The 537945-nt window shown below is 46.4% G+C and overlaps 6 protein-coding genes across 9 annotated transcripts; 3 read left to right on the plus strand and 3 right to left on the minus strand.

Moving 5' to 3' along the window:
- Positions 1 to 6623: 6623 nt before the first annotated feature.
- LOC135517099 (LIM domain and actin-binding protein 1-like) lies at positions 6624 to 47047 on the plus strand. 3 transcript variants are annotated; one of them, XM_064941123.1, is made up of 10 exons: positions 6624 to 6728; positions 8741 to 8923; positions 9370 to 9430; positions 9517 to 10038; positions 21490 to 21571; positions 29478 to 29620; positions 34090 to 34137; positions 41884 to 42014; positions 42216 to 42400; positions 42626 to 47047. In XM_064941123.1, the coding sequence occupies exons 2-9, from the start codon at positions 8787 to 8789 to the stop codon at positions 42385 to 42387; spliced, it is 1296 nt and encodes a 431-aa protein (XP_064797195.1). In that variant the 5' UTR covers positions 6624 to 6728; positions 8741 to 8786; the 3' UTR covers positions 42388 to 42400; positions 42626 to 47047. The 3 variants fall into 3 exon arrangements, with proteins under 3 accessions (XP_064797195.1, XP_064797194.1, XP_064797196.1); XM_064941122.1 differs by having other exon boundaries at positions 6629 to 6728; positions 8711 to 8923; XM_064941124.1 differs by having other exon boundaries at positions 6629 to 6728; positions 8711 to 8923; positions 9520 to 10038.
- A 7967-nt stretch (positions 47048 to 55014) lies between these two features.
- On the minus strand, positions 55015 to 67277 carry myd88 (MYD88 innate immune signal transduction adaptor). Its single transcript, XM_064941125.1, has 5 exons — positions 66749 to 67277; positions 65893 to 66015; positions 60820 to 61000; positions 60518 to 60609; positions 55015 to 55637 (listed from the first exon to the last, which is right to left on the minus strand). Exons 1-5 carry the CDS (start codon positions 67047 to 67049, stop codon positions 55483 to 55485), a joined length of 852 nt encoding a protein of 283 aa, XP_064797197.1. The 5' UTR covers positions 67050 to 67277; the 3' UTR covers positions 55015 to 55482.
- A 14450-nt stretch (positions 67278 to 81727) lies between these two features.
- On the minus strand, positions 81728 to 275672 carry map3k22 (mitogen-activated protein kinase kinase kinase 22). Its single transcript, XM_064941127.1, has 18 exons — positions 275537 to 275672; positions 275327 to 275430; positions 239328 to 239525; positions 238300 to 238418; positions 232672 to 232709; positions 229315 to 229414; positions 225215 to 225319; positions 219408 to 219522; positions 219120 to 219253; positions 216961 to 217034; positions 209295 to 209359; positions 207185 to 207256; positions 199985 to 200152; positions 112998 to 113146; positions 112763 to 112894; positions 100282 to 100411; positions 83027 to 83204; positions 81728 to 82810 (listed from the first exon to the last, which is right to left on the minus strand). The coding sequence occupies exons 3-18, from the start codon at positions 239344 to 239346 to the stop codon at positions 82582 to 82584; spliced, it is 1827 nt and encodes a 608-aa protein (XP_064797199.1). The 5' UTR covers positions 239347 to 239525; positions 275327 to 275430; positions 275537 to 275672; the 3' UTR covers positions 81728 to 82581.
- On the plus strand, positions 266251 to 268051 carry LOC135518475 (protein PBMUCL2-like). Its single transcript, XM_064943648.1, has 3 exons — positions 266251 to 266339; positions 267100 to 267233; positions 267447 to 268051. Exons 1-3 carry the CDS (start codon positions 266251 to 266253, stop codon positions 268049 to 268051), a joined length of 828 nt encoding a protein of 275 aa, XP_064799720.1.
- A 21709-nt stretch (positions 275673 to 297381) lies between the features above and the next one.
- Positions 297382 to 382816, plus strand: plcd1a (phospholipase C, delta 1a). Its single transcript, XM_064941128.1, has 15 exons — positions 297382 to 297720; positions 306060 to 306218; positions 329657 to 329885; positions 337947 to 338076; positions 338283 to 338511; positions 340460 to 340661; positions 347458 to 347602; positions 347959 to 348111; positions 353395 to 353562; positions 364228 to 364384; positions 365173 to 365289; positions 374603 to 374781; positions 377532 to 377667; positions 380015 to 380164; positions 380350 to 382816. Exons 1-15 carry the CDS (start codon positions 297690 to 297692, stop codon positions 380439 to 380441), a joined length of 2277 nt encoding a protein of 758 aa, XP_064797200.1. The 5' UTR covers positions 297382 to 297689; the 3' UTR covers positions 380442 to 382816.
- A 25299-nt stretch (positions 382817 to 408115) lies between these two features.
- On the minus strand, positions 408116 to 490182 carry vill (villin-like). 2 transcript variants are annotated; one of them, XM_064941129.1, is made up of 20 exons: positions 490065 to 490182; positions 478019 to 478099; positions 476057 to 476131; positions 458031 to 458224; positions 449627 to 449735; positions 441514 to 441624; positions 440360 to 440568; positions 439307 to 439385; positions 438725 to 438823; positions 438457 to 438610; positions 434566 to 434666; positions 426070 to 426207; positions 424642 to 424800; positions 423486 to 423665; positions 422464 to 422609; positions 413176 to 413320; positions 412023 to 412211; positions 410768 to 410836; positions 409921 to 410283; positions 408116 to 408884 (listed from the first exon to the last, which is right to left on the minus strand). In XM_064941129.1, exons 2-20 carry the CDS (start codon positions 478088 to 478090, stop codon positions 408771 to 408773), a joined length of 2706 nt encoding a protein of 901 aa, XP_064797201.1. In that variant the 5' UTR covers positions 478091 to 478099; positions 490065 to 490182; the 3' UTR covers positions 408116 to 408770. The 2 variants fall into 2 exon arrangements, with proteins under 2 accessions (XP_064797201.1, XP_064797202.1); XM_064941130.1 differs by lacking the exon at positions 490065 to 490182 and adding an exon at positions 482754 to 482815.
- Positions 490183 to 537945: the final 47763 nt, after the last annotated feature.

The following is a 537945-nucleotide window of genomic DNA, read 5'->3' on the forward strand; positions in this document are numbered from 1 at the left end:
CCTCCCTTCTAATCTCCTCTCTTCTCCTCTTCTAATATCCTCTCTTCTCCTCTCTTCTAATCTCCTCCCTTCTAATCTCCTCTCTTCTCCTCTTCTAATATCCTCTCTTCTCCTCTCTTCTAATCTCCTCCCTTCTAATCTCCTCTCTTCTCCTCTCTTCTAAACTCCTCCCTTCACTTCTCTTCAAATATCCTCTCTTCTCCTCTCCTAATCTCCTCTCTTCTCCTCTCCTAATCTCCTCTCTTCTCCTCTCTCCTAATCTCCTCTTTTCAAATCTCCTCTCTTTGCCTCTCTTCTAAAATCCTCCCTTCACTTCCCTTAAAATATCCCCCCTTCTCCTCTCTTCCAAACCCCTCCCTTCTCCTCTCTTCTAATCTCCTCTTCTCCTCCCTTCAAATCTCCTCTCTTCAAATCTCCTCTCTTCTAATCTCCTCTCTTCTAATATCCTCCCTTCTAATATCCTCTCTTCTAATATCCTCCCTTCTAATCTCCTCCCTTCTAATCTCCTCCCTTCTAATCTCCTCTCTTCTAATCTCCTCCCTTCTAATCTCCTCTCTTCTAATATCCTCCCTTCTAATCTCCTCTCTTCTAATCTCCTCTCTTCTATTCTCCTCTCTTCTAATCTCCTCTCTTCTAATCTCCTCTCTTCTAATCTCCTCCCTTCTAATCTCATCTCTTCTAATATCTTCTCTTCTCCTCCCTTCTAATCTCCTCCAATCTCCTCTCTTCTCCTCTCCTCCTCTCGTCTAATCTCCTCCCTTCACCTCTCTTCTAATCTCATCTCTTCTGATATCTTCTCTTCTCATCCCTTCTAATCTCCTCCCTTCTCCTCTCTTCTAATCTAATCTCATCTCTTCTAATCTCATCTCTTCTAATCTCATCTCTGCTAATATTCTCCTCCCTTCTCCTCTCTCCTAATCTCCTCTCTTCTATTCTCTCTTATAATCTTCTCTCTTCTCCTCCCTTCTCCTCTTCTCCTCTCTTCTAATCTCCTAATCTCTTCTCTCTTCTTCTTATCCTCGTCTAATCACTTAATCTCTTCTCTCTTTTCCTTTCCTCTCTTCAGTCTTCCTTGCACTGTTACACTCTTGTCTCCAATTGTGACAACAATTCCCAGCCTCCACAGGAGAAGTGTGTGACAGACAGACAGACAGACAGACAGACAGACAGACAGACAGACAGACAGACAGACAGACAGACAGACATGTCTGTCTGTCTGTCTGTCTGTAAGGATGTAAGGCTGGGATTGTCTGAGGGTCCCCCTAGCTGGCACTACCAGGGACCAAGAGAGAGTATGTGTCTACTGTAGACAATGTTATTGGGCTCCAGAGTGGCGCAGTGGTTTAAGGTACTCAGTGCCAGAGGTGTCACTACAGACCCTGGTTCAATTCCAGGCTGTATCACAATTCCAGTCCCATAGGGTGGTGCACAATTGGCCCAGTGTCGTTAGGGTTTGGCCGAGGTAGGCTGTCATAGTTAATAAGAATTTGTTCTTAACTGGCTTGCCTAGTTAAATAAAGGTTAAATATCATTTATCATTTTGTTTTGTCTTTTTGATAGAGAATCAACAGTATTTGTTTAATACAGAACATATTATCACTGCAGGAAAATAAATTCCTTTGTTCATGCTTTTGTTTCCTTGTTCTCAGCTAACTTCAGGACTGAGAGAGAGAAACCGAACCCAGCTGTAGCTTTACATGGACTTTATTGCCCTCTGCTGGTTATAATGAGCCAATACATTTTATTAAAGGCAAACGTGACATCAGGCATGCAGAGGAGACTTCCCCCTGTAACACACAGGGTTCCCAGTCAAACGCTCGTCTGTTCTCTACCACTGCCTAGAGACAGGGGAGGAGAAGAAAAGGGGAGGGGTATTATGGTGAGAGGAGGATTAGGCAAGGGGGCCGCTGTGAAGCAAGCAAGAATAACTCAGTACTTATGGGTCATGGATTTTTGGAGTCTTTTCAGAATAAGAGTCCCATCCCCTAAGCTTTGTAAATGAATAATTAGGGCAAAAGTGATGGGAAATGTGCAGAATTATTCGTATATTTTATACTAGTTATCATACAAAGAATAATTCAAGTATTTCTATAAAATATGCTTTAATCTTTCAAGCCTAAATGGTCTAAATGTGTGTACTCTTGCCGTACATAAATGTCATTGTTGTGTCACAGTAACAAAACAAAAAGGGGGGGTCCATTCTACCCAGGAGCTAGTTCACACCCAGAATAAAGCCGAAATAAGCATCATGAAACTCCTGTAAATTTGGTGAAAGCCTATGTTCAATCAGTGTTCAAAATCAACATTTTCCCCATGATTTAAATCAAATGTTTCCCCATGATGTAAATCAACATTTTCCCCATGATTTAAATCAAATGTTTCCCCATGATGTAAATCAACATTTTCCCCATGATTTAAATCAAATGTTTCCCCATGATGTAAATCAACATTTTCCCCATGATTTAAATCAAATGTTTCCCCATGATGTAAATCAACATTTTCCCCATGATTTAAATCAAATGTTTCCCCATGATGTAAATCAAATGTTTCCCCATGATTTAAATCAAATGTTTCCCCATGATGTAAATCAACATTTTCCCCATGATGTAAATCAAATGTTTCCCCATGATTTAAATCAAATGTTTCCCCATGATTTAAATAAAATGTTTCCCCATGATGTAAATCAAATGTTTCCCTGTGATTTAAATCAAATGTTTCCATGATTTAACTTCTAAGTGGTCTTTCTGTGAAATCAGGAAATCATATATTATGGGGTGAATTTCATGACATATGTATGGATTCAAAATCAAATACATTGTGAACATGAAAAATAAAGTTGAGAATGTAAACATTATTTTTTATTTAATTTATTTAACCTTTATTTAACCAGGTAAGCTAGTTGAGGACAAGTTCTCAATTACAACTGTGACCTGGCCAAGATAAAGCAAAGCAGTGCGACACAAACAACACAGTGTTACACATAAACAAACATACAGTCAATAACACAATAGAAAAAATGAAAGTCTATATACAGTGTGTGCAAAAGGCATGAGGAGGTAAGGCAATAAATAGGCCATAATAGCAAGTAATTACAATTCAGCAAATTAACACTGGAGTAGAAATATTGGTGTGCAAAAGAACAGAAAAGTAAATAAAACAGTATGGGGATGAGGTAGGTAGATTGGTGGGCTATTTACAGATGGACTATGTACAGCTGCAGCAATCAGTTAGCTGCTCAGATAGCTGATGTCTAAAGTTGATGAGGGAGATAAAAGTCACCAACTTCAGCGAATTTTGCAATTCGTTTCAGTCACTGGCAGCAGAGAACTGGAAGGAAAGGCGGCCAAAGGAGGTGTTGGCTTTGGGGATGACCAGTGAAATACACCTGCTGGAGCGCGTGCTACGGGTGGGTGCTGTTATCGTGACCAGTGATCTGAGATAAGACGGAGCTTTACCTAGCAAAGACTTGTCAATGACCTGGAACCAGTGGGTTTGGCGACAAATATGTAATGAGGGCCAGTCGAGTAGAGCATACAGGTCGCAGTGGTGGGTAGTATATGGGGCTTTGGTGACAAAACGGATGGCACTGTGATAGACTGCATCCAGTTTGCTGAGTAGAGTGTTGGAGGCTATTTTATAAATGACATCGCCAAAGTCGAGGATCGGTAGGATAGTCAGTTTTACAAGGGTATGTTTGTGATAGAGGGTGATGAGAGGTCTTCTTTTGTCTTCATGGTGCTTAGTGGTGTTCACTCTGGGGCCTTTCAGAACAGGTGTATACATACTGAGATCATGTGACACTTAGATTGCACACAGGTGGACTTTATTTAACTAATTATGTGACTTCTGACGGTAATTGGTTGCTCCAGATCTTATTTAGGGGCTTCATAGCAAAGGGGGTGAATATATTTGCACCTACCACTTTTCAGTTTTGAATTTTTTAGAATGTTTTGAAAAGTAATTTTTTAAAATTTCACGACACAAATTTGGACTATTTTGTTCATTATAGGAAATCCAAATATAATGACTTAAATGTAAATGTAATATTTTGTTAATTACAGGTTGTAATGCAACAAAATAGGAAAAACGCCAAGGGGGATGAATACTTTTGCAAGGCACGGTATACAGTTGAAGTTGGAAGTTTACATACACTAAGTTGACTGTGCCTTCTAACGGCTTGGAAAATTCCAGAAAATGATGTCATGGCTTTAGAAGCTTCTGATAGGCTAATTCACATAATTTGAGTCAATTGGAGGTGTACCTGTGGATGTATTTCAATGCCTACCTTCAAACTCAGCGCCTCTTTGCTTGACATCATGGGAAAATCTAAAGAAATCAGCCAAGACCTCAGAAAAAAAATTCAGACGTCCACAAGTCTGGTTCATCCTTGGGAGCCTGAAAGTACCACGTTCATCTGTACACACAATAGTACGCAAGTATAAACATCATGGGACCATGCAGCCATCAAACCGCTCAGGAAGGAGACGCGTTCTGTCTCCTAGAGATGAACGTACTTTGGTGTGAAAAGTGCAACTCAATCTCAGAACAACAGCAAAGGACCTTGTGAAGATGCTGGAGGAAACAGGTACAAAAGTATCTATATCCACAGTAAAACGAGTCCTATCTCGACATAACCTGAAAGGCCGCTCAGCAAGTAAGAAGCCACTGCTCCAAAACTGCCATAAAAAAGCCAGACTACGGTTTGCAACTGCACATGGGGACAAAGGTCATACTTTTTTGGAGAAATGTCCTCTGGTCTGATGAAGCAAAAATAGAACTGTTTGGCCATAATGACCATCGTTATGTTTGGAGGAAAAAGGGGGAGGCTTGCAAGCCGAAGAACACCAATAATTCTCTCTTCTATTATTCTGACATGTCACATTCTTAAAATAAAGTGATGATCCTAACTGACCTAAAACAGGGAATTTTACTAGAAGTAAATGTCAGGAATAGTGAAAAACTGAGTTTAAATGTATTTGGCTAAGGTGTTTGTAAACTTCAGACTTCAACTGTATATTTAGGTTGCCCAAGTTTCATACAGTTTTTCACCACATAGAGGAGAGTGATGGAATTACACCTTGAAAATATGATGAACAGTTGTCTTGATTATCTTCTTAGTGTCTGTATGTCAACATCTAGGGTGAGAGCAGACTAAGTGAATGTGGACATCGGAAGATGCATGTTTCATGTCCGTAGTTGTGGGAAGCTTTATCTCTGGTAAAAGCATTCAAAACCAACATTACTTTCCACAGATTATTAATATATTATTAATCAAATGAAACATATTATTGAAATGTCATCGGTACTATTCTTTCTGGAGTATGGTTAGGCAGGTGGCCTACACGTAGGTTATAATCTCTACACTGAGTAGAGAAGACAAGCTGTTTCATGACTGATATTTAAGTGCTTTGCAGCCTTATAGACATATAGGTTTCCATTCAGTCTTTAGCCAAGTACAAGTACGGTATAAAAGTTTATGACAGCTGTGATGGAAACAGGAAGTTTCGGTACAATTTGATAAATGAAGACAGATCGTTTGTTGGACATGGTGCGATCTTCTTGCCGGTAAAATGTATTGTGCAGGGTAGCCTAGTGGTTAGAGCGTTGGACTAGTAACCGAAAGGTTGCAAGTTCGAATCCCCGAGCTGACAAGGTACAAATCTGTCGTTCTGCCCCTGAACAGGCAGTTAACCCACTGTTCCTAGGCCATCATTGAAAATAAGAATTTGTTCTTAATTGACTTGCCTAGTAAAATAAAGATAAAATAAAATGGCCGTGGAAATGAGTTTATGCGTAAATATTGATATAATAATCATCATATGGAAGTAAACTTGGAGTCACGTTTCAGTGTTGTGTCCCACTACGTCTCTGGAAACCTGTTTATTAGACTACAGATTTAATAAGTGGTGAAAGTGCACAGGGTCAAAAAGGGTCAATTCAACTGGAGACGCTGAAGTAGAAATGCAAAGTGCCTTAGAATACTTTGACCAATCACATCTCCGCATGCTCAGAAAGGTTAAAGAGATGAGTTGTGTAGGACAGAGTATGATGTTGAATGTTTCAGTACGTTGCTTCAAATGTTCTCTCATATATGCTTTCAGGTTTGAACAGTTATGGGGGATGTGTGGATCGCTGTCAAACGTATTTTACAATATCCTACAGTTTGGAAGTGGTCCCTTCCAACAGCCTTCACCTATTCTGTGTGCTGTATTCCTCCAAGCAGACCGAGACACCTTTACCAATGGATAAACATTCTCTGCACACCGAGCAAAATCTGACCCCCAACCAGCTATGGGACAAGCACAGAATCCTGTCACCTTCCCTGGCAATGTGGAGGTAGAGATTTAAAGGAGCTACTATCTAAAAAATAAAAAATAAAGTATTTGTTTGTAAATGAATATGGACCGGGGTCTCCACAACTCTACTTTTGATACAACATACTATAGTTGTTGATAGTACCTGTATCAAGGTGAGAGGATCTTAAAAGAGGAAGCTCCAGGGTATTTTTGATTGGTCACCATCATAGTACATCTGCTATTGGACTGCAGAGATTCCATCTGTGTTGTAAACGTATAGCTATAAACATTCTCTAGTCAGCTGTAATAAGGAAGGACAGAGGACTTTGGTCCGAGACGCTGGTTTGAAGCAGTACATAACGCGTGTCTTGTGATGAGCTCAACGCTCCTCTGACTGCGACAAGGAGAGACGACCAGCAGACTTCACTAAAGGTAAAGGCTAGATTGATAATAATGGTGTGATGTTGAGTAATATATGATATACAATAACAAATCCTCATTTGAAGCAATGGACAAACAACTATCTGCATTTTTGATCTGTTTTGATGACGAAGTGTTTCACTCCACTGCTGAACTCTGCCAACTCTGCTGTGTGTCTGAATGCGCCTGTCACTTAATCATTCCAAATCAAGTAAAGTGGAGAGGCATTGTTTGGTCTTTGAGAGTTACATTGTAACATTGTAGTAGTAACAATATCATAGTAGAGTGACAAAATACTGTAATGTATTATATTCACACTGCTCTGGTGAATGGAGACTGATTCCTTCACACTGCTCTGGTGAGTGGAGACTGATTCCTTCACACTGCTCTGGTGAGTGGAGACTGATTCCTTCACACTGCTCTGGTGAGTGGAGACTGATTCCTTCACACTGCTCTGGTGAATGGAGACTGATTCCTTCACACTGCTCTGGTGAATGGAGACTGATTCCTTCACACTGCTCTGGTGAGTGGAGACTGATTCCTTCACACTGCTCTGGTGAGTGGAGACTGATTCCTTCACACTGCTCTGGTGAGTGGAGACTGATTCCTTCACACTGCTCTGGTGAGTGGAGACTGATTCCTTCACACTGCTCTGGTGAATGGAGACTGATTCCTTCACACTGCTCTGGTGAATGGAGACTGATTCCTTCACACTGCTCTGGTGAGTGGAGACTGATTCCTTCACACTGCTCTGGTGAGTGGAGACTGATTCCTTCACACTGCTATGGTGAATGGAGACTGATTATTCACACTGCTCTGGTGAGTGGAGACTGATTCCTTCACACTGCTCTGGTGAATGGAGACTGATGCCTTCACACTGCTCTGGTGAGTGGAGACTGATGCCTTCACACTGCTCTGGTGAGTGGAGACTGATTCCTTCACACTGCTCTGGTGAATGGAGACTGATTCCTTCACACTGCTCTGGTGAATGGAGACTGATTCCTTCACACTGCTCTGGTGAATGGAGACTGATTCCTTCACACTGCTCTGGTGAATGGAGACTGATTCCTTCACACTGCTCTGGTGAGTGGAGACTGATTCCTTCACACTGCTCTGGTGAGTGGAGACTGATTCCTTCACACTGCTCTGGTGAGTGGAGACTGATTCCTTCACACTGCTCTGGTGAGTGGAGACTGATTCCTTCACACTGCTCTGGTGAATGGAGACTGATTCTTTCACACTGCTCTGGTGAATGGAGACTGATTCCTTCACACTGCTCTGGTGAATGGAGACTGATTCCTTCACACTGCTCTGGTGAGTAGAGACTGATTCCTTCACACTGCTATGGTGAATGGAGACTGATTATTCACACTGCTCTGGTGAGTGGAGACTGATTCCTTCACACTGCTCTGGTGAATGGAGACTGATTCCTTCACACTGCTCTGGTGAATGGAGACTGATTCCTTCACACTGCTCTGGTGAGTGGAGACTGATGCCTTCACACTGCTCTGGTGAATGGAGACTGATTCCTTCACACTGCTCTGGTGAGTGGAGACTGATTCCGTCACACTGCTCTGGTGAATGGAGACTGATTCCTTCACACTGCTCTGGTGAATGGAGACTGATGCCTTCACACTGCTCTGGTGAGTGGAGACTGATGCCTTCACACTGCTCTGGTGAGTGGAGACTGATTCCTTCACACTGCTCTGGTGAATGGAGACTGATTCCTTCACACTGCTCTGGTGAGTGGAGACTGATTCCTTCACACTGCTCTGGTGAGTGGAGACTGATTCCTTCACACTGCTCTGGTGAGTGGAGACTGATTCCTTCACACTGCTCTGGTGAGTGGAGACTGATTCCTTCACACTGCTCTGGTGAATGGAGACTGATTCCTTCACACTGCTCTGGTGAATGGAGACTGATTCTTCTCCTGTGAGACTCTGTCCTCAACACTGAGTGCTATCTATGACAGCTGACTCTTCCATGTCGACCAGGTGTTGAGGTTTGGTGTCCTGTGTTTTGAGAGGTGCTGTGACATCATTAAGGGGTGCTGTGACATCATCATCGGCCATGGAGGGGAGGAGTGTTCTGAGGCGTGCCCAATCTCTACGGAGTGTCTCTATGGGTGACGGAGACAAGCCCACCTGGGCGGAGGCGGGGTTTAGGGACAGGATGAAGTCCATCTCCGTATCTCAGATGTTGACCAGGTGAGAGGAACCAGAACCTTTACCATTTAACCACTAACTCAATTACAAGCTCCATGAGCACCAGGTTTTAAGACAATTCCAATTGAAGTCAGTCAATTCAGGAAGTAAACTGAAAATTACAATTCAATGAAAACCTCCGTTTATATTCAATGACTTCACAATAAACCGAAGGAGGAGAAACTATTTATTTTATCACTTTCTGAATTGACTGACTTAAACGTAATGGTCTCTGACCCAGCTTTTAGCACATGACCAGCTCCATAGGTACAGGGGACCAGCTGGCTTTTGTCAAATCCTAGCCTTAACCATTAGGTGAGTGAAACACTGACGTATCAATGTCTGGGGTAAACTTCATCCCACACCGAATTGCTTGAGCATTGCAATGTCTGTTTTGGTGAATAAGCTTACAGAGTATTGATGAAGGATTTGTCTTGTTCACATAACAGATACCAAGCCAGCCCTTCAGTAGAGGTCCCTACCCTGAACCATGTGGAGCACAAGACTGAGGTAAAACATCACACCACATTTTATGTCATCAACTTCTGATTGTCGACTGTCTCAGGATGGACACTGGACACTGATTCTTTCTCCAGCAGATAACCAAGCATCAGACCTCCTTCTCAACCGTCCGTGAGAAAACAAAGAGACAACTGGCAGAGAGCGCACAGGAGCGCAAGCTGGAGTCCCTGATGAGAAACAACGGAGTGAGAGAGACGACCAGGATCCAGCCCAGTGTGTCAGAAGTGAGAGAGAAGACCCGTGGGTCAACTAGCCTGTCAGGGGAGACGTCCCGGGGGTCGGCCAGCCTGTCAGGGGAGAAGTCCCAGAGGTCGACCAGTCTCTCCCGCAGTAAGTCCATGTCCAGTCTCCCTGGCCCCTCTCCCAGAGTTGACCCGGCCGGGAGTATCGGAGCCCTGAAAGCTCTCTTCGAGTCAAAGGTCACCAAGGAGAAGGTGAAGAGCATCATGGGAGCTGTAGGCCAAACACCATCACGTCCCAAAATGGCAGCTGCGGCCCCAGCCATCAACGGGTTGGTGGAGGAGAGAAAGGGCCCTATGGAGGAGAAAGCTGTACCTTCACCTGCATCCCAGGCTAGAGAGGAGGTCACGACACAGGTGAGCCAAACAAATCAAATCAAACAAACCACATTTTATTTGTCACATGCGCCGAATACAACAGGTGTAGACAGTTACATGAAATGCTTACTTACGAGCCCTTTCCAAACAATGCAGAGTTAGAAAGTAAGACAAGAAAATAAAGGAAATAGTAACAAAATACAATTAAAATAACATGGCTACATACAGGAATTACCAGGTAATAACATGGCTATATACAGGGAGTACCAGGTAATAACATGGCTACATACAGGAAGTACCAGGTAATAACATGGCTATATACAGGAAGTGCCAGGTAATAATATGGTTATATACAGGGAGGTAATAACATGGTAATATACAGGAAGTACCAGGTAATAACATGGCTATATACAGGGAGGTAATAACATGGTTATATACAGGGAGGTAATAACATGGTAATATACAGGAAGTACCAGGTAATAACATGACTATATACAGGGAGTACCAGGTAATAACATGGCTATATACAGGAAGTGCAAGGTAATAACATGGTTATATACAGGGAGGTAATAACATGGTAATATACAGGAAGTACCAGGTAATAACATGGCTATATACAGGAAGTGCCAGGTAATAACAAGGTTATATACAGGGAGTACCAGGTAATAACATGGTAATATACAGGAAGTACCAGGTAATAACATGGTTATATACAGGGAGTACCAGGTAATAACATGGCTATATACAGGAAGTACCAGGTAATAACATGGCTATATACAGGGAGTACCAGGTAATAACATGGCTATATACAGGGAGTACCAGGTAATAACATGGCTATATACAGGGAGTACCAGGTAATAACATGGCTATATACAGGGAGTACCAGGTAATAACATGGTTATATACAGGGAGTACCAGGTAATAACATGGCTATATACAGGAAGTACCAGGTAATAACATGGCTATATACAGGAGTACCAGGTAATAACATGGCTATATACAGGGAGTACCAGGTAATAACATGGTTATATACAGGGAGTACCAGGTAATAACATGGCTATATACAGGAAGTACCAGGTAATAACATGGCTATATACAGGGAGTACCAGGTAATAACATGGCTATATACAGGGAGTACCAGGTAATAACATGGCTATATACAGGGAGTACCAGGTAATAACATGGCTATATACGGAAGTACCAGGTAATAACATGGTTATATACAAGGAGGTAATAACATGGTTATATACAGGGGATACCAGGTAATAACATGGCTATATACAGGAAGTACCAGGTAATAACATGGCTATATACAGGGAGTACCAGGTAATAACATGGTTATATACAGGGAGTACCAGGTAATAACATGGCTATATACAGGAAGTACCAGGTAATAACATGGTTATATACAGGGAGGTAATAACATGGTTATATACAGGGAATACCAGGTAATAACATGGCTATATACAGGAAGTACCAGGTAATAACATGGCTATATACAGGGAGTACCAGGTAATAACATGGCTATATACAGGGAGTACCAGGTAATAACATGGTTATATACAGGAATGTAATAATATGGTTATATACAGGGAATACCAGGTAATATCATGGTTATATACAGGGAGTACCAGGTAATAACATAGTTATATACAGGAAGTACCAGGTAATAACATGGCTATATACAGGGAGTACCAGGTAATATCATGGTTATATACAGGGAGTACCAGGTAATTACATGGTTATATACAGGAAGTACCAGGTAATAACATGGCTATATACAGGGAGTACCAGGTAATAACATGGTTAAATACAGGGAGGTAATAACATGGTTATATACAGGGAATACCAGGTAATAACATGGTTATATACAGGGAATACCAGGTAATATCATGGTTATATACAGGGAGTACCAGGTAATAACATGGTTATATACAGGGAGTACCAGGTAATAACATGGCTATATACAGGAAGTACCAGGTAATAACATGGCTATATACAGGGAGTACCAGGTAATAACATGGCTATATACAGGGAGTACCAGGTAATAACATGGCTATATACAGGGAGTACCAGGTAATAACATGGTTATATACAGGGAGTACCAGGTAATAACATGGTTATATACAGGGAGTACCAGGTAATAACATGGTTATATACAGGGAGGTAATATCATGGTTATATACAGGGAGTACCAGGTAGTAACATGGTTATATACAGGGAGGCAATAACATGGTTATATACAGGGAGTACCAGGTAATAACATGGTTATATACAGGGAGTACCAGGTAATATAATGGTTATATACAGGGAGTACCAGGTAATAACATGGTTATATACAGGGAGGTAATATCATGGTTATATACAGGGAGTACCAGGTAATACCATGGTTATATACAGGAAGTACCAGGTAATATAATGGTTATATACAGGGAGTACCAGGTAATAACATGGTTATATACAGGGAGGTAATATCATGGTTATATACAGGGAGTACCAGGTAGTAACATGGTTATATACAGGGAGTACCAGGTAGTAACATAGTTATATACAGGGAGGTAATAACATGGTTATATACGGGGAGTACCAGGTAATACCATGGTTATATACAGGGAGTACCAGGTAATAACATGGTTATATACATGGAGTACCAGGTAATAACATGGTTATATACATGGAGGTAATATCATGGTTATATACAGGGAGTACCAGGTAATAACATGGTTATATACAGGGAGGTAATATCATGGCTATATACAGGGAGTACCAGGTAATAACATGGTTATATACAGGGAGGTAATAACATGGTTATATACAGGGAGGTAATAACATGGTTATATACAGGGAATACCAGGTAATAACATGGCTATATACAGGAAGTACCAGGTAATAACATGGCTATATACAGGGAGTACCAGGTAATAACATGGCTACATACAGGGAGTACCAGGTCATAACATGGAACAACCACAACAGACATGGTCTAGTAGTGTAGTGTACCCTATTAACTCATAGTGAACAACCACAACAGACATGGTCTAGTGGTGTAGTGTACCCTATTAACTCATAGTGAACAACCACAACAGACATGGTCTAGTAGTGTAGTGTACCCTATTAACTCATAGTGAACAACCACAACAGACATGGTCTAGTAGTGTACCCTATTAACTCATAGTGAACAACCACAACAGACATGGTCTAGTAGTGTAGTGTATCCTATTAACTCATAGTGAACAACCACAACAGACATGGTCTAGTAGTGTACCCTATTAACTCATAGTGAACAACCACAACAGACATAGTCTAGTGGTGTAGTGTACCCTATTAACTCATAGTGAACAACCACAACAGACATGGTCTAGTAGTGTAGTGTACCCTATTAACTCATAGTGAACAACCACAACAGACATGGTCTAGTAGTGTAGTGTACCCTATTAACTCATAGTGAACAACCACAACAGACATGGTCTAGTAGTGTACCCTATTAACTCATAGTGAACAACCACAACAGACATGGTCTAGTAGTGTACCCTATTAACTCATAGTGAACAACCACAACAGACATGGTCTAGTAGTGTAGTGTACCCTATTAACTCATAGTGAACAACCACAACAGACATGGTCTAGTAGTGTAGTGTACCCTATTAACTCATAGTGAACAACCACAACAGACATGGTCCAGTAGTGTAGTGTACCCTATTAACTCATAGTGAACAACCACAACAGACATGGTCTAGTATTGTAGTGTACCCTATTAACTCATAGTGAACAACCACAACAGACATGGTCTAGTAGTGTAGTGTACCCTATTAACTCATAGTGAACAACCACAACAGACATGGTCTAGTAGTGTAGTGTACCCTATTAACTCATAGTGAACAACCACAACAGACATGGTCTAGTAGTGTAGTGTACCCTATTAACTCATAGTGAACAACCACAACAGACATGGTCTAGTAGTGTAGTGTACCCTATTAACTCATAGTGAACAACCACAACAGACATGGTCTAGTAGTGTACCCTATTAACTCATAGTGAACAACCACAACAGACATGGTCTAGTAGTGTAGTGTACCCTATTAACTCATAGTGAACAACCACAACAGACATGGTCTAGTAGTGTACCCTATTAACTCATAGTGAACAACCACAACAGACATGGTCTAGTAGTGTAGTGTACCCTATTAACTCATAGTGAACAACCACAACAGACATGGTCTAGTAGTGTAGTGTACCCTATTAACTCATAGTGAACAACCACAACAGACATGGTCTAGTAGTGTAGTGTACCCTATTAACTCATAGTGAACAACCACAACAGACATGGTCTAGTAGTGTAGTGTACCCTATTAACTCATAGTGAACAACCACAACAGACATGGTCTAGTGGTGTAGTGTACCCTATTAACTCATAGTGAACAACCACAACAGACATGGTCTAGTGTAGTGTACCCTATTAACTCATAGTGTACCCTATTAACTCATAGTGAACAACCACAACAGACACGGTCTAGTAGTGTAGTGTACCCTATTAACTCATAGTGAACAACCACAACAGACATGGTCTAGTAGTGTAGTGTACCCTATTAACTCATAGTGAACAACCACAACAGACATGGTCGAGTAGTGTAGTGTACCCTATTAACTCATAGTGAACAACCACAACAGACATGGTCTAGTAGTGTAGTGTACCCTATTAACTCATAGTGAACAACCACAACAGACATGGTCTAGTAGTGTAGTGTACCCTATTAACTCATAGTGAACAACCACAACAGACATGGTCTAGTAGTGTAGTGTACCCTATTAACTCATAGTGAACAACCACAACAGACATGGTCTAGTAGTGTACCCTATTAACTCATAGTGAACAACCACAACAGACATGGTCTAGTAGTGTACCCTATTAACTCATAGTGAACAACCACAACATACATGGTCTAGTAGTGTAGTGTACCCTATTAACTCATAGTGAACAACCACAACAGACATGGTCTAGTAGTGTACCCTATTAACTCATAGTGAACAACCACAACAGACATGGTCTAGTAGTGTACCCTATTAACTCATAGTGAACAACCACAACAGACATGGTCTAGTAGTGTAGTGTACCCTATTAACTCATAGTGAACAACCACAACAGACATGGTCTAGTGGTGTAGTGTACCCTATTAACTCATAGTGAACAACCACAACAGACATGGTCTAGTAGTGTAGTGTACCCTATTAACTCATAGTGAACAACCACAACAGACATGGTCTAGTAGTGTAGTGTACCCTATTAACTCATAGTGAACAACCACAACAGACATGGTCTAGTAGTGTACCCTATTAACTCATAGTGAACAACCACAACAGACATGGTCTAGTAGTGTAGTGTACCCTATTAACTCATAGTGAACAACCACAACAGACATGGTCTAGTAGTGTAGTGTACCCTATTAACTCATAGTGAACAACCACAACAGACATGGTCTAGTAGTGTAGTGTACCCTATTAACTCATAGTGAACAACCACAACAGACATGGTCTAGTAGTGTACCCTATTAACTCATAGTGAACAACCACAACAGACATGGTCTAGTAGTGTACCCTATTAACTCATAGTGAACAACCACAACAGACATGGTCTAGTAGTGTAGTGTACCCTATTAACTCATAGTGAACAACCACAACAGACATGGTCTAGTAGTGTAGTGTACCCTATTAACTCATAGTGAACAACCACAACAGACATGGTCTAGTAGTGTACCCTATTAACTCATAGTGAACAACCACAACAGACATGGTCTAGTGGTGTAGTGTACCCTATTAACTCATAGTGAACAACCACAACAGACATGGTCTAGTAGTGTAGTGTACCCTATTAACTCATAGTGAACAACCACAACAGACATGGTCTAGTGGTGTAGTGTACCCTATTAACTCATAGTGAACAACCACAACAGACATGGTCTAGTAGTGTAGTGTACCCTATTAACTCATAGTGAACAACCACAACAGACACGGTCTAGTAGTGTAGTGTACCCTATTAACTCATAGTGAACAAACAGACACGGTCTAGTAGTGTAGTGTACCCTATTAACTCATAGTGAACAACCACAACAGACATGGTCTAGTAGTGTAGTGTACCCTATTAACTCATAGTGAACAACCACAACAGACATGGTCGAGTAGTGTAGTGTACCCTATTAACTCATAGTGAACAACCACAACAAACATGGTCTAGTAGTGTAGTGTACCCTATTAACTCATAGTGAACAACCACAACAGACATGGTCTAGTAGTGTAGTGTACCCTATTAACTCATAGTGAACAACCACAACAGACATGGTCTAGTAGTGTAGTGTACCCTATTAACTCATAGTGAACAACCACAACAGACATGGTCTAGTAGTGTACCCTATTAACTCATAGTGAACAACCACAACAGACATGGTCTAGTAGTGTACCCTATTAACTCATAGTGAACAACCACAACATACATGGTCTAGTAGTGTAGTGTACCCTATTAACTCATAGTGAACAACCACAACAGACATGGTCTAGTAGTGTACCCTATTAACTCATAGTGAACAACCACAACAGACATGGTCTAGTAGTGTACCCTATTAACTCATAGTGAACAACCACAACAGACATGGTCTAGTAGTGTAGTGTACCCTATTAACTCATAGTGAACAACCACAACAGACATGGTCTAGTGGTGTAGTGTACCCTATTAACTCATAGTGAACAACCACAACAGACATGGTCTAGTAGTGTAGTGTACCCTATTAACTCATAGTGAACAACCACAACAGACATGGTCTAGTAGTGTAGTGTACCCTATTAACTCATAGTGAACAACCACAACAGACATGGTCTAGTAGTGTACCCTATTAACTCATAGTGAACAACCACAACAGACATGGTCTAGTAGTGTAGTGTACCCTATTAACTCATAGTGAACAACCACAACAGACATGGTCTAGTAGTGTAGTGTACCCTATTAACTCATAGTGAACAACCACAACAGACATGGTCTAGTAGTGTAGTGTACCCTATTAACTCGTAGTGAACAACCACAACAGACATGGTCTAGTAGTGTAGTGTACCCTATTAACTCATAGTGAACAACCACAACAGACATGGTCTAGTAGTGTAGTGTACCCTATTAACTCATAGTGAACAACCACAACAGACATGGTCTAGTAGTGTACCCTATTAACTCATAGTGAACAACCACAACAGACATGGTCTAGTAGTGTACCCTATTAACTCATAGTGAACAACCACAACAGACATGGTCTAGTAGTGTAGTGTACCCTATTAACTCATAGTGAACAACCACAACAGACATGGTCTAGTAGTGTAGTGTACCCTATTAACTCATAGTGAACAACCACAACAGACATGGTCTAGTAGTGTAGTGTACCCTATTAACTCATAGTGAACAACCACAACAGACATGGTCTAGTAGTGTACCCTATTAACTCATAGTGAACAACCACAACAGACATGGTCTAGTAGTGTACCCTATTAACTCATAGTGAACAACCACAACAGACATGGTCTAGTAGTGTAGTGTACCCTATTAACTCATAGTGAACAACCACAACAGACATGGTACCCTATTCTCATAGTGAACAACCACAACAGACATGGTCTGTAGTGTACCCTATTAACTCATAGTGAACAACCACAACAGACATGGTCTAGTAGTGTAGTGTACCCTATTAACTCATAGTGAACAACCACAACAGACATGGTCTAGTAGTGTAGTGTACCCTATTAACTCATAGTGAACAACCACAACAGACATGGTCTAGTAGTGTAGTGTACCCTATTAACTCATAGTGAACAACCACAACAGACATGGTCATGGTACCCTATTAACTCATAGTGAACAACCACAACAGACATGGTCTAGTAGTGTACCCTATTAACTCATAGTGAACAACCACAACAGACATGGTCTAGTAGTGTAGTGTACCCTATTAACTCATAGTGAACAACCACAACAGACATGGTCTAGTAGTGTAGTGTACCCTATTAACTCATAGTGAACAACCACAACAGACATGGTCTAGTAGTGTAGTGTACCCTATTAACTCATAGTGAACAACCACAACAGACATGGTCTAGTAGTGTAGTGTACCCTATTAACTCATAGTGAACAACCACAACAGACATGGTCTAGTGGTGTAGTGTACCCTATTAACTCATAGTGAACAACCACAACAGACATGGTCTAGTAGTGTAGTGTACCCTATTAACTCATAGTGAACAACCACAACAGACATGTTCTAGTAGTGTACCCTATTAACTCATAGTGAACAACCACAACAGACATGGTCTAGTAGTGTAGTGTACCCTATTAACTCATAGTGAACAACCACAACAGACATGGTCTAGTGGTGTAGTGTACCCTATTAACTCATAGTGAACAACCACAACAGACATGGTCTAGTGGTGTAGTGTACCCTATTAACTCATAGTGAACAACCACAACAGACATGGTCTAGTAGTGTAGTGTACCCTATTAACTCATAGTGAACAACCATAACAGACATGGTCTAGTAGTGTAGTGTACCCTATTAACTCATAGTGAACAACCACAACAGACATGGTCTAGTAGTGTAGTGTACCCTATTAACTCATAGTGAACAACCACAACAGACATGGTCTAGTAGTGTACCCTATTAACTCATAGTGAACAACCACAACAGACATGGTCTAGTAGTGTACCCTATTAACTCATAGTGAACAACCACAACAGACATGGTCTAGTAGTGTAGTGTACCCTATTAACTCATAGTGAACAACCACAACAGACATGGTCTAGTAGTGTACCCTATTAACTCATAGTGAACAACCACAACAGACATGGTCTAGTAGTGTAGTGTACCCTATTAACTCATAGTGAACAACCACAACAGACATGGTCTAGTAGTGTAGTGTACCCTATTAACTCATAGGGAACAACCACAACAGACATGGTCTAGTAGTGTAGTGTACCCTATTAACTCATAGTGAACAACCACAACAGACATGGTCTAGTAGTGTACCCTATTAACTCATAGTGAACAACCACAACAGACATGGTCTAGTAGTGTAGTGTACCCTATTAACTCATAGTGAACAACCACAACAGACATGGTCTAGTAGTGTAGTGTACCCTATTAACTCATAGTGAACAACCACAACAGACATGGTCTAGTAGTGTAGTGTACCCTATTAACTCATAGTGAACAACCACAACAGACATGGTCTAGTAGTGTAGTGTACCCTATTAACTCATAGTGAACAACCACAACAGACATGGTCTAGTAGTGTACCCTATTAACTCATAGTGAACAACCACAACAGACATGGTCTAGTGGTGTCGTGTACCCTATTAAACCCTGGGGCCTGGATAGGGTATTGGTGAGAAGAATGAAGGGAGTCTGGAACCTTGAAGATTTAAAAACGTTTATCAGGTGCTTCTCTCTTCAATACAGTTTTCAGTTGTCTCTCTCTCAATCAACTGACTTGGCTACTCATTTACAATTGTAAATAACCAACATACCAAAACATAATGAGTAAAAAGGTATTCATTATCATCTTATATCATAGATACATTTTCATCATGTAAATTCTCAACATATTATCCCTAAAACAGTAGGTTATAATGTTTACACTGTGTGGACGTTCCTTGGTCCTGTCGCCATGACTACAACAGGCTAGCTTGACTGGAGCTAACTTTAGCTGATGTTAGCTTCTATGCTAACAGACTTTTACATTACACTCCACTTAACTTGGTGTCTCCTATCCTATGCTTTATAACTCGCTCACCGTGATGATGAGGTTTAAAATTCAGTTGGCTCTCATTCAACTGACTCACTGACTAGGCAGGTTAGTGTGAGAGTGAGTGTGAGTGAAGCAACCACTAGAGCGAAACAAAGGCCCTTGACTATAAATACTGTAAATGATTACAACATGCCAGAGATTAAGCTGCCATATGTCTTACATTCTCCCACATATAATTAAGCTATAAGACATGAGGGGGTGTGGTGTATGGCCAATATACCGCGGCTTCTTAGGCATGACGCATCGTGGAGTGCCTGGACACAGCCCTTACCGTGGTAATATTGGCCATCTACCACAAACCCCAGAGGTGCCTTGTTGCCATTATAAACTGGTTACCAATGTAATTAGAGCTGTAAAAATACAAGTTTAATCATACCCGTGGTCTACGGTCTGATATACCAATCAGCATTCAGGGCTGGAACCACACAGTTTATAATGTGTGGTGGTTCATTTCTTTACTATCAAATGAGGAGAGATGGGGACCAATGGGGACCACCAGTATAACTGCTAAAATGCTTTCTGACTGTACACTGTACTGTATAATTGTAGCGGGTTTACTAACGCGTTAGTTCTCAAAGCTATGTTGACTATGACTAACTAATATGGCGACAACGATGTAGGCTGTGTGTGTAGCAGTTAGTGGTTATGGTATGAAGGTTTGGCTTGAAAAGGTGTTTTTGCCTGGCAGCTCTTGTGTTGTGCAATGATGTTCACAAGTATAGGGAAAAGGTGAGAGATAGATGCATAGACGCCAGAAGGAATTATACAATGAGCAAAGGGATCATGTATGTGGCTGCTAAGAAATGGAGCTGTGTTTGTGTGTGATCAGGGGTGTATTCATTCCGCGGATTCTGTTGCAAAACATTTCTTAAATGGAAACAAACCTATTGATGTTACATTGAGCTGGGTGAATGGAATATGAATGACAGTCATCCAATATACTGTAATAGAAATAAGGCCATGCTCATTAAACAAATGTCTCGTCCTCCCTGATCTTAAATGGCACGGGCCGCCACTGGTCTACAGGTGTGTGGAGGTTAGCCAATCTAAAGGTGCGTGTGTATTGATTAATCACTTTACTGGGTTAATTTGGCTAGCAGAGGACAGTGTCCATGGTATTATTCTAGTAACCATGGTATTATTCTAGTAACCATGGTATTATTCTAGTAATCATGGTATTATTCTAGTAATCATGGTATTATTCTAGTAATCATGGTATTATTCCAGTCATCATGGTATTATTCCAGTTACCATGGTATTATTCTAGTAATCATGTTATTATTCCAGTCATAATGGTATTATTCCAGTTACCATGGTATTATTCTAGTAACCATGGTATTATCCTAGTAATCATGGTATTATTCCAGTCATCATGGTATTATTCTAGTAATCATGGTATTATTCTAGCAACCATGGTATTATTCTAGTAATCATGTTATTATTCCAGTCATCATGGTATTATTCTAGTAATCATGGTATTATTCTAGTAATCATGGTATTATTCCAGTAATCATGTTATTATTCCAGTAACCATGGTATTATTCCAGTAACCATGGTATTATTCCAGTAACCATGATACTGTTCTACTGCTAATATACCGTATCATGTCTGGTGGTTAGCAGTGACATCATACAAACTTTGTCATGTCTGTCCCCCGAGGTTGGGAGAATGACGCGCTCAGAGAGGAGAAAGACCATCAGTGGTATCAACCTGGAAAATATATCTACAGCATCTCAGGATGGTGAGTAACTACAGAACTGTCCTTGTCATCATATCACGTGATTACATTTCATCAGCAATGTACAGCAATGTATATATCTCACTCATGTCATACAGACCCCCACAACAGTCAACCTACTGTATCTACACTATATATACACAAAAGTATGTGGACACCCCTTCAAATTACTGGATTCTTCTTTATCAGCCACACCTGTTGCTGACAGGTGTATAACATCGAGCACACAGCCATGCAATCACCATAGACAAACACTGGCAGGAGAATGGACTTACTGAAGAGCTCAGACTTGCAACGTGGCACCGTCATAGGATGCCACCTTTCCAACAAGTCAGTTTGTCAAATTTATGCCCTGCTAGAGCTGCCCCAGTCAACTGTATGTGCTGTTATTGTGAAGTGGAAAAGTCTATGAGCAAAAACAGCTCAGCTGCGAAGTGGTAGGCCACACAAGCACACAGAGTGGGACCACTGAGTACTCAAGCGCATAGCCCATAAAAATCATGTCCTCGGTTGCAACACTCACTACAGAGTTCCAAACTGCTTCTGGATGCAACTTCAACACAATAACTCTTCGTCGGGAGCTTCATGAAATTAGTTTCCATGGCCGAGCAGGCTCACACAAGCCTAAGATCACCATACACAATGCCAAGTGTCGGCTGGAGTGGTGTAAAGCTCTCCACCATTGGACTCTGGAGCAGTGGAAACACGTTCTCTGGAGTGATGAATCACACTTCACCATCTGGCAGTCCGGCGGACAAATCTGGGTTTGGTGGATGCCAGATTAGTGCCAACTGTAAAGTTTGGTGGAGGAGGAATAATGGTCTGGGGCTGTTTTTCATGGTTTGGCCCCCTTAGTTCCAGTGAAGGAAAATCAATACTACAGCATACAATGACATTCTAGACGATTCTGTGCATTGTGGTAACATTCTGGAGAAGGCCCTGTCCTGTTTCAGCATGACAATGCCCCCGTGCACAAAGCGATGTCCATACAGAAATGGTTTGTTGAGATCGGTGTGGAGGAACTTGACAGGCTTGCACAGAGCCCTGACCTCAACCCCATCGAACACCTTTGTGATGAATTGGAATGCCGAAAGGCCAGCCAGTCCTAATCACCCAACATCATTACCCGACCTCACTAATGCTCTTGTGGCTGAATGGAAGCAAGTCCCACAGCAATGTTCCAACATCTAATGGAAAGCCTTCCCAGAAGTGTGGAGGCTGTTATAGCAGTAAAGGGTGGACCAACTCCATATTAAAGCCTTCCCAGAAGAGTGGAGGCTGTTATAGCAGCAAAGGGTGGACCAACTCCATATTAAAGCCTTCCCAGAATAGTGGAGGCTGTTATAGCAGCAAAGGGTGGACTAACTCCATAATAAAGCATTCCCAGAAGAGAGGAGGCTGTTATAGCAGCAAAGGGTGGACCAACTCCATATTAAAGCCTTCCCAGAATAGTGGAGGCTGTTATAGCAGCAAAGGGGGACCAACTCCATATTAAAGCCTTCCCAGAAGAGTGGAGGCTGTTATAGCAGCAAAGGCTGGACCAACTCTATATTAATGCCCATAATTTTGGAATAAGATTTTCGACGAGCAGGTGTCCACATACTTTGGGACATGTAGTGTATTATTGACGTGACGATAGGTATTGGTGGATGCTCAATGTTAAGTTCAAATCTCCCTCCATCATATCTAATTATAAGTGAAATAAGCTGTCTGTAAACAATTGTTTGTATCATGCACAAAGTAGTTGTCCTAACCGCCAAAACTATAGTTTGTTAAAACAAGAAATTTGTGGAGTGGTTGAAAAACTAGTTTTATTGACTCCAACCTAAGTGTATGTAAACTTCCAACTTCAACTGTAGGTATTCCTCTTGTTCAGATGGGATAGGGCAGTGTGCAGTGTGATGGTGATTGCGCCGTCAGTAGACAAATTGGGGCAGTAAGCGAATTGGAGTGGGTCTATGGTATCAGGAAAGGTGGAGGTGATATGATCCTTGATTAGTATCTCATAGCACTTCATGATGACAGAAGTGAGTGCAATGGGGCGGTAGTCATTTATTTCAGATACGTTATCTTTCCTGGGTACAGGAACAATGGTGGCCATCTTGAAGCATGTGGGGAAAACAGACTGGGATAAGGAGAGATTGAATATGTCCGTAAATGCACCAGCCAGATGGTCTGAGGACGAGCTAGTTTGGGCCGACAGCCTTGCGAGGAGAGCCCGCAGGTTTTGGTAGCGGGCTGTGTCAGTGGCACTATATTGTCCTCAAAGCGAGCAAAGAAGTTGTTTAATTTGTCTGGGAGCAAGACGTCGATGTCCGCGACTTGGCTGGATTTCTTTTTGTAATCTATGATTAACTGTAGGCCCTGCCAAGTACGTCTCATGTTTGAGACGTTGAATTGCGACTCTACTTTGTCTCTATACTGATGCTTTGCTTGTTTGATTGCCTTGTGGAGGGAATAACTACACTGTTTGTATTCTGTCATGTTTCCGTTCGCCTTGCCATAATTAAAAGCGGTGGTTCGTGCTTTCAGTTTTGCGCGAATGCTGCCATTAATCCACAGTGTCTGATTTCAACAGCAAAAGCACCACAAACAACTATGTTCGGTCACCACCAAGCCACAGAAAAACACAGACATTTTTCAAGCCAAAGATAGCGATCACAAAAAGCACAAATATAGATCAAATTAATGACTAACCTTTGATGATCTTCATCAGATGACACTCATAGGACTTCATGTTACACAATACATGTATGTTTTGTTTGATAAAGTTCATATTTATATCAAAATCTGAGTTTACATTGGCGCGTACATTCACTAGTTCCAAAAACATCCAGTGATTTTGCATAGCCACATCATTCAACAGAAATACTCATCATAAATGTAGATGATAATACAAGCTATACACATGGAATTATAGATATACCTCTCCTTAATGCAACCGCTGTGTCAGATTTCAAAAAAACTTTACAGAAAAAGCAAACCATGCAATTATCTGAGCCGCCATGTTGGCGTCAACATAAACAAGAAATTGCATGATAAATATTCCCTTACCTTTGATGATCTTCATCAAAAAGCACTCCCAGGAATCCCAGGTCCATAAATATTTGTTTTGTTCGATATTGTCTGTTATTTATGTCCAAATACCTCCTTTTGTTAGCGTGTTTGGTTTACATATCCAAACGCTCGTTCTGGTCAGTTCCGTCGGACAAAACTTCAAAAAGTTATATTACAGGTCGAAGGAACATTTCAAACTAAGTACAGAATCAATCATTAGGATGTTTTTGACATATATCTTCAATAAAGTTCCAACCAGAGTATTCCTTTGTGTCTTGAGGAGCAACGGAACGCAAGTGGAAATCATGAGGAATGTGCATGACCAGAAAATGGCTGACTGCCAGACACCTGATTCATTCTGCTGTTATTCAGTCCCACAACACAGTAGAAGCCTCATTCAAATATATATAGATGGTTGACATCTAGTGGAAGCCCTAGGAAGTGCAAATTCATTAATATCTCAAGTGGATTTCAATGAGCACTGTGTTGAATACATACCAGCCTCATATTTCTCACTTCCTTTTTTGATTTCTCCTCAGGTTTTTGCCTGCCATATGAGTTCTGTTATACTCACAGACATCATTCAAACAGTTTTATAAACTTTAGAGTGTTTTCTATCCAATACTAATAATACTATTCATATATTAGCAACTGAGACTGAGGAGCAGGCCGTTTACTTTGGGCACCTTATTCATCCAAGCTACTCAATACTGCCCCTCAGCCATAAGAAGTTAAAATCCCCAGCTACAATAATGCAGCCACAGAATGTGTGGTTTCCAGTGTACATAGAGTCCAGTGAAGTTCTTTCAGGGCCAACGAGGTATCTGCTGGGGGTGGAGATATACACGGCTGTGACTGTAATCGAAGAGAATTTTCTTGGAAGATAATGCGGTCGGCATTTGATCGTAAGGAATTATAGTTCAGGTGAACAAAAGAACTTGAGTTCCTGTATGTTGTTGTGATTACACCATGAGCCGTTAATCATAAGGCATACAACCCCGCCCTTCTTCTTACCGGAGAGATGTTTGTTTCTGTCGGCACGATGCATAAATAAACCAGGTGGCTGTACCGACTCTGACAACATATCCAGAGTGAGCCATGTTTCCGTGAAATAGAGAACGTTATAATCTCTGATGTCTCTCTGGAAGGCAACTCGTGCCCTAATTTCGTGTACCTTGTTGTCTAGAGATTGGACATTGGCGAGTAATATGCTCGGAAGTGTATTACAGTAGTTGTCTATGTTGTCTTTGGGTTTTTATAAGCCAATAGATCTTGGGCTGAAGTGAGGTGAGGTTCTTCTATAGACTCTACTGTGTGAATCATAAGGCCCTGATTCTTCTATAGACTATACTGTGTGAATCACAAGGCCCTGATTCTTCTATAGACTCTACTGTGTGAATCACAAGGCCCTGATTCTTCTATAGACTCTACTGTGTGAATCATAAGACCCTGATTCTTTATAGACTCTACTGTGTGAATCACAAGGCCCTGATTCTTCTATAAATTCTACTGTTTGAATCACAAGGCACTGATTCTTCTATAGGCTCTACTGTGTGAATCATAAGGCCCTGATTCTTCTATAGACTATACTGTGTGAATCACAAGGCCCTGATTCTTCTATAGAGTCTACTGTGTGAATCACAAGGCCCTGATTCTTCTATAGACTCTACTGTGTGAATCACAAGGCCCTGATTCTTCCATAGACTCTACTGTGTGAATCACAAGGCCCTGATTCTTCTATAAATTCTACTGTTTGAATCACAAGGCCCTGTTTCTTCTATATAGTCTACTGTGTGAATCACAAGGCCCTGATTCTTCTATAGGCTATACTGTGTGAATCACAAGGCCCGGATTCTTCTATAGACTCTACTATGTGAATCAGAAGGCCCTCATTCTTCTATAGGCTCTACAACATTTGCATAGAAGAAGCAACCTCTTCTTTTCAAAAAGAGGCAGAATGTGGCTGTTGAATCTGTCTGTGGCTGTGGAATCTGACTTTGTGGCTGTGGGATCTGACTCTGTGGCTGTGGAATCTGACTTTGTGGCTGTGGGATCTGACTCGGTGGCTGTGGAATCTGACTTTGTGGCTGTGGGATCTGACTTTGTGGCTGTGGAATCTGACTTTGTGGCTGTGGAATCTGACTCTGTGGCTGTGGAATCTGACTCTGTGGCTGTGGAATCTGACTTTGTGGCTGTGGAATCTGACTTTGTGGCTGTGGAATCTGACTTTGTGGCTGTGGAATCTGACTTTGTGGCTGTGGAATCTGACTCTGTGGCTGTGGAATCTAGTGGAAACCAGACGGGAGGCAAAGAATGATGAAGAAGTGAATTACTTTTTGGTGACGAGTGAGACAGAGTGAATTAATAAAGTTTTTAGTGACAGCCAGCTTTGAAATCAGCATATTTTGTGCTATGGTTTGGTTATCATAAATAAAGTACTACAGTACTGAAGTCAGCTGTAAGCTACCACAGAAAGTTAGACTACAATTAAAGCTGGAAGCTACCAGTTTTGTCTTGCATTGGAAAGTGTTCTAGCCTGTAGGGACAATGTTTTGTGAACAGTAATTAACAGTTCTACATGCTATGTTGCATTATTCAAGTTTGTTAACTTGTGTAGCACATGATTGGGGACTGGGGAGCTAAGACAGGCCAGACAGCTGCAGCAGTGAATGAGTAGGTGGAGCAGGCTGTTGGCTCTATAAAGGGCCAGCAGCAGTGAATGAGTAGGTGGAGCAGGCTGTTGGCTCTATAAAGGGCCTGCAGCAGTGAATGAGTAGGTGGAGCAGGCTGTTGGCTCTATAAAGGGCCAGCAGCAGTGAATGAGTAGGTGGAGCAGGCTGTTGGCTCTATAAAAGGCCTGCAGCAGTGAATGAGTAGGTGGAGCAGGCTATTGGCTCTATAAAGGGCCTGCAGCAGTGAATGAGTAGGTGGAGCAGGCTGTTGGCTCTATAAAGGGCCTGCAGCAGTGAATGAGTAGGTGGAGCAGGCTGTTGGCTCTATAAAGGGCCTGCAGCAGTGAATGAGTAGGTGGAGCAGGCTGTTGACTCTATAAAGGGCCTGCAGCAGTGAATGAGTAGGTGGAGCAGGCTGTTGGCTCTATAAAAGGCCTGCAGCAGTGAATGAGTAGGTGGAGCAGGCTATTGGCTCTATAAAGGGCCTGCAGCAGTGAATGAGTAGGTGGAGCAGGCTGTTGGCTCTATAAAGGGCCTGCAGCAGTGAATGAGTAGGTGGAGCAGGCTGTTGGCTCTATAAAGGGCCTGCAGCAGTGAATGAGTAGGTGGAGCAGGCTGTTGACTCTATAAAGGGCCTGCAGCAGTGAATGAGTAGGTGGAGCAGGCTGTTGGCTCTATAAAAGGCCTGCAGCAGTGAATGAGTAGGTGGAGCAGGCTATTGGCTCTATAAAGGGCCTGCAGCAGTGAATGAGTAGGTGGAGCAGGCTGTTGGCTCTATAAAGGGCCTGCAGCAGTGAATGAGTAGGTGGAGCAGGCTGTTGGCTCTATAAAGGGCCTGCAGCAGTGAATGAGTAGGTGGAGCAGGCTGTTGGCTCTATAAAGGGCCTGCAGCAGTGAATGAGTAGGTGGAGCAGGCTGTTGGCTCTATAAAGGGCCTGCACTGTGTGAGGCGAAAATGACATAATTACCTGATTTGTTTGATATTAATAGTAAACTGTTATATATTTAACTAAGATAAGACTGGCCGGCTAAGGCTGAGTTTTATGGTATACACTTTAGCACCCTGCAGTTAGTCTGGGCGTCTGGTTAAGGAATGGGTTTTTCTAGGGATAGCTTGAGCTGACAATGGACTTGGTGATAAATATCTAAAAGCTGGCATTCTATAGATAAGATGTGGTGTGTGTGACCCGAGACAGAGAGAGCCTGGAAGAGTTCAGTTAACAATGCCTCATTGTCTCATCTTCCTGGCATCTGGGAAACCAAGCCGGGTTGGTGGTAAATCAACATCCCGTGCAGATAACCAGGAGATGGACCAAGGTGGCTTATGGGAAGGGTAGAAATGACTAACTGAGCATTTAGGGCCAATATAAGATCTCTGTTTTTTCATTTTCAGTTAAGCTCTCAGCAACACAACTTAGAGTGTGCGGTCGACGGTTTTATCATTGCAATAATTAATCGATGTTGAATAAAGATGATTGTTTGAATAATTGTCCAAGTTTCTTTCAGTACTAAAATGTCCACTACAGCTGATATAGACTTGATCCTCTCAATCACATGAGACACATTGGGCAGAAGTAAAGACACTACAGACCAAAGACACTACAGTATGAAGATAGGCAGAAACTGCTTGTCCAATAGAAATCCCCGATCACACTTGTAGGTGATGTCATTGCCACGTTGGCTAGCTAAGCTTGTAGAATAGAAACAGGTCATCGTGTCTAACGGTCGTCTCGCGTTCGTGCGGGCCATCAAATCAAAGGCAGTCCGTCGATATAAAGCTGCTTTGACGAAGATGAAAACGGAGTAATAACACATTCAACTACTGAAGACATGGGCTCCAATCAGGGCTGTGCCTTTAGAAAATAAACAGCTAAGGAAGAATTTTTCACTTCTCTCATTGACTTCACAAACCGCTTCCTGGTCTGCTTGGTCTGCTCCACAAGCGTTCCCGGAAGTCTCACCATGTTGCTCCTCTGTGTTTAGAAACGCTGTGAGTGGACGGTGACGTAATAGGTTAGGGTTACACACAGTACATTAAGATACCCCCCTTCATTGTGATGATAGCATAAAACTGTGAAATGGTATAAATTTGCTGTGCATCACAGCTAAGAATGTCTTGTAAGATATCAATGGGAAAGTGTGTGCAAAAAAAACTGTTTGTCCCTCTGATATTTCCGTAGATGACAAGAGGAAGTCGATCTCAGACCTCAGTGACGCCGGTTCCTCCTCCTTCAGCCCAGAGAGGGAGAAACCGTCCGCTTCTGTCTCTGTCAGAGCCATATCTGCTCTCTATCTGTCCAAGGTAGCAGCTGCAGAGTCAACGGTCAGTACTCCTTCCCTCGCTCCTCTGAGATGTGTCTCATTGGCCCTGGGGTTAGAGGTGTTACAGTATTTTATCTATGAGCTATAGAACTATGTCCATCTTATCTCAAGGATCTATACATCAGGACTCTCCAACCATGTTCCTGGAGCTCTACCATCCTGTAGGTTTTAACTCCAACCATGTTCCTGGAGATCTATCGTCCTGTGGGTTTTAACTCCAACCATGTTCCTGGAGATCTACCTTCCTGTAGGTTTTAACTCCAACCATGTTCCTGGAGATCTACCATCCTGTGGGTTTTAACTCCAACCATGTCCCTGGAGATCTATCGTCCTGTAGGTGAGGTGGAGTGTGATCTCCAGGAACATAGTTGTAGTTAAAACCTACAGGAGGGTAACTCCAGGAACAGAGTTGGAGTTAAAACCTACAGGAGTATAACTCTCCAGGAACAGGGTTGGAGTTAAAACCTACAGGAGGGTGAATCTGCAGGAACATGGTTGGAGAGTCCTGCTATAGCTCCATGTCTGTCTTCTGTAGGATCTATATACAGTATATATATCGGTCTTAGACAGTGCTGTACTCTGGTGTCAGAAAACATCAAGGCCTCTGGTGTCCACAACACACAGAAGACATCAAGGCCTCTGGTGTCCACAACACACAGAAAACATCAAGGCCTCTGGTGTCCACAACACACAGAAGACATCAAGGCCTCTGGTGTCCACAACACACAGAAAACATCAAGGCCTCTGGTGTCCACAACACACAGAAGACATCAAGGCCTCTGGTGTCCACAACACACAGAAGACATCAAGGCATCTGGTCTCCACAACACACAGAAGACATCAAGGCATCTGGTCTCCACAACACACAGAAAACATCAAGGCCTCTGGTGTCCACAACACACAGAAGACATCAAGGCCTCTGGTGTCCACAACACACAGAAGACATCAAGGCATCTGGTCTCCACAACACACAGAAAACATGAAGGCCTCTGGTGTCCACAACACACAGAAAACATGAAGGCCTCTGGTGTCCACAACACACAGAAAACATGAAGTCAGATCACTGAGATTCCAAGAACACAGGATGAGATGTTACTATCCGTTGTGCAAGCACTTCCAAGAGTTAATAAACAGTGAACGTGGTGAAATTTGGGGAGCGCATCGTCAGTAGTGTACCTTTGGTTCCTAGGGTGTTTCGGCCTTTCACACTATACACCCTCCCCAAAGGCGGCCAGCGACAGGGTGATCAATCCTACGCTTGCGTCCCATTCCCAATTAGTCATAGGAGTTGCCTTGTTGTTGATAGCCAACATCCCATGGGACTATGCATGGCAGGGGCGTCCTCCTCCCTGAGTCAAGCATTGTTGACCGCATACCTCCTGGCCCTCTCACTTCGGGGCCCAGCTGGGGTCTTTCCTCTTCATCCAGAGCCACTGACTGCTGCCTTCTGCCGCCTCTGATACAGCTTTGATTGCCGAACGCTGGCTCTGGCCCTTAATTCCCAGGTCTCTAAGCAGTCTGGTTGTAGATGTTGCCACAAAACCTCTGCAGCCCACCTCCACTGGTCGGACTTCTGTGTTCCAGCCATGATGCATCTCCATAGAGGCCTATGGTGGTAAGGCATCGTGGAACTCCGAGCCACTTCTTTAAGTAGCCTGTGACTCCTCTTTCCATCTTCTCCACGGTTGAGATTGGAACCTCATACAGTGCTAAGGGCCACAACACCCGGGGTAGGAGACCAAACTGCAGACACCAGGCCTTTAACTTTCCAGGTAGCTGGGTGTTGTCGATGGACTGTAGGCTACTACTGATGTCTTTGCGCAGCTGTTGCACCTGGTCTTTGTCCTTCAGGCTTGCATCATACCACCTTCCAAGGCTTTTTACCGGCTGCTCAGACACTGTTGGGATTTGGTCATCTCCGATGAAGAATTTCAGGTCAGAGAGTACTCCCTTCACAATCGAGATGCTGCGTGACTTGGATGGTTTAATCTTCATACGGGCCCAGCTGATGTTCTCCTCGAGTTTTCTGAGCAGTCTCCTGGTGCATGGGACAGTGGTGGTCAATGTTGTAATGTCGTCCATGTAGGCTCTGAGTGGAGGGAGGCGGAAACCAGAGTCGACTCGCTGTCCACCAGCAACCCATTTTGAGGATCTGATGATAACCTCCATTGCCATTGTGAATGCCAACGGAGAAATGGTACATCCCGCCATTATACCTACATTCAGGCACTGCCATGAGGTGGTGAACTCTGAGGTGGTGAAGCAGAACTGCAGATCCTGGAAGTACGACTTCACCAGGTTTGTGATGGTGTCCGGTATGTGGAAAAATCTGAAGGCAGACCACAGGAGTTCATGGGGCACAGAGCCAAATGCATTGGCGAGGTCGAGGAAGACTACATGGAGGTCCCTTTTCTCCACCTTGGCCATTTGGATCTGGTGCCAGATCATGCTGGAATGTTCCAAGCAGCCAGAGAACCCTGATATTCCTGCCTTCTGTACAGATGTATCGACGTACGCATTCCTTTGCAGGTACTCGGCCATCCTCTGGGCAATGACCCTAAAGAAGATTTTACCCTCGACATTCAATAAGGAGATTGGGCGGAATTGGCTGATGTTCACTGCATCCTTCTCCTTAGGGATCAGGACCCCGCCTGCCCTACGCCACACTTTGGGTATTATCTTCTTCTGCCAAGCTGTTCTCATAAGCCTCCAGAGGAACCTCAGGACGTCTGGTGCGTTCTTATACACTTTGTACGGGACTCCATTTGGCCCCGGGGCTGATGCTGTTCTTGCCCGTCGAACTGTGTTTTCCACCTCTTTCCATGTCGGAGGGCTGATCTCAATATGATGTTCCGGGGGTTCAATGGGTGGGATATCTGATGGGATGGCCAGATGTTCATGTCGCTTTGAGTCAAAGTTTGTTGTTCTCAAGTGCTCCTCTAGGTCTTTCTTTGTTGTTTTTAGAGCTCCACTTTTTTCCTTTGTGAAGAGACTTTTAAGGAACTTGAAAGGATCTTTGTAGAATCGAGTTCTAGTTTGTTCTTTCTTCCTTCTGCGTTTCCGTAGGTTCTCTGCTCTACGGAGGGATGCCAACCGGGTTTTGATGTCAGCCTGAAGTGCCTCTATGCCCTCCTTTTCCACTTCCGAGGCCTTCTTCCACTGTTTCTTAAGCTGCCGCCTTTCTTGAACGAGGCGCTTGATTTCTTGTTGCCTCCTGGAAACTGGTGGGGTTGGAACCTTTCTCCCGCCTTTTGCCTCTTCCACTCCAAATCTTTCTGTCCCATACTCATAGATGATGTCCCCCATCCTCTCCAACTTCTTCTCCACTGTGCCTCAAAGTCTCTCGAGGGTCAAAGTAAGGTCAGTATTCACTGTTTCCCACAACTTCTTGTCACTGGCGCCAGGCCACTTCACATACGGTCTGTGCCCTGGTAGTCTCCTCTCGACTGCAGGTCTGGGAGGCTGGGTGAGTTCCACTCCTGTTGTTGGTTCCACCTCAGTTGCTACTTCGGTGCTTGAGTTTATGTCCTCCATGACAGTGGTACTGATGCACTGCAAACTATGGTTTGCGTCCAGTTGCTGTGCTTCATTCGACTGATTTGATCACTTTCGCAGAAAGTAATCAATGCGAGTTCTCTGTCTCTCTTTACCCAAACACCCCTTTTTCCCCTGGTGGATCCTCAGCCCATGGTGTGATGTAACTTTCCTCCAACCACAGACACATACCTGCATCTGTTTGTGGCCCACTGTTGCAGCAGAACTTGTGACAGTTGCTGTGGTGTTCTCTTGTGCTGTGCTCTCATTACTCGTAGTCGTTTCCAGTCCAGTCGTTACCATGTTGTCAGCCAATGAGTCATCTTCCGCCCCCACTCTCGCAGACTCTAGGGGTATTCTCGTATGTTGACTTTCTGTAGCTAAAGCGGGTGTTTCCAACATACTGCGAAGCAAGGGAAACTACAGAAATGGGAAGCTACCCCATGACTGTCCCAGTGGGGTCTATTACCTCCTGTCAGTCGTCTCTCCGTGCCGCCACAAGGACTTTCCCCTGTAGTCAGCTGATCTTTCTCAGCAGTCACTGGACAAGTCCAGATATTCAGATTCCAAGAACACAGGATGAGATGTTACTATCCGTTGTGCAAGCACTTCCAAGAGTTAATAAACAGTGAACGTGGTGAAATTTGGGGAGCGCATCGCCAGTAGTGTACCTTTGGTTCCTAGGGTGTTTCGGCCTTTCACACTATACACCCTACCCAAAGGCGGCCAGCGACAGGGTGATCAATCCTACGCTTGCGTCCCATTCCCAATTAGTCATAGGAGTTGCCTTGTTGTTGATAGCCAACATCCCATGAGAAGCCAGTCGAAAAATATACAGTACTAGAACTGTTATGTAATTATAGTGATTATCCTTACAAATAACAATAATTATATTAGTTTGTCATATTGAACTAATATTATGATGTTTCCCTGCAGGCTCAAGATCAATCCTCTCCAACCAAGAGAGGAGTGAAACCATCCAAGGTAGGCAGAGGAGTCTTGTTGTCTTCTTAAACGTCTGAGTTGGCATGACAAGGTGCAAGGTGTATTTTACAAGGATTGTTTGTCTGGCTTGCAGGTAATGTTGTTTTGCTGTTGATTTTGTCGTAATATAATGGGATTTTGTCAAACCATAACCATACAAACACTGAAAAATATGAATAAGCCTGCTTTCAGCTAACAGAATGTTTGTAGTTCAGCTAACAGAATGTATGGAGTTCAGCTAACAGAATGTTTGGAGTTCAGCTGACAGAATGTTTGTAGTTCAGCTGACAGAATGTTTGGAGTTCAGCTGACAGAATGTTTGTAGTTCAGCTGACAGAATGTTTGTAGTTCAGCTGACAGAATGTTTGGAGTTCAGCTGACAGAATGTTTGGAGTTCAGCTGACAGAATGTTTGGAGTTCAACTAACAGAATGTTTGGAGTTCAACTAACAGAATGTCTGGAGTTTAGCTAACATAATATGACTTGGTTTGTAGAAGCTGTTTGCAAAGAAGTATCTTAGTGACTTGGTTGGAGCTGGGGTTGGAGTTGGGGCTGGGGTTTGGGGAAATGTGAAGAGAACATCAGCTTTGTTTGAGCAGCCATTGGATAGCCAGAACATTCAAGAGGAGAGGGTTAACGGGGCCACGGACAAGGTGGAGTGGGCTGATGCTGCTCATGGGGAACTGTGTGAGGAGGAGGAGTTGGTCACATTGGACGTCCAATCTGCTAAGAGGGTGTTTGAGAGCCAGCAGCTCGACACCCTTTTGGCCAGCCAAGGTTCACTTGTAGCCCTGAACAAGGCCATCATGTCGGAGGACAAGTGAGGAGCAATTCCTAAGAGAAAACAAGTGTTTGAGAAGAGAAGCAGTAAGACAGTTCAGAGAAAAGCACATTTGTTTTACAAATCTTGATGTGAGTTCTCAATCCGGGGGAGGAGCTCTGGATGCCGGATGTAACAATGCACACACTTAGTGAGGTCCATGATGGGGTCTCCACAGTCAAACACGTCTTTGAGAAAGTCACAGTGCGCTTCAACAGCAGACGTTGACATTGAAACTAGTCTAACAAGTCAAAAGTGTCAGTGCACTCTATTTGAAAACAGTCCTTTCAGAGAAATGAACATAACAGGATGTCTATCACATCTGTAGGAACCAAAGCCCCAGAATAACCCTTCACCTCAAGGAGACTCCAGACAGAACGGTCCAGGAGGAGACGTTGGTGTTAGGGGTTACTGTTAGGAACAGAGCTCAGCTGTATGACTCCATGCTGTTCAACCTGATCAAGCACCAGAACAGAGTGGAGATAGAGACAGAGAGCATCCACAACACAATGAACTCTCTCCATCACTTCAACGTCCTCCACTCCCATGGATCCATCATCGAGGCTAGTGAGACAAGAAGTGGTCAGAAGGCTAGGTATGGGCTGACCTCCGTCCCAACGCCAGACATAGAACAGGATGAGGTGGCTGAGGGCAGGGTTAAGAACTTTATCCCCCAGCTGTTGCCCCGGGCAACCCTTAAGCCTCAGGTAGCAGGGGAATGTGGAGGTCACCATGGTGACAATACCGGTCTATCGGGTACATCTGATTTTAAAGATAAAGAGTACAGAACAACTAATATTCTCCAACTCACTGAGGACATCCTCAGTCAGGACAGCTCTCTGAGGAAAGTAGTAGTTATACAGGAGGATGGTCAGGAATGGGCTGAGGTCACCGTTAACTCCTTGTAGAGGAGAGGTGGAGAGGTACCCCCCACCCACAGGAACAGAGGATGGAGACAAACGTCCTAGACGTAGCTGCAGGAGGTGACAAGAATAAAACAGAGACTAGTCATGTATGGAGAGGCGATGTGAAGTCAACCGTCAGCCTTGTCTTGGCCACCAGTCAGAACCTCTCAGACCCAGCCTATTACAGACATGAGGTCAGGGGACTGTCACAGTTATTTAGGAGCTGCATTGAGAAGGGTGATCTGGAGTATTTCAGAACCTGCAAGTCCAGCCAGAGAGGAGGAGGAACTCCAGAACCAGACTGACATTGTAACGGGTGTCTACACAGAGCCAAAAGACACATCATCTTCAACAACAACCAGAGGACCCTATGGAGCAGAATGATCCAGAGTCCCAGTTGATGTGAAGAAACTGAAGAGCATGTTCTCAGCCAACCAGAGCCGTGTCCAACAAAAGGAGAATTCGCTTTGCCAAGGACCGGCTGGCCAAAGTACCATACCTGCAGGAAGGAATGGTTTTCCAGGACGCTACATCAACGCACCTAGACACTCACAACAGGCAGTACCAGAGAAACAGGTCAAAGCTGTTCAACAGGCAGTACCAGAGAAACAGGTCAAAGCTGTTCAACAGGTGGCACTACATTTTGATTGAGGAAATTATGACATCATTTACATATATTTTTGCTCTGCCTTATCTATAACAAAAAAAAACACTACAAGTCAGATTTGTGACACTGGGGACACGGCTCTGAGAGGCTACACCAAACGCTACCACGCAGCCGGGCCGGTGCATAGCAAGGACCAGCCGGCGACCTGCCACTGACAAATGACCCGCCATCAACCACCCCCCTGCGCTTCTCTCTCGCTCTTCACATTCAACGAGAGACAGACATGCCACCAGAGGTCTCTTCACAGTCCCCAAGTCCAGAACTGACTATGAGAGGCGCACAGTACTACATATTGCAATGACTACATGGAACTCTATTCCACAGTACTACATATTGCCATGACTACATGGAACTCTATTCCACAGTACTACATATTGCCATGACTACATGGAACTCTATTCCACAGTACTACATATTGCAATGACTACATGGAACTCTATTCCACAGTACTACATATTGCCATGACTACATGGAACTCTATTCCACAGTACTACATATTGCCATGACTACATGGAACTCTATTCCACAGTACTACATATTGCCATGACTACATGGAACTCTATTCCACAGTACTACATATTGCAATGACTACATGGAACTCTATTCCACAGTACTACATATTGCCATGACTACATGGAACTCTATTCCACAGTACTACATATTGCCATGACTACATGGAACTCTATTCCACAGTACTACATATTGCCATGACTACATGGAACTCTATTCCACATCAAGTAACTAATACAGCAGGATAATCAGATTTAAAAAACAGATAAAAATACACCTTATGGAACAGCGGGGACTGTGAAGCAACACAAACATAGACACATGTATACACACACACACGATAACGTGCACTATACACACATACACATGGATTTGGTCTGTAGTGGTGGAGTTGGGGCCTGAGGGCACACTGTGTGTTGTGAAATCAGAAAATCTATTTGAATGTTCAAAAAATTGTATAACTGCGTTAATTTTGCTGGAACCCAGGAAGAGTAGCTGCTGCCTTGACAGGAACTAATGGGGATCCATAATAAACCCCAGGAAGAGTAGCTGCTTCTTGGCAGGAACTAATGGGGATCCATAATAAACCCCAGGAAGAGTAGCTGCTGTCTTGGCAGGAACTAATGGGGATCCATAATAAACCCCAGGAAGAGTAGCTGCTGTCTTGGCAGGAACTAATGGGGATCCATAATAAACCCCAGGAAGAGTAGCTGCTGCCTTGGCAGGAACTAATGGGGATCCATAATAAACCCCAGGAAGAGTAGCTGCTGCCTTGGCAGGAACTAATGGGGATCCATAATAAACCCCAGGAAGAGTAGCTGCTGCCTTGGCAGGAACTAATGGGGATCCATAATAAACCCCATGAAGAGTAGCTGCTGTCTTGGCAGGAACTAATGGGGATCCATAATAAACCCCAGGAAGAGTAGCTGCTGCCTTGGCAGGAGCTAATGGGGTTCAATAATGAATAAAAATATCTTATCAAGTGTTTTATTGTATCAGAAAATACCCTAGAATATTTATAATCAGTCAGTAGTGCCGTGATGGTGTTGAATCAGTCAGTAGTGTTGTGATGGTATTGAATCAGTCAGTAGTGTTGTGATGGTATTGAATCAGTCAGTAGTGTTGTGATGGTATTGAATCAGTCAGTAGTGTCGTGATGGTATTGAATCAGTCAGCAGTGTCGTGATGGTATTGAATCAGTCAGCAGTGTCGTGATGGTATTGAAACAGTCAGCAGTGTCGTGATGGTATTGAATCAGTCAGTAGTGTCGTGATGGTATTGAATCAGTCAGTAGTGTCGTGATGGTATTGAATCGGCCAGTAGTGTCGTGTTGGTATTGAATCGGTCAGTAGTGTTGTGATGGTATTGAATCGGTCAGTAGTGTTGTGATGGTATTGAATCAGTCAGTAGTGTTGTGATGGTATTGAATCAGTCAGTTGTGCTTCTACACCTGCATTGCTTGCTGTTTGGGGTTTTAGGCTGGGTTTCTGTACAGCACTTTGAGATATCAGCTGATGTACGAAGGGCTATATAAATAAATTTGATTTGATTTGATTTAGTGTTGTGATGGTATTGAATCAGTCATTGTCATTGTAAATAAGAAAGTGTTCTTAACTGACTTGCCCAGTTAAATAAAGGTTCAATTTAAAAAACAGAGAACAACTTGTCTTTGAAATGCATTTCAATTATTATCACAATTTTAAAAAATAACTTTTGTGTGTTTAATTTTGATTATTTTAAGTGTGTGAAAACATTTGTTTTCTTATTTTTTGGGAAATAATTGTAATAAGATGCTGTTGGTCAATTTCTGTCATCTGTTCTTATTATCAACAAGCTGGATCGTCTTTGGCCTTATCATGTTGGAGTCAGATCTCTACCATGTTGGAGTCAGATCTCTACCATGTTGGAGTCAGATCTCTACCATGTTGGAGTCAGATCTCTATCATGTTGGAGTCAGATCTCTACCATGTTGGAGTCAGATCTCTACCATGTTGGAGTCAGATCTCTACCATGTTGGAGTCAGATCTCTACCATGTTGGAGTCAGATCTCTACCATGTTGGAGTCAGATCTCTATCATGTTGGAGTCAGATCTCTATCATGTTGGAGTCAGATCTCTACCATGTTGGAGTCAGATCTCTATCATGTTGGGGTCAGATCTCTACCATGTTGGAGTCAGATCTCTATCATGTTGGAGTCAGATCTCTATCATGTTGGAGTCAGATCTCTATCATGTTGGAGTCAGATCTCTACCATGTTGGAGTCAGATCTCTACCATGTTGGAGTCAGATCTCTATCATGTTGGAGTCAGATCTCTATCATGTTGGAGTCAGATCTCTATCATGTTGGAGTCAGATCTCTATCATGTTGGAGTCAGATCTCTATCATGTTGGAGTCAGATCTCTATCATGTTGGAGTCAGATCTCTATCATGTTGGAGTCAGATCTCTATCATGTTGCAGCAGGAGTCAGATCTCTATCATGTTGCAACAGGAGTCAGATCTCTATCATGTTGCAGCAGGAGTCAGATCTCTATCATGTTGGAGTCAGATCTCTATCATGTTGCAGCAGGAGTCAGATCTCTATCATGTTGCAGCAGGAGTCAGATCTCTATCATGTTGCAACAGGAGTCAGATCTCTATCATGTTGCAGCAGGAGTCAGATCTCTATCATGTTGGAGTCAGATCTCTATCATGTTGCAGCAGGAGTCAGATCTCTGATGTTGCAGCAGGAGTCAGATCTCTATCATGTTGCAACAGGAGTCAGATCTCTATCATGTTGCAACAGGAGTCAGATCTCTATCATGTTGCAACAGGAGTCAGATCTCTATCATGTTGCAGCAGGAGTCAGATCTCTATCATGTTGCAACAGGAGTCAGATCTCTATCATGTTGCAACAGGAGTCAGATCTCTATCATGTTGCAACAGGAGTCAGATCTCTATCATGTTGCAGCAGGAGTCAGATCTCTATCATGTTGCAGCAGGAGTCAGATCTCTATCATGTTGCAGCAGGAGTCAGATCTCTATCATGTTGCAGCAGGAGTCAGATCTCTATCATGTTGCAGCAGGAGTCAGATCTCTATCATGTTGCAGCAGGAGTCAGATTACATTTTTTACATTTAAGTCATTTAGCAGACGCTCTTATCCAGAGCGACTTACAAATTGGTGAATTCACCTTCTGACATCCAGTGGAACAGCCACTTTACAATAGTGCATCTAAATCATTAAGGGGGGGGGCCTGGTGAGAAGGATTACTTATCTTATCCTAGGTATTCCTTGAAGAGGTGGGGTTTCAGGTGTCTCCGGAAGGTGGTGATTGACTCCGCTGTCCTGGCGTCGTGAGGGAGTTTGTTCCACCATTGGGGGGCCAGAGCAGCGAACAGTTTTGACTGGGCTGAGCGGGAACTGTACTTCCTCAATGGTAGGGAGGCGAGCAGGCCAGAGGTGGATGAACGCAGTGCCCTTGCTTGGGTGTAGGGCCTGATCAGAGCCTGGAGGTACTGCGGTGCCGTTCCCCTCACAGCTCCGTAGGCAAGCACCATGGTCTTGTAGCGGATGCGAGCTTCAACTGGAAGCCAGTGGAGAGAGCGGAGGAGCGGGGTGACGTGAGAGAACTTGGGAAGGTTGAACACCAGACGGGCTGCGGCGTTCTGGATGAGTTGTAGGGGTTTAATGGCACAGGCAGGGAGCCCAGCCAACAGCGAGTTGCAGTAATCCAGACGGGAGATGACAAGTGCCTGGATTAGGACCTGCGCCGCTTCCTGTGTGAGGCAGGGTCGTACTCTGCGGATGTTGTAGAGCATGAACCTACAGGAACGGGCCACCGCCATGATGTTGGTTGAGAACGACAGGGTGTTGTCCAGGATCACGCCAAGGTTCTGATGTTGGAGTCAGATCTCTATCATGTTGCAGCAGGAGTCAGATCTCTATCATGTTGCAGCAGGAGTCAGATCTCTATCATGTTGGAGTCAGATCTCTATCATGTTGGAGTCAGATCTCTATCATGTTGGAGTCAGATCTCTATCATGTTGGAGTCAGATCTCTATCATGTTGCAGCAGGAGTCAGATCTCTATCATGTTGCAGCAGGAGTCAGATCTCTATCATGTTGCAGCAGGAGTCAGATCTCTATCATGTTGCAACAGGAGTCAGATCTCTATCATGATGCAACAGGAGTCAGATCTCTATCATGTTGCAGCAGGAGTCAGATCTCTATCATGTTGGAGTCAGATCTCTATCATGTTGGAGTCAGATCTCTATCATGTTGCAGCAGGAGTCAGATCTCTATCATGTTGCAACAGGAGTCAGATCTCTATCATGTTGCAACAGGAGTCAGATCTCTGATGTTGCAGCAGGAGTCAGATCTCTGATGTTGCAGCAGGAGTCAGATCTCTATCATGTTGCAGCAGGAGTCAGATCTCTATCATGTTGCAACAGGAGTCAGATCTCTATCATGTTGCAACAGGAGTCAGATCTCTGATGTTGCAGCAGGAGTCAGATCTCTGATGTTGCAACAGGAGTCAGATCTCTAGTCTAAGAAAATATTCATTGTTTTCAGTCTTTGACTTCATGATTAAACAATTAGCGTCTCTCTAGTTCAACTTGGCATGACAGCTGTTTGCCATGTAATAGCTCATATCTGGAGTTGTAAAATGACACCAACTTTCCCAAAATTATATTGGTTTCCAGAAATCCTGGTTGGAGGATGACAGATTTCTCTGCTTATTCCCTTACGATTCCGGGAATCTTCCAACCAGTATTTCACAAAAACCTGGGAATTTTAGTAAGGTTACTGGAATTTTGCTCCCCTACTCATATTAGTGTTATAACACCCATCCCTGTCCCTCCAGTTCCTGCCATGTAAACAGGACGTGTGTTCATCCTGTCTGAAGCCAGTCTATCCTATGGAGAAAATGAGCGCTGATAAATTCATATTTCACAAGAACTGTTTCTGCTGTAAACACTGTCAGAAGAAGCTCAGGTGAGACAATGAGATCAGGAAACATAGGCAACTAATCAAACATATATCATACACCTTGATTATTCACCCAACCCTCAGTGAATATGAATTCATCACCCACAGTGTGTGTGTGTGTGTGTGTGTGTGTGTGTGTGTGTGTGTGTGTGTGTGTGTGTGTGTGTGTGTGTGTGTGTGTGTGTGTGTGTGTGTGTGTGTGTGTAGCATGCACAGCTATGCTCCGCTGTACGGGGAGTTCTACTGTGTATTCCACTACCAGCAGCTGTTCAGGAGGAAAGGGAACTATGACGAGGGCTTTGGCCACACCCAACACAAAGACCGCTGGCTGCAGAGAACCAATGAGACGCCGGGGTCTAACAGCGCTGATGTCATATAGAGCTCCCTGATTGGTGAGTTTAGTGACCACGCAGACAGTGTAGTGTCCACACAGACAGTTTAGTGTCCACAGAGACAGTTTAGTGACCACGCAGACAGTTTAATAACCACACAAACACAATACAAGGTGTTTATCTCTCATTTATTGAATGTAAGGTAGTAACTGTATAAAGTGTGGGACAGTTTAATTTTTATGGAGAGGATAACTGGTAAAAGTGTGATGTTTTGTGTGTTCTCAGCTGACGCGGTGACCATGACAACACTGAATCACAGCATCGTTGGAGTCACCTGGGTTATGTACTCCATGTACACATTGTATACACTGAGCCGCTTGACAGTAATCAGCACCAGAGTCCACTTTATGGACACAATTACAGAGAAATTATATGATGTTTTATTGCTGAGACAAGATTTCTCCTGATTCTGATTTCATTTTTTCTATTTTAGCAAAATGATTCTGATTTCATCTTTTCCATATCAGCAAAATATTGGTAATTTTGGTATCTTATTAGGACCCCCGTGTTGCGAAAGCAGCAGCTACTCTTCCTGGAGTCCATACAGAACATCACATAATACAGAACATTAATAGACAAGACCAGCTCAAGAACAGAACTACATCAATTAAAACATTTGACACGTGGCCTCCATATGAATACACACACAAACTATCTGGGTCCATTAGAGGAGAGGCGTTGTACCAAACTATCTGGGTCCATTAGAGGAGAGGCGTTGTACCAAACTATCTGGGTCAAATAGAGGAGAGGCGTTGTACCAAACTATCTGGGTCAAATAGAGGAGAGGCGTTGTACCAAACTATCTGGGTCAAATAGAGGAGAGGCGTTGTACCAAACTATCTGGGTCCATTAGAGGAGAGGCGTTGTACCAAACTATCTGGGTCCAATAGAGGAGAGGCGTTGTACCAAACTATCTGGGTCCATTAGAGGAGAGGCGTTGTACCAAACTATCTGGGTCCAATAGAGGAGAGGCGTTGTACCAAACTATCTGGGTCCAATAGAGGAGAGGAGTTGTGAGGTGTTGCTTTATCTGTTTTTTGAAACCAGGTTTGCTGTTTATTTGAGCAATATGAGATAGAAGGAAGTTCCATACAATAAGTTCTCTATATAATACTGTACGCTTTCTTGAATTTGTTCTGGATTTGGGGACTGTGAAAAGACCCCTGGTGGCATGTCTGGTGGGATAGGTACGTGTCATTGCTGTGTGGAAGTTGACTATGCAAACAATTTTCCACACAAAATGTTTCTTGTAAAAACAAGTGATGCAGTCAGTCTCTCCTCAACTCTGAGCCAAGAGAGACTGGCAGCATAGTATTTATATCAGCCCTCTGATCACAATGAAGAGCAGAACGTGCCGCTCTGTTCTGGGCCACCTGCAGCTTAACTAGGTCTTTCTTAGCAACACTGGACCACACGACTGGACAATAATCAAGATTAGACTAAACTAGAGCCTGCAGGACTTGCTTTGTGGAGCGCTCTGTCAAAAAAGCAGAGCATATCTTTGTTAGACAGATCTCTCCCCATCTTTACAACCATTGAATCTATGCGTTTTGACCATGACAGTTGACATTCTAAGGTAACACCAAGTAATTTAGTCTCCTCAACTTGTTCAACAGCCACACCATTCATTACCAGATTCAGCTGAGGTCTAGAACTTAAGGAATGATTTGTACCATATACAATGCTCTTAGTTTTAGAGATGTTCAGGTCCAGTTTATTACTGGCCACCCATTCCAAAACAGACTGCAACTCTCTGTTAAGGGTTTCAGTGACTTCATTAGCTGTGGTTGCTGATGTGTATATGGTTGAATCATTAGCATACGTGGACACACATGCTTTGTTTAATGCCAGTGGCAGGTCATTGGTAAAAATTTAAAAGTGTAGAGGTCCTAGAAAGCTGCCCTGCGGTACACCACACATTTTATGTTTGACATGAGAGAAACTTCCATTAAAGAAAACCACCTGAGTTCTATTAAATAGATAGCTCTGACACCACAATATGGCAGAGGTTGAAAAGCCATAACACATACATTTTCTCAACAACAGGTTTTAGTCAATAATGTCAAATGGCTGTACTGAAATCTAACAGTACAGCTCCCACAATCTTCTTATCAACTTCCTTCAACCAATCATCAGTCATTAGTGTCAATGCAGTACATGTCGAGTTCCCTTCTCTATAAATCCTGTTGAGACTATGGGTTCCCCTACAGGAACTCCACCCCCCCCTTCAGCTGAAACGGTGGCGCAGGGAATGCAAAAATATTCTTAGAAATATTTAACCTCCACACATTAACAAGTCCAATACCTCAAATGAAAGATAAACACCTTGTTCATCTACCCAGTGTGTCAGATTTTTTAAAATGTTTTACGGCGAAAACATAGCACATATTTATGTTAGACCACCACCAAAACAAAGACAAAAGGCAGCCATTTTGTACCACAAATGATAAAATGACAAAAAGCAGGATAAAAAAAAATCTTTCACTAACCTCTTGAAAATCTTCATCAGATGACAGTCATATGACATGTTACACAGTACATTTGTTTTGTTCGATAATATGCATTTTATATCCATAAATCTCAGTTTACATTGACGCCATGTTCAGAAAATACATATAATACATATAATTTGTTTTTAACTTTACGGAAAAAGCTTACCATGCAATAATCTGAGATGGCGCTCAGACGTAACAATATTTCTCCGCTATTTTGGAGTCAACAGAAATAAAAAATTACAACATAAATATTCCCTTACCTTTGATGGTCTTCGATCAGAATGTACTGCAAGGAGTCCTACTTCAACAATAAATCATTTTGTTTCATAATGTTCAATTCTAGTGTCCATGTAGCAGCATCTGCTACAACTTTCAGCTCAAATGCCCCAAAAAATACTTCTGGTCCAGGATAACTTTGCATCAAAACTTCCAAATTACATATTACAGGTCGACGAAACTGGTCAAACTAAGTGCAGAATCAATCTTCAGGATATTATAAACGTACAAAACGAATGGCATTCCCACCGGACAATCTTAGTTCATCTGGAGCTGACTGGAACAGACAAAGCAGTCTAACGCATATGCGCCCTCAAGGACGTGAATCTTTTGCGACACTGTAGCAAATTCCTCCCCATTAGGTCAAAGTTCACAGCAAATGCTTGATTACACTTTCTACTGAATGAGGACATCTAGTGGAAGACATAGGAAGTGTTTCCAGATCCATAACTTGTTGGGATGACGTCAAAGTTGCCCCAACTTTCAAGATTCCAAAACTAGTTTGGAAGATTGCCTGCCCTGTGAGTTCTGTTATACTCACAGACATAATTCAAATGGTTTTAGAAGCTTCAGAGTGTTTTCTATCCAACAATAATAATAATATGCATATATTAGCAATTTAGGACAGATTTTGATGCAGTTCACTATGGGCACGCAATTCATCTAAAGGGGAAATACTGCCCCCTATCCTTAAGAAGTACATGTCGAGTTCCCTTCTCTGAAAGTCTGCTGTTCATTTCTTTACAGAGAAATAGCATTGTATTTGCTGTAAGACCATTTTTTCCAATAGTTTGCTAAGAGCTTATAGGCCTGCTGTTAGAACTAGTAACCAATCACTTTGGCTTCCCTCCAGGCCTGAGGACAAAGACGTTCCTCTCATCTCAGATAAAAAATATGACAGACAGGAGTGGCTATAGAGTAAGCTACCATCCCCAGTAGGAGTGGCTATAGAGTTAGCTACCATCCCCAGTAGGAGTGGCTATAGAGTTAGCTACCATCCCCAGTAGCTTTCCATCAAAGTTGTCAATGCCAGGAGGTTTTCCGTTATTGATCGTTAACAATCATTTTTCCACCTCTCCCACACTAACTTTACAAAATACAAACTTGCAATGGTTTTCTTTCATTTTTTTTATTTTTATGCATGAATATGATGGCTCACTGTTTGTTGTTGGAATTTCCTGCCTAAGTTTGACCACTTTGACAATGAAGTAATCATTAAAATAATTGGCAACTTCAAATGGTTTTGTGATGAATAAGCCGTCTGATTGGATGAAAGTTGAATTTGTCTTTCTGCCCATAATTTCATTGACAGTTTTTTCCCCATCATTCTTTATTGATTTTGGAGTTGGAATGGAAATGAAGCGGTGATTTATGAAAAACAACATGCTGGTGTTGTAACTTTTATTTCTCTTTTTATTTAGAAATGTTCACCGATATCAAAATGTTTTTTTTGTGATGTAAATAATGCATCATTTCATAATTCAATTCATATTATTTTTCTTCAAACTGTCTCTCAAACGATGAAGTTTGACATCTGAATAACAACCTATTAGCTTTGTTGTTCATGTACACCACAGATACACTAATTATGTGGACACCCCTTCAAATTAGTGTATTCAGTTATTTCAGCCACACCCATTGCTGAATAAAACCTAGTACAAACCCATGCAATCTCCATAGACAAACAGTGGCATAGGATGCCCTTACTGAAGAGCTCAGTGACTTTCAACTTGGCACCGTCATAGGATGCCACCTTTCAAACAAGTCAGTTTGTCAAATGTCTGCCAAATTTCTACTTCCAGATCAACTGTAATGTCAATATCATTGTAATAGCCAATTTCTCCCCTTTCCAACTAAATAAATGACATGACCTAAACGCTGCCCGTTTCTGCATAATTCAACAAAGCAGTGCGCTACGTCAGGTCTTTTAAAAATGGAGGGTGGGGAAGCGAAACTAATGCGTGACAGTGAGAAGGAGAGGAGATGTGGGGGAAAATGGCTTTTTTTCACTCGATCTGTCCAACTTATCCCCTAAAATGTAAATAAAACACTATAAAGAGTTTATATAACGTGTCATTATATACCTATTTGAAGGTTCGTGTCGAATTTGAATCGTGTTTTTAGGGCGGTGCTAAAGTGATCTTCAGAAGTAAACAGCGGCTTTGAGAATGATGATGACCCCCCTGACCCCTGTCACTGTCCATGTCTTGTTTTTAAAGGATGATAGAAGTGCTACACCTGGTGGAGAGAGATTGTAAGACAGAAATAGTTGCTTTATGCGTGCTGTACGTTACGACATGACACGTCCAGGTGTAACAGAGGGTCAGTTTTTTCAACTTTTTCCCAATACTATAGAGCCATTACCATCTCGATCAACGCTTGAATAGAAACATAGTTCACACCCCAGATTTTGAAGTCAACACAGTCGCTACAGTCCCATTAGTTTTCTTTGTAGCCTCGTTTGAATGTCGCGGTAGCGAACATTTGTACGGATTGGGGTGAGTTACCCTGCTTGAATCTGCTGGGAGCTAACCAACTAGCTTCAATGGTAGCTAGCTAACAATAGGCTCTAACTAGCAAAGCAAACGGTTCTGGGATACGAATAATAATGTCATACACGTATCGTTAGCTAGCTAGCTAACAGTGTACTTTAGCTTGAAATGAAACCACTGTCTGTCAAAATTAGAAACGTGTACTGTTAACTAACCCCATTCCGTACAAATTTGCACAACCGCAGCACTCAAATGAGGCTGCAATGAAAACTAATGGGACTGGAGTGACTGTGTTAGCATCAAAATCCAGGGTGTGAACTACATTTCTATTCAAGCCTTGATTGACATGATAATGGACCAATAGTATTGAACATGGAATCATGTAGTAACCAAAACATTGTTAAACACATTAAAATACAGTTGAAGTCGGAAGTACACATAGACTTTAGCCAAATACGAATAATCATAATCTGTGGGATTTAATGTTGGTTTTGAATGCTTTTACCAGAGATAAAGCTTCCCACAACTACGGACATGAAACATGCATCTTCCGATGTCCACATTCCCTTAGTCTGCTCTCACCCTAGATGTTGACATACAGACACTAAGAAGATAATCAAGACAACTGTTCATCATATTTTCAAGGTGTAATTCAATCACTCTCCTCTATGTGGTGAAAAACTGTATGAAACTTGGGCAACCTAAATATACAGTTGAAGTCTGAAGTTTACAAACACCTTAGCCAAAAACATTTAAACTCAGTTTTTCACAATTCCTGACATTTAATTTGAGCAAAAATTCCCCGTCTTAGGTCAGTTAGGATCACCACTTTATTTTAAGAATGTGAAATGTCAGAATAATATTAGATAATTTTTTATTTCAGCTTTTAATTCTTTCATCACATTCCCAGTGGGTCAGAAGTTTACATACAGTCAATTAGTATTTGGTAGCATTGCCTTTGAATTGTTTAAGTTGGGTCAAATGTTTTGGGTTGCCTTCCACAAACTTCCCACAATAAGTTGGGTGAATATTGGCCAATTCCTACTGAAAGAGCTTATGTAACTGAGTCAGGTTTGTAGGCCTCCTTGCTCGCAAATGCTTTTTCAGTTCTGCCCACAAATTTTCTATAGGATTGAGGTCGGGGCTTTGTGATGGCCACTCCAATACCTTGACTTTGTTGTCCTTAAGCCATTTTGCCACAGCTTAGGAAGTATGCTTGTGGTCATTGTCCATTTGGAAGACACATTTGCGACCAAGCTTTAACTTCCTGACTGATGTCTTGAGATGTTGCTTCAATATATCCACCATCCCCCTTAATTTTTTTTATGGCGGTTTTGGAGCAGTGGCTTCTTCCTTGCTGAGCGGCCTTTCAGGTTATGTCGATATAGGACTCGTTTTACTGTGGATATAGATACTTTTGCACATGCACTTTGAAAGTTTCTTCAAGTGCGATCGCAAAAACCATAAATCGCTATGATGAAACTGACTCTCATGAGGACTGCCACAGGAAAGGAAGACTCAGAGTTACCTCTGCTGCAGAGGATAAGCTCATTAGAGTTACCAGCCGAAATAAATGCTTCACAGAGTTCAAGTAACAGCCACTGTTCAGAGGAAACTGCGTGAATCAGGCCCTCATTGTCGAATTGCTGCAAAGAAACCACTACTAACGGACACCAATAATAAGAAGAGACTTGCTTGGGCCAAGAAACACGAGCAATGGACATTAGACGAGTTGAAATTTGTCCTTTGGTATGATGGGTCGAAATTTGAGATTTTTGGTTCCAACTGCTGTGTCTTTTTGAGACGCAGAGGAGGTGAACGGATGATATCCGCCTGTGTTGTTCCCACCGTGAAGCATGGAGGAGGAGGTGTGATGGTGTGGGGGTTCTTTCCTGGTGACACTGTCAGTGATTTATTTAGAGTTCAAGGCCCATTTAACCAGCAAGGCTACCACAGCATTCTGCAATGATACGCCATCCCATCTGGTTTGAGCTTAGTGGGACTATCATTTGTTTTTCAACAGGTCAATGACCCAACACACCTCCAGGCTGTGTAAGGGCTATTTGACCAAGAAGGAGATTGATGGAGTGCTGCATCAGATGACCTGGTCTCCACAATCACCCGACCTCAACCGAATTGACATGGTTTGGGATGATTTGAACCGCAGAATGAAGGAAAAGCAGCCAACAAGTGCTCAGCATATGGTGCAGCTGTAGAACCATTTGAGGATCTGGGGAACAATGCCAAATCTTTTCAGTCTCCTGAGGGGGAAAGGGTTTTGTCGTGCCCTCTTCACGACTGTCTTGGTGTGTTTGGACCATGATAGTTTGTTGGTGATGTTGACACCAAAGAACTTGAAACTCTCGACCCGCTCCACTACAGCCCCGCCGATCAGCTCCTTTGTCTTGCTCACATTGAGGGAGAGGTTGTTGTCCTGGCACCACATTGCCAGTACTCTGACCTCCTCCCTATAGGCCGTCTCATCGTTGTTGGTGATCAGGCCTGCCACTGTTGTGTCGTCAGCAAACCTTATGACGGTGTTGGAGTTGTGTTTGGCTACGCAGTCGTGGGTGAACAGGGAATATAGGAGGGGACTAAGTACCCCCCCCTCGAGTGGCCCCAGTGTTAAGGATCAGCGTGGCAGATGTGTTGTTGCCTACTCTTACCACCTGGGGGGCGGCCCATCAGGATGTCCAGTATGCAGTTGCAGAGGGAGGTGTTTAGTCCCAGAGTCCTTAGCTTTGTGATGAGCTTCATGGGCAATATGGTGTTGAACGCTGAGCTGTAGTCAGTGAACAGCAGTCTTACATAGGTGCTCCTTTTATCCAGGTGAGAAAGGGCAGTGTGGAGTGCGATTGAGATTGCGTCATCTGTGGATCTGTTGGGGCGGTATGCAAATTGAAGTGGGTCTAGGGTGTCCTGAAGGATGCTGTTGATGTGAGCCATGACCAGCCTTTCAAAGCATTTAATGGCTATTGACGTGAGTGCCACGGGGCGGTAATGATTTAGGCAGGTTACATTCGCTTCCCTGGGCACAGGGACAATGGTGGTCTGCTTGAAACATGTAGGTATTACAGACTCGGTCAGGGAGAGGTTGAAAATGTCAGTGAAGACAATTGACAGTTGGTCTGCGCATGCTTTGAGTACACGTCCTGGTAATCCGTCTGGCCCAGCGGCTTTGTGAATGTTGACCTGTTTAAAGGTTTTGTTCACATCAGCTACTGAGAACATTATCACACAGTCATCCAGAACTGCTGGTGCTCTTCTGCATGCTTCAGTGTTGCTTGCCTCGAAGCGAGCATAAAAGGCATTTAACTCGTCTGGTAGGCTCATGTCACTGAGCAGATCACTTCTGGGTTTCCCTTTGTAGTCTGTAATAGTTTTCGAGTCCTGCCACATCCGACGAGCGTCAGAGCTGGTGTAGTAGGATTCAATCTTAATCCTGTATTGACGCTTTGCTTGTTTGATGGTTCATCTGAGAGCGTAGCGGTATTTCTTATCAGCGTCCGAATTAGTCTCCTGCTCCTTGAAAGCGACAGCTCTAGCCTTTAGCTCAATGCGTTTTTTGCCTGTAATCCATGGCTTCTGGTTGGGATATGTACGTACAGTCACTGTGGGGAAGAAGTCGTCGATACACTTATTGATGAAGCCGATGACTGAGGTGGTGTATTCCTCAACCCTACTGTGGTACTGCCGGACCAGGCCCTAACTGTGGTACTGCTGGACCAGGCCCTACTGTGGTACTGCCGGACCAGGCCCTACTGTGGTACTGCCGGACCAGGCCCTACTGTGGTACTGCCGGACCAGGCCCTACTGTGGTACTGCCGGACCAGGCCCTAACTGTGGTACTGCCGGACCAGGCCCTACTGTGGTACTGCCGGACCAGGCCCTACTGTGGTACTGCCGGACCAGGCCCTACTGTGGTACTGCCGGACCAGGCCCTACTGTGGTACTGCCGGACCAGGCCGTAACTGTGGTACTGCCGGACCAGGCCCTACTGTGGTACTGCCGGACCAGGCCCTACTGTGGTACTGCTGGATCAGGCCCTCTTTAAACAGTGCTACCTTATATAATGTTACCCTACATTATTCATCTCATATGCATACGTATATACTGTACTCTATATCATCGACTGCATCCTTATGTAATACATGTATCACTAGCCACTTTAACTATGCCACTTTGTTTACATACTCATCTCATATGTATATACTATACTCGATACCATCTACTGTATCTTGCCTATGCTGCTCTGTACTCATTCATATATCCTTATGTACATATTCTTTATCCCCTTACACTGTGTATAAGACAGTAGTTTTGGAATTGTTAGTTAGATTACTTGTTGGTTATTACTGCATTGTCGGAACTAGAAGCACAAGCATTTCGCTACACTCGCATTAACATCTGCTAACCATGTGTATGTGACAAATAAATTTGATTTGATTCCTGTGGTACTGCCGGACCAGGCACTACTGAACGTAATTGTCATGCCATATAGGAAGTACGCTGGTAGACATTAGGAAGCTTAATAAAGATGTTTTTTTTAATAGAAAAACAGTGCAGATGAAATGAAGAAACACAAAATATACATCCACTAGTTACCAGAGAAGGGCGCATGAGTAACCCACTACGAGTCCATTTGGAAATGGGCAGCTACTTCACTGACAAAGTCCCTTATCACTTCCTGTCCTTCTCCCATTTCTTTACATGTTTTTCTTACAGTTTTGGTAGATTTTGGTATTGGTGGATTTGTACAGCTTTATAAAGTGTGGTGAATGTGCCAGGTGTCAGTCTCTCCGCTCTGCACTGAAACAGGGTGTCAAGACAGGGGGAAGACACAGGCTGATATCTCTCATCTGAGGAGACAAGATGGCCGCCATGACAGGGGGAAGACACAGGCTGATATCTGTCATCTGAGGAGACAAGATGGCCGCCATGACAGGAGGAAGTCACAGGCTGATATCTCTCATCTGAGGAGACAAGATGGCCGCCATGACAGGAGGAAGTCACAGGCTGATATCTGTCATCTGAGGAGACAAGATGGCCACCATGACAGGGGGAAGACACAGGCTGATCTCTGTCATCTGAGGAGACAAGATGGCCGCCATGACAGGGGGAAGACACAGGCTGATATCTCTCATCTGAGGAGACAAGATGGCCGCCATGACAGGAGGAAGTCACAGGCTGATATCTGTCATCTGAGGAGACAAGATGGCCGCCATGACAGGAGGAAGTCACAGGCTGATATCTGTCATCTGAGGAGACAAGATGGCCGCCATGACAGGAGGAAGTCACAGGCTGATATCTGTCATCTGAGGAGACAAGATGGCCGCCATGACAGGGGGAAGACACAGGCTGATATCTCTCATCTGAGGAGACAAGATGGCCGCCATGACAGGAGGAAGTCACAGGCTGATATCTGTCATCTGAGGAGACATGGCCGCCATGACAGGAGGAAGTCACAGGCTGATATCTCTCATCTGAGGAGACAACATGGCCGCCATGACAGGAGGAAGTCACAGGCTGATATCTCTCATCTGAGGAGACAACATGGCCGCCATGACAGGAGGAAGTCACAGGCTGATATCTGTCATCTGAGGAGACAATATGGCCGCCATGACAGGGGGAAGACACAGGCTGATATCTCTCATCTGAGGAGACAAGATGGCCGTCATGACAGGAGGAAGTCACAGGCTGATATCTCTCATCTGAGGAGACAACATGGCCGTCATGACAGGGGGAAGACACAGGCTGATATCTCTCATCTGAGGAGACAAGATGGCCGCCATGACAGGAGGAAGTCACAGGCTGATATCTGTCATCTGAGGAGACATGGCCGCCATGACAGGAGGAAGACACAGGCTGATATCTCTCATCTGAGGAGACAAGATGGCCGCCATGACAGGGGGAAGTCACAGGCTGATATCTCTCATCTGAGGAGACAAGATGGCCGCCATGACAGGGGGAAATCACAGGCTGATATCTCTCATCTGAGGAGACAAGATGGCCGCCATGACAGGGGGAAGTCACAGGCTGATATCTCTCATCTGAGGAGACAAGATGGCCGCCATGACAGGGGGAAGTCACAGGCTGATATCTCTCATCTGAGGAGACAAGATGGCCGTCATGACAGGGGGAAGACACAGGCTGATATCTCTCATCTGAGGAGACAAGATGGCCGCCATGACAGGAGGAAGTCACAGGCTGATATCTGTCATCTGAGGAGACAAGATGGCCACCATGACAGGGGGAAGACACAGGCTGATATCTGTCATCTGAGGAGACAACATGGCCGCCATGACAGGAGGAAGTCACAGGCTGATATCTGTCATCTGAGGAGACAACATGGCCGCCATGACAGGAGGAAGTCACAGGCTGATATCTGTCATCTGAGGAGACAACATGGCCGCCATGACAGGAGGAAGTCACAGGCTGATATCTGTCATCTGAGGAGACAACATGGCCGCCATGACAGGAGGAAGTCACAGGCTGATATCTCTCATCTGAGGAGACAACATGGCCGCCATGACAGGAGGAAGTCACAGGCTGATCTCTCTCATCTGAGGAGACAAGATGGCCGTCATGACAGGAGGAAGTCACAGGCTGATCTCTTTCATCTGAGGAGACAAGATGGCCGCCATGACAGGAGGAAGTCACAGGCTGATCTCTCTCATCTGAGGAGACAAGATGGCCGTCATGACAGGAGGAAGTCACAGGCTGATCTCTCTCATCTGAGGAGACAAGATGGCCGTCATGACAGGAGGAAGTCACAGGCTGATCTCTTTCATCTGAGGAGACAAGATGGCCGCCATGACAGGAGGAAGTCACAGGCTGATATCTCTCATCTGAGGAGACAAGATGGCCGCCATGACAGGAGGAAGTCACAGGCTGATATCTGTCATCTGAGGAGACAACATGGCCGTCATGACAGGAGGAAGTCACAGGCTGATATCTGTCATCTGAGGAGACAAGATGGCCGCCATGACAGGGGGAAGACACAGGCTGATATCTCTCATCTGAGGAGACAAGATGGCCGTCATGACAGGAGGAAGTCACAGGCTGATCTCTTTCATCTGAGGAGACAAGATGGCCGCCATGACAGGAGGAAGACACAGGCTGATATCTCTCATCTGAGGAGACAATATGGCCGCCATGACAGGGGGAAGACACAGGCTGATATCTCTCATCTGAGGAGACAAGATGGCCGCCATGACAGGAGGAAGGAGGATGTGGAAACTAAAGAGCCGGCCCATCAGATAAACAAACAGCTAAATAAATGTAAAATGTGTTGCCAACCATGCAGACATCTGATCTATACAATATTCTTAACAGGTGAAAAAATTGAATATTAAAAAAAAAACAGCATTTATTCATTCAGGTTGATATTTGGTCCATATGAGCGATGGGGCTCAGAATGAAATATCATATTAAAAACATATAAAACGTTTGATGGAATGAAATCTCATTAAACCCAAATCAATATATCAGTAATGAGTGAAGGAGCCATCAGGCTCTCAGTGATGAGGACAAAAGGAGGAGAACTCCATCTGTGGGTTTAGAAAACTGCTACAATACACAAACTGTACAATACACAAACTGTACAATACACAAACTGTTCTAACTAAGAAATGAATCAATATAAAATATGAATCAATATAAAATATGAATCAATCTAAAATATGTCAACTAAACTGTGGCAATCAACGGTCCCCAGTAAAGTAACAGTACCACCGAGCTGACATGTACTCTTCCTGTTCCCGCTGGAGAGGGGCAGGCCCCTTGTGCTGATTGGTTGCTGTAAGTCTGTACGATCCATTCAGGGCAGGGAGAGGGCCTTGGCCAGCCGGACCCAGAACCAGGACTGTGTACAGGGTCGTGTGTAGTCACACACCGTCAGGAATCTCAGGATACTGGGGAAAGCTTTTTTCATAGACCTATACTTCACAGGGATCAGTCGCTTGCTCCGGGCCCCTGGGAGAGGTTTCAGAGGAGATAGCTGCAGTTAATATGACAACAACCTACCATGACATGACAACCTACCATGACATTAATATGACTACAACCTACCATGACATGACAACCTACCATGCCATTAATATGACGACAACCTACCATGACATTAATATGACAACAACCTACCATGACATTAATATGACTACAACCTACCATGACATTAATATGACTACAACCTACCATGACATTAATATGACTACAACCTACCATGACATTAATATGACTACAACCTACCATGACATTAATATGACTACAACCTACCATGACATTAATATGACTACAACCTACCATGACATTAATATGACAACAACCTACCATGACATTAATATGACTACAACCTACCATGACATTAATATGACTACAACCTACCATGACATTAATATGACAACAACCTACCATGACATGACAACCTACCATGACATTAATATGACTACAACCTACCATGACATTAATATGACTACAACCTACCATGACATTAATATGACTACAACCTACCATGACATTAATATGACAACAACCTACCATGACATGACAACCTACCATGACATTAATATGACGACAACCTACCATGACATTAATATGACAACAACCTACCATGACATGACAACCTACCATGACATTAATATGACTACAACCTACCATGACATTAATATGACTACAACCTACCATGACATTAATATGACGACAACCTACCATGACATGACAACCTACCATGACATTAATATGACGACAACCTACCATGACATTAATATGACAACAACCTACCATGACATTAATATGACTACAACCTACCATGACATTAATATGACTACAACCTACCATGACATTAATATGACAACAACCTACCATGACAATAATATGACAACAACCTACCATGACATTAATATGACAACAACCTACCATGACATTAATATGACAACAACCTACCATGACATTAATATGACTACAACCTACCATGACATTAATATGACTACAACCTACCATGACATTAATATGACTACAACCTACCATGACATTAATATGACTACAACCTACCATGACATTAATATGACAACAACCTACCATGACATGACAACCTACCATGACATTAATATGACAACAACCTACCATGACATTAATATGACTACAACCTACCATGACATTAATATGACAACAACCTACCATGACATTAATATGACAACAACCTACCATGACATTAATATGACTACAACCTACCATGACATTAATATGACTACAACCTACCATGACATGACAACCTACCATGACATTAATATGACAACAACCTACCATGACATTAATATGACTACAACCTACCATGACATTAATATGACTACAACCTACCATGACATTAATATGACAACAACCTACCATGACATGACAACCTACCATGACATTAATATGACAACAACCTACCATGACATTAATATGACAACAACCTACCATGACAATAATATGACAACAACCTACCATGACATTAATATGACTACAACCTACCATGACATTAATATGACAACAACCTACCATGACATTAATATGACAACAACCTACCATGACATTAATATGACAACAACCTACCATGACATTAATATGACAACAACCTACCATGACAACCTACCATGACATTAATATGACTACAACCTACCATGACATTAATATGACTACAACCTACCATGACATTAATATGACTACAACCTAACATGACATTAATATGACAACAACTTACCATGACATTAATATGACAACAACCTACCATGACATGACAACCTACCATGACATTAATATGACAACAACCTACCATGACATTAATATGACAACAACCTACCATGACAATAATATGACAACAACCTACCATGACATTAATATGACTACAACCTACCATGACATTAATATGACAACAACCTACCATGACATTAATATGACAACAACCTACCATGACATTAATATGACAACAACCTACCATGACATTAATATGACAACAAACTACCATGACATTAATATGAAACTACAACCTACCATGACATTAATATGAAACTACAGCCTACCATGACATTAATATGACACTACAACCTACCATGACATGACAACCTACCATGACATTAATATGAGAACAACCTACCATGACATTAATATGACAACAACCTACCATGACATGACAACCTACCATGACATTAATATGACAACAACCTACCATGACATTAATATGACAACAACCTACCATGACATTAATATGACAACAACCTACCACGACATTAATATGACAACAACCTACCATGACATTAATATGACAACAACCTACCATGACATTAATATGACACTACAACGTCCTACCATGACAATAATATGACAACAACCTACCATGACATTAATATGACAACAACCTACCATGACATTAATATGACAACAACCTACCATGACAATAATATGACAATAACCTACCATAACATTAATATGACACGACAACCTACCATGACATTAATATGACAACAACCTACCATGACAAAAAATATGATGACAACCTACCATGACATTAATATGACATCAACCTCCCATGACATTAATATGACACTACAACCTACCATGACATTAATATGACAACAACCTACCATGACATGACAACCTACCATGACATTAATATGACAACAACCTACCATGACATGACAACCTACCATGACATTAATATGACAACAACCTACCATGACAATAATATGACAACAACCTACCATGACATTAATATGACAACAACCTACCATGACATTAATATGACAACAACCTACCATGACATTAATATGACAACAACCTACCATGACATTAATATGACAACAACCTACCATGACATTAATATGACAACAACCTACCATGACATTAATATGACAACAACCTACCATGACATTAATATGACAACAACCTATCATGACATTAATATGACAACAAACTACCATGACATTAATATGAAACTACAACCTACCATGACATTAATATGAAACTACAGCCTACCATGACATTAATATGACACTACAACCTACCATGACATGACAACCTACCATGACATTAATATGAGAACAACCTACCATGACATTAATATGACAACAACCTACCATGACATGACAACCTACCATGACATTAATATGACAACAACCTACCATGACATTAATATGACAACAACCTACCATGACATTAATATGACAACAACCTACCACGACATTAATATCACAACAACCTACCATGACATTAATATGACAACAACCTACCATGACATTAATATGACACTACAACGTCCTACCATGACAATAATATGACAACAACCTACCATGACATTAATATGACAACAACCTACCATGACATTAATATGACAACAACCTACCATGACAATAATATGACAATAACCTACCATAACATTAATATGACACGACAACCTACCATGACATTAATATGACAACAACCTACCATGACAAAAAATATGATGACAACCTACCATGACATTAATATGACATCAACCTCCCATGACATTAATATGACACTACAACCTACCATGACATTAATATGACAACAACCTACCATGACATTAATATGACAACAACCTACCATGACATGACAACCTACCATGACATTAATATGACAACAACCTACCATGACATGACAACCTACCATGACATTAATATGACAATAAACTACCATGACATTAATATGAAACTACAACCTACCATGACATTAATATGAAACTACAACCTACCATGACATTAATATGAAACTACAGCCTACCATGACATTAATATGACAACAACCTACCATGACATGACAACCTACCATGACATTAATATGAGAACAACCTACCATGACATTAATATGACAACAACCTACCATGACATGACAACCTACCATGACATTAATATGACACTACAACCTACCATGACATTAATATGACAACAACCTACCATGACATTAATATGACAACAACCTACCATGACATGACAACCTACCATGACATTAATATGACAATAACCTACCATGACATTAATATGACAACAACCTACCATGACATGACAACCTACCATGACATTAATATGACAACAACCTACCATGACATTAATATGACAACAACCTACCATGACATTAATATGACAACAACCTACCATGACATTAATATGACAACAACCTACCATGACATTAATATGACACTACAACGTCCTACCATGACATTAATATGACACTACAACGTCCTACCATGACATTAATATGACAACAACCTACCATGACATTAATATGACAACAACCTACCATGACATTAATATGACAACAACCTACCATGACATTAATATGACAACAACCTACCATGACATTAATATGACAACAACCTACCATGACATTAATATGACAACAACCTACCATGACATTAATATGACTACAACCTACCATGACATTAATATGACTACAACCTACCATGACATTAATATGACACTACATCCTACCATGACATTAATATGAAGAAAAACAGGAAATGGAAAGAGGTCACAGACGCAGACCTGATCTACCACCAGATCTTAAAATACCTACAGAGCAACAACATGTTGGGGTGGCAGCGTAGCCTAGTGGTTAGAGTGTTGGACTAGTAACCAAAAGGTAGTTCAAATCACAGAGCCGACAAAGTAAAATTCTGCCCTTGAACTAGGCAGTTAACCCACTGTTCCCGGGCCGTCATTGAAAATAAGAATGTGTTCTTAACTGACTTGCCTAGTTAAATAAAGGTTTAAAAAAATGCTACTGAGTGATAGACTTACCAGGACATTAATATGACACTACAACCTACCATGACATTAATATGTACTGAGTGATAGACTTACCAGGACAGAGACTGAGGGCAAACTTTGTCTGGAAGTCACAGGCATCACTGTCCAGGTACTCATCAGATATCACCACCACCATCCTTTTACACCTACAGATCAACAACATACAGTATTATCCAGCCATAACCACCACTCTCTTCGCTGTAACATGCTCTTGCAGAGCAAAACCCGTCTCTTGAGCTAATAAAATTCTGAAAACATGGGGATCAGCCATTAAACAGAAACAGAACACAGCCAATAAGTGGCTGTGGATCTCGAAGACGCCACTGTGGCGTTGCCTAAAGGAGGCCTGAACCTGCCTCTTCTCGATGAGTTCGCTGGTGATGGTCCAGACACATGATCCAGGCAGGACGTCCCGGTCAAACACACACAGCTTCAACTTGTGGTCCGTCTGCTCCAACTGCTGGATCATCTCATGGACAAAGTCAAAGTCACTCTGACAGTAGCAGATGAAGGCATCAAACAGCTCCGGTATACCCCCTGGAGAGAGGAGAGAGTAGAGAGAGGAGAGAGAAAGGAGAGAGAGGAGAGAGAGGAGAGAGAGGAGAGAGAGGAGAGGAGAGAGAGGAGAGAGAAGAGAGGAGAGAGAGGGGAGAGAGAGGAGACAGAGGAGAGGAGAGAGAGGAGAGAGAGAGGAGAGAGAGGAGAGGAGAGAGAGGGGAGAGGAGAGAGGGGAGAGAGGAGAGGAGAGAGGGGAGAGAGAGGAGAAGAGAGGAGATAGATGAGAGAGGAGAGAGAGAAGAGAGGAGAGAGAAGAAAGAGGAGAGAGAGGAGAAGAGAGGAGATAGATGAGAGAGGAGAGAGAGAAGAGAGGAGAGAGAAGAAAGAGGAGAGAGAGGAGACAACATCAGGAGACAGAGGAGAGAGAGGAGAGAGGACTCAACATCAGGAGACAGAGGAGAGAGGACTCAACATCAGGAGACAGAGGAGAGAGAGGACTCAACATCAGGAGACAGAGGAGAGAGGTCTCAACATCAGGAGACAGAGGAGAGAGGACTCAACATCAGGACAGAGGAGAGAGGACTCAACATCAGGAGACAGAGGAGAGAACATCAGGAGACAGAGGAGAGAGAGGACTCAACATCAGGAGACAGAGGAGAGAGGACTCAACATCAGGAGACAGAGGAGAGAGGACTCAACATCAGGAGACAGAGGAGAGAGGACTCAACATCAGGAGACAGAGGAGAGAGGACTCAACATCAGGAGACAGAGGAGAGAGGACTCAACATCAGGAGACAGAGGAGAGAGGACTCAACATCAGGAGACAGAGGAGAGAGGGGACTCAACATCAGGAGACAGAGGAGAGAGAGGACTCAACATCAGGAGACAGAGGAGAGAGAGGACTCAACATCAGGAGACAGAGGAGAGAGAGGACTCAACATCAGGAGACAGAGGAGAGAGAGGACTCAACATCAGGAGACAGAGGAGAGAGAGGACTCAACATCAGGAGACAGAGGACTCAACATCAGGAGACAGAGGAGAGAGGACTCAACATCAAGAGACAGAGGAGAGAGGACTCAACATCAAGAGACAGAGGAGAGAGGACTCAACATCAGGAGACAGAGGAGAGAGGACTCAACATCAGGAGACAGAGGAGAGAGGACTCAACATCAGGAGACAGAGGAGAGAGAGGACTCAACATCAGGAGACAGAGGAGAGAGAGGACTCAACATCAGGAGACAGAGGAGAGAGGACTCAACATCAGGAGACAGAGGAGAGAGGACTCAACATCAGGAGACAGAGGAGAGAGGACTCAACATCAGGAGACAGAGGAGAGAGGACTCAACATCAGGAGACAGAGGAAAGAGAGGACTCAACATCAGGAGACAGAGGAGAGAGGACTCAACATCAGGAGACAGAGGAGAGAGAGGAGAGAGGACTTAACATCAGGAGACAGAGGAGAGAGAGGACTCAACATCAGGAGACAGAGGAGAGAGAGGACTCAACATCAGGAGACAGAGGAGAGAGGACTCAACATCAGGAGACAGAGGAGAGAGGACTCAACATCAGGAGACAGAGGAGAGAGAGGACTCAACATCAGGAGACAGAGGAGAGAGAGGACTCAACATCAGGAGACAGAGGAGAGAGGACTCAACATCAGGAGACAGAGGAGAGAGGACTCAACATCAGGAGACAGAGGAAAGAGAGGACTCAACATCAGGAGACAGAGGAGAGAGGACTCAACATCAGGAGACAGAGGAGAGAGGACTCAACATCAGGAGACAGAGGAGAGAGGACTCAACATCAGGAGACAGAGGAGAGAGGACTCAACATCAGGAGACAGAGGAGAGAGAGGACTCAACATCAGGAGACAGAGGAGAGAGAGGACTCAATATCAGGAGACAGAGGAGAGAGAGGACTCAACATCAGGAGACAGAGGAGAGAGAGGACTCAACATCAGGAGACAGAGGAGAGAGGACTCAACATCAGGAGACAGAGGAGAGAGAGGACTCAACATCAGGAGACAGAGGAGAGAGGACTCAACATCAGGAGACAGAGGAAAGAGAGGACTCAACATCAGGAGACAGAGGAAAGAGAGGAGAGAGGACTCAACATCAGGAGACAGAGGAGAGAGGACTCAACATCAGGAGACAGAGGAGAGAGAGGACTCAACATCAGGAGACAGAGGAGAGAGAGGACTCAACATCAGGAGACAGAGGAGAGAGAGGACTCAACATCAGGAGACAGAGGAGAGAGAGGGCTCAACATCAGGAGACAGAGGAGAGAGGACTCAACATCAGGAGACAGAGGAGAGAGAGGACTCAACATCAGGAGACAGAGGAGAGAACATCAGGAGACAGAGGAGAGAGAGGACTCAACATCAGGAGACAGAGGAGAGAGAGGACTCAACATCAGGAGACAGAGGAGAGAGAGGACTCAACATCAGGAGACAGAGGAGAGAGGACTCAACATCAGGAGACAGAGGAGAGAGAGGACTCAACATCAGGAGACAGAGGAGAGAACATCAGGAGACAGAGGAGAGAGAGGACTCAATATCAGGAGACAGAGGTGAGAGGTGACTCAATAGGTAAAAAACTGTCATAAATATTAACATTGGTGCATGATGGCCAGAGACAAGCTGCTGCCATTGTATACAGAAGGCTGTTTGCATGTTCAGGGAAGAATATTCCATATGACTATAGACTATCTACTTAGTACTTAGTAATGTTGTGATAAGCAGAGTTGATAGTCACCATGCTACTGACCAGTGAATGTGATACTACTGTTTTTATCATTTAGTTGTGTGGAGCGGCAGATACAGTGCCTTGCGAAAGTATTCGGCCCCCTTGAACTTTGCGACCTTTTGCCACATTTCAGGCTTCAAACATAAAGATATAAAACTGTATTTTTTTGTGAAGAATCAACAACAAGTGGGACACAATCATGAAGTGGAACGACATTTATTGGATATTTCAAACTTTTTTAACAAATCAAAAACTGAAAGATTGGGTGTGCAAAATTATTCAGCCCCTTTACTTTCAGTGCAGCAAACTCTCTCCAGAAGTTCAATGAGGATCTCTGAATGATCCAATGTTGACCTAAATGACTAATGATGATAAATACAATCCACCTGTGTGTAATCAAGTCTCCGTATAAATGCACCTGCACTGTGATAGTCTCAGAGGTCCGTTAAAAGCGCAGAGAGCATCATGAAGAACAAGGAACACACCAGGCAGGTCCGAGATACTGTTGTGAAGAAGTGTAAAGCCGGATTTGGATACAAAAAGATTTCCCAAGCTTTAAACATCCCAAGGAGCACTGTGCAAGCGCTAATATTGAAATGGAAGGAGTATCAGACCACTGCAAATCTACCAAGACCTGACCGTCCCTCTAAACTTTCAGCTCATACAAGGAGAAGACTGATCAGAGATGCAGCCAAGAGGCCCATGATCACTCTGGATGAACTGCAGAGATCTACAGCTGAGGTGGGAGACTCTGTCCATAGGACAACAATCAGTCGTATATTGCACAAATCTGGCCTTTATGGAAGAGTGGCAAGAAGAAAGCCATTTCTTAAAGATATCCATAAAAAGTGTTGTTTAAAGTTTGCCACAAGCCACCTGGGAGACACACCAAACATGTGGAAGAAGGTGCTCTGGTCAGATGAAACCAAAATTGAACAACAATGCAAAACAACAATGCAAAACGATATGTTTGGCGTAAAAGCAACACAGCTCATCACCCTGAACACACCATACCCACTGTCAAACATGGTGGTGGCAACATCATGGTTTGGGCCTGCTTTTCTTCAGCAGGGACAGGGAAGAAGGTTAAAATTGATGGGAAGATGGATGGAGCCAAATACAGGACCATTCTGGAAGAAAACCTGATGGAGTCTGCAAAAGACCTGAGACTGGGACGGAGATTTGTCTTCCAACAAGACAATGATCCAAAACATAAAGCAAAATCTACAATGGAATGGTTCAAAAATAAACATATCCAGGTGTTAGAATGGCCAAGTCAAAGTCCAGACCTGAATCCAATCGAGAATCTGTGGAAAGAACTGAAAACTGCTGTTCACAAATGCTCTCCATCCAACCTCACTGAGCTCGAGCTGTTTTGCAAGGAGGAATGGGAAAAAATTTCAGTCTCTGGATGTGCAAAACTGATAGAGACATACCCCAAGCGACTTACAGCTGTAATCGCAGCAAAAGATGGCGCTACAAAGTATTAACTTAAGGGGGCTGATTAATTTTGCACCCCCAATTTTTCAGTTTTTGATTTGTTCAAAAAGTTTGAATTATCCAATAAATGTCGTTCCACTTCATGATTGTGTCCCACTTGTTGTTGATTCTTCACAAAAAAATATAGTTTTATATCTTTATGTTTGAAGCCTGAAATGTGGCAAAAGGTCGCAAAGTTCAAGGGGGCCGAATACTTTCGCAAGGCACTGTAGCCTAGAGGTAAAAGAGGAAGGCCAGCACCCAGAGGATTGCCAGTTCAAATCCCGGGTCTGACAGGAAAAATCTGTCGGGAAGTGAGCTTGCAACCATAGGATTGATGTCAAGTCCTAAATGCCATTGCCTGCCATCGTGCCATTGAGCAAGGCACTAAATCTCCACACAACTACCGCTCCACGGGCGCCCAGTGTGTCAAACCTCTGTACAGTATATCTGTCATTCAGACGGGGTTGGCATAAAGTGGAAGTCGAATTTTGATTGGACCTTGTGTACATTTGACAAATAATGTAATCTCTACAGACCAATAGTGTGTAACACTAGTGTTTATGATTGGACAGTAGTGTACTACAGACCAATAGTGTGTAACACTAGTGTTTATGATTGGACAGTAGTGTACTACAGACCAATAGTGTGTAACACTAGTGTTTATGATTGGACAGTAGTGTACTACAGACATATTTATGTTATTACCTTCTGGGTCATCCTCCAGGGTGATGCCTTGTCTCTCCGGGGTTCTGGGAACACAGCTGTCCACCTCAGGAACCTGGACTGGGGGCTCATTCTGTCTCTCTATGTACCTCCTACAGTCCTCCTCTGTACACACACAGAGACGTGCATACACCCAGACATACCCAGAAATACACACACAGAGACATGCATACACCCAGACATACCCAGAAATACACACAGAGACGTGCATACACCCAGACATACCCAGAAATACACACAGAGACATGCATACACCCAGACATACCCAGAAATACACACAGAGACGTGCATACACCCAGACATACCCAGAAATACACACAGAGACATGCATACACCCAGACATACCCAGAAATACACACAGAGACGTGCATACACCCAGACATACCCAGAAATACACACAGAGACGTGCATACACCAAGACATACCCAGAAATACACACAGAGACGTGCATACACCCAGACATACCCAGAAATACACACACAGAGACGTGCATACACCCAGACATACCCAGAAATACACACAGAGACGTGCATACACCCAGACATACCCAGAAATACACACAGAGACGTGCATACACCCAGACATACCCAGAAATACACACACAGAGACGTGCATACACCCAGACATACCCAGAAATACACACACAAGCACGCGCACTCAGCAATTATTTCAATATTACGTCATCATAATTCATGACACTTCCAACTAAAGGTTATTTTGTAATTAATACATAACATGGCTGTAATACATTTCAGAACACACAGACATACAGGTTTCAGTCATCCTTTATAGATGATTACATGTCATATTATTTCGGAATAAAAAGCCGTTGGTTTACCAATGAGAACTCGGAGATCCTCCACAACGTCCTTTCTGTCCACATTATCCAGAATTGAAACTAACTTTCCAACTTTGGCTCCGGGACAACGTGCTTGCCAGTCCTCTAGAATCTTCCGTGTTGGGTCCTGGCAATCCTCGTAATTCTTGATCTCTAAATAAGAGAAACCCATGTTTTCTGCGACAGACATCCAGTCTGATGCCACAGTGTTTCTCGGATTTAAAAACAGTCCCAATCTTTTTCTCACGTTGATATTCAGCGCTCTCAGTGGAATATTCCACAGGTCTAAACTAGCTGACATATTCAAAGAATTTGTCGTTTCTGGTTCTTATGAAGGCGTAAATTTATACAAACCGAAACCGCTCCTTATACGAGTCAAATTAAGACATTTGATTTGTCATTTAATCCGAAAGAAACAGATGTGTCCAAACTAGAAGAATTGTTCCGTTTCTGAGGGCTTCGGTGGTTGTGAAAGTTATTGATTGCATGTACTAGAAATGACTGAGGCTTCTATAGAGGCCTGACCAGGGGGATGGACCAGGGGAGGGACTGGCTGGCCCGGTGCCCCGGGTTGAGTGGATATTTCACTTATGGACCAATGGAATGTTCTAAAATGAACTAAATCTCATCCTGGGGTACCGGGCCACGCAAAACGAACATCCCATTGACAGAAAATGAGGAAACGCTTTATCAAGACCTGCTTGCGTCACACACGGAAGAGACATGGTTTATTTACCCAGATTAGAAAAATATATTTTTCCCTGAATTATGGAAATATTGTTGTGTATGATATAGTTATACACAAGTTATACAATATAATTCATGGGGGCTGGTGATATATATAAATGGCATCTGTCAGTGTCTGGACATTTCAGCACAGGTAATGTGCTTGCACCACAGGCCCTGTTACAGCTATTCCCCCTTCCCTCAGTCGCTACATTGGTGGCAGCAGTGGGATAATCCCCTCTGGTCTTTATTAGAAGTGTTCCCTGTTGCATTTAGTCTGACCATGGGGCGTTTAAACTGTATTTCAGTAGAAAGGTTTCGCTTCCCTATTCTGATAAACAGCCCTGAAATACAGAGCTGGCAGTGGGCCAGCTGTTATCCTTCACTTCCTTCCTCCCTGACAGGAAACATCAAGACACCTTAGAACATGTTACTTATGAACCATGTTACTGATATGGATGCTTTTGTAGAGAGTGAAAACACCAAATACAGCTACTACCTCAATTGGTTTTGCAGTTCTTCTTGACGTACCAGACACAACAAGATGACAAAACACCAAATACGAAATAGTCTTGTGAGTGTCTTGGCGTGAAGGCTGATCATTCAGACATGTCTATATTACCACATGACACATTCAGCAGTATATGGTCAACACATTCAGCAGTATATGGTCAACACATTCAGATGTATATGGTCAACACATTCAGCAGTATATGGTCAACACATTCATCAGTATATGGTCAACACATTCAGCAGTACCTTCTCAAAACCAAAATGAACATGTAGAAACAAAAAGCATGCCAATAAATAACCAGTTATCTAAAAGGCAATGCATTTAGGGAAGTTGACCCTCATACAAGGCCTTAGTGTTTCCAGTTCCCCCTTCTAGTATCAACTCAACTCTCTAACAGACTGACCACACCACACGCGAGCATTGCAAAATTAAATGTAGAAATCTATATTATTGTCACGGCAGATTTCCTCCTCTTCCTCCGAAGAGGTGAAACAAGGATCGGACCAATATGCAGAGTGGTAGGTGTCCATGGTTTTAATAGGAAATACAAAAATAATAAAGTGAACTGGCAACGAAACAGTCCCATGTGGCACAAACACTGACAAAGGAAACAATCACCCACCAAAGTACCCACAGAATATGGCTGCCTAAATATGGTTCCCAATCAGAGACAACGATAAACACCTGCCTCTGATTGAGAACCAATCCAGGCAACCATAGACTTACATAAATACCTAGAATGAACACAACCCTATAAATCTACAAAAACCCCTAGACAGTACAAACACCCTAGATGAGACAAAAACCATACATCACCCATGTCACACCCTGGCCTAACCAAAATAATAAAGAAAACAAAGATAACTAAGGCCAGGGCTGCGACATTTCCGGACGTTATCTATCCCATTATAACGTTATCTTTACCGTCATAACGTTACCTTTCCCATTATAACGTTATCTTTCCCGTCATAACGTTATCTTTACCATTATAACGTTATCTTTCCCGTCATAACGTTATCTTTCCCATTATAATGTTATCTTTCCCATTATAATGTTATCTTTCCCATTATAACGTTATCTTTCCCGTCATAACGTTATCTTTCCCGTCATAACGTTATCTTTACCATTATAACGTTATCTTTCCCGTCATAACGTTATCTTTACCATTATAACGTTATCTTTCCCGTCATAACGTTATCTTTCCCATTATAACGTTATCTTTCCCGTCATAACGTTATCTTTCCCGTCATAACGTTATCTTTACCATTATAACGTTATCTTTACCATTATAACGTTATCTTTCCCGTCATAACGTTATCTTTCCCGTCATAACGTTATCTTTACCATTATAACGTTATCTTTCCCGTCATAACGTTATCTTTACCATTATAATGTTATCTTTCCCATCATAACGTTATCTTTCCCATTATAACGTTATCTTTCCCGTCATAACGTTATCTTTACCATTATAACGTTATCTTTCCCGTCATAACGTTATCTTTCCCGTCATAACGTTATCTTTCCCGCCATAACGTTATCTTTCCCATTATAACGTTATCTTTCCCGTTATAACGTTATCTTTCCCATTATAACGTCATCTTTCCCGTCATAACGTCATCTTTCCCATTATAACGTTATCTTTCACCATTATAACGTTATCTTTCCCATTATAACGTTATCTTTCCCATTATAACGTTATCTTTCCCATTATAACGTTATCTTTACCATTATAACGTTATCTTTCCCATTATAACGTTATCTTTCCCGTCATAATGTTATCTTTACCATTATAACGTTATCTTTCCCATTATAATGTTATCTTTCCCATTTCCCGTGATGATAACTTTTCCGTCAGAATGAGATCATGGGTGATTTCCTTATAACCAGTTATTTAATTATTTAGTAATAACATGATTTTATCAATACCCTGTCATGACGTTGCCCTCTTTGGGTACAGCAAGCCCCATCCCCCTCTCCCTGCCTCCTACAACTAGGCTGCTGTGGTCAGAGAGGTCGGAAATTCCGAGAGGAGATGATCTCCTCATTGCCACAGTATAGAGACAGAATGAATTTTCATAGAGAACAAAGGAATTTCTTCCACCTCACAGAACTGGAGGTCCGAAAGTATAAAAGATCGGTGAAGAATCCAGCTACGAACTGGTCCGGTTGGTACAATTGGTGAAACTCATGAGAGACGGTGTGGCCACATTACCATAACGCTATTTATATAATAGCCTCAGATATGAGTTTTACATCTAATTGTTGTGTAAGATGAATGAGTGAGGATGATACTGGTTTGTAAAATTGTGTGATGTGATTTTGGACTGTTTAATGAAGGAAACTCCAATTCCCTTTTGAGTTTAACTAAATCAGAGGACCGTCCATGAGCCCAGTTATGGTCAGGCATCCTGGGACAGGCCCTTTTCTGCAGCTCCCAAATAAAACCCCAACTTTGAGAAGTTCTCAACAGACCATGTTTCTCTCAATCACGAGAGGACAAAGGTTGTAGACCAGCTTACCTCGATAACGAGAAGGCCAAGGTTTGAGTAGATGGCTGAATCTTTTAACCATCCCACGTGGTTAAACTCTTAGACTATCGATACTGACAGAATAAGAACAAGTCTTTGATATTAATTACTAGTCTGCAGCTAGGAATTCAGTATCATTGAACGCGAAGACCGACAACATCTATCCATAAGGACATGAATGAATGTCACTCTGAACTATCCATTCTAACCACGGCAGAGAGGACAGACACTCCAAAAGAAACAAACTTTTCAACAGAGACCCCGATGACACGAGCGTAAATATATTGATTGCAATTGTTCCCGAATGAGTGAGCTTTCATGTGCAAAGGATTATTATTTCAACACAATTAGCATTGTCTTATCTCAGTCGACCCCCACTTCCCTTTTGTCCAACAAGCCGCGATACCGGTTTATCCCACTAGGGAAACAGCGTGATCATTTCCTTGTAACTATCAACTGTTTGTTTATGCATTTCTGTGAATTACTTAGTTAGTAAATACATGATTTAAGACAATTGATGTATGGATGACTCATGGTGAAGAGTGGGTTCATGCAGACCAACAATTTACGACGTTTCGAATGAGACAAACGTGGGGCAAAGTAAATAATTAATTGATTCGAAGACTAATTGATCAGATATAAAAAATCTGAAAAGTTATATTAGGAAAATTATAACTTTGTAATCCGAATATTTTCCTTGGTGCCCCGAATAGTGAAAAACACCAATTATTTTATAAAAATGTAGAATGGAGTCAAGTGACAAAGCAAAATGGTAAATGTGTAAAAAATAATAAGCAACAAAGTAAGACAGATTGACATCTTGGTTTTGACATTTGATTTATTAACTTATATGTAAAATGTACAAAAGATCAATAACTGGACACGTTTAAGTCCAGGCTTCTTCATCAAGGGAATTCATTCTAAAGAAGCCCTAATCAGAAGCCTGCAGACATACAGTACAGTCCACATATATAGTACAGACATACAGTACAGTCCATATATATAGTACAGACATATAGTACAGTCCATATATATAGTACAGACATACAGTACAGTCCACATATATAGTACAGACATACAGTACAGTCCACATATATAGTACAGACATACAGTACAGTCCAAATATACAGTACAGTCCATATATATAGTACAGACATACAGTACAGTCCATATATATAGTACAGACATATAGTACAGTCCACATATATAGTACAGACATATAGTACAGTCCACATATATAGTACAGACATACAGTACAGTCCACATATATAGTACAGACATACAGTACAGTCCATATATATAGTACAGACATACAGTACAGTCCACATATATAGTACAGACATACAGTACAGTCCATATATATAGTACAGACATACAGTACAGTCCAAATATACAGTACAGTCCATATATATAGTACAGACATACAGTACAGTCCATATATATAGTACAGACATATAGTACAGTCCACATATATAGTACAGACATATAGTACAGTCCACATATATAGTACAGACATACAGTACAGTCCACATATATAGTACAGACATATAGTACAGTCCACATATATAGTACAGACATACAGTACAGTCCACATATATAGTACAGACATACAGTACAGTCCACATATATAGTACAGACATACAGTACAGTCCATATATATAGTACAGACATAGTACAGTCCATATATATAGTACAGACATACAGTACAGTCCATATATATAGTACAGACATACAGTACAGTCCACATATATAGTACAGACATATAGTACAGTCCATATATATAGTACAGACATACAGTACAGTCCACATATATAGTACAGACATATAGTATAGTCCATATATATATTCCAGACATACAGTACAGTCCATATATATAGTACAGACATACAGTACAGTCCACATATATAGTACAGACATACAGTACAGTCCATATATATAGTACAGACATATAGTACAGTCCATATATATAGTCCAGACATACAGTACAGTCCACATATATAGTACAGACATACAGTACAGTCCACATATATAGTACAGACATATAGTACAGTCCATATATATAGTACAGACATACACTACAGTCCATATATATAGTCCAGACATACACTACAGTCCACATATATAGTCCAGACATACACTACAGTCCACATATATAGTCCAGACATACAGTACAGTCCACATATATAGTACAGACATACAGTACAGTCCATATATATAGTCCAGACATACAGTACAGTCCACATATATAGTACATACATATAGTACAGTCCATATATATACACACTGCTAAAACAAATAAAGGGAACACTTAAACAACACAATGTAACTCCAAGTCAATCACACTTCTGTGAAATAAAACTGTCCACTCAGGAAGCAACACTGATTGACAATACATTTCACATGCTGTTGTGCAAATGGAATAGACAACAGGTGGAAATTATAGGCAATTAGCAAGACACCCCCAATAAAGGAGTGGTTCTGCAGGTGGTGACCACAGACCACTTCTCAGTTCCTATGCTTCCTGGCTGATGTTTTGGTCACTTTTGAATGCTGGCGGTGCTTTCACTCTAGTGGTAGCATGAGACGGAGTCTACAACCCACACAAGTGGCTCAGGTAGTGCAGCTCATCCAGGATGGCACATCAATGCGAGATGTGGCAAGAAGGTTTGCTGTGTCTGTCAGCGTAGTGTCCAGAGCATGGAGGCGCTACCAGGAGACAGGCCAGTACATCAGGAGATGTGGAGGAGGACAACAACCCAGCAGCAGGACCGCTACCTCCGCCTTTGTGCAAGGAGGAGCACTGCCAGAGCCCTGCAAAATGACCTCCAGCAGGCCACAAATGTGCATGTGTCTGCTGAAACGGTCAGAAACAGACTCCATGAGGGTGGTATGAGGGCCCGACGTCCATAGGTGGGGGTTGTGCTTACAGCCCAACACCGTGCAGGGCGTTTTGCATTTGCCAGAGAACACCAAGATTGGCAAATTCGCCACTGGCGCCCTGTGCTCTTCACAGATGAAAACAGGTTCACACTGAGCACATGCGACAGACGTGACAGAGTCTAGAGATGCCGTGGAGAACGTTCTGCTGCCTGCAACATCCTCCAGCATGACCGGTTTGGCGGTGGGTCAGTCATGGTGCGGTTGGCTCTGGGTTCCTCCTAATGCAAGACAATGCTAGACCTCATGTGGCTGGAGTGTGTCAGTAGTTCCTGCAAGAGGAAGGCATTGATGCTATGGACTGGCCCGCCCGTTCCCCAGACCTGAATCCAATTGAGCACATCTGGGACATCATGTCTCGCTCCATCCACCAACGCCACGTTGCACCACAGACTGTCCAGGAGTTGGCGGATGCTTTAGTCCAGGTCTGGGAGGACATCCCTCAGGAGACCATCCGCCACCTCATCAGGAGCATGCCGAGGCGTTGTAGGGAGGTCATACAGGCACGTGGAGGCCACACACACTACTGATCCTCATTTTGGCTTGTTTTAAGGACATTACATCAAAGTTGGATCAGCCTGTAGTGTGGTTTTCCACTTTAATTTTGAGTGTGACTCCAAATCCAGACCTCCATGGGTTGATAAATTTGATTTCCATTGATCATTTTTGTGTGATTTTGTTGTCAGTGTAACAGTATAACTTTAGACCCGGGCACGAACCAGGGACCCTCTGCACACATCAACAACAGTCACCCACGAAGGATCATTACCCATCGCTCCACAAAAGCCACAGCCCTTGCAGAGCAAGGGGAACCACTACTTCAAGGTCTCAGAGCAAGTGACGTCATTGATTGAAACGCTATTTAGCGCACAGCGCTAACTAAGCTAGCCGTTTCACATCCGTTACATCAGCACATTCAACTATGTAAAGAAAAAAGTATTTAATAAGAATATTTCATTCATTCAGATCTAGGATGTGTTATTTTAGTGTTCCCTTTATTTTCTTGAGCAGTGTAGTACAGACATATAGTACAGTCCATATATATAGTACAGACATATAGTACAGTCCACATATATAGTACAGACATATAGTACAGTCCATATATATAGTACAGACATATAGTACAGTCCACATATATAGTACAGACATATAGTACAGTCCACATATATAGTACAGACATACAGTACAGTCCATATATATAGTACAGTCCATATATATAGTACAGACATACAGTACAGTCCACATATATAGTACATACATACAGTACAGTCCACATATATAGTACAGACATACAGTACAGTCCACATATATAGTACAGACATACAGTACAGTCCATATATATAGTACAGACATACAGTACAGTCCACATATATAGTACAGACATATAGTACAGTCCATATATATAGTACAGACATACAGTACAGTCCATATATATAGTACAGACATACAGTACAGTCCACATATATAGTACATACATATAGTACAGTCCACATATATAGTACATACATATAGTACAGTCCATATATAAAGAACAGACATTTGTGTGTGATTTTGTTGTCAGCACATTCAACTATCTAATAAGAATATTTCATTAATTCAGATCTAGGATGTTTTATTTTAGTGTTCCCTTTATTTTTTTGAGCAGTGTATATAGTACAGAAACATAGTACAGTCCATACATACTGCTTCTTGTATGAGCCACTGTCTGGATCTCTAAAGCATGGGAATCTAACAGGTATAATGAAATGTCATTTCATATAAAAGTGCAATAAAATATGTATTTACAGTACAATAATTTCTTTATTACAGGAGAACACCAGCAAAGCCAATAATGTGCTCTGTGTAGAACACAGCATATAGACTCTGGCATTGTGCCGTCTGTCTCTCTACAAAACAGCATCTCGACTCTGGCATTGGGCAGCACAGGCCTACATTACATTAGAATGCACATTCACCACCTATTTAAACGTGTTCCACCGTCAGGTTGTTCATTAAACGTGTTCCACCGTCAGGTCGTTCATTAAACGTGTTCCACCGTCAGGTTGTTCATTAAACATGTTCCACCGTCAGGTCGTTCATTAAACGTGTTCCACCGTCAGGTCGTTTATTAAACGTGTTCCACCGTCAGGTCGTTCATTAAACGTGTTCCACCGTCAGGTCGTTTATTAAACGTGTTCCACCGTCAGGTCGTTTATTAAACGTGTTCCACCGTCAGGTCGTTCATTAAACGTGTTCCACCGTCAGGTCGTTCATTAAACGTGTTCCACCGTCAGGTCGTTCATTAAACGTGTTCCACCGTGTTCCAGGTCGTCGTTCATTAAACGTGTTCCACCGTCAGGTCGTTCATTAAACGTGTTCCACCGTCAGGTCGTTCATTAAACGTGTTCCACCCAGGTCGTTCATTAAACGCGTGTTCCACCCAGGTCGTTCATTAAACGTGTTCCACCGTCAGGTCGTTTATTAAACGTGTTCAGGTCGCTCATTAATAAACGTGTTCCACCGTCAGGTCGTTCATTAAACGTGTTCCACCGTCAGGTCGTTTATTAAACGTGTTCCACCGTCAGGTCGTTTATTAAACGTGTTCCACCGTCAGGTCGTTTATTAAACGTGTTCCACCGTCAGGTCGTTCATTAAACGTGTTCCACCGTCAGGTCGTTTATTAAATGTGTTCCACCGTCAGGTCGTTCATTAAACGTGTTCCACCGTCAGGTCGTTTATTAAACGTGTTCCACCGTCAGGTCGTTTATTAAACGTGTTCCACCGTCAGGTCGTTCATTAAACGTGTTCCACCGTCAGGTCGTTCATTAAACGTGTTCCACCGTCAGGTCGTTTATTAAACGTGTTCCACCGTCAGGTCGTTTATTAAACGTGTTCCACCGTCAGGTCGTTCATTAAACGTGTTCCACCGTCAGGTAAAGTGATTGTTTCCTGAACTAAGAGCAGTGTGAGACAAGGCAGTGGCATGGTGAATACTGTTGATCCATCAGTTTGCTCATAACTTAGTAACACTGTTCTAAGGAGATCGTGTTCATGGCAGTGACATGGTTATAAGGAGAGGGAGGATAGTCCTATAGCTACATGGTGATGCTGCCTGATATGTTATGGAGACCATAGCTGGCTGCTCCTTCTGTCCCCGTTTCCGATCCAGCCCTTTATATATATATATATATACACACACACACACACACATACTAAAGCCATGTCAAGTCTTTCTCAGCCATGTCAAGTCTTTCTCAGCCCACAGAATGAACCACCCGACGCAGTCTAGTGAGCCAACCACCCGACGCAGTCTAGTGAGCCAACCACCCGACGCAGTCTAGTGAGCCAACCACCCGACGCAGTCTAGTGAGCCAACCACCCGACGCAGTCTAGTGAGCCAACCACCCGACGCAGTCTAGTGAGCCAACCACCCGACGCAGTCTAGTGAGCCAACCACCCGACGCAGTCTAGTGAGTCATGCTGACGACTGAGTCATGCAATTCAAGGCAATATGGTGACAGTATTGAATAATGTTTGGTTTGATATGATGCAACGCCTGGACCTGTGGGATGTTGCTGCTCAATCAGACCAGCTATTAAAACATTCAGAACAGTCTTTACATCACATTCCCATTAGGTCCCATGCGGTAGCAAGACTAGCACAGTAGCCTACAGTTTGCACCAAGCTGCCAGTCAACATCTGAGGACAACCTACAGCAGGGCCGTGTCCAGACCTTCCAGGGGAAGGTGCTCAAAATGAAAAAAAGTACACCAACTTTGGGGCAAGTGGGTTCAGAACAACAACTGTATATTAAAATAATGATTATGCCACCACCCAAAAGGGCACTTGGCGAGTGGGAGTGCAAAGGGGTATGTCCTCGGTACAGGGAGACTTCTATCTACAGCAGAGGGGTAGGTCCTCGGTACAGGGAGACTTCCATCTACAGCAGAGGGGTAGAGGTCCTCGGTACAGGGAGACTTCTATCTACAGCAGGGGTAGGTCAGGGAGACTTCCATTAAGCAGAGGGGTAGGTTCCACAGGGAGACTTCCATCTACAGCAGAGGGGTAGGTCCTCGGTACAGGGAGACTTCCATCTACAGCAGAGGGGTAGGTCCTCGGTACAGGGAGACTTCCATCTACAGCAGAGGGGTAGGTCCTCGGTACAGGGAGACTTCCATCTACAGCAGAGGGGTAGAGGTCCTCGGTACAGGGAGACTTTCATCTACAGCAGAGGGGTAGAGGTCCTCGGTACAGGGAGGACTTCCATCTACAGCAGAGGGGTAGAGGTCGGTACAGGGAGACTTCCATCTACAGCAGAAGAGGTCCTCGGTACAGGGAGTTCCATCTACAGCAGGTCCTCCAGGGAGACTTCCATCTACAGCAGAGGGGTAAAGGTCCCCGGTCAGGGAGTCGTCCATTAAACGTGTTCCACCGTACAGGGAGTCCATTACAGCAACGAGTTCCACCGGTCAGGGAGACTTCCATTACAAACGTGTTCCACCGTCAGGTCGTTCCATTAAACGTGTTCCACCGTCAGGTCGTTTATTAAGCGTGTTCCACCGTCAGGGAGACTTCCATCTACAGCAGAGGGGTGTTCCACCGTCAGGTCACGTGTTCCACCGTCAGGTCGTTTATTAAACGTGTTCCACATCAGGTCGTTTATTAAACGTGTTCCACCGTCAGGTCGTTCCATTAAACGTGTTCCACCGTCAGGTCGTTCATTAAACGTGTTCCACCGTCAGGTCGTTTATTAAACGTGTTCCACCGTCAGGTCGTTCATTAAACGTGTTCCACCGTCAGGTAAAGTGATTGTTTCCTGAACTAAGAGCAGTGTGAGACAAGGCAGTGGCATGGTGAATACTGTTGATCCATCAGTTTGCTCATAACTTAGTAACACTGTTCTAAGGAGATCGTGTTCATGACAGTGACATGGTTATAAGGAGAGGGAGGATAGTCCTATAGCTACATGGTGATGCTGCCTGATATGTTATGGAGACCATAGCTGGCTGCTCCTTCTGTCCCAGTTTCCGATCCAGCCCTTTACATGTGTTGTGCCTCTGCTAAAGTTACACTATATATATATATATACACACACACACATACTAAAGCCATGTCAAGTCTTTCTCAGCCATGTCAAGTCTTTCTCAGCCCACAGAATGAACCACCCGACGCAGTCTAGTGAGCCAACCACCCGACGCAGTCTAGTGAGCCAACCACCCGACGCAGTCTAGTGAGCCAACCACCCGACGCAGTCTAGTGAGCCAACCACCCGACGCAGTCTAGTGAGCCAACCACCCGACGCAGTCTAGTGAGCCAACCACCCGACGCAGTCTAGTGAGCCAACCACCCGACGCAGTCTAGTGAGTCATGCTGACGACTGAGTCATGCAATTCAAGGCAATATGGTGACAGTATTGAATAATGTTTGGTTTGATATGATGCAACGCCTGGACCTGTGGGATGTTGCTGCTCAATCAGACCAGCTATTAAAACATTCAGAACAGTCTTTACATCACATTCCCATTAGGTCCCATGCGGTAGCAAGACTAGCACAGTAGCCTACAGTTTGCACCAAGCTGCCAGTCAACATCTGAGGACAACCTACAGCAGGGCCGTGTCCAGACCTTCCAGGGGGAAGGTGCTCAAAATGAAAAAAGTACACCAACTTGGGGGCAAGTGGGTTCAGAACAACAACTGTATATAAAAATAATGATTATGCCACCACCCAAAAGGGCACGTGGCGAGTGGGAGTGCAAAGGGGTATGTCCTCGGTACAGGGAGACTTCTATCTACAGCAGAGGGGTAGGTCCTCGGTACAGGGAGACTTCCATCTACAGCAGAGGGGTAGAGGTCCTCGGTACAGGGAGACTTCCATCTACAGCAGAGGGGTAGAGGTCCTCGGTACAGGGAGACTTCCATCTACAGCAGAGGGGTAGAGGTCCTCGGTACAGGGAGACTTCCATCTACAGCAGAGGGGTAGAGGTCCTCGGTACAGGGAGACTTCCATCTACAGCAGAGGGGTAGGTCCTCGGTACAGGGAGACTTCCATCTACAGCAGAGGGGTAGGTCCTCGGTACAGGGAGACTTCCATCTACAGCAGAGGGGTAGAGGTCCTCGGTACAGGGAGACTTCCATCTACAGCAGAGGGGTAGAGGTCCTCGGTACAGGGAGACTTCCATCTACAGCAGAGGGGTAGAGGTCCTCGGTACAGGGAGACTTCCATCTACAGCAGAGGGGTAGAGGTCCTCGGTACAGGGAGACTTCCATCTACAGCAGAGGGGTAGGTCCTGGAGTGATAAAGTGTCTGAGAAATCCATGTTGTATTTGTGCTAATGTGAAGGACGTCATGCTGCTTGCTTAGCAAGTACCTCCTCGTCCCGACTTGGCCCATATCTGGACTGAACTCGAGACCTCTGCCTTGCTAGCACGCGTGACCGACCGCACTCCTGAAGCATCTTACCAGTCGGCGCCATGTGAAAAGCTAGCTAATCGCTGGCGCAAGTGGGGACAATTCAGGCTGAAGAGTAAGTATCACACATCCACTCGGGTTACACTTACTTTCCACGCATTGGCATTCCAAAGTACAGTTGAAGACGGAAGTTTACATACACTTAGGTTGGAGTCATTAAAACTCGTTTTTTAACCAGTCCACAAATTTCTTGATAAAAAAACTATAGTTAGGACATCTACTTTGTGCAGGACAAGTCATTTTCCCAACAATTGTTTAGAGACAGATTATTTCATTTATAATTCACTGTATCACAATTCCAGTGGGTCAGAAGTTTACATACACTAAGTTGACTGTGCCTTTAAACAGCTTGGAAAATTTCAGAAAATGATGTCATGGCTTTATAAGCTTCTGATAGGCTAATTGACATCATTTGAGTGTGGATGTATTTCAAGGCCTACTTTCAAACTCAGTGCCTCTTTGCTTTGCAAGTCTGGTTCATCTTTGGGAGCAATTTTCAAACGCCTGAAAGTACCACGTTCATCTGTACAAACAATAGTACGCAAGTATAAACACCATGGGATCACGCAGCCATCGTACCGCTCAGGAAGGAGACGCCTAGAGATGATCGTACTTTGGTGCAAAAGGTGCAAATCAATCCCAGAACAACAGAAAATTACCTTGTGAAGATGCTGGAGGAAACAGGTACAAAAGTATCTATATCCACAGTAAAACGAGTTCTATATCGACATAACCTGAAAGGCCGCTCCGCAAGTAAGAAACCACTGCTCCAAAACTGCCATAAAAAAAGCCAGACTACGGTTTGCAACTGCACATGGGGACAAAGATCGTACTTTTTGGAGAAATGTCCTCTGGTCTGATCAAACAAAAATACAACTGTTTGGCCATAATGACCATCGTTATGTTTGGAGGAAAAAGGGGGATGTTTGCAAGCTGAAGAACACCATCCCAACCGTGAAACACGGGGGTGGCAGCATCATGTTGTGGGGGTGCTTTGCTGCAGGAGGGACTGGTGCACTTCACAAAATAGATGGCATCATGAGGAAGAAAAAAAAGGTGGATATATTGAAGCAACATCTCAAGACATCAGTCAGGAAGTTAAAGCTTGGTCGCAAATGGGTCTTACAAATGGACAATGACCCCAAGCATACTTCCAAAGTTGTGGAAAAATGTCTCAAGGACAACAAAGTCAAGGTATTGGAGTGGCCATAACAAAGCCCTGACCCCAATCCTATAGAAAACTTGTGGGCAGAACCTACAAACTTGACTCAGTCACACCATCTCTGTCAGGAGGAATGGGACAGAATTCACCCAATTTATTGTGGGAAGCTTGTGGAAGGCTACCCAAAACATTTGACCCAAGTGAAACAATTTAAAGGCAATGCTACCAAATACTAATTGAGTGTATGTAAACTTCTGACCCACTGGGAATGTGATGAAAGAAATAAAAGCTGAAATAAATCATTCTCTCTACTATTATTCTGACATTTCCCATTCTTAAAATAAAGTGGTGATCCTAACTGTCATAAAACAGGGAATATTTACTCGGATTAAATGTCAGGAATTGTGAAAAACTGAGTTTAAATGTATTTGGCTAAGGTGTATGTAAACTTCAGACTTCAACTGTACATGGAGTTGAAAGTTATCACTCTCAATCATATCAAGTTATGTTCTGGATTTCAGGCTGAGGACTGATTCACTGGCTAAGAAATCCATGTTCTAGATGGGGGAGTTATTTTTGTTCCCAACTCTGGGAAGAACAAGGAGTATTTACTGAACTCTCTTCGGACAGTTCTGTGCTGGTGAACAATACACTGGGATAGAAGGAAACATGGCACATATGTGGATTTAAACAGGCTGGTCAGCGTGGGAGAATTGCTTGCTTATACACGGCGAGTAACCATTCACAACAATACAAATGTTTGGTATTTTTCTCCAAACAGTGGAATAAAAAAAAACATTTCTCTCGTTATGAAATTATAAAAATGTCAAATATATTTACAGCATCTATTTTTTCCTGTTGATTATCCTGCATTGGGGCATCTACTGAATACATGCTATAAAATGTGCAACAGTCTCTTTCCGAATTAGAAAGAGTGCTATGTTGTAGAAACAGGGTCATTCTGTAAATGTACATAAATGCTATTTTACAACTCGTCATTGTAAGGCGTTTGGCAATTCAGACAAAACTAAATGTACATATCTCAGGTCAAAGTATAGACATCAACTGTTAAGGTAACTGCAAGTGTTCATCTAGGATGTATTACAAAAACTGTTCACAATCCCCTTTGAAGCAGAATATTACTCAAAGACAACAGGGAAACTAGATGACTAACTTACAGTCCTGACAGATGGCATGTATTTTCAGAGTTTGCTCTTAACCTTAACAGAATATAGAAGGTGACCACTGATCACAAGACAGACAAAATATAGGAGAGATTAGGGCTCAGGTTATGATCAGGTCTGGGGTCAGTTAGCTGGTGAAGGAGAGAGACTGGGGCTCAGGTTATGATCAGGTCTGGCATCATGGTGCTGGGCCCTGGAGTGGAGTGGTGCTGGGCCCTGGAGTGGAGTGGTGCTGGGCCCTGGAGTGGAGTGGTGCTGGGCCCTGGAAGCTGGCGGACTGGAGCTGTGGAGAGGCCTGGGAGGCAGGGTGGCCCTGGGGGTGTTAGAGGTCAGGGTCAGAACCCCCCTTGGACGAAGGGGTGTGAGAGGAGGTTCTCGGCCGTGGGACGCCACTTCTCCTCTATGAACACCTGGCGCACAAAGTCCCGGGCGGCCTCGGAAACACCCTCAGGGAGGAAGGGCTTGGTGGGCTGCGTGGCTATCTTAAAGACAGCTGCCATGGCCTCGAATTCCGCCCAGGGAGGCTTCTGGGTAAGCATCTCCACCACTGTGCACGCCACAGACCTGACAGACAAAACACTTTATGGAGACAGAACCACTTCATCTAGTACATCAGGAGACAAACATGAGAAATAAATCACCTTTAACATTAGTGTATATTCTTAAACAAGACAAGAAAATCAGGAATTTGTTTCACAATTTGATATCGCAAAATGTTCTTGTAAAAGTGTGAATGGCACTAAACAAAGAGCCACCTGACTGCATTATGAGTCTTTTTACCAGACATCAGCTTTGCGTCCGTATCCTTCTCCGTTGATGACTTCTGGGCTCATCCAGTAAGGCGTGCCGGTGACAGATTTGATGCCAGTTCCTGACATACAGATGGTCTGGATGCGTTTACTGGCCCCAAAGTCCCCCAGCTTTATGTTGCCAGTGGAGTCTCTCAGGATGTTGGCACCTAGAGGACAACAGAGAGTATGAAGAGAAATACTACCACTATATAATACAACCACTATATAACACTATTATAATACTACCACTATATAATACAACTATAATACTACCACTATATAATACAACTATAATACAACCACTATATAACACTATTATAATACTACCACTATATAATACAACTATAATACTACCACTATATAATACAACTATAATACTACCACTATATAATACAACTATAATACTACCACTATACAATATAATACTACCACTATATAATACAACTATAATACTACCAATATATAACACTATTATAATACTACCACTATATAATACAACTATAATACTACCACTATATAATACAACTATAATACTACCACTATATAATAAAACCACTATATAACACTATTATAATACTACCACTATATAATACAACTATAATACTACCAATATATAACACTATTATAATACTACCACTATATAATACAACTATAATACTACCACTATATAATACAACTATAATACTACCACTATATAATAAAACCACTATATAACACTATTATAATACTACCACTATATAATACAACTATAATACTACCAATATATAACACTATTATAATACTACCACTATATAATACAACTATAATACTACCACTATATAATACAACTATAATACTACCACTATATAATACAACTATAATACTACCACTATATAATACAACCACTATATAACACTATTATAATACTACCACTATATAATACAATTATAATACTACCACTATATAATACAACTATAATACTACCACTATATAATACAACTATAAAACTATCACCATATAACACTATTATAATACTACCACTAAATAATACAACCACTATATAACACTATTATATAATAATACAACTATAATACTACCACTATATAATACAACCACTATATAATACAACCACTATATAACACTATTATAATACTACCACTATATAATACAACTATAATACTACCACTATACAATATAATACTACCACTGTATAATACAACTATAATACTACCAACATATAACACTATTATAATACTACCACTATATAATACAACTATAATACTACCACTATATAATACTATTATAATACTACCACTATATAATACAACAATAATACTACCAATATATAACACTATTATAATACTACCACTATATAATACAACTATAATACTACCACTATAATACAACTATAATACTACCACTATATAATACAACTATAATACTACCACTATATAATACAACTATAATACTACCACTAAATAATATTATAATACAACCACTAAATAATACTATTATAATACTACCACTAAATAACACTATTATAATACAACCACTATATAACACTGTTATAATACTACCACTATATAACACTATTATAATACTACCACTGTATAACACTATTATAATACTACCACTATATAACACTATTATAATACTACCACTAAATAATACTATTATAATACTACCACTATATAATACAACTATAATACTACCAATATATAACACTATTATAATACTACCACTATATAATACAACTATAATACTACCACTATACAACACTATTATAATACTACCACTATATAATACAACTATAATACTACCACTATACAATATAATACTACCACTATATAATACAACTATAATACTACCACTATATAACACTATTATAATACTACCACTATATAATACTATTATAATACTACCACTATATAATACAACTATAATACTACCAATATATAACACTATTATAATACTACCACTATATAATACAACTATAATACTACCAATATATAACACTATTATAATACTACCACTATATAATACAACTATAATACTACCACTATATAATACTATTATAATACTACCACTATATAATACAACTATAATACTACCAATATATAACACTATTATAATACTACCACTATATAATACAACTATAATACTACCACTATATAATACAACTATAATACTACCACTAAATAATACTATTATAATACTACCACTAAATAATACTATTATAATACTACCACTATATAACACTATTATAATACTACCACTATATAATACAACTATAATACTACCAATATATAACACTATTATAATACTACCACTATATAATACAACTATAATACTACCACTATATAATACAACTATAATACTACCACTATATAATACAACTATAATACTACCACTATATAATACAACTATAATACTAACACTATATAATACAACCACTATATAACACTATTATAATACTACCACTAAATAATATTATAATACTACCACTAAATAATACTATAATAATACTACCACTATATAATACAACCACTATATAACACTATTATAATACTACCACTATATAATACAATTATAATACTACCACTATATAATACAACTATAATACTACCACTATATAATACAACTATAAAACTACCACTATATAACACTATTATAATACTACCACTAAATAATACAACCACTATATAACACTATTATAATACAACTATAATACTACCACTATATAATTCAACCACTATATAATACAACCACTATATAACACTATTATAATACTACCACTATATAATACAACTATAATACTACCACTATACAATATAATACTACCACTGTATAATACAACTATAATACTACCAATATATAACACTATTATAATACTACCACTATATAATACAAATATAATACTACCACTATATAATACTATTATAATACTACCACTATATAATACAACAATAATACTACCAATATATAACACTATTATAATACTACCACTATGTAATACAACTATAATACTACCACTATAATACAACTATAATACTACCACTATATAATACAGCTATAATACTACCACTATATAATACAACTATAATACTACCACTATATAATACAACTATAATACTACCATTAAATAATATTATAATACTACCACTAAATAATAATATTATAATACTACCACTAAATAACACTATTATAATACTACCACTATATAATACAACTATAATACTACCACTATATAATACAACTATAATACTACCAATATATAACACTATTATAATACTACCACTATATAATACAACCACTATATAACACTATTATAATACTACCACTAAATAATACTATTATAATACTACCACTATATAACACTATCATAATACTACCACTATATAACACTATTATAATACTACCACTAAATAATACTATTATAATACTACCACTATATAATACAACTATAATACTACCAATATATAACACTATTATAATACTACCACTATATAATACAACTATAATACTACCACTATACAATATAATACTACCACTGTATAATGCAACTATAATACTACCACTATACAACACTATTATAATACTACCACTATATAATACAACTATAATACTACCACTATACAATATAATACTACCACTATATAATACAACTATAATACTACCACTATACAACACTATTATAATACTACCACTATATAATACAACTATAATACTACCACTATACAATATAATACTACCACTATATAATACAACTATAATACTACCACTATATAACACTATTATAATACTACCACTATATAATACTATTATAATACTACCAATATATAACACTATTATAATACTACCACTATATAATACAACTATAATACTACCACTATATAATACAACTATAATACTACCACTATATAATACAACTATAATACTACCACTATATAATACAACTATAATACTACCACTATATAATACAACTATAATACTACCACTATATAATACAACTATAATACTACCACTAAATAATACTATTATAATACTACCACTAAATAATACTATTATAATACTACCACTATATAATACAACTATAATACTACCACTATATAATACAACTATAATACTACCACTAAATAATACTATTATAATACTACCACTAAATAATACTATTATAATACTACCACTAAATAATACTATTATAATACTACCACTAAATAATACTATTATAATACTACCACTATATAATACAACTATAATACTACCACTGTATAATACAACTATAATACTACCACTATACAACACTATTATAATACTACCACTATATAATATAATACTACCACTATATAATACAACTATAATACTACCACTATACAACACTATTACAATACTACCACTATATAATACAACTATAATACTACCACTAAATAATACTATTATAATACTACCACTATATAATACAACTATAATACTACCAATATATAACACTATTATAATACTACCACTATATAATACAACTATAATACTACCACTATACAATATAATACTACCACTGTATAATACAACTATAATACTACCACTATACAACACTATTATAATACTACCACTATATAATACAACTATAATACTACCACTATACAATATAATACTACCCCTATATAATACAACTATAATACTACCACTATACAACACTATTATAATACTACCACTATATAATACAACTATAATACTACCACTATACAATATAATACTACCACTATATAATACAACTATAATACTACCACTATATAACACTATTATAATACTACCACTATATAATACTATTATAATACTACCACTATATAATACAACTATAATACTACCACTATATAACACTATTATAATACTACCACTATATAATACAACTATAATACTACCACTATATAATACAACTATAATACTACCACTATATAATACAACTATAATACTACCACTATATAATACAACTATAATACTACCACTATATAATACAACTATAATACTACCACTATATAATACAACTATAATACTACCACTAAATAATACTATTATAATACTACCACTAAATAATACTATTATAATACTACCACTATATAATACAACTATAATACTACCACTATATAATACAACTATAATACTACCACTAAATAATACTATTATACTACTACCACTAAATAATACTATTATAATACTACCACTAAATAATACTATTATAATACTACCACTAAATAATACTATTATAATACTACCACTAAATAATACTATTATAATACTACCACTATATAACACTATTATAATACTACCACTAAATAATACTATTATAATACTACCACTAAATAATACTCTTATAATACTACCACTATATAACACTATTATAATACTACCACTATATAATACAACCACTATATAACACTATTATAATACTACCACTATATAATACAACTACAATACAACCACTATACAATATAATACTACCACTACATAATATAATGATTCTATAATACTACCACTCTATAATACTACCACTATATAATATACTGCTACCACTATAATACCACTATATAATATAATGATACTAGCACTATATAATATTATGATACTATAATACTACCACTATATAATAATACTATAACACTCCCACTATATAGTATACTATTACTATAATACTACCACATAATATACTACTGCTATTATACTAGCACTATATAATATAATACTACTACTATATAATACTACTATAATACTAGCACTATATAGTATACTATTACTATAATACTTCCACATAATATACTACTGCTATAATACTAGCACTATATAATATAATACTACTATAATATTACCACTATATGATATAATACTACTATACAATAGTACTATAATACTACCCCTATAATACTACCACTAAATAATATTATACTACTACTATATAATACCACTATAATGCTACCACTATATAATACTATTAATATACTCCAACAATATAGTATACTACTACTATAATACTACCACCACATAATATACTACTGCTATAATACTAACGCTATATAATTTAATACTACTACGAGGCCTCTTTTGCTCATCTCTCAAAACAAATCAAACTTTGTCACATGTGCCGAATACAATAGATGTAGACCTTACCGTGAAATGCTTACTTGCAACCAACAACGCAGTTCAAGAAAGATTAGTTTATTTGGTAAATATTTTCAGTAAAAAATAAAGAGTAACCCAATAAAATAACAATACATAGGCTATATACAGGGGTTACCGGTACAGAGTCAATGTGGAGGCTATATACAGGGGTTACCGGTACAGAGTCAATGTGGAGGCTATATACAGGGGTTACCGGTACAGAGTCAATGTGGAGGCTATATACAGGGGTTACCGGTACAGAGTCAATGTTGAGGCTATATACAGGGGGTACCGGTACAGAGTCAATGTGGAGGCTATATACAGGGTATTACGGTACAAAGTCAATGTGGAGGCTATATACAGGGGGTACCAGTACAGAGTCAATATGGAGGCTATATACAGGGGTTACCGGTACAGAGTCAATGTGGAGGCTATATACAGGGGGTACCAGTACAGAGTCAATGTGGAGGCTATATACAGGGGGTACTGGTACAGAGTCAATGTGGAGGCTATATACAGGGGGTACTGGTACAGAGTCAATATGGAGGCTATATATAGGGGGTACTGGTACAGAGTCAATGTGGAGGCTATATACAGGGGGTACTGGTACAGAGTCAATGTGGAGGCTATATACAGGGGGTACCAGTACAGAGTCAATGTGGAGGCTATATACAGGGGGTACTGGTACAGAGTCAATGTGGAGGCAATATATAGGGGGTACCAGTACAGAGTCAATGTGGAGGCTATATATAGGGGGTACTGGTACAGAGTCAATGTGGAGGCTATATACAGGGGGTACCGGTTCAGAGTCAATGTGGAGGCTATATACAGGGGGTACCAGTACAGAGTCAATGTGGTGGCTATATACAGGGGGTACCGGTTCAGAGTCAATGTGGAGGCTATATACAGGGGGTACCGGTACAGAGTCAATGTGGAGGCTATATACAGGGGGTACCAGTACAGAGTCAATGTGGAGGCTATATACAGGGGGTACCAGTACAGAGTCAATGTGGAGGCTATATACAGGGGGTACCGGTTCAGAGTCAATGTGGAGGCCATATACAGGGGGTACCGCTACAGAGTCAATGTGGAGGCTATATACAGGGTGTTACGGTACAGAGGCAATGTGGAGGCTATATACAGGGTGTTACGGTACAGAGTCAATGTGGAGACTATATACAGGGTGTTACGGTACAGAGTGAATGTGGAGGCTATATACAGGGGGTACCGGTACAGAGTCAATGTGGAGGCTATATACAGGGTGTTACGGTACAGAGTCAATGTGGAGACTATATACAGGGTGTTACGGTACAGAGTCAATGTGGAGGCTATATACAGGGGGTACCGGTACAGAGTCAATGTGGAGGCTATATACAGGGGTACCAGTACAGAGTCAATGTGCGGGGTTCAGGTTCGTCTAGGTCATTTGTACACGTAGGTAGTGACTGCATAGTTAATAAACAGAGAGTAGCAGCAGTGTACAAAACAAATGGAGGAGGGGGGTCAATGTAAATAGTCCAATGGTCAGTTGATTAGTTGTTCAGCAGTCTTATGGTTTAGGGGTAAAAGCTGTTGAGGAGCCTTTTGGTCCTAGACTTGGTGCTCCGGTACCGCTTGCCGTGCGTTAGCAGAGGGAACAGTCTATGACTTGGGGGTGAAGTCTGAACATTTTTAGGGCCTTCCTCTGACACCACCTGGGATAGAGGTCCTGGATGGCAGGAAGCTTGGCCCCAGTGATGTACTGGGCTGTACACACTACCTTCTGTAGTGCCTTACGGTTGGATGATGACCAGTTGCCATACCAGGCGGTGATGCAACCAGTCAGGATGCTCTCGATGGTGCAGCTGTATAATTATCTTTTTGAGGATCTGAGGACCCATGACAAATCTTTTCAGTCTCCTGAGGGGGAATAGGCTTTGTCGTGCCCTCTTCACAACTGTCTTGGTGTTTTTGGACCATGTTAGTTCGTTGGTGATGTGCACATTCACTCTCGAACCCCTACACTACAGCCCCGTCGATGAGAATGGGGCAATGTTCGGTCCTCCTTTTCCTGTAGTCCACAATCATCTCCTAAGTCTTGATCACGTTGAGGGAGAGGTTGTTGTCCTGGCACCACACGGCCAGGTCTCTGACCTCCTTCCTATTGGCTGTCTCATCGTTGTCGGTGATCAGGCCTACCACTGTTGTGTCATCAGCAAATTAAATGATGGTGTTGGAGTCGTGCCTGGCCGTCATCCTTACTCGCACCTCCAGTCCCATACCTCTCTACCTCCACCTCCAGTCCCATACCTCTCTACCTCCACCTCCAGTCCCATACCTCTCTACCTCCACCTACAGTCCCATACCTCTCTACCTCCACCTACAGTCCCATACCTCTCTACCTCCACCTACAGTCCCATACCTCTCTACCTCCACCTCCAGTCCCATACCTCTTTACCTCCACCTACAGTCCCATACCTCTATACCTCCAGTCCCATACCTCTCTACCTCCACCTACAGTCCCATACCTCTCTACCTCCACCTACAGTCACATACCTCTATACCTCCACCTACAGTCCCATACCTCTTTACCTCCACCTACAGTCCCATACCTCTCTACCTCCCCCTCCAGTCCCATACCTCTCTGCCTCCACCTACAGTCCCATACCTCCACCTACAGTCCCATACCTCTTTACCTCCACCTACAGTCCCATACCTCTCTCCCTCCACCTACAGTCCCATACCTCTTTACCTCCACCTACAGTCCCATACCTCTTTACCTCCACCTACAGTCCCATACCTCTCTACCTCCACCTACAGTCACATTCCTCTCTACCTCCACCTACAGTCCCATACCTCTCTACCTCCACCTACAGTCCCATACCTCTCTACCTCCACCTACAGTCCCATACCTCTCTACCTCCACCTACAGTCCCACACCTCTCTACCTCCACCTACAGTCCCATACCTCTTTACCTCCACCTACAGTCCCATACCTCTCTCCCTCCACCTACAGTCCCATACCTCTTTACCTCCACCTACAGTCACATACCTCTTTACCTCCACCTACAGTCCCATACCTCTTTACCTCCACCTACAGTCCCATACCTCTCTCCCTCCAGAGGTCCCATACCTCTTTACCTCTACCTACAGTCCCATACCTCTTTACCTCCACCTACAGTCACATACCTCTTTACCTCCACCTACAGTCACATACCTCTCTACCTCCACCTACAGTCACATACCTCCACCTACAGTCACATACCTCTCTACCTCCACCTACAGTCCCATACCTCTCTACCTCCACCTACAGTCCCATATCTCTTTAGCTTCACCTACAGTCCCATAACTCTATACCTCCACCTACAGTCCCATATCTCTTTAGCTCCAACTACAGTCCCATACCTCTCTACCTCCACCTACAGTCACATACCTCCACCTACAGTCACATACCTCCACCTACAGTCACATACCTCCACCTACAGTCACATACCTCCACCTACAGTCACATACCTCCACCTACAGTCACATACCTCCACCTACAGTCACATACCTCTCTACCTCCACATACAGTCCCATACCTCTCTACCTCCACCTACAGTCCCATACCTCTCTACCTCCACCTACAGTCCCATATCTCTTTAGCTCCACCTACAGTCCCATACCTCCACCTACAGTCACATACCTCCACCTACAGTCACATACCTCTCTACCTCCACCTACAGTCACATACCTCTCTCCCTCCACCTACAGTCACATACCTCCCCCTACAGTCACATACCTCCCCCTACAGTCACATACCTCTCTCCCTCCCCCTACAGTCACATACCTCCCCCTACAGTCACATACCTCCCCCTACAGTCACATACCTCCCCCTACAGTCACATACCTCCCCCTACAGTCACATACCTCTCTACCTCCACCTACAGTCACATACCTCTTTACCTCCGCCTACAGTCACATACCTCTATACCTCCGCCTACAGTCACATACCTCTCTACCTCCCCCTACAGTCACATACCTCCCCCTACAGTCATATACCTCCCCCTACAGTCATATACCTCCACCTACAGTCACATACCTCCCCCTACAGTCACATACCTCTTTACCTCCGCCTACAGTCACATACCTCTATACCTCCGCCTACAGTCACATACCTCTCTACCTCCCCCTACAGTCACATACCTCCCCCTACAGTCATATACCTCCACCTACAGTCACATACCTCCCCCTACAGTCACATACCTCTTTACCTCCGCCTACAGTCACATACCTCCACCTACAGTCACATACCTCCCCCTACAGTCACATACCTCCCCCTAGTCACATACCTCTTTACCTCCACCTACAGTCACATACCTCCACCTACAGTCACATACCTCTTTACCTCCACCTACAGTCACATACCTCCACCTACAGTCACATACCTCCACCTACAGTCACATACCTCCCCCTAGTCACATACCTCTTTATCTCCACCTACAGTCACATACCTCTATACCTCCACCTACAGTCACATACCTCTATACCTCCACCTACAGTCACATACCTCCACCTCTCCACCTACAGTCACATACCTCCACCTACGGTCACATACCTCTATACCTCCACCTACAGTCACATACCTCCACCTACAGTCACATACCTCTATACCTCCACCTACAGTCACATACCTCTTTACCTCCACGGGGAGTTGAGTGTAGCAGGGTGTTGCGTTCCCTCAGAGGCGTAACGTAATGGGGGCTCATCCGGGATCATTAAGCCCACCGGACCCTGGTGCTCTGAGCTCTCTGTGATTGGTGATTGAGGTGTGATGGTGGGTTGTGAGTTTGGATGACTTGTTTAGTTTGTGTGTTTAGTAGACTGCAGTGTACAAGATGGCTGCAGCAGCCATCTCCAAGTTCATTGAAGCGCCCTCTGTTGATCGGTTGGTGGGGTTGCGTAAAGTAGACCTTTTCGCTGTAGCTGACCAATATGGATTCTTCATCCCTGAGAAAGGTTGAGCTTTTGGTGCCAGTCAGGGTTTAGAGTTTAGTGAGAGAACGAATTCTCTCATTGAAAGATGATGAGGGGGAAGCTTCAGGAGAGGAGACGGGTAGACCTTCCGATGCCAAGTCGGAGGACAGGGCGGAGGAAGGGGTTGCTCGTACACCCTTTACAGCCCTGATATGATCTTCTTCTTCGGGTCGTTCAGACGGGACCACTAGGCTGAAGGTGAGGCTGGGTTAGAAATGGAGCTAAAAGATAGAGAGAGACAGATGCAGTTTGAACTTGAAATTGGGAGAATAGAAGCCGACAAGGAGGTGAGGATCCGACAACTGGAGCTAGATGCGACTCCACAACCTGCTCTCACCATCAAGCCCACTTCGCTGTGAGTAAAAACCCTCCATTCCGAGAGTCGGAGGTTGATTCCTATTTCTCTGTGTTTGAGCGTGTGGCCGCTGCGCTGCATTGGCCACTCGAGGTTTGGCCGCTCCTGTTACAATGTAAATTGTCTGGGAAAGCCCAGGAAGTAGTAGCTGCTCTCTCCCTGGAAGACAGTTTACAGTATGATATAATTAAAACTACCGTGTCGTGGGTTTATGAGTTGGTGCCTGAAGCTTATAGGCAGCGCTTCAGGAACCACAAAAAAACCCTCACCGTATGTTTGTTGAGTTTGCAAGGGACAATGAGTCTCTGTTTAATTGCTGGTGTTCTGCCGGCAAAGCTAACACCTTTGCTGATATTCGGGAGTTGATGCTTTTGGAGGATTTTAAAAGCAACCTCACTGATAAAATTGCAGTTAATTTAAATGAACAGAAAGTGGCCCAGGCAGCAGTGTTGGCAGATGAGTACGCTTTGACACACAAGACTGTCTTTGGTGCATCTCGTTTTGAAGGCTGGACGATTACGATCATCAGTGCCTCGTTCAGGTCGCTTTTCCTCTGACAACCCTAAGCCTTCGCACGAGATCCGTGAATGTTTTTACTATCACCAAAAGGGTCACCTGATTGCGGACTGCCCGGTTTTGAAAAATAAACCGAAACATGAAAAGTTTGGGTTTAGTCAAGTCTTTGGCTCGTCTGTTGGACCGAGTTGATTCAACCAAGTTATTGATTCATTTGGGAAACCAGATCATATACAGTGCCTTGCGAAAGTATTCGGCCCCCTTGAACTTTGCGACCTTTTGCCACATTTCAGTCTTCAAACATAAAGATATAAAACTGTATTTTTTTGTGAAGAATCAACAACAAGTGGGACACAATCATGAAGTGGAACGACATTTATTGGATATTTCAAACTTTTTTAACAAATCAAAAACTGAAAAATTGGGCGTGCAAAATTATTCAGCCCCTTTAAGTTAATACTTTGTAGCGCCACCTTTTGCTGCGATTACAGCTGTAAGTCGCTTGGGGTATGTCTCTATCAGTTTTGCACATGGAGAGACTGAATTTTTTCCCCATTCCTCCTTGCAAAACAGCTCGAGCTCAGTGAGGTTGGATGGAGAGCATTTGTGAACAGCAGTTTTCAGTTCTTTCCACAGATTCTCGATTGGATTCAGGTCTGGATTTTGACTTGGCCATTCTAACACCTGGATATGTTTATTTTTGAACCATTCCATTGTAGATTTTGCTTTATGTTTTGGATCATTGTCTTGTTGGAAGATCTCCGTCCCAGTCTCAGGTCTTTTGCAGACTCCATCAGGTTTTCTTCCAGAATGGTCCTGTATTTGGCTCCATCCATCTTCCCATCAATTTTAACCATCTTCCCTGTCCCTGCTGAAGAAAAGCAGGCACAAACTATGGTGCTGCCACCACCATGTTTGACAGTGGGGATGGGTGTGTTGTGGTTGATGAGCTGTGTTGCTTTTACGCCAAACATAACATTTTGCATTGTTGCCAAAAAGTTCAATTTTGGTTTCATCTGACCAGAGCACCTTCTTCCACATGCTTGGTGTGTCTCCCAGGTGGCTTGTGGCAAACTTTAAACAACACTTTTTATGGATATCTTTAACTCGTGAATAAAGCCTCAGGCTCATTAGCATAACGCAACGTTAACGATTTCTGAAAATCGCAAATAAAATGAAAATAATGCACCTGCTCTCAAGCTTAGCCTTTTCTTAACAACACTGTCATCTCAGATTTTCAAAATATGCCTTTGAACCATAGCAAATCACTAATTTGTGTAAGAGTATGCTAAGCTAGCTTAGCATTTTGAGTAGCATTTAGCACGCAACATTTTCACAAAAACCAGATAACCAAATAAATAAAATCATTTACCTTTGAAGAGCTTTGGATGTTTTCAATGAGGAGACTCTCAGTTACATAGCAAATGTTCAGTTTTTCCTGAAAGAATCTTTTTGTAGGAGAAATCGCTCTGTTTTGTACATCAATTTGGCTACCGAAACGAACCGAAAATTCAGTCACCAAAACGTCAAACTTTTTCCGAATTAACTCCATAATATCGACCAAAACATGGCAAACGTTATTTGGAAACAATCCTCAAGGTGTTTTTTCACATATCTCTTCATTGATATGCAGTTCGTGGAAGCCTGCTTTCCCCTCAGAATCGCATGGAAAAATACCAGCAGCTGAAAAAGACGCACCAATTTCGACGGAGGACACCGGGCAGACACCTGGAAAATGTAGTCTCTCATGGTCAATCTTCCAATGATATGCCTACAAATACGTCACAATGCTGCAGACACCTTGGGGAAACGACAGAAAGGGCAGGCTCATTCCTCTCGCATTCACAGCCATATAAGGAGACAATGGAAAACGGAGCCTCAAAAATCCTGCTGGTTTCCTGGATGCCGTTTCATCTTGGTTTTGCCTGTAGCTCCCGTTCTAGGGCACCCACAGAGAATATCTTTGCAGTTCTGGAAACGTCAGAGTGTTTTCTTTCCAAAGCTATCAATTATATGCATAGTCAAGCATCTTTTTGTGACAAAATATTGCGCTTAAAACGGGCACGTCTTTTTATCCAAAAATGAAATAGCGCCCCCATAGCATCAAGAGGTTAAGAAATGGCTTTCTTCTTGCCACTCTTCCATAAAGGCCAGATTTGTGCAATATACGACTGATTGTTGTCCTATGGACAGAGTCTCCCACCTCAGCTGTAGATCTCTGCAGTTCATCCAGAGGGATCATGGGCCTCTTGGCTGCATCTCTGATCAGTCTTCTCCTTGTATGAGCTGAAAGTTTAGAGGGACGGTCAGGTCTTGGTAGATTTGCAGTGGTCTGATACTCCTTCCATTTCAATATTATCGCTTGCACAGTGCTCCTTGGGATGTTTAAAGCTTGGGAAATCTTTTTGCATCCAAATCCGGCTTTAAACTTCTTCACAACAGTATCTCGGACCTGCCTGGTGTGTTCCTTGTTCTTCATGATGCTCTCTGCGCTTTTAACGGACCTCTGAGACTATCACAGTGCAGGTGCATTCATACAGAGACTTGATTACACACAGGTGGATTGTATTTATCATCATTAGTCATTTAGGTCAACATTGGATCATTCAGAGATCCTCACTGAACTTCTGGAGAGAGTTTGCTGCACTGAAAGTAAAGGGGCTGAATACTTTTCAGTTTTTGATTTGTTAAAAAAGTTTGAAATATCCAATAAATGTTGTTCCACTTCATGATTGTGTCCCACTTGTTGTTGATTCTTCACAAAAAAATACAGTTTTATATCTTTATGTTTGAAGCCTGAAATGTGGCAAAAGGTCGCAAAGTTCAAGGGGGCCGAATACTTTCGCAAGGCACTGTATATGCTCCGTTTATCTCTACCGGTTGTGTTTCCTTAACTGGAGAACAAGCTGATGAAAAGCCCATACAAATCTTATGAGACACTGGGGCGGGGCAGTCAGTTATTGTTACTGATGCTCTCCTGAAACAGATTGTGGCTCGCATGTCATATTACAGGGGAACGTACCTGTACCATTACACTGGGTCCACTTAGTGTCAGACTTGGTATCAGGGCGTTTCCGTGTTGGTGTAGTGTCTACACTGCCAGTAAAAGGAGTCACATTGCTACTACGATACTCCTGTGTTAGAGGTAGTAGACAACCCAGAAATCAAAACTACAGATAAATTGGTTCAAGCATTTCCCCATGTTTTGCCTGCTTGTGTGTTAACGAGGGCACAATCTCGTAAGCTATGAGATGTGGTGGATTTGTCTAGTTCCATTTTTGAGAATATTGAGGTAGAAGATGATGCACCGAGTAGTCCTTCTGCAAGGCCGACAGTTTTTACCCTTTTGTAAAAAAGCAAAAATCGCACCCCAATTACATGATTATTTTGTATGTCACCCTCGAGAAGGTGATTGAATGTCAAAAAGGAGACCGACTTCGCAAGTGTTTTGCTTCGGTAATTTCCATTGAGGAAGCTAAAACCAGAGAGACCGCCTACTTTATGGAAGCGTTTTGATGCGTAACTGGGCAGCTCATGACACCATTAATGACTGGAGTGAAGTGTGTCAAGTGGTTGTTCCTACACCGTTCTGAGGTGCTGTCACTCGCCCATGACCAGGCGTGGTCTGGACATTTGGGGATTCAAAAGACTTATAACTGATTTCTTCTGGCCAGGTTTGAACTTCCGGCGCCGACAGAGATGGCCGCCTCGCTCCCTTTTTTGATTTGAAGTCTGACGTTGTCTGACTTTGCTATGGGAACGACATCTTCAACGCACGTTCTAATGAACTCGCACACCGAATCAGAGTATTCGTCAATGTTGTTATTTGACGCAATACGAAACATGTCCCAGTCCACGTGATGGAAGCAGTCTTGGAGTGTGGAATCAGCTTGTTCGGACCAACATTGGACAGACCTCAGCGTGGGAGCTTCTTTTTTTAGCTTTTGTCTGTAGGCAGGTATCAGCAAAATGGAGTCGTGGTCAGCTTTTCCGAAAGGGGGGCGGGGCAGGGCCTTATATGCGTCGCGGAAGTTAGAGTAACAGTGATCCAAGGTTTTTCCGCCCCTGGTTGCGCAATCGATATGCTGATAAAATTTAGGGAGTCTTGTTTTCAGATTAGCCTTGTTAAAATCCCCAGCAACAATGAATGCAGCCTCCGGATAAATGGTTTCCAGTTTGCAAAGAGTTAAATAAAGTTCGTTCAGAGACATCGATGTGTCTGCTTGGGGGGGATATATACGGCTGTGATTATAATCGAAGAGAATTCTCTTGGTAGATAATGCGGTCTACATTTGATTGTGAGGACTTCTAAATCAGGTGAACAGAAGGATTTGAGTTCCTGTATGTTTCTTTCATCGCACCATGCCTCGTTAGCCATAAGGCATACACCCCCACCCCTCTTCTTACCAGAAAGGTGTTTGTTTCTGTCGGCGCGATGCGTGGAGAAACCCGTTGGCTGCACCGCATCGGATAGCGTCTCTCCAGTGAGCCATGTTTCCATGAAGCACAGAACGTTACAGTCTCTGATGTCCCTCTGGAATGCTACCCTTGCTCGGATTTCATCAACCTTGCTGTCAAGAGACTGGACATTGGCAAGAAGAATGCTAGGAAGTGGGGCACGATGTGCCCGTCTCCGTAGCCTGACCAGAAGACCGCCTCGTTTCCCTCTTTTTCGGAGTCGTTTTTTTTTGGGTCGCTGCATGCGATCCATTCCGTTGTCCTGTTTGTAAGGCAGAACACAGGATCCGCGTCGCGAAAAACATATTCTTGGTCGTACTGATGGTGAGTTGACGCTGATCTTATATACAGTAGTTCTTCACGACTGTATGTAATGAAACCTAAGATGACCTGGGGTACTAATGTAAGAAATAACACGTAAAAAAAAAAAAAAAAAAAACTGCATAGTTTCCAAGGAACGCGAAGCGAGGCGGCCATCTCTGTCGGCGCCGGAAGAAGCTTGTTGTCCTATGTTGTTGTCTCAGACCGGACAGACCTTCAGGGAGCATTTCACTCACTCTACACCGGTTGTTTAACAATAAAATGGGATTTGATTTGACAGATACACACATCATCCTGTAAGTCTGTCAATATGACCAGACCGTTGATATATCTGTGTACGATCATGTTGCTATGTTTCAATATGACCAGACCGTTGATATATCTGTGTACGATCATGTTACTATGTTTCAATATGACCAGACTGTTGATATCTCTGTTTACGATCATGTTGCTGTGTGTCAATATGACCAGACCTTTGATATCTCTGTGTACGATCATGTTGCTGTGAAGGTAGAAGACTCCCTGGAGGATCTGTCTGGTGTAGCGCCGCGTCACCTTCTCTGTCAGCGCCCCATATGCCTTCAACTGGTCCTTAATGGAACCCTGAAATAGACAGAGAAACTGGTCAGACCAGACGGAGAGACACCGAATAGACAGACAGACGACCACAGACACCAGACAGACACACCAAGAGACGAGAAAGACACCAGACCGACTGATTGACAGAGAGACCAGACCGACAGAGAGACCAGACCGACAGAGAGACCAGACCGACAGAGAGGCCAGACCGACAGAGAGGCCAGACCGACAGAGAGGCCAGACCGACAGAGAGGCCAGACCGACAGAGAGGCCAGACCGACAGAGAGGCCAGATTGACAGAGACCAGACCGACAGAGAGGCCAGACCGACAGAGAGGCCAGACCGACAGAGAGGCCAGACCGACAGAGAGGCCAGACCGACAGAGAGGCCAGACCGACAGAGAGGCCAGACCGACAGAGAGGCCAGACCGACAGAGAGGCCAGATTGACAGAGAGGCCAGATTGACAGAGACCAGACCGACAGAGAGGCCAGACCGACAGAGAGGCCAGACCGACAGAGAGGCCAGACCGACAGAGAGATCAGACGGACCGACAGAGAGATCAGACGGACCGACAGAGAAATCAGACCGACAGAGAGATCAGACCGACAGAGAGGCCAGACCGACAGAGAGGCCAGACCGACAGAGAGGCCAGACCGACAGAGAGGCCAGATTGACAGAGACCAGACCGACAGAGAGGCCAGACCGACAGAGAGGCCAGACCGACAGAGAGGCCAGACCGACAGAGAGGCCAGACCGACAGAGAGATCAGACCGACAGAGAGATCAGACCGACAGAGAGACAAGACCGACAGAGAGATCAGACGGACCGACAGAGAGATCAGACCGACAGAGAGATCAGACCGACAGAGAGATCAGACCGACAGAGAGGCCAGACCGACAGAGAGATCAGACGGACCGACAGAGAGATCAGACGGACCGACAGAGAGATCAGACCGACAGAGAGATCAGACCGACAGAGAGATCAGACCGACAGAGAGGCCAGACCGACAGAGAGGCCAGACCGACAGAGAGGCCAGACCGACAGAGAGATCAGACCGACAGAGAGGCCAGACCGACAGAGAGGCCAGACCGACAGAGAGGCCAGACCGACAGAGAGGCCAGACCGACAGAGAGGCCAGACCGACAGAGAGGCCAGACCGACAGAGAGATCAGACCGACCGACAGAGAGATCAGACCGACAGAGAGATCAGACCGACAGAGAGATCAGACCGACCGACAGAGAGATCAGACCGACCGACAGAGAGATCAGACCGACAGAGAGATCAGACCGACAGAGAGACAAGACCGACAGAGAGGCCAGACCGACAGAGAGGCCAGACCGACAGAGAGGCCAGACCGACAGAGAGATCAGACCGACAGAGAGATCAGACCGACAGAGAGATCAGACCGACAGAGAGGCCAGACCGACAGAGAGGCCAGACCGACAGAGAGATCAGACCGACAGAGAGACCAGACAGGTGACCAGTTAACTTAAACATGTTTTATTATCAAACACCAGATAGGTGTAATACTACTACTACAACTACTACGGCTGACCCTGTAAAACAACACATTACCCTAGTAGTATGATAGGTGTTGTTTTACAGGGTCAGTCATAGTAGTATGATAGGTGTTGTTTTACAGGGTCAGTCATAGTAGTATGATAGGTGTTGTTTTACAGGGTCAGTCATAGTAGTATGATAGGTGTTGTTTTACAGGGTCAGTCATAGTAGTATGATAGGTGTTGTTTTACAGGGTCAGTCATAGTAGTGTGATAGGTGTTGTTTTACAGGGTCAGTCATAGTAGTATGATAGGTGTTGTTTTACAGGGTCAGTCATAGTAGTATGATAGGTGTTGTTTTACAGGGTCAGTCATAGTAGTATGATAGGTGTTGTTTTACAGGGTCAGTCATAGTAGTATGATAGGTGTTGTTTTACAGGGTCAGTCATAGTAGTATGATAGGTGTTGTTTTACAGGGTCAGTCATAGTAGTATGATAGGTGTTGTTTTACAGGGTCAGTCATAGTAGTATGATAGGTGTTGTTTTACAGGGTCAGTCATAGTAGTATGATAGGTGTTGTTTTACAGGGTCAGTCATAGTAGTGTGATAGGTGTTGTTTTACAGGGTCAGTCATAGTAGTATGATAGGTGTTGTTTTACAGGGTCAGTCATAGTAGTATGATAGGTGTTGTTTTACAGGGTCAGTCATAGTAGTATGATAGGTGTTGTTTTACAGGGTCAGTCATAGTAGTATGATAGGTGTTGTTTTACAGGGTCAGTCATAGTAGTATGATAGGTGTTGTTTTACAGGGTCAGTCATAGTAGTATGATAGGTGTTGTTTTACAGGGTCAGTCATAGTAGTATGATAGGTGTTGTTTTACAGGGTCAGTCATAGTAGTGTGATAGGTGTTGTTTTACAGGGTCAGTCATAGTAGTATGATAGGTGTTGTTTTACAGGGTCAGTCATAGTAGTATGATAGGTGTTGTTTTACAGGGTCAGTCATAGTAGTATGATAGGTGTTGTTTTACAGGGTCAGTCATAGTAGTATGATAGGTGTTGTTTTACAGGGTCAGTCATAGTAGTATGATAGGTGTTGTTTTACAGGGTCAGTCATAGTAGTATGATAGGTGTTGTTTTACAGGGTCAGTCATAGTAGTATGATAGGTGTTGTTTTACAGGGTCAGTCATAGTAGTATGATAGGTGTTGTTTTACAGGGTCAGTCATAGTAGTATGATAGGTGTTGTTTTACAGGGTCAGTCATAGTAGTATGATAGGTGTTGTTGTACAGGGTCAGTCATAGTAGTATGATAGGTGTTGTTTTACAGGGTCAGTCATAGTAGTATGATAGGTGTTGTTTTACAGGGTCAGTCATAGTAGTATGATAGGTGTTGTTTTACAGGGTCAGTCATAGTAGTTGATAGGTGTTGTTTTACAGGGTCAGTCATAGTAGTATGATAGGTGTTGTTTTACAGGGTCAGTCATAGTAGTATGATAGGTGTTGTTTTACAGGGTCAGTCATAGTAGTATGATAGGTGTTGTTTTACATGGTCAGTCATAGTAGTATGATAGGTGTTGTTTTACAGGGTCAGTCATAGTAGTATGATAGGTGTTGTTTTACAGGGTCAGTCATAGTAGTATGATAGGTGTTGTTTTACAGGGTCAGTCATAGTAGTATGATAGGTGTTGTTTTACTGGGTCAGTCATAGTAGTATGATATGTGTTGTTTTACAGGGTCAGTCATAGTAGTGTGATAGGTGTTGTTTTACAGGGTCAGTCATAGTAGTATGATAGGTGTTGTTTTACAGGGTCAGTCATAGAAGTATGATAGGTGTTGTTTTACAGGGTTAGTCATAGTAGTATGATAGGTGTTGTTTTACAGGGTCAGTCATAGTAGTATGATAGGTGTTGTTTTACAGGGTCTGCCATAGTAGTATGATAGGTGTTGTTTTGCAGGGTCAGTCATAGTAGTATGATAGGTGTTGTTTTACAGGGTCAGTCATAGTAGTATGATAGGTTTTGTTTTACAGGGTCAGTCATAGTAGTATGATAGGTGTTGTTTTACAGGGTCAGTCATAGTAGTATGATAGGTGTTGTTCTACAGGGTCAGTCATAGTAGTATGAAATGTGTTCAGTCACATTGTCTGTGCACTGCTTGGACATCAGGGCCCATTTTGAGCAGTTTATTGTTTCAAAACAGAATGCCCTCAGAGGGCTTGCAGCATTTCTCCTGTTTTCAGTCCTTAACACCGTCGCCTGGCCGTCTCTTCTCTTCCTGTTTTCAGTCCTCTGAGGGGAAACGAGATCTGCTCAGTCACACCTGTGACGCACAACAGACAGACCCTCACCAGGGAAACCAAGGAGCAGGTCCCTTACCTCTCTCCCCAGTTCGCCCCCTCTGCCCCGCCCTGCCCCGTTCCGCCCAGTCCTGCTCCCCGTCCTGCTCCCCGGCCTGCTCCCCGTCCTGCTCCCCGTCCTGCTCCCCGTCCTGCTCCCCGGCCTGCTCCCCGGCCTGCTCCCCTCTGCCCCGGCCTGCTCCCCTCTGCCCCGGCCTGCTCCCCTCTGCCCCGGCCTGCTCCCCTCTGCCCCGGCCTGCTCCCCTCTGCCCCGGCCTGCTCCCCTCTGCTCCGTTCTCCCTTTCCTCTTCACACTTTTGGAAAGACAGATCAATTACTCCCTGGCTGGTGCCAGTCCCCCTCCACTCCTCCACCCCCTCCACTCCTCCTCCCCCTCCACCCCCTCCACTCCTTTCAGAGGCTGATCGGATCCAGCAACGTAGCCAGACCAGACACACTGACTTGGCCCCAGGCCACTGACCAACACCCTTCTTCCTCTCTGCCAGCTAACCTCAGAGAAGTATAAACATGTCCCAAGACCAGACAATGTGTGACTAAGACACTTAAACTCGACACCGCCTCAGTTACAGCTGGGGCCAGAGAGGAATGGGACAGTATGGGGAGGGGGTAGAGAGGACTGGGACAGTATGGGGAGGGGGTAGAGAGGACTGGGACAGTATGGGGAGGGGCCAGAGAGGACTGGGACAGTATGGGGAGGGGCCAGAGAGGACTGGGACAGTATGGGGAGGGGGTAGAGAGGACTGGGACAGTATGGGGAGGGGGTAGAGAGGACTGGGACAGTATGGGGAGGGGGTAGAGAGGACTGGGACAGTATGGGGAGGGGCCAGAGAGGACTGGGACAGTATGGGGAGGGGCCAGAGAGGACTGGGACAGTATGGGGAGGGGCCAGAGAGGACTGGGACAGTATGGGGAGGGGGTAGAGAGGACTGGGACAGTATGGGGAGGGGTAGAGAGGACTGGGACAGTATGGGGAGGGGGTAGAGAGGACTGGGACAGTATGGGGAGGGGGTAGAGAGGACTGGGACAGTATGGGGAGGGGCCAGAGAGGACTGGGACAGTATGGGGAGGGGCCAGAGAGGACTGGGACAGTATGGGGAGGGGGTAGAGAGGACTGGGACAGTATGGGGAGGGGGTAGAGAGGACTGGGACAGTATGGGGAGGGGCCAGAGAGGACTGGGACAGTATGGGGAGGGGCCAGAGAGGACTGGGACAGTATGGGGAGGGGCCAGAGAGGACTGGGACAGTATGGGGAGGGGCCAGAGAGGACTGGGACAGTATGGGGAGGGGGTAGAGAGGACTGGGACAGTATGGGGAGGGGGTAGAGAGGACTGGGACAGTATGGGGAGGGGGTAGAGAGGACTGGGACAGTATGGGGAGGGGGTAGAGAGGACTGGGACAGTATGGGGAGGGGCCAGAGAGGACTGGGACAGTATGGGGAGGGGCCAGAGAGGACTGGGACAGTATGGGGAGGGGGCAGAGAGGACTGGGACAGTATGGGGAGGGGCCAGAGAGGACTGGGACAGTATGGGGAGGGGCCAGAGAGGACTGGGACAGTATGGGGAGGGGGTAGAGAGGACTGGGACAGTATGGGGAGGGGGTAGAGAGGACTGGGACAGTATGGGGAGGGGCCAGAGAGGACTGGGACAGTATGGGGAGGGGCCAGAGAGGACTGGGACAGTATGGGGAGGGGCCAGAGAGGACTGGGACAGTATGGGGAGGGGCCAGAGAGGACTGGGACAGTATGGGGAGGGGGTAGAGAGGACTGGGACAGTATGGGGAGGGGGTAGAGAGGACTGGGACAGTATGGGGAGGGGCCAGAGAGGACTGGGACAGTATGGGGAGGGGGTAGAGAGGACTGGGACAGTATGGGGAGGGGGTAGAGAGGACTGGGACAGTATGGGGAGGGGGTAGAGAGGACTGGGACAGTATGGGGAGGGGGTAGAGAGGACTGGGACAGTATGGGGAGGGGGTAGAGAGGACTGGGACAGTATGGGGAGGGGCCAGAGAGGACTGGGACAGTATGGGGAGGGGCCAGAGAGGACTGGGACAGTATGGGGAGGGGGCAGAGAGGACTGGGACAGTATGGGGAGGGGCCAGAGAGGACTGGGACAGTATGGGGAGGGGCCAGAGAGGACTGGGACAGTATGGGGAGGGGGTAGAGAGGACTGGGGTAAAGAGGATGGGGTAGAATGGGCTGGGGTAAAGAGGAGGGGGTAGAATGGGCTGGAGTAAAGAGTAGGGGGTAGAATGGGCTGGGGTAAAGAGTAGAGAGGGTAGAATGGGCTGGGGTAAAGAGGAGGGGGTAGAATGGGCTGGGGTAAAGAGGAGGGGGTAGAATGGGCTGGGGTAAAGAGGAGGGGGTAGAATGGGCTGGTGTAAAGAGGAGGGGGTAGAATGGGCTGGGGTAAAGAGGAGGGGGTAGAATGGGCTGGGGTAAAGAGTAGGGAGGGTAGAATGGACTGGGGTAAAGAGGAGGGAGGGTAGAATGGGCTGGGGTAAAGAGGAGGGGTAGAATGGGCTGGGGTAAAGAGGAGGGGTAGAATGGGCTGGGGTAAAGAGTAGGGGGTAGAATGGGCTGGGGTAAAGAGTAGAGAGGGTAGAATGGGCTGGGGTAAAGAGTAGAGAGGGTAGAATGGGCTGGGGTAAAGAGGAGGGGGTAGAATGGGCTGGGGTAAAGAGGAGGGGGTAGAATGGGCTGGGGTAAAGAGGAGGGAGGGTAGAATGGACTGGGGTAAAGAGGAGGGGGTAGAATGGACTGGGGTAAAGAGTAGGGAGGGTAGAATGGGCTGGGGTAAAGAGGAAGGGGTAGAATGGGCTGGGGTAAAGAGTAGAGAGGGTAGAATGGGCTGGGGTAAAGAGTAGAGAGGGTAGAATGGGCTGGGGTAAAGAGGAGGGGGTAGAATGGGCTGGGGTAAAGAGGAGGGAGGGTAGAATGGGCTGGGGTAAAGAGTAGGGAGGGTAGAATGGACTGGGGTAAAGAGGAGGGGGTAGAATGGGCTGGGGTAAAGAGGAGGGGGTAGAATGGGCTGGGGTAAAGAGGAGGGGGTAGAATGGGCTGGGGTAAAGAGGATGGGGTAGAATGGGCTGGGGTAAAGAGGAGGGAGGGTAGAATGGGCTGGGGTAAAGAGGAGGGAGGGTAGAATGGGCTGGGGTAAAGAGGAGGGAGGGTAGAATGGGCTGGGGTAAAGAGTAGGGAGGGTAGAATGGGCTGGGGTAAAGAGGAGGGAGGGTAGAATGGGCTGGGGTAAAGAGGAGGGAGGGTAGAATGGGCTGGGGTAAAGAGGAGGGAGGGTAGAATGGGCTGGGGTAAAGAGGATGGGGTAGAATGGGCTGGGGTAAAGAGGAGGGGGTAGAATGGGCTGGGGTAAAGAGTAGGGAGGGTAGAATGGGCTGGGGTAAAGAGTAGAGAGGGTAGAATGGGCTGGGGTAAAGAGGAGGGGGTAGAATGGGCTGGGGTAAAGAGGAGGGGGTAGAATGGGCTGGGGTAAAGAGTAGGGAGGGTAGAATGGGCTGGGGTAAAGAGGAGGGAGGGTAGAATGGGCTGGGGTAAAGAGGATGGGGTAGAATGGGCTGGGGTAAAGAGTAGGGAGGGTAGAATGGGCTGGGGTAAAGAGGAGGGGTAGAATGGGCTGGGGTAAAGAGTAGAGAGGGTAGAATGGGCTGGGGTAAAAAGTAGAGAGGGTAGAATGGGCTGGGGTAAAGAGGAGGGGGTAGAATGGGCTGGGGTAAAGAGTAGAGAGGGTAGAATGGGCTGGGGTAAAGAGTAGAGAGGGTAGAATGGGCTGGGGTAAAGAGGAGGGAGGGTAGAATGGGCTGGGGTAAAGAGGAGGGGGTAGAATGGGCTGGGGTAAAGAGGAGGGAGGGTAGAATGGGCTGGGGTAAAGAGTAGAGAGGGTAGAATGGGCTGGGGTAAAGAGTAGAGAGGGTAGAATGGGCTGGGGTAAAGAGGAGGGGGTAGAATGGGCTGGGGTAAAGAGGAGGGGGTAGAATGGGCTGGGGTAAAGAGTAGAGAGGGTAGAATGGGCTGGGGTAAAGAGTAGAGAGGGTAGAATGGGCTGGGGTAAAGAGTAGAGAGGGTAGAATGGGCTGGGGTAAAGAGGAGGGGTAGAATGGGCTGGGGTAAAGAGGAGGGGGTAGAATGGGCTGGGGTAAAGAGTAGAGAGGGTAGAATGGGCTGGGGTAAAGAGTAGAGAGGGTAGAATGGGCTGGGGTAAAGAGGAGGGGGTAGAATGGGCTGGGGTAAAGAGTAGGGAGGGTAGAATGGGCTGGGGTAAAGAGGATGGGGTAGAATGGGCTGGGGTAAAGAGGAGGGAGGGTAGAATGGGCTGGGGTAAAGAGGAGGGAGGGTAGAATGGGCTGGGGTAAAGAGGAGGGGGTAGAATGGGCTGGGGTAAAGAGGAGGGGTAGAATGGGCTGGGGTAAAGAGGAGGGAGGGTAGAATGGGCTGGGGTAAAGAGGAGGGAGGGTAGAATGGGCTGGGGTAAAGAGGAGGGGGTAGAATGGGCTGGGGTAAAGAGGAGGGGGTAGAATGGGCTGGGGTAAAGAGGAGGGGTAGAATGGGCTGGGGTAAAGAGGAGGGAGGGTAGAATGGGCTGGGGTAAAGAGGAGGGAGGGTAGAATGGGCTGGGGTAAAGAGGAGGGAGGGTAGAATGGGCTGGGGTAAAGAGTAGAGAGGGTAGAATGGGCTGGGGTAAAGAGGAGGGGGTAGAATGGGCTGGGGTAAAGAGGAGGGGGTAGAATGGGCTGGGGTAAAGAGTAGGGAGGGTAGAATGGGCTGGGGTAAAGAGGAGGGGGTAGAATGGGCTGGGGTAAAGAGGAGGGGGTAGAATGGGCTGGGGTAAAGAGTAGGGAGGGTAGAATGGGCTGGGGTAAAGAGTAGAGAGGGTAGAATGGGCTGGGGTAAAGAGGATGGGGTAGAATGGGCTGGGGTAAAGAGGAGGGAAGGTAGAATGGGCTGGGGTAAAGAGGATGGGGTAGAATGGGCTGGGGTAAAGAGGAGGGAGGGTAGAATGGGCTGGGGTAAAGAGGAGGGGTAGAATGGGCTGGGGTAAAGAGGAGGGGTAGAATGGGCTGGGGTAAAGAGGAGGGGGGTAGAATGGGCTGGGGTAAAGAGGAGGGGGTAGAATGGGCTGGGGTAAAGAGGATGGGGTAGAATGGGCTGGGGTAAAGAGGAGGGGGTAGAATGGGCTGGGGTAAAGAGGAGGGGGTAGAATGGACTGGGGTAAAGAGGAGGGAGGGTAGAATGGGCTGGGGTAAAGAGGAGGGGGTAGAATGGGCTGGGGTAAAGAGGAGGGAGGGTAGAATGGGCTGGGGTAAAGAGTAGGGAGGGTAGAATGGGCTGGGGTAAAGAGTAGGGAGGGTAGAATGGGCTGGGGTAAAGAGTAGGGAGGGTAGAATGGGCTGGGGTAAAGAGGAGGGGTAGAATGGGCTGGGGTAAAGAGTAGGGAGGGTAGAATGGGCTGGGGTAAAGAGGAGGGAGGGTAGAATGGGCTGGGGTAAAGAGGATGGGGTAGAATGGGCTGGTGTAAAGAGGATGGGGTAGAATGGGCTGGGGTAAAGAGGAGGGGGTAGAAAGGGCTGGGGTAAAGAGGAGGGAGGGTAGAATGGGCTGGGGTAAAGAGGAGGGAGGGTAGAATGGGCTGGGGTAAAGAGGAGGGAGGGTAGAATGGGCTGGGGTAAAGAGGAGGGGGTAGAATGGGCTGGGGTAAAGAGGATGGGGTAGAATGGGCTGGGGTAAAGAGGAGGGAGGGTAGAATGGGCTGGGGTAAAGAGGAGGGAGGGTAGAATGGGCTGGGGTAAAGAGGAGGGAGGGTAGAATGGGCTGGGGTAAAGAGGAGGGGGTAGAATGGGCTGGGGTAAAGAGGATGGGGTAGAATGGGCTGGGGTAAAGAGGAGGGAGGGTAGAATGGGCTGGTGTAAAGAGGAGGGGGTAGAATGGGCTGGGGTAAAGAGTAGGGAGGGTAGAATGGGCTGGGGTAAAGAGTAGAGAGGGTAGAATGGGCTGGGGTAAAGAGGATGGGGTAGAATGGGCTGGGGTAAAGAGGAGGGAGGGTAGAATGGGCTGGTGTAAAGAGGAGGGGGTAGAATGGGCTGGGGTAAAGAGTAGGGAGGGTAGAATGGGCTGGGGTAAAGAGTAGAGAGGGTAGAATGGGCTGGGGTAAAGAGGATGGGGTAGAATGGGCTGGGGTAAAGAGGAGGGAGGGTAGAATGGGCTGGGGTAAAGAGGATGGGGTAGAATGGGCTGGGGTAAAGAGGAGGGAGGGTAGAATGGGCTGGGGTAAAGAGGAGGGGGTAGAATGGGCTGGGGTAAAGAGGAGGGGGTAGAATGGGCTGGGGTAAAGAGGAGGGAGGGTAGAATGGGCTGGGGTAAAGAGGAGGGGGTAGAATGGGCTGGGGTAAAGAGGAGGGAGGGTAGAATGGGCTGGGGTAAAGAGTAGGGAGGGTAGAATGGGCTGGGGTAAAGAGTAGGGAGGGTAGAATGGGCTGGGGTAAAGAGGATGGGGTAGAATGGGCTGGGGTAAAGAGTAGGGAGGGTAGAATGGGCTGGGGTAAAGAGTAGGGAGGGTAGAATGGGCTGGGGTAAAGAGGATGGGGTAGAATGGGCTGGGGTAAAGAGGAGGGAGGGTAGAATGGGCTGGGGTAAAGAGGATGGGGTAGAATGGGCTGGGGTAAAGAGGAGGGAGGGTAGAATGGGCTGGGGTAAAGAGGAGGGGGTAGAATGGGCTGGGGTAAAGAGGAGGGGGTAGAATGGGCTGGGGTAAAGAGTAGGGGGTAGAATGGGCTGGGGTAAAGAGGAGGGGGTAGAATGGGCTGGGGTAAAGAGGAGGGGGTAGAATGGGCTGGGGTAAAGAGGATGGGGTAGAATGGGCTGGGGTAAAGAGGAGGGGGTAGAATGGGCTGGGGTAAAGAGTAGGGAGTAGAATGGGCTGGGGTAAAGAGGAGGGAGGGTAGAATGGGCTGGGGTAAAGAGGATGGGGTAGAATGGGCTGGGGTAAAGAGGAGGGGGTAGAATGGGCTGGGGTAAAGAGGAGGGAGGGTAGAATGGGCTGGGGTAAAGAGGATGGGGTAGAATGGGCTGGGGTAAAGAGTAGGGAGGGTAGAATGGGCTGGGGTAAAGAGGAGGGGGTAGAATGGGCTGGGGTAAAGAGGAGGGAGGGTAAATGGGGCGGGGGAAAAGGGGGGGGGTAGAATGGGCTGGGGTAAAGAGGAGGGGGTAGAATGGGCTGGGGTAAAGAGGAGGGAGGGTAGAATGGGCTGGGGTAAAGAGTAGGGAGGGTAGAATGGGCTGGGGTAAAGAGGAGGGAGGGTAGAATGGGCTGGGGTAAAGAGGAGGGGGTAGAATGGGCTGGGGTAAAGAGGAGGGAGGGTAGAATGGGCTGGGGTAAAGAGGAGGGAGGGTAGAATGGGCTGGGGTAAAGAGGAGGGGGTAGAATGGACTGGGGTAAAGAGGAGGGAGGGTAGAATGGGCTGGGGTAAAGAGTAGAGAGGGTAGAATGGGCTGGGGTAAAGAGGATGGGGGTAGAATGGGCTGGGGTAAAGAGTAGGGAGGGTAGAATGGGCTGGGGTAAAGAGGAGGGGGTAGAATGGGCTGGGGTAAAGAGGAGGGGGTAGAATGGACTGGGGTAAAGAGTAGGGAGGGTGACTGCTACTCGTTTAGTTCCCTGGTTTCCAGAGAACATGACCTCATAAACCATGGTGTTCTGCTGACAGGAATGACTGGATATGAGAGCTGGTGACACTGCGGTGTGCCGTGGGTTGATTTGGGTTTGGCAGATAAAACGTTCTGTCTCCGATACTTGCCTGAAGGAAACTCGTCTACTTCTATTGTAGTCAATGTTCAGATGGTAAACCAGTCTGTTTTAAAGTGCTAACATCACGCACCACATCAACAGTCCAAATCTAACATACACCATCCCTGCCCCCACGCACCCCAGCGGCCCCCCTACGCGCCCCAGCTGCCCCCTACTGCACCCCAGCTGCCCCCTACTGCACCCCAGCTGCTGCCCCTTACGCACCCCAGCTGCTGCCTCTTACGCACCCCAGCTGCTGCCCCTTACGCACCCCAGCTGCTGCCCCTTACGCACCCCAGCTGCTGCCCCTTACGCACCCCAGCTGCTGCCCCTTACGCACCCCAGCTGCTGCCCCTTACGCACCCCAGCTGCTGCCCCTTACGCACCCCAGCTGCTGCCCCTTACGCACCCCAGCTGCCGCCTCTTACGCACCCCAGCTGCCGCCTCTTACGCACCCCAGCTGCCGCCTCCTACGCACCCCAGCTGCCGCCTCTTACGCACCCCAGCTGCCGCCTCTTACGCACCCCAGCTGCCGCCTCTTACGCACCCCAGCTGCCGCCCCTTACGCACCCCAGCTGCCGTCCCTTACGCACCCCAGCTGCCGCCTCTTACGCACCCCAGCTGCTGCCTCTTACGCACCCCAGCTGCTGCCTCTTACGCACCCCAGCTGCTGCCTCTTACGCACCCCAGCTGCTGCCTCTTACGCACCCCAGCTGCCTCTTACGCACCCCAGGCATGAACTCAACAAAGATGGTGAGTTTCCTCTTCTCCAGGTCCCTGGAAGACCCGTAGTACTGAACGATCCGCTCATGATGCAGGTTCTTCAACAGCTGGACCTCACACTCCAGAGCATTCACCTCCTACACGGGGGAGAAAACAGGGTGAGAAGGGGGGGACAGAGGGAAATCTGTGTTCTCAGGTAGCTCTGTGTTCGGACAGGGAAATCTGATCCCTCACACTTACCTTGCTGGTTTCCTGACAATCTGGGTCAAAGGGCACCTGTTTGGCGGCCAGCTCCCGTCCGGTGTCGGCGTCGTAACAGAGGTATACCTCTCCAAACGCCCCACGACCCAGCAGCTTCCCTTGACGCCAGTTCACCGGCGCCTGCGGAGCTATGAGACAGAACACACCACACGTCATAAACTAGGAGAGCCCACCACACGTCATAAACTAGGAGAGGAGAACACACGTCATAAACTAGGAGAGGAGAACACACGTCATAAACTAGGAGAGGAGAACACACGTCATAAACTAGGAGAGCCCACCACACGTCATAAACTAGGAGAGGAGAACAAACGTCATAAACTAGGAGAGGAGACCACACGTCATAAACTAGGAGAGGAGAACACACGTCAAAAACTAGGAGAGCCCACCACACGTCATAAACTAGGAGAGCCCACCACACGTCATAAACTAGGAGAGCCCACCACACGTCATAAACTAGGAGAGCCCACCACACGTCATAAACTAGGAGAGCCCAACACACGTCATAAACTAGAGAGGCCCACCACACGTCATAAACTAGGAGAGCCCACCACACGTCATAAACTAGGAGAGCCCACCACACGTCATAAACTAGGAGAGCCCACCACACGTCATAAACTAGGAGAGCCCACCACACGTCATAAACTAAACTAGGAGAGGAGAACACACGTCATAAACTAGGAGAGGAGAACACACGTCATAAACTAGGAGAGCCCACCACACGTCATAAACTAGAGAGCCCACCACACGTCATAAACTAGGAGAGTCATAAACCCACCACACGTCATAAACTAGGAGAGCCCACCACACGTCATAAACTAGGAGAGCCCACCCACGTCATAAACTAGGAGAGCCCACCACACGTCATAAACTAGGAGAGCCCACCACACGTCATAAACTAGGAGAGCCCACCACACGTCATAAACTAGGAGAGCCCACCACACGTCATAAACTAGGAGAGCCCACCACACGTCATAAACTAGGAGAGCCCACCACACGTCATAAACTAGGAGAGGAGAACACACGTCATAAACTAGGAGAGGAGAACACACGTCATAAACTAGGAGAGCCCACCGCACGTCATAAACTAGGAGAGCCCCGCACGTCATAAACTAGGAGAGCCCACCGCACGTCATAAACTAGGAGAGCCCACCACACGTCATAAACTAGGAGAGCCCACCACACGTCATAAACTAGGAGAGCCCACCACACGTCATAAACTAGGAGAGCCCACCACACGTCATAAATAAACTAGGAGAGCCCACCACACGTCATAAACTAGGAGAGCCCACCACACGTCATAAACTAGGAGAGCCCACCACACGTCATAAACTAGGAGAGCCCACCACACGTCATAAACTAGGAGAGAGCCCACCACACGTCATAAACTAGGAGAGCCCACCACACGTCATAAACTAGGAGAGCCCAACACACGTCATAAACTAGGAGAGCCCACCACACGTCATAAACTAGGAGAGCCCACCACACGTCATAAACTAGGAGAGCCCACCACACGTCATAAACTAGGAGAGCCCACCACACGTCATAAACTAGGAGAAGCCCACCACACGTCATAAACTAGGAGAGCCCACCACACGTCATAAACTAGGAGAGCCCACCACACGTCATAAACTAGGAGAGCCCACCACACGTCATAAACTAGGAGAGCCCACCACACGTCATAAACTAGGAGAGCCCACCACACGTCATAAACTAGGAGAGCCCACCACACGTCATAAACTAGGAGAGCCCACCACACGTCATAAACTAGGAGAGGAGGAGAGCCCACCACACGTCATAAACTAGGAGAGCCCACCACACGTCATAAACTAAACTAGGAGAGCCCACCACACGTCATAAACTAGGAGAGCCCACCACACGTCATAAACTAGGAGAGCCCACCACACGTCATAAACTAGGAGAGCCCACCGCACGTCATAAACTAGGAGAGCCCACCACACGTCATAAACTAGGAGAGAGGAGAAACTAGGAGAGCCCACCACACGTCATAAACTAGGAGAGCCCACCACACGTCATAAACTAGGAGAGCCCACCACACGTCATAAACTAGGAGAGCCCACCACACGTCATAAACTAGGAGAGCCCACCATAAACTAGGAGAGCCCACCACACGTCATAAACTAGGAGAGCCCACCACACGTCATAAACTAGGAGAGGAGAACACACGTCATAAACTAGGAGAGGAGAGCCCACCACACGTCATAAACTAGGAGAGCCCACCACACGTCATAAACTAGGAGAGCCCACCACACGTCATAAACTAGGAGAGCCCACCACACGTCATAAACTAGGAGAGCCCACCACACGTCATAAACTAGGAGAGGAGACGTCATAAACTAGGAGAGCCCACCACACGTCATAAACTAGGAGAGCCCACCACACGTCATAAACTAGGAGAGCCCACCACACGTCATAAACTAGGAGAGCCCACCACACGTCATAAACTAGGAGAGCCCACCACACGTCATAAACTAGGAGAGCCCACCACACGGAGAGCCCACCACACGTCATAAACTAGGAGAGCCCACCACACGTCATAAACTAGGAGAGCCCACACACGTCATAAACTAGGAGAGCCCACCACACGTCATAAACTAGGAGAGCCCAGCCCACCACACGTCATAAACTAGGAGAGCCCACCACACGTCATAAACTAGGAGAGCCCACCACACGTCATAAACTAGGAGAGCCCACCACACGTCATAAACTAGGAGAGGAGAACACACGTCATAAACTAGGAGAGCCCACCACACGTCATAAACTAGGAGAGCCCACCACACGTCATAAACTAGGAGAGCCCACCACACGTCATAAACTAGGAGAGCACGTCATAAACACGTCATAAACTAGGAGAGCCCACCACACGTCATAAACTAGGAGAGCCCACCACACGTCATAAACTAGGAGAGCCACCACACGTCATAAACTAGGAGAGCCCACCACACGTCATAAACTAGGAGAGCCCACCACACGTCATAAACTAGGAGAGCCCACCACACGTCATAAACTAGGAGAGCCCACCACACGTCATAAACTAGGAGAGGAGAACACACGTCATAAACTAGGAGAGCCCACCACACGTCATAAACTAGGAGAGCCCACCACACGTCATAAACTAGGAGAGCCCACCACACGTCATAAACTAGGAGAGACGTCATAAACTAGGAGAGCCCACCACACGTCATAAACTAGGAGAGCCCACCACACGTCATAAACTAGGAGAGCCCACCACACGTCATAAACTAGGAGAGCCCACCACACGTCATAAACTAGGAGAGGTCATAAACTAGGAGAGCCCACCACACGTCATAAACTAGGAGAGCCCACCACACGTCATAAACTAGGAGAGGAGAACACACGTCATAAACTAGGAGAGCCCACCACACGTCATAAACTAGGAGAGCCCACCACACGTCATAAACTAGGAGAGCCCACCACACGTCATAAACTAGGAGAGCCCACCACACGTCATAAACTAGGAGAGCCCACCACACGTCATAAACTAGGAGAGCCCACCACACGTCATAAACTAGGAGAGCCCACCACACGTCATAAACTAGGAGAGCCCACCCACGTCATAAACTAGGAGAGCCCACCACACGTCATAAACTAGGAGAGCCCACCACACGTCATAAACTAGGAGAGCCCACCACACGTCATAAACTAGGAGAGCCCACCACACGTCATAAACTAGGAGAGCCCACCACACGTCATAAACTAGGAGAGCCCACCACACGTCATAAACTAGGAGAGCCCACCACACGTCATAAACTAGGAGAGGAGAACACACCCATAAACTAGGAGAGCCCACCACACGTCATAAACTAGGAGAGCCCACCACACGTCATAAACTAGGAGAGCCCACCGCACGAGAGCCCACCACACGTCATAAACTAGGAGAGCCCACCACACGTCATAAACTAGGAGAGCCCACCACACGTCATAAACTAGGAGAGCCCACCACACGTCATAAACTAGGAGAGCCCACCACACGTCATAAACTAGGAGAGAGCCCACCACACGTCATAAACTAGGAGAGCCCACCACCACACGTCATAAACTAGGAGAGCGTCCACCACACGTCATAAACTAGGAGAGTCATAAACTAGGAGAGCCCACCACACGTCATAAACTAGGAGAGCCCACCACGTCATAAACTAGGAGAGCCCACCACCCACCGCACGTCATAAACTAGGAGAGGAGAACACACGTCATAAACTAGGAGAGCCCACCACACGTCATAAACTAGGAGAGGAGAGCCCACCACACGTCATAAACTAGGAGAGCCCACCACACGTCATAAACTAGGAGAGCCCACCACACGTCATAAACTAGGAGAGCCCACCACGTCATAAACTAGGAGAGCCCACCACACGTCATAAACTAGGAGAGCCCACCACACGTCATAAACTAGGAGAGCCCACCACACGTCATAAACTAGGAGAGCCCACCACACGTCATAAACTAGGAGAGCCCACCACACGTCATAAACTAGGAGAGCCCACCACACGTCATAAACTAGGAGAGCCCACCACACGTCATAAACTAGGAGAGCCCACGTCATAAACGAACACACGTCATAAACTAGGAGAGCCCACCACACGTCATAAACTAGGAGAGGAGAACACACGTCATAAACTAGGAGAGCCCACCACACGTCATAAACTAGGAGAGCCCACCACACGTCATAAACTAGGAGAGCCCACCACACGTCATAAACTAGAGAGGAGAACACACGTCATAAACTAGGAGAGCCCACCACACGTCATAAACTAGGAGAGCCCACCACACGTCATAAACTAGGAGAGCCCACCACACGTCATAAACTAGGAGAGCCCACCACACGTCATAAACTAGGAGAGCCCACCACACGTCATAAACTAGCCCACCACACGTCATAAACTAGGAGAGCCCCCACACGTCATAAACTAGAGAGAGACCACACGTCATAAACTAGGAGAGCCCACCACACGTCATAAACTAGGAGAGCCCACCACACGTCATAAACTAGGAGAGGAGAGAGCCCACCACACGTCATAAACTAGGAGAGCCCCCACACGTCATAAACTAGGAGAGCCCCCACACGTCATAAACTAGGAGAGCCCACCACACGTCATAAACTAGGAGAGCCCCCACACGTCATAAACTAGGAGAGCCCACCACACGTCATAAACTAGGAGAGCCCACCACACGTCATAAACTAGGGAGAGCCCACCACACGTCATAAACTAGGAGAGCCCACCACACGTCATAAACTAGGAGAGCCCACCACACGTCATAAACTAGGAGAGGAGAACCCGTCATAAACTAGGAGAGGAGAACACACGTCATAAACTAGGAGAGCCCCCACACGTCATAAACTAGGAGAGCCCACCACACGTCATAAACTAGGAGAGCCCACCGCACGTCCTAGGAGAGCCCACCACACGTCATAAACTAGGAGAGCCCAGCACGTCATAAACTAGGAGAGGAGAACACACGTCATAAACTAGGAGAGCCCACCACACGTCATAAACTAGGAGAGCCCACCACACGTCATAAACTAGGAGAGCCCCCACACGTCATAAACTAGGAGCCCCCCACACGTCATAAACTAGGAGAGCCCACCACACGTCATAAACTAGGAGAGCCCACCACACGTCATAAACTAGGAGAGCCCACCACACGTCATAAACTAGGAGAGCCCACCACACGTCATAAACTAGGAGAGCCCACCACACGTCATAAACTAGGAGAGGAGACCACACGTCATAAACTAGGAGAGCCCACCACACGTCATAAACTAGGAGAGCCCACCACACGTCATAAACTAGGAGAGCCCACCACACGTCATAAACTAGGAGAGCCCACCACACGTCATAAACTAGGAGAGCCCATAAACCACACGTCATAAACTAGAGAGCCCACCACACGTCATAAACTAGGAGAGCCCACCACACGTCATAAACTAGGAGAGCCCACCACACGTCATAAACTAGGAGAGCCCACCACACGTCATAAACTAGGAGAGCCCACCACACGTCATAAACTAGGAGAGCCCACCACACGTCATAAACTAGGAGAGCCCACCACACGTCATAAACTAGGAGAGCCCACCCGTCATAAACTAGGAGAGCCCACCACACGTCATAAACTAGGAGAGCCCCCACACGTCATAAACTAGGAGAGCCCCCCCACCACACGTCATAAACTAGGAGAACACACGTCATAAACTAGGAGAGCCCACCACACGTCATAAACTAGGAGAGCCCACCACACGTCATAAACTAGGAGAGCCCACCACACGTCATAAACTAGGAGAGCCCACCACACGTCATAAACTAGGAGAGCCCCCACACGTCATAAACTAGGAGAGCCCACCACCACACGTCATAAACTAGGAGAGCCCACCACACGTCATAAACTAGGAGAGCCCACCACACGTCATAAACTAGGAGAGGAGCCCACCACGTCATAAACTAGGAGAGCCCACCACACGTCATAAACTAGGAGAGCCCACCACACGTCATAAACTAGGAGAGGAGAACACACGTCATAAACTAGGAGAGCCCACCACACGTCATAAACTAGGAGAGCCCACCACACGTCATAAACTAGGAGAGCCCCCACACGTCATAAACTAGGAGAGAGCCCCACACACAGAACACACGTCATAAACTAGGAGAGGAGAGCCCACCACACGTCATAAACTAGGAGAGCCCACCACACGTCATAAACTAGGAGAGCCCACCACACGTCATAAACTAGGAGAGCCCACCACACGTCATAAACTAGGAGAGCCCACCACACGTCATAAACTAGGAGAGCCCACCACACGTCATAAACTAGGAGAGCCCACGTCATAAACTAGAAGAGCCCACCACACGTCATAAACTAAACGTCATAAACTAGGAGAGGAGAACACACGTCATAAACTAGGAGAGCCCACCACACGTCATAAACTAGGAGAGCCCACCACACGTCATAAACTAGGAGAGCCCACCACACGTCATAAACTAGGAGAGCCCACGTCATAAACTAGGAGAGCCCACACGTCATAAACTAGGAGAGCCCACCACACGTCATAAACTAGGAGAGCCCCCACACGTCATAAACTAGGAGAGCCCATCACACGTCATAAACTAGGAGAGCCCCCACACGTCATAAACTAGGAGAGCCCACCACACGTCATAAACTAGGAGAGGAGAACACACGTCATAAACTAGGAGAGCCCACCACACGTCATAAACTAGGAGAGCCATAAACACCACACGTCATAAACTAGAGAGGAGAGCCCCCACACGTCATAAACTAGGAGAGCCCACCACACGTCATAAACTAGGAGAGAGGAGAACACACGTCATAAACTAGAGAGCCCACCACACGAGGAGAGCCCACCCACGTCATAAACTAGAGAGCCCACCACACGTCATAAACTAGGAGAGCCCCCACGTCATAAACTAGGAGAGCCCACCACACGTCATAAACTAGGAGAGCCCACCACACGTCATAAACTAGGAGAGAGCCCACCACACGTCATAAACTAGGAGAGCCCACCACGTCATAAACTAGGAGAGCCCACCACACGTCATAAACTAGGAGAGCCCACCACACGTCATAAACTAGGAGAGCCCACCACACGTCATAAAACGTCATAAACTAGGAGAGCCCACCACACGTCATAAACTAGAGAGCCCCCACACGTCATAAACTAGGAGAGCCCACCACACGTCATAAACTAGGAGAGCCCACCACACGTCATAAACTAGGAGAGCCCACCACACGTCATAAACTAGGAGAGCCCCCACACGTCATAAACTAGGAGAGTCATAAACTAGGAGAGCCCACCACACGTCATAAACTAGGAGAGCCCAGGAGAGAGCCCACCACACGTCATAAACTAGGAGAGCCCACCACACGTCATAGGAGAGGAGAACACACGTCATAAACTAGGAGAGCCCACCACACGTCATAAACTAGGAGAGCCCACCACACGTCATAAACTAGGAGAGCCCACCACACGTCATAAACTAGGAGAGCCCACCACACGTCATAAACTAGAGCCCACCACACGTCATAAACTAGGAGAGGAGAACACACGTCATAAACTAGGAGAGCCCACCACACGTCATAAACTAGGAGAGCCCACCACACGTCATAAACTAGAGAGCCCACCGCACGTCATAAACTAGGAGAGCCCATACGTCATAAACTAGGAGAGCCCACCACACGTCATAAACTAGGAGAGCCCACCGCACGTCATAAACTAGGAGAGCCCACCGCACGTCATAAACTAGGAGAGCCCACCACACGTCATAAACTAGGAGAGGAGAACACACGTCATAAACTAGGAGAGCCCACCACACGTCATAAACTAGGAGAGCCCACCACACGTCATAAACTAGGAGAGCCCACCACACGTCATAAACTAGGAGAAACTAGGAGAGCCCACCACACGTCATAAACTAGGAGAGCCCACCACACGTCATAAACTAGGAGAGGAGAACACACGTCATAAACTAGGAGAGCCCACCGCACGTCATAAACTAGGAGAGCCCACCTAGGAGAGCCCACCACACGTCATAAACTAGGAGAGCCCACCCACGTCATAAACACACACGTCATAAACTAGGAGAGCCCACCACACGTCATAAACTAGGAGAGCCCACCACACGTCATAAACTAGGAGAGAGCACACCATAAACTAGGAGAGGAGAACACACGTCATAAACTAGAGAGCCCACCGCCCAGCCCACACGTCATAAACTAGGAGAGCCCACCACACGTCATAAACTAGGAGAGCCCACCACACGTCATAAACTAGGAGAGCCCACCACACGTCATAAACTAGGAGAGCCCACCACACGTCATAAACTAGGAGAGCCCACCACACGTCATAAACTAGGAGAGCCCACCACACGTCATAAACTAGGAGAGGTCATAAACTAGGAGAGCCCACCACACGTCATAAACTAGGAGAGCCCACCACACGTCATAAACTAGGAGAGCCCACCACACGTCATAAACTAGGAGAGCCCACCACACGTCATAAACTAGGAGAGCCCACCACACGTCATAAACTAGGAGAGCCCACCACACGTCATAAACTAGGAGAGCCCACCACACGTCATAAACTAGGAGAGCCCACCACACGTCATAAACTAGGAGAGCCCACCACACGTCATAAACTAGGAGAGCCCACCACACGTCATAAACTAGGAGAGCCCACCACACGTCATAAACTAGGAGAGGAGAACACACGTCATAAACTAGGAGAGCCCACCACACGTCATAAACTAGGAGAGCCCACCACACGTCATAAACTAGAAGAGCAAACCACACGTCATAAACTAGGAGAGCCCACCGCACGTCATAAACTAGGAGAACCCACCGCACGTCATAAACTAGGAGAGGAGAACACACGTCATAAACTAGGAGAGCCCACCGCACGTCATAAACTAGGAGAGGAGAACACACGTCATAAACTAGGAGAGCCCACCACACGTCATAAACTAGGAGAGCCCACCACACGTCATAAACTAGGAGAGCCCACCACACGTCATAAACTAGGAGAGCCCACCACACGTCATAAACTAGGAGAGCCCACCACACGTCATAAACTAGGAGAGCCCACCACACGTCATAAACTAGGAGAGGAGAACACACGTCATAAACTAGGAGAGCCCACCACACGTCATAAACTAGGAGAGCCCACCGCACGTCATAAACTAGGAGAGCCCACCGCACGTCATAAACTAGGAGAGCCCACCGCACGTCATAAACTAGGAGAGCCCACCGCACGTCATAAACTAGGAGAGGAGAACACACGTCATAAACTAGGAGAGCCCACCACACGTCATAAACTAGGAGAGCCCACCACACGTCATAAACTAGGAGAGCCCACCACACGTCATAAACTAGGAGAGGAGAACACACGTCATAAACTATGAGAGCCCACCACACGTCATAAACTAGGAGAGCCCACCACACGTCATAAACTAGGAGAGGAGAACACACGTCATAAACTAGGAGAGGAGAACACACGTCATAAACAAGGAGAGCCCACCACACGTCATAAACTAGGAGAGCCCCCCACACGTCATAAACTAGGAGAGGAGAACACACGTCATAAACTAGGAGAGGAGAACACACGTCATAAACTAGGAGAGGAGAACACACGTCATAAACTAGGAGAGGAGAACACACGTCATAAACTAGGAGAGGAGAACACACGTCATAAACTAGGAGAGCCCCCCACACGTCATAAACTAGGAGAGCCCACCACACGTCATAAACTAGGAGAGCCCACCACACGTCATAAACTAGGAGAGCCCCCCACACGTCATAAACTAGGAGAGCCCACCACACGTCATAAACTAGGAGAGCCCACCACAATTCATAATCTAGGAGAGCCCACCACACGTCATAAACTAGGAGAGCCCACCACACGTCATAAACTAGGAGAGGAGAACACACGTCATAAACTAGGAGAGGAGAACACACGTCATAAACTAGGAGAGCCCCCCACACGTCATAAACTAGGAGAGCCCACCACACGTCATAAACTAGGAGAGCCCACCGCACGTCATAAACTAGGAGAGCCCACCGCACGTCATAAACTAGGAGAGCCCACCGCACGTCATAAACTAGGAGAGGAGAACACACGTCATAAACTAGGAGAGCCCACCACACGTCATAAACTAGGAGAGCCCACCACACGTCATAAACTAGGAGAGCCCCCACACGTCATAAACTAGGAGAGCCCACCACACGTCATAAACTAGGAGAGCCCACCACACGTCATAAACTAGGAGAGCCCACCACACGTCATAAACTAGGAGAGCCCCCACACGTCATAAACTAGGAGAGCCCACCACACGTCATAAACTAGGAGAGCCCACCACACGTCATAAACTAGGAGAGCCCCCACACGTCATAAACTAGGAGAGGAGAACACACGTCATAAACTAGGAGAGCCCACCACACGTCATAAACTAGAAGAGCCCACCACACGTCATAAACTAGGAGAGCCCACCACACGTCATAAACTAGGAGAGGAGAACACACGTCATAAACTAGGAGAGCCCACCACACGTCATAAACTAGGAGAGCCCACCACACGTCATAAACTAGGAGAGCCCACCACACGTCATAAACTAGGAGAGCCCACCACACGTCATAAACTAGGAGAGCCCACCACACGTCATAAACTAGAAGAGCCCCCACACGTCATAAACTAGGAGAGCCCATCACACGTCATAAACTAGGAGAGCCCCCACACGTCATAAACTAGGAGAGCCCACCACACGTCATAAACTAGGAGAGGAGAACACACGTCATAAACTAGGAGAGCCCACCACACGTCATAAACTAGGAGAGCCCACCACACGTCATAAACTAGGAGAGCCCGCCACACGTCATAAACTAGGAGAGGAGAACACAAGTCATAAACTAGGAGAGCCCCCCACACGTCATAAACTAGGAGAGCCCACCACACGTCATAAACTAGGAGAGCCCACCACACGTCATAAACTAGGAGAGCCCACCGCACGTCATAAACTAGGAGAGGAGAACACACGTCATAAACTAGGAGAGCCCACCACACGTCATAAACTAGGAGAGCCCACCGCACGTCATAAACTAGGAGAGGAGAACACACGTCATAAACTAGGAGAGCCCACCACACGTCATAAACTAGGAGAGCCCCCACACGTCATAAACTAGGAGAGCCCCCACACGTCATAAACTAGGAGAGGAGAACACACGTCATAAACTAGGAGAGGAGAACACACGTCATAAACTAGGAGAGCCCCCCACACGTCATAAACTAGGAGAGCCCACCACACGTCATAAACTAGGAGAGCCCACCGCACGTCATAAACTAGGAGAGCCCACCGCACGTCATAAACTAGGAGAGCCCACCGCACGTCATAAACTCGGAGAGGAGAACACACGTCATAAACTAGGAGAGCCCACCACACGTCATAAACTAGGAGAGCCCACCACACGTCATAAACTAGGAGAGCCCCCACACGTCATAAACTAGGAGAGCCCACCACACGTCATAAACTAGGAGAGCCCACCACACGTCATAAACTAGGAGAGCCCACCACACGTCATAAACTAGGAGAGCCCCCACACGTCATAAACTAGGAGAGCCCACCACACGTCATAAACTAGGAGAGCCCACCACACGTCATAAACTAGGAGAGCCCATCACACGTCATAAACTAGGAGAGCCCCCACACGTCATAAACTAGGAGAGCCCACCACACGTCATAAACTAGGAGAGGAGAACACACGTCATAAACTAGGAGAGCCCACCACACGTCATAAACTAGGAGAGCCCACCACACGTCATAAACTAGGAGAGCCCACCACACGTCATAAACTAGGAGAGCCCGCCACACGTCATAAACTAGGAGAGGAGAACACAAGTCATAAACTAGGAGAGCCCCCACACGTCATAAACTAGGAGAGCCCACCACACGTCATAAACTAGGAGAGCCCACCACACGTCATAAACTAGGAGAGCCCACCGCACGTCATAAACTAGGAGAGGAGAACACACGTCATAAACTAGGAGAGCCCACCACACGTCATAAACTAGGAGAGCCCACCGCACGTCATAAACTAGGAGAGGAGAACACACGTCATAAACTAGGAGAGCCCACCACACGTCATAAACTAGGAGAGCCCCCCACACGTCATAAACTAGGAGAGCCCCCCACACGTCATAAACTAGGAGAGGAGAACACACGTCATAAACTAGGAGAGGAGAACACACGTCATAAACTAGGAGAGCCCCCCACACGTCATAAACTAGGAGAGCCCACCACACGTCATAAACTAGGAGAGCCCACCGCACGTCATAAACTAGGAGAGCCCACCGCACGTCATAAACTAGGAGAGCCCACCGCACGTCATAAACTAGGAGAGGAGAACACACGTCATAAACTAGGAGAGCCCACCACACGTCATAAACTAGGAGAGCCCACCACACGTCATAAACTAGGAGAGCCCCCACACGTCATAAACTAGGAGAGCCCACCACACGTCATAAACTAGGAGAGCCCACCACACGTCATAAACTAGGAGAGCCCCCACACGTCATAAACTAGGAGAGCCCCCACACGTCATAAACTAGGAGAGCCCACCACACGTCATAAACTAGGAGAGCCCACCACACGTCATAAACTAGGAGAGCCCACCACACGTCATAAACTAGGAGAGGAGAACACACGTCATAAACTAGGAGAGCCCCCCACACGTCATAAACTAGGAGAGCCCACCACACGTCATAAACTAGGAGAGCCCACCGCACGTCATAAACTAGGAGAGCCCACCGCACGTCATAAACTAGGAGAGCCCACCGCACGTCATAAACTAGGAGAGGAGAACACACGTCATAAACTAGGAGAGCCCACCACACGTCATAAACTAGGAGAGCCCACCACACGTCATAAACTAGGAGAGCCCCCACACGTCATAAACTAGGAGAGCCCACCACACGTCATAAACTAGGAGAGCCCACCACACGTCATAAACTAGGAGAGCCCACCACACGTCATAAACTAGGAGAGCCCCCCACACGTCATAAACTAGGAGAGCCCACCACACGTCATAAACTAGGAGAGCCCACCACACGTCATAAACTAGGAGAGCCCCCCACACGTCATAAACTAGGAGAGGAGAACACACGTCATAAACTAGGAGAGCCCACCACACGTCATAAACTAGAAGAGCCCACCACACGTCATAAACTAGGAGAGCCCGCCACACGTCATAAACTAGGAGAGGAGAACACACGTCATAAACTAGGAGAGCCCACCACACGTCATAAACTAGGAGAGCCCACCACACGTCATAAACTAGGAGAGCCCACCACACGTCATAAACTAGGAGAGCCCACCACACGTCATAAACTAGGAGAGCCCACCACACGTCATAAACTAGGAGAGCCCACCACACGTCATAAACTAGAAGAGCCCCCACACGTCATAAACTAGGAGAGCCCATCACACGTCATAAACTAGGAGAGCCCCCACACGTCATAAACTAGGAGAGCCCACCACACGTCATAAACTAGGAGAGGAGAACACACGTCATAAACTAGGAGAGCCCACCACACGTCATAAACTAGGAGAGCCCACCACACGTCATAAACTAGGAGAGCCCGCCACACGTCATAAACTAGGAGAGGAGAACACAAGTCATAAACTAGGAGAGCCCCCCACACGTCATAAACTAGGAGAGCCCCCCACACGTCATAAACTAGGAGAGGAGAACACACGTCATAAACTAGGAGAGGAGAACACACGTCATAAACTAGGAGAGCCCCCCACACGTCATAAACTAGGAGAGCCCACCACACGTCATAAACTAGGAGAGCCCACCGCACGTCATAAACTAGGAGAGCCCACCGCACGTCATAAACTAGGAGAGCCCACCGCACGTCATAAACTCGGAGAGGAGAACACACGTCATAAACTAGGAGAGCCCACCACACGTCATAAACTAGGAGAGCCCACCACACGTCATAAACTAGGAGAGCCCACCACACGTCATAAACTAGGAGAGCCCCCCACACGTCATAAACTAGGAGAGCCCACCACACGTCATAAACTAGGAGAGCCCACCACACGTCATAAACTAGGAGAGCCCACCACACGTCATAAACTAGGAGAGCCCCCCACACGTCATAAACTAGGAGCCCACCACACGTCATAAACTAGGAGAGCCCACCACACGTCATAAACTAGGAGAGCCCATCACACGTCATAAACTAGGAGAGCCCCCCACACGTCATAAACTAGGAGAGCCCACCACACGTCATAAACTAGGAGAGGAGAACACACGTCATAAACTAGGAGAGCCCACCACACGTCATAAACTAGGAGAGCCCACCACACGTCATAAACTAGGAGAGCCCACCACACGTCATAAACTAGGAGAGCCCACCACACGTCATAAACTAGGAGAGGAGAACACACGTCATAAACTAGGAGAGGAGAACACACGTCATAAACTAGGAGAGCCCACCACACGTCATAAACTAGGAGAGCCCACCACACGTCATAAACTAGGAGAGCCCACCGCACGTCATAAACTAGGAGAGCCCACCGCACGTCATAAACTAGGAGAGCCCACCGCACGTCATAAACTAGGAGAGCCCACCGCACGTCATAAACTAGGAGAGCCCACCGCACGTCATAAACTAGGAGAGCCCACCACACGTCATAAACTAGGAGAGGAGAACACACGTCATAAACTAGGAGAGCCCACCACACGTCATAAACTAGGAGAGCCCACCGCACGTCATAAACTAGGAGAGCCCACCACACGTCATAAACTAGGAGAGCCCACCACACGTCATAAACTAGGAGAGCCCACCACACGTCATAAACTAGGAGAGCCCACCACACGTCATAAACTAGGAGAGGAGAACACACGTCATAAACTAGGAGAGCCCACCGCACGTCATAAACTAGGAGAGCCCACCACACGTCATAAACTAGGAGAGCCCACCACACGTCATAAACTAGGAGAGCCCACCACACGTCATAAACTAGGAGAGCCCACCACACGTCATAAACTAGGAGAGCCCACCACACGTCATAAACTAGGAGAGGAGAACACACGTCATAAACTAGGAGAGCCCACCACACGTCATAAACTAGGAGAGGAGAACACACGTCATAAACTAGGAGAGGAGAACACACGTCATAAACTAGGAGAGCCCACCGCACGTCATAAACTAGGAGAGCCCACCGCACGTCATAAACTAGGAGAGCCCACCACACGTCATAAACTAGGAGAGCCCACCACACGTCATAAACTAGGAGAGCCCACCACACGTCATAAACTAGGAGAGCCCACCACACGTCATAAACTAGGAGAGCCCACCACACGTCATAAACTAGGAGAGCCCACCACACGTCATAAACTAGGAGAGCCCACCACACGTCATAAACTAGGAGAGCCCACCACACGTCATAAACTAGGAGAGCCCACCACACGTCATAAACTAGGAGAGCCCACCACACGTCATAAACTAGGAGAGCCCACCACACGTCATAAACTAGGAGAGCCCACCACACGTCATAAACTAGGAGAGCCCACCACACGTCATAAACTAGGAGAGCCCACCACACGTCATAAACTAGGAGAGCCCACCACACGTCATAAACTAGGAGAGCCCACCACACGTCATAAACTAGGAGAGCCCACCACACGTCATAAACTAGGAGAGCCCACCACACGTCATAAACTAGGAGAGGAGAACACACGTCATAAACTAGGAGAGCCCACCACACGTCATAAACTAGGAGAGCCCACCACACGTCATAAACTAGAAGAGCAAACCACACGTCATAAACTAGGAGAGCCCACCGCACGTCATAAACTAGGAGAACCCACCGCACGTCATAAACTAGGAGAGGAGAACACACGTCATAAACTAGGAGAGCCCACCGCACGTCATAAACTAGGAGAGGAGAACACACGTCATAAACTAGGAGAGCCCACCACACGTCATAAACTAGGAGAGCCCACCACACGTCATAAACTAGGAGAGCCCACCACACGTCATAAACTAGGAGAGCCCACCACACGTCATAAACTAGGAGAGCCCACCACACGTCATAAACTAGGAGAGCCCACCACACGTCATAAACTAGGAGAGGAGAACACACGTCATAAACTAGGAGAGCCCACCACACGTCATAAACTAGGAGAGCCCACCGCACGTCATAAACTAGGAGAGCCCACCGCACGTCATAAACTAGGAGAGCCCACCGCACGTCATAAACTAGGAGAGCCCACCGCACGTCATAAACTAGGAGAGGAGAACACACGTCATAAACTAGGAGAGCCCACCACACGTCATAAACTAGGAGAGCCCACCACACGTCATAAACTAGGAGAGCCCACCACACGTCATAAACTAGGAGAGGAGAACACACGTCATAAACTATGAGAGCCCACCACACGTCATAAACTAGGAGAGCCCACCACACGTCATAAACTAGGAGAGGAGAACACACGTCATAAACTAGGAGAGGAGAACACACGTCATAAACAAGGAGAGCCCACCACACGTCATAAACTAGGAGAGCCCCCCACACGTCATAAACTAGGAGAGGAGAACACACGTCATAAACTAGGAGAGGAGAACACACGTCATAAACTAGGAGAGGAGAACACACGTCATAAACTAGGAGAGGAGAACACACGTCATAAACTAGGAGAGGAGAACACACGTCATAAACTAGGAGAGCCCCCCACACGTCATAAACTAGGAGAGCCCCCCACACGTCATAAACTAGGAGAGCCCACCACACGTCATAAACTAGGAGAGCCCCCACACGTCATAAACTAGGAGAGCCCACCACACGTCATAAACTAGGAGAGCCCACCACAATTCATAATCTAGGAGAGCCCACCACACGTCATAAACTAGGAGAGCCCACCACACGTCATAAACTAGGAGAGGAGAACACACGTCATAAACTAGGAGAGGAGAACACACGTCATAAACTAGGAGAGCCCCCCACACGTCATAAACTAGGAGAGCCCACCACACGTCATAAACTAGGAGAGCCCACCGCACGTCATAAACTAGGAGAGCCCACCGCACGTCATAAACTAGGAGAGCCCACCGCACGTCATAAACTAGGAGAGGAGAACACACGTCATAAACTAGGAGAGCCCACCACACGTCATAAACTAGGAGAGCCCACCACACGTCATAAACTAGGAGAGCCCCCACACGTCATAAACTAGGAGAGCCCACCACACGTCATAAACTAGGAGAGCCCACCACACGTCATAAACTAGGAGAGCCCACCACACGTCATAAACTAGGAGAGCCCCCACACGTCATAAACTAGGAGAGCCCACCACACGTCATAAACTAGGAGAGCCCACCACACGTCATAAACTAGGAGAGCCCCCACACGTCATAAACTAGGAGAGGAGAACACACGTCATAAACTAGGAGAGCCCACCACACGTCATAAACTAGAAGAGCCCACCACACGTCATAAACTAGGAGAGCCCGCCACACGTCATAAACTAGGAGAGCCCACCACACGTCATAAACTAGGAGAGGAGAACACACGTCATAAACTAGGAGAGCCCACCACACGTCATAAACTAGGAGAGCCCACCACACGTCATAAACTAGGAGAGCCCACCACACGTCATAAACTAGGAGAGCCCACCACACGTCATAAACTAGGAGAGCCCACCACACGTCATAAACTAGAAGAGCCCCCCACACGTCATAAACTAGGAGAGCCCATCACACGTCATAAACTAGGAGAGGAGAACACACGTCATAAACTAGGAGAGGAGAACACACGTCATAAACTAGGAGAGGAGAACACACGTCATAAACTAGGAGAGCCCCCCACACGTCATAAACTAGGAGAGCCCCCCACACGTCATAAACTAGGAGAGCCCACCACACGTCATAAACTAGGAGAGCCCCCCACACGTCATAAACTAGGAGAGCCCACCACACGTCATAAACTAGGAGAGCCCACCACAATTCATAATCTAGGAGAGCCCACCACACGTCATAAACTAGGAGAGCCCACCACACGTCATAAACTAGGAGAGGAGAACACACGTCATAAACTAGGAGAGGAGAACACACGTCATAAACTAGGAGAGCCCCCCACACGTCATAAACTAGGAGAGCCCACCACACGTCATAAACTAGGAGAGCCCACCGCACGTCATAAACTAGGAGAGCCCACCGCACGTCATAAACTAGGAGAGCCCACCGCACGTCATAAACTAGGAGAGGAGAACACACGTCATAAACTAGGAGAGCCCACCACACGTCATAAACTAGGAGAGCCCACCACACGTCATAAACTAGGAGAGCCCCCACACGTCATAAACTAGGAGAGCCCACCACACGTCATAAACTAGGAGAGCCCACCACACGTCATAAACTAGGAGAGCCCACCACACGTCATAAACTAGGAGAGCCCCCACACGTCATAAACTAGGAGAGCCCACCACACGTCATAAACTAGGAGAGCCCACCACACGTCATAAACTAGGAGAGCCCCCACACGTCATAAACTAGGAGAGGAGAACACACGTCATAAACTAGGAGAGCCCACCACACGTCATAAACTAGAAGAGCCCACCACACGTCATAAACTAGGAGAGCCCGCCACACGTCATAAACTAGGAGAGCCCACCACACGTCATAAACTAGGAGAGGAGAACACACGTCATAAACTAGGAGAGCCCACCACACGTCATAAACTAGAAGAGCCCATCACACGTCATAAACTAGGAGAGCCCCCCACACGTCATAAACTAGGAGAGCCCACCACACGTCATAAACTAGGAGAGGAGAACACACGTCATAAACTAGGAGAGGAGAACACACGTCATAAACTAGGAGAGCCCCCCACACGTCATAAACTAGGAGAGCCCACCACACGTCATAAACTAGGAGAGCCCCCCACACGTCATAAACTAGGAGAGCCCACCACACGTCATAAACTAGGAGAGCCCGCCACACGTCATAAACTAGGAGAGGAGAACACAAGTCATAAACTAGGAGAGCCCCCACACGTCATAAACTAGGAGAGCCCACCACACGTCATAAACTAGGAGAGCCCACCACACGTCATAAACTAGGAGAGCCCACCGCACGTCATAAACTAGGAGAGGAGAACACACGTCATAAACTAGGAGAGCCCACCACACGTCATAAACTAGGAGAGCCCACCGCACGTCATAAACTAGGAGAGGAGAACACACGTCATAAACTAGGAGAGCCCACCACACGTCATAAACTAGGAGAGCCCCCCACACGTCATAAACTAGGAGAGCCCCCCACACGTCATAAACTAGGAGAGGAGAACACACGTCATAAACTAGGAGAGGAGAACACACGTCATAAACTAGGAGAGCCCCCCACACGTCATAAACTAGGAGAGCCCACCACACGTCATAAACTAGGAGAGCCCACCGCACGTCATAAACTAGGAGAGCCCACCGCACGTCATAAACTAGGAGAGCCCACCGCACGTCATAAACTCGGAGAGGAGAACACACGTCATAAACTAGGAGAGCCCACCACACGTCATAAACTAGGAGAGCCCACCACACGTCATAAACTAGGAGAGCCCCCACACGTCATAAACTAGGAGAGCCCACCACACGTCATAAACTAGGAGAGCCCACCACACGTCATAAACTAGGAGAGCCCACCACACGTCATAAACTAGGAGAGCCCCCACACGTCATAAACTAGGAGAGCCCACCACACGTCATAAACTAGGAGAGCCCACCACACGTCATAAACTAGGAGAGCCCATCACACGTCATAAACTAGGAGAGCCCCCACACGTCATAAACTAGGAGAGCCCACCACACGTCATAAACTAGGAGAGGAGAACACACGTCATAAACTAGGAGAGCCCACCACACGTCATAAACTAGGAGAGCCCACCACACGTCATAAACTAGGAGAGCCCACCACACGTCATAAACTAGGAGAGCCCGCCACACGTCATAAACTAGGAGAGGAGAACACAAGTCATAAACTAGGAGAGCCCCCCACACGTCATAAACTAGGAGAGCCCACCACACGTCATAAACTAGGAGAGCCCACCACACGTCATAAACTAGGAGAGCCCACCGCACGTCATAAACTAGGAGAGGAGAACACACGTCATAAACTAGGAGAGCCCACCACACGTCATAAACTAGGAGAGCCCCCCACACGTCATAAACTAGGAGAGCCCCCCACACGTCATAAACTAGGAGAGGAGAACACACGTCATAAACTAGGAGAGGAGAACACACGTCATAAACTAGGAGAGCCCCCCACACGTCATAAACTAGGAGAGCCCACCACACGTCATAAACTAGGAGAGCCCACCGCACGTCATAAACTAGGAGAGCCCACCGCACGTCATAAACTAGGAGAGCCCACCGCACGTCATAAACTAGGAGAGCCCACCGCACGTCATAAACTAGGAGAGGAGAACACACGTCATAAACTAGGAGAGCCCACCACACGTCATAAACTAGGAGAGCCCACCACACGTCATAAACTAGGAGAGCCCCCACACGTCATAAACTAGGAGAGCCCACCACACGTCATAAACTAGGAGAGCCCCCACACGTCATAAACTAGGAGAGCCCCCCACACGTCATAAACTAGGAGAGGAGAACACACGTCATAAACTAGGAGAGGAGAACACACGTCATAAACTAGGAGAGCCCCCCACACGTCATAAACTAGGAGAGCCCACCACACGTCATAAACTAGGAGAGCCCACCGCACGTCATAAACTAGGAGAGCCCACCGCACGTCATAAACTAGGAGAGCCCACCGCACGTCATAAACTCGGAGAGGAGAACACACGTCATAAACTAGGAGAGCCCACCACACGTCATAAACTAGGAGAGCCCACCACACGTCATAAACTAGGAGAGCCCCCACACGTCATAAACTAGGAGAGCCCACCACACGTCATAAACTAGGAGAGCCCACCACACGTCATAAACTAGGAGAGCCCACCACACGTCATAAACTAGGAGAGCCCCCACACGTCATAAACTAGGAGAGCCCACCACACGTCATAAACTAGGAGAGCCCACCACACGTCATAAACTAGGAGAGCCCATCACACGTCATAAACTAGGAGAGCCCCCACACGTCATAAACTAGGAGAGCCCACCACACGTCATAAACTAGGAGAGGAGAACACACGTCATAAACTAGGAGAGCCCACCACACGTCATAAACTAGGAGAGCCCACCACACGTCATAAACTAGGAGAGCCCACCACACGTCATAAACTAGGAGAGCCCGCCACACGTCATAAACTAGGAGAGGAGAACACAAGTCATAAACTAGGAGAGCCCCCCACACGTCATAAACTAGGAGAGCCCACCACACGTCATAAACTAGGAGAGCCCACCACACGTCATAAACTAGGAGAGCCCACCGCACGTCATAAACTAGGAGAGGAGAACACACGTCATAAACTAGGAGAGCCCACCACACGTCATAAACTAGGAGAGCCCACCGCACGTCATAAACTAGGAGAGGAGAACACACGTCATAAACTAGGAGAGCCCACCACACGTCATAAACTAGGAGAGCCCACCACACGTCATAAACTAGGAGAGCCCCCCACACGTCATAAACTAGGAGAGGAGAACACACGTCATAAACTAGGAGAGGAGAACACACGTCATAAACTAGGAGAGCCCCCCACACGTCATAAACTAGGAGAGCCCACCACACGTCATAAACTAGGAGAGCCCACCGCACGTCATAAACTAGGAGAGCCCACCGCACGTCATAAACTAGGAGAGCCCACCGCACGTCATAAACTAGGAGAGGAGAACACACGTCATAAACTAGGAGAGCCCACCACACGTCATAAACTAGGAGAGCCCACCACACGTCATAAACTAGGAGAGCCCCCACACGTCATAAACTAGGAGAGCCCACCACACGTCATAAACTAGGAGAGCCCACCACACGTCATAAACTAGGAGAGCCCCCACACGTCATAAACTAGGAGAGCCCCCACACGTCATAAACTAGGAGAGCCCACCACACGTCATAAACTAGGAGAGCCCACCACACGTCATAAACTAGGAGAGCCCACCACACGTCATAAACTAGGAGAGGAGAACACACGTCATAAACTAGGAGAGCCCACCACACGTCATAAACTAGAAGAGCCCACCACACGTCATAAACTAGGAGAGCCCGCCACACGTCATAAACTAGGAGAGCCCGCCACACGTCATAAACTAGGAGAGGAGAACACACGTCATAAACTAGGAGAGCCCACCACACGTCATAAACTAGGAGAGCCCACCACACGTCATAAACTAGGAGAGCCCACCACACGTCATAAACTAGGAGAGCCCACCACACGTCATAAACTAGGAGAGCCCACCACACGTCATAAACTAGGAGAGCCCACCACACGTCATAAACTAGGAGAGCCCACCACACGTCATAAACTAGGAGAGCCCACCACACGTCATAAACTAGGAGAGCCCACCACACGTCATAAACTAGGAGAGCCCACCACACGTCATAAACTAGAAGAGCCCCCCACACGTCATAAACTAGGAGAGCCCATCACACGTCATAAACTAGGAGAGCCCCCCACACGTCATAAACTAGGAGAGCCCACCACACGTCATAAACTAGGAGAGGAGAACACACGTCATAAACTAGGAGAGCCCACCACACGTCATAAACTAGGAGAGCCCACCACACGTCATAAACTAGGAGAGCCCGCCACACGTCATAAACTAGGAGAGGAGAACACAAGTCATAAACTAGGAGAGCCCCCCACACGTCATAAACTAGGAGAGCCCACCACACGTCATAAACTAGGAGAGCCCACCACACGTCATAAACTAGGAGAGCCCACCACACGTCATAAACTAGGAGAGCCCACCGCACGTCATAAACTAGGAGAGGAGAACACACGTCATAAACTAGGAGAGCCCACCACACGTCATAAACTAGGAGAGCCCACCGCACGTCATAAACTAGGAGAGGAGAACACACGTCATAAACTAGGAGAGCCCACCACACGTCATAAACTAGGAGAGCCCCCACACGTCATAAACTAGGAGAGCCCCCACACGTCATAAACTAGGAGAGCCCACCACACGTCATAAACTAGGAGAGCCCACCACACGTCATAAACTAGGAGAGCCCACCAAACGTCATAAACTAGAAGAGCCCCCACACGTCATAAACTAGGAGAGCCCATCACACGTCATAAACTAGGAGAGCCCCCACACGTCATAAACTAGGAGAGCCCACCACACGTCATAAACTAGGAGAGGAGAACACACGTCATAAACTAGGAGAGCCCACCACACGTCATAAACTAGGAGAGCCCACCACACGTCATAAACTAGGAGAGCCCGCCACACGTCATAAACTAGGAGAGGAGAACACAAGTCATAAACTAGGAGAGCCCCCCACACGTCATAAACTAGGAGAGCCCACCACACGTCATAAACTAGGAGAGCCCACCACACGTCATAAACTAGGAGAGCCCACCGCACGTCATAAACTAGGAGAGGAGAACACACGTCATAAACTAGGAGAGCCCACCACACGTCATAAACTAGGAGAGCCCACCGCACGTCATAAACTAGGAGAGGAGAACACACGTCATAAACTAGGAGAGCCCACCACACGTCATAAACTAGGAGAGCCCCCACACGTCATAAACTAGGAGAGCCCCCCACACGTCATAAACTAGGAGAGGAGAACACACGTCATAAACTAGGAGAGGAGAACACACGTCATAAACTAGGAGAGCCCCCCACACGTCATAAACTAGGAGAGCCCACCACACGTCATAAACTAGGAGAGCCCACCGCACGTCATAAACTAGGAGAGCCCACCGCACGTCATAAACTAGGAGAGCCCACCGCACGTCATAAACTCGGAGAGGAGAACACACGTCATAAACTAGGAGAGCCCACCACACGTCATAAACTAGGAGAGCCCACCACACGTCATAAACTAGGAGAGCCCCCACACGTCATAAACTAGGAGAGCCCACCACACGTCATAAACTAGGAGAGCCCACCACACGTCATAAACTAGGAGAGCCCACCACACGTCATAAACTAGGAGAGCCCCCACACGTCATAAACTAGGAGAGCCCACCACACGTCATAAACTAGGAGAGCCCACCACACGTCATAAACTAGGAGAGCCCATCACACGTCATAAACTAGGAGAGCCCCCACACGTCATAAACTAGGAGAGCCCACCACACGTCATAAACTAGGAGAGGAGAACACACGTCATAAACTAGGAGAGCCCACCACACGTCATAAACTAGGAGAGCCCACCACACGTCATAAACTAGGAGAGCCCACCACACGTCATAAACTAGGAGAGCCCGCCACACGTCATAAACTAGGAGAGGAGAACACAAGTCATAAACTAGGAGAGCCCCCACACGTCATAAACTAGGAGAGCCCACCACACGTCATAAACTAGGAGAGCCCACCACACGTCATAAACTAGGAGAGCCCACCGCACGTCATAAACTAGGAGAGGAGAACACACGTCATAAACTAGGAGAGCCCACCACACGTCATAAACTAGGAGAGCCCACCACACGTCATAAACTAGGAGAGGAGAACACACGTCATAAACTAGGAGAGCCCACCACACGTCATAAACTAGGAGAGCCCCCACACGTCATAAACTAGGAGAGCCCCCACACGTCATAAACTAGGAGAGCCCACCACACGTCATAAACTAGGAGAGCCCACCACACGTCATAAACTAGGAGAGCCCACCACACGTCATAAACTAGGAGAGCCCACCACACGTCATAAACTAGGAGAGCCCCCCACACGTCATAAACTAGGAGAGCCCACCACACGTCATAAACTAGGAGAGCCCACCACACGTCATAAACTAGAAGAGCCCACCACACGTCATAAACTAGGAGAGCCCGCCACACGTCATAAACTAGGAGAGCCCGCCACACGTCATAAACTAGGAGAGGAGAACACACGTCATAAACTAGGAGAGCCCACCACACGTCATAAACTAGGAGAGCCCACCACACGTCATAAACTAGGAGAGCCCACCACACGTCATAAACTAGGAGAGCCCACCACACGTCATAAACTAGGAGAGCCCACCACACGTCATAAACTAGGAGAGCCCACCACACGTCATAAACTAGGAGAGCCCACCACACGTCATAAACTAGGAGAGCCCACCACACGTCATAAACTAGGAGAGCCCACCACACGTCATAAACTAGGAGAGCCCACCACACGTCATAAACTAGAAGAGCCCCCACACGTCATAAACTAGGAGAGCCCATCACACGTCATAAACTAGGAGAGCCCCCACACGTCATAAACTAGGAGAGCCCACCACACGTCATAAACTAGGAGAGGAGAACACACGTCATAAACTAGGAGAGCCCACCACACGTCATAAACTAGGAGAGCCCACCACACGTCATAAACTAGGAGAGCCCGCCACACGTCATAAACTAGGAGAGGAGAACACACGTCATAAACTAGGAGAGCCCCCACACGTCATAAACTAGGAGAGCCCACCACACGTCATAAACTAGGAGAGCCCACCACACGTCATAAACTAGGAGAGCCCACCACACGTCATAAACTAGGAGAGCCCACCGCACGTCATAAACTAGGAGAGGAGAACACACGTCATAAACTAGGAGAGCCCACCACACGTCATAAACTAGGAGAGCCCACCGCACGTCATAAACTAGGAGAGGAGAACACACGTCATAAACTAGGAGAGCCCACCACACGTCATAAACTAGGAGAGCCCCCACACGTCATAAACTAGGAGAGCCCCCACACGTCATAAACTAGGAGAGCCCACCACACGTCATAAACTAGGAGAGCCCACCACACGTCATAAACTAGGAGAGCCCACCAAACGTCATAAACTAGAAGAGCCCCCACACGTCATAAACTAGGAGAGCCCATCACACGTCATAAACTAGGAGAGCCCCCACACGTCATAAACTAGGAGAGCCCACCACACGTCATAAACTAGGAGAGGAGAACACACGTCATAAACTAGGAGAGCCCACCACACGTCATAAACTAGGAGAGCCCACCACACGTCATAAACTAGGAGAGCCCGCCACACGTCATAAACTAGGAGAGGAGAACACAAGTCATAAACTAGGAGAGCCCCCCACACGTCATAAACTAGGAGAGCCCACCACACGTCATAAACTAGGAGAGCCCACCACACGTCATAAACTAGGAGAGCCCACCGCACGTCATAAACTAGGAGAGGAGAACACACGTCATAAACTAGGAGAGCCCACCACACGTCATAAACTAGGAGAGCCCACCGCACGTCATAAACTAGGAGAGGAGAACACACGTCATAAACTAGGAGAGCCCACCACACGTCATAAACTAGGAGAGCCCCCCACACGTCATAAACTAGGAGAGCCCCCCACACGTCATAAACTAGGAGAGGAGAACACACGTCATAAACTAGGAGAGGAGAACACACGTCATAAACTAGGAGAGCCCCCCACACGTCATAAACTAGGAGAGCCCACCACACGTCATAAACTAGGAGAGCCCACCGCACGTCATAAACTAGGAGAGCCCACCGCACGTCATAAACTAGGAGAGCCCACCGCACGTCATAAACTCGGAGAGGAGAACACACGTCATAAACTAGGAGAGCCCACCACACGTCATAAACTAGGAGAGCCCACCACACGTCATAAACTAGGAGAGCCCCCCACACGTCATAAACTAGGAGAGCCCACCACACGTCATAAACTAGGAGAGCCCACCACACGTCATAAACTAGGAGAGCCCACCACACGTCATAAACTAGGAGAGCCCCCCACACGTCATAAACTAGGAGAGCCCACCACACGTCATAAACTAGGAGAGCCCACCACACGTCATAAACTAGGAGAGCCCATCACACGTCATAAACTAGGAGAGCCCCACACACGTCATAAACTAGGAGAGCCCACCACACGTCATAAACTAGGAGAGGAGAACACACGTCATAAACTAGGAGAGCCCACCACACGTCATAAACTAGGAGAGCCCACCACACGTCATAAACTAGGAGAGCCCACCACACGTCATAAACTAGGAGAGCCCGCCACACGTCATAAACTAGGAGAGGAGAACACAAGTCATAAACTAGGAGAGCCCCCCACACGTCATAAACTAGGAGAGCCCACCACACGTCATAAACTAGGAGAGCCCACCACACGTCATAAACTAGGAGAGCCCACCGCACGTCATAAACTAGGAGAGGAGAACACACGTCATAAACTAGGAGAGCCCACCACACGTCATAAACTAGGAGAGCCCACCGCACGTCATAAACTAGGAGAGGAGAACACACGTCATAAACTAGGAGAGCCCACCACACGTCATAAACTAGGAGAGCCCCCACACGTCATAAACTAGGAGAGCCCCCACACGTCATAAACTAGGAGAGCCCACCACACGTCATAAACTAGGAGAGCCCACCACACGTCATAAACTAGGAGAGCCCACCACACGTCATAAACTAGGAGAGCCCACCACACGTCATAAACTAGGAGAGCCCCCCACACGTCATAAACTAGGAGAGCCCACCACACGTCATAAACTAGGAGAGCCCACCACACGTCATAAACTAGAAGAGCCCGCCACACGTCATAAACTAGGAGAGCCCGCCACACGTCATAAACTAGGAGAGCCCACCACACGTCATAAACTAGGAGAGGAGAACACACGTCATAAACTAGGAGAGCCCACCACACGTCATAAACTAGGAGAGCCCATCACACGTCATAAACTAGGAGAGCCCCCCACACGTCATAAACTAGGAGAGGAGAACACACGTCATAAACTAGGAGAGCCCACCACACGTCATAAACTAGGAGAGCCCGCCACACGTCATAAACTAGGAGAGCCCGCCACACGTCATAAACTAGGAGAGGAGAACACACGTCATAAACTAGGAGAGCCCCCCACACGTCATAAACTAGGAGAGCCCACCACACGTCATAAACTAGGAGAGCCCACCACACGTCATAAACTAGGAGAGCCCACCACACGTCATAAACTAGGAGAGCCCACCGCACGTCATAAACTAGGAGAGGAGAACACACGTCATAAACTAGGAGAGCACACCACACGTCATAAACTAGGAGAGCCCCCCACACGTCATAAACTAGGAGAGCCCACCACACGTCATAAACTAGGAGAGCCCACCACACGTCATAAACTAGGAGAGCCCACCACACGTCATAAACTAGGAGAGCCCCCACACGTCATAAACTAGGAGAGCCCACCACACGTCATAAACTAGGAGAGCCCACCACACGTCATAAACTAGGAGAGGAGAACACACGTCATAAACTAGGAGAGCCCACCACACGTCATAAACTAGGAGAGGAGAACACACGTCATAAACTAGGAGAGCCCACCACACGTCATAAACTAGAAGAGCCCGCCACACGTCATAAACTAGGAGAGCCCGCCACACGTCATAAACTAGGAGAGCCCGCCACACGTCATAAACTAGGAGAGGAGAACACACGTCATAAACTAGGAGAGCCCACCACACGTCATAAACTAGGAGAGCCCACCACACGTCATAAACTAGGAGAGCCCACCACACGTCATAAACTAGGAGAGCCCACCACACGTCATAAACTAGGAGAGCCCACCACACGTCATAAACTAGGAGAGCCCACCACACGTCATAAACTAGGAGAGCCCACCACACGTCATAAACTAGGAGAGCCCACCACACGTCATAAACTAGGAGAGCCCACCACACGTCATAAACTAGGAGAGCCCACCACACGTCATAAACTAGGAGAGCCCACCACACGTCATAAACTAGGAGAGCCCACCACACGTCATAAACTAGGAGAGCCCACCACACGTCATAAACTAGGAGAGCCCACCACACGTCATAAACTAGGAGAGCCCACCACACGTCATAAACTAGGAGAGCCCACCACACGTCATAAACTAGGAGAGCCCACCACACGTCATAAACTAGGAGAGCCCACCACACGTCATAAACTAGGAGAGCCCACCACACGTCATAAACTAGGAGAGGAGAACACACGTCATAAACTAGGAGAGCCCACCACACGTCATAAACTAGGAGAGCCCACCACACGTCATAAACTAGGAGAGCCCACCACACGTCATAAACTAGGAGAGCCCCCACACGTCATAAACTAGGAGAGCCCACCACACGTCATAAACTAGGAGAGCCCACCACACGTCATAAACTAGGAGAGGAGAACACACGTCATAAACTAGGAGAGCCCACCACACGTCATAAACTAGAAGAGCCCACCACACGTCATAAACTAGGAGAGCCCACCACACGTCATAAACTAGGAGAGCCCGCCACACGTCATAAACTAGGAGAGGAGAACACACGTCATAAACTAGGAGAGCCCACCACACGTCATAAACTAGGAGAGCCCACCACACGTCATAAACTAGGAGAGCCCACCACACGTCATAAACTAGGAGAGCCCACCACACGTCATAAACTAGGAGAGGAGAACACACGTCATAAACTAGGAGAGGAGAACACACGTCATAAACTAGGAGAACCCACCACACGTCATAAACTAGGAGAGCCCACCACACGTCATAAACTAGGAGAGCCCACCACACGTCATAAACTAGGAGAGGAGAACACACGTCATAAACTAGGAGAGGAGAACACACGTCATAAACTAGGAGAGGAGAACACACGTCATAAACTAGGAGAGGAGAACACACGTCATAAACTAGGAGAGGAGAACACACGTCATAAACTAGGAGAGCCCACCACACGTCATAAACTAGGAGAGCCCACCACACGTCATAAACTAGGAGAGCCCCCCACACGTCATAAACTAGGAGAGCCCACCACACGTCATAAACTAGGAGAGCCCCCCACAATTCATAATCTAGGAGAGCCCACCACACGTCATAAACTAGGAGAGCCCCCCACACGTCATAAACTAGGAGAGCCCCCCACACGTCATAAACTAGGAGAGCCCACCACACGTCATAAACTAGGAGAGCCCACCACACGTCATAAACTAGGAGAGCCCACCACACGTCATAAACTAGGAGAGCCCACCACACGTCATAAACTAGGAGAGCCCACCACACGTCATAAACTAGGAGAGGAGAACACACGTCATAAACTAGGAGAGCCCACCACACGTCATAAACTAGGAGAGCCCACCACACGTCATAAACTAGAAGAGCCCACCACACGTCATAAACTAGGAGAGCCCACCGCACGTCATAAACTAGGAGAGCCCGCCACACGTCATAAACAAGGAGAGGAGAACACACGTCATAAACTAGGAGAGCCCACCACACGTCATAAACTAGGAGAGCCCCCCACACGTCATAAACTAGGAGAGCCCATCACACGTCATAAACTAGGAGAGCCCCCACACGTCATAAACTAGGAGAGCCCACCACACGTCATAAACTAGGAGAGGAGAACACACGTCATAAACTAGGAGAGCCCACCACACGTCATAAACTAGGAGAGCCCGCCACACGTCATAAACTAGGAGAGCCCGCCACACGTCATAAACTAGGAGAGCCCGCCACACGTCATAAACTAGGAGAGGAGAACACACGTCATAAACTAGGAGAGCCCCCCACACGTCATAAACTAGGAGAGCCCACCACACGTCATAAACTAGGAGAGCCCACCACACGTCATAAACTAGGAGAGCCCACCGCACGTCATAAATATGGAGAGCCCACCGCACGTCATAAACTAGGAGAGGAGAACACACGTCATAAACTAGGAGAGCCCACCACACGTCATAAACTAGGAGAGCCCACCACACGTCATAAACTAGGAGAGGAGAACACACGTCATAAACTAGGAGAGCCCACCACACGTCATAAACTAGGAGAGCCCCCACACGTCATAAACTAGGAGAGCCCCCACACGTCATAAACTAGGAGAGCCCACCACACGTCATAAACTAGGAGAGCCCACCACACGTCATAAACTAGGAGAGCCCACCACACGTCATAAACTAGGAGAGCCCCCACACGTCATAAACTAGGAGAGCCCACCACACGTCATAAACTAGGAGAGCCCACCACACGTCATAAACTAGGAGAGCCCACCACACGTCATAAACTAGGAGAGGAGAACACACGTCATAAACTAGGAGAGCCCACCACACGTCATAAACTAGAAGAGCCCACCACACGTCATAAACTAGGAGAGCCCGCCACACGTCATAAACTAGGAGAGCCCGCCACACGTCATAAACTAGGAGAGGAGAACACACGTCATAAACTAGGAGAGCCCACCACACGTCATAAACTAGGAGAGGAGAACACACGTCATAAACTAGGAGAGCCCACCACACGTCATAAACTAGGAGAGCCCACCACACGTCATAAACTAGGAGAGCCCATCACACGTCATAAACTAGGAGAGCCCCCCACACGTCATAAACTAGGAGAGCCCACCACACGTCATAAACTAGGAGAGGAGAACACACGTCATAAACTAGGAGAGCCCACCACACGTCATAAACTAGGAGAGCCCGCCACACGTCATAAACTAGGAGAGCCCGCCACACGTCATAAACTAGGAGAGGAGAACACACGTCATAAACTAGGAGAGCCCCCCACACGTCATAAACTAGGAGAGCCCACCACACGTCATAAACTAGGAGAGCCCACCACACGTCATAAACTAGGAGAGCCCACCACACGTCATAAACTAGGAGAGCCCACCACACGTCATAAACTAGGAGAGCCCACTGCACGTCATAAACTAGGAGAGGAGAACACACGTCATAAACTAGGAGAGCCCACCACACGTCATAAACTAGGAGAGCCCACCACACGTCATAAACTAGGAGAGGAGAACACACGTCATAAACTAGGAGAGCCCACCACACGTCATAAACTAGAAGAGCCCACCACACGTCATAAACTAGGAGAGCCCGCCACACGTCATAAACTAGGAGAGCCCGCCACACGTCATAAACTAGGAGAGCCCGCCACACGTCATAAACTAGGAGAGGAGAACACACGTCATAAACTAGGAGAGCCCACCACACGTCATAAACTAGGAGAGCCCACCACACGTCATAAACTAGGAGAGCCCACCACACGTCATAAACTAGGAGAGCCCACACCACACGTCATAAACTAGGAGAGCCCCCACACGTCATAAACTAGGAGAGCCCACCACACGTCATAAACTAGGAGAGCCCCCACACGTCATAAACTAGGAGAGCCCACCACACGTCATAAACTAGGAGAGGAGAACACACGTCATAAACTAGGAGAGCCCACCACACGTCATAAACTAGGAGAGCCCACCACACGACATAAACTAGGAGAGGAGAACACACGTCATAAACTAGGAGAGCCCACCACACGTCATAAACTAGGAGAGCCCCCCACACGTCATAAACTAGGAGAGCCCACCACACGTCATAAACTAGGAGAGCCCCCCACACGTCATAAACTAGGAGAGCCTCCACACGTCATAAACTAGGAGAGCCCACCACACGTCATAAACTAGGAGAGCCCACCACACGTCATAAACTAGGAGAGCCCACCACACGTCATAAACTAGGAGAGCCCACCACACGTCATAAACTAGGAGAGCCCACCACACGTCATAAACTAGGAGAGCCCACCACACGTCATAAACTAGGAAAGCCCACCACACGTCATAAACTAGGAGAGCACACCACACGTCATAAACTAGGAGAGCCCACCACACGTCATAAACTAGGAAAGCCCACCACACGTCATAAACTAGGAGAGCCCACCACACGTCATAAACTAGGAGAGCCCACCACACGTCATAAACTAGGAGAGGAGAACACACGTCATAAACTAGGAGAGCCCACCACACGTCATAAACTAGGAGAGGAGAACACACGTCATAAACTAGGAGAGGAGAACACACGTCATAAACTAGGAGAGCCCACCACACGTCATAAACAAGGAGAGCCCACCGCACGTCATAAACTAGGAGAGCCCACCGCACGTCATAAACTAGGAGAGCCCACCGCACGTCATAAACTAGGAGAGCCCACCGCACGTCATAAACTAGGAGAGCCCCCTGCACGTCATAAACTAGGAGAGCCCACCACACGTCATAAACTAGGAGAGCCCACCACCGTCATAAACTAGGAGAGCCCACCACACGTCATAAACTAGGAGAGCCCACCACACGTCATAAACTAGGAGAGCCCACCACACGTCATAAACTAGGAGAGGAGAACACACGTCATAAACTAGGAGAGCCCACCGCACGTCATAAACTAGGAGAGCCCCCTGCACGTCATAAACTAGGAGAGCCCACCACACGTCATAAACTAGGAGAGCCCACCACACGTCATAAACTAGGAGAGCCCACCACACGTCATAAACTAGGAGAGCCCACCACACGTCATAAACTAGGAGAGCCCACCACACGTCATAAACTAGGAGAGGAGAACACACGTCATAAACTAGGAGAGCCCACCACACGTCATAAACTAGCAGAACCCACCACACGTCATAAACTAGGAGAGCCCACCACACGTCATAAACTAGGAGAGCCCACCACACGTCATAAACTAGGAGAGCCCACCACACGTCATAAACTAGGAGAGGAGAACACACGTCATAAACTAGGAGAGCCCACCACACGTCATAAACTAGGAGAGCCCCCACACGTCATAAACTAGGAGAGCCCACCACACGTCATAAACTAGGAGAGCCCCCACACGTCATAAACTAGGAGAGCCCACCACACGTCATAAACTAGGAGAGCCCACCACACGTCATAAACTAGGAGAGCCCACCACACGTCATAAACTAGGAGAGCCCACCACACGTCATAAACTAGGAGAGCCCACCACACGTCATAAACTAGGAGAGGAGAACACACGTCATAAACTAGGAGAGCCCACCACACGTCATAAACTAGGAGAGCCCACCACACGTCATAAACTAGGAGAGCCCGCCACACGTCATAAACTAGGAGAGCCCGCCACACGTCATAAACTAGGAGAGGAGAACACAAGTCATAAACTAGGAGAGCCCCCACACGTCATAAACTAGGAGAGCCCACCACACGTCATAAACTAGGAGAGCCCACCACACGTCATAAACTAGGAGAGCCCACCGCACGTCATAAACTAGGAGAGGAGAACACACGTCATAAACTAGGAGAGCCCACCGCACGTCATAAACTAGGAGAGCCCACCGCACGTCATAAACTAGGAGAGGAGAACACACGTCATAAACTAGGAGAGCCCACCACACGTCATAAACTAGGAGAGCCCCCCACACGTCATAAACTAGGAGAGCCCCCCACACGTCATAAACTAGGAGAGGAGAACACACGTCATAAACTAGGAGAGGAGAACACACGTCATAAACTAGGAGAGCCCCCCACACGTCATAAACTAGGAGAGCCCACCACACGTCATAAACTAGGAGAGCCCACCGCACGTCATAAACTAGGAGAGGAGAACACACGTCATAAACTAGGAGAGCCCACCACACGTCATAAACTAGGAGAGCCCACCACACGTCATAAACTAGGAGAGCCCCCACACGTCATAAACTAGGAGAGCCCACCACACGTCATAAACTAGGAGAGCCCACCACACGTCATAAACTAGGAGAGCCCACCACCACACGTCATAAACTAGGAGAGCCCCCACACGTCATAAACTAGGAGAGCCCACCACACGTCATAAACTAGGAGAGCCCACCACACGTCATAAACTAGGAGAGCCCACCACACGTCATAAACTAGGAGAGGAGAACACACGTCATAAACTAGGAGAGCCCACCACACGTCATAAACTAGAAGAGCCCACCACACGTCATAAACTAGGAGAGCCCGCCACACGTCATAAACTAGGAGAGCCCGCCACACGTCATAAACTAGGAGAGGAGAACACACGTCATAAACTAGGAGAGCCCACCACACGTCATAAACTAGGAGAGCCCACCACACGTCATAAACTAGGAGAGCCCGCCACACGTCATAAACTAGGAGAGCCCGCCACACGTCATAAACTAGGAGAGCCCGCCACACGTCATAAACTAGGAGAGGAGAACACACGTCATAAACTAGGAGAGCCCACCACACGTCATAAACTAGGAGAGCCCACCACACGTCATAAACTAGGAGAGCCCACCACACGTCATAAACTAGGAGAGCCCACCACACGTCATAAACTAGGAGAGCCCCCCACACGTCATAAACTAGGAGAGCCCACCACACGTCATAAACTAGGAGAGCCCCCACACGTCATAAACTAGGAGAGCCCACCACACGTCATAAACTAGGAGAGGAGAACACACGTCATAAACTAGGAGAGCCCACCACACGTCATAAACTAGGAGAGCCCACCACACGTCATAAACTAGGAGAGGAGAACACACGTCATAAACTAGGAGAGCCCACCACACGTCATAAACTAGGAGAGCCCCCACACGTCATAAACTAGGAGAGCCCACCACACGTCATAAACTAGGAGAGCCCCCACACGTCATAAACTAGGAGAGCCCACCACACGTCATAAACTAGGAGAGCCCACCACACGTCATAAACTAGGAGAGCCCACCACACGTCATAAACTAGGAGAGCCCACCACACGTCATAAACTAGGAGAGCCCACCACACGTCATAAACTAGGAGAGCCCACCACACGTCATAAACTAGGAGAGCCCACCACACGTCATAAACTAGGAAAGCCCACCACACGTCATAAACTAGGAGAGCACACCACACGTCATAAACTAGGAGAGCCCACCACACGTCATAAACTAGGAAAGCCCACCACACGTCATAAACTAGGAGAGCCCACCACACGTCATAAACTAGGAGAGCCCACCACACGTCATAAACTAGGAGAGGAGAACACACGTCATAAACTAGGAGAGCCCACCACACGTCATAAACTAGGAGAGGAGAACACACGTCATAAACTAGGAGAGGAGAACACACGTCATAAACTAGGAGAGCCCACCACACGTCATAAACAAGGAGAGCCCACCGCACGTCATAAACTAGGAGAGCCCACCGCACGTCATAAACTAGGAGAGCCCACCGCACGTCATAAACTAGGAGAGCCCACCGCACGTCATAAACTAGGAGAGCCCCTGCACGTCATAAACTAGGAGAGGAGCCCACCACACGTCATAAACTAGGAGAGCCCACCACACGTCATAAACTAGGAGAGCCCACCACACGTCATAAACTAGGAGAGCCCACCACACGTCATAAACTAGGAGAGCCCACCACACGTCATAAACTAGGAGAGGAGAACACACGTCATAAACTAGGAGAGCCCACCGCACGTCATAAACTAGGAGAGCCCCCTGCACGTCATAAACTAGGAGAGCCCACCACACGTCATAAACTAGGAGAGCCCACCACACGTCATAAACTAGGAGAGCCCACCACACGTCATAAACTAGGAGAGCCCACCACACGTCATAAACTAGGAGAGCCCACCACACGTCATAAACTAGGAGAGGAGAACACACGTCATAAACTAGGAGAGCCCACCACACGTCATAAACTAGCAGAACCCACCACACGTCATAAACTAGGAGAGCCCACCACACGTCATAAACTAGGAGAGCCCACCACACGTCATAAACTAGGAGAGCCCACCACACGTCATAAACTAGGAGAGGAGAACACACGTCATAAACTAGGAGAGCCCACCACACGTCATAAACTAGGAGAGCCCCCCACACGTCATAAACTAGGAGAGCCCACCACACGTCATAAACTAGGAGAGCCCCCCACACGTCATAAACTAGGAGAGCCCACCACACGTCATAAACTAGGAGAGCCCACCACACGTCATAAACTAGGAGAGCCCACCACACGTCATAAACTAGGAGAGCCCACCACACGTCATAAACTAGGAGAGCCCACCACACGTCATAAACTAGGAGAGGAGAACACACGTCATAAACTAGGAGAGCCCACCACACGTCATAAACTAGGAGAGCCCACCACACGTCATAAACTAGGAGAGCCCGCCACACGTCATAAACTAGGAGAGCCCGCCACACGTCATAAACTAGGAGAGGAGAACACAAGTCATAAACTAGGAGAGCCCCCCACACGTCATAAACTAGGAGAGCCCACCACACGTCATAAACTAGGAGAGCCCACCACACGTCATAAACTAGGAGAGCCCACCGCACGTCATAAACTAGGAGAGGAGAACACACGTCATAAACTAGGAGAGCCCACCGCACGTCATAAACTAGGAGAGCCCACCGCACGTCATAAACTAGGAGAGGAGAACACACGTCATAAACTAGGAGAGCCCACCACACGTCATAAACTAGGAGAGCCCCCCACACGTCATAAACTAGGAGAGCCCCCCACACGTCATAAACTAGGAGAGGAGAACACACGTCATAAACTAGGAGAGGAGAACACACGTCATAAACTAGGAGAGCCCCCCACACGTCATAAACTAGGAGAGCCCACCACACGTCATAAACTAGGAGAGCCCACCGCACGTCATAAACTAGGAGAGGAGAACACACGTCATAAACTAGGAGAGCCCACCACACGTCATAAACTAGGAGAGCCCACCACACGTCATAAACTAGGAGAGCCCCCCACACGTCATAAACTAGGAGAGCCCACCACACGTCATAAACTAGGAGAGCCCACCACACGTCATAAACTAGGAGAGCCCACCACACGTCATAAACTAGGAGAGCCCCCACACGTCATAAACTAGGAGAGCCCACCACACGTCATAAACTAGGAGAGCCCACCACACGTCATAAACTAGGAGAGCCCACCACACGTCATAAACTAGGAGAGGAGAACACACGTCATAAACTAGGAGAGCCCACCACACGTCATAAACTAGAAGAGCCCACCACACGTCATAAACTAGGAGAGCCCGCCACACGTCATAAACTAGGAGAGCCCGCCACACGTCATAAACTAGGAGAGGAGAACACACGTCATAAACTAGGAGAGCCCACCACACGTCATAAACTAGGAGAGCCCACCACACGTCATAAACTAGGAGAGCCCACCACACGTCATAAACTAGGAGAGCCCACCACACGTCATAAACTAGGAGAGCCCACCACACGTCATAAACTAGGAGAGCCCACCACACGTCATAAACTAGGAGAGCCCACCACACGTCATAAACTAGGAGAGCCCACCACACGTCATAAACTAGGAGAGCCCACCACACGTCATAAACTAGGAGAGCCCACCACACGTCATAAACTAGAAGAGCCCCCACACGTCATAAACTAGGAGAGCCCATCACACGTCATAAACTAGGAGAGCCCCCACACGTCATAAACTAGGAGAGCCCACCACACGTCATAAACTAGGAGAGGAGAACACACGTCATAAACTAGGAGAGCCCACCACACGTCATAAACTAGGAGAGCCCACCACACGTCATAAACTAGGAGAGCCCGCCACACGTCATAAACTAGGAGAGGAGAACACAAGTCATAAACTAGGAGAGCCCCCCACACGTCATAAACTAGGAGAGCCCACCACACGTCATAAACTAGGAGAGCCCACCACACGTCATAAACTAGGAGAGCCCACCGCACGTCATAAACTAGGAGAGGAGAACACACGTCATAAACTAGGAGAGCCCACCACACGTCATAAACTAGGAGAGCCCACCGCACGTCATAAACTAGGAGAGGAGAACACACGTCATAAACTAGGAGAGCCCACCACACGTCATAAACTAGGAGAGCCCCCACACGTCATAAACTAGGAGAGCCCCCACACGTCATAAACTAGGAGAGCCCACCACACGTCATAAACTAGGAGAGCCCACCACACGTCATAAACTAGGAGAGCCCACCACACGTCATAAACTAGAAGAGCCCCCACACGTCATAAACTAGGAGAGCCCATCACACGTCATAAACTAGGAGAGCCCCCACACGTCATAAACTAGGAGAGCCCACCACACGTCATAAACTAGGAGAGGAGAACACACGTCATAAACTAGGAGAGCCCACCACACGTCATAAACTAGGAGAGCCCACCACACGTCATAAACTAGGAGAGCCCGCCACACGTCATAAACTAGGAGAGGAGAACACAAGTCATAAACTAGGAGAGCCCCCCACACGTCATAAACTAGGAGAGCCCACCACACGTCATAAACTAGGAGAGCCCACCACACGTCATAAACTAGGAGAGCCCACCGCACGTCATAAACTAGGAGAGGAGAACACACGTCATAAACTAGGAGAGCCCACCACACGTCATAAACTAGGAGAGCCCACCGCACGTCATAAACTAGGAGAGGAGAACACACGTCATAAACTAGGAGAGCCCACCACACGTCATAAACTAGGAGAGCCCCCCACACGTCATAAACTAGGAGAGCCCCCCACACGTCATAAACTAGGAGAGGAGAACACACGTCATAAACTAGGAGAGGAGAACACACGTCATAAACTAGGAGAGCCCCCCACACGTCATAAACTAGGAGAGCCCACCACACGTCATAAACTAGGAGAGCCCACCGCACGTCATAAACTAGGAGAGCCCACCGCACGTCATAAACTAGGAGAGCCCACCGCACGTCATAAACTCGGAGAGGAGAACACACGTCATAAACTAGGAGAGCCCACCACACGTCATAAACTAGGAGAGCCCACCACACGTCATAAACTAGGAGAGCCCCCACACGTCATAAACTAGGAGAGCCCACCACACGTCATAAACTAGGAGAGCCCACCACACGTCATAAACTAGGAGAGCCCACCACACGTCATAAACTAGGAGAGCCCCCCACACGTCATAAACTAGGAGAGCCCACCACACGTCATAAACTAGGAGAGCCCACCACACGTCATAAACTAGGAGAGCCCATCACACGTCATAAACTAGGAGAGCCCCCCACACGTCATAAACTAGGAGAGCCCACCACACGTCATAAACTAGGAGAGGAGAACACACGTCATAAACTAGGAGAGCCCACCACACGTCATAAACTAGGAGAGCCCACCACACGTCATAAACTAGGAGAGCCCACCACACGTCATAAACTAGGAGAGCCCGCCACACGTCATAAACTAGGAGAGGAGAACACAAGTCATAAACTAGGAGAGCCCCCCACACGTCATAAACTAGGAGAGCCCACCACACGTCATAAACTAGGAGAGCCCACCACACGTCATAAACTAGGAGAGCCCACCGCACGTCATAAACTAGGAGAGGAGAACACACGTCATAAACTAGGAGAGCCCACCACACGTCATAAACTAGGAGAGCCCACCGCACGTCATAAACTAGGAGAGGAGAACACACGTCATAAACTAGGAGAGCCCACCACACGTCATAAACTAGGAGAGCCCCCCACACGTCATAAACTAGGAGAGCCCACCACACGTCATAAACTAGGAGAGGAGAACACACGTCATAAACTAGGAGAGCCCACCACACGTCATAAACTAGGAGAGCCCACCACACGTCATAAACTAGGAGAGCCCCCACACGTCATAAACTAGGAGAGCCCACCACACGTCATAAACTAGGAGAGCCCACCACACGTCATAAACTAGGAGAGCCCACCACACGTCATAAACTAGGAGAGCCCACCACACGTCATAAACTAGGAGAGCCCCCACACGTCATAAACTAGGAGAGCCCACCACACGTCATAAACTAGGAGAGCCCACCACACGTCATAAACTAGAAGAGCCCGCCACACGTCATAAACTAGGAGAGCCCGCCACACGTCATAAACTAGAAGAGCCCGCCACACGTCATAAACTAGGAGAGCCCGCCACACGTCATAAACTAGGAGAGCCCACCACACGTCATAAACTAGGAGAGGAGAACACACGTCATAAACTAGGAGAGCCCACCACACGTCATAAACTAGGAGAGCCCATCACACGTCATAAACTAGGAGAGCCCCCCACACGTCATAAACTAGGAGAGGAGAACACACGTCATAAACTAGGAGAGCCCGCCACACGTCATAAACTAGGAGAGCCCGCCACACGTCATAAACTAGGAGAGCCCACCGCACGTCATAAACTCGGAGAGGAGAACACACGTCATAAACTAGGAGAGCCCACCACACGTCATAAACTAGGAGAGCCCACCACACGTCATAAACTAGGAGAGCCCCCCACACGTCATAAACTAGGAGAGCCCACCACACGTCATAAACTAGGAGAGCCCACCACACGTCATAAACTAGGAGAGCCCACCACACGTCATAAACTAGGAGAGCCCCCACACGTCATAAACTAGGAGAGCCCACCACACGTCATAAACTAGGAGAGCCCACCACACGTCATAAACTAGGAGAGCCCATCACACGTCATAAACTAGGAGAGCCCCCACACGTCATAAACTAGGAGAGCCCACCACACGTCATAAACTAGGAGAGGAGAACACACGTCATAAACTAGGAGAGCCCACCACACGTCATAAACTAGGAGAGCCCACCACACGTCATAAACTAGGAGAGCCCACCACACGTCATAAACTAGGAGAGCCCGCCACACGTCATAAACTAGGAGAGGAGAACACAAGTCATAAACTAGGAGAGCCCCCACACGTCATAAACTAGGAGAGCCCACCACACGTCATAAACTAGGAGAGCCCACCACACGTCATAAACTAGGAGAGCCCACCGCACGTCATAAACTAGGAGAGGAGAACACACGTCATAAACTAGGAGAGCCCACCACACGTCATAAACTAGGAGAGCCCACCGCACGTCATAAACTAGGAGAGGAGAACACACGTCATAAACTAGGAGAGCCCACCACACGTCATAAACTAGGAGAGCCCCCACACGTCATAAACTAGGAGAGCCCCCACACGTCATAAACTAGGAGAGCCCACCACACGTCATAAACTAGGAGAGCCCACCACACGTCATAAACTAGGAGAGCCCACCACACGTCATAAACTAGGAGAGCCCACCACACGTCATAAACTAGGAGAGCCCCCCACACGTCATAAACTAGGAGAGCCCACCACACGTCATAAACTAGGAGAGCCCACCACACGTCATAAACTAGAAGAGCCCGCCACACGTCATAAACTAGGAGAGCCCGCCACACGTCATAAACTAGGAGAGCCCACCACACGTCATAAACTAGGAGAGGAGAACACACGTCATAAACTAGGAGAGCCCACCACACGTCATAAACTAGGAGAGCCCATCACACGTCATAAACTAGGAGAGCCCCCCACACGTCATAAACTAGGAGAGGAGAACACACGTCATAAACTAGGAGAGCCCGCCACACGTCATAAACTAGGAGAGCCCGCCACACGTCATAAACTAGGAGAGCCCGCCACACGTCATAAACTAGGAGAGGAGAACACACGTCATAAACTAGGAGAGCCCACCACACGTCATAAACTAGGAGAGCCCACCACACGTCATAAACTAGGAGAGCCCCCCACACGTCATAAACTAGGAGAGCCCACCACACGTCATAAACTAGGAGAGGAGAACACACGTCATAAACTAGGAGAGCCCACCACACGTCATAAACTAGGAGAGGAGAACACACGTCATAAACTAGGAGAGCCCGCCACACGTCATAAACTAGGAGAGCCCGCCACACGTCATAAACTAGGAGAGCCCACCGCACGTCATAAACTCGGAGAGGAGAACACACGTCATAAACTAGGAGAGCCCACCACACGTCATAAACTAGGAGAGCCCATCACACGTCATAAACTAGGAGAGCCCCCCACACGTCATAAACTAGGAGAGGAGAACACACGTCATAAACTAGGAGAGCCCACCACACGTCATAAACTAGGAGAGCCCATCACACGTCATAAACTAGGAGAGCCCCCACACGTCATAAACTAGGAGAGGAGAACACACGTCATAAACTAGGAGAGCCCGCCACACGTCATAAACTAGGAGAGCCCGCCACACGTCATAAACTAGGAGAGCCCACCGCACGTCATAAACTCGGAGAGGAGAACACACGTCATAAACTAGGAGAGCCCACCACACGTCATAAACTAGGAGAGCCCACCACACGTCATAAACTAGGAGAGCCCCCACACGTCATAAACTAGGAGAGCCCACCACACGTCATAAACTAGGAGAGCCCACCACACGTCATAAACTAGGAGAGCCCACCACACGTCATAAACTAGGAGAGCCCCCACACGTCATAAACTAGGAGAGCCCACCACACGTCATAAACTAGGAGAGCCCACCACACGTCATAAACTAGGAGAGCCCATCACACGTCATAAACTAGGAGAGCCCCCACACGTCATAAACTAGGAGAGCCCACCACACGTCATAAACTAGGAGAGGAGAACACACGTCATAAACTAGGAGAGCCCACCACACGTCATAAACTAGGAGAGCCCACCACACGTCATAAACTAGGAGAGCCCACCACACGTCATAAACTAGGAGAGCCCGCCACACGTCATAAACTAGGAGAGGAGAACACAAGTCATAAACTAGGAGAGCCCCCCACACGTCATAAACTAGGAGAGCCCACCACACGTCATAAACTAGGAGAGCCCACCACACGTCATAAACTAGGAGAGCCCACCGCACGTCATAAACTAGGAGAGGAGAACACACGTCATAAACTAGGAGAGCCCACCACACGTCATAAACTAGGAGAGCCCACCGCACGTCATAAACTAGGAGAGGAGAACACACGTCATAAACTAGGAGAGCCCACCACACGTCATAAACTAGGAGAGCCCCCACACGTCATAAACTAGGAGAGCCCCCACACGTCATAAACTAGGAGAGCCCACCACACGTCATAAACTAGGAGAGCCCACCACACGTCATAAACTAGGAGAGCCCACCACACGTCATAAACTAGGAGAGCCCACCACACGTCATAAACTAGGAGAGCCCCCCACACGTCATAAACTAGGAGAGCCCACCACACGTCATAAACTAGGAGAGCCCACCACACGTCATAAACTAGAAGAGCCCGCCACACGTCATAAACTAGGAGAGCCCGCCACACGTCATAAACTAGGAGAGCCCACCACACGTCATAAACTAGGAGAGGAGAACACACGTCATAAACTAGGAGAGCCCACCACACGTCATAAACTAGGAGAGCCCATCACACGTCATAAACTAGGAGAGCCCCCACACGTCATAAACTAGGAGAGGAGAACACACGTCATAAACTAGGAGAGCCCGCCACACGTCATAAACTAGGAGAGCCCGCCACACGTCATAAACTAGGAGAGCCCGCCACACGTCATAAACTAGGAGAGGAGAACACACGTCATAAACTAGGAGAGCCCCCCACACGTCATAAACTAGGAGAGCCCACCACACGTCATAAACTAGGAGAGCCCACCACACGTCATAAACTAGGAGAGCCCACCACACGTCATAAACTAGGAGAGCCCACCGCACGTCATAAACTAGGAGAGGAGAACACACGTCATAAACTAGGAGAGCACACCACACGTCATAAACTAGGAGAGCCCCCCACACGTCATAAACTAGGAGAGCCCACCACACGTCATAAACTAGGAGAGCCCACCACACGTCATAAACTAGGAGAGCCCACCACACGTCATAAACTAGGAGAGCCCCCCACACGTCATAAACTAGGAGAGCCCACCACACGTCATAAACTAGGAGAGCCCACCACACGTCATAAACTAGGAGAGGAGAACACACGTCATAAACTAGGAGAGCCCACCACACGTCATAAACTAGGAGAGGAGAACACACGTCATAAACTAGGAGAGCCCACCACACGTCATAAACTAGAAGAGCCCGCCACACGTCATAAACTAGGAGAGCCCGCCACACGTCATAAACTAGGAGAGCCCGCCACACGTCATAAACTAGGAGAGGAGAACACACGTCATAAACTAGGAGAGCCCACCACACGTCATAAACTAGGAGAGCCCACCACACGTCATAAACTAGGAGAGCCCACCACACGTCATAAACTAGGAGAGCCCACCACACGTCATAAACTAGGAGAGCCCACCACACGTCATAAACTAGGAGAGCCCACCACACGTCATAAACTAGGAGAGCCCACCACACGTCATAAACTAGGAGAGCCCACCACACGTCATAAACTAGGAGAGCCCACCACACGTCATAAACTAGGAGAGCCCACCACACGTCATAAACTAGGAGAGCCCACCACACGTCATAAACTAGGAGAGCCCACCACACGTCATAAACTAGGAGAGCCCACCACACGTCATAAACTAGGAGAGCCCACCACACGTCATAAACTAGGAGAGCCCACCACACGTCATAAACTAGGAGAGCCCACCACACGTCATAAACTAGGAGAGCCCACCACACGTCATAAACTAGGAGAGCCCACCACACGTCATAAACTAGGAGAGCCCACCACACGTCATAAACTAGGAGAGGAGAACACACGTCATAAACTAGGAGAGCCCACCACACGTCATAAACTAGGAGAGCCCACCACACGTCATAAACTAGGAGAGCCCACCACACGTCATAAACTAGGAGAGCCCCCACACGTCATAAACTAGGAGAGCCCACCACACGTCATAAACTAGGAGAGCCCACCACACGTCATAAACTAGGAGAGGAGAACACACGTCATAAACTAGGAGAGCCCACCACACGTCATAAACTAGAAGAGCCCACCACACGTCATAAACTAGGAGAGCCCACCACACGTCATAAACTAGGAGAGCCCGCCACACGTCATAAACTAGGAGAGGAGAACACACGTCATAAACTAGGAGAGCCCACCACACGTCATAAACTAGGAGAGCCCACCACACGTCATAAACTAGGAGAGCCCACCACACCTCATAAACTAGGAGAGCCCACCACACGTCATAAACTAGGAGAGGAGAACACACGTCATAAACTAGGAGAGGAGAACACACGTCATAAACTAGGAGAACCCACCACACGTCATAAACTAGGAGAGCCCACCACACGTCATAAACTAGGAGAGCCCACCACACGTCATAAACTAGGAGAGGAGAACACACGTCATAAACTAGGAGAGGAGAACACACGTCATAAACTAGGAGAGGAGAACACACGTCATAAACTAGGAGAGGAGAACACACGTCATAAACTAGGAGAGGAGAACACACGTCATAAACTAGGAGAGGAGAACACACGTCATAAACTAGGAGAGCCCCCCACACGTCATAAACTAGGAGAGCCCACCACACGTCATAAACTAGGAGAGCCCCCCACACGTCATAAACTAGGAGAGCCCACCACACGTCATAAACTAGGAGAGCCCCCACAATTCATAATCTAGGAGAGCCCACCACACGTCATAAACTAGGAGAGCCCCCACACGTCATAAACTAGGAGAGCCCCCACACGTCATAAACTAGGAGAGCCCACCACACGTCATAAACTAGGAGAGCCCACCACACGTCATAAACTAGGAGAGCCCACCACACGTCATAAACTAGGAGAGCCCACCACACGTCATAAACTAGGAGAGCCCACCACACGTCATAAACTAGGAGAGCCCACCACACGTCATAAACTAGAAGAGCCCACCACACGTCATAAACTAGGAGAGCCCACCGCACGTCATAAACTAGGAGAGCCCGCCACACGTCATAAACAAGGAGAGGAGAACACACGTCATAAACTAGGAGAGCCCACCACACGTCATAAACTAGGAGAGCCCCTCACACGTCATAAACTAGGAGAGCCCATCACACGTCATAAACTAGGAGAGCCCATCACACGTCATAAACTAGGAGAGCCCCCCACACGTCATAAACTAGGAGAGCCCACCACACGTCATAAACTAGGAGAGGAGAACACACGTCATAAACTAGGAGAGCCCACCACACGTCATAAACTAGGAGAGCCCACCACACGTCATAAACTAGGAGAGCCCGCCACACGTCATAAACTAGGAGAGCCCGCCACACGTCATAAACTAGGAGAGCCCGCCACACGTCATAAACTAGGAGAGGAGAACACACGTCATAAACTAGGAGAGCCCCCCACACGTCATAAACTAGGAGAGCCCACCACACGTCATAAACTAGGAGAGCCCACCACACGTCATAAACTAGGAGAGCCCACCACACGTCATAAATATGGAGAGCCCACCGCACGTCATAAACTAGGAGAGGAGAACACACGTCATAAACTAGGAGAGCCCACCACACGTCATAAACTAGGAGAGCCCACCACACGTCATAAACTAGGAGAGGAGAACACACGTCATAAACTAGGAGAGCCCACCACACGTCATAAACTAGGAGAGCCCCCCACACGTCATAAACTAGGAGAGCCCACCACACGTCATAAACTAGGAGAGCCCACCACACGTCATAAACTAGGAGAGCCCACCACACGTCATAAACTAGGAGAGCCCACCACACGTCATAAACTAGGAGAGCCCCCCACACGTCATAAACTAGGAGAGCCCACCACACGTCATAAACTAGGAGAGCCCACCACACGTCATAAACTAGGAGAGCCCACCACACGTCATAAACTAGGAGAGGAGAACACACGTCATAAACTAGGAGAGCCCACCACACGTCATAAACTAGAAGAGCCCACCACACGTCATAAACTAGGAGAGCCCGCCACACGTCATAAACTAGGAGAGCCCGCCACACGTCATAAACTAGGAGAGGAGAACACACGTCATAAACTAGGAGAGCCCACCACACGTCATAAACTAGGAGAGGAGAACACACGTCATAAACTAGGAGAGCCCACCACACGTCATAAACTAGGAGAGCCCACCACACGTCATAAACTAGGAGAGCCCATCACACGTCATAAACTAGGAGAGCCCCCCACACGTCATAAACTAGGAGAGCCCACCACACGTCATAAACTAGGAGAGGAGAACACACGTCATAAACTAGGAGAGCCCACCACACGTCATAAACTAGGAGAGCCCACCACACGTCATAAACTAGGAGAGCCCGCCACACGTCATAAACTAGGAGAGGAGAACACACGTCATAAACTAGGAGAGCCCCCCACACGTCATAAACTAGGAGAGCCCACCACACGTCATAAACTAGGAGAGCCCACCACACGTCATAAACTAGGAGAGCCCACCACACGTCATAAACTAGGAGAGCCCACCACACGTCATAAACTAGGAGAGCCCACTGCACGTCATAAACTAGGAGAGGAGAACACACGTCATAAACTAGGAGAGCCCACCACACGTCATAAACTAGGAGAGCCCACCACACGTCATAAACTAGGAGAGGAGAACACACGTCATAAACTAGGAGAGCCCACCACACGTCATAAACTAGAAGAGCCCACCACACGTCATAAACTAGGAGAGCCCGCCACACGTCATAAACTAGGAGAGCCCGCCACACGTCATAAACTAGGAGAGCCCGCCACACGTCATAAACTAGGAGAGGAGAACACACGTCATAAACTAGGAGAGCCCACCACACGTCATAAACTAGGAGAGCCCACCACACGTCATAAACTAGGAGAGCCCACCACACGTCATAAACTAGGAGAGCCCACCACACGTCATAAACTAGGAGAGCCCCACACACGTCATAAACTAGGAGAGCCCACCACACGTCATAAACTAGGAGAGCCCCCCACACGTCATAAACTAGGAGAGCCCACCACACGTCATAAACTAGGAGAGCCCACCACACGTCATAAACTAGGAGAGCCCACCACACGTCATAAACTAGGAGAGCCCACCACACGTCATAAACTAGGAGAGGAGAACACACGTCATAAACTAGGAGAGCCCACCACACGTCATAAACTAGCAGAACCCACCACACGTCATAAACTAGGAGAGCCCACCACACGTCATAAACTAGGAGAGCCCACCACACGTCATAAACTAGGAGAGCCCACCACACGTCATAAACTAGGAGAGGAGAACACACGTCATAAACTAGGAGAGCCCACCACACGTCATAAACTAGGAGAGCCCCCACACGTCATAAACTAGGAGAGCCCACCACACGTCATAAACTAGGAGAGCCCCCACACGTCATAAACTAGGAGAGCCCACCACACGTCATAAACTAGGAGAGGAGAACACACGTCATAAACTAGGAGAGCCCACCACACGTCATAAACTAGGAGAGCCCACCACACGTCATAAACTAGGAGAGCCCGCCACACGTCATAAACTAGGAGAGGAGAACACACGTCATAAACTAGGAGAGCCCCCCACACGTCATAAACTAGGAGAGCCCACCACACGTCATAAACTAGGAGAGCCCACCACACGTCATAAACTAGGAGAGCCCACCACACGTCATAAACTAGGAGAGCCCACCACACGTCATAAACTAGGAGAGCCCACTGCACGTCATAAACTAGGAGAGGAGAACACACGTCATAAACTAGGAGAGCCCACCACACGTCATAAACTAGGAGAGCCCACCACACGTCATAAACTAGGAGAGGAGAACACACGTCATAAACTAGGAGAGCCCACCACACGTCATAAACTAGAAGAGCCCACCACACGTCATAAACTAGGAGAGCCCGCCACACGTCATAAACTAGGAGAGCCCGCCACACGTCATAAACTAGGAGAGCCCGCCACACGTCATAAACTAGGAGAGGAGAACACACGTCATAAACTAGGAGAGCCCACCACACGTCATAAACTAGGAGAGCCCACCACACGTCATAAACTAGGAGAGCCCACCACACGTCATAAACTAGGAGAGCCCACCACACGTCATAAACTAGGAGAGCCCCCACACGTCATAAACTAGGAGAGCCCACCACACGTCATAAACTAGGAGAGCCCCCACACGTCATAAACTAGGAGAGCCCACCACACGTCATAAACTAGGAGAGCCCACCACACGTCATAAACTAGGAGAGCCCACCACACGTCATAAACTAGGAGAGCCCACCACACGTCATAAACTAGGAGAGGAGAACACACGTCATAAACTAGGAGAGCCCACCACACGTCATAAACTAGCAGAACCCACCACACGTCATAAACTAGGAGAGCCCACCACACGTCATAAACTAGGAGAGCCCACCACACGTCATAAACTAGGAGAGCCCACCACACGTCATAAACTAGGAGAGGAGAACACACGTCATAAACTAGGAGAGCCCACCACACGTCATAAACTAGGAGAGCCCCCACACGTCATAAACTAGGAGAGCCCACCACACGTCATAAACTAGGAGAGCCCCCACACGTCATAAACTAGGAGAGCCCACCACACGTCATAAACTAGGAGAGCCCACCACACGTCATAAACTAGGAGAGCCCACCACACGTCATAAACTAGGAGAGCCCACCACACGTCATAAACTAGGAGAGCCCACCACACGTCATAAACTAGGAGAGCCCACCACACGTCATAAACTAGGAGAGCCCCCACACGTCATAAACTAGGAAAGCCCACCACACGTCATAAACTAGGAGAGCACACCACACGTCATAAACTAGGAGAGCCCACCACACGTCATAAACTAGGAAAGCCCACCACACGTCATAAACTAGGAGAGCCCACCACACGTCATAAACTAGGAGAGCCCACCACACGTCATAAACTAGGAGAGCCCACCGCACGTCATAAACTAGGAGAGCCCACCGCACGTCATAAACTAGGAGAGCCCACCGCACGTCATAAACTAGGAGAGCCCCCTGCACGTCATAAACTAGGAGAGCCCACCACACGTCATAAACTAGGAGAGCCCACCACACGTCATAAACTAGGAGAGCCCACCACACGTCATAAACTAGGAGAGCCCACCACACGTCATAAACTAGGAGAGCCCACCACACGTCATAAACTAGGAGAGGAGAACACACGTCATAAACTAGGAGAGCCCACCGCACGTCATAAACTAGGAGAGCCCCCTGCACGTCATAAACTAGGAGAGCCCACCACACGTCATAAACTAGGAGAGCCCACCACACGTCATAAACTAGGAGAGCCCACCACACGTCATAAACTAGGAGAGCCCACCACACGTCATAAACTAGGAGAGCCCACCACACGTCATAAACTAGGAGAGGAGAACACACGTCATAAACTAGGAGAGCCCACCACACGTCATAAACTAGCAGAACCCACCACACGTCATAAACTAGGAGAGCCCACCACACGTCATAAACTAGGAGAGCCCGCCACACGTCATAAACTAGGAGAGCCCGCCACACGTCATAAACTAGGAGAGGAGAACACACGTCATAAACTAGGAGAGCCCACCACACGTCATAAACTAGGAGAGGAGAACACACGTCATAAACTAGGAGAGCCCACCACACGTCATAAACTAGGAGAGCCCACCACACGTCATAAACTAGGAGAGCCCATCACACGTCATAAACTAGGAGAGCCCCCCACACGTCATAAACTAGGAGAGCCCACCACACGTCATAAACTAGGAGAGGAGAACACACGTCATAAACTAGGAGAGCCCACCACACGTCATAAACTAGGAGAGCCCACCACACGTCATAAACTAGGAGAGCCCGCCACACGTCATAAACTAGGAGAGGAGAACACACGTCATAAACTAGGAGAGCCCCCCACACGTCATAAACTAGGAGAGCCCACCACACGTCATAAACTAGGAGAGCCCACCACACGTCATAAACTAGGAGAGCCCACCACACGTCATAAACTAGGAGAGCCCACCACACGTCATAAACTAGGAGAGCCCACTGCACGTCATAAACTAGGAGAGGAGAACACACGTCATAAACTAGGAGAGCCCACCACACGTCATAAACTAGGAGAGCCCACCACACGTCATAAACTAGGAGAGGAGAACACACGTCATAAACTAGGAGAGCCCACCACACGTCATAAACTAGAAGAGCCCACCACACGTCATAAACTAGAAGAGCCCACCACACGTCATAAACTAGGAGAGCCCGCCACACGTCATAAACTAGGAGAGCCCGCCACACGTCATAAACTAGGAGAGCCCGCCACACGTCATAAACTAGGAGAGGAGAACACACGTCATAAACTAGGAGAGCCCACCACACGTCATAAACTAGGAGAGCCCACCACACGTCATAAACTAGGAGAGCCCACCACACGTCATAAACTAGGAGAGCCCACCACACGTCATAAACTAGGAGAGCCCCCACACGTCATAAACTAGGAGAGCCCACCACACGTCATAAACTAGGAGAGCCCCCACACGTCATAAACTAGGAGAGCCCACCACACGTCATAAACTAGGAGAGCCCACCACACGTCATAAACTAGGAGAGCCCACCACACGTCATAAACTAGGAGAGCCCACCACACGTCATAAACTAGGAGAGGAGAACACACGTCATAAACTAGGAGAGCCCACCACACGTCATAAACTAGCAGAACCCACCACACGTCATAAACTAGGAGAGCCCACCACACGTCATAAACTAGGAGAGCCCACCACACGTCATAAACTAGGAGAGCCCACCACACGTCATAAACTAGGAGAGGAGAACACACGTCATAAACTAGGAGAGCCCACCACACGTCATAAACTAGGAGAGCCCCCCACACGTCATAAACTAGGAGAGCCCACCACACGTCATAAACTAGGAGAGCCCCCCACACGTCATAAACTAGGAGAGCCCACCACACGTCATAAACTAGGAGAGCCCACCACACGTCATAAACTAGGAGAGCCCACCACACGTCATAAACTAGGAGAGCCCACCACACGTCATAAACTAGGAGAGCCCACCACACGTCATAAACTAGGAGAGCCCACCACACGTCATAAACTAGGAGAGCCCACCACACGTCATAAACTAGGAAAGCCCACCACACGTCATAAACTAGGAGAGCACACCACACGTCATAAACTAGGAGAGCCCACCACACGTCATAAACTAGGAAAGCCCACCACACGTCATAAACTAGGAGAGCCCACCACACGTCATAAACTAGGAGAGCCCACCACACGTCATAAACTAGGAGAGGAGAACACACGTCATAAACTAGGAGAGCCCACCACACGTCATAAACTAGGAGAGGAGAACACACGTCATAAACTAGGAGAGGAGAACACACGTCATAAACTAGGAGAGCCCACCACACGTCATAAACAAGGAGAGCCCACCACACGTCATAAACTAGGAGAGCCCACCGCACGTCATAAACTAGGAGAGCCCACCGCACGTCATAAACTAGGAGAGCCCCCTGCACGTCATAAACTAGGAGAGCCCACCACACGTCATAAACTAGGAGAGCCCACCACACGTCATAAACTAGGAGAGCCCACCACACGTCATAAACTAGGAGAGCCCACCACACGTCATAAACTAGGAGAGCCCACCACACGTCATAAACTAGGAGAGGAGAACACACGTCATAAACTAGGAGAGCCCACCGCACGTCATAAACTAGGAGAGCCCCCTGCACGTCATAAACTAGGAGAGCCCACCACACGTCATAAACTAGGAGAGCCCACCACACGTCATAAACTAGGAGAGCCCACCACACGTCATAAACTAGGAGAGCCCACCACACGTCATAAACTAGGAGAGCCCACCACACGTCATAAACTAGGAGAGGAGAACACACGTCATAAACTAGGAGAGCCCACCACACGTCATAAACTAGCAGAACCCACCACACGTCATAAACTAGGAGAGCCCACCACACGTCATAAACTAGGAGAGCCCACCACACGTCATAAACTAGGAGAGCCCACCACACGTCATAAACTAGGAGAGGAGAACACACGTCATAAACTAGGAGAGCCCACCACACGTCATAAACTAGGAGAGCCCCCACACGTCATAAACTAGGAGAGCCCACCACACGTCATAAACTAGGAGAGCCCCCACACGTCATAAACTAGGAGAGCCCACCACACGTCATAAACTAGGAGAGCCCACCACACGTCATAAACTAGGAGAGCCCACCACACGTCATAAACTAGGAGAGCCCACCACACGTCATAAACTAGGAGAGCCCACCACACGTCATAAACTAGGAGAGCCCACCACACGTCATAAACTAGGAAAGCCCACCACACGTCATAAACTAGGAGAGCACACCACACGTCATAAACTAGGAGAGCCCACCACACGTCATAAACTAGGAAAGCCCACCACACGTCATAAACTAGGAGAGCCCACCACACGTCATAAACTAGGAGAGCCCACCACACGTCATAAACTAGGAGAGGAGAACACACGTCATAAACTAGGAGAGCCCACCACACGTCATAAACTAGGAGAGGAGAACACACGTCATAAACTAGGAGAGGAGAACACACGTCATAAACTAGGAGAGCCCACCACACGTCATAAACAAGGAGAGCCCACCACACGTCATAAACTAGGAGAGCCCACCACACGTCATAAACTAGGAGAGCCCACCGCACGTCATAAACTAGGAGAGCCCCCTGCACGTCATAAACTAGGAGAGCCCACCACACGTCATAAACTAGGAGAGGAGAACACACGTCATAAACTAGGAGAGCCCACCACACGTCATAAACTAGGAGAGCCCACCACACGTCATAAACTAGGAGAGCCCACCACACGTCATAAACTAGGAGAGCCCACCACACGTCATAAACTAGGAGAGGAGAACACACGTCATAAACTAGGAGAGCCCACCACACGTCATAAACTAGGAGAGGAGAACACATGTCATAAACTAGGAGAGCCCACCACACGTCATAAACTAGGAGAGCCCACCACACGTCATAAACTAGGAGAGGAGAACACACGTCATAAACTAGGAGAGGAGAACACACGTCATAAACTAGGAGAACCCACCACACGTCATAAACTAGGAGAGCCCACCACACGTCATAAACTAGGAGAGCCCACCACACGTCATAAACTAGGAGAGCCCACCACACGTCATAAACTAGGAGAGCCCACCACACGTCATAAACTAGGAGAGCCCACCACACGTCATAAACTAGGAGAACCCACCACACGTCATAAACTAGGAGAGCCCACCACACGTCATAAACTAGGAGAGCCCACCACACGTCATAAACTAGGAGAGCACACCGCACGTCATAAACTAGGAGAGCCCACCGCACGTCATAAACTAGGAGAGCCCACCGCACGTCATAAACTAGGAGAGCCCACCGCACGTCATAAACTAGGAGAGCCCACCGCACGTCATAAACTAGGAGAGCCCACCGCACGTCATAAACTAGGAGAGCCCACCACACGTCATAAACTAGGAGAGCCCACCACACGTCATAAACTAGGAGAGGAGAACACACGTCATAAACTAGGAGAGCCCACCACACGTCATAAACTAGGAGAGGAGAACACACGTCATAAACTAGGAGAGCCCACCACACGTCATAAACTAGGACAGCCCACCACACGTCATAAACTAGGAGAGCCCACCACACGTCATAAACTAGGAGAGCCCACCACACGTCATAAACTAGGAGAGCCCACCACACGTCATAAACTAGGAGAGCCCACCACGCGTCATAAACTAGGAGAGCCCACCACACGTCATAAACTAGGAGAGCCCACCGCACGTCATAAACTAGGAGAGCCCACCGCGCGTCATAAACTAGGAGAGCCCACCGCACGACATAAACTAGGAGAGCCCACCACACGTCATAAACTAGGAGAGCCCACCACACGTCATAAACTAGGAGAGCCCACCACACGTCATAAACTAGGAGAGCCCACCACACGTCATAAACTAGGAGAGCCCACCACACGTCATAAACTAGGAGAGCCCACCACACGTCATAAACTAGGAGAGGAGAACACACGTCATAAACTAGGAGAGCCCACCACACGTCATAAACTAGCAGAACCCACCACACGTCATAAACTAGGAGAGCCCACCACACGTCATAAACTAGGAGAGCCCACCACACGTCATAAACTAGGAGAGCCCACCACACGTCATAAACTAGGAGAGCCCACCACACGTCATAAACTAGGAGAGGAGAACACACGTCATAAACTAGGAGAGCCCACCACACGTCATAAACTAGGAGAGCCCCCACACGTCATAAACTAGGAGAGCCCACCACACGTCATAAACTAGGAGAGCCCCCACACGTCATAAACTAGGAGAGCCCACCACACGTCATAAACTAGGAGAGCGCACCACACGTCATAAACTAGGAGAGCCCACCACACATCATAAACTAGGAGAGCCCACCACACGTCATAAACTAGGAGAGCCCACCACACGTCATAAACTAGGAGAGCCCACCACACGTCATAAACTAGGAAAGCCCACCACACGTCATAAACTAGGAGAGCACACCACACGTCATAAACTAGGAGAGCCCACCACACGTCATAAACTAGGATAGCCCACCACACGTCATAAACTAGGAGAGCCCACCACACGTCATAAACTAGGAGAGCCCACCACACGTCATAAACTAGGAGAGGAGAACACACGTCATAAACTAGGAGAGCCCACCACACGTCATAAACTAGGAGAGGAGAACACACGTCATAAACTAGGAGAGGAGAACACACGTCATAAACTAGGAGAGCCCACCACACGTCATAAACAAGGAGAGCCCACCACACGTCATAAACTAGGAGAGCCCACCACACGTCATAAACTAGGAGAGCCCACCGCACGTCATAAACTAGGAGAGCCCCCTGCACGTCATAAACTAGGAGAGCCCACCACACGTCATAAACTAGGAGAGGAGAACACACGTCATAAACTAGGAGAGCCCACCACACGTCATAAACTAGGAGAGCCCACCACACGTCATAAACTAGGAGAGCCCACCACACGTCATAAACTAGGAGAGCCCACCACACGTCATAAACTAGGAGAGCCCACCACACGTCATAAACTAGGAGAGGAGAACACACGTCATAAACTAGGAGAGCCCACCACACGTCATAAACTAGGAGAGGAGAACACATGTCATAAACTAGGAGAGCCCACCACACGTCATAAACTAGGAGAGCCCACCACACGTCATAAACTAGGAGAGGAGAACACACGTCATAAACTAGGAGAGGAGAACACACGTCATAAACTAGGAGAACCCACCACACGTCATAAACTAGGAGAGCCCACCACACGTCATAAACTAGGAGAGCCCACCACACGTCATAAACTAGGAGAGCCCACCACACGTCATAAACTAGGAGAGCCCACCACACGTCATAAACTAGGAGAGCCCACCACACGTCATAAACTAGGAGAGCCCACCACACGTCATAAACTAGGAGAGCCCACCACACGTCATAAACTAGGAGAGCCCACCACACGTCATAAACTAGGAGAGCACACCGCACGTCATAAACTAGGAGAGCCCACCGCACGTCATAAACTAGGAGAGCCCACCGCACGTCATAAACTAGGAGAGCCCACCGCACGTCATAAACTAGGAGAGCCCACCGCACGTCATAAACTAGGAGAGCCCACCGCACGTCATAAACTAGGAGAGCCCACCACACGTCATAAACTAGGAGAGCCCACCACACGTCATAAACTAGGAGAGCCCACCACGCGTCATAAACTAGGAGAGCCCACCACGCGTCATAAACTAGGAGAGCCCACCACACGTCATAAACTAGGAGAGCCCACCACACGTCAAACTAGGAGAGGAGAACACACGTCATAAACTAGGAGAGCCCACCACACGTCATAAACTAGGAGAGGAGAACACACGTCATAAACTAGGAGAGCCCACCACACGTCATAAACTAGGAGAGGAGAACACACGTCATAAACTAGGAGAGCCCACCACACGTCATAAACTAGGACAGCCCACCACACGTCATAAACTAGGAGAGCCCACCACACGTCATAAACTAGGAGAGCCCACCACACGTCATAAACTAGGAGAGCCCACCACACGTCATAAACTAGGAGAGCCCACCACGCGTCATAAACTAGGAGAGCCCACCACACGTCATAAACTAGGAGAGCCCACCGCACGTCATAAACTAGGAGAGCCCACCACGCGTCATAAACTAGGAGAGCCCACCGCACGACATAAACTAGGAGAGGAGAACACACGTCATAAACTAGGAGAGCCCACCACACGTCATAAACTAGGAGAGGAGAACACACGTCATAAACTAGGAGAACCCACCACACGTCATAAACTAGGAGAGCCCACCACACGTCATAAACTAGGAGAACCCACCACACGTCATAAACTAGGAGAGCCCCCCACACGTCATAAACTAGGAGAGCCCACCACACGTCATAAACTAGGAGAGCCCACCACACATCATAAACTAGGAGAGCCCACCACACGTCATAAACTAGGAGAGCCCACCACACGTCATAAACTAGGAGAGGAGAACACACGTCATAAACTAGGAGAGCCCACCACACGTCATAAACTAGGAGAGCCCCCCACACGTCATAAACTAGGAGAGCACACCACACGTCATAAACTAGGAGAACCCACCACACGTCATAAACTAGGAGAGCCCACCGCACGTCATAAACTAGGAGAACCCACCGCACGTCATAAACTAGGAGAGCCCACCACACGTCATAAACTAGGAGAGCCCACCACGCGTCATAAACTAGGAGAGCCCACCACGCGTCATAAACTAGGAGAGCCCACCACGCGTCATAAACTAGGAGAGCCCACCACGCGTCATAAACTAGGAGAGCCCACCACACGTCATAAACTAGGAGAGCCCACCACACGTCATAAACTAGGAGAGCCCACCACACGTCATAAACTAGGAGAGCCCACCACACGTCATAAACTAGGAGAGCCCACCACACGTCATAAACTAGGAGAGCCCACCACACGTCATAAACTAGGAGAGCCCACCACACGTCATAAACTAGGAGAGCCCACCACACGTCATAAACTAGGAGAGCCCACCACACGTCATAAACTAGGAGAGCCCACCACACGTCATAAACTAGGAGAGCCCACCACACGTCATAAACTAGGAGAGCCCACCACACGTCATAAACTAGGAGAGCCCACCACACGTCATAAACTAGGAGAGCCCACCACACGTCATAAACTAGGAGAGCCCACCACACGTCATAAACTAGGAGAGCCCACCACGCGTCATAAACTAGGAGAGCCCACCACGCGTCATAAACTAGGAGAGCCCACCACGCGTCATAAACTAGGAGAGCCCACCACGCGTCATAAACTAGGAGAGCCCACCACGCGTCATAAACTAGGAGAGCCCACCACACGTCATAAACTAGGAGAGCCCACCACACGTCATAAACTAGGAGAGCCCACCACACGTCATAAACTAGGAGAGCCCACCACACGTCATAAACTAGGAGAGCCCACCACACGTCATAAACTAGGAGAGCCCACCGCACGTCATAAACTAGGAGAGCCCACCGCACGTCATAAACTAGGAGAGCCCACCGCACGTCATAAACTAGGAGAGCCCACCACGCGTCATAAACTAGGAGAGCCCACCACACGTCATAAACTAGGAGAGCCCACCACACGTCATAAACTAGGAGAGCCCACCACACGTCATAAACTAGGAGAGCCCACCACACGTCATAAACTAGGAGAGGAGAACACACGTCATAAACTAGGAGAGCCCACCACACGTCATAAACTAGGAGAGGAGAACACACGTCATAAACTAGGAGAACCCACCACACGTCATAAACTAGGAGAGCCCACCACACGTCATAAACTAGGAGAGCCCACCACACGTCATAAACTAGGAGAGCCCACCGCACGTCATAAACTAGGAGAGCCCACCACACGTCATAAACTAGGAGAGCCCACCGCACGTCATAAACTAGGAGAACCCACCACACGTCATAAACTAGGAGAGGAGAACACACGTCATAAACTAGGAGAGCCCACCGCACGTCATAAACTAGGAGAGCCCACCACACGTCATAAACTAGGAGAGCCCACCACACGTCATAAACTAGGAGAGCCCACCACACGTCATAAACTAGGAGAGGAGAACACACGTCATAAACTAGGAGAGCCCACCACACGTCATAAACTAGGAGAGCCCACCGCACGTCATAAACTAGGAGAGCCCACCGCACGTCATAAACTAGGAGAGCCCACCACACGTCATAAACTAGGAGAGCCCACCGCACGTCATAAACTAGGAGAGCCCACCGCACGTCATAAACTAGGAGAGCCCACCACGCGTCATAAACTAGGAGAGCCCACCACACGTCATAAACTAGGAGAGCCCACCACACGTCATAAACTAGGAGAGCCCACCACACGTCATAAACTAGGAGAGCCCACCACACGTCATAAACTAGGAGAGGAGAACACACGTCATAAACTAGGAGAGCCCACCACGCGTCATAAACTAGGAGAGCCCACCACACGTCATAAACTAGGAGAGCCCACCACACGTCATAAACTAGGAGAGCCCACCACACGTCATAAACTAGGAGAGCCCACCACACGTCATAAACTAGGAGAGGAGAACACACGTCATAAACTAGGAGAGCCCACCACACGTCATAAACTAGGAGAGGAGAACACACGTCATAAACTAGGAGAACCCACCACACGTCATAAACTAGGAGAGCCCACCACACGTCATAAACTAGGAGAGCCCACCACACGTCATAAACTAGGAGAGCCCACCACACGTCATAAACTAGGAGAGCCCACCGCACGTCATAAACTAGGAGAGCCCACCACACGTCATAAACTAGGAGAGCCCACCGCACGTCATAAACTAGGAGAACCCACCACACGTCATAAACTAGGAGAGGAGAACACACGTCATAAACTAGGAGAGCCCACCGCACGTCATAAACTAGGAGAGCCCACCGCACGTCATAAACTAGGAGAGCCCACCGCACGTCATAAACTAGGAGAGCCCACCGCACGTCATAAACTAGGAGAGCCCACCACACGTCATAAACTAGGAGAGCCCACCACACGTCATAAACTAGGAGAGCCCACCACACGTCATAAACTAGGAGAGCCCACCACACGTCATAAACTAGGAGAGCCCACCACACGTCATAAACTAGGAGAGCCCACCACACGTCATAAACTAGGAGAGGAGAACACACGTCATAAACTAGGAGAGGAGAACACACGTCATAAACTAGGAGAGCCCACCACACGTCATAAACTAGGAGAACCCACCACACGTCATAAACTAGGAGAACCCACCACACGTCATAAACTAGGAGAGCCCACCACACGTCATAAACTAGGAGAGCCCACCACACGTCATAAACTAGGAGAGCACACCGCACGTCATAAACTAGGAGAGCCCACCGCACGTCATAAACTAGGAGAGCCCACCGCACGTCATAAACTAGGAGAGCCCACCGCACGTCATAAACTAGGAGAGCCCACCGCACGTCAGAAACTAGGAGAGCCCACCGCACGTCATAAACTAGGAGAGCCCACCACACGTCATAAACTAGGAGAGCCCACCACACGTCATAAACTAGGAGAGCCCACCACGCGTCATAAACTAGGAGAGCCCACCACTCGTCATAAACTAGGAGAGCCCACCACACGTCATAAACTAGGAGAGCCCACCACACGTCAAACTAGGAGAGGAGAACACACGTCATAAACTAGGAGAGCCCACCACACGTCATAAACTAGGAGAGGAGAACACACGTCATAAACTAGGAGAGCCCACCACACGTCATAAACTAGGAGAGGAGAACACACGTCATAAACTAGGAGAGCCCACCACACGTCATAAACTAGGACAGCCCACCACACGTCATAAACTAGGAGAGCCCACCACACGTCATAAACTAGGAGAGCCCACCACACGTCATAAACTAGGAGAGCCCACCACACGTCATAAACTAGGAGAGCCCACCACGCGTCATAAACTAGGAGAGCCCACCACACGTCATAAACTAGGAGAGCCCACCGCACGTCATAAACTAGGAGAGCCCACCACGCGTCATAAACTAGGAGAGCCCACCGCACGACATAAACTAGGAGAGGAGAACACACGTCATAAACTAGGAGAGCCCACCACACGTCATAAACTAGGAGAGGAGAACACACGTCATAAACTAGGAGAACCCACCACACGTCATAAACTAGGAGAGCCCACCACACGTCATAAACTAGGAGAGCCCACCACACGTCATAAACTAGGAGAGGAGAACACACGTCATAAACTAGGAGAACCCACCACACGTCATAAACTAGGAGAGCCCCCCACACGTCATAAACTAGGAGAGCCCACCACACGTCATAAACTAGGAGAGCCCACCACACATCATAAACTAGGAGAGCCCACCACACGTCATAAACTAGGAGAGCCCACCACACGTCATAAACTAGGAGAGGAGAACACACGTCATAAACTAGGAGAGCCCACCACACGTCATAAACTAGGAGAGCCCCCCACACGTCATAAACTAGGAGAGGAGAACACACGTCATAAACTAGGAGAGCCCACCACACGTCATAAACTAGGAGAGCCCCCCACACGTCATAAACTAGGAGAGCACACCACACGTCATAAACTAGGAGAACCCACCGCACGTCATAAACTAGGAGAACCCACCGCACGTCATAAACTAGGAGAGCCCACCACACGTCATAAACTAGGAGAGCCCACCACGCGTCATAAACTAGGAGAGCCCACCACGCGTCATAAACTAGGAGAGCCCACCACGCGTCATAAACTAGGAGAGCCCACCACGCGTCATAAACTAGGAGAGCCCACCACGCGTCATAAACTAGGAGAGCCCACCACACGTCATAAACTAGGAGAGCCCACCACACGTCATAAACTAGGAGAGCCCACCACACGTCATAAACTAGGAGAGCCCACCACACGTCATAAACTAGGAGAGCCCACCACACGTCATAAACTAGGAGAGCCCACCACACGTCATAAACTAGGAGAGCCCACCACACGTCATAAACTAGGAGAGCCCACCACACGTCATAAACTAGGAGAGCCCACCACACGTCATAAACTAGGAGAGCCCACCACACGTCATAAACTAGGAGAGCCCACCACACGTCATAAACTAGGAGAGCCCACCACACGTCATAAACTAGGAGAGCCCACCACACGTCATAAACTAGGAGAGCCCACCACGCGTCATAAACTAGGAGAGCCCACCACGCGTCATAAACTAGGAGAGCCCACCACGCGTCATAAACTAGGAGAGCCTACCACGCGTCATAAACTAGGAGAGCCCACCACGCGTCATAAACTAGGAGAGCCCACCACACGTCATAAACTAGGAGAGCCCACCACACGTCATAAACTAGGAGAGCCCACCACACGTCATAAACTAGGAGAGCCCACCGCACGTCATAAACTAGGAGAGCCCACCGCACGTCATAAACTAGGAGAGCCCACCGCACGTCATAAACTAGGAGAGCCCACCGCACGTCATAAACTAGGAGAGCCCACCACGCGTCATAAACTAGGAGAGCCCACCACACGTCATAAACTAGGAGAGCCCACCACACGTCATAAACTAGGAGAGCCCACCACACGTCATAAACTAGGAGAGCCCACCACACGTCATAAACTAGGAGAGGAGAACACACGTCATAAACTAGGAGAGCCCACCACACGTCATAAACTAGGAGAGGAGAACACACGTCATAAACTAGGAGAACCCACCACACGTCATAAACTAGGAGAGCCCACCACACGTCATAAACTAGGAGAGCCCACCACACGTCATAAACTAGGAGAGCCCACCGCACGTCATAAACTAGGAGAGCCCACCACACGTCATAAACTAGGAGAGCCCACCGCACGTCATAAACTAGGAGAACCCACCACACGTCATAAACTAGGAGAGGAGAACACACGTCATAAACTAGGAGAGCCCACCGCACGTCATAAACTAGGAGAGCCCACCACACGTCATAAACTAGGAGAGCCCACCACACGTCATAAACTAGGAGAGCCCACCACACGTCATAAACTAGGAGAGGAGAACACACGTCATAAACTAGGAGAGCCCACCACACGTCATAAACTAGGAGAGCCCACCGCACGTCATAAACTAGGAGAGCCCACCGCACGTCATAAACTAGGAGAGCCAACCACACGTCATAAACTAGGAGAGCCCACCGCACGTCATAAACTAGGAGAGCCCACCGCACGTCATAAACTAGGAGAGCCCACCACGCGTCATAAACTAGGAGAGCCCACCACACGTCATAAACTAGGAGAGCCCACCACACGTCATAAACTAGGAGAGCCCACCACACGTCATAAACTAGGAGAGCCCACCACACGTCATAAACTAGGAGAGCCCACCACACGTCATAAACTAGGAGAACCCACCACACGTCATAAACTAGGAGAACCCACCACACGTCATAAACTAGGAGCCCACCACACGTCATAAACTAGGAGAGCCCACCACACGTCATAAACTAGGAGAGCCCACCACACGTCATAAACTAGGAGAGCCCACCACACGTCATAAACTAGGAGAGCCCACCACACGTCATAAACTAGGAGAGGAGAACACACGTCATAAACAAGGAGAGCCCACCACACGTCATAAACTAGGAGAGCCCACCACACGTCATAAACTAGGAGAGCCCACCACACGTCATAAACTAGGAGAGCCCACCACACGTCATAAACTAGGAGAGCCCACCACACGTCATAAACTAGGAGAGGAGAACACACGTCATAAACTAGGAGAGCCCACCACACGTCATAAACTAGGAGAGGAGAACACACGTCATAAACAAGGAGAACACACCGCGTCTCCACATTGCTCGTCTAAATATTTCTTAATTCCATTATTTTACTTTTAGATGCGTGTATTGTTGTATATTGTATATAGATATTATAATTTGTTGTGCCTTTAATCAGGCAAGTCTATGAAGAAATTGTTATTTTACAACCGCTGGCCAAACCCTCCCCTAACCCTTACAACCCCTGGCCAAACCCTCCCCTAACCCGGACAACCCCTGGCCAAACCCGGACAACCCCTGGCCAAACCCTCCCGTAACCCAGCCAACCCTCCCCTAACCCGGCCAAACCCTCCCCTAACCCTCCCCGGCCAATTGTGCACCGCCTTACGGGACTCCCGATCACGGCCGGTTGTGAAACAGCCCGGGATCGAACCAGGGTCTGTAGTGACACCTCTAGTACTGAGATGCAGTGCATTAGACCGCTGTGCCATTCGTTAGGAACACAAGCATTTCATTACACCCACAATAACATCTGCTAAACATGTGCAACGAGAGCAATCAGATTTGATTGATGAATAAGAATGCAGACGTGTTTGTGCTGAACAACACTATAAAGAGTTGAATTCTCTCAGCCGTCTCAGAGTATATCTGAAACTGCACTGTTCACAAGTTCACCAGCTTTGCAGTGAAATGCAGTACCATGCAGTTCATAACGTCACCACTAGATGTCATCATGTGTATTGAGTGGATTCCCTAGTCAAAAGTCATGTAAAGAAACACTATGGCAGCCTTGCAATGAGAGCTTGTCATAAACAAGCACACAGTAGCTGTTCATTACATTTTGTTTATGTATATATTTTTAAGGACCCCTTTTAATCCCCATGTTTGTGATATCCATATTGGTTATAGTCTTGTCCTATCACAGCAACTCCCGTCCGGGCTCGGGAGAGGCGAAGGTCGAGAGCTGTGAGTCCTCCGAAACACAACCCTGCCAAGCCGCACTGCTTCTTGACACACTGCTCACTGAACCTGGAATTCAGCCACACCGATGTGTCTGAGGAAACACCGTCCAACTGGCGAAGGTGTCAGTAACCCAGTACACTAGAACTGAACCCAGACTGACGGTGTGTCAGTAACCCAGTACACTAGAACTGAACCCAGACTGACTGTGTCAGTAACCCAGTACACTAGAACTGAACCCAGACTGACTGTGTGTCAGTAACCCAGTACACTAGAACTGAACCCAGACTGACTGTGTGTCAGTAACCCAGTACACTAGAACTGAACCCAGACTGACTGTGTGTCAGTAACCCAGTACACTAGAACTGAACCCAGACTGACTGTGTGTCAGTAACCCAGTACACTAGAACTGAACCCAGACTGACTGTGTGTCAGTAACCCAGTACACTAGAACTGAACCCAGACTGACTGTGTGTCAGTAACCCAGTACACTAGAACTGAACCCAGACTGACTGTGTGTCAGTAACCCAGTACACTAGAACTGAACCCAGACTGACTGTGTCAGTAACCCAGTACACTAGAACTGAACCCAGACTGACTGTGTGTCAGTAACCCAGTACACTAGAACTGAACCCAGACTGACTGTGTGTCAGTAACCCAGTACACTAGAACTGAACCCAGACTGACTGTGTGTCAGTAACCCAGTACACTAGAACTGAACCCAGACTGACTGTGTGTCAGTAACCCAGTACACTAGAACTGAACCCAGACTGACTGTGTGTCAGTAACCCAGTACACTAGAACTGAACCCAGACTGACTGTGTGTCAGTAACCCAGTACACTAGAACTGAACCCAGACTGACTGTGTGTCAGTAACCCAGTACACTAGAACTGAACCCAGACTGACTGTGTGTCAGTAACCCAGTACACTAGAACTGAACCCAGACTGACTGTGTGTCAGTAACCCAGTACACTAGAACTGAACCCAGACTGACTGTGTGTCAGTAACCCAGTACACTAGAACTGAACCCAGACTGACTGTGTGTCAGTAACCCAGTACACTAGAACTGAACCCAGACTGACTGTGTGTCAGTAACCCAGTACACTAGAACTGAACCCAGACTGACTGTGTGTCAGTAACCCAGTACACTAGAACTGAACCCAGACTGACTGTGTCAGTAACCCAGTACACTAGAACTGAACCCAGACTGACTGTGTGTCAGTAACCCAGTACACTAGAACTGAACCCAGACTGACTGTGTGTCAGTAACCCAGTACACTAGAACTGAACCCAGACTGACTGTGTCAGTAACCCAGTACACTAGAACTGAACCCAGACTGACTGTGTGTCAGTAACCCAGTACACTAGAACAGAACCCAGACTGACTGTGTCAGTAACCCAGTACACAAGAACTGAACCCAGACTGACTGTGTCAGTAACCCAGTACACTAGAACTGAACCCAGACTGACTGTGTGTCAGTAACCCAGTACACTAGAACTGAACCCAGACTGACTGTGTGTCAGTAACCCAGTACACTAGAACTGAACCCAGACTGACTGTGTGTCAGTAACCCAGTACACTAGAACTGAACCCAGACTGACTGTGTGTCAGTAACCCAGTACACTAGAACTGAACCCAGACTGACTGTGTGTCAGTAACCCAGTACACTAGACCTGAACCCAGACTGACTGTGTCAGTAACCCAGTACACTAGAACTGAACCCAGACTGACTGTGTGTCAGTAACCCAGTACACTAGAACTGAACCCAGACTGACTGTGTGTCAGTAACCCAGTACACTAGAACTGAACCCAGACTGACGGTGTGTCAGTAACCCAGTACACTAGAACTGAACCCAGACTGACTGTGTGTCAGTAACCCAGTACACTAGAACTGAACCCAGACTGACTGTGTCAGTAACCCAGTACACTAGAACAGAACCCAGACTGACTGTGTCAGTAACCCAGTACACTAGAACTGAACCCAGACTGACTGTGTGTCAGTAACCCAGTACACTAGAACTGAACCCAGACTGACTGTGTGTCAGTAACCCAGTACACTAGAACAGAACCCAGACTGACTGTGTGTCAGTAACCCAGTACACTAGAACTGAACCCAGACTGACTGTGTGTCAGTAACCCAGTACACTAGAACAGAACCCAGACTGACTGTGTGTCAGTAACCCAGTACACTAGAACTGAACCCAGACTGACTGTGTGTCAGTAACCCAGTACACTAGAACTGAACCCAGACTGACTGTGTGTCAGTAACCCAGTACACTAGAACTGAACCCAGACTGACTGTGTGTCAGTAACCCAGTACACTAGAACTGAACCCAGACTGACTGTGTGTCAGTAACCCAGTACACTAGAACTGAACCCAGACTGACTGTGTGTCAGTAACCCAGTACACTAGAACTGAACCCAGACTGACTGTGTGTCAGTAACCCAGTACACTAGAACTGAACCCAGACTGACTGTGTGTCAGTAACCCAGTACACTAGAACAGAACCCAGACTGACTGTGTGTCAGTAACCCAGTACACTAGAACTGAACCCAGACTGACTGTGTGTCAGTAACCCAGTACACTAGAACTGAACCCAGACTGACTGTGTGTCAGTAACCCAGTACACTAGAACAGAACCCAGACTGACTGTGTGTCAGTAACCCAGTACACTAGAACTGAACCCAGACTGACTGTGTGTCAGTAACCCAGTACACTAGAACTGAACCCAGACTGACGGTGTGTCAGTAACCCAGTACACTAGAACAGAACCCAGACTGACTGTGTGTCAGTAACCCAGTACACTAGAACTGAACCCAGACTGACTGTGTGTCAGTAACCCAGTACACTAGAACTGAACCCAGACTGACTGTGTGTCAGTAACCCAGTACACTAGAACTGAACCCAGACTGACTGTGTGTCAGTAACCCAGTACACTAGAACTGAACCCAGACTGACTGTGTCAGTAACCCAGTACACTAGAACTGAACCCAGACTGACTGTGTGTCAGTAACCCAGTACACTAGAACAGAACCCAGACTGACTGTGTGTCAGTAACCCAGTACACTAGAACTGAACCCAGACTGACTGTGTGTCAGTAACCCAGTACACTAGAACTGAACCCAGACTGACTGTGTGTCAGTAACCCAGTACACTAGAACTGAACCCAGACTGACTGTGTGTCAGTAACCCAGTACACTAGAACTGAACCCAGACTGACTGTGTGTCAGTAACCCAGTACACTAGAACTGAACCCAGACTGACTGTGTGTCAGTAACCCAGTACACTAGAACTGAACCCAGACTGACTGTGTGTCAGTAACCCAGTACACTAGAACTGAACCCAGACTGACTGTGTGTCAGTAACCCAGTACACTAGAACTGAACCCAGACTGACTGTGTGTCAGTAACCCAGTACACTAGAACTGAACCCAGACTGACTGTGTGTCAGTAACCCAGTACACTAGAACTGAACCCAGACTGACTGTGTGTCAGTAACCCAGTACACTAGAACTGAACCCAGACTGACTGTGTCAGTAACCCAGTACACTAGAACTGAACCCAGACTGACTGTGTGTCAGTAACCCAGTACACTAGAACAGAACCCAGACAGACTGTGTATGTAACCCAGTACACTAGAACTGAACCCAGACTGACGGTGTGTCAGTAACCCAGTACACTAGAACTGAACCCAGACTGACTGTGTGTCAGTAACCCAGTACACTAGAACTGAACCCAGACTGACGGTGTGTCAGTAACAGTAACCCAGTACACTAGAACTGAACCCAGACTGACTGTGTGTCAGTAACCCAGTACACTAGAACTGAACCCAGACTGACTGTGTGTCAGTAACCCAGTACACTAGAACTGAACCCAGACTGACGGTGTGTCAGTAACCCAGTACACTAGAACTGAACCCAGACTGACTGTGTGTCAGTAACCCAGTACACTAGACCTGAACCCAGACTGACTGTGTCAGTAACCCAGTACACTAGAACTGAACCCAGACTGACTGTGTGTCAGTAACCCAGTACACTAGAACTGAACCCAGACTGACGGTGTGTCAGTAACCCAGTACACTAGAACTGAACCCAGACTGACTGTGTGTCAGTAACCCAGTACACTAGAACTGAACCCAGACTGACTGTGTGTCAGTAACCCAGTACACTAGAACTGAACCCAGACTGACGGTGTGTCAGTAACCCAGTACACTAGAACTGAACCCAGACTGACTGTGTGTCAGTAACCCAGTATAGAACACTAGAACTGAACCCAGACTGACTGTGTGTCAGTAACCCAGTACACTAGAACTGAACCCAGACTGACTGTGTCAGTAACCCAGTACACTAGAACTGAACCCAGACTGACTGTGTGTCAGTAACCCAGTACACTAGAACTGAACCCAGACTGACTGTGTGTCAGTAACCCAGTACACTAGAACTGAACCCAGACTGACTGTGTGTCAGTAACCCAGTACACTAGAACTGAACCCAGACTGACTGTGTGTCAGTAACCCAGTACACTAGAACTGAACCCAGACTGACGGTGTGTCAGTAACCCAGTACACTAGAACTGAACCCAGACTGACTGTGTGTCAGTAACCCAGTACACTAGAACTGAACCCAGACTGACTGTGTGTCAGTAACCCAGTACACTAGAACTGAACCCAGACTGACGGTGTGTCAGTAACCCAGTACACTAGAACTGAACCCAGACTGACTGTATTAGACAAATCCCAGAGATGTTCGGACTCCCAAATCTCCCAAATCAAACGGCACCATATTCCCCACAGTGCACTTCTTTGACCAGAGCCCCAGGGGTGCCATTAGGGATGCATCTTTGTTGCCTTCCATGTGAACAGACTGCATCTAACCCTACTACAGCATCCTGGTTAATCACTACCAGACCAGACTATTAAACTATTAAGGAGGGAACACCAAGAAACAGGAAGTCAAACCACATTCAGTTTATAGTTTCATGTTGCTCAGAGATTTATCGTAAGAGACAGAGTCTAGAGGGCGTCAACAGAGTTCACCTCAGCATCCTCAACATACTGTACTGTAATATAGATTAGTCTCGAAGCCATCTGTCAGAAACCAACAGCCATCTGTCAGAGAACCAACAGCCATCTGTCAGAGAACCAACAGCCATCTGTCAGAGAACCAACAGCCATCTGTCAGAGAACCAACAGCCATCTGTCAGAGAACCAACAGCCATCTGTCAGAGAACCAACAGCCATCTGTCAGAGAACCAACAGCCATCTGTCAGAGAACCAACAGCCATCTGTCAGAGAACCAACAGCCATCTGTCAGAGAACCAACAGCCATCTGTCAGAGAACCAACAGCCATCTGTCAGAGAACCAACAGCCATCTGTCAGAGAACCAACAGCCATCTGTCAGAGAACCAACAGCCATCTGTCAGAGAACCAACAGCCATCTGTCAGAGAACCAACAGCCATCTGTCAGAGAACCAACAGCCATCTGTCAGAGAACCAACAGCCATCTGTCAGAGAACCAACAGCCATCTGTCAGAGAACCAACAGCCATCTGTCAGAGAACCAACAGCCATCTGTCAGAGAACCAACAGCCATCTGTCAGAGAACCAACAGCCATCTGTCAGAGAACCAACAGCCATCTGTCAGAGAACCAACAGCCATCTGTCAGAGAACCAACAGCCATCTGTCAGAGAACCAACAGCCATCTGTCAGAGAACCAACAGCCATCTGTCAGAGAACCAACAGCCATCTGTCAGAGAACCAACAGCCATCTGTCAGAGAACCAACAGCCATCTGTCAGAGAACCAACAGCCATCTGTCAGAGAACCAACAGCCATCTGTCAGAGAACCAACAGCCATCTGTCAGAGAACCAACAGCCATCTGTCAGAGAACCAACAGCCATCTGTCAGAGAACCAACAGCCATCTGTCAGAGAACCAACAGCCATCTCTATAATAGGAAACTACAGGAAGATGAGTTCACTCTTCTTTGTTATTGATGAAGAGTTAGATCGTGAGAATGTGAGTGTGCGTGGGAAATAACTCAGCGACTGGTAAACAGACCACAGACAAACAGCTGAGTCAGCCTGGTCTCATCCTGGGTCTCATCCTGTATATAACATGTTTAGTGTCCATACAGAGTTTGTAACAGACTATTTTCTACTGAGCCACATGGTCTAATGGTGGTATTGTATTTACTGTAACCAGGAGGAGGTTAGAGGACCTGGTATGTCTGAATGTAACCAGGAGGAGGTTAGAGGACCTGGTATGTCTGAATGTCACCAGGAGGAGGTTAGAGGACATGGTATGTCTGAATGTAACCAGGAGGAGGTTAGAGGACCTGGTATGTCTGAATGTAACCAGGAGGAGGTTAGAGGACCTGGTATGTCTGAATGTAACCAGGAGGAGGTTAGAGGACCTGGTATGTCTGGTATGTCACCAGGAGGTGGTTAGAGGACCTGGTATGTCTGAATGTAACCAGGAGGAGGTTAGAGGACCTGGTATGTCTGAATGTCACCAGGAGGAGGTTAGAGGACCTGGTATGTCTGAATGTAACCAGGAGGAGGTTAGAGGACCTGGTATGTCTGAATGTAACCAGGAGGAGGTTAGAGGACCTGGTATGTCTGAATGTCACCAGGAGGAGGTTAGAGGACCTGGTATGTCTGAATGTAACCAGGAGGAGGTTAGAGGACCTGGTATGTCTGAATGTAACCAGGAGGAGGTTAGAGGACCTGGTATGTCTGAATGTAACCAGGAGGAGGTTAGAGGACCTGGTATGTCTGAATGTAACCAGGAGGAGGTTAGAGGACCTGGTATGTCTGAATGTAACCAGGAGGAGGTTAGAGGACCTGGTATGTCTGAATGTAACCAGGAGGAGGTTAGAGGACCTGGTATGTCTGAATGTAACCAGGAGGAGGTTAGAGGACCTGGTATGTCTGAATGTAACCAGGAGGTGGTTAGAGGACCTGGTATGTCTGAATGTAACCAGGAGGAGGTTAGAGGACCTGGTATGTCTGAATGTAACCAGGAGGAGGTTAGAGGACCTGGTATGTCTGGTATGTCTGAATGTAACCAGGAGGAGGTTAGAGGACCTGGTATGTCTGAATGTAACCAGGAGGAGGTTAGAGGACCTGGTATGTCTGGTATGTCTGAATGTAACCAGGAGGTGGTTAGAGGACCTGGTATGTCTGAATGTAACCAGGAGGTGGTTAGAGGACCTGGTATGTCTGAATGTAACCAGGAGGAGGTTAGAGGACCTGGTATGTCTGGTATGTCTGAATGTCACCAGGAGGAGGTTAGAGGACCTGGTATGTCTGAATGTAACCAGGAGGTGGTTAGAGGACCTGGTATGTCTGAATGTAACCAGGAGGAGGTTAGAGGACCTGGTATGTCTGAATGTCACCAGGAGGAGGTTAGAGGACCTGGTATGTCTGGTATGTCTGAATGTAACCAGGAGGAGGTTAGAGGACCTGGTATGTCTGAATGTAACCAGGAGGTGGTTAGAGGACCTGGTATGTCTGAATGTAACCAGGAGGAGGTTAGAGGACCTGGTATGTCTGAATGTAACCAGGAGGAGGTTAGAGGACCTGGTATGTCTGAATGTAACCAGGAGGAGGTTAGAGGACCTGGTATGTCTGGTATGTCACCAGGAGGTGGTTAGAGGACCTGGTATGTCTGAATGTAACCAGGAGGAGGTTAGAGGACCTGGTATGTCTGAATGTCACCAGGAGGAGGTTAGAGGACCTGGTATGTCTGAATGTAACCAGGAGGAGGTTAGAGGACCTGGTATGTCTGGTATGTCTGAATGTAACCAGGAGGAGGTTAGAGGACCTGGTATGTCTGAATGTCACCAGGAGGAGGTTAGAGGACCTGGTATGTCTGAATGTAACCAGGAGGAGGTTAGAGGACCTGGTATGTCTGAATGTAACCAGGAGGAGGTTAGAGGACCTGGTATGTCTGAATGTCACCAGGAGGAGGTTAGAGGACATGGTATGTCTGAATGTAACCAGGAGGAGGTTAGAGGACCTGGTATGTCTGAATGTAACCAGGAGGAGGTTAGAGGACCTGGTATGTCTGAATGTAACCAGGAGGAGGTTAAAGGACCTGGTATGTCTGGTATGTCACCAGGAGGTGGTTAGAGGACCTGGTATGTCTGAATGTAACCAGGAGGAGGTTAGAGGACCTGGTATGTCTGAATGTCACCAGGAGGAGGTTAGAGGACCTGGTATGTCTGAATGTAACCAGGAGGAGGTTAGAGGACCTGGTATGTCTGAATGTAACCAGGAGGAGGTTAGAGGACCTGGTATGTCTGGTATGTCTGAATGTAACCAGGAGGAGGTTAGAGGACCTGGTATGTCTGAATGTCACCAGGAGGAGGTTAGAGGACCTGGTATGTCTGAATGTAACCAGGAGGAGGTTAGAGGACCTGGTATGTCTGAATGTAACCAGGAGGAGGTTAGAGGACCTGGTATGTCTGAATGTAACCAGGAGGAGGTTAGAGGACCTGGTATGTCTGAATGTAACCAGGAGGAGGTTAGAGGACCTGGTATGTCTGAATGTAACCAGGAGGAGGTTAGAGGACCTGGTATGTCTGAATGTAACCAGGAGGAGGTTAGAGGACCTGGTATGTCTGAATGTAACCAGGAGGTGGTTAGAGGACCTGGTATGTCTGAATGTAACCAGGAGGAGGTTAGAGGACCTGGTATGTCTGAATGTAACCAGGAGGAGGTTAGAGGACCTGGTATGTCTGGTATGTCTGAATGTAACCAGGAGGAGGTTAGAGGACCTGGTATGTCTGAATGTAACCAGGAGGAGGTTAGAGGACCTGGTATGTCTGGTATGTCTGAATGTAACCAGGAGGTGGTTAGAGGACCTGGTATGTCTGAATGTAACCAGGAGGTGGTTAGAGGACCTGGTATGTCTGAATGTAACCAGGAGGAGGTTAGAGGACCTGGTATGTCTGGTATGTCTGAATGTCACCAGGAGGAGGTTAGAGGACCTGGTATGTCTGAATGTAACCAGGAGGTGGTTAGAGGACCTGGTATGTCTGAATGTAACCAGGAGGAGGTTAGAGGACCTGGTATGTCTGAATGTCACCAGGAGGAGGTTAGAGGACCTGGTATGTCTGGTATGTCTGAATGTAACCAGGAGGAGGTTAGAGGACCTGGTATGTCTGAATGTAACCAGGAGGTGGTTAGAGGACCTGGTATGTCTGAATGTAACCAGGAGGAGGTTAGAGGACCTGGTATGTCTGAATGTAACCAGGAGGAGGTTAGAGGACCTGGTATGTCTGAATGTAACCAGGAGGAGGTTAGAGGACCTGGTATGTCTGGTATGTCACCAGGAGGTGGTTAGAGGACCTGGTATGTCTGAATGTAACCAGGAGGAGGTTAGAGGACCTGGTATGTCTGAATGTCACCAGGAGGAGGTTAGAGGACCTGGTATGTCTGAATGTAACCAGGAGGAGGTTAGAGGACCTGGTATGTCTGAATGTAACCAGGAGGAGGTTAGAGGACCTGGTATGTCTGGTATGTCTGAATGTAACCAGGAGGAGGTTAGAGGACCTGGTATGTCTGAATGTCACCAGGAGGAGGTTAGAGGACCTGGTATGTCTGAATGTAACCAGGAGGAGGTTAGAGGACCTGGTATGTCTGAATGTAACCAGGAGGAGGTTAGAGGACCTGGTATGTCTGAATATAACCAGGAGGAGGTTAGAGGACCTGGTATGTCTGAATGTAACCAGGAGGAGGTTAGAGGACCTGGTATGTCTGAATGTAACCAGGAGGAGGTTAGAGGACCTGGTATGTCTGAATGTAACCAGGAGGAGGTTAGAGGACCTGGTATGTCTGAATGTAACCAGGAGGTGGTTAGAGGACCTGGTATGTCTGAATGTAACCAGGAGGAGGTTAGAGGACCTGGTATGTCTGAATGTAACCAGGAGGAGGTTAGAGGACCTGGTATGTCTGGTATGTCTGAATGTAACCAGGAGGAGGTTAGAGGACCTGGTATGTCTGAATGTAACCAGGAGGAGGTTAGAGGACCTGGTATGTCTGGTATGTCTGAATGTAACCAGGAGGTGGTTAGAGGACCTGGTATGTCTGAATGTAACCAGGAGGTGGTTAGAGGACCTGGTATGTCTGAATGTAACCAGGAGGAGGTTAGAGGACCTGGTATGTCTGGTATGTCTGAATGTCACCAGGAGGAGGTTAGAGGACCTGGTATGTCTGAATGTAACCAGGAGGTGGTTAGAGGACCTGGTATGTCTGAATGTAACCAGGAGGAGGTTAGAGGACCTGGTATGTCTGAATGTCACCAGGAGGAGGTTAGAGGACCTGGTATGTCTGGTATGTCTGAATGTAACCAGGAGGAGGTTAGAGGACCTGGTATGTCTGAATGTAACCAGGAGGTGGTTAGAGGACCTGGTATGTCTGAATGTAACCAGGAGGAGGTTAGAGGACCTGGTATGTCTGAATGTAACCAGGAGGAGGTTAGAGGACCTGGTATGTCTGGTATGTCTGAATGTCACCAGGAGGAGGTTAGAGGACCTGGTATGTCTGAATGTAACCAGGAGGAGGTTAGAGGACCTGGTATGTCTGAATGTAACCAGGAGGTGGTTAGAGGACCTGGTATGTCTGAATGTAACCAGGAGGTGGTTAGAGGACCTGGTATGTCTGAATGTCACCAGGAGGAGGTTAGAGGACCTGGTATGTCTGAATGTAACCAGGAGGAGGTTAGAGGACCTGGTATGTCTGGTATGTCTGAATGTAACCAGGAGGAGGTTAGAGGACCTGGTATGTCTGAATGTAACCAGGAGGAGGTTAGAGGACCTGGTATGTCTGAATGTAACCAGGAGGAGGTTAGAGGACCTGGTATGTCTGAATGTCACCAGGAGGAGGTTAGAGGACCTGGTATGTCTGAATGTCACCAGGAGGAGGTTAGAGGACCTGGTATGTCTGGTATGTCTGAATGTAACCAGGAGGAGGTTAGAGGACCTGGTATGTCTGAATGTAACCAGGAGGTGGTTAGAGGACCTGGTATGTCTGAATGTCACCAGGAGGAGGTTAGAGGACCTGGTATGTCTGAATGTAACCAGGAGGAGGTTAGAGGACCTGGTATGTCTGAATGTAACCAGGAGGAGGTTAGAGGACCTGGTATGTCTGAATGTAACCAGGAGGAGGTTAGAGGACCTGGTATGTCTGAATGTAACCAGGAGGAGGTTAGAGGACCTGGTATGTCTGGTATGTCTGAATGTAACCAGGAGGAGGTTAGAGGACCTGGTATGTCTGAATGTCACCAGGAGGAGGTTAGAGGACCTGGTATGTCTGAATGTAACCAGGAGGAGGTTAGAGGACCTGGTATGTCTGGTATGTCTGAATGTAACCAGGAGGTGGTTAGAGGACCTGGTATGTCTGAATGTAACCAGGAGGAGGTTAGAGGACCTGGTATGTCTGAATGTAACCAGGAGGAGGTTAGAGGACCTGGTATGTCTGAATGTAACCAGGAGGAGGTTAGAGGACCTGGTATGTCTGAATGTAACCAGGAGGTGGTTAGAGGACCTGGTATGTCTGAATGTAACCAGGAGGTGGTTAGAGGACCTGGTATGTCTGGTATGTCTGAATGTAACCAGGAGGTGGTTAGAGGACCTGGTATGTCTGAATGTAACCAGGAGGAGGTTAGAGGACCTGGTATGTCTGAATGTAACCAGGAGGAGGTTAGAGGACCTGGTATGTCTGAATGTAACCAGGAGGAGGTTAGAGGACCTGGTATGTCTGAATGTAACCAGGAGGTGGTTAGAGGACCTGGTATGTCTGAATGTAACCAGGAGGTGGTTAGAGGACCTGGTATGTCTGAATGTCACCAGGAGGAGGTTAGAGGACCTGGTATGTCTGAATGTCACCAGGAGGAGGTTAGAGGACCTGGTATGTCTGAATGTAACCAGGAGGAGGTTAGAGGACCTGGTATGTCTGGTATGTCTGAATGTAACCAGGAGGAGGTTAGAGGACCTGGTATGTCTGAATGTAACCAGGAGGAGGTTAGAGGACCTGGTATGTCTGAATGTAACCAGGAGGAGGTTAGAGGACCTGGTATGTCTGAATGTCACCAGGAGGAGGTTAGAGGACCTGGTATGTCTGAATGTCACCAGGAGGAGGTTAGAGGACCTGGTATGTCTGGTATGTCTGAATGTAACCAGGAGGAGGTTAGAGGACCTGGTATGTCTGAATGTAACCAGGAGGTGGTTAGAGGACCTGGTATGTCTGAATGTCACCAGGAGGAGGTTAGAGGACCTGGTATGTCTGAATGTAACCAGGAGGAGGTTAGAGGACCTGGTATGTCTGAATGTAACCAGGAGGAGGTTAGAGGACCTGGTATGTCTGAATGTAACCAGGAGGAGGTTAGAGGACCTGGTATGTCTGAATGTAACCAGGAGGAGGTTAGAGGACCTGGTATGTCTGAATGTAACCAGGAGGAGGTTAGAGGACCTGGTATGTCTGGTATGTCTGAATGTAACCAGGAGGAGGTTAGAGGACCTGGTATGTCTGAATGTAACCAGGAGGAGGTTAGAGGACCTGGTATGTCTGGTATGTCTGAATGTAACCAGGAGGAGGTTAGAGGACCTGGTATGTCTGAATGTCACCAGGAGGAGGTTAGAGGACCTGGTATGTCTGAATGTAACCAGGAGGAGGTTAGAGGACCTGGTATGTCTGAATGTAACCAGGAGGTGGTTAGAGGACCTGGTATGTCTGAATGTAACCAGGAGGAGGTTAGAGGACCTGGTATGTCTGAATGTAACCAGGAGGAGGTTAGAGGACCTGGTATGTCTGAATGTAACCAGGAGGAGGTTAGAGGACCTGGTATGTCTGAATGTAACCAGGAGGTGGTTAGAGGACCTGGTATGTCTGAATGTAACCAGGAGGTGGTTAGAGGACCTGGTATGTCTGAATGTCACCAGGAGGAGGTTAGAGGACCTGGTATGTCTGAATGTAACCAGGAGGAGGTTAGAGGACCTGGTATGTCTGGTATGTCTGAATGTAACCAGGAGGAGGTTAGAGGACCTGGTATGTCTGAATGTAACCAGGAGGAGGTTAGAGGACCTGGTATGTCTGAATGTAACCAGGAGGAGGTTAGAGGACCTGGTATGTCTGAATGTCACCAGGAGGAGGTTAGAGGACCTGGTATGTCTGAATGTCACCAGGAGGAGGTTAGAGGACCTGGTATGTCTGGTATGTCTGAATGTAACCAGGAGGAGGTTAGAGGACCTGGTATGTCTGAATGTAACCAGGAGGTGGTTAGAGGACCTGGTATGTCTGAATGTCACCAGGAGGAGGTTAGAGGACCTGGTATGTCTGAATGTAACCAGGAGGAGGTTAGAGGACCTGGTATGTCTGAATGTAACCAGGAGGAGGTTAGAGGACCTGGTATGTCTGAATGTAACCAGGAGGAGGTTAGAGGACCTGGTATGTCTGAATGTAACCAGGAGGTGGTTAGAGGACCTGGTATGTCTGAATGTAACCAGGAGGTGGTTAGAGGACCTGGTATGTCTGGTATGTCTGAATGTAACCAGGAGGTGGTTAGAGGACCTGGTATGTCTGAATGTAACCAGGAGGAGGTTAGAGGACCTGGTATGTCTGAATGTAACCAGGAGGAGGTTAGAGGACCTGGTATGTCTGAATGTAACCAGGAGGAGGTTAGAGGACCTGGTATGTCTGAATGTAACCAGGAGGTGGTTAGAGGACCTGGTATGTCTGAATGTAACCAGGAGGTGGTTAGAGGACCTGGTATGTCTGAATGTCACCAGGAGGAGGTTAGAGGACCTGGTATGTCTGAATGTCACCAGGAGGAGGTTAGAGGACCTGGTATGTCTGAATGTAACCAGGAGGAGGTTAGAGGACCTGGTATGTCTGGTATGTCTGAATGTAACCAGGAGGAGGTTAGAGGACCTGGTATGTCTGAATGTAACCAGGAGGAGGTTAGAGGACCTGGTATGTCTGAATGTAACCAGGAGGAGGTTAGAGGACCTGGTATGTCTGAATGTCACCAGGAGGAGGTTAGAGGACCTGGTATGTCTGAATGTCACCAGGAGGAGGTTAGAGGACCTGGTATGTCTGGTATGTCTGAATGTAACCAGGAGGAGGTTAGAGGACCTGGTATGTCTGAATGTAACCAGGAGGTGGTTAGAGGACCTGGTATGTCTGAATGTCACCAGGAGGAGGTTAGAGGACCTGGTATGTCTGAATGTAACCAGGAGGAGGTTAGAGGACCTGGTATGTCTGAATGTAACCAGGAGGAGGTTAGAGGACCTGGTATGTCTGAATGTAACCAGGAGGAGGTTAGAGGACCTGGTATGTCTGAATGTAACCAGGAGGAGGTTAGAGGACCTGGTATGTCTGAATGTAACCAGGAGGAGGTTAGAGGACCTGGTATGTCTGGTATGTCTGAATGTAACCAGGAGGAGGTTAGAGGACCTGGTATGTCTGAATGTAACCAGGAGGAGGTTAGAGGACCTGGTATGTCTGGTATGTCTGAATGTAACCAGGAGGAGGTTAGAGGACCTGGTATGTCTGAATGTCACCAGGAGGAGGTTAGAGGACCTGGTATGTCTGAATGTAACCAGGAGGAGGTTAGAGGACCTGGTATGTCTGAATGTAACCAGGAGGTGGTTAGAGGACCTGGTATGTCTGAATGTAACCAGGAGGAGGTTAGAGGACCTGGTATGTCTGAATGTAACCAGGAGGAGGTTAGAGGACCTGGTATGTCTGAATGTAACCAGGAGGAGGTTAGAGGACCTGGTATGTCTGAATGTAACCAGGAGGTGGTTAGAGGACCTGGTATGTCTGAATGTAACCAGGAGGTGGTTAGAGGACCTGGTATGTCTGAATGTCACCAGGAGGAGGTTAGAGGACCTGGTATGTCTGAATGTAACCAGGAGGAGGTTAGAGGACCTGGTATGTCTGGTATGTCTGAATGTAACCAGGAGGAGGTTAGAGGACCTGGTATGTCTGAATGTAACCAGGAGGAGGTTAGAGGACCTGGTATGTCTGAATGTAACCAGGAGGAGGTTAGAGGACCTGGTATGTCTGAATGTCACCAGGAGGAGGTTAGAGGACCTGGTATGTCTGAATGTCACCAGGAGGAGGTTAGAGGACCTGGTATGTCTGGTATGTCTGAATGTAACCAGGAGGAGGTTAGAGGACCTGGTATGTCTGAATGTAACCAGGAGGTGGTTAGAGGACCTGGTATGTCTGAATGTCACCAGGAGGAGGTTAGAGGACCTGGTATGTCTGAATGTAACCAGGAGGAGGTTAGAGGACCTGGTATGTCTGAATGTAACCAGGAGGAGGTTAGAGGACCTGGTATGTCTGAATGTAACCAGGAGGAGGTTAGAGGACCTGGTATGTCTGGTATGTCTGAATGTAACCAGGAGGAGGTTAGAGGACCTGGTATGTCTGAATGTCACCAGGAGGAGGTTAGAGGACCTGGTATGTCTGAATGTAACCAGGAGGAGGTTAGACCTGGTATGTCTGAATGTAACCAGGAGGAGGTTAGAGGACCTGGTACGTCTGAATGTAACCAGGAGGTGATTAGAGGACCTGGTATGTCTGAATGTAACCAGGAGGAGGTTAGAGGACCTGGTATGTCTGAATGTAACCAGGAGGAGGTTAGAGGACCTGGTATGTCTGGTATGTCTGAATGTAACCAGGAGGAGGTTAGAGGACCTGGTATGTCTGAATGTAACCAGGAGGAGGTTAGAGGACCTGGTATGTCTGATATGTCTGAATGTAACCAGGAGGAGGTTAGAGGACCTGGTATGTCTGAATGTAACCAGGAGGAGGTTAGAGGACCTGGTACGTCTGAATGTAACCAGGAGGTGGTTAGAGGACCTGGTATGTCTGAATGTAACCAGGAGGAGGTTAGAGGACCTGGTATGTCTGAATGTAACCAGGAGGAGGTTAGAGGACCTGGTATGTCTGAATGTAACCAGGAGGAGGTTAGAGGACCTGGTATGTCTGAATGTAACCAGGAGGAGGTTAGAGGACCTGGTATGTCTGGTATGTCTGAATGTAACCAGGAGGAGGTTAGAGGACCTGGTATGTCTGAATGTAACCAGGAGGTGGTTAGAGGACCTGGTATGTCTGAATGTAACCAGGAGGAGGTTAGAGGACCTGGTATGTCTGGTATGTCTGAATGTCACCAGGAGGAGGTTAGAGGACCTGGTATGTCTGAATGTAACCAGGAGGAGGTTAGAGGACCTGGTATGTCTGAATGTAACCAGGAGGAGGTTAGAGGACCTGGTATGTCTGGTATGTCTGAATGTAACCAGGAGGAGGTTAGAGGACCTGGTATGTCTGAATGTAACCAGGAGGTGGTTAGAGGACCTGGTATGTCTGAATGTAACCAGGAGGAGGTTAGAGGACCTGGTATGTCTGAATGTAACCAGGAGGAGGTTAGAGGACCTGGTATGTCTGGTATGTCTGAATGTAACCAGGAGGTGGTTAGAGGACCTGGTATGTCTGGTATGTCTGAATGTAACCAGGAGGTGGTTAGAGGACCTGGTATGTCTGAATGTAACCAGGAGGAGGTTAGAGGACCTGGTATGTCTGAATGTAACCAGGAGGAGGTTAGAGGACCTGGTATGTCTGAATGTAACCAGGAGGAGGTTAGAGGACCTGGTATGTCTGGTATGTCTGAATGTAACCAGGAGGAGGTTAGAGGACCTGGTATGTCTGAATGTAACCAGGAGGAGGTTAGAGGACCTGGTATGTCTGAATGTAACCAGGAGGAGGTTAGAGGACCTGGTATGTCTGAATGTAACCAGGAGGAGGTTAGAGGACCTGGTATGTCTGAATGTAACCAGGAGGAGGTTAGAGGACCTGGTATGTCTGGTATGTCTGAATGTAACCAGGAGGAGGTTAGAGGACCTGGTATGTCTGAATGTAACCAGGAGGAGGTTAGAGGACCTGGTATGTCTGGTATGTCTGAATGTAACCAGGAGGTGGTTAGAGGACCTGGTATGTCTGAATGTAACCAGGAGGAGGTTAGAGGACCTGGTATGTCTGGTATGTCTGAATGTAACCAGGAGGAGGTTAGAGGACCTGGTATGTCTGAATGTAACCAGGAGGAGGTTAGAGGACCTGGTGCGTCTGAATGTAACCAGGAGGTGGTTAGAGGACCTGGTATGTCTGAATGTAACCAGGAGGAGGTTAGAGGACCTGGTATGTCTGAATGTAACCAGGAGGAGGTTAGAGGACCTGGTATGTCTGAATGTAACCAGGAGGAGGTTAGAGGACCTGGTATGTCTGAATGTAACCAGGAGGAGGTTAGAGGACCTGGTATGTCTGGTATGTCTGAATGTAACCAGGAGGAGGTTAGAGGACCTGGTATGTCTGAATGTAACCAGGAGGTGGTTAGAGGACCTGGTATGTCTGAATGTAACCAGGAGGAGGTTAGAGGACCTGGTATGTCTGGTATGTCTGAATGTCACCAGGAGGAGGTTAGAGGACCTGGTATGTCTGAATGTAACCAGGAGGAGGTTAGAGGACCTGGTATGTCTGAATGTAACCAGGAGGAGGTTAGAGGACCTGGTATGTCTGGTATGTCTGAATGTAACCAGGAGGAGGTTAGAGGACCTGGTATGTCTGAATGTAACCAGGAGGTGGTTAGAGGACCTGGTATGTCTGAATGTAACCAGGAGGAGGTTAGAGGACCTGGTATGTCTGAATGTAACCAGGAGGAGGTTAGAGGACCTGGTATGTCTGGTATGTCTGAATGTAACCAGGAGGTGGTTAGAGGACCTGGTATGTCTGGTATGTCTGAATGTAACCAGGAGGTGGTTAGAGGACCTGGTATGTCTGAATGTAACCAGGAGGAGGTTAGAGGACCTGGTATGTCTGAATGTAACCAGGAGGAGGTTAGAGGACCTGGTATGTCTGAATGTAACCAGGAGGAGGTTAGAGGACCTGGTATGTCTGGTATGTCTGAATGTAACCAGGAGGAGGTTAGAGGACCTGGTATGTCTGAATGTAACCAGGAGGAGGTTAGAGGACCTGGTATGTCTGAATGTAACCAGGAGGAGGTTAGAGGACCTGGTATGTCTGAATGTAACCGGGAGGAGGTTAGAGGACCTGGTATGTCTGAATGTAACCAGGAGGAGGTTAGAGGACCTGGTATGTCTGAATGTAACCAGGAGGAGGTTAGAGGACCTGGTATGTCTGAATGTAACCAGGAGGAGGTTAGAGGACCTGGTATGTCTGAATGTAACCAATGTTAGAGGACCTGGTATGTCTGAATGTAACCAGGAGGAGGTTAGAGGACCTGGTATGTCTGAATGTAACCAGGAGGTGGTTAGAGGACCTGGTATGTCTGAATGTAACCAGGAGGAGGTTAGAGGACCTGGTATGTCTGAATGTAACCAGGAGGAGGTTAGAGGACCTGGTATGTCTGGTATGTCTGAATGTAACCAGGAGGAGGTTAGAGGACCTGGTATGTCTGAATGTAACCAGGAGGAGGTTAGAGGACCTGGTATGTCTGAATGTAACCAGGAGGAGGTTAGAGGACCTGGTATGTCTGAATGTAACCAGGAGGAGGTTAGAGGACCTGGTATGTCTGAATGTAACCAGGAGGAGGTTAGAGGACCTGGTATGTCTGGTATGTCTGAATGTCATCAGGAGGAGGTTAGAGGACCTGGTATGTCTGGTATGTCTGAATGTAACCAGGAGGAGGTTAGAGGACCTGGTATGTCTGAATGTAACCAGGAGGTGGTTAGAGGACCTGGTATGTCTGAATGTAACCAGGAGGAGGTTAGAGGACCTGGTATGTCTGAATGTAACCAGGAGGAGGTTAGAGGACCTGGTATGTCTGAATGTAACCAGGAGGAGGTTAGAGGACCTGGTATGTCTGAATGTAACCAGGAGGAGGTTAGAGGACCTGGTATGTCTGAATGTAACCAGGAGGAGGTTAGAGGACCTGGTATGTCTGGTATGTCTGAATGTCACCAGGAGGAGGTTAGAGGACCTGGTATGTCTGGTATGTCTGAATGTAACCAGGAGGAGGTTAGAGGACCTGGTATGTCTGAATGTAACCAGGAGGAGGTTAGAGGACCTGGTATGTCTGGTATGTCTGAATGTAACCAGGAGGAGGTTAGAGGACCTGGTATGTCTGAATGTAACCAGGAGGTGGTTAGAGGACCTGGTATGTCTGAATGTAACCAGGAGGAGGTTAGAGGACCTGGTATGTCTGGTATGTCTGAATGTAACCAGGAGGAGGTTAGAGGACCTGGTATGTCTGAATGTCACCAGGAGGAGGTTAGAGGACCTGGTATGTCTGAATGTAACCAGGAGGAGGTTAGAGGACCTGGTATGTCTGAATGTAACCAGGAGGAGGTTAGAGGACCTGGTATGTCTGAATGTAACCAGGAGGAGGTTAGAGGACCTGGTATGTCTGGTATGTCTGAATGTAACCAGGAGGAGGTTAGAGGACCTGGTATGTCTGAATGTAACCAGGAGGAGGTTAGAGGACCTGGTATGTCTGGTATGTCTGAATGTAACCAGGAGGAGGTTAGAGGACCTGGTATGTCTGAATGTAACCAGGAGGAGGTTAGAGGACCTGGTATGTCTGAATGTAACCAGGAGGAGGTTAGAGGACCTGGTATGTCTGAATGTAACCAGGAGGAGGTTAGAGGACCTGGTATGTCTGGTATGTCTGAATGTAACCAGGAGGTGGTTAGAGGACCTGGTATGTCTGAATGTAACCAGGAGGAGGTTAGAGGACCTGGTATGTCTGAATGTAACCAGGAGGAGGTTAGAGGACCTGGTATGTCTGAATGTAACCAGGAGGAGGTTAGAGGACCTGGTATGTCTGAATGTAACCAGGAGGTGGTTAGAGGACCTGGTATGTCTGAATGTAACCAGGAGGTGGTTAGAGGACCTGGTATGTCTGAATGTAACCAGGAGGAGGTTAGAGGACCTGGTATGTCTGAATGTAACCAGGAGGAGGTTAGAGGACCTGGTATGTCTGGTATGTCTGAATGTAACCAGGAGGAGGTTAGAGGACCTGGTATGTCTGAATGTAACCAGGAGGAGGTTAGAGGACCTGGTATGTCTGGTATGTCTGAATGTAACCAGGAGGAGGTTAGAGGACCTGGTATGTCTGAATGTAACCAGGAGGAGGTTAGAGGACCTGGTATGTCTAAATGTAACCAGGAGGAGGTTAGAGGACCTGGTATGTCTAAATGTAACCAGGAGGAGGTTAGAGGACCTGGTATGTCTGGTATGTCTGAATGTAACCAGGAGGTGGTTAGAGGACCTGGTATGTCTGAATGTAACCAGGAGGAGGTTAGAGGACCTGGTATGTCTGAATGTAACCAGGAGGAGGTTAGAGGACCTGGTATGTCTGAATGTAACCAGGAGGAGGTTAGAGGACCTGGTATGTCTGAATGTAACCAGGAGGAGGTTAGAGGACCTGGTATGTCTGAATGTAACCAGGAGGAGGTTAGAGGACCTGGTATGTCTGGTATGTCTGAATGTAACCAGGAGGAGGTTAGAGGACCTGGTATGTCTGGTATGTCTGAATGTAACCAGGAGGAGGTTAGAGGACCTGGTATGTCTGAATGTAACCAGGAGGTGGTTAGAGGACCTGGTATGTCTGAATGTAACCAGGAGGAGGTTAGAGGACCTGGTATGTCTGAATGTCACCAGGAGGTGGTTAGAGGACCTGGTATGTCTGAATGTAACCAGGAGGAGGTTAGAGGACCTGGTATGTCTGGTATGTCTGAATGTAACCAGGAGGAGGTTAGAGGACCTGGTATGTCTGAATGTAACCAGGAGGAGGTTAGAGGACCTGGTATGTCTGAATGTAACCAGGGGTCTATATTGGGGTGTAACTCACATCTGGGTACTTCCCTGCGGGGGCAGATCTTCTCTGGGACTCGGCCCAGCGTACGGAGGTCGCTGTACTGTAGAGTGCTGTCTCCGTTGTAACTCCGGGTCTGACTGGATGGAACCAGCTGAAACAGGTTCTCCTGAGGCATGAAGCTCCGAGGGAACGTCCTCCGACCTGGACACACACACACACACGTTCATTTTTATACATAACACGCAAACACACAGTTCTAAGTACGTCAACGGATGTAAAAGCAAGCACACTACTAACTATCTCCCTCTGATGATGAGAGATTACGCATATTATGGACATGTTGGAACTGATGGATATTTGGAAGCTTAAAATTTTGGAGGCGGCTTAATTAGGAGATGGGAGATGGCAGAGGCTTGCAGTGCGATCTGCGTCACAAATAGAACTGACTTCTATTTTAGCCTTTCGCAACACAGACACTCGTTGGCGCGCGCAATAATTGAATAATATAGATTTCTAAATTTATTTTGCAACGCCCACAACGCGAGCAGTGTAGTCAGCATGTTAGGGGAAGTGAGGCCTATCTGAGATATCTATTGCAGCCCTTATCCTCCACTTACTGCAGCCCTTATCCTCCACTTACAACACCTATTCTGACAGTCACATTCTGTTAAAGGTCCCCAAAGCACACACATCCCTGTTAAAGGTCCCCAAAGCACACACATCCCTCTTTTCAGTTCGCTGCAGCTAGCGACTAGAACGAGCTGCAACAAAACACTCAAACTGGACAGTTTTATCTCAATCTCTTCATTCAAAGACTCAATTGGCAAATGTACTGCAAATTGAGAAATCATGTGACTAAACTTAATAAAAAGAGGAAGAAACTATACTATGAAACAAACTTACCACATCTTCAATCTAAACCAACTAGAGAGTGTGTGCCCTCAGGCCTGGAGGGAAGCTAAAGTCATTACGCTACCTAAGAATAGTAAAGCCCCTTGTACTGGCTCAAATACCTGACCAATCAGCCTGTTACCAACCCTTAAAATTTTTGGGAAAATTATGATTGACCAGATACAATGCTATTTTACTGTAAACAAATTGACAACAGAATGTCAGCACACTTATAGGGAAGGACATTCAACAAGCAGACTACTTACACAAATGAAGGATGATTGGCTGAGAGAAATTGATGATAAAATGATTGTGGGGGCTGTTAGACATTATTGATCCTAGTCTGCTGCTGCTGGAAAAACATTACCGTTCAACAGTTTGGGGTCACTACACATGTTTTTGTCCATTAAAATACATCAAATTGATCAGAAATACAGTGTAGATATTGCTCATGTTGTAAATGACTAGTGATAGCTGGAAACGTCAGATTTTTTAAAATGGAATATTTACTTAGGCGTACAGATTCCCATTATCAGCAACCATCACTCCAACCATCAATAGCCTTCATTTCTCAGAACAATAATAGACTGTCGAGTTTCAGAAGAAAGTTCCTTGCTTTCAAAAACAAGGAATTTCTAAGTGACCCCAAACGTTTGAATGGTAGTGTGTTCTGGCTTTATATCCCCTGCTGTATTGTGGATAAAGAGTTACATGTTTAACAGAACATAGAGGGTGTTATTTAATAGTATAATCCAAGTAGAATCAGGAATTCCCCAAGGCAGCTGTCTAGGCCCACTACCTTTTTCAATCTTTACTAATGACATGCCACTGGCCTTGACTGAAGCCAGTGTGTTTATGTATGTGGATGACTCAATACTATACACGTCAGCTACTACAGTGAGTGAAATGACTGCAACACTTAAAGAGCTGCAGTCAGTTTCAGAACGGGTGGCAAGGAATAAGTTAGCCCTAAATATTTCTAAAACTAAAAGCATTGAATTTGGGACAATTAATTCACTAAACCCTAAACCTCAACTAAATCTTGTAATAAATAATGTGGAAATTGAGCAAGTTGAGGTGACTAAACTGCTTGGAGTAACCCTGGATTGTAAACATGTTGATGCAACAGTAGCTAAGATGGGGAGAAGTCTGTCCGTAATAAAGCGCTGCTCTGCCTTCTTAACAGCACTATCAACAAGGCAGGTCCTACAGGCCCTAGTTAGTTACCTTCTTAACAGCACTATCAACAAGGCAGGTCCTACAGGCCATAGATTTGTCGTATTGTCAGGTGGATGTCAGGAAATTACAATTGTCTCAGAACAGCTGGCACTTAAATGTACACGGAGAGCTAACATGAATAATATGCATGTATATCTCTCATGACTCAAAGCGGAGGAGACTTAGATAATTTCTCCAGTTTTTCTGGACTAAAACCCAACTACGGATAAGCCAGGTATGGTTTGGGTCTCTAAAAGATAAACTTTAAATTGGTCTCCCGATTAAATGGGCGGATGGTGAAGTCGATGTGCCTGGTGTACATCATGCCGGAAAACTTTGATAGAAAACTCAGCAAAATAGATATCATTGTTTGACTGTGGACAGGTAAACAAATTTCTGGGAATATTACACTGATTAATTCTCAGGTTACATATGTATTCATAGCTCTACCCTGATTAATTCTCAGGTTACATATTTATTGATGGCTCTACCCTGATTCATTCTCTAGTTCTCTCAGGTTACATATTTATTCATGACTCTACCCTGATTAATTCACAGGTTACATATTTATTCATGGCTCTACCCTGATTAATTCTCTAGTTCTCTCAGGTTACATATTTATTCATGTCTCTACCCTGATTAATTCTCTAGTTCTCTCAGGTTACATATTTATTCATGGCTCTACCCTGATTAATTCACAGGTTACATATTTATTCATGGCTCTACCCTGATTAATTCTCTAGTTCTCTCAGGTTACATATTTATTCATGTCTCTACCCTGATTAATTCTCTAGTTCTCTCAGGTTACATATTTATTCATGGCTCTACCCTGATTCATTCACAGGTTACATATTTATTCATGGCTCTACCCTGATTCATTCTCTAGTTCTCAGGTTACATATTTATTCATGGCTCTACCCTGATTAATTCTCTAGTTATATCTCAGGTTACATATTTATTCATGGCTCTACCCTGATTCATTCTCTAGTTCTCTCAGGTTACATATTTATTCATGGCTCTAGCCTGATTAATTCTCTAGTTCTCTCAGGTTACATATTTATTCATGGCTCTACCCTGATTAATTCACAGGTTACATATTTATTCATGGCTCTACCCTGATTAATTATCTAGTTCTCTCAGGTTACATATTTATTCATGGCTCTACCCTGATTAATTCTCTAGTTCTCTCAGGTTACATATTTATTCATGGCTCTACCCTGATTAATTATCTAGTTCTCTCAGGTTACATATTTATTCATGGCTCTACCCTGATTAATTCGCAGGTTACATATTTATTCATGACTCTACCCTGATTAATTCGCCGGTTACATATTTATTCATGGCTCTACCCTGATTAATTCGTAGGTTACATATTTATTCATAGCTCTACCCTGATTAATTATCTAGTTCTCTCAGGTTACATATTTATTCATGGCTCTACCCTGATTAATTATCTAGTTCTCTCAGGTTACATATTTATTCATGGCTCTACCCAGATTAATTCACAGGTTACATATTTATTCATGGCTCTACCCTGATTAATTCGTAGGTTACATATTTATTCATGGCTCTACCCTGATTAATTATCTAGTTCTCTCAGGTTACATATTTATTCATGGCTCTACCCTGATTAATTCGTAGGTTACATATTTATTCATGGCTCTACCCTGATTAATTATCTAGTTCTCTCAGGTTACATATTTATTCATGGCTCTACCCTGATTAATTCGCAGGTTACACATTTATTCATGACTCTACCCTGATTAATTCGCCGGTTACATATTTATTCATGGCTCTACCCTGATTAATTCGTAGGTTACATATTTATTCATAGCTCTACCCTGATTAATTATCTAGTTCACTCAGGTTACATATTTATTCATGGCTCTACCCTGATTCATTCTCTAGTTCTCAGGTTACATATTTATTCATGGCTCTACCCTGATTAATTTTCTAGTTACATCTCAGATTACATATGTATTCATGGCTCTACATTGATTAATTCTCTAGTTCTCTCAGGTTACATATTTATTCATGGCTCTACCCTGATTAATTCGCAGGTTACATATTTATTCATGGCTCTACCCTGATTAATTCACAGGTTACATATTTATTCATGGCTCTACCCTGATTAATTATCTAGTTCTCTCAGGTTACATATTTATTCATGGCTCTACCCTGATTAATTCTCTAGTTCTCTCAGGTTACATATTTATTCATGGCTCTACCCTGATTAATTATCTAGTTCTCTCAGGTTACATATTTATTCATGGCTCTACCCTGATTAATTCGCAGGTTACATATTTATTCATGACTCTACCCTGATTAATTCGCCGGTTACATATTTATTCATGGCTCTACCCTGATTAATTCGTAGGTTACATATTTATTCATAGCTCTACCCTGATTAATTATCTAGTTCTCTCAGGTTACATATTTATTCATGGCTCTACCCTGATTAATTATCTAGTTCTCTCAGGTTACATATTTATTCATGGCTCTACCCAGATTAATTCACAGGTTACATATTTATTCATGGCTCTACCCTGATTAATTCGTAGGTTACATATTTATTCATGGCTCTACCCTGATTAATTATCTAGTTCTCTCAGGTTACATATTTATTCATGGCTCTACCCTGATTAATTCGTAGGTTACATATTTATTCATGGCTCTACCCTGATTAATTATCTAGTTCTCTCAGGTTACATATTTATTCATGGCTCTACCCTGATTAATTCGCAGGTTACACATTTATTCATGACTCTACCCTGATTAATTCGCCGGTTACATATTTATTCATGGCTCTACCCTGATTAATTCGTAGGTTACATATTTATTCATAGCTCTACCCTGATTAATTATCTAGTTCACTCAGGTTACATATTTATTCATGGCTCTACCCTGATTCATTCTCTAGTTCTCAGGTTACATATTTATTCATGGCTCTACCCTGATTAATTTTCTAGTTACATCTCAGATTACATATGTATTCATGGCTCTACATTGATTAATTCTCTAGTTCTCTCAGGTTACATATTTATTCATGGCTCTACCCTGATTAATTCGCAGGTTAAATATTTATTCATGGCTCTACCCTGATTCATTCGCAGGTTACATATTTATTCATGGCTCTACCCTGATTCATTCTCTAGTTCTCAGGTTACATATTTATTCATGGCTCTACCCTGATTAATTTTCTAGTTACATCTCAGATTACATATGTATTCATGGCTCTACATTGATTAATTCTCTAGTTCTCTCAGGTTACATATTTATTCATGGCTCTACCCTGATTAATTCGCAGGTTAAATATTTATTCATGGCTCTACCCTGATTAATTCGCAGGTTACATATGTATTCATGGCTCTACCCTGATTAATTCTCTAGTTCTCTCAGGTTACATATGTATTCATGGCTCTACCCTGATTAATTCTCTAGTTCTCTCAGGTTACATATTTATTCATGGCTCTACCAACTCCAGAAGAATCCCTTTTTAAAATCATGCAAGAAAAAAATGGCACTTTATTTGGAATGGCAAACAAGAAAAGGTTCCAAGCATATTTAGATAACGAACATACGTTTGGCAGATTAATATTTAATAGTTTTAAGGCATTAAACCGCACTCTTACAATGGAGGTTTTATCTAAATCCAAATGGTTTTCTAGCAAGCTATTAAGAGAATCCCATCCTATGTTTAAGAGAAGGCTATTTGCCCTTTTGCAGATTAAAAGATTACATTTTTGGTGGATTGACAAAGAATCACCTGTGTAAAGTATCCTCCTTTTTAAATGAAGTCAGAGATGGCTACAATTTCAATGTCATCCTCCAGATCTAATATACTGATAGAGACACAGCAAATAATATGGCTGAAATCTAATCTACTGAGAAGGGTATAATATTTGTAAACGAGAACGAAAAACTAAAATCCGTTCTATAAATTCTGTTTCCTCACGGCAGAGTCTGCACAAGGCTGACTGTTCAATGCCTCATATATTGGCATTCTTTTTGTAGCAAGTATCTTATATAACAGGTTCCATTTAAAGGGATGGATTGACGTGTCTTTCATACGTCAGTTCATAGATGCCAAGGTATCGGGACAAAGACCTGTCCCCAAATGACTAGAATATTATACAGTATCACTGTGAAAATTATACATTTGACCATTTTGAAAAATAAGCAGTATAACTGTTAGTCCAATCAGGGGAGGGTTGCTAGGGGAGGGGAGACAGGAAGCAGTATAACTATTAGCCTGTTAGTCCAATCAGGGGAGGGTTGCTAGGGGAGACAGGAAGCAGTATAACTATTAGCCTGTTAGTCCAATCAGGGGAGGGTTGCTAGGGGAGGGGAGACAGGAAGCAGTATAACTATTAGCCTGTTAGTTCAATCAGGGGAGGGTTGCTAGGGGAGGGGAGACAGGAAGCAGTATAACTACTAGCCTGTTTGTCCAATCAGGGGAGGGTTGCTAGGGGAGGGGAGACAGAAAGCAGTATAACTATTAGCCTGTTCGTCCAATCAGGGGAGGGTTGCTAGGGGAGACAGGAAGCAGTATAACTAATTGTACTGTTCTGGTGGTGTATACCTAAAGTATGGCTGAAGTGTCCTGCTGTTTATCAGTGTAAAAATCCCCCAAAGTCCTAAGAGTTATTTGAAGTAGTAAGCCTATATGGATACTAGCACTAGATGTCATCATAACTATTATTGTGCCTGTGGTAGAGTTTGAACTGAAACATATCTTCTATCTGGGAGTGATGGAGCAGCATCGTTCAGGAGAAAGCCCTCTTACTGTAACGACAGAGCAGCATCGTTCAGGAGAAAGACCCCTTACTGTAACGACAGAGCAGCATCGTTCAGGAGAAGGCCCTCTTACTGTAACGACAGAGCAGCATCGTTCAGGAGAAAGACCCCTTACTGTAACGACAGAGCAGCATCGTTCAGGAGAAAGCCCTCTTACTGTAACGACAGAGCAGCATCGTTCAGGAGAAAGCCCTCTTACTGTAACGACAGAGCAGCATCGTTCAGGAGAAAGCCCTCTTACTGTGTAACGACAGAGCAGCATCGTTCAGGAGAAAGCCCTCTTACTGTAACGATAGAGCAGCATCGTTCAGGAGAAAGCCCTCTTACCGTCGCTGTAGTCTTTGCTGCCATTGGACAAGTGGAATTGACGAGGGAAAGTTCCTCCTTTACTGTGGCGCCCTGCAAGGGGAGCAGAGACAGAGAGTCAGTCAGCCAGCCGGTCAGCCAGCCAGTCATGTCCTAATGATTAGTTGAAGGCAGGAGGAAGACCTTACAGTGAAATGCTGAATACAACAGGTGTAGTAGACCTTACAGTGTAATACTGAATACAACAGGTGTAGTAGACCTCACAGTGAAATGCTGAATACAACAGGTGTAGTAGACCTCACAGTGAAATGCAGAATACAACAGGTGTAGTAGACCTCACAGTGTAATGCTGAATACAACAGGTGTAGTAGACCTCACAGTGAAATGATGAATACAACAGGTGTAGTAGACCTCACAGTGAAATGCTGAATACAACAGGTGTAGTAGACCTTACAGTGTAATGCTGAATACAACAGGTGTAGTAGACCTCACAGTGAAATGCTGAATACAACAGGTGTAGTAGACCTCACAGTGAAATGCTGAATACAACAGGTGTTGTAGACCTCACAGTGAAATGCTGAATACAACAGGTGTAGTAGACCTTACAGTGAAATGCCGAATACAACAGGTGTTGTAGACCTCACAGTGAAATGCCGAATACAACAGGTGTTGTAGACCTCACAGTGAAATGCCGAATACAACAGGTGTTGTAGACCTCACAGTGAAATGCCGAATACAACAGGTGTTGTAGACCTCACAGTGAAATGCCGAATACAACAGGTGTTGTAGACCTCACAGTGAAATGCTGAGTACAACAGGTGTAGGTAGACCTTACAGTGAAATGCCGAGTACAACAGGTGTAGTAGACCTCACAGTGAAATGCTGAATACAACAGGTGTAGTAGACCTCACAGTGAAATGCTGAATACAACAGGTGTAGTAGACCTTACAGTGAAATGCTGAATACAACAGGTGTAGTAGACCTCACAGTGAAATGATGAATACAACAGGTGTAGTAGACCTCACAGTGAAATGCTGAATACAACAGGTGTAGTAGACCTCACAGTGAAATGCTGAATACAACAGGTGTAGTAGACCTGAATACAACAGGTGTTGTAGACCTCACAGTGAAATGCCGAATACAACAGGTGTTGTAGACCTCACAGTGAAATGCCGAATACAACAGGTGTTGTAGACCTCACAGTGAAATGCCGAATACAACAGGTGTTGTAGACCTCACAGTGAAATGCCGAATACAACAGGTGTTGTAGACCTCACAGTGAAATGCCGAATACAACAGGTGTTGTAGACCTAACAGTGAAATGCCGAATACAACAGGTGTAGTAGACCTGACAGTGAAATGCCGAATACAACAGGTGCAGTAGACCTGACAGTGAAATGCAGAGTACAACAGGTGTAGTAGACCTCACAGTGAAATGCCGAATACAACAGGTGTAGTAGACCTCACAGTGAAATGCCGAATACAACAGGTGCAGTAGACCTGACAGTGAAATGCAGAGTACAACAGGTGTAGTAGACCTGATAGTGAGAAGCTGAATAGAGGCAGATGGGGAGACAGGGGAATGTAGATGGGGAGACAGGGGAATGTAGATGGGGAGACAAGGAGAGGTAGATGGGGAGACAAGGGGAGGTAGATGGGTAGACAAGGGGAGGTAGATGGGGAGTCAAGGGGAGGTAGATGGGGAGACAAGGGGAGGTAGATGGGGAGACAAGGGGAGGTAGATGGAGAGACAAGGGGAGGTAGATGGAGAGACAAGGGGAGGTAGATGGAGAGACAAGGGGAGGTAGATGGGGAGACAAGGAGAGGTAGATGGGGAGACAAGGGGAGGTAGATGGGGAGACAAGGGGAGGTAGATGGGGAGACAAGGGGAGGTAGATGGGGAGTCAAGGGGAGGTAGATGGGGAGACAAGGGGAGGTAGATGGGGAGACAAGGGGAGGTAGAGGTGAGGAAGTAGTCTCATTGAGATTAAAAACTTATTTTCCAAGAGAGACCTGGCCAAAATAGCAGCAAACAGCAGTGTCAGACATCATTACAACATATAACACAAAGGACCAGAATTTAATAACCTCAATTTACACATTGAGCAGGAAGGTCAGAATGAATCCATACCTCGGTGTCCTTCATAGTTGAGGCTCAGATAGTTGTTGTCTCGGTTGTTCTGGGAAAAAGGAGGGCTGAGAACAAAAAGAGAGTAGAGAGAAACAAGAGAGAGAGAAATGAGAGAGAGAGAGAGAGAAACGAAATTGGTTATGTGAAATTTCCCAGAACATTCATTAGGTCGCAGCAAATGTTCTCATGAGAAAGAAAACTGTTGCGCTGATGACTAGAGAATGTTTTGTATAACACATTCGCTTGATGTTGCAAGAACGTTTCATAGCACTTGTAATCTGTATTTTAAAAAGGCTTTATAACAGTCTGGTGGGGATATCATAAAAGCTATGTTCCCAAAACAGTCGAGTGCTGCACTGGGCAAACTTTTACAACTAGGCAAGTCCGTTAAGAACAAATTCTCATTTACAATGATGGCCTACCGGGGAACAGTGGGTTAACTGCCTTGTTCAGGGGCAGAATGACAGATTTTTACCTTGTCAGCTCGAGGATTCAATCCAGCAACCTTTCGGTTACTGGCCCAACGATCTAACCACTAGCCTACCTGCTGGTTACTGGTCCAACGCCTCTAACCACTAGGCTACCTGCTGGTTACTGGCCCAACGATCTTACCACCTGGCTACCTGCTGGTTAGTGGCCCAACGCCTCTAACCACTAGGCTACCTGCCGCCCTGACTTGCCTAGTTTTAAATAAAGGTTAAATATAATAAAAAATAAACAGGCTGAATTTAAAATGGATTAAATGTCAAAGTGGAATAATGTTTTTAGAATGTTTACAAATTAATAAAAAGGAAAATCATTCCCTTAACAAGTCACATAGGTTGCATGGACTCTGTGTGCAATAACAGTGTTTAACATTTGATCTCTGTACTCCACACATACAGATAATTGTAAGGTCCCTCAGTCGAGCAGTGAATTACAAACACAGATTCAACCACAAAGACCAGGGAGGTTTTCCAATGCCTCGCAAAGAAGGGCACCTATTGGTAGATGGATAAAAATAAAAAGGCAGACATTGAATATCCCTTTCAGCATGGTGAAGTTATTAATTACACTTGGGATGGTGTATCAATACACCCAGTCACTATAAAGATACAGGTGTCCTTCCTAACTCAGTTGCCGGAGAGGAAGGAAACTGCTCAGGGATTTAACAATGAGGCCAATGGTGACTTTACAATGGTTACAGTTTAATGGCTGTGATAGGAGAAAACTGTGGATGGATCAACACTGTAGTTACTCCACAATACTGACCTACGTAACAGTGAAATGAATAAAGCCTGTTCAGAATAAAAATATGCACCCTGTTTGCAACAAGGCACTAAAGTTAGACTGCAAAACATACAACGTTATGGGTATAGGGGGAGTGCGTTATGGGTATGGAGGGAGTGCGTTATGGGTATGGGGGGAGTGCGTTATGGGTATGGGGGGAGTGCGTTATGGGTATGGGGGGAGTGCGTTATGGGTATGGGGGGAGTGCGTTATGGGTATGGAGGGAGTGTGTTATGGGTATGGGGGGAGTGCGTTATGGGTATGGAGGGAGTGCGTTATGGGTATGGGGGGAGTGCGTTATGGGTATGGGGGTGCGTTATGGGTATGGGGGGAGTGCGTTATGGGTATGGAGGAGTGCGTTATGGGTATGGGGGGAGTGCGTTATGGGTATGGGGGGAGTGCGTTATGGGTATAGGGGGAGTGCGTTATGGGTATGGAGGGAGTGCGTTATGGGTATGGAGGGAGTGCGTTATGGGTATGGAGGGAGTGCGTTATGGGTATGGGGGGAGTGCGTTATGGGTATGGGGGGAGTGCATTATGGGTATTGGGGGAGTGCATTATGGGTATGGGGGGAGTGCGTTATGGGTATGGGGGGAGTGCGTTATGGGTATGGAAGGAAGTGCGTTATGGGTATGGGGGAAGTGCGTTATGGGTATGGGGGGAGTGCGTTATGGGTATGGGGGGAGTGCGTTATGGGTATGGGGGGAGTGCGTTATGGGTATGGGGGGAGTGCGTTATGGGTATGGGGGGAGTGCGTTATGGGTATGGGGGAGTGCGTTATGGGTATGGGGGGAGTGCGTTATGGGTATGGGGGAAGTGCGTTATGGGTATGGAAGGAAGTGCGTTATGGGTATGGGGGGAGTGCGTTATGGGTATGGGGGGAGTGCGTTATGGGTATGGGGGGAGTGCGTTATGGGTATGGGGGGAGTGCGTTATGGGTATGGGGGGAGTGCGTTATGGGTATGGGGGGAGTGCGTTATGGGTATGGGGGGAGTGCGTTATGGGTATGGGGGGAGTGCGTTATGGGTATGCTTGTAATCGGCAACGACTGGAGAGTTTCAAGATAAAACAAATAAACAAAATAGAGCTAAGCACAGGCAGAGGAAAACCTGGTCCAGTCTGCTTTCCACCAGACACTGAGACATGAAGCACAGGCAACTTGACAGAATGAAGAATTTAGAAAAGAACCAGGGGCAAATATTCTACAGTCCTGGAGTGGAAAACTCTTAGAGACTTACCCAGAAAACTCACAGCTCTAATCGCTGCCCAAGGGGATTCTATAAAGTATTGATTCTGGGGTATAAATACTTATGTAAACTAGATTATTTCTGTATTTTATTTTCAATCAATTTGCAAACATTGAGAGAAAGGGAAAACTTGAGAGCGAGAGAAACGAGAGTGAAGAAAAACGAGAGAAACGTAATTATGCGGTATTGTGACGTCATTATGGGGTATTGTGTGTAGATAGTTTTTTCTCTCACCTATGTAATCCATTTTAAATCCAGGCTGTAACACAATGTGGAATAAATTAAGAGGTGTCAATACTTTAAAGGAACAGGGCATCCCAATACCCCATAATGACATCCCAATACCCCATAATGACATCCAAATACCCCATAATGACATCACAATACCCCATAATAACAAAGAGAAAACAGGTTAACATTTTTGCAAATGTATTACAAATAAAAAACAGAAATATCTTATTTACCAATATTCTCTAATATTGACACTAGGTGCTATACTGTAGACAGCACCAGCCCCTGGAGAGCCCTGCAGTTGCGGACGGTTTAATTGCCGTACCAGGCGGTGATACAGCCCGACAGGATGCTCTCATTGGTTTATCTGTAGAAGTTTGTGAGGATCTTAGGGGCCAAGCTGAATTTCTTAAAGCCTCCTGAGGTTGAAGAGGCACTGTTGTGCCATCTTCACCATGTGAGTGGATGGAACATTTCAGACGGCAGGGGAGACCCAGGATGAGAGGGCACGGCGCCCACTGGAGGGGAAAGGTCCAGCAACGTATCCTGTCATTGTTCCCCTGTCCACTGTCTAGATAACACTGTAGGTAGAGCCGTTTCCCTCTCTCTCTGTCAGTAACATGCTGACCACACCGCTCGTGTCCCAAACTTGGTTCTATTTGTGACGCTTGACACACTGCAAGTCCTGCCTCTCCCAACTCCTCATTTATTTTTAGGAGCATAGACCCAATGTGGGTGACTGAAAGATGAACTGAGGTCCACACTGGTGGTGGTAATGCACCTTAAAGCTGGTTGACAACCACCATATGAACTCCAAAGAAGAAGAAGCCTGAAGGAGGAGAGATCACTAGAAACTGACGTGGTTTACCCTTTTATCTGTGGATTAATTGTCAGAGTAGAGGACCTTGTGCATTTCAGGTAAAATAACAACCCAATGTTTATTTCCAAGGACAAATGACCTAGCAACAGCAAACTAGATGGATAAATTGCCATAAATGTTTAATGCTTTTCGACCTGCCCCTAATTAATATAATTGGTTCAGAGTTCATTTTGATATTTTAACCTGCATGTCCTGATCGCTTCTGTTGGCGGTTGACAAAATCAACATGCGTGCGATGGTGCACGCGGACGAGCAGTCTGGACACTATATAATGGTCAAAGTCAATATTCATATTGTCAGCAGTCTCTCACCTTGAAGATGACCTCTAAAGCAGAAGCAACAGCTGAACATCACCCACAGACTGGAAGCGACCGCACCTGGTCGCCCTCCGGTCAGAACCAACTCAAAACAGTCAGTCAACAGATCAGTCTACTAACCAGTCAGTCAACAGATCAGTCTACTAACCAGTCAGTCAACAGACCAGTCTACTAACCAGTCTGTCAACAGACCAGTCTACTAACCAGACAGTCTACTAACCAGACAGTCTACTAACCAGGCAGTCTACTAACCAGACAGTCTACTAACCAGACAGTCTACTAACCAGACAGTCTACAGACCAGTCTACTAACCAGACAGTCAACAGACCAGTCTACTAACCAGTCAGTCAACAGATCAGTCTACTAACCAGTCAGTCAACAGATCAGTCTACTAACCAGACAGTCAACAGATCAGTCTACTAACCAGGCAGTCTACTAACCAGACAGTCTACTAACCAGACAGTCTACTAAACAGTCAGTCAACAGACCAGTCTACTAACCAGACAGTCTACTAACCAGACAGTCTACTAACCAGGCAGTCTACTAACCAGACAGTCTACTAACCAGACAGTCAACAGATCAGTCTACTAACCAGTCAGTCAACAGACCAGTCTACTAACCAGTCAGTCAACAGACCAGTCTACTAACCAGTCTGTCAACAGACCAGTCTACTAACCAGGCAGTCTACTAACCAGGCAGTCTACTAACCAGACAGTCTACTAACCAGACAGTCTACTAACCAGACAGTCTACTAACCAGGCAGTCTACTAACCAGACAGTCTACTAACCAGACAGTCTACTAACCAGTCAGTCTACAGACCAGTCAGTCTACAGACCAGACAGTCTACAGACCAGTCTACTAACCAGTCAGTCAACAGACCAGTCTACTAACCAGACAGTCAACAGATCAGTCTACTAACCAGACAGTCAACAGATCAGTCTACTAACCAGACAGTCTACTAACCAGTCAGTCTACAGACCAGTTAGTCTACAGACCAGTCAGTCTACAGACCAGTCAGTCTACAGACCAGTCAGTCTACAGACCAGACAGTCTACAGACCAGACAGTCTACAGACCAGACAGTCAACAGATCAGTCTACTAACCAGACAGTCAACAGATCAGTCTACTAACCAGTCAGTCAACAGACCAGTCAACTAACCAGTCAGTCAACAGATCAGTCTACTAACCAGTCAGTCTACTAACCAGATCAGTCTACTAATCAGTCAGTCAACAGACCAGTCTACTAATCAGTCAGTCAACAGACCAGTCTACTAACCAGTCAGTCTACTAACCAGTCAGTCAACAGATCAGTCAGTCAACAGATCAGTCTACTAACCAGTCAGTTTACAGACCAGTCTACTAACTAGTCAGTCAACAGCTCAGTCTAACCAGTCAGGCAACTAACCAGTCAGGCAACTAACCAGTCAGGCAACAGATCAGTCTAACTACCAGATAGTCAACAGACCAGTCTACTAACCAGACAGTCAACAGACCAGTCTACTAACCAGACAGTCAACAGATCAGTCTACTAACCAGATCAGTCTACTAACCAGACAGTCAACAGATCAGTCTACTAACCAGTCAGGCAACAGACCAGTCTACTAACCAGTCAGGCAACAGATCAGTCTACTAACCAGATCAGTCTACTAACCAGTCAGTCAACAGACCAGTCTACTAACCAGTCAGTCAACAGACCAGTCTACTAACCAGTCAGTCAACAGATGAGTCTACCAACCAGACAGTCTACTAACCAGACAGTCTACTAACCAGACAGTCTACTAACCAGACAGTCTACTAACCAGACAGTCTACTAACCAGTCTACTAACCAGACAGTCAACAGATCAGTCAACTAACCAGTCAGTCAACAGATCAGTCTACTAACCAGACAGTCAACAGATCAGTCTACTAACCAGACAGTCTACTAACCAGACAGTCAACAGACCAGTCTACTAACCAGACAGTCAACAGATCAGTCTACTAACCAGTCAGTCTACAGACCAGTCAGTCTACAGACCAGTCAGTCAACAGACCAGTCAGTCTACAGACCAGTCAGTCTACAGACCAGTCAGTCTACAGACCAGTCAGTCAACAGACCAGTCTACTAATCAGTCAGTCAACAGACCAGTCTACTAACCAGTCAGTGTACTAACCAGTCAGTCAACAGATCAGTCTACTAACTAGTCAGTCAACAGATCAGTCTAACCAGTCAGTCAACATTGCAGTCTACTAACCAGACAGTCAACAGACCAGTCTACTAACCAGACAGTCAACAGATCAGTCTACTAACCAGAGTCAACAGATCAGTCTACTAACCAGTCAGTCAACTAACCAGTCAGTCAACAGATCAGTCTACTAACCAGACAGTCAACAGATCAGTCTACTAACCAGACAGTCTACAGACCAGACAGTCTACAGACCAGACAGTCTACAGACCAGTCAGTCTACAGACCAGACAGTCTACAGATCAGTCTACTAACCAGACAGTCTACAGATCAGTCTACTAACCAGAGTCAACAGATCAGTCTACTAACCAGTCAGTCTACTAATCAGTCAGTCAACAGACCAGTCTACTAACCAGTCAGTGTACTAACCAGTCAGTCAACAGATCAGTCTACTAACCAGTCAGTCAACAGATCAGTCTACTAACTAGTCAGTCAACAGACCAGTCTACTAACCAGTCTGTCAACAGACCAGTCTACTAACTAGTCAGTCAACAGATCAGTCTAACCAGTCAGGCAACAGATCAGTCTACCTACCAGATAGTCAACAGACCAGTCTACTAACCAGACAGTCAACTAACCAGTCAGTCAACAGACCAGTCTACTAACCAGACAGTCAACAGACCAGTCTACTAACCAGTCTACTAACCAGACAGTCAACAGACCAGTCTACTAACCAGTCAGTCAACAGACCAGTCTACTAACCAGACAGTCAACAGACCAGTCTACTAACCAGTCAGTCAACAGACCTGTCTACTAACCAGACAGTCAACAGACCAGTCTACTAACCAGTCAGGCAACAGACCAGTCTACTAACCAGATCAGTCTACTAACCAGACAGTCTACTAACTATTCAGTCAACAGAGCAGTCTACTAACCAGTCAGTCAACAGACTCTAGTTAATAGACTGGTCCTGCTCTCTCCCTCTGCCCTTTAGAGCTCTTCCTCTCCTCCCCTCCCTCCCTCTCCTCCTCCCTACACCCACTCCTCCTCCCCTCTCCTCCCCTCCTCCTCCTCCTCGTCGTCGTCCCCCCTCTCCTCCCCTCCCTCCCGCCTCCTCCTCTCCCTCTCCTCCTCCCTACACCCACTCCTCCTCCTCCTCCCCCCCCTCCTCCTCCTCGTCGTCCCCCCCCCTCTCCTCCCCTCCCTCCCGCCTCCTCCTGTCCCTCTCCTCCTCCCTACACCCACTCCTCCTCCTCCTCCCCTCCCCTCCTCCTCCTCGTCGTCCCCCCTCTCCTCCCCTCCCTCCCGCCTCCTCCTCTCCCTCTCCCACTCCTCATCCTCCTCCTCTCCCTCTCCTCCTCCCTACACCCACTCCTCCTCCTCCTCTCATCCTCCTCCTCTCCCTCTCCCACTCCTCCTCCTCCTCTCCTCCTCCTCCTCTCATCCTCCTCATGTGTTTCTGAACAGTATAATCATTACACACTCCACATTATTGACAACAAACATAACTAATTTACATACATAGATGTTTCATATCGCAGAGAACTAAGGGTCTCACCTGTCCAATGCTTGGTCTATTGATTGACAGCTGCTGGACAGAGAGTTGCCTGCACTCCCAAAGGGCTCCAGCAACTGAAGGAAAACAACAGAATAATCACATTGTTAGCCTTACTATGACTGAGACAGAGATGTACGAGGGAACAGACACATTTGACTGAGACAGAGATGTACGAGGGAACAGACACATTTGACTGAGACAGAGATGTACGAGGGAACAGACACATTTGACTGAGACAGAGATGTACGAGGGAGCAGACACATTTGACTGAGACAGAGATGTACGAGGGAACAGACACATTTGACTGAGACAGAGATGTACGAGGGAACAGACACATTTGACTGAGACAGAGATGTACGAGGGAACAGACACATTTGACTGAGACAGAGATGTACGAGGGAACAGATACATTTGACTGAGACAGAGATGTACGAGGGAACAGACACATTTGACTGAGACAGAGATGTACGAGGGAGCAGACACATTTGACTGAGGATGAGAGAAGGTCAGGGACAGAGAGAGAAGATAACATTTTATTAAACAACAGGTACAGACAGTGAAAAGGTTATTTACGGCCATTACCAACAATGCAGAGAGAAAGACAGAAAAATAATACAAAAGTAAAATACGTCAATGAGTAATGATAACCAGGCTATATACACAGGGCACCAGTACTGAGTAATGATAACCAGGTTATATACACAGGGTACCAGTACTGAGTAATGATAACTAGGTTATATACACAGGGTACCAGTACTGAGCAATGATAACCAGGCTATATACACAGGGCACCAGTACTGAGTAATAATAACTAGGCTATATACACAGGGTACCAGTACTGAGTAATGATAACCAGGCTATATACACAGGGTACCAGTACTGAGTAATGATAACCAGGTTATATACACAGGGTACCAGTACTGAGTAATGATAACCAGGCTATATACACAGGGCACCAGTACTGAGTAATGATAACTAGACTATATACACAGGGTACCAGTACTGATTAATGATAACCAGGCTATATACACAGGGAACCAGTACTGAGTAATGATAACTAGACTATATACACAGGGTACCAGTACTGAGTAATGATAACCAGGCTATATACACAGGGTACCAGTACTGAGTAATGATAACCAGGTTATATACACAGGGTACCAGTACTGAGTAATGATAACTAGACTATATACACAGGGTACCAGTACTGAGTAATGATAACCAGGCTATATACACAGGGTACCAGTACTGAGTGGAGGTGCAGGGGTATGTGGCCGTTGAGGTAGATGTGTACCTATCACTAGGAATGGAGCGACCGATATTAAACAGTTGCAGCAGCGTTGTCGTGTCCTTCTTCACAACTGTGTTGGTGGGACAATGATAGATCCTTAGTGATGTGGACACCGAGGAACTTGAAGCTCTCTACCCACCCACTACAGCACCCATCGATGTGGCTGGCCCTCCGTTTCCTGTAGTTCACAATCATCTCCTTTGTCTTGATCATGTTGAAGGGAAAGGTTGTTCTCCTGGCACAACACTGCCAGGTCTCTGACCTCCTCCCTGTAGGCTGTCTCGTCGTTGTCGGTGATCAGGCCTATCACCAGTGTCGGCGGCAATCTTAATGGTGGTGTTAGGAGTCGTGCATGGCCACACAGTCGTGGGTGAACAGGGAGTACAAGAGGGGACTAAGAACGCACCCCTGGGGGGCCCCTTGAGCATCGATGGGAGAGGTTGACAATGTCAGAGAAGACATTGCCAGCTGGTCAGCGTATGCTCTGAGTATGAGTCCTGGTAATCCGTCTGGCCCTGAGGCCTTGTGAATGTTGAACTGTTTAAAAGTCTTACTCACATCGGCTACGGAGTGTGTGATCACACCGTCATCTGGAACAGCTGGTGCTCTCATGCATGGTTAAGTGTTGTTTGCCTCAAAGTGAACATAGAAGGCATTTAGCTTGTCTGGTAGGCTCACGTCACTGAGCAGCTCGTGAATGAGAGAGTACTACGTTGTCGCTTACCTTCTGATCCAGGCCCTCAGGTATAAACTGTCCCTTAGTGACAGAGACAGAGAATAGTATATTGTCTCTTACCTTCTGATCCAGGCCCTCAGGTATAAACTGTCCCTTAGTGACAGAGACAGAGAATAGTATATTGTCTCTTACCTTCTGATCCAGGCCCTCAGGTATAAACTCTCCCTCTGTGTGAATAGAGTTGAAGGAGCCCTGCCTGGCAATCTGCTGCTGCTCCTCTGGGACCGAGCCTGGAGGGGGGGACCTACGACCTGCATGGAGAGAACCTGGAGGGGGGAGGTGGATGTCAGCAGAGGAAGTCATTGCTATAAAGGTGGATGTGAGTACAGGAAGTCACAGAAATTGAGTGTAACGCTGCCTTGCTTGGCACCGAAAGTGTACGAGCAGGGTAGTGCGAGGTGTGTGTGTGTATTGACTAACCTGTGGAGTGTTTTCGGACCCTCTCTGAGCTCTTGAGTATACAACCCTTCAGATCCCCTAGAGAACGGGACGACCTAAGCTCGCTCTGTTTGTCCCTGCTGCCCACCTGTAGGAACTAGACACACAGGAAGTGGACGGGAGAAAAAGTGAAGAAGGACAGCTAAGGAAGTAACTGTTGTCAGTTAGTTCATCTCTGTGCACGTCACAACAGATAACGTTGGGCTGGGCAATAAGGCCAAAACATCATATCACAATATTTTTCACATTTGACAGCATGTGATGGCAATTTATGTTTAAAATATATATGTAAAGAAATAAACAAGATAATTATCCTCTGAAGAGGGGGGGAGTGGTGATGGGGTTAATAGAAATGAATAATACAATAGTAAATCTGCTTTTTGAGTAGTTGATGACCTGAGGGCGACAACACATACATTACAAGTGATTTCAATGAGACTTTCTCCATGTCTACTGTTCAATCAACTCCACACTAAAATTATGTTCTCTATTATCTGCACTTGTATTATTTCCACGTTGTGCCAAGCAGCATGATATATTTATTTATTTTTATTTCACCTTTATTTAACTATATGGGTAAACACATCGAGGTCTAGTTAACTGAACTGTTGGAATCAAGGAAATCTGCTGATTATTCTCATTGTATAGTGGGAATGTAGTGGGCAGCACCTTGAATACATTTCATTACTGTGGTCTGATGTGGTTTTAGCATTGTATAGTGGGAATGTAGTGGGCAGCACCTTGAATACATTTCATTACTGTGGTCTGATGTGGTTTTAGCATTGTATAGTGGGAATGTAGTGGGCAGCACCTTGAATACATTTCATTACTGTGGTCTGATGTGATTTCAGCATTGTATAGTGGGAATGTAGTGGGATGCACTATATTACAGTCTGCCTTCCTGGCGGGACCGGACAGCGAAGCCAGGGCACTAGTAGGTCTGGGGACCGGACAGCGAAGCCAGGGCACTAGTAGGTCTGGGGACCGGACAGCGAAGCCAGGGCACTAGTAGGTCTGGGGACCGGACAGCGAAGCCAGGGCACTAGTAGGTCTGGGGACCGGACAGCGAAGCCAGGGCACTAGTAGGTCTGGGGACCGGACAGCGAAGCCAGGGCACTAGTAGGTCTGGGGACCGGACAGCGAAGCCAGGGCACTAGTAGGTCTGGGGACCGGACAGCGAAGCCAGGGCACTAGTAGGTCTGGGGACCGGACAGCGAAGCCAGGGCACTAGTAGGTCTGGGGACCGGACAGCGAAGCCAGGGCACTAGTAGGTCTGGGGACCGGACAGCGAAGCCAGGGCACTAGTAGGTCTGGGGACCGGACAGCGAAGCCAGGGCACTAGTAGGTCTGGGGACCGGACAGCGAAGCCAGGGCACTAGTAGGTCTGGGGACCGGACAGCGAAGCCAGGGCACTAGTAGGTCTGGGGACCGGACAGCGAAGCCAGGGCACTAGTAGGTCTGGGGACCGGACAGCGAAGCCAGGGCACTAGTAGGTCTGGGGACCGGACAGCGAAGCCAGGGCACTAGTAGGTCTGGGGACCGGACAGCGAAGCCAGGGCACTAGTAGGTCTGGGGACCGGACAGCGAAGCCAGGGCACTAGTAGGTCTGGGGACCGGACAGCGAAGCCAGGGCACTAGTAGGTCTGGGGACCGGACAGCGAAGCCAGGGCACTAGTAGGTCTGGGGACCGGACAGCGAAGCCAGGGCACTAGTAGGTCTGGGGACCGGACAGCGAAGCCAGGGCACTAGTAGGTCTGGGGACCGGACAGCGAAGCCAGGGCACTAGTAGGTCTGGGGACCGGACAGCGAAGCCAGGGCACTAGTAGGTCTGGGGACCGGACAGCGAAGCCAGGGCACTAGTAGGTCTGGGGACCGGACAGCGAAGCCAGGGCACTAGTAGGTCTGGGGACCGGACAGCGAAGCCAGGGCACTAGTAGGTCTGGGGACCGGACAGCGAAGCCAGGGCACTAGTAGGTCTGGGGACCGGACAGCGAAGCCAGGCACCGGCTAGTAGGTCTGGGGACCGGACAGCGAAGCCAGGGCACTAGTAGGTCTGGGGACCGGACAGCGAAGCCAGGGCACTAGTAGGTCTGGGGACCGGACAGCGAAGCCAGGGCACTAGTAGGTCTGGGGACCGGACAGCGAAGCCAGGGCACTAGTAGGTCTGGGGACCGGACAGCGAAGCCAGGGCACTAGTAGGTCTGGGGACCGGACAGCGAAGCCAGGGCACTAGTAGGTCTGGGGACCGGACAGCGAAGCCAGGGCACTAGTAGGTCTGGGGACCGGACAGCGAAGCCAGGGCACTAGTAGGTCTGGGGACCGGACAGCGAAGCCAGGGCACTAGTAGGTCTGGGGACCGGACAGCGAAGCCAGGGCACTAGTAGGTCTGGGGACCGGACAGCGAAGCCAGGGCACTAGTAGGTCTGGGGACCGGACAGCGAAGCCAGGGCACTAGTAGGTCTGGGGACCGGACAGCGAAGCCAGGGCACTAGTAGGTCTGGGGACCGGACAGCGAAGCCAGGGCACTAGTAGGTCTGGGGACCGGACAGCGAAGCCAGGGCACTAGTAGGTCTGGGGACCGGACAGCGAAGCCAGGGCACTAGTAGGTCTGGGGACCGGACAGCGAAGCCAGGGCACTAGTAGGTCTGGGGACCGGACAGCGAAGCCAGGGCACTAGTAGGTCTGGGGACCGGACAGCGAAGCCAGGGCACTAGTAGGTCTGGGGACCGGACAGCGAAGCCAGGGCACTAGTAGGTCTGGGGACCGGACAGCGAAGCCAGGGCACTAGTAGGTCTGGGGACCGGACAGCGAAGCCAGGGCACTAGTAGGTCTGGGGACCGGACAGCGAAGCCAGGGCACTAGTAGGTCTGGGGACCGGACAGCGAAGCCAGGGCACTAGTAGGTCTGGGGACCGGACAGCGAAGCCAGGGCACTAGTAGGTCTGGGGACCGGACAGCGAAGCCAGGGCACTAGTAGGTCTGGGGACCGGACAGCGAAGCCAGGGCACTAGTAGGTCTGGGGACCGGACAGCGAAGCCAGGGCACTAGTAGGTCTGGGGACCGGACAGCGAAGCCAGGGCACTAGTAGGTCTGGGGACCGGACAGCGAAGCCAGGGCACTAGTAGGTCTGGGGACCGGACAGCGAAGCCAGGGCACTAGTAGGTCTGGGGACCGGACAGCGAAGCCAGGGCACTAGTAGGTCTGGGGACCGGACAGCGAAGCCAGGGCACTAGTAGGTCTGGGGACCGGACAGCGAAGCCAGGGCACTAGTAGGTCTGGGGACCGGACAGCGAAGCCAGGGCACTAGTAGGTCTGGGGACCGGACAGCGAAGCCAGGGCACTAGTAGGTCTGGGGACCGGACAGCGAAGCCAGGGCACTAGTAGGTCTGGGGACCGGACAGCGAAGCCAGGGCACTAGTAGGTCTGGGGACCGGACAGCGAAGCCAGGGCACTAGTAGGTCTGGGGACCGGACAGCGAAGCCAGGGCACTAGTAGGTCTGGGGACCGGACAGCGAAGCCAGGGCACTAGTAGGTCTGGGGACCGGACAGCGAAGCCAGGGCACTAGTAGGTCTGGGGACCGGACAGCGAAGCCAGGGCACTAGTAGGTCTGGGGACCGGACAGCGAAGCCAGGGCACTAGTAGGTCTGGGGACCGGACAGCGAAGCCAGGGCACTAGTAGGTCTGGGGACCGGACAGCGAAGCCAGGGCACTAGTAGGTCTGGGGACCGGACAGCGAAGCCAGGGCACTAGTAGGTCTGGGGACCGGACAGCGAAGCCAGGGCACTAGTAGGTCTGGGGACCGGACAGCGAAGCCAGGGCACTAGTAGGTCTGGGGACCGGACAGCGAAGCCAGGGCACTAGTAGGTCTGGGGACCGGACAGCGAAGCCAGGGCACTAGTAGGTCTGGGGACCGGACAGCGAAGCCAGGGCACTAGTAGGTCTGGGGACCGGACAGCGAAGCCAGGGCACTAGTAGGTCTGGGGACCGGACAGCGAAGCCAGGGCACTAGTAGGTCTGGGGACCGGACAGCGAAGCCAGGGCACTAGTAGGTCTGGGGACCGGACAGCGAAGCCAGGGCACTAGTAGGTCTGGGGACCGGACAGCGAAGCCAGGGCACTAGTAGGTCTGGGGACCGGACAGCGAAGCCAGGGCACTAGTAGGTCTGGGGACCGGACAGCGAAGCCAGGGCACTAGTAGGTCTGGGGACCGGACAGCGAAGCCAGGGCACTAGTAGGTCTGGGGACCGGACAGCGAAGCCAGGGCACTAGTAGGTCTGGGGACCGGACAGCGAAGCCAGGGCACTAGTAGGTCTGGGGACCGGACAGCGAAGCCAGGGCACTAGTAGGTCTGGGGACCGGACAGCGAAGCCAGGGCACTAGTAGGTCTGGGGACCGGACAGCGAAGCCAGGGCACTAGTAGGTCTGGGGACCGGACAGCGAAGCCAGGGCACTAGTAGGTCTGGGGACCGGACAGCGAAGCCAGGGCACTAGTAGGTCTGGGGACCGGACAGCGAAGCCAGGGCACTAGTAGGTCTGGGGACCGGACAGCGAAGCCAGGGCACTAGTAGGTCTGGGGACCGGACAGCGAAGCCAGGGCACTAGTAGGTCTGGGGACCGGACAGCGAAGCCAGGGCACTAGTAGGTCTGGGGACCGGACAGCGAAGCCAGGGCACTAGTAGGTCTGGGGACCGGACAGCGAAGCCAGGGCACTAGTAGGTCTGGGGACCGGACAGCGAAGCCAGGGCACTAGTAGGTCTGGGGACCGGACAGCGAAGCCAGGGCACTAGTAGGTCTGGGGACCGGACAGCGAAGCCAGGGCACTAGTAGGTCTGGGGACCGGACAGCGAAGCCAGGGCACTAGTAGGTCTGGGGACCGGACAGCGAAGCCAGGGCACTAGTAGGTCTGGGGACCGGACAGCGAAGCCAGGGCACTAGTAGGTCTGGGGACCGGACAGCGAAGCCAGGGCACTAGTAGGTCTGGGGACCGGACAGCGAAGCCAGGGCACTAGTAGGTCTGCCGCTGGCTAATCGGATGGCTGAGACGACCGTGTCTGCAGAAACATAGCAGGTCTAAAAGAAATCCACAACCATGACTGGAGAGAAACTGTCAAAGAACACAGCCAAGTTAATACTGTGAGATTTCACAACGTTTAAAACCATGACCAGAGAGAGACTGTCAAAGAACACAGCCTAGTTAATACTGTGAGATTTCACGTTTAAACACAGCCAAGATGCTGTTTTTATGAGTGACTTCATTGGACTAGTAACCGAAAGGTTGCAAGTTCGAATCCCCGAGCTGACAAGGTACAAATCTGTCGTTCTGCCCATGAACAGGCAGTTAACCCACTGTTCCTAGGCCGTCATTGAAAATAAGAATTTGTTCTTAACTGACTTGCCTGGTTCAATAAAGGTAAAATAAAAATAAAAATAAAAAACACAGCGCACTTCCAACCCGGAAGCCAGAGGAAACACTGTGCACCTGGCAACCTTGGTTATCGTGCACTGCGCCCGGCCCGCCACAGGAGTCGCTGGTGCGCGATGAGACAAGGATATCCCTACCGGCCAAGCCCTCCCTAACCCAGACGATGCTAGGCCAATTGTGCGTCGCCCCACGGACCTCCCGGACTCGGCCGGTTACGACAGAGCCTGGGCGCGAACCCAGAGTCTCTGGTTGCACAGCTCGCGTATTTTTTATACATAACATCTGTAGAGGCTTCGTATTTGTTGCATGTATACTCTATGCTTGGGCAATGTCTTCTAAGGCGTGTGTGTGTGTGTGTGTAGACTCACGTGGTTGTTCTTGGGAGTTTTCAGCAGTAGTCTGAGCAAGCTGCTAGAGCCCACGTTGAGCACCGCTCTGTCTAGATCCTCCTGGCTCTTTACAGGAACCAGACACTGCAGGGAGACATTTATATAACATTATAGTCTTATCCAGATCCACCAACCGTTATTAAGTCAGAGGCAAGACACCAACCGTTAAGTCAGAGGCAAGACACCAACCGTGATCACGTCAGAGACAAGACACCAACCGTTATTAAGTCAGAGGCAAAACACCAACCGTTATTAAGTCAGAAACAAGACACCAACCGCGATCACGTCAGAGACAAGACACCAACCGTGATCACGTCAGAGACAGGACACCAACCGTTATTAAGTCAGAGAGAGGACACCAACCGTTATTAAGTCAGAGAGAGGACGCCAACCTTGATCACGTCAGAGACAAGACACTATTATTAAGTAATAGAGTCCTTAGAAATTCTGAGACAAGGTGCTTTCATCATCTTGTCGTGTCGTGACGTGACACCATTATGTCATGTTGTGGTGTGAGGTGACACCATTATGTCATGTCGTGTCGTGACACCATTATGTCATGTTGTGGTGTGGCGTGACACCATTATGTCGTGGTGTGGCGTGACACCATTACGTCATGTCGTGGTGTGACACCATTACGTCATGTCGTGGTGTGACACCATTATGTCATGTTGTGGTGTGGTGTAACACCATTATGTCATGTCGTGGTGTGGCGTGACACCATTACGTCATGTCATGGTGTGACACCATTACGTCATGTCGTGGTGTGACACCATTACGTCATGTTGTGGTGTGACACCATTATGTCATGTTGTGGTGTGGCGTGACACCATTATGTCTTGTCGTGGTGTGACACCATTATGTCATGTCGTGGTGTGGCGTGACACCATTACGTCATGTCGTGGTGTGACACCATTATGTCATGTCGTGGTGTGGCGTGACACCATTATGTCATGTCATGTCGTGGCGTGACACCATTATGTCATGTCGTGGTGTGGCGTGACACCATTATGTCATGTCATGTCGTGGCGTGACACCATTATGTCATGTCGTGGTGTGGCGTGACACCATTATGTCATGTCGTGGTGTGGCGTTACACCATTATGTCATGTCGTGGTGTGGCGTGACACCATTATGTCATGTCGTGGTGTGGCGTGACACCATTACGTCATGTCGTGGTGTGACACCATTACGTCATGTCGTGGTGTGACACCATTACGTCATGTCGTGGTGTGGCGTGACACCATTACGTCATGTCGTGTCGTGGCGTGACACCATTATGTCATGTCGTGTCGTGGCGTGACACCATTATGTCATGTCGTGGTGTGGCGTGACACCATTACGTCATGTCGTGGTGTGGCGTGACACCATTACGTCATGTCGTGGTGTGGTGTGACACCATTACGTCATGTCGTGGTGTGGCGTGACACCATTACGTCATGTTGTGGTGTGACACCATTACGTCATGTTGTGGTGTGACACCATTACGTCATGTTGTGGTGTGACACCATTATGTCATGTTGTGGTGTGACACCATTATGTCATGTTGTGGTGTGACACCATTATGTCATGTTGTGGTGTGACACCATTATGTCATGTCGTGGTGTGACACCATTATGTCATGTCGTGGTGTGACACCATTATGTCATGTTGTGGTGTGACACCATTATGTCATGTTGTGTTGTGACACCATTATGTCATGTTGTGGTGTGGCACCATTATGTCATGCTGTGGTGTGTCACCATTATGTCATGCTGTGGCGTGGTGTGACACCATTATGTCATGCTGTGGCGTGGTGTGACACCATTATGTCATGTTGTGGCGTGACACCATTACATCGTGGTGTGGCGTGACACCATTACGTCATGTTGTGGTGTGGCGTGACACCATTACGTCATGTTGTGGTGTGGCGTGACACCATTACGTCATGTTGTGGTGTGGCGTGACACCATTGCGTCATGTTGTGGTGTGCCGTGACACCATTATGTCATGCTGTGGCGTGGTGTGACAACATTATGTCATGTTGTGGTGTGGCGTGACACCATTACATCATGTTGTGGTGTGGCGTGACACCATTATGTCGTGGTGTGGTGTGACACCATTATGTCATGTTGTGGTGTGGCGTGACACCATTATGTCATGTTGTGGTGTGGTGTGACACCATTATGTCATGCTGTGGCGTGGTGTGACACCATTATGTCATGTTATGGCGTGACACCATTACATCATGTTGTGGTGTGGCGTGACACCATTACGTCATGTTGTGGTGTGGCGTGACACCATTATGTCATGTTGTGGTGTGGCGTGACACCATTATGTCATGTCGTGGTGTGACACCGTCATGTCATGTCGTGGTGTGACACCATTATGTCATGTTGTGGTGTGACACCATTATGTCATGTTGTGTTGTGACACCATTATGTCATGCTGTGGCGTGGTGTGACACCATTATGTCATGTTGTGGTGTGGCACCATTATGTCATGCTGTGGCGTGGTGTGACACCATTATGTCATGTCGTGGTGTGACACCATTATGTCATGTCGTGGTGTGACACCATTATGTCATGTTGTGTTGTGACACCATTATGTCATGCTGTGGCGTGGTGTGACACCATTATGTCATGTTGTGGTGTGGCACCATTATGTCATGTTGTGGTGTGGCACCATTATGTCATGCTGTGGCGTGGTGTGACACCATTATGTCATGCTGTGGCGTGGCGTGACACCATTACGTCATGCTGTGGCGTGGCGTGACACCATTACGTCATGCTGTGGCGTGGCGTGACACCATTACGTCATGCTGTGGCGTGGCGTGACACCATTACGTCATGCTGTGGCGTGGCGTGACACCATTACGTCATGCTGTGGCGTGGCGTGACACCATTACGTCATGCTGTGGCGTGGCGTGACACCATTACGTCATGGTGTGGCGTGGCGTGACACCATTACGTCATGGTGTGGCGTGGCGTGACACCATTACGTCATGGTGTGGTGTGGCGTGACACCATTACGTCATGGTGTGGTGTGGCGTGACACCATTACGTCATGTTGTGGTGTGGCGTGACACCATTACGTCATGTTGTGGTGTGGCGTGACACCATTACGTCATGTTGTGGTGTGGCGTGACACCATTACGTCATGTTGTGGTGTGGCGTGACACCATTACGTCATGTTGTGGTGTGGCGTGACACCATTACGTCATGTTGTGGTGTGGCGTGACACCATTACGTCATGTTGTGGTGTGGCGTGACACCATTACGTCATGTTGTGGTGTGGCGTGACACCATTACGTCATGTTGTGGTGTGGCGTGACACCATTACGTCATGTTGTGGTGTGGCGTGACACCATTACGTCATGTTGTGGTGTGGCGTGACACCATTACGTCATGTTGTGGTGTGGCGTGACACCATTACGTCATGTTGTGGTGTGGCGTGACACCATTACGTCATGTTGTGGTGTGGCGTGACACCATTACGTCATGTTGTGGTGTGGCGTGACACCATTACGTCATGTTGTGGTGTGGCGTGACACCATTACGTCATGTTGTGGTGTGGCGTGACACCATTACGTCATGTTGTGGTGTGGCGTGACACCATTACGTCATGTTGTGGTGTGGCGTGACACCATTACGTCATGTTGTGGTGTGGCGTGACACCATTACATCATGTTGTGGTGTGGCGTGACACCATTACGTCATGTTGTGGTGTGGCGTGACACCATTACGTCATGTTGTGGTGTGGCGTGACACCATTACGTCATGTTGTGGTGTGGCGTGACACCATTACGTCATGTTGTGGTGTGGCGTGACACCATTACGTCATGTTGTGGTGTGGCGTGACACCATTACGTCATGGTGTGGCGTGACACCATTACGTCATGGTGTGGTGTGGCGTGACACCATGACGTCATGTTGTGGTGTGGCGTGACACAATTACGTCATGTTGTGGTGTGGCGTGACACCATTACGTCATGGTGTGGCGTGACACCATTACGTCATGTTGTGGTGTGGCGTGACACCATTACATCATGTTGTGGTGTGGCGTGACACCATTATGTCGTGTTGTGTTATCTTGTCTACCTCTTTGTCTGTGTAGAAGAGGTCCATCTGTTGTCCAAAGGCCTCTGTGACCTTCTGAAGCAGCTCCTTGATTTTCAGAGGTCGCTGGAACGGGATGATGCTGCGGAACAGAGGATAGAGGTCATCCTGAAGGTTCAGACAGAGACACCCGGCACAGAGACACCCGGCACAGAGACACCCCGGCACAGAGACACCCCGGCACAGAGACACCCCGGCACAGAGACACCCCGGCACAGAGACACCCCGGCACAGAGACACCCCGGCACAGAGACACCCCGGCACAGAGACACCCCGGCACAGAGACACCCCGGCACAGAGACACCCGGCACAGAGACACCCGGCACAGAGACACCCGGCACAGAGACACCCCGGCACAGAGACACCCCGGCACAGAGACACCCCGGCACAGAGACACCCCGGCACAGAGACACCCCGGCACAGAGACACCCCGGCACAGAGACACCCCGGCACAGAGACACCCCGGCACAGAGACACCCCGGCACAGAGACACCCCGGCACAGAGACACCCCGGCACAGAGACACCCGGCACAGAGACACCCGGCACAGAGACACCCCGGCACAGAGACACCCCGGCACAGAGACACCCCGGCACAGAGACACCCCGGCACAGAGACACCCCGGCACAGAGACACCCCGGCACAGAGACACCCGGCACAGAGACACCAGGCACAGAGACACCAGGCACAGAGACACCAGGCACAGAGACACCCCGGCACAGAGAGGATCTGTCAGAGGGTTAACGTTCACATTCTTTAGTCAGTCATCTCTGATGTTGTGATGGTAACATACTGCTACAGGTGAGTGTCTGTATGTCTACTGCTTCACGTCACTTGTTCCGCCACAATTACCGTGTAACAATGTCCTACCATTAGGACCGCCACAATTACCGTATAACAATGTCCTACCATTAGGACCGCCACAATTACCGTATAACAATGTCCTACCATTAGGACCGCCACAATTACCCTATAACAATGTCCTACCATTAGGACCGCCACAATTACCGTGTAACAATGTCCTACCATTAGGACTGCCACAATTACCCTATAACAATGTCCTACCATTAGGACCGCCACAATTACCGTGTAACAATGTCCTACCATTAGGACCGCCACAATTACCCTATAACAATGTCCTACCATTAGGACTGCCACAATTACCGTATAACAATGTCCTACCATTAGGACCGCCACAATTACCCTATAACAATGTCCTACCATTAGGACCGCCACAATTACCGTATAACAATGTCCTACCATTAGGACTGCCACAATTACCCTATAACAATGTCCTACCATTAGGACCGCCACAATTACCGTGTAACAATGTCCTACCATTAGGACCGCCACAATTACCCTATAACAATGTCCTACCATTAGGACTGCCACAATTACCGTATAACAATGTCCTACCATTAGGACCGCCACAATTACCCTATAACAATGTCCTACCATTAGGACCGCCACAATTACCGTATAACAATGTCCTACCATTAGGACTGCCACAATTACCGTGTAACAATGTCCTACCATTAGGACCGCCACAATTACCGTATAACAATGTCCTACCATTAGGACCGCCACAATTACCGTATAACAATGTCCTACCATTAGGACCGCCACAATTACCCTATAACAATGTCCTACCATTAGGACCGCCACAATTACCGTGTAACAATGTCCTACCATTAGGACCGCCACAATTACCCTATAACAATGTCCTACCATTAGGACCGCCACAATTACCCTATAACAATGTCCTACCATTAGGACCGCCACAATTACCGTATAATAATGTCCTACCATTACGACCGCCACAATTACCGTGTAACAATGTCCTACCATTAGGACCGCCACAATTACCCTATAACAATGTCCTACCATTACGACCGCCACAATTACCGTATAACAATGTCCTACCATTAGTGGGGTAGGAAGCAACACTGCCGTGAGGCTCTATGGGGCAGGAAACAACACTGTCGTGAGGCTCTATGGGGCAGGAAACAACGCTGTCGTGAGGCTATATGGGGCAGGAAACAACACTGTCGTGAGGCTCTATGGGGCAGGAAACAACTCTGTCGTGAGGCTCTATGGGGCAGGAAACAACGCTGTCGTGAGGCTATATGGGGCAGGAAACAACACTGTCGTGAGGCTCTATGGGGCAGGAAACAACGCTGTCGTGAGGCTCTATGGGGCAGGAAACAACGCTGTCGTGAGGCTCTATGGGGCAGGAAACAACACTGTCGTGAGGCTATATGGGGCAGGAAGCAACACTGTCATGTTTCTCTACTTTCCCCTGGACATGAGAACTCAGTCATGATACAACACAACACCCCCTTCTCCCCCTCCCTGGACATGAGAACTCAGTCATGATAACACACAACACCCCCTTCTCCCCCTCCCTGGACATGAGAACTCAAGTCATGATACAACACAACACCCCCTTCTCCCCTCCCTGGACATGAGAACTCAGTCATGATACAACACAACACCCCTTCTCCCCCTCCCTGGACATGAGAACTCAGTCATGATACAACACAACACCCCCTTCTCCCCCTCCCTGGACATGAGAACTCAGTCATGATACAACACAACACCCCCTTCTCCCCCTCCCTGGACATGAGAACTCAGTCATGATACAACACAACACCCCCTTCTCCCCCTCCCTGGACATGAGAACTCAGTCATGATAACACACAACACCCCCTTCTCCCCCTCCCTGGACATGAGAACTCAAGTCATGATACAACACAACACCCCCTTCTCCCCCTCCCTGGACATGAGAACTCAGTCATGATACAACACAACACCCCCTTCTCCCCCTCCCTGGACATGAGAACTCAGTCATGATACAACACAACACCCCCTTCTCCCCCTCCCTGGACATGAGAACTCAGTCATGATACAACACAACACCCCCTTCTCCCCTCCCTGGACATGAGAACTCAGTCATGATAACACACAACACCCCCTTCTCCCCTCCCTGGACATGAGAACTCAGTCATGATAACACACAACACCCCCTTCTACCCCTCCCTGGACATGAGAACTCAGTCATGATAACACACAACACCCCCTTCTCCCCCTCCCTGGACATGAGAACTCAGTCATGATACAACACCCCCTTCTCCCCCTCCCTGGACATGAGAACTCAGTCATGATACAACACAACACCCCCTTCTCCCCCTCCCTGGACATGAGAACTCAGTCATGATAACACACAACACCCCCTTCTCCCCCTCCCTGGACATGAGAACTCAGTCATGATACAACACAACACCCCCTTCTCCCCCTCCCTGGAAAGAGAAGTAGAAAAACAGTGGAAGTTGCAACTCACCGTTTCTCTCTCTCATGCTCCAGCTTGACTCTTAAATCCTGTTGAAAGGGAAAATGGCAACAGAGAGGATTATAAAGGTTGGAAAGATCAAGTGAAAGAAATGTGATGGTGTCTGTGTTGATTATCCCGGGACAGAGACAAAGTGGGAGTAATAGAATACTTCATTTATTTGTCCGTTTGCACGGATACTGTTCATTTTTTTTCCTGTCACAACACCCAACCGGACAGCCACCAGGCTGGGAACAGAGCTGCACAGCAGCCCTGAAATACTGAGGGGTTAGTGCCTTGCTCAAGGGCACAACGAGGTGAGTTATTGAACCAAATGGATGTTATTAACTATGATGATATTATTACTGACCTTCTGTTGTTCACAGTTGATTACTACTTTACAAAGAAAGCCTATTAACCAATAACAGTCTCTGCCGGGCATATATAGGAAATATCAGGAAACATTTGTTATATAAAAAACTATGTACATTTAACCCCTTATTTTTGGGGTATGTGGAATTGTTTTAAGGTCACACCAAGGATCATTTTTCTATTTGATCTTGAATTTTAAGACGTTTAAGAAGTTTGTTCTGTAGTGCCTGTCCAATATCTGAAAGACCAGGAACCATTTGTTATTTCCATCGGATGTATTTTGGCACTAAACAGTCTTCATATACTGTATACTTCCATACATTTTTTAAACTGCTACAGGGGGATTGCTAGGAGATCAATATGTCCGTGTTCGTGAGAGGCTCACCGTTCCACAGAGGGTTCATTCATATTAAGGCGAAGGCCAAACTGTTCGGCTGCTATAGACAATTTTGATTTTCGGGATGTCTCGTGGCCTGATAAATCCCGCTCCAGATATGTCTCGTGGCCTGATAAATACCACTCCAGATATGTCTCGTGGCCTGATAAATACCACTCCAGATATGTCTCGTGGCCTGATAAATACTACTCCAGATATGTCTCGTGGCCTGATAAATCCCGCTCATGATGTCTCGTGGCCTGATAAATCCCGCTCCAGATATGTCTCGTGGCCTGATAAATCCCGCTCCAGATATGTCTCGTGGCCTGATAAATACCACTCCAGATATGTCTCGTGGCCTGATAAATACCACTCCAGATATGTCTCGTGGCCTGATAAATACCACTCCAGATATGTCTCGTGGCCTGATAAATACCACTCCAGATATGTCTCGTGGCCTGATAAATCCCGCTCATGATGTCTCGTGGCCTGATAAATCCCGCTCCAGATATGTCTCGTGGCCTGATAAATCCCGCTCCAGATATGTCTCGTGGCCTGATAAATCCCGCTCCAGATATGTCTCGTGGTCTGATAAATCCCGCTCCAGATATGTCTCGTGGTCTGATAAATACCGCTCCAGATATGTCTCGTGGTCTGATAAATCCCGCTCCAGATATGTCTCGTGGCCTGATAAATCCCGCTCCAGATATGTCTCGTGGCCTGATAAATCCCGCTCATGATGTCTCGTGGCCTGATAAATCCCGCTCCAGATATGTCTCGTGGCCTGATAAATCCCGCTCCAGATATGTCTCGTGGCCTGATAAATCCCGCTCCAGATATGTCTCGTGGCCTGATAAATCCCGCTCCAGATATGTCTCGTGGCCTGATAAATCCCGCTCCAGATATGTCTCGTGGCCTGATAAATCCCGCTCCAGATATGTCTCGTGGCCTGATAAATCCCGCTCCAGATATGTCTCGTGGCCTGATAAATCCCGCTCCAGATATGTCTCGTGGCCTGATAAATCCCGCTCCAGATATGTCTCGTGGCCTGATAAATCCCGCTCCAGATATGTCTCGTGGTTTGATAAATCCCGCTCCAGATATGTCTCGTGGTTTGATAAATCCCGCTCCAGATATGTCTCGTGGCCTGATAAATCCCGCTCCAGATATGTCTCGTGGCCTGATAAATCACGCTCCAGATATGTCACTTCTCACTGCGGTTGAAGAAGCGCCACATCGGCGGAGACGGAGAATCCAGTGTAAAAAAACACCTCCAGCTTCAACTGACAGATTAGATGGAGATGGTTTTATTATGCTAATTCAATTTTCACGAGGGAGGGACCTCGACTCTAGTTAAAAGTACTACTACCACCCTCATCAATACTACGACAACCACCCTCATCAATACTACTACCACCCTCATCAATACTACTACCACCACCCTCAGTAATACTACTACTACCACCCTGAGTAATACTACCACCACCCTCAGTAATACTACTACCACCACCCTCAGTAATACTACTACCACCACCACCCTCAGTAATACTACTACCACCACCCTCATCAATACTACTACCACCACCCTCATCAATACTACTACCACCACCCTCAGTAATACTACTACCACCACCCTCATCAATACTACTACCACCACCCTCATCAATACTACTACCACCACCCTCATCAATACTACTACCACCACCCTCATCAATACTACTACCACCACCCTCATCAATACTACTACCACCACCCTCATCAATACTACCACCACCACCCTCATCAATACTACTACCACCACCCTCATCAATACTACTACCACCACCACCCTCAGTAATACTACTACCACCACCACCCTCAGTAATACTACTACCACCACCACCCTCAGTAATACTACTACTACCACCACCCTCATCAATACTACGACTACCACCCTCATCAAAACTACTACCACCCTGAGTAATACTACCACCACCCTCAGTAATACTACTACCGCCACCCTCATCAATACTACTACCGCCACCCTCATCAATACTACTACCGCCACCCTCAGTAATACTGCTACCGCCACCCTCATCAATACTGCTACCGCCACCCTCATCAATACTGCTACCGCCACCCTCATCAATACTACTACCGCCACCCTCATCAATACTACTACCGCCACCCTCATCAATACTACTACCGCCACCCTCATCAATACTACTACCGCCACCCTCATCAATACTACTACCGCCACCCTCATCAATACTACTACCGCCACCCTCATCAATACTACTACCGCCACCCTCATCAATACTACTACCGCCACCCTCATCAATACTACTACCGCCACCCTCATCAATACTACTACCGCCACCCTCATCAATACTACTACCGCCACCCTCATCAATACTACTACCGCCACCCTCATCAATACTACTACCGCCACCCTCATCAATACTACTACCGCCACCCTCATCAATACTACTACCGCCACCCTCATCAATACTACTACCGCCACCCTCATCAATACTACTACCGCCACCCTCATCAATACTACTACCGCCACCCTCATCAATACTACTACCGCCACCCTCATCAATACTACTACCGCCACCCTCATCAATACTACTACCGCCACCCTCATTAATACTACTACCGCCACCCTCATCAATACTGCTACTACCGCCACCCTCATCAATACTGCTACTACCGCCACCCTCATCAATACTGCTACTACCGCCACCCTCATCAATACTGCTACTACCGCCACCCTCATCAATACTGCTACTACCGCCACCCTCATCAATACTGCTACTACCGCCACCCTCATCAATACTGCTACTACCGCCACCCTCATCAATACTGCTACTACCGCCACCCTCATCAATACTGCTACTACCGCCACCCTCATTAACCTCTTGAAACTCTAGGGGCGCTATATCATTTTTGGATAAAAAGACGTGCCCGTTTTAAGCGCAATATTTTGTCACAAAAAGATGCTCGACTATGCATATAATTGGTAGCTTTGGAAAGAAAACACTCAGACGTTTCCAGAACTGCAAAGATATTTTATGTGCGTGCCCTAGAACGTGAGCTTCAGGCAAAACCAAGATGAGACGGCATCCAGGAAATGAGCAGGATTTTTGAGGCTCTGTTTTCCATTGTCTCCTTATATGGCTGTGAATGCGAGAGGAGTAAGTCTGCCCTTTCTGTCGTTTCCCCAAGGTGTCTGCAGCATTGTGACGTATTTGTAGGCATATCATTGGAAGATTGACCATAAGAGACCACATTTACCAGGTGTCCGCCCGGTGTCCTGCGCCGAAATTGGTGCGCAAAAGTCAGCTGCAAGTATTTTTCCACAGAATTCAGAGAAGAATGCAGGCTTCCACAAACGATATATCAATGAAGAGATATGTGAAAAAACACCTTGAGGATTGATTCCAAACAACGTTTGCCATGTTTCGGTCGATATTATGGAGTTAATTCGGAAAAAGTTTGACGTTGTAGGTGACTGAATTTTTGGTTTGTTTCGGTACAAAACGGAGCGATTTCTCCTACACACAGACGCTTTCAGGAAAAACTGCGCATTTGCTATGTAACTGAGAGTCTCCTCATTGAAAACATCTGAAGCTCTTCAAAGGTAAATGATTTTATTTATTTGGTTATCTGGTTTTTGTGAAAATGTTGCGTGCTAAATGCTACTCAAAATGCTAAGCTAGCTTAGCATACTCTTACACAAATTAGTCAATTGCTATGGTTCAAAAGCATATTTTGAAAATCTGAGATGACAGTGTTGTTAAGAAAAGGCTAAGCTTGAGAGTAGGCGCATTATTTTCATTTTATTTGCGATTTTCAGAAATCGTTAACGTTGCGTTATGCTAATGAGCCTGAGGCTTTAGTCACGATCCCGGATCCGGGATGGGGAGTTTCAATTAATACTACTACTACCACCACCCACATTAATACTACCGCCACCCTCATTAATACTGCTACCATCACCCTCATTAATACTGCTACCACCACCCTCATTAATACTGCTACTACTACCACCCTCATTAATACTACTACCACCACCCTCATTAATACTGCTACTACCGCCACCCTCATTAATACTACTACTACCACCACCCTCATTAATACTACTACCACCACCCTCATTAATACTGCTACTACCACCACCCTCATTAATACTGCTACTACCACCACCCTCATTAATACTGCTACTACTACCACCCTCATTAATACTACTACCACCACCCTCATTAATACTGCTACTACCACCACCCTCATTAATACTACTACCACCACCCTCATTAATACTGCTACTACTACCACCCTCATTAATACTACTACCACCACTACCACCCTCATTAATACTACTACCACCACTACCAAGGTAGTGGAAGGGTCTAGGGTAGGGCCTAAGGTAGGGTCTAGGGTCTAGGGTAGGGCCTAAGATAGGGGCAGGGTCTAGGCTGGGGCCTAAGGCAGGTTCTAGGGTAGGGCCTAAGGTAGGGGCAGTGTCTAGGGTAGGGCCTAAGGCAGGGGCTAGGGTCTAGGGTAGGGCCTAAGGTAGGGGCTAGGGTCTAGGGTAGGGCCTAAGATAGGGGCAGGGTCTAGGCTGGGGCCTAAGGCAGGTTCTAGGGTAGGGCCTAAGGTAGGGGCAGTGTCTAGGGTAGGGCCTAAGGCAGGGGCTAGGGTCTAGGGTAGGGCCTAAGGTAGGGGCTAGGGTGGGGCCTAAGGTAGGGGCAGGGTCTAGGGTAGGGCCTAAGGTAGGGGCAGGGTCTAGGGTAGGGCCTAAGGCAGGGTCTAGGGTAGGGCCTAAGGCAGGGTCTAGGGTAGGGCCTAAGGCAGGGTCTAGGGTAGGGCCTAAGGTAGGGCCAAAGGTAGGGCAGTAAGATATGTACCTGTTTGTACAGCAAGGTCCTGGGTTTGGGTTTGTGGCTGCTGCTGTCATGTTGCTGGGCGTAGCAGCGACCCAGAGCTGCCAGGTCCTTCATGATGGAGTTCAGCGCCTCCTCGTCATCTAGAGGAACACAGAGAGACAGAGAAATGTTACAACAGCGCTCTACTACAGAGTCATATCAATTAGGGAACAAATAGACAGACAGAGATGTTATAGAGATGTCCTACATACATATAGTTGAAGAATTCAGAAGTTTACATCCACTTAGGTTGGAGTCATTAAACTTGTTTTTCAACCAGTCCACAAGTGTCTTGTTAACAAACTATGGTTTTAGCAAGTCGGTTAGGACATCTACTTTGTACATGACAAGTAATTTTCCCAAAAATTGTTTACAGACAGATTATTTCACAGTATCACAATTCCAGTAGGTCAGAAGTTTACATACACTAAATTGACTGTTCCTTTAAACAGCTTGGAAAATTCCAGAAAATGATGTCATGACTTTAGAAGCTTCTGATAGGCTAATTGACGTCAATTGGAGGTGTACCTGTGGATGTATTTCAAGGCCTACCTTCAAACTCAGGTACAAAAGTATCTATATCCACAGTAAAACCAAATCAAATCAATCATGGTTAGCAGATGTTAATGCGAGTGTAGCGAAATGCTTGTGGGCACGAGTCCTATATCGACATAACCTGAAAGGCCGCTCAGCAAGGAAGACGCCACTGCTCCAAAACCGTTATAAAAAAGAAAGACTACGGTTTGCAACTGCAAATGGGGACAAAGATCATACTTTTTGGAGAAATGTCCTCTGGTCTGATGAAACGGTTTGGCCATAATGACCATCATTATGTTCAGAGGAAAAAGGGGGAGGCTTGCAAGCCGAAGAACACCATTCCAGCCGTGAAGCACAGACATGCTTGTGTTGAGTGCGTGTGCTGCTGCATGGCATAACATGGGAAACAGGCTGAGTGTGTGTGTGTGTGTGTGTGTGTGTGCTGTAGGACATGTTGTTGTAATGCTACTCACCCATGTTTACTGTCATCATCAGGAAGTGATCTTGTTGAATTTCGAGCTCAACTCCTCCGGTCCTGGCGGCTCCGAGCTCAACTCCTCCGGTCCGGGCGGCTCCGAGCTCAACTCCTCCGGTCCGGGCGGCTCCGAGCTCAACTCCTCCGGTCCGGGCGGCTCCGAGCTCAACTCCTCCGGTTGGGTAAGGTCTTCACCCTGAGAGAAAGGACAAACCCACAGGTGTAAAGTACATGGACCACATTACAATACAAGGGGCTTTATCAATAGGATGCTCATCTCATGTCCTCCTCTATTTCATCCCGAAATGAAATAAATGACCCCCTCCACCCCCCTGCTCCTTACCAGAAATTGCTGCCCCCCCTCCTCCTTACCAGACATGACCCTCCCTCCTCCTTACCAGACATGACCCTCCCTCCTCCTTACCAGACATGACCCCCCTCCTTACCAGACATGACCCCCCCCCCTCCCCTTACCAGACATGACCCCCCCCTCCCCTTCCCAGACATGACCTCCCCCCCTCCTTACCAGACATCCCCCGTGCCACTGACACGGCCTGCAACGAAAACATGCGGACTCTCCTTCACTGCAGCCGAGGTGAGTAAAACATTTAAACGTGTTAACCCTCGCAAGGCTGCAGGCCCAGACGGCATCCCCAGCCGCGCCCTCAGAGCATGCGCAGACCAGCTGGCTGGTGTGTTTACGGACATATTCAATCAATCCCTATACCAGTCTGCTGTTCCCACATGCTTCAAGAGGGCCACCATTGTTCCTGTTCCCAAGAAAGCTAAGGTAACTGAGCTAAACGACTACCGCCACCAAGCACTCACTTCCGTCATCATGAAGTGCTTTGAGAGACTAGTCAAGGACCATATCAACTCCACCCTACCTGACACCCTAGACCCACTCCAATTTGCTTACCGCCCAAATAGGTCCACAGACGATGCAATCTCAACCACACTGCACACTGCCCTAACCCATCTGGACAAGAGGAATACCTATGTGAGAATGCTGTTCATCAACTACAGCTCAACATTTAACACCATAGTACTCTCCAAACTCGTCATCAAGCTCGAGACCCTGGGTCTCGACCCCGCCCTGTGCAACTGGGTACTGGACTTTGACGGGCCGTCCCCAGGTGGTGAGGGTAGGCAACAACATCTCCACCCCGCTGATCCTCAACACTGGGGCCCCACAAGGGTGCGTTCTGAGCCCTCTACTGTACTCCCTGTTCACCCACGACTGCGTGGCCACGCACGCCTCCAACTCAATCATCAAGTTTGCGGACGACACAACAGTGGTAGGCTTGATTACCAACAACGACGAGACGGCCTACAGGGAGGAGGTGAGGGCCCTCGGAGTGTGGTGTCAGGAAAATAACCTCACACTCAACGTCAACAAAACTAAGGAGATGATTGTGGACTTCAGGAAACAGCAGAGGGAACACCCCCTATCCACATCGATGGAACAGTAGTGGAGAGGGTAGTAAGTTTTAAGTTCCTCGGCATACACATCACAGACAAACTGAATTGGTCCACTCACACAGACAGCATCGTGAAGAAGGCGCAGCAGCGCCTCTTCAACCTCAGGAGGCTGAGGAAATTCGGCTTGTCACCAAAAGCACTCACAAACTTCTACAGATGCACAATCGAGAGCATCCTGGCGGGCTGTATCACCGCCTGGTACGGCAACTGCTCCGCCCACAACCGTAAGGCTCTCCAGAGGGTAGTGAGGTCTGCACAACGCATCACCAGGGGCAAACTACCTGCCCTCCAGGACACCTACACCACCCGATGTTACAGGAAGGCCAAAAAGATCATCAAGGACATCAACCACCCGAGCCACTGCCTGTTCACCCCGCTATCATCCAGAAGGCGAGGTCAGTACAGGTGCATCAAAGCTGGGACCGAGAGACTGAAAAACAGCTTCTATCTCAAGGCCATCAGACTGTTAAACAGCCACCACTAACATTGAGTGGCTGCTGCCAACACACTGACACTGACTCAACTCCAGACACTTTAATAATGGGAATTGATGGGAAATGATGAAAAATATATCACTAGCCACTTTAAACAATGCTACCTAATATGTTTACATACCCTACAATATTCATCTCATATGTATACGTATATACTGTACTCTATATCATCTACTGCATCATTATGTAATACATGTATCACTAGCCACTTTAACTATGCCACTTTGTTTACATACTCATCTCATATGTATATACTGTACTCGATACCATCTACTGTATCTTGCCTATGCTGCTCTGTACCATCACTCATTCATATATCTTTATGTACATATTCTTTATCCCCTTACACTTGTGTCTATAAGGTAGTAGTTTTGGAATTGTTAGCTACATTACTTGTTGGTTATTACTGCATTGTCGGAACTAGAATCACAAGCATTTCACTACACTCGCATTAACATCTGTTAACCATGTGTATGTGACAAATAAAATTTGATTTGATTTGATTACCAGACATGACCCCCCTCACCAGACATGACCCCCCTCACCAGACATGACCCCCCCTCACCAGACATGACCCCCCCCCCTCACCAGACATGACCCCCCCCTCCTCACCAGACATGACCCCCCCCTCCTCCTTACCAGACATGCCCCCTCCCCTAAAGGGAACACTAAAACAACACCATGTAACTCCAAGTCAATCACACTTCTGTGAAATCAAACTGTCCACTTAGGAAGCAACACTGATTGACAATACATTTCACATGCTGTTGTGAAAATGGAATAGACAACAGGTGGAAATTATAGGCAATTAGCAAGACACCCCCAATAAAGGAGTGGTTCTGCAGGTGGTAACCACAGACCACTTCTCAGTTCCTATGCTTCCTGGCTGATGTTTTGGTCACTTTTGAATGCTGGCGGTGCTTTCACTCTAGTGGTAGCATGAGACGGAGTCTACAACCCACACAAGTGGCTCAGGTAGTGCAGCTCATCCAGGATGGTACATCAATGCGAGCTGTGGCAAGAAGGTTTGCTGTGTCTGTCAGCGTAGTGTCCAGAGCATGGAGGCGCTACCAGGAGACAAGCCAGTACATCAGGAGATGTGGAGGAGGCCGTAGGAGGGCAACAACCCAGCAGCAGGACTGCTACCTCCGCCTTTGTGCAAGGAGGAGTACTGCCAGAGCCTTGCAAAATGACCTCCAGCAGGCCACAAATGTGCATGTGTCTGCTCAAACGGGCAGAAACAGACTCCATGAGGGTGGTATGAGGGCCCGACGTCCACAGGTGGGGGTTGTGCTTACAGCCCAACACTGCCTGTGGACGTCGTGGAGAATGTTCTGCTGCCTGCAACATCCTCCAGCATGACCGGTTTGGCGGTGGGTCAGTCATGGTGCGGTTGGCCCTGGGTTCCTCCTAATGCAAGACAATGCTAGACCTCATGTGGCTGGAGTGTGTCAGTAGTTCCTGCAAGAGGAAGGCATTGATGCTATGGACTGGCCCGCCCGTTCCCCAGACCTGAATCCAATTGAGCACATCTGGGACATCATGTCTCGCTCCATCCACCAACGCCACGTTGCACCACAGACTGTGCAGGTGTTGGCAGATGCTTTAGTCCAGGTCTGGGAGGAGATCCCTCTGGAGACCATCCGCCACCTCATCAGGAGCATGCCCAGGCGTTGTAGGGAGGTCATACAGGCACGTGGAGGCCACACACACTACTAAGCCTCATTTTGACTTGTTTTAAGGACATGACATCAAAGTTGGATCAGCCTGTAGTGTGGTTTTCCACTTTAATTTTGAGTGTGACTCCAAATCCAGACCTCCATGGGTTGATAAATTTGATTTCCATTGATCATTTTTGTGTGATTTTGTTGTCAGCACATTCAACTATCTAATAAGAATATTTCATTCATTCAGATCTAGGATGTTTCATTTTAGTGTTCCCTTTACTTTTTTGAGCAGTGTATATAGTACAGAAACATAGTACAGTCCATATATATATATATATATAGTACAGACATATAGTACAGTCCACATATATAGTACAGACATAGTACAGTCCATATATATAGTACAGACACAGTACAGTCCACATATACAGTACAGTCCATATATATAGTACAGACATACAGTACAGTCCATATATATAGTACAGACATACAGTACAGTCCATATATATAGTACAGTCATACAGTACAGTCCATATATATAGTACAGTCCACATATACAGTACAGTCCACATATATAGTACAGACATACGGTACAGTCCATATATATAGTCCAGACATACAGTACAGTCCATATATATAGTACAGACATACAGTACAGTCCATATATATAGTACAGACATACAGTACAGTCCACATATATAGTACAGACATATAGTACAGTCCATATATATAGTACAGACATATATATAGTACGGACATATAGTACAGTCCACATATATAGTACAGACATAGTACAGTCCATATATATAGTACAGTCCATATATATAGTACAGACACAGTACAGTCCACATATACAGTACAGTCCATATATATAGTACAGACATACAGTACAGTCCATATATATAGTACAGTCATACAGTACAGTCCACATATATAGTACAGTCCACATATATAGTACAGACATACAGTACAGTCCATATATATAGTACAGACATACAGTACAGTCCATATATATAGTACAGACATACAGTACAGTCCACATATACAGTACAGTCCACATATATAGTACAGACATACAGTACAGTCCATATATATAGTCCAGACATACAGTACAGTCCATATATATAGTACAGACATACAGTACAGTCCACATATATAGTACAGACATATAGTACAGTCCATATATATAGTACAGACATATAGTACAGTCCATATATATAGTACGGACATATAGTACAGACATATAGTACAGTCCATATATATAGTACAGACATATAGTACAGTCCATATATATAGTACAGACATACAGTACAATCCACATATATAGTACAGACATATAGTACAGTCCATATATATAGTACAGACATACAGTACAGTCCATATATATAGTACAGACATACAGTACAGTCCATATATATAGTACAGACATACAGTACAGTCCACATATACAGTACAGTCCACATATATGTACAGACATAGTACAGTCCATATATATAGTACAGGCATACAGTACAGTCCACATATATAGTACAGACATATAGTACAGTCCATATATATAGTACAGACATACAGTACAGTCCACATATATAGTACAGACATATAGTACAGTCCATATATACAGTACAGTCCACATATATAGTACAGACATACAGTACAGTCCATATATATAGTACAGACATATAGTACAGTCCATATATATAGTACAGACATATAGTACAGTCCATATATATAGTACAGACATATAGTACAGTCCATATATATAGTACACACATATAGTACAGTCCACATATATAGTACAAACATATAGTACAGTCCATATATATAGTACAGTCCATATATACAGTACAGTCCATATATATAGTACAGACATATAGTACAGTCCACATATATAGTACAGACATATAGTACAGTCCACATATATAGTACAGACATATAGTACAGTCCATATATAAAGTACAGACATATAGTACAGTCCATATATATAGTACAGACATACAGTACAGTCCACATATATAGTACAGACATATAGTACAGTCCATATATATAGTAAAGACATACAGTACAGTCCATATATATAGTACAGACATACAGTACAGTCCACATATATAGTACAGACATATAGTACAGTCCATATATATAGTAAAGACATACAGTACAGTCCATATATATAGTACAGACATACAGTACAGTCCACATATATAGTACAGACATATAGTACAGTCCATATATATAGTACAGACATACAGTACAGTCCATATATATAGTACAGACATACAGTACAGTCCACATATATAGTACAGACATACAGTACAGTCCATATATATAGTACAGACATATAGTACAGTCCATATATATAGTACAGTCCATATATATAGTACAGACATACAGTACAGTCCATATATATAGTACAGACATACAGTACAGTCCATATATATAGTACAGACATATAGTACAGTCCATATATATAGTACAGACATATAGTACAGTCCATATATATAGTACGGACATATAGTACAGACATATAGTACAGTCCATATATATAGTACAGACATATAGTACAGTCCATATATATAGTACAGACATACAGTACAGTCCACATATATAGTACAGACATATAGTACAGTCCATATATATAGTACAGACATACAGTACAGTCCATATATATAGTACAGACATACAGTACAGTCCATATATATAGTACAGACATACAGTACAGTCCACATATACAGTACAGTCCACATATATAGTACAGACATAGTACAGTCCATATATATAGTACAGGCATACAGTACAGTCCACATATATAGTACAGACATATAGTACAGTCCATATATATAGTACAGACATACAGTACAGTCCACATATATAGTACAGACATATAGTACAGTCCATATATACAGTACAGTCCACATATATAGTACAGACATACAGTACAGTCCATATATATAGTACAGACATATAGTACAGTCCATATATATAGTACAGACATATAGTACAGTCCATATATATAGTACAGACATATAGTACAGTCCATATATATAGTACACACATATAGTACAGTCCACATATATAGTACAAACATATAGTACAGTCCATATATAGTACAGTCCATATATACAGTACAGTCCATATATATAGTACAGACATATAGTACAGTCCACATATATAGTACAGACATATAGTACAGTCCACATATATAGTACAGACATATAGTACAGTCCATATATAAAGTACAGACATACAGTACAGTCCATATATATAGTACAGAAATACAGTACAGTCCACATATATAGTACAGACATATAGTACAGTCCATATATATAGTACAGACATACAGTACAGTCCATATATATAGTACAGACATACAGTACAGTCCACATATATAGTACAGACATACAGTACAGTCCATATATATAGTACAGACATATAGTACAGTCCATATATATAGTACAGTCCATATATATAGTACAGACATACAGTACAGTCCATATATATAGTACAGACATACAGTACAGTCCATATATATAGTACAGACATATAGTACAGTCCATATATATAGTACAGACATGTAGTACAGTCCATATATATAGTACAGACATACAGTACAGTCCACATATATAGTACAGACATATAGTACAGTCCATATATATAGTACAGTCCATATATATAGTACAGACATATCGTACAGTCCACATATATAGTACAGACATACAGTACAGTCCACATATATAGAACAGACATACAGTACAGTCCATATATATAGTACAGACATACAGTACAGTCCACATATATAGTACAGACATATAGTACAGTCCATATATATAGTACAGACATATAGTACAGTCCATATATATAGTACGGACATATAGTACAGACATATAGTACAGTCCATATATATAGTACAGACATATAGTACAGTCCATATATATAGTACAGACATATAGTACAGTCCATATATATAGTACAGACATACAGTACAGTCCATATATATAGTACAGACATACAGTACAGTCCATATATATAGTACAGACATACAGTACAGTCCACATATACAGTACAGTCCACATATATAGTACAGACATAGTACAGTCCATATATATAGTACAGGCATACAGTACAGTCCACATATATAGTACAGACATATAGTACAGTCCATATATATAGTACAGACATACAGTACAGTCCACATATATAGTACAGACATATAGTACAGTCCATATATACAGTACAGTCCACATATATAGTACAGACATATAGTACAGTCCACATATATAGTACAGACATATAGTACAGTCCATATATATAGTACAGACATATAGTACAGTCCACATATATAGTACAGACATACAGTACAGTCCATATATATAGTACAGACATACAGTACAGTCCACATATATAGTACAGACATACAGTACAGTCCACATATATAGTACAGTCCATATATACAGTACAGTCCACATATATAGTACAGACATATAGTACAGTCCACATATATAGTACAGACATATAGTACAGTCCACATATATAGTACAGACATATAGTACAGTCCATATATATAGTACAGACATATAGTACAGTCCATATATATAGTACAGACATACAGTACAGTCCACATATATAGTACAGACATATAGTACAGTCCATATATATAGTAAAGACATACAGTACAGTCCATATATATAGTACAGACATACAGTACAGTCCACATATATAGTACAGACATATAGTACAGTCCATATATATAGTACAGACATACAGTACAGTCCATATATATAGTACAGACATACAGTACAGTCCATATATATAGTACAGACATACAGTACAGTCCACATATACAGTACAGTCCACATATATAGTACAGACATAGTACAGTCCATATATATAGTACAGGCATACAGTACAGTCCACATATATAGTACAGACATATAGTACAGTCCATATATATAGTACAGACATACAGTACAGTCCACATATATAGTACAGACATATAGTACAGTCCATATATACAGTACAGTCCACATATATAGTACAGACATATAGTACAGTCCACATATATAGTACAGACATATAGTACAGTCCATATATATAGTACAGACATATAGTACAGTCCACATATATAGTACAGACATACAGTACAGTCCATATATATAGTACAGACATACAGTACAGTCCACATATATAGTACAGACATACAGTACAGTCCATATATATAGTACAGTCCATATATACAGTACAGTCCACATATATAGTACAGACATATAGTACAGTCCACATATATAGTACAGACATATAGTACAGTCCACATATATAGTACAGACATATAGTACAGTCCATATATATAGTACAGACATATAGTACAGTCCATATATATAGTACAGACATACAGTACAGTCCACATATATAGTACAGACATATAGTACAGTCCATATATATAGTAAAGACATACAGTACAGTCCATATATATAGTACAGACATACAGTACAGTCCACATATATAGTACAGACATATAGTACAGTCCATATATATAGTACAGACATACAGTACAGTCCATATATATAGTACAGACATACAGTACAGTCCACATATATAGTACAGACATACAGTACAGTCCATATATATAGTACAGTCCATATATATAGTACAGACATACATATAGTACAGACATACAGTACAGTCCATATATATAGTACAGACATACAGTACAGTCCATATATATAGTACAGACATACAGTACAGTCCATATATATAGTACAGACATATAGTACAGTCCATATATATAGTACAGACATATAGTACAGTCCATATATATAGTACAGACATACAGTACAGTCCACATATATAGTACAGACATATAGTACAGTCCATATATATAGTACAGTCCATATATATAGTACAGACATATCGTACAGTCCATATATATAGTACAGACATACAGTACAGTCCACATATATAGTACAGACATATAGTACAGTCCATATATATAGTAAAGACATACAGTACAGTCCATATATATAGTACAGACATACAGTACAGTCCACATATATAGTACAGACATATAGTACAGTCCATATATATAGTACAGACATACAGTACAGTCCATATATATAGTACAGACATACAGTACAGTCCACATATAAAGTACAGACATACAGTACAGTCCATATATATAGTACAGACATATAGTACAGTCCATATATATAGTACAGTCCATATATATAGTACAGACATACAGTACAGTCCATATATATAGTACAGACATACAGTACAGTCCATATATATAGTACAGACATATAGTACAGTCCATATATATAGTACAGACATATAGTACAGTCCATATATATAGTACAGACATACAGTACAGTCCACATATATAGTACAGACATATAGTACAGTCCATATATATAGTACAGTCCATATATATAGTACAGACATATCGTACAGTCCATATATATAGTACAGACATACAGTACAGTCCACATATATAGTACAGACATATAGTACAGTCCATATATAGTACAGACATATAGTACAGTCCACATATATAGTACAGTCCACATATATAGTACAGACAGATAGTACAGTCCATATATATAGTACAGACATACAGTACAGTCCACATATATAGTACAGACATATAGTACAGTCCATATATATAGTACAGTCCATATATATAGTACAGACATACAGTACAGTCCATATATATAGTACAGACATATAGTACAGTCCATATATATAGTACAGACATATAGTACAGTCCATATATATAGTACAGACATATAGTACAGTCCACATATATAGTACAGACATATAGTACAGTCCACATATATAGTACAGACATATAGTACAGTCCACATATATAGTACAGACATATAGTACAGTCCATATATATAGTACAGACATACAGTACAGTCCACATATATAGTACAGACATACAGTACAGTCCATATATATAGTACAGACATATAGTACAGTCCATACATATATGGATACTAAGCTATATTGACCAAATACTTATTTTCCACCATAATTTGCAAATAAATTCATTTAAAAAAATCCTACAATGTGATTTTCTGGATTTTACTTCTCTTTGTCTGTCATAGTTGAAGTGCACCTATGATGAAAATTACAGGTCTATCTCATCTTTTTAAGTGGGAGAACTTGCACAATTGGTGGCTGACTAAATACTTGTTTGCCCCACTGTATATAGTTAACAGATCATGAGGTATAATGACACTGATGTTATCTGCATTATTTATATATAGTTAACAGATCATAGGGTCTGACAGGAAGCATATATAGGTCTAAAAGGGTCTATAATGGCCACTTTCATCAGGATTTAAATGGTTTGTGATACAAATGTAAAAGGCATTTCAAACATCCTTTACTCCCAATTAAGTTTGTGAGAGAACTGCCAGAACAATCCGAGATACCAAAAATATTTCCATCTCCAGCTGGCGTGGAATCGCCCAGATGTGACACTAATCTGTATCAGCGTGGGCTTCACTTCCTGGAAGGAGAGCTGGAGAACGTAATGGAATCATTAGTAAGGGGTGTGGTTAGAACTCTGGCTACTCACGACCATCACTACCTCACACACTGACGTACGCCGCTTCCTTCCGCGCTGCACTCCGACAGCCAGGGATGACATCACCACTTGGAATGAGTTGTCATTTGAAGAAAGTGGTTTTGTTACGGAACATGAGAGCCACTAAAAGGACTGAGAAAGTAAAGTAAAAAGTGAATAGATTCACATGGGATTGATCGAGGGGGAATAAAAAGGTTTCACACACACGTCCCTCACACTCACGCACATACACAAATGCATGGGTGCACGCATGCGCACGGTGACCAACACACACACACACACGTTCTTTCAGCTCTCTTACATCACTCATTAAATAAACATTTCTTTATCTGTCTCTCAGGGTATTTCCCCACTCCTCTCATCAGAGCAGAACAGTGGAGAGGCAGACACACACACAGAGACAGAGACAGAGAGAGAGAGAGAGAGAGAGAGAGAGAGAGAGAGAGAGAGAGAGAGAGAGGGGCACAGAGAGAGAGAGGGTCACAGAGAGAGAGAGGGAGAGAGAGACAGAGAGAGAGAGAGAGAGGCACAGAGAGAGAGAGACAGAGAGAGAGAGAGAGAGAGAGGCACAGAGAGAGAGAGAGAGAGGGGCACAGAGAGAGAGAGAGAGAGAGGCAGAGAGAGAGAGAGAGAGAGAGAGAGAGAGAGGGGCACAGAGAGAGAGAGGGGCACAGAGAGAGAGAGAGAGAGAGAGAGAGAGGGGCACAGAGAGAGAGGGGCACAGAGAGAGACAGAGAGAGACAGAGAGAGAGAGAGAGAGAGACAGAGAGAGAGAGAGAGAGAGAGAGAGAGAGAGAGAGAGAGAGAGAGAGAGAGAGAGAGCGAGACCGAGAGACAGAGAGACAAAAGGCAGAGAGAGAGGCAGAGAGAGAGAGAGGCAGAGAGAGAGAGGCAGAGAGAGAGAGAGAGAGAAAGCAAGACAAAAAGGCAGAGAGAGAGGTGAGATAGATTGAGAGAGCGACAAAGAAAGAACAAGTTAGTTCTCTCTTTAACTGCATCCCCCACCAGCTCTGAACACCATGACATCATGTTTACATAATTTCTCTCAGGAACCAAGAAAACATCTCTCCTCTCCCTCCCCCAGAGACAAGACAACACACATCTCTCCCCTCCCTGCCCTCCTCCAGAACCAAGAAAACATCTCTACCCTCCTCCAGAACCAAGAAAACATCTCTACCCTCCCTGCCCTCCTCCAGAACCAAGAAAACATCTCTCCTCCCCTCTACCCTCCTCTCCCCCAGAGCCAAGACAACATCTCTACCCTCCCTGCCCTGCTCCAGAACCAAGAAAACATCTCTACCCTCCCTGCCCTCCTCCAGAACCAAGAAAACATCTCTACCCTCCCTGCCCTCCTCCAGAACCAAGAAAACATCTCTCCTCCCCTCTCTACCCTCCTCTCCCCCAGAGCCAAGACAACATCTCTACCCTCCCTGCCCTGCTCCAGAACCAAGAAAACATCTCTACCCTCCCTGCCCTCCTCCAGAACCAAGAAAACATCTCTACCCTCCCTGCCCTCCTCCAGAACCAAGAAAACATCTCTCCTCCCCTCTCTACCCTCCTCTCCCCCAGAGCCAAGACAACATCTCTACCCTCCTCTCCCTCAGAGCCAAGACATCTCTCCTCCCCTCTCTACCCTCCTCACCCCCAGAGCCAAGACAACATCTCTACCCTCCTCTCTCCCAGAGCCAAGACATCTCTCCTCCCCTCCCCTCTCTCCTCTCCTGCAGAGCCAAGACAACACACATCTATTCTGATTATAAAAGTTAACATGTTTGTCACAACTCCAGAACACTCTGTTTCCATTCTCCAATAAGGCAGCCTGCAACACACAAACACACGTCAACAAACAGACCAGAGAGAGAGAGAGAGAGAGAGTTGACGCTAACCAATAAAACCAGGCCTCTGTTGAGAGTGCCAGTAGTGATGCCAGAGAGTTTTGCGATGAAGACATTACATACAGATGACATCATTGAAAAAACCAGAGACCTACCACCAGTGTATTACAGACCGGAGACCTACCACCAGTGTATTACAGACCGGAGACCTACCACCAGTGTATTACAGACCGGAGACCTACCACCAGTCTATTACAGACCGGAGACCTACCACCAGTCTATTACAGACCGGAGACCTACCACCAGTCTATTACAGACCGGAGACCTACCACCAGTGTATTACAGACTGGCGACCAACTACCGTATTGGAGACCGGCGACCAACTACCAGTGTATTACAGACTGGCGACCAACTACCGTATTGGAGACCGGAGACTAAATAGTTTATTAGAGATTGAAATCTAAATACTAAACTAAGTGTCCAAAACATTAGGAACACCTGCTCTTTCCATTACATAGACTGACCAGGTGAATCCAGACTGAACATGTGATTATGTTCCTAATGTTTTGTACACAGTGTTTAATACTATATTACAAGTCAAAATATTAGATGACCAATTCAGTTGTACGGCACAATAGTTCATCTCGCAGCGTTCATACGAAAACATAACTCAGACTGGAGTAAAACCCATCTGTCAAGAGGCAGACAGAATAACAAAGGAACCTAGTAGGCTAGCAGATCATCATAGTAACAGACACATTCACAATAATCACACAGACGTTCTCCAGTCAGATACAGTAGAAGACTGATCTGAGAACCCTGTTTATGAAGTTTAAATTCAAATCACTTCTTGAATTGACCCTACTACAGCGGCTCATACAGTCTCATCGCTGCTACTCCCCAACGGGCTCGGGAGAGGCGAAGGTCGAGTCATGCGTCCTCCTAAACATGACGCTCCTAACCGCGCTTCTTAACACCCGCCAGCTTAATCTGGAAGCCAGCCGCACCAATGTGTCGGAGGAAACACTGTTCAACTGACAACCGGGGTTCAACCTGCAGGCGCACGACCCGCCACAAGGAGTCGCTAGAGCACGATGAGCCAAGGAAACCCCCCTACGGCAAAACCCTCCCCAAACCCAGACGACGCTGGGCTAATTGTGCGCCGCCCTATCGGACCTCCGGTAACCACCGGTTGTGACACAGCCGGAGATCGACCGCGGATCTGTAGTGATGCCTCAAGCGCTGCGATGCAGTGCCTTAGACCGCTGCACTACTCGGGAGTAATGCACCTGCTACTTTTCAGCGGCTAGTCAACATTGTGTTTGCAGATGTACCAAATTGTGCTGCTTACCTTGACGATGTGATGATTCATTCGTCTACTTGGTCTGATCATCTCTCCACTTCGAAAAGTGTGTTTCAGCGGTTGGAGTAGGCTTCTTTAACCCTCAATTTGGCCAAGTGTGAGTTTGGGAAGGCTACAGTGACTTACTTAGGGAAACAAGTGGGACGAGGTCAAGTGCGCCCAGTATCTGGTAAAGTGGAAACAATTGTTGCTTTTCCTGCTCCCACTACTCGCCGCCAGTTGCGCAGATTCCTGGGGATGGTAGGGTACTATCGTACCTTCTGTAAGAATTTCTCAACGGTAGTAGCTCCCCTTTTATCTCTGCTTAGTCCCAAGGTACCATTCAAGTGGTCTAAGGACTGTAACTATGCTTTTGAGTCCGCTAAAGCGCTACTTTGTAGTGCCCCAGTGCTTGCCGCCCCCAACTTTGACAAACCTTTTAAGTTGGAGTTAGATGCTAGTATTGTGGGGGTGGGTGCGGTTCTCTTACAGGAAGATGAAGACTGAGTGGATCGGCCCGTCAGTTTCTTCTCCCGTAAGTTCAACTCGTGTCAGTCAAGGTACTCTACAATTGAACAAGAGACGCTGGCTTTATTGCTTGCCTTACTGTTCTTTGAGGTATATGTGGGCTCCAGTGCCTTGCCTGTAATGGTCTTCACGGACCATAATCCATTGGTGTTCTTGAAACAAATGTACAACCAGAACCGCCGCCTTATGCGGTGGGCTCTGATTGTACAAGGAAATAATGTACAGATAGCTCATGTGAAGGGCTCGGCGAATGTAGTTGCTGACGCTCTATCACAGGTTTACTAACTGGGGATGCGTTGGCTTTTGTTATTGCAAAACTAGGTTTGCAATTTTTGTGGTGGGCGTGTTACGTTCCCCAGTTTATGTGTTGTAGTTTGTATGTTTGCATGTGTTTATTTCAGGAAATGGCTTCCTGAAATCCATCAAGCAGCTGATTGGTCGACTCCAAGGCTAATTGGAGAGCTGACCCCGCTCCCTCGTCAAGACGCAGCTGTCTCCAATTACCTATACCAGAAGCTATATAAAAGCCAGTGTTCTGTGCAGGAGGAGAGAATTTTGCTAGAGGTAGATTTGCTAGAGTTTTTTTGCTGGAAGTAGATTTGCTAGAGAGAATTTTGCTAGAGGTAGATTTGCTGGAGGAATTTTGCTGGAAGTAGATTTGCTAGAGAATTTTGCTGGGAGGTCATTGCAGATATTTTGCTAGAGATTTTGCTAGAGATTTTGCTGGGAGTTCATTGCTGAGAGTTGGTATGTTTTGTGAGTTTGTTGCTCAGAGCTTATTTGATGTCCTTAGTTTGTTTGTGAAATTGTTTAATATTCTGTTTCATTTGTTCCCAGGGGGGAAGGGGAAGGCACCTAGGGAGTGCTTAGGCAAGAGGCCCGCGGGCATACATATAACCGTAGCATATTCGCTGTCTAGGCACACTAGGTAAGACCTGGGCGGACCACCCCCTTGTATTTTGGTTAGGGCACCAGGTGGTGCTAAATTAGGTAAGTAGTAGGTAGGCAGGTAAGATAGGAGAGGGGGGGGCTTTGAGATTTACTTTCTTTGCTTTGGTTCCGTCCAGCCCCTTTTCCCCATATTACCGTGTGAAGGAATAAAGTCCTGGTAAATGGTACCACATTCTGTCTGTTGTCATTCTTTCTTGCACCTACAGTCCAAACCTTTTTCACTTCACGGAGAGTTTAGTTGTAGCAGGGTGTTGCGTTCCCTCTTCATAGAGGCGTGCGTAACAACCACGTTGCTCCACTTTTATCAAGGGGCTCAACGTGTGCTATGAAAACACCCCCCACACCGCCACCAACCAGCCTGCAACAATGACACGCGGCATGATGGATGTATACACATGGTTTTCTCCATTAGTTTCAAGGTACGACAAGTTGAGCATTCTTTTATGGGTCAACCAATGTTGTGCTGAACTGTCAGTTGACTAATTGCAACCCGTCTGTTGTGTCAGATTCCTTTGTCGTATTTCATCAATGACCCGTTTCAACCTCTGGCCCGCAGTTGGCTGGATGTCCTTTTGGTGGTGGACCATTCTTGATATACACGGGAAACTGTTGAGCATGAAAAACCCAGCAGCATTGCCGTTCTTGACACAAACCGGTGCACCTGGCACCTACTACCATAACTCGTTCAAAGGCACTTAAACATTTTTGTCTTGCCCATTCACCCTCTGAATGGCACACACACACAATCCATGTCTCAAGGCTTGAACATCCTTCTTTAACCCGTCTCCCCCCCTTCACCTATACTGCTTAAAATATATATATATATATATATATGCATGCAAGTCCTGCCTCTCCCATCTCCTCATTGGTTTATAGAAGCAGGTACCAACGTGCCATCTCCTCATTGGTTATACCCACGTGGGTGATTGAAAGATGTTTTGCCGGTAGTCATGGTAATACTATGAAAGTTTAGGTGCCAATCACCATAGAAGTTCAAATATGAAAAAGCCTGGAAGGAGGAGAGATGACTGTATTATGTGTGGATCAATTGGCAGAGTAGAGGACCTTGTGCATTTCAGGTCAAATAACAACTCAATGTTTATATCCCAGGACACATTAGCTAGCAACAGCAAGCTAGCTAAAAAGGACAAATTAGCTAGCAAGGGCAAGCTAAATTGCCATAAATGTTTTTCGAACTGTTCCCAAATTAACGTAGTTTGTTTTGATATTTTAACCTGGGTGTCGTGATCGCATTTGGTGTGGGGGGACAAAATACACGTATGCATGATGAGCACGCGTGCAGCCGGTTTGGGTTCCGCGTAAGAGAGGAGTTTTCTATACAGGTCAATGTGAGAGTGTTGAATTTGGTGAACAAAAATGTAATGGCTTATTTACTACTTGTGGCTTATTTGATCGAATAGAAGTTTTGTAAATTATTAGGTTGTTACCAGTGTACTGGTAAACAAAAAAAACTTCATATCTGGAGTTGTGCCTCCCACCTGATCTTGCCTCCTCCCACCTGATCTTGCCTCCTCCCACCTGATCTTGCCTCCTCCCACCTGATCTTGCCTCCTCCCACCTGATCTTGCCTCCTCCCACCTGATCTTGCCTCCTCCTGACTGCCTTACATTTCTGAAGCTATTTATTTTCATCGTTAGAGCAGCCAATGGAGTATCAGGCCAATATAACGGATAGTCTGTGGCTCTAGTCTCTGCTGCTGCAGTGAAATTCATTTATAGAAAAATGGGTTCCTTGTGGTTAAATGACTCCACAGCTCTCCAAAAGACAAACCTTTTTTAGAAAGTAAAACAGCCTTTTCTAAAGAAAGTTATCTACCTTCCTGTTGTTTTCTGTAGCGTTTAATTATTTAACCTGTTGAAACTCTGGGGGCGCTATATCATTTTTGGATAAAAAGACGTGCCCGTTTTAAGCGCAATATTTTGTCACAAAAAGATGCTCGACTATGCATATAATTGGTAGCTTTGGAAAGAAAACACTCTGACGTGTCCAGAACTGCAAAGATATTCTCTGTGCGTGCCCTAGAACGTGAGCTACAGGCAAAACCAAGATGAGACGGCATCCAGGAAATGAGCAGGATTTTTGAGGCTCCGTTTTCCATTGTCTCCTTATATGGCTGTGAATGCGAGAGGAGTGAGTCTGCCCTTTCTGTCGTTTCCCCAAGGTGTCTGCAGCATTGTGACGTATTTGTAGGCATATCATTGGAAGATTGACCATAAGAGACCACATTTACCAGGTGTCCGCCCGGTGTCCTGCGCCGAAATTGGTGCGCAAAACTCAGCTGCAAGTATTTTTCCATGGAATTCAGAGAAGAAAGCAGGCTTCCACGAACGATATATCAATGAAGAGATATGTGAAAAAAAACACCTTGAGGATTGATTCCAAACAACGTTTGCCATGTTTCGGTCGATATTATGGAGTTAATTCGGAAAAAGTTTGACGTTGTAGGTGACTGAATTTTCGGTTCGTTTCGGTAGCCAAATGTGATGTACAAAACGGAGCGATTTCTCCTACACAAAGACGCTTTCAGGAAAAACTGCACATTTGCTATGTAACTGAGAGTCTCCTCATTGAAAACATCCGAAGCTCTTCAAAGGTAAATGATTTTATTTGTTTGGTTATTTGGTTTTTGTGAAAATGTTGCGTGCTAAATGCTACTCAAAATGCTAAGCTAGCTTAGCATACTCTTACACAAATTAGTGAATTGCTATGGTTCAAAAGCATATTTTGAAAATCTGAGATGACAGTGTTGTTAAGAAAAGGCTAAGCTTGAGAGTAGGCGCATTATTTTCATTTTATTTGCGATTTTCAGAAATCGTTAACGTTGCGTTATGCTAATGAGCCTGAGGCTTTAGTCACGATCCCGGATCCGGGATGGGGAGTTTCAAGATTAACACCTGTTCCTTTTCCCTCCAACATTCTATTAGGTTTGGCTTTGGACTGAGGGCATAAATCAAAAATTACGTTTGGGTTTTTCAAGCACAAATGAACGTTGTGACACCACTATTATGTCATGCCGTCATCTAGAGACAAATGGAGCTACCAGCTGCTGCTTTCCTTGAAAACTAGTTGGCAACAGTGGCTGTACTCTGCTGAGCTGTGCTGAACTCTGCTGTGCTGAACTCTGCTGTGCTGAACTCTGCTGTGCTGAACTCTGTTGTGCTGAACTCTGCTGTGCTGAACTCTGCTGTGCTGAACTCTGCTGTGCTGAACTCTGCTGAGCTGTGCTGAGCTGAACTCTGCTGAGCTGTGCTGAGCTGAACTCTGCTGAGCTGTGCTGTGCTGAGCTGAGCTGAGCTCTGCTGTGCTGAGCTGAACTCTGCTGTGCTGAGCTGAACTCTGCTGTGCTGAGCTGAACTCTGCTGTGCTGAGCTGAACTCTGCTGTGCTGAGCTGAACTCTGCTGTGCTGAGCTGAACTCTGCTGTGCTGAGCTGAACTCTGCTGTGCTGTGCTGAACTCTGCTGTGCTGTGCTGAACTCTGCTGTGCTGTGCTGAACTCTGCTGTGCTGTGCTGAACTCTGCTGTGCTGTGCTGAACTCTGCTGTGCTGTGCTGAACTCTGCTGTGCTGTGCTGAACTCTGCTGTGCTGTGCTGAACTCTGCTGTGCTGTGCTGAACTCTGCTGTGCTGTGCTGAACTCTGCTGTGCTGAGCTGAACTCTGCTGTGCTGAGCTGAACTCTGCTGTGCTGAGCTGAACTCTGCTGTGCTGAGCTGAACTCTGCTGTGCTGAGCTGAACTCTGCTGTGCTGAGCTGAACTCTGCTGTGCTGAGCTGAACTCTGCTGTGCTGTGCTGAACTCTGCTGTGCTGTGCTGAACTCTGCTGTGCTGTGCTGAACTCTGCTGTGCTGTGCTGAACTCTGCTGTGCTGTGCTGAACTCTGCTGTGCTGTGCTGAACTCTGCTGTGCTGTGCTGAACTCTGCTGTGCTGTGCTGAACTCTGCTGTGCTGTGCTGAACTCTGCTGTGCTGTGCTGAACTCTGCTGTGCTGTGCTGAACTCTGCTGAGCTGAACTTGTATAACTTAAACATCTATGATTGGATCAGATTTGGTCTGGTCCGGACCAACCAAATGTGGTCATGTTTAGGGGCCATGTGGTCCAATGTGGTCATGTTTTGTGAACTACAGATCAGGGACCCATGATGACATTCATATCCATCATTATGTGTTGCTGTGAACTACAGATCAGGGACCCATGATGACATTCATATCCATCATTATGTGTTGCTGTGAACTACAGATCAGGGACCCACGATGACATTCATATCCATCATTATGTGTTGCTGTGAACTACAGATCAGGACCCACGATGACATTCATATCCATCATTATGTGTTGCTGTGAACTACAGATCAGGACCCACGATGACATTCATATCCATCATTATGTGTTGCTGTGAACTACAGATCAGGGACCCACGATGACATTCATATCCATCATTATGTGTTGCTGTGAACTACAGATCAGGACCCACGATGACATTCATATCCATCATTATGTGTTGCTGTGAACTACAGACTACCCACGATGACATTCATATCCACCATTATGTGTTGCTGTGAACTACAGATCAGGGACCCACGATGACATTCATATCCATCATTATGTGTTGCTGTGAACTACAGATCAGGGACCCATGATGACATTCATATCCATCATTATGTGTTGCTGTGAACTACAGATCAGGGACCCATGATGACATTCATATCCATCATTATGTGTTGCTGTGAACTACAGATCAGGGACCCACGATGACATTCATATCCACCATTATGTGTTGCTGTGAACTACAGATCAGGGACCCATGATGACATTCATATCCATCATTATGTGTTGCTGTGAACTACAGATCAGGGACCCACGATGACATTCATATCCACCATTATGTGTTGCTGTGAACTACAGATCAGGGACCCACGATGACATTCACATCCATCATTATGTGTTGCTGTGAACTACAGATCAGGGACCCATGATGACATTCATATCCATCATTATGTGTTGCTGTGAACTACAGATCAGGGACCCATGATGACATTCATATCCATCATTATGTGTTGCTGTGAACTACAGATCAGGGACCCATGATGACATTCATATCCATCATTATGTGTTGCTGTGAACTACAGACTACCCACGATGACATTCATATCCACCATTATGTGTTGCTGTGAACTACAGATCAGGGACCCACGATGACATTCATATCCATCATTATGTGTTGCTGTGAACTACAGATCAGGGACCCATGATGACATTCATATCCATCATTATGTGTTGCTGTGAACTACAGACTACCCACGATGACATTCCGTTACTGGGCGTAAATCCACTTCTCTTACTGTAGTTAGAGTCAAGGTGTCGTGTCATAGCTGACACCCCATTACTTCTGCAGACATCTTTAAATGAATCTTAATTCGCAGCAAATATTTAAACAGGGTTTTTAGAAAACATGGACTGAAATTCTGTTATCAAACTTTGAATTTGCACAGTTCTTCAAGTAAATGCATTCCAGTAAAATGTATTTTGGTAAAATGTTTAAATTGTTAAAAGTCGTCCTTGTGCATGGAGTTGTATGGTTTGTTAAACTTTGAAATCAATGTCTTTTGTTTGGTGTCTCAGCGCAATGCCAGTACCGTGGGGGTGGTGTCTGGTCACTAGGGACGATCAGACTCCGGTGATGTCACCAGAGGAGAGGCTACAGTACCGGGGACACGCAGTAGAACTAAACACTGTTACCACGGAGACAGAAGCCGAAACACTCCAGCTCACGACTATCCTAACTCCTCAGAGGAGAAGGCTCTCTTTCTCTTCCTCTGAATCAGATGGTTACTCACGCAGAAGCCACGGGGAGATTGTGGTGAGAGTTCATTGCAAGGCTAAAGGACAGTTTCTAGGGGGAGAACAGCACTTTTCCATGAGTGTGTTAAGTTAGTGTCAGCGTCTCTAGAAAGATTAAATCAAAGACCCTGGAAATATACTGAACAAAAATAGCAATGCAACATTTAAGATTTCACTGAGTTACAGTTCTTAAGAAAATCTGTTAATTTAAATGCATTAATTAGGCCCTAATCTATGGATTTTACATGACTGGCTATACAGGTATGCACCTTTAAGAAAATGGCATTGGCATGGATCAGAAAACCAGTCAGTATCTGGTGTGACCACCATTTACCTCATGAAAACCAATCAGTATCTGGTGTGACCATTTACCTCATGAAAACCAGTCAGTATCTGGTGTGATCATTTACCTCATGAAAACCAGTCAGTATCTGGTGTGACCATTTACCTCATGAAAACCAGTCCGTATGGTGTGACCACCATTTATGTCACTCCTCTTCAATGGCTGTGTGAAGTTGCTGAATATTGGAACTGGAACACGCTGTTGTACACGTCAATCCAGAGCATCCCAAACATGCTCAATGGGTGACATGTCTGAGTATGCAGGCCAGAACTGGGACATTTTCAACTTCTAGGAATTGTGCCCAGATCCTTGTAACATGGGGCCTTGCATTATTATGCTGAAACATGGGGTGATGGCGGTGGATGAATGGCACAACAATTGACCTCAAAATCTCGTCATGGTATCTCTGTGCATTCAAATTGTCATCGATAAAATGTGATTGTGTTGTCTGTAGCTTATGCCTGACCATACCATAACCTCACCATGGGGTACTCTGTTCACAACGTTGACATCAGCAAACCACACGACGCCATACACATGGTCTGTGGTTGTGAAGCCAGTTGGACGTTCTGCCAAATTCTCTAAAACGACATTGGAGCCGGCTAATGGTAGAGAAATGAGCATTCAATTCTCTGGCAACAGCTCTGGTGGACATTCCTGCAGTCAGCATGCCAATTGCACACAAAACTTAAGACATCTGTGACAAAACTGCATATTTGAGAATAGCCTTTTATTGTCCCCAACACAAGGTGAACCTGTGTAAAGAGCATGCTCTTTAATCAGCTTCTCGATATAACACACCTGTCAGGTGGATGGATTATTTGGTAAAGGAAAAATGCTCACTAACAGAGGATGTAAACGAATTTGTTCACAAAATGTTGGACAAATAAGCTTTTTTGAGCATTTGAAATATTTCTGGGATCTTTTATTTCAGCTCATGAAACATGGGACCAACACTTTACATGTTGCGTTTATATTTTTGTTCAGGGAAGGGACAACGGAGTCAAGCCCAGCCATTTGTTTAAACAAGAAAAGATGACTAGGTCCTAACTATTAACTAGCCAAGAGCTAGTCTGCCCTCCTCACTGAGACCAGGGAGTCTGGATAACACCATCACACCGAGACCAGAGAGTCTGGAGAACCCCACCTCACAGAGACCAGGGAGTCTGGAGAACCCCACCTCACAGAGACCAGGGAGTCTGGAGAACCCCACCTCACAGAGACCAGGGAGTCTGGAGAACCCCACCTCACAGAGACCAGGGAGTCTGGAGAACCCCACCTCACAGAGACCAGGGAGTCTGGAAAACCCCACCTCACAGAGACCAGGGAGTCTGGAGAACCCCACTTCAGAATGCTAGTCTGCCCTCCTCACTGACACCAGGGAGTTTGGAGAACCCCACCTCAGGATGCTAGTTTGTCATCCTCACCGAGACCAGGGAGTCTGGAGAACCCCACCCCCCGAGACCAGGGAGTCTGGAGAACCCCACCTCACAGAGAGCAGGGAGTTTGGAGAACCCCACCTCACAGAGACCAGTGAGTCTGGAGATCCCCACCTCAACGAGACCAGGGAGTCTGGAGAACCCCACCTCAACGAGACCAGGGAGTCTGGAGAACCCCACCTCACCGAGACCAGGGAGTCTGGAGAACCCAACCTCACCGAGACCAGGGAGTCTGGAGAACCCCACCTCACAGAGACCAGGGAGTCTGGAGATCCCCACCTCAGAGACCAGTGAGTCTGGAGAACCCCACCTCACCGAGACCAGGGAGTCTGGAGAACCCCACCTCACCGAGACCAGGGAGTCTGGAGAACCCCACCTCACCGAGACCAGGGAGTCTGGAGAACCCCACCTCACCGAGACCAGGGAGTCTGGAGAACCCCACCTCACCGAGACCAGGGAGTCTGGAGAGCCCCACCTCACCGAGACCAGGGAGTCTGGAGAACCCCACCTCAGAATGCTAGTCTGTCCTCACTGAGTCCATGGAGTCTGGAGAACCCCACCTCACTGAGTCCTGGGAGTCTGGAGAACCCCACCTCAGAATGCTAGTCTGCCCTCCTCACTGAGACCAGGGAGTCTGGAGAACACCACCTAGCTGAGACCAGGGAGTCTGGAGAACCCCAACTCACCGAGTCCTGGGAGTCTGGAGAACCCCACCTCGCTGAGACCAGGGAGTCTGGAGAACCCCACCTCACTGAGACCAGGGAGTCTGGAGAGCCCCACCTCGCCGAGACCAGGGAGTCTGGAGAGCCCCACCTCGCCGAGACCAGGGAGTCTGGAGAGCCCCACCTCGCCGAGACCAGGGAGTCTGGAGAGCCCCACCTCGCCGAGACCAGGGAGTCTGGAGAGCCCCACCTCGCCGAGACCAGGGAGTCTGGAGATCCCCACCTCGCCGAGACCAGGAGTCTGGAGATCCCCACCTCGCCGAGACCAGGGAGTCTGGAGATCCCCACCTCGCCGAGACCAGGGAGTCTGGAGATCCCCACCTCGCCGAGACCAGGGAGTCTGGAGATCCCCACCTCGCCGAGACCAGGGAGTCTGGAGATTCCAACCTCGCCGAGGACAGGGAGTCAGGAGAACCCCACCTCAGAATGCTAGTCTGCTCTCCTCACTGACACCAGGGAGTCCGGAGAACCCCACCTCACTGAGTCCTGGGAGTCCGGAGAACCCCACCTCACTGAGTCCTGGGAGTCCGGAGAACACCACCTCAGAATGCTAGTCTGCCCACCTCGCCGAGACCAGGGAGTCTGGAGAACCCCACCTCGCCCAGGGAGTCTGGAGAACCCCACCTCGCCCAGGGAGTCTGGAGAACCCCACCTCGCCCAGGGAGTCTGGAGAACCCCACCTCGCCCTGGGAGTCCGGAGAACCCCACCTCACCGAGTCCTGGGAGTCCGGAGAACCCCACCTCACCGAGTCCTGGGAGTCCGGAGAACCCCACCTCACCGAGTCCTGGGAGTCCGGAGAACCCCACCTCACCGAGTCCTGGGAGTCCGGAGAACCCCACCTCACCGAGTCCTGGGAGTCCGGAGAACCCCACCTCACTGAGTCCTGGGAGTCCGGAGAACCCCACCTCACTGAGTCCTGGGAGTCCGAAGAACACCACCTCAGAATGCTAGTCTGCCCACCTCGCCGAGACCAGGGAGTCTGGAGAACCCCACCTCGCCCAGGGAGTCTGGAGAACCCCACCTCGCCCAGGGAGTCTGGAGAACCCCACCTCGCCCAGGGAGTCTGGAGAACCCCACCGAGACCAGGGAGTCTGGAGAACCCCACCTCACAGAGACCAGTGAGTCTGGAGATCCCCACCTCACAGAGACCAGTGAGTCTGGAGATCCCCACCTCACAGAGACCAGTGAGTCTGGAGATCCCCACCTCACAGAGACCAGTGAGTCTGGAGATCCCCACCTCAACGAGACCAGGGAGTCTGGAGAACCCCACCTCACCGAGACCAGGGAGTCTGGAGAGCCCCACCTCACCGAGACCAGGGAGTCTGGAGAGCCCCACCTCACCGAGACCAGGGAGTCTGGAGAGCCCCACCTCACCGAGACCAGGGAGTCTGGAGAGCCCCACCTCAACCGAGACCAGGGAGTCTGGAGAGCCCCACCTCACCGAGACCAGGGAGTCTGGAGAACCCCACCTCAGAATGCTATTCTGCCCTCCTCACTGACAACACCAGGGAGTCTGGAGAACCCCACCTCAGAATGCTAGTCTGTCCTCACTGAGTCCAGGGAGTCTGGAGAACCCCACCTCACTGAGTCCTGGGAGTCTGGAGAACCCCACCTCACTGTGTCCAGGGAATCTCGAGAACCCCAACACAGAATGCTAGTCTGCCCTCCTCAATGAGAACAGGGAGTCTGGAGAACCCCACCTCACAGAGACCAGTGAGTCTGGAGATCCCCACCTCACAGAGACCAGTGAGTCTGGAGAACCCCACCTCACCGAGAACAGGGAGTCTGGAGAGCCCCACCTCGCCGAGACCTGGGAGTCTGGAGAGCCCCACCTCGCCGAGACCAGGGAGTCTGGAGAGCCCCACCTCGCCGAGACCAGGGAGTCTGGAGAGCCCCACCTCGCCGAGACCAGGGAGTCTGGAGAGCCCCACCTCGCCGAGACCTGGGAGTCTGGAGAGCCCCACCTCGCCGAGACCTGGGAGTCTGGAGAGCCCCACCTCGCCGAGACCAGGGAGTCTGGAGAGCCCCACCTCGCCAAGACCAGGGAGTCTGGAGATCCCCACCTCGCCGAGACCAGGGAGTCTGGAGATCCCCACCTCAGAATGCTAGTCTGCTCTCCTCACTGACACCAGGGAGTCCGGAGAACCCCACCTTACCGAGACCAGGGAGTCCGGAGAACCCCACCTCACTGAGTCCTGGGAGTCCGGAGAACCCCACCTCACTGAGTCCTGGGAGTCTGGAGAGCCCCACCTCGCCGAGACCAGGGAGTCTGGAGAGCCCCACCTCGCCGAGACCAGGGAGTCTGGAGAGCCCCACCTCGCCGAGACCTGGGAGTCTGGAGAGCCCCACCTCGCCGAGACCTGGGAGTCTGGAGAGCCCCACCTCGCCGAGACCTGGGAGTCTGGAGAGCCCCACCTCGCCGAGACCAGGGAGTCTGGAGAGCCCCACCTCGCCGAGACCAGGGAGTCTGGAGATCCCCACCTCGCCGAGACCAGGGAGTCTGGAGATCCCCACCTCAGAATGCTAGTCTGCTCTCCTCACTGACACCAGGGAGTCCGGAGAACCCCACCTTACCGAGACCAGGGAGTCCGGAGAACCCCACCTCACTGAGTCCTGGGAGTCCGGAGAACCCCACCTCACTGAGTCCTGGGAGTCCGGAGAACCCCACCTCAGAATGCTAGTCTGCCCACCTCGCCGAGACCAGGGAGTCTGGAGAACCCCACCTCGCCCAGGGAGTCTGGAGAACCCCACCTCGCCCAGGGAGTCTGGAGAACCCCACCTCGCCCAGGGAGTCTGGAGAACCCCACCGAGACCAGGGAGTCTGGAGAACCCCACCGAGACCAGGGAGTCTGGAGAACCCCACCGAGACCAGGGAGTCTGGAGAACCCCACCTCGCCCAGGGAGTCTGGAGAACCCCACCGAGACCAGGGAGTCTGGAGAACCCCACCGAGACCAGGGAGTCTGGAGATCCCCACCTCACCGAGACCAGGGAGTCTGGAGATCCCCACCTCGCCGAGACCAGGGAGTCTGGAGATCCCCACCTCAGAATGCTAGTCTGCTCTCCTCACTGACACCAGGGAGTCCGGAGAACCCCACCTTACCGAGACCAGGGAGTCCGGAGAACCCCACCTCACTGAGTCCTGGGAGTCCGGAGAACACCACCTCAGAATGCTAGTCTGCCCACCTCGCCGAGACCAGGGAGTCTGGAGAACCCCACCGAGACCAGGGAGTCTGGAGATCCCCACCTCGCCGAGACCAGGGAGTCTGGAGATCCCCACCTCGCCGAGACCAGGGAGTCTGGAGATCCCCACCTCGCCGAGACCAGGGAGTCTGGAGATCCCCACCTCGCCGAGACCAGGGAGTCTGGAGATCCCCACCTCGCCGAGACCAGGGAGTCTGGAGATCCCCACCTCGCCGAGACCAGGGAGTCTGGAGATCCCCACCTCGCCGAGACCAGGGAGTCTGGAGATCCCCACCTCGCCGAGACCAGGGAGTCTGGAGATCCCCACCTCGCCGAGACCAGGGAGTCTGGAGATCCCCACCTCGCCGAGACCAGGGAGTCTGGAGATCCCCACCTCGCCGAGACCAGGAGTCTGGAGATCCCCACCTCGCCGAGACCAGGGAGTCTGGAGATCCCCACCTCGCCGAGACCAGGGAGTCTGGAGATCCCCACCTCGCCGAGACCAGGGAGTCTGGAGATCCCCACCTCGCCGAGACCAGGGAGTCTGGAGATCCCCACCTCGCCGAGACCAGGGAGTCTGGAGAACCCCACCTCGCCCAGGGAGTCTGGAGAACCCCACCTCGCCCAGGGAGTCTGGAGAACCCCACCTCGCCCAGGGAGTCTGGAGAACCCCACCTCACCGAGACCAGGGAGTCTGGAGAACCCCACCTCACCGAGACCAGGGAGTCTGGAGAACCCCACCTCACTGAGTCCTGGGAGTCTGGAGAACCCCACCTCACTGAGTCCTGGGAGTCCGGAGAACCCCACCTCACAGTCCTGGGAGTCCGGAGAACCCCACCTCACTGAGTCCTGGGAGTCCGGAGAACCCCACCTCACTGAGTCCTGGGAGTCCGGAGAACCCCACCTCACTGAGTCCTGGGAGTCCGGAGAACACCACCTCAGAATGCTAGTCTGCCCACCTCGCCGAGACCAGGGAGTCTGGAGAACCCCACCTCGCCCAGGGAGTCTGGAGAACCCCACCCTGCCCAGGGAGTCTGGAGAACCCCACCTCGCCCAGGGAGTCTGGAGAACCCCACCTCGCCCAGGGAGTCTGGAGAACCCCACCGAGACCAGGGAGTCTGGAGAACCCCACCTCACAGAGACCAGTGAGTCTGGAGAACCCCACCTCACAGAGACCAGTGAGTCTGGAGATCCCCACCTCACAGAGACCAGTGAGTCTGGAGATCCCCACCTCACCGAGACCAGGGAGTCTGGAGAACCCCACCTCAGAATGCTATTCTGCCCTCCTCACTGACAACACCAGGGAGTCTGGAGAACCCCACCTCAGAATGCTAGTCTGTCCTCACTGAGTCCAGGGAGTCTGGAGAACCCCACCTCACTGAGTCCTGGGAGTCTGGAGAACCCCACCTCACTGTGTCCAGGGAATCTCGAGAACCCCAACACAGAATGCTAGTCTGCCCTCCTCAATGAGAACAGGGAGTCTGGAGAACCCCACCTCACAGAAACCAGTGAGTCTGGAGAACCCCACCTCACCGAGACCAGGGAGTCTGGAGAACCCCACCTCACTGAGACCAGGGAGTCTGGAGAACCCCACCTCACCGAGACCAGGGAGTCTGGAGAACCCCACCTCACCGAGACCAGGGAGTCTGGAGAGCCCCACCTCACCGAGACCAGGGAGTCTGGAGAGCCCCACCTCAGAATGCTAGTCTGTCCTCACTGAGTCCATAGAGTCTGGAGAACCGCACCTCACTGAGTCCTGGGAGTCTGGAGAACCCCAACACAGGATGCTAGTCTGTCCTCACTGAGTCCATAGAGTCTGGAGAACCCCACCTCGCCGAGTCCTGGGAGTCTGGAGAGCCCCACCTCGCCGAGACCAGGGAGTCTGGAGAGCCCCACCTCGCCGAGACCAGGGAGTCTGGAGAGCCCCACCTCGCCGAGACCAGGGAGTCTGGAGAGCCCCACCTCGCCGAGACCAGGGAGTCTGGAGCGCCCCACCTCGCCGAGACCAGGGAGTCTGGAGCGCCCCACCTCGCCGAGACCAGGGAGTCTGGAGCGCCCCACCTCGCCGAGACCAGGGAGTCTGGAGCGCCCCACCTCGCCGAGACCAGGGAGTCTGGAGCGCCCCACCTCGCCGAGACCAGGGAGTCTGGAGCGCCCCACCTCGCCGAGACCAGGGAGTCTGGAGAGCCCCACCTCGCCGAGACCAGGGAGTCTGGAGAGCCCCACCTCGCCGAGACCTGGGAGTCTGGAGAGCCCCACCTCGCCGAGACCTGGGAGTCTGGAGAGCCCCACCTCGCCGAGACCAGGGAGTCTGGAGAGCCCCACCTCGCCGAGACCAGGGAGTCTGGAGAGCCCCACCTCGCCGAGACCAGGGAGTCTGGAGAGCCCCACCTCGCCGAGACCAGGGAGTCTGGAGAGCCCCACCTCGCCGAGACCAGGGAGTCTGGAGAGCCCCACCTCGCCGAGACCAGGGAGTCTGGAGATCCCCACCTCGCCGAGACCAGGGAGTCTGGAGATCCCCACCTCGCCGAGACCAGGGAGTCTGGAGATCCCCACCTCGCCGAGACCAGGGAGTCTGGAGATCCCCACCTCGCCGAGACCAGGAGTCTGGAGATCCCCACCTCGCCGAGACCAGGGAGTCTGGAGATCCCCACCTCGCCGAGACCAGGGAGTCTGGAGATCCCCACCTCGCCGAGACCAGGGAGTCTGGAGATCCCCACCTCGCCGAGACCAGGAGTCTGGAGATCCCCACCTCGCCGAGACCAGGGAGTCTGGAGATCCCCACCTCGCCGAGACCAGGGAGTCTGGAGATCCCCACCTCGCCGAGACCAGGGAGTCTGGAGATCCCCACCTCGCCGAGACCAGGGAGTCTGGAGATCCCCACCTCGCCGAGACCAGGGAGTCTGGAGAACCCCACCTCAGAATGCTAGTCTGCTCTCCTCACTGACACCAGGGAGTCCGGAGAACCCCACCTCACCGAGACCAGGGAGTCTGGAGAACCCCACCGAGACCAGGGAGTCTGGAGAACCCCACCGAGACCAGGGAGTCTGGAGAACCCCACCTCACCGAGACCAGGGAGTCTGGAGAACCCCACCGAGACCAGGGAGTCTGGAGAACCCCACCTCACCGAGACCAGGGAGTCTGGAGAACCCCACCTCACCGAGACCAGGGAGTCTGGAGAACCCCACCTCACCGAGACCAGGGAGTCTGGAGAACCCCACCTCACCGAGACCAGGGAGTCTGGAGAACCCCACCTCACCGAGACCAGGGAGTCTGGAGAACCCCACCTCACCGAGACCAGGGAGTCTGGAGAACCCCATCTCACCGAGACCAGGGAGTCTGGAGAACCCCATCTCACTGAGACCAGGGAGTCTGGAGAACCCCACCTCACTGAGAATAGGGAGTCTGGAGAACACCATCTTGGTAGAGGTGTGGCCTGCTGGGAGACTCTGTAGAGGTCAGAGGGTAGGGGACTGTCCTCATCCATCAAAACAGCACTAGAAACCTCTGTTTCCATCTCTGTCCTAGTGTGTAATTGCAGACCTACCACTGTTATTAGCTAAATGGACTGTTTTGGTTGTCATGTCACTTGACTGAGGCGGTTTGACAGTTCAAGTCTCCATCCTGGACAGTTAACCAGCACTACTCTGGCTCTTGTTTTTTATTGAACTAGACAAGTCAGTCTTCAACAGATCGCTGTCCGCACCCTCCCGCCCGACTAGCATCAATACTCTGGACGGTTCTGACTTAGAATATGTGGACAACAACAAATACCTAGGTGTCTGGTTAGACTGTAAACTCTCCTTCCAGACTCACATTAAGTATCTCCAATCCAAAAATTAAACACATGATTCCATGTGTTATTTCATAGTTTGATGTCTTCACTATTATTCTACAATGTAGAAAATAGTCAAAGAAAGAAAAACCCTTGCATGAGTAGATGTGTCCAAACTTTGGACTGGTCCTGTATAATCATGTATAGGCCAGGCTCACTGTCCCTACAGAGACACAGCAGGAAAAGGGTTAGACAGTTCTCAGTGAGGAGAGGAGTCAGCAGGAAAAGGGTTAGACAGTTCTCAGTGAGGAGTCAGTAGGAAAAGGGTTAGACAGTTCTCAGTGAGGAGAGGAGCCAGTAGGAAAAGGGTTAGACAGTTCTCAGTGAGGAGTCAGTAGGAAATGGGTTAGACAGTTCTCAGTGAGGAGTCAGTAGGAAATGGGTTAGACAGTTCTCAGTGAGGAGAGGAGACAGTAGGAAAAGGGTTAGACAGTTCTCAGTGAGGAGAGGAGACAGTAGGAAAAGGGTTAGACTGTTCTCAGTGAGGAGAGGAGACAGTAGGAAAAGGGTTAGACAGTTCTCAGTGAGGAGTCAGTAGGAAAAGGGTTAGACAGTTCTCAGTGAGGAGAGGAGACAGTAGGACAAGGGTTAGACAGTTCTCAGTGAGGAGAGGAGACAGTCGGAAAAGGGTTAGACAGTTCTCAGTGAGGAGAGGAGTCAGTAGGAAAGGGTTAGACAGTTCTCAGTGAGGAGAGGAGACAGTAGGAAAAGGGTTAGACAGTTCTCAGTGAGGAGAGGAGTCAGTAGGAAAGGGTTAGACAGTTCTCAGTGAGGAGAGGAGACAGTAGGAAAAGGGTTAGACAGTTCTCAGTAAAGAGAGGAGACAGTAGGAAAAGGGTTAGACAGTTCTCAGTGAGGTCAGCAGGGAAAAGGGTTAGACAGTTCTCAGTGAGGGGAGAGTGAGAGACAGAGGAGTCAGTAGGAAAAGGGTTAGACAGTTCTCAGTGAGGAGTCAGTAGGAAAAGGGTTAGACAGTTCTCAGTGAGGAGAGGAGTCAGCAGGAAAAGGGTTAGACAGTTCTCAGTGAGGAGAGGAGTCAGTAGGAAAAGGGTTAGACAGTTCTCAGTAAAGAGAGGAGACAGTAGGAAAAGGGTTAGACAGTTCTCAGTAAAGAGAGGAGACAGTAGGAAAAGGGTTAGACAGTTCTCAGTGAGGAGTCAGCAGGAAAAGGGTTAGACAGTTCTCAGTGAGGAGTCAGTAGGAAAAGGGTTAGACAGTTCTCAGTGAGGAGAGGAGACAGTAGGAAAAGGGTTAGACAGTTCTCAGTGAGGAGTCAGTAGGAAAAGGGTTAGACAGTTCTCAGTGAGGAGTCAGTAGGAAAAGGGTTAGACAGTTCTCAGTGAGGAGAGGAGCCAGTAGGAAAAGGGTTAGACAGTTCTCAGTGAGGAGAGGAGACAGTAGGAAAGGGGTTAGACAGTTCTCAGTGAGAAGCAGTAGGAGTTAGACAGTTCTCAGTAGGAAAAGGGTTAGACAGTTCTCAGTGAGGAGAGAGGAGTCAGTAAAGAGAGGAGACAGTAGGAAAAGGGTTAGACAGTTCTCAGTAAAGAGAGGAGACAGTTCTCAGTAAAGAGAGGAGACAGGGTTAGACAGTTCTCAGAAAAGGGTTAGGAAAAGGGTTAGACAGTTCTCAGTAAAGAGAGGAGACAGTAGGAAAAGGGTTAGACAGTTCTCAGTAAAGACAGTAGGAAAAGGGTTAGACAGTTCTCAGTGAAAGAGAGGAGTCAGTAGGAAAAGGGTTAGACAGTTCTCAGTAAAGAGAGGAGACAGTAGGAAAAGGGTTAGACAGTTCTCAGTGAAGAGAAGTCAGAGGAGGGTTAGACAGTTCTCAGGAAAAGGGAAAAGGGTTAGACAGTTCTCAGTGAGGAGAGGAGTCAGTAGGAAAAGGGTTAGACAGTTCTCAGTAAAGAGAGGAGTCAGTAGGAAAAGGGTTAGACAGTTCTCAGTAAAGAGAGGAGACAGTAGGAAAAGGGTTAGACAGTTTCAGTCAGTAGGAAAAGGGTTAGACAAAGAGAGGAGTCAGTAGGAAAAGGGTTAGACAGTTCTCAGTGAGGAGAGGAGTCAGTAGGAAAAGGGTTAGACAGTTCTCAGTGAGGAGTCAGTAGGAAAAGGGTTAGACAGTTCTCAGTGAGGAGAGGAGTCAGTAGGAAAAGGGTTAGACAGTTCTCAGTGAGGAGAGGAGTCAGTAGGAAAAGGGTTAGACAGTTCTCAGTGAGGAGGGAGACAGTTCTCAGTAGGAAAAGGGTTAGACAGTTCTCAGTGAGGAGAGGAGTCAGTTCTCAGGAAAAGGGTTAGACAGTTCTCAGTAAAGAGAGGAGTCAGTAGGAAAAGGGTTAGACAGTTCTCAGTAAAGAGAGGAGACAGTAGGAAAAGGGTTAGACAGTTCTCAGTAAAGAGAGGAGACAGTAGGAAAAGGGTTAGACAGTTCTCAGTAAAGAGAGGAGACAGTAGGAAAAGGGTTAGACAGTTCTCAGTGAGGAGAGGAGACAGTAGGAAAAGGGTTAGACAGTTCTCAGTGAGGAGAGGAGTCAGTAGGAAAAGGGTTAGACAGTTCTCAGTGAGGAGAGGAGTCAGTAGGAAAAGGGTTAGACAGTTCTCAGTGAGGAGTCAGTAGGAAAAGGGTTAGACAGTTCTCAGTGAGGAGAGGAGTCAGTAGGAAAAGGGTTAGACAGTTCTCAGTGAGGAGTCAGCAGGAAAAGGGTTAGACAGTTCTCAGTGAGGAGAGGAGACAGTAGGAAAAGGGTTAGACAGTTCTCAGTGAGGAGACAGTAGGAAAAGGGTTAGACAGTTCTCAGTGAGATGAGCCAGTAGGAAAGGGTTAGACAGTTCTCAGTGAGGAGAGGAGTCAGTAGGAAAAGGGTTAGACAGTTCTCAGTAAAGAGAGGAGACAGTAGGAAAAGGGTTAGACAGTTCTCAGTAAAGAGAGGAGTCAGTAGGAAAAGGGTTAGACAGTTCTCAGTGAGGAGAGGAGACAGTAGGAAAAGGGTTAGACAGTTCTCAGTGAGGAGTCAGTAGGAAAAGGGTTAGACAGTTCTCAGTGAGGAGAGAAGCAGTAGGAAAAGGGTTAGACAGTTCTCAGTGAGGAGAGGAGTCAGCAGGAAAAGGGTTAGACAGTTCTCAGTAAAGAGAGGAGACAGTAGGAAAAGGGTTAGACAGTTCTCAGTAAAGAGAGGAGACAGTAGGAAAAGGGTTAGACAGTTCTCAGTAAAGAGAGGAGACAGTAGGAAAAGGGTTAGACAGTTCTCAGTAAAGAGAGGAGACAGTAGGAAAAGGGTTAGACAGTTCTCAGTGAGGAGAGGAGACAGTAGGAAAAGGGTTAGACAGTTCTCAGTGAGGAGAGGAGTCAGTAGGAAAAGGGTTAGACAGTTCTCAGTGAGGAGAGGAGTCAGTAGGAAAAGGGTTAGACAGTTCTCAGTGAGGAGTCAGTAGGAAAGGGTTAGACAGTTCTCAGTGAGGAGAGGAGTCAGTAGGAAAAGGGTTAGACAGTTCTCAGTGAGGAGAGGAGACAGTCAGTGAGGAGAGGAGACAGGAAAAGGGTTAGACAGTTCTCAGTGAGGAGAGGAGACAGTAGGAAAAGGGTTAGACAGTTCTCAGTAAAGAGAGGAGACAGTAGGAAAAGGGTTAGACAGTTCTCAGTAAAGAGAGGAGACAGTAGGAAAAGGGTTAGACAGTTCTCAGTAAAGAGAGGAGACAGTAGGAAAAGGGTTAGACAGTTCTCAGTGAGGAGAGGAGACAGTAGGAAAAGGGTTAGACAGTTCTCAGTGAGGAGAGGAGTCAGTAGGAAAAGGGTTAGACAGTTCTCAGTGAGGAGAGGAGTCAGTAGGAAAAGGGTTAGACAGTTCTCAGTGAGGAGTCAGTAGGAAAGGGTTAGACAGTTCTCAGTGAGGAGAGGAGTCAGTAGGAAAAGGGTTAGACAGTTCTCAGTGAGGAGAGGAGACAGTAGGAAAAGGGTTAGACAGTTCTCAGTGAGGAGAGGAGACAGTAGGAAAAGGGTTAGACAGTTCTCAGTGAGGAGACAGTAGGAAAAGGGTTAGACAGTTCTCAGTGAGGAGATGAGCCAGTAGGAAAGGGTTAGACAGTTCTCAGTGAGGAGATGAGCCAGTAGGAAAAGGGTTAGACAGTTCTCAGTGAGGAGACAGTAGGAAAAGGGTTAGACAGTTCTCAGTGAGGAGAGGAGACAGTAGGAAAAGGGTTAGACAGTTCTCAGTGAGGAGAGGAGACAGCAGGAAAAGGGTTAGACAGTTCTCAGTGAGGAGATGAGCCAGTAGGAAAAGGGTTAGACAGTTCTCAGTGAGGAGAGGAGCCAGTAGGAAAAGGGTTAGACAGTTCTCAGTGAGGAGAGGAGACAGTAGGAAAAGGGTTAGACAGTTCTCAGTGAGGAGAGGAGACAGTAGGAAAGGGTTAGACAGTTCTCAGTAAGGAGAGGAGACAGTAGGAAAAGGGTTAGACAGAAGAGAAGAGTTGGAACATAAAAATAAAAAAAATACAACCCCACAGGGCAGGTATTGGTTGGGGAACACAGCAGCCAATGACAACAAAATTGAACAGAACCACAGCCAATGGCAACAGTCAACTGGTCCGTGGCTTGTGGAGGAGAGGTGAGGGAGGAGAGGGCAATTGACCCTAAAAACTGGGAGGGTTGATTTCCATCCAGACTTACTAAACAAATAGGCGCCATGAAAGATGGATATTGCAGACTGCCAAAGGCTACAGTTTTTATTCAGCATGAATGCTCACCTTGTTACCCGGGTGTCTTCATTCTTCTGAAAACACTTCATGAGGATTATCGATCGTATTGCTGTTACAAACCACCATGGACAGACAGGAAGAATGGCGAAATCCTGCAGAGAGAAGAAGACCCAAACCCTAAACAGTTACATCCGGAAGCTGCGCTCAGTTCATGTACAGTTAGCGAATAAAACTGCAAAACAAAAAGCTTCTATTCACCCTGGTAAAACCTTTCAATATAATGTGCTCTCTCCCAGGTAAATAAATAATCCACTGGTGACCTCTGGACGTCTCTCGAAAGCTTCAAAAGATCAGCTCTCTTTGAGAAGAAAGTTTCTGTATCCCCCCGCTTGTCTTCTCTTCTTCTTCTACTTTTTTAAAGCTTTTATTTGGCGGACTACATCCGAAACGGTATATTGCCGCCACCTACTGGATGGGGTAAAAACAGAACTCTTGTGTTCTCTTCCCTTTCTCACAACACAGAGCAGCAAGTCGTGCCGCATTCACATGCTAGTTGGAACTCGGACATTAGGAAAATTCCGACTTGCTGATTCGTTAAACGGTTTCCGTAATAAATACACCCCTGATGTCCGTAAGAACATGAATGGGTAATGACGTGGATGGATCCACTTTGAGGACAAAATCCACAAACTGTGGTATCTGCTGCCCTCCAGTGAATGCATGGCATGGGGCCCCAGACAGAGTAGAGACAGACAAACATTTTAATTAAAGTTCAAGTTTAGACTAACAAGTCATTTGATCACTTTATATATAATTTATTTGAAACGCTAAAATTATTGGCCTTGCCCATTTACATTTGGGACTGATCAAATCTAATTATATTCGTCACATGAGCGGAATTCAAGAGGTGTAGGTAGAACTCACAGTGAAATGCTGAATACAACAGGTGTAGTAGACCTCACAGTGAAATGCTGAATACAACAGGTGTAGTAGACCTAACAGTGAAATGCTGAATACAACAGGTGTAGTAGACCTCACAGTGAAATGCTGAATACAACAGGTGTAGTAGACCTTAGAGTGAAATGCTGAATACAACAGGTGTAGGTAGACCTTACAGTGAAATGCTGAACACAACAGGTGTAGTAGACCTTACAGTGAAATGCTGAACACAACAGGTGTAGTAGACCTCACAGTGAAATGCTGAAAACAACAGGTGTAGTAGACCTCACAGTGAAATGCTGAATACAACAGGTGTAGTAGACCTTACAGTGAAATGCTGAACACAACAGGTGTAGTAGACCTTACAGTGAAATGCTGAATACAACAGGTGTAGGTAGACCTTACAGTGAAATGCTGAATACAACAGGTGTAGTAGACCTTACAGTGAAATGCTGAATACAACAGGTGTAGTAGACCTTACAGTGAAATGCTGAATACAACAGGTATAGTAGACCGTACAGTGAAATGCTGAATACAACAGGTGTAGTAGACCTTACAGTGAAATGCTGAATACAACAGGTGTAGTAGACCTTACAGTGAAATTCTGAATACAACAGGTGTATTAGACCTTACAGTGAAATGCTGAATACAACAGGTGTAGTAGACCTCACAGTGAAATGCTGAATACAACAGGTGTAGTAGACCTTACAGTGAAATGCTGAATACAACAGGTGTAGTAGACCTCACAGTGAAATGCTGAATACAACAGGTGTAGTAGACCTGACAGTGAAATGCTGAATACAACAGGTGTATTAGACCTTACAGTGAAATGCTGAATACAACAGGTGTAGTAGACCTCACAGTGAAATGCTGAATACAACAGGTGTAGTAGACCTTACAGTGAAATGCTGAATACAACAGGTGTAGTAGACCTTACAGTGAAATGATTACTTACAAGCCCTTAACACACAATGTGGTACACACAAAGTACAAAATGAAATAACTTTTTTTTAAGTTTATTTATCCATTATTTTACCAGGTAAGTTGACTGAGAACACGTTCTCATTTGCAGCAACAACCTGGGGAATAGTTACAGGGGAGAGGAGGGGGATGAATGAGCCAATTGTAAACTGGGGATTATTAGGTGACAGTGATGGTTTGAGGGCCAGATTGGGAATTTAGCCAGGACTCCAGGGTTAACACCCCTACTCTTACAATAAGTGCCATGGGATCTTTAATGACCTCAGAGAGTCAGGACACCCGTTTAACGTCCCATCTGAAAAACGGCACCCGACAAATCACTGCCCTGGGTAATTGGGATATTTTTTTTTAGACCAGAGGAAAGAGTGCCTCCTACTGCCCCTCCAACACCACTTCCAGCAGCATCTGGTCTCCCATCTCCCGACTGAACAGAACCAACCCTGCTTAGCTTCAGAAGCAAGCCAGCAGCGGTATGCAGGGTGGTATGCTGCTGGCTTAGGGTGGTATGCAGGGTGGTATGCTGCTGGCCCAATAACAAGGCTATGTACTGGTGGTATAGTACCGAGTCAATGTGCGGGGGAACAGGTTAGTTAAGGTAATGGAGGTAATATGTTAATGTGGGTAGGGATAAAGTGACTATGTAAATAGTCTGGGTAGCCATTTGATTAGCTGTTCAGTTGTTTTATGGCTTGGTGGTAGAAGCTGTTAAGGACCCTTTTGGTCCTAGACTTGGCACTCCGGTACCATTTGTCGTGCGTTAGCAGAGAGAGCAGTCTATGACTAGGGTGGCTGGAGTCTTTGGCAATTGTTAGGGCCTTCCTCTGACACCAGGTGGATGGATTATCATGGCAAATTAGAAATTATCACTGACAGGGATGTAAACAAATTTTGTGCGCAACATTTGAGAGAAATAGATTTGTGTGGGTATACAAAATTTCTGGGATCTTTTATTTCAGCACTTGAAACATGGGACCAACACTTTATATGGTTAGGCTTTTATATTTTGGCTCAGTGTATATCTCGGCCTATGTCTATTATATGGTCCAGGTGTAGTGAACATGTAGGTGACCCACCATGGTTCAGGTGTAGTGAACAGGTAGGTGACCCACCATGGTCCAGGTGTAGTGAACAGGTAGATGACCCACTATGGTCCAGGTGTAGGGAACAGGTAGGTGACCCACCATGGTTCAGGTGTAGTGAACAGGTAGGTGACCCACCATGGTTCAGGTGTAGTGAACAGGTAGATGACCCATATGGTCCAGGTGTAGTGAACAGGTAGGTTACCCACCATGGTCCAGGTGTAGTGAACAGGTAGATGACCCATTATGGTCCAGGTGTAGGGAACAGGTAGGTGACCCACCATGGTCCAGGTGTAGTGAACAGGTAGATGACCCATTATGGTCCAGGTGTAGGGAACAGGTAGGTGACCCACCATGGTTCAGGTGTAGTGAACAGGTAGGTGACCCACCATGGTTCAGGTGTAGTGAACAGGTAGATGACCCACTATGGTCCAGGTGTAGTGAACAGGTAGGTGACCCACCATGGTTCAGGTGTAGTGAATAGGTAGGATACCCACCATGGTTCAGGTGTAGTGAACAGGTAGATGACCCACCATGGTTCAGGTGTAGGGAACAGGTAGGTGACCCACCATGGTCCAGGTGTTGTGAACAGGTAGGTGACCCACCATGGTTCAGGTGTAGTGAACAGGTAGGTGACCCACCATGGTTCAGGTGTAGTGAACAGGTAGGTGACCCACCATGGTCTAGGTGTAGTGAACAGGTAGGTGACCCACCATGGTTCAGGTGTAGTGAACAGGTAGGTGACCCACCATGGTCCAGGTGTAGTGAACAGGTAGGTGACCCACCATGGTCCAGGTGTAGTGAACAGGTAGTTGACCCACCATGGTCCAGGTGTAGTGAACAGGTAGGTGACCCACCATGGTCCAGGTGTAGTGAACAGGTAGGTGACCCACCATGGTCCAGGTGTAGTGAACAGGTAGGTGACCCAATATGGTCCAGGTGTAGTAAACAGGTAGGTGACCCACCATGGTTCAGGTGTAGAGAACAGGTAGGTGACCCACCATGGTTCAGGTGTAGTGAACAGGTAGGTGACCCACCATGGTTCAGGTGTAGTGAACAGGTAGATGACCCACCATGGTCCAGATGTAGTGAACAGGTAGGTGACCCACCATGGTCCAGGTGTAGTGAACAGGTAGGTGACCCACCGTGGTTCAGGTGTAGTGAACAGGTAGGTGACCCACCATGGTCCAGATGTAGTGAACAGGTAGGTGACCCACCATGGTCCAGGTGTAGTGAACAGGTAGGTGACCCACCGTGGTTCAGGTGTAGTGAACAGGTAGGTGACCCACCATGGTCCAGGTGTAGTGAACAGGTAGATGACCCACCATGGTCCAGGTGTAGTGAACAGGTAGGTGACCCACCGTGGTTCAGGTGTAGTGAACTGGTAGGTGACCCACCATGGTTCAGGTGTAGTGAACAGGTAGGTGACCCACCATGGTTCTCAGGTGTAGTGAACAGGTAGATGACCCACCATGGTTCAGGTGTAGTGAACAGGTAGGTGACCCACCATGGTCCAGGTGTAGTGAACAGGTAGGTGACCCACCATGGTTCAGGTGTAGTGAACAGGTAGGTGACCCACCATGGTTCTCAGGTGTAGTGAACAGGTAGATGACCCACCATGGTTCAGGTGTAGTGAACAGGTAGGTGACCCACCATGGTCCAGGTGTAGTGAACAGGTAGGTGACCCACCAAGGTTTTGGTGTTGTGAACAGGTAGGTGACCCACCATGGTCCAGGTGTAGTGAACAGGTAGGTGACCCACCATGGTCCAGGTGTAGTGAACAGGTAGTTGACCCAACCTTGTTCAGGTGTAGTGAACAGGTAGGTGACCCACCATGGTCCAGGTGTAGTGAACAGGTAGGTGACCCACCATGGTTCAGGTGTAGTGAACAGGTAGGTGACCCACCATGGTTCAGGTGTAGTGAACAGGTAGGTGACCCACCATGGTTCAGGTGTAGTGAACAGGTAGGTGACCCACCAAGGTTTTGGTGTTGTGAACAGGTAGGTGACCCACCATGGTCCAGGTGTAGTGAACAGGTAGGTGACCCACCATGGTCCAGGTGTAGTGAACAGGTAGTTGACCCAACCTTGTTCAGGTGTAGTGAACAGGTAGGTGACCCACCATGGTCCAGGTGTAGTGAACAGGTAGGTGACCCACCATGGTACAGGTGTAGTGAACAGGTAGGTGACCCAGCATGGTTCAGGTGTAGGGAACAGGTAGGTGACCCACCATGGTCCAGGTGTTGTGAACAGGTAGGTGACCCACCATGGTTCAGGTGTAGTGAATAGGTAGGTGACCCACCATGGTCCAGGTGTAGTGAACAGGTAGGTGACCCACCATGGTTCAGGTGTAGGGAACAGGTAGGTGACCCACCATGGTCCAGGTGTTGTGAACAGGTAGGTGACCCACCATGGTTCAGGTGTAGTGAACAGGTAGGTGACCCACCATGGTCCAGGTGTAGTGAACAGGTAGGTGACCCAATATGGTCCAGGTGTAGTGAACAGGTAGATGACCCACCATGGTTCAGGTGTAGGGAACAGGTAGGTGACCCACCATGGTCCAGGTGTTGTGAACAGGTAGGTGACCCACCATGGTTCAGGTGTAGTGAACAGGTAGGTGACCCACCATGGTTCAGGTGTAGTGAACAGGTAGTTGACCCACCATGGTCCAGGTGTAGTGAACAGGTAGGTGACCCACCATGGTCCAGGTGTAGTGAACAGGTAGGTGACCCACCATGTTTCAGGTGTAGTGAACTGGTAGATGACCCACCATGGTTCAGGTGTAGTGAACAGGTAGGTGACCCACCATGGTTCTCAGGTGTAGTGAACAGGTAGATGACCCACCATGGTTCAGGTGTAGTGAACAGGTAGGTGACCCACTATGGTCCAGGTGTAGTGAACAGGTAGGTGACCCACCATGGTCCAGGTGTAGTGAACAGGTAGGTGACCCACCATGTTTCAGGTGTAGTGAACTGGTAGGTGACCCACCATGGTCCAGGTGTAGTGAACAGGTAGGTGACCCACCGTGGTTCAGGTGTAGTGAACAGGTAGGTGACCCACCATGGTTCTCAGGTGTAGTGAACAGGTAGGTGACCCACCATGGTCCAGGTGTAGTGAACAGGTAGGTGACCCAACATGGTCCAGGTGTAGTGAACAGGTAGGTGACCCACCATGGTCCAGGTGTAGTGAACAGGTAGGTGACCCACCATGGTCCAGGTGTAGTGAACAGGTAGGTGACCCACCATGGTCCAGGTGTAGTGAACAGGTAGGTGACCCACCATGGTTCAGGTGTAGTGAACAGGTAGTTGACCCACCATGGTCCAGGTGTAGTGAACAGGTAGGTGACCCACCATGGTCCAGGTGTAGTGAACAGGTAGGTGACCCACCATGGTCCAGGTGTAGTGAACAGGTAGGTGACCCACCATGGTCCAGGTGTAGTGAACAGGTAGGTGACCCACCATGGTCCAGGTGTAGTGAACAGGTAGGTGACCCACCATGGTCCAGGTGTAGTGAACAGGTAGGTGACCCACCATGGTTCAGGTGTAGTGAACAGGTAGTTGACCCACCATGGTCCAGGTGTAGTGAACAGGTAGGTGACCCACCATGGTCCAGGTGTAGTGAACAGGTAGGTGACCCACCATGGTCCAGGTGTAGTGAACAGGTAGGTGACCCACCATGGTCCAGGTGTAGTGAACAGGTAGGTGACCCCCCATGGTCCAGGTGTAATGAACAGGTAGGTGACCCACCATGGTCCAGGTGTAGTGAACAGGTAGGTGACCCACCATGGTCCAGGTGTAGTGAACAGGTAGGTGACCCCCCATCGTCCAGGTGTAGTGAACAGGTAGGTGACCCAACATGGTCCAGGTGTAGTGAACAGGTAGGTGACCCCCCATGGTCCAGGTGTAGTGAACAGGTAGGTGACCCACCATGGTCCAGGTGTAGTGAACAGGTAGGTGACCCCCCATGGTCCTGGTGTAGTGAACAGGTAGGTGACCCACCATGGTCCAGGTGTAGTGAACAGGTAGGTGACCCAACATGGTTCAGGTGTAGTGAACAGGTAGGTGACCCACCATGGTCCAGGTGTAGTGAACAGGTAGGTGACCCACCATGGTCCAGGTGTAGTGAACAGGTAGGTGACCCACCATGGTCCAGGTGTAGTGAACAGGTAGGTGACCCACCATGGTCCAGGTGTAGTGAACAGGTAGGTGACCCCCCATGGTCCAGGTGTAGTGAACAGGTAGGTGACCCAACATGGTCCAGGTGTAGTGAACAGGTAGGTGACCCACCATGGTTCAGGTTTAGTGAACAGGTAGGTGACCCAACATGGTCCAGGTGTAGTGAACAGGTAGGTGACCCAACATGGTCCAGGTGTAGTGAACAGGTAGGTGACCCACCATGGTTCAGGTTTAGTGAACAGGTAGGTGACCCACCATGGTCCAGGTGTAGTGAACAGGTAGGTGACCCACCATCGTTCAGGTGTTGTGAACAGGTAGGTGACCCACCATGGTTCAGGTGTAGTGAACAGGTAGGTGACCCACCATGGTCCAGGTGTAGTGAACAGGTAGGTGACCCACCATGGTCCAGGTGTAGTGAACAGGTAGGTGACCCCCCATGGTCCAGGTGTAGTGAACAGGTAGGTGACCCAACATGGTCCAGGTGTAGTGAACAGGTAGGTGACCCACCATGGTCCAGGTGTAGTGAACAGGTAGGTGACCCAACATGGTTCAGGTGTAGTGAACAGGTAGGTGACCCACCATGGTCCAGGTGTAGTGAACAGGTAGGTGACCCACCATGGTCCAGGTGTAGTGAACAGGTAGGTGACCCACCATGGTCCAGGTGTAGTGAACAGGTAGGTGACCCCCCATGGTCCAGGTGTAGTGAACAGGTAGGTGACCCAACATGGTCCAGGTGTAGTGAACAGGTAGGTGACCCACCATGGTTCAGGTTTAGTGAACAGGTAGGTGACCCAACATGGTCCAGGTGTAGTGAACAGGTAGGTGACCCACCATGGTCCAGGTGTAGTGAACAGGTAGGTGACCCACCATGGTCCAGGTGTAGTGAACAGGTAGGTGACCCCCCATGGTCCAGGTGTAGTGAACAGGTAGGTGACCCCCCATGGTCCAGGTGTAGTGAACAGGTAGGTGACCCCCCATGGTCCAGGTGTAGTGAACAGGTAGGTGACCCCCCATGGTCCAGGTGTAGTGAACAGGTAGGTGACCCAACATGGTCCAGGTGTAGTGAACAGGTAGGTGACCCAACATGGTCCAGGTGTAGTGAACAGGTAGGTGACCCACCATGGTTCAGGTTTAGTGAACAGGTAGGTGACCCAACATGGTCCAGGTGTAGTGAACAGGTAGGTGACCCAACATGGTCCAGGTGTAGTGAACAGGTAGATGATGATTTATTTATATAGCCCTTCTTACATCAGCTGATATCACAAAGTGCTGTACAGAAACCCAGCCTAAAACCCCAAACAGCAAGCAATGCAGGTGTAGAAGCACTGTGGCTCGGAAAAACTCCCTAGAAAGGCCAGAACCTAGGAAGAAACCTAGAGAGGAACCAGGCTGTCAGGGGTGGCCAGTCCTCTTCTGGCTGTGCCGGGTGGAGTTTATAACAGAACATGGCCAAGATGTTCAAATGTTCATAGATGACCAGCAGGGTCAAATAATAATACTCACAGTAGTTGTCGAGGGTGCAACATATCAGCATCTCAGGAGTAAACGTCAGTTGGCTTTTCATAGGCGATCATTGAGAAAAAACAGCAACAGCAACTAGATGGATAAATTGACAAATGTTTAATGCTTTTCGACCTGCCCCTAATTAATATAATTGGTTCAGAGTTCATTTTGATATTTTAACCTGCATGTCCTGATCGCTTCTGTTGTCGGTTGACAAAATCAACATGCGTGCGATGGTGCACGCGGACGAGCAGTCTGGACACTATATAATGGTCAAAGTCAATATTCATATTGTCAGCAGTCTCTCACCTCGAAGGTGACCTCTAAAGCAGAAGCAACAGCTGAACATCACCCACAGACTGGACACGACCGCACCTGGTCGCCCTCCGGTCAGAACCAACTCAAAACAGTCAGTCAACAGATCAGTCTACTAACCAGTCAGTCAACAGACCAGTCTACTAACCAGACAGTCAACAGACCAGACAGTCTACTAACCAGTCAGTCAACAGACCAGTCTACTAACCAGACAGTCAACAGACCAGACAGTCTACTAACCAGTCAGTCTACAGATCAGTCTACTAACCAGTCAGTCAACAGACCAGTCTACTAACCAGACAGTCTACTAACCAGACAGTCTACTAACAGACAGTCTACTAACCAGACAGTCTACTAACCAGACAGTCTACTAACCAGACAGTCAACAGATCAGTCTACTAACCAGTCAGTCAACAGACCAGTCTACTAACCAGACAGTCTACTAACCAGACAGTCTACTAACCAGACAGTCTACTAACAGACAGTCTACTAACCAGACAGTCAACAGATCAGTCTACTAACCAGTCAGTCAACAGTGCAGTCTACTAACCAGTCAGTCAACAGATCAGTCTACTAACCAGTCAGTCAACAGTGCAGTCTACTAATCAGTCAGTCAGCAGATCAGTCTACTAACCAGTCAGTCAACAGTGCGGTCTACTAACCAGTCAGTCAACAGTGCAGTCTACTAACCAGTCAGTCAACAGTGCAGTCTACTATCCAGTCAGTCAACAGTGCAGTCTACTAACCAGTCAGTCAACAGTGCAGTCTACTATCCAGTCAGTCAACAGTAGAGTCTACTAACCAGTCAGTCAACAGTGCAGTCTACTAACCAGTCAGTCAACAGTGCAGTCTAACCAGTCAGTCAACAGAGCAGTCTAACCAGTCAGTCAACAGAGCAGTCTACTAACCAGTCAGTCAACAGTGCAGTCTAACCAGTCAGTCAACAGTGCAGTCTACTAACCAGTCAGTCAACAGTGCAGTCTAACCAGTCAGTCAACAGAGCAGTCTAACCAGTCAGTCAACAGTGCAGTCTACTAACCAGTCAGCCAACAGAGCAGTCTAACCAGTCAGTCTACAGACCAGTCAGTCTACTAACCAGTCAGCCAACAGAGCAGTCTAACCAGTCAGTCTACTAACCAGTCAGTCAACAGAGCAGTTTACTAACATAGTTCATTTCAAATGTTGTAATGTTCTAGGAATGTTCTCTAAAACATTCAAAAAAAAAACATGCCTTCCCGAACATGCCTTCCCGAACATGCCTTCCCGAACATGCATACCCGAACATGTCTTCCCGAACATATCTTCCCGAACATGCCTTCCCGAACATGCCTTCCCGAACATGCATACCCGAACATGTCTTCCCGAACATATCTCCCCGAACATGCCTTCTCGAACATGCCTTCCTGAACATGCCTTCCCGAACATGCCTTCCCGAACATGTGAACTTTCATGTGCCTTAATAACAAACCAGGTGTGAAAGTAGGACCTTGCTTCTCTGTATCTATTTGCTTGATTAAAAGTGCAGGAATTTTGCAGGAATCAACTATTGTAGAATCAAGACATACTTGAGAGCATGTTCTCTGCAGCTGTTGTGGTTTCCAACATGATCCAGCACACCTACTACACGGGTAACAGTTCTGGCACTCTGACCTACTCATACTCTAGCACTAACCCTAACCCTAACCCTAACCCTAACCCTAACCCTAACCTCTAACCCTAACCCTAACCCTACTACACGGGTAACAGTTCTGGCACTCTGACCTACTCATACTCGAGCACCAACCCTAACCCTAACCCTAACCCTAACCTCTAACCCTACTACACGGGTAACAGTTCTGGCACTCTGACCTACTCATACTCGAGCACTAACCCTAACCCTAACCCTAACCCTAACCCTAACCTCTAACCCTACTACACGGGTAACAGTTCTGGCACTCTGACCTACTCATACTCTAGCTGCCTCCCCTATGATGTCATAAGGTGAATTCACCAATTTGTAAGTCGCTCTGGATAAGAGCGTCTGCCAAATGACTTAAATGTAAAATGTAAAATTAAACACTGGGCCTCTTAACCCTAACCCTAACCCTAACCCTAACCTCTAACCCTACTACACGGGTAACAGTTCTGGCACTCTGACCTACTCATACTCTAGCTGCCTCCCCTATGATTAAACACTGGGCCTCTTAACCCTAACCCTAACCCTAACCTCTAACCCTACTACACGATTAACAGTTCTGGCACTCTGACCTACTCATACTCTAGCACTAACCCTAACCCTAACCCTAACCCTAACCCTAACCTCTAACCCTACTACACGGGTAACAGTTCTGGCACTCTGACCTACTCATACTCTAGCTGCCTCCCCTATGATTAAACACTGGGCCTCTTAACCCTAACCCTAACCCTAACCCTAACCTCTAACCCTACTACACGTGTAACAGTTCTGGCACTCTGACCTACTCATACTCTAGCTGCCTCCCCTATGATTAAACACTGGGCGTCTTACTTCACAATAGGACAGTGTGTCATTAACCGTTTATGAACATTGGGACTTCATGAAAATAAAAGCTCATAAGGCTACATAGTTTATAGGCTACTGTGAGAGGAGGGACTATATGCAGTGCACCTAAAGCATTTTTGGTGTGTCTAAAACAGGGTGTGTCAGACACGTGTCACAGACTTTCAGAGAGCTGTCTATTGTGACTGTTGTGAAACAGCTTTTCCTCGACAGAGGAGGGTGAGGTGGAGGATGTCCGTGACAAACAGCTCAGCCAGGCTGGTCTCAAAGGCTAGCCGTAACATAGTAAACAAAATTCAGGGACACTGAAATTAGTATGATAGGTTATGTTTAGTATGGTTACATAAGACTGAAGGTTGATTAAGGAAAAATGAAAAGGGGGTGACTAACAATCCAAAGGTTGTGTGTTTGAATCTCATCACCGACAACTATAGCATTTTATCTGATTAACAACTTTACAGCTACTTAGCATGATAGCTAACCCCTCCCCTAATCATAAACCTTCCCCTAACCCTAACCCTTTAACCTAACTCCTAACCCTAACCATAAACCTTCCCCTAACCCTAACCCTTTAACCTAACCCATCCCCTAACCATAAACCTTCCCCTAACCCTAACCCTTTAACCTAACCCTTCCCCTAACCATAAACCTTCCCCTAACCCTAACCCTTTAACCTAACCCTTCCCCTAACCATAAACCTTCCACTAACCCTAACCCTTTAACCTAACCTAACCCTAACCATAAACCTTCCACTAACCCTAACCCTTTAACCTAACCTATCCCTAACCATAAACCTTCCACTAACCCTAACCCTTTAACCTAACCTAACCCTAACCATAAACCTTCCCCTAACCCTAACCCTTTAACCAAACCCCTCCCCTAACCATAACCCTTCCCCTAACCCTAACCCTTCAATCTAACTCCTAACCTTAACCTTAACCCTTCCCCTTCCCCTAACCCTAACCCTTTAGCCTAACTCCTAACCCTAACCTTAACCCTTCCCCTAACCCTAACCCTTTAATCTAACTCCTAACCCTAACCCTAACCCCTCCCCTAACCATAAACCTTCCCCTAACCCTAACCCTTTAACCTAACTCCTAACCCTAACCTTAAACCTTCCCCTAACCCTAACCCTAACCCTTTAATTTAACTCCTAACCCTAACCCTAACCCTTCCCCTAACCATAAACCTTCCCCTAACCCTAACCCTTTCACCTAACCCCTCCCCTAACCATAAACCTTCCCCTAACCCTAACCCTAACCCTTTAACCTAACTCCTAACCCTAACCTTAACCCTTCCCCTAACCCTAACCCTAACCCTAACCCTAACCCTTCCCCTAACCCTAACCCTTTAATCTAACTCCTGACTCTACCCCTAACCCTAACTCTAACCCTAAACCTAACCCTAACCCTTTAATCTAACTCCTAACCCTAACCTTAACCCTTCCCCTAACTCCTAACCCTAACCTTAACCCTACCCCTAACCTTAACCCTACCCCTAACCTTAACCTTCCCAACCCTACCCCTAACCCCGAATCACTGCAGCCGAGACATGCCTGCCTTGTCATTTGACTGTAGCTGAGACAGGCATGACTTGTCATTGTACTTCCGGCGCCGACAGAGATGGCCGCCTCGCTTCGCGGTCCTTGGAAACTATGCAGTTTTTTGTTTTTTTACGTGTTATTTCTTTCATTAGTACCCCAGGTCATCTTAGGTTTCATTACATACAGTCGAGAAGAACTACTGTATATAAGATCAGCGTCTCTGGTCTGATGAAACCAAGAGCGGTCGCATCTACACTTCGGTCCGCAGGTAGTATAACTTTTCATTACATTTCATTACATTTCGTTATAGTACAACGGTTTGATTTGCCTAATCTTAGCAATTTCTTCTTAGCCAGCTACATAGCCGTCTTTGTATCAACGACAATTGCATAATTATCGTATTTCGTCGTCCTAACGTATCTGCCCAGCAGCTAGCTAAGCAGCTAGCTAACATCCACTGTCCACTAGCACTGTAGAAACTATTACACTCTACTGAACGACTCGATTAGCGTAGTGTCAGCTAGCTACATAGTTGTCTTCGTATCCAAGATAATTGTGCAGTTTAGAGTGTGTAGACTTAGAGTGATTATCTTAATTTACCGAGGTTAGCTAGCCAGCTATTTGTCGTCCTTAACGTAGGAAATGCTGCTAGCTAGCTAGCCAACAGCTAGCCAACCTCTACCGAATTGAACTCCAACTACCCGGTCAACATTCCCGTCGCTCCACAGGTAGTATCACATTTTCATTTCACTTCATTACAGTACAACGGTTTGATTTGTTTGATCGTAGCTAGCCAGCTACATAGCCGTCTTTGTATCTAAGACAATTGTGTAGTCTAGAGCGATTTTCTAGGTTAGCTGGCCAGCTATTGTCGTTCTTCTAACGTAGCTAGCCAGCTAGCCCCCGAATAGCAGCACTGTAGTAACTATTACAGTACAACGGTTTGTTTTGTTTGATCCTAGCTAGCTACATAGCCGTCTTTGTATCTAAGACAATTGTGTAGCCTAGAGCGATTTTCTAGGTTAGCCAGCCAGCTATTGTCGTTCTTTTAAAGTAACGGAACGCAATCAACCTTGCTAGCTAGCCAGCTAGCCCCCGAATAGCAGCACTGTAGAAACTATCACACTCGACGGAACGACTTGATTAGTGTAGTGTCAACATTGCAGCCACTACCAGCTAGCCTACTCCAGCAGTACCGTATCATTTCAATCATTTTAGTCAATAAGATTCTTGCTACGTAAGCTTAACTTTCTGAACATTCGAGACGTGTAGTCCACTTGTCATTCCAATCCCCTTTGCATTAGCGTAGCCTCTTCTGTACCCTGTTAACTATGTGTCTATCTATCCCTGTTCTCTCCTCTCTGCACAGACCATACAAACGCTCCACACCGCGTGGCCGCGGCCACCCTAATCTGGTGGTCCCAGCGCGCACGACCCACGTGGAGTTCCTGGTCTCCGGTAGCCTCTGGAACTGCCGATCTGCGGCCAACAAGGCAGAGTTCATCTCAGCCTATGCCTCCCTCCAGTCCCTCGACTTCCTGGCACTGACGGAAACATGGATCACCACAGATAACACTGCTACTCCTACTGCTCTCTCTTCGTCCGCCCACGTGTTCTCGCACACCCCGAGAGCTTCTGGTCAGCGGGGTGGTGGCACCGGGATCCTCATCTCTCCCAAGTGGTCATTCTCTCTCTCTCCCCTTACCCATCTATCTATCGCCTCCTTTGAATTCCATGCTGTCACAATTACCAGCCCTTTCAAGCTTAACATTCTTATCATTTATCGCCCCCCAGGTTCCCTCGGAGAGTTCATCAATGAGCTTGATGCCTTGATAAGCTCCTTTCCTGAGGACGGCTCACCTCTCACAGTCCTGGGCGACTTTAACCTCCCCACGTCTACCTTTGACTCATTCCTCTCTGCCTCCTCATTTCCACTCCTCTCCTCTTTTGACCTCACCCTCTCACCTTCCCCCCCTACTCACAAGGCAGGCAATACGCTCGACCTCATCTTTACTAGATGCTGTTCTTCCACTAACCTCACTGCAACTCCCCTCCAAGTCTCCGACCACTACCTTGTATCCTTTTCCCTCTCGCTCTCATCCAACACTTCCCACACTGCCCCTACTCGGATGGTATCGCGCCGTCCCAACCTTCGCTCTCTCTCCCCCGCTACTCTTTCCTCTTCCATCCTATCATCTCTTCCCTCTGCTCATACCTTCTCCAACCTTTCTCCTGACTCTGCCTCCTCAACCCTCCTCTCTTCCCTTTCTGCATCCTTTGACTCTCTATGTCCCCTATCCTCCAGGCCGGCTCGGTCCTCCCCTCCCGCTCCGTGGCTCGATGACTCATTGCGAGCTCACAGAACAGAGCTCCGGGCAGCCGAGCGGAAATGGAGGAAAACTCGCCTCCCTGCGGACCTGGCATCCTTTCACTCCCTCCTCTCTACATTTTCCTCCTCTGTCTCTGCTGCTAAAGCCACTTTCTACCACTCTAAATTCCAAGCATCTGCCTCTAACCCTAGGAAGCTCTTTGCCACCTTTTCCTCCCTCCTGAATCCTCCTCCCCCTCCCCCCTCCTCCCTCTCTGCAGATGACTTCGTCAACCATTTTGAGAAGAAGGTCGACGACATCCGATCCTCGTTTGCTAAGTCAAACGACACCGCTGGTTCTGCTCACACTGCCCTACCCTGTGCTCTGACCTCTTTCTCCCCTCTCTCTCCAGATGAAATCTCGCTTCTTGTGACGGCCGGCCGCCCAACAACCTGCCCGCTCGACCCTATCCCCTCCTCTCTCCTCCAGACCATTTCCGGGGACCTTCTCCCTTACCTCACCTCGCTCATCAACTCATCCCTGACCGCTGGCTACGTCCCTTCCGTCTTCAAGAGAGCGAGAGTTGCACCCCTTCTGAAAAAACCTACACTCGATCCCTCCGATGTCAACAACTACAGACCAGTATCCCTTCTTTCTTTTCTCTCCAAAACTCTTGAACGTGCCGTCCTTGGCCAGCTCTCCCACTATCTCTCTCAGAATGACCTTCTTGATCCAAATCAGTCAGGTTTCAAGACAAGTCATTCAACTGAGACTGCTCTTCTCTGCATCACGGAGGCGCTCCGCACTGCTAAAGCTAACTCTCTCTCCTCTGCTCTCATCCTTCTAGACCTATCGGCTGCCTTCGATACTGTGAACCATCAGATCCTCCTCTCCACCCTCTCCGAGTTGGGCATCTCCGGCGCGGCCCACGCTTGGATTGCGTCCTACCTGACAGGTCGCTCCTACCAGGTGGCGTGGCGAGAATCTGTCTCCTCGCCACGCGCTCTCACCACTGGTGTCCCCCAGGGCTCTGTTCTAGGCCCTCTCCTATTCTCGCTATACACCAAGTCACTTGGCTCTGTCATAACCTCACATGGTCTCTCCTATCATTGCTATGCAGACGACACACAATTAATCTTCTCCTTTCCCCCTTCTGATGACCAGGTGGCGAATCGCATCTCTGCATGTCTGGCAGACATATCAGTGTGGATGACGGATCACCACCTCAAGCTGAACCTCGGCAAGACGGAGCTGCTCTTCCTCCCGGGGAAGGACTGCCCGTTCCATGATCTCGCCATCACGGTTGACAACTCCATTGTGTCCTCCTCCCAGAGCGCTAAGAACCTTGGCGTGATCCTGGACAACACCCTGTCGTTCTCAACCAACATCATGGCGGTGGCCCGCTCCTGTAGGTTCATGCTCTACAACATCCGCAGAGTACGACCCTGCCTCACACAGGAAGCGGCGCAGGTCCTAATCCAGGCACTTGTCATCTCCCGTCTGGATTACTGCAACTCGCTGTTGGCTGGGCTCCCTGCCTGTGCCATTAAGCCCCTACAACTCATCCAGAACGCCGCAGCCCGTCTGGTGTTCAACCTTCCCAAGTTCTCTCACGTCACCCCGCTCCTCCGCTCTCTCCACTGGCTTCCAGTTGAAGCTCGCATCCGCTACAAGACCATGGTGCTTGCATACGGAGCTGTGAGGGGAACGGCACCGCAGTACCTCCAGGCTCTGATCAGGCCCTACACCCAAGCAAGGGCACTGCGTTCATCCACCTCTGGCCTGCTCGCCTCCCTACCATTGAGGAAGTACAGTTCCCGCTCAGCCCAGTCAAAACTGTTCGCTGCTCTGGCCCCCCAATGGTGGAACAAACTCCCTCACGACGCCAGGACAGCGGAGTCAATCACCACCTTCCGGAGACACCTGAAACCCCACCTCTTCAAGGAATACCTAGGATAGGATAAGTAATCCTTCTCACCATCCCCCCCCTTAATGATTTAGATGCACTATTGTAAAGTGGCTGTTCCACTGGATGTCAGAAGGTGAATTCACCAATTTGTAAGTCGCTCTGGATAAGAGCGTCTGCTAAATGACTTAAATGTAAAAATGTAACTCAACATCAGTATGACCAAGAATATGTTTTTCGCGACGCGGATCCTGTGTTCTGCCTTACAAACAGGACAACGGAATGGATCGCATGCAGCGACCCAAAAAAACGACTCCGAAAAAGAGGGAAACGAGGCGGTCTTCTGGTCAGACTACGGAGACGGGCACATCGTGCCCCACTTCCTAGCATTCTTCTTGCCAATGTCCAGTCTCTTGACAACAAGGTTGATGAAATCCGAGCAAGGGTAGCATTCCAGAGGGACATCAGAGACTGTAACGTTCTGTGCTTCACGGAAACATGGCTCACTGGAGAGACGCTATCCGAAGTGGTGCAGCCAACGGGTTTCTCCACGCATCGCGCCGACAGAAACAAACACCTTTCTGGTAAGAAGAGGGGTGGGGTGTATGCCTTATGGCCAACGAGGCATGGTGCGATGAAAGAAACATACAGGAACTCAAATCCTTCTGTTCACCTGATTTAGAATTCCTCACAATCAAATGTAGACCGCATTATCTACCAAGAGAATTCTCTTCGATTATAATCACAGCCGTATATATCCCCCCCCCAAGCAGACACATCGATGGCTCTGAACGAACTTTATTTAACTCTTTGCAAACTGGACACCATTTATCCGGAGGCTGCATTCATTGTTGCTGGGGATTTTAACAAGGCTAATCTGAAAACAAGACTCCCTAAATTTTATCAGCATATCGATTGCGCAACCAGGGGTGGAAAAACCTTGGATCACTGTTACTCTAACTTCCGCGACGCATATAAGGCCCTGCCCCGCACCCCTTTCGGAAAAGCTGACCACGACTCCATTTTGCTGATACCTGCCTACAGACAAAAACTTAAAAAAGAAGCTCCCACGCTGAGGTCTGTCCAACGCTGGTCCGACCAAGCTGACTCCACACTCCAAGACTGCTTCCATCACGTGGACTGGGACATGTTTCGTATTGCGTCAGATAACAACATTGACGAATACGCTGATTCGGTGTGCGAGTTCATTAGAACGTGCGTTGAAGATGTCGTTCCCATAGCAACGATTAAAACATTCCCTAACCAGAAACCGTGGATTGATGGCAGCATTCGCGTGAAACTGAAAGCGCAAACCACTGCTTTCAATCAGGGCAAGGTGTCTGGTAACATGGCTGAATACAAACAGTGCAGCTATTCCCTCCGTAAGGCTATCAAACAAGCTAAGCGTCAGTACAGAGACAAAGTAGAATCCCAATTCAACGGCTCAGACACAAGAGGCATGTGGCAGGGTCTACAGTCAATCACGGACTACAGGAAGAAATCCAGCCCAGTCACGGACCAGGATGTCTTGCTCCCAGGCAGACTAAATAACTTTTTTGCCCGCTTTGAGGACAGTACAGTGCCACTGACACGGCCTGCAACGGAAACATGCGGTGTCTCCTTCACTGCAGCCGAGGTGAGTAAAACATTTAAACGTGTTAACCCTCGCAAGGCTGCAGGCCCAGACGGCATCCCCAGCCGCGCCCTCAGAGCATGCGCAGACCAGCTGGCTGGTGTGTTTACGGACATATTCAATCAATCCCTATACCAGTCTGCTGTTCCCACATGCTTCAAGAGGGCCACCATTGTTCCTGTTCCCAAGAAAGCTAAGGTAACTGAGCTAAACGACTACCGCCCCGTAGCACTCACTTCCGTCATCATGAAGTGCTTTGAGAGACTAGTCAAGGACCATATCACCTCCACCCTACCTGACACCCTAGACCCACTCCAATTTGCTTACCGCCCAAATAGGTCCACAGACGATGCAATCTCAACCACACTGCACACTGCCCTAACCCATCTGGACAAGAGGAATACCTATGTGAGAATGCTGTTCATCGACTACAGCTCGGCATTCAACACCATAGTACCCTCCAAGCTCGTCATCAAGCTCGAGACCCTGGGTCTCGACCACGCCCTGTGCAACTGGGTACTGGACTTCCTGACGGGCCGCCCCCAGGTGGTGAGGGTAGGTAACAACATCTCCTCCCCGCTGATCCTCAACACTGGGGCCCCACAAGGGTGCGTTCTGAGCCCTCTCCTGTACTCCCTGTTCACCCACGACTGCGTGGCCACGCACGCCTCCAAATCAATCATCAAGTTTGTGGACGACACAACAGTGGTAGGCTTGATTACCAACAACGACGAGACGGCCTACAGGGAGGAGGTGAGGGCCCTCGGAGTGTGGTGTCAGGAAAATAACCTCACACTCAACGTCAACAAAACTAAGGAGATGATTGTGGACTTCAGGAAACAGCAGAGGGAACACCCCCGTATCCACATCGATGGAACAGTAGTGGAGAGAGTAGCAAGTTTTAAGTTCCTCGGCATGCACATTACAGACAAACTGAATTGGTCCACTCACACAGACAGCATCGTGAAGAAGGCGCAGCAGGGCCTCTTCAACCTCAGGAGGCTGAAGAAATTTGGCTTGTCACCAAAAGCACTCACAAACTTCTACAGATGCACAATCGAGAGCATCCTGGCGGGCTGTATCACCGCCTGGTACGGCAACTGCTCCGCCCTCAACCGTAAGGCTCTCCAGAGGGTAGTGAGGTCTGCACAACGCATCACCGGGGGCAAACTACCTGCCCTCCAGGACACCTACACCACCCGATGTTACAGGAAGGCCATAAAGATCATCAAGGACATCAACCACCCGAGCCACTGCCTGTTCACCCCGCTATCATCCAGAAGGCGAGGTCAGTACAGGTGCATCAAAGCTGGGACCGAGAGACTGAAAAACAGCTTCTATCTCAAGGCCATCAGACTGTTAAACAGCCACCACTAACATTGAGTGGCTGCTGCCAACACACTGACACTGACTCAACTCCAGCCACTTTAATAACGGGAATTGATGGGAAATGATGTAAATATATCACTAGCCACTTTAAACAATGCTACCTTATATAATGTTACTTACCCTACATTATTCATCTCATATGCATACGTATATACTGTACTCGATACCATCTACTGTATCTTGCCTATGCTGCTCTGTACCATCACTCATCCATATATCCTTATGTACATATTCTTTATCCCCTTACACTGTGTATAAGACAGTAGTTTAGGAATTGTTAGTTAGATTACTTGTTGGTTATTACTGCATTGTCGGAACTAGAAGCACAAGCATTTCACTACACTCACATTAACATCTGCTAACCATGTGTATGTGACAAATAAAATTTGATTTGATTTGATTTGACTGCAGCTGAGACATGCCTTGTCATTTGACTGCAGCTGAGACATGCCTTGTCATTTGACTGCAGCTGAAACATGCCTTGTCATTTGACTGTAGCTGAGACATGCCTTGTCATTTGACTGTAGCTGAGACATGCCTTGTCATTTGACTGCAGCTGAGACATGCCTTGTCATTTGACTGTAGCTGAGACATGCCTTGTCATTTGACTGCAGCTGAGACATGCCTTGTCATTTGACTGTAGTTGAGACATGCCTTGTCATTTGATTGTAGCTGAGACATGCCTTGTCATTTGACTGCAGCTGAGACATGCCTTGTCATTTGACTGTAGCTGAGACATGCCTTGTCATTTGACTGTAGCTGAGACATGCCTTGTCATTTGACTGCAGCTGAGACATGCCTTGTCATTTGACTGCAGCTGAGACATGCCTTGTCATTTGACTGCAGCTGAGACATGCCTTGTCATTTGACTGCAGCTGAGACATGCCTTGTCATTTGACTGTAGCTGAGACATGCCTTGTCATTTGACTGTAGCTGAGACATGCCTTGTCATTTGACTGTAGTTGAGACATGCCTTGTCATTTGACTGTAGCTGAGACATGCCTTGTCATTTGACTGTAGCTGAGACATGCCTTGTCATTTGACTGTAGCTGAGACATGCCTTGTCATTTGACTGCAGCTGAGACATGCCTTGTCATTTGACTGTAGCTGAGACATGCCTTGTCATTTGACTGTAGCTGAGACATGCCTTGTCATTTGACTGCAGCTGAGACATGCCTTGTCATTTGACTGTAGCTGAGACATGCCTTGTCATTTGACTGCAGCTGAGACATGCCTTGTCATTTGACTGCAGCTGGAGTCTGATGGACGAGGTATGACGTCAAACACCTGCTGTTGTGCTGTTGTTAGCTGTTGCTTTAGCACATACTTCTGCTCAGTTTGACTGAGTATGTAACCATGGTGACTCAGTATGTAACCATGGTGAATCAGTATGTAACCAAGGTGACTTAGTATGTAACCAAGGTGACTTAGTATGTAACCAAGGTGACTTAGTATGTATCCAAGGTTACTCAGTAACCATGGTGCTGGATTACATCCACTCTGTCAGACAGACCAGACCTACAGGTTTAGACCATTGTCCTTTCCGTAAGACTGGCTTGTTTTAATAAGTGATAAAAATAGTATTCATTCTCCATCATTACAAGTATTTAAAACGGATACATTTGGGAAATAAACATATACTGTATTTTACTGCATTAATTTGGTATTCATGACCTCCAACAGCTCAGCCAATCACCATTATCGGACACACAGAGAAACTAAACATATGAATGGGACAACATATCAGAATGTCCCCAATGTCACGAACTCCATGTCGAGGGTGTGGACCAGGCTGCAGAGTCAATATGAGGACCCGTCAGACCGGTGTGGCTGTGCTGTTGGTGTGGACTGACTGCGCGGCAGGTCAGGGCGCATGCTTGGTATTGTCTGTAGGCTACTGACAGCGCTGCTTGGTATTGGCTGTAGGTTACTGACAGCGCTACGCACTGTCTAGATCTCATCAGCAGCCTGAAGTTTGTAGCGGACTGATGGTGCGAGACTTGCGCACTGCTTTTTATCACCGCTTTGCTATTCGCATTTATCCATAGAGACCCTTAGACTTTAGCGTTTGCTGGGGGGAGTTTACGCAGCTGCAACTTTGGACTGATCTGGTCAATTTGGGATGGAATCGAACGGTAAAGCAGAAAAGCATGGTAAGTTGAACTGTAGATATATGCAAGATGGTGTGAAATCTGTTCATATTGTTGAGAACCTTCACAATCTGTTCGGTGCGACTTCCATGCATGATCATTCGGCACCTCTTTGAGTGGATAGGATGACTCAAGTGCGCAATTTCAAACCATTTTTTTTAAAGAAATGTTTTTATGATCTACCATGTTAACATCCGTTTTGATTCCATTCCTCAATAGGCATTGTGATCATACTTGAGTGGTAATGTGATTTGTTTGACTGTCTGAGATGGTTGTCTAGTGTCCTGTCTCTAGGGCACGTTACATTCTGTCTGAAAGTCATTATTGTAAGTATAAACAGAGGAAATGCTTTCTCCCGTGGGATGAACAATGTGCCTTATTATACAAAATGTTGGTGTGCAGCCAGATCAGATATTAGTGTCTGGAGGCAGGTAGAAAGGGGAGGAGACATCCCTGGAGCCAACTCCTTCCTTCACACCTTCACTTTTTAGACTGTAGGAGAGAGTGGTGTAAGTTGAGATTTATTTTTTTACATTCAGCATCAATTCTTCAAGGGAAATATAGTACTCTTTCTAACAAAGATATCTACATATATTTCAGGATGTTGTGTATCTGTCACGCCCTGACCGTAGATTGCTTTGTATATTTCTATTTTTTGTTTGGTCAGGGTGTGATGTGGGTGGGTATTCTATGTTGTATATCTAGGTGTTGTGTTTCTATGTTTAGGCCTGGTATGGTTCCCAATCAGAGGCAGCTGGTTATCGTTGTCTCTGATTGAGAAACATACTTAGGCAGCCTGGTTTCGCTCTTGAGTTGTGGGTAGTTGTTTTCTGTTTTGTACCTGACAGAACTGTTGCGGTTTGTTCTACTTTTGTTTTTGTTTCAGTGGTCTGGTTATAATAAACTTCATGGACACTCACCATGCTGCGCATTGGCCTGATATTTCATACTCCTCAGGAGAGGAGGAGAATCGTTACAGGATGTTGTGTATCCTTGGAAATAATCAGATTTCATGAAAACAGTTTAGAAAACTGCTTGTCTAAAAAAAAAGAGTTCTCTTGTTACAACGTACCTGGGTATGGGAATACTGAAACAAGATGTCGTACACGCTGTTCCAGAGCATCCCAAACATGCTCAATGGGTGACATGTCTGGTGAGTATGCAGGCCATGGAAGAACTGGGACATTTTCAGCTTCCGGGAATTGTGTCCAGATCCTTGCGACATGGGGCCGTGCATTATCATGCTGAAACATGAGGTGATGGAGTCGGATGAATGGCACGACAATGAGCCTCAGGATCTCGTCACGGTGTCTCTGTGCATTCAAATTGCCATCGATAAAAATAAAATTGTGTTCGTTGTCCGTAGCTTATGCCTGCCCATAACATTACCCCACCGCCACGATGGGGCACTCTGTTCACAACGTTGACATCAACAAACCGCTCGCTCACATGACGTCCTGCACGTGGTCTGTGGTTGTGCTGCCAAATTCTCTAAAATGACGTTGGAGGTGGTCTGCCATCTGCCCAGTACAGTTGAAACTGGGATTCATCTGTGAAGAGCACTCTCTTCCAGCGTGCCGGTGGCCATCGAAGGTGAGCATTTGCCCACTGAAGTCAGTTACAACACTTAACTGCTGTCAGGTCAAGACCCTGGTGAGGATGACGAGCACGCAGATGAGCTTCCCTGAGACCGGTTCTGACAGTTTGTGCAGAAGTTCTTCGTTGGGCAAACCCACAGTTTTATCAACTGTCCGGGTGGCTGGCCTCAGACCAGGTGAAGAAGCCGGATGTGGAGGTTCTTGTCTGGCGTGGTTACATGTGGTCTGTGGTTGTGAGGCCAAATTCTGTAAAATGACATTGAAGCCGGCTTATGGTAGAAAAATGTACCTTCAGTAACAACTCGGGTGGACATTCCTGCAGTCAGCATTCCAATTGCACGCTCTCTCAATACTTGAGATATCTGTGACATTGTGGTGGGACAACTGCACATTTTATAGTAGCCTTTTATTGTCCCCAGCACAAGGTGTACCTGTGTTATGATCATGCTGTTTAATCAGCTTCTAGACATGCCACACCTGTGAGAAATGCTCACTAACAGGAATGTAAACAAACTTGTGTACAAAATGAGAGAAACTTTTTGTTGTGTCTTTCAGACACGGTCAGATACAACAAATGTCATTGCAAAAGAAAACATTCTGCCAACCAAAATCATTTGATCAAGTTCACCTTGCTTTGCTAATACCTTAGATACTGTCTTGGCCAAATTCCATGACTTCCATAGGAATACAGCAAATAAGAGTTATTGTCACCATAAAAGGTACAGTTTTATATCTTTATGTTTGAAGCCTAAAATGTGGCAAAAGGTCGCAAAGTTCAAGGGGGCCGAATACTTTCGCAAGGCACTGTAAATGATGGGAGTTATAATGCACAGCTTCAGGACAGGTCAGGTCAGAGGTCAGAGTTCAGGACAGATAACGGGAAACATGGGAATGTATGGCTGGTACCAGATAAATGAATCTGAATCTTTTGGTCTTTTCAGAACCTCTGTAAGTACGGAGGTGGTACTAATTCACAACACTTCTACCCTCCTCTAGATGCCTTGTAACGGTGATCAACCCGTCTCTCAATAACAATGTTTTTAGACTGTTGCGTGGATGGTGGAAAATGCAGTTGTCATACTTGAGAAAAGTAAAGATATACTACAAAGTATGTGGACACCTGCTTGTCGAACATCTTATTCCAAAGTCATGGGCATTAGTCTTCTGGGAAGTCTTTAATATGGAGTTGGTCCCCCTTTGCTGCTATAACAGCCTCCTCTCTTCTGGGAAGGCTTTAATATGGAGTTGTCCCCCTTTTGCTGCTATAACAGTCTCCACGATTCTGAGAAGGCTTTAATATGGAGTTGGTCCCCCCCCTTTGCTGCGAAAACAGCCTCCACTCTTCTGGGAAGGCTTTCCACTAGATGTTGAAACATTGCTGCAGGGACTTCCATTCAGCCACAAGAGAGAGCAGTAGTGAGGTCGGGCACTGATGTTGGGCGATTAGGCCTGGCTTGCAGTCTGCGTTCCAATTAATCCAAAAGGGGTTTGATGGGGTTGAGGTCAGGTCTCTGTGCAGGCCAGTCAGGTTCTTCCACACCAATGTCGACAAACATTTCTGTATGGACCTCGCTTTTGTGCACGGGGGCGTTGTCATGCTGAAACAGGAAAGGGCCTTCCCCAAACTGTTGCCACAAAGTTTGAAGCACAGAATTGTATAGGATGTCATTGTGTGCTGTAGCGTTAAGATTCACTGGAACTACGGGGCCTAGCCCGAACCATGAAAAACAGCCTCAGACCATTATTCCTTATCCACAAAAACTTTACAGTTGGCACTATGCATTCGGGCTGGTAGTGTTCTCCTGGTATCTGACAAACCCAGATTCATCCGTTGGACTGCCAGATGGTGAAGCGTGATTCATCACTCCAGAGAACGCATTTCCACTGCTCCAGAGTCCAATGACGGCAAGCATTACACCACCAGCTGACAAATGGCATTACTCATGGTGATCTTAGGCTTGTGTGCGGCTGCTCGGCCATGGAAACCCATTTCATGAAGCTCCCGATGAAGAGTTCTTGTGCTGACGTTGCTTCCAGAGGCAGTTTGGAACTCGGTAGTGAATGTTGATACCGAGGACATTTTTACGCAATACAGCAGTCTGCAGTTTCGTTCTGTGAGCTTGTGTGGCCTACCACTTTGCAGCTGAGCCGTTGTTGCTCCAAGACTTCCACTCCCACCACTGCAACTTGTATGCTCTAGTCGGCTGGCCCTCGCTACATATTCATCGCCAGACCCACTGGCTCCAGGTCATCTACAAGTCCATGCTAGGTAAAGCTCCGCCTTATCTCAGTTCACTGGTCACGATGGCAACACCCATCCGTAGCACGCGCTCCAGCAGGTGTATCTCACTGATCATCCCTAAAGCCAACACCTCATTTGGCCGCCTTTCGTTCCAATACTCTGCTGCCTGTGACTGGAACGAATTGCAAAAATCCCTGAAGTTGGAGACTTTTATCTCCCTCACCAACTTCAAACATCTGCTATCTGAGCAGCTAACCGATCGCTGCAGCTGTACATAGCCTATTGGTAAATAGCCCACCCATTTTCACCTACCTCATCCCCATACTGTTTTTATTTATTTACTTTTCTGCTCTTTTGCACACCAATATCTCTACCTGTACATGACCATCTGATCATTTATCACTCCTGTGTTAATCTGCAAAATTGTAATTATTCGCCTACCTCCTCATGCCTTTTGCACACAATGTATATAGACTCCCCTTTTTTTCTACTGTGTTATTGACTTGTTAATTGTTTACTCCATGTGTAACTCTGTCTGTTCACACTGCTATGCTTTATCTTGGCCAGGTCGCAGTTGTAAATGAGAACCTGTTCTCAACTAGCCTACCTGGTTAAATAAAGGTGAAATAAAAAATTAAAATCATAATAACAACACTTGCAGTTGACCGGGGCAGCTCTAGAAGGGCAGACATTTGATGAACTGACTTGTTGGAAAGGGAGCATCCTATGACGGTGCCACGTTGACTGTCACTGAGCTCTTCAGTATGGACCCTTCTACTGCCAATGTTTGTGTATGGAGATTGAATGACTGTGTGCTCAATTTGTATAAATCTGTCAACAGCGGGTGTGGCTGAAATAGCCAGATACATTCATTTACTTCTGTGTACCTTAATATTCAATATTTATTTAATTTATTTAACCTTTATTTAACTAGGCAAGTCAGTTAAAAACAAATGATTATTTACAATTCCGGCCTCCCAAAAGGCAAAAGGCCTCCTGCGGGGATGGGGGCTCTCCATGATTGAGTCTTTGAATGAAGAGATTGAGAACAAACTGTCCAGTTTGAGTGTTTGTTGTAGCTTGTTCCAGTCGCTAGCTGCAGCGAACTGAAAAGAGGAGCGACCCAGGGATGTGTGCTTTGGGGACCATTAACCGAATGTGACAGGCAGAACGGGTGTTGCCTGTGTCACAGATTCGTCAAGTACTTGTTTGGGTGTGGCCGAGTCCTGAGAAGGTGACAACTGCTGGGTCAGGGTGTCACCCAGTAACCATTCTGGACCAATCACAACTGCTGGGTCAGGGTGTCACCCAGTAACCATTCTGGACCAATCACAACTGCTGGGTCAGGGTGTCACCCAGTAATAGTTCTGGATCAATATCATTATGGGGTATTGAGTCATTATGGGGTATTGTGTCTTCATTGGGTATTGAGTCATTGTGGGGTATTGTGTCATTATGGGGTATTGTGCCATTATTGGGTTTTGTGTTACTATGGGATATTGTGTCATTATGGGGTTGTGTGTCATTATGGGGTTTTGTGTTACTATGGGGTTCGGTGTCATGGGGTTTTGTGTTACTATGGGATATTGTGTCATTATGGGGTTTTGTGTCATTATGGGGTTTTGTGTTACTATGGGGTTCGGTGTCATGGGGTTTGTGTTACTATGGGGTATTGTGTCATTATGTCATTATGGGGTATTGTGTCATTATGGGGTATTGAGTCATTATGGGGTATTGAGTCATTATGGGGTATTGAGTCATTATGGGGTATTGAGTCATTATGGGGTATTGAGTCACTATGGGGTATTGTGTCATTATGTCATTATGGGGTATTGTGTCATTATGGGGTATTATGTCATTATGTCATTATGGGGTATTGTGTCATTATGGGGTATTGTGTCATTATGTCATTATGGGGTATTGTGTCATTATGGGGTATTGTGTCATTATGGGGTTTTGTGTCATTATGGGGTTTTGTGTTACTATGGGGTTCGGTGTCATGGGGTTTTGTGTTACTATGGGATATTGTGTCATTATGGGGTTTTGTGTCATTATGGGGTTTTGTGTTACTATGGGGTTCGGTGTCATGGGGTTTGTGTTACTATGGGGTATTGTGTCATTATGTCATTATGGGGTATTGTGTCATTATGGGGTATTGAGTCATTATGGGGTATTGAGTCATTATGGGGTATTGAGTCATTATGGGGTATTGAGTCATTATGGGGTATTGAGTCATTATGGGGTATTGTGTCATTATGGGGTATTGAGTCACTATGGGGTATTGTGTCATTATGTCATTATGGGGTATTGTGTCATTATGGGGTATTATGTCATTATGTCATTATGGGGTATTGTGTCATTATGGGGTATTGAGTCATTATGTCATTATGGGGTATTGTGTCATTATGGGGTATTGAGTCATTATGGGGTATTGAGTCATTATGTCATTATGGGGTATTGTGTCATTATGGGGTATTGTGTCATTATGTCATTATGGGGTATTGTGTCATTATGGGGTATTGTGTCATTATGGGGTATTGAGTCATTATGGGGTATTGAGTCATTATGGGGTATTCTGTCATTATGGGGTATTGAGTCATTATGGGGTATTGTGTTACTATGGGGTATTGAGTCATTATGTCATTATGCGGTATTGTGTCATTATGGGGTATTGAGTCATTATGGGGTATTGTGTTACTATGGGGTATTGAGTCATTATGTCATTATGGGGTATTGAGTCATTATGGGGTATTGTCTCATTATGGGGTTTTGAGTCATTATGTCATTATGGGGTATTGTGTCATCATTGGGTATTGTGTTACTATGGGGTATGTGTTACTATGGGGTTTTGTGTCATGGGGTATTGTGTTACTATGGCGTATTGTGTCATTATGGGGTTTTGTGTCACTATGGGGTATTGTGTCATTATGGGGTATTGTGTCATTATGGGGTTTGTGTCACTATGGGGGTTTGTGTCACTATGGGGGTTTGTGTCACTATGGGGTTTTGTGTCACTATGGGGTTTTGTGTTACTATGGGGCTTTGAGTCACTAGGTTTGAATCACATTTGAAAAATGACAGTTAGCTTCTGTACTCGCTATACACTCTAGATAGAACACAAGTACGAATTTTGAAACACAGGCAAAGACTGAATCACACAATACTAGCTTATCTAAGCTCATGTTTTGTTTTGATAATGGTATGGGTCAGGAGTGAGCAGTCCTGTGATCAAACAAGTCAACAACAACAGAGCTACTGAGTGAATTCAGGCTACGGTCCAAAACCCTACAGAAGCAGTCTGAAGCACTCAGCTATTTCCCAGTGCCCAGCCTTCCTCCTCCTCTCGGAATTCATGCCAGCTAGATTCATAAACAGCCTCTGTTAGTCTGTTGCGGGACCTTGTAAAAATGTCTACAATGTTGTTGTTGTGCCCACGCCCCAGGAGTGGCGAGCACTGACAGGGTGGTTCTGAATGTGGACCACCCGGTCCAGCCCAAGCTAGCCCAGACCAGTCCAGCCTAGTCCAGCCCAATCTAGTCCCGCCCAGGCCAGTCCAGCCTAGTTCAACCTAGTCCAGCCCAGTCCAGCCTAGTCCAGTCTAGCCTAGTCCAGCCTAGTCCAGCCCAGTCCAGTCTAGCCTAGTCCAGCCCAGTCCAGCCTAGTCCAGCCTAGCCCAGTCCAGCCGAGTCCAGCCTAGTCCAGCCTAGCCTAGTCTAGCCTAGTCCAGCCTAGTCCAGTCTAGCCTTGTCCAGCCTAGTCCAGTCTAGCCTAGTCCAGCCCAGTCCAGCCTAGTCCAGCCCAGTCCAGCCTAGTCCAGGCCAGTCCAACCTAGTCCAGCCTAGTCCAGTCTAGCCTAGTCCAGCCCAGTCCAGCCTAGTCCAGCCCAGTCCAGCCTAGTCCAGGCCAGTCCAGCCTAGTCCAGCCTAGTCCAGTCTAGCCTAGTCCAGCCCAGTCTAGTCCAGCCCAATCCAGCCTAGTCCAGCCTAGCCTAGTCCAGCCTAGTCCAGCCTAGTCCAGCCCGCTGACTGCTGCCTCTAACTCCTGCTGCTCGTTGTACCACTACATTTTCAGAGTCTATCTTGAGTCGTAGTGAGGAAAACATTTGGGGTGGAGGGGTCCTTTTGCTTTAACTTCCTGTCTGACTCGACTGACCTGGAATGTTTGTCTCAGATGTTCTACACAGGATGCTTTGCAGAAGCATTGTTGCAACCTCGAATATGCACACATGCAAACACATGCAAGCAATACACGTACACACACGGGTTGTCAGCAGCCACTGGTGAGATCATTGAGCTTCATCTGACCATGTGAAAGCTCTGATGGAAAATCTGCAGCTTTTACAGTATGCAGCCTTCACCACAATTCTAACACCACACTGCTCCATCCCAACACATAAATACCTAATGGCTTCCTTTATTACCATTCCAGATGGGTTTACCATGGTTACGGTAGTTGTGAAGAGTCCATCTGTCTGTGACATCTAACCTCTGTGACCCCACTAGGGTTAGAGAGAGATGCGGACCTCCAGTTGTTGCTGGTGGGGGGAGAGCTGCTGAAGGTACGGTCCTCCTCCTGGAAGAAGAACCGCTTCTACAAGCTGCAGGAGGACTGTACAACCATGTGGCACGAGTCACACAGGACATTCAAGCGCAACCAGACCTGTGAGTACTGCTACTGTATCCAAGTAACCAGACCTGTGAGTACTGCTACTGTATCCAAGTAACCAGACCTGTGAGTACTGCTACTGTATCCGAGTAACCAGACCTGTGAGTACTGCTACTGTATCCGAGTAACCAGACCTGTGAGTACTGCTACTATGTCAGAGTAACCAGACCTGTGAGTACTGCTACTGTATCCAAGTAACCAGACATGTGAGTACTGCTACTGTATCCGAGTAACCAGACCTGTGAGTACTGCTACTGTATCCGAGTAACCAGACCTGTGAGTACTGCTACTATGTCAGAGTAACCAGACCTGTGAGTACTGCTACTGTATCCGAGTAACCAGACCTGTGAGTACTGCTACTATGTCAGAGTAACCAGACCTGTGAGTACTGCTGCTGTATCCGAGTAACCAGACCTGTGAGTACTGCTACTATGTCAGAGCAACCAGACCTGTGAGTACTGCTACTATGTCAGAGTAACCAGACCTGTGAGTAGTTCTACTATATCAGAGCAACCAGACCTGTGAGTACTGCTACTATGTCAGAGTAACCAGACCTGTGAGTACTGCTACTATGTCAGAGTAACCAGACCTGTGAGTACTGCTACTATGTCAGAGTAACCAGACCTGTGAGTACTGCTACTATGTCAGAGTAACCAGACCTGTGAGTACTGCTACTATGTCAGAGTAACCAGACCTGTGAGTACTGCTACTATGTCAGAGTAACCAGACCTGTGAGTACTGCTACTATGTCAGAGTAACCAGACCTGTGAGTACTGCTACTGTATCCGAGTAACCAGACCTGTGAGTACTGCTACTGTATCCGAGTAACCAGACCTGTGAGTACTGCTACTATGTCAGAGTAACCAGACCTGTGAGTACTGCTACTATGTCAGAGTAACCAGACCTGTGAGTACTGCTACTATATCAGAGCAACCAGACCTGTGAGTAGTTCTACTATATCAGAGCAACCAGACCTGTGAGTAGTTCTACTGTATCATTAACCTAACGTAGTAGGCGTAGAAAGATGCCTGAGCAAGTTAGGTTGATGTTACCGGATGTTAGCGTTTTATGGCGACTCTGCATAGGCTCCTGTACCATTCATCTACATCAACATCTACATCAGAATTAACGTTGAAGGGCCCAACACATTTCCCTCCATTCTGATGTGAAACAACATATCCTCTGTTGTCGTGGGCCAGTTCCAATGTAAACAGGTTGTAATGTGTTAGGGTAGGAACCATGAGTTTTAGTTGTAGTCACGATATGGTTACCTAGAACTAAAAACATAGTTGTGTTTTGGGGGTTTTACCTATTTATTAGTAAGTTACTTCTGATTTTCTTCTAAACTACCCACAATGCACTATGTCTCAACGTCATATGGAGAATCTACTCGCAACCAGGTTAATGTTGGCCACTAGCCATGCAGACCGAGTGTTGGCGGTGGTGAGCTATAATCCACCTATCACAAGGAGGTGTGATGTAAACAACCAATCAGATTCCGCATGATCTCCGTGAAGTAGGCTACCACAGTTTTTCAACCTTGGCTTAGTACTAGTGCACTACAGTAGCTGACTGACAGTGCTGTTGTGATCATTTTCATCTGTCTGGACCCTTCCTCCTATCACTGTCTTCAGGAAACTATACGTATGTCGGGAGTCACGACTTCACAGGAGAGCCGTTTAAACTTAAAAAATATATTTTTTATCAAAATGCGTTTTTTGGGCAGAAATGCCTTCTGGAACATGTGAACTTTCATGTGGATTAATAACAAACTTGTATGCCATCTGTAAATACAAATACAATTGTTAAATTACAAGCCTTGTTGGTTAAGCCACAAAAAAAGTGAGAAACCCTCCCACTAGTCATGATTGGCTGAGATAATGAGTGGGCTGGACATGCCGAGACAGGAGTTCGGATTGGTCTGCCATATTGAAGGCTTCTGTCTATGTGGGCTGGTCAGTCTGTGTTGGTAATCCTGTCAAACGCGGTTTTAAAAGTGTATTGTGTGGTGGAGCTGCATAGGTGTTGCTCTCCACTTTCTGGAGGATCAAGTTTTGCCTGGGTTAACTGCATATATTGGTAAGATTATTTGATAACTGGTTAGATGACATTATGTATTTCCAAAACGTTGGTTTACTTAAATGTAGCTGGAAGCTAGGTTTTGACAGCAACTGGCTGACTCATGCAGTGCTAACGTAACGTTAGCAGGCTAGTAGGACTAACATTAATAGGATAGTAGGGCTAACGTTAGCAGCCTAGTTGGCTAGCAACCTTGCAAGTTGAATTGTAAATATACATTCATAAAGTATTTGCTTGTAAATTGTCAGAAAATGTAATTGAAACCAGTTGTCATGAGTGCAAACAATTTGATTTATTTTATACATTTGAAGTTATTTCTGTTGGACATGATAGAGAATAGTGTCACATCTGCTCCTGCAACTCCCCCTACGGCTCGTATTGTGTCTTCTTGACCTGCCGTCACTCCACCGGGACTCCCTCCCTCCCCCTCTCTCGCTCTGTTTGTGTGTGTGTGATTGTGTGGGTGGAGACAGGTGTGCTGGTGTCAGAGCAGATCCCCACCAGCTGCAACCTGTTCCATAATCAAGATCTCTACAAATACTCAGTCCTGCCTCTTCCACGCGGCCATATCGTAATCTCTGCTCAGTCAGTCTACGTTTCTAGACGTTTGTTACTATTCAGATCCTGTTATCCTGCTGTGCCTGTTTTCCTTGCCTGACGCTGTTTTCCTCTCCGCTACAGTTCTGCCCTCTCTGACTCTGGTCCCTGTCTCCAGTCCCATGTCTCGTCATCCTGCTACTCTATCCTGGATTCCCCACTCTACTGCTCCCTTGGATTTCCCTCCGGACCTGCTTACCCTGTCTCAACCCCTCTCGCTCCAGCCTCCATCTCCACCTTGTTTTTCAGTAAATATCTTGGTTACTTCATCCCAGTCTCCTCGTCTGGGCCTACTCTTGGGTTCCCCTGTTCCACTCCGCGTATTAGTACGATCTGGCCAAAGAGATGAACCAAGCAGACTCTACTACTCTCCACCAAACCCTCGTCGGCCAAGGCGCCCTGCTCGAGCAACATGACCGAGCCCTGAAGACCCTTCTGAAGCACATCAAGGAGTTTTCCATCAAGGGGTTTTCACAGAGCCTGCATGACCTACAGGGCTGACCCTTTGCCCAGAGCTCACAATCAGTTCCAAGTCCTTCTCCGGGAGCAGTTTTTTCCGATTCTCAAGTGTTACGATGGCAACCTCGAAGCTTGCAGAGCCTTTTTAGTACAATGTTCACAAGTATTTGAGCAACAGCCCTACTCTTATGCTAGCGAACGGGCCAATATTTCATTTCTGATTGGCTGCCTCCATGGAGCAGTGCTTTCCTGGGCCACGGCAGTGTTGGAGAGACAGTCCCCCATCTGCTTATCCTACTTCAGATTCACGGAGGAGATGAAGAACGTCTTCGACCACCCGGTCTGCTGTAAGGATGCCGCTAAACGACTCCTGTCCCTCCGTCAAGGCTCCCATAGTGTTGTGAGATGGCATGTGAGTTTCACACCCTCACCGCTGAGAGCGGCTGGAATGAGGAGCTTCAAGGAGCATTCCTTGAATTCCTTGAGGATGACACACGCTTCCTGAGACTATCAAGGACGAGTTGGTGTCCAGGGATGAGCCTGATGGACTTGATGAACTCATCTCTCGCTATCCGCATCGAAAACCGTCTCTATGAGCGTCGGGTGGAGAGGGTAGGTAGGGTTGCATGTCCCATAACATCTGCTTCAGTGCCTTGTCCTCCTTCTCTGACTGCATCTCATCCCCAGGCTCGTCCAGATCCTGAACCCATGCAGCTCGGCCGGGCCCATCTCTCTCCAGAGGAGAGGCAATGACGAATCGGCGCTAGGAGCTGCCTATGCTGTGGCCAGGTTGGTCACTTTGTCTCCACTTGTTCCCTGCATCCAGCAAAAGAGGGGGCTCGGCAGTAGTGGGGAATATACTGTTGAGCCAAATCGCCTGCCCATCTTCCGTCAGGCCCCTGCTTGAAGGCAACCTTGTGTGGCAGAGCCAGGCTTTTCCTCTGTCTGCTCTCATCAATTCGAGCGCTGACGAGAGCTTCCTGGACTGAGGTTTCGTTACCCAGTTGGGCCTGGACTCTGTTCCACTCAATTCACCCCTCGATGCCAATGCTCTCAATGGACAGCTCCTCTCCAGTGTCCTTGTCATCCCGCGTCTCTCTGGAAATCACCAGGAAAAGATCCGTTTCCACATAATCGACTGTCCTTACTCTCCCCTAGTTCTTGGCCATCCATGGTTAAAGCTACACAGATTTACTGGACCACCAGAAAGGTAATCACATGGAGTTTGTTATGTCACTCTAATTGTTTGCATTCTGCTCTTCCCCCAGGCTTGTCTGTGCCCCAGTTCATTCCAGAACCTCCAGACCTGTCATCAGTTCCACTCGAGTATCACAATCTAGTTCCTGTGTTCAGCAAGCATCACCCCCTGTTGCTGCCGCCTCATCGGCCGTACGACCGCGCCCTTGACCTCCAGCCACGAGCTCCTCTCTCCAGTAGCCGGTTGTTTAACCTCTCTCGTCCCGAGCAAGAGGCTATGGAGAGGTACATCCAGGATTCTCTGGCTGCAGGACTTATCAAGCCGCCATCTTCCTCACCGGTTAGTGCTGGGTTTTTCTTTGTGAAGAAGGATGGGTCACTGAGGCCGTGCAGAGTCTTCAGTGGGCTGAATAACATCACTGTTAAGAACAAGTACCCCTTGCCACTCATCAGTTCTGCTTTTGCCCCCCTCCATGGTGCCACGGTTACCAAACTGGACCTCCGGAATGCCTACCACCTTGTCCGCATAAGAGAGGGGGACGAGTGTAAGACTGCGTTCAACACACCACTTGGTCACTTTGAATATTTGGTCATGCCTTTTGGTCTTACTAACGCCCCTGCTGTTTTCCAGAACCTAGTCAATGACGTGCTGAGGGATGTGATTGGACGCTTCGTTTTAATTTATTTAAATTACATCGTGATTTTTCCCAAGGACCCTGAGGCTTACCAGCAACACGTTTGCCAAGTTCTTCAACGGCTGTTGGAGAATAAGCTTTTTGCTAAAGCTGGAAAATGTGAGTTTCATGCTGCCTCAGTGTCTTTCCTGGGTTATATTATTGCACAGGGACAGTTATGTATGGACCCCGCCAAGGTCAAGGCATTCAGAGTGGCCTGCGCCCTCCAACCTGAAGCAGCTACAGCGTTTCCTGGGGTTTGCACATTTTTACAGATGTTTCATCCGCAACTACAGCCATCTGGTAGCACCTCTCACCACTCCATTCCACTGGCAGAGGCAGCATTCCTGGAACTCAAGCGTCGCTTCACCTCCGGTCCTTAGCCTGACCCAGGACTCCAGTTCATCATGGAGGTGGACGCCTCTGACACTGGGGGTAGGTGCTGTTCTGTCTCAACGTTCCCCCTTGATCAGAAGGTCCACCCATGTGCATTCTTTGCCCGCAAGCTCTCAGCTGCAGAGAGGGAACTCCTGGCCGTTAAGCTGGCTCTGGAGGAATGGCATCACTGGCTGGGGGCTCTGTAAGCCCCTTCATCGTCTGGACTGGCCATATAAACCTGTCCCACATCCAGACCGCCAAACGTCTGAACTCCTGGCAAGCCAGGTGGGCCTTGTCCTTCAGTAGATTCAATTTCCTACTCACTTATCACCCCGGTTCGAAGAATACCAAGCCTGATGCCCTCTCTCGGCAGTTCACAACCAACAACACAGGTACCGAGCCAAAAGCCATTGTGCCATCCACCGGCATCGTTGCTGCCGTCACCTGGGAGATCGAGTCCCGTATCCACCAAGCTCAGCAGAACCCGCCTGACCTGGGTAACGGTCCTTCTGAGCTCTACCACCTACTCCGTCTGTCTGAGCTCTACCTCCTACTCTTTATTTCTGAGTTCTACCACCTACTCTGTCTGTCCGAGTTCTACCGCCTACTCTGTCTGTCCGAGTTCTACCGCCTACTCTGTCTGTCCGAGTTCTACCGCCTACTCCAACTGTCCGAGTTCTACCACCTACTCCAACTGTCCGAGTTCTACCACCTACTCTGTCTGTCCGAGTTCTACCGCCTACTCCAACTGTCCGAGTTCTACCACCTACTCTGTCTGTCCGAGTTCTACCGCCTACTCCAACTGTCCGAGTTCTACCGACCTACTCTGTCTGTCCGAGTTCTACCACCTGCTCCGTCTCTCCGAGTTCTACCACCTACTCTGTTTGTCCGAGTTCTACCACCTACTCAGTCTGTCCGAGTTCTACCTCCTACTCTGTTTGTCCGAGTTCTACCGACCTACTCCATCTGTCCGAGTTCTACCGCCTACTCTGTTTGTCCGAGTTCTACCAACCTACTCCGTCTGTCCGAGTTCTACCACCTACTCCGTCTGTCTGAGTTCTACCACCTACTGTCTATTGTGTCTTGCAGCCCTGCATCTCACTACAGGTCAACCTGGGTTTTGGGAGGCAGTGGAATGTAAACTAAAACATCTCACAGATAGTCAAGAGAGAAATAACAAGAAGTGAATTCTGACCCACACATCGCTTCCTTTTGAACTGTCCAGACTGGTGTGTGTCCATTCCATCCCTGGCTTCCTCTCAGACATCTCCTGGCACAGGACTGGTCATGTGTGTCAGCTCCAGGACCCAGCCTCCTCCACTGCCCTTCCTCTCCTTTTGTAGTTTCTTCCTGTGGTCTTGATTGAGACAAGTTTACCAACGAGCTCTCATGTGTTTAGTCGAAGGAGAAGAGAATGTGGGAGGGTGTAACGAGTGCGCTGATAGTCAGGAAGCAAGTTCAGGGAGTGACTGTTTTAATAAATAAAATAAACAATGAACACGAAACACAAACAACACACCGACATGAAACAGAATCAATAACACCTGAGGAAAGAACAAAGGGGAGTGACAGATACAGGGGAGATAATCAAGGAGCTGATGGAGTCCAGGTGAGTGTCATGAGGCGCTGGTGACAGGTATGCGGGATAATCAGCAGCCTGATGAACTTGAGGCCGGAGAGGGAGAGTACGTGACAGAGGGTGATACTTTGTGTTTAATAAAGACTTTCTCCCCAGGGAATAACTCTGTTCTGTAACGTCAACACTTTGTCCCCAGGGAATAATGTAAAAGAGAGAACCTGGTAATGTATACTGTACATATTTGACACTACAGCAGACTAAAGCCATATCTATCCACACTAAAACAGCACCAGTCCCTCTGTCTCATAGGGCAGTGTTTTGTTTACAATGCCTTTCCTGTGTTTACTGTCCACACCCTAACTGTGTGTGGGGGAGGGAGGGAGAGGGAGAGAGGGAGGGAGAGGGAGAGAGAGAAAGGTGTAGTAAGTATTGAGTAACAGCCCAGGTCATATGGGTAATGTCGTATGAGGTAGAGTCATATGAGGTAGAGTCTGTGCGAGGTAGAGTTTGTACGTTTCTCAGGCTACTGTGACCCCATGTAGCTCAATTGGTAGAGCATTGTGCTTGCAGAGCCAGGGTTGTGGGTTTGATGCCCACGGAGGACCAGTATTAACAAGTAGGAGAATGTATGTCTACTAGAACTGTATGTCGGTTACTGTTAACTCAGGTCTCCAGTCACTGAGAGGAGACCAGACCTAGTACTGTACTGTAGGTCACTGAGAGGAGACCAGACCTAGTACTGTACTGTAGGTCACTGAGAGGGAACCAGACCTAGTACTGTATTGTAGGTCACTGAGAGGAGACCAGACCTAGTACTGTACTGTAGGTCACTGAGAGGGGACCAGACCTAATACTGTACTGTAGGTCAATAAGAGGAGACCAGACCTAGTACTGTACTGTAGGTCACTGAGAGGAGACCAGACCTAGTACTGTAGGTCACTGAGAGGGGACCAGGCCTAGTACTGTACTGTAGGTCACTGAGAGGAGACCAGACCTAGTACTGTACTGTAGGTCACTGAGAGGGGACCAGACCTAGTACTGTACTGTAGGTTACTAATAGGGGACCAGACCTAGTACTGTAGGTCACTGAGAGGGGACCAGACCTAGTACTGTACTATAGGTCACTGAGAGGAGACCAGACCTAGTACTGTACTGTAGGTTACTGTTAACTCAGGTCTCCAGTCAATGAGAGGAGACCAGACCTAGTACAGTACTGTAGGTCACTGAGAGGAGACCAGACCTAGTACTGTACTGTAGGTCACTGAGAGGGGACCAGGCCTAGTACTGTACTGTAGGTCACTGAGAGGGGACCAGACCTAGTACTGTACTGTAGGTCACTGAGAGGGGACCAGACCTAGTACTGTACTGTAGGTCACTGAGAGGGGACCAGACCTAGTACTGTAGGTCACTGAGAGGGGACCAGACCTAGTACTGTACTCTAGGTCACTGAGAGGAGACCAGACCTAGTACTGTACTGTAGGTCACTGAGAGGGGACCAGACCTAGTACTGTACTGTAGGTCACTGAGAGGGGACCAGACCTAGTACTGTACTGTAGGTCACTGAGAGGGGACCAGACCTAGTACTGTACTGTAGGTCACTGAGAGGAGACCAGACCTAGTACTGTACTGTAGGTCACTGAGAGGAGACCAGACCTAGTACTGTACTGTAGGTTACTGAGAGGAGACCAGACCTAGTACTGTACTGTAGGTCACTGAGAGGGGACCAGACCTAGTACTGTACTGTAGGTCACTGAGAGGGGACCAGACCTAGTACTGTACTGTAGGTCACTGAGAGGGACCAGACCTAGTACTGTACTGTAGGTCACTGAGAGGGGACCAGACCTAGTACTGTACTGTAGGTCACTGAGAGGGGACCAGACCTAGTACTGTACTGTAGGTCACTGAGAGGGGACCAGACCTAGTACTGTACTGTAGGTCACTGAGAGGGGACCAGACCTAGTACTGTACTGTAGGTTACAGAACAGAGGAAGCTGTTATGCAACAAGCTTTCACAGGCTCACTGCAGAGTTAGACATTTATCCTCATTTCCCCAAATGTCAAACTTCAAAGTGTTTTTGACATCTTGGATGGCAGCTCTGTATCGTTTCATTCCAAGTTAAAGGTTCAGTTAAGGTACTCGGGAGGTAAGGGTTAATGTTTGGGATAGGGTTACAAATGGCTAAGGTTTGGGATTGGGTTATGAATGGTTAAGGTGGGTTAAGGTTTGGGATAGGGTTATGAATGGTTAAGGTGGGGGTTAAGGTTTGGGATTGGGTTATGAATGGTTAAGGTGAGGGTTAAGGTTTGGGATTGGGTCATGAATGGTTAAGGTGAGGGATTGGGATTGGGTTATGAATGGTTAAGGTTTGGGATTGGGATTGGGTTATGAATGGTTAAGGTGAGGGTTAAGGTTTGGGATTGGGTTACAAATGGTTAAGGTGAAGGTTAAGGTTTGGGATAGGGTTATGAATTGTTCAGGTGGGTTAAGGATTGGGATTGGGTTATGAATGGTTAAGGTGAGGGTTCATGTTTGGGATCGGGTTACAAATGGCTAAGGTGAAGGTTAAGGATTGGGATTGGGTTACAAATGGCTAAGGTGAAGGTTAAGGATTGGGATTCAAATGGCTAAGGTGAAGGTTAAGGATTGGGATTGGGTTATGAATGGTTAAGGTGAGGGTTCATGTTTGGGATTGGGTTATGAATGGTTAAGGTAAGGGTTAAGGTTTGGGATTGGGTTACAAATGGCTAAGGTGAGGGTTCATGTTTGGGATTGGGTTATGAATGGTTAAGGTGAGGGTTCATGTTTGGGATTGGGTTATGAATGGTTAAGGTGAGGGTTCATGTTTGGGATTGGGCTATGAATGGTTAAGGTGAGGGTTCATGTTTGGGATTGGGTTATGAATGGTTAAGGTAAGGGTTAATGTTTGGGATTGGGTTACAAATGGCTAAGGTGGGTTAAGGATTGGGATCGGGATATGAATGGTTAAGGTGAGGGTTCATGTTTGGGATTGGGTTATGAATGGTTAAGGTGGGTTAAGGATTGGGATCGGGTTATGAATGGTTAAGGTGAAGGTTAAGGATTGGGATTGGGTTATGAATGGTTAAGGTGAAGGTTAAGGATTGGGATCGGGTTATTAATGGCTAAGGTGAAGGTTAAGGATTGGGATCGGGTTATGAATGGTTAAGGTGAAGGTTAAGGTGAGGGATTGGGTTATGAATGGTTAAGGTGAAGGTTAAGGTGAGGGATTGGGTTATGAATGGTTAAGGTGAAGGTTAAGGATTGGGATCGGGTTATTAATGGCTAAGGTGAAGGTTAAGGATTGGGATTGGGTTATGAATGGTTAAGGTGAAGGTTAAGGTGAGGGATTGGGTTATGAATGGTTAAGGTGAAGGTTAAGGTGAGGGATTGGGTTATGAATGGTTAAGGTGAAGGTTAAGGTGAGGGATTGGGTTATGAATGGTTAAGGTGAAGGTTAAGGATTGGGATCAGGTTATGAATGGTTAAGGTGAAGGTTAAGGATTGGGATCAGGTTATGAATGGTTAAGGTGAAGGTTAAGGATTGGGATCGGGTTATGAATGGTTAAGGTGAAGGTTAAGGATTGGGATTGGGTTATGAATGGCTAAGGTGAAGGTTAAGGATTGGGATCAGGTTATGAATGGTTAAGGTGAAGGTTAAGGATTGGGATCAGGTTATTAATGGCTAAGGTGAAGGTTAAGGATTGGGATCAGGTTATTAATGGCTAAGGTGAAGGTTAAGGATTGGGATCAGGTTATGAATGGTTAAGGTGAAGGTTAAGGATTGGGATCGGGTTATGAATGGTTAAGGTGAAGGTTAAGGTGAGGGATTGGGTTATGAATGGTTAAAGTGAAGGTTAAGGGTTGGGATCGGGTTATGAATGGTTAAGGTGAAGGTTAAGGATTGGGATCAGGTTATGAATGGTTAAGGTGAAGGTTAAGGATTGGGATCAGGTTATGAATGGTAAAGGTGAAGGTTAAGGATTGGGATCGGGTTATGAATGGTTAAGGTGAAGGTTAAGGATTGGGATCGGGTTATGAATGGTAAAGGTGAAGGTTAAGGATTGGGATCGGGTTATGAATGGTTAAGGTGAAGGTTAAGGATTGGGATCAGGTTATGAATGGTAAAGGTGAAGGTTAAGGATTGGGATCAGGTTATTAATGGCTAAGGTGAAGGTTAAGGATTGGGATCAGGTTATGAATGGTTAAGGTGAAGGTTAAGGATTGGGATCAGGTTATTAATGGCTAAGGTGAAGGTTAAGGATTGGGATCAGGTTATTAATGGCTAAGGTGAAGGTTAAGGATTGGGATCAGGTTATGAATGGTTAAGGTGAAGGTTAAGGATTGGGATCGGGTTATGAATGGTTAAGGTGAAGGTTAAGGTGAGGGATTGGGTTATGAATGGTTAAAGTGAAGGTTAAGGGTTGGGATCGGGTTATGAATGGTTAAGGTGAAGGTTAAGGATTGGGATCAGGTTATGAATGGTTAAGGTGAAGGTTAAGGATTGGGATCAGGTTATGAATGGTAAAGGTGAAGGTTAAGGATTGGGATCGGGTTATGAATGGTTAAGGTGAAGGTTAAGGATTGGGATCGGGTTATGAATGGTAAAGGTGAAGGTTAAGGATTGGGATCGGGTTATGAATGGTTAAGGTGAAGGTTAAGGATTGGGATCAGGTTATGAATGGTAAAGGTGAAGGTTAAGGATTGGGATCAGGTTATTAATGGCTAAGGTGAAGGTTAAGGATTGGGATCAGGTTATTAATGGCTAAGGTGAAGGTTAAGGATTGGGATCAGGTTATGAATGGTTAAGGTGAAGGTTAAGGATTGGGATCGGGTTATGAATGGTTAAGGTGAAGGTTAAGGTGAGGGATTGGGTTATGAATGGTTAAAGTGAAGGTTAAGGGTTGGGATCGGGTTATGAATGGTTAAGGTGAAGGTTAAGGATTGGGATCAGGTTATGAATGGTTAAGGTGAAGGTTAAGGATTGGGATCAGGTTATGAATGGTAAAGGTGAAGGTTAAGGATTGGGATCGGGTTATGAATGGTTAAGGTGAAGGTTAAGGATTGGGATCGGGTTATGAATGGTAAAGGTGAAGGTTAAGGATTGGGATCGGGTTATGAATGGTTAAGGTGAAGGTTAAGGATTGGGATCAGGTTATGAATGGTAAAGGTGAAGGTTAAGGATTGGGATTGGGTTATGAATGGTTAAGGTGAAGGTTAAGGATTGGGATCGGGTTATGAATGGTAAAGGTGAAGGTTAAGGATTGGGATTGGGTTATGAATGGTAAAGGTGAAGGTTAAGGATTGGGATCGGGTTATGAATGGTTAAGGTGAAGGTTAAGGATTGGGATTGGGTTATGAATGGTAAAGGTGAAGGTTAAGGATTGGGATCAGGTTATGAATGGTTAAGGTGAAGGTTAAGGATTGGGATCGGGTTATGAATGGTAAAGGTGAAGGTTAAGGATTGGGATCGGGTTATGAATGGTTAAGGTGAAGGTTAAGGTGAGGGATTGGGTTATGAATGGTAAAGGTGAAGGTTAAGGATTGGGATCAGGTTATGAATGGTTAAGGTGAAGGTTAAGGTGAGGGATTGGGTTATGAATGGTTAAGGTGAAGGTTAAGGATTGGGATCAGGTTATGAATGGTTAAGGTGAAGGTTAAGGATTGGGATCAGGTTATGAATGGTTAAGGTGAAGGTTAAGGTGAGGGATTGGGTTATGAATGGTTAAGGTGAAGGTTAAGGATTGGGATCAGGTTATGAATGGTTAAGGTGAAGGTTAAGGATTGGGATCGGGTTATGAATGGTTAAGGTGAAGGTTAAGGATTGGGATCAGGTTATGAATGGTAAAGGTGAAGGTTAAGGATTGGGATCAGGTTATGAATGGTTAAGGTGAAGGTTAAGGATTGGGATCAGGTTATGAATGGTTAAGGTGAAGGTTAAGGATTGGGATCAGGTTATGAATGGTTAAGGTGAAGGTTAAGGATTGGGATCGGGTTATGAATGGTTAAGGTGAAGGTTAAGGTGAGGGATTGGGTTATGAATGGTTAAAGTGAAGGTTAAGGGTTGGGATCGGGTTATGAATGGTTAAGGTGAAGGTTAAGGATTGGGATCAGGTTATGAATGGTTAAGGTGAAGGTTAAGGATTGGGATCAGGTTATGAATGGTAAAGGTGAAGGTTAAGGATTGGGATCGGGTTATGAATGGTTAAGGTGAAGGTTAAGGATTGGGATCGGGTTATGAATGGTAAAGGTGAAGGTTAAGGATTGGGATCGGGTTATGAATGGTTAAGGTGAAGGTTAAGGATTGGGATCAGGTTATGAATGGTAAAGGTGAAGGTTAAGGATTGGGATTGGGTTATGAATGGTTAAGGTGAAGGTTAAGGATTGGGATCGGGTTATGAATGGTAAAGGTGAAGGTTAAGGATTGGGATTGGGTTATGAATGGTAAAGGTGAAGGTTAAGGATTGGGATCGGGTTATGAATGGTTAAGGTGAAGGTTAAGGATTGGGATTGGGTTATGAATGGTAAAGGTGAAGGTTAAGGATTGGGATCAGGTTATGAATGGTTAAGGTGAAGGTTAAGGATTGGGATCGGGTTATGAATGGTAAAGGTGAAGGTTAAGGATTGGGATCGGGTTATGAATGGTTAAGGTGAAGGTTAAGGTGAGGGATTGGGTTATGAATGGTAAAGGTGAAGGTTAAGGATTGGGATCAGGTTATGAATGGTTAAGGTGAAGGTTAAGGTGAGGGATTGGGTTATGAATGGTTAAGGTGAAGGTTAAGGATTGGGATCAGGTTATGAATGGTTAAGGTGAAGGTTAAGGATTGGGATCAGGTTATGAATGGTTAAGGTGAAGGTTAAGGTGAGGGATTGGGTTATGAATGGTTAAGGTGAAGGTTAAGGATTGGGATCAGGTTATGAATGGTTAAGGTGAAGGTTAAGGATTGGGATCGGGTTATGAATGGTTAAGGTGAAGGTTAAGGATTGGGATCAGGTTATGAATGGTAAAGGTGAAGGTTAAGGATTGGGATCAGGTTATGAATGGTTAAGGTGAAGGTTAAGGATTGGGATCGGGTTATGAATGGTTAAGGTGAAGGTTAAGGATTGTGATAGGGTTAAAACCAAACCAGTGGCCACCTCCGGAACCAAACACACAACCTTCTGATCCAGAGTCATGGGATTACACCTTTCCACCATTCCCGTCCACATTACCCTTGCAAAACCCAAGCCTTGTTGATAGTAATAGCACTCGCTGTTGCCCCTAGTGGACGGATTTGAAGGCATTTCCCAAAGTCCTCAGGACATGGATAGACATCCAATTTCAAAGTCAATCTTGGTTTATTGTCCTTACACTGGCTTATGGGCTTTATACTAGTTTTTGGTTTTTATACTGCTTTATGGTCTTTATACTGGTTTATGGTCCTTACACTGGTTTATGGTCCTTACACTGGTTTATGGTCCTTACACTGGTTTATGGTCTTTATACTGGTTTATGGTTGTTACACTGGTTTATGGTCTTTATACTGGTTTATGGTCTTTATCCTGGTTTATGGTCCTTACACTGGTTTATGGTCTTTATACTGGTTTATGGTCTTTATCCTGGTTTATGGTCCTTACACTGGTTTATGGTTGTTACACTGGTTTATTGTCTTTACACTGGTTTATGGTTGTTACACTGGTTTATTGTCTTTATACTGGTTTATGGTCCTTATACTGGTTTATGGTCCTTACACTGGTTTATGGTCTTTATACTGGTTTATGGTCTTTATACTGGTTTATGGTCTTTATACTGGTTTATGGTCCTTACACTGGTTTATGGTTGTTACACTGGTTTATGGTTGTTACACTGGTTTATTGTCTTTATACTGGTTTATGGTCTTTATACTGGTTTATTGTCTTTATACTGGTTTATGGTCTTTATCCTGTTTATGGTCTTTATACTGGTTTATGGTCTTTATACTGGTTTATGGTCCTTACACTGGTTTATGGTCTTTATACTGGTTTATGGTCTTTATACTGGTTTATGGTCCTTACTCCTCTATTATGACATCTCTCTTCAAGGAGCTTTCTGCTATAATATGATTCATCTTACCTTGTTCTTGAACGAGGCTCTGCAAACACAATGCTTCGTGAGGATGAGTCTTGAAAGACCGTCGTTGGTGGTAAAGGACGTTTTAATTTGATGCTCGCACATCTGTCTTTCATGTTTTTACTTAATCAGACTGTTATAATCCTGCTTGGAAATTTTAACTCTAAAAAAAATAACTCTAATTCCTATTGGCAGCATGTTGCTGCTTGTAATCGTCATATCATTGTAATTATCATAGTTTAGAAGAATTCATCGCACAGAGGTCTACTTCTATCCATCTATTGTTCAGCAGACTGAGCCTAGCTAAAAGGCTAAAGAAAAACTCTAAGGGGAAGTTGACATAGTAAACATATTGGTTTGGCTTCCAGTCCCGTCCTCCATTTATCTGCACCACAGAGTATTGGATGTTGTGGTTCCACAGAAAGACTTGAGAAATAACAAGAGAGTGAATGTGGTCAGGACCACACAATGTCCTCATTCTCTCCCTGGACTTCATCTGGTATTTAAGGAATGTGTGCGTGACGACTTGGACACTGTTCTGTTTCTCAAAATGGAAATAAGCAACAACTGCTGGTCCAAATACAAAGTACCGTATAATCTCCGGCCTACAATATTCTGTTTTCTGTGAGTGTGTGTTTGTGTGTGCGGGTATTTAGACCCTTTGATTTGGGACTCAAAATTGAGCTCAGGTGCATCCTGTTTCCAGTGATCATACTTGATATGTTTCTACAACTTGATTGTGGTCCACTTGTGATAAATTCAATTGATTGGACAAGATTTGGTTATAATTTCTATATAAAAGATACCACAGCAAAAACCAAGCCATGAGCTTGAAGGACATTTTCGTAGAGCTCCGAGACAGGATCGTGTCGAGGCACAGATCTGGGGAAAGGTACCAAAAAATGTCTGCAGAATTAAAGGTCCCCCAAGAACACAGTGGACTCTATCATTCTTAAATGGATGAAGGTTGGAACCACCAAGACTCTTCCTAGAGCTGGCTGCCCGGCCGAACTGAGCAATCGGGGGAGAAGGGCTTTGGTCTGGGAGGTTACCAAGAACCCGTTGGTCACTCGGACAGTTTTCTATGGGGATGTTTTTCAGCCGCAGGTACTGGGAGACTAGTCAGGATTAAAAGATGAACAGAGCAAAGTACATAGAGGTCCTTGATGCTCCAGTGCGCTCATGACCTCAGACTGAGGCGAAGGTTCACCTCCAACAGGACAACGACCCTAAGCACACAGGCAAGACAATGCAGATGTGGCTTCGGGACAAGACTCTGAATGTCTTTGAGCGGCACAGCCAGAGCCCGGACTTGAACCCAATCCAACATCTCTGGAGAGACCTGAAAATAGCTGTGGCGACACTCCCCAACTCTCCAAATACAGGTGTGCCATGCGTGTAGCGTCATACCCAAGAAGAATCGAGACTGTAATCGCTGTTTCAACAAAGTACTGAGTAAAGGGTCTGATTAATTATGTAAATGTGATATAAGTATTTATTTTGCTTTGTCATTATGGGGTATTGTACGTAGAGTGATGAGGAATAGAAATCCATTGAATCCATTGAATACTTTCTGAATACCTTTCGAATGCACTATATGATACAAAGAGTCCTTCTTTGTTGATGTGAAGAAGAAACTGAATGAAAGAGTCCATGTCAACATGAAGCTGAGTGACTATGGCCTTTATAAAGCTGAGTGACTCACTAAATCAAGGCTTTGGATCTAAATGAATAACTACCAACATTCTTTCTGATAGTCTTGAATAAAGAAATGTTTTGGTTATCCTGACCTGGACACCATATACAGTATTATAATAACCCATTATTCTTTCTGATAGTCTTAAATAAAGACATGTTTTGACCAAATTAATCTGCTCATGTTGTGTGTGTTCAATTATTTGTGACATTGTGGTTACAATGAAGAATGTAAACGAAATAAATTAAATAAATCCTATTCATAATGAATAATCAGATGCGTGTTGCAACCTTTTAATTTTTCCTTATTTTATTTTTTTGAACAAATTGATTTGATATTTTTAAACAATACAAAACATGACAACAAATGACAACAACATCACCCTGCCCAGACCCACCTGCTCACACCCCCATCTCCATCAACTACATCACCCTGCCCAGACCCACCTCACACCCCCATCTCCATCAAATACATCACCCTGCCCAGACCCACCTCACACCCCCATCTCCATCAACTACATCACCCAGCCCAGACCCACCTGTTTACACCCCATCTCCATCAAATACATCACCCTGCCCAGACCCACCTCACACCCCCATCTCCATCAAATACATCACCCTGCCCAGAACCACCATACACCCCCATCTCCATCAACTACATCACCCAGCCCAGACCCACCTCACACCCCCACCTCCATCAACTACATCACCCTGTCCAGACCCACCTGTTTACACCCCCATCAACTACATCACCCTGTCCAGACCCACCTGTTTACACCCCATCAACTACATCACTCTGTCCAGACCCACCTGTTTACACGCCCACCCCCATCAACTACATCACCCTGTCCAGACCCACCTGTTTACACCCCCATCAACTACATCACCCTGTCCAGACCCACCTGTTTACACCCCCATCAACTACATCACCCTGTCCAGACCCACCTGTTTACACCCTCATCAACTACATCACCCTGTCCAGACCCACCTGTTTACACCCCCATCAACTACATCACCCAGCCCAGCCCAGACCCACCTCACACCCCCATCTCCATCAACAACATCACCCAGCCCAGACCCACCTCACACCCCCACCCCCATCAACTACATCACCCTGTCCAGACTCACCTGTTACACCCCCATCAACTACATCACCCTGTCCAGGCCACCCTGCTCACACCCCCATCAACTACATCACTCTGTCCCACCTGCTCACACCCCCATCTCCATCAACTACATCACCCTGTCCAGACCCACCTGTTTACACCCCCATCAACTACATCACACTGTCCAGACCCACCTGTTTACACGCCCACCTCCATCAACTACATCACCCTGTCCAGACCCACCTGTTTACACCCCCATCAACTACATCACCCTGTCCAGACCCACCTGTTTACACCCTCATCAACTACATCACCCTGTCCAGACCCACCTGCTCACACCCCCATCAACTACATCACCCTGTCCAGACCCACCTCACACCCCCATCTCCATTAACTACATCACTCTGTCCAGACCCACCTGCTCACACCCCCATCTCCATCAAATACATCACTCTGTCCAGACCCCCTGCTCACACCCCCATCAACTACATCACCCTGTCCAGACCCACCTGTTACACCCCCATCAACTACATCACCCTGTCCAGACCACCCTGCTCACACCCCCATCAACTACATCACTCTGTCCCACCTGCTCACACCACCATCTCCATCAACTACATCACCCTGTCCAGACCCATCTCACACCCCCATAAACTACATCACTCTGTCCAGACCCACCTGTTTACACCCTCATCAACTACATCACCCTGTCCAGACCCACCTGTTTACACCATCATCAACTACATCACCCTGTCCAGACCCACCTGCTCACACCCCCATCAACTACATCACCCTGTCCAGACCCACCTGTTTACACCCCCATCAACTACATCACCCTGTCCAGACCCACCAGTTTACACCCTCATCAACTACATCACCCTGTCCAGACCCACCTGTTTACACCCCCATCAACTACATCACCCTGTCCAGACCCACCTGTTTACACCCCCATCAACTACATCACCCTGTCCAGACCCACCTGCAACAGCCCTAGCCATAACACATATGTTTTTTCAACAACAGTTTATGGTCATTAATATCAAAGGCTGCACTGAAATCTAACAGTACAGCTCCCACAATCTTGTTATTATTATTTTAATTCAACCAATCATCAGTAATTTGTGTCAGTGCAGTACATGTTGAGTGCCCTTCTCTATAAGCACGCTGAACATCTGTTGTTAATTTGTTTACAGAGAAATAGCATTGTATTTGGTAAAACACATTTTTTCCAACAGTTTGCTAAGACCTGGCAGCAAGCTGATTGGTCGGCTGTTAGAACCAGTAAAGGCTGATTTACCACTCATTGGTAGAGGAATGACTTTGGCTTCCCTCCAGGCCTGAGGACAAAGACTTCCCTCTAGACTCAGATTAAAGATATGACAGATAGGAGTGGCTCAGCTACAATCCTCAGTAGCCTTCCATCTAAGTTGTCAATGGAGGTTTGTCATTATTGATCGATGATAATATTTTTTCCACCTCTCCCACACGAACTTTACAAAATTCAAACAACAATGCTTTTCTTTCATTATTAGTTATTTTATGCATGAATATGATGGCTCACTCTTTGTTGTTGGCATTTCCTGCCTAAGTTTGACCACTTTGCCAATGAAGTAATCATTAAAATAATTGTCAACATCAAATGGTTTTGTGATGAATAAGCCGTCTGATTTGGATGAAAGATGGAGTTGAATGTCTTTGTGCCCATCATTTCACTTACAGTACTCCAACGTTGTTTCCATCATTCTTTATATCATTATATCACAATACAGTTACTTCTTCTTTGTGTTGAGTTCAGGCACATAATGTCTCCATTTACCGTCAGTCAGCCAGTCAGATGTGCAGCCAGATGTATCAGCCACTCCTGTTGCCCCATCTCTTTCAACCATACAGTTTTTACATTCCTCATCAATCCATGGAACCTTAACAGTTCTAACGGTCAGTTTCCATGTCCATGTTTATCAATAATTAGAAGAAGCTGTCACACCCTGGTCTCCTGTGCACCTCCCTAGCCTTGCACGTCCTGTGCCAGCCCTGCTCTCAAGATCTCCAGTACGCCTTCACGGTCTAGCCCATCCTGTGCCACCTCCACCCACCAGTCCTCCGGTGGCAGCTCCCCGTACCAGGCTTCCTGTACGTGTCCTCGGCCCAATACCACCAGTGCCAGCACCACGCATCAGGCCTACAGTGTGCCTCGCCCCTCCAGCGCTGCCAGAGCCTTCCTCCTCTCCTGCGCTGTCGGAGTCTCCCGCCTGTTTAGCGCTGTCAGAGCCTTCCTCCTCTCCTGCGCTGCCAGAGTCTCCAGCCTGTTCAGCGCTGCCAGAGCCTTTCTCCTCTCCTGCGCTGCCAGAGTCTCCTGCCTGTTCAGCGTTGCCAGAGCCTTCCTCCTCTACAGCGCTGCCGGAGTCTCCCGCCTGTCCAGCGCTGCCAGAGCCTTCCTCCTCTCCTGCGCTGCCGGAGTCTCCCGCCTGTTAAGCGCTGTCAGAGCCTTCCTCCTCTCCTACGCTACCGGAGTCTCCCGCCTGTCCAACGCTGCCAGAACCTTTCTCCTCTACAGCGCTGCCGGAGTCTCCCGCCTGTCCAGTGCTGCCAGAGCCTTCCGCCTCTACAGCGCTGCCTGAGTCTCCTGCCTGTTCAGCGCAGCCAGAGCTGCCAGCCTGCATGGAGCAGCCAGAGCTGCCAGTCTGCATGGAGCAGTCAGAGCTGTCGGTCTGCATGGAGCTGCCAGTCTGCAAGGAGCTGCCAGTCTGCAAGGAGCTGCCAGTCTGCAAGGAGCTGCCAGTCTGAAAGGAGCTGCCAGTCTGCAAGGAGCTGCCAGTCTGCATGGAGCTGCCAGAGCTGTCAGTCTGCAAGAAGCCGTCAGAGCTGCCAGTCTGCAAGAAGCCGCCAGAGCTGCCAGTCAGTATGGAGCAGCCAGAGCCGCCAGTCAGCATGGAGCAGCCAGAGCCGCCAGTCAGCATGGAGCAGCCAGAGCCACCAGTCAGCATTGAGCAGCCAGATCCGTCAGTCTGCCAGGATCCGCCAGTCAGCCAGACTCTTCCAGATCTGCCAGTCAGCCAGACTCTTCCAGATCCACCAGTCAGCCAGACTTTTCCAGATCTGCCAGTCAGCCAGACTCTTCCAGATACGTCAGTCTGCCAGACACTTCCAGATCCGCCAGTCAGCCAGACTCTTCCAGATCTGCCAGTCAGCCAGACTCTTCCAGATCCGCCAGTCAGCCAGACTCTTCCAGATCTGCCAGTCAGCCAGACTCTTCCAGATCCGCCAGTCAGCCAGACTCTTCCAGATCCGCCAGTCAGTCAGACTCTTTCAGATCCGCCAGTCAGCCAGGATCTGCCAGATCCAACTACCTGTCTGAGCTTCCTCTCAGTGCTGAGCTTCTTCTCAGTGCTGAGCTCCCTCTCAGCGCTGAGCTTCCTCTCAGTCCCGAGCTACCCCTCAGTCCCGAGCTACCCCTCAGTCCCGAGCTGCCTCAGTCCCGAGCTGTCCCTCAGTCCCTCAGTCCCGAGCTGTCCCTCAGTCCCGAGCTGTCCCTCAGTCCTAAGACTAAGACTTTGATAGAGTGGCGTCCACGTCCCGTGCCGGAGCCGCCACCATGGACAGACGCCCACCCGGACCCTCCCCTATAGTTTTTGGTGTGTGTCCGGGAGTCCGCACCTTGGGGAGGGGGTTCTGTCACGCCCTGGTCGAAGTATTTTGTGTTTGTCTTCATTTATTTGGTCAGGCCAGGGTGTGGCATGGGTTTTTGTATGTGGTGTGTTTGTATTGGGATTGTAGCTTAGTGGGGTGTTCTAGTTAAGTCTATGGCTGTCTGAAGTGGTTCTCAATCAGAGGCAGGTGTTTATCGTTGTCTCTGATTGGGAACCATATTTAGGCAGCCATATTCTTTGAGTGTTTCGTGGGTGATTGTCCTTAGTGTCCTGATGTCCTTGTTCTGTGTTTATTTACACCAGTAAAGGCTGTTTCGGTTTTCGTTACGTTCTTTGTTTTGTAGTGTTTGTAATTGATTCGTGTTTTACGTTTGTTTATTAAACATGGATCGCAATCTACACGCCGCATTTTGGTCCGACTCTCCTTCACACCTAGAAAGTCGTAACAGAATCAATGTCATAAATTCATGAAGTGCAGCATCTGGATGCTCCTCATTAATCACATCACACCAACAATTTTCTTTTACATCGTCCACATAAGAGTCACAGCTAAATCTTTTGTATGATCTCTTATACACTATTTTAGGCACAGCTGTTGGAACTTTGGCTTTCCTGGATAAAGCCACTATATTGTGATCAGTGCATCCAATGGGTACGGATACAGCTTCAGAACAAAGTTCTACAGTATTAGTATAAATGTGACCAATACATGTGGATTATCTTATCCTGGAGTGTTTGAAAAACACCCTGGTATGTTGATTAATAACCTGAACCAGATTACAGGCACTGGTTACAGTGAGAAGCTTCCTGTTGAGAGGACAGCTTGATGAAAACCAGTCAATATTCAGATCCCCAAGAAAGTAGACCTCTCTGTTTACATCACATAGACTATCAAGCATTTCACACATATTATTTAGATACTGACTGACTGTGTAACTGACTGACCAGTAGACACCAGGGACTAAGTTTGACTGACCAGTAGACACCAGGGACTAAGTCTGACTGACCAGTAGACACCAGGGACTAAGTTTGACTGACCAGTAGACACCAGGGACTAAGTTTGACTGACCAGTAGACACCAGGGACTAAGTCTGACTGACCAGTAGACACCAGGGTCTAAGTCTGACTGACCAGTAGACACCAGGGACTAAGTCTGACTGACCAGTAGACACCAGGGACTAAGTCTGACTGACCAGTAGACACCAGGGACTAAGTCTGACTGACCAGAAGACACCAGGGACTAAGTCTGACTGACCAGTAGACACCAGGGACTAAGTCTGACTGACCAGTAGACACCAGGGACTAAGTCTGACTGACCAGTAGACACCAGGGACTAAGTTTGACTGACCAGTAGACACCAGGGACTAAGTCTGACTGACCAGTAGACACCAGGGACTAAGTCTGACTGACCAGTAGACACCAGGGACTAAGTTTGACTGACCAGTAGACACCAGGGACTAAGTCTGACTGACCAGTAGACACCAGGGACCGCCAGTCAGTTACACAGGTTGGGGTGTATAGGAACAAAAACTGGGAACGAAGTGTGTAGACAGTCAGATGGCTGTTGGGTGCTGTGAGTGGGTGAAAGGAGACAGAGACACTGAGACAGATAGGTTTCCTGCCTACCCTCCTCTATCACCCTGTCCTGTCCTATCAAACCCACCCTCTCCTGTATGTTTCTGTCTGGGGTAGATGTGATTAAGACATGATTGGGACAAGCCCTGGTGATGTCTCCATGGTGACAGCCATGTCATCACACAGTTTCCAGCCTGGACCTTGAGGCTTTTTGGTTTTAACCAAGAAACGATCAAGAAACTATCAAATCTCAGCAGCCATGAAACCAAGCATGCGGTCAGACTTCAGGACCAGGATTTCATAAACAATTCTAACCTCAATCCCCCTCTTGTCTCCCCTCCAGTCTCCATTGATGAGATAGACTCTGTGCGTAAGGGCCGTCAGTCGGAGGGTCTTCAGAAGCACACAGATGCCCAGGTTGAGGACCGGTGTTTCTCCATCGTCTTTAAGGGCCGCAGGAGGAACCTGGACCTGGTGGCGACCTCGGCAGAGGAGGCTAGGCAGTGGGTCAATGGTCTGGAGAAGATCATCTCTAACATGAGGAAACTCAACAGCCAGCAGACGAGCGAGCAGTATCCTCTTTTGTTAATCTGCTTGCTTTGCAGTTCACAACTAAAACATTGTTAAGTTACTTGGGGTTACAAATCAGAAAATAGTTGTCCAGCTTATTCAGTATAGTGGATTCCCATCTATAATGTGTATAGGTCAACATTTAAGCTCCGAGCAACTGGTTGCTAGCAATTTATGTTATTCTTCAATAACACAAACTCCAAAGCAAATCAGGGGGAGAAAAATAGGTTTATTGGAGAAGGACAAATCAAAGGGGGTGACACTCTAGACCCAAACTGTTACAGACCTATATCCATCCTGCCTTGGGTTTCTAAGGTCTTCAAAAGCCAAGTTAATAAACAGATCACTGACCATTTCATGACCCACTGTCCCTTCTCCACTGTGCAATCCGGTTTCGGAGCTGGTCCCGGGTGGACCTCGGCCACGCTCAAGGTACTAAACGATATCATAACTGCCATCGATAAAAGACAGTACTGTGCAGCCGTCTTCATCGACCTGGCCAAGGCTTTTGACTCTGTCCATCACCATATTCGTATCTGCAGACTCAATAGCCTTGGTTTCTCAAATGACTGCCTCGCCTGGTTCACAAACTACTTCGCAGACAGAGTTCAGTGTGTCAAATCGGAGGGCCTGTTGTCCAGAACTCTGGCGGTCTCTACGTGGGTACCACAGGGTTAAATTCTCGGGCTCTTTTCTCTGTATATATCAACGATGTCGCTCTTGATCCCTGATCCACCTCTACACAGACGACACCATTCTGTATACATCTGGCCCTTCCTTGGACACTGTGTTAAAACCTCTTTGGGGACACTAGTGTCCCACCTGGCAACATCCGGTGGAATTGCACGAAATTCAAAATACAAAATTATTAGACATTCATGAAAATACAAGTGTTATACATCAGTTAAAAGATTAACTTCTTGCAATAAAATAAATCACTTACCTTTGAAGATCTTCCTCTGTTTGCAATCCAGAGGGTCCCAGCTACATCACAAATGATCGTTTTGTTCGACAAAGTCCTTCTTTACATCCCAAAAAAGTATGTTTAGTTGGTGCGCTTGATTCGGTAATCCACCGGTTTCCCTTGTTCAAAATGCATACAAATGAATCCCAAAAGATACCAATAAACTTCGTCCAAACAAGTCAAACAACATTTCTAATCAATCCTCAGGTACCCTAATATGTAAATAAACAATCAAATTTAAGACGGAGAATAGTATGTTCATTACCGGAGATAAATAACGAAGTGCGCTCCCTCACCGATGTGCGCCACAATACTACAGCCAAAACGGGAGCCACCTAGAAAAACTACAAATTCTAGCTAATTTTTCAAAACACAAGCCTGAAACTCTTTCTAAAGACTGTTGACATCTATGGAAGCCCTAGGAACTGCAATCTAGGAGGTATTCTTTTGAAATTCCCATTACAATGAGTGGTGAGCCCCAAACAAATAATTCCCAGATGGATTCTCCTCGGATTTTTGCTATATCAGTTCTGTTCTGCGCACAGACATTATTTTAACAGCTTTGGAAACTTTAGAATGTTTTCTATCCAATACTACAAATTATATGCATATCCTAGCTTCTGGGCCTGAGTAACAGCCAGTTTACTTTGGGCACCTCAGTCATCCAAACTTCAGAGTACTTCCCTCTACCCCGAAGAAGTAACCTCCAAACGAGCTTTAATGCCATAAAACACTCCTTCCGTGGCCTCCAACTGCTCTTAAACGCTAGTACAATTATGCATGATTTTCAACCGTTTGCTGCCCGCACCCACCCGACGAGCTTCACTACCCTGGACGGTTCCGACCTAGAATATGTGGACACCTATAAATATCTAGGCGTCTGGCTAGACTGTAAACTCTCCTTCCAGACTCACATTAACCATCTCCAATCCAAAGGTAAATCTAGAATCGGCTTTCTATTTTGCAACAAAACCTCCTTCACTAACGCCCAGGTGTCTGTTTAGACTGTAAACTCTCCTTCCAGACTCACATTAACCATCTCCAATCCAAAGGTAAATCTAGAATCGGCTTTCTATTTCGCAACAAAGCCTCCTTCACTCACGCCCAGGTGTCTGGCTAGACTGTAAACTCTCCTTCCAGACTCATGTTAAACATGAGTCCAAAAAGTCCAAAATCGGATCTGAAATCGGCTTTCTATTCCCCAACAAAGCCAAAGCCTCCTTCACTCATGCCCCCTAACTTACCCTCATAAAACTGACTATCCTACCGATCCTCGACTTCGGCAATGTCATCTGCAAAATAGCTTCCAATACTCTGCTCAGCGGATGCTGGATGCGGTCTATCACAGTGCCATCTGTTTTGTCACCAAATCACCTTATACCACCCACCACTGCGACCTGTAAGCTCTAGTCGGCTGGCACTCACTACATATTCGTCGCCAGACCCACTGGCTCCAGGTCATCTACAAGTCTATGCTAGGTGGAGCTCTGCCTTTTTCTCAGCTCACTGGTCACGATAACAACACCCACCCGTAGCACACGCTCCAGCGGGTATATCTCACTGGTCATCCCCAGGGCCGACACCTCATTTGGCCGCCTTTCCTTCCAGTTCTCTGCTGCCAGTGACTGGAACGAATTGCAAAAATCGCTGAAGCTGGAGACTTATATACCAAGATGGCATAGCAATTCAGACGTCATTTGTCCTCGTCTTGTCGTGTCCTGTATATATATATATATATATATATATATATATATATATTTACAACTTTTTTCATACATTTTTTAATTTAAATTTTCCATAAACTCATCCTCAAAACACTCTCCTACAACCCGCCTCACCAATTTATATTTATAAAAAAGTATAAAAAAGTATTATTTACCTCAAGTCTGAAATCATCCAAGAAGCTAGCCAGAAACTCCAAACTCCAAGAAGCTAGCCAGAAACTAGCCAGAAGCTAGCCAGGAGCTAGCCAGGAGCTAATCCAGAAGCTAATCACAAGCTGGGTCAGGAGCTGGCCAGAAACTGGCCAGAAGCTAGCCAGGAGCTAGCCAGAAGTTAATCCAGCAGCTAATCGGAAGCTTGTTGGAGTTTTTAAAAGTAGGTCGCCTAGCAGCACGAGCTCTGAAGATAGATGGGGGGCATTCAGTTCACATATGGTGAGCTAAATGGGATATATATACATTTTGGGTCCTGTGTGGCTCAGTCGGTAGAGCATGGCGCTTGCAACGCCAATCGTCGTGGGTTCGATTCCCGCTGGGGCCACCCATATGTAAAAGTAGTGGCCCCAGCCGACTTGTAAGTCGCTTTGGACAAAAGCGTCTGCTAAATGGGATATATATATAGCTAGCCAGCTGAGGAGTTCCATCAATCGCTCCTGGGCTGCGGTCACCTGTCCGGACCCGTTTTTGCTGCCTGTGCGGAGCCCCACAGGGCCTTCACGGCTGAACTGCCGACGTTGTCTACCCGAGGGAGTTATCCGTCTGGTACCTCCGTCGCGACGTTGCCTGGGCGCCCATCTGCGGCCTGCTAGCCATTAGCTGTCTTATCGGCTGCTATCTGAATAGATAATCGGACAATTTATTTATTTATTTTTATTGTTATTGTTATTTTTTTCTTCTTCTGGGCCTCTAGCTATATCTATTGTTTTTATTTTTGTTGTTGTTGTGTGATTTGGATTGGTCCCCTCTACCACACGGAACCCCACTAATCTACTGACGGAGCGCAAGAGGTGGCTAATAACAGACGTCCATCCTATGCTAGCTTGCTATCGATGGCCTGGCTGGCTGTCTGGATCACCGTGACCCCCAACCAACCTCTCCACTCTGGACCCTTTTGATCACTCGACTAAGCATGCCTCTCCTTAATGTCAATATGCCTTGTCCATTGCTGTTCTGGTTAGTGTTTATTGGCTTATTTCACTGTAGAGCCTCTAGTCCTGCTCACCATACCTTATCCAACCTATTAGTTTCACCACCCACACATGCAATGACATCTCCTCGTTTCAATGATGTTTCTAGAGATAATATCTCTCTCTTCATCACTCAATACCTAGGTTTACCTCCACGGTATTCACATCCTACCATACCTTTGTCTGTACATTATACCTTGATGCTATTTTATCGCCCCCAGAAACCTTCTTTTACTCTCTGTTCCAGACGTTCTAAACGACCAATTCTTATTGCTTTTAGTCGCACCCTTATTCTACTCCTTCTCTGTTCCTCTGGCGATGTAGAAGTGAATCCAGGCCCTGCAGTGCCTAGCTCCACTCCTATTCCCCAGGCGCTCTCTTTTGACGACTTCTGTAACCGTAATAGCCTTGGTTTCATGCATGTTAACATTAGAAGCCTCCTCCCTAAGTTTGTTCTATTCACTGCTTTAGCACACTCTGCCAACCCGGATGTTCTAGCTGTGTCTGAATCCTGGCTTAGGAAGACCACCAAAAATTCTGAAATTTCCATCTCCAACTACAACATTTTCAGACAAGATAGAACTGCCAAAGGGGGCAGTGTTGCAATCTACTGCAAAGATAGCCTGCAGAGTTCTATCCTACAATCCAGGTCTGTACCCAAACAATTTGAACTTCTACTTTTAAAAATCCACCTCTCTAAAAACAAGTCTCTCACCGTTGCAGTCTGCTATAGACCACCCTCTGCCCCCAGCTGTGCTCTGGACACCATATGTGAACTGATTGCCCCCCATCTATCTTCAGAGCTCGTGCTGCTAGGCGACCTAAACTGGAACATGCTTAACACCCCAGCCATCCTACAATCTAAACTTTGATGCCCTCAATCTCACACAAATTATCAATGAACATACCAGGTACCTCCCCAAAGCCTTAAACACGGGCACCCTCAGAGATATCATCCTAACCAACTTGCCTTCTAAATACACCTCTGCTGTCTTCAACCAAGATCTCAGCGATCACTGCCTCATTGCCTGCATCCGTAATGGGTCAGCGGTCAAACGAACCCCACTCATCACTGTAAAACGCTCCTTGAAACACTTCAGAGAGCAGGCCTTTCTAATCGACCTGGCCGGGGTATCCTGGAAGGATATTGATCTCATCCCGTCAATAGAGGATGCCTGGATATTTAAAAAAAATGCCTTCCTAACTATCTTAAATAGACATGCCCCATTCAAGAAATTTAGAACCAGGAACAGATATAGCCCTTGGTTCTCCCCAGACCTGACTGCCCTTAACCAACACAAAAACATCCTATGGCGTTCTGCATTAGCATCGAACAGCCCCCCGTGATATGCAGCTGTTCAGGGAAGGTAGAAACCATTATACACAGGCAGTTAGAAAAGCCAAGGCTAGCTTTTTCAAGCAGAAATTTGCTTCCTGCAACACTAACTCAAAAAAGTTCTGGGACACTGTAAAGTCCATGGAGAATGAGAACACCTCCTCCCAGCTGCCCACTGCACTGAAGATAGGAAACACTGTCACCACTGATAAATCCACCATAATTGAGAATTTCAATAAGCATTTTTCTACGGCTAGCCATGCTTTCCACCTGGCTACTCCTACCCCAGTCAACAGCACTGCACCCCCCACAGCAACTCGCCCAAGCCTTCCCCATTTCTCCTTCTCCCAAATCAGTTCAGCTGATGTTCTGAAAGAGCTGCAAAATCTGGACCCCTACAAATCAGCCGGGCTAGACAATCTGGACCCTTTCTTTCTAAAATTATCTGCCGAAATTGTTGCCACCCCTATTACTAGCCTGTTCAACCTCTCTTTCGTGTCGTCTGAGATTCCCAAAGATTGGAAAGCAGCTGCGGTCATCCCCCTCTTTAAAGGGGGGGACACTCTTGACCCAAACTGCTACAGACCTATATCTATCCTACCATGCCTTTCTAAGGTCTTCGAAAGCCAAGTCAACAAACAGATTACCGACCATTTCGAATCTCACCATACCTTCTCTGCTATGCAATCTGGTTTCAGAGCTGGTCATGGGTGCACCTCAGCCACACTCAAGGTCCTAAACGATATCTTAACCGCCATCGATAAGAAACATTACTGTGCAGCCGTGTTCATTGATCTGGCCAAGGCTTTCGACTCTGTCAATCACCACATCCTCATCGGCAGACTCGACAGCCTTGGTTTCTCACTACTCTGGACGGCTCTGATTTAGAATACGTGGACAGCTACAAATACTTAGGTGTCTGGTTAGACTGTAAACTCTCCTTCCAGACCCATATCAAATATCTCCAATCCAAAGTTAAATCTAGAATTGGCTTCCTATTTTGCAACAAAGCATCCTTCACTCATGCTGCCAAACATACCCTTGTAAAACTGACCATCTTACCAATCCTCGACTTTGGTGATGTCATTTACAAAATAGCCTCCAATACCCTACTCAACAAATTGGATGCAGTCTATCACAGTGCAATCCGTTTTGTCACCAAAGCCCCATATACTACCCACCATTGCGACCTGTACGCTCTCGTTGGCTGGCCCTCGCTTCATACTCGTCGCCAAACCCACTGGCTCCATGTCATCTACAAGACCCTGCTAGGTAAAGTCCCCCCTTATCTCAGCTCGCTGGTCACCATAGCAGCTCCCACCTGTAGCACACACTCCAGCAGGTATATCTCTCTAGTCACCCCCAAAACCAATTATTTCTTTGGCCGCCTCTCCTTCCAGTTCTCTGCTGCCAATGACTGGAACGAACTACAAAAAGCACTGAAACTGGAAACACTTATCTCCCTCACTAGCTTTAAGCACCAACTGTCAGAGCAGCTCACAGATTACTGCACCTGTACAGAGCCCACCTATATTTTAGTCCAAACAACTACCTCTTTCCCTACTGTATTTAATTTATTTATTTTGCTCCTTTGCACCCCATTATTTTTATTTCTACTTTGCACATTCTTCCATTGCAAATCTACCATTCCAGTGTTTTACTTGCTATATTGTATTTACTTTGCCACCATGGCCTTTTTTTGCCTTTACCTCCCTTATCTCACCTCATTTGCTCACATCGTATATAGACTTGTTTCTACTCTATTATTGACTGTATGTTTGTTTTACTCCATGTGTAACTCTGTGTCGTTGTATGTGTCGAACTGCTTTGCTTTATCTTGGCCAGGTCGCAATTTTAAATGAGAACTTGTTCTCAACTTGCCTACCTGGTTAAATAAAGGTGAAATAAAATAAAAATATCTCCGTCACTAACTTTAAACATCAGCTATCTGAGCAGCTAACCGGTCACTGCAGCTGTAAATAGCCCACCCAATCTACCTACCTCATCCCCATATTATTATTATTTTTTTTACTTTTCTGCTCTTTTGCACACCAGTATCTCTACTTGTACATCATCATCTGCCTATCTATCCCATCAGACTGTTAAAGCCACCACTAACATTGAGTGGCGGATGCCAACACACTGACTCAACTCCAGCCACTTTAATAATGGGAATTGATGGGACAGGATGTAAAACATACATCACTAGCCACTTTAAACAATGCTACCTAATATAATGTTTACATACCCTACATTGTTCATCTCATATGTATACGTATATATTGTACTCTATATCATCTACTGCATCTTTATGTAATACATGTATCACTAGCCACTTTAAACTATGCCACTTTGTTTACATACTCATCTCATATGTATATACTGTACTCGATACCATCTACTGCATCTTGCCTATGCCGTTCTGTACCATCACTCATTCATATATCTTTATGTACATATTCCTTATCCCTTTACACTTGTGTGTTTATGGTAGTAGTTGTGGAATTGTTAGTTAGATTACTCGTTGGTTATTACTGCATTGTCGGAACTAGAAGCACAAGCATTTCGCTACACTTGCATTAACATCTGCTAACCATGTGTATGTGACCATTAACATCTGCTAACCATGTGTATGTGACCATTAACATCTGCTAACAATGTGTATGTGACAAATAACATTTGATTTGATTTAATTTGACATTCCACAGATTCTGAACAGATGTTGAACTGAAACCCAACTCCTGTTTACAATTCGCTATTGACCACTAGTACTCTAGTATTTAGACCTCTTCCTCTGCGTTGTGTATTAGTCCTACATGGTGAATGATTGATCCTTAAATCTGGGCGTATTAAAGCTGGATCTTCAACTGTATGAGGAAAGCAGACAAGAACAAGGACAACAAGATGACCCTGAAGGAGCTGAAACACTTCCTCCGCCAGATCAACATCGAGGTGGACGACATGTACGCTGAAGTGCTGTTTGCAGTGAGTGAACAGCTACAGTTGGTCAATAACTTACGGTGTTATAGACTCTGTACGGGCAGCTCCTAATGAAGTTCTGTCATGTTCCTGTATGTATATGGGTTTCATTTAAGGTTATGCTATGTCTCAAAGCATTTTACTTTGTCTGAGGAGGAACTCAATGTACTGTATCTCGTTGGTGCTGTTTTGTTAATGATCTTGTCCTACAGAAATGTGACAAGTCTAACTCGGGCTCCCTGGAAGGTCCTGAGATCAAACACTTCTATGACCTGCTGATATACCGCGAGGAGATCGATGTGATCTATGGGAAGTACGCCACTACAGGGGAGCAGATGAGTGTCAAAGACCTGCTCAACTTCCTGCTGAACGAGCAGCGTGAGGTGGCCACAATGGAGGACGCTGTAAGACTCATAGAGAGATACGAGCTGGACGATTCAGGTGAGAGATGCTCTAGTACTGACTCAATATGATCTGGATGACTCAGGTAAGGAGAGATGCTCTAGTTCTGACTCAATATGATCTGGATGATTCAGGTGAGGAGAGATGCTCTAGTACTGACTCAATATGATCTGGATGACTCAGGTGAGGAGAGATGCTCTAGTACTGAACTCACTATATAAGGGAGCATGTACACTGAGTGCACAAAACATTAAGAACAACTGCTCTTTCCATGACAGACTGACCAGGTGAATCCAGGTGAAAACTATGATCCCTTAATGATGTCGCCTGTTAAATCCACTTCAATCAGTGTAGATGAAGGAGAGGAGACAGGTTAAAGAAGGATTTTTAAGCATTGAGACAATTGAGACATGGATTGTGTATGTGTGCCATTCAGAGGGTGAATGTGCAAGACCAGTTTGAGTGTGTCAAGAATTGCAATGCTGCTCGGTTTTTCACACTGTAAAGTTTCCCGTATCTATCAATAATGGTTCACCACCCAAAGGGCATCCAGCCAATTTGACACAACTGTGGGAAGCATTGGAGTCAACATCAACAACAACAACATTGTCCCTGTGGAATGCTTTCCACACCTTGGAGACTTCATACCCTGACACATTTAGGCTGTTCTGGGGGCAAAAGGGGGTACAACTCAATATTAGGAAGATGTTCCTAATGTTTTGTACACTCATTTTACTGTACGTAAGAATGCAGTATTCGCAGCATACAGTTTTATGGTATTCTATGAATGTGCTAAAATACTTTGTGTATTTCTGAGGCACCTTTCCATTGTAAGATAAATGATATACATTGCCTTCACAAAGTATTCATTCCTCGACTTGATTACATTTATATATTTTTCTCACCCATTTACACACAATCTCACATAATGACAAAGTGAAAACAGGTTTTTTGATTTTTTTCCCCCAGATTTATTTCAAATGAAATACAGAAATGTCTTATTTACATAAGTAATCACACCCCTGAGTCAAAACATGTTAGAATAACCTTTGACAGCTATTACAGCTGTGAATATTTCTGGGTAAGTCTCTAAGATTTCCACACCTGGATTGTGCAACATTTCCCCATTATTCTTCTCAAAATTCTTCAAGTTCCGTCAAATTGGTTGTTGATCATTGATAGAAAGTGGCTATAAATGAATAAAAACAAAAGATTGCCTTGATTTGGAAACTATAGCCAGTTGGCTAACATGGCATCCTTCTCTGCTTGAGTAGGCTGAAAGTGAAGGAAAATAAATCTCTCTCTCTCTCTCTTCTTGGGTATGACGCTACAAATCCCTGAGCGGTTTCCTTCCTCTCTGGCAACTGAGTTAGGAAGGACACCTGTATCTTTGTAGTGACTGGGTGTATTGATACACCATCCGAAGTGTAATTAATAACATCACCATGCTGAAAAGGATATTCAATGTCTGCTTTTTTATGTTTACCCATCTACCAATAGGTGCCCTTCTTGGCAAGGCGTTGGAAATCCTCCCTGGTCTTTGTGGTTGAATCTGTATTAAATTCACTGCTCGACTGAGGGACCTTACAGATAATTGTTTGTGTGGGGTACAGAGATGAGGTAGTCATTCAAAAATCATGTTAAACACTATTATTACATATGTGACTTGTTAATTTAAGCAATTCTTTACTCCTGAACATATTTAGGCTTGCCATAACAAAGGGGTTGAATACCTTTTGATTCAAGACATTTCAGCTTTTCATTTTTTATGATTTATTTTTATTTTTATAAAAGCATAATTCAACTTCGACATTATGGGGTATTGTGTGTTGGCCAGTGACAAAATAAATCTGAATTTAATCCATTTTCAATTCAGGCTGTAACCCAACATAATGTGTCAAGGGGTGTGAATACTTTCTGAAGGCACTGTATATCTGGGGGGGCTATTTCACAAGGCCCAATCGCCTAACTCATTCTGCCCCCCCAGCAAAGCAGAAGAATCTCATGACCAAAGATGGCTTCCTGATGTACCTGCACCAGGAGGAGGGGTCTATCTTCAATCCCGCCCACAAGGAGGTGTTCCAGGATATGAGCCAGCCAATCAACCACTACTTCATCAGCTCCTCCCACAACACCTACCTGATGGAAGACCAGCTCAAAGGCCACAGCAGCACAGAGGCCTACATCAAGTAACCATGACAACCTCTAATCTAAACTAACCTTACTACCCAGCAGCACAGAGGCCTACATCAAGTAACCATGACAACCTCTAATCTAAAACTAACCTTACTACCCAGCAGCACAGAGGCCTACATCAAGTAACCATGACAACCTCTAATCTAAAACTAACCTTACTACCCAGCAGCACAGAGGCCTACATCAAGTAACCATGACAACCTCTAATCTAAAACTAACCTTACTACCCAGCAGCACAGAGGCCTACATCAAGTAACCATGACAACCTCTAATCTAAAACTAACCTTACTACCCTGCAGCACAGAGGCCTACATCAAGTAACCATGACAACCTCTAATCTAAACTAACCTTACTACCCAGCAGCACAGAGGCCTACATCAAGTAACCATGACAACCTCTAATCTAAAACTAACCTTACTACCCAGCAGCACAGAGGCCTACATCAAGTAACCATGACAACCTCTAATCTAAAACTAACCTTACTACCCAGCAGCACAGAGGCCTATATCAAGTAACCATGACAACCTCTAATTTAAACTAACCGTACCTTACTACCTCTAATCTAAAACTAACCTTACTACCCAGCAGCACAGAGGCCTATATCAAGTAACCATGACAACCTCTAATTTAAACTAACCGTACCTTACTACCTCTAATCTAAAACTAACCTTACTACCCAGCAGCACAGAGGCCTACATCAAGTAACCATGACAACCTCTAATCTAAACTAACCGTACCTTACTACCTCTAATCTAAAACTGACCTTACTACCCAGCTGCACCGAGGCCTACATCTAAACTCCAAGGCATTTTGAATTCAAATACTTCTAGTACACTAAACTCAAAGTCAGTGTAAAGTGGTACTGACTCAAAATGAAATGAAAAGTCACATCAACTCTATAAATTATGATAAATTAGATTAAGCTTTCTGTAGCTTATGCTTTCAGTACTAGATTAATTCTCTGATAATTTGATTGGGTGGACAACATGTCAGTTCATGATGCAAGAGGTCTGATAGCTTCCGGAGGAGATCTTCCAACCTGTCATAATTACTGTATAAGTCTAAGAAGGGGGAGAGAACCATGAGCCTCCTAGGTTTGGTATTGAAGTCAATGTACCCAAAGGAGGACAGAATCTAGCTGTCCTCCGGCTAAATCATGGTGCAGGCGAGTGTAAACAGTGTTTTAATCAATTATTTGGTGACATGTGAACATACACTACCGTTCAAAAGTTTGGGGTCATTTAGAAATGTCCTTGTTTTCCACAAAAACAGACATGAAATTACAATTAAAATGAATAGGAAATACAGTCAAGACGTTGACAAGGTTATAAATAATGATTTTTAATTGAAATAATAATTGTGTCCTTCAAACTTTTTCGTCAAAGAATTCTCAGTTTGCAGCAATTACAGCCTTGCAGACCTTTGGCGTTCTAGTTGTCAATTTGTTGAGGTGATCTGAGAGCGATTTCACCCCATGCTTCCTGAAGCACCTCCCACAAGTTGGATTGGCTTGATGAGCACTTCTTACGTACCATACGGACAAGCTCCTCCCACAACAGCTCAATAGGGTTGAGATCCAGTGACTATGTTGGCCACTCCATTATAGACAGAATACCAGCTGACTGCTTCTCCCCTAAATAGTTATTGCATCGTTTGGAGCTGGGCTTTGGGTCATTGTCCTGTTGTAGGAGAAAATTGGCTCCAATTCAGCGCTGTCCAAAAGGAATGGCATGGCGTTGCAACATGGAGTGATAGCCTTCCTTCTTCAAGATCCCTTTTACAAATCTTCCACCTCTCCCACCGAAGCACCCCCAGACCATCACATTGCCTCCACCAAAGCACCCCCAGACCATCACATTGCCTCCACCAAAGCAGCCCCAGACCATCACATTGCCTCCACCAAATCACCCCCAGACCATCACATTGCCTCCACCAAAGCCCCCCCAGACCATCACATTGCCTCCACCAAATCACCCCCAGACCATCACATTGCCTCCACCAAATCACCCCCAGACCATCACATTGCCTCCACCAAATCACCCCCAGACCATCACATTGCCTCCACCAAAGCACCCCCAGACCATCACATTGCCTCCACCAAAGCAGCCCCAGACCATCACATTGCCTCCACCAAATCACCCCCAGACCATCACATTGCCTCCACCAAAGCCCCCCCAGACCATCACATTGCCTCCACCAAATCACCCCCAGACCATCACATTGCCTCCACCAAATCACCCCCAGACCATCACATTGCCTCCACCAAAGCCCCCCAGACCATCACATTGCCTCCACCAAATCACCCCCAGACCATCACATTGCCTCCACCAAAGCCCCCCCAGACCATCACATTGCCTCCACCAAATCACCCCCAGACCATCACATTGCCTCCACCAAATCACCCCCAGACCATCACATTGCCTCCACCAAAGCACCCCCAGACCATCACATTGCCTCCACCAAATCATCCCCAGACCATCACATTGCCTCCACCAAATCACCCCCAGACCATCACATTGCCTCCACCAAATCACCCCCAGACCATCACATTGCCTCCACCAAAGCCCCCCAGACCATCACATTGCCTCCACCAAAGCCCCCCAGACCATCACATTGCCTCCACCAAATCACCCCCAGACCATCACATTGCCTCCACCAAATCACCCCCAGACCATCACATTGCCTCCACCAAAGCACCCCCAGACCATCACATTGCCTCCACCAAATCACCCCCAGACCATCACATTGCCTCCACCAAAGCACCCCCAGACCATCACATTGCCTCCACCAAATCACCCCCAGACCATCACATTGCCTCCACCAAAGCACCCCCAGACCATCACATTGCCTCCACCAAAGCACCCCCAGATCATCACATTGCCTCCACCAAAGCACCCCCAGACCATCACATTGCCTCCACCAAAGCACCCCCAGACCATCACATTGCCTCCACCAAAGCACCCCCAGACCATCATATTGCCTCCACCAAATCACCCCCAGACCATCACATTGCCTCCACCAAAGCACCCCCAGACCATCACATTGCCTCCACCAAATCACCCCCAGACCATCACATTGCCTCCACCAAATCACCCCCAGACCATCACATTGCCTCCACCAAATCACCCCCAGACCATCACATTGCCTCCACCAAATCACCCCCAGACCATCACATTGCCACCACCAAATCACCCCCAGACCATCACATTGCCTCCACCAAATCATCCCCAGACCATCACATTGCCTCCACCAAATCACCCCCAGACCATCACATTGCCACCACCAAATCACCCCCAGACCGTCACATTGCCACCACCAAATCGCCCCCAGACCATCACATTGCCACCACCAAATCACCCCCAGACCATCACATTGCCACCACCAAATCACCCCCAGACCATCACATTGCCTCCACCATGCTTGACAGATGACGTCACTCCTCCAGCATCTTTTCATTTTTTCTACGTCTCACGAATGTTCTTCTTTGTGATCCGAACACTTCAAACTTAGATTTGTCTGTACATAAAATATTTTTCAACTCTTCCTCTGTCCAGTGTCTGTGTTCATTTGCCCATCTTAATATTTTATTTTTATTGGCCAGCCTGAAATATGTATTTTTCTTTGCAACTCTGCCTAGAATGCCAGCATCCTGGAGTCGCCTGTTCACTGTTGACGTTGAGACTGGTGTTTTGTGGATACCATTTAATGAAGCTGCCAGTTGAGGACTTGTGAGGCATCTGTTTCTCAAACTAGACACTCTAATGTACATGTCCTCTTGCTTAGTTGTGCACCGGGGCCTCTCACTCCTCTTTCTATTCTGGTTAGAGACAGTTTGCGCTGTTCTGTGAATGGAGTAGTACACAGCGTTGTACAAGATCTTCAGTTTCTTGGCAATTTCTTGCATGGAATAGCCTTATTTTCTCAGAACAAGAATAGACTGACGAGTTTCAGAAGAAAGTACTTTGTTTTTGTCCATTTTGAGCCTGTAATCAAACCCACAAAATGCTGATGCTCCAGATAGTCAACTAGTCTAAAGAAGGCCAGTTTTATTGCTTCTTTCATCAGGACAACAGTTTTCAGATGTGCTAACATAATTGCAAAAGAGTTTTCTAATGATCAATTAGCCTTTAAAATGATAAACTTGGATTAGCTAACACAACGTGCAATTAGAACACAGGAGTGATGGTTGCCGATAGTGGGTCTATGTAGATATTCCATTAAAAATCAGCCGTTTCCAGCTACAATAGTAATTTACAACATTAACAATGTCCACACTGTATTTTCTGATCAATTTGATGTTATTTTTTGCGAGTTTATAAATAAATAAAAAACAGAAATATGACATTTACATAAGTATTCAGACCCTTTACTCAGTACTTTGTTGAAGCACCTTTGGCAACGATTACAGCCTCGAGTCTTCTTGGGTATGACGCTACAAACTTGGCACACCTGTATATGGGGATTTACTTCCATTCTTCTCTGCAGATCCTCTCAAGCTCTGTCAGGTTGGATGGGGAGTGTCACTGCACAGCTATTTTTAGGTCTCTCCAGAGATGTTCGATTGAGTTCTAGTCTGGGCTCTGGCTGGGCCACTCAAGGACATTCAGAGACTTATCCCGAAGCCACTCTTGCGTTGTCTTGGCTGCGTGCTTAAGGTCGTCGTCCTGTTGGAAGGTGAACCTTCACCCCAGTCTGAGGTCATGAGCGCTCTGGAGCAGGTTTTCATCAAGGATCTCTCTGTACTTTGCTCTGTTCATCTTTTCCTCGATCTGGACTATCCTCCCTGTCGCTGAAAAACTTCCCCACAGCATGATGCTGCCACCACCATGCTTCACCATAGGGATAGTATTGGCCAGGTGATGAGCGGTGCCTGGTTTTTGACAAAGGATGAGGTTGGCAGTTGTTGGCCCTTGGGAAGGGACGGGTCCTCATGCTCCTGGCTAATGGCGCTAGCTTTTTCTGAAGCTAGCTGTTTCTTGGGGACTTTTCTATGGCTTTTGCTCAAGTCTGGGAAAAAATGTCACGTCGCCTTTTTTTAGCCTACATGTTTTTTTTGTATAATGGGGTTTAACTTGAAGTGGAGGTAAGATTAACAATTGGAAATTACTTGTGCAGAGCTCTCAGTTCATGCGGCCATCTCGTTCAAACTTTACGTGATCCCATAACATAGATATTTTCTGAAATAATACAATCATTTAGTTAGATTTTCTGCACCAGTTACTGAAATGGTTGTCCCAGTTGTAATGGCTTAGGCATTCTCCTCTCACTGTGAATAAATGTTTCAACTGTTGGATATCCTCTGGCATAATGTGACTTGCAGGTAGGTACATTTCCCAGGTTTTCCAGAAATTTTTCAACCAGGATCTTTTAAAAGTCTGGGAATTTGGGGAAAGTTCCATATATGTTGCAACCCAACCAACCCTACTAAACCCAACTAAACCCTACTAAAAATGACTAAACCCTACTCGCAGGCCTGATGTGGCCTGTACAGGGTAGGGAGGGTATATTACTAGAAACGTTTGATGTTCACCAGTATACTACCAGTATGTTTGTATGTTGAAGGATTTTATGTAATCTTTCACAAGACATTTAGTGGCCCTTTGGGGTTCTTCAGATTATTACATGTGTCTGGAGGCCTTACTCAAAATGTTAAAACGGACACAACTCAAATCTGGAGCCCCTACAGGGTCACAGTGACTATCGGCTTGAGTAATGACTACAGAATCACATATTTAGTGCAACAGGTTTCCTCAAAAGTTTTGAGTAATTGACAGCACATTGGGGTATGCAGTGTACATGAATACATACATATTACAACATATTGCATACAGTACGTAAGCATATTACTACATAAACCTTTAATAAACACAAAAAAAAGAAAAAAAAAAGAACATGTTTTACCTCTTTTTTTCTCCCCCATTTCCAATTGGTAGTTACAGTCTTGTTCCATCGCTGCAACTCCCGTACGGACTCGGGAGAAGCGAATGTCGAGAGCCGTGCATCCTCCGAAACTCAATCCAGCCAATCTGCACTGCTTCTTGACACAATGCCCGCTGATCCCAAGAAGCTAGCCGCACCAATGTGTCGGAGGAAACACCGTACAACTGGCGACCATGTCAGCATGCATGCGCCTAACACAGAGTCGCTAGCGCACGATAGGACAGGGAAATCTCTGCCTGCCAAACTCTCCTAACCCAGACGGAGGTTCACCTTCCAGCAGGACAATGACCCGAAGCATACTGCTAAAGCAACACTCGAGTGGTTTAAGGAGAAACATTCTTGGAATGGCACAGACCTCAATCCAATTGAGAATCTGTGGTATAAAGATTGCTGTACACTAGCAGAACCCATCCAACTAGAAGGAGATGGAGCAGTTTTGCCATTTAGAATGGGCAAAATTCTCAGTAGCTAGACGTGCCAAGCTTATAGAGACATAACCCAAGAGCCTTGCTGCTGCAATTGCTGCAAAAGGTGGCTCTACAAAGTATTGACTTTGGGGGGGTGAATAATTATGCACGCTCAAGTGTCTTATTTCTTGTTTGTTCCACAATAAAACATATTTTGCATGTTGTGTACATCAAATGATACAAAAACCCCCAAAATCTATTTTAATTCCAGGTTGTAAGGCAACAAAATAGAAAAAAATACCTTCGCAAGCCACTGCACAGTAGATAAAGTACTAGATAGAGTAAATATAGTACTATATACAGTAGATCTAGTACTAGAAACAGATGAAGTACTATTAGTAGTAGTACTGTATATGTGTGTTGATTGTGTTGTGGTCTTTAGGGCCCTGATGAAGAGTTGTCGCTGTGTGGAGTTAGACTGTTGGGACGGGGCCCATGGAGAGCCAATCATCTACCACGGCCACACCCTCACCTCCAAGGTCCTGTTTAAAGACGTCATCAAGGCCATCAAGGAGTATGCCTTCAAGGTGACCCTAACTCATCAAGGTGTACTCCTTCAAGATCAGTATAACCCCTAACCCATGACCTCTAACCGTAACCACTGACTCTAAGCCATTAAGGAGCACACCGTCAAGTTCAGTCTAACCCTGACTCTAAAGTTAACCCCTAACCCTAACTCAACAAGGAGTACTCCTTCAAGATCAGTATAACCCCAAACCCATGACCTCTAACCGTAACCCCTGACCCTGATCCTAACCGTAACCCCTATCTCTAAGCCATCAAGGAGTACGCCTTCAAGGTTTCACCATGAAGTCAAACCGGCCCTGTGATGACCAGTAGAGATGGACATGACTGCTAATGTTATGTTGTTGTCCTCCCCCAGACATCAGAGTACCCAGTGATCCTGTCCCTGGAGAACCACTGTACACTGGATCAGCAGAAACTGATGGCCCAGCACATGATCTCCATCCTGGGCAGCGCCCTGCTCACCTCCCCCCTGGAGGACCAGATGCCCACTGCCTTCCCCTCACCCCAGGTCAGAGACTAGCAGATAATCAATCAATCCATCAATCAATCAATCAATCCACCCACCCACCCACCCACCCACCCACCCACCCACCCACCCAGTGTTTAAAGCCTGGAGCTTCATAACCACATACCCAGTATTTTAAATATGAACGCGAAGAGGCAAGCCGAAAAAGTTGTGGATGTTAGACAGATGAAAGGCTCTAAGTCAGTACTGAGAATGTGAAGGAAGAACAATAACATCTTGTTTGACTGAGTGGGATAAGATTGGGGTTTTACGAGAAGGAATGTGATGTCCCTGCCAACAGTATCTGTCTGTTAGAGCCTGTCTATAGGGCTAACAGTATCTGTCTGTTAGAGCCTGTCTGTCTATAGGGCTAACAGTATCTGTCTGTTAGAGTCTGTCTGTCTATGAGGCTAACAGTATCTGTCTGTTAGAGCCTGTCTGTCTATAGGGCTAACATTATCTGTCTGTTAGAGCCTGTCTATAGGGCTAACAGTATCTGTCTGTTAGAGCCTGTCTGTCTATAGGGCTAACAGTATCTGTCTGTTAGAGCCTGTCTGTCTATAGGGCTAACAGTATCTGTCTGTTAGAGTCTGTCTATAGGGCAAACAGTATCTGTCTGTTAGAGCCTGTCTATAGGGCTAACAGTATCTGTCTGTTAGAGCCTGTCTATAGGGCAAACAGTATCTGTCTGTTAGAGCCTTTCTATAGGGCTAACAGTATCTGTCTGTTAGAGCCTGTCTGTCTATAGGGCTAACAGTATCTGTCTGTTAGAGTCTGTCTGTCTATAGGGCTAACAGTATCTGTCTGTTAGAGCCTGTCTGTCTATAGGGCTAACAGTATCTGTCTGTTAGAGCCTGTCTATAGGGCTAACATTATCTGTCTGTTAGAGTCTGTCTATAGGGCAAACAGTATCTGTCTGTTAGAGCCTGTCTATAGGGCTAACAGTATCTGTCTGTTAGAGTCTGTCTGTCTATAGGGCTAACAGTATCTGTCCGTTAGAGCCTGTCTGTCTATGGGGCTAACAGTATCTGTCTGTTAGAGCCTTTCTGTCTATAGGGCTAACAGTATCTGTCTGTTAGAGTCTGTCTATAGGGCTAACAGTATCTGTCTGTTAGAGCCTGTCTATAGGGCTAACAGTATCTGTCTGTTAGAGCCTGTCTGTCTATAGGGCAAACAGTATCTGTCTGTTAGAGCCTGTCTGTCTATGAGGCTAACAGTATCTGTATGTTAGAGTCTGTCTATAGGGCAAACAGTATCTGTCTGTTAGAGCCTGTCTATAGGGCTAACAGTATCTGTCTGTTAGAGCCTTTCTATAGGGCTAACAGTATCTGTCTGTTAGAGCCTGTCTGTCTATAGGGCTAACAGTATCTGTCTGTTAGAGTCTGTCTATAGGGCTAACAGTATCTGTCCGTTAGAGCCTGTCTGTCTATAGGGCTAACAGTATCTGTCTGTTAGAGTCTGTCTATAGGGCTAACAGTATCTGTCTGTTAGAGCCTGTCTATAGGGCTAACAGTATCTGTATGTTAGAGTCTGTCTGTCTATAGGGCTAACAGTATCTGTCCGTTAGAGCCTGTCTATAGGGCTAACAGTATCTGTCTGTTAGAGCCTGTCTATAGGGCTAACAGTATCTGTATGTTAGAGTCTGTCTGTCTATAGGGCTAACAGTATCTGTCTGTTAGAGCCTGTCTATAGGGCTAACAGTATCTGTATGTTAGAGTCTGTCTATAGGGCAAACAGTATCTGTCTGTTAGAGCCTGTCTATAGGGCTAACAGTATCTGTCTGTTAGAGCCTGTCTATAGGGCTAACAGTATCTGTCTTTTAGAGCCTGTCTGTCTATAGGGCAAACAGTATCTGTCTGTTAGAGCCTGTCTATAGGGCTAACAGTATCTGTCTGTTAGAGCCTGTCTATAGGGCTAACAGTATCTGTATGTTAGAGTCTGTCTGTCTATAGGGCTAACAGTATCTGTCTGTTAGAGCCTGTCTATAGGGCTAACAGTATCTGTATGTTAGAGTCTGTCTATAGGGCAAACAGTATCTGTCTGTTAGAGCCTGTCTATAGGGCTAACAGTATCTGTCTGTTAGAGCCTGTCTATAGGGCTAACAGTATCTGTCTTTTAGAGCCTGTCTGTCTATAGGGCAAACAGTATCTGTCTGTTAGAGCCTGTCTATAGGGCTAACAGTATCTGTCTGTTAGAGTCTGTCTGTCTATAGGGATAACAGTCGCTCTGGATAAGAGCGTCTGCTAAATGACTTAAATGTAAATGTAAATAACAGTATCTGTCTGTTAGAGCCTGTCTCGAGAGCACCCTTACCTGCCAATCTATAAATGACGTCTCCGTAATCTAACATGGGTAGGATGGTCATCTGAATCAGGGTCAGTTTGGCAGCTGGGGTGAAAGAGGAGCGATTACGATAGAGGAAACCAAGTCTAGATTTAACTTTAGCCTGCAGCTTTGATATCAAAATAAAATAAAATAACATTTTATTTGTCACATACACATGGTTAGCAGATGTTAATGCAAGTGTAGCGAAATGCTTGTGCTTCTAGTTCCGACAATGCAGTAATAACCAACAAGGAATCTAACTAACAATTCCAAAACTACTGTCTTATACACACAAGTGTAAGGGGATAAAGAATATGTACATAAAGATATATGAATGAGTGATGGTACAGAGCGGCATAGGCAAGATGCAGTAGATGGTATTGAGTACAGTATATACATATGAGATGAGTATGTAAACAAAGTGGCATAGTTTAAAGTGGCTAGTGATACATGTATTACATAAGGATGCAGTAGATGATAGAGTACAGTATATACGTATACATATGAGATGAATAATGTAGGGTATGTAAACATTATATTAGGTAGCATTGTTTAAAGTGGCTAGTGATATATTTTACATCCTGTCCCATCAATTCCCATTATTAAAGTGGCTGGAGTTGAGTCAGTGTGTTGGCAGCAGCCACTCAATGTTAGTGGTGGCTGTTTAACAGTCTGATGGCCTTGAGATAGAAGCTGTTTTTCAGTCTCTCTGTCCCAGCTTTGATGCACCTGTACTGACCTCGCCTTCTGGACGATAGCGGGGTGAACAGGCAGTGGCTCGGGTGGTTGTTGTCCTTGATGATCTTTATGGCCTTCCTGTGATATTGGGTGGTGTAGGTGTCCTGGAGGGCAGGTAGTTTGCCCCCAGTGACTACCCTCTGGAGAGCCTTACGGTTGTGGGTGGAGCAGTTGCCGTACCAGGCGGTGATACAGCCCGACAGGATGCTCTCGATTGTGCATCTGTAGAAGTTTGTGAGTGCTTTTGGTGACAAGCCGAATTTCTTCAGCCTCCTGAGGTTGAAGAGGCGCTGCTGCACCTTCTTCACGATGCTGTCTGTGTGGGTGGACCAATTCAGTGGCTGATATGTGCTGAGAGAAGGACAGTGTACAGACTAGCCATACTCCAAAGTACTTGTATGAGGTGACTACTTCAAGCTCTAAACCCTCGGAGGTAGTAATCACACTGGTTTGGAGAGGGGAATTCTTCTTACCACATGATCTTTGTTTTTGGAAGTGTAGTTTAAGACTGTATCATCTGCATATAAATGATTAGAGAGCTTCCTTCTGCCTGAGCTGTATTGTTGATGTAAATTGAAAAGAGCGTGGTGCCTAGGATTGAGCCTTGAGGTACTCCCTTGATGACAGACAGTGGCTGAGACACCAGATGTTCTGACTTTATACACTGCACTCTTTGAGAGAGGTAGTTAGCAAACCAGGCCAAAGACCCCTCAGAGACACCAATACTCCGTAGCCGGCCCACAAGAATGGAATGGTCTACCGTATCAAAAGCTTTGGCCAAGTCAATAAAAATAGCAGCACAACATTGCTTAGAATCAAGGGCAGTGGTGACATCATTTGACCTATAAGGTTGCAATGACACATCCATAACCTGAGCGGAAACCAGATTGCATAAAAGAGAGAATACTATAGACATCAAGAAATCCAGTCAGTTGATTATTGACAAGTTTTTCCAACACTTTTGATGAACAGGGCAAAATAGAAATAGGCCTATACCAGTTAGGATCCACTTGATCTCCCCCTTTAAAAAAAGGACAAACCATGGCTGCCTTCAAAGCAATGGGAACCTCCACAGAGAGGAGAGACAGGTTAAAAAAGTCAGAGAGAGGCTTGGTGATGATAGGGGCAGCAACCTTAAAGAAGAAAGGGTCTAAACCATCTGACCCAGATTGTTTTTTGGGGTCAAGTTTAAGGAGCTCCTTTAGCACCTCAGACTCAGTGACTGCCTGCAGGGTGAAACTTTGTAGCGGAGCAGGGGAAAAAGAGGGAGAAGCATCAGGGATAGTCGAATTAGAAGGTGTGGGAGATGAGGAAATGTTGGACGAGCAAGGAGGCATGGCTGAGTCAAATATGACTCCTGACTTAATGAAGTGGTGATTAAAGAGCTCAGCCATGTGCTCCTTGTCAGTAACAACCACGTCATGTGGCTCAGTCGGTAGAGCATGGCGCTTGCAACGCCAAGCGTCGTGGGTTCGCTTCCCACTGGGGCCACCCATATGCAAAAAGTAGTGGCCCCAGCCGACTTGTAAGTCGCTTTGGACAAAAGCGTCTGCTAAATGGGATATATATTATATATTATCAACTTTAAGGGACACGGGCAGCTGTGAGGAGGAGGGTTTATTCTCCAGGACTTTAACCATTTTCCAGAAAGTCTTGGGGTTAGACCCAAAGAGAGAGAACTGCTCCTTAAAGTAACTAACTTTGCCTGAGTGCACTTATTTCTCCTTTGCCTGAACGAGAGTCAGTCAGCCTGATTATGCGTGTGCCGAGCCTTTCGCCAAATGGTATTCTTGAGATGGAGTAACTCTAACGGATCACGGTCGAACCTGTTTTTAATTCTCATTTTCTTTATAGGGGCAAAATCATAATCTTTGGCAAGGGATCTATACCCTTTTAAAGAGGCCAGTCCATGAAGGACATGATAAATCAGGAAATTATACATCAGGACATTATAGACCAGGACATTATAGATAAGGACATTATAGATCAGGATATTATAGATCAGGACATTATAGATCAGGATATTATAGATCAGGACATTATAGATCAGGACATTATAGATCAGGATATTATAGATCAGGACATTATAGATCAGGACATTATAGATCAGGACATTATAGATCAGGACATTATAGATCAGGACATTATAGATCAGGACATCAGACTAATTTGATGATCTATAACAGATGCATCTCTGTCAACACAAGGTCTGTCTCTGTGCAGGACTTGAAGGGTCGGTTCATCATCAAGGGGAAACGTCTGAACAAGCTGGATGCCTTCTTCAGCAATACTAGTCCTGGAGTAGAGGAAGACTGTGTCTCCGAGGAGGACGAGGCTGCAGAGACCAGCAACTCCAAGACAGATTCCAACGGACAGAAGGCCAAAGCCAAGGTATGGTAACACGCTGCTCTGGTGCCAAGGTAGATGGCACCCTATTCCCGAATAGTGCACTACCAGGGCACATAAGACTTTGGGAAAAAGTTATAGTGTCTATATTAACCATGTATACTGTCTACTGTGTATATTAACCATGTATACTGTCTATATTAACCATCTACTATAATACTATAATAATACATGGGACTTGTATAGTGCTTTTCAAGGACCCTAAGTTGCTTTACTATCCTAAAAACAACAAAAAATCAGACTATAGACATGAATATAGAGAGTGGTGGACTCAGCGACATCAGACTATAGACATGAATATAGAGAGGGGTGGACTCAGAGACATCAGACTAAACAAGACATGAATATAGAGAGGGGTGGACTCAGAGAGACATCAGACTAAACAAGACATGAATATAGAGAGGGGTGGACTCAGATACATCAGACTAAACAAGACATGAATATAGAGAGGGGTGGACTCAGAGACATCAGACTAAACAAGACATGAATATAAAGAGGGGTGGACTTAGAGACATCAGACTACAGACATGAATATAGAGAGGGGTGGACTCAGAGACATCAGACTATAGACATGAAAATAGAGAGGGGTTGACTCAGAGACATCAGATTATAGACATGAATATAGAGAGGGGTGGACTCAGAGACATCAGACTACAGACATGAATATAGAGAGGGGTGGACTCAGAGACATCAGACTATAGACATGAATATAGAGAGGGGTGGACTCAGAGACAGACTATAGACATGAATATAGAGAGGGGTGGACTCAGAGACAGACTATAGACATGAATATAGAGAGGGGTGGACTCAGAGACATCAGACTAAACAAGACATGAATATAGAGAGGGGTGGACTCAGAGACATCAGACTATAGACATGAATATAGAGAGGGGTGGACTCATAGACATCAGACTACAGACATGAATATAGAGAGGGGTGGACTCAGAGACATCAGACTATAGACATGAATATAGAGAGGGGTGGGCTCAGAGACATCAGACTAAACAAGACATGAATATAGAGAGGGGTGGACTCAGAGACATCAGACTACAGACATGAATATAGAGAGGGGTGGACTCAGAGACATCAGACTAAACAAGACATGAATATAGAGAGGGGTGGACTCAGAGACATCAGACTAAACAAGACATGAATATAGAGAGGGGTGGACTCAGAGACATCAGACTATAGACATGAATATAGAGAGGGGTGGACTCAGAGACATCAGACTAAACAAGACATGAATATAGAGAGGGGTGGACTCAGAGACATCAGACTAAACAAGACATGAATATAGAGAGGGGTGGACTCAGAGACAGACTATAGACATGAAAATAGAGAGGGGTGGACTCAGAGACATCAGACTATAGACATGAATATAGAGAGGGGTGGACTCAGAGACATCAGACTACAGACATGAATATAGAGAGGGGTGGACTCAGAGACATCAGACTATAGACATGAATATAGAGAGGGGTGGACTCAGAGACATCAGACTATAGACATGAATATAGAGAGGGGTGGACTCAGAGACATCAGACGATAGACATGAATATAGAGAGGGGTGGACTCAGAGACATCAGACTAAACAAGACATGAATATAGAGAGGGGTGGACTCAGAGAGACATCAGACTAAACAAGACATGAATATAGAGAGGGGTGGACTCAGAGACATCAGACTAAACAAGACTTGAATATAGAGAGGGGTGGACTCAGAGAGGTATCAGACTATAGACATGAATATAGAGAGGGGTGGACTCAGAGACATCAGACTATAGACATGAATATAGAGAGGGGTGGACTCAGAGACATCAGACTAAACAAGACATGAATATAGAGAGGGGTGGACTCAGAGACATCAGACTAAACAAGATATGAATATAGAGAGGGGTGGACTCAGAGACATCAGACTATAGACATGAATATAGAGAGGGGTGGACTCAGAGACATCAGACTAAACAAGATATGAATATAGAGAGCGGTGGACTCAGAGACATCAGACTAAACAAGACATGAATATAGAGAGGGGTGGACTCAGAGACAGACTATAGACATGAATATAGAGAGGGGTGGACTCAGAGACAGACTATAGACATGAATATAGAGAGGGGTGGATTCAGAGACAGACTATAGACATAAATATAGAGAGGGGTGGACTCAGAGACATCAGACTATAGACATGAATATAGAGAGGGGTGGACTCAGAGAGGTATCAGACTATAGACATGAATATAGAGAGGGGTGGACTCAGAGACATCAGACTATAGACATGAATATAGAGAGGGGTGGACTCAGAGACATCAGACTATAGACATGAATATAGAGAGGTGTGGACTCAGAGACATCAAACTATAGACATGAATATAGAGAGGTGTGGACTCAGAGACAGACTATAGACATGAATATAGAGAGGGGTGGACTCAGAGACATCAGACTAAACAAGACATGAATATAGAGAGGGGTGGACTCAGAGACAGACTATAGACATGAATATAGAGAGGGGTGGACTCAGAGACATCAGACTATAGACATGAATATAGAGAGGGGTGGACTCAGAGACATCAGACTATAGACATGAATATAGAGAGGGGTGGACTCAGAGACATCAGACTATAGACATGAATATAGAGAGGGGTGGACTCAGAGACATCAGACTATAGACATGAATATAGAGAGGGGTGGACTCAGAGACATCAGACTATAGACATGAATATAGAGAGGGGTGGGCTCAGAGACATCAGACTAAACAAGACATGAATATAGAGAGGGGTGGACTCAGAGACATCAAACTATAGACATGAATATAGAGAGGGGTGGACTCAGAGACAGACTATAGACATGAATATAGAGAGGGGTGGATTCAGAGACAGACTATAGACATAAATATAGAGAGGGGTGGACTCAGAGACATCAGACTATAGACATGAATATAGAGAGGGGTGGACTCAGAGACATCAGACTAAACAAGACATGAATATAGAGAGGGGTGGACTCAGAGACATCAGACTATAGACATGAATATAGAGAGGGGTGGAGTCAGAGACATCAGACTAAACAAGACATGAATATAGAGAGGGGTGGACTCAGAGACATCAGACTATAGACATGAATATAGAGAGGGGTGGACTCAGAGACAGACTATAGACATGAATATAGAGAGGGGTGGACTCAGAGACATCAGACTAAACAAGACATTAATATAGAGAGGGGTGGACTCAGAGACATCAGACTAAACAAGACATGAATATAGAGAGGGGTGGACTCAGAGGCATCAGACTATAGACATGAATATAGAGAGGGGTGGACTCAGAGACATCAGACTAAACAAGACATGAAAATAGAGAGGGGTGGACTCAGAGACATCAGACTAAACAAGACATGAATATAGAGAGGGGTGGACTCAGAGACATCAGACTATAGACATAAATATAGAGAGGGGTGGACTCAGAGACATCAGACTATAGACATGAATATAGAGAGGGGTGGACTCAGAGACATCAGACTAAACAAGACATGAATATAGAGAGGGGTGGACTCAGAGACATCAGACTATAGACATGAATATAGAGAGGGGTGGACTCAGAGACATCAGACTATAGACATGAATATAGAGAGGGGTGGACTCAGAGACATCAGACTATAGACATGAATATAGAGAGGGGTGGACTCAGAGACATCAGACTACAGACATGAATATAGAGAGCGGTGGACTCAGAGACATCAGACTATAGACATGAATATAGAGAGGGGTGGACTCAGAGACATCAGACTATAGACATGAATATAGAGAGGGGTGGACTCAGAGACATCAGACTATAGACATGAATATAGAGAGGGGTGGACTCAGAGACATCAGACTATAGACATGAATATAGAGAGGGGTGGACTCAGAGACATCAGACTATAGACATGAATATAGAGAGGGGTGGGCTCAGAGACATCAGACTAAACAAGACATGAATATAGAGAGGGTGGACTCAGAGACATCAAACTATAGACATGAATATAGAGAGGGGTGGACTCAGAGACAGACTATAGACATGAATATAGAGAGGGGTGGATTCAGAGACAGACTATAGACATAAATATAGAGAGGGGTGGACTCAGAGACATCAGACTATAGACATGAATATAGAGAGGGGTGGACTCAGAGACATCAGACTAAACAAGACATGAATATAGAGAGGGGTGGACTCAGAGACATCAGACTATAGACATGAATATAGAGAGGGGTGGAGTCAGAGACATCAGACTAAACAAGACATGAATATAGAGAGGGGTGGACTCAGAGACATCAGACTATAGACATGAATATAGAGAGGGGTGGACTCAGAGACAGACTATAGACATGAATATAGAGAGGGGTGGACTCAGAGACATCAGACTAAACAAGACATTAATATAGAGAGGGGTGGACTCAGAGACATCAGACTAAACAAGACATGAATATAGAGAGGGGTGGACTCAGAGGCATCAGACTATAGACATGAATATAGAGAGGGTGGACTCAGAGACATCAGACTAAACAAGACATGAAAATAGAGAGGGGTGGACTCAGAGACATCAGACTAAACAAGACATGAATATAGAGAGGGGTGGACTCAGAGACATCAGACTATAGACATAAATATAGAGAGGGGTGGACTCAGAGACATCAGACTATAGACATGAATATAGAGAGGGTGGACTCAGAGACATCAGACTAAACAAGACATGAATATAGAGAGGGGTGGACTCAGAGACATCAGACTATAGACATGAATATAGAGAGGGGTGGACTCAGAGACATCAGACTATAGACATGAATATAGAGAGGGTGGACTCAGAGACATCAGACTATAGACATGAATATAGAGAGGGGTGGACTCAGAGACATCAGACTACAGACATGAATATAGAGAGCGGTGGACTCAGAGACATCAGACTATAGACATGAATGTAGAGAGGGGTGGACTCAGAGACATCAGACTATAGACATGAATATAGAGAGGGGTGGACTCAGAGACATCAGACTATAGACATGAATATAGAGAGGGGTGGATTCAGAGACAGACTATAGACATGAATATAGAGAGGGGTGGACTCAGAGACATGAATATAGACATGAATATAGAGAGGGGTGGACTCAGAGACATCAGACTATAGACATGAATATAGAGAGGGGTGGACTCAGAGACATCAGACTATAGACATGAATATAGAGAGGGGTGGACTCAGAGACATCAGACTAAACAAGACATGAATATAGAGAGCGGTGGACTCAGAGACATCAGACTTTAGACATGAATATAGAGAGGGGTGGACTCAGAGACATCAGACTATAGACATGAATATAGAGAGGACTCAGGACATGATAGACATGAATATAGAGAGGGTGGACCAGAGACATGAATCAGACTATGGACTCAGAGACATCAGACTATAGACATGAATATAGACATGAGGGGTGGACTCAGAGACATCAGACTAAACAAGACATGAATATAGAGAGGGGTGGACTCAGAGACAGACTATAGACATGAATATAGAGAGGGGTGGACTCAGAGACATCAGACTAAACAAGACATGAGTATAGAGAGGGGTGGGCTCAGAGACAGACTATAGACATGAATATAGAGAGGGGTGGACTCAGATACATCAGACTAAACAAGACATGAATATAGAGAGGGGTGGACTCAGAGACATCAGACTACAGACATGAATTTTGAGATGGGTGGACTCAGAGACTTCAGAATATAGACATGAATATAGAGAGGGGTGGACTCAGAGACATCAGACTATAGACATGAATATAGAGAGGGGTGGGCTTAGAGACATCAGACTACAGACATGAATTTTGAGATGGGTGGACTCAGAGACTTCAGAATATAGACATGAATATAGAGAGGGGTGGACTCAGAGACATCAGACTAAACAAGACATGAATATAGAGAGGGGTGGACTCAGAGACAGACTATAGACATGAATATAGAGAGGGGTGGACTCAGAGACATCAGACTATAGACATGAATATAGAGAGGGGTGGACTCAGAGACATCAGACTATAGACATGAATATAGAGAGGGGTGGACTCAGAGACATCAGACTATAGACATGAATATAGAGAGGGGTGGACTCAGAGACATCAGACTATAGACATGAATATAGAGAGGGGTGGACTCAGAGACATCAGACTATAGACATGAATATAGAGAGGGGTGGGCTCAGAGACATCAGACTAAACAAGACATGAATATAGAGAGGGGTGGACTCAGAGACATCAAACTATAGACATGAATATAGAGAGGGGTGGACTCAGAGACAGACTATAGACATGAATATAGAGAGGGTGGATTCAGAGACAGACTATAGACATAAATATAGAGAGGGGTGGACTCAGAGACATCAGACTATAGACATGAATATAGAGAGGGGTGGACTCAGAGACATCAGACTAAACAAGACATGAATATAGAGAGGGGTGGACTCAGAGACATCAGACTATAGACATGAATATAGAGAGGGGTGGAGTCAGAGACATCAGACTAAACAAGCCATGAATATAGAGAGGGGTGGACTCAGAGACATCAGACTATAGACATGAATATAGAGAGGGGTGGACTCAGAGACATCAGACTATAGACATGAATATAGAGAGGGGTGGACTCAGAGACATCAGACTATAGACATGAATATAGAGAGGGGTGGACTCAGAGACATCAGACTAAACAAGACATGAATATAGAGAGGGGTGGACTCAGAGACATCAGACTACAGACATGAATATAGAGAGGGGTGGACTCAGAGACATCAGACTAAACAAGACATGAATATAGAAAGGGGTGGACTCAGAGACATCAGACTAAACAAGACATGAATATAGAGAGGGGTGGACTCAGAGACATCAGACTAAACAAGACATGAATATAGAGAGGGGTGGACTCAGAGACATCAGACTATAGACATAAATATAGAGAGGGGTGGACTCAGAGACATCAGACTATAGACATGAATATAGAGAGGGGTGGACTCAGAGACATCAGACTATAGACATGAATATAGAGAGGGGTGGACTCAGAGACATCAGACTATAGACATGAATATAGAGAGGGGTGGACTCAGAGACATCAGACTATAGACATGAATATAGAGAGGGGTGGACTCAGAGACATCAGACTATAGACATGAATATAGAGAGGGTGGACTCAGAGACATCAGACTAAACAAGACATGAATATAGAGAGGGGTGGACTCAGAGACATCAGACTACAGACATGAATATAGAGAGGGGTGGACTCAGAGACATCAGACTAAACAAGACATGAATATAGAAAGGGGTGGACTCAGAGACATCAGACTAAACAAGACATGAATATAGAGAGGGGTGGACTCAGAGACATCAGACTAAACAAGACATGAATATAGAGAGGGGTGGACTCAGAGACATCAGACTATAGACATAAATATAGAGAGGGGTGGACTCAGAGACATCAGACTATAGACATGAATATAGAGAGGGTGGACTCAGAGACATCAGACTATAGACATGAATATAGAGAGCGGTGGACTCAGAGACATCAGACTATAGACATGAATATAGAGAGGGGTGGACTCAGAGACATCAGACTATAGACATGAATATAGAGAGGGGTGGACTCAGAGACATCAGACTATAGACATGAATATAGAGAGGGGTGGACTCAGAGACATCAGACTATAGACATGAATATAGAGAGCGGTGGACTCAGAGACATCAGACTATAGACATGAATATAGAGAGGGGTGGAGTCAGAGACATCAGACTATAGACATGAATATAGAGAGGGGTGGAGTCAGAGACATCAGACTAAACAAGACATGAATATAGAGAGGGGTGGACTCAGAGACATCAGACTATAGACATAAATACAGAGAGGGGTGGACTCAGAGACATCAGACTATAGACATGAATATAGAGAGGGGTGGACTCAGAGGCAGACTATAGACATGAATATAGAGAGGGGTGGACTCAGAGACAGACTATAGACATGAATATAGAGAGGGGTGGACTCAGAGACATCAGACTAAACAAGACATGAATATAGAGAGGGGTGGACTCAGATACATCAGACTAAACAAGACATGAATATAGAGAGGGGTGGACTCAGAGACTTCAGAATATAGACATGAATATAGAGAGGGGTGGACTCAGAGACAGACTATAGACATGAATATAGAGAGGGGTGGAGTCAGAGACATCAGACTAAACAAGACATGAATATAGAGAGGGGTGGACTCAGAGACATCAGACTATAGACATGAATATAGAGAGGGGTGGACTCAGAGACATCAGACTATAGACATGAATATAGAGAGGGGTGGACTCAGAGACATCAGACTATAGACATGAATATAGAGAGGGGTGGACTCAGAGACATCAGACTACAGACATGAATATAGAGAGGGGTGGACTCAGAGACATCAGACTATAGACATGAATATAGAGAGGGGTGGACTCAGAGACATCAGACTATAGACATGAATATAGAGAGGGGTGGACTCAGAGACAGACTATAGACATGAATATAGAGAGGGGTGGACTCAGAGACAGACTATAGACATGAATATAGAGAGCGGTGGACTCAGAGACATCAGACTATAGACATGAATATAGAGAGCGGTGGACTCAGAGACATCAGACTAAACAAGACATGAATATAGAGAGGGGTGGACTCAGAGACATCAGACTATAGACATAAATACAGAGAGGGGTGGACTCAGAGACATCAGACTATAGACATGAATATAGAGAGGGGTGGACTCAGAGACAGACTATAGACATGAATATAGAGAGGGGTGGACTCAGAGACAGACTATAGACATGAATATAGAGAGGGGTGGACTCAGAGACATCAGACTAAACAAGACATGAATATAGAGAGGGGTGGACTCAGATACATCAGACTAAACAAGACATGAATATAGAGAGGGGTGGACTCAGAGACATCAGACTAAACAAGACATGAATATAAAGAGGGGTGGACTCAGAGACTTCAGAATATAGACATGAATATAGAGAGGGGTGGACTCAGAGACAGACTATAGACATGAATATAGAGAGGGGTGGAGTCAGAGACATCAGACTAAACAAGACATGAATATAGAGAGGGGTGGACTCAGAGACATCAGACTATAGACATAAATACAGAGAGGGGTGGACTCAGAGACATCAGACTATAGACATGAATATAGAGAGGGGTGGACTCAGAGACAGACTATAGACATGAATATAGAGAGGGGTGGACTCAGAGACAGACTATAGACATGAATATAGAGAGGGGTGGACTCAGAGACATCAGACTAAACAAGACATGAATTTTGAGATGGGTGGACTCAGAGACTTCAGAATATAGACATGAATATAGAGAGGGGTGGACTCAGAGACATCAGACTAAACAAGACATGAATTTTGAGATGGGTGGACTCAGAGACAGACTATAGACATGAATATAGAGAGGGGTGGACTCAGAGACATCAGACTATAGACATGAATATAGAGAGGGGTGGACTCAGAGACATCAGACTATAGACATGAATATAGAGAGGGGTGGACTCAGAGAAGGGAATGTGATGTTTCAGTGTATGTGGCGTGTAGGATTGGGTTTAGGATACCAACCCGTCTTTTGGGTAAAGGGCGGGATTGGGGTTGGGATACAAACCCGGGTTTAGGGTAAGGGGCGGGATTGGGGCTAGGATACGAACCCAGTTTAGGGTAAGGGGCGGGATTCGGGTTATTATATGAACCCGGTTTAGGATAAGGGGTGGGATTGGGGCTAGGATACGAACCCGGTTTAGGGTAAGGGGTGGGATTGGGGTTTGGATACAAACCCGGTTATTGGGTAAGGGGCAGGATTGGGGCTAGGATACGAACCCAGTTTAGGGTAAGGGATGCGATTGGTTTTATTATATGAACCCGGTTTAGGGTAAAGGGCGGGGTTGGGGTTAGGATACAAACCCGTTTTACGGTAAGGGGCGGGATTGGGGCTAGGATACGAACCCGGTTTAGGGTAAGGGGCGGGATTGGGGCTAGGATACGAACCCGGTTTAGGGTAAGGGATGTGATTGGTGCCATTATATGAACCCGGTTTACGGTAAAGGGCGGGGTTGGGGTTAGGATACAAACCCGTTTTACGGTAAAGGGCGGGGTTGGGGCTAGGATACGAACCCGGTTTAGGGTAAGGGATGTGATTGGTGCCATTATATGAACCCGGTTTACGGTAAAGGGCGGGGTTGGGGTTAGGATACAAACCCGTTTTACGGTAAAGGGCGGGGTTGGGGCTAGGATACGAACCCGGTTTAGGGTAAGGGATGTGATTGGTGCCATTATATGAACCCGGTTTACGGTAAAGGGCGGGGTTGGGGTTAGGATACAAACCCGGTTTAGGGTAAAGGGCGGGGTTGGGGTGTTGTTTCTGACATAGTCATGCTTCTGTTTTGCTTTGCACATACACCTCCAACAGGGACAAGGCATGCTGGATTAGCTGCACAACTGTCCTCAGAAGAACTAGTAACATTTCAAATGACAAGCCCTATGCCAAGGAAAACACACATGTGGATACTTTGACAGAAATCCATTCATAACATCTCTATTTCTGTAGATATTATAAACATGATGTCTTATTGCTTTTCAGAAGTCAAAGATCAAGCTGGCCAAGCAGCTGTCTGACCTGGTGATCTACTGTAAGAGTGTCCACTTCTCAGGGTTTGAGCACGCTAAAGACAACCAGGCCTTCTATGAGATGTCCTCCTTTAAAGAGAGCAAGGCTGTTAACCTGGCTGAGACAGCAGGTAAAACCCTCTGTTCTGTTACAGCAAGCCTGAATAACAGCAGGCCTGAATAACAGCAAGCCTGAATAACAGCAGGCCTGAATAACATCAAACCTGATTAACATCAAGCCTGAATAACATAAAGCTTGAATAACATCAAGCCTGAATAACATCAAACCTGAATAACATCAAGCCTGAATAACATCAAGCCTGAATAACATCAAGCCTGAATAACATCAAACCTGAATAACATCAAACCTGAATAACATCAAGCCTGAATAACATCAAGCCTGAATAACATCAAACCTGATTAACATCAAACCTGAATAATATCAAGCCTGAATAACAGGGCCTGTACAATAGACATGCATTCATTATGCATATTTTAGAAATCAGCTTTCATTATGCATATTTTAGAAATCAGCTTTCATTATGCATGTTCTAAAAATCGGCTTTCATTTTGCATATTCTAGAGAACAGCTTTCATTATGCATATTCTAGAGAACAGCTTTCATTATGCATAATCTAGAGAACAGCTTTCATTATGCATAATCTAGAGAACAGCTTTCATTATGCATATTCTAGAGAACAGCTTTCATTATGCATATTCTAGAGAACAGCTTTCATTATGCATATTCTAGAGAACAGCTTTCATTATGCATATTCTAGAGAACAGCTTTCATTATGCCTATCCTAGAGAACAGCTTTCATTATGCCTATCCTAGAGAACAGCTTTCATTATGCCTATCCTAGAGAACTGTTCTTACAATGATTGCACCACTAACCTGTCTGGTTTACCTCTCTTCAAGTGAACGCCTTTATCCACCACAACATGACCAAGCTGAGCCGTATCTACCCAGCTGGCTCCAGAACAGACTCCTCCAACTACAACCCAGTTCCCCTGTGGAACGCAGGCTGTCAGATAGGTACTGTAGACCTACTAACAGAGCTGGGGAGGCTACTTTCTAAATGCAATCCGTTACAGTTTTACAGTTTGCAGTCACCTGTTGTAATCAGTAATGTAACTTTTAGATTACCCAAACTAAGTAACCTAATCTTATTACTTTCTCCTTAAGGAGCACAGGTTATTTGCATTTGTATTTATTATGGATCCCCATTAGTTCCTGCCAGCTTACACTTCTTAAATTCAACCATTATTGGGTTAAAATAAACGTATACAGTCGAAGTGGGAAGTTTACATACACTTAGGTTGAAGTCATTGAAACTTGTTTTTCAACCACTCCACAAATGTCTTGTTAACAAACTATAGTTTTGGCAAGTCGGTTCGGACTTGCCAAACGTAATTTTTCAGCTTGGAAAATTCCATAAAATTAGGTGGCTTTAGAAGCTTCTGATAGGCTAATTGACATCATTTGAGTCAATTGGACACCTGTGCATGTATTTCAAGGTTTACCATCAAACTCAGTGCCTCTTTGCTTTCAAAATGCCTGAAGGAACCACGTTCATCTGTACAAACATTAGTACGCAAGTATAAACACCATGGGACCACGCAGCTGTCATACCGCTCAGGAAGGAGACACGTTCTGTCTCCTAGGGATGAACGTACTTTGCTGCGATAAGTGCAACTTAATCCCAGAACAACAGCAAAGAACCTTCTGAAAGGCTGCTCAGCAAGGAAGAAGCCACTGCTCCAAAACTGCCATAAAAACGCCAGACAACGCTTTGCAACGGCACATGGAGACAAAAATCATACTTTTTGGAGAAATGTCCTCTGGTCTGATGAAACTGTTTGGCCATAATGACCATCATTATGGTTAGAGGAATAAGGGTGAGGCTTGCAAGCCGAAGAATACCATCCCAACCATGAAGCACGGAGGTGGCAGCATCATGTTGTGGGGGTGCTTTGCTGCAGGAGGGACTGGTGCACTTCACAAAATAGACAGCATCATGAGGAGGAAAATTAGGTGGATATATTGAAGCAACATCTCAAGTCATCAGTCAGGAAGTTAAAGCTTGGTTGCAAATGGGTCTTCCAAATGGACAATGGAGTGGCCATCACAAAGCCCTGATCTCAATCCCATAGAACATTTGTGGGAAGAACAAGCGTGTGCGAGCAAGGAGGCCTACAAACCTGATTCAGTTACACCAGCTCTGTCAGGAGGAATGGGCCAAAATTCAACCAACTTATTGTGGGAAGCTTGTGGAAGGCTACCCGAAACATTTGGCCCAAGTTAAACAATTTAAAGGCAATGCTACCGAATACTAATTGAGTGTATGTAAACTTCTGACCCACTGGGAATGTGATGTAAGAAATAAAAGCATCCCTCGTCATCCCTACTGCCTCTGATCTGGAGGACTCACGAAACAGAGAACATCCCTGGTCATCCCTACTGTCTCTGATCTGGAGGACTCACTAAACAGAGAACATCCCTGGTCATCCCTACTGTCTCTGATCTGGAGGACTCACTAAACAGAGAACATTGCTGATCATCCCTACTGCCTATGATCTGGAGGACTCACTAAACAGAGAACATCCTTGATCATCCCTACTGCCTCTGATCTGGAGGACTCACTAAATAGAGAACATCCCTGGTCATCCCTACTGCCTCTGATCTGGAGGACTCACTAAACAGAGAACATCCCTGGTCATCCCTACTGCCTCTGATCTGGAGGACTCACTAAACAGAGAACATCCCTGATCATCCCTACTGTCTCTGATCTGGAGGAATCACTAAACAGAGAACATCCCTGATCATCCCTAGTGCCTCTGATCTGGAGGACTCACTAAACAGAGAACATCCCTGGTCTACTGCCTCTGATCTGGAGGACTCAGTAAACAGAGAACATCCCTGGTCATCCCTACTGACTCCGATCTGGTTGACTCACTAAACACAAATGTATCCTTTGTAAATTATGTCCTGTTGGTAAAAAATAAATGGAATAAATTGTGCCGTCTGGTTTTTAATATAAAGAATATGAAATCATTTGTGCTTTTACTTTGACACTGATACTTAAGTATGTTTAAAACCAAATACTTTTACTTAAGTAGTATTTACTTGAGTCAATTTCTTTTAAGGCATTTTTACTTTTACTCAAGTATAACAATTGGGTACTTTTCCACCACCTCTCTTTTCCTGCGATCCATCAAAAGCATTTGGTGTGTCGTCATAGCCTCTGATTTGTGGTCAGACTCACTCAGGCAGAAAAAAATATTGTGCCTTTTTTCAAATGCAGATTTGAATGTAATTGAGAAATAATTAAACATGCTTTCTGAATTTAAAAGTTACTTATATAAAATATCATCTAGTTTTTAAAAAGTATCTGTAATCTAAAAACGATACTTTTTTTGCTGGTAATGTAACAGATTACAGTTCTTGTTGTAATCCGTGACATGTAATCCATTACTGCACAAACCTGCCTGCTACCATCTGTCAGATAGTTACAGTAGACCTACTACCATCTGTCAGATATTTACAGTAGACCTACTACCATCTGTCAGATAGTTACAGTAGACCTACTACCATCTGTCAGATAGTTACAGTAGACCTACTACCACCCCATCTGCCAGATAGTTACAGTAGACCTACTACCATCTGTCAGATAGTTACAGTAGACCTACTACCATCTGTCAGATAGTTACAGTAGACCTACTACCATCCCATCTGCCAGATAGTTACAGTAGACCTACTACCATCCCATCTGTCATATAGTTACAGTAGACCTACTACCATCTGTCAGATAGTTACAGTAGACCTACTACCATCTGTCAGATAGTTACAGTAGACCTACTACCATCTGTCAGATAGCTACAGTAGACCTACTACCATCTGTCCGATAGTTTCAGTAGACCTACTACCATCTGTCAGATAGTTACAGTAGACCTACTACCATACCATCTGCCAGATAGCTACAGTAGACCTACTACCATCCCATCTGTCAGGTAGTTACAGTAGACCTACTACCATCTGTCAGATAGCTACAGTAGACATACTACCATCTGCCAGATAGTTACAGTAGACCTACTACCATACCATCTGCCAGATAGTTACAGTAGACCTACTACCATCTGTCAGATAGTTACAGTAGACCTACTACCATCTGTCAGATAGTTACAGTAGACCTACTACCATCCCATCTGCCAGATAGTTACAGTAGACCTACTACCATCCCATCTGTCATATAGTTACAGTAGACCTACTACCATCTGTCAGATAGTTACAGTAGACCTACTACCATCTGTCAGATAGTTTCAGTAGACCTACTACCATCTGTCAGATAGCTACAGTAGACCTACTACCATCTGTCAGATAGTTTCAGTAGACCTACTACCATCTGTCAGATAGTTACAGTAGACCTACTACCATCTGCCAGATAGTTACAGTAGACCTACTACCATCTGCCAGATAGTTACAGTAGACCTACTACTATCTGCCAGATAGTTACAGTAGACCTACTACCATCCCATCTGCCAGATAGTTACAGTAGACTTACTACCATCTGCCAGATAGTTACAGTAGACCTACTACCATCTGTCAGATAGTTACAGTAGACCTACTACCATCTGCCAGATAGTTACAGTAGACCTACTACCATCTGTCCGATAGTTACAGTAGACCTACTACCATCTGCCAGATAGTTACAGTAGACCTACTACCATCTGTCAGATAGTTACAGTAGACCTACTACCATCTGCCAGATAGTTACAGTAGACCTACTACCATCTGCCAGATAGTTACAGTAGACCTACTACTATCTGCCAGATAGTTACAGTAGACCTACTACCATCTGCCAGATAGTTACAGTAGACCTACTACCATCTGTCAGATAGTTACAGTAGACCTACTACCATCTGTCAGATAGTTACAGTAGACCTACTACCATCTGTCAGATAGTTACAGTAGACCTACTACCACCCCATCTGCCAGATAGTTACAGTAGACCTACTACCATCTGTCAGATAGTTACAGTAGACCTACTACCATCTGTCAGATAGTTACAGTAGACCTACTACCATCCCATCTGCCAGACAGTTACAGTAGACCTACTACCATCCCATCTGTCATATAGTTACAGTAGACCTACTACCATCTGTCAGATAGTTACAGTAGACCTACTACCATCTGTCAGATAGTTACAGTAGACCTACTACCATCTGTCAGATAGCTACAGTAGACCTACTACCATCTGTCAGATAGTTTCAGTAGACCTACTACCATCTGTCAGATAGTTTCAGTAGACCTACTACCATCTGTCAGATAGCTACAGTAGACCTACTACCATCTGTCAGATAGTTTCAGTAGACCTACTACCATCTGTCAGATAGTTACAGTAGACCTACTACCATCTGCCAGATAGTTACAGTAGACCTACTACCATCTGCCAGATAGTTACAGTAGACCTACTACTATCTGCCAGATAGTTACAGTAGACCTACTACCATCCCATCTGCCAGATAGTTACAGTAGACTTACTACCATCTGCCAGATAGTTACAGTAGACCTACTACCATCTGTCAGATAGTTACAGTAGACCTACTACCATCTGCCAGATAGTTACAGTAGACCTACTACCATCTGTATGATAGTTACAGTAGACCTACTACCATCTGCCAGATAGTTACAGTAGACCTACTACCATCTGTCAGATAGTTACAGTAGACCTACTACCATCTGCCAGATAGTTACAGTAGACCTACTACTATCTGCCAGATAGTTACAGTAGACCTACTACCATCCCATCTGCCAGATAGTTACAGTAGACCTACTACCATCTGTCAGATAGTTGCAGTAGACCTACTACCATCTGTCAGATAGTTACAGTAGACCTACTACCACCCCATCTGCCAGATAGTTACAGTAGACCTACTACCATCTGTCAGATAGTTACAGTAGACCTACTACCATCCCATCTGCCAGATAGTTACAGTAGACCTACTACCATCCCATCTGTCATATAGTTACAGTAGACCTACTACCATCTGTCAGATAGTTACAGTAGACCTACTACCATCTGTCAGATAGCTACAGTAGACCTACTACCATCTGTCAGATAGTTTCAGTAGACCTACTACCATCTGTCAGATAGTTACAGTAGACCTACTACCATACCATCTGCCAGATAGCTACAGTAGACCTACTACCATCCCATCTGTCAGGTAGTTACAGTAGACCTACTACCATCTGTCAGATAGCTACAGTAGACATACTACCATCTGCCAGATAGTTACAGTAGACCTACTACCATCCCATCTGCCAGATAGTTACAGTAGACCTACTACCATCTGTCAGATAGTTACAGTAGACCTACTACCATCCCATCTGCCAGATAGTTACAGTAGACCTACTACCATCCCAGCTGTCATATAGTTACAGTAGACCTACTACCATCTGTCAGATAGCTACAGTAGACCTACTACCATCTGTCAGATAGTTTCAGTAGACCTACTACCATCTGTCAGATAGTTACAGTAGACCTACTACCATCTGCCAGATAGTTACAGTAGACCTACTACCATCTGCCAGATAGTTACAGTAGACCTACTACTATCTGCCAGATAGTTACTGTAGACCTACTACCATCCCATCTGCCAGATAGTTACAGTAGAACTACTACCATCTGCCAGATAGTTACAGTAGACCTACTACCATCTGTCAGATAGTTACAGTAGACCTACTACCATCTGCCAGATAGTTACAGTAGACCTACTACCATCTGTCCGATAGTTACAGTAGACCTACTACCATCTGCCAGATAGTTACAGTAGAACTACTACCATCTGTCAGATAGTTACAGTAGACCTACTACCATCTGCCAGATAGTTACAGTAGACCTACTACCGTCTGCCAGATAGTTACAGTAGACCTACTACTATCTGCCAGATAGTTACAGTAGACCTACTACCATCCCATCTGCCAGATAGTTACAGTAGACCTACTAACATCTGCCAGATAGTTACAGTAGACCTACTACCATCTGTCAGATAGTAACAGTAGACCTACTACCATCTGTCAGATAGTTACAGTAGACCTACTACCATCTGTCAGATAGTTACAGTAGACCTATTACCATCTGTCAGATAGTTACAGTAGACCTACTACCATCTGTCAGATAGTTACAGTAGACCTACTACCACCCCATCTGCCAGATAGTTACAGTAGACCTACTACCATCTGTCAGATAGTTACAGTAGACCTACTACCATCTGTCAGATAGTTACAGTAGACCTACTACCATCCCATCTGCCAGATAGTTACAGTAGACCTACTACCATCCCATCTGTCATATAGTTACAGTAGACCTACTACCATCTGTCAGATAGTTACAGTAGACCTACTACCATCTGCCAGATAGATACTTTTTTTGCTGGTAATGTAACAGATTACAGTTCTTGTTGTAATCCGTGACATGTAATCCATTACTGCACAAACCTGCCTGCTACCATCTGTCAGATAGTTACAGTAGACCTACTACCATCTGTCAGATATTTACAGTAGACCTACTACCATCTGTCCGATAGTTACAGTAGACCTACTACCATCTGTCCGATAGTTACAGTAGACCTACTACCATCTGTCAGATAGCTACAGTAGACCTACTACCATCTGTCAGATAGTTTCAGTAGACCTACTACCATCTGTCAGATAGTTACAGTAGACCTACTACCATCTGCCAGATAGTTACAGTAGACCTACTACCATCCCATCTGCCAGATAGTTACAGTAGACCTACTACCATCCCATCTGTCATATAGTTACAGTAGACCTACTACCATCTGTCAGATAGTTACAGTAGACCTACTACCATCTGTCAGATAGCTACAGTAGACCTACTACCATCTGTCAGATAGTTTCAGTAGACCTACTACCATCTGTCAGATAGTTACAGTAGACCTACTACCATCTGCCAGATAGTTACAGTAGACCTACTACCATCCCATCTGCCAGATAGTTACAGTAGACCTACTACCATCCCATCTGTCATATAGTTACAGTAGACCTACTACTATCTGCCAGATAGTTACAGTAGACCTACTACCATCCCGTCTGCCAGATAGTTACAGTAGACCTACTACCATCTGCCAGATAGTTACAGTAGACCTACTACCATCTGTCAGATAGCTACAGTAGACCTACTACCATCTGTCAGATAGTTTCAGTAGACCTACTACCATCTGTCAGATAGTTACAGTAGACCTACTACCATCTGCCAGATAGTTACAGTAGACCTACTACCATCTGCCAGATAGTTACAGTAGACCTACTACTATCTGCCAGATAGTTACAGTAGACCTACTACCATCCCATCTGCCAGATAGTTACAGTAGACCTACTACCATCTGCCAGATAGTTACAGTAGACCTACTACCATCTGTCAGATAGTTACAGTAGACCTACTACCATCTGCCAGATAGTTACAGTAGACCTACTACCATCTGTCCGATAGTTACAGTAGACCTACTACCATCTGCCAGATAGTTACAGTAGACCTACTACCATCTGTCAGATAGTTACAGTAGACCTACTACCATCTGCCAGATAGTTACAGTAGACCTACTACCATCTGCCAGATAGTTACAGTAGACCTACTACTATCTGCCAGATAGTAACAGTAGACCTACTACCATCCCATCTGCCAGATAGTTACAGTAGACCTACTAACATCTGCCAGATATTTACAGTAGACCTACTACCATCTGTCAGATAGTTACAGTAGACCTACTACCATCTGTCAGATAGTTACAGTAGACCTACTACCATCTGTCAGATAGTTACAGTAGACCTACTACCATCTGTCAGATAGTTACAGTAGACCTACTACCATCTGTCAGATAGTTACAGTAGACCTACTACCACCCCATCTGCCAGATAGTTACAGTAGACCTACTACCATCTGTCAGATAGTTACAGTAGACCTACTACCATCTGTCAGATAGTTACAGTAGACCTACTACCATCCCATCTGCCAGATAGTTACAGTAGACCTACTACCATCCCATCTGTCATATAGTTACAGTAGACCTACTACCATCTGTCAGATAGTTACAGTAGACCTACTACCATCTGCCAGATAGTTACAGTAGACCTACTACCATCTGTCAGATAGTTACAGTAGACCTACTACCATCTGCCAGATAGTTACAGTAGACCTACTACCATCTGCCAGATATTTACAGTAGACCTACTACCATCCCATCAGTCATATAGTTACAGTAGACCTACTACCATCTGTCAGATAGTTACAGTAGACCTACTACCATCTGTCAGATAGCTACAGTAGACCTACTACCATCTGTCAGATAGTTTCAGTAGACCTACTACCATCTGTCAGATAGTTACAGTAGACCTACTACCATCTGCCAGATAGTTACAGTAGACCTACTACCATCTGCCAGATAGTTACAGTAGACCTACTACTATCTGCCAGATAGTTACAGTAGACCTACTACCATCCCGTCTGCCAGATAGTTACAGTAGACCTACTACCATCTGCCAGATAGTTACAGTAGACCTACTACCATCTGTCAGATAGCTACAGTAGACCTACTACCATCTGTCAGATAGTTTCAGTAGACCTACTACCATCTGTCAGATAGTTACAGTAGACCTACTACCATCTGCCAGATAGTTACAGTAGACCTACTACCATCTGCCAGATAGTTACAGTAGACCTACTACTATCTGCCAGATAGTTACAGTAGACCTACTACCATCTGCCAGATAGTTACAGTAGACCTACTACCATCTGTCAGATAGTTACAGTAGACCTACTACCATCTGCCAGATAGTTACAGTAGACCTACTACCATCTGTCCGATAGTTACAGTAGACCTACTACCATCTGCCAGATAGTTACAGTAGACCTACTACCATCTGCCAGATAGTTACAGTAGACCTACTACCATCTGTCAGATAGTTACAGTAGACCTACTACCATCTGTCAGATAGTTACAGTAGACCTACTACCATCTGTCAGATAGCTACAGTAGACCTACTACCATCCCATCTGCCAGATAGTTACAGTAGACCTACTACCATCCCATATGTCAGATAGTTACAGTAGACCTACTACCATCCCATATGTCAGATAGTTACAGTAGACCTACTACCATCTGTCAGATAGGCACTATCTTGTGCATTAGACTTATATTTACGAATCCTGTGATAATTTTGACATGACCAATGTCTTTACATACTTGTGTCACATTATTCCTCTTTCGCAATAAATGCATGAAAATGCTTTATTGATCGATTCTTTATTGATAATGATTTGTCTCTCCAGTGGCGCTGAACTTCCAGACTCCCTCTAAGGAGATGGACCTGAACCAGGGCCGGTTCCGGTCCAACGGGCTGAGTGGATACGTCCTGAAGCCTGACTTCCAGAGATACCCTGGGACAGAGTTTGACCCAACGACCCTCACCAAGGGACCCTGGTTCAAACGCAAGACCTTCCACATCATGGTGAGAAAGACTTTGCTATATTGTGTATATTATAGTGTTATATATTATTGTGTTATATATTATAGTGTGGTATATATTATAGTGTGTTATATATTATAGTGTGTTATATATTATAATGTTATATATTATAGTGTGTTATATATTATAGTGTGTTATATATTATAGTGTTATATATTATAGTGTGTTATATATTATAGTGTTATATATTACAGTGTGTTATATATTATAGTGTTATATATTATAGTGTGTTATATATTATAGTGTTATATATTATAGTGTGTTATATATTATAGTGTTATATATTACATTGTGTATATAATATAGTGCTATATATATTATAGTGTATATATGTTAGTGTTATATATTATAGTGTGTCTATATTATAGTGTGTTATATATTCTAGTGTTATATTATAGTGTGTTATATATTATAGTGTATATATATGTTATAGTGTTTTATATTATAGTTTTATAAATGATAGTGTGTTATATATTATAGTGTGTTGCATATTATAGTGTTGAATATTATTGTGTGTGTATATTATAGTGTGTTATATATTATAGTGTTATATATTAGTGTGTTATATATTATAGTGTTATATATTATAGTGTTATATATTATAGTGTTACATATTATAGTGTTATATATTATTTTGTTTTATATATTATAGTGTTATATATTACAGTGTGTTATATATTATAGTGTGTTATATATTATAGTGTTATATATTATAGTGTGTTATATATTATATTGTTATATATTATAGTGTTATATATTATAGTGTGTTATATATTATATTGTGTTATATATTATAGTGTGTTATATATTATAGTGTGTTATATATTATAGTGTTATATATTACAGTGTGTTATATATTATAGTGTTATATATTACAGTGTGTATATAATATAGTGTGTTATATATTATAGTGTATATATGTTAGTGTTATATATTATAGTGTGTCTATATTATAGTGTGTTATATATTCTAGTGTTATATTATAGTGTCTTATATATTATAGTGTTTTATGTTATAGTTTTATAAATGATAGTGTGTTATATATTATAGTGTGTTGCATATTATAGTGTTGAATATTATTGTGTGTGTACATTATAGTGTATTATATATTATAGTGTTATATATTATTGTGTTATATATTATAGTGTTATATATTATAGTGTGTTATATATTATAGTGTGTTATATATTATAGTGTTATATATTATAGTGTGTTATATATTATAGTGTTATATATTACAGTGTGTATATAATATAGTGCTATATATTATAGTGTATATATGTTAGTGTTATATATTATAGTGTGTCTATATTATAGTGTGTTATATATTCTAGTGTTATATTATAGTGTCTTATATATTATAGTGTATATATATGTTATAGTGTTTTATATTATAGTTTTATAAATGATAGTGTGTTATATATTATAGTGTGTTGCATATTATAGTGTTGAATATTATTGTGTGTGTATATTATAGTGTATTATATATTATAGTGTTATATATTGTTGTGTTATATATTGTAGTGTTATATATTGTAGTGTGTGTATATTATAGTGTTACATATTATAGTGTTATATATTATTGTGTTATATATTGTAGTGTTATATATTGTAGTGTGTGTATATTATAGTGTTACATATTATAGTATTATATATTATTGTGTTATATATTGTAGTGTTATATATTGTAGTATGTGTATATTATAGTGTTATACATTATAGCATGTATATATTATAGTGTGTATATATTGTAGTTTGTATATATTATAGTGTTATATAATATAGTGTGTATATATTCTATTGAATTGTGATATATTATGATATTATAGTGTATTATATGAGTGTAACATCACAGAATGTATTACAATAGCTACTTGTTGAACACAGTGAAGACAACTACAGAGATTGATTTATACATTTGCAATATATTCATCACATAAATTAGATTAGTTTCTGTCAAGTATGTCTATGTTGTGATATTAATTGTATATTTTTTCTAAGAGTCAGAGGTTTTACTGTTGTTACCAACATGGGCTCCTATTGAACTTTTATCAGAAGGTATTTTAGTAACACTACTGAGATGAATTGTGTGTCAAACGATAAGACATGATTGAGTTGAGATGTGATGTGATTCATTATCTTGTGTACTGCACTACAGAACATCAAATCAATGCTGCTTTGAAACATCCTTTGTCATGAGGCTTTCTGTCATGTGTGTGTGTGTGTGTGTGTGTGTGTGTGTGTGTGTGTGTGTGTGTGTGTGTGTGTGTGTGTGTGTGTGTGGTTGTGTGTGTGTGTGTGTGTGCGTGTGTGTGTGTGGTTGTGTGCGTGTGTGCGTGTGTGTGTGTGTGTGTGTGTGTGTGTGTGTGGTTGTGTGTGTGTGTGTGTGTGGTTGTGTGTGTGTGTGTGGTTGTGTGTGTGTGTGTGTGTGTGTGTGTGTGTGTGTGTGTGTGTGAGTGTGTGTGTGAGTGTGTGTGTGGTTGTATGTGTGTGTGTGTGTGGTTGTGTGTGAGTGTGGTTGTGTGTGTGTGTGTGTGTGTGTGTGTGTGTGTGTGTGTGTGTGTGAGTGTGTGTGTGTGTGTGTGTGTGTGTGTGTGTGTGTGTGTGTGTGTGTGTGTGTGTGTGTGTGTGAGTGTGGTTGTGTGTGTGTGTGTGTGTGTGTGTGTGTGTGTGTGTGTGTGTGTGTGTGTGTGTGTGTGTGTGTGTGTGGTTGTGTGTGTGTGTGTCTCCAGGTGATCTCAGCCCAGCAGCTGCCCAAGCTAAACAAGGACAAGTGTAAATCCATCGTGGACCCGCTGGTTAAAGTGGAGATCTACGGTGTTCCAGCTGACACGTGCAGCAAGGAGACACGCTCCATCGAGAACAACGGTGAGACACATACAGGCACACTCACACACAACCACACACACACACAACCACACACACACACAACCACACACACACACAACCACACACACACACACACAACCACACATACACACACACAACCACACACACACACAACCACACACACATACACACACACACACACACACACACTCACACACACACAACCACACTCACACACAAACACACTCACACACACACACAACCACACACACACACACAAACACACACAACCACACTCACACACAAACACACTCACACACACACACACAACCACACACACATACACACACACTCACACACACACTCACAACCACACTCACACACAAACACACTCACAACCACACTCACAACCACTCACACACACACACACAACCACACACACACAAACACACAAACACACTCACACACACACAACCACACTCACACACAAACACACTCACACACACACACACAACCACACACACATACACACACACTCACACACACACTCACAACCACACTCACACACAAACACACTCACAACCACACTCACAACCACACTCACACACTCACAACCACACACACACACACACACACACACACAACCACACACACACTCACACACAAACACACTCACACACACACAAACACACTCACACACACACAACCACACACACACAAACACACTCACTCACACACACACACAACCACACACACACAAACACACAAACACACTCACACACACACAACCACACAACCACACTCACACTCACAACCACACACACACACACACACACACACACACACACACACACACACACACACACACACACACACACACACACACACACACACACACACACACACACACACACACACACACACACACACACACACACACACACTGCAGGTTTTAACCCCATGTGGAATGATGTTCCTCTCTGCAGGTTTTAACCCCATGTGGAATGATGTTCCTCACTGCAGGTTTTAACCCCATGTGGAATGATGTTCCTCTCTGCAGGTTAAATGTGGAATGATGTTCCTCTCTGCAGGTTAAATGTGGAATGATGTTCCTCTCTGCAGGTTAAATGTGGAATGATGTTCCTCTCTGCAGGTTAAATGTGGAATGATGTTCCTCTCTGCAGGTTAAATGTGGAATGATGTTCCTCTCTGCAGGTTAAATGTGGAATGATGTTCCTCTCTGCAGGTTAAATGTGGAATGATGTTCCTCACTGCAGGTTAAATGTGGAATGATGTTCCTCTCTGCAGGTTAAATGTGGAATGATGTTCCTCTCTGCAGGTTAAATGTGGAATGATGTTCCTCACTGCAGGTTAAATGTGGAATGATGTTCCTCACTGCAGGTTAAATGTGGAATGATGTTCCTCTCTGCAGGTTAAATGTGGAATGATGTTCCTCTCTGCAGGTTAAATGTGGAATGATGTTCCTCTCTGCAGGTTAAATGTGGAATGATGTTCCTCTCTGCAGGTTAAATGTGGAATGATGTTCCTCTCTGCAGGTTAAATGTGGAATGATGTTCCTCTCTGCAGGTTAAATGTGGAATGATGTTCCTCTCTGCAGGTTAAATGTGGAATGATGTTCCTCACTGCAGGTTAAATGTGGAATGATGTTCCTCTCTGCAGGTTAAATGTGGAATGATGTTCCTCTCTGCAGGTTAAATGTGGAATGATGTTCCTCTCTGCAGGTTAAATGTGGAATAATGTTCCTCTCTGCAGGTTAAATGTGGAATGATGTTCCTCACTGCAGGTTAAATGTGGAATGATGTTCCTCACTGCAGGTTAAATGTGGAATGATGTTCCTCACTGCAGGTTAAATGTGGAATGATGTTCCTCTCTGCAGGTTAAATGTGGAATGATGTTCCTCACTGCAGGTTAAATGTGGAATGATGTTCCTCACTGCAGGTTAAATGTGGAATGATGTTCCTCACTGCAGGTTAAATGTGGAATGATGTTCCTCTCTGCAGGTTAAATGTGGAATGATGTTCCTCACTGCAGGTTAAATGTGGAATGATGTTCCTCTCTGCAGGTTTTAACCCCATGTGGAATGATGTTCCTCACTGCAGGTTTTAACCCCATGTGGAATGATGTTCCTCACTGCAGGTTAAATGTGGAATGATGTTCCTCTCTGCAGGTTTTAACCCCATGTGGAATGATGTTCCTCTCTGCAGGTTAAATGTGGAATGATGTTCCTCTCTGCAGATTAAATGTGGAATGATGTTCCTCTCTGCAGGTTAAATGTGGAATGATGTTCCTCACTGCAGGTTAAATGTGGAATGATGTTCCTCTCTGCAGGTTTTAACCCCATGTGGAATGATGTTCCTCTCTGCAGGTTTTAACCCCATGTGGAATGAGACGTTCCAGTTTGACATCCAGGTACCAGAGCTGGCCCTGGTCCGCTTCCTGGTTGAAGACTATGACTCCACCTCACAGAACGACCTAATTGGACAGTACTGCCTGCCACTCACCAGTCTACAGAACGGTAATCTCTCTCTCTCTCTCTCTCTCTCTCTCTATATATATATATATTTATATCTCTATCTCTCTCTCTCTCTCTCGCTCTCTCTATCTCTCGCTCTCTCTCTCTCTCTCGCTCTCTCGCTCTCTCTCTCTCTCTCTCTCTCTCGCCATTGCTGACTTACTCAAATCTCACGTCCTGTTTCCCAGGTTACCGCCACGTCCCTCTTCTCACCAAGCATGGTGATGTCATCCCCTCAGCCGGCCTGTTTGTTCACCTCATGCTGCTGGATGCCAAATAGACCCCGTCCACTTCACACGGACCCCACCAACATCAAGCTAACCCCTCCCACATACTACTGACTCCTGCAACATAAAACAGACCCCTCCCACACCACTAAGGACTCCGCCGACATTGTAATGTCTCTTCTCACAACAAAATGACTACTCCCACATCAAAGTAACTCCTCCCACATCACACAGACCCCTGAAAAGTGTGTTTTTGCATCTATGCGGTAGGTGGGTCTGACATGCTAAGTTGCTTTTTTGTATGTGAATGATACAAGCAAGTAAAGGATCCTATTGAAAGTAGGTAATATGTCCCTAGTCCTATAGAGTGTAGTTAGTATGTTGCTGGCGCAATAGAGGGTAGTTATTATGTTAGGGGTCCTATAGAGGGTAGTTATTATGTTAGGGGTCCTATAGAGGGTAGTTAGTATGTTACTTGTCCTATAGGGAGAGGGCCGTTAGTATGTTGCTGGTCCTATAGAGAGTAGGTAGTATGTTGCTGGTCCTATAGAGAGTAGTTAGTATGTTGCTGGTCCCATAGAGAGTAGTTAGTGTGTTGCTGGTCCTATAGAGGGTAGTTAGCATGTTGCTGGTCATATAGAGAGTAGTTAGTATGTTGCTGGTCCTATAGAGGGTGGTTAGTATGTTGCTGGTCCTATAGAGGGTAGTTAGCATGTTGCTGGTACTATAGAGGGTAGTTAGTGTATTGCTGGTCCTATAGAGAGTAGTTAGCATGTTGCTGGTACTATAGAGAGTAGTTAGTATATTGCTGGTCCTATAGAGGGTAGTTAGCATGTTGCTGGTCCTATAGAGGGTAGTTAACATGTTGCTGGCCCTATATAGGGTAGTTAATGTGTTGCTGGTACTATAGAGAGTAGTTAGCATGTTGCTGGTCCTATAGAGGGTAGTTAACATGTTGATGGTCCTATACAGGGTAGGTAACATGTTTCTGGTCCTATAGAGGGCAGTTAGCATGTTGCTGGTCCTATAGAGGGTAGTTAACATGTTGCTGGTCCTATAGAGGATAGTTAACATGTTGCTGGTCGTATAGAGGGTAGTTAACATGTTGCTGGTCCTATAGAGGGTAGTTAACATGTTGCTGGTCCTATAGAGGGTAGTTAACATGTTGCTGGTCCTATAGAGGGTAGATAACGTGTTGCTGGTCCTATAGAGAGTAGTTAGCATATTGCTGGTACTATAAAGAGTAGTTAGTATGTTGCTGGTACTATAGAGAGTAGTTAGCATGTTGCTGGTACTATAGAGAGTAGTTAACATGCTGCTGGTCCTATAGAGGGTAGTTAACATGTTGCTGGTCCTATAGAGGGTAGATAACGTGTTGCTGGTCCTATAGAGAGTAGTTAGCATATTGCTGGTACTATAAAGAGTAGTTAGTATGTTGCTGGTACTATAGAGAGTAGTTAGCATGTTGCTGGTACTATAGAGAGTAGTTAGTATGTTGCTGGTCCTATAGAGAGTAGTTAGCATGTTGCTGGTACTATAGAGGGTAGTTAGTGTGTTGAGGGTAGTTAACATGTTACTGGTCCTGTAGAGGGTAGTTAACATGTTGCTGGTCCTATAGAGGGTAGTTAACATGTTGCTGGTCCTATAGAGGGTAGTTAGCATGTTGCTGGTCCTATGGAGGGTAGTTAGCATGTTGCTGGTCCTATGGAGGGTAGTTATCATTCCTCCAGTCATGCGTTGAGGTGATTTCAAGAGCTATAGAAGTATTACTGACGTCTACTAGTGCTTTTCAATCAGAGACTAAAGGGAATCAGGTAGACAGTATGGTCTAGTATAGTATGTTGCTGGTCCTATAGAGGGTAGTTAGCATGTTGCTGGTCCTATAGAGGGTAGTTAACATGTCTACTAGTGCTTTTCAGAGACTAAAGGGAATCAGGTAGACAGTATGGTCTAGTATAGTGTGTTGCTGGTCCTATAGATGGTAGTTAGCATGTTGCTGGTCCTATACAGGGTAGGAATCAGGTGGACAAAACCATCTATGGATTGTAAAAAAAGAAAAGAAAAGCACACTTGATGCTTTAAAAAAAAATATGACTAAAACGTTCTTAAAGTTCATCTGTTTTTTATTTTATAGGAAAGTTTTGCTTCCTAACTGTTAGCATGACACAATATCACTGTTTCATTCTGCTGTTATTACATGTTACTTTAACCCTCCTTTTCTCTTCAAACAACAAAAACATTATGTTTCAATTGTACAAACAGCATTGTGTCTTTATAAAACGTGATTTTGTTGCAAAATGACAATGTTTAAAAAAAATGTTTAAAAAAAATGTTTTACATTATTATTCTGCTATCAATAATCAGCCAAATAAACAGCAATGGACACATTAGGAATACTTTGTCAGCACACGTCCATATAACATGATAATATTACCTGCTCATTTCCTGATGATGGCTCACCACTCTTCATTCTTGGTGACTTCAACCTCCTGACATCTGCCTGCGATTCATTTCTTTCCATTTCTTTCCTCTCTTTGCCTCTTTTGACCTCACCCCTTCTCCCCTCCAACTCACAAGGCAGACAACATGAACTCATCTTTACTAAAGGCTGTTCATCTACACATCTCACTGCAATCGACCTACAGGTCTCTGATCACAACTTGGTTTCCTTGTCTGTCTCCCTTTCCTCCAACCCAAGCCACTCAGCCCCTACCCAGATGGTCACGTGCTGTCACAATCTTCTCTTTCTCTCGTTCTCTCGTTCTCTCTCTCTCTCTCTCTCTCTCTCTCTCTCTCTCTCTCTCTCTCTCTCTCTCTCTCTCTCTCTCTCTCTCTCTCTCTCTCTCTCTCTCTCTCTCTCTCTCTCTCTCTCCTGCTAAATCCTCCCTCCTGCTTTCTGATTCTGCCTCTTCAACCCTACTCTCCTCCCTTTCTGCATCCTATGACTCGCACTGTCCTCTTTCCTCCCGGCCGGCTCGGCCCTCCCCTCCTGCTCCATGGCTGAGTGACTCATTGCTAGCTTACAGAACAGAGCTGTAGGCAGCTGAGCGACAATGGAGGAAAACTAAACATCCATCTGACCTATCATCCTTTCACTCCATCCTCTTTAGCTTCTCTTCCTCTGTATCCGCTGCTTAAGCCATTTTCTACCTTCTAAATGTCAAGCTTCTGCCTCTAAACCTAGGAAACTCCACCTTCTCGTCCCTCCTTAATCATCCACCCCCCCCTCCTCCCTCTTTGCGGACGACTTTGTTGATGACATCCGCTCTTCATTCACTCAGCCTCACATAGAATTACCCTACGCTTTTACCTCTTTCTACCCTCTCACTCCAGATGAACTGCTGTGACTAGTGAGGTCTGGCCGCCTGATAACCTGCCCGCTTGACCCCATCCCCTCCTCTGCAGACCATCTCTGGAGACCTTCTCCCATTCCTCACTTCCCTCATCAACTAATCCCTGACCACTGGCTGCATCCCCTTTGACTTCAAAAATGTCCCTCGTCAAGAAACCAACACCCGACTCATCTGAAGTCAAAATTCAAAAAACTCTTCTTTCTTTTGTTTCCAAAACACTTGAGTGTGCTGTCTGACCAACTCAATCGCTATACCTCTCAATCGCTATACCCTCTCTTCTTCTCTCTATACACCAAGTCACTCAGCTCCATCATATCCTCTCATGGTCTCTCCTGTCACTGCTATGAGGATGGACCTCTTATCTTCTCACTATACACCAAGACACTCAGCTCCGTCATATCCTCTCATGGTCTCTCCTATCACTGCTATGAGGATGGACCTCTTCTCTTCTCTCTATACACCAAGACACTCAGCTCCGTCATATCCTCTCATGGTCTCTCCTATCACTGCTATGAGGATGGACCTCTTATCTTCTCACTATACACCAAGTCACTCAGCTCCGTCATATCCTCTCATGGTCTTTCCTATCACTGCTATGAGGATGGATCTCTTATCTTCTCACTATACACCAAGTCACTCAGCTCCGTCATATCCTCTCATGGTCTCTCCTATCACTGCTATGAGGATGGATCTCTTATCTTCTCACTATACACCAAGTCACTCAGCTCCATCATATCCTCTCATGGTCTCTCTTATCACTGCTATGCAGATGACATTCAACTGTTTTTCTCCTTACCACCTTCTGACACCCAGGTGGCGACACGCATCTCTGGTGCCTGGCAAATATCTCAGCTTGGATGTCGGCCCTCCACCTCCACCTCAACAAGTCGGAACTGCTCTTCCTCCTGGGGAAGACCTGCCCGCTCAAAGACCTCTCCATCACAGTTGACAACTCGTCGTCCTCCTAGAGAGCAAAGAACCTTGGCGTGACCCTGGACAACACCCTGTTGTTCTCTGCAAACATGCTCTACAACATCTGTAGAGTACGACCCTACCTTACACAGGAAGAGGAACATCCATAGAGTACGACCCTACCTCACACAGGACGAGGAACATCCGTAGAGTACGACCCTACCTCACACAGGAAGGGGAACATCCGTAGAGTAAGAACCTACCTCACACAGGAAGAGGAACATCTGTAGAGTACGACCCTACATCACACAGGAAGAGGAACATCCGTAGAGTACGACCCTACATCACACAAGAGCGTCTGTGAAACAACTTTTTTTTTTAAAGATCAATAACATAAGGTGCAGTGAGGGAAAAAAGTATTTGATTCCCTGCTGATTTGTACGTTTGCCCACTGACAAAGACATGATCAGTCTATAATTTTAATGGTAGGTTTATTTGAACAGTGAGAGACAGAATAACAACAACAAAAATCCAGAAAAACACATGTCAAAAATGTTTTGTATTTGTATTTTGAGGGAAATAAGTATTTGACCCTTCTGCAACACATGCCTTAGTACTTGGTGGCAAAACCCTTGTTGGCAATCCCAGAGGACAGACGTTTCTTGTAGTTGGCCACCAGGTTTGCACACATCTCAGGAGGGATTTTGTCCCACTCTTCTTTGCAGATCTTCTCTAAGTCATTAAGGTTTCGAGGCTGACGTTTGGCAACTTGAACCTTCAGCTCCCTCCACAGATGTTCTATGGGATTAAGGTCTGGAGACTGGCTAGGCCACTCCAGGACCTTAATGTGCTTCTTGAGCCACTCCTTTGTTGCCTTGGCCGTGTGTTTTGGGTCATTGTCATGCTGGAATACCCATCCACAGCCCATTTTCAATGCCCTGGTTGAGGGAAGGAGGTTCTCACCCAAGATTTGACGATACGTGGCCCCGTCCATCGTCCCTTTGATGCGGGGAAGTTGTCCTGTCCTCTTAGCAGAAAAACACCCCCAAAGCATAATGTTTCCACCTCCATGTTTGACGTGGGGATGTGTTCTTGGGGTCATAGGCAGCATTCCTCCTCCTCCAAGTTGAGTTGATGCCAAAGAGCTCCATTTTGGTCTCATCTGACCACAGCACTTTCACCCAGTTGTCCTCTGAATCATTCAGATGTTCATTGGCAAACTTCAGACAGGCATGTATATGTGCTTTCTTGAGCAGGGGGACCTTGCTGGTGCTGCAGGATTTCATTCCTTCATGGTGTAGTGTTACCAATTATTTTCTTGGTGACTTGAGATCATTGACAAGATCCTCTCATGATCATTGCAACTCCACAAGGTGAGATCTTGCATGGAGCCCCAGGCCGAGGGAGATTGACACTTATTTTGTGTTTCTTCCATTTGGGAATAATCGCAACAACTGTTGTCACCTTCTCACCAAGCTGCTTGGCGATGGTCTTGTAGCCCATTCCAGCCTTGTGTAGGTCTACAATCTTGTCCCTGACATCCTTGGAGAGCTCTTTGGTCTTGGCCATGGTGGAGAGTTTGGAATCGGATTGATTGATTGCTTCTGTAGACAGGTGTCTACTGAGATTATGAGCACTCCCTTTAAGAGTGTGCTTCTAATCTCAGCTCATTCCCTGTATAAAAGACACCTGGGAGACAGAAATCTTTCTGATTGAGGGGGTCAAATACTTATTTCCCTCACTAAAATACAAATCAATTGATAACATTTTTGACATGTGTTTTTCTGGATTTTTTTGTTGTTATTCTCACTGTTCAAATAAACCTACCATTAAAATTATAGACTGATCATTTCTTTGTCAGTGGGCCAACGTACAAAATCAGCAGGGGATCAAATACTTTTTTCCCTCACTGTACATTCATAGTATTTACCAAGCAAAAATACACTAATTGATTTGACCATTACAAGTAAAACAAAAAACATAATGAATTAGAAAATAAACCCAAATTAAACCCAACCCTCCAACCCCACATTTGACCACATTAATAACGTTCAAGAGATCTTACAGCTGAATTTGATTAATGAGGCTCAAGATATCTTACATTAACATTTGACATTTTACTCATTTAGCAGAACCTCAGTACTTTGAGTTTCTCCCATTCTTCTCTGTAGATCCTCTCAAGCTCGGTCAGGTTGGATGGGGAGCGTCCCTGCACAGCTATTTTCAGGTCTCTCCAGAGATGTTCGATCAGGTTCAAGTCCAGGCTCTGGCTGGGCCACACAAGGACATTGAGACCTGTCCCAAAGCCAATCCTGCGTTGTCTTGGCTGTGTGCTTAGGTTCGTCGCCCTGTTGGAAGGTGAACCTTCGCCCAAGTCTAAGGTCCCGAGTGCTCTGGAGCAGGTTTTCATCAATAATCTCTGTACTTTGCTCCATTCATCTTTCCCTCGATCCTAACTAGTCTCCCAGTCCCTGTCACTGAAAAACATCCCCACAGCATGATGCTGCCACCACCATGCTTCACCGTAGGGATGGTGCCAGGTTTCCTCCAGACTTGGCGCTTGGCATTCAAACCAAAGAGGTCTATCTTGGTTTCATCAGACCAGAGAATCTTGTTTTCTCATGGACTGAGAGTCAGTTTGAACGGGCGGCCAGCTCTAGGAAGAGTCTTGGTGAGTCTTGGTGGTTCCAAACTTCTTTAATTTAAGAATGATGCCACTGCGTTCTTGGGGACCTTCAATTCTGCAGACATTTTTTTCTACCCTTCCCCAGATCTACGTAAATTTCCTTCGACGTCATGGTTTGGTTTTTGTTCTGACATGCACTGTCAACTGTGGGAGCTTATATATACGTATATATACATACATATATATATATGTATTGCATACGTAACATGTGGAAAAAGGATACATTCTGAATGCACTGGAGGGACAACCACATATCACAGAAAGTACATTTTTCATCATATTTCATCATCATCTTATAAAAGAAATGCCTTGACTTCTGAATGTGGTTTGTTTTTCTCGTATAGTTGAAGTCGGAAGTTTACACACACCTTAGCCAAATACATTTAAACTCAGTTTTTCACAATTCCTGACATTTAATCCTTGTAAATAAATCCCTGTTTTAGGTCAGTTAGGATGACCACTTTATTTTAAGAATGTGAAATGTCAGAAAAATAGTAGAGAATGATTTATTTCAGCTTTTATTTCTTACATCACATTCCCAGTGGTTCAGAAGGTGACATACACTCAAATAGTATTTGCTAGCATTGCCTTTAAAATGTTTAACTTGGAACACACTTTTTGGGTAGCCTTCCTCAAGCTTCCCACACACAATAAGTTGAGTGAAGTTTGCCCCATTCCTCCTGACAGAGCTGGTGCAACGGAGTCAGGTTTGTAGGCCTCCTTGCTCGCACACGCTTTTTCAGTTCTGCACACAAATGTTCTATAGGATTGAGGTCAGGGCTTTGTGATGGCCACTCCAATACCTTGACTTTGTTGTCCTTAAGCCATTTTGCCACAACTTTGGAAGTATGCTTGGGGTCATTGTCCATTTGGAAGACCCAGTTGTGACCAAGCTTTAACTTCCTGACCGATGTCTTGAGATGTTGCTTCTGTATATCCACCTAATTTTCCAGCCTCATGATGCCATCTATTTTGTGACGTGCACCAGTCCCTCCTGCAGGAAATCACCCCCACAACATGATGCTGCCACCCCACAACATGACGCTGCCACCCCCGTGTTTCACGGTTGGGATGGTGTTCTTCGGCTTGCAAGCCTCCCTCTTTTTCCTGTGAATGTGTCTTTACCTATTCGAAACCATTTGAATGTGTCTTTACCTATTCTAAACCATGTGAATGTGTCTTTACCTATTCTAAACCATGTGAATGTGTCTTTACCTATTCTAAACCATGTGAATGTGTCTTTACCTATTCTAAACCATGTGAATGTATCTTTGCCTATTCTAAACCATGTGAATGTGTCTTTACCTATTCTAAACCACGTGTCTTTACCTATTCTAAACCATGTGAATGTGTCTTTGCCTATTCTAAACCATGTGAATGTGTCTTTACCTATTCTAAACCATGTGAATGTGTCTTTACCTATTCTAAACCATGTGAATGTGTCTTTGCCTATTCTAAACCATGTGTCTTTACCTATTCTAAACCATGTGAATGTGTCTTTACCTATCCTAAACGATGTGTCTTTACCTATCCTAAACCATGTGTCTTTACCTATCCTAAACCATTTGAATGTGTCTTTACCTATTCTAAACCATGTGAATGTGTCTTTACCTATTCTAAACCATGTGAATGTGTCTTTACCTATTCTAAACCATGTGAATGTGTCTTTGCCTATTCTAAACCATGTGTCTTTACCTATTTTAAACCATGTGAATGTGTCTTTACCTATTCTAAACCATGTGGATGTGTCTTTACCTATTCTAAACCATGTGAATGTGGCTTTACCTATTCTATACCACGTGTCTTTACCTATTCTAAACCATGTGAATGTGTCTTTACCTATTCTAAACCATGTGAATATGTCTTTACCTATTCTAACCATGTGAATGTGTCTTTACCTATTCTAAACCATGTGTCTTTACCTATTCTAAACCATGTGAATGTGTCTGTACCTAATCCTATTCTAAACCATGTGAATGTGTCTTTACCTGTTCTAAACCATGTGAATGTGTCTTTGCCTACTCTAAACCATGTGAATGTGTCTTTACCTATTCTAACCATGTGAATGTGTCTTTACCTATTCTAAACCATGTGTCTTTACCTATTCTAAACCATGTGAATGTGTCTTTACCTATTCTAAACCATGTGGATGTGTCTTTACCTATTCTAAACCATGTGAATGTGGCTTTACCTATTCTAAACCACGTGTCTTTACCTATTCTAAACCATGTGAATGTGTCTTTACCTATTTTAAACCATGTGAATGTGTCTTTACCTATTCTAAACCATGTGGATGTGTCTTTACCTATTCTAAACCATGTGAATGTGTCTTTACCTATTCTAAACCATGTGAATGTGTCTTTACCTATTCTAAACCATGTGAATGTGTCTTTACCTATTCTAAACCATGTGAATGCGTCTTTACCTATTCTAACCATGTGAATGTGTCTTTACCTATTCTAAACCATGTGAAGGGATGACGTGATTATTGGGGAACCAATTAGTTGTCTCCACAATATCTGTGTGCCAGTCGCTCCCTCCTTTGGCCTTGGGGGAGATGTCTGAGACAAGATGTGTGTGGTAGTGTCTGGAACCACTGCATGTCATCTCTGATGTTACACCTATCCTGGGGTAGTGTATGACCTAGAGGCTCACTCCCCTCACTGTGATGTGTGTGGTAGTGTCTGGAACCATTGTATGTCCTCTCTGATGTTACACCTATCCTGGGGTAGTGTATGACCTCCCCACACTCCCCTCAGTGAACTTGTCCAGGAGTGGGGTCAAGAAGGGGTTTTACTTGAGATTGGAGTATCTGGAGTTGACAATTGATTTATGCCATAGAATTAATCAGTGTTTCTGTGGTATGAAGTACTTTTCAAGAAAAGTTAGACATTGTCAGGAGAGGTAGACGCTGATGCTACAAAGCCGACGCTACAAAGACAGGCTCCGAGAAGCACTGCAAACTGTACTGCTGAGAATGCCTATTATTTGCAAGTGATCGATTTGGTGTTTGGAGCCACACTGGCTTTGCAAACCTGAGTTGTCTAACCAAGGCAGCAACGAGACACCAACAAAGTACGGCTGGGCACTTACAAACAATGGTGCTTTTGAAAACTTTTGGGGACACCCGAGTGGATCTACAGCTCAACGAACAAGCTCGCAGGGCAACGAAGCTGCACAATGAAAAGGTATTGTACTCTTCCTCTGCAATTCTCTGAATAAAAATGTCAATTTCAAGGTGACGCAACGCCTGGTTATACTGCATTTCTGTCTAAATGTATAGTGTCTAGAGCCATGGCATCATAATGATGGTAATAAGAGGTGGATTAATTCGGGTGGGACAGTGTAGGACTTCACTGAAGGCCCAGGCCCCAGAACCACGGCACGCTACTGCTTCATAGCAAATGCTAACTGTCTGCAGGATACTCATTTATCAAGTTTCACCTTGTGATCAATTCCATGCATCTGTTGTTTGTCATGAAGACTAAAAGGGAGTATCTTTTCAATAAAATATATTTAGTATTCTTCATATGTCAGAACTACTTTCCACAACACTTGAAAGTGTTGAGCCGACCAGCCTCATCATTATAGAACTATTTGCTCTATCCTTATTAAAAAGTTTTGAATAAATTAATATCCTGATTGGTGATTGACCTCGTCTCTCCTCATTATTGATTAGAATTTCCACGACAACTTACCAAGTAAACAATGGATCCACTACAAGAGAACATCTCACTTACCAGGCATTGCGCGAGTACCATTCACACAAGGAGACACCAATAAGATCTTCTTCCCTACCTCCAACATGGACAACCCAGCTCCTCTACTGGAGACATTAAAATCCAACTCCAGAGAAAGAGACTGGTTTGTTCCATTGATGGCACCACTCTCAACAAGTGCATTCCAAGAGGACTGAGAATACAGACAATAGGGGAAAACGACTTCGTTCAGAAATGGGGTGAAATCCTCAACAAATGTTTTTTAAAGATTTAATGCTATTAATCGTTGAACATGTGTCGAAGGAAGTAAAAGAGGTTGAAGTTTAGATCAGCGAACATAAGGTTATAATGAAGGAGATACGAGGCACAGACTTCAAAGCCATAGACGACACGATCAACCAGTCCACTGGGAAATACAGAGACTTTCTACAAGCAACATCAAGACATATCAGCGAAACACAGAGGACTACCAGCGCAACAAGGTCTACACGTGGGAAAGCCCAAGGACGGGAGCACTGAGAGGCCGACGTAGGGACGACCGGGGGACGCAGATACGCAGCAGCTGGAGGACATGGAAACGCAGACACAGAGGCATCCAATGAGAGCGAATTCCCTACAGACAGCGACTCCAGCTACCATCGCATAAAGACTGTTTTTTAGCCCGAAAGCAGCACAACAAGTCTCCATGATGTAGGAGAGGCAAGCGGTCAAAGAGGGGACCAGGGACACAGGCCTTGGACACGGAGAGGCAAACAGTCAAAAAGGCTGGACCAGGGACACAGGCCTTGGACACGGAGAGGCAAGAGGTCAAAGAGGGGACCAGGGACGCAGGCCTTGGACACGGAGAGGCAAGAGGTCAAAGAGGGGACCAGGGACACAGGCCGTGGACACGGACAGGCAAGAGGTCAAAGAGGGGAACAGGGACATAGGCCATGGACATGGAGAGGCAAGAGGTCAAAGAGGAGACCAGGGACACAGGCCATGGACACGGAGAGGCAAGAGGTCAAAGAGGGGACCAGAGACACAGGCCGTGGACACGGAGAGGCAAGAGGTCAAAGAGGAGACCAGGGACACAGGCCATGGACACGGAGAGGCAATTAACTCAATTAACTCAATTACAATAGACGTCAAATAAATCCAAGGCCACAAATACAGACAGCAATACAATAAACAATCACTCACAAACAAACATGGGGGAAATGGATTAAAAAGGGTTAAATAATGAACAAGTAATTGTGGGATTGAAACCAGGTGTGTAAGACAAGGACAAAACAAATGGAAAATGAATAGTGGATCGGCGATGGCTAGAAGGCCGGTGACGTCGACCGCCGAACGCCGCCCGAACAAGGAGAGGGACCGACTTCGGGGGAAGTCGTGACACAATCTGTATATGTCCTATAGTTAACAACTATGTTAATACATATTGTAGTTAGAAGCCATGTCTGTATATCCAGTTGAAGTCGGAAGTTTACATACACTTAGGTTGGAGTCATTAAAACGTGTTTTTCAACCACTCCACAAGTGTCTTGTTAACAAACTATCGTTTGGCAAGTTAGTTAGGACATCTACTTTGTGCATGACACAAGTCATTTTTCCAACAATCGATTACAGACAGATTAATTCATTTATAATTCACTGTACAATTCCAGTGGGTCAGATGTTTACAAACACTAATTTGACTGTGCCTTTAAACAGCCTTTAAACAGCTTGGAAAATTCCTGAAAATGATGTCATGGCTTTAGAAGCTTCTGTTAGGCTGATTGACATCATTTGAATCAATTGGAGGTGTACCTGTGGATGTATTTCAAGGCCTACTTTCAAGTTCAGTGTCTCTTTGCTTGACATCATGGGAAAATAAAAATAAATCAGCCAAGACCTCAGAAAAAGATGTATAGACCTCCACAAGTCTGGTTCATCCTTGGAGAAATTTCCAAACGCCTGAAGGTACCATGTTCATCTGTACAAACAATAGTACGCAAGTATAAACACCATGGGACCATGCAGCCATCATACCGCTCAGGAAGGAAACGCGTTCTGTCTCCGAGAGATGAACTTACTGTGGTGTGTGAAAAGTGCAAATCAATCCCAGAACAGCCCCAGGTGACTGAGACCCAGGTGACTGAGCCCCAGGTGACTGAGCCCCAGGTGACTGAACCCCAGGTGACTGAGCCCCAGGTGACAGAGCCCCAGGTGACTGAGCCCCAGGTGACTGAGCCCCAGGTGACTGAGCCCCAGGTGACAGAGCCCCAGGTGACAGAGCCCCAGGTGCCTGGGCACCAGGTGACTGAGCCCCAGGTGACTGAGCCCCAGGTGACTGAGCCCCAGGTGACTGAGCCCCAGGTGACTGAGACCCAGGTGACTGAGCCCCAGGTGACAGAGCCCCAGGTGACAGAGCCCCAGGTGACTGAGACCCAGGTGACTGAGCCCCAGGTGATTGAGACCCAGGTGACTGAGCCCCAGGTGACTGAGCCCCAGGTGACTGAGCCCCAGGTGACTGAGCCCCAGGTGACAGAGCCCCAGGTGACAGAGCCCCAGGTGATTGAGCCCCAGGTGATTGAGACCCAGGTGACTGAGCCCCAGGTGACTGAGCCCCAGGTGACTGAGACCCAGGTGACTGAGCCCCAGGTGACTGGGCACCAGGTGACTGAGCCCCAGGTGACTGAGCCCCAGGTGACTGAGCCCCAAGTGACTGGGCACCAGGTGACTGGGCACCAGGTGACTGAGCCCCAGGTGACTGAGCCCCAAGTGACTGAGCATCAGGTGACTGAGCCCCAGGTGACTGAGACCCAGGTGACTGAGCCCCAGGTGACTGGGCACCAGGTGACTGAGCCCCAGGTGACTGAGCATCAGGTGACTGAGCCCCAGGTGACTGAGCCCCAGGTGACTGAGCATCAGGTGACTGAGCCCCAGGTGACTGAGCCCCAGGTGACTGAGCATCAGGTGACTGAGCCCCAGGTGACTGAGCCCCAGGTGACTGAGCCCCAGGTGACTGAGCCCCAGGTGACTGAGCCCCAAGTGACTGAGCCCCAGGTGACTGAGCCCCAAGTGACTGAGACCCAGGTGACTGAGCCCCAGGTGACTGAGACCCAGGTGACTGAGACCCAGGTGACTGGGCACCAGGTGACTGAGACCCAGGTGACTGAGCCCCAGGTGACTGGGCACCAGGTGACTGAGCCCCAGGTGACTGAGCCCCAGGTGACTGAGCCCCAAGTGACTGAGACCCAGGTGACTGAGCCCCAGGTGACTGAGACCCAGGTGACTGAGCCCCAGGTGACTGGGCACCAGGTGACTGGGCACCAGGTGACTGAGCCCCAGGTGACTGAGCCCCAAGTGACTGAGCATCAGGTGACTGAGCCCCAGGTGACTGAGACCCAGGTGACTGGGCACCAGGTGACTGAGCCCCAGGTGACTGAGCATCAGGTGACTGAGCCCCAGGTGACTGAGCCCCAGGTGACTGAGCATCAGGTGACTGAGCCCCAGGTGACTGAGCCCCAAGTGACTGAGCATCAGGTGACTGAGCCCCAGGTGACTGAGCCCCAGGTGACTGAGCCCCAGGTGACTGAGCCCCAGGTGACAGAGCCCCAGGTGACAGAGCCCCAGGTGACTGAGCCCCAGGTGACTGAGCCCCAGGTGATTGAGACCCAGGTGACTGAGCCCCAGGTGACTGAGCCCCAGGTGACTGAGCCCCAGGTGACTGAGCCCCAGGTGACAGAGCCCCAGGTGACAGAGCCCCAGGTGATTGAGCCCCAGGTGATTGAGACCCAGGTGACTGAGCCCCAGGTGACTGAGCCCCAGGTGACTGAGACCCAGGTGACTGAGCCCCAGGTGACTGGGCACCAGGTGACTGAGCCCCAGGTGACTGAGCCCCAGGTGACTGAGCCCCAAGTGACTGGGCACCAGGTGACTGGGCACCAGGTGACTGAGCCCCAGGTGACTGAGCCCCAAGTGACTGAGCATCAGGTGACTGAGCCCCAGGTGACTGAGACCCAGGTGACTGAGCCCCAGGTGACTGGGCACCAGGTGACTGAGCCCCAGGTGACTGAGCATCAGGTGACTGAGCCCCAGGTGACTGAGCCCCAGGTGACTGAGCATCAGGTGACTGAGCCCCAGGTGACTGAGCCCCAGGTGACTGAGCATCAGGTGACTGAGCCCCAGGTGACTGAGCCCCAGGTGACTGAGCCCCAGGTGACTGAGCCCCAGGTGACTGAGCCCCAAGTGACTGAGCCCCAGGTGACTGAGCCCCAAGTGACTGAGACCCAGGTGACTGAGCCCCAGGTGACTGAGACCCAGGTGACTGAGACCCAGGTGACTGGGCACCAGGTGACTGAGACCCAGGTGACTGAGCCCCAGGTGACTGGGCACCAGGTGACTGAGCCCCAGGTGACTGAGCCCCAGGTGACTGAGCCCCAAGTGACTGAGACCCAGGTGACTGAGCCCCAGGTGACTGAGACCCAGGTGACTGAGCCCCAGGTGACTGGGCACCAGGTGACTGGGCACCAGGTGACTGAGCCCCAGGTGACTGAGCCCCAAGTGACTGAGCATCAGGTGACTGAGCCCCAGGTGACTGAGACCCAGGTGACTGGGCACCAGGTGACTGAGCCCCAGGTGACTGAGCATCAGGTGACTGAGCCCCAGGTGACTGAGCCCCAGGTGACTGAGCATCAGGTGACTGAGCCCCAGGTGACTGAGCCCCAAGTGACTGAGCATCAGGTGACTGAGCCCCAGGTGACTGAGACCCAGGTGACTGAGCCCCAGGTGACTGGGCACCAGGTGACTGAGCCCCAGGTGACTGAGCATCAGGTGACTGAGCCCCAGGTGACTGAGCCCCAGGTGACTGAGCCCCAGGTGACTGAGACCCAGGTGACTGAGACCCAGGTGACTGAGCCCCAGGTGACTGAGACCCAGGTGACTGAGCCCCAGGTCACTGGGCACCAGGTGACTGGGCACCAGGTGACTGAGCCCCAGGTGACTGAGGCCCCAGGTGACTGAGGCCCCAGGTGACTGAGCCCCAGGTGACTGGGCACCAGGTGACTGAGCCCCAGGTGACTGAGCCCCAGGTGACTGGGCACCAGGTGACTGAGCCCCAGGTGACTGAGCCCCAGGTGACTGAGCCCCAGGTGACTGAGCCCCAGGTGACTGAGCATCAGGTGACTGAGCCCCAGGTGACTGAGCCCCAGGTGACTGAGCCCCAGGTGACTGAGCATCAGGTGACTGAGCCCCAGGTGACTGAGCCCCAGGTGACTGAGCCCCAGGTGACTGAGCCCCAGGTGACTGAGCCCCAGGTGACTGAGCATCAGGTGACTGAGCCCCAGGTGACTGAGCCCCAGGTGACTGAGCCCCAGGTGACTGAGCATCAGGTGACTGAGACCCAGGTGACTGAGCCCCAGGTGACTGAGACCCAGGTGACTGAGCCCCAGGTGACTGAGCCCCAGGTGACTGGGCACCAGGTGACTGAGCCCCAGGTGACTGAGCCCCAGGTGACTGAGCCCAGGTGACTGAGCCCCAGGTGACTGGGAATCAGGTGACTGAGACCCAGGTGACTGAGACCCAGGTGACTGAGACCCAGGTGACTGAGCCCCAGGTGACTGGGCACCAGGTGACTGAGCCCCAGTTGACTGAGCCCCAGGTGACTGAGCCCCCAGGTGACTGAGCCCCAGGTGACTGAGACCCAGGTGACTGAGACCCAGGTGACTGAGACCCAGGTGACTGAGACCCAGGTGACTGAGCCCCAGGTGACTGGGCACCAGGTGACTGGGCACCAGGTGACTGGGCACCAGGTGACTGAGCCCCAGGTGACTGAGGCCCCAGGTGACTGAGGCCCCAGGTGACTGAGCCCCAGGTGACTGAGCCCCAGGTGACTGGGCACCAGGTGACTGAGCCCCAGGTGACTGAGCCCCAGGTGACTGAGCCCCAGGTGACTGAGCATCAGGTGACTGAGCCCCAGGTGACTGAGCCCCAGGTGACTGAGCCCCAGGTGACTGAGCCCCAGGTGACTGAGCATCAGGTGACTGAGCCCCAGGTGACTGAGCCCCAGGTGACTGAGCCCCAGGTGACTGGGCACCAGGTGACTGAGCCCCAGGTGACTGAGCCCCAGGTGACTGAGCCCCAGGTGACTGAGCATCAGGTGACTGAGCCCCAGGTGACTGAGCCCCAGGTGACTGAGCCCCAGGTGACTGAACCCCAGGTGACTGGGCACCAGGTGACTGAGCATCAGGTGACTGGGCACCAGGTGACTGAGCCCCAGGTGACTGAGCCCCAGGTGACTGGGCACCAGGTGAGGGAGGAAGTGCAACTGCCAACACCAGAGTCCGAAGGGATACATTCTAATAACAAGTATACCACCTCAGCATATTATGTATATGTATAACAGCGCCGACAGAGATGGCCGCCTCGCTTCGCGTTCCTAGGAAACTATGCAGTTTTTTGTTTTTTTACGTGTTATTTCTTACATTAGTACCCCAGGTCATCTTAGGTTTCATTACATACAGCCGAGAAGAACTACTGTATATAAGATCAGCGTCAACTCACCATCAGTACGACCAAGAATATGTTTTTCGCGACGCGGATCCTGTGTTCTGCCTTACAAACAGGACAACGGAATGGATCGCATGCAGCGACCCCAAAAACGACTCGAAAAAGAGGGAAACGTAGCGGTCTTCTGGTTAGACTACGGAGACGGGCACATCGTGCCCCACTTCCTAGCATTCTTCTTGCCAATGTCCAGTCTCTTGACAACAAGGTTGATGAAATCCGAGCAAGGGTAGCATTCCAGAGGGACATCAGAGACTGTAACGTTCTGTGCTTCATGGAAACATGGCTCACTGGAGAGACGCTATCCGATGCGGTGCAGCCAACGGGTTTCTCCACGCATCGCGCCGACAGAAACAAACACCTTTCTGGTAAGAAGAGGGGTGGGGGTGTATGCCTTATGGCTAACGAGGCATGGTGCGATGAAAGAAACATACAGGAACTCAAATCCTTCTGTTCACCTGATTTAGAATTCCTCACAATCAAATGTAGACCGCATTACCTACCAAGAGAATTCTCTTCGATTATAATCACAGCCTTATATATCCCCCCCCAAGCAGACACATCGATGGCTCTGAACGAACTTTATTTAACTCTTTGCAAACTGGAAACCATTTATCCGGAGGCTGCATTCATCGTTGTTGGGGATTTTAACAAGGCTAATCTGAAAACAAGACTCCCTAAATTTTATCAGCATATCGATTGCGCAACCAGGGGCGGAAAAACCTTGGATCACTGTTACTCTAACTTCCGCGACGCATATAAGGCCCTGCCCCGCCCCCCTTTCGGAAAAGCTGACCACGACTCCATTTTGCTGATACCTGCCTACAGACAAAAGCTAAAAAAGAAGCTCCCATGCTGAGGTCTGTCCAACGCTGGTCCGACCAAGCTGACTCCACACTCCAAGACTGCTTCCATCACGTGGACTGGGACATGTTTCGTATTGCGTCAAATAACAACATTGACGAATACGCTGATTCGGTGTGCGAGTTCATTAGAACGTGAGTTGAAGATGTCGTTCCCATAGCAACGATTAAAACATTCCCTAACCAGAAACCTTGGATTGATGGCAGCATTCGTGTGAAATTGAAAGCGCGAACCACTGCTTTCAATCAGGGCAAGGTGTCTGGTAACATGACTGAATACAAACAATGCAGCTATTCCCTCCGTAAGGCTATCAAACAAGCTAAGCGTCAGTACAGAGACAAAGTAGAATCCCAATTCAACGGCTCAGACACAAGAGGCATGTGGCAGGGTCTACAGTCAATCACGGACTACAGGAAGAAATCCAGCCCAGTCACGGACCAGGATGTCTTGCTCCCAGGCAGACTAAATAACTTTTTTGCCCGCTTTGAGGACAATACAGTGCCACTGACACTGCCTGCAACGGAAACATGGGGTCTCTCCTTCACTGCAGCCGAGGTGAGTAAAACATTTAAACGTGTTAACCCTCGCAAGGCTGCAGGCCCAGACGGCATCCCCAGCCGCGCCCTCAGAGCATGCGCAGACCAGCTGGCTGGTGTGTTTACGGACATATTCAATCAATCCCTATACCAGTCTGCTGTTCCCACATGCTTCAAGAGGGCCACCATCGTTCCTGTTCCCAAGAAAGCTAAGGTAACTGAGCTAAACGACTACCGCCCCGTAGCACTCACTTCCGTCATCATGAAGTGCTTTGAGAGACTAGTCAAGGACCATATCACCTCCACCCTACCTGACACCCTAGACCCACTCCAATTTGCTTACCGCTCAAATAGGTCCACAGACGATGCAATCTCAACCACACTGCACACTGCCGGCATTCAACACCATAGTACCCTCCAAGCTCGTCATCAAGCTCGAGACCCTGGGTCTCGACCCCGCCCTGTGCAACTGGGTACTGGACTTCCTGACGGGCCGCCCCCAGGTGGTGAGGGTAGGTAACAACATCTCCTCCCCGCTGATCCTCAACACTGGGGCCCCACAAGGGTGCGTTCTGAGCCCTCTCCTGTACTCCCTGTTCACTCAATCATCAAGTTTGCGGACGACACAACAGTGGTAGGCTTGATTACCAACAACGACGAGACGGCCTACAGGGAGGAGGTGAGGGCCCTCGGAGTGTGGTGTCAGGAAAATAACCTCACACTCAACGTCAACAAAACTAAGGAGATGATTGTGGACTTCAGGAAACAGCAGAGGGAACACCCCCCTATCCACATCGATGGAACAGTAGTGGAGAGAGTAGCAAGTTTTAAGTTCCTCGGCATACACATCACAGACAAACTGAATTGGTCCACTCACACAGACAGCATCGTGAAGAAGGCGCAGCAGCGCCTCTTCAACCTCAGGAGGCTGAAGAAATTCGGCTTGTCACCAAAAGCACTCACAAACTTCTACAGATGCACAATCGAGAGCATCCTGGCGGGCTGTATCACCGCCTAGTACGGCAACTGCTCCGCCCTCAACCGTAAGGCTCTCCAGAGGGTAGTGAGGTCTGCATAACGCATCATCGGGGGCAAACTACCTGCCCTCCAGGACACCTACACCACCCGATGTTACAGGAAGGCCATAAAGATCATCAAGGACATCTACCACCCGAGCCACTGCCTGTTCACCCCGCTATCATCCAGAAGGCGAGGTCAGTACAGGTGCATCAAAGCTTGGACCGAGAGACTGAAAAACAGCTTCTATCTCAAGACCATCAGACTGTTAAACAGCCACCCCTAACATTGAGTGGCTGCTGCCAACACACTGACACTGACTCAACTCCTGCCACTTTAATAATGGGAATTGATGGGAAATGATGTAAATATATCACTAGCCACTTTAAACAATGCTACCTTATATAATGTTATGATGTAAATATATCACTAGCCACTTTAACCTCTTGAAACTCCCCATCCCGGATCCGGGATTGTGACTAAGCCTCAGGCTCATTAGCATAACGCAACGTTAACGATTTCTGAAAATCGCAAATAAAATTAAAATAATGCGTTTGCTCTCAAGCTTAGCCTTTTCTTAACAACACTGTCATCTCAGATTTTCAAAATATGCTTTTGAACCATAGAAATTGACTAATTTGTGTAAGAGTATGCAAAGCTAGCATAGCATTTTGTGTAGCATGTAGCACGCAACATTTTCACAAAAGCCAGATAACCAAATAAATAAAATCATTTACCTTTGAAGAGCTTCTGATGTTTTCAATATGGAGACTCCCAGCCACATACCAAATGCGCAGTGTTTCCTGAAAGCGTCTGTGTGTAGGAGAAATCGTTCCGTTTTCTACATTGCGCCTGGCTACCGAAACGAACCGAAAATGCAGTCACCTACAACGTGAAACTTTTTCCGGATTAACTACATAATATCGACCGAAACATGGCAAACGTTGTTTGGAATCAATCCTCAAGGTGTTTTTTCACATATCTCTTCATTGACATGCAGTTCATGGAAGCTTGCTTCTCTCTCTGTGCCCCATGGAAAAATACTGGCAGGTGACTTTTGCGCACCAATTTCGGCGCAGGACACCGGGCGGACACGTGGTAAATGTGGTCTCTTATGGTCAATCTTCCAACGATCTGCCTACAAATACGTCACAATGCTGCAGACACCTTGGGGAAACGACAGAAAGGGCAGACTCATTCCTCTTGCGTTCACAGCCATATAAGGAGATCATGAAAGACAGAGCCTCAAAAATCCTTGTCATTTCCTGGATGCCAAGTCATCTTGGTTTTGCCTGAAGCTCACGTTAAAGGGCACGCACAGAGAAGATATTTGTATTTCTGGACACGTCAGAGTGTTTTCTTTCGAACAGTAGCAATTATATGCATAGTCGAGCATCTTTTTGTGACAAAATATCTTGTTTAAAACGGGAACGTTTTTCTTCCAAAAATGAAATAGCGCCACCATAAGTGTAAGAGGTTAAACAATGCTACCTTATATAATGTTACTTACCCTACATTATTCATCTCATATGCATACGTATATACTGTATATATGGTACTCTATATCATCGACTGCATCCTTATGTAATACATGTATCACTAGCCACTTTAACTATGCCACTTTGTTTACATTCTCATCTCACATGTATATACTGTACCCGATACCATCTACTGTATCTTGCCTATGCTGCTCTGTACCATCACTCATTCATATATCCTTATGTACATATTCTTTATCCCCTTACACTGTGTATAAGACAGTAGATTAGGAATTGTTAGTTAGATTACTTGTTGGTTATTACTGCATTGTCAGAACTAGAAGCACAAGCATTTCGCTACACTCGCATTAACATCTGCTAACCATGTGTATGTGACAAATAAAATTTGATTTGATTTGATTTGATTTTATGCAAATAAGACATCAAAATTATCTGTTACACAACTAATTCTGATTCTTCCACCACAACTTCCCTTTCCTTTTCGTGTTTACTTGCAAGATTTCAGAGTGCAGAGTGAAAACTGTAGTTGTAAAAACTGTAATTCAAAATTCAAAAGGCATTTGCACATCTGAGTTATGTTTTTTGCAGGTGTATGGTAACAGTTGAATAAGATGAGAACAAAGAAGAAACGTGCACACTACTCCTGACAGTATAACTACTAAGCTTTAGGTATCGGCCTCAAGGCCTTCGTCAGCGCTTTTGAGTGTTTTTTAAATTTTTATCACCCTTATGTAGAGAACAACCCACATCTGTTCCATGCATCAAATGGGGTTCGAGTCTGATATTAAGGGAAGAGTGTTTCTCTTAATATCAGCTGAGTAACAATATCACAGGAGACATTGCAACTTTCTATATCAGATTATAAAGACATTATGGAGTTGTATACAGTGCCTTCGGAAAGTATTCATACCCCTTGACATTTTCCACATTTTGTTACGTTACAGCCTTATTCTACAACTGATTAAATAAATAAAAATCCTCAGCAATCTACACACAATAGCCCATAATGACAAACTGAAAACATTTTTTTTTTTTTGCTATGAGACTGTAAATGGAGCTCAGGTGCATCCTGTTTCCATTGATCATCCTTGAGATGTTTCTACAACTTGATTGGAGTCCACCTGTGGTAAATGTAATTGATTGGTAGTGATTTGGAAAGCCACACACCTGTCTATTTAAGGTCCCACAGTTGACAGTGTATGTCAGAGCAACAACCAAGCCATGAGGTTGAAGGAATTGATCGTAGAACTCAGAAACAGGATTGTGTCGAGGCACAGATCTGCGAAGGGTACCAAAACAGTTCTGCTGCATTGAAGGTCCCCAAGAACACATTGGCCTCCATCATTCTGAAATGGAGAAGTTTGGAACCCCCAAGACTCTTCTTTGAGCCGGCCGCCTGGCCAGACTGAGCAATCGGGGGAGAAGGGCCTTGGTCAGGGAGGTGACCAAGAACCGGATGGTCACTCTGACAGAGCTCTAGAGTTCCTCTGTGGAGATGGGAGAAACTTCCAGAAGGACAACCATCTCTGCAGCACTCCACCAATCAGCCCTTTATGGTATTTGCCAGACAGAAGCCACTCCTCAGTAAAAAGCTCATGACAGCCCTGTTGGAGTTTGCCAAAAGGCACCTACAGAATCTCAGACCATGAGAAACAAGATTCTCTGGCCTGATGAAACCAAGATTGAACTATTTGGCTTGAATGCCAAGCATCACGTCTGGAGGAAACCTGGCACCATCTCTACGATGAAGCCTGATGGTGGTGGCATCATGCCGTGGGGATGTTTGTCAGCAGCAGGGACTCTGAGACTAGTCAGGTTTCAGGCAAAAATGAAAGGAGTAAAGTACAAAGAGATCCTTGATGAAAACTTGCTCCAGAGCGCTCAGGACCTCAGACTGGGGCGAAGGTTCAGCTTCCAACAGGACGACAACCCTAAGCACTGTTGGAGCGAACCATTGAGGAGAGAGCTGAGCATTACATAGGTCTGGTTGCAAGGCTGAAATAGCAAGGACATGCACGTTAAGAGAAGATGACACCCAGGCCTCATGACACCCAGGCTATACTCTATTTTTGAAAGAATACATTAACCAAGACCATATGTGCATTCATGACAGCTGAACGTGCTGTGGTCAGCAGGGTACAGGAAGAAAGATGTAGGCAAGATAACTGATGACTAACACGTAAAACATAAGCATGCAGTACATATATTATTTTTAGAACATGGAAAGAGTTCTGCCATCGTTGTAACCAAAAGCAGATACTAAGGGGGAGTAACTTTATTTACATATGTGATGTACCCCAATACTATGTATGTATAAAAGCAGAGCCAGTGCTAAGAAGGGGTGGCTGTTCCGCAGACCAGCACGGCTTTTAATTACTTGTATTAAAGTCTACATTGAATTCACAAAGTTCTTCTGAGAGTATTATATTTCTGAAACAATTTTCCACTACGTATTTGGCGAGCTTTGCCAGGAGATCAGAGGGGCCGAGCAGAAGGACATTCCAGGCTGGTGACAGTTTCTTTGGACAATCTTGCAAACGGGTGGCCTCCCAACTATAAAAAGGTAAGCTGAACATAGTTGAACATTTGTATAAATTGCTTCAGAGATACTGTCCCAGCAAGAGGGGTGTCACGTAGGTCTCTATTTAAATTTCCTAAAAAACCCAGTAAATGCTAAGAGCTTGCTGAATTCAATGAACTGCATGCATGTGTGATTTGGGGGGTTGTTAAATATGAATGTGTACATGTGTAGGAACTAAGTGAGCCTTGCCGGTGTCGGGTGTTTAGCGGAGGAGGGGCTTGCACCTGCTCTGGTCAGACCGTTTAGAAGGACCCGTTTGTCTGGATTGGTGGGGTGGGTTGTTCCGTCTGATACTACTTGGCTCAACTGTCTCAGGACCTGATTTGGGATGTGCATAAACACAGCCCAGTCAACCTGGGCGGGCGACTTAAGTTGGGTGTGTGATTCGGGACTGCCCCTCTCGCTGGGCCATTCATGTGGGGACCTTGTGTGGCCTGACTGGTGCGGTTGTTTGCTCTCTCTGACTGAACTGCCTGGCCTGGTGAGGGGCTGTTGCTGTCTGCCCATATGATCAATAAGTAGGTAGAAAAGTAATAGATAGAGTACAGAAAAAAGTCGGCCCGATTTGTCCTTAGATATTATTTTAATGTTAAATTTTATTGATATAATTAATTATAATTGAACACCCAAGGATGGAGAAGAGACCAGGTTTACTTACATTAGGAGTAGTGGTAATTTTTGCAAATATGCAGATATCATTTATTTTCCCCTTTTTTCTTGGTTGGTCAATTTATTTTTGTTTTGAGGAACATAAGTGTGTATTTTGTTCCTGAGGAGGGACGGATATAAATTGACTAAAATTGATTTGAGAATGTTTTAGGAAATTAGGAGTTGTGACTTATATGATATGGGAACTGCATTGGGGATCTGAGGGTTATGAATGAATGAAGGTTATGATAGTGGAGGGGTGTTATGGGAACTGCATTGGGGATCTGAGGGTTATGAATGAATGAAGGTTATGATAGTGGAGGGGTGATATGGGAACTGCATTGGGGATCTGAGGGTTATGAATGAATGAAGGTTATGATAGTGGAGGGTGATATGGGAACTGCATTGGGGATCTGAGGGTTATGAATGAATGAAGGTTATGATAGTGGAGGGGTGTTATGGGAACTGCATTGGGGATCTGAGGGTTATGAATGAATGAAGGTTATGATAGTGGAGGGGTGTTATGGGAACTGCATTGGGGATCTGAGGGTTATGAATGAATGAAGGTTATGATAGTGGAGGGGTGATATGGGAACTGCATTGGGGATCTGAGGGTTATGAATGAATGAAGGTTATGATAGTGGAGGGGTGTTATGGGAACTGCATTGGGGATCTGAGGGTTATGAATGAATGAAGGTTATGATAGTGGAGGGGTGTTATGGGAACTGCATTGGGGATCTGAGGGTTATGAATGAATGAAGGTTATGATAGTGGAGGGGTGTTATGGGAACTGCATTGGGGATCTGAGGGTTATGAATGAATGAAGGTTATGATAGTGGAGGGTGTTATGGGAACTGCATTGGGGATCTAGGGTTATGAATGAATGAAGGTTATGATAGTGGAGGGGTGTTATGGGAACTGCATTGGGGATCTGAGGGTTATGAATGAATGAAGGTTATGATAGTGGAGGGGTGTTATGGGAACTGCATTGGGGATCTGAGGGTTATGAATGAATGAAGGTTATGATAGTGGAGGGTGTTATGGGAAATGAAGGTTATGAATGAATGAAGGTTATGATAGAGGAGGGGTGTTATGGGAACTGCATTGGGGATCTGAGGGTTATGAATGAATGAAGGTTATGATAGTGGAGGGGTGTTATTTCTAGAAACTATGTATATTATTAGAGAAGATACCTCACAGAAAAGGAAGGACAACTGGCTGTGTAAAATGTAGAAATATAAAAAATAGAGACAATTCTAAAGAAAATTTAACATTACACATACCTAGATTATGGTAAAAGTGATAAGTGAACATTACACATACCTAGATTATGGTAAAAGTGATAAGTGGTGGAATTTTGAACACTATAGCAAAAGTTTAAAAGACTTATGACTGAGTTAGGATTGGATATTCTTCCAACTGGAAGACACTTGACTGATTACATGTTTTTCTTATAGCAGTTACTGTAGGGACCATAATTTGGCTATCATTATGTATAACTATATCAATGGCAGGAGGCAAGGTATTTGAGACTGAATCTTTACATAGGGCTGTTATTTAAATATTACAAATCTGTGATCTTGCTATAAGAAGAAAGTCTGTTGTCAGGAAATAACCCATGTGTTAGTGTGTATGTCCTCAGGAAAAAACAGCACATACGAGGCCAGATGGAAGGGCATGGGCTGAATTCTGGAGACTGAGTGTACATCAAGATACACCAGGCTGGAGGTATAACATACAGCACCTGCAGTGGTAAAGATCGCTATGGCTCTCTTCGGTGGGTGAATAATTCTCACAAAAAGTAAGGTCCAGCTGAATAATGGGTGAGCTTGAAAACACCATGACAGAGGAACCAAGTTAGAGAGAAAGACTAGATTCCACTGTAGACATACTGGGTTTGGTTTGGGAGCTACTTGTTTTATTTGTTAATGCATCATGATGTGAAAAAGGATAGATGTTAGGGTAGTTGTACTCTAAACAACATGTAGAAGGCATTGATGTGAAAGCATATACAGTGTTGAATTACTTCAAGAAGAGAACATGTTGATTAAGGATATGCATATGCTTATCAGTTGAAATGGGTGGGAGGTGGGAAACAAAATAAAAAATGACATGATTTGGGAACACCTCTCAGAACCTGGGGCCGAAAGAGGAAGACTGGGTAAAAGCTGAGGAAGCTTTTTAGAGCTTTTATTTTTGTGGAGTCCAGCAGAAAAGTATCCTGGAGGCATAGAGTCAGGTGAAGAGAGAGTGGGAATTGTCATGGTCTCAGATTTCGGTATTCGTGAATATATTTATGCATAACACATAACATTGTCAATACTGTTATGTTCTGTGTTTTGCTTTCAGAGTCTTATGTTTAGGAACCAAAAGGAGAGGGGTTCGCCAGCATCAGCTGGAATGTCAGTTTGTTGTGTGATGAAAGAAAGAGTGTGTATGGTGCAATCATAGAACAGAGGCCATAAGTCTCTGAGTTTGAATGCCTCACAGAAAGAAGACAGAAACCTGAACCAGGACAAAAGGTTCCACGTCTGATGATCCAAGGGGACCAGAAGGACCTCTCCCAGGAGATCTAGTCTACGTTCGAGTGTTCCGGAGGAAGTGGGATCAACCGAGGAGAGAAGGACCCTACGAAGTGGCCAGAACAACGTTAACTGCTGTCCAGGTGAAAGGAAGCAACACTTGGTACCATCTGAACCACTGCACCAGAGTCCCTTCAGAAACAAGGAGACAACCGCACAGAGATGAGAACACAGAGGATGCTGATTCAACAGGCGGGAGCCCGGAAGGAGCAGGAGCAGAAGAGGAGATTGAGACGCCAGGGAGGAGCCAAGAAACCAGCAGACCAAGTGGAAGCCAGGATACGACAAATGCACTGCCTGATGCACCCAGAAAAGGATGAAGGAGAGACAACACTGGAGAAAAAGACTGCAACACAGCCAAGACAACACAGGAGTGTCAAGCTTGTAGCTTCATATCCAAGAAGACACAAGGCTGTAATCGCTGCCAAAGGTGCTTCTACAAAGAACTGAGTAAAGGGTCTGAATACTTATGTAAAAGTGATATTTCAGTTTTTTATTTGTAATACATTTGCTTTCTAAACCTGTTTTTGCTTTGTCATTAAGGGGTATTGTAATGTCATTATGGGGTATTGTGATGTCATTAAGGGGTATTGTGATGTCATTAAGGGGTATTGTGTGTAGATTAATGAGGGAAACAATTATTTAATCTACTTTAGAATAAGGCTGTAACGTAACAAAATGTGGAAAAAGTCAAGGGGTCTGAATAATTTCCAAAGGCTCTGTATATTGTAATATTTATTTATTTCATTTTCACTCAACTGCATTTACACAAAGTAAAAGAAGAATTTGAAACAGTAAGTTGATTGTATATTGTTTTATTATTAGAGATCTGGTGACAGGATTCATGATAATTAGATTTGTGATCATGAGAGGGTTTGATTATGTTTGATTGTTGGAAAATACATTTAAAATCATAACTCATCTTTGAAATGTAGAGAAAATATAACAAAACATCAAATATAGCAACTGATCATGAGATAAAAAAAATAAAGATGTTCATCGAATTAATGTTTAAAAAATACCTGCTGTTTCTTCTGTTCAGCTGGTAGAACATATCAACTGGGCATAGTTTTGTTCAATTGTTCAATAAATAATGTATTTTTTAAATGTCTCTCTGTTTTACTGCTAACGTACTGTTGGTAATCAGGCATAGCACACATTCAGCTGAAGTATGTATGTAGTACACGTCTATACAGTGCATCTACCTGGACCTGGATGTGAAAAGTATGGAACCTTTTGTTTTGAGTTGTTCTCACAGTTCGCAGTGTCTCTGTTCCAGGTCTTCAGTTCAGCATGTTGCTGCCACTTCTACACTGTTCTGTTGAAAAACAATTTAAAAAAAAAACATTCCCGCTCTCTCTCTCGACTTGAATACAACTTGAACACAATCAAGGAACATTTTCAACTCTAATAAGCTATGTCCCGATGTCATCCCAACTAACGCGACTGCCCACTTAGAACAGCCCTGCCTTCTTCTTCAGGTCGTTCTGCCGCCACCTGGGCAGCCGCTGGAAACCAGACCGAGAACAACCCAGCAGGTTCTCCAGATCCACATCAGAGAGATAGTCCTGACAGAGAGAGACAGAGAGACAGAGAGACAGAGAGAGAGAGAGAGAGAGAGAGAGGGAGAGAGAGAGAGACAGAGACAGAGAGACAGAGAGAGAGAGAGAGAGACAGACAGAGAGAGAGAGAGAGAGAGAGAGAGAGAGACAGAGAGAGAGAGAGGGAGAGAGGGTCACAGAGAGAGACAGAGAGAGAGAGAGAGAGAGAGAGAGGGTCACAGAGAGAGACAGAGAGAGAGAGAGAGAGAGAGAGAGACAGAGAGACAGAGAGAGAGAGAGAGACAGACAGAGAGAGAGAGAGAGAGACAGAGAGAGAGAGACAGAGAGAGAGAGAGAGAGAGAGAGAGAGAGAGAGAGAGAGAGAGAGAGAGAGAGACAGAGAGATTTGTATATAGACATATATATATAGACATATTTGAAATGTCTTTATTCTTTTATTCTTTTGGAACTTCTGTGAGTGTAATGTTTACTATTCATTTTTATTGTTTATTTCACTTTTGTTTATTATCTATTTCACTTGCTTCGGCATTGTAAACATATGTTTCCCATGCCAATAAAGCCCTTGAGTTGAGAGTGAGAGAGACGTATTTAATGTGTTATGCTGACCCCTGCTGGCCGCTGCTGTCAGTTCACCACCATAACACTAATCTCGGTTCCCCAGAAGTAAAAGCATTTCGAGAAAGTTTGTCATTTCCTGTGTTACTTCTGGGGGGAATGCCATTAACCTTAGTGTAAAAGTATCCTCCCACATGGAACTCCAGGCCTTCCTCTTCCTCTTCCTCTAATTTCAGCCATGTTTATCATAGACAAAAATGACATTTTATATTTTCCTGAATTTTAACGATATATCCAATTTTGACTTTGTGTGCTGTGGAAACCATTTATCATCCACACACAGGCTTAAAAATCACCAAACCAGTTTAAGAACCACCTTTTCCCAATCCTGATTTGTCCAAATAATAAAACAAAAATATTACCATTTCCCTAATAACCTGCTGTACAATACAGTCTCAGCAGTACTATTTTATAATAGCATCCTCACCTCTCTCCTATTAGGGTCCACTCCCTTGGGCAGCTCATTGGGGCTCTTGTTGATCAGCAGCTCTGGGCTTAGGTACTCTCCAGTCCTGGGAGCTGGGGTGGTGGAGGGGACCAGGGTGATGGAGGGGCCCAGGGAGGGGGAGGACAGGGTGGGGGACAGGGTAGTGCTGAAGGTGGTGGACAGGCAGTCCTGACCTCCAGGGGTGGCTGGGCTGGAAGGGCCACAGGAGCCCCCTCCTGTCCCAAGGTGGAGCTTGTAGGATGGTGGAGAGCTGAACTGGTCTGGGCCTCCTGGAGCGCTGTACCCAGCACCTCCACTACTCCCCCCAGCAGAACCCTTACTCAGCTCTGTGTTGTTCAGATTCTACATGAAACAAGAGGAGGAGTGAGATTTAGATATTGATATCTCCTCTAACAGGTGAAAGCTGATATCTCCTCTAACAGGTGAAAGCTGATATCCCTTCTAACAGGTGAAAGCTGATATCCCCTCTAGCAGGTGAAATCTGATATCTCCTCTAACAGGTGAAAGCTGATATCCCTTCTAACAGGTGAAAGCTGATATCTCCTCTAACAGGTGAAAGCTGATATCCCCTCTAGCAGGTGAAATCTGATATCTCCTCTAACAGGTGAAAGCTGATATCCCATCTAACAAGTGGAAGCTGGTTGGATGATTTAGAACATATGTAAATGAATCATTCATTCATTCATGATCATTCATGTTTGATGCATGCAAAGGTTAGGCTTGTATTGGTTATATCATAATGACAATACAAGGTGGCTAATGGTTAACTGTATTACTTGGTTGAGTTAGTAACATTATTGCTAGAGTGTATGAGTGAATCACTTACTACAGTAATCTGAGAGATAGATGCAACATCGCCCAGCTTTTGTTTCATTTCCTCATAGGAGGAGCCTCCCTGTTGAGAAGAGAAGATCCACTAGTCTGTAAACACCAGTCTGTTAACACCAGTCTGTTAACATCAGTCTGTTAATACCAGTCTGTTAACACCAGTCTGTAAACACCAGTCTGTTAACACCAGTCTGTTAACACCAGTCTGTAAACACCAGTCTGTTAACACCAGTCTGTAAACACCAGTCTGTTAATACCAGTCTGTTAACACCAGTCTGTTAACACCAGTCTGTTAACACCAGTCTGTTAACACCAGTCTGTAAACACCAGTCTGTTAACACCAGTCTGTAAACACCAGTCTGTTAATACCAGTCTGTAAACACCAGTCTGTAAACACCAGTCTGTTAACACCAGTCTGTTAACACCAGTCTGTTAACACCAGTCTGTTAACACCAGTCTGTTAATACCAGTCTGTTAACACCAGTCTGTTAACACCAGTCTGTTAATACCAGTCTGTTAATACCAGTCTGTTAACATCAGTCTGTTAACACCAGTCTGTTAACACCAGTCTGTAAACACCAGTCTGTTAACACCAGTCTGTAAACACCAGTCTGTTAATACCAGTCTGTTAACACCAGTCTGTAAACACCAGTCTGTTAATACCAGTCTGTTAACACCAGTCTGTAAACACCAGTCTGTAAACACCAGTCTGTTAACACCAGTCTGTAAACACCAGTCTGTTAACACCAGTCTGTAAACACCAGTTTGGTAACACCAGTCTGTTAACACCAGTCTGTAAACACCAGTCTGTTAACACCAGTCTGTTAACACCAGTCTGTTTACACCAGTCTGTTAACACCAGTCTGTAAACACCAGTTTGGTAACACCAGTCTGTTAACACCAGTCTGTAAACACCAGTTTGGTAACACCAGTCTGTTAACACCAGTCTGTAAACACCAGTCTGTAAACACCAGTCTGGTAACAACAGTTTGGTAACAACAGTTTGGTAACAGATCACCGGTCTGTTAACTTCATGTTAAGAATCATAAATGCATTTATCCAAACTCTACCTGACTGTAAATAGATGCACAGAACACACTAACAAACACAGATTGACTCGAGTCCCCACCTCTCCCCTAATAAATTCAATTCACTTTGCTGAAGTTACTCAATAAAACACATCCAGTCACATTTGTAGCAGTGCATCCCGTTTTCCCTCTAGCGGTGGTGGCTGGTGTCCCAGATCTACTCACGCTCCACTTCTGAGGGTCCCATGCGTTGAACCATCCGGTGAAGGTCAGTGGCTCGTAGCCCTGTTTGACGGAGATGATGGGTGTGTCAGGGTCCCGCCCCGCTGGGTGGGTCCTCAGGTACTCTAGAGCACTGTTACACGCTTCCTTGGTCTCATATTCATTGGCAGACCTGCCAATCCACAGGAAAATCTGACGGGATTGGACAAATATGGAGTCAGGGTTATTCAGTGGTAATGATGATATGGTTCCCCTGAAGTGAACTGTGCTTTATGTAGAGTCATGCTCTACATGACAACTACATGATACTTGCTTCATCTCTGTTTAAACATCAACTACTGGAATCACATGTTCCCAGAGGATTGGACTGAGCCCAGGGCCCAAGACCCTGGTAACCGTGGCAATGACCTCTCACCTATTCCTGGGTAACTATAGTGATGACCCCTGAACCCTAACCTCCTCTAAGATAACAAGAGTGATGACCCTTGATCTCCTCCCAGGTAACCAAGTGATGACCCCTGACCCTTCACCTCCTCCCAGGTAACTATAGTCATGTCCCCTGACCCTCACCTCCTCCCAGGTAACAATAGTCATGGCCCCTGACCCTTCACCTCCTCCCAGGTAACAATAGTCATGGCCCCTGACCCCTCACCTCCACCCAGGTAACAATAGTCATGGCCCCTGACCCCTCACCTCCTCCCAGATAACAATAGTCATGGCCCCTGACCCCTCACCTCCTCCCAGGTAACTACAGTCATGGCCCCTGACCCTTCACCTCCTCCCAGGTAACAATAGTCATGGCCCCTGACCCCTTACCTCCTCCCAGGTAACTATAGTCATGGCCCCTGAATCCTTACCTCCTCCCAGGTAACTACAGTCATGGCCCCTAACCCTTCACCTCCTCTCAGGTAACAATAGTCATAGCCCCTGACCCTTCACCTCCTCTCAGGTAACAATAGTCATGGCCCCTGACCCCTCACCCCCTCCCAGGTAACCAAAGTGATGACCCCTGACCCCTCACCTGACCCCTTACCTCCTCCCAGGTAACAATAGTCATGAACCCTGACCCTTCACCTCATCCCAGGTAACTATAGTCATGTCCCCTGACCCCTCACCTCCTCCCAGGTAACCAAAGTGATGACCCCTGAAACCTCACCTCCTCCCAGGTGTCCAGCAGCATGACATCATCCTGGTCCAGGTCCTCCTGAGTCAAGTCCTCCACCTCTGTCATCCTGAACCGACCAGTCTGATTGGAGCATTCAAACAAACGAGGGCTGTGGGGAGTCTCCTCCTTCTGCAGTCTGACAGACAGGATGTGACGTCACAAAGTCACATGACAGCATTTGATGTCACAGAGTCAAATGACATGTTCAGACCGATAGACCTACCAATACCAGGATTACATCTAAAGATATTGCAATAGGGACCTGAACATTAAAAATCTAGACGCTAGTTCAAGTGTAATTCTAGTTGAAGTTTCATCCTATATATAGTGTCATCCTAGTTCTAATTCTACTGGCATCCTAGTTCTAGTGTCATCCTAGTTCTAGTGTCATCCTAGTTATTGTGTCATCATTAGTTATTGTGTCATCCTAGTTATTGTGTCATCCTAGTTCTCATGACATCCTAGTTCTAGTGTCATCATAGTTCTATTGTCATACTAGTTCTAGTGTCAACCTAGTTCTAGTGTCATCCTAGATCTAGTGTTATCCTAGTTCTAGTGTCATCCTAGAGCTAATGTCATCCTAGATCTAGTGTCATCCTTGTTCTATTGTCATCCTAGTTCTAGTGTCATCCAATTTCTATTATCATCCTAGTTCTAGTGTCATCCTTGTTCTAGTGTCATCCTAGTTCTAGTGCTATCCTAGTTCTCGTGACATCCTAGTTCTAGTGTCATCATAGTTCTATTGTCATACTAGTTCTAGTGCCATCCTAGATCTAGTGTCATCCTAGTTCTTGTGTTATCCAAGTTCTAGTGTCATCCTTGAGCTAGTGTCATCCTAGTTCTAGTGTCATCCTTGTTCTATTGTCATCCTTGTTCTATTGTCATCCTAGTTCTAGTGTCATCCTAGTTCTTGTGTCATCCTAGTTCTAGTGCCATCCTAGTTCTATTGTCATCCTAGTTCTAGTGACATCATAGTTCTAGTGTCATCCTAGTTCTAGTGTCATCCTAGTTCTAGTGTCATCCGAGTTCGAGGGCCATCCTAGTACTAGTGTCATCTTAGTTCTAGTGCCATCTTAGTTCTAGTGCCATCTTAGTTCTAGTGCAATTTTAGTTCTAGTGTCATCCTTGTTCTAGTGTCTTCCTAGTTCTAGTGCTATCCTAGTTCTCGTGACATCCTAGTTCTAGTGTCATCATAGTTCTATTGTCACACTAGTTCTAGTGTCATCCTAGATCTAGTGTTATCCTAGTTCTAGTGTCATCCTAGAGCTAGTGTCATCCTAGATCTAGTGTCATCCTTGTTCTATTGTCATCCTAGTTCTAGTGTCATCCAATTTCTATTATCATCCTAGTTCTAGTGTCATCCTTGTTCTAGTGTCATCCTAGTTCTAGTGCTATCCTAGTTCTCGTGACATCCTAGTTCTAGTGTCATCATAGTTCTATTGTCATACTAGTTCTAGTGCCATCCTAGATCTAGTGTCATCCTAGTTCTTGTGTTATCCAAGTTCTAGTGTCATCCTTGAGCTAGTGTCATCCTAGTTCTAGTGTCATCCTTGTTCTATTGTCATCCTTGTTCTATTGTCATCCTAGTTCTAGTGTCATCCTAGTTCTTGTGTCATCCTAGTTCTAGTGCCATCCTAGTTCTATTGTCATCCTAGTTCTAGTGACATCATAGTTCTAGTGTCATCCTAGTTCTAGGTGTCATCCTAGTTCTAGTGTCATCCGAGTTCGAGGGCCATCCTAGTACTAGTGTCATCTTAGTTCTAGTGCCATCTTAGTTCTAGTGCCATCTTAGTTCTAGTGCCATCTTAGTTCTAGTGTCATCCTTGTTCTAGTGTCTTCCTAGTTCTAGTGCTATCCTAGTTCTCGTGACATCCTAGTTCTAGTGTCATCATAGTTCTATTGTCACACTAGTTCTAGTGTCATCCTAGATCTAGTGTCATCCTAGTTCTTGTGTTATCCTAGTTCTAGTGTCATCCTAGTTCTTGTGTTATCCGAGTTCTATTGTCATACTAGTCTAGTGCCATCCTAGATCTAGTGTCATCCTAGTTCTTGTGTTATCCGAGTTCTAGTGTCATCCTTGAGCTAGTGTCATCCTAGTTCTAGTGTCATCCTAGTTCTAGTGTCATCCTAGTTCTAGTGTCATCCTAGATCTAGTGTCATCCTAGTTATTGTGTCATCCTAGTTCTAGTGTCATCCTAGTTATTTTGTCATCCTAGTTCTTGTGTCATCCTAGTTCTAGTGTCATCCTAGTTCTTGTGTTATCCGAGTTCTATTGTCATACTAGTCTAGTGCCATCCTAGATCTAGTGTCATCCTAGTTCTTGTGTTATCCGAGTTCTAGTGTCATCCTTGAGCTAGTGTCATCCTAGTTCTAGTGTCATCCTAGTTCTAGTGTCATCCTAGTTCTAGTGTCATCCTAGTTCTATTGTCATCCAAGTTCTAGTGTCATCCTCGTTCGAGTGCCATCCTAGTTCTATTATCATCCAATTTCTATTATCATCCTAGTTCTAGTGTCATCCTTGTTCTAGTGTCATCCTAGTTCTAGTGTCATCCTAGTTCTAGTGCTATCCTAGTTCTCGTGACATCCTAGTTCTAGTGTCATCATAGTTCTATTGTCACACTAGTTCTAGTGTCATCCTAGATCTAGTGTCATCATAGTTCTTGTGTTATCCGAGTTCTAGTGTCATCCTTGAGCTAGTGTCATCCTAGTTCTAGTGTCATCCTAGTTCTAGTGTCATCCTAGTTCTAGTGTCATCCTAGTTCTAGTGTCATCCTAGTTATTGTGTCATCCTAGTTCTAGTGTCATCCTAGTTATTTTGTCATCCTAGTTCTTGTGTCATCCTAGTTCTAGTGTCATCCTAGTTCGAGTGTCATCCTAGTTCTAGTGCTATCCTAGTTCTCGTGACATCCTAGTTCTAGTGTCATCATAGTTCTATTGTCATACTAGTTCTAGTGCCATCCTAGATCTAGTGTCATCCTAGTTCTTGTGTTATCCAAGTTCTAGTGTCATCCTTGAGCTAGTGTCATCCTAGTTCTAGTGTCATCCTTGTTCTATTGTCATCCTTGTTCTATTGTCATCCTAGTTCTAGTGTCATCCTAGTTCTTGTGTCATCCTAGTTCTAGTGCCATCCTAGTTCTATTGTCATCCTAGTTCTAGTGACATCATAGTTCTAGTGTCATCCTAGTTCTAGGTGTCATCCTAGTTCTAGTGTCATCCGAGTTCGAGGGCCATCCTAGTACTAGTGTCATCTTAGTTCTAGTGCCATCTTAGTTCTAGTGCCATCTTAGTTCTAGTGCCATCTTAGTTCTAGTGTCATCCTTGTTCTAGTGTCTTCCTAGTTCTAGTGCTATCCTAGTTCTCGTGACATCCTAGTTCTAGTGTCATCATAGTTCTATTGTCACACTAGTTCTAGTGTCATCCTAGATCTAGTGTCATCCTAGTTCTTGTGTTATCCGAGTTCTAGTGTCATCCTTGAGCTAGTGTCATCCTAGTTCTAGTGTCATCCTAGTTCTAGTGTCATCCTAGTTCTAGTGTCATCCTAGATCTAGTGTCATCCTAGTTATTGTGTCATCCTAGTTCTAGTGTCATCCTAGTTATTTTGTCATCCTAGTTCTTGTGTCATCCTAGTTCTAGTGTCATCCTAGTTCTTGTGTTATCCGAGTTCTATTGTCATACTAGTCTAGTGCCATCCTAGATCTAGTGTCATCCTAGTTCTTGTGTTATCCGAGTTCTAGTGTCATCCTTGAGCTAGTGTCATCCTAGTTCTAGTGTCATCCTAGTTCTAGTGTCATCCTAGTTCTAGTGTCATCCTAGTTCTATTGTCATCCAAGTTCTAGTGTCATCCTCGTTCGAGTGCCATCCTAGTTCTATTATCATCCAATTTCTATTATCATCCTAGTTCTAGTGTCATCCTTGTTCTAGTGTCATCCTAGTTCTAGTGTCATCCTAGTTCTAGTGCTATCCTAGTTCTCGTGACATCCTAGTTCTAGTGTCATCATAGTTCTATTGTCACACTAGTTCTAGTGTCATCCTAGATCTAGTGTCATCATAGTTCTTGTGTTATCCGAGTTCTAGTGTCATCCTTGAGCTAGTGTCATCCTAGTTCTAGTGTCATCCTAGTTCTAGTGTCATCCTAGTTCTAGTGTCATCCTAGTTCTAGTGTCATCCTAGTTATTGTGTCATCCTAGTTCTAGTGTCATCCTAGTTATTTTGTCATCCTAGTTCTTGTGTCATCCTAGTTCTAGTGTCATCCTAGTTCGAGTGTCATCCTAGTTCTAGTGCTATCCTAGTTCTCGTGACATCCTAGTTCTAGTGTCATCCTAGTTCTAGTGTCATCATAGTTCTATTGTCATACTAGTTCTAGTGTCATCCTAGTTCTAGTGTCATCCTAGTTGTAGTGTTATCATAGTTCTAGTGTCATCCTAGAGCTAGTGTCATCCTAGATCTAGTGTCATCCTTGTTCTATTGTCATCCTAGTTCTAGTGTCATCCTAGTTCTATTGTCATCCTAGTTCTAGTGCCATCCTAGTTATATTGTCATCCTAGTTCTAGTGACATCATAGTTCTAGTGTCATACTAGTTCTAGTGCCATCCTAGATCTAGTGTCATCCTAGTTCTTGTATTATCCGAGTTCTAGTGTCATCCTTGAGCTAGTGTCATCCTAGTTCTAGTGTCATCCTTGTTCTATTTTCATCCTTGTTCTATTGTCATCCTAGTTCTAGTGTCATCCTAGTTCTTGTGTCATCCTAGTTCTAGTGCCATCCTAGTTCTATTGTCATCCTAGTTCTAGTGTCATCCTCGTTCCAGTGTCATCCTAGTTCTATTGTCATCCTAGATCTAGTGTCATCCTAGTTCTAGTGTCATCCTAGTTCCGGTGTCATCCTAGTTCTAGTGTCATCCTAGTTCCGGTGTCATCCTAGTATCATCCTAGTATCATCCTAGTTCTAATGTCATCCTATTTCTAGTGTCATCCTAGTTCTACTATTATCCTAATTCTAGTGTCATCCTAATTCTAGTGTCATCCTAGTTCAAGTGTCATCCTAGTTCTAGTGTCATCATTGTTCTAGTGTCATCCTAGAGTTCTAGTGCCTTCCTAGTTCTTGTGTCATCCTAGTTCAAGTGTCATCCTTGTTCTAGTGCCATCCTAGTTCTAGCTTCATCCTAGTTCAAGTGTCATCCTAGTCCTAGTGTCATCCTAGTTCCAGTGTCATGCTAGTTCTAGTGTCATCCTAGTTCCAGTGTCATCCTTGTTCTAGTCCCTTCCTAGTTCTATTGTCATCCTAGTTCAAGTGTCATCCTTGTTCTAGTGTCATCCTAGTTTCATCCTAGTATCATCCTAGTTCTAATGTCATCCTATTTCTAGTGTCATCCTAGTTCTAGTGTCATCCTAGTTCTACTATTATCCTAATTCTAGTGTCATCCTAATTCTAGTGTCATCCTAGTTCTAGTGTCATCCTAGTTCTAGTGTCATCCTCGTTCTTGTGTCATCCTAGTTCTAGTGTCATCCTAGTTCTAGTGTCATTCTTGTTCTAGTGTCATCCTCGTTCCAGTGTTATCCTAGTATCATCGTTCTATTATCATTTTTTTTTCAAATCAAATTGTATTTGTCACATGCTCAGAATACAACAGGTGTAGAACTTATTGTGAAAAGTTTACTTACAACCCCTTAACCAACAATGTGTCTTCAGTCTGTTTGTACCGTGTCATCAGTCTGTTTGTACCGTGTCATCAGTCTGTGTGTACCGTGTCATCAGTCTGTGTGTACCGTGTCATCAGTCTGTTTGTACCGTGTCATCAGTCTGTGTGTACCGTGTCATCAGTCTGTTTGTACCGTGTCATCAGTCTGTTTGTACCGTGTCATCAGTCTGTTTGTACCGTGTCATCAGTCTGTGTGTACCGTGTCATCAGTGTGTGTGTACCGTGTCATCAGTGTGTGTGTACCGTGTTAGCAGTGTGTGTGTACCGTGTCATCAGTCTGTGTGTACCGTGTCATCAGTGTGTGTGTACCGTGTCATCAGTGTGTGTGTACCGTGTTAGCAGTGTGTGTGTACCGTGTCATCAGTCTGTGTGTACCGTGTCATCAGTCTGTGTGTACCGTGTCATCAGTGTGTGTGTACCGTGTCATCAGTGTGTGTGTACCATGTCAGCAGTGTGTGTGTACCGTGTCATCAGTGTGTTTGTACCGTGTTAGCAGTGTGTGTGTACCGTGTCATCAGTCTGTGTGTACCGTGTCATCAGTCTGTTTGTACCGTGTCATCAGTCTGTTTGTACCGTGTCATCAGTCTGTGTGTACCGTGTCATCAGTTTGTGTGTACCGTGTCATCAGTCTGTTTCTACCGTGTCATCAGTCTGTGTGTACCGTGTCATCAGTCTGTGTGTACTGTGTCATCAGTCTGTGTGTACCGTGTCATCAGTCTGTGTGTACCATGTCATCAGTCTGTGTGTACTGTGTCATCAGTCTGTGTGTACCGTGTCATCAGTCTGTGTGTACTGTGTCATCAGTCTGTTTGTACCGTGTCAGCAGTGTGTGTGTACCATGTCATCAGTCTGTGTGTACCGTGTCATCAATCTGTGTGTACCGTGTCATCAGTGTGTGTGTACCGTATCATCAGTGTGTGTGTTCTGTGTCATCAGTGTGTGTGTACCATGTCAGCAGTGTGTGTGCACCGTGTCAGCAGTGTGTGTGTTCTGTTTCAGCAGTGTGTGTGTACCGTGTCATCAGTGTGTGTGTACCGTGTCAGCAGTGTGTGTGTTCTGTGTCATCAGTGTGTGTGTACCGTGTCATCAGTGTGTGTGTACCGTGTCATCAGTCTGTGTGTACCATGTCATCAGTGTGTGTGTACCGTGTCATCAGTGTGTGTGTACCGTGTCATCAGTCTGTGTGTACCGTGTCATCAGTCTGTGTGTACCGTGTCATCAGTCTGTGTGTACCGTGTCATCAGTGTGTGTGTACCGTGTCATCAGTCTGTTTGTACCGTGTCATCAGTCTGTGTGTACCGTGTCATCAGTCTGTGTGTACCATGTCATCAGTCTGTGTGTACCGTGTCATCAGTCTGTGTGTACCGTGTCAGCAGTGTTTGTGTACTGTGTCATCAGTCTGTTTGTACCGTGTCATCAGTCTGTGTGTACCGTGTCATCAGTCTGTGTGTACCATGTCATCAGTCTGTGTGTACCGTGTCATCAGTCTGTGTGTACCGTGTCATCAGTCTGTTTGTACCGCGTCATCAGTCTGTGTGTACCGTGTCATCAGTGTGTGTGTACCGTGTCATCAGTGTGTGTGTACCGTGTTAGCAGTGTGTGTGTACCGTGTCATCAGTCTGTGTGTACCGTGTCATCAGTGTGTGTGTACCGTGTCATCAGTCTGTGTGTACCGTGTCATCAGTCTGTGTGTACCGTGTCAGCAGTCTGTGTGTACCATGTCAGCAGTGTGTGTGTACCGTGTCATCAGTGTGTTTGTACCGTGTCATCAGTCTGTTTGTACCGTGTCATCAGTCTGTGTGTACCGTGTCATCAGTTTGTGTGTACCGTGTCATCAGTCTGTTTCTACCGTGTCATCAGTCTGTGTGTACCGTGTCATCAGTCTGTGTGTACCGTGTCATCAGTCTGTGTGTACCGTGTCATCAGTCTGTGTGTACCATGTCATCAGTCTGTGTGTACTGTGTCATCAGTCTGTGTGTTCCGTGTCATCAGTCTGTGTGTACTGTGTCATCAGTCTGTTTGTACCGTGTCAGCAGTGTGTGTGTACCATGTCATCAGTCTGTGTGTACCGTGTCATCAATCTGTGTGTACCATGTCAGCAGTGTGTGTGTACCGTGTCAGCAGTGTGTGTGTTCTGTTTCAGCAGTGTGTGTACCGTGTCATCAGTGTGTGTGTACCGTGTCAGCAGTGTGTGTGTTCTGTTTCAGCAGTGTGTGTGTACCGTGTCATCAGTGTGTGTGTACCGTGTCAGCAGTGTGTGTGTTCTGTGTCATCAGTGTGTGTGTACCGTGTCATCAGTGTGTGTGTACCGTGTCATCAGTCTGTGTGTACCATGTCATCAGTGTGTGTGTACCGTGTCATCAGTGTGTGTGTACCGTGTCATCAGTCTGTGTGTACCGTGTCATCAGTCTGTGTGTACCGTGTCATCAGTCTGTGTGTACCGTGTCATCAGTCTGTGTGTACCGTGTCATCAGTCTGTTTGTACCGTGTCATCAGTCTGTGTGTACCGTGTCATCAGTCTGTGTGTACCGTGTCAGCAGTGTTTGTGTACAGTGTCATCAGTCTGTTTGTACCGTGTCATCAGTCTGTGTGTACCGAGTCATCAGTCTGTGTGTACCATGTCATCAGTCTGTGTGTACCGTGTCATCAGTCTGTGTGTACCGTGTCATCAGTCTGTTTGTACCGCGTCATCAGTCTGTGTGTACCGTGTCATCAGTGTGTGTGTACCGTGTCATCAGTGTGTGTGTACCGTGTTAGCAGTGTGTGTGTACCGTGTCATCAGTCTGTGTGTACCGTGTCATCAGTGTGTGTGTACCGTGTCATCAGTCTGTGTGTACCGTGTCATCAGTCTGTGTGTACCGTGTCAGCAGTCTGTGTGTACCATGTCAGCAGTGTGTGTGTACCGTGTCATCAGTGTGTTTGTACCGTGTCATCAGTCTGTTTGTACCGTGTCATCAGTCTGTGTGTACCGTGTCATCAGTTTGTGTGTACCGTGTCATCAGTCTGTTTCTACCGTGTCATCAGTCTGTGTGTACCGTGTCATCAGTCTGTGTGTACTGTGTCATCAGTCTGTGTGTACCGTGTCATCAGTCTGTGTGTACCATGTCATCAGTCTGTGTGTACTGTGTCATCAGTCTGTGTGTTCCGTGTCATCAGTCTGTGTGTACTGTGTCATCAGTCTGTTTGTACCGTGTCAGCAGTGTGTGTGTACCATGTCATCAGTCTGTGTGTACCGTGTCATCAATCTGTGTGTACCATGTCAGCAGTGTGTGTGTACCGTGTCAGCAGTGTGTGTGTTCTGTTTCAGCAGTGTGTGTACCGTGTCATCAGTGTGTGTGTACCGTGTCAGCAGTGTGTGTGTTCTGTGTCATCAGTGTGTGTGTACCGTGTCATCAGTGTGTGTGTACCGTGTCATCAGTCTGTGTGTACCATGTCATCAGTGTGTGTGTACCGTGTCATCAGTGTGTGTGTACCGTGTCATCAGTCTGTGTGTACCGTGTCAGCAGTGTGTGTGTACCGTGTCATCAGTGTGTGTGTACCGTGTCATTAGTGTGTGTGTACCGTGTCAGCAGTGTGTGTGTACCTCTTGTCGCAGGCATAAGGGGCCTTCCCTCCCAGAGCCACCCAGAACTCAGCAGGCTCCTGTCCCTCCATAACAACCTGTTTGTCCTGCCTGGACAGAACGTCTGCCACTGCCTTTGCCATCTCTCTCTCATCACCACTACAACCCTGAGACAGAACATGCAGGATACAGGCACTTGTCACACACAATACAGATACATGAAAACTGATCCCTTCCCTCTGCTCTTTAAGTGAAGCCCGAGAAGCCGTTGTTTGGAGGATATATTGGCACGGGTGTAGTAAGGTCGGAGACAAAGTCGAGGACTGGAAAACCGTGCCAATATATCTATCAAACTCCGGCTTCAAGGGCATTTTCAGTTTTTTACAACGGGTGAACAACATATTCAAATAATTATTGGAATATTTTTATTATAAACATTATTTTGCTGAATTTATTCACACTATTTCATCCTTCCACAATATATAGTCCCGATACAAATCTAAGGTTGCTACCTAAGCTGGCTGGTTGTTTGTTCTATTGGTTTGGTTACTGGAGATGAGACCCAATCGTTCAGTCTTTTTGTTCTGTATGTATGGATGCGACCCAGACGTTCATTCTACATGTTCCATTGACATACTGGCTGGCAACGTTCATATCCCTTGCTTGCTAACTAGCCAACTATGGCTAACTTACTGCCACAACATCTTGGACTCTAACCATCTAGATCTGGGTCTCGCCTTGTGCCCTTATATCTCCACTGTTGGAAACTAAATGTTAGTCTAAAAGAAATGTGAGAAAATGTCTAGATACTTTTTATAGTGGAGATCAAGTCTATAAATTGCCTGGCTGGGCTGATGGATTGCGTAGTCAGATGGATCAGAATGAATAGGCATTTTAACGTCATATATTTAGCTAGTGGTAACTTGTGGAATAGACCCAGCTGGAATGTAGTTTAAACATATTAGCATTCAGGATAAGACCCATCCGTTATATAATCCCGTCAAACATCGTACCTTGAAATACCACAGATAACAGTGTAGTACCTTGCCGTACCACAGGTAAATCGTGTGGTCAGTTTTTAGCAGGAACACATCATTGGTGTTGAGTGAAGAGGAGCGGGCTGGGACCTCAGTAGCCCTGGTGTTCATCTCATGAGTCCCTCGAACCTGGAACAGTCTGGCTCCTGGGCCTGGGTTAGTCACCCCCGCTCTGCCTGTACCACCCTGAACACACACACACACACACACACACACACACACACACACACACACACACACACACACACACACACACACACACACACACACACACACACACACACACACACACACACACACACACACCATCTTAAAGGGATAATTCATCCAAAATCTAAATTTGGGTGACAGGTCCCTTTCCTTAAGTTTTGTCTGAAGGTCCATGGTGACAGAATCCACAATAATCCAGCACGTTAGCTTCATCACATTTCATCAGTGGTTCCAGGAGAAACGACGTTAGAAAAGCTACACTGCGAGCAGAAACTTACTCAAAACACACTCCAAACTAAGATTGGTAGTTGGTGGCGCCAGCAGGGATTTTTGTTTATGTGCTTACTACTAAAGTACTCGCTGGAATTTGGTTGCTCAGAACTGGAGGGATTTCGTCATGTAGCAGAGAGCAGAGAGCAGAGAACAGAGAGCAGAGAGCATAGAGCAGAGAGCAGAGAGCAGAGAGCAGAGAGCAGAGAGCAGAGAGCAGAGAGCAGAGAGCATCTTCATGGGTCTTCCAGTGAGGACATTGTTGACCTGGGGCACTTCGAGATGGTTTGCTTTCCAGATGTGAACTAAACTGACCAGTAAACATAGGAAGTATCAGAGCTTTCAACCATTAAAAGATAACAAGATTCCCACGGTGAAGAAAACACGGTTCTTCACAATTATGGACCATTATACCCAATTTAGTTTGAAGCCTTTTTGAGGAGGTTTTAGCTTGCAATGCACCTTTGCTGACGTCGGTTCTCCTGGAACCACTAATGAAATCTAGTGACGCTAACATGCTAACTTCAGGCTGTAGACAGAAGTAAATCATGGATTATTGTGGATTATGTCACCATGGACCTTCAGATTCAACTCAAGGAAAGGGACATTTCACTCAAATTTAGATTTTGGATGAACTATCTCTTTAAGATGGACCATGTCACCAGATGAAAGATGATCTCACCTCGAAGATGATGAGTTTTCCTTTAAAGATGGCCAAGAAGTGACGCGGCTCTTTTCCCATGACCACCCTGACTTGAACCGGCACTCCGCTGTACTTGTTGTCCATGGCAACGGCCTGATAGGCACACGATGTGATCTCATCCTGAGTAGCATGGCGACCCTGCACCGTAAACCAAGACACACGTCAGTCACACACACCCAGCACAACACGCAGGTTAATTAACTAGTCACTGACTAGTATCAGCTTCTAGTGTTTAATTAACTATACACTGACTAGTCTCAGCTTCTACTGTTTAATTAACTATACACTAACTAGTCTCAGCTTCTAGTGTTTAATTAACTATACACTAACTAGTATCAGCTTCTAGTGTTTAATTAACTATACACTAACTAGTCTCAGCTTCTAGTGTTTAATAAACTATACACTGACTAGTCTCAGCTTCTACTGTTTAATTAACTATACACTGACTAGTCTCAGCTTCTAGTGTTTAATTAACTATACACTGACTAGTCTCAGCTTCTACTGTTTAATTAACTATACACTGACTAGTCTCAGCTTCTAGTGTTTAATTAACTATACACTAACTAGTCTCAGCTTCTAGTGTTTAATTAACTATACACTGACTAGTCTCAGCTTCTAGTGTTTAATTAACTATACACTGACTAGTCTCAGCTTCTAGTGTTTAATTAACTATACACTGACTAGCCTCAGCTTCTAGTGTTTAATTAACTATACACTAACTAGTCTCAGCTTCTAGTGTTTCATTAACTATACACTGACTAGCTTTCAGCTTTTAGTGTTTAATTAACTACACACTGACTAGTCTCAGCTTCTAGTGTTTCATTAACTATACACTGACTAGCCTCAGCTTCTAGTGTTTAATTAACTATACACTGACTAGTCTCAGCTTCTAGTGTTTAGTTAACTATACACTGACTAGTCTCAGCTTCTAGTGTTTAATAAACTATACACTGACTAGTCTAAGCTTCTAGTGTTTAATTAACTACACACTAACTAGTATCAGCTTCTAGTGTTTAATTAACTACACACTGACTAGCCTCAGCTTCTACTGTTTAATTAACTATACACTGACTAGCCTCAGCTTCTACTGTTTAATTAACTATACACTGACTAGCTTTCAGCTTCTAGTGTTTAATAAACTATACACTGACTAGTCTCAGCTTCTAGTGTTTCATTAACTATACACTGACTAGTATCAGCTTCTAGTGTTTATTTAACTATACACTGACTAGCCTCAGCTTCTAGTGTTTAATTAACTACACACTGACTAGCCTCAGCTTCTAGTGTTTAATTAACACTGACAAGCCTCAGGAGCACAGACTATGAACATTGACCAACACTATGAACTGAAACTCAAGGCATTATATCCACTAAAGAAGACTGAACTTGTTGTTGTCAGTGTCTCACCTGCCACATGTAGAGTATGTACTGCAGCTTGTTAGCTCTCTTGTAGGTGTAGAGCACCAGGTAACAGTCTCCTCCGTAGAACTGACCGAACGAGCTGGGGTGGAGCTCTCTCAACTCCAGGTCCTCTATACGCCAGATCTGGATGAAGAACATTGCAGGTTTAAGTAAGTAATTGTGGGAGTAGGTGTTTGGTATTTTTGGTATTTTATTTGGATCCCCATTAGCTGTTGAAAAAGCAGCAGCTACTCTTCCTGTGGTCCACACAAAACATGAAACATGACATAATACAGAACATAAATAGACAAGAACAGCTCAAGGACAGAACTATATACATGTCAAACATCACACGTGGCCTCCATATCAATACACACAAACTATCTAGGTCAAATAGGGGAGTTCCATGCCGTAGGGGCTCTATATAATACTGTACACTTTCTGGAATTTGTTCTGGATTTGGGACTGTGAAAAGACCCCTGGTGGCATGTCTGGTGGGGTAAGTGTGTGTGTCAGAGCTGTGGGTAAGTTGACAATGCAAACAATTTGGGATTTCCAACATATTAATGTTTCTTATAAAAAGAAGAAGTGATGCAGTCAGTCTCTCCTCATCTCTGAGCCAAGAGAGACTGGCAGCATAGTATTTATATCAGCCCTCTGATTACAATGAAGAGCAAGGCATGCTGCTCTGTTGTGGGCCACCTGCAGCTTAACTAGGTCTTTCCTTGCAGCAGTCGACCACACGACTGGACAATAATCAAGATAAGACAAAACTACAGCCTGCAGGACATGCTTTTTGGAGAGTGGTGTCAAAAAATATCGTTATTACAGACAGACCTCTCCCCTTCTTTACAACCATTGAATCTATACGTTTTGACCATGACAGTTTCCAATCTAAGGTAACGCCAAGTCGCCTCAACTTGTTCAACAGCCACACCACACATTAACAGATTCAGCTGAGGTCTAGAACTTAGGGAATTATTTGTACTAAATACAATGTTCTAATTTTGAAGATGTTCAGGACCAGTTTATTACTGGCCACCCATTCCAAAACAGACTGCAACTCTTTGTTAAGGGTTTCAGTGACTTCATTAGCTGTGGTTGCTGATGTGTATATGGTTGAATCATCAGCATACGTGGACACACATGCTTTGTTTAATGCCAGTGGCAGGTCATTGGTAAAAATAGAAAAGAGTAGAGGTCCTAGAGAGCCGCCATGCAGTACACCACACTTTGTAGGTCTGCTGTTAGAATCGGTAAAGGCCGCTTTACTTCCCTCCAGGACAAAGACTTTCCTCTAGGACTTTGGATTCCTGTCAGGATTTGGCCAGGGTTGTTCCGGGTTTTTGTCAGTAGATGTCCCCATTGTGCTTTTTGTCCCTGTGTTTTTCCCTTGATCCCCATTATTGTTTGCACCTGTGTCTCGTTTCCCCTGATTGTATTTAAACCCTTTGTTTCCCTCAGTTCTGTGCTCTGTGTTTGTATGTTAGCAACCTGCCCTAGTGTTCTGTGTGCTCTTGTCGATTCCGGGTGAAGTTCTTGTGGTATTCTGTTTTTTGTTTTTGTTTATTTTTTTGGTGAGTTTCTTTTGAGGTCTTTTTGTGTTTTTCCTACCACCTTTTGGATTTGCCATTTTTTGTATTTTAGGATTTTTTCTTTATTAAATACACCGTCTTAAGTACTGCTGTGTCTGCCTCATCTTCTGGGTTCTGCTGACTATTCGTGGCTCAGTTGGTTAAGTGACTGTTTCTCACTCCGGAGACCCAGGTTCGAAACCGGGTCCTGACAGAAACACAGAGCCAAAAATGAACCCAGAGGCAGCCAGTTCCCAGGACCTTTTTGCCACGCTGTCCCACCACCAGGAGACTGTCCAACGCCACGAAGCCGCCCTGGTTCAGCAAGAGGCCTTAATGGCTAGACATTCTTATCTTCTGTCGGAGATGCTGACTTCCATAAAGCAGATATCTGATCGACTTACCCCGGCAACGGTTCCCGTCCCAGTACCTCAGGTTCACGTACCCATGGCAGTTAACCCCCTGGCTGAACCTCGTCTTCCACCTCCCCAACAGTTCTCAGGTGATCCAAGTGCTTGTAAAGGCTTTCTCACTCAATGTTCTCTCTCCTTTGAGCTGCAACCTTCGTCGTTTCCCACCGACCGGTCTAAGATCGCATATATCATTACCCTGCTGTCGGAAAAAGCCCTGGCCTGGGCTACTGCTGTGTGGGATGCCCATAGTTCCTGCTGTGCCAGCTACTCTGCCTTTGCTGAGGAATTCAAACGAGTGTTTCAAGGCCCAAGCAGTGGTTCTGACTCAGCCAAACAGCTCCTGACTCTCCATCAAGGTTGGCGCAGCGTGACGGACTATGCCATCCAGTTCCGCACGGTGGCAGCAGCGAGTGGCTGGAACAACGAGGCGCTCACGGTGTGCTTTCTGAAAGGCCTTTCCGACACTATCCAAGATGAACTGGCCACTCGGGAACCACCGGACAATCTCGAGTCCCTGATCAAGTTGGCCTCACGCATTGACCAGCGTCTGAGAGAGAGAGAACTCAACCGTAGACCTCTAGCCCCTATCAGTCCCAGCTCCGAGTCCCCACCTTTATCATCGCTGGCTCCACCGGAACCCATGCAGATTGGACGCATCTCCCAGGCTGAGAGAGACCGCCGGATGAGGGAGCGACGCTGTCTATATTGCGGCAAACCGGGCCATTTCCGTTCCACGTGTCCCGGGCTCCAGGGAAACGCTCTGTCCCGTACAGACCGGGGGAACTGTAACGGGAAACATAACCTCCTCCCATCCGTCCAACTCCCGTCTGCTCATTCCAGTCACCCTCTCCTGGGACAACCACAAGCTTCACCTTCAAGCCTTGGTAGACTCTGGAGCCGCAGGTAACTTCATGGATGGTGTCTGGGCGAAGGAGAATGGCGTTCCCTCTGAACCTCTAAGTGACCCCATGAGGGTTACTACATTGGATGGAAGCCCTTTGGGATCTGGACTTGTCACTCATGTCACTACCTCCTTGAGACTTTCAGTTTCACAACACCAGGAATTGATGAACTTTCATTTGATCTCCTGTTCCGAGTTCCCTCTCGTCCTTGGATACCCCTGGCTTCACAGCCATAACCCTCACATCGACTGGTCTGTGGGCACTATCAAGCAGTGGGGTCCTACGTGCCAAGCTACTTGTATTTTCCAGAATTCCCGAGTTCTACTCCCGAGTCTTTAGAATCCATCGACCTGACCCGAGTTCCCGAGTGTTACCATGACCTCAAACTGGTGTTTAGCAAACAGAGGGCCACCATGCTACCACCCCATAGATCTTACGATTGCCCCATCGACCTGTTTCCGGGCACTTGCCCCCCAGGGGTCGGATCTTTTCCCTATCTCCACCCGAACGAGCTGCTATGGATACCTACATCAAGGACTCTCTGGAAGCAGGCCTCATGCGTCCATCAACCTCCCCGGCGGGAGCAGGGTTTTTCTTTGTGGCCAAGAAAGATGGTGGATTACGTCCTTGCATCGACTACCGGGGACTCAATGACATAACCGTCCGTAACCGTTACCCGCTACCCCTTATGGCCACAGCCTTCGAGCTGCTCCAGGAAGCAGTTGTTTTCACTAAGCTTGACCTGCGGAACGCATACCATCTTGTGCGGATCAGACCTGGTGACGAGTGGAAGACCGCTTTCAACACGCCTACTGGTCACTATGAATACTTGGTGATGCCCTTCGGCCTGACCAACGCCCCAGCGGTGTTCCAAGCGCTCATAAACGATGTGCTTAGGGATATGCTTAACATATTTGTGTTCGTTTACTTGGATGACATCCTCATCTTTTTGAGCTCCCTTCAAGAACACACTAAGCATGTCAGACAAGTACTCAAACGCCTCCTGGACAGCCATCTGTACGTTAAGCCGGAAAAATGTGAATTCCATTCATCCCGAGTACAATTCCTGGGATTTGTAGTGGAACCCGGTCGAGTCCAAATGGACCCTAGGAAGGTAGGGGCGGTAGCGGATTGGCCCACCCCCAAATCCGCTAAGGATGTTCAGCGTTTCCTGGGCTTCACAAACTTTTACCGCAAGTTCATCAAGAACTTCAGTTTGGTGGCAGCTCCTCTCTCAGCTTTAACCAAAGGTGGCAATGCAAGGTTTGTGTGGGGAAGAGAAGCTGAGACGGCCTTCCAAGGACTCAAGCAGCGCGTCCTCTCTGCTCCCATCCTGATACTACCGACTACGGATGAACCATTTGTGGTGGAGGTAGACGCATCAGAGGTTGGTGTTGGAGCTGTCCTGTCTCAGAGGGGTGAAGACAAGAAGCTTCATCCGTGCGCTTTCTTCTCACACCGGCTTACCCCGACTGAGAGGAACTACGATGTGGGGGATCGTGAACTCCTAGCGGTTAAGATGGCATTGAAGGAATGGAGACACTGGCTCGAGGGGGCTTCTCACCCGTTTCAAGTGCTTACGGACCACAAAAATCTGGAGTATATCCAGCAGGCGAAGCGATTGAACTCTAGACAAGCTAGATGGTCTCTTTTCTTCAATCGATTCCAGTTTATCCTCACCTATCGGCCCGGGTCGAAGAATCTCAAACCGGATGCCCTGTCCCGAGTCTACGCTCCTGCCATTCGAGATGACACGGACATGCCTGTCCTTCCTGCTGCTAAGATTGTGGCTCCGATCTCGTGGCAAGTTGAGGATACTGTGAGACGTGCTCAAGCTAGCGAACCGGACCCTAAAGGAGGCCCTGCCAATCGGTTGTTTGTCCCAAAGGCAGTGAGGACTCAGGTCCTTCTGTGGGGGCACTCCTCTCGCCTCACCTGTCACCCGGGCGTAGGTCGCACCTTGGAGTTCATCCAGCGTAAGTTCTGGTGGCCTACCATAAGAGAAGACGTTGCCACTTTCGTCAATGCCTGCCCCGTGTGCTGCCAGGGCAAATCTTCTCACCTCCGCCCTCAAGGACTCCTTCACCCTTTACCTGTTCCCCACAGACCCTGGTCCCATATCTCATTGGACTTTATTACTGGACTTCCTCCATCCCATGGCAATACTACTATCCTAGTCATAATCGACAGGTTTTCAAAGGCGGCCAGGTTCGTCCCTCTGACTAAGTTACCTTCTGCCAAGGAAACGGCTGAGTTGGTAATTAATCATGTGTTCCGAGTCTTCGGCATTCCTCAAGATGTGGTTTCTGACAGAGGTCCCCAGTTCGCCTCAAGGTTTTGGAAGGCCTTCTGCCAACTCATGGGGGCTTCTGCCAGTCTATCTTCAGGGTACCATCCGGAGTCCAACGGCCAAACAGAGAGGATGAATCAAGAGCTGGAAACCACCCTCCGATGTATGACTCGTGACAACCCGTCCACATGGTCATCCTTTATTGTTTGGGCCGAATACGCGCACAACACCTTGCGCTCCTCCTCCACTGGTATGTCCCCGCACGAGTGTCAGTTTGGCTATGCTCCTCCATTGTTCCCGGACCAGGAGGCAGAAGTCAGAGTGCCTTCAGCCTTGAGGTTCGTCAGACGCTGTCGGCTTATGTGGAGGAAGACCCGTCTTAATCTGATGCGTTCCTCACAGAGGTATCAACAACAAGCCAACAGACGTCGCCGTCCCGGGCCTACCCTGCGCCCCGGCCAGAGAGTCTGGCTTTCCACAAGAGACTTACCTCTACGGGTGGAGTCTCGCAAGCTGTCCCAAAAATACATCGGTCCCTTCAAGGTTGCCAGGAGAGTTAACCCAGTTTCTTATCGCCTACACTTACCCAGATCCCTTAAGATTAATCCCACATTTCATGTGTCATTGTTAAAACCTGTTGTTTTTTCTCCCCTTGTCCCGGCAGACAGACCTCCCCTCCGCCTCGTGTCATTGGAGGCCAGCCGGCTTATACCGTCCACCGGATACTGGATTCCCGCCGGGTGCAGCGGTCCTGGCAGTATCTGGTGGACTGGGAAGGCTACGGTCCTGAGGAGCGCTCCTGGGTTCCTGCCAAAGACATCCTGGACCCTGACCTCATTCGTCAGTTCAGGGTCCTCCACCCTGAGAGAGCTGGTAGGAACGTCAGGAGCCGTTCCTAGGGGGGATTCTGTCAGGATTTGGCCAGGGTTGTTCCGGGTTTTTGTCAGTAGATGTCCCCATTGTGCTTTTTGTCCCTGTGTTTTTCCCTTGATCCCCATTATTGTTTGCACCTGTGTCTCGTTTCCCCTGATTGTATTTAAACCCTTTGTTTCCCTCAGTTCTGTGCTCTGTGTTTGTATGTTAGCACCCTGCCCTAGTGTTCTGTGTGCTCTTGTCGATTCCGGGTGAAGTTCTTGTGGTATTCTGTTTTTTGTTTTTGTTTATTTTTTGGTGAGTTTCTTTTGAGGTCTTTTTGTGTTTTTCCTACCACCTTTTGGATTTGCCATTTTTTGTATTTTAGGATTTTTTCTTTATTAAATACACCGTCTTAAGTACTGCTGTGTCTGCCTCATCTTCTGGGTTCTGCTGACTATTCGTGGCTCAGTTGGTTAAGTGACTGTTTCTCACTCCGGAGACCCAGGTTCGAAACCGGGTCCTGACAATTCCCTCCAGGCCTGAGGATAAAGACTTTCCTCTAGACTCAGATTAAAGATCTGACAGATGGAGGGGCTACAGAGTCAGCTACCATCCTCAATAGCTTTCCATCTAAGTTGTCAATGCCAGGAGGTTTGTCATTATTAATCGATAACAATATTTTTTTCCACCTGCTTTTCTTTCATTACTTGTTTTGTTATGCATGAATATGATGGCTCACTGTTTGTTGTTGGCATTTCCTGCCTAAGTTTGACTGTGAAGTAATCATTCAAATAATTGTCAACATCAAATGGTTTTGTGATGAATAAGTATCTGATTCGATGAAAGATGGAGTTGAATTTGTCTTTCTGACCATCATTTCATTTACAGTACGTTTTTTTACAGTACGTTTTTTTCCCATCATTCTTTATTTCATTGATCTTCATAATATAGTTTCTTCTCTTTTTTGTAAAATTTAGTCACATAATTTCTCCATTTACCGTCAGTCAGCCAGTCAGATGCCAGCCTTATCAGCCACTCCTGTTGCTCCATCTCTTTCAACCATACAGGCGAAGGATGGCTACTTTGAAGAATCTAAAATCTAAAGTATATTTTGATTTGTTTGACACTTTTTTGGTTACTACATGATTCCATATGTGTTATTTCATAGTTTTGATGTTTTTACAATTATTCTGCAATGTAGAAAATAGTACAAATAAATGAAATTCATTGAATGAGTAGGTGTGTGTCCTAACTTTCGACTGGTACTGTACGTTCCGCTCAAGTTCTTGGCTCTTTCCAGAACAGTTTTCCTTGAATTCAGGAACTTGACTATTATCGGTCTTGGCTTGTCACCTGGGCCCGGTGGTGGGTTTCCCAGTCCTGTGGGCGTGCTTTACCTTAATCTTGCTGTGGTCCAGCTTCAATTTCTCAAAGATCATTTCCCTCACTTTGTCCTCAATTCCATCCACAACCATATTATTCTGCCTTATTTGTCCCTCGAGACAGTCTGTTTTATTCTTCATTGTTATCATGGATTCACACACAGAACTGATGTCCTCTCACAATGACTTACAGATTGCTATCATTTGTCATGCTCCTGTTTCTACTCATCGAGGTGACCCTGGGAGAACTGCAAGCTGTTCTTCAGGTCCTGGACCTCTCTGGTCAGGTCGTCCATTATTTTATTAGTTGACTCCAGCAGTATTTGGACAAAACACTTGTAGCTATTTTCTTGTTGTTGTTACAACTGTAGAACTCTTTTTTTGTTCATTTAAAAGATCATTCACGTGTGATAGAGAGACACCACTGTCCACAACGATACTCCTGCTGGCTTTGGTCTTTGTCATGGTAGCTAGCAACGTAGGTTACACTGTTAGTCCTCGCAGTTCCAGACAGGGCAGGTCACAGGGAAGATTGAAAACAACAAACAGCAGGGATCTAGACAGCCGTAAACCCAGGACAATCCGCGGTCCCAGCCACAATGGCTAACCGCATCGTGGGCTGCGTTCCTGAGAAAACCTTTCTAGCTTGATAGGTCAAATAGCTCCTGAAACTCGGCCTTGGTTTCAATATCCGTTTAGTTTCAGTTAGTTTTCAGACCTGATTTGCTAGTTTTTATTTAGTTTAGTTGTATAAAAATATTTCTATTTGGTTTTTAAATTATTTAGTTTCAGTTTTAGTGTTCGGACAGAAAGCACGTGTAGGAGGCTAGGAGATTTGGTTTGTATAGTTTGTATAGTTCAAACAAATTTAACACCTGTCCAATGTGTTTTAACATTTCAACATTAGTAGTACATGTAAGGAGAATCAAGAAGCTACCTAGTAATTTATGTTTGAAACTTCGCCCTCTCTTGGCAGCATATATTTCACATATTTAGTCCCCCAAAAGATTGAAAACTCAATTGAAAACAATATTAGATGTTTTCCCAAATTAAAAGATAACAAGTAATAGCCTTGGTGTGTCTCACCTGAACCTGTCCAGAGGCGTCATCCACCATGCGTTGCTGTGCTGCCAGTTCAGGACGAGCATGAAGCTCCATCACATCAAACTTCACCTGCTCAACCTTAGCTACAGGACAGGACACAATGGTGTTGAGATGGAAAAAAAACCTGCACATCTATGACTAGGGTGGTAGTATTTACAGTGTACAAAAGTTGCTCATTGTAAAGAATTTGTTGTCTAGTTAGTTACATATCATCTTTGTTTCATGTAGCTAGTTACAGCACCTTCAGAAAGTCTTCATACCCCTTTACTTATTGCACATTTTGTTGTGTTACAGCCTGAATTTAAAATGGATTAAATATATGTTTTCTCTCTCACCCATCTACACAACCATAAGTGCATTTGTCCGGGAGTGTGCGTGCAGGACAGAGGAATAGCAATTCTTACACTATTGTTCTAAATTCAATCATCTTCTTCATCCTCATCATTCAGTTCATTGAAATTAAATGTTGAAGTTGTGCACAATTATCAGTTTCTATTTAGGTTTATGTCGCCCATTCATTGTCAGTTAGAGATACAGCAGCGCCTCGGGACCCAAAAGCATAATCAGTGCTCTAACTCCCCCTTGTGGTGGTCTGGAGCAATGAAGTAGTGACACAGGGTACCGTACTAAACCACAAATGACCTCTAAGTCCAGCAAAAGTTTAGTTGAGCAACTACTGTACCTATCTTGGCTAGTTAATAGTTACATATATTGGTTAGTTAAGAGTAGCTGCCTATCTTGTTTAGTTAATAGTAGTTACCTAATTGAGTTAGTAATAGTTACCTATATTGGGTAGCTAAACATATTTACCTACTTAGTTAGTTAGTAGTTACCTATCTTGGTTTGTTAATAGTAGTTGTTATTGTTTTGTTTAGTTAATAGTAGTTACATATCTTAGTATGTGAATAGTAGTTACCATGACTGTAGAGTAGAGTAGTAGTTACATATAATGGTTAGTTAATAGTAGTTACCTATCTTGTTTAGTTAGTAGTCATTACCTATATTGTTTAGTTAGTAGTAGTTCCCTATGCTGGTTAGTTAGTAGTCCTTACCTTTCTTGTTAAGTTAGTAGTAGTTACCTATTTTGTTTAGTTAGTAGTCATTACCTTTCTTGTTTAGTTAGTACTCGTTACCTATCTTGGCTAGTTAATAGCTATGAACTATCTTGGTTAGTTAGTAGTCGTTACCTATCTACTACTATTAACTAACGGACCTCTGAGACTATCACAGTGCAGGTGCATTTATACGGAGACTTGATTACACACAGGTGGATTGTATTTATCATCATTAGTCATTTAGGTCAACATTGGATCATTCAGAGATCCTCACTGAACGTCTGGAGAGAGTTTGCTGCACTGAAAGTAAAGGGGCTGAATAATTTTGCACGCACAATTTTTCAGTTTTTGATTTGTTAAAAAAGTTTGAAATATCCAATAAATGTCGTTCCAGTTCATGATTGTGTCCCACTTGTTGTTGATTCTTCACAAAAAAATACAGTTTTATATCTTTATGTTTGAAGCCTGAAATGTGGCAAAAGGTCGCAAAGTTCAAGGGGGCCGAATACTTTCGCAAGGCACTGTATCTTGTTTAGTTAGTAGCCGTTACAAATCTTGGTTAGTTAATAGTAGTTACCTATCTTAGTTAGTTAATAGTAGTTACCTATCTTAGTTAGTTAATAGTAGTTACCTATCTTGTTTAGTTAGTAGCCGTTACATATCTTGGCGAGTTAATTGTAATTACCTATCTTAGTTAGTTAATAGTAGTTACCTATCTTGTTTAGTTAGTAGCCGTTACATATCTTGTTTAGTTAGTAGCCGTTACATATCTTGGCGAGTTAATAGTAATTACCTATCTTAGTTAGTTAATAGTAGTTACTTATCTTGTTTTGTTAGTAGCCGTTACATATCCTGTTTAGTTAATAGTAATTACCTATCTTAGTTAGTTAATAGTAGTTACCTATCTTAGTTTGTTAATAGTAGTTACCTATCTTGTTTAGTTAGTAGCCGTTACATATCTTGGCTAGTTAATAGTAATTACCTATCTTAGTTTGTTAATAGTAGTTACCTATCTTGTTTAGTTAGTAGCCGTTACATATCTTGGCTAGTTAGTAGCCGTTACATATCTTGGTTAGTTAATAGTAATTACCTATCTTAGTTTGTTAATAGTATTTACCTATCTTGTTTAGTTAGTAGCCGTTACATATCTTGGCTAGTTAGTAGCCGTTACATATCTTGGTTAGTTAATAGTAATTACCTATCTTAGTTAGTTAATAGTAGTTACCTATCTTGTTTAGTTAGTAGCCGTCACATATCTTGTTTAGTTAGTAGCTGTTACATATCTTGGCTAGTTAATAGTAGTTACCTATCTTAGTTAGTTAATAGTAGTTACCTATCTTAGTTAGTTAATAGTAGTTACCTATCTTAGTTAGTTAATAGTAGTTACCATTCTTGGTTAGTTAGTAGCCGTTACATATCTTGGTTAGTTAGTAGCCGTTACATATCTTGGCGAGTTAATAGTAATTACCTATCTTAGTTAGTTAATAGTAGTTACTTATCTTGTTTTGTTAGTAGCCGTTACATATCCTGTTTAGTTAATAGTAATTACCTATCTTAGTTAGTTAATAGTAGTTACCTATCTTAGTTTGTTAATAGTAGTTACCTATCTTGTTTAGTTAGTAGCCGTTACATATCTTGGCTAGTTAATAGTAATTACCTATCTTAGTTTGTTAATAGTAGTTACCTATCTTGTTTAGTTAGTAGCCGTTACATATCTTGGCTAGTTAGTAGCCGTTACATATCTTGGTTAGTTAATAGTAATTACCTATCTTAGTTTGTTAATAGTATTTACCTATCTTGTTTAGTTAGTAGCCGTTACATATCTTGGTTAGTTAATAGTAGTTACCAATCTTGTTTAGTTAGTAGCCGTTACATATCTTGACTAGTTAATAGTAATTACCTATCTTAGTTAGTTAATAGTAGTTACCTATCTTGTTTAGTTAGTAGCCGTCACATATCTTGTTTAGTTAGTAGCTGTTACATATCTTGGCTAGTTAATAGTAGTTACCTATCTTAGTTAGTTAATAGTAGTTACCTATCTTAGTTAGTTAATAGTAGTTACCTATCTTAGTTAGTTAATAGTAGTTACCATTCTTGGTTAGTTAGTAGCCGTTACATATCTTGGTTAGTTAGTAGCCGTTACATATCTTGGCGAGTTAATAGTAATTACCTATCTTAGTTAGTTAATAGTAGTTACCTATCTTGTTTAGTTAGTAGCCGTTACATATCTTGGCTAGTTAATAGTAGTTACCTATCTTGTTTAGTTAGTAGCCGTTACATATCTTGGCTAGTTAATAGTAATTACCTATCTTAGCTAGTTAATAGTAGTTACCTACCTTGTTTAGTTAGTCGCCGTTACATATCTTGGTTAGTTAGTAGCCGTTACATATCTTAGTTAGTTAGTAGCCGTTATATATCTTGGCGAGTTAATAGTAATTACCTATCTTAGTTAGTTAATAGTAGTTACCTATCTTGTTTAGTTAGTAGCCGTTGCATATCTTGGCTAGTTAATAGTAATTACCTATCTTAGTTAGTTAATAGTAGTTACCTATCTTGTTTAGTCAGTAGCCGTTGCATATCTTGGCTAGTTAATAGTAATTACCTATCTTAGTTAGTTAATAGTAGTTACCTATCTTGTTTAGTTAGTAGCCGTTGCATATCTTGGCTAGTTAATAGTAATTACCTATCTTAGTTAGTTAATAGTAGTTACCTATCTTGTTTAGTTAGTAGCCGTTACATATCTTGGCTTGTTTGTAGCCATTACATATCTTGTTTAGTTAGTAGCTGTTACATATCTTGGCGAGTTAATAGTAATTACCTATCTTCCCAGTGGTGTACACATTCCCCAGGCCCTTTGTCTGTCCCTTCTCTGTCCATGAAATGAAGAGATGTTTGAACATGGCTGACTCTCCTCCCTCAGCCATCACCTCCACATTAGTGCTGCTGGAGTAGTTCTTAGCCTTGATGAAGCCCTACAGAGGATAGAGGATGAGGGATGTTTTCTCTGCATTGAGGGTTGAATCTTAACTTGAGATATGCATGTAATTTCCATGTGTTCCTGTTTTTGTTGGTCAACTGTGACTCACCACTGCCCTGCCTAGTGCCGAGCGACGCTCCTCTATAGAAGCCTCCTTTCCCTTCCACACCAGCACACTCAAACCACCCTGGTCCACAATATAGCAGTCCTGACAGGGAGGCAGAGGGTGAGAGTGAGAGAGAGAGAGAGAGATAGAGATAGAGATAGAGGGACAGTGAGAGACAGAGAGAGACAGACAGCGAGAGATAGAGAGAGATAGAGAGAGGGAGAGACAGAGAGAAAGAGAGAAAGAGGGAGAGACAGAGAGAGAGAGAGAGAGTGAGAGAGAGACAGAGAGAGGGAGAGACAGAGAGAAAGAGGGAGAGACAGAGAGAGAGAGAGAGAGTGAGAGAGAGACAGAGAGAGAGTGAGAAAGAAAGAAAGAAAGAAAGAAAGAAAGAAAGAAAGAAAGAAAGAAAGAAAGAAAGAGAAAGTGTAATGGCAAAGCTGAACAGCCATGGCCTTCTGTTAAGGACTGAGTGGCAAATTACACAGTAACAATGTGAAAATGTAGAGTTATAGGAATAAAAGGAAATGCAAGTTAGAATGAGGTTAATCAGGTAAAATGAAGCAATAAAAAAAGTAGTTGTACCGTGGAGTGCAGCAGGTCTTGAGTCAGAGGCTGCATGGCCACTTCCTGGACGACCAGTTTGCCACTCTCATCAGACACACTGGGAGATAGACAGACAGAATCAGGAGATAATCTCCACTCTCATCAGACCTTTGTTACACTCACACACACACCAAGGGGTGAGAAGTTTATTTAGAGACAGTCTAGAACAATAGCCTTGAAGTCAGTCTAGAACAACAAACTTGGTGTCAGTCTGGAACAATAGCCTTGGTGTCAGTCTGGAACAATAGCCTTGGTGTCCGCCTAGAACAATAGCATTGGTGTCAGTCTGGAACAACAAACTTGGTGTCAGTCTGGAACAATAGCATTGGTGTCAGTCTGGAACAATAGCCTTGGTGTCCGCCTAGAACAATAGCATTGGTGTCAGTCTGGAACAACAAACTTGGTGTCAGTCTGGAACAACAAACTTGGTGTCAGTCTGGAACAACAAACTTGGTGTCAGTCTGGAACAACAGCCTTGGTGTCCGCCTAGAACAATAGCATTGGTGTCAGTCTGGAACAATGGCCTTGGTGTCAGTCTGGAACAATAGCCTTGGTGTCAGTCTGGAACAATAGCATTGGTGTCCGCCTAGAACAACAGCCTTGGTGTCCGCCTAGAACAATAGCATTGGTGTCAGTCTGGAACAATGGCCTTGGTGTCAGTCTGGAACAATGGCCTTGGTGTCCGCCTAGAACAATAGCATTGGTGTCAGTCTGGAACAATGGCCTTGGTGTCAGTCTGGAGCAACAGCCTTGGTGTCCGCCTAGAACAATAGCATTGGTGTCAGTCTGGAACAATGGCCTTGGTGTCAGTCTGGAGCAACAGCCTTGGTGTCCGCCTAGAACAATAGCATTGGTGTCAGTCTGGAACAATGGTCTTGGTGTCAGTCTGGAACAATGGCCTTGGTGTCAGTCTGGAGATACAGCAGGGCTCTGGTCTGGCAGGTCAATAATGCTGCATCATTGAATGACGAAGCAGTTCCAGGCTAAGGGTCACTGACAGAACGAGACCGTCTCCAGAGTTAGTCTACTTACTTGTAGAGCCTGATGTTGGCGGTCTGCTGATGGCGGTCTGGTGTGTCATCAGGCTCCGCCTCTTTCAGCTTGCCTGACCTCTGGCCCAGCACGGCCCTCATGATCTTCATCAGCTCAGGAGAGTCTTCCTCATCTCTCCCCTCCACCACCCCGATCTGAGCACGCCCCCCTCGCTCCCTGTCACGGATATCCTGGGCCAGCAGCATCGCCTGCAGGGAGGGGAGAATATAACATTGATTGTTTAGTGGAAAAACACCTAAACTTAAACAGGAAATACATAGAAACCAAACCTGGCATGGAACGGTTTAAAGGGGCGGTCATCAAAGAAGCACAGTCATTAAAGGGGCGGTCATCAATGAAAAACAGTCATTAAAGGGGCGGTCATCAAAGCAGAACAGTCATTAAAGGGGCGGTCATCAATGAAGAACAGTCATTAAAGGGGCGGTCATCAAAGCAGAACAGTCATTAAAGGGGCGGTCATCAAAGAAGAACAGTCATTAAAGGGGGGATCATCAAAGAAGAACAGTCATTAAAGGGGTTATCATCAAAGAAGAACAGTCATTAAAGGGGCGGTCATCAAAGAAGAACAGTCATTAAAGGGGCGGTCATCAATGAAGAACAGTCATTAAAGGGGCGGTCATCAATGAAGAACAGTCATTAAAGGGGCAGTCATCAATGAAGAACAGTCATTAAAGGGAAGGTCATCAATGGACAACAGTTATTAAAGGGGCGGTCATCAATGAAGAACAGTCATTAAAGGGAAGGTCATCAATGAAGAACAGTCATTTGATCGTCATTATCATGATGGTAGACTAAACACACGGCCGTGGTGTTCACTAGGACTACCTGAAGTTTCTACCTCCTGTTGCTCTGAGGGTCAGAGTCAGGGGTTAGGAGTTAATGGTTCAAATCAAATCAAATCAAATGTATTTGTCACATACACATGGTTAGCAGATGTTAATGCGAGTGTAGCGAAAGGTTTAGGGTCAGGGTTAGCGGTCAGGGGTCAGTGGTTAAGGGTTCGGTGCCTTGATTTTCTCTCCCCTGTTGCTCTGAGGGTTAGGGTTAGAGGACGGGGGTTTGGTGATGAGGTTAAAAGTTCAGAGTTAGGGTAAGGGGTTTAGGGATAGAGGTCGGGGGTCAGGATTAGGTACCTTGAGTTTCTCACTCCGGTTGCTCTGAGGGCCATTCCACTGAACTATGACCTTCCCCATGTCCAGAAGGAAGACGTCTCCACTGTTGAAGCTACTCCACGACACCTCCACCTGGAAACACAACATACACTCAGAACACTGCTCACCTGAAACCCAATACACACTCAGAATACTGCTCACCTGGAAACACAATACACACTCAGAACACTGCTCACCTGGAAACACAATACACACTCAGAACACTGCATTCTTCCCCCCAGGGAAAGACAGGCAGCGGTAGGCCCCAGTGTGGATGACTGAGGCTGTGTTAGATGGACCGAGGCTGTGCTAGAGGGACTGAGACTGGGTTAGAGGGACTGGGGCTGGGTTAGAGAAACTGGGGCTGGGTTAGAGGGACTGAGGCTGGGTTAGAGGGACTGGGGCTGGGTTAGAGGGGCTGGGGCTGGGTTAGAGAGCCTGAGGCTGGGTTAGAGGGACTGAGGCTGGTTTAGAGGGACTGAGGCTGGGTTAGAGGGACTGAGGCTGGGTTAGAGGGACTGAGGCTGGGTTAGAGGGACTGGGGCTGGGTTAGAGAGCCTGAGGCTGGGTTAGAGAGGCTGAGGCTGGGTTAGAGGGACTGAGGCTGGGTTAGAGGGACTGGGGCTGGGTTAGAGGGACTGAGGCTGGGTTAGAGGGACTGAGGCTGGGTTAGAGGGACTGAGGCTGGGTTAGAGGGACTGAGGCTGGGTTAGAGGAACTGAGCCTGGGTTAGAGGAACTGAGGTTGGGTGAGAGGAACTGAGGCTGGGTTAGAGAAACTGAGGCTGTGTTAGAGGGACTGAAGCTGGGTTAGAGAGACGGAGGCTGGGTTAGAGAGACGGAGGCTGGGTTAGAGAGACTGAGGCTGGGTTAGAGAGAGTGAGAATGGGTTAGAGGGACTGAGTCTGGGTTAGAGGGACTGAGGCTGGGTTACAGGGACTGAGTCTGGGTTGGAGAGAGTGAGTCAGGGTTAGAGGGACTGAGGCTGGGTGAGAGAGACTGAGGCTGGGTTAGAGGGACTGAGGCTGGGTTACAGGGACTGAGGTTGGGTGAGAGGAACTGAGGCTGGGTTAGAGAGACGGAGGCTGGGTTAGAGAGACTGAGGCTGGGTTAGAGAGACGGAGGCTGGGTTAGAGAGACGGAGGCTGGGTTAGAGAGACTGAGGCTGGGTTAGAGAGAGTGAGAATGGGTTAGAGGGACTGAGTCTGGGTTAGAGGGACTGAGGCAGTGTTAGAGGGACTGAGGCTGGGTTACAGGGACTGAGTCTGGGTTGGAGAGAGTGAGGCAGGGTTAGAGGGACTGAGGCTGGGTGAGAGAGACTGAGGCTGGGCTAGAGGGACTGAGTCTGGGTTAGAGAGACTGAGGCTGGGTTAGAGGGACTGAGGCTGGGTTGGAGGGACTGAGTGGGCTAGAGGGACTGAGGCTGGGTTAGAGGAACTGAGTGGGCTAGAGGGACTGAGGCTGGGTTGGAGGGACTGAGGCTGGGTTAGAGAGCCTGAGGCTGGGTTAGAGAGACTGAGACTGGGTTGGAGGGACTGAGGCTGGTTTAGAGGGACTGAGAATGGGTTAGAGGACAGAGGCTAAGCTAGAGGGACTGAGGCTGGGTACGAGGGACTGAGGCTGGGTTAGAGGGATGAGGCTGGGTTAGAGGGAGTGAGGCTGGGTTAGAGGGACTGAGGCTGGGTTAGAGGGAGTGAGGCTGGGTTAGAGGGACTGAGCCTGGGTTAGAGGGACTGAGGCTGGGCTAGAGGGACTGAGGCTGTGTTAGAGGGACTGAGGCTGGGTTAATGGGACTGAGGCTGGGTTAGAGGGACTGAGGCTGGGCTAGAGGGACTGAGGCTGGGTTAGAGGGACTGAGGCTGGGCTAGAGGGACTGAGGCTGGGCTAGAGGGACTGAGGCTGGGTTAGAGGGACTGAGGCTGGGTTAGAGGGACTGAGACTGGGTTAGAGAGAATGAGGCTGGGCTAGAGGGAATGAGGCTGGTTTAGAGGGATGAGGCTGGGTTTTAGAGTCTGAGGCTGGGTTAGAGGGACTGAGGCTGGTTTAGAGGGATGAGGCTGGGTTTTAGAGTCTGAGGCTGGGTTAGAGGGACTGAGGCTGGGTTAGAGGGACTGAGACTGGGTTAGAGAGAATGAGGCTGGGCTAGAGGGACTGAGGCTGGGTTAGAGGGACTGAGGCTGGGTTAGAGGGACTGAGCCTGGGTTAGAGGGACTGAGGCTGGGTTAGAGGAACTGAACCTGGGTTAGAGGGACTGAGGCTGGGTTAGAGGAACTGAGCCTGGGTTAGAGGGACTGAGGCTGGGTTAGAGGGACTGAGGCTGGGTTAGAGGGACTGAGGCTGGGTTAGAGGAACTGAACCTGGGTTAGAGGGACTGAGGCTGGGTTAGAGGAACTGAGCCTGGGTTAGAGGGACTGAGGCTGGGTTAGAGGGACTGAGGCTGGGTTAGAGGGACTGAGGCTGGGTTAGAGGGACTGAGGCTGGGTTAGAGGGACTGAGGCTGGGTTAGAGGGACTGAAGCTGGGTTAGAGGAACTGAGGCTGGGTTAGAGGGACTGAGGCTGGGTTAGAGGGACTGAAGCTGGGTTGGAGGGACTGAGGCTGGGTTAGAGGGACTGAGTCTGGGTTAGAGGGACTGAGGCTGGGTTAGAGGAACTGAGGCTGGGTTAGAGGGACTGAAGCTGGGTTGGAGGGACTGAGGCTGGGTTAGAGGGACTGAGACTGGGTTAGAGGGACTGAGGCTGGGTTAGAGAGACGGAGGCTGGGTTAGAGGGACTGAGGCTGGGTTAGAGGGACTGAGGCTGGGTTAGAGGGACTGAGGCTGGGTTAGAGGGACTGAAGCTGGGTTGGAGGGACTGAGGCTGGGTTAGAGGGACTGAGACTGGGTTAGAGGGACTGAGGCTGGGTTAGAGGAACTGAGGCTGGGTTAGAGGGACTGAAGCTGGGTTGGAGGGACTGAGGCTGGGTTAGAGGGACTGAGACTGGGTTAGAGGGACTGAGGCTGGGTTAGAGAGACGGAGGCTGGGTTAGAGGGACTGAGGCTGGGTTAGAGGGACTGAGGCTGGGTTAGAGAGACGGAGGCTGGGTTAGAGGGACTGAGGCTGGGTTAGAGGAACTGAGGCTGGGTTAGAGAGACGGAGGCTGGGTTAGAGGGACTGAGGCTGGGTTAGAGAGAGTGAGAATGGGTTAGAGGGACTGAGGCTGGGTTAGAGAGACGGAGGCTGGGTTAGAGGGACTGAGGCTGGGTTAGAGGAACTGAGGCTGGGTTAGAGAGACGGAGGCTGGGTTAGAGGGACTGAGGCTGGGTTAGAGAGACTGGGGCTGGGTTAGAGAGACTGGGGCTGGGTTAGAGGGACTGAGGCTGGGTTAGAGGGACTGAGCCTGGGTTAGAGGGACTGAGACTGGGTTAGAGGGACTGAGGCTGGGTTAGAGAGACGGAGGCTGGGTTAGAGGGACTGAGGCTGGTTTAGAGGGATGAGGCTGGGTTTTAGAGTCTGAGGCTGGGTTAGAGGAACTGAGCCTGGGTTAGAGGGACTGAGGCTGGGTTAGAGGGACTGAGGCTGGGTTAGAGGGACTGAGGCTGGGTTAGAGGAACTGAACCTGGGTTAGAGGGACTGAGGCTGGGTTAGAGGAACTGAGCCTGGGTTAGAGGGACTGAGGCTGGGCTAGAGGGACTGAGGCTGGGTTAGAGGGACTGAGGCTGGGTTAGAGGGACTGAGGCTGGGTTAGAGGGACTGAGGCTGGGTTAGAGGGACTGAAGCTGGGTTAGAGGAACTGAGGCTGGGTTAGAGGGACTGAGGCTGGGTTAGAGGGACTGAAGCTGGGTTGGAGGGACTGAGGCTGGGTTAGAGGGACTGAGACTGGGTTAGAGGGACTGAGGCTGGGTTAGAGGAACTGAGGCTGGGTTAGAGGGACTGAAGCTGGGTTGGAGGGACTGAGGCTGGGTTAGAGGGACTGAGACTGGGTTAGAGGGACTGAGGCTGGGTTAGAGAGACGGAGGCTGGGTTAGAGGGACTGAGGCTGGGTTAGAGGGACTGAGGCTGGGTTAGAGAGACGGAGGCTGGGTTAGAGGGACTGAGGCTGGGTTAGAGGAACTGAGGCTGGGTTAGAGAGACGGAGGCTGGGTTAGAGGGACTGAGGCTGGGTTAGAGAGAGTGAGAATGGGTTAGAGGGACTGAGGCTGGGTTAGAGAGACGGAGGCTGGGTTAGAGGGACTGAGGCTGGGTTAGAGGAACTGAGGCTGGGTTAGAGAGACGGAGGCTGGGTTAGAGGGACTGAGGCTGGGTTAGAGAGAGTGAGAATGGGTTAGAGGGACTGAGTCTGGGTTGGAGAGAGTGAGGCAGTGTTAGAGGGACTGAGGCTGGGTTAGAGGGACTGAGGCTGGGTTAGAGGGACTGAGGCTGGGTTAGAGGGACTGAGGCTGGGTTAGAGAGACTGGGGCTGGGTTAGAGAGACTGGGGCTGGGTTAGAGGGACTGAGGCTGGGTTAGAGGGACTGAGCCTGGGTTAGAGGGACTGAGACTGGGTTAGAGGGACTGAGGCTGGGTTAGAGAGACTGGGGCTGGGTTAGAGGGACTGAGGCTGGGTTAGAGGGACTGAGACTGGGTTAGAGGGACTGAGGCAGTGTTAGAGGGACTGAGGCTGGGTTACAGGGACTGAGGCTGGGTTAGAGGAACTGAGGCTGGGTTAGAGAGACTGGGGCTGGGTTAGAGGGACTGAGGCTGGGTTAGAGGGACTGAGGCTGGGTTAGAGGGACTGAGGCAGTGTTAGAGGGACTGAGGCTGGGTTACAGGGACTGAGGCTGGGTTAGAGGAACTGAGGCTGGGTTAGAGAGACTGGGGCTGGGTTAGAGGGACTGAGGCTGGGTTAGAGGGACTGAGACTGGGTTAGAGGGACTGAGGCAGTGTTAGAGGGACTGAGGCTGGGTTAGAGGGACTGAGGCTGGGTTACAGGGACTGAGTCTGGGTTGGAGAGAGTGAGGCAGGGTTAGAGGGACTGAGGCAGTGTTAGAGGGACTGAGGCTGGGTTACAGGGACTGAGTCTGGGTTGGAGAGAGTGAGGCAGGGTTAGAGGGACTGAGGCTGGGTGAGAGAGACTGAGGCTGGGTTAGAGGGACTGAGGCTGGGTTAGAGGGACTGAGGCTGGGTTAGAGGGACTGAGGCTGGGTTTTAGAGTCTGAGGCTGGGTTAGAGAGACTGAGGCTGTGTTAGAGGGACTGAGGCAGTGTTAGAGGGACTGAGGCTGGGTTAGAGGGACTGAGGCTGGGTTAGAGGGACTGAGGCTGGGTTAGAGGGACTGAGGCTGGGTTAGAGAGACTGAGGCTGGGTTAGAGGGACTGAGGCAGTGTTAGAGGGACTGAGGCTGGGTTAGAGGGACTGAGGCTGGGTTACAGGGACTGAGTCTGGGTTGGAGAGAGTGAGGCAGGGTTAGAGGGACTGAGGCAGTGTTAGAGGGACTGAGGCTGGGTTACAGGGACTGAGTCTGGGTTGGAGAGAGTGAGGCAGGGTTAGAGGGACTGAGGCTGGGTGAGAGAGACTGAGGCTGGGTTAGAGGGACTGAGGCTGGGTTAGAGGGACTGAGGCTGGGTTAGAGGGACTGAGGCTGGGTTAGAGGGATGAGGCTGGGTTAGAGAAACTGAGGCTGTGTTAATGGGACTGAGGCAGGGTTAGAGAAACTGAGGCTGGGTTAATGGGACTGAGGCTGGGTTAGAGAAACTGAGGCTGGGTTAGAGGAACTGAGGCTGGGTTAGAGGGACTGAGGCTGGGTTAGAGGGATGAGGCTGGGTTAGAGGGACTGAGGCTGGGTTAGAGGGACTGAGGCTGGGTTAGAGGGACTGAGGCTGGTTTAGAGGGACTGAGGCTGGGTTAGAGGGACTGAGGCTGGGTTAGAGGGACTGAGGCTGGGTTAGAGGAACTGAGGCTGGGTTAGAGGGGCTGAGGCTGGGTTAGAGGGGCTGAGGCTGGGTTAGAGGGATGAGGCTGGGTTAGAGGGACTGAGGCTGGGTTAGAGGGACTGAGGCTGGGTTAGAGGGATGAGGCTGGGTTAGAGGGACTGAGGCTGGGTTAGAGGGACTGAGGCTGGGTTAGAGGGACTGAGGCTGGGTTAGAGGGACTGAGGCTGGGTTAGAGGGACTGAGGCTGGGTTAGAGGGAGTGAGGCTGGGTTAGAGGGATGAGGCTGGGTTAGAAGCATTGAGGCTGGGTTAGAGGGACTGAGGCTGGGTTAGAGGGACTGAGGCTGGGTTAGAAGCATTGAGGCTGGGTTAGTGGGTCTGAGGCTGGGTTAGAAGCATTGAGGCTGGGTTAGAGGGACTGAGGCTGGGTTAGAGGGACTGAGGCTGGGTTAGAGGGACTGAGGCTGGGTTAGAGGGACTGAGGCTGGGTTAGAAGCATTGAGGCTGGGTTAGAGGGACTGAGGCTGGGTTAGAAGCATTGAGTCTGGGTTAGTGGGTCTGAGGCTGGGTTAGAAGCATTGAGGCTGGGTTAGAGGGACTGAGGCTGGGTTAGAGGGACTGAGGCTGGGTTAGAGGGACTGAGGCTGGGTTAGAGGGACTGAGGCTGGGTTAGAAGCATTGAGGCTGGGTTAGAGGGACTGAGGCTGGGTTAGAGGGACTGAGGCTGGGTTAGAAGCATTGAGGCTGGGTTAGAGGGGGTGAGGCTGGGTTAGAAGCATTGAGGCTGGGTTAGAAGCATTGAGCCTGGGTTAGAGGCATTGAGACTGGGTTAGAGGGTCTGAGGCTGGGTTAGAAGCATTGAGGCTGGGTTAGAGGGACTGAGGCTGGGTTAGAAGCATTGAGGCTGGGTTAGAGAGACTGAGGCTGGGTTAGAGGGACAGAGGCTGGGTGAGAGGGACTGATGCTGGGTTAGAGATGCTGAGGCTGTGCTAGAGGGACTGAGGCTGGGTTAGAGGGACTGAGGCTGGGTTAGAGGGACTGAGGCTGTGCTAGAGGGACTGAGACTGGGTTAGAGAGGCTGAGGCTGGGTTAGAGGGACTGAGGCTGGGTTAGAGGGACTGAGGCTGGGTTAGAGGGACTGAGGCTGGGTTAGAGGGACTGAGGCTGGGTTAGAGGGACTGAGGCTGGGTTAGAGGGACTGAGGCTGGGTTAGAGGGACTGAGGCTGGGTTAGAGGGACTGAGGCTGGGTTAGAGGGACTGAGACTGGGTTAGAGAGGCTGAGGCTGGGTTAGAGGGACTGAGGCTGGGTTAGAGGGACTGAGGCTGGGTTAGAGGGACTGAGGCTGGGTTAGAGGGACTGAGGCTGGGTTAGAGGGACTGAGGCTGGGTTAGAGGGACTGAGACTGGGTTAGAGAGGCTGAGGCTGGGTTAGAGGGACTGAGGCTGGGTTAGAGGGACTGAGGCTGGGTTAGAGGGACTGAGGCTGGGTTAGAGGGACTGAGGCTGGGTTAGAGGGACTGAGGCTGGGTTAGAGGGACTGAGGCTGGGTTAGAGGGACTGAGGCTGGGTTAGAGGGACTGAGGCTGGGTTAGAGGGACTGAGGTTGGGTTAGAGGGACTGAGGCTGGGTTAGAGGGACTGAGGTTGGGTTAGAGGGACTGAGGCTGGGTTAGAGGGACTGAGGCTGGGTTAGAGGGACTGAGGCTGGGTTAGAGGGACTGAGGCTGGGTTAGAGGGACTGAGGCTGGGTTAGAGGGACTGAGGCTGGGTTAGAGGGACAGAGGCTGGGTTAGAGGGACTGAGGCTGGGTTAGAGGGACTGAGGCTGGGTTAGAGGGACAGAGGCTGGGTTAGAGGGACTGAGGCTGGGTTAGAGGGACTGAGACTGGGTTAGAGAGGCTGAGGCTGGGTTAGAGGGACTGAGGCTGGGTTAGAGGGACTGAGGCTGGGTTAGAGGGACAGAGGCTGGGTTAGAGGGACTGAGGCTGGGTTAGAGGGACTGAGGCTGGGTTAGAGGGACTGAGGCTGGGTTAGAGGGACTGAGGTTGGGTTAGAGGGACTGAGGCTGTGCTAGAGGGTCTGAGGCTGGGTTAGAAGCATTGAGGCTGGGTTAGAGGGACTGAGGCTGGGTTAGAGGGACTGAGGCTGGGTTAGAGGGACTGAGGCTGGGTTAGAGGGACTGAGGCTGGGTTAGAGGGACTGCTGCGTACCTCTGTGGCGGTGACATGCTTCCTTCCTTTAATGTGCAGCAGCCGCAGGATGTTGTACACATTGGACTCGACATGACGGAACCCTGACTCCACACCACCCTTCTTATAGCTGATGGAGAGGACAGGGGTTAGTCAGGGAGATATGAGTAGAGGACAGGGGTTAGTCAGGGAGAGATATGAGGAGAGGACAGGGGTTAGTCAGGGAGAGATATGAGGAGAGGACAGGGGTTAGTCAGGGAGAGATATGAGGAGAGGACAGGGGTTAGTCAGGTAGAGATGAGGGAGAGGACAGGGGTTAGTCAGGAGCGGCTTCGGGACAATTCTCTGATTGTCCTTGAGTGGCCCAGACTTGAACCATATCGAACTTCTCTGGAGGGACCTGAAAATAACTGTGAAGTGACGCTCCCCATCCAACCTGACAGAGCTTGAGAGGATCTGCGGAGAAGAATGGGAGAAACTCCCCAAATACAGGTGTGTCAAGGTTGTAGCATCATATCCAAGAAGACTCGAGGCTGTAATCGCTGCCAAAGATGCTTCCACAAAGTAGTGAGTAAAGGGTCTGAATACTTATATAAATGTGATATATACCATTTCTAAAAACCTGTTTTTGCTTTGTCATTATGGGGTATTGTGTGTAGATTGATGAAGAAAAACAACAATTTTATACATTTTAGAATAAGGCTGTAACATAAGAAAATGTGTGACTGTCTTCTATGACATTACTATGAATAAGAGCGATATCATTTGTATTTGTCAAACATGCATCAATATTCATGTCACCAGAATAAGACCCTTATTGTAAAGTAGCATAACGCTCATCACCTTGCACATTCACCACCCTGTGAAGTGGATTTCATCTACAGCCTTAATAAACTGCATGCTTTCCCGGGTTGTAGTAGGAGGAGACACATAACGTATCACGTGATTCCAAGTTTACTTTAATTTGACGGTTATTATATCAATGTTTGCACATAATGGAGTTTCCACTGCCATTTCACTGCATAATCAATTTACACGACACAAAAACATCCCATCATGTCGAACAAACAAATTGTCTGTAGGCATTTATAAAATTGTATGACCATTTCTAAAATTGTATTGACATTTCATATTTCCTTTATTGATCTACTGTTCTTCAACAACAGATGTACTCTGGCCGGCTGTGACATTTCTAATGTGGCAGGTAATTTGTCTGCATGAAATGGTTGGATGGAAACCTGCTTAGTGTTGTGTAAAGGAACCTATGAGCCCCAAACCCAAAGTAATGGAAGATGAAGGCATCAAACAGGGAGTTGATTGATGTAAATGGCTATTAAATATACAAAATACCACAAATCCTCATATTCTAAAATCAAATGATATCTCTAACAGGTTGTGACAAACATGGGAGAGTACCTGCACTAGGCGGAGGTGACCAGACCATAGTGATTTGTGTTGGCTCTTGGGGACTGCTCACAGGTGTTTACAGTCGTGAGTGAACCAGCATTGGAGCAAGGTACACTGGGTCACCGGATTCAAGTGCTGTTATGTGTTTGATAGCAACTTCCCCTCTGTGCCCCAGCATGGGAATTCCTACAGACCACAGTGTACCAGCTGGAACAGAATACAGACTGTTGAGAGTCTTTGTTCCGCTGAACAATAGTGGATACAAATCTACTATTGTATGTAGTGGGAGAAGTGACAGGAGGAAGCACAGCCCTCCCTCCGGCTGACGTGTTCCTGTGCATTAATGGATGAGCGATAAGTGTCTCATTCCAATGCTATTATGCTCTTAAGGCACTATTTATAGCTCTGTTAAATGGACTTTTAGTTTGTTTTTCTAATGCATTTACTTTTTGCCTACAGTATGGTTTATGGCTCGTCTTTAGTTCAACTACTGAAGCGTGTTCTGGTACGCTTTCATTCTATCACAACAATAAATACACATTTTACATTTAGGAGATCGTGAAAAGCGCTTTATGAACAAAATACAGTTATTAAGTAATGAGTCATTAGTCCATGTCCTTAGCAGATTGACCTTCAAATATAATATTTTACAATTGTTCTGTGAAACAATGTTTTAACTCAACCCAAATGTAGACAGTTATATTGGCAAGACAGCATGATGTGTGTGTTCTGTCACCTTAAATAGCAGACAGTGTGTTAATACCACTTAAGACAGACACTCTCACACATGCTTTGTTAATCTCAGATTGCACACCAAGTTCAGCTGAGGCTTTAGTCTAATGTTTGGACTGTTCGATTCATGAAATAATGTAAATCAATTCTAATAATCAATCCTACCTTATGAAATCTTATCTTGTGAAATAATACATATTCTGAAAAGAGAGCTCCGCTGTGAGCATAGCACCGTTTGTCACTGTTATAGGGCATTTCATGTACTGCTTAGTGTTGTTGTGTGGTGTGGTTGCTTCACTGGCATCTACAGAAAGAGTTTTGCCTCACCAAGACATGCTGAAATCGCAACTGAGTATGAATGTGCCTGCGTGTTATGTGTGTATGAGCAAATTAAGTGTGTGTGTGTTTTGGAGTGTCAGTGTGTGTGAGTGTGTATGTAGAGTCCTGTGTGTGTGTAGAGTCCTGTGTGTGTGTAGAGTCCTGTGTGTGTGTGTAGGGTCCTGTGTGTGTGTAGAGTCCTGTGTGTGTGTAGAGTCCTGTGTGTGTGTAGAGTCCTGTGTGTGTGTAGAGTCCTGTGTGTGTGTAGAGTCCTGTGTGTGTGTAGAGTCCTGTGTGTGTGTAGAGTCCAGTGTGTGTGTAGAGTCCTGTGTGTGTGTAGAGTCCTGTGTGTGTGTAGAGTCCTGTGTGTGTGTGTAGGGTCCTGTGTGTGTGTAGAGTCCTGTGTGTGTGTAGAGTCCTGTGTGTGTGTGTAGAGTCCTGTGTGTGTGTAGAGTCCTGTGTGTGTGTAGAGTCCTGTGTGTGTGTGTAGGGTCCTGTGTGTGTGTAGAGTCCTGTGTGTGTGTAGAGTCCTGTGTGTGTGTGTAGAGTCCTGTGTGTGTGTAGAGTCCTGTGTGTGTGTAGAGTCCAGTGTGTGTGTAGAGTCCAGTGTGTGTGTAGAGTCCTGTGTGTGTGTAGAGTCCTGTGTGTGTGTAGAGTCCAGTGTGTGTGTAGAGTCCTGTGTGTATGTAGAGTCCTGTGTGTGTGTAGAGTCCTGTGTGTGTGTAGGGTCCTGTGTGTGTGTAGAGTCCTGTGTGTGTGTAGAGTTCTGTGTGTGTGTAGAGTCTTGTGTGTGTGTAGAGTCCTGTGTGTGTGTAGAGTCATGTGTGTGTGTAGAGTCCTGTGTGTGTGTAGAGTCCAGTGTGTGTGTAGGGTCCTGTGTGTGTGTAGGGTCCTGTGTGTGTGTAGAGTTCTGTGTGTGTGTAGAGTCTTGTGTGTGTGTAGAGTCCTGTGTGTGTGTAGAGTCATGTGTGTGTGTAGAGTCCTGTGTGTGTGTAGAGTCCTGTGTGTGTGTAGAGTCCTGTGTGTGTGTAGAGTCATGTGTGTAGAGTCCTGTGTGTGTGTAGAGTCCTGTGTGTGTGTAGAGTCCTGTGTGTGTGTAGAGTCATGTGTGTAGAGTCCTGTGTGTGTAGAGTCCTGTGTGTGTGTAGGGTCCTGTGTGTGTGTAGAGTCCTGTGTGTGTAGAGTCCTGTGTGTGTGTAGAGTCCTGTGTGTGTGTAGAGTCATGTGTGTAGAGTCCTGTGTGTGTGTAGAGTCCTGTGTGTGTGTAGAGTCCTGTGTGTGTGTAGAGTCATGTGTGTAGAGTCCTGTGTGTGTAGAGTCCTGTGTGTGTGTAGAGTCCTGTGTGTGTGTAGAGTCATGTGTGTAGAGTCCTGTGTGTGTGTAGAGTCCTGTGTGTGTGTAGAGTCCTGTGTGTGTGTAGAGTCCTGTGTGTGTGTAGAGTCATGTGTGTAGAGTCCTGTGTGTGTAGAGTCCTGTGTGTGTGTAGAGTCCTGTGTGTGTGTAGAGTCATTTGTGTAGAGTCCTGTGTGTGTGTAGAGTCCTGTGTGTGTGTAGAGTCCTGTGTGTGTGTAGAGTCATGTGTGTAGAGTCCTGTGTGTGTGTAGAGTCCTGTGTGTGTGTAGAGTCATGTGTGTAGAGTCCTGTGTGTGTGTAGAGTCCTGTGTGTGTGTAGAGTCATGTGTGTAGAGTCCTGTGTGTGTGTAGAGTCCTGTGTGTGTGTGTAGGGTCCTGTGTGTGTGTAGAGTCCTGTGTGTGTGTAGAGTCCTGTGTGTGTGTGTAGAGTCCTGTGTGTGTGTAGAGTCCTGTGTGTGTGTAGAGTCCAGTGTGTGTGTAGAGTCCAGTGTGTGTGTAGAGTCCTGTGTGTGTGTAGAGTCCTGTGTGTGTGTAGAGTCCAGTGTGTGTGTAGAGTCCTGTGTGTATGTAGAGTCCTGTGTGTGTGTAGAGTCCTGTGTGTGTGTAGGGTCCTGTGTGTGTGTAGAGTCCTGTGTGTGTGTAGAGTTCTGTGTGTGTGTAGAGTCTTGTGTGTGTGTAGAGTCCTGTGTGTGTGTAGAGTCATGTGTGTGTGTAGAGTCCTGTGTGTGTGTAGAGTCCAGTGTGTGTGTAGGGTCCTGTGTGTGTGTGTAGGGTCCTGTGTGTGTGTAGAGTTCTGTGTGTGTGTAGAGTCTTGTGTGTGTGTAGAGTCCTGTGTGTGTGTAGAGTCATGTGTGTGTGTAGAGTCCTGTGTGTGTGTAGAGTCCTGTGTGTGTGTAGAGTCCTGTGTGTGTGTAGAGTCATGTGTGTAGAGTCCTGTGTGTGTGTAGAGTCCTGTGTGTGTGTAGAGTCCTGTGTGTGTGTAGAGTCATGTGTGTAGAGTCCTGTGTGTGTAGAGTCCTGTGTGTGTGTAGGGTCATGTGTGTGTGTAGAGTCCTGTGTGTGTAGAGTCCTGTGTGTGTGTAGAGTCCTGTGTGTGTGTAGAGTCATGTGTGTAGAGTCCTGTGTGTGTGTAGAGTCCTGTGTGTGTGTAGAGTCCTGTGTGTGTGTAGAGTCATGTGTGTAGAGTCCTGTGTGTGTAGAGTCCTGTGTGTGTGTAGAGTCCTGTGTGTGTGTAGAGTCATGTGTGTAGAGTCCTGTGTGTGTGTAGAGTCCTGTGTGTGTGTAGAGTCCTGTGTGTGTGTAGAGTCATGTGTGTAGAGTCCTGTGTGTGTAGAGTCCTGTGTGTGTGTAGAGTCATGTGTGTAGAGTCCTGTGTGTGTGTAGAGTCCTGTGTGTGTGTAGAGTCCTGTGTGTGTGTAGAGTCATGTGTGTAGAGTCCTGTGTGTGTAGAGTCCTGTGTGTGTGTAGAGTCCTGTGTGTGTGTAGAGTCATGTGTGTAGAGTCCTGTGTGTGTGTAGAGTCCTGTGTGTGTGTAGAGTCCTGTGTGTGTGTAGAGTCATGTGTGTAGAGTCCTGTGTGTGTAGAGTCCTGTGTGTGTGTAGAGTCCTGTGTGTGTGTAGAGTCATTTGTGTAGAGTCCTGTGTGTGTGTAGAGTCCTGTGTGTGTGTAGAGTCCTGTGTGTGTGTAGAGTCATGTGTGTAGAGTCCTGTGTGTGTGTAGAGTCCTGTGTGTGTGTAGAGTCATGTGTGTAGAGTCCTGTGTGTGTAGAGTCCTGTGTGTGTGTAGAGTCATGTGTGTAGAGTCCTGTGTGTGTGTAGAGTCCTGTGTGTGAGTAGAGTCCTGTGTGTGTGTAGAGTCATGTGTGTAGAGTCCTGTGTGTGTAGAGTCCTGTGTGTGTGTAGGGTCCTGTGTGTGTGTAGAGTCCTGTGTGTGTAGAGTCCTGTGTGTGTGTAGAGTCCTGTGTGTGTGTAGAGTCATGTGTGTAGAGTCCTGTGTGTGTAGAGTCCTGTGTGTGTGTAGAGTCCTGTGTGTGTGTAGAGTCATGTGTGTAGAGTCCCGTGTGTGTGTAGAGTCCTGTGTGTGTGTAGAGTCCTGTGTGTGTGTAGAGTCATGTGTGTAGAGTCCTGTGTGTGTAGAGTCCTGTGTGTGTGTAGAGTCCTGTGTGTGTGTAGAGTCATGTGTGTAGAGTCCTGTGTGTGTGTAGAGTCCTGTGTGTGTGTAGAGTCCTGTGTGTGTGTAGAGTCATGTGTGTAGAGTCCTGTGTGTGTGTAGAGTCCTGTGTGTGTGTAGAGTCCTGTGTGTGTGTAGAGTCATGTGTGTGTGTAGAGTCATGTGTGTAGAGTCCTGTGTGTGTAGAGTCCTGTGTGTGTGTAGAGTCATGTGTGTAGAGTCCTGTGTGTGTGTAGAGTCCTGTGTGTGTGTAGAGTCCTGTGTGTGTGTAGAGTCCTGTGTGTGTGTAGAGTCCTGTATGTGTGTAGAGTCATGTGTGTAGGGTCCTGTGTGTGTGTAGGGTCCAGTGTGTGTGTAGAGTCCTGTGTGTGTGTAGAGTCCTGTGTGTGTGTAGAGTCCTGTGTGTGTGTGTAGGGTCCTGTGTGTGTGTAGAGTCCTGTGTGTGTGTAGAGTCATGTGTGTAGAGTCCTGTGTGTGTGTAGAGTCCTGTGTGTGTGTAGAGTCATGTGTGTAGAGTCCTGTGTGTGTGTAGAGTCCTGTGTGTATGTAGAGTCCTGTGTGTGTGTAGAGTCCTGTGTGTGTGTAGAGTCCTGTGTGTGTGTAGAGTCCTGTGTGTGTGTAGGGTCCTGTGTGTGTGTAGAGTCCTGTGTGTGTGTAGAGTCCTGTGTGTGTAGGGTCCTGTGTATATGTAGAGTCCTGTGTGTGTGTAGGGTCCTGTGTGTGTGTAGAGTCCTGTGTGTGTGTAGAGTCCTGTGTGCGTGTAGAGTCATGTGTGTAGAGTCCTGTGTGTGTGTAGAGTCCTGTGTGTGTGTAGAGTCCTGTGTGTGTGTAGAGTCATGTGTGTAGAGTCCTGTGTGTGTAGAGTCCTGTGTGTGTGTAGGGTCCTGTGTGTGTGTAGAGTCCTGTGTGTGTAGAGTCCTGTGTGTGTGTAGAGTCCTGTGTGTGTAGAGTCATGTGTGTAGAGTCCTGTGTGTGTGTAGAGTCCTGTGTGTGTGTAGAGTCCTGTGTGTGTGTAGAGTCATGTGTGTAGAGTCCTGTGTGTGTAGAGTCCTGTGTGTGTGTAGAGTCCTGTGTGTGTGTAGAGTCATGTGTGTAGAGTCCTGTGTGTGTGTAGAGTCCTGTGTGTGTGTAGAGTCCTGTGTGTGTGTAGAGTCATGTGTGTAGAGTCCTGTGTGTGTAGAGTCCTGTGTGTGTGTAGAGTCCTGTGTGTGTGTAGAGTCATTTGTGTAGAGTCCTGTGTGTGTAGAGTCCTGTGTGTGTGTAGAGTCATGTGTGTAGAGTCCTGTGTGTGTGTAGAGTCCTGTGTGTGTGTAGAGTCCTGTGTGTGTAGAGTCCTGTGTGTGTGTAGAGTCCTGTGTGTGTGTAGAGTCATGTGTGTAGAGTCCCGTGTGTGTGTAGAGTCCTGTGTGTGTGTAGAGTCCTGTGTGTGTGTAGAGTCATGTGTGTAGAGTCCTGTGTGTGTAGAGTCCTGTGTGTGTGTAGAGTCCTGTGTGTGTAGAGTCATGTGTGTAGAGTCCTGTGTGTGTGTAGAGTCCTGTGTGTGTGTAGAGTCCTGTGTGTGTGTAGAGTCATGTGTGTAGAGTCCTGTGTGTGTAGAGTCCTGTGTGTGTGTAGAGTCCTGTGTGTGTGTAGAGTCATGTGTGTAGAGTCCTGTGTGTGTGTAGAGTCCTGTGTGTGTGTAGAGTCCTGTGTGTGTGTAGAGTCATGTGTGTAGAGTCCTGTGTGTGTGTAGAGTCCTGTGTGTGTGTAGAGTCCTGTGTGTGTGTAGAGTCATGTGTGTGTGTAGAGTCATGTGTGTAGAGTCCTGTGTGTGTGTAGAGTCCTGTGTGTGTGTAGAGTCATGTGTGTAGAGTCCTGTGTGTGTAGAGTCCTGTGTGTGTGTAGAGTCCTGTGTGTGTGTAGAGTCCTGTGTGTGTGTAGAGTCCTGTATGTGTGTAGAGTCATGTGTGTAGGGTCCTGTGTGTGTGTAGGGTCCAGTGTGTGTGTAGAGTCCTGTGTGTGTGTAGAGTCCTGTGTGTGTGTAGAGTCCTGTGTGTGTGTGTAGGGTCCTGTGTGTGTGTAGAGTCCTGTGTGTGTGTAGAGTCATGTGTGTAGAGTCCTGTGTGTGTGTAGAGTCCTGTGTGTGTAGAGTCATGTGTGTAGAGTCCTGTGTGTGTGTAGAGTCCTGTGTGTATGTAGAGTCCTGTGTGTGTGTAGAGTCCTGTGTGTGTGTAGAGTCCTGTGTGTGTGTAGAGTCCTGTGTGTGTGTAGGGTCCTGTGTGTGTGTAGAGTCCTGTGTGTGTGTAGAGTCCTGTGTGTGTAGGGTCCTGTGTGTGTGTAGGGTCCTGTGTGTGTGTAGAGTCCTGTGTGTGTGTAGGGTCCTCTGTGTGTGTAGAGTCCTGTGTGTGTGTGTGTGTGTGTAGTATAATATATTAATTATATTATTTCCATCCACTTGGTTACTCACATGAGTCCGTTCCTGAAGTAGCTCCTGAACTTAGAGGACTCTGCGGCCTGTACCTCCCTGTGCTGGACAGGACTGCCCCCCAGGAACTCATCCAGCTGAGTCACTAAGATGGCCGCCGCTCCCTGCTCATCCTGAGAGGAGGAGTTACCAATCCAGTAGTGGACGTCCATGGAGTTACTGGAGCCCTGACTCCTCTGGACACACACACGTACCAGTCAGAAGCGTGGACACAGCTACTCATTACAGGCTTTTTCTTTACTTTTACTATATTCTACAATGTAGAATAATAGTGAAGTCATCAAAATTATGAAATAACACATATGGAATCATATAGGTACCAAAAAAGTGTTAAACAAATACATTTGACAATCTTCAAATTAGCCTTGATGACAACTTTGCACACTCTTGGCATTGACTGGTGCTGTATATAGTATTTACATATTGTATTCTGTTACACACACATACATAGATACACATCGTTGAAATTGTATACTGCACACACACATATGCCATAGGAGTAATTCTTGAGGTGTCATTCTTCAATTGCGGTGGTAAATGCTGTCTCTTGCACCATGTAAAAACATAATGTAAAAACACTTTAAAATTACAAAAATAATACATATTATTTTTAGCTGTTACTTTATATGAAATCCTACTGTATATAAGTCCTTTATACTCTAAAACATATATTTATATGGATTATATAAACTACTGGGAGATGTTGGTGAAGTGTAGAGGTGTAGCGACATCTTTTACAGATATGTATCTAGTATTTTGAATTCTGGACAGTGAACAAAAGTATTTAATATATTGTATAGATTTAAAAAAAAACATTGCTATTAAAATGCAATATGTGTCCCTCAGTTCCCTTCCAGTCAGTCAACTTCAGTACAACGTACTGGGAGTCTCAGGACACAGGACACAGGACTCAGGGCTCAGGGCTCAGGGCTCAGGGCTCAGGGCTCAGGACACAGGACTCAGGACTCAGGACTCAGGGCTCAGGGCTCAGGGCTCAGGGCTCAGGGCTCAGGACACAGGACTCAGGGCTCAGGACTCAGGGCTCAGGACTCAGGACTCAGGACTCAGGGCTCAGGGCTCAGGGCTCAGGACTCAGGGCTCAGGGCTCAGGACACAGGGCTCAGGACTCAGGGCTCAGGGCTCAGGGCTCAGGGCTCAGGGCTCAGGGCTCAGGGCTCAGGGCTCAGGACTCAGGACTCAGGGCTCAGGGCTCAGGGCTCAGGGCTCAGGGCTCAGGGCTCAGGGCTCAGGGCTCAGGGCTCAGGGCTCAGGACTCAGGACTCAGGACACAGGGCTCAGGGCTCAGGGCTCAGGGCTCAGGACTCAGGGCTCAGGGCTCAGGGCTCAGGGCTCAGGGCTCAGGACTCAGGGCTCAGGGCTCAGGGCTCAGGACACAGGACACAGGTCTCAGGGCTCAGGACTCAGGGCTCAGGACTCAGGGCTCAGGGCTCAGGGCTCAGGGCTCAGGGCTCAGGGCTCAGGGCTCAGGGCTCAGGGCTCAGGGCTCAGGACACAGGGCTCAGGGCTCAGGACACAGGGCTCAGGGCTCAGGGCTCAGGGCTCAGGGCTCAGGGCTCAGGACACAGGGCTCAGGGCTCAGGGCTCAGGACTCAGGACTCAGGGCTCAGGGCTCAGGGCTCAGGGCTCAGGGCTCAGGGCTCAGGACTCAGGGCTCAGGGCTCAGGGCTCAGGGCTCAGGGCTCAGGGCTCAGGGCTCAGGACTCAGGACTCAGGGCTCAGGGCTCAGGGCTCAGGGCTCAGGACTCAGGACACAGGGCTCAGGGCTCAGGGCTCAGGACTCAGGACTCAGGGCTCAGGGCTCAGGGCTCAGGGCTCAGGGCTCAGGACTCAGGACTCAGGACTCAGGGCTCAGGGCTCAGGGCTCAGGGCTCAGGGCTCAGGGCTCAGGGCTCAGGGCTCAGGGCTCAGGGCTCAGGACTCAGGGCTCAGGGCTCAGGGCTCAGGGCTCAGGGCTCAGGGCTCAGGGCTCAGGGCTCAGGGCTCAGGGCTCAGGACTCAGGACTCAGGACTTCAGTTGAAGGATCTACAAACACGCCTGAGAAGGCATGCCTTGCTGGAAGCCCTGATTTCCCCTGTTGATAAGCGCGAGGCTCGGATTCAATCCTTCAATTATTCCGCTCTTCACCTTAGTGTGAACAGGAACGATTCACACTACTAAAACAAAACATTGGACACAAGACTTACATTGCACCAACTAAACTGTCCTCTGATCCTCAAAAGGTTCTACAGCTGCACCATCGAGAGCATCCTGACTGGTTGCATCACTGCCTGGTATGGCAACTGCTTGGCCCCCGCCCACAATGCACTACAGAAGGTAGTGCGCATGGCCCAGTACATCCCTGGGGGACAAGCTTCCTGCCATCCAGGACCTCTATACCAGGTGGTGGTGTGTACAGCCCAGTACATCCCTGGGGCCAAGCTTCCTGCCATCCAGAACCTCTATACCAGCTGGGGGTGTGTACAGCCCAGTACATCATTGGGGCCAAGCTTCCTGCCATCCAGGAACTCTATACCAGGTGGTGTCAGAGGAAGGCCCTAAAAATGGTCAAAGACTCCATCCACCCTAGTCATGGACTGTTCTCTGTAAGGTTGTATTCTGCACATGTGACAAATAACATTGATTTGATTTTGGATGGGGAGCGTTGCTGCACAGATATTTTCAGGTCTCTCCAGAGATGTTAGAACGGGTTCAAGCCTCTGGCTGGGCAACTCACGGACATTCAGAGACTTGTCCCGAAGCCAATCCTGAATTGACTTGGCTATGTGCTTATTTATGGTCGTTGTCCTGTTGGAAGGTGAACCTTCGCCCCAGTCTGAGGTCCTGAGTTTTCATCAAGGATCTCTCTGTACTTTGCTCCGTTCATCTTTGCCTCAATTCTGACTATTCTCCCAGTCCCTGCTGCTGAAAAACATCCCCACAGCATGATGTTTCCACCAACATGCTTCACCGTAGGGATGGTGCCAGGTTTCCTCCAGACGTGACGCTTGGCATTCATGCCAAAGAGTTAAATCTGGGTTTCATCAGACCAAAGAATCCTGTTTCTCATGGCCGAACACAGAAACCAAACATAGAAAAACAAACATAGACTGCCCACCCCAACTCACGCCCTGACCATATAAACAAAGACAAAACAAAGGAACTAAGGTCAGAATGTGACACCCATCCCCTGGTTGTATCCTGTTCCGGGTTGGAGCGAGCGGTCGCATCTACACTTCGGTCCGCAGGTAGTATAACTTTTCATTACATTTCATTATAGTACAACGGTTTGATTTGTCTAACCTTAGCAATTTCTTCTTAGCTAGCTACATAGCCGTCTTTGTATCAAAGATAATTGCGTAATTATCGTATTTCGTCGTCCTAACGTAGTCTACACTGCTATCTGCCCAGCAGCTAGCTAACGTCCACCGTCTACCGAATACCAGCACTGTAGTAACTATTACACTCAACTGAACGACTTGATTAGTGTAGTGTTAGCTAGCTACATAGTTGTCTTTGCTGTCTTCGTATCCAAGATAATTGTGTAGTTTAGAGTGTGTAGACTTAGAGTGATTATCTTAATTTACCGAGGTTAGCTAGCCAGCTATTTGTCGTCCTTAACGTAGGAGATACTGCTAGCTAGCCAGCCAACAGCTAGCCAACGTCTACCGAATAGAACGTCAACAACCCGGTCAACATTCCGCTTCGATCCACAGATAGTATCACATTTTTATTTCACTTCATTACAGTACAACGGTTTGATTTGTTTGATCGTAGCTAGCTAGCTACATAGCCGTCTTTGTATCAAAGACAATTGTGTAGTCTAGAGCGATTTTCTAGGTTAGCTAGCCAGCTATTGTCGTTCTTTTAACGTAACGTAACGTAACCAACACTGCTAGCTAGCCAGCTAGCCCCCGAATAGCAGCACTGTAGAAACTATTACACTCGACGGAACGACTTGATTAGTGTAGTGTCAACAACGCAGCCACTGCCAGCTAGCCTACAAAGTCAACAACGCAGCCACTGCCAGCTAGCCTACTCCAGCAGTACTGTATCATTTCAATCATTTTAGTCAATAAGATTCTTGCTATGTAAGCTTAACTTTCTGAACATTCGAGACGTGTAGTCCACTTGTCATTCCAATCTCCTTTGCATTAGCGTAGCCTCTTCTGTAGCCTGTCAACTATGTGTCTATCTATCCCTGTTCTCTCCTCTCTGCACAGACCATACAAACGCTCCACACCGCGTGGCCGCGGCCACCCTAATCTGGTGGTCCCAGCGCGCACGACCCACGTGGAGTTCCAGGTCTCCGGTAGCCTCTGGAACCGCCGATCTGCGGCCAACAAGGCAGAGTTCATCTCAGCCTATGCCTCCCTCCAGTCCCTCGACTTCTTGGCACTGACGGAAACATGGATCACCACAGATAACACTGCTACTCCTACTGCTCTCTCTTCGTCCGCCCACGTGTTCTCGCACACCCCGAGAGCTTCTGGTCAGCGGGGTGGTGGCACCGGGATCCTCATCTCTCCCAAGTGGTCATTCTCTCTTTCTCCCCTTACCCATCTGTCTATCGCCTCCTTTGAATTCCATGCTGTCACAGTTACCAGCCCTTTCAAGCTTAACATCCTTATCATTTATCGCCCTCCAGGTTCCCTCGGAGAGTTCATCAATGAGCTTGATGCCTTGATAAGCTCCTTTCCTGAGGACGGCTTACCTCTCACAGTCCTGGGCGATTTTAACCTCCCCACGTCTACCTTTGACTCATTCCTCTCTGCCTCTTTCTTTCCACTCCTCTCCTCTTTTGACCTCACCCTCTCACCTTCCCCCCCTACTCACAAGGCAGGCAATACGCTCGACCTCATCTTTACTAGATGCTGTTCTTCCACTGACCTCATTGCAACTCCCCTCCAAGTCTCCGACCACTACCTTGTATCCTTTTCCCTCTCGCTCTCATCCAACACTTCCCACACTGCCCCTACTTGGATGGTATCGCGCCGTCCCAACCTTCGTTCTCTCTCCCCCGCTACTCTCTCCTCTTCCATCCTATCATCTCTTCCCTCTGCTCAAACCTTCTCCAACCTATCTCCTGATTCTGCCTCCTCAACCCTCCTCTCTTCCCTTTCTGCATCCTTTGACTCTCTATGTCCCCTATCCTCCAGGCCGGCTCGGTCCTCCCCTCCCGCTCCGTGGCTCGACGACTCATTGCGAGCTCACAGAACAGGGCTCCGGGCAGCCGAGCGGAAATGGAGGAAAACTCGCCTCCCTGCGGACCTGGCATCCTTTCACTCCCTCCTCTCTACATTTTCCTCCTCTGTCTCTGCTACTAAAGCCACTTTCTACCACTCTAAATTCCAAGCATCTGCCTCTAACCCTAGGAAGCTCTTTGCCACCTTCTTCTCCCTCCTGAATCCCCCCCCTCCTCCCTCTCTGCAGATGACTTCGTCAACCACTTTGAAAAGAAGGTCGACGACATCCGATCCTCGTTTGCTAAGTCAAACGACACCGCTGGTTCTGCTCACACTGCCCTACCCTGTGCTCTGACCTCTTTCTCCCCTCTCTCTCCAGATGAAATCTCGCTTCTTGTGACGGCCGGCCGCCCAACAACCTGCCCGCTTGACCCTGTCCCCTCCTCTCTTCTCCAGACCATTTCCGGAGACCTTCTCCCTTACCTCACCTCGCTCATCAACTCATCCCTGACCGCTGGCTACGTCCCTTCCGTCTTCAAGAGAGCGAGAGTTGCACCCCTTCTGAAAAAACCTACACTCGATCCCTCCGATGTCAACAACTACAGACCAGTATCCCTTCTTTCTTTTCTCTCCAAAACTCTTGAACGTGCCGTCCTTGGCCAGCTCTCCCGCTATCTCTCTCAGAATGACCTTCTTGATCCAAATCAGTCAGGTTTCAAGACTAGTCATTCAACTGAGACTGCTCTTCTCTGTATCACGGAGGCGCTCCGCACTGCTAAAGCTAACTCTCTCTCCTCTGCTCTCATCCTTCTAGACCTATCGGCTGCCTTCGATACTGTGAACCATCAGATCCTCCTCTCCACCCTCTCCGAGTTGGGCATCTCCGGCGCGGCCCACGCTTGGATTGCGTCCTACCTGACAGGTCGCTCCTACCAGGTGGCGTGGCGAGAATCTGTCTCCTCACCACGCGCTCTCACCACTGGTGGCCCCCAGGGCTCTGTTCTAGGCCCTCTCCTATTCTCGCTATACACCAAGTCACTTGGCTCTGTCATAACCTCACATGGTCTCTCCTATCATTGCTATGCAGACGACACACAATTAATCTTCTCCTTTCCCCCTTCTGATGACCAGGTGGCGAATCGCATCTCTGCATGTCTGGCAGACATATCAGTGTGGATGACGGATCACCACCTCAAGCTGAACCTCGGCAAGACGGAGCTGCTCTTCCTCCCGGGGAAGGACTGCCCGTCCCATGATCTCGCCATCACGGTTGACAACTCCATTGTGTCCTCCTCCCAGAGCGCTAAGAACCTTGGCGTGATCCTGGACAACACCCTGTCGTTCTCAACTAACATCAAGGCGGTGGCCCGTTCCTGTAGGTTCATGCTCTACAACATCCGCAGAGTACGACCCTGCCTCACACAGGAAGTGGCGCAGGTCCTAATCCAGGCACTTGTCATCTCCCGTCTGGATTACTGCAACTCGCTGTTGGCTGGGCTCCCTGCCTGTGCCATTAAACCCCTACAACTCATCCAGAACGCCGCAGCCCGTCTGGTGTTCAACCTTCCCAAGTTCTCTCACGTCACCCCGCTCCTCCGCTCTCTCCACTGGCTTCCAGTTGAAGCTCGCATCCGCTACAAGACCATGGTGCTTGCCTACGGAGCTGTGAAGGGAACGGCACCGCAGTACCTCCAGGCTCTGATCAGGCCCTACACCCAAACAAGGGCACTGCGTTCATCCACCTCTGGCCTGCTCGCCTCCCTACCACTGAGGAAGTACAGTTCCCGCTCAGCCCAGTCAAAACTGTTCGCTGCTCTGGCCCCCCAATGGTGGAACAAACTCCCTCACGACGCCAGGACAGCGGAGTCAATCACCACCTTCCGGAGACACCTGAAACCCCACCTCTTTAAGGAATACCTAGGATAGGATAAAGTAATCCTTCTCACCCCCCCCCTTAAATGATTTAGATGCACTATTGTAAAGTGGCTGTTCCACTGGATGTCATAAGGTGAATTCACCAATTTGTAAGTCGCTCTGGATAAGAGCGTCTGCTAAATGACTTAAATGTAAATGTAATGTAAATGTGCGATTCCTGAAAGGTGTACACCGTCTCAGACCAGTCTCTAAAACTATTGCGTCTACATGGGACATGGCATCGGTTTTGGAGGCACTGTGTGCCCCCTTTGATTCTCTGGAATCAGTGGATCTGAATAGCCTCTTCTACAAACCTCCCTGCCCATGGCATTGGCCTCGGTTAAATGTGTTGGGGACCTCCCCACGTTATCCAGTACTCAGTTCGCACCAAAGGTCGTGGCTATGATCCTACAGGTCTCTTTTCGCAAACTTTTGCTTCTGAAGAGCAACAGAGATTACATGACCTGTGTCCGGTGCGAGCTTTATGCAAGTACATTCAACAGACCAAGGATGTCCGGCTCTGTGAACAGTCTGTTTACCTAATTCAGCTGGCGGCAGGGCATGTCCCGTGTCCGGTCCATAAGCAGTGTTTCTTCCACTGGCATATAGCAGGGGCATGATTACGGTGTACCACTCCGCCAGGGTCTGACAGCATCTTGAGTGTTGTTTAAAGGGTTGACCATAGGAGATATTTTTCTGCAGCGAGTTGGGCATCACCACACACTGTTGTGAGGATGACACTGCCCGTAGCGTGCTTATGGCTGGGACAGGGGAAAGTCTCCAGGCAGTGCACAATGTGTACAATACCCAGGTCTGGGTGGTCTGCCATGGGCCGTTTTCATGTTGTATCCATTTGGGGAGTGATTATATTTTCCCATAGTATGTTGTACCAAAGTTGACTGACTGAAATTGAAAGTAACGCTATGACTATAACTACTGTTCCCTGAAGGAGGGAAACGAGGAACTCAGGAAGATTAGCTAACGTTACGGCTTTAGCTAATGGGGATCCTAATAAAATGCACAAAAACTCCCTCGTTTGGTGGGCTTGGTGAAGAGTGGGCTTGGTGAAGAGTGGGCTTGGTGAAGAGTGGTATTAAATTGAAGGAATGAATCCAAGCCTCACACTTATCAACTGTGGCAGGCAAGGATTCCAGCGAGGCACGGATTTCTTTGGCTTCTTGTCAGGAGTGAATGTAAATCCTTCAACAGGAAGTGGCGAGAGTGTGACTCCCCCATAGTATGTTGTACCTTCCCTCCTTCAGGGAACAGTAGTTACAGTCATAACGTTGCATTTTCTGTCATTGGTGTTACCACCATGAAAATCACTGATTTCAAATATGCCGTATACAAGGACCTTCAGCATTTTCTCCAGTGTTATCGGGGAGGAGTCTATGTTAAATTATCTAAATTATTAGATAATTACACCCTTTTAGTTGTGTCTACATCTAAAGTTTCACTTGGTGTTAGTCAGGGAAAAAACATTGTGAGCAAAATGATTAATTTAATTACTTTAGTAAATATGTTTTACAAAATTGATGACCTAGAGTTGCCTCCATTTCAGGAAATACTAATTTACCTAAAATTTCGAATTAGTGTTACTACTCCTATTGGTGGCACAATGTTATCATAATGATACAAATGATTAAAAGTCATTAAGCTTTCAAATTGTTTATTTAGAATGCCAAGATATACCCAAATACATTACAATTAATAACAAGTGTTCAAAATGCCATGACCAAATGCCACCGTAATTCAGGAATGACCCTTAGAAAATGTCTACAGGGTACCAGGCTAGAGGCTCAAAGGACAATATAGCAATACTGACAGAGGACAATGTAGCAATACTCTCACAGAGGACAATGTAGCAATACTCACATAGAGGACAATGTAGCAATACTCACAGAGGACAATGTAGCAATACTCACATAGAGAAATATGTAGCAGTACTCACCGAGGACAATGTAGCAATACTCACATAGAGGACAATGTAGCAATACTCACATAGAGGACAATGTAGCAATACTCACAGAGGACAATGTAGCAATACTCACATAGAGGACAATGTAGCAATACTCACAGAGGACAATGTAGCAATACTCACAGAGGACAACGTAGCAATACTGACAGAGGACAACGTAGCAATACTCACAGAAGACAATGTAACAATACTCACATAGAGGACAACGTAGCAATACTCACAGAGGACAATGCAACAATACTCACATAGAGGACAATGTAGCAATACTCACAGAGGACAATGTAGCAATACTCACATAGAGGACAACGTAGCAATGCTGACAGAGGACAACGTAGCAATACTCACAGAGGACAATGTAACAATACTCACATAGAGGACAACGTAGCAATACTCACGGAGGACAATGTAGCAATACTCACATAGAAGACACTGTAGCAATACTCACAGAGTACAATGTAGCAATACTCACATAGAGGACAATGTAGCAATACTCACATAGAGGACAATGTAGCAATACTCACATAGAGGACAATGTAGCAATATTCACAAAGAGGACAATGTAGCAATACTCACATAGAGGACAATGTAGCAATACTCACATAGAGGACAATGTAGCAATACTCACATAGAGGACAATGTAGCAATACTCACAGAGGACAATGTAGCAATACTCACATAGAGGACAATGTAGCAATACTCACTGAGGGCAATGTAGCAATACTCACATAGAGGACAATGTAGCAATACTCACATAGAGGACAATGTAGCAATACTCACATAGAGGACAATGTAGCAATACTCACATAGAGGACAATGTAGCAATACTCACATAGAGGACAATGTAGCAATATTCACATAGGACAACGTAGCAATACTCACAGAGGACAATGTAACAATACTCACATAGAGGACAACGTAGCAATACTCACAGAGGACAATGTAGCAATACTCACATAGAGGACACTGTAGCAATACTCACAGAGGACAATGTAGCAATACTCACATAGAGGACAATGTAGCAATACTCACATAGAGGACAATGTAGCAATACTCACATAGAGGGCAATGTAGCAATATTCACATAGAGGACAATGTAGCAATACTCACATAGAGGACAATGTAGCAATACTCACATAGAGGACAATGTAGCAATACTCACATAGAGGACAATGTAGCAATACTCACATAGAGGACAATGTAGCAATACTCACAGAGGACAATGTAGCAATACTCACATCGAGGACAATGTAGCAATACTCACTGAGGACAATGTAGCAATACTCACATAGAGGAGAATGTAGCAATACTCACAGAGGACAATGTAGCAATACTCACATAGAGGACAATGTAGCAATATTCACAGAGGACAATGTAGCAATACTCACAGAGGACAATGTAGCAATACTCACATAGAGGACAATGTAGCAATACTCACATAGAGGACAATGTAGCAATACTCACATAGAGGACAATGTAGCAATACTCACATAGAGGACAATGTAGCAATACTCACATAGAGGACAATGTAGCAATACTCACATAGAGGACAATGTAGCAATACTCACATAGAGGACAATGTAGCAATACTCACATAGAGGACAATGTAGCAAAACTCACATAGAGGACAATGTAGCAATACTCACATAGAGGACAATGTAGCAATACTCACAGAGGACAATGTAACAATACTCACATAGAGGACAACGTAGCAATACTCACAGAGGACAATGTAGCAATACTCACATAGAGGACACTGTAGCAATACTCACAGAGGACAATGTAGCAATACTCACATAGAGGACAATGTAGCAATACTCACATAGAGGACAATGTAGCAATACTCACATAGAGGACAATGTAGCAATATTCACATAGAGGACAATGTAGCAATACTCACATAGAGGACAATGTAGCAATACTCACATAGAGGACAATGTAGCAATACTCCCATAGAGGACAATGTAGCAATACTCACAGAGGACAATGTAGCAATACTCACATAGAGGACAATGTAGCAATACTCACATAGAGGACAATGTAGCAATACTCACGTAGGACAATGTAACAATACTCACATAGAGGACAATGTAGCAATACTGACAGAGGACAATGTAGCAATACTCACATAGAGGACAATGTAGCAATATTCACAGAGGACAATGTAGCAATACTCACAGAGGACAATGTAGCAATACTCACATAGAGGAAAATGTAGCAATACTCACATAGAGGACAATGTAGCAATACTCACATAGAGGACAATGTAGCAATACTCACAGAGGACAATGTAGCAATACTCACATAGAGGACAATGTAGCAATACTCACATAGAGGAAAATGTAGCAATATTCACATAGGACAATGTAACAATACTCACATAGAGGACAATGTAGCAATACTCACAGAGGACAATGTAGCAATACTCACATAGAGGACAATGTAGCAATACTCACATAGAGGACAATGTAGCAATACTCACATAGGACAATGTAACAATACTCACATAGAGGACAATGTAGCAATACTCACAGAGGACAATGTAGCAATACTCACAGAGGACAATGTAGCAATACTCACATATAGGACAATGTAGCAATACTCACATAGAGGACAATGTAGCAATACTCACATGGGACAATGTAACAATACTCACATAGATGACAATGTAGCAAAACTCACTGAGGACAATGTAGCAATACTCACTGAGGACAATGTAGCAGTACTCACATAGGACAATGTAGCAATATTCACAGAGGACAATGTAGCAATATTCACAGAGGACAATGTAGCAATACTCACATAAAGGACAATGTAGCAATACTCACATAGAGGACAATGTAGCAATACTCACATAGAGGACAATGTAGCAATACTCACATAGGACAATGTAACAATACTCACATAGAGGACAATGTAGCAATACTCACATAGAGGACAATGTAGTAGCAATACTCACTTAGGACAATGTAACAATACTCACATAGAGGACAATGTAGCAATACTCACATAGAGGACAATGTAGCAATACTCACATAGAGGACAATGTAGCAATACTCACATAGAGGACAATGTAGCAATACTCACATAGAGGACAATGTAGCAATACTCACATAGAGGACAATGTAGCAATACTCACATAGAGGAAAATGTAGCAATATTCACAAAGGACAATGTAACAATACTCACATAGAGGACAATGTAGCAATACTCACAGAGGACAATGTAGCAATACTCACATAGAGGACAATGTAGCAATACTCACATAGAGGACAATGTAGCAATACTCACATAGGACAATGTAACAATACTCACATAGAGGACAATGTAGCAATACTCACAGAGGACAATGTAGCAATACTCACAGAGGACAATGTAGCAATACTCACATAGAGGACAATGTAGCAATACTCACATAGAGGACAATGTAGCAATACTCACATGGGACAATGTAACAATACTCACATAGAGGACAATGTAGCAAAACTCACTGAGGACAATGTAGCAATACTCACATAGGACAATGTAGCAATATTCACAGAGGACAATGTAGCAATACTCACATAGAGGATAATGTAGCAATACTCACAGAGGACAATGTAGCAATACTCACATAGAGGACAATGTAGCAATACTCACATAGAGGACAATGTAGCAATACTCACATAGAGGACAATGTAGCAATACTCACATAGAGGACAATGTAGCAATACTCACATAGAGGACAATGTAGCAATACTCACTGAGGACAATGTAGCAATACTCACTGAGGACAATGTAGCAATACTCACTGAGGACAATGTAGCAATACTCACTGAGGACAATGTAGCAATACTCACATAGAGGACAATGTAGCAATACTCACATAGAGGACAATGTAGCAATATTCACAGAGGACAATGTAGCAATACTCACAGAGGACAATGTAGCAATACTCACATAGAGGACAATGTAGCAATACTCACATAGAGGACAATGTAGCAATACTCACATAGAGGACAATGTAGCAATACTCACATAGGACAATGTAACAATACTCACATAGAGGACAATGTAGCAATACTGACAGAGGACAATGTAGCAATACTCACATAGGACAATGTAACAATACTCACATAGAGGACAATGTAGCAATACACACAGAGGACAATGTAACAATACTCACATAGAGGACAATGTAGCAATACTCACAGAGGACAATGTAGCAATACTCACATAGAGGACAATGTAGCAATACTCACATAGGACAATGTAACAATACTCACATAGAGGACAATGTAGCAATACTCACATAGAGGACAATGTAGCAATACTCACATAGAGGACAATGTAGCAATACTCACATAGAGGAGAATGTAGCAATACTCACAGAGGACAATGTAGCAATACTCACATAGAGGACAATGTAGCAATACTCACATAGAGGACAATGTAGCAATACTCACATAGAGGGCAATGTAGCAATATTCACATAGAGGACAATGTAGCAATACTCACATAGAGGACAATGTAGCAATACTCACATAGAGGACAATGTAGCAATACTCACATAGAGGACAATGTAGCAATACTCACATAGAGGACAATGTAGCAATACTCACAGAGGACAATGTAGCAATACTCACATCGAGGACAATGTAGCAATACTCACTGAGGACAATGTAGCAATACTCACATAGAGGAGAATGTAGCAATACTCACAGAGGACAATGTAGCAATACTCACATAGAGGACAATGTAGCAATATTCACAGGGGACAATGTAGCAATACTCACATAGAGGACAATGTAGCAATACTCACATAGAGGACAATGTAGCAATACTCACATAGAGGACAATGTAGCAATACTCACTGAGGACAATGTAGCAATACTCACTGAGGACAATGTAGCAATACTCACTGAGGACAATGTAGCAATACTCACTGAGGACAATGTAGCAATACTCACATAGAGGACAATGTAGCAATACTCACATAGAGGACAATGTAGCAATATTCACAGAGGACAATGTAGCAATACTCACAGAGGACAATGTAGCAATACTCACATAGAGGACAATGTAGCAATACTCACATAGAGGACAATGTAGCAATACTCACATAGAGGACAATGTAGCAATACTCACATAGGACAATGTAACAATACTCACATAGAGGACAATGTAGCAATACTGACAGAGGACAATGTAGCAATACTCACATAGGACAATGTAACAATACTCACATAGAGGACAATGTAGCAATACTCACATAGAGGACAATGTAGCAATACTCACATAGAGGACAATGTAGCAATACTCACATAGAGGAGAATGTAGCAATACTCACAGAGGACAATGTAGCAATACTCACATAGAGGACAATGTAGCAATACTCACATAGAGGACAATGTAGCAATACTCACATAGAGGGCAATGTAGCAATATTCACATAGAGGACAATGTAGCAATACTCACATAGAGGACAATGTAGCAATACTCACATAGAGGACAATGTAGCAATACTCACATAGAGGACAATGTAGCAATACTCACATAGAGGACAATGTAGCAATACTCACAGAGGACAATGTAGTAATACTCACATCGAGGACAATGTAGCAATACTCACTGAGGACAATGTAGCAATACTCACATAGAGGAGAATGTAGCAATACTCACAGAGGACAATGTAGCAATACTCACATAGAGGACAATGTAGCAATATTCACAGAGGACAATGTAGCAATACTCACAGAGGACAATGTAGCAATACTCACATAGAGGACAATGTAGCAATACTCACATAGAGGACAATGTAGCAATACTCACATAGAGGACAATGTAGCAATACTCACATAGAGGACAATGTAGCAATACTCACATAGAGGACAATGTAGCAATACTCACATAGAGGACAATGTAGCAATACTCACATAGAGGACAATGTAGCAATACTCACATAGAGGACAATGTAGCAAAACTCACATAGAGGACAATGTAGCAATACTCACATAGAGGACAATGTAGCAATACTCACAGAGGACAATGTAACAATACTCACATAGAGGACAACGTAGCAATACTCACAGAGGACAATGTAGCAATACTCACATAGAGGACACTGTAGCAATACTCACAGAGGACAATGTAGCAATACTCACATAGAGGACAATGTAGCAATACTCACATAGAGGACAATGTAGCAATACTCACATAGAGGACAATGTAGCAATATTCACATAGAGGACAATGTAGCAATACTCACATAGAGGACAATGTAGCAATACTCACATAGAGGACAATGTAGCAATACTCCCATAGAGGACAATGTAGCAATACTCACAGAGGACAATGTAGCAATACTCACATAGAGGACAATGTAGCAATACTCACATAGAGGACAATGTAGCAATACTCACATAGGACAATGTAACAATACTCACATAGAGGACAATGTAGCAATACTGACAGAGGACAATGTAGCAATACTCACATAGAGGACAATGTAGCAATATTCACAGAGGACAATGTAGCAATACTCACAGAGGACAATGTAGCAATACTCACATAGAGGAAAATGTAGCAATACTCACATAGAGGACAATGTAGCAATACTCACATAGAGGACAATGTAGCAATACTCACAGAGGACAATGTAGCAATACTCACATAGAGGACAATGTAGCAATACTCACATAGAGGAAAATGTAGCAATATTCACATAGGACAATGTAACAATACTCACATAGAGGACAATGTAGCAATACTCACAGAGGACAATGTAGCAATACTCACATAGAGGACAATGTAGCAATACTCACATAGAGGACAATGTAGCAATACTCACATAGGACAATGTAACAATACTCACATAGAGGACAATGTAGCAATACTCACAGAGGACAATGTAGCAATACTCACAGAGGACAATGTAGCAATACTCACATATAGGACAATGTAGCAATACTCACATAGAGGACAATGTAGCAATACTCACATGGGACAATGTAACAATACTCACATAGATGACAATGTAGCAAAACTCACTGAGGACAATGTAGCAATACTCACTGAGGACAATGTAGCAGTACTCACATAGGACAATGTAGCAATATTCACAGAGGACAATGTAGCAATATTCACAGAGGACAATGTAGCAATACTCACATAAAGGACAATGTAGCAATACTCACATAGAGGACAATGTAGCAATACTCACATAGAGGACAATGTAGCAATACTCACATAGGACAATGTAACAATACTCACATAGAGGACAATGTAGCAATACTCACATAGAGGACAATGTAGTAGCAATACTCACTTAGGACAATGTAACAATACTCACATAGAGGACAATGTAGCAATACTCACATAGAGGACAATGTAGCAATACTCACATAGAGGACAATGTAGCAATACTCACATAGAGGACAATGTAGCAATACTCACATAGAGGACAATGTAGCAATACTCACATAGAGGACAATGTAGCAATACTCACATAGAGGACAATGTAGCAAAACTCACATAGAGGACAATGTAACAATACTCACATAGAGGACAATGTAGCAATACTCACAGAGGACAATGTAGCAATACTCACATAGAGGACAATGTAGCAATACTCACATAGAGGACAATGTAGCAATACTCACATAGGACAATGTAACAATACTCACATAGAGGACAATGTAGCAATACTCACAGAGGACAATGTAGCAATACTCACAGAGGACAATGTAGCAATACTCACATAGAGGACAATGTAGCAATACTCACATAGAGGACAATGTAGCAATACTATGTAGCAATACATGGGACAATGTAACAATACTCACATAGAGGACAATGTAGCAAAACTCACTGAGGACAATGTAGCAATACTCACATAGGACAATGTAGCAATATTCACAGAGGACAATGTAGCAATACTCACATAGAGGATAATGTAGCAATACTCACAGAGGACAATGTAGCAATACTCACATAGAGGACAATGTAGCAATACTCACATAGAGGACAATGTAGCAATACTCACATAGAGGACAATGTAGCAATACTCACATAGAGGACAATGTAGCAATACTCACATAGAGGACAATGTAGCAATACTCACTGAGGACAATGTAGCAATACTCACTGAGGACAATGTAGCAATACTCACTGAGGACAATGTAGCAATACTCACTGAGGACAATGTAGCAATACTCACATAGAGGACAATGTAGCAATACTCACATAGAGGACAATGTAGCAATATTCACAGAGGACAATGTAGCAATACTCACAGAGGACAATGTAGCAATACTCACATAGAGGACAATGTAGCAATACTCACATAGAGGACAATGTAGCAATACTCACATAGAGGACAATGTAGCAATACTCACATAGGACAATGTAACAATACTCACATAGAGGACAATGTAGCAATACTGACAGAGGACAATGTAGCAATACTCACATAGGACAATGTAACAATACTCACATAGAGGACAATGTAGCAATACACACAGAGGACAATGTAACAATACTCACATAGAGGACAATGTAGCAATACTCACAGAGGACAATGTAGCAATACTCACATAGAGGACAATGTAGCAATACTCACATAGGACAATGTAACAATACTCACATAGAGGACAATGTAGCAATACTCACATAGAGGACAATGTAGCAATACTCACATAGAGGACAATGTAGCAATACTCACATAGAGGAGAATGTAGCAATACTCACATAGAGGACAATGTAACAATACTCACATAGAGGACAACGTAGCAATACTCACATAGAGGAGAATGTAACAATACTCACATAGAGGACAATGTAACAATACTCACATAGAGGACAATGTAGCAATACTCACATAGAGGACAATGTAACAATACTCACATAGAGGACAATGTAGCAATACTCACATAGAGGACAATGTAGCAATACTCACATAGAGGACAATGTAACAATCTCCCTCAAAGAAGTTCCCAAAAGCTTGGTCCGGTACAGGAACCATCTTCATGTTCTTAAAAACAACAAGATACGTTCAGAATATTATATTTCAATAACAGCGTGACAGAACACCAAAGAAAACTGTCACAAAAGTCCCATCTCAGCATTGAATCTGAGACTAAGTGTAATATACCCAGTGGAGACCACTGTATAACCCAGTGGAGACCGCTGTATAACCCAGTGGAGACCGCTGTATAACCCAGTGGAGACCGCTGTATAACCCAGTGGAGACCAGCTATATAACCCAGTGGAGACCAGCTGTATAACCCAGTGGAGACCAGCTATATAACCCAGTGGAGACCAGCTATATAACCCAGTGGAGACCAGCTATATAACCCAATGGAGACCAGCTGTATAACCCAGTGGAGACCAGCTATATAACCCAGTGGAGACCAGCTATATAACCCAGTGGAGACCGCTGTATAACCCAGTGGAGACCGCTGTATAACCCAGTGGAGACCAGCTATATAACCCAGTGGAGACCGCTGTATAACCCAGTGGAGACCAGCTATATAACCCAGTGGAGACCAGCTATATAACCCAGTGGAGACCAGCTATATAACCCAATGGAGACCGCTATAAAACCCAGTGGAGACCGCTGTATAACCCAGTGGAGACCAGCTATATAACCCAGTGGAGACCAGCTATATAACCCAGTGGAGACTTTTGTATAACCCAGTGGAGACTGCGTATAACCCAGTGGAGACTGCTGTATAACCCAGTGGAGACCGCTGTAAAACCCAGTGGAGACCGCTGTATAACCCAGTGGAGACCAGCTATATAACCCAGTGGAGACTTTTGTATAACCTAGTGGAGACTGCGTATAACCCAGTGGAGACTGCTGTATAACCCAGTTTAGACTGCTGTATAACCCAGTGGAGACCGCTGTAAAACCCAGTGGAGACCGCTGTATAACCCAGTGCAGACCAGCTATATAACCCAGTGGAGACCGCTGTAAAACCCAGTGGAGACCGCTGTATAACCCAGTGGAGACCAGCTATATAACCCAGTGGAGACCAGCTATATAACCCAGTGGAGACTTTTGTATAACCGAGTGGAGACTGCTGTATAACCCAGTGGAGACTGCTGTATAACCCAGTGGAGACTGCTGTATAACCCAGTGGAGACTGCTGTACAACCCAATGGAGACTGCTGTACAACCCAGTGGAGACTGCTGTATAACCCAGTGGAGACTGCTGTATAACCCAGTGGAGGCTGCTGTATAACCCAGTGGAGACCGCTAAATAACCCAGTGGAGACTGCTGTACAACCCAGTGGAGACTGCTGTACAACCCAGTGGAGACTGCTGTATAACCCAGTGGAGACTGCTGTATAACCCAGTGGAGGCTGCTGTATAACCCAGTGGAGGCTGCTGTATAACCCAGTGGAGACTGCTGTATAACCCAGTGGAGGCTGCTGTATAACCCAGTGGAGACTGCTGTATAACCCAGTGGAGACTGCTGTATAACCCAGTGGAGGCTGCTGTATAACCCAGTGGAGACTGCTGTATAACCCAGTGGAGATCAGCTATATAACCCAGGGGAGACTGCTGTATAAACAGATGTAGGATCTTCATTTGTGCCAGTTTGCTACAGCATGAAAATAATCCTGCAGAAACAGGAATCGTGAATTATTAAGTAGATTAATTAATTATTAAGTAGATTAAAATTAATTGACCTTTTTGTAGGGGTTGATACATTTCTCATAAGGGAAAATCAAGTCTACAATTTCAAAGTGGAAATTCCAAACATTAAAAGCCTTTTTAGACCTCAAGTAAACTAGAAGTTTAAAATCTACTGCATTGCAGAAAAGTTATCCTGCAACAGGGTGATCAAATGAAGATCCTACATCTGTTACAGTATATTACAATAGGATGTGTTTTGAAAGGCGTGGGACTTACATTGATGGTCCAGATCTGTAGGCCAGACTTCCTGCTGACATGCTGAAAGGCTTCTGGACTTTCTTCAGTCATTCTGCACAACTAACAACACAGTAGAGAGCATGCTGAATGTACTGTGAATCACCTCAGAAAGGTTGCTGCATGATTACTGAAAAGTGCCTATCTTCCACAGTCTTTAACCACCAAGCCACCAACATATTTGACATACACTAAAAAATAAAAAATAAACACCCACAAATGTAGTTGTTTCAACTAATTATTATTAAGTAACTGGTTCCACGGCTTCTTTTTGTTTACTTTTCAGACTAAGTGTTAAACTGAACCCCCCCAAAAATTGTTGACCCCAATTTTTCTCCAACTTGAGAAAACGTTCAATCAATTTAAAATGATGTGTTTGCTCAACCTGTCTCATGTTTATTCAATGAAAAATGTATTTTTGGACATCTTAACAAAAATAAAAGCTGTGCAACTGGTTATACACAACAATAATAATTTCTAGTTGAATGAACATACTAGAAAATTTGAGCAAACAGATCATTTTAAAATTGATAGAATTTTTATCTATGTTTTCTCATGTTGGACATGTTTGGGCCAACTAAAAATGTTAAGTTCAGGTGACACTTTGACCAAAAAGTTGAGTAAACCAAAAAAGTCTGTGGAACTAAAAGTTAGTTGAAACAAATAGATATTGTTTTACTGTGTACATCGATAACCACCTGGGGTCATTTTAACCCCAAGAAGAAACTATTGGAAAAAGCAACAATCACAGAAAAATATCAAATTCTTTCTTATAAAACAACATAATTAGGCATGTAAATAATTGTATCCAAATTTGTTTTTTTCAGAAATCAGGAACATGTGACCTTCCATGTGCCTTGAAAACCAACTTGTACTGTATGTCATCTGTAGAGACAAAACAATAATAATAATTACGAGCCGAGTTGGTTTAGCAATGGAAAAAGACAGGAACCTTCCCGCTAGCCATGATTGGCTGAGATAATGGATGGGCTGGACATGCCAGGAGATGAGTTCGGATTGGTGTGCCATGCAGAAGGCTTCTGTCTATGATATGAGCTCCTTAGTATAGTGGTTCCTCCTTTTAAAGTTGCAGCGTACCGCGGCGCAGCTTGCATGGTCCTGCAGAATTCTATGACACGTTATTTAAGTGCCAACCACTGTTGCCATTAATGCGAGTTAGTGCTAGTTTGACCACCAGAGGGCATCTTTGAGAAGCATTTGATAGACTTCAATAATGGCTGTACTAGAGAATGGGGTCCCCCCCCACGCCCCTCTCCCTTCCACATGGGCTAGGTCGGTCATCTGTGCTCAACTCTGCGGTCCATCCCGTGCCCCCTGCCATCGTGCCTTGAACCTTGCACGTGTTCAGTGGATACAGCTGGAGAACTGCAAGGCAATCCCATTGTGCGTCACTCGGGATCCAGATCTGGGGAAGGGAACCAAAACATTTCTGCAGCATTTAAGGTCCCCACCAAGAACACAGTGTACTCCATCATTCTTAAATAGAATACGTTTTTAGAACCACTAAGATTCTTCTTAGAACTGGCCGCCCGGCAAAATTGAGCAATCGGGGAGAAGGGCCTTGGTCAGAGACGTGACCAAGAACCCGATGGTCACTCTGACAGAGTTTCCCTGTGGAGAAACTTCCAGAAGGACAACCATCTTTGAAGCACTCCACCAATCAGGCCTTTGCGGTAGACTGGCCAGGCGGAAACCTCTCCTCAGTAAAAAGCACCTGACAGCCTGCTTGAAGTTTTCCAAAAGGCACCTAAAGGACTTTCAGACCATGAGAAACAAGATTCTCCGGTCTGATGAAACTAAGATTGAACTCTTCAGCCTGAATTCCAAGCATCACGTCTGGAGGAAACCTGGCATCATCCCTACGGTGAAGCATGGTGGTGGTAGCATCATGCTGTGGGGATGTTTTTCAGCGGCAGGGACTGGGAGACTAGTCAGGCTCGAGGCAAAGATGAACGGAGCAAAGTACAGAGAGACCATTGATGAAAACCTGTGCTCAGGACCTCAGACTATGGTGAACTTTCACCTTCCAACCGGACAGCAACCATAAGCACATAGCCAAGACAATGCAGGATTGGCTTTGGGACAATTCTCTGAATGTACTTGAGTGGCCTAGCCAGAGCCCAGGCTTAAACCCGATCGAACATCTCTGGAGAGAACTGAAAATATCTGTGCGTGACGCTTCCCGTCCAACTTGACAGAGATTGAGAGGATCTGCAGAGAAGAATGGGAGAAACTCCCAAAATACAGGTGTGCCAAGCTGGTAGCGTCATACCAAATAAGACTTAAGGCTGTAATCGCTGCCAAAGGTGCTAAGTACTAAGTACTAAGTAAAGGGTCTGAATACTTATGTAAATGTCATATTTCATTATTTTTAACCTGTTTTTGTTTTATCATTATGGGGTATTATCTGTAGATTGATGAGGGGGGAGAAAAAATTTTTGATCCATTTTTGAATAAGGCTTCAACATAACAAAATGGGGAAAAACTGAAGGGGTCTGAATATTTCCGAATGCACTATACGTTGTATAGAACCTTAGGCAGGTACATGGGGTGCTACATCACTGCAGATGATACGTCTATCTGGTCAAACTCACTGATACAGGTCCCTGTCCATCCTCTGCTGGTATGGATAACTTGTCATTATGTTTCCATGGAAACCTATATTCAAATAAAGATCCTATCTGCTGTAGGACTGTAGGTGGAGTTAGATGTTTTGGGGTGGGGTCAAAACACATTTTATGTCCATATACAGAAAGACTCAATGATTTAGATTTGGTAAGAACAAGTTGAATGAAGAATTGAATAAACCACCTCTGGGCTGAGAACAAAAATATGCCTCTGGGGTCAAAATAACCCCAGTCGGTACTTTTAAGGTTAAAGGCAATATACAGTAGATATTCTGCAGTAAAGTGCCTATTATAAAAGCAGGGAATCTCATGACTGTTCTGGAGAACAGGTGGTCTAAGAACAGACAGGCCTGTCAACTTGGCGTAAACTAGCCACTATGGCAACAAACAACTTCCGCAATCAGGGGAATTGCCCCTTCGGACAGATATCAGCACTGCCAGACAAACACACAGGGTGTCACTGAGCAAACACTACGACATATCACTATCACATTAGTGTCACGGAAGGACTATAAAATGTCACTGACTGTAAGAATACAGCTTGCTGTACTGTATGAGAACGCAAAGGCAAAACCAAAGCAGAGAACTATGGGTGAGCTTTGATTTATGAGAACACAGCTACATGACCGCTTTATATCAAGATAGAGAAAGCCTAGTTACTGAATTCATTCAGTGGTCATACTTACTATATACAGATGGTTAAATAGAGTAAGTCATACTTACTATATACAGATAGTTAGATAGAGGAAGTCATACTATATACAGATAGTTAGATAGAGGAAGTCAAACTTACTATATACAGATAGTTAAATAGAGGAAGTCATACTTACTATATACAGATAGTTAGATAGAGGAAGTCATACCTACTATGTACAGATAGTTAGATAGAGGAAGTCATACTATATACAGATAGTTAGATAGGGGAAGTCATACTTACTATATACAGATAGTTAGATAGAGGAAGTCATACTTACTATATACAGATAGTTAGATAGAGGAAGTCATACTTACTATATACAAATAGTTAGATAGAGGAAGTCATACTATATACAGATAGTTAGATAGGGGAAGTCATACTTACTATATACAGATAGTTACATAGAGGAAGTCATACTTACTATATACAGAGAGTTAGATAGAGGAAGTCATACTTACTATATACAGATAGTTAGATAGAGGAAGTCATACTATATACAGATAGTTAGATAGAGGAAGTCATACTTACTATATACAGATAGTTAGATAGATGAAGTCATACTTACTATATACAGATAGTTAGATAGAGGAAGTCATACTTACTATATACAGATAGTTACATAGAGGAAGTCATACTTACTATATACAGATAGTTAGATAGAGGAAGTCATACTATATAGAGATAGTTAGATAGGGGAAGTCATACTTACTATATACAGATAGTTAGATAGAGGAAGTCATACTATATACAGATAGTTAGATAGAGGAAGTCATACTTAATATATACAGATAGTTAGATAGAGGACGTCATACTATTTACAGATAGTTAGATAGAGGAAGCCATGCTTACTATATACAGATAGTTAGATAGAGGAAGTCATACTATATACAGATAGTTAGATAGGGGAAGTCATACTTACTATATACAGATAGTTCGATAGAGGAAGTCATACTTACTATATACAGATAGTTAGATAGAGGAAGTCATGCTATATACAGATAGTTAGATAGGGGAAGTCATACTTACTATATACAGATAGTTACATAGAGGAAGTCATACTTACTTTATACAGATAGTTAGATAGAGGAAGTCATACTTAATATATACAGATAGTTAGATAGAGGACGTCATACTATTTACAGATAGTTAGATAGAGGAAGTCATACTTACTATATACAGATAGTTAGATAGAGGAAGTCATACTATATACAGATAGTTAGATAGAGGAAGTCATACTATATAGAGATAGTTAGATAGAGGAAGTCATACTTACTATATACAGATAGTTAGATAGAGGAAGCCATACTTACTATATACCAATATTTAGATAGAGGAAGTCATACTATATACAATTTAAGAGTACTATTACAACCTTCTCTTTTTAGAAACAGGAGTGAGTGTTGCTGAGCAGCTGACAGGTCCAAGGTGTAGTGAGGACAGGGAGTGTGTGGTGAGTGGAGCTTGGCGACCTCAAACAGGATATGAACCGGCTGCCTGAAAAAATCTCAAGCTAACTATCCCCAGCCCTTATTAAAACCTGCTCAGTCATGGTACCAGGAATGTGTCCCAAATGGCATCCTACTCCCTACATAATGATCTATCGGGCCCTCAAACACCAAACCTCTTTGGGCCCTGGCCAATAGCAGTTCATTACGTAGGGAGTAGTGTGCCATTTTGGGACGGAAACCTAATCTCAGATTAAGGCCTGACTCATTTAAAACAAACATGAATGTCACTGCAGTATTCACGTCAACTTCAACAATAGGGTTAGTGCTAACAGTGATTTCACTGGCAACGCCCCAGTGGTTCTGAAGGCCAAACCAGGATGCCTGTCACCTATCATCGTTACTACTACTAAATGTGGAGTCGGGTAAGGTGGAGTCAGGTGAAATTGTAATGCACGGTTTATCCAGCATACACACTGATCCCATGACTCATCATCATCATGTCAACTAAAGGTCAACATTCCCCCCCAAAAATGTGGTATGATTAATCTACCCTGAACTAATTAGTTTACTACTGTCCTATAATTATTAACCACTACCTAACTACTACAGGCTTCTGGAAGTGACTAGAAGTGATTAGAAGTGACTGAGTCAACACGGTTCTGCTGGCAGACTGGCATATGGAGGACAACTCCTTCAGTACATAAAAGGGTGCTGTTTATATGTTTGTTGACTGTATCAAAATGATCCCAATATACTGCAGCACTAGCTTAGTGGTCCTATGTGATGGAACCAGTAGAAATATCTGGCATAAGGTGACTTTGTTCAATTCCAACTGCTAGTTCAACTGATGACTACAGCTTGTCCTACCAGGCTTCTAGGTTCTCCTCAGACAAAGATTGTGAACAAGTCCATTAACTAACCTCCACCCACCAATAGTTGAGTTTCACATGAGAAGTAAAAACTGCAGTACTTAAAAGTCATGATCAGCCTTGTTAAAATAGCACTGATGGAGCTCTCACTTCAACAACCTTTCCAAAATCATCCTAACCCTTCCTATACCCATACAGTTCCTATCCCTAACCCTTCCTAATCATAATCCTTCATATGCACTAAACCTTCCGAACCTTTCCTAAACCCTCCTAACCCTTCCTAACCATTCATAACCCTTCATAACCCTTCCTAACCCATCATAACCGTTCCTAACCCTCCCTAACCACTCCAAACCCTTCCTAACCCTTCAAAACCCATCATAACCCTTCAAAACCCCTCCAAACCCTTCCCTTCCTAACACCTCCTAATCCTTCCTAAACTCTCCGAACCCCTCCAAACCCTTCCTTACTGTCATGACTGTCCTGATCTGGTCATGTTACAGGAGACCACAACCCTACTGATTATCTCTCAACCCCAACAGAGGAGGAGAGATCTTGGGGTCTGAAGATGTGGGGGTTTTATGAGCCCTCACGTCCCTGGTAAATCTCAGGCCACAGACAACATTCTGGCCCTCGCTACATATTCTTCGCCAGACCCACTGGCTCCAGGTCATCTACAAGTCCATGCTAGGTAAAGCTCTGCCTTATCTCAGTTCACTGGTCACGATGGCAACACCCAACCGTAGCACGCGCTCCAGCAGGTGTATCTCACTGATCATCCCTAAAGCCAACACCTCATTTGGCCGCCTTTCGTTCCAGTACTCTGCTGCCTGTGACTGGAACGACTGCAAAATCCCTGAAGTTGGAGACTTTTATCTCCCTCACCAACTTCAAACATGTGCTATCTGAGCAGCTAACCGATCGCTGCAGCTGTACATAGTCTATTGGTAAATAGCCCACCCATTTTCACCTACCTCATCCCCACACTGTTTTTATTTATTTACTTTTCTGCTCTTTTGCACACCAGTATCTCTACCTGTACATGACCATCTGATCATTTATCACTCCAGTGCTAATCTGCAAAATTGTAATTATTCGCCTACCTCCTCATGCCTTTTGCACACAATGTATATAGACTCCCCTTTTTTTTGTACTGTGTTATTGACTTGTTTATTGTTTACTCCATGTGTAACTCTGTGTTGTCTGTTCACACTGCTAAGCTTTATCTTGGCCAGGTCGCAGTTGCAAATGAGAACTTGTTCTCAACTAGCCTACCTGGTTAAATAAAGGTGAAATAAAAAAAATTAATGAATAAAAACATTCCTATGTCCTGCTACTATGGAGAACCAGCATCAGAACATTAAACATGAAATAAAGGGACTTTGGAACAATGGTTTCCGTCAGCCACAATGGTGGTCATGATGATAGATGGAATATGAAAATGTTTTGTTATTATGTTTTGTTGTTTTGTTATTAAAGGTTAATAGATAACGTTATTACGAAAACAGTGTAACGTGAAGAGTTTTCCTAGTAGATGTTTGATGTTCATACATTGTACATTGTACGGAAAATATCCAAATCAAAGAGAATGTTTTGGGGAAGATGAAACGTTAAGTTAGTTGTCTAAAATTGGATTTGAATAAAATCTAGACCTTGCCTCATTAACTTGGTACGCCCAGAGAATTGCCCTAAAGGCGGTTCCGCCCACTTCTGACCCAAGGGTATAAAACCTGTGAGTGTAGAATTTACAGGAAGACTACGTGACCCCAGCTGCAGCAAGGTCTAAAAAGTCAACAAACCCAGAACGCAACGCAAGTTTGGAGACAAAGAAATCCTTTTCTACCCAAGCTACGGATGAGTAGCTGTGTCTAAGCGGGTGAATTCAAGTCGAACCACCTAGCCTCCATCTCCCATCGAATCGTGGTATCTAAAGGGTTTCATTCCTATGCTGTGAGCTATGAGCCACAGAGCTGTCTGTCCTCAGAAGACCCCTTCCAGAGCAAAGGGTGAGGGAACAGACTCCTAAGCGCAAAAGGACACTGACAGCAGGAGGACGATCAGGGAGGTGCGCCGGAGTAGTGCGTCAGCTGAAGGCTTACGCAGAGAATCCTCAGAGATCATCCCCATGTAATTACATTATTATATTCGGACCCAGAAGAGCGGCAGTTTGGGGCAAGGCTAGGGTTAGAATAAAATAGCTGACAAATTCACCCAAATGTATATTTCTCTTGTGTACTTTCTCTTTTTCTCTCTCTTTTGAAATCTTCATTGTGAGTAACATTTACATTTACATTTAAGTCATTTAGCAGACGCTCTTATCCAGAGCGACTTACAAATTGGTGAATTCAACCGCTATAGTGTGTTGGCCCGTTATACTAAGTTCGAATCAATAGCCTATAATGTGTTTTGTCTAACCTCCTATCTTTTATCATCATTTTAGCGTTTTAGTAAATAAATATTCAACTAAGATTGGTTTGGTACAAATTAATTGGTGAGACCCAAGTCCGTGCAGATTCACGGGCTATACGACGTTCAGAACGAGATTGGTAGAGGCAACTGGTTAATTAGCGGCTGTTGTAAAATCAATATTCTGATATTCTTTGAGTTAATTTGGGAAATAGAAACTCAATAAAAACTAGTTTTCACATGGTGCCCCAGGGTAATGAGTTAATAATTGCTTGATTCAGTTAATCACGCAACTAGAAACTTTAATCATTTGATGAACAACAGTCGTCACATTAACTAATACAACGTCACGACACTAACCCCTCCTAACCCCTCCTAACCCTTCTATCACCTCCTAACCTGTCCTATACCCTCCTAACCCATCTATCACCTCCTAACCCCTCCTAACCCTTCTATCACCTCCTAACCTGTCCTAAACCCTCCTAACCCATCTATCACCTCCTAACCCATTCTAAACGCTCCTAACCCATCTATCACCTCCTAACCCCTCCTAACCCCTCCTAACCCCTCCTAACCCATCTAACCCCTCCTAACCCCTCCTAACCCCTCCTAACCCTTCCTAACCCATCCTAAACCTTCCTATCACCTCCTAACCCTTCCTAAACCCTCCTAACCCTTCCTAACCCCTCTTAACCCCTCCTAACCCTTCCTAAACCCTCCTAACCCTTCCTAACCCCTCCTAACCCATCCTATACCCACCTAACCCTTCCCAGCCCCTACTAACCCCTCCCAGCCCCTACTAACCTATCTTAAAACCCCTTGCTAACCCCTCCTAACCTATCCCAACCCTTCCTAACCCCTACTGACCCTTTCTAACCTATCCTAGCCCCAACTAACCCTTCCAAACCCCTCCTAACCCCTCCTAACCCCACATAACCCTTCCAAACCCCTCCTAACCCCTCCTAACCCTTCCAAACCTCTCCTAACCCTTCTATCACCTCCTAACCTGTCCTAAACCCTCCTAACCCATCTATCACCTCCTAACCCATTCTAAACCCTCCTAACCCTTCTATCACCTCCTAACCTGTCCTAAAACCTCCTAACCCATCTATCACCTCCTAACCCATTCTAAACCCTCCTAACCCTTCTATCACCTCCTAACCTGTCCTATACCCACCTAACACGTCCTAACCCATCCTAAGCCCTCCCAACCCTTCTATCACCTCCTAACCTGTCCTATACCCTCCTAACCCATCTATCACCTCCTAACCCATCCGAAAACCTCCTAACCCTTCTATCACCTCCTAACCAGTCCTGTACCCACCTAACACTTCCTAACCCATCCTAACCCCTCCTTACCCTTCTATCACCTCCTAACCCTTCTATCACCTCCTAAGCCATCCGAAACCCTCCTAAACCTTCCTATACCCTCATAACACTTCCTAACCCATCCTAACCCTTCTTAAACCCTCCTAACACTTCTATCACCTCCTAACCTGTCCTATACCCACCTAACCCTTCATAACCCCTCCTAACCCCTCCTAACCCTTCCTAACCCATCCTAAACCATCCTAAACCCTCCTAACACTTCCTAAACCCTCCTAACACTTCTATCACCTCCTAACCTGTCCTATACCCACCTAACCCTTCATAACCCCTCCTAACCCCTCCTAACCCTTCCTAACCCATCCTAACCCTTCTTAAACCCTCCTAACACTTCTATCACCTCCTAACCTGTCCTATACCCACCTAACCCTTCATAACCCCTCCTAACCCCTCCTAACCCTTCCTAACCCCTCCTAACCCTTCCTAACCCCTCCTAACCCTTCCTAACCCCTCCTAACCCTTCTATCACCTCCTAACCCTTCCTAAACCCTCCTAACACTTCCTAACCCATCCTAACCCCTCCTACCCTTCCTAAACCCTCCTAACCTGTCCTATACCCACCTAACCCTTCATAACCCCTCTTAACCCCTCCTAACCCTTCCTAAACCATCCTATACCCACCTAACCCTTCCCAGCCCCTACTAACCCCTCCCAGCCCCTACTAACCTATCTTAAATTCTCCTAACCCCTTGCTAACCCCTTCTAACCTATCCCAACCCTTCCTAACCCCTACTGACCCTTTCTAACCTATCCTAGCCCCAACTAACCCTTCCAAACCCCTCCTAACCCCTCCTAACCCCACCTAACCCTTCCAAACCCCTCCTAACCCCTCCTAACCCCTCCTAACCCGTCCTAACCTCTTCTAACCGTTCCTAACCTCTTAACCTCTCCTAACCCTTCCCAGCCCCTACTAACCTATCCCAACCTCCCATTGCCCCTCCTAACACTTCCTAACCCTTCCTAACCTATCTTATCCCCTCCTATCCCCTCCTAACCATTCCTCACCCTTCCCAGCCCCGACTAACTCTTCCTAAACTCTCATAACCTCTCCTAAACTCTTTTAACCCCTTCCTAACCCCTCCAAACCTATCCCAACTGTTCCTAACCCCTCCTGACCCTTCCTACCCCTCCCCAACCCCTCCCAACTGTTCCTAACCCCTCCTGACCCTTCATTACCCCTCATATCCCGTCCTAACTGTTCCTAACCTCTCCTAACCCTCCTAACCCTTCCTAAACCTTTCTAACCTGTCCTACCCCCTCCTAACCCTTCCCAGCCCCTCCAAACTCTTCCCAACACCTCCTAAACTACCCTAACCCCTTCCTAACCCCTCCTAACCTATCCTAACCCTTCCTAACCCCTACTGACCCTCACAAACCCTTCCTAAATACCACCTAACCCCTCTAAACCCTTCCAAACTTATTCTAGCTCTTATTAACCCCTCCTAACCCCTCCAAACCCTTCCTACCCCTTCATAACCATTCCTAACCTCTACTAACCCTTCTTAACCCCTCCAAATCCTTCCTAACCCCTTTTAACCCCCTAACCATTCCCAACCCCTCCTAACCTCTCCTAACACTTTCTAACCAATCCTAACGATTCCTAACCCCTCCAAACCCTTCCTAACCCCTCCAGACCATTCCTAACCTCTCCTAACCCTTCCCAATCTCTCCTAACCCCTCCTAACCCTTCCTAACCCCTCCTGACCATTTCGTACCTATCCTAACCCGTCCTAACCTCTCCTAACCCCTCCTAATCTCTCCTAACCCCTCCTAACCCTTCCTAATCTCTCCTATCCCCTCCTAACCCTTCCTAACTCTTCCTAACCCCTCCTGACCATTTCTTACCTCTCCTAACCGTTCCCAACCTCTCCTAACCCTTCCTAACCCCTCCTAACTCTTCCCAATCTCTCCTAACCCCTCCTAACTCTTCCTAACCCATCATAACCCTTCCCAACCTATCCTAGGCCTTCCTAAACCCCTCCTAACCCCTCCTATCCCCTCCTAACCCTTCCAAACCCCTCCTAACCCATCCCAACCCTTCCTAACCCCCACTAAACCTTCATAACCTCTCCTAACCCTTCCTAACCCTTCCTAAGCAATCCTAACGATTCCTAACCTCTCCTAACCCTTCATAACCCCTCCTAACCCTTCCTAACCCCTCCTGAGCATTCCTAAACTCTCCTAATCTCTCCTAACCCTTCATAACCCCTCCTAACCCTTCCCAATCTCTCCTAGCCCCTCATAACCCTAACCCATGGCCTACTGCTGATGGAAAAACTGGTTCCACATCTATTAAGCACTGTTATTATCAGACAATGGTCAGTGTGTACGCCTTACTAAGTACATAGAACTACCTCATAACATACTTTCAACTCCCTGGTGAAATCACAAAGAAAGCTTTATGTACCAGTTCACAGAGAATGAACTTTACAGTCGACAATACCTGTAACAACACTGACTGAAAGAGCAATATATCAACCTTATCAATCTCAACATGAAAACAGACTGATTTAACAGTAGTGAAAGAATAACACTGTCATTGATGAAATAACTACCATGCTGTATGAATCTTACCTCTGGCAGGTGAGTGATACAGGATGGGCCAGGTATAGGAGAAGCAGTGATATCTCCGGTGGTCTGGTCTGGATATAACTCTGAGTGAGAACTATAACTACTCCTCTCTCTCCCTCTGTGTGAGTATGAGTGTGTGTGGTGGCGTCGGTAAGGTAGGGTGTGTTTATGTCTGTCCTCGCACTGTTCGGAACACACCTACTCTCCCTTCCTATCTACAAACCTACAGTTGAAGTCAGAAGTTTACATACACCTTAGCCAAATACATTTAAACTCAGTATTTCATAATTCCTTAAATTTAATCCTAGTAAAAATTCCCTGTCTTAGGTCGGTTAGGATCACAACCTTTATTTTAAGAATGTGAAATGTCAGAATAATAGTAGAGAGAATTATTTATTTCAGCTTTTACTTCTTTCATCACATTCCCAGTGGGTCAGAAGTTTACATACACTCAATTAGTATTTGGTAGCATTGCCTTTAAATTGTTTAACTTGGGTCAAACGTTTCGGGTAGCCTTCCACAAGCTTCCCACAATAAGTTCCTTCTGACAGAGCTGGTGTGACTGAGTCAGGTTTGTAGGCCTCCTTGCGCACACAAGCTTTTTCAGTTCTGCCCACACATTTTCTATGGGAATGAGGTCAGGGCTTTGTGATGGCCACTCCAATACCTTGACTTTGTTGTCCTTAAGCCATTTCGCCACAACTTTGGAAGTATGCTTGGGGTCATTGTTCATTTGGAAGACCCATTTGCAACCAAGCTTTAACTTCCTGACTGATGTCTTGAGATGTTGCTTCAATATGCTTCAATATTCACATAATTTTCCTCCCTCATGTAGCCATCTATTTTGTGAAGTGCACCCGCCCCTCCTGCAGCAAAGCAGCCCCACAACATAATGCTGCCACCCCCGTGCTTCACGGTTGGGATGGTGTTCTTCGGCTTGCAAGCCTCCCCCTTTTTCCTCCAAACATAACGATTGTCATTATGCCAAACAGTTGGATTTTTGTCCCATCAGACCAGAGGACATTTCTCCAAAAAGTATGATCTTTGTCCCCATGTGCAATTGCAAACTGTAGTCTGGCTTTTCATGGCCTTTCAGGTTATGTAGATATAGGACTCGTTTTACTGTGGATATAGATACTTTTGTACCTGTTTCCTCCAGCATCTTCACAAGGTCCTTTGCTGTTGTTCTGGGATTGGTGCGAAAAGTGCAAATCAAAGTACGTTCATCTCTAGTAGACAGAACGCGTCTCCTTCCTGAGCAGTGTGGCGGCTGCATGGTCCCATGCTGTTTACACTTGCATACTATTGTTTGTACAGATGAACATGGTACCTTCAGGCATTTGGAAATTGCTCCAAGGATGATCCAGACTTGTGGACATCTACAGTTTTTTTTTCTGAGGTCTTGGCTGATTTCTTTTGATTTTCCCATGATGTCAAGCAAAGAGGCACTGAGTTTGAAGGCAGGCCTTAAAATACATCCACAGGTACACTTCCAATTGATTCAAATGATGTTAATTAGTCTATCAGAAGCTTCTAAAGCCATAACATCATTTTGCTGGAATTTTCCAAGCTGTTTAAAATCACAGTCAATTTACTGTACGTAAACTTCTGACCCACTGGAGTTGTGATACAGAGAATTATAAGTGAAATAATCAGTCTGTCAAACAGTCTGTCAAAAATTGTTGTAAAAATGACATGTGTCATGCAAAGTAGATGTCCTAACTGTCTTGACAAAACTATAGTTTGTTAACAAGAAATTTGTGGAGTGTTTGATAAACTTGTTTTAATGATTCCAACATAAGTGAATGTAAACTTCCGACTTCAACTGTGCCTGCCTGCCTGCCTGCCTGCCTGCCTGCCTGCCTGCCTGCCTGCCTGCCTGCCTGCCTACCTCTCTTTCTCCCTCCAAATCTCTGTCTCTCTCTCTCTATCTCTCTGTCTCTTTCTCTCCCTCTCCCTCTCCCTGCATCACTGTCACGCCCTGCACCAACAATACCACTAGAATACATGCTGAGGCCACCACCAGCCTAGCCTTCAGCCAAAACAACAGACTAGCCAACACCGGCCCAGCCTTCAGCCTAACAACCAGCCTGTTGACGACACTTCCCAGCTTTCAGACTAACCACCAGCCTGTTGACTCCACTTCCCAGCCTTCAGTATAACCACCAGCCTGTTGACTACACTTCTCAGCCTTCAGGATTACCACCAGCCTGTTGACTACACTTCTCAGCCTTCAGTATAACCACCAGCCTGTTGACTACACTTCCCAGCCTTCAGGATTAACACCAGCCTGTTGACTACACTTCCCAGCCTTCATCCTAACCATCAGCCTGTTGACTAGACTTCCCAGCCTTCAGGATGACAACCAGCCTGTTGAGTACACTTCTCAGCCTTCGGTATAAACACCAGCCTGTTGACTACACTTCTCAGCCTTCAGGATTACCACCAGCCTGTTGACTACACTTCCCAGCCTTCAGCCGAACCACCAGCCTGTTGACTACACTTCCCAGCCTTCAGGATTACCACCAGCCTGTTGACTACACTTCTCAGCCTTCAGGATTACCACCAGCCTGTTGACTACACTTCTCAGCCTTCAGACTAACCACCAGCCTGTTGACTACACTTCCCAGCTTTCAGACTAACCAACAGCCTGTTGACTACACTCCCCAGCCTTCAGACTAACCACCAGCCTGTTGACTTCACTTCCCAGACATCAGCCTAACCACCAGCCTGTTGACTACACTTCCCAGCTTTCAGACTAACCACCAGCCTGTTGACTACACTTCCCAGCCTTCAGGATTACCACCAGCCTGTTGACTACACTTCCCAGCCTTCAGGAAAGCCACCAGCCTGTTGACTACACTTCCCAGCCTTCAGATAAACCACTAGCCTGTTGACTACACTTCCCAGCCTTCAAGATTACCACCAGCCTGTTGACTACACGTCCCAGCCTTCAGAATAGCCACCAGCCTGTTGACTACACTTCCCAGCCTTCAGGATTACCACCAGCCTGTTGACTACACTTCCCAGCCTTCAGCCTACCCACCAGCCTGTTGACTACACTTCCCAGCATTCAGACTAACCACTAGCCTGTTGACTACACTTCCCAGCCTTCAGGATTACCACCAGCCTGTTGACTACACTTCCCAGCTTTCAGCCTAACCACAAGCCTGCTGACTACACTTCCCAGCCTTCAGGATTACGACCAGCCTGTTGACTACACTTTCCAGCCTTCAGCCTAACCACCAGCCTGTTGACTACACTTCCCAGCCTTCAGGATTACCACCAGCCTGTTGACTACACTTCCCAGCCTTCATACTAACCACCAGCCTGTTGACTAAACATCCCAGCCCTCAGGAAAGCCACCAGCCTGTTGACTACACTTCCCAGCCTTCAGACAAACCACCAGCCTGTTGACTACACTTTCCTGCCTTCAGACTAACCACCAGCCTGTTGACTACACTTTACAGCCTTCAGGATTACCACCAGCCAGTTGACTACACTTCCCAGCCTTCAGCCTGACCACCAGCCTGTTGACTACACTTCCCTGCCTTCAGACTAACCACCAGCCTGTTGACTACACTTCCCAGCCTTCAGGAAAGCCACCAGCCTGTTGACTACAGTTCCCAGGCTTCAGCCTAACCACAAGCCTGTTGACTACACTTCCCAGCCTTCAGGATAGCCACCAGCCTGTTGACTACACTTCCCAGCCTTCAGGATTACCACCAGCCTATAGACTACACTTCCCAGCCTTCAGCCTTACCACCAGCCTGTTGACTACACTTCCCAGCCTTCAGGATTACAACCAGCCTGTTGACTACACTTTCCAGCCTTCAGTATAACCACCAGCCTGTTGACTACACTTCCCAGCCTTCAAGATTACGACCAGCCTGTTGACTACACTTTCCAGCCTTCAGGATTACCACCAGCCTGTTGACTACACTTCCCAGCCTTCAGTATAACCACCAGCCTGTTGACTACACTTCCCAGCTTTCAGGATTACCACCAGCCTGTTGACTACACTTCCCAGCCTTCAGCCTTACCACCAGCCTGTTGACTACACTTCCCAGCCTTCAGGATTACCACTAGCCTGTTGACTATACTTCCCAGCTTTCAGCCTAACCACCAGCCTGTTGACTACACTTCCCAGCCTTCAGACTAACCACCAGCCTGTTGACTAAACTTCCCAGCCTTCAGGATTACCACCAGCCAGTTGACTACACTTCCCAGCCTTCAGGATTACCACCAGCCTGTTGACTACACTTCCCAGCCTTCAGACTAAACACCAGCCTGTTGACTACACTTTCCTGCTTTCAGACTAACCACCAGCCTGTTGACTACACTTTACAGCCTTCAGGATTACCACCAGCCAGTTGACTACACTTCCCAGCCTTAAGCCTGACCACCAGCCTGTTGACTACACTTCCCTGCCTTCAGACTAAACACCAGCCTGTTGACTACACTTCCCAGCCTTCAGGAAAGCCACCAGCCTGTTGACTACAGTTCCCAGCCTTCAGCATAACCACCAGTCTGTTTACTACACTTCCCAGCCTTCAGGATTACCACCAGCCTGTTGACTATACTTCCCAGCCTTCAGCCTAACCACAAGCCTGTCGACTACACTTCCCAGCCTTCAGGATAGCCACCAGCCTGTTGACTACACTTCCCAGCCCTCAGGATTACCACCAGCCTGTTGACTATACTTCCCAGCCTTCAGGATTACGACCAGACTGTTGACTACACTTTCCAGCCTTCAGGATTACCACCAGCCTGTTGACTACACTTCCCAGCCTTCAGTATAACCACCAGCCTGTTGACTACACTTTACAGCCTTCAGGATTACCACCAGCCAGTTGACTACACTTCCCAGCCTTCAGCCTGACCACCAGCCTGTTGACTACACTTCCCTGCCTTCAGACTAACCACCAGCCTGTTGACTACACTTCCCAGCCTTCAGGAAAGCCACCAGCCTGTTGACTACAGTTCCCAGCCTTCAGCCTAACCACCAGTCTGTTTACTACACTTCCCAGCCTTCAGGATTACCACCAGCCTGTTGACAACACTTCGCAGCCTTCAGCCTTACCACCAGCCTGTTGACTACACTTCCCAGCCTTCAGCATTACGACCAGCCTGTTGACTACACTTTCCAGCCTTCAGTATAACCACCAGCCTGTTGACTACACTTCCCAGCCTTCAGGATTACGACCAGCCTGTTGACTACACTTTCCAGCCTTCAGTATAACCACCAGCCTGTTGACTACAGTTCCCAGCCTTCAGGATAGCCACCAGCCTGTTGACTACACTTCCCAGCCTTCAGGATTACCACCAGCCTATAGACTACACTTCCCAGCCTTCAGCCTTACCACCAGCCTGTTGACTACACTTCCCAGCCTTCAGGATTACAACCAGCCTGTTGACTACACTTTCCAGCCTTCAGTATAACCACCAGCCTGTTGACTACACTTCCCAGCCTTCAGGATTACGACCAGCCTGTTGACTACACTTTCCAGCCTTCAGGATTACCACCAGCCTGTTGACTACACTTCCCAGCCTTCAGTATAACCACCAGCCTGTTGACTACACTTCCCAGCCTTCAGGATTACAACCAGCCTGTTGACTACACTTTCCAGCCTTCAGTATAACCACCAGCCTTTTGACTACACTTTCCAGCCTTCAGTATAACCACCAGTCTGTTGACTACACTTCCCAGCCTTCAGTATAACCACCAGCCTGTTGACTACACTTCCCAGCCTTCAGGATTACCACCAGCCTGTTGACTATACTTCCCAGCCTTCAGCCTAACCACAAGCCTATTGACTACACTTCCCAGCCTTCAGGATAGCCACCAGCCTGTTGACTACACTTCCCAGCCTTCAGGATTACTACCAGCCTGTTGACTACACTTCCCAGCCTTCAGGATTACCACCAGCCTGTTGACTACACTTCCCAGCCTTCAGACTAAACACCAGCCTGTTGACTACACTTTCCTGCTTTCAGACTAACCACCAGCCTGTTGACTACACTTTACAGCCTTCAGGATTACCACCAGCCAGTTGACTACACTTCCCAGCCTTAAGCCTGACCACCAGCCTGTTGACTACACTTCCCTGCCTTCAGACTAAACACCAGCCTGTTGACTACACTTCCCAGCCTTCAGGAAAGCCACCAGCCTGTTGACTACAGTTCCCAGCCTTCAGCATAACCACCAGTCTGTTTACTACACTTCCCAGCCTTCAGGATTACCACCAGCCTGTTGACTATACTTCCCAGCCTTCAGCCTAACCACAAGCCTGTCGACTACACTTCCCAGCCTTCAGGATAGCCACCAGCCTGTTGACTACACTTCCCAGCCCTCAGGATTACCACCAGCCTGTTGACTATACTTCCCAGCCTTCAGGATTACGACCAGACTGTTGACTACACTTTCCAGCCTTCAGGATTACCACCAGCCTGTTGACTACACTTCCCAGCCTTCAGTATAACCACCAGCCTGTTGACTACACTTCCCAGCCTTCAGGATTACCACCAGCCTGTTGACTATACTTCCCAGCCTTCAGCCTAACCACAAGCCTGTTGACTACACTTCCCAGCCTTCAGGAAAGCCACCAGCCTGTTGACTACAGTTCCCAGCCTTCAGCCTAACCACCAGTCTGTTTACTACACTTCCCAGCCTTCAGGATTACCACCAGCCTGTTGACAACACTTCGCAGCCTTCAGCCTTACCACCAGCCTGTTGACTACACTTCCCAGCCTTCAGCATTACGACCAGCCTGTTGACTACACTTTCCAGCCTTCAGTATAACCACCAGCCTGTTGACTACACTTCCCAGCCTTCAGGATTACGACCAGCCTGTTGACTACACTTTCCAGCCTTCAGTATAACCACCAGCCTGTTGACTACAGTTCCCAGCCTTCAGGATAGCCACCAGCCTGTTGACTACACTTCCCAGCCTTCAGGATTACCACCAGCCTATAGACTACACTTCCCAGCCTTCAGCCTTACCACCAGCCTGTTGACTACACTTCCCAGCCTTCAGGATTACAACCAGCCTGTTGACTACACTTTCCAGCCTTCAGTATAACCACCAGCCTGTTGACTACACTTCCCAGCCTTCAGGATTACGACCAGCCTGTTGACTACACTTTCCAGCCTTCAGGATTACCACCAGCCTGTTGACTACACTTCCCAGCCTTCAGTATAACCACCAGCCTGTTGACTACACTTCCCAGCCTTCAGGATTACAACCAGCCTGTTGACTACACTTTCCAGCCTTCAGTATAACCACCAGCCTTTTGACTACACTTTCCAGCCTTCAGTATAACCACCAGCCTGTTGACTACACTTCCCAGCCTTCAGTATAACCACCAGCCTGTTGACTACACTTCCCAGCCTTCAGGATTACCACCAGCCTGTTGACTATACTTCCCAGCCTTCAGCCTAACCACAAGCCTATTGACTACACTTCCCAGCCTTCAGGATAGCCACCAGCCTGTTGACTACACTTCCCAGCCTTCAGGATTACTACCAGCCTGTTGACTACACTTCCCAGCCTTCAGGATTACCACCAGCCTGTTGACTACACTTCCCAGCTTTCAGCCTAACCACAAGCCTGCTGACTACACTTCCCAGCCTTCAGGATTACGACCAGCCTGTTGACTACACTTTCCAGCCTTCAGCCTAACCACCAGCCTGTTGACTACACTTCCCAGCCTTCAGGATTACCACCAGCATGTTGACTACACTTCCCAGCCTTCATCCTAACCATCAGCCTGTTGACTACACTTCCCAGCCTTCAGGATAGCCACCAGCCTGTTGAGTACACTTCCCTGCCTTCATACTAACCACCAGCCTGTTGACTAAACATCCCAGCCCTCAGGAAAGCCACCAGCCTGTTGACTACACTTCCCAGCCTTCAGACTAACCACCAGCCTGTTGACTACACTTTCCTGCCTTCAGACTAACCACCAGCCTGTTGACTACACTTTACAGCCTTCAGGATTACCACCAGCCAGTTGACTACACTTCCCAGCCTTCAGCCTGACCACCAGCCTGTTGACTACACTTCCCTGCCTTCAGACTAACCACCAGCCTGTTGACTACACTTCCCAGGCTTCAGGATAGCCACCAGCCTGTTGACTACACTTCCCAGCCTTCAGGATTACCACCAGCCTGTTGACTACACTTCCCAGCCTTCAGACTAACCACCAGCCTGTTGACTACACTTTCCTGCCTTCAGACTAACCACCAGCCTGTTGACTACACTTCCCAGCCTTCAGGATTACGACCAGCCTGTTGACTACACTTTCCAGGCTTCAGTATAAACACCAGCCTGTTGACTACACTTCCCAGCCTTCAGTATTATGACCAGCCTGTTGACTACACTTTCCAGCCTTCAGTATAACCACCAGCCTGTTGACTACAGTTCCCAGCCTTCAGGATTAGGACCAGCCTGTTGACTACACTTTCCAGGCTTCAGTATAAACACCAGCCTGTTGACTACACTTCCCAGCCTTCAGGATTACCACCAGCCTGTTGACTATACTTCCCATCCTTCAGCCTAACCACAAGCCTGTTGACTACACTTCCCAGCCTTCAGGATAGCCACCAGCCTGTTGACTACACTTCCCAGCCTTCAGGATTACCACCAGCCTGTTGACTACACTTCCCAGCCTTCAGGATTACCACCAGCCTGTTGACTACACTTTCCAGCCTTCAGCCTAACCACCAGCCTGTTGACTACACTTCCCAGCCTTCAGGATTACCACCAGCATATTGACTACACTTCCCAGCCTTCATCCTAACCATCAGCCTGTTGACTACACTTCCCAGCCTTCAGGATAGCCACCAGCCTGTTGAGTACACTTCCCTGCCTTCATACTAACCACCAGCCTGTTGACTAAACATCCCAGCCCTCAGGAAAGCCACCAGCCTGTTGACTACACTTCCCAGCCTTCAGACTAACCACCAGCCTGTTGACTACACTTTCCTGCCTTCAGACTAACCACCAGCCTGTTGACTACACTTTACAGCCTTCAGGATTACCACCAGCCAGTTGACTACACTTCCCAGCCTTCAGCCTGACCACCAGCCTGTTGACTACAATTCCCTGCCTTCAGACTAACCACCAGCCTGTTGACTACACTTCCCAGCCTTCAGGAAAGCCACCAGCCTGTTGACTACAGTTCCCAGCCTTCAGCCTAACCACCAGTCTGTTTACTACACTTCCCAACCTTCAGGATTACCACCAGCCTGTTGACTATACTTCCCAGCCTTCAGCCTAACCACAAGCCTGTTGACTACACTTCCCAGCCTTCAGGATAGCCACCAGCCTGTTGACTACACTTTCCAGCCTTCAGGATTACCACCAGCCTGTTGACAACACTTCCCAGCCTTCAGCCTTACCACAAGCCTGTTGACTACACTTCCCAGCCTTCAGGATTACGACCAGCCTGTTGACTACACTTTCCAGGCTTCAGTATAAACACCAGCCTGTTGACTACACTTCCCAGCCTTCAGGATTACGACCAGCCTGTTGACTACACTTTCCAGCCTTCAGTATAACCACCAGCCTGTTGACTACAGTTCCCAGCCTTCAGTATAACCACCAGCCTGTTGACTACACTTCCCAGCCTTCAGGATTACCACCAGCCTGTTGACTGTACTTCCCAGCCTTCAGCCTAACCACAAGCCTGTTGACTACACTTCCCAGCCTTCAAGATAGCCACCAGCCTGTTGACTACACTTCCCAGCCTTCAGGATTACCACCAGCCTATTGACTACACTTCCCAGCCTTCAGCCTTACCACCAGCCTGTTGACTACACTTCCCAGCCTTCAGGATTACGACCAGCCTGTTGACTACACTTTCCAGCCTTCAGTATAACCACCAGCCTGTTGACTACACTTCCCAGCCTTCAGGATAACAACCAGCCTGTTGACTACACTTTCCAGCCTTCAGTATAACCACCAGCCTGTTGACTACACTTCCCAGCCTTCAGTATAACCACCAGCCTGTTGACTACACTTCCCAGCCTTCAGGATTACCACCAGCCTGTTGACTACACTTCCCAGCCTTCAGCCTTACCACCAGCCTGTTGACTACACTTCCCAGCCTTCATACTAACCACCAGCCTGTTGACTAAACATCCCAGCCCTCAGGAAAGCCACCAGCCTGTTGACTACACTTCCCAGCCTTCAGACAAACCACCAGCCTGTTGACTACACTTTCCTGCCTTCAGACTAACCACCAGCCTGTTGACTACACTTTACAGCCTTCAGGATTACCACCAGCCAGTTGACTACACTTCCCAGCCTTCAGCCTGACCACCAGCCTGTTGACTACACTTCCCTGCCTTCAGACTAACCACCAGCCTGTTGACTACACTTCCCAGCCTTCAGGAAAGCCACCAGCCTGTTGACTACAGTTCCCAGGCTTCAGCCTAACCACAAGCCTGTTGACTACACTTCCCAGCCTTCAGGATAGCCACCAGCCTGTTGACTACACTTCCCAGCCTTCAGGATTACCACCAGCCTATAGACTACACTTCCCAGCCTTCAGCCTTACCACCAGCCTGTTGACTACACTTCCCAGCCTTCAGGATTACAACCAGCCTGTTGACTACACTTTCCAGCCTTCAGTATAACCACCAGCCTGTTGACTACACTTCCCAGCCTTCAAGATTACGACCAGCCTGTTGACTACACTTTCCAGCCTTCAGGATTACCACCAGCCTGTTGACTACACTTCCCAGCCTTCAGTATAACCACCAGCCTGTTGACTACACTTCCCAGCTTTCAGGATTACCACCAGCCTGTTGACTACACTTCCCAGCCTTCAGCCTTACCACCAGCCTGTTGACTACACTTCCCAGCCTTCAGGATTACCACTAGCCTGTTGACTATACTTCCCAGCTTTCAGCCTAACCACCAGCCTGTTGACTACACTTCCCAGCCTTCAGACTAACCACCAGCCTGTTGACTAAACTTCCCAGCCTTCAGGATTACCACCAGCCAGTTGACTACACTTCCCAGCCTTCAGGATTACCACCAGCCTGTTGACTACACTTCCCAGCCTTCAGACTAAACACCAGCCTGTTGACTACACTTTCCTGCTTTCAGACTAACCACCAGCCTGTTGACTACACTTTACAGCCTTCAGGATTACCACCAGCCAGTTGACTACACTTCCCAGCCTTAAGCCTGACCACCAGCCTGTTGACTACACTTCCCTGCCTTCAGACTAAACACCAGCCTGTTGACTACACTTCCCAGCCTTCAGGAAAGCCACCAGCCTGTTGACTACAGTTCCCAGCCTTCAGCATAACCACCAGTCTGTTTACTACACTTCCCAGCCTTCAGGATTACCACCAGCCTGTTGACTATACTTCCCAGCCTTCAGCCTAACCACAAGCCTGTCGACTACACTTCCCAGCCTTCAGGATAGCCACCAGCCTGTTGACTACACTTCCCAGCCCTCAGGATTACCACCAGCCTGTTGACTATACTTCCCAGCCTTCAGGATTACGACCAGACTGTTGACTACACTTTCCAGCCTTCAGGATTACCACCAGCCTGTTGACTACACTTCCCAGCCTTCAGTATAACCACCAGCCTGTTGACTACACTTTACAGCCTTCAGGATTACCACCAGCCAGTTGACTACACTTCCCAGCCTTCAGCCTGACCACCAGCCTGTTGACTACACTTCCCTGCCTTCAGACTAACCACCAGCCTGTTGACTACACTTCCCAGCCTTCAGGAAAGCCACCAGCCTGTTGACTACAGTTCCCAGCCTTCAGCCTAACCACCAGTCTGTTTACTACACTTCCCAGCCTTCAGGATTACCACCAGCCTGTTGACAACACTTCGCAGCCTTCAGCCTTACCACCAGCCTGTTGACTACACTTCCCAGCCTTCAGCATTACGACCAGCCTGTTGACTACACTTTCCAGCCTTCAGTATAACCACCAGCCTGTTGACTACACTTCCCAGCCTTCAGGATTACGACCAGCCTGTTGACTACACTTTCCAGCCTTCAGTATAACCACCAGCCTGTTGACTACAGTTCCCAGCCTTCAGGATAGCCACCAGCCTGTTGACTACACTTCCCAGCCTTCAGGATTACCACCAGCCTATAGACTACACTTCCCAGCCTTCAGCCTTACCACCAGCCTGTTGACTACACTTCCCAGCCTTCAGGATTACAACCAGCCTGTTGACTACACTTTCCAGCCTTCAGTATAACCACCAGCCTGTTGACTACACTTCCCAGCCTTCAGGATTACGACCAGCCTGTTGACTACACTTTCCAGCCTTCAGGATTACCACCAGCCTGTTGACTACACTTCCCAGCCTTCAGTATAACCACCAGCCTGTTGACTACACTTCCCAGCCTTCAGGATTACAACCAGCCTGTTGACTACACTTTCCAGCCTTCAGTATAACCACCAGCCTTTTGACTACACTTTCCAGCCTTCAGTATAACCACCAGCCTGTTGACTACACTTCCCAGCCTTCAGTATAACCACCAGCCTGTTGACTACACTTCCCAGCCTTCAGGATTACCACCAGCCTGTTGACTATACTTCCCAGCCTTCAGCCTAACCACAAGCCTATTGACTACACTTCCCAGCCTTCAGGATAGCCACCAGCCTGTTGACTACACTTCCCAGCCTTCAGGATTACTACCAGCCTGTTGACTACACTTCCCAGCCTTCAGGATTACCACCAGCCTGTTGACTACACTTCCCAGCCTTCAGACTAAACACCAGCCTGTTGACTACACTTTCCTGCTTTCAGACTAACCACCAGCCTGTTGACTACACTTTACAGCCTTCAGGATTACCACCAGCCAGTTGACTACACTTCCCAGCCTTAAGCCTGACCACCAGCCTGTTGACTACACTTCCCTGCCTTCAGACTAAACACCAGCCTGTTGACTACACTTCCCAGCCTTCAGGAAAGCCACCAGCCTGTTGACTACAGTTCCCAGCCTTCAGCATAACCACCAGTCTGTTTACTACACTTCCCAGCCTTCAGGATTACCACCAGCCTGTTGACTATACTTCCCAGCCTTCAGCCTAACCACAAGCCTGTCGACTACACTTCCCAGCCTTCAGGATAGCCACCAGCCTGTTGACTACACTTCCCAGCCCTCAGGATTACCACCAGCCTGTTGACTATACTTCCCAGCCTTCAGGATTACGACCAGACTGTTGACTACACTTTCCAGCCTTCAGGATTACCACCAGCCTGTTGACTACACTTCCCAGCCTTCAGTATAACCACCAGCCTGTTGACTACACTTCCCAGCCTTCAGGATTACCACCAGCCTGTTGACTATACTTCCCAGCCTTCAGCCTAACCACAAGCCTGTTGACTACACTTCCCAGCCTTCAGGAAAGCCACCAGCCTGTTGACTACAGTTCCCAGCCTTCAGCCTAACCACCAGTCTGTTTACTACACTTCCCAGCCTTCAGGATTACCACCAGCCTGTTGACAACACTTCGCAGCCTTCAGCCTTACCACCAGCCTGTTGACTACACTTCCCAGCCTTCAGCATTACGACCAGCCTGTTGACTACACTTTCCAGCCTTCAGTATAACCACCAGCCTGTTGACTACACTTCCCAGCCTTCAGGATTACGACCAGCCTGTTGACTACACTTTCCAGCCTTCAGTATAACCACCAGCCTGTTGACTACAGTTCCCAGCCTTCAGGATAGCCACCAGCCTGTTGACTACACTTCCCAGCCTTCAGGATTACCACCAGCCTATAGACTACACTTCCCAGCCTTCAGCCTTACCACCAGCCTGTTGACTACACTTCCCAGCCTTCAGGATTACAACCAGCCTGTTGACTACACTTTCCAGCCTTCAGTATAACCACCAGCCTGTTGACTACACTTCCCAGCCTTCAGGATTACGACCAGCCTGTTGACTACACTTTCCAGCCTTCAGGATTACCACCAGCCTGTTGACTACACTTCCCAGCCTTCAGTATAACCACCAGCCTGTTGACTACACTTCCCAGCCTTCAGGATTACAACCAGCCTGTTGACTACACTTTCCAGCCTTCAGTATAACCACCAGCCTTTTGACTACACTTTCCAGCCTTCAGTATAACCACCAGCCTGTTGACTACACTTCCCAGCCTTCAGTATAACCACCAGCCTGTTGACTACACTTCCCAGCCTTCAGGATTACCACCAGCCTGTTGACTATACTTCCCAGCCTTCAGCCTAACCACAAGCCTATTGACTACACTTCCCAGCCTTCAGGATAGCCACCAGCCTGTTGACTACACTTCCCAGCCTTCAGGATTACTACCAGCCTGTTGACTACACTTCCCAGCCTTCAGGATTACCACCAGCCTGTTGACTACACTTCCCAGCTTTCAGCCTAACCACAAGCCTGCTGACTACACTTCCCAGCCTTCAGGATTACGACCAGCCTGTTGACTACACTTTCCAGCCTTCAGCCTAACCACCAGCCTGTTGACTACACTTCCCAGCCTTCAGGATTACCACCAGCATGTTGACTACACTTCCCAGCCTTCATCCTAACCATCAGCCTGTTGACTACACTTCCCAGCCTTCAGGATAGCCACCAGCCTGTTGAGTACACTTCCCTGCCTTCATACTAACCACCAGCCTGTTGACTAAACATCCCAGCCCTCAGGAAAGCCACCAGCCTGTTGACTACACTTCCCAGCCTTCAGACTAACCACCAGCCTGTTGACTACACTTTCCTGCCTTCAGACTAACCACCAGCCTGTTGACTACACTTTACAGCCTTCAGGATTACCACCAGCCAGTTGACTACACTTCCCAGCCTTCAGCCTGACCACCAGCCTGTTGACTACACTTCCCTGCCTTCAGACTAACCACCAGCCTGTTGACTACACTTCCCAGGCTTCAGGATAGCCACCAGCCTGTTGACTACACTTCCCAGCCTTCAGGATTACCACCAGCCTGTTGACTACACTTCCCAGCCTTCAGACTAACCACCAGCCTGTTGACTACACTTTCCTGCCTTCAGACTAACCACCAGCCTGTTGACTACACTTCCCAGCCTTCAGGATTACGACCAGCCTGTTGACTACACTTTCCAGGCTTCAGTATAAACACCAGCCTGTTGACTACACTTCCCAGCCTTCAGTATTATGACCAGCCTGTTGACTACACTTTCCAGCCTTCAGTATAACCACCAGCCTGTTGACTACAGTTCCCAGCCTTCAGGATTAGGACCAGCCTGTTGACTACACTTTCCAGGCTTCAGTATAAACACCAGCCTGTTGACTACACTTCCCAGCCTTCAGGATTACCACCAGCCTGTTGACTATACTTCCCATCCTTCAGCCTAACCACAAGCCTGTTGACTACACTTCCCAGCCTTCAGGATAGCCACCAGCCTGTTGACTACACTTCCCAGCCTTCAGGATTACTACCAGCCTGTTGACTACACTTCCCAGCCTTCAGGATTACCACCAGCCTGTTGACTACACTTTCCAGCCTTCAGCCTAACCACCAGCCTGTTGACTACACTTCCCAGCCTTCAGGATTACCACCAGCATATTGACTACACTTCCCAGCCTTCATCCTAACCATCAGCCTGTTGACTACACTTCCCAGCCTTCAGGATAGCCACCAGCCTGTTGAGTACACTTCCCTGCCTTCATACTAACCACCAGCCTGTTGACTAAACATCCCAGCCCTCAGGAAAGCCACCAGCCTGTTGACTACACTTCCCAGCCTTCAGACTAACCACCAGCCTGTTGACTACACTTTCCTGCCTTCAGACTAACCACCAGCCTGTTGACTACACTTTACAGCCTTCAGGATTACCACCAGCCAGTTGACTACACTTCCCAGCCTTCAGCCTGACCACCAGCCTGTTGACTACAATTCCCTGCCTTCAGACTAACCACCAGCCTGTTGACTACACTTCCCAGCCTTCAGGAAAGCCACCAGCCTGTTGACTACAGTTCCCAGCCTTCAGCCTAACCACCAGTCTGTTTACTACACTTCCCAACCTTCAGGATTACCACCAGCCTGTTGACTATACTTCCCAGCCTTCAGCCTAACCACAAGCCTGTTGACTACACTTCCCAGCCTTCAGGATAGCCACCAGCCTGTTGACTACACTTTCCAGCCTTCAGGATTACCACCAGCCTGTTGACAACACTTCCCAGCCTTCAGCCTTACCACAAGCCTGTTGACTACACTTCCCAGCCTTCAGGATTACGACCAGCCTGTTGACTACACTTTCCAGGCTTCAGTATAAACACCAGCCTGTTGACTACACTTCCCAGCCTTCAGGATTACGACCAGCCTGTTGACTACACTTTCCAGCCTTCAGTATAACCACCAGCCTGTTGACTACAGTTCCCAGCCTTCAGTATAACCACCAGCCTGTTGACTACACTTCCCAGCCTTCAGGATTACCACCAGCCTGTTGACTGTACTTCCCAGCCTTCAGCCTAACCACAAGCCTGTTGACTACACTTCCCAGCCTTCAAGATAGCCACCAGCCTGTTGACTACACTTCCCAGCCTTCAGGATTACCACCAGCCTATTGACTACACTTCCCAGCCTTCAGCCTTACCACCAGCCTGTTGACTACACTTCCCAGCCTTCAGGATTACGACCAGCCTGTTGACTACACTTTCCAGCCTTCAGTATAACCACCAGCCTGTTGACTACACTTCCCAGCCTTCAGGATAACAACCAGCCTGTTGACTACACTTTCCAGCCTTCAGTATAACCACCAGCCTGTTGACTACACTTCCCAGCCTTCAGTATAACCACCAGCCTGTTGACTACACTTCCCAGCCTTCAGGATTACCACCAGCCTGTTGACTATACTTCCCAGCCTTCAGCCTAACCACAAGCCTGTTGACTACACTTCCCAGCCTTCAGGATAGCCACCAGCCTGTTGACTACACTTCCCAGCCTTCAGGATTACCACCAGCCTGTTGACTACACTTCCCAGCCTTCAGCCTTACCACCAGCCTGTTGACTACACTTCCCAGCCTTCAGGATTATGACCAGCCTGTTGACTACACTTTCCAGCCTTCAGTATAACCACCAGCCTGTTGAATACACTTCCCAGCCTTCAGACTAACCACCAGCCTGTTGACTACACTTCCCAGCCTTCAGGATAACCACCAGCCTGTTGACTACACTTCCCAGCCTTCAGGATTACAACCAGCCTGTTGACTACACTTTCCAGCCTTCAGTATAACCACCAGCCTGTTGACTACACTTCCCAGCCTTCAGAGTAACCACCAGCCTGTTGACTACACTTCTCAGCCTTCAGGATAACCACCAGCCTGTTGACTACACTTCCCAGCCTTCAGGATTACAACCAGCCTGTTGACTACACTTTCCAGCCTTCAGTATAACCACCAGCCTGTTGACTACACTTCCCAGCCTTCAGACTAACCACCAGCCTGTTGACTACACTTCTCAGCCTTCAGACTAACCACCAGCCTGTTGACTACACTTCCCAGCCTTCAGGATTACCACTAGCCTGTTGACTATACTTCCCAGCTTTCAGCCTAACCACCAGCCTGTTGACTACACTTCCCAGCCTTCAGACTAACCACCAGCCTGTTGACTACACTTCCCAGCCTTCAGGATTACCACCAGCCAGTTGACTACACCTCCCAGCCTTCAGGATTACCACCAGCCTGTTGACTACACTGCCCAGCTTTCAGCCTAACCACAAGCCTGCTGACTACACTTCCCAGCCTTCAGGATAGCCACCAGCCTGTTGAGTACACTTCCCTGCCTTCATACTAACCACCAGCCTGTTGACTAAACATCCCAGCCCTCAGGAAAGCCACCAGCCTGATGACTACACTTCCCAGCCTTCAGACTAACCACCAGCCTGTTGACTACACTTTCCTGGATTCAGACTAACCACCAGCCTGTTGACTACACTTTACAGCCTTCAGGATTACCACCAGCCAGTTGACTACACTTCCCAGCCTTCAGCCTGACCACCAGCCTGTTGACTACACTTCCCTGCCTTCAGACTAACCACCAGCCTGTTGACTACACTTCCCAGCCTTCAGGAAAGCCACCAGCCTGTTGACTACAGTTCCCAGCCTTCAGCCTAACCACCAGTCTGTTTACTACACTTCCCAGCCTTCAGGATTACCACCAGCCTGTTGACTATACTTCCCAGCCTTCAGCCTAACCACAAGCCTGTTGACTACACTTCCCAGCCTTCAGGATAGCCACCAGCCTGTTGACTACACTTCCCAGCCTTCAGGATTACCACCAGCCTATTGACTACACTTCCCAGCCTTCAGCCTTACCACCAGCCTGTTGACTACACTTCCCAGCCTTCAGGATTACAACCAGCCTGTTGACTACACTTCCCAGCCTTCAGTATAACCACCAGCCTGTTGACTACACTTCCCAGCCTTCAGGATTACCACCAGCCTGTTGACTACACTTCCCAGCCTTCAGCCTTACCACCAGCCTGTTGACTACACTTCCCAGCCTTCAGGATTACGACCAGCCTGTTGACTACACTTTCCAGGCTTCAGTATAAACACCAGCCTGTTGACTACACTTCCCAGCCTTCAGGATTACGACCAGCCTGTTGACTACACTTTCCAGCCTTCAGTATAACCACCAGCCTGTTGACTACAGTTCCCAGCCTTCAGTATAACCACCAGCCTGTTGACTACACTTCCCAGCCTTCAGGATTACCACCAGCCTGTTGACTGTACTTCCCAGCCTTCAGCCTAACCACAAGCCTGTTGACTACACTTCCCAGCCTTCAAGATAGCCACCAGCCTGTTGACTACACTTCCCAGCCTTCAGGATTACCACCAGCCTATTGACTACACTTCCCAGCCTTCAGCCTTACCACCAGCCTGTTGACTACACTTCCCAGCCTTCAGGATTACGACCAGCCTGTTGACTACACTTTCCAGCCTTCAGTATAACCACCAGCCTGTTGACTACACTTCCCAGCCTTCAGGATAACAACCAGCCTGTTGACTACACTTTCCAGCCTTCAGTATAACCACCAGCCTGTTGACTACACTTCCCAGCCTTCAGTATAACCACCAGCCTGTTGACTACACTTCCCAGCCTTCAGGATTACCACCAGCCTGTTGACTATACTTCCCAGCCTTCAGCCTAACCACAAGCCTGTTGACTACACTTCCCAGCCTTCAGGATAGCCACCAGCCTGTTGACTACACTTCCCAGCCTTCAGGATTACCACCAGCCTGTTGACTACACTTCCCAGCCTTCAGCCTTACCACCAGCCTGTTGACTACACTTCCCAGCCTTCAGGATTACGACCAGCCTGTTGACTACACTTTCCAGCCTTCAGTATAACCACCAGCCTGTTGAATACACTTCCCAGCCTTCAGACTAACCACCAGCCTGTTGACTACACTTCCCAGCCTTCAGGATAACCACCAGCCTGTTGACTACACTTCCCAGCCTTCAGGATTACAACCAGCCTGTTGACTACACTTTCCAGCCTTCAGTATAACCACCAGCCTGTTGACTACACTTCCCAGCCTTCAGACTAACCACCAGCCTGTTGACTACACTTCTCAGCCTTCAGGATAACCACCAGCCTGTTGACTACACTTCCCAGCCTTCAGGATTACAACCAGCCTGTTGACTACACTTTCCAGCCTTCAGTATAACCACCAGCCTGTTGACTACACTTCCCAGCCTTCAGACTAACCACCAGCCTGTTGACTACACTTCTCAGCCTTCAGACTAACCACCAGCCTGTTGACTACACTTCCCAGCCTTCAGGATTACCACTAGCCTGTTGACTATACTTCCCAGCTTTCAGCCTAACCACCAGCCTGTTGACTACACTTCCCAGCCTTCAGACTAACCACCAGCCTGTTGACTACACTTCCCAGCCTTCAGGATTACCACCAGCCAGTTGACTACACCTCCCAGCCTTCAGGATTACCACCAGCCTGTTGACTACACTGCCCAGCTTTCAGCCTAACCACAAGCCTGCTGACTACACTTCCCAGCCTTCAGGATAGCCACCAGCCTGTTGACTACACTTCCCAGCCTTCAGGATTACCACCAGCCTGTTGACTGTACTTCCCAGCCTTCAGCCTAACCACAAGCCTGTTGACTACACTTCCCAGCCTTCAGGATTACCACCAGCCTATTGACTACACTTCCCAGCCTTCAGCCTTACCACCAGCCTGTTGACTACACTTCCCAGCCTTCAGGATTACGACCAGCCTGTTGACTACACTTTCCAGCCTTCAGTATAACCACCAGCCTGTTGACTACACTTCCCAGCCTTCAGGATAACAACCAGCCTGTTGACTACACTTTCCAGCCTTCAGTATAACCACCAGCCTGTTGACTACACTTCCCAGCCTTCAGTATAACCACCAGCCTGTTGACTACACTTCCCAGCCTTCAGGATTACCACCAGCCTGTTGACTATACTTCCCAGCCTTCAGCCTAACCACAAGCCTGTTGACTACACTTCCCAGCCTTCAGGATAGCCACCAGCCTGTTGACTACACTTCCCAGCCTTCAGGATTACCACCAGCCTGTTGACTACACTTCCCAGCCTTCAGCCTTACCACCAGCCTGTTGACTACACTTCCCAGCCTTCAGGATTACGACCAGCCTGTTGACTACACTTTCCAGCCTTCAGTATAACCACCAGCCTGTTGAATACACTTCCCAGCCTTCAGACTAACCACCAGCCTGTTGACTACACTTCCCAGCCTTCAGGATAACCACCAGCCTGTTGACTACACTTCCCAGCCTTCAGGATTACAACCAGCCTGTTGACTACACTTTCCAGCCTTCAGTATAACCACCAGCCTGTTGACTACACTTCCCAGCCTTCAGACTAACCACCAGCCTGTTGACTACACTTCTCAGCCTTCAGGATAACCACCAGCCTGTTGACTACACTTCCCAGCCTTCAGGATTACAACCAGCCTGTTGACTACACTTTCCAGCCTTCAGTATAACCACCAGCCTGTTGACTACACTTCCCAGCCTTCAGACTAACCACCAGCCTGTTGACTACACTTCTCAGCCTTCAGACTAACCACCAGCCTGTTGACTACACTTCCCAGCCTTCAGGATTACCACTAGCCTGTTGACTATACTTCCCAGCTTTCAGCCTAACCACCAGCCTGTTGACTACACTTCCCAGCCTTCAGACTAACCACCAGCCTGTTGACTACACTTCCCAGCCTTCAGGATTACCACCAGCCAGTTGACTACACCTCCCAGCCTTCAGGATTACCACCAGCCTGTTGACTACACTGCCCAGCTTTCAGCCTAACCACAAGCCTGCTGACTACACTTCCCAGCCTTCAGGATAGCCACCAGCCTGTTGAGTACACTTCCCTGCCTTCATACTAACCACCAGCCTGTTGACTAAACATCCCAGCCCTCAGGAAAGCCACCAGCCTGATGACTACACTTCCCAGCCTTCAGACTAACCACCAGCCTGTTGACTACACTTTCCTGGATTCAGACTAACCACCAGCCTGTTGACTACACTTTACAGCCTTCAGGATTACCACCAGCCAGTTGACTACACTTCCCAGCCTTCAGCCTGACCACCAGCCTGTTGACTACACTTCCCTGCCTTCAGACTAACCACCAGCCTGTTGACTACACTTCCCAGCCTTCAGGAAAGCCACCAGCCTGTTGACTACAGTTCCCAGCCTTCAGCCTAACCACCAGTCTGTTTACTACACTTCCCAGCCTTCAGGATTACCACCAGCCTGTTGACTATACTTCCCAGCCTTCAGCCTAACCACAAGCCTGTTGACTACACTTCCCAGCCTTCAGGATAGCCACCAGCCTGTTGACTACACTTCCCAGCCTTCAGGATTACCACCAGCCTGTTGACAACACTTCCCAGCCTTCAGCCTTACCACAAGCCTGTTGACTACACTTCCCAGCCTTCAGGATTACGACCAGCCTGTTGACTACACTTTCCAGGCTTCAGTATAAACACCAGCCTGTTGACTACACTTCCCAGCCTTCAGGATTACGACCAGCCTGTTGACTACACTTTCCAGCCTTCAGTATAACCACCAGCCTGTTGACTACAGTTCCCAGCCTTCAGTATAACCACCAGCCTGTTGACTACACTTCCCAGCCTTCAGGATTACCACCAGCCTGTTGACTGTACTTCCCAGCCTTCAGCCTAACCACAAGCCTGTTGACTACACTTCCCAGCCTTCAGGATAGCCACCAGCCTGTTGACTACACTTCCCAGCCTTCAGGATTACCACCAGCCTATTGACTACACTTCCCAGCCTTCAGCCTTACCACCAGCCTGTTGACTACACTTCCCAGCCTTCAGGATTACAACCAGCCTGTTGACTACACTTCCCAGCCTTCAGTATAACCACCAGCCTGTTGACTACACTTCCCAGCCTTCAGGATTACCACCAGCCTGTTGACTACACTTCCCAGCCTTCAGCCTTACCACCAGCCTGTTGACTACACTTCCCAGCCTTCAGGATTACGACCAGCCTGTTGACTACACTTTCCAGCCTTCAGTATAACCACCAGCCTGTTGACTACACTTCCCAGCCTTCAGGATTACAACCAGCCTGTTGACTAAACTTTCCAGCCTTCAGTATAACCACCAGCCTGTTGACTACACTTCCCAGCCTTCAGTATAACCACCAGCCTGTTGACTACACTTCCCAGCCTTCAGGATTACCACCAGCCTGTTGACTATACTTCCCATCCTTCAGCCTAACCACAAGCCTGTTGACTACACTTCCCTGCCTTCAGGATAGCCACCAGCCTGTTGACTACACTTCCCAGCCTTCAGGATTACCACCAGCCTGTTGACTACACTTCCCAGCCTTCAGCCTTACCACCAGCCTGTTGACTACACTTCCCAGCCTTCAGGATTACGACCAGCCTGTTGACTACACTTTCCAGCCTTCAGTATAACCACCAGCCTGTTGAATACACTTCCCAGCCTTCAGACTAACCACCAGCCTGTTGACTACACTTCCCAGCCTTCAGGATTACCACCAGCCAGTTGACTACACTTCCCAGCCTTCAGGATTACCACCAGCCTGTTGACTACACTTCCCAGCTTTCAGCCTAACCACCAGCCTGCTGACTACACTTCCCAGCCTTCAGGATTACCACCAGCCTGTTGACTACACTACTCAGCCTTCAGACTAACCACCAGCCTGTTGACTACACTTCCCAGCCTTCAGGATTACCACTAGCCTGTTGACTATACTTCCCAGCTTTCAGCCTAACCACCAGCCTGTTGACTACACTTCCCAGCCTTCAGACTAACCACCAGCCTGTTGACTACACTTCCCAGCCTTCAGGATTACCACCAGCCTGTTGAATACACTTCCCAGCCTTCAGACTAACCACCAGCCTGTTGACTACACTTCCCAGCCTTCAGGATTACCACCAGCCAGTTGACTACACTTCCCAGGCTTCAGGATTACCACCAGCCTGTTGACTACACTTTCCAGCCTTCAGCCTAACCACCAGCCTGTTGACTACACTTCCCAGCCTTCAGGATTACCACCAGCCTGTTGACTACACTTCCCAGCCTTCATCCTAACCATCAGACTATTGACTACACTTCCCAGCCTTCTGGATTACCACCAGCCTGTTGACTACACTTCCCAGCCTTCAGGAAAGCCACCAGCCTGATGACTACACTCCCCAGCCTTCAGGATTACCACCAGCCTGTTGACTACACTTCCCAGCCTTCAGCCTAACCACCAGCCTGTTGACTACACTTCCCAGCCTTCAGGAAAGCCACCAGCCTGTTGACTACACTTCCCAGCCTTCAGGCTAACCACTAGCCTGTTGACTACACTTCCCAGCCTTCAGGATTACCACCAGCCTGCTGACTACACTTCCCAGCCTTCAGGAAAGCCACCAGCCCGTTGACTACACTTCCCAGCCTTCAGATAAACCACTAGCCTGTTGACCTCACTTTCCAGCCTTCAGGATTACCACCAGCCTGTTGACTACACGTCCCAGCCTTCAGAATAGCCACCAGCCTGTTGACTACACTTCCCAGCCTTCAGGATTACCACCAGCCTGTTGACTACACTTCCCAGCCTTCAGCCTACCCACCAGCCTGTTGACTACACTTCCCAGCCTTCAGGAAAGCCACCAGCCTGTTGACTACACTTCCCAGCCTTCAGACTAACCACTAGCCTGTTGACTACACTTCCCAGCCTTCAGGATTACCACCAGCCTGTTGACTACACTTCCCAGCTTTCAGCCTAACCACAAGCCTGCTGACTACACTTCCCAGCCTTCAGGATTACGACCAGCCTGTTGACTACACTTTCCAGCCTTCAGCCTAACCACCAGCCTGTTGACTACACTTCCCAGCCTTCAGGATTACCACCAGCATGTTGACTACACTTCCCAGCCTTCATCCTAACCATCAGCCTGTTGACTACACTTCCCAGCCTTCAGGATAGCCACCAGCCTGTTGAGTACACTTCCCTGCCTTCATACTAACCACCAGCCTGTTGACTAAACATCCCAGCCCTCAGGAAAGCCACCAGCCTGTTGACTACACTTCCCAGCCTTCAGACTAACCACCAGCCTGTTGACTACACTTTCCTGCCTTCAGACTAACCACCAGCCTGTTGACTACACTTTACAGCCTTCAGGATTACCACCAGCCTGTTGACTACACTTCCCTGCCTTCAGACTAACCACCAGCCTGTTGAATACACTTCCCAGCCTTCAGGAAAGCCACCAGCCTGTTGACTACAGTTCCCAGCCTTCAGCCAAACCACCAGCCTGTTTACTACACTTCCCAGCCTTCTGGATTACCACCAGCCTGTTGACTATACTTCCCAGCCTTCAGCCTAACCACAAGCATGTTGACTACACTTCCCAGCCTTCAGGATAGCCACCAGCCTGTTGACTACACTTCCCAGCCTTCAGGATGACCACCAGCCTGTTGACTACACTTCCCAGCCTTCAGCCTTACCACCAGCCTGTTGACTACACTTCCCAGCCTTCAGGATTACGACCAGCCTGTTGACTACACTTTCCAGCCTTCAGTATAACCACCAGCCTGTTGACTACACTTCCCAGCCTTCAGGATTACGACCAGCCTGTTGACTACACTTTTCAGCCTTCAGTATAACCACCAGCCTGTTGACTACAGTTCCCAGCCTTCAGTATAACCACCACTTCAGTATAACCACCAGCCTGTTGACTACACTTCCCAGCCTTCAGGATTACCACCAGCCTGTTGACTATACTTCCCAGCCTTCAGCCTAACCACAAGCCTGTTGACTACACTTCCCAGCCTTCAGGATAGCCACCAGCCTGTTGACTACACTTTCCAGCCTTCAGGATTACCACCAGCCTGTTGACTACACTTTCCAGCCTTCAGTATAACCACCAGCCTTTTGACTACACTTTCCAGCCTTCAGTATAACCACCAGCCTGTTGACTACACTTCCCAGCCTTCAGTATAACCACCAGCCTGTTGACTACACTTCCCAGCCTTCAGGATTACCACCAGCCTGTTGACTATACTTCCCAGCCTTCAGCCTAACCACAAGCCTGTTGACTACAATTCCCAGCCTTCAGGATAGCCACCAGCCTGTTGACTACACTTCCCAGCCTTCAGGATTACCACCAGCCTGTTGACTACACTTCCCAGCCTTCAGCCTTACCACCAGCCTGTTGACTACACTTCCCAGCCTTCAGGATTACGACCAGCCTGTTGACTACACTTTCCAGCCTTCAGTATAACCACCAGCCTGTTGACTACACTTCCCAGCCTTCAGACTAACCATCAGCCTGTTGACTACACTTTCCAGCCTTCAGGATTACCACCAGCCTGTTGACTATACTTCCCATCCTTCAGGATTACCACCAGCCTGTTGACTACACTTCCCAGCCTTCAGACTAACCACCAGCCTGTTGACTACACTTCCCAGCCTTCAGGATTACCACCAGCCTGTTGACTACACTTCCCAGCCTTCAGCCTAACCACCAGCCTAACCAACTAATCTCTGCGGCCCTCGTGCCTTCCCACTTCATGTCTGGTGACAGCACTCAGCTGGGGAATAGGGAAGCAGATGCTTGAGGCACAGCATTCCCAGCCGAACCCCGAGGGGGCCTAATAACTGGATGTCCGTTCCTGACACCGTCTGCTCCATTGTCCGCATTTGTCGCAACTTGCGCTGTGTGTGCACAGAACAAGACTCCTCGGCAAGCTCCGGCTGGTCTCCTCCAACCTCTGCCTGTCCCCCACCGTCCCTGGTCTCACCTCTCCCTGGACTTTGTCACGGGTCTTCCCCCATCTGAGGGGAAGGCCACCATCCTGAGCGTGGTGGATTGATTTTCCAAAGCCGCCCACTTCCTTCCTCTCCCCCAAACTACCCTCTGCCAAAGAGACGGCCCAGCTCATGGTGCAACACATCTTCCGGGCCCATGGACTGCATGTGGACATGGTCTCCGACTGGGGTACTCAGTTCTCGTCCCAGTTCTGGAAGCCATTCTGCACTTTCATTGGGATGTCGGCTAGACTGCCCTTCGGGTTCCACTCCCAGTCCAACGGCCAGTCAGAGCGAACCAACCAGGACCTCGAGACCGCGCTGCCTGGTCTCCGACAACCCCACCACCTGAAGACAGCAGCTTGTTTAGGTCGAATATGCCCGCAACACCCTCCCTGCTCTGCCACGGGCCTATCTCCCTTTGAGTGTTCCCTGGGGTATCAGCCCCTGCTCTTCCCTGAGCAGAAAGACAAGGTCGGCATACCTTCTACCCAGATGTTTTTTGTCCGCCTCTGTCGTCGTACCAGGAGGAGAGCCCGGTTGGCCATATAATGTGGTGATCACAATATAATAGCCATATCTCAAATCAAATAAAATGTTATTTGTCACATGCACATGGTTAGCAGATTTCAATGTGAGTGTTGTGCACTTCTTGTGCTTCTAGTTCCGACAGTGCAGTAATATCTAACAAGTAATCGAACAATTCCACAACAACTACCAAATACACACAAATCTAAAGGGATGGAATAAGAATATGTAAATATAAATATATGGATAAATATATTTTTATAACAATTTTATTTAACCTTGCCTTTAACTAGGCAAGTCAGTTCAGAACAAATTCTCATCTACAATGACAGCCTACCAAAAGGCAAAAGGCCTCCTGCGGGGACCTGGGATTAAAAATCAAATAATAAAAAATATGTAATTATAGTACAAAACACACATCACGACAAGAAGGACAACACAACACTGCATAAAGAGAAACCTAAGACAACAACATAGTGCCCTGGTCTTAGTATTTTGTGAGCCGGGTGAGCCATTCTCCTTGCGGAGATGGTGCAAAATACATCAACACGGTCGGTCCCTGGGATTGGGCTGGCCAACACGATTCGTTTTGCTTGGAAGGAAAAGGAGTTGGAGCCTTTAGGACGGGAAACTTTTGGAAGGATAATATTGATGGGGATTTTAAAGCTGACGGTGAAGGACGTGTTTTGTTTCCAAGGCAACTCGTTGGAGGGAGCATACGACGTGGCACTATATACAGAGGAGAAACACGATGATATCCTGAGAAGGGCAAGAGCAGTGGGAGGTGAGAGGCCGATGTGCCACTATGAAATAACAAGCCTGGCGAAGAACAACTTTAGGGTTGTAACTGTCAACATTTACAACCCATACGTTAAGGACGAAGAGGTGAGGGCCTTTTTGGGGAGATACATGGATAACGTCTCCTCAGCAAGGCACCTCAAAGACTCCCTTGGGTTTTGGAATGGGGAGGAGAGGCTTCCAGGCCCTCCTCAGGGAGGATCCAAAGGGACATGGTGGCTACCTCCATCCTCCTGCTATGTTCTCCATTGGGGCTGACAGGGGGACATTGTTTTATGCACGTCAGCCCCCATTTTTCAGGCGCCGTATGGCCTACGGCCACATTTTCGCCTCCTGCAGCTCGAGAAAATGCAGATTTTGTGGATCTGAGGAACACGAGGCAAGGGATTGTGACAAGCCTAAGGCGTGCCACGGGTGTGGCTCGTCAGCACACCTGTGGCGGGGGTGCCCGGCTCGTCAGAGGTCATGTGCATCTGCGGCTGGTGGGGGGGCAGGAGCGGGGGATGGGGGAAGAAGAGGAGGGGAAGGAAGCACGCCTCATGACCAGAGTACAGGTCCAGAGGGGAAGGCCGCAAGGAAGGAGGAGGAGCAAGAAGCGGCAGATGGAAGAGAGAAGGAAACGGAAGGCACGGGAGTAGGAGAAACAGGAAAAGTGGCGGAAGAAGGCAACCGAGTGGAGGAGCATGAGAGAGAAGAAAGCGAGGGAGGAGTGTTGGAGAAGGAGACGGTGGAAGAGCAAGTGGACTGGGGGGAAAGTGCCCTGGTGGAAGAGATGAGGGGTATGGTGGAGGAGCTGGCAGGGGGGGAGGGTGGTATCTCTCCACTGCCGCCATCACCAAAGAAGAGAATGAAGAGGAGGGTGCGATTGGCCGACAGTGAGAGAGAGGGGATGGCCAAGAGAGTGATGGGGGTGGGAGAAACTTCTGGGTTGCTGCTGGTTTCCCCAGGCCCTCAACTTCTGTTGGGTGGGGACACACCTAACAAGACTCAGGACCGGGTACAGGAGGAGGTGGGGAGTTTTTTGTTTGGGGACTCAGCCTCCCCGATTTTTTTCCAATCCAGCTGCAGCACTGGGGAGGGGGAGGATTGTGGGGGTAGACCCAGGGTGCAGGGCACCCCGGAGCCAAACACTATTCCTGCATCCTGGGTTGGTGAGATGGAGGAAGAGGGGGGGATTTCAGGAGTACGGATGGTGTTCTCACCAGTAGATATGGAGCAGGGGAGCATCGGGTGAGCCTCCTGTTTTTGTTTTTTTTCTGTCTGGGTTTAGAATTTGAGTGTATTACATGTTTTTATTTTATTCTTTCATGGGGTCTAATTTTACCTTTGTTAGTTTAAATGTAAGGGGTTTAAGGGATTTTGTTAAGAGGAGGGCGGTTTTTAGTTATTTGGAGGGTGTGGGGTTTGATTTTTGTTTTTTACAGGAGGTTCACCTGAGGGATGGAGGGGATGTTAGTAGGTTTAAGAGGGAGTGGGACAAGGGGTAGTCGGTTTGGGGTATTGGGGGGGGGTGCACTCATCTGGGGTAGGGATTTTGTGTGGGCACAGGGAGGTAAAAGTGGAGGATTATTTTGTGGTAATGCAGGGGAGGGTTATAGGGGTGGATGTCACGATAAGGGATTGTAAATTTAGATTAGTGGTGGTGTATGGGCCACAGGTGGTGGCAGACAGGAGGGAGATGGTGGACTGTCTGACGCCCCTGTGTGTCACAAATAGGAAATTAGTGATAGGGTGGATTTTAATACAGATTTAGGAATAGGGGGGACAGCAGTGCAGGCGCCATTGCTGGGTTAATGGCTTGCCATGGTCTGGGAGATGGTGGTCTGCACACTACTCCGAAAATGGCCGGTCCTACATGGCGCAACTCCAGGGGGGTTGAGCGGAGGCTCCGCTATATTTTTGTACCCGGGTCTTTGGGTAAGTTGTCTGGGCGGCTGTTGCCTGTTTTCTTTTCGGATCACGACGGGGTGCTCCTGCAGGTGGGGTCACCAGTCTGCCTCTTTGGTAGGGGGTACTGGAAGTTAGATCGGGATGTGCTGGAGGAGCAGGCTTTTGTTGACGGGTTTTATGGTTTCTTTTGGAGGCTTGAAGGCCTCCGGTCCATGTGCGAGAGGGTGTTAGAGTGGTGGGAATTAGTTAAGGTGAGGATTAGGGCTTTTATAATAGGGTATTGCAAGAGGAAAAAAAGGGAGGAGAGGAGGGAGGTGGATCTTATTCAAAGGTTAATTGAACTCGAATACGAGGCAGGCAACCTCGGCGGGTCGTTTGACTGGGAGAGATCCGCAACCCTAAAGGCGCAGCTCAGGGAGTTGCAGGAGCGGAAGGCTCGAGTTTTCCTGGAGCGTGCGCATAGCGGCTTTCTAGAACATAATGAGACTTGTTCTGCTATGTTCTTTAAGTCGGTTAGGGCCAGACAGAGTAGGAAGGTAATGCATGGTGTTAGGGAAGAAAATGGTAGTATAGTAAGAGAATCAGAGGATATGGTCAGGGTGACAACTGATCATTTCCAAGGTTTATTTAAGGAAAGGGAAATAGATGTAGAGCAGGGAAATGTGTTTTTAGAACACTTGTCCAGGCGGTTGCCGGAGGACATTAGAGAAGTGATGGAGGCCCAGATTTCACTAGAAGAGGTTGAGAGCGCTCTTAGGAGGATGGGAAAAGGGAAGGTGCCTGGGATGGATGGGCTGCCGGCTGAGTTTTATCTCAAGTTTTGGGGTATACTTGGACCAGTGGTCCTCGAAGTCTTGAAGGCCATCCTTGAGACGGGGGTCCCGGGGGGATCAATGGCTGTTGGTGTGCTGTCACTTTTATATAAGAAGGGGGAAGTAACTGACCTTGGCAACTGGCGGCCGTTGACCATGCTGTGTGTAGATTACAAGCTACTTGCAAAGGTTTTAGCAGACCGGTTGCGCACAGCCCTTCCCTACGTCGTCCATGAGGATCAGACGTGCGGGGTAGAGGGCCGCTCTATTAGATGGAACCTACAGTTAATCAGGGACTCCATCGCTTGGGTTGAAGATGGAGGACGGCCTTAAATGGTAGCAGCGCTAGATCAGGCGAAAGCCTTTGATCGCGTGAATAGATCCTTTTTATTCAGGGTGTTAGGTCGATTAGGATTTGGGGAGAAGTTCATAGGATGGATTCGTACATTATATGTCGGAGCGGGGTGCCGAGTTAGTGTAAATAGTCACTTGGGTGACGTTTTTGACCTCTCGTCTGGGGTCAGGCAGGGGTGCCCACTCTCGGCTCTCCTCTTCGTTCTGTACATGGAGCCTCTGGGGGCTGCCATTAGGGCAGACACAGGGGTGGAAGGCTTGTTGATCCCTGGAAGTGGTGGGCTGCAAGTTAAGATGACGCAGTACGCCGACGACACTTCCTTGCTGCTGTGCAAGGACTCGTGCCTGACAAGGTCCCTTGCCATGTTTGGGATTTCACTCGAGCGTCGGGAGCAGTTCTGAACCATGCAAAGTCTTCCGTCAAGTTTTTTGGAAGATGGCGCGGTAGAACGGATGTGTCTGGGGGGTTATCTCTCTGCGAGGGGGCCCTGAGGATTCTCGGGGTCCATTTTGAGACCTCCGGCTCAGCGACGCTAAACTGGAACATGCGTATCGCAGTGGTACAGAGGAAGCTAGCAATGTGGAAGGCTAGGTATTTGTCTTTTGTGGGCAAAGTCCTGGTCCTAAAGGTGGATGTGTTGCCGTCTCTTTTGTATTTGGCGTACATCTACCCATTGCCGGCTTGTCTGAGGAGGTCTCTAGTGAGGCTTGTGTTTCAGTTCATGTGGAGTGGCAGGTGCGAGTGGGTCACCAGGGCACGCATGATCTGTCCCATCGGGGAGGGAGGTAGGGGGGTACCACATTTCCCCCTCAAGCTGGACACATTTTTTTTTTCTTTCTTGTTAACGGAGCTTGCTCATCCAGTGATACACCCGTCCGGTTACCTCCTGCGGGTGTTCTTCTCGTATCAGGCGAGAAGCGTAATGGTGTGGTCTAACACGGGTCCTCGGGCGGAACAGCTGCCGTGGCACTTTGGTCATGCGGCCAAGTGGCTGCGTGCGCACCCTGAGGTTGAAGTTGCCCTAGTAGGTTTAGATCACAGGCACCTGTACAAGGAGGTCAGAAAGGCAGGGAGTCCGGCGCCTGTAGTGGGCATCTCGGAAGTGGTCTGGGAGGGAGTGCAGGCACGGGGTCTGGACAACAGGCTCAAGGACCTGAATTGGTTGAGCCTCCATAAGTGCTTGCCGGTACGTTCCATCACCAGTATAGTTTGGTGCAATCCCACACCTGTCCAAGATCCTCTTGTGGCAGGGAGGAGACTGTGCGCCATGTCTTTTGGGACTGTGCCTTTGCCGGAGTAGTATGGGCTAGGGCACGGGTGTTGTTAGGTTTGGTAAGGGGGGATTTTGTATTGACATGGGCCAGGTTAGAGAAAGGTGTAGGAAGAGCGAGAGGGACGGATAGGGACAGGTTTCTGCTCTGGCTTCTCATGAGTCTCTTTAAACGGGGGCTGTGGGAAGCCAGGCAGAACATGGTGAAGACAGGGAGAGATTGGGGGGTGGAAGGGATAGTGAGGAGGGTGGAAGGAGATTTGAGGGGGAGGATGAAGAGGGAGGAGAGGAAGTGGGGGCAGCATGCTGCTCGGGAGAGGTGGAAGGGGGGTTTAGGGCTGGGTGTCATTTAGATTTGTAAGGGGATAGATTAGGGATGGGGAGATAGGGAAAGGTATTTTGTAGGGTGACTGGGAGGGAAGATGCTCCCCTGAGGTTTTGTTTGGGGTTTATGTTTAGTTAAATTAGTTTAATTAAAATACCATTATTTGAGTATGTATGAAAATTATGAGTTGTAAAGAATGAATGGTATTGAAGATAATAAATAATTTTTATTTTAAAAAAATGGCTGTTTAGGTTTTCGCGTCACATTTCTTGTTTTGTATTGTTCGTGTTCTTTCTTTATTAAACATGTATCAAAATTACCACGCTGCATTTTGGTCCGATCCTTGCTACACCTCTTCGTCAGAGGAGGAGAAGAAAGAAGAAGAAAACCGTAACACATAGTAAGGCAGCAACACATTTGATTTATTATTTTGGTTAGGTCAGAGTGTGACGAGGGTGGTATGTGTAGTTTTTGTATTGTCTAGGTGTTAATGTAATTTCATAATTCCAATATGTTTTCATTAATTGAATTCACTTAGTCTATTTTATGAGAATTTGTAAGATTCTTATTTGCATAAAATAGACAGAGACCAGCCTTATCAAAATTAGATGATAGTATTTATTCTCAGAGCGCACTCCCATGTAACCATGAACAACAGTTTATATACAAAATATGACTGTCAGGATTTGGCCAGGGTTGTTCTGGGTTTTGGTCACTAGATGCCCCCATTGTGCTTTTTGACCTTATGTTTTTTCCCTTGTTCCCCATTATTATTTGCACCTGTGCCTCGTTTCCCCTGATTGTATTTAAACCCTTAGTTTCCCTCAGTTCTGTGCTCTGTGTTTGTATGTTAGCACCCAGCCCTAGTGTTCTGTGTATTCTTGTCGTTTCCGGTGGATGCTCTTGTGGAATTCTGTTTTTGTTTTTGAGTATCTCTTGAGGCTTTTTTGTGCTATACCTACCACCTTTTGGATTTGCCATTTTGTATTGAAGGACTTCTCCTTTTTTACTTTATTAAATACACCGTCTTAAGTACTGCTGTGTCTGCCTCATCTTCTGGGTTCTGCTGACTATTCGTGGCTCAGTTGGTTAAGTGACTGTTTCTCACTCCGGAGACCCAGGTTCGTAACCGGGTCCTGACAATGACATCATAGGTTATAAAATGTTCTTCCTCCTATCAACAAGGAGAGAACAGGTTCAAAAGTTTAATCCAACCCCCTCGCTCGCTCACTCCAGACACACACTTATCTAGATTAACTTCTGGAATCTTCACCTTCATCCATCACTATTTAGAAGACAGTTCCAGATAATGGAAAACCCAGGAAAATACTCTCTGCCTATCTAAATATCCGGAGCTAAGTTGAGTCGGTTCAACCATAGGTTAAAGACCCTTTTTGCTTACTTAAAAACCCACAATTCCAGTCTTCTCCAACCTGGCTGGAATGGTATTTATTTTATTTAATTACCCCCTGTTTCATGCTCCACAATCCCTTCCTTATGAATTAATATTATTAATCAGATATAATAAAACAGAGTATAAGTTTCATTAGTTATAGTTCTATTTAAAATGTAGATATTGTTTAGTCATTGTTGGAGACTTTTATCTCCCTCACCAACTTCAAACATCAGCTATCTGAGCAGCTAACCGATCGCTGCAGCTGTACATAATCTATTGGTAAATAGCCCACCCATTTTCACCTACCTCATCCCCACAGTTTTTATTTATTTACTTTTCTGCTCTTTTGCAAACCAATATCTCTACCTGTACATGATCATCTGATCATTTATCACTCCAGTGTTAATCTGCAATATTGTAATTATTCGCCTACCTCCTCATGCCTTTTGCACACATTGTATATAGACTCCCCTTTTTTTTCAACTGTGTTATTGACTTGTTAATTGTTTACTCCATGTGTAACTCTGTGTTGTCTGTTCACACTGCTATGCTTTATCTTGGCCAGGTCGCAGTTGCAAATGAGAACTTGTTCTCAACTAGCCTACCTGGTTAAATAAAGGTGAAATAAAATAAAAATAAAAATTATTCATAAAATTCCTAACACTAGGGTTTTTTGTATGTCATGGGGTTTTTGTATATCTAGGTGTTAATATGTCTATGGTTGCCTTGATTGGTTCCCAATCAGAGGCAGCTGTTTATCGTTGTCTCTGATTGGGGACCATATTTAGGCAGCCATATTCTTTGGGTGTCTTGTGGGTTATTGTCTATGTGTAGTTGCCTGTCAGCACTTGTGTTATATAGCTTCACATTTGTTTGTTCTGTGTTATTACTTCATTAAAAGAGGAATGTATTCATATCACGCTGCGCCTTGGTCTCATCCTTACGATGAACGTAACATGACAACACAGCATGGTAGCAACACAACATGACAATATGGATGAGTGATGATCGAGCAGCATAGGCAGGATGCAATAGATAGTATAAAATACAGTATATACATATGAGATGAGTAATGCAAGACATGTAAACATTATTAAAATCGCATTATTTAAAGTGACTAGTGATCCATATATTTAAGTAGCCAATGATTTGAGTCTTTATGTAGGCAGCAGCCTCTCTGTGTTAGTGATGGCTGTTTAACAGTCTGATGGCCTTGAGATAGAAGCTGTTTTTCAGTCTCTCTGTCCCAGCAATGTACTGACCTCGCCTTCTGGATGGAAACGGGGTGAACAGGCAGTGGATCAGGTGGATGTTGTCCTTGATGATCTTTTTGGCCTTCCTGTGACATCGGGTGCTGTAGGTGTCCTGGAGGGCAGGTAGTTTGCACCCAGTGTTGCATTGTGCAGACCTCACCACCTTCTGGAGATCCTTACGGTTGTGGGCGGTGCAGTTGCCGTACCAGGCGGTGATACAGCCCGACAGGATGCTCTCGATTGTGCATCTGTAAAAGTTTGTGAGGGTTTTAGGTGACAAGCCAAATTTCTTCAGCCTCCGAAGGTTAAAGATGCGCTGTTGCGCCTTCTTCACCATACTGTCTGTGTAGATGGGCCATTTCAGTTTGTTTGTGATGTGTACACCGAAAAACTTAACTTTCCACTGCTGTCCTGTCAATGTGGATAGGGGAGATGCTCCCTCTGCTGTTTTATTGAAGTCCACGGTTATCTGTATTGTAACACTGTATTGATGAGGCTGTATTGCTGTATTGATGAGGCTGTATTGCTGTATTGTAACACTGTATTGATGAGGCTGTATTGCTGTATTGTAACACTGTATTGATGAGGCTGTATTGCTGTATTGCTGTATTGATGAGGCTGTATTGCTGTATTGTAACACTGTATTGATGAGGCTGTATTGCTGTATTGTAACACTGTATTGATGAGGCTGTATTGCTGTATTGTAACACTGTATTGATGAGGCTGTATTGCAACACTGTATTGATGAGGCTGTATTGTTGTATTGTAACACTGTATTGATGAGGCTGTATTGCTGTATTGTAACACTGTATTGATGAGGCTGTATTGTAACACTGTATTGATGAGGCTGTATTGTAACACTGTATTGATGAGACTGTATTGTAACACTGTATTGATGAGGCTGTATTGTTGTATTGTAACACTGTATTGATGAGGCTGTATTGCTGTATTGTACCACTGTATTGATGAGACTGTATTGTTGTATTGTAACACTGTATTGATGAGGCTGTATTGCTGTATTGTAACACTGTATTGATGAGACTGTATTGCTGTATTGTAACACTGTATTGATGAGGCTGTATTGCTGTATTGTAACACTGTATTGATGAGGCTGTATTGTAACACTGTATTGATGAGGCTGTATTGTAACACTGTATTGATGAGGCTGTATTGTAACACTGTATTGATGAGGCTGTATTGTTGTATTGTAACACTGTATTGATGAGGCTGTATTGCTGTATTGTAACACCGTATTGATGAGGCTGTATTGTTGTATTGTAACACTGTATTGATAAGACTGTATTGTAACACTGTATTGATGAGGCTATATTGATAAGGATGTATTGCTGTATTGTAACACTGTATTGATGATACTGTATTGCTGTATTGTAACACTGTATTGATAAGGCTATATTGTAACACTGTATTGATGAGGCTATATTGATAAGGTTGTATTGTTGTATTGTAACAATGTACTGATAAGGCTATATTGTAACACAGTATTGATGAGGCTATATTGATAAGGATGTATTGCTGTATTGTAACACTGTATTGATGAGACTGTATTGCTGTATTGCAACACTGTATTGCTGTATTGTAACACTGTATTGATGAGACTGTATTGCTGTATTGTAACACTGTATTGATGAGACTGTGTTTCTGTATTGTAACACTGTATTAATGAGACTGTATTGCTGTATTGTAACACTGTATCAAATCAAATTTTATTTGTCACATACACATGGATAGCAGATGTTAATGCGAGTGTAGCGAAATGCTTGTGCTTCCAGTTCCGACAATGCAGTAATAACCAACAAGTAATCTAACTAACAATTCCAAAACTAATTTCTTATACACAGTGTAAGGGGATAAAGAATATGTACATAAAGATATGAATGAGTGATGGTGCAGAGCAGCATAGACAAGATACAGTAGATGGTATCGAGTACAGTATATACATATGAGATGAGTATGTAAACAAAGTGCCATAGTTAAAGTGGCTAGAGATACATGTATTACATAAGGATGCAGTAGATGATAGAGTACAGTATATACGTATACATATGAGATGAATAATGTAGGGTATGTAAACATTATATTAGGTAGCATTGTTTAAAGTGGCTAGTGATATATTTTACATCCTTTCCCATCAATTCCCATTATTGAAGTGGCTGGAGTTGAGTCAGTGTGTTGGCAGCAGCCACTCAATGTTAGTGGTTGCTGTTTAACAGTCTGATGGCCTTGAGATAGAAGCTGTTTTTCAGTCTCTCGGTCCCAGCTTTGATGCCCCTGTACTGACCTCGCCTTCTGGATGATAGCGGGGTGACCAGGCAGTGGCTCGGGTGGGTGTTGTCCTTGATGATCTTTGTGGCCTTCCTTTAACATCAGGTGGTGTAGGTGTCCTGGAGGGCAGGTAGCTTGCCCCCGGTGATACGTTGTGCAGACCTCACTACCCTCTGGAGAGCCTTACGGTTGTGGGCGGAGCAGTTGCCGTACCAGGCGGTGATACAGCCCGCCAGGATGCTCTCGATTTGCATCTGTAGAAGTTTGTGAGTGCTTTTGGTGACAAGCCGAATTTCTTCAGCCTCCTGAGGTTGAAGAGGCGCTGCTGCGCCTTCTTCACGATGTTGTCTGTGTGAGTGGACCAATTCAGTTTGTCTGTGATGTGTATGCCGAGGAACTTAAAACTTACTACCCTCTCCACTACTGTTCCATCGATGTGGATAGGGGGGTGTTCCCTCTGCTGTTTCCTGAAGTCCACAATCATCTCCTTAGTTTTGTTGACGTTGAGTGTGAGGTTATTGACCTGACACCACACTCCGAGGGCCCTCACCTCCTCCCTGTAGGCCGTCTCGTTGATGTTGGTAATCAAGCCTACCACTGTTGAGTCGTCCGCAAACTTGATGATTGAGTTGGAGGCGTGCGTTGCCGCCTCCAACTCAACTCGTGGGTGAACTGGGAGTACAGGAGAGGGCTCAGAACGCACCCTTGTGGGGCCCCAGTGTTGAGGATCAGCGGGGTGGAGATGTTGTTGCCTACCCTCACCACCTGGGGGCGGCCCGTCAGGAAGTCCAGTACCCAGTTGCACAGGGTGGGGTCGAGACCCAGGGTTTCGAGCTTGATGACGAGCTTGGAGGGTACTATGGTGTTAAATGTCGAGCTGTAGTCGATGAACAGCATTCTCACACAGGTATTCCTCTTGTCCAGATGGGTTAGGGCAGTGTGCAGTGTGGTTGAGATTACGTCGTCTGTGGACCTATTTGGGCGGTAAGCAAATTGGAGTGGGTCTAGGGTGTCAGGTAGGGTGGAGGTGATATGGTCCTTGACTAGTCTCTCAAAGCACTTCATGATGACGGAAGTGAGTGCTACGGGGCGGTAGTCGTTTAGCTCAGTTACCTTAGCTTTCTTGGGAACAGGAACAATGGTGGCCCTCTTGAAGCATGTGGGAACAGCAGACTGGTATAGGGATTGATTGAATATGTCCGTAAACACACCAGCCAGCTGGTCTGCGCATGCTCTGAGGGCGCGGCTGGGGATGCCGTCTGGGCCTGCAGCCTTGCGAGGGTTAACACGTTTAAATGTTTTACTCACCTCGGCTGCAGTGAAGGAGAGAACACATGTTTCCGTTGCAGGCCGTGTCAGTGGCACTGTATTGTCCTCAAAGCGGGCAAAAAAGTTATTTAGTCTGCCTGGGAGCAAGACATCTTGGTCCGTGACTGAGCTGGATTTATTCTTATAGTCCGTGATTGACTGTAGACCCTGTCACATACCTCTTGTGTCTGAGCCGTTGAATTGAGATTCTACTTTGTCTCTATTCTGACGCTTAGCTTGTTTGATAGCCTTACGGAGGGAATAGCTGCACTGTTTGTATTCAGTCATATTACCAGTCACCTTGCCCTGATTAAAAGCAGTGGTTCGCGCTTTCAGTTTCACGCGAATGCTGCCATCAATCCACGGTTTCTGGTTAGGGAATGTTTTAATCGTTGCTATGGGAACGACATCTTCAACGCACGTTCCTAATGAACTCGTACACCGAATCAGCGTATTCGTCAATGTTGTTGCCTGACGCAATACGAAACATGTCCCAGTCCACGTGATGGAAGCAGTCTTGGAGTGTGGAATCAGCTTGGTCGGACCAGCGTTGGACAGACCTCAGCGTGGGAGCTTCTTGTTTCAGTTTCTGTCTGTAGGCAGGGATCAGCAAAATATAGTCGTGGTCAGCTTTTCCGAAAGGGGGGCGGGGCAGGGCCTTATATGCGTTGCGGAAGTTAGAATAACAGTGATCCAAGGTTTTGCCAGCCCTGGTGGCGCAATCGATATGCTGATACATTTTAGGGAGTCTTGTTTTCAGATTAGCCTTGTTAAAATCTCCAGCTACAATGAATGCAGCCTCAGGATGTATGGATTCCAGTTTGCAAAGAGTCAAATAAAGTTCGTTCAGAGCCATCGATGTGTCTGCTTGGGGGGGAATATATACGACTGTGATTATAATCAAAGAGAATTCTCTTGGTAGATAATGCGGTCTGCATTTGATTGTGAGGAGTTCTAAATCAGGTGAACAGAAGGATTTGAGTTCCTGTATGTTTCTCTGATCACACCACGTCTCGTTAGCCATAAGGCATACGCACCCGCCCCTCTTCTTGCCAGAAAGGTTTTTGTTTCTGTCGGCGCGATGCGTGGAGAAACCCGCTGGCTGCACCGCCACCGAGAGCTTCTCTCCAGTGAGCCATGTTTCCGTGAAGCAAAGAACGTTACAGTCTCTCATGTCCCTCTGGAATGCTACCCTTGCTCGGATTTCATCAACCTTGTTGTCAAGAGACTGGACATTGGCGAGAAGAATGCTAGGAAGTGGGGCACGATGTGCCCGTCTACTTAGTGTGACCAGAAGACCGCCTCGTTTCCCTCTTTTACGAAGTCGTTTTTTTGGGTCGCCGGCTGGGATCCATTCCGTTGTCCTGGTTGAAAAGCAGAACACAGGATCCGCTTCGCAAAAGTCATATTCTTGGTCGTACTGATGTGAGTTGGCGCTGATCTTATATTCAGTAGTTCTTCTCGACTGTATGTAATGAAACCTAAGATGACCTGGGGTACTAATGTAAGAAATAACACGTAAAAAAACTAAAAACTGCATAGTTTCCTAGGAACGCGAAGCGAGGCGGCCATCTCTGTCGGCGCCGCAAGTTCAACATTGTATTGATAAGGCTCTATTGTAACACTGTATTGATAAGGCTGTATTGATAAGGCTGCATTGTAAGACTGTATTGATCAGTCAGTATTGATTAGGCTGTATTGCTGTATTGATAAGGCTGTATTGCTGTATTGTAGCACTGTATTGATAAGGCTGTATTGCTGTATTGTAACACTGTATTGATCAGTCTGTATTGATAAGGATGTATTGCTGTATTGATAATGATGTATTGCTGTATTGATAAGGATGTATTGATACGGATGTATTGCTGTATTGTAGCACTGTATTGATGAGGCTGTATTGATGCATTCTAACACTGTATTGATCAGTCTGTATTGATAAGGATGTATTGATGTATTGATAAGGCTGTATTGATGTATTGATAAGGCTGTATTGCTGTATTGTTAAGGATGTATTGATGTATTGATAAGGCTGCATTGTAAGACTGTATTGATCAGTCAGTATTGATTAGGCTGTATTGCTGTATTGATAAGGCTGTATTGCTGTATTGTAGCACTGTATTGATAAGGCTGTATTGCTGTATTGTAACACTGTATTGATCAGTCTGTATTGATAAGGATGTATTGCTGTATTGATAATGATGTATTGCTGTATTGATAAGGATGTATTGATACGGATGTATTGCTGTATTGTAGCACTGTATTGATGAGGCTGTATTGATGCATTCTAACACTGTATTGATCAGTCTGTATTGATAAGGATGTATTGATGTATTGATAAGGCTGTATTGATGTATTGATAAGGCTGTATTGCTGTATTGTTAAGGATGTATTGATGTATTGATAAGGCTGCATTGTAACACTGTATTGATAAGGCTGTATTGTAACACTGTATTGATCAGTGAGTATTGATAAGGATGTATTGCTGTATTGATACGGCTATATTGCTGTATTGTAACACTGTGTTGATCAGTCTGTATTGATAAGGATGTATTGTTGTATTGATAAGGATGTATTGATAAGGATGTATTGCTGTATTGTAGCACTGTATTAATGAGGCTGTATTGCTGTATTGTAACACTGTATTGATCAGTCAGTATTGATAAGGATGTATTGCTGTATTGATAAGGCTGTATTGCTGTATTGATAAGGCTGTATTGCTGTATTGTAACACTGTATTGATCAGTCTGTATTGATATGGATGTATTGCTGTATTGATAAGGCCGTATTGCTATATTGATAAGGCTGTATTGATAAGGCTGTATTGATAAGGCTGTATTGATAAGGCTGTGTTGTAACACTGTATTGATAAGGCTGTATTGATAAGGATGTATTGATAAGCAGTATTGATACGGCTGTATTGTAACACTGTATTGATAAGGATGTATTGCTGTATTGATAAGGCTGTATTGATAAGGATGTATTGCTGTATTGATAAGGCTGTATTGATAAGGATGTATTGCTGTATTGAAAAGGCTGTATTGATAAGGATGTATTGCAGCACTGCATTGATAAAGCTATGTTACATTGTATTGGATTCACCAGTAGGCAGTGTGTATCACTCTACCAGTCAACACAGAACTACAGGTTCAGACCCTCCCCAAACAGACCTGGCAACACAGAGAACTACAGGTTCAGACCCTCCCCAAACAGACCAGGCAACATTTACATTTACATTTAAGTCATTTAGCAGACGCTCTTATCCAGAGCGACTTACAAATTGGTGAATTCACCTTCTGACATCCAGTGGAACAGCCACTTTACAATAGTGCATCTAAATCATTAAGGGGGGGTGGTGAGAAGGATTACTTATCCTATCCTAGGTATTCCTTGAAGAGGTGGGGTTTCAGGTGTCTCCGGAAGGTGGTGATTGACTCCGCTGTCCTGGCGTCGTGAGGGAGTTTGTTCCACCATTGGGGGGCCAGAGCAGCGAACAGTTTTGACTGGGCTGAGCGGGAACTGTACTTCCTCAGTGGTAGGGAGGCGAGCAGGCCAGAGGTGGATGAACGCAGTGCCCTTGCTTGGGTGTAGGGCCTGATCAGAGCCTGGAGGTACTGCGGTGCCGTTCCCCTCACAGCTCCGTAGGCAAGCACCATGGTCTTGTAGCGGATGCGAGCTTCAACTGGAAGCCAGTGGAGAGAGCGGAGGAGCGGGGTGACGTGAGAGAACTTGGGAAGGTTGAACACCAGACGGGCTGCGGCGTTCTGGATGAGTTGTAGGGGTTTAATGGCACAGGCAGGGAGCCCAGCCAACAGCGAGTTGCAGTAATCCAGACGGGAGATGACAAGTGCCTGGATTAGGACCTGCGCCGCTTCCTGTGTGAGGCAGGGTCGTACTCTGCGGATGTTGTAGAGCATGAACCTACAGGAACGGGCCACCGCCATGATGTTGGTTGAGAACGACAGGGTGTTGTCCAGGATCACGCCAAGGTTCTTAGCGCTCTGGGAGTTGTCAACCGTGATGGCGAGATCATGGAACGGGCAGTCCTTCCCCGGGAGGAAGAGCAGCTCCGTCTTGCCGAGGTTCAGCTTGAGGTGGTGATCTGTCATCCACACTGATATGTCTGCCAGACATGCAGAGATGCGATTCGCCACCTGGTCATCAGAAGGGGGAAAGGAGAAGATTAATTGTGTGTCGTCTGCATAGCAATGATAGGAGAGACCATGTGAGGTTATGACAGAGCCAAGTGACTTGGTGTATAGCGAGAATAGGAGAGGGCCTAGAACAGAGCCCTGGGGGACACCAGTGGTGAGAGCGCGTGGCGAGGAGACAGATTCTCGCCACGCCACCTGGTAGGAGCGACCTGTCAGGTAGGACGCAATCCAAGCGTGGGCCGCGCCGGAGATGCCCAACTCGGAGAGGGTGGAGAGGAGGATCTGATGGTTCACAGTATCGAAGGCAGCCGATAGGTCTAGAAGGATGAGAGCAGAGGAGAGAGAGTTAGCTTTAGCAGTGCGGAGCGCCTCCGTGATACAGAGAAGAGCAGTCTCAGTTGAATGACTAGTCTTGAAACCTGACTGATTTGGATCAAGAAGGTCATTCTGAGAGAGATAGCGGGAGAGCTGGCCAAGGACGGCACGTTCATGAGTTTTGGAGAGAAAAGAAAGAAGGGATACTGGTCTGTAGTTGTTGACATCGGAGGGATCGAGTGTAGGTTTTTTCAGAAGGGGTGCAACTCTCGCTCTCTTGAAGACGGAAGGGACGTAGCCAGCGGTCAGGGATGAGTTGATGAGCGAGGTGAGGTAAGGGAGAAGGTCTCCGGAAATGGTCTGGAGAAGAGAGGAGGGGATAGGGTCAAGCGGGCAGGTTGTTGGGCGGCCGGCCTTCACAAGAAGCGAGATTTCATCTGGAGAGAGAGGGGAGAAAGAGGTCAGAGCACAGGGTAGGGCAGTGTGAGCAGAACCAGCGGTGTCGTTTGACTTAGCAAACGAGGATCGGATGTCGTCGACCTTCTTTTCAAAATGGTTGACGAAGTCATCTGCAGAGAGCGAGGAGGGGGGGGGGAGGAGGATTCAGGAGGGAGGAGAAGGTGGCAAGGGTTAGAGGCAGATGCTTGGAATTTAGAGTGGTAGAAAGTGGCTTTAGCAGCAGAGACAGAGGAGGAAAATGTAGAGAGGAGGGAGTGAAAGGATGCCAGGTCCGCAGGGAGGCGAGTTTTCCTCCATTTCCGCTCAGCTGCCCGGAGCTCTGTTCTGTGAGCTCGCAATGAGTCATCGAGCCACGGAGCGGGAGGGGAGGACCGAGCCGGCCTGGAGGATAGGGGACATAGAGAGTCAAAGGATGCAGAAAGGGAAGAGAGGAGGGTTGAGGAGGCAGAATCAGGAGAAAGGTTGGAGAAGGTATGAGCAGAGGGAAGAGATGATAGGATGGAAGAGGAGAGAGTAGCGGGGGAGAGAGAGCGAAGGTTGGGACGGCGCGATACCATCCGAGTAGGGGCAGTGTGGGAAGTGTTGGATGAGAGCGAGAGGGAAAAGGATACAAGGTAGTGGTCGGAGACTTGGAGGGGAGTTGCAATGAGGTTAGTGGAAGAGCAGCATCTAGTAAAGATGAGGTCGAGCGTATTGCCTGCCTTGTGAGTAGGGGGAAGGTGAGAGGGTGAGGTCAAAAGAGGAGAGGAGTGGAAAGAAGGAGGCAGAGAGGAATGAGTCAAAGGTAGACGTGGGGAGGTTAAAGTCGCCCAGGACTGTGAGAGGTGAGCCGTCCTCAGGAAAGGAGCTTATCAAGGCATCAAGCTCATTGATGAACTCTCCGAGGGAACCTGGAGGGCGATAAATGATAAGGATGTTAAGCTTGAAAGGGCTGGTAACTGTGACAGCATGGAATTCAAAGGAGGCGATAGATAGATGGGTAAGGGGAGAGAGAGAGAATGACCACTTGGGAGAGATGAGGATCCCGGTGCCACCACCCCGCTGACCAGAAGCTCTCGGGGTGTGCGAGAACACGTGGGCGGACGAAGAGAGAGCAGTAGGAGTAGCAGTGTTATCTGTGGTGATCCATGTTTCCGTCAGTGCCAGGAAGTCGAGGGACTGGAGGGAGGCATAGGCTGAGATGAACTCTGTCTTGTTGGCCGCAGATCGGCAGTTCCAGAGGCTACCGGAGACCAGGAACTCCACGTGGGTCGTGCGCGCTGGGACCACCAGATTAGGGTGGCCGCGGCCACGCGGTGTGGAGCGTTTGTATGGTCTGTGCAGAGAGGAGAGAACAGGGATAGATAGACACATAGTTGACAGGCTACAGAAGAGGCTACGCTAATGCAAAGGAGATTGGAATGACAAGTGGACTACACGTCTCGAATGTTCAGATAGTTAAGCTTACGTAGCAAGAATCTTATTGACTAAAATGATTGAAATGATACAGTACTGCTGGAGTAGGCTAGCTGGTAGTGGCTGCGATGTTGACACTACACTAATCAAGTCGTTCCATCGAGTGTAATAGTTTCTACAGTGCTGCTATTCGGGGGCTAGCTGGCTAGCTAGCAGGTTGATTGCGTTACGTTACCTTAAAAGAACGACAATAGCTGGCTAGCTAACCTAGAAAATCGCTCTAGGCTACACAATTGTCTTAGATACAAAGACGGCTATGTAGCTAGCTAGCTACGATCAAACAAATCAAACCGTTGTACTGTAATAGTTACTACAGTGCTGCTATTCGGGGCTAGCTGGCTAGCTACGTTAAAAGAACGACAATAGCTGGCCAGCTAACCTAGAAAATCGCTCTAGACTACACAATTGTCTTAGATACAAAGACGGCTATGTAGCTGGCTAGCTACGATCAAACAAATCAAACCGTTGTACTGTAATGAAGTGAAATGAAAATGTGATACTACCTGTGGAGCGACGCGGAATGTTGACCGGGTAGTTGAAGTTCAATTCGGTAGAGGTTGGCTAGCTGTTGGCTAGCTAGCTAGCAGCATCTCCTGCGTTAAGGACGACAAATAGCTGGCTAGCTAACCTCGGTAAATTAAGATAATCACTCTAAGTCTACACACTCTAAACTACACAATTATCTTGGATACGAAGACAGCGAAGACAACTATGTAGCTAGCTGACACTACGCTAATCGAGTCGTTCAGTTGAGTGTAATAGTTTCTACAGTGCTGGTGGACAGTGGATGTTAGCTAGCTGCTGGGCAGATACGTTAGGACGACGAAATACGATAATTATGCAATTATCTTTGATACAAAGACGGCTATGTAGCTAGCTAAGAAGAAATTGCTAAGATTAGACAAATCAAACCGTTGTACTATAACGAAATGTAATGAAAAGTTATACTACCTGAAATTGCTGCAGGAGGAGAGAGGCCAGAGGCAGGATGCCGACCCTCCCCAAACAGACCTGGCAACACAGAGAACTATAGGTTCAGACTCTCCCCAAACAGACCTGGCAACACAGAGAACTACAGATTCAGACCCTCCCCAAACAGACAGGGCAACACAGAGAACTACAGGTTCAGACCCTCCCCAAACAGACCAGTCAACACAGAGAACTACAGGTTCAGACCCTCCCCAAACAGACCAGGCAACACAGAGAACTATAGGTTCAGACCCTCCCAAACAGACCTGGCAACACAGAGAACTACAGGTTCAGACTCTCCCCAAACAGACATGGCAACACAGAGAACTACAGGTTCAGACCCTCCCCAAACAGACCAGGCAACACAGAGAACTACAGGTTCAGACCCTACGCAAACAGACCTGGCAACACAGAGTACTACAGGTTCAGACCCTCCCCAAACAGACCTGGCAACACAGAGAAGTACAGGTTCAGACCCTCCCCAAACAGACCTGGCATCGCAGAGAACTATAGGTTCAGACCCTCCCCAAACAGACCAGGCAACACAGAGAACTACAGGTTCAGACCCTCCTCAAAACAGACCTGGCAACACAGAGAACTACAGGTTCAGACCCTCCCCAAACAGACCTGGCATCACAGAGAACTACAGGTTCAGACCATCCCCAAACAGACCAGGCAACACAGAGAAATACAGGTTCAGACCCTCCCCAAACAGACCTGGCAACACACAGAACTACAGGTTCAGACCCTCCCCAAACAGACCTGGCAACACAGAGAACAACAGTTTCAGACCCTCCCCAAACAGACCTGGCAACACAGAGAACTACAGGTTCAGACCCTCCCCAAACAGACCTGGCAACACAGAGAACTAAAGGTTCAGACCCTCCCCAAACAGACCAGGCAACACAGAGAACTACAGGTTCAGACCCTCCCCAAAGACCTGGCAACACAGAGAACTACAGGTTCAGACCCTCCCCAAACCGACCTGGCAACACAGAGAACTACAGGTTCAGACCCTCCCCAAACAGACCTGGCAACACGGAGAACTATAGGTTCAGACCCTCCCCAAACAGACCAGGCAACACAGAGAACTACAGGTTCAGACCCTCCCCAAACAGACCTGGCAACACAGATAACTACAGGTTCAGACCCTCCCCAAAAAGACCTGGCATCACAGAGAACTACAGGTTCAGACCCTCCCCAAACAGACCAGGCAACACAGAGAAATACAGGTTCAGACCCTCCCCAAACAGACCTGGCAACACAGAGAACTACAGGTTCAGACCCTCCCCAAACAGACCTGGCAACACAGAGAACTACAGGTTCAGACGCTCACCAAACAGACCTGGCAACACAGAGAACTACAGGGTCAGACCCTCCCCAAACAGACCTGGCAACACAGAGAACTATAGGTTCAGACCATCCCCAAACAGAACAGGCAACACAGAGAACTACAGGTTCAGACCCTCCCCAAACAGACCAGTCAACACAGAGAACTACAGGTTCAGACCCTCCCCAAACAGACATGGCAACACAGAGATCTACAGGTTCAGAACCTCCCCAAACAGACCAGACAACACAGAGAGCTACAGGTTCAGACCCTCTCCAAACAGACCAGGCAACACAGAGAACTACAGGTTCAGACCCTCCCCAAACAGACCTGGCAACACAGAGAACTACAGGTTTAGACCCTCCCCAAACAGACCTGACAACACAGAGAACTACAGGTTCAGACCCTCCCCAAACAGACCTGGCAACACAGAGAACTACAGGTTCAGACACTCCCCAAACAGACCTGGCAACACAGAGAACTACAGGTTCAGACCCTCCCCACACAGACCTGGCAACACAGAGAACTACAGGTTCAGACCCTCCCCAAACAGACCAGGCAACACAGAGAACTACAGGTTCAGACCCTCCCCAAACAGACCAGTCAACACAGAGAACTACAGGTTCAGACCCTCCCCATACAGACCTGGCAACACAGAGAACTACAGGTTCAGACCCTCCC

This window comes from Oncorhynchus masou, chromosome 28 (genome assembly GCF_036934945.1).
Source record: "Oncorhynchus masou masou isolate Uvic2021 chromosome 28, UVic_Omas_1.1, whole genome shotgun sequence".
In the NCBI taxonomy this organism is placed as follows: domain Eukaryota; kingdom Metazoa; phylum Chordata; class Actinopteri; order Salmoniformes; family Salmonidae; genus Oncorhynchus; species Oncorhynchus masou.

What these genes read in the sequence shown, in the direction of transcription:
- LOC135517099 (XM_064941123.1), top strand. Translation starts at nt 8,787, where the DNA reads ATGGAGGGGAGGAGTGTTCTGAGGCGTGCCCAATCTCTACGGAGTGTC. An exon ending in GAGAGGAGGTCACGACACAG is followed by an intron (nt 10,039 to 21,489) that starts GTGAGCCAAACA and finishes CTGTCCCCCGAG; the next exon opens with GTTGGGAGAATGACGCGCTC. An exon ending in TAGCAGCTGCAGAGTCAACG is followed by an intron (nt 29,621 to 34,089) that starts GTCAGTACTCCT and finishes GTTTCCCTGCAG; the next exon opens with GCTCAAGATCAATCCTCTCC.
- myd88 (XM_064941125.1), bottom strand. Translation starts at nt 67,049, where the DNA reads ATGTCAGCTAGTTTAGACCTGTGGAATATTCCACTGAGAGCGCTGAAT. An exon ending in CCTGGAGGATGACCCAGAAG is followed by an intron (nt 61,001 to 65,892) that starts GTAATAACATAA and finishes TCCTCTCTCCAG; the next exon opens with GGGGTATACCGGAGCTGTTT. An exon ending in TGCCCTCAGTCTCTGTCCTG is followed by an intron (nt 55,638 to 60,517) that starts GTAAGTCTATCA and finishes AACCTCTCCCAG; the next exon opens with GGGCCCGGAGCAAGCGACTG.
- map3k22 (XM_064941127.1), bottom strand. An exon ending in TCTTCTACACAGACAAAGAG is followed by an intron (nt 225,320 to 229,314) that starts GTAGACAAGATA and finishes GTCTCCCTGCAG; the next exon opens with TGTCTGGTTCCTGTAAAGAG. An exon ending in GGTCCGAAAACACTCCACAG is followed by an intron (nt 219,254 to 219,407) that starts GTTAGTCAATAC and finishes TCCCCCCTCCAG; the next exon opens with GTTCTCTCCATGCAGGTCGT.
- LOC135518475 (XM_064943648.1), top strand. Translation starts at nt 266,251, where the DNA reads ATGCTAGTCTGCCCACCTCGCCGAGACCAGGGAGTCTGGAGAACCCCA. An exon ending in AACCCCACCTCGCCCAGGGA is followed by an intron (nt 266,340 to 267,099) that starts GTCTGGAGAACC and finishes CGCCGAGACCAG; the next exon opens with GGAGTCTGGAGATCCCCACC. An exon ending in CACCTCGCCGAGACCAGGGA is followed by an intron (nt 267,234 to 267,446) that starts GTCTGGAGATCC and finishes CACCGAGACCAG; the next exon opens with GGAGTCTGGAGAACCCCACC.
- plcd1a (XM_064941128.1), top strand. Translation starts at nt 297,690, where the DNA reads ATGGAATCGAACGGTAAAGCAGAAAAGCATG. An exon ending in ATTCAAGCGCAACCAGACCT is followed by an intron (nt 306,219 to 329,656) that starts GTGAGTACTGCT and finishes TCTCCCCTCCAG; the next exon opens with TCTCCATTGATGAGATAGAC. An exon ending in AGCCAGCAGACGAGCGAGCA is followed by an intron (nt 329,886 to 337,946) that starts GTATCCTCTTTT and finishes GGCGTATTAAAG; the next exon opens with CTGGATCTTCAACTGTATGA.
- vill (XM_064941129.1), bottom strand. Translation starts at nt 478,090, where the DNA reads ATGACTGAAGAAAGTCCAGAAGCCTTTCAGCATGTCAGCAGGAAGTCT. An exon ending in CGGCACTAGGCAGGGCAGTG is followed by an intron (nt 438,611 to 438,724) that starts GTGAGTCACAGT and finishes TATCCTCTGTAG; the next exon opens with GGCTTCATCAAGGCTAAGAA. An exon ending in CCTTATGCCTGCGACAAGAG is followed by an intron (nt 413,321 to 422,463) that starts GTACACACACAC and finishes CCTGTCTGTCAG; the next exon opens with ACTGCAGAAGGAGGAGACTC.